Raw genomic sequence first — 544,708 nt, forward strand, 5'->3', positions numbered from 1 at the left:
AAGAGGAGGGGGAGTGACGGGAGTCTCAAGGGGGTGGAGATAATGAATGACTCCAAAGAGAGACAAAAACAGGTAAGAGTGGCCAGGGTTTGGTATAGTAGTTAAGTTGTCACATGGGATACATGCATCCACACTGGAGTGCCTAGTTCAAGTTCCAGCTATTTGCCTTCTGACCCAGCTTCCCACTAATGTCCACACTGGAAGGCAGCAGCGATGTCTCGAGTACTTGGCTTCCGGTCACCCACATGGGAGACAAGGATTGAATTCTAGGCTCCTCATTTTACCCTGACCTATCCCCTGGTATTGTAGGCATATGGGGAATGAACAATAGATAGAAGATCTCTCTCCATTTGTCTCTCTATCTCTTTCCATCTTTCAAACAAGATGAAAATTACTGGAGCTGGTACTGTAGCATAGTGGGTAAAGGTGCTGCCTGTGGCACTGGCATCCCATATGGGCAGCAGTTCAAACTCTAGCTGCTCCATTTCCAATCCAGCTTCCTGCTAATGTGCCTGGGATAGCACTGGAAGATGGCCCAACTGCTTGGGCACTTGCACCCACATGGGAAACCCAAAAGAAGCTCCTGCTCTTGGCTTTGGATTGGTCCAGCTCCAGCTGTTGTGGCCTTTTAGAGAGTGAACCAGCAGCTGGAAGATTTCTCTTTCTGTCTGTGTTAATGCTGCCTTCAAATAAATAAATAGAGAAATAAATAAATAAATATTTTAAACAATGAAAATAATTGAATTAAAAATTTTAAAAAGCAGGAAAGAGGTATACATATCCATTCAGGAGGCTCATTAAGAGAAAGGGAGAGTATTAGCAAAGATACATCTAGCCACACACAAAGAAAGTGGGGGCTTTGTGACTGAGAGAAAGAATATTGAATTGAACAATAGAAAGTACTTTCTTTTGTTACAGGAAGTCCAAGGGTAGATTAGTGATGCTTTTTCAGCAGTGACCAACATCATCTAGGACCCAAGTTTGTTCCATCACTCAGCTCCTTTACCTTCAACCTGTCAGATTTTCTGCAATATGACTGCCTTCTTGGTCTAAAGGTGGCTGTCACAGATCTGGGCATTACATACATATCTACTATTGTCCAAAGAAAAGTAGACACAATTTTCTTCCCAATCTCTTTTTCCGAAGTGCAAAGAAAACCGAAACTTCCCACCCAGTGTCATGTTTCATAGGCTAGAATGGGATCCCATGATTAGCCCCTAAGCAGTCACTGGCAGAGAGAACAAAAGAATCGTCCTGACTGAATTCAGTAGCCCATCCTACAGGTTGACAGGACAGGAACTTGTTAGAGACAGATGCTTGAACTGGACTCTGACATGGCCTAGGATATAACAATGACAGTGAAATGACCCAGGAGATGACAATAACAGTGAAAGGGTAGGGTAGGTAAAGAAAAAGATCATGTGGGTCAGCCCAATGGCATAGAGGGTTAAGCCTCCACCTGCAGTGCTAGCATCCCAGACAGGTACCCATTCGATTTCCAGCTGCTCCACTTTTGATCCATCTTCCTGCTAATGTGCCTGGGAATGCAGCAGAGGATGGTCCAAATGCTTGGGTCCCTGCATCCCACATGGGAAACTGGGAAGAGGCTCCTGGCTCCTGGCTTCAGATTGGCCTGGATCTGGCCATCGTGAACATGTGGGGAGTGAACCATAGGATGGAAGATCTATCTGTCTCTGTCTCTCCCTCTCCAGCATCCTATATGGGTGCTAGTTTGAGTCCTGGTTGCTCTAATTCCACTCCAGCTCTTGCTAATGTGCTTGGGAAAGCAGCAGAAGATGGCCAAGTGCTTGGGCCTCTGCACTAATGTAGGAGATCCAGAAGACTGTCCCAGCTTTGGATGTTGCAGCCATTTGGGGAGTGAACCAGAAGATGGAAAATTTCTCTCTCTGTAACTCTGCTTTCCAATAATTAAATAAATCTTTAAAAAATATTTTACAGGGAATGAACAATGATCTTATACTGCCTTTTTCAGACATGGAAGAGGAAAAATAACCTTATCAATTCATTTCATAAAGTTAGCATTACTGGAACCAAAGATAGTATAAAAATAAAAACTCCAGGCCAATATTCCTCAAGAATATAAATGTAAAATTTCTTAAACAAAATTTTAGTTAATTAAATTCAGCAACATATAAGAATAACCATATGCCATGACCAGGTGGGGTTTATTAGATTTATATAAAGACTGGCTCAATATTTGAAAATTAATTAATATAACTCACCAAAGTCACAGACTAAAGAAGAAAAATCATATGAGCTTATCTATTGATGTGGAAATGGAAACATTTTTATACAAAATTCAACACCCAGTCATGATAACAGTCTCAGAGAAACAGAAATACAGAAGAAATTCTTCAATGCAAGAAAACACCTTAAAAAGTTAAAGGGAGGGAGGGAAGGAGCTGAGGATGGAAGGAAAGAAGGAAGGGAGGGAGGGAGGGAAGGATGGAGGGAGAGTGGGAGGGAAGGAGGGAGGAAGTGGGGGTAACATACTTAAGGGCAAGAGACTGATGCTTTTCTTTAAGATCAAGAATAGGACAGTGACAGCACTGTGGTGTAGCAGGTAAAGCCACCGCCTGTGATGCCAACTTACCATATGGGTGGCAGTTCCAGTCCTGGCTGCTACCACTTCCGAACCAGCTTTCTCTAATGAGCCTTGGAAAGCAGCAGAGGTCAGCTCAAGACCTCAGGCCCCTGCATCCACGTAGGTGACCTGGAAGAAGCTCCTCATTCCTGGCTTTGGACCTGTCCAGCTCCATCCGTTGTGGCCATCTGGGGAGTGAACCAGCAGATCGAAGATCACTTGCTCTCTCTGTCTACATCTCGCTCTCTCTGTAACTCTGCCTTTTAAATAAGTTAAATAAATCTCTCTCTTTTTTTTTAAAGAACAGGGCAAGGAAGTTAGTTCTTACTATTTTTCTTCAACACAACATCACAAGTTCAAGTTAGCTGTAAAAGAAAATAAAATGAAACAAAAAGCATATAAATTATAAGGTAAGAAATGAAACTGTTCCTATCTGCCAATGGCGTGATTTTCTACACAGAAAATCTGAGAGAGGGGTAGGCATTGTGGCACAGCAAGTTCAGCTGCCGCTTACAAGGCTGGAATTCCACACTGGAGTTCCAGTTTCTCCACTCCCAATAAGGCTTCCTGCTAATGTGTCTGGCAGGCAATGGATGATGGCCCAAGTACCTGGGCTCCTGCTACACACGTGTGTAACCCACATGGAGTTCCTGGCTCCTGCCTCAGACTTGCCAGCTCTGGCTGTGGCAGGCAGTTGAGGAACAAGTCTGGTGATGGACAGTATCTCTCTCTATGTCTCCCTCTCTGTTTTTCGAGTAAATAAATATATAAAAAGAAAAATCCGAGGGAAGCAACTCACAAAATCCTGATAAGTGAAGTTGATCAGGTCACAGGATACAAGATACATAAACAAAATGTGTATCTCAATACCATCAATGAGCCGATGACTAACAAAATTAAGGTGCAATATCACATACGACAGATTTTTTAAAAGAGGAAATGCTAGGGGCCAGCATCATGGCTCACTTGGTTAATCCTCCACCTGCGGTGCTGGCATCCCATATGGGCGCTGGGTTCTAGTCCTGGCTGCTCTTCTTCCAGTCCAGCTCTCTGCTGTGGCCCGGGAAGGCAGTGGGTCACTGCACCTGTGTGGGAGACCAGGAGGAAGCACCTGGCTCCTGGCTTCGGATAGGAGCAGTTCCGGCCATTTGGGGAGTGAACCAACAGAAGGAAGACCTTTCTCTCTGTCTCTCTCTTTCTCTCACTGTCTATAACTCTACCTGTCAAATAAATAAAAAATAAAATAAAATAAAAATAAAAAAAAGAAAAGAGGACATGCTTAGGTATAAATCAAAGTGTGGACAGAACCAGCATAATGAAGATTACACAGTGTTGATGGAAGAAAGCAAAGAAATAAGTAAACATGTCATGTTCTCTACACAAAGAATCAACCTAGGAAAAACGTCAAATCTTCTCAAGTCAATACACAAGTCTAACATAAGTTCTCTCAAAATCTCAGAAAATACATACAGATATGAACAAGATTACTAAAAATTTGTATATAAAGCAAAGGAACATCAATAGCGAAGGCAATTTTAAAAAAATAAGGATAATGTGGGAAGTACCAAGTTATTTGACTTCAAGACTTACTGGATCAACATAGTATTCAAGACTGTGCAGTACAAAACAAGGACAGATACACCAATCAATGCAATAGAACGGAAAACCCAGGAATACACTCACATAAGTATGCCCAACTGAATTTTGGCAAAGGTGCAAAAGTGAATCAATGCTACAGGTAGCCTTCACAATAAATGATGCTGGAACAATTAGACATGCCAAGGCCTAAAAATTAACTTGAACTGAAATCTCACATCTTATATAAAAATTAACTCAAAACTGATTATGCAATTAAATATGAAACTATACAATTCTTTGAAAAAATATCAGAGTTCCAGTTCCAGTACTGTTTGCAACACTTCCAATCCAGCTTCCTGCTAATGTGCCTGGGAAGGCAGTGGATGATGGCCTAAGTGTTTGGGCCCCTGTCACCCTTTTGGGAGATCTGGATGGAATTAAATACACACATAAGGGGAAATCATGGGAATCTCGCATTATGAAACATGCTCTTAGACTTGACATTAATAGCCCATGTCATAAAGGCAAAATTAATGACTGACTTCATCAAAATTAAAAACTTTTGCTCTGTGAAAATCCTACGTAGAGAATGAAAAGATCAGCTACAAAATGAGAGAATATATTTTCAAGTCACACATCTGACAAAGGACCACCATCTATAAAATATAAGGAACACTTTAAAATCAACAAATAAAAACATGCAATCTAATTAGAATATGAGCAAAATACACAGAGATATTTTACTAAAGAAGTTATGTAGGGGTTGGCGCTGTAGTATAGTGGGTTAAGCCACCGCCTGCAGTGCCAGCACCCCATGTGGGTACCTGTTCAAGACCCAGCTGCTCCACTTCCTGTCTAGCTCTCTCCTATGGCAACCGGGACAGAATCCGACGCCCTGACCGGGACTAGAACCTGGTGTGCCGGCGCCGCAAGGTGGAGGATTAGCCTAGTGAGCCACGGCGCCAGCCATATCTTGACTCTTTCAATGTCAAGATCCTGTGACACTGAACATTGTGGGGAAATGGGTACACAGGAGCTCTCTGTGTTATTTCCTACAGCTCTGTGTCAATCTGTAATTATCTCAAAACAAAACGTTTGATTTAACAAACTGATATACTTCAACCTCTAGATCTAACAGCTGAGTGAACTCAAGCAGGGTAAAGACAAAGAAAACCAGGCAGACACATTAAGGGCAGCTGTTTGTCTGAAACACAAAATTGAGAACGATTCTTAAGAGCAGAGAATGGAAAAAAAAAGAACCATTAAAAACATAATATCACAATATGAACACAATTGACTTCCCATCAGAAATAAGAAAGCTTATGAACAATAAAACACTATCTTTTATGTGTTGAAAGAAAAAAGCATCTGCCAGCAAAGAATTCAGTAGATAGCAAAAAATACTTTTTGAGAAAGAAAGCAAAGCTCTGTCTCCTGGTAATAGAGGTGTGGTAGGCAGGATTCTAAGATGCCACCTTCACACCCCCATGATCCCTGTTCCGTGGTGGCACTGTCTTTAAAATGCCCTCTCCTTAAGCATTGTCAGGGCGAGACCTGTGACTCAACAGGTGTGGCAAAAATGATGGGCTGTCACTCTGGAATTAGTTCATTTTGTATGTGTTTGTTAATTTTTTATATTTTTATGTGCTTGTATATATATCTGCACACCAACACACAGGCACACACATACATCTATATGGTTTTTTCAGCTTGTGTGAAAGAGACTTTTCTTGTGTCCTTAAAGAAGCAAACTGCTGTGTAATGAACTGCCTTTAGACAGTACTGCACTGTGGAAAACTTCCAAAGGCCTCTGGAAAATGAGGACTTCAGTCCTACAACCTCAAGGCACTGAATTCTGTCAAAAATTCCAAGAAATGGCTTAAGAGGGCCCTGCGTTCTAGAAGGGAACATGGACTAGTCAAAACAATTGCAGCCTGGAGGGAGTCCTAGGCAGAGGCCCCCACTTAGCCATGTTCCAGCCTCTCAGCACTCAGAAATAATAATAAAATGGATGAGATCGATAATGGCAGATTAGGGAGCAGCACGCTACACAGGGCTATGGAGAAACAGCAAGAAGTATAGGAGTTGTACACTCCATGGAGATTATAAGAGAAAACTGCCTGGGAAGCCCCATGCGGGGAGAACCAGCTTGAACCAGTGCGGTGAGTGTTGGCACACCCCCCAGAAAGCTTGGAAAATCGAAGCTGTGGACAGCCAGAGCCAACAGCATTTTTGAGACAAGGTCAGAAGGCAGGACCAATGGCGGCAATCCATGGGTATAGCAGTGCGGATCTGGTAGAGAACCTGGGGAGCCAGTGGTTGATGGGGCTCACCTGAGGTCCAAGTGGAAGTGGAGAGAGTCAGCTGATTCAAACCAATCTCTCCAAAGTCCACAACCTGGCTGAGAGAGAGTGGATGCCCTTTTAAATCAGGACTACAACCAGAGAAGTTCCCAGGTGCACATATAATAGCCCACTGAGATTGGGTGCCAGAACACAGTGTTGGCAGCTGTGGCAGGCAGGCATTTAGCTGTAGTGTGTGATCCAGAGTTGGGAATGGGGCAATGGCCCATAGCCCCGACTGCCTGAGAGGCTGACCAGGAGGTTGCTGGGCAACTACCAGAAACACAGGTCCACCAGTGCCAGCAGTGTCTGGGGGAACCCTAGGTGCTAAGACCTGGGGCCTGGCTGGCTAGATGAAAAGCCGCAGGGCACAGCTAGGAATCATTGCCCTGGAAACTCATCCCACCTTGGAACACTGACCAGAGCCCCCGGGCCATACCCACCACACACCTCCTGTTAGTCACTGAAAGGGCAGACATTCCAGAAAGCTACAGAAGCATAGCCCCAACGCTTCTCGGCCTTTTGGCTAAGATCAAGTGCAGAAGCATAGCCCCAAAATTAAAAGTCAATGGAAGAAAAAATTTAAAAACCAACTCCATAAATGCCGAAAAATAAGAACCAAAATTCCAATAACAAAAATAAGGAAGTCACCATGAACCTGCCCCCCAGAGGAACACAACATTTCAGTATTAGAATGTGAAGATGAAGAGATTGAGGAAATGCCAGAAATGGAATTTAGAAAATTAATCATAGGATTATTAAAAAAATCAGAAGCAAATCCATGAACTAAAGAAAACTATACAAAACATGACAAAAAATTTTCCCAGGAATCAAGGATATAAAGAGAAATCAAAATACAATTTTAGAAATGAAGAATTCAATGGATCAAATAAAAATGCAGTGGAAACTCTGAACAGCAGACTTGATGTAGAACAAGAAAGAATGTCTGGACTAGAAGACAAATCTTTGGAAATCTTACAAGAAGAAAATAGAAAACTTAAAAACAGTGTTGGAGACCTGCGGGATACTATCAAACAACCAAACATAGGGGTCTTTGAAGTACCTGAAGGAGTGGAACAAGAGAAGGGAATAGGAAGCGTATTTAGTGAGGTAATTGCAGAAAGCTTTCCCAATTTAGAAAAAGGTATGTTCAAACAGAGGAAACACATAGAACTCCTAACAAACAAGACCAGAAAAGATCTTCACCATGACATACTGTAGTCAAACTCTCCCCAATAAGACATAAAGAAAAGATTCTAAAATGGACATGAGAAAAATGCCACATTATGTTCAGATGATAGCCAATTAGATTCACAGCTGACTTCTCATCAGAAACTCTACAGGCTAGAAAGGAATGGCAAGATATAGTCCAAGTCTTAAAAGAAAAAAAAACAACTGTCAACACAGAATACTGTACCCCACAAAGCTTACATTTATGAAAAAAGGTGAAATAAAGATCTTCCTTAACAAACAGAAATTGAAAGAATTTGTTGACAGTACTACAGCAGATACTTAAGGATGTGTTACTCACAGAAACACACAAAGATAGCCAACATTTTTAAGAAGGTTTTTATTTAATGAATACAAATTTCATATGTACAGCTTTTAGGAATATAGTGTTTCTTCCCGCCATTCCTGCCCTCCCAACCCCACCTCCATCCCACCTCCTATTCCCTCTCCCATTCCATTTTTCATTAAGATTCATTTTAATTGACTTTATATACAGAAGACCAACTCTGTACTAAGTAGAAATTTCAACTGTTTGCACCCACACAGACACACAAAGTATAAATTACAGTTTGAGGACAAGTTTTCCCATTAATTCTCATAGTACATCTCATTAAGGACAGAGGTCCAACATGAGGAGTAAGTACACAGTGACTCCTGTTGTTGATTTAACAATTAACACTCTTATTTTTGACGTCAGTGATCACCCGAGGCTCTTGACATGAGCTGCCAAGGTTATGGAAGCCTTTGAGTTCACAAATTCTGTCAGTATTTAGACAGGGCCATATGTAAAGTGAAAGTTCTCTCCTCCTATCAGAGAAAAGTACATCCTTCTTTGATGGTCATTTCTTTCCACTGGGGTCTCATTCACAGAGATCTTTCATATAGAACAGTTTTCGCTGCTATGTCTTGGCTTTCCATGATAGTCACCATTAAGAAACAATGAGAAGGCAGAAAAACCACCAGTAGAAGCACAAAATAAATCCAAAGTAAACAAGAGGAAGAATTATAGAAAAATGGCAGGGCCAATTCATTACTTATCAATAGTCACCTTGAATGTAGATGGCCTCAGCTCTTCAGTTAAAAGATACAGACTGGCTGAATGGATTGAAAAACAAGACCCATCTATTTGCTGCTTACAAGAAATACATTTCTCCGGGCCGGCGCCGTGGCTCACTTGGCTAATCCTCTGCCTGCAGCACCACCACCTCGGGTTCTAGTCCCGGTTGCTCCTCTTCCAGTCCAACTCTCTGCTGTGGCCCAGGAGGGCAGTGGAGGATGGCCCAAGTGATTGGGTCCCTGCACCCGCATGGGAGACCGGGAGGAAGCACCTGGCTCCTGGCTTCGGATCAGCATTGCACTGTCTGGAGGGGCCATTAAGGGAGTGAACCAATGGAAGGAAGATCTTTCTCTCTGTCTCTCTCACTGTCTATAACTCTCTCTGTCTCTCTCTCTCACTGTCTAATTCTGTCTGGCCAAAAAAAACACCAAAAACAAAAAAGCAAAAACATACATCTCACCAACAAAGATACAGGCAAACTGAAAGTGAAAGAATGGAAAAAGATAGTCCAGGCTAAGAAAAACCAAAAAGAGTTGGTGTTACCATCCTAATATTGTTCAAAAATAGACTTTCATATAACAACTGTTAAAAAAGACAAAGAAGGACATTATGTAATGATTAAGGGATCAACCCAATAAGAAAATGTGACTATAATAAATGAATATGCACCTTATTACAGGGTTCCTGGATACTTAAAAAATGTTAATAGACCTAAAGGGAGACATAGACTCCTACACAATAGTAATAGGGAACTTCAATACCCCATGCTCAGCAATGGACAGATCAAAAAGATAATCAGCAAATAAAAATTGACACTACAGATCAAGTGGACCTAATGGATATCTACAGAACCTTTCACCCCACAGTGGCAGAATACACATTTTTCTCATCAGTACATGAAACTTTTTCCAGGATAGATAATATGCTAGGCTACAAAGCAAGTCTCAGCAAATTCAAAAAAATTGAAATCGATCCATGCACTTTCTCTGACCACAATGGTTTATAGCTAGGAATCAGCAAATCAAAAATCTCTAGAATATGCGTAAACACATGGATACTGAACAACATGCTCCTGAATGAAAAATGGGTCACAGAAGAAATCAAAAGAGAACAAATGAAGATGATAATTCATCATATCAGATACAACCAAAGCAGTGTTAAGAATGAAGTTCATAGCAACGAGTGCCTACATAAAGAAACTGGAAAGGTACCAAATAGATGAGCTATTAATGCATTTCTGGGACCTAGAATATCAACAACAAACAAACCCAAAACTAGTAGGAGTAAAGAAATAATTAAAATTGGAGAATAAGCAAAATTGAAACAAAAAATATTAAAAAAAATAAGTGAAATAAAAAGCTGGGTTTTTTTTAGATTCTTGTCTCTTATTTATGAGGAATGTATAATGTTAGTCACTTTTATCAAGAATCATATAAAAGTGGAATCATAAAACTGGACTGCAGCCATCATGGCACCCAAGTGTATGCTGGGCTCTTCCTTGCTCTGTTTTTGGAGTCACTGCAAAGACCCCAAAACCAAAAAAGTCCCTTCAACTTGAGTAAAGGAAATAGTTTCAAGCATTGGCACTTTAAAGTGATTATTCAAAGAATGCACAATAGCCACAGTTCAGACAAATCAACTACAAAAATCGTTAAAAAGAAAAGTGGGAGATCAGGTCCTGCTTATTAAAAACAGATTGGACAAAAATGGGAAGATCACTGGGTGGAATCTTGGCCTCCTCTGTCCTGTGTGATGAGGGGGTGTGGGGATGTGGTGAGTGGGCTGCATATGCTCCTCCCACAGCAGAAACCAGATGCCTCCTTGTTTGCTAGAGATGGCAGGGAGAGAGCCAGCTCTGGTTTCCCGAGGACCCCTTGCTCACAGTTAATAGGAGGCAGCTGAGTCAGCTCTGCCAGAGATTCTAATGCTCAGGATGCACCAGGGCCCAATATGGAAACAATGTGTCAATGTGACACATCACATTAACCAATCAACAACAACCATATGATTATCTCAATAGATGCAGAGAAAGCATTTGATAAAATACAACACTCTTTCATGATGAAACCTCAGCTAATTGGGTATAGAAGAAACATTACTCAACATGATCCAGGCAATTAATGACCAACCCATGGCCAACATCCAATTGAATGGGGAAAAGTAGGAAGCATTCCTACTTTTTTTACATTTCCCACTCTCACCACTGCATTTCAATGTAGTCCTGAAAGTTTTAGCCAGAGCCATTAGACAAGAAAAAGAAATCGAGTAATACAAACTGGCAAGGAGGAAGTCAAATTATCCCTATTTGCAGATGACATAATTCTTTATTTAAGGGATCCAAAAGACTCCACTAAGACACTATTGGAACTCAGAAGAGTTTGGTAAAGTAGCAGGATATAAAATCAGCACAGAAAAATCAATAGCCTTTGTATACACAGACAATGTCATAGCTGAGTACAACCTTCTAAAATCAATCCCATTCATAATAGATACAAAAATATTCAAATACCTTATAATAAATTTAACCAAGGATGTAAAAAATCTCCAAGATGAAAATTATAAAATATTTTAAAAAAGCAGAAGATACAAAAAAATGGAAAAATCTTCTATGTTCATGGAATGGAAGAATCAATATCATCAAAATGTCCATACTACAAAAAGCAATCTACAGATTCCATGTGATATCAAATAAAATACCAAAGGCATTCTTCTCAGATATAGTAAAATTATGCTGAAATTCATATGGAAACAGAGGAGATCCCAAATACCTAAAGCAATCTTATATAACAAAAACAAAGCTGGAGACATCACAACACTAGATTCCAAGACATACTACTAGGCAGTTGTAATCAAAACAACCTGGTTCTGGTAGAAAAACACATGGACAGACCAATGGAACATAATAGAAACACCAGAAATCAATCCAAGCATCTACAATGAACTTTTCTTTGACAAAGGACCTAAAATCTACCCCTGGAGTAAGGATATTCTCTTCAACAAATGGTGCTGGGAAAACTGGATTTCCATATGCAGAGGTATGAAGCAAGACCCCTACCTTACATTTTACACAAAAATCCACTCAAAATTGATTAAAGACCTATATACAGTCAAAAACCATAAAATTAATAGAGAACATTGGGGAAACCCTGCAAGACATTGACACAGGCAAAGAGTTCTTGGGAAAGACCCCAGACACACAGGCAATCAAAGCCAAATTTACAAATGGGATTACATCAAATTGAGAAGCATCCGTACTACAAAAGAAATACTCAGCAAAGTGAAGAGGCAACAGACAGAATGAGAGAAATTATTCATAACCTATATAATTGACAAAGGATTAATAACCAGAATATACAAAGAGATCAAAAACTCAACCACAACAAAACAAACAACCCAACTAAGAAATGGTCAACAGACAAACAGAAATTTTTTAAAAGAGGAAGTCCAAATGGCCAACAGACACATGAAAAAATCCTCAGGATCACTAGCCTCCAAGGAAATGCTAATCAAAATCACAATGAGATTTTACTTCACTCCAGTTAGAATGGCTTTCATATAGAATTCAACAAACAACAAATATTGGTGAAGATGTGGGGAAAAAGGTAACCTAATCCATTGTTGGTAGGAATGCAAACTGGTAAAGCCACTATGGAAGACAGTATGGAGATACCTAAGAAATCTGAATATAGACCCACCATATGACCCAGCCATCCTGCTCCTGGGAATTTACCCATTTACCCAAGGGAAATGAAATCAGCATATGAAAGAGTTATCTGTACCCCCAGGTTTATTGCAACTCAATTCACAACAGCTAAGATGTGGATTCAACCCAAATGCCCATCAACTGAAAACTGGATAAAGTAGTTATGGGATATATACACCATGGAATACGACACAGTGGTAAAAAACAGAAACAAAAACAAAAAGCAAAATCCAGTCATTTGTAACAAATAGGCTGAAACTGGAAAACATCATACTTAGTGAAATAAGCCATTCCCAAAGTGACAAATACCATATGTTCTCCCTGGCCTGTGATAACTAATAGAGTACCTGAAAGGCAATCTGTAGAAATTAAATTGACACTTTGAGAAGCAATGACTTTGAACAGGCCTTGTCTTGACTGTTGAGGAACAGTTTCTTTTCATTCTATTTGTTGAACTCTTTACTTGACATAGAGTTCATAATATGTGTATAAAGTTAATTGAAAATAGATTTTAGTGAAAATAAAAATGGGAATAAGAGAAGGAGGAGAAAGGGAGGTGGGAGTGTGGGTGGGAGGGCAGGCACAGTGGGAAGAATTACCATGTTCCTAAAGTTGTAATTATTAAATGTATAAAGTTTGTATCTATAAAGCTGCATAGTTCTGCATACATTCCTACAGACTTACTGCTAAGGGAACAGTTTAAAAACTTGCCATAGGGGTCAAGCGCCATGGCTCACTTGGTTAATCCTTCACCTGCAGCACCGGCATCCCATATGGGTGCCAGGTTCTAGTCCCGGTTGCTCCTCTTCCAGTCCAGCTCTCTGCTGTGGTCCAGGAGAGCAGTGGAGGATGGCCCAAGTGCTTGGGCCTCTGCACCTGTGTGGGAGACCAGGAAGAAGCACCTGGCTCCTGGCTTCGGATCAGTGCAGCACCAGCCACAGCAGCCATTTGGGGAGCGAACCAATGGAAGGAAGACCATTCTCTCTGTCTTTCTCTCTCACTGTCTGTATCTCTACCTGTCAAATAAAAAAAAATAAACTTGCCATGGAACATCAAATCTGCAGAAACGGGGTGGTAAAAAAGGATTTTAAGTGTTAAAGTGATTATAGGAATAGGATTAAGCATTGAAGTGATCATATATATATATAGGATTAAGTGTTAAAGCAATCATACAAATAGTATTAAGTGTTTGGTAATAATAATAGATATAATTAAAAAGTTGTGAACACTCCAACATGGGAATCAGTCCATATGACAGACTCATAGAAAGACAAATAAAATTGCACTCCAACCTCAGAATCAGCCCTTAAGGCTTCCTGGTCTGGATGAAAAGCCCACAAGAGCATTTCAGGCATGGGAAGCCAAGATACTGTGGCAAAAAGTGTCCTACATGAAGGACTTCTGTGGGTGAGACCCCAGTGGAAAGAAGTGGTCATCAAAGAAGCATGTACTTTTCTCTGAAAGGAGGAGAGATCTTCCACTTTCCTTAAGGTATAGTCTAAATACTGAAAGAGTTATCTGTACCCCCAGGTTTATTGTAACTCAATTCACAACAGTTAAGATGTAGATCAACCCAAATGCCCATCAACTGAAAACTGGATAAAGTAGTTATGGGATATATACACCATGGAATACGACACAGTGGTTAAAAAAAAAAAAAAACGGAAGCAAAAACAAAAAGCAAAACTCACGTCAAGAGCCATGGGTGATCACTGATTTCATATATAAGAATATTAATTGTTAAATTAACAACAGGAGTCATTGAGCACTAACTTCTCATGCAGTACCTATGTACTCAAAGAGTTGTATTATGACAGTTAATAGTAAAAGTTGTTCTCAAAGATTTACTTCGCTTTAGTGTATTAAGTGGGGAATACTCTTAAGTCTCACAAGTTTTATATAAGCCTACATGCCCAACTCCATTGCTTGTTTCCTTGGTGCTTCTTCAGTTAATGATAAACTTTTTTTCAAAGAAAAAAGTATATTATTGCAAAAATTAATAGAAAAGCAAAGAAGGAAGCAGGAGGAAGGGTGGGAGTGAGGAAGGGAGGGAGGAATGAGTGGGAAGTGTCATTATGTACTAAAACCGTATGTATGAGATACATGAAATTTATTCCATTTATATAAACAAAAATGAAATAGAAAAAAGAAATGATAAAAAGATAAATATGTTGTTTTAACCTGCTAAGTTGGGTTAATTTGTTAAACAACTGTAGTTAGTGCATGTCGATGAGATATCTGATTGGAATAACCTTCTTTCAGATAATAACTATAAAATTTGGACAAGATACTCTTTCAAACACCATAAAACTAGTTAATGTTTTTTGTTGCTATTTTCATAGTATGTTTTTGGGCCATAGTGAGATTTAGCTAGAAATTAATACCAATAAGATACTCTGAAAAACTGTCTCAGACTTGGAAATGAAACAATTCATTTCAAAATGATCCATGAGTTAATAGATAAGTCAAAGTGTAATTGAAAAATATTTAAGCTCAATTAGGTTAAAATATTAAAAACTATGGAAGGCAATTTGTGCAAAATTATATGTGAAAATTTTATATAAGTAAGAAGAACTCAAAATCAATTATCTAATTTTCAAATTTTTTAATTTTTTAAAAATTTTATTTAAGTTATGCAAGTTTCATGTTATTTCATATATTCTGATTTAGGAACATAATGACACTCCTCACACCCTCCATCCCTTTCTCCTCCTCCCTCTCAAAACCCTGCTCCAAATTTTTATAAAGATCTATTTTGAGTTTATTTCATAATTATATAGTTAACCCTATACTTAGTAAGAGAGTTTAACAAATAGTATGAAGGAAAACAAAACAAACCAAAAAACACTGTTCCTCAATGGAAGAGATAAGGACTCTTAACAACCATCAGATCATGAAATGTCTACTTTACTCCAACATATCACATTTCATTGACTTCCCTGGAACTTGACCTGAAGCAGTTAAGACTGCTGAACTTTGTAGGGTGGGGCTAGCAAGACCCTTTTTGCTTAACTTGCCCTGATTTAGCTTCTCTTAAAGATTGCATGAGCACAAAGATGTCTGTACAACAATCATGACCCAAGGCCAGGTACAGACACTCTGAGTTGCAAGTAAGGAGGAAGAATAAATTCTTGGAAGAGTTATAGGGTTAGGGGATGGTGCCAACTCTATTAGTTACCTCAGATCTGGGAAAACATATGATATTTGTCTTTTTAGCACTGGCATATTTCACTAAGTATAATGGTTTCCAGTTGTATCCATCTTGTTGCAAAAGACAGGATTTCATTTTTATTTACAGCTGAACAGTACTCCATAACATATATATACACAATAATTTCTTTATCCAGACAACAGTCAATGGACATCTGGGTTGATTGCATACCTTAGCTATTGTGAATTTTTAGCTGTAATGAACATGGGGGTACAGATATCTCTTTCATATGCTGATTTATTTTGGTTTGGGTAAATTCCCAGGAGTGGGATTGGCTGGATCATATGGTAGGTCTATGTTCAGTTTTCTGAAGGATCTTCATACTGTCTTCCACAGTGGCTGTACCACTTTATATTCCCACCAAGAGTGGACCAGGGTACCTTTTCCTCATTTCCTCACCAGCATTTGTCATTTGTTGATTTCTGTATATGCACAATTCTAACAGGAGTGAGGTAAAACTCCACCATGGTTTTCATTTGCATTTCCCTGATGGCTAGTTATCCTGAGCATTTTCTCAAGTGTCTGTTGGCCATTTGAATTTCACCTCTTGAAAAATGCCTGTTCAAGTCCTTTGTCCATTTTTTAACTGTGTTTTTATTTTGTCATTGTTGTTGAATTTCTTGATCTCTTTATAGATTCTGGATGTTAAGCTTTTATCAGTTGTGTAGTTTGCAAATATTTTCTCCCATTCTGTTGGTTGCCTCTTCATTTTGCTGAGTGTTTCTTTTGCAGTGCAGAAGATTTTTGGCTTGATGTAATCCCATTTGTCAATTTGGCTTCAATTGCCTATGCTTCTGAGGTCTTTCCAACAAGTCTTTGCCTATGCCTATGTTTTACAGAGTTTCCCCAATGTTCTCAGTAATTTGAAGGTATCAGGTCATATATTTACATCTTTGATACATTTTGAGTGGATTTTTGTGGGTCTAGTCTCAGACTTCTGCATGTGAAGATCCCAGATTCACCAGAACCATTTGTTAAAAAGACTGTCATTGATTGAATTTTAGCTCCTTTGTCAAAGATAAGTTGCTTGTAGATGCATGGATTGATTTCTGGAGTGTCTATTCTGCTCTATTGGTCTACAAGTCTGTTTTTGTGCCAGTACCAGGCTGTTTTGATTATAACTGCCTGGTAGTATGACTTGAAATCAAGTATTATGATGCCTCTGGCTTCGTTTTTGTTGTATAAGATAGCTTTAGCTATTTGAGGTCTCCTGTGTTTCCATAAGAATTTTAACATCATTTTTTGCTATATCTGAGAAAAATGTCATTGGTATTTTGATTGGGGTCACACTGAATCTGCAAACTGCTTTTGGTAGTATGGACATTTGGTGATGTTGATTCTTCCAATCCATGAATATGGAAGATTTTTCCATTATTTTGTATCTTCTTCAACTTCCTTCTTTTGCATTATAATTTTCATCATATAGATACTTGACATCCTTGGTTAAATTTATCCTGTTACTTAATTCTTTTTTCAGCTATTGTGAATTGACTGATCTTGAAAGTTCTTTCTCAGCCATGACATTGTGTATACAAAAGCTATTGATTTTTCTGTGTTAATTTTCTATCTTTCCATTTTACCAAAGTATTTTAGGAGTTCCAGTAATCTCTCAGTGGAGTCTTTTGGATTCCCTATATATAGGATCAAGTTATCTATTATTATGGATAGTCTGACTTCCTCCTTTCCAATTTGTATCCCATTGATTTCTACTTCTTGCATAAAGGCTCTAAAACTTCTAGGACTATATTGAAATGCAGTGGTGAGATTGGGCATCCTGTCTGGTTCTGGATCTTAGAGGGAATGCTTCCAGCTTTTTCCCATTCAATAGGATGCTGGCCATGGGTTTGTCATTAATTGCCTGGATTGTGTTGAGTGATGTTTCTTCTATACCCAGTTAGCTTAGCTTTCATCATGAAAGAATGTTGTATTGTATCAAATGCTTTCTCTGCATCTATTGAGATAATAATATGTTTTTTTGTTTTTCAGAAGGTTTGGTAATGTTATATATCACATTTATTCATTTGCAAATGTTGAACTAGCCTTGCATACCAGGGATACATCCCAATCGGTATGGGTAAATGATCTTTCTGCTGTGTTGTTGGATTTGGTTAGCTAATATTTTGTTGAGGACTTTTGTATCTATGTTCATCAGGGATATTGGTCTATAGTTCTCTTTGCCTGTTATATCTTTTTCTGGCAGATTTCACTGAAGGAGTTTGGGAGGATGCCCTCCCTTTCAATTGCTTTGCATAGCTTGAGAATAATTGGAATATGTCTGTTAGGAGTTCTTTGTGTTTCTTCTACTTGGGTATTCCTTTCTCCATATTGGGGAAGTTCTCTGTAATTATTTCACTAAATAGGCCTTCTAGTCCACAGTCTCTTTTGACACCTCAGGAACTCCTAAGACTCATATGTTAGCTTGTTGAAACTATCCCGTAAATCTCCAACATTGTTTTTAAGTTTTCTAATCTTGGTTTGTTTGTTTGTTTTTTTTTTGTGTGTGTGTGTGTGTGTGTGTGTGTTTGTGTGTGTAATGGGAGGAGGTCTGACTGTAAGATTTCCAAAGATTTGTATTCTAGTTCAGATATTCTTTCTTCTGCCTCACCAAGTCTGCTGTTAAGGCTTTTCTAATTTTCAATATTAAAAAAGCTGGAACAAGAGAAGAAATTAAGTGCTACAAAAATAGAAAAATGGAAAGATCACAAAATAAGTCAATGAAATAGACATAAACATGCTATAGAGAATAATATTTTTTAAAAAACAATAAAAAGCTACTTTTCTAAAAAGAAAACCTCCTAGGAACACTAATCAATAACCAAGAAGAGTTGTAAGTTACAAATCTGTCATCAAAGAGAGGCAATGACATAAGGTAGTACACACATGAAAAGAATAGTAAGGGAATATTTTGAATGTGTCAAAATGTGTCATAGTGTCAAGAAAGGCAGCAAGATGGATGAAATAGAGAAATCTTTAAAAATATAATTTAATAAACCTGACAAAAGATAAACTACAAAATATGAATAGATTCATATGTATTAAAAGTAATTGGATTTGTTATGAAAAACCGTTTCACACAGAAATATCCAAGGCCAAGTGATTTCTATCAAACAAGATAAAGTACTGATCTTTACAGAATAAAACCAATTCCACACAAACTGTTTCAAAAAAAAAAAAAGAACCAGAAGATAGGACACTTGCCTACTTATTTGATAACAGGTTTTTTTTTTTGTTTGGTTTTTTTTTTTTTTTTTTTTGACAGGCAGAGTGGACAGTGAGAGAGAGAGACAGAGAGAAAGGTCTTCCTTTGCCGTTGGTTCACCCTCCAATGGCCGCCGCGGCCGGCGCGCTGCGGCCAGCACACCGCGCTGATCCGATGGCAGGAGCCAGGAGCCAGGTGCTTTTCCTGGTCTCCCATGGGGTGCAGGGCCCAAGCACCTGGGCCATCCTCCACTGCACTCCCTGGCCACAGCAGAGAGCTGGCCTGGAAGAGGGGCAACCAGGACAGAATCCGGTGCCCCGACCGGGACTAGAACCCGGTGTGCCGGTGCCGCAAGGCGGAGGATTAGCCTAGTGAGCCACGGCGCCGGCCTTGATAACAGTTTTATGCTGAGACCAAATCCTGACAAAGTTATTGAGACACATATTCATACAGATAAATAGGTAGATGATAGATTGATAGATAGATATGCATATGCTTTTAGGAAATATTAGGGAATAAAACTGAGCAATATATTAAAAAGATAATATATCACAACTAAATAGATTTTGTCTCAGTCTATCAACATTGTTTTAACATCTGAAAATCAAAGTATTCATCATATGTATAGAATAAAGAACAGTTATATGGTGAACTCAATACATACATAAAATTCTATATTATTTATTATAAGTCTTTATAAAATTAGGATCAGAAAGAAAATTCTTCAATCTGACACAAGTCAATATGAAGAACTAGAGCTAGAATCATACTTAGTAGTGACTATTATGCAATTTTCCCATAAGATTAGGTACAGGGGCAGGTGTGAGACCTATATCTCACACCAGAGTACCTGATTTGAGTCTCAGCTACTCTGCTTCTGAACCAGTGTACTATTAATGCAACCAAGAATGTAGCTGGTGATGCAAGTAATTGAGTCCTTGCTACCAATCAGGGAAGCTCAGATGGAATTCCAGGCTCCTGAATTCGGCCTGTCCCAGCCCCTCTTGTTTCTAGCATCTGTGAGGTGAGCTAGCAGATGCACAATATCTCTCTCAAGCTTAGCATTGTGGCTCAGGGGATTAAGCCACCACTTTTGACACCTGCATCCCAGCATCCCATATTGGAGTGCTGGTTCAAGTCTTAGCTTTTCCACTTCTGATTCAAATACTTGGCAATGTAACTGGAAAAGTAATGGAATATGGCCCAAGTGCTAGGGCCTCTACCACACATGTGAGAAACCTGGATGGAGTGCTGGGCTCCTGGCTTTGGCCTAGCATATCCCCAAACATTGTAGTCATTTGGGGAGTAAACAACTGGATGGAATCTCTCTCTCTCTCTGGCTCTCTCTGGCTCTCTGGCTCTATCACTCTGCCTTTCCAATAAATAAACACAGAAGTTTAGGGGTAAGGCAAGGTTATTCACACTGTTAGCATTTCTATTCAACATTGTACTGGAGGTCTTAGCCTATTTAGCACGGCAAGAAAAAGACATAAAATGCATGAAGACTGGAAATAAAGAAGTAAAACTTCCAACCAATATGATCATGACATAGAAAATCATGAGGAGTCCTCCTCTTTCCCCTTCAAACAACAACAATAACAAAACCAAAAGAAAAAAAAAAGTGTAAGAACTACTAAGTGAGGGTTAGCAAGATCCCAGGATATCACAGGTCAACCTGCAATCATTAATTATATTTCTGTATATTATCAACAAACAGAAAGCAAAACATTCTTAATTCCATTTACAGTAGTATCATAAGTACTTAAGAAACTTAGGAACAAATTTAACCAAAGATGGGCAAGACTTTTTTTTCTCAAAACTACAGATCTACAGAGAGAAATTTCAAGACCTAAATACATAAGGAGATACACCATCCATAGTTAAACAGACTTAACATTTTGAAGATGTCAATTCCTCCCCATTTAATTCAACACCATCCAAATCATAATCCCAGCAAGTTTTTAAAATAGAAAATTGTGTGTTGTGTCTAAAATTTATATGGAAATATAAAGAACCTAGAGTAACAAAATAAATCTTGAAAAAGAATAAAACTAGAAGACTGACACTTTGTGACCATGAGACCTGCTGTCATGCTAAGTCAGGGAGAGTATAGTATTTGTGTAAGGACAAATGAATCAAGCAACAAAATGCAGTCCAAAATAGAACCTTTTATATGGTCAATTGACTTCATTGAAGGTGCAAAGTAATTCAATAAGGAAAGTCCATTCAACAAATGATGCTGGAACTAATAGACATCCATATAAGAAAAAAGTGCCTAGGTTCTTAGCTCTTGCTATACACAAAATTAATTTGATACGGATGATAGATATTAGCATAAAAGCCATAAAGGACAAGTTTTATTAAAAAAATAAGGAAATATTTGCAAACTTGTGATGAGAGAAGAATTCCTGGAAAGGAAACAGAAATCAGGAACTTTCAAGGAAAAAAAGGCAAATTATATTTCATCAAAATAAAAATCTTTCTTTTCATCAGAAGATGTCCCTGACATTGCCGGCGATGTGGCGTAGCAGTAAAGCTGCCCACTGCAGTACAGACATCCAATATGTACTCTAGTTCAAGTCCCAGCTGCTCCACTTCCAATCCAGCTCTCTGCTATGGCCTGGGAAAGCAGTAGAAGATGGCCCAAGTCCTTAGGCCCCTGCACCCACATGGGAGACTCAGAGGAAGTTCCTGGTTCCTGCCTTCAGATTGGTGCAGTTCCAGCCATTGCTGCCAACTGGGGAGTGAACCAGCGGATGGAACACCTCTGTCTCTCTCTCTCTCTCTCTCTCTCTCTCTCTATCTGCCTCTACCTATTTCCCTCTCTCTAACTCTGCCTTTCAAATAAATAAATCTTAAAAAAAGAAGGTGTCCCTGAGATATTGCTAAGGAAAGAGTCAATACACAATTGGGAAAATATATATATACATATATATATGAATATATTATATATATTCCAAAAAGTTTATGGAAAATGTAATTAAAAGATAAGTTTATTCTGGTGCATAAGGGTAAAGGCTTACTAATGTGATGGTAAGCATAGACTGTGTTACCTTGAAAGTCATGGAGCATACATTTCTGGGAGATTCCTAGAGACCCCATGTGTATTATGTGTGTTCTAATGTGTATATTTAATAAACTTTTTGGACTATATATGTATATACACATTTAATAAAGGAGTCCTAATTAAAATACATAAACACAGCAATGAAAATAATTCAAACACCTCACCATAAATGATATAGGAATGACCAATGGACATGTGGAAAAATGCTCAAATGATATTAGTAAACACATAAATGAAAATTAGAAGTATAATGAGATACCACTACACAACAATGACTAGAATTAGACAGACTGACTAACATGGAAGGACAAAGAGGAAGGTGAGAATGAAGAGTAACTAAAACATGCATAAATTCCTAGGGTCAAATGCCACAAGCATGTCTAACGTTAAAAATTCACCAGTGTTGGTGCAGCAATTCTACTCCTGAGTATGTATACAACAGAAATAAAATAAAATATCCACTAAAATAGGCACAATAATGCTTAAAGTTGAGGCAGTTATTTGACACAACAGTTAAGTCTGGGATTGGGCTGTCCACATCTGGTATTGGAGTCCCTGGGTTTGAGTCCAGGTTGAACTTCTTGTTTATGCTCATCCTGCAAGGCAGGATGTGAGAACTCAAGTAGCTGGGTCCCTGACACCCACATGGGAGACTTGGATTGAATTTCCAACTCCCACCTTCAGCCTGGCCAAGCCCTGGCTGTTGCCAGAATTTCAGGGGTGAACAAGTAGATGGGAGCTCTCTCTGCTTGTCTTTCTCTCTCTACCTCTAAAACAAATAAATAAATATATTTTGAAAAAAGAATGTCTATAGAAAACTTATTAATAATTGTTTAAAAACTTAAAATAACTCAAAAGTCTAACAACAGAAGAACAAATTTAAATCTATGGTAAATGTATACTATTTAGCAATAAAAAGAAATAAACTACTGATAAAAGCATAGAAGAATTTTACAGACATATATTGGGAAAAAATCCAAGTTCACATATACATACTATGATCACATTTATATATAAAAAAAGAAAAGATAAAAGCAACGTATAGTTATAGAAGTCAGAAAATGTTTGACTCAAGGTAAGGAGATTTGACTCAAAAGGGGTATAAATAATGAAAGTTCCAGGGTTGATGAAATCATTCTCTCTTTAGTTTGAGGTTGATATAACACAATGCAATTATTCAAAACTAATTAAATCAAACACTTAATATCTGTGTGATTTATTGTGTGTAAATGATACCTCAATAAAAAAGAAGTTAAAATAAGATAAAAATTTCCATGAACGATATTTTTTTAATTTTTATTATTATGATTTGTTCCATTGGTTTGCTAATAGCTTAAGCATAATCTGCTCTGAATTGCTAACAATTGATGACAATTTATTTTTCAGATTGTTTTGACAATTATAACTTTATTTCCACCCCTATTTGCTTTTATCTGTTCTTTGTAGTTTGTTATTGTTTTAGCTCTGCCTCTGCAGTGTTCCTTTTTGCTCACTTTAACAGTATTATCTTCAATTTACATTGGTTTCTTTCAGGGAATCTTTCCACCTGGATGGCCTATTTTGTGAAGGCTAGTTTAGTTAAAACCAGTTAGAACAGACATAACACAATTGGGCATAGGAAACCTTCAGGGAGTCAGGATACGACAAAACCAACAAATAAAAGAGGGTCTTTCCAAGCTCTCCCTGTTGTGGAAACTTGATTTTCTCCATCTGGACACCTCTCCATGTGTTAGTGACAGTTAAGGGACCCCTACCTGTCTCAAATACTCATCAGTATATTAAAAAGGAGTAAAGCTTATTTTACTTTTTAAAAGAATAAATACTACTAGGAGGTCTACCTATACATACTGTGTGTATAACCATTGGTGTGTTTCCACTGTCTTCTCATTTACTTCCCTCTTTGCTACTATTTACTCTTTAGGTCCTAGACAGCACTTCTCTGATAAGTTTCTCTGGCTTGAGAACTGAGTTAAGTGCCTCAGAGCCTTTGCACAGGAAACAGGTCACTCTGATTCATTCAAAAAATCTTCCATCCTTTATTCATTCAAGAAATCAGTGTCCTGGGTACTGTTACAGGTGCTTGAGATTCAGTAACAAACCAAATACTGCACCCCTCCTGGCATCTTTCTCACTGCACTGAAATTCTGATGGGGCAGACAGATATTTAAAAACAAGTAATGGGGGCCAGCGCTGTGGTGTAACAGGTGAAGCCGCAGCCTGCAGTGCAACACCCTATATGGGAGCCAGTTTGAGTCCCGGCTGCTCCACTTCCCATCCAGTTTTCTTCCATGGCCTGGGAAAGCAGTAGAAGATGGCTCAAGTCCTTGGGCCCTGTACACACATAGGAGACCCAGAAGCAGCACCTGGCTCTTGGCTTCGGATCACCTCAGCTCTGGCTGTTGCGGCCATCTGGGGAGTGGACCAGCGGATGGAACACCTCTCTCTCTCTCTCTCCCCTCCCCCACCTGCTCCCCGCCTCTGGCTCTTTCTAATTCTGCCTTTCAAATAAATAAATAAATCTCAAAAAAAGTAAAAAGCAAGTGACTTGTTAATAAGAAACAAGGACACAATACACCAGACGGTGTGTGATTGACAATGGATACCTGGTGGTCAAGGAGGCCCTTACTCTGACTGCGACCTTGAGCCAAGACCACAGTAGCCCACATGAATGTCCGCAATCTATTCCTGGATGAGGAAAGACCAGCCTTTCTGAGGGAGAAAGGGCAGAAGCAGAGAGGGAAATGGACAGGTACAAGGTACTTTTGAAAGTTAGCATGCTTGGGCGGTGCCACGGCTCACTAGGTTAATCCTCTGCCTGTGGTGCCGACACACCAGGTTCTAGTCCCGGGCAGTGCGCCGGATTCTGTCCCGGTTGCCCCTCTTCCAGGCCAGCTCTCTGCTGTGGCCAGGGAGTGCAGTGGAGGATAGCCCAAGTGCTTGGGCCCTGCACCCGCATGGGAGACCAGGAGAAGCACCTGGCTCCTGGCTTCGGATCAGCACGGTGCGCCGGCCGCAGTGTGCCTGCCGCAGCAGCCATTGAGGGATGAACAAACGGCATAGGAAGACCTTTCTCTCTGTCTCTCCCTCACTGTCCACTCTGCCTGTCAAAAAAAAAAAAAAAAAAAAAAAAAGTAAAGTTAGCATCCATGCATCTTTCTTTTCAATGGATCAGTGTGAGAGATACCAGTGATATAGAAAAGAAGGGCTCAGGATGGCCCCCAGGTTCTGCTTTCAGATAAGAGGGAACAATGGTGCCATTTACTGAGACAAGAAAGTATAGGGAAGAGCAGGTAGGGTGGAGTGGCATCAGGTCAAGAGTTCATATCTGTGATGATAAATTTGAACTTCTGGGTACAGAGTGTTCACCCATGGTAGATCTGAGGGCACTCAGAACAATGTACTTGAAGTGGTAGATTGTACATGTTTTTGGTATGACTTTGCAACACCTCCCATCAAGACCAGGGGTCTATGTCTCTGCCTCTTGGATGTGAGGTTTGATGTGTGATTTTCTTTGGCCACACAGGATATTAGCAAATGTGACACAAGCAGAGGTTTGGAAAGTCTTCTTAGTAATCCCATGACCACTAAGGTGGGGACCAGCTGGGACTAGCCTGGCAGGTGTCCAGACACACATGGCTAGGTCACTACAGTCACATCATTCCCATCACTAGACATGAATAATTCTACCTTGGACCATCCAGCTCTATTGCAGCCGGCACAGAGCAGAATGTAAGAAAACAGAAAAATTCAAATCATTATATAGGCAAAACCTAACTGATGCACTGAACCAAGATCCACAGTGGATGCGTGACAGTTTCAGGCACAGTGGCTTCTTTCTCCTAGGGTCACTGCTTTTCCATTAGTCTAAGACTTGTCAGTTTATATACCACCATGTACTAGTTAGTATGACGAAGACCAGGGCATTCTAGTCTTATGTCCCACACAAGCTGCTGTTTTAAAACAAATAAGTATTAAAATCCATTCAGTTTGTTAATATGCAAAATCTCTCTCCCTCTCCCTCTCTCTCTCCCTGTGATGAGACAATGCAATATTGCTGTAAAAGCAACCAATAGGAATCCAATTCAGTCTCTGGGGGAAATTTATAGAAAAAAAATCCTTGCTCTGCCAGTGCTTTTTCCATGGCAATAAGAAGCATATGGGATGTCAGAGGAAGCATCTATCACAATATGTTGCATTGCAGTGCAGCAATTGGCATTTTCTCCAATTCCTCAAAGCATAGTTAAGAGCAAAATAAAAGTAAAGAAATGAGGTCCAGGCTACTGCAGCCATGCTGTCCCTTTCAAAGCATCCTATTCTACTGCTTTGAGGAGAAGCAAAAGCAAAACCATCAAATCCAAAGCCCCCACATATAGGAGACTTTCAGTCCCAGATGAGAAGACCTGAGCTGATACATTAACCCAAAGCACATATCACGTTGTAAACAGGGGCTTCAGCCACTGCTGCTCACACAGAACACAGGGACTGACGGATGGCATTCTCGGGTCCCATGTAGAATGGGAAGGGAGGCATGGGCTGTGCAGCCTGATTTAAGGAATGAGGAGTCCCAAGCTCCAGCCTGCTTTATTTCTAAGAGACTGCATGACTGTGGATGAGACATGTCACAATCAGAGAGGGAGGACTCTTTGAAATCATCATTAGCTTTAAACACTTTAGCATAGGACCTGCTGTTTGGAGTTAGGAGGAAACAGACAGGTGTAGGACTATTAGTGGGGCGCAGAAAACATTCCCTCAAACACAGGGCACCTTGGCATTTGACCCTCTCTTGCCTCTGTCTCCAGAAGCAGGACATAAAAGTGTTTTCTGACCTTCCTCTAAAGCAGGTGATCAGATCCTCATGTAAGAGGTTGCCACCCTGTACCCAGAGGAAAGGACGGCCCTCACCTAGAGAGACACACAGACACAGAGAAGTATCTGAACAAACAGACCTTCCTTACGTCTCTCACTCTATTGTCATTAGAACTTACTCCTTCCATCCGATCATGCTTCTCCAAGACCGTCCACTTCTCAAACCTAACAATATAAGACATAGTTTTCCTGTTCTTTGGGTCTTCATTTCTGAAGGCACCTGTGGCATGTACATCCTACTACTAAATAAGCATGCATGTTCTTCTCTTGTTAATCTGTCTTGTGTTAAAGGGCCCTCAGCCATGACCCTAGTGATGGGCCACTGCCACCACAATGACCCAGGTATCCCAAGTTAGCCAGTGAGTAGAGGAGGTTGTGGGGTGCTTGGAGCTACTGAAAGAGAACGACTGGCTGATGTGGAGGTGGCCTTATGATAAGTTGTGCCATTCAGCAGAAGGTAATTCTCATTCGATCCAGTCTGTGGTACCAGGTGCTTCTACACACATTGTTTAATGGAACCTGGCCATGATCCGGGGATGAGGGTAAAAACTCCTGCCCCTGCGTTACCCGTGAGGAAACAGATGAAAGGTGCTACGTGCCTCTCCCATCCTGCAGCCAGCAACAGAGCTTGGATTTAAACCCAAGTCTGTCAGTCTCTGGGTCCTATGCTTTTATCACATTATTCTTCTTGGTATATAAGACCCAAAAATAATGTCTTTGTATATATTCTGATATATTATGAGTAAGGATAGCATGGTACTCTCTAGCAGAAATATGCATAGCAGTCAATTATAAAACACAATTGTGACTAAATGGATTTCTTCTCTTCTTGCTCTTTTAGATTTATTTAATATAAGTTTGATGTGACACAGGGGCCTTCCTAAGGAAGTAGGAAGGAGTAGGAAAGGTGAGATTTTGAAACTGAACCCCCATAATGTAAAATCAGGACCCAGCATCTTGTCTGTCTCCCTTAGCCCAAGGTGTCCTTGCCTGTCCCTTATCAATAGGAACTCACTGACTTGAGGGAGTGATCCAGCCGGCCTCACTAGGTTCTAATAGCTGGACTCAAGGAGTCATTTATTTCTCTATTAGATCAGAACGTTGATGGCTAGTGTTGTCCTGGGTTGGATTGTGTAGGTGAATTCCAGGTCCAGACAGAATATAACTGCCACCTTCATGTGACCCCCAGAGAAACTAGAGCCTGCCTGGCCATCATGAATTCCCCAAGGAGCATGGCACCACTGACCAATCAAAGGAAGGTCATGAGCACCACTGCCCAACCAAGAACTTGGACATGAGCTGATCAGGGACCTCTCAGCACCAATTTCAGTCTATAAGAACCTTCACCCCTGAGTCCCCAGAGAGCCCGGGGGAGGGATTAAGCCATTGCTGCCCAGCTCCTTGCTCATCCTTTTCCAATAAATATCTCCTTTCTTCCATTACCACAACGTCAGCGATTGGCTTCTGCACATCAGGCAAGCGGACCCAGTTTGGGAGTTCTATAGCAATGGCTCCAACTAGTTTGGGGTGTTGTTCGGCAACAATTTCATCACACTACTCAGAATGGCACACAATTTAAAACCTATGAATTGCTTAGTTCAGACCATGGTTGACCACAGGTAACTGAAACCACAGCAAGTGGCATTGCAGGAAAGGAGGTGAGATTGCTGTGTTAATACCTGACACTCCTGGCACGGTAGTCTAATCAGTAGCTGCTGATACTCAGCTGAAATCTGCATTTCCACGGAGGGACTCAGGCAAAGGTGGTGCGAGTGGAGAGCCTGATCCGGAGCCTCTGGCTTTTGTCCTTGCTCTTCTCCTTGGCAAAGGCAACCAGACAGAACCACCTGGCACCTCCTACCTATTAGTCACGCTCCAGTGAATGAGATGATGCACCTCCAAGACTGAGCTCAGTGAGCACGTGGGGAAGACTCAGGGAATGTTGTTACACCTTTCAAGGCCACTCTCCTCTTGAAATGTCTCCTGATTCAGCCCATGGAGTGTGTAATAGGCCCACTTTCTAACCCCCTTCCTGTTCTCTGAGCGTCTCCTCCAGCTCTGGGAACCCATCCTGATTTACACTGTAGTTATCTGTGAGCTTATCCTACACCCCTGCTAGACTGTAAATCCTGATCCCTTTATCCCTTGCAGAGGCTCTGAGCATCATGCAGATCCCACCGCCAGGAGCTGGCCTCCCAGAAGCGCAGGGGCATCCCGCCTACACATCCTCTGACTCAATTCATCACCTGACGCTCCAGGCTTTAGCTTGTCCTAAACATCTCTGCATCAAAGCTGCCTGTGTTCAGTAGGGCAAACTGCTTGTTCTAAACTAGGCCTCTTAGGAGTGCCAAGTTTTTCGCCTCTTCAGGGAAAAAGAAAATGCCCCTATTCCTGTGGACTTGCAGGCAAGGCCTATTTTGGGGGGACTTCATCAGGGGCTGACATGTTGCCTCCAGGTAAAAGAGACACAAAGGAAGTTTAAGGAGGCTGATGACACTTCCTAGTCAAAGCAGTTTCCACAAATCAACTCATGAACACTTCATCACAGAGCAGGTGGTCCTAACCCACACTCCTGGAATTGGAAGGCTTCCATCCTGCAGCCAGAGACTTGAAAGGGATGTATAATTTATAGGGACCGATTGCATCTATGCCTGTGACTCCTAAAGTGAGACAATCCAACCCCATGCTTTTCACTCAGCCAGTCCTGGTTTGATGTCTGTGGACTGAATCAAACAGATGTCAGCTCATCAAATGACTACCTCCCTCTGCCCTCTGCTTTCCCCAGGTCTGATCAGCATAGCACAGGCCGGAGTTCATCCTAGGGAGTTCTAGTTAATGTGTCCTTAAGTCGTGCAATGTCAAACACGTGGGCCTACGATTCCCTTATAAAACTCCAAAAGATATGGACCCATTCGCTGGAAGAATGCTGAGAACACGCACACACACTGTGAACATTGGAGTGGCTTTCAGAATCCCTCTCAAAACCCAAATTAACACTCTGCTGTTGGTATCATCTGGAGGCAACACTCTTAAAAAATTATTAGGAAACTGGCGCAGTTTTAGCCAGGTGGCCGCATGGCCCAGCTACCTGAGCCAGGCTCCACTCCCATCCTAATGGGATTCGCTGCTCCCGCTTCCCTGCCCGCCCTCAGGCAAAGTCTTAAAAGGGCCTGTTCCTGCACACGTGCTCTCTTGGCTCTGCTCTCTGCCCTCTTGGCTCTTCCCGCCTGCTCTCTTGGTCCTTCTCTCCTCGCTCTCTTGGCCTCTCTTGGCTTTTCTCCTCCTCTCTTCTCTCTCTTCTCTCCTTGCTAGCTCCTCTCCTCTCTGTTTCTCTCTTATATTCTCTTTCTCTCTTTTTCCTTTGCTGCCCCTTCACTCCAGTCTGTAGGGTGTTCCCCAATAAACCCTTTCCCTTACTCTGGTGTTCAGTGTGTTTTGCGACGGCTAAAATTAATATATAACAAAAAGGATCATTTATATCCAGGTTTAGGAGAAATAATCATCTTTTTTCTGAGAACACTGAGGCTTCACTGGTTTGAAAGCAAAATTCAGAGATGCAGTAGCCTTTCTCGGAGCAGGAATCAAGACTATTTTTGAATGTTGGAGAATGTATCTGTTTCTATAAACATTGACGATACAGTGTGCTCTCTGGGCACAGCCATTTGCAGTGACCTCGGGGACTTGTTTTCTGCTGAGGCATCTTTTTCCTTAGCAAGTGACTACAGAAAATTTACTGAAAGCCTACTAGTTAAAGCATTTGGTTAACGTAACTGAATGCTCCATAAATAGCCTCCAACAGAGCGATACAAAGCATGCCCCAAATCCCTGACACCACAGCACCTAATTTCCAGCCTTGCTGTGGGGCAGGAAGGAAAACTAGGTCATGGAAAACCAAATGGGAAGAGCTTCACTTTCTAGGAAAAGTGAGTTCTTTTCGAAGAGAGAGGAAGGAGATCAAAAGGAAGTTTGAAGCCTGCTGGCAGTGATTCTCCCAAAACAGAAACTTGCATTTTCAATGGTCAGCCTTGAAACGCAGGAATCTAAGCTTCCTGCTGCAAAAGCCCCTGCCTGGCCTTGACGATTGCCCAAATCCTAGAGCAGCTTAGGTAGTTTCCTTGCTCCCGGGGATGGGTCCTCACTTCCTGGAGGCGTTTTGGTGGGGAGGGGGAGAATTAGCAAGCCAAGTATACAAACTGTTCCACATTGTCCCCATTAATGTGCAAACTTGCACTTTGCCCAGTCAGCCTTAAGTGCCTAAGTAGTCCACTGTTCCTTCTACAACAAAAGCTTTGAAGTTCAAGTGTGTGATTCTTAGCTAAGGGGCTCAGATGAGTCCGCCAGCCTAGAGGGCTTGTCTCCATGGCTTCTTACCAAACATCCTGCACTCCTTCTCCTGACCTATCCTTACACAGCCTGGGAGCCAGCGCTGTGTCCCAGAAGCTCCTCTTCCAATCCAGCTCTCTGCTATAACCTGGGAAAGCAGTATAAGATTGTCCAAGAGCTTGGGTCCCTGCACCCATGTGGGAGACCCAGAAGAAGCTCCTTGCTTGTGGTTTCGGATTGTCCTAGCTCCAGCCTTTGCAGCCACTTGGGGTGTGAACTAGAAGATGGAAGGCATTTCTCTCTGTCTCTCCCTCTCTTCATCTGTAACTCTTACCTTGAAAGAAAGAAAGAAAGAAAGAAAGGAAGGAAGGAAGGAAGGAAGGAAGGAAGGAAGGAAGGAAGGAAGGAAGGAAGGAAGAAAGAAAGAAAGAAAGAAAGAAAGAAAGAAAGAAAGAAAGAAAGAAAGAAAGAAAGAAAGAAAGAAAGAAAGAATCTGATGGGTATAAGCAGCTCCCCCTGCTCTGTGCATAACTTAAATATTCAAGGGCAAACCTCTGCCTAACGTTTGAGTGTGAGGCCCAATGGTCTGTTGGGGGTGGCCTTGGGGACCTCCCTTCTTCCTCTGAGGTACAGGGATGCTGTGGGAAAAGCCTGCCATGCAGTGAAGTTGCTGCTGCTTTCTGAACTTCAGAGACTTCTGGTGTCAGACGTGGGTTTGGATCCTGGCTCTGCCACCTCCTGGCTTTGGGAGTGGGCATGTCGAATTTCTTGATTCATCTGTAAAAGGTGGTTATCATATACAGCCATTTAATAAACCAAGGTAAGAATTATTTGAGATATTTGAGTCTATGTAAGTACATCCTGAAGGATTTTCAGTGGTACATACCCCACAAACACATGCCATATACACACACATACACAAATAAAGAGAAAGAAAGAACTGCAATGAGGAATACTAGAGGTTTGATAAAAGATTTAGTTTTTTCAATAAAAATGATACATAGGATAAATTTGAGGTTTCAAGAATATTTGATTTTAGAAATTTTTAAAACTTCAGAACAAATGTATGGAGGTTGAAGAAAACACAAGTTATGTATTTTTTTTATTTTCAACCACTTCCTGTACCTGGACAGGGAAAAAAAATGCCTGCTACCTGTCTGGTTGGACCTCCAGCAAGGTAACAATCAGGTCAAGATGTCTGAGCAGAGGCACTGGAAGGAGTTGGCTGAAGCTCTTTAACCTTGCTGGTATCAAATTCCATACATCTGCACAGTGCTTGGTAAACTTTGTGTTGTGCAAGACATGCGGATTTCTATGCCCATGGGAGACCAGGATATGTCACCCAATGATATGAGGGATTATTGGGTTGAAGGCAAAGGAGGAGAAACAGCTGCAGGAAAGCTGTCTACATTCATTCCATTTACCAAAGGCAGGATATAGATTCAGAGGCAGAATCTGTTCACCTGCTCTGTATCAGGGAGAACAGAGGTTAACCACTGAAAGCCCACTTAGATCCTGGTGATGGCACCTGAACAGTCTACACTGAGGAAGCCTTTCTCTGCTATTTTTCTTTCTCTTTTTCTTTTCTTTTTTTTTTTTTTTTTTTTTTTTGGCCTTTTCACCAGCTGTCACCCCTAGACACTCAAAGTGCTTTTCCTTGGTCTTGTAAGCTGGAATGTAGAGTCACCATTTTGAGAACTACTCCTTCCTGAACGTCTCTCATGTAGATATGAAATATACACATTAAGAAATTTGTTTGTGTTTTTACTTTTGAATCTTTTTGTCCGTTCCAACTTGGAACCCATGAACATTGAGGAAGAAAATTTTTTCTTCTCCTACATGTTCAATCTATGCATGAGACAAAAAAACTTGGAAGAGGAAAAAATGGCTTCTCCAAGTCTCAGCTGTTTAGGGGAGCTGGTGGCACTCCATCCTGTGTCCCTCATCTCACAGCCTGCACAGTTCCATCAAAATTTTAAATCTCTAATTTTCAGATTTTTCTTTCCTGATTCCTGCCTAGCTTTGGTTCCATTTGTGTCCTGTTTCTTATGAATCATGTCTTTATTTCATCCCGGGATCAAGACTTTAAGCTTCTAGACTGATTCCCCCCAGCCACAAGCTTCAGGAGAGATAAGACATCACCATCATACATTCCTGTGGCTTGGCTTGCCTCTGTGAGGGTGGATGGTGGATGATGCTGCTTGGAAAGATTATTCCTAATTCTCTACAAGCTGATGAACACTACAGTTTGCCCATTAAATAAAATTCTTGAATTTTAGCATCTTGGCACAAGTGAGAATCTGAAGGTAATCCTAATAATTTCTTCCTCTGGACAGACACGTGAGAATGTCATTTAAAAACTGAGGGATCACTGATTTCCCTCTCCCTGTCATCCTCCCACTACTGGGAGATACTGAGTGGCAGGCACTATATTGGGTGCTCTATGTGCATTATGTCTTTGAGCCTCACAAACACCTGTGGGGTAAGCAGTCTTACCATCCTTATTCTACCAATGAAGATACCAAGTTGAAGAAGTTAGTCACAATCACTCAGGAAGCTAAAGGTAGAGCAAGGATTCCAATCCAGTAATTTCTCACTCTGAAACCTGTTCTCTATCACACTGCACTTTGCTCTGTGAAAAGGAACTACTTAGGATTCTAGGACAGTTGATAATATATTGGTTTTCATAATACAAGGTTTGGGTTGCAATGAAGAAAATGGATAACAGATAACCTTACCATTTTAGCTTCCTACTTGGAAAAGCAAAGCATTGCACATACATCTTCTAAATTTATATTGAACAAGCCAGGCACCAAAGATACCAAAAATGATTAATATAAAATTTTTATGAAATCACAGTATAGTAGAGGACAAGAAAAGCAGAAGATTATATTTAGGAGGATGACAGACATACAATTCCAAAGTGGGCGGAGGCAAATAACTCTTTCTGTGGATGTCAGAAAAGTTTCCCCTGGAGAGGTTTCTTTTTCACCAGCTTCAGAGAATGGCATTCTTCAGGCAAAGGGCATTTTCTCCACAAGTCTGGGCAATGGCCAGTGGTGCTGTGAGTGTGGGGCACGTAGGGAATTGGCAGGAGAGAACAAAGGAGAGGTTCGTCCATGCCAGATCATAAAGAGGTCCCTTACTGTGTATTTTTTTTAAAGATTTATTTATTTGAAAGGTAGAGAGAGAGAGAGAGAGAGAGAGAGAGAGAGAGAGATTCCACCCACTTGTTCACTCCCCAAATGGCCAGAACAGCCAGGTAAAACAGGTTGAAGTCGGGATCTCCATCCTGGTCTCTCATGTGGGTGGTGGGGGCCCAAGAACCTGGATCATCATCTAGTGCTTCCCAGGCACACTAGCAGGGAGATGTATTGAAACCGGAGCAGCCGGTGCTCAGACTGGTGCTCTGATATGGGATGATGGCAAAGCAAGCAGCAGCTTAACCCACTGAGCCACGATGCCAGCCACTACCCTGTGTTTTTAGTTAAGCTTATCCATTTACTTTCTTCTACTTGAAAGGCAGAGCAAGAGGGATGGGCGGGGGGGGAGAGTGAGCTTCCATTTACCAGTTTACTTCCCAAAAGCCCACAACAGCCAGGCTGAGACAAGCCGAAACTAATAGCCCGGATCTCAATCTATGTTCCCCATATGGATGTCACAGGCCCAAGCGCTTGAGCCACCTTGGATGGACTGAGCCATCCACTTGAGCCTCCTAGGATGCATTGGCAGGAAGTTGGATCAGAAACAGAGTAGCTAAGATTTCAATTGGGCACTCCATATGGAATGCTGGTGTCCCAAGCGGCTTGCTTAACCCACTGTACCATAATACCCCTCTTGTATTTCTGTGTCACTTCTCCACCAAGCTGTGCTGGACCATGAGTCATAAAATGGTGTCCTGATTTTATTCCCAGAAAATGTAGTGGCAACCAATGCTAAGAAATGTGTGTGAATATGTTTTAAAAGCACAGTTCTTATTAAACTACACCATACTATATTGGCTTCATAGCATTAATCTTTGATTCAGCAGAAAGATAGCAGGCATATTAGAAAAAGCAATCTTTGGAGTTTTATAGCACTGGGCTCCAAGGTTACTTTACACCCCTCTGACCTTGGGGAGGTGCTCTGATGTTTAAGGACCTCAGTTTTCTTATCCATAAAATAGAGACAATCAAGAGTGATATTTAAAATACTTAATAAAGGTACATATAGGAACCTAGCCTATAAAAGAGCAGCTTGCTCCTTAGAGCTGTAGATAAGTTCCTGGAAAATGTAATTAAATGATAATGTGCATTTTCTGTGCATTGTCTATATATCTAGCCCCAAGAATATGAGACCTCCTTCTTGTGACAGTAGTAAGGATTCACTGGCACAGAATCTGGCCAACAGAGATGCTTAACAATGGTCAAATGCCTGGGGCTCGACTTTCATGTCTTTGACATATTTGCTTTCTAATCATGCAGATAACATTTCTCACAACCTTGCACCTTTACTGCAGTTGAAGTGTAGCCCATCTTTCTTAACCAATACAGGCTTTTACTGGTTAGGAACGAAGGGCAAACCAATTTTGGTTAAACAGTCACAATGAAGTTGCAGTGGAGGCCATTTTCCACATACAAGTTTTTGCTTGACAGAGGCAACAAGGAAATAACTCATTTTCTTGAGAATTTTAGCAGTGTCTAGTGTAACTTAAAATGTACATTCCCATATACATGAGAGGCTGGCATGTATTTCTTTCTCTTTCCAGTGTGCCTTCTTGAGAGGCTAGAAAGCCAAGTGTTTCTCAGACTCCCTTGTAGATAGGGTTTCAAATATAAATTAGATTGCATGAATCAAAAGTATTGGATTGAATTGGCTAGACAACAGTGAAGCTGACCCATTGTTGCTGCTGTGTCTGTGGCCACTCACTTTGTTGAGTGCCCAAAGTCAGGGCATGGGATGTCCATGTACCAGACATAAGACAGTTCTGGGGCAGCAGTAGCCCAGGTTTCCTGATCATCATGGGTCCCAGGTCTTGATGCTTCCTGACTGTGATTCTGTGATGGTGTGATTCTAGAAGCAAACAACTCCATGGCAACGTCCTAATGGGCAGCAGTTCCCTTAGTGTATTGGTCCAATACTGTAAGTCCAACAAACATTTTTGAAAGTTCACACTCAAGTCTTTACTTATTGAAGTAGATTTGATTTTCTGAAACTAAATGTAAGCTGATTAAATTTTTGGCCCCATCTTCTGGGAATGTAGCCAACAGATATACCTATAATCCATATGGAAGCAAAAAAGAAAGTATAGAACTCATTGAAGCATCAATGTATATCATGAAAAAGTTAGAAATCACTTACATATCCATTAGTAGAGAATTGGTTAAATAACTTATATTCTATTCACATCATTGAATCCTATGCTGATAATTTTAATTTTTTCAAAGGAAATAGCTCTATCCATGCAGCTGTGGAAAGATGTGTATAACATAATATGAAGTAATGCTGCTAAGCACTTGACTTTTGTTTGTATGGCCACACTGACCACTCACTGACCAAATACTGGAAAAATGATGAGTGTACTGCTGGCTCTGGGAGAGTCCTTCCTTGGCTTGAGTCTTACTCATGCAACCTCATCCCTACATAAAGGGGCTGACTGGTACCAATGGGGCATGTGACCCAGTTCATGTAGTGAGACATGAAAAAGACTTGGTTTAAGCCTCTGGTGGGAAAGTATCACATTTAAAGCTTCCTGGCTCTTCTGAGAAAACTTCAAGAAGTAACTTCCTGTCCCTTTTCAGATATGGTCAGGCAGGTATGCAGCTCTGGGGATGTTAGCAAGTCATACTGCAGCCACTATGGGAAACCAGACTTAGCAATGGCACTGTGAGAAGCAGACAAGAATCAGAGATAAATAAGATCGCAGATAACACAGGTAAGCTTCTGAGTCAATTCAACATTGAACCAAGCTCTTCCTCTAAACTTCTTGTTATTAAGTCAACAAATCCTGTATATTATGCAGATGGATTGGAGTTTGGTTTTTGGTTACTTGCAACAGGACATTGTATTTATCAACTTTTCACCATTGTCATGAAGTATCTCGAATAATACTTGTGAAGAAAAGAGGTTTCTTTTCTGCTAATGGCTCTGGAGGTTTACAGTCCAAAACAGGTAGGCCCCCACTGTTTTGGCCTGGTAAGGGCTTTCCCATAGGCAGAATCCCAAGGTGGCAAGGGTGTCCCAAGGCCAGAGGGCGTGCATATGTCCATGTATGACTCTGCTTAAAAAGTCACAATGATTCTGTCATGGGGTCCCTTCCTCACAGCCTAACCCAATCTAAACACTTTCCAAAGGCCTCACCACAGACACCACAGAATTAAGTTCCAACCTTCTTAGGTCGGACATGAACATAAGACTTGGCCACTAAGCCTTTACCATATAAGCATTTGGGGGAACAATTCAACATCCAAACTCAAATCCAAACCATGGTAAATGTAGTCTATAAATTATGTGGAGAAAAAGGTAAGGAGCAAAATAAGGGGTATAATGAATTTCTATGTTTGTGGTAAAAAACAGAAATTTAAAAAATGTACTTGACTGTATAGAAAGTTTCTGAAGGAGACACAAAACTGTTCATTGTAATTATTTTTGAAGACTGGTTAAGGGAAGATTGGGGTAAGATGGAGACTATCTTTTGTCTTTGATCCATTTAATTAATTATATATCTACATGTGTACATGTATGTGTGTATATATATATATATATAACTTTAGTAACTCCAGTTTTATAATAGAATAATCAGATCTCATAAAGAAATAGCTTCCCAATGAAATGGCTGCGATCTAGTTAATAACTGTTTGCACAGGTGAAAGAAAAGGCAGATGGAAGGCAAGCAACCCCTTTTTGGGTCACAACGCCTCTGTGTTGAAGGGGTCATCAGGGTCTGCACCCTCTCAGTCAGGGACCACTCAGGAAAGGCAGCTGAAGTGAACATTAAAAAGTAGAGGATGCTGGATCCATAATGTTTATCTGCATGTTGTCACTTACAGGTAGAATCCAACATAGTCTAACTAATAGAAACAGAACAGAAAAGGGGTTACCAGGGGTTAAATGGGAGATATGATGTTGGCCAAAATATACAGATTCCCAGTCGTAAGATGAATAAGTTCTGTAAATCTAATGTACAAAAAGATGGTTATAGTAAAAAATAATGTTATAGGCTTGAAATGTCTGAGAGTACCTCTTAAATATTCTCATTATACAAAAAAGTAACTATGTTAATTAGTTTGATTGTAGTAATCATTTCACAGTGTATATGTATATGAAAACATCCTGCATTTAGAAAATGTATATTTGTTAATTTTATTTATTTACGATCTTATTTGCCAAAAAGCAGTGTGTCTCAGATCCCTTTCTGCAGCCATAACATAATACCCAAGGTTGGGTTAGTATAAAGAAAAGCAGTTCACTCTGGGTCACAAATCTGCAAGTGGGGAAGGCTAGGAGCATGTACCAGCATCAGCTTGGACGTGGTGAGGGCTCTGTGCTGCTTCAGCTCATGGTAGAAGGAAGAAGGGCAGGCAGGCAAAGAGAGGATAGGGAGGCCAAGATCCTGTGAAAGCCACTCCCACTCCCTGAGCACAGCAGCAGTCCACCACAGTGCTCCTCCCTCATGACTGACAAACACAGCATTAGACGTTGCAGCCCACGAACCTAGGGGCACACACTCAAATTGTTGCATTGGTAGAAGAAAACCAAAGAGGTAGAGGAGGCTGCCTGCCCACTGACAGCACGCCCTGAGGTTTCCTGGGCCTCTGTCCCTGTAGGAAGTTTGGGATCGATGGAATGAGAAGCAGGTTCTTGAGTTTCCCTTCCTCTCCCCAGCTGAAGAATTTCTGCGTCCTTGCTGAGGATCACGGAGGGAGGGAGGCCAGTTGAGGACAGACACCACTTGTTCTGCCCAGCAGCGTCTTCAGCAGCAAAGCTTCAGAGTGGGCAGTGAGAGGCAGTCGCTGGGCCCTTTGCAGCTTTCTTCTTCCCACCAAAGCCCTTAGGCCACCACCAGAAGCCTCAGCCAGCTTGTTCCTCCCTCCCTGCCTGGATTCTTGCTGCTCCCTTGGCCTTGACTATGAATAAACACGGGTCAGGTTTTCTAGGAAGCAGGCTCTGAAAAGTCAAGTACTGAGCAGAAAGGTCATGAGGAAGAGCTCTGGGGATTGTATGGAAACGAAAACACTCCTCCATTCTCTGAAGTGTCCATGATTTGAGCCTCTGTTTTTTTTTTTTTTTTTTTTTTTTTTTTTTTTTGACAGGCAGAGTGGACAGTGAGAGAGAGAGAGACAGAGAGAAAGGTCTTCCTTTGCCATTGGTTCACCCTCCAATGGCCGCCGCGGCCGGCACACTGCGGCCGGTGCACTGCGCTGATCCGATGGCAGGAGCCAGGTACTTATCCTGGTCTCCTATGGGGTGCAGGGCCCAAGCACTTGGGCCATCCTCCACTGCACTCCCTGGCCACAGCAGAGAGCTGGCCTGGAAGAGGGGCAACCGGGACAGAATCCGGTGCCCCGACCGGGACTAGAACCCGGTGTGCCGGCGCCGCAAGGCGGAGGATTAGCCTAGTGAGCCGCAGCGCCGGCCTGAGCCTCTGTTCTAAAGTGACAATACACAGACTGATAGGAGAAATACAAATTTATTATGTGACTACACACAGGAACCTCGTAAGTATAAGACTCAAAGAAGGGCCAGATGATTGAAGCTTACATAATATCCTGAGCTACAAAAAGAATGAGGGCTTGGGGATTCTGGGAAGAGGGGGCAGCAGGTTTTGGGAGGATGAGGAGAGGAGATCCATGGCGAAGGCAGATTGTATTCACCAAGTTACAGCCTTCAGAAGAACAGGTGGTAGCAACTTTAGCTTTTCCTGTGCTGTGAGTTTTCCTAGATCCATCTTTAAGAAGTTAAGGGGACCTCAGAGAAGAGGGCTTGCATCCCCTGTCCCTGCTGTCCTCAGCCAGCATCCCAAAGCATCACTTTTGGGTGTGTTTTCTGAGCTTCAACAAGATTACAGTGTTGGAGAAAACGAAGGAAGCAGAGGTGTATGGAGGGAAAGGCCAGGCTATGGAGCAGTCCAACCAGGCCTCAGCCAACCACACAGCTGCCCTGAAGGTATGCTGCCCTTCAAAGATTTGTCCCAAGTTGAGGTAAGGGATCAAGCCTTTCTATCCCTCATCAGTCACTCTTGGGGAGCCCCATGGAGGGGAGTAGCCTTGGGTGAATTGACTACCTGCAATACAGAGCTGGCAGCTGTGACAATCTGCCTTTAGAGCTAGGAGACTGAACTCATCAAGCTTGCAGTCACTCTGAGAAATGGGTCCCTCTTCCCACATACCAGCCAACATCTGCTTTCTTATGAGTCTGCTCATGCAAACTACTTTCTTACAGCATCTTTAGGGTCCTGCTGATTTCTGTCTCCTGCTCTGAATTTTTACCTACAGTTTTTCTTTCTATTTCTCAATGAAAAGGGTATGAGTCTGCTTCTATGGTGAAAATCCCCTGTCATTCATTTAATACCCCAAACAACCACTGGTATCAGGATTATATTGTTAGCCCATTTATAGATGAGGAGTCTGAGTCTCAATTAGGTTAGGCAGCTTACTCAAGGTCACAGCTGCTGATATTACTATGTACTCATAAACATCAGCAACACAGTGTATTGACACCAAGACAGGAAAGGGCAGCTCGAAGAGAAACGAAATCACCACAGAGCAGACTTTTGGGGGTGTGTGGGAGGAGAGAGTCTCCAAACAAAATGACATTCCCTGGGAATGGTGGGGACACAGGTCATTTCCGTTCATGTCCAGTAGCCCCCCTGCCAACCTTCCTAAAGTACACAAGTGCCAATCAAAAGACACAGCTTTGGTCATACCTCCTTATATCCACTTTCACTTAAATCTCTCCAATGCAGAAATTCTGGAGTCATCACTGTCAGATTCACCCCTGTCTCCTCCCTCACCACAGCCCTTCTTGGGGTATGGAAGTTCTGTTATCACAATGGGGAAGCTGAGACTCTAAGGTACTAAGATGTTGGCGGTAGGCATTCCAGATGGTTAGGGAGGCCCAAACTTCTTGCTAGCCTGTTTTACAGTGTTTTGACTACTCTCTCCTCTCTGTTGAAGAGGTCATTTTCAGAAATTATTACTGTCTAAAAATCAGATGAGCCTATTTTTGGTGTGTATACACACATACACACACACAGCAAACACACACTGTCCCAGTTACAGGGTTCAAGGGACTAAGACAGCAAGACCCAGAATTTCTAGTCATTGCACTGATTTTTATAAGGAAGAAAAGAAAAAAGAAGTCTAAATGATGCTATTATGGTAGCTAATTAAATTTCTTCTTTGCTGTTACAATGCATTCATTTTTGAGGATCATTACTTTCTGCGTAGCTTCTTTCAAGAGCTTGGTTTAAGGTTTTAAGTTAAAGAAACCACAAGGCAAGCCTTAAAGCCACAGGCCATGTAGGCCAGGAAGAGAAGATGATTATAGAACTGCCATTTTTTTGGAAGTAGATGAACCCATCAGGAAAAGAGGAATAGCCATTCTTTTTACGGGAGGCCCACTGAGGGATTTGTGGGGTTTTCATTTATAGCTTGCAACTAATACTCAAAATCCAATGTACTCAGATCCTATTCAACATTCATTTGTTCCACCAAAAGACTTGAGGTTCCCAGATTTCTCAGGAATTAGGATGTCTGCCTGGGAAAGAGGAAAGAGAGTAAAAGAGGCTTGCTGACGCCTTTGAGAAGGCAGCATGTGGGTTAGGCATGGTATTGTAGTGTGGCAGAGATAGTCCATGCTGGTGTGGGGGGGACTGTGCATGGCTCCTCTCGATTTCACCTTGTTATCCTTTGAAATGGAACATGCGGGATGACTGATATCCCATAAATAAGCAAATGCCCCCGTCAAGGCTTCTTTCTCCCCCTCGCCGTCTCTTGGAGAACCAGTTTACTGGTCCCACACTGGTTGGGCCTCATTTTCCAGATGAGAAACTTGAGGCAGGAAGAGGAAAGGTGTCCTCTTCTTTGTGCTGTTTGGTACACCAACCCACTGGCACCCCACAGATGCTCAATAAAGATGTGCTGTCTAACTAAAGGGGGACACTCAGGTTTCATTCTTCTTCCTACTGATAAATATATGTGAAAGTGTGAAGGACAATGCAGGCTCACTATCCTAAAATGTAGTTGCAGAAATCCACACCTAGACCTTTGAAAACACTAGATGCTACAGAGAAAACAAACTACTGACATACAATCATGTATTACACAATGACATTCCCATCATTTTGGTCACTGGCTGCGTTTACGATGGTGATCCCATAAGATTTTAATGGAACAGAAAAGTTTCTATTGCCTAATGATCTAGCAGTTGTAACACTATAGGGTAATGTATTACTCATATGTTTGTGGTGATTCTGGTATAAATAAACCTGTTTAGATTTGTTGAGCTACACAAATACCACTGTGCTACAACTGCCTGCTGAACTCAGTACTGTTACAAGCTGTACAGGTTGCCAGTTTAGGCGCAATGGCTAGATCTGTTAGATTTATATAAGTGTACTTTATGTGTTTGCATAAGGACAAAATCACCAGTGACATGTTTCTCAGAGTATCCTTCTTGTTAGGAAAGCATGGCTGTGGTCCACTATCATCAGTTTTAATTAACCTTCTCTTCCTGATCAAATTGGATACTTCACCATGATCCCTCCCAGATCTCCAAAAGAGAGTCCACAGCCTGTAAGGACATTTTAGCTTAGAGCTCCCCATTTTGAACAATGAAGTCCTCATTCTTCACACAAGCTGTTCAGGATGCAAAGTATAGTCAAGCTTCCAGATACTGTTCAAGTAAAATTTCAACAGGTGATCCCCACAAAGCTAAAAAGAAAATATCTGCTCATGCTTGGAAGAGTGCTGGCTAAAGTGAATAATAGCAAAACTGTATTTATCATTAGAAAATGTTGGGAGTTGGGCATGAGATTGGAATAATAAGGAGTACTGAAATTCAATAGCTCATTTGTTATCCTTACCTTTTTAAAAGTGCTCAAAAAAAAAAAAAAAGAATGCTAAAGAAAGCATTAGTGGTATAACCATTCTCTCACATGGTATTGCAAATGTCCAGTTGGAATTAAATTATAATTCAAACCCAACTCAGATCACATTCTTCTGTCTACCCCCAGCCCTATTCCTCCCTCCCTCCTCCCTGGTAATGATGAGAATGCTCAAAAGTCAAGACCGGGTTAAGAGAGGACCAAAAAAGAATGCTTTAGCTGAAGTCAGATGTGACCTCTGGAATCAGGAGCATTTGCTGGGCATGGTTTTAATTACAGGGCTTACTTGGCTTCCCAGTACCTGCTCTCTGCTGCAGCTTGCTGCACCTCTCAAAACGTGCCTGGCTTCTCCGCTTGCCAGCAGGAAGAGTTTATGGCCTTGCACTGTATTAAAAATAAATAAATAAATAAATAAATAAATAAATAAATAAGTCAGAAGGCCCTGAGGCCATCACAGGTATAAAAAGCACTGAAATTGCAACTTGTTTGCCTCTTCTTAGACATTGAAGTTCCAAGCCCAGGCACAGCCTCATAATCTACAACTAAACCTTATATGCAAAGGAATTAAAATACTTTTGTCTGATGCAGTCTGGTGTATGGACTACGACCCACAGCTGAAGTTCAAGGGCTCATCCTGGGTTTTCCAAGGCCTCATAAAACTGCCCAGCCCTAATGCAAAGAAGGAGCTGTGCATTTTAAAAAGCTATGGCACTTCACTGCAAACTCAAGTTCTTTAACTGTGCAGTCAGTGGAACTCTAAGGATTAGGCCTCTTCAATATGTAAAGGAAATGAAATCCGTAACAATAAGAGTTTGGATCTAATATAGCAGTGGAAAATCATCTACGTCACTGGAAATAAAGACATAAGAGAGCTGAAGACTGAAAGAAAAAGAATCCACTAGGCCATGGAATGGAAAGGAGATTCTGAAGATATTTAGTCTTAAGAAAGAACGTCACCAGCCATCAAAGGTCTCTTCTTCAAATACTCAAAGGGTTAGTGTGATGGTCAATTTGATATTTCAGTTTGGGTAAGCTATGATGTCCAGTTGTCTGGCCAAATACCAGCTTAGATGTCAGGTTGTTGGGGTTCCTCTAGGTAGACTTGGTCCAAGTTCTTATCTTGGCACAAAAAAGGATTCAAAGAAGAGACAGATAAAGGTGAGCAGAAAAGGAAGATTTGTTTAAACAAAAACTACACACTCAAGGACAGAGTACAGGCAAGTGTACTCCAGAGCGAGAGCAAGAGCCGCAATTAACAGCTTCAGGCTGTCCTTTCATATCCTGTGAGTGGTGTCTGGAGCAGGGCTCCCTCGAATATTCAAAAGAGGCAGAGCTTGGGGTGGGAGTTGAGTTCCCCCATCTTGGAAGTGTCATGGCGTCAGGTGCCTGATGGGAGTGGGAATGTCGGTCAGGGTCACTTTATGATAATGACAACATAATGCAGTAAAGGTCTCTGTGGGGATGCAGCTGACAGCTGGACTGGATGTGTTAGCTTATGCCAGGTTCTTAAGTGCCAAAACCTGGCAGCTGCAATCTGGACAGAATGGGGTGGAGGGTGGTGGTGCACAGAGGGCTACAGCACATATGGGGCCGCACTGCAGATAGTGGCGATTCTCAGCTTCTCTTCGCTAGCTACCTACCTGCCTACACCACTTCCCCTTCAGAGAAGAGCAAGGAAGGTTGTGCTAGGTGTTTCCTTCTGCTTTTTAACAGTGACTGACACTTCAGTCAGCAGACTTTGAGTAAAGCAGAAGACCCTTCATCATGTGGGTGGGTCTCAACCAATCAGTGAAGGCCTTTAAAAAACGACTGGCAGCTCCCAACAGACAAGGAACTCTGCCCCAGAGGCTTTCAGACTCAAGACTACAACGCCAGCTCCTTCCAGGGTCTCCAGCCTATTGCTCGTCCTCCAGATTTCAGACTTGTTTGCTTCCATAATTGTATGACCTGGTTCCTTAAAATAAATCTGTCAATAAATACACATCTGATTGGTTCTATTTCTCCGGAGAACTCTGGCTTTTCCCTTAACATTATTTTATTGATCTGAAAGGCAGAGCGACAGAAAGAGGGAGAGAGAGAGAGAGAGAGAGAGAGATCTTCCATCCACGGGTTCACTCCCTAAATGGACACAAGGCCAGAGCTGAACCAAGCAGAAGCCAGAAGCCAAGAACTTCTTCTGGGTCTCCCACATTGGTGGCAGGGGCCCAGATACTCAGGCCATCATCTGCTGCCTTCCTCTCTGCATTAGCAGGGAGCTGGGAGCTGGGAATTGAACTGGCACTCCCATATGGGCTGCCAGCATTTCAAGTGATGGCTTAACTTACTGTGTCACAACACCAGCCCCAAGGATCCTAACTTTTACAGTTGATATATGAAGAAGAAACAGGAAACAGGACTCATGTTTGGTGGGTGCAGCACTCACTTATTATGCATTTTTACTTATCTCTTTCATCCTAACAAAACCTTGTAATGTAAGCAATTCTCCCATTTTCCCAATTAAAAACCCGAGGTTTTGATCTTTCCCCAAATCACAAGCAAGGAAGTGGTAGATCTTAGTCTCACTCAGGTAGGTGTGTCTACTGTGCTGCATCCCTTCCAGGATCTTGTCTGTCCTACAAAACTTGTTCTGTGTTATCCTAGAAAGAAAGGGAAGGCTTGTGCCTCCCGTGGAGACAAGCTCATCTTGGAGAGAAAAGCTAGTCTACATTGAGAAGCCCACATGAGAGAAACATCCAATGACAAATTCAAATTATACAACTTGATCATAAAAGACATGGAATACTTAGGCAGGCATGTGATGAGGGTGATTTACAAATTTAATGCGAAATAGAGTATAAAGCAAAATTTTAATGTCTCAAAATTAACACACACACACACACACACACACTTGATGTTGAGTAGACTATCAAAATTAAAGAGAGACTGTGTCGTTTCTTTGATGACCCTGTATATATAGTGGAAAAGCTGTTACCAATAAGCCTGTGGCTGAAAGACCTATAGACTTAGAATTACAAAACAATATGGAGAAAAAATAAAGAAAAGATGCATCATGTTCATTGATCAGAAGACTCCATGTTATTTACATGTCAATGTTTTCCAATCTGATCTCTAGTTTCAGCAAATTCTGGTAAAAATTCCAGCATTCTTGCTTTCTTTTTCTTTTTTTTTAGAAATTGATAAGGAGATTTTAAAATTAAAATAGAAATGCAGAAAAACTAGAGTAGTTAAGACAATTCTTAAAAAATGACAAAATTGGAAGACTTTCACTAGCTGATTTCAAAATTTACAAAATTTCAAAATTGATAGTGTAATATTATCAGAATAGTTAAGATAAATAGGTTTGAAACAAAGTAGGGACAGAAACTGACCTGTGCATACATGGTGAATAAATTTTTGACAAAGGTTCAAAGAAGTTTAGTGGAGAAAGGATCATCATTTTAGCAAATTATTCTGGACCAATTAGATAGCCAAAGGAAAATTTAAATTTTTGTGTTATTATTATTTCTTAGCAGTTCTCAAAATAGTTTTGAGGAAGTTTAGAAAGTGTTACAACTTTGAATTAGGCAAATATTTCTTCAACATAATATTGAAAGTGTGATACACAGAATAAAAATTATGCATCAGTTTTCATTAATACTGAAAATTACAGTTCTGTGAAAGACTCTGAGTAGGATAAAAAGGCAAGCCACAGACTGGAAGAAAATGAGTAACTCACATAACTGACAGAGCATTTGCATCCAGAATCTATAAACAACTCCAGAACTCAGCAACATGAATCCTCCTCTCAAACATGACAAATGTCTGAACAAACTTCAACAGAAAAGAGATAGCAGTAGAAAATAAACGCACGAAAAGAGAATCACTATTAGTCATCAGGTAACTGCAAACTCACATCACAATGAGATATCACCACACACCAAGTAGGATCCCTACAATTAAAAAGAATGAGCATCTTACGTTTTGAGAAAGATAGAGAACAATGAAACTCACACATTGCCAGTGGCAACATGAAATGGTACAACCATTATGGAAAATGGTTTAGCCATTTCTGTGAAAAGAACAAACATCTTCCTTAAACCTAGACACTCTACTCATAGGACCTTATATAGGAAAAGTTTTGGGACACCCTAAAGTAATTTAAATACTTTAAAATATAACAATATAATATAATTTAACATATTTGAAGTAGAATAAAGGATATAAGCTAATAACTTTTACTAGATTTTGGTGCTCCCATGTACTTTGAAGCCATGATAGGTACTTCTTGGAGCTCAACCTCATCCTGGCCCTGCCCATGGGATCCACATTCTTTCTGTGAAGGTTCTGTAACCTGAACTTCCAGTTATTCATTGCTAGTATGTAGAAATACAAGTGGTTTCTGTGAATTGACTTTGTAGTCTGAAATCTTGCTAAATTAACTTATTAGTGCTAGTACATTTTCTGTAGTTCATATTTGATTGCATCATCAGTTTTCTGGAAGTGTTTAGGTAGAACACTTTTTGCTTAAATGTTTCATAGGAACAGTTGGCATTTTCTCTGTTGGAAGAAGATTTTTAATGATAAGTTCAATTTTTTACTAATATAAATCTATTCAGGTTATCTCCTCGTGTGCACCTTCAATATTTGTTGGTACCAAAACAAACTATTTGTTAGAAGCAGAGAAACAGAAGTAGACAAAGAGAAAAGAGAGGGAGTTTCCATGCATTGGTTCTTTCCCCAAATACTCCCAGTGGCCAGGATTGAGCTGGGCCAGAACTGGGAGCTGGGAACTAAACCAAGGTCTCCTTCCTGGGTGACAGACACCCAATCACTTGAGCCAACACTACCTGCCAGGATCCACTTGAAGCAGCTGGAGTCAGGAGTGCAGTAACATTTCAACCCAGGCACTCTTACATGAGATGCAGGGGTCTTAACTGGCTGCTGCTTTTTTTTTTTTTTTATGTTTTTAGAAAACTTTTATTTAATAAACATAAATTTCCAAAGTACAACTTTTGGATTATAGAGGTTTTTCCCCCTATAACTTCCCTCCCACCTGCAACCACTCCATCTCCCACTCCTTCTCCCATCCCACCCCTCATTAAGATTTATTTTTAGCTACCTTTATGTACAGAAGATTAACTTAGTATACACTAAGTAAAGATTTCAACAGATTGCACCCACACATTCTTAACTGCTAAGCTGAATGCCCTTCCCTAAACCTACTTTTTTTTTTTTTTTTTCCGACAGGCAGAGTGGACAGTGAGAGAGAGAGAGAGAAAGAGAGACAGAGAGAAAGGTCTTCCTTTTGCTGTTGGTTCACCCTCCAATGGCCGCCGCGGCTGGTGCACTGCAGCCGGAGCACCACACTGATCCGAAGCCAGGAGCCAGGAGCTCCTCCTGGTATTCCATGCGGGTGCAGGGCCCAAGCACTTGGGCCATCCTCCACTGCCTTCCTGGGCCACAGCAGAGAGCTGGACTGGAAGAGGAGCAACCGTGACAGAATCCGGCGGGCCCCAACCGGGACTAGGACCCGTTGTGCTGGCACAGGCGGAGGATTAGCCTATTGAGCCGTGGCGCCAGCTAAACTTAACTTTTAATTCTATTTTCTATAAAATGTGTTAACTATTTTTATCTTGTTTTCATTTAGAAGCTTTTGTAATCCATGTCTTTTTTTATTAAGATTTATTCATTTTATTTGAAAGTCATATTTACAGAGAGTGAAGAAGAGGCAGAGAGTGAGAGAGGTCTTCCAACCACTGGTTCACTCCCCAACTGGCCACAAGGGCTGGTGCTGCACTGAACTGAAGCCAGAGCCAGGAGCTTCCTCCAGGTCTCCCATGAGGGTGCAGGGGCCCAAGGACTTGGGTCATCCTCCACCGCTTTCCCAGGCCATAGCAGAGAGCTGGATTAGAAGTGGAGCAGCTGGGACTCAAACTAGCACCCATTTGGGATGCCGACACTGTAGGCAGCTGCCTTACCCACTATACCACAGCACCAGCCCCCGCCTGTGTATTTCAAAGAATTTTTATACTTCTACATTTGTCACTAATTGGCATACAGTTATGGCGTTCCCTTGCCATCACTTTCATATCTATAGAATTTGATTCTATGCCATCTTTCTCATTCCTATATTTGACAATTTTTCTTTTCCCTAGAAACCTTTTATTTAAGGTATACAAACAATGCATTTCATAAATTCAACTTTAGGAACATAGTGATTCTTCCCACCCTAGCCACCCCCCTACCTGCAACTTTTAATATTTCTCTCTCTCTCTCTCTCACACACACACACTCTCAATCTTTCTCTCTCATTTCTGTCTCCCTCCTCCACTCTGATAAGTCATTTCTCATCTAGGAAAGATAAAAACACTACAGGTTTTGAAGGCATTATTTTTAAAATTGTTTTCTACTTTCTATTCCATTGGTTTACACTCAACTTTACTATTTTCTTTTTTCTACTTTTGTTGAGTTTCATATGCTCTTTCCTTAAGTTAGAAAAAATGGAGACTTTCTTCTTTTCTAATATGGGTGTTTAATGCTGTAAATTTTTACTGACACACTGCTTTAGCTGCAGCTCACTCATTTTAAATGTTTTCACTTTATCCAAAACAAAATAATACCTAATTTCTCCTTTGAATTTTTCTCTGACCTATGAGTGTGTTATTTGGCAGCCAATTTAGAGGAATTTTATTTCAGGTACATGTTTCCTTTTTTAAAAATCAGCATGAATAGTACACTTAATTTTTACTTATTTTGTTTTCACCTATTGAAAGGCGGGGAGAGGGATGGAGAAGAGAGGGAAAGAGAGACAGATTGATTCTATCCACCGGTTTACCCCCACCCCCTCCAGATGCCCATAATAGCCAGGGCTGAATCAGGCAAAAGCCAGGAAGCCAGAACTCCACCTAGGTCTTCTACGTGGGTGGCACTGACCCAAGAACTGGAGCCATCACCACTGCTTCCCAGGACGCACATTAACAGGAAGCTAGACCAGAAGCAAGGACAGGACTCAAACCTGGGCATTCCAATATGGGAGGCAGGTATCCCAAGCAGTGGCTTAACTGCTACATCATAATACCCATTCCCAGGTACATGGTTCTATTATTGATTTCTAATATAATGTTATTGTATACAGGGATAATATTTTTATGAATTTAATTTATTTAATTTATAAAGACCTTTTCATGATCCACATTATAATTTATTTTGGTAAAAACCCCATGTGCATTAGAAAATAATGTGAATTCTGCCATTAGTGGGTAGAGTGTTCCATAAAGATCAATTAGGTCAAATTGGCTGTTACTGTTGTTCAGGATTGCATATCTTTATTAACTTTCTGACTGGTTGTTCTATCAATTATTGAGAGAGGAGTACTGAAAAATCTCTCAGTTGTGGATTTGTCTAGTTCACTTCCATTTCTTCCAGTCTTTTCTTCATGTATTTGAAACTTTGTTATTATGTGCAACAATCAAGATGCTTAGCTAAATTTGCAACTTTAAAAACCTAGTTAAGCAGTCTTGTGACCCCAGCCTGCACCCTCAAACATCAGCAGTCCTGAGGTCTTACTCTATATGTAAGATGTCCTAAACAGCACTCTGGCCTCAGAATTAGCCCTTAAGGCATGCGGATCTGGCTGAAAAGCCCATGAGAGTATTTCAGGCATGGAAAGCCAAACACTTTGGGGGAAAAAAAAAAACACCTAAATGAAAGATCTCCGCGAGTGAGATCCCAGTGGAAAGAACGGGTCATCAAAGAAGGAGGTACCTTTCTCTGAAGGGAGGAGAGAACTTCCACTATGACTACAACCTTGTCTAAATATGATCAGAGTCGGTGAACTCAAAAGGCTTCCATAGCCTTGGCAGTTCATGACAAGAGCCTAGGTTGATTACTGATGCCATAAACAAGAGTGTCAGTTTGTCAAGTCAACAACAGGAGTCACTGTGCACTTACTCCTCATGTAGGACCTTTGTCCTTAGTGTGCTGTACATTGAGATTTAATGCTATAACTAGTACTCAAACAGTATTTTTCACTTTATGTTTCTGTGTGGGAGCAAACTGTTGAAATCTTTACTTAATGTATGCTAAACTGATCTTCTGTATATAAATAGAATTGAAAATGAATCTTGATGTGAATGGAAGGGGAGAGGGAGTGGGAAAGGGGAGGGTTGCGGGTGGGAGGGATGTTATGGGGGGGAAGCCATTGTAATCCATAAGCTGTACTTTGGAAATTTATATTCATTAAATAAAAGTTAAAAAAAATGAATAAACAATATGTCTGCCAAATCAAGTGATTCTGGAAAAGAATAGCCAAATACAATTTTTAAAGCAGCTTTTCATCCTCTTAAGGTACTCAAAATCTCATTGGAGGAGTGAGACCATGACAAGACAGCAAACAACACAAGGCTCTTTGTTGATAATGGCTGAATCTGGCTCAGATAATTCTACAGAATTTCAAAGAGGTTGGAGTTTAGTCAACCCTGGAGGTTTTTCTTAGGCTTCCTCCCCTACCCACCCCCCACCCCTTGCTCTCCCTCTTGCTCTCTCTCTCTGCATTTCAAATAAATGGAAAAAAAAAAAAACAACACTTTAAAAAACCTTGAAATTTTCAAACCTTCTACTTGATCTCTGTTGATCAAAAACATTAGTGCTTTCTTTCTTTTTCTGCTATCAAATAAATAATTAGGGAGTAGAGAGACTGATGGCACAGATATACCCATTCATTATCACACCACCTATGAAGAACATAGAATACACATGTTGCTATTTTTCTATCTTTGTTTTTCTGTGCATCAGATATAATCACAAATTTTAAAGTGAATATTTCTTGATATTGTCTTCAGAATTTTCTATCTTACATAATTTTATTCTATATAATTTTAAAAACTAACTGAATGGTTAAACAATAGTTTAAAATATCTCTATTGTTAGGAAACTGGCACAGTTTTAGCCAGGTGGCCGCATGGCCCAGCTACCTGAGCCAGGCTCCACCCCCATCCTAATGGGATTCGCTGGTCCTGATTCCCTGCCCGCCCTCAGGCAAAGTTTTAAAAGGGCCTGTTCCTGCACACGTGCTCTCGCGGTCCTTCTCTCCTGCTCTCTCAGCTCTTGGCTCTTCTCTCTTTCTTGGTTCCTCTCTCGGCTCCTCTCTCCTGCGCCCTCTCGGTTTTTCTTTCTAGCCTCCTCCTCTGGTCTCTTGGCTCTCTCTCGGCTCCTCTCTGCTCTCTTCTCTCTCCTCTGTCTCTCTCTCATATAGTCTCCTTCTCTTTTTCCGTCGCCGCTCCTTCACTCCGGTCTGTTGGGTGTTCCCAAATAAACCCTTTCTCTTACTCCGGTGTTCAGTGTGTTTTGCGACGGCTAGCATTAAATATAACATTATCATTTTATAAATAGGTTTTTTCAAGTTCCCTCTTATTAAAAACGGGCTTCAAATAGAATTTTGTAAGTTCTACATTTATGATTTTATTGTTTTACAAATGAGAAGAATTTTTAATATTAGCAACAAATTTCAGAAAATAACCCGAGAATAGGGATAATTAACTGCCTTCCTTTGAGCTCTGCCTCCCAAACTTTAATGTGTATGTGACTGAGGATTTTATGAAAATGCAGGTGTGACTGACTCAGCAGGGCTGGAGTGGAACCTGCTGTTCCGAGATTCTGGTAAGCCTCTGAGGCAGGCAGACATACAGGTTAAAATCAATTAGGTTTGTGAGCTGGAAGACCACACCTTCGCCACGCCCCTGTGTGACCTCATCCCCCTACCTGGCCACACCTGGGTGCCCACCAGCCGATCAGGTTAATTAACCACTCCCCTTTGGAAGTGGGTTAAAAGCCTGGGACACGGTGTGTTCACCCCTCCTCTGGCCAGGAGGGGGCTGGCTATAGCCCTGCGCCTCCAGGCTTCCTGGCCTAGATGCTCCTCCACGTGGCTGGTTCCTGATGCTCCATATGAACCCAGATTTACCTCTCTCTCTTAAATAAAGCTCTCACTTTCCTACGCACTAAATAAAAGCCTAAAATGTACCATGCTGCCTCGTTTATTTATGCCGGTATTTAGAATTCTTCTCTAAATATTAGGCAAGAACCCTCTCAGGCTTATTAATATTGGGGATTTATTAATAAGCATATGGTGATATCGTATGGCACCCCAAATCCAGTAACATATGTGGCATCCCAGATGGCACTTCTGGGGAACTTAAAGGGGCCACTTTTCATATATATTTTAAGGGGTCATTTCCGATATCACCTCCAACTGATACAGATGATGCTTAAACTATGATTTATGCATAAAGCAAAGGATTTGAACGCAGATGTGTCTACAAAGCTCAGATTTGAATGCTGACTGTAGACTGTCTCTCTGTGCTAGGGTAAGGTCACAGTACTTACTGGGACTAATGAGTGTGACCTTGTACTTGAACTTTAATTTGTTCCAGTTTGAGGAAAACTTTTCCATCAATTGGTGCAGATAGGTAAGCTCTGACTGAATACTCAATTGGTGGAGAGGTTCAATGGAAATTCAGTGATGGAGGAAAGCACCTAGCATCTCCTGACCTAGAAGGTCTTCCAACCCCAAGGTTAAGGTTGCAGAAGTTAGTATTTTAAATCTTTATATGAACAGCTAGCTTCTCAGCCATTTAAGATTCAAGAAGCCATTTTCTGACAGAAGTTGCGTTTCAGGAAATCCAGATGAAATTAGTATCTTTTACTAGACCGAGTAGGGGTTTGAGACCCAGGAGACAGCCAGAGCTGTTGCATGAAAGAAACTACTCTTTCTCTCTGTCTCTTGGAAAAATATAACCTCACATGTGAGGAATTTTCAGAAATATAATTTGCATTTGAAGAAAATGTCAGAATTATTTAACATGAGATCGGAAGCAAAAGTGAAAATGCAAATGATTGGGGTCTCTTTACAAAAGGAAGATAGTGTGGCTTCTTTGCACAGCCACAGTTCTCTGCAAGGTTTTCAAATGGAAATGCTCTCCTTGAAACATGTTAAATTTTGAATTGTCACTGGGTGATGAGTTCCAGAATGACAGAGGAAGGAAAGCCTGCTTGTTTTTCATGCAAGTCACGTTAAAACTCCTTAAAATCCCTATTTGAGTTGCTAATTTTAATTTTTTTCAAAAATAAATGGAGACCCTGAATGATATGTGAGTGGATGGATGACAGAATCAATGCTCACACCCTGTGTAGCCTATGACTGACACTTGTTTCAGTGTCCTGGATCCCACGCCCAGGTATCTGTCAGATGTGTGCCCTTGGGTTGGACACTTGCAGCTCATTCTGTCTAAAACCAAACTCGATGTCCACCTTCCCCTGCCAAACCACATCCTATTCTTGTTCCTGATAAATTCATGTCACCACCTTCCTCTTCAATGCACACATCAGAACCTAAGCAGATTCTCCAACATCCTGCTCTCCATTCTCACATGAAGTCCTGTTGATTCAACTGCTAGAAATGATTAAAAAGTTTAATTCTGATTGCCTCAGTTCAAGTTCCTGCAGCCTTGGTCTTCCTAATGCACCCTCCACACCAAAGCCAAAATCCTCCTTTTAAAGGATGAAGATCCTTAGAGGCCAGGTCTGGTGGGGAATATTTGACTGACTGTAGCCTAAATGTCACATTTCCTCATTTAGTGTTCAAGTCTTTTGTGAACTGCCCCTACTTTTCTGTTGGGCCTCATCCTCACTGAAACTGCAGTTTTACCCTCTCAATATGTCATTCTTTTTTTTTTTTTTTTTTTTTTTGGCAGGCAGAGTGGATAGTGAGAGAGAGAGACAGAGAGAAAGGTCTTCCTTTGCCGTTGGTTCACCCTCCAATGAATCCGGCGCCCCAACCGGGACTAGAACCCTGTGTGCCGGCGCCGCAAGGCGGAAGATTAGCCTAGTGAGCTGCAGCGCCGGCCATATGTCATTCTCAAAAGACATGCTTCGATGGCTGGTGCCATTGCTCACTAGGCTGGTGCCAGCACCCCAGGTTCTAGTCCCTGTTGCTCCACTTCCAGTCCAGCTCTCTGCTGTGGCCCGGGAAGGCAGTGGAGGATGGCCCAAGTGCTTGAGCCCTGCACCCGCATGGGAGACCAGGAGGAAGCACCTGGCTCCTGGCTTTGGATCGGCGCAGCACACCAGCCGTGGTGGCCATTTGGGGAGTGAACCAATGGAAGGAAGACCTTTCTCTCTCTCTCTATCTCTCACTGTCTATCACTGTTTAACTCTCCCTGTCAAAAAAAAAAAAAAAAAAAAAAAAAAAAGACATGCTTCGGAAGATCATTTAGCACAGCAGTTCCAAGGTTCTGTGTTCAAGTCCCAGCCCCACTCGTTTCAAGCTGCATGGACCTTGAACTTAACTCTGTGCAGGTCTTTTCATTTTTAAAATTAGAATACTAATAGTGCTTACCACTATAGTTAGTGTGAGGGTTCAAGTCAAACTTAAAATAGAACTTGCAGCTTCGGCTCTGGATGTAGAGTAGGAAAAACCATTGTTCCTGGTCTTTTAACAGAAGAAGCCAAAGTACAAACTCACAATTTTTTTTTAATCAAAGACCTGAGGTCATGGGGCAATGGAACAAGGACAGGCAAAATCCACGGAATGACTTGGACAAGAGAGAAACAGGACAAGAGCAATGCTTACCTAGGGCAGATTCTGCAGGATACCAGTGAAAGACTTCAGCCAGAATAGTTAGTTAATGGGTAGAGGCTGGTGAGAAAGTAGATAGTCCTTAGAATCCACAGACAGAGGGAGCTTATACTCTTTGGCAGGTTTCTTCTCCATGAACCACACTTGCAGAGAGTCTTCAGAAAGATCCTTCCTGGAACTGGTCTTAGCTTGGGTAAGAGCAGCCACTGCAAGATGGACATTAAATACCATTATCTCACAAATAAGATCTCACTTCTTGATCAACTCATCTACCTTGTATTCATACAGGGTTTTATTCTTTGAATTGAAATGGTATATTTGAAGGGGAAAGTTCCTAACCTTATTTTTTTAATAAAAAGGGAGTAAGCACAGGGCCCCACTCCTGGCTACTTCCTGGTTCTCTATGGGCCACACATTCTGTCTATGACCAGTCGGGCAATAAAACTCAATTCATGTGTTTTTTTTTAAGACTCATCCTTCTCTGGCCTAAATGTTGAGATGTCACCACACAGAGAGGAGAAACCCGACTTGGAAGAAGTCATTTACAGAAATGGGTCCTAGGGATGATTCTGAATGTAAATCAAACCTTAGTCAAGCAAGATCTCTTAGGATAGATCTGGCAGTTGTGGGAGCAATCATCTCTCCCTTCCCTCTTCCCCCACTTTCTTTTGCTGAAGTCACTAGAGTTGTGTTTTAAAAGAATGCAGTGGAAAGACATCTAACTTAAGTATACTTTCATGACTATTAAATTGACCAAAACTGTAAAAATGACAATAACCAATCTTTTACTATGAATGTGAAAAAAACAGGATCTCTCCAGTATAACTCATGGAAATATTTACTGACATATGTATATAAATATACTCAAAATATCTATCTATTTTAAAATGTTTGTGCCATGATACTCAAAAATTCTACTTTAAAATTTTTATTTTAAGAAAATAATCAGGAATAAGTGAGAAAAACTGTTATGCATAATATAAGAAATTTGAAGCACTCTAAACAAAAAAACTAGATAGTGATACATTTATACAATACACACTAAGCAGAATTCAAAATATTATAGGAGAATATTAACGTGTTAAAATATTCATAAAATATCACTCTGTAAATGCAGGTTATAAATTATGAGTACAGTATGATTTCATTTTTGTTTCTAAAAAGTAAATCTGTATGCCTGTAGAAAAAATGAGGCTATAATCCAATATATTACCAGAGATAGGAATACCAATAATTTTTTCTTTTTGATTATTTTTATTTTTTTAAAATGTGTTTATCATGAATTATGGAATAACAATGAATATTTTTAAGGAAAATTAGTTAAATATTATGTTATAGAACGATATAAAAACAAAAGAAGACTATAGCCACAATCACATCTCTGTATTATAGTCCTTCTCATTCTCACACTACTGGGTACCTTCTTTTTTAGTCTTTTTCTAACTGTTGTTTTTCTTTTATGTTGTGGCTATCACAATACACACACAACTTTGCAACTTGCTTTTGTCACTTACTGTTTTACTGCTGTTTAATGTTTTTCTTGATTAGTATTAAATATTTCTACCCAACATTCATAATGGTCAACATATACCGATATACAAGTATTTATTCATTTAAAAGGCAGAGTGGCAGAGAGACAGAGCAAGAGATCTTCCATCTGCTGGTTCACTTCTCAAACAGCTGCAAACCTGCAGCAGAACCAGGCAGAAGACAGGAGCCAGGAGCTCCATCTGGGTCTCCCATGTAGGTGGCAGGGACTCAAGCACTTGAGCCATCATCTGCTGCTTCCAGGCTCATTGGCTGGAAGCTGAATCAAAAGCAGAGTGGCTGGACTTGAGTCAGCACTCTGATATGAGATCAGGCATGGCAAACAGCAGCCTAATCCACGACATCACAACTCTCACCCTGAACTGTGCTTCTCGATTTACCGATTCCTACATTGTTCAACAGTTAGACTGTGTCTGATTATTCAGGGAAAACTCTGCATCATCATGGACTGCTTCATTCTAAGATATCTCCAAAGGAGGATGCATCTCCCCTTCTAAGGAAGGACCCTTCCAAAAGGCACAGGATGAGGTGAAAGCTAATTGGATGAAAACTGTCACCCCCACCCACCTGCCTCCTTCCAGAATTCCTTCTCACTACAGAAACTTGGGGAGGGGGGGCACTGCCTCTACCACTCACCACTTCTAGACCAGACTTTCAAATACAATCAAAGAAGGGAACTTCTGAAACCCCAAAGAGGGCTGGGGCCAGGCTAAGCGCCTGCCAGAGAACAACTAAGCAATGGAGCTGGACTGCTCTTTTTTTTTTTTTTTTTTTTTTTTTTTGACAGGCAGAGTGGACAGTGAGAGAGAGAGACAGAGAGAGAAAGGTCTTCCTTTTGCCGTTGGTTCACCCTCCGATGGCCGCCGCTGCAGCCGGCGCACCGCGCTGATCCGATGGCAGGAGCCAGGAGCCAGGTGCTTTTCCTGGTCTCCCATGGGGTGCAGGGCCCAAGCACCTGGGCCATCCTCCACTGCACTCCCTGGCCATAGCAGAGAGCTGGCCTGGAAGAGGGGCAACCGGAACAGAATCCGGCGCCCCAACCGGGACTAGAACCCGGTGTGCCGGCGCCGCAAGGTGGAGGATTAGCCTATTGAGCCACGGCGCCGGCCCATGGACTGCTCTTTCCAGTTACTGCTAAGTGTAGCTGAAGGCTTAGTGGCCATCAGCTGAATCAATATCTGACCTGCTACCTGGTGTCCTGAGACGCTGACCCATCTTCCTCTGTCTAAGATTCAAAAGTGAAGACTCTAAAATGGACAGGGAGGGGTTTAACTCAGGAAGGGGAGAGGGAGCGTAATGGAGGGAGACTGGCCTTGGGTCAGGAGGCCTCAGTCCCATCAGCCAGGTCTGTGGCCCTGGGAAGCTCTTCCCAACAAAATGGGACTGATCATACCTGCCTGAATTGGCTGAGAGCCTTCAATAAGAGCGGATGAGAAAGTCCTTGGGAAGCCTGAGAATGCTGGGCCCACGTGAGGAATCCGGACCTGCTGTGTTCCACAAGGTAAGAAAATGCCAGGAAGTCCGCTCCTTACGCTCATGGCCTCTGATGGTAAACGGGGTTTTTTCTCCTTCTATTCCACATTTATTGAGTGCCTATCATTTTAATACCTGGACTACAACAGTGAACACAATTAAGGGAAAAGTCACCTTTCGCAGCAGGAATCTAGAATTCCAAATCCTCAGATGCTCTCCCAGCTCTCAAGAGAGTCACACAGAGACTATCAGTCCAGGAGGAGGAGACTCGCTGCTGGCAGACACTGTGGCCCTCACAGCTCAGTTGTAACTATTCTGCAAACCTCTAATCCCACCCTTCACCAATAAATCCAAGCAAACAACAACAAAAAAAACCATCAGTGCTTCAACAAGAGAGAACTTGGTTTTTCACTTAAGCTCATACATGGAACACATAAATGAATCATAAAAGTAAGTAGCCCAAAACTAATGGGCAGAGCACAGTGACCCTGGGGACTGGTTCCTCCCTCATGGTCTATAAGTAGTTGCTCGAACATAGCCATCAGTCCCGCCAACTCTAAGAGAGAGTAGAACAAGGTATGCTCTTCCCTTGGAGTATATTCCAAGAATTTGTATATACCATTTCTGCTTAGAGTTCATTGCCACTCACTTGGTCCAGCCCAGTGGCATGGAGTTTGGCAATAAAGTCACTGGGGGCAGCAATGAGCCCAGCTCAACCTTGGGAGATTAGGTATCAAGGAAGGAGGACAGAACAGACAGCAGGGCTAAACCAGTAGTCTCTGCCACAGTGTGCAAATCCCATGAGGTCTCTCCTTCCCTGGTTATGTAAATTACATGATGCAGAAGCAGGAAGATCCCCTTAGACAGGTTCAATAGGTCCAGTGCTGTACTCAAAGTGTGAACCATATGCGGATGGTATACGAGTGGAAAGGGAAATGCATCGTGGAAGCTGTGATGTTGGCAGCACCAGAAATGGGCAAGAAGCTCTCAAGGCAGAACAAAGCCCTGGGGAATTAATGTTGGACTGTTGTTTTGTAAAATACCTGGTAGATGGCTTTAGGTCATCAGAGACCAGGGATAGTGGAGGTGGAAAGGAGGTAGATGAAGGATTTGCTTGAGAGGAAGTAGTGGCAAACACTGCACTTAGTTCTAAGTTTTCTTTGTGACGTTAGATTTTGGTGAGAAACCAAAGGCCTACAATTGGGTGTGACCGATGAGAACAGAGACTCAGGGAGGAGCCCATGAGTCTTGGGAAAGATTCAAAGGCCACAGAACAGACAATGGCCAGATACCGATCTACAGGACCCACTGTTAGAACTCCAGCTGCACTGGGCTGCACAGTGGCCTCCCAGACTTCCTGTCCACCCAGAACATCAGAATGTGATCTTATGTGAAAATAGGGTCTTTGCAGATGTCATCAGTTCACTTAGGATGAGGTCATACTGGACCATGAATCTGACATAATGGTTGTCTCTGTATAAAGAGGAAAAGACACACTAAGAAAGACACAGGGAGCCAGCCATGCGATGATGAAGGCAGGGAGATTGGGGGGGACTAATATGCAAACAGGAATGGCAAGGATTGCAGGCAGCCAGCAGAAGCTGGGAAGAGTCAAGGAGGGAGTGTGGTCCTTCCTGCACCTTGACTTTGGACTCTGGTCCCCGGAACTCTGAAGGAACACACATGTGTAGTTGAAGCCTCTTGGTTTGTGGTGCTTTGTTACCCCTGCCTTAGGGAGTGAGGACAACAGCCTAGTGTGTGCCCCAGCAGGTCACCAGCAAGTCAGCAGTGGAGGGTGGTCCCAATGCATATTCCAAGTCCTCAGGGCAGAGGCCAGGTAGGAAGAGGGAAATGACTTGACAGTGGAATGAGGGGTGAACATGTAGAAGAGGAAAAAGCTAAACTTTCAAATGGGGGGACACACCTCCAACTTCGGAGGCCCCCAGGAGAAAGCACTCCAATATCTCAGAAACAAAAGGAAGCCTGTCACAGCCTCCCTTCAGTTGCTATGGTGAATCTACTCTCCCTTGCTTCACAATGCCTTCGGCAGCCAAGCCCTGGTGCCCTTGACCATAACAGCAAACACTGCCACACTGCCCAGCACATAAGAAACAGGACTGCCCTGGACTTTCTCTTTACCACCGCTATTTTAGAAAGAAAATTAATTTGCATGATGCAGCAACGTGAATATGCCCTGAATCTAGAAAGCCAGTGAGCCAGAAAAAAATTGCAAGGCAGCAAGCTTCTATGTGCTGAACAAAATCAGGGGCCGGTACAGCTCCCACGCTCAGGGATTTGTAATCAGGTGCTTGAAGTTTGGAGTCAGCTAGACCCATAACTGAAGATTCTCATCTTCAAAATGAGGGGTTTGGCGTTCCTAAGCCAAGATCCTTTCCAGATTGGAAATTCTCTGACAGAGGGCCCGGGCTGAAATGCTCATTTTTCAAGGCATCTCGGAGCCAGTGCTTTGAAAAGCCATGCCCCTGCAGTACAATGACTGCTCACTGGACATCACACAGCTTGTCAGTCAAAGTTCTGCTAGGGTTTGTATAGTGTGTGACTGTCCCCAAGCTTTCCTGTGCTGAAATTGAATTCCCATTGTGAGGTCCTGAGAGGCAGAAAAGTTAGCCCAAACTTGACATTTAGAGTTGGGGCCCTGCGAAGTGATTAGGCCTAGATAAGGTCACAAGGATGGAGCCCGCATCGTTGAATCCTGGTGGCTTTGGAAGCAGAGGGAGAGATGTGCGCAGAAATGCAAGCTCCATCTCTTGCCAGGCCATGCTCTGCCAGCAAAAATCATCACCAGATGATGCCCTCAGCCTTGCACCTCCACACCATGAGCCCAAATCAACCTCTTTTCTTTGTACAGTAGCCTGCTTCTGGGTTTTGTTATAGAAAGGAAAAAAGGAGTAACACAAATGGAACAGCGGCCACTTCCTCCTCTCTTATTCCTGGCCCAGTAGTCACTTCACTGAGCCACAAGGACTTCTGGTCAGTGTCCATGCTGCAGGGCTGTGGTCTCTCTCTGTCCTACACCATGCAGAGGAGGAAGTGGGGCTCAAGGAAAGGCACAGCATAACTGATCCAACATTTCAAAGCCCTGATGCAACAGAGCTGTGATGGGAGACAGCCAGATGTATGGAATCCAAAGCAGCCGAATATGGGGCCACAGGACCTCTCCTCCATGCTGTTCTGACTTCTCCAGACAGCTCTTCTTCAGTATTTGTCAAAACTGAGGACCTTCTCTGTTCTTCTGCACCCTGGGACCTGCTCTACGTTAATCTGTCTCTGTGCGGCTGGACACCTGCCGGGTTTCCAGCCATGAGTCTCACGTTGGAAACAGTCCCTACTGGATTCAACTCTGCATGGCCAGCCCTAGTTTATATTATCCAGTCATACCTTTAGTTACTTACTGAGAATGTACTGTTCTGGGAGACACAAGAGTTAGCATTTTTCAGAGAAGAATCAAAACAGTCTCTTCTTCCTGATGGCCACTTGGGTAATCAGAGATTTCTGGCTAAAACGAAGCATTAATGTCTTGGGGATCTTGTTAGAAAAAATATCTCCCAGGACCCCTTGTGGAGAGCAGACTCTTCAGGTATGAAGTAGAAAGCAGCTACTGTGGATCTCAGTGCTCTGGGCCTTCCTGGGTCAACAGGTTCAAGTGGTCTCCATGGCCAACGGACTCACCCAGGTCACTTGCAGATCTCTGGCTGGATCCATCTTGTCCAGAGAAGGAGTCTTTCTTTGAGCAGGCTTTGACTTCTCTTTCCTTTATTTCCAGAATACATGAGCTTTCTTTCATAAGAACAATGACTCAACAGTGACTCATGCTGTCTTCCTAACCCACCTCTCCAATCCCGAACTAACTGGGCTCTTTCCATCTCTTCTACTTCCTCTGAAGAACAGAAGAGGTGTTGAATAGAGGTTTTCTTATTGGTGTCCCTGGTCCCCAGTTTAATACATTCATAAGAAAATTCTTTTTCTCATTCTTTGTTCTCTTCTAGGTACCTAAGTATAAAATGTCCCCATAGGCAAGCTTAGCACATAGTAATCCACACAGTACCCTTCTTCAAACTGCTGGAGTCTTGCCTCAGACAGTCATAGCTACATCTCAGAGAGAGCTACAATGTGACCAAAAGGACCTGTTGTTCCATGGCTCAATGTTCTGGGAGAATAGGATCGCCCTCCCCTAACATGGACCACCTGTCCATTGTCCTAACACGGCATCTCCAGCTTGCTTCTTGCCCTTCTGTGTCTCCCTTGCTTGCGGGCCATCATTTTTAACCCACTGCTCCTGCTGTTAGGGCTGCAGACTTCTAGTTATTCTGGTGAACACTTAAGACCCTGATGGGTTAGAGCAAAGGCTTGGGGGAGTGCCTTCTACCGTGCACCCTTCTCTCCAGCACAACACATTGTGAGAGGAGATGCCATGGCCCGGAAGACACACAGCAGTGTCTTCTGTGTTTCTCCCTCACAGGAACCAGCTGCCTTAGATTCAGAGAATGGCTCTTTCTCTGGATGACAACTCACCGTCTATCAGGTCAGACTTCTTATCCCAGCTCTAGTGCTTTGTCATTAGCTACATCCACAGCACTTCCTTCCAAAAGACACCCTGGCAGCACCAATTTCCCATATAGCAAATGGAACCGACCAGTTTTTCCCCAGATCTACCCTTCTTTCTTGCCCCCTTGCTGTCGGGTAATTTCCAAAGTCCCCCTTATAATCATGCTGTGTTTGTTCCCAAACACAGAGATAATTTATTATCTTTTTTGTTTAATCCTGCAAGTACAAAGCAGAGAACATTAAGCACTCAGTAAATACTGAATTGGAAGGGATGCCCTTTAGCATAGAGGTGCCAGAAAGCATAAAGAAGTGAGGAAACAGACTCTTTACCTTCATTGCAAGTATCACTGAACAAAAAATGCTTTAACAGTGCTTTAATACCTGGTCTTTAAATACAGCTTTCCAATGTATTTTCACACACATGATCTCATTTAATTCTCATCCCAACAATAGTTTAGGAAAAGTTCTGCTGTCAAAAGCTCTGAATCTGAGCCTCATCTTTACCTCTTATTGTTTGCTGCACGTGAATGCATGACATAATCTCTCTGAAATGAACCCAGATGATAACAGGGTCTTAAGATTCTAAAATGTATGCCCCATGTATGAAAATGCACTGGAGTCAATGGTCTCCTCTGAGATCCTGCCTTTCAGAAGTCACCTGTTAGAGGTTGACAACCCTTCCCCTGTGGCCCTACTATGCACAATCTTATTTCTCAACAGGCAACACTGAAGTGACCTCATCTAGCCTTATTAATTTCTGTAGTCTTAGTTTCACACAGCACAATTATTTGTGGAATGAAAGGAGAACTTTTAGCAAATGTGGTCATTGAAATCATGCTTGCATTCCTTTATTTTCCTATGCTCTTTTTATTTTTATGTACCTTTTAAATACAACATTAGGAACATAGTAATTTTTCCCACCACCTCCATCCTCCCAACCACTCCTCCACCACTCTGCTCCCCCTCTCCTGTTTGGTCCGAGAAAGAAAAGGAAAGAAAAGGGAATAAAGGAGAGAGAAAGGGGGGAGAGAAGGAGGAAGGGAGGAAGAAAAAGAAAGGAAGGAAAAAAACTAATTGCTCCTTTTCCGGTTGTAGCACCTCGCGGTGAGGATCCCCATATCGGCCGCAGCCATGCCATCCAAGGGCCCGCTACAGTCCGTTCAGGTCTTCGGACGGAAGAAGACAGCCCACTGCAAACGGGGCAACGGGCTTATCAAGGTGAACGGGAGGCCGCTGGAGATGACTGAGCCACGCACGCTGCAGTACAAGCTGCTGGAGCCTGTTCTGCTCCTTGGCAAGGAGCGCTTTGCTGGAGTGGACATCCGGGTCCGAGTGAAGGGTGGCCGTCACGTGGCTCAGATTTACGATCCGCCAGTCCATCACCAAAGCCCTGGTGGCCTGTTACCAGAAATATGTGGATGAGGCGTCCAAGAAGGAGATCAAAGACATCCTCATCCAGTATGACCGCACCCTGCTGGTCGCTGACCCCCGCCGCTGCGAGTCCAAGAAGTTTGGAGGCCCCGGTGCCCGTGCTCGCTACCAGAAATCCTACTGATAAGCCCGTCACCCCGATCAGGGGCGGCTCCATAATAAACAGTGGTTGTGGGATTAAAAAAAAAAGGTATTTTTGCTTTTATTTTTCCTCTTCTTTTCCCTTCCTCCCTCTTCTTTCCTTTTTGAAATTTAATTGTCTAAAGAAGAACCCAAGGATGGTATATATTTTGTGAGCTCCTAGACATGACTATAACTTATGAGACATAATAATATCCTCATTTTAATATATAAAATGGAAGTGATTCTTGAGAACAAGTTTTATTAAGTTTCATTATACAACTCTTTGTGGACAGAGGTCCTGTATGGGAAGATAGTGCACAGTGACTCTTGTTTATTTGACAAATAACACTCGTATATATGACATCGGTGATCACCCAAGGCTCTTGACATGAGCTGCTTCAGCTTTGGAAGCCTTTGGATCCAGTAGCTTGGCAAGGCAAAGTGAAAGTTATCTTTTCCCTTCAGAGAAAATTACCTCCTTTGGTGGCCACTTCTTTCCATTGGGGTCTCACCCACAGGAGTCCTTTATGTGGGACATTTTTTCCCCATTGTGTTTTAGCTTTCCATACCTGAAATGTTCTCCCTGGCTTTCCAGCCAGACTGGAATGAGGTAATGGCTGATTCTGAGGTTGGAGTGCTACTTAAAGTGATTATCATTCTATGAGTCTGCTGTATGGACTGCTTCCAATATTGGAGCCTTCACTCTTTTTTAATTCTGTCTACTCTTGTTTTCAAACACCTAGTCCTATTTTTTAAAATATTTATTTATTTATTTGAAAGAGTTACACAGAGAGAGAAGGAGAGGCAGAGAGAGGTCTTCCATCTGCTGGTTCACTCCCCAATTGGCCTCAATGGCCAGAGGTGCACTGATCCAAAGCCAGAAGCCAGAAGTTTCTTCCGGTTCTCCCACACCAGTGCAGGGGCCCAAGGACTTGGGCCATCCTCCACTGCTTTCCCAGGCCATAGCAGAGAGCTGGATTGGAAGAGGGGCAGCCGGGACTAGAACTGGCACCCACATGGGATGTTGGCACTGCAGGCAGAGGATTAACCCACTGTGCCACAGCACTGGCCCCAAACACCTAGTCCTATTAATATGATTACTTTAACTCTGGATCATATCTATATGGTCACTTTACCACTTGTTCCTATCCATTTGATCTTTGCAATACTTAAGCTGCTATTTTTATCAGCCAGCTTAAGGGATTTTGGGGTCTTATGGCTAGTTGTTAGGTTGTACCCCTAGAAGTATATCCATGTGAATGTATATAGGACTACACTGCTTTGTGGTTGTTTACTTCACATATTTCACAATTACAACTTTATGATCTTGGTGATTCTTCTCACTGTGCCTGCCCTGCCACCCTCACTCCCAACTCCCTTCCTCTTTCCTTTCTATTTTTCTTATTCTTTACTAACACTTATTTTCAATTAATTTTATATACATATAATTAACTCTATGTTAAGTGTAGCATTCAATGAATTGTATGAAAGAGAAAAAGATAAGGAAAATATTATAAAGGAAAACAAACAAAGCTACAGAATAAGAAGCTGTTCCTCAACAGTCAATATAAGGGCTGTTCATAATCATCACTTCTCCAAGTGTCAATTTCGTTCTTACATGTTGTCTTTTAAGTGCTCTATTAGTTATCACATGTCAGAGAGAACATACAGAATTTGTCCCTTTGGGATTGGCTTATTTCCCTAAGTATGATGTTTTCCAGATTCATTCATTTTGTTACAAATGACTGGACTTTGTATTTGTTTCTGTTTTGTTTTGTTTTGTTTTATACTGCTGTGTAGTATTCCATGGTATCCCATAATTTCTTTATCCAGTCTTCAGTTGATGGGCATTTGGGTTGATTCCATGTTTTTGCTATTGTGATTGAGCTGTGATAAACATGGAGTTGCAGCTCTTTCATATGCTGATTTCATTTCCATTGGGTAGATTGCCAGGAGTGGTTTGGCTGGGTCATTTGGAAGGTCTATATTCAGACCTCTGAGGTATTTCTACATTGTCTCCCATAATGGCTTTATCAGTTTATATTCCCACCAAGAGTGGATTCGGATGTCTTTTCCCCCACATCCTTGCCAGCATTTGTTGTTTGCTGATTTCTGTATGAAAGCCATTCTAACTGGGTGAGGTGAAATCTCATTGTGGTTTTGATCTGCATTTCTCTGATGACTAGTGATCCTGAGCATTTTTTCATGTGTCTGTTGGTCATTTGGATTTCCCTATTTGAAAAAATGTCTGTTTAAGTTCATTGCCCATTTCTTACTTGGGTTGTTTGTTTTGTTGTTGTTGAGTTTATTGATCCCTTTGTATATTCTAGTTATTAAACCTTTATCAGTTGTATAGTTTGTGAATATCTTCTCAAATTCTGTCTATTGTCTCTTCATTTTTGCTGATTGTTTCTTTTGTAGTACAGAAGCTTTTCAGTTTGATGTAATCCCATTTGTCAGTTTTGGCTTTGATTGCCTGTGCCTCTGGGGTCTTTTCCAAGAACTCTTTGTCTATACCAACATCTTATAGGGTTTCCCCAATGTTTCTGATAATTTGATGGTGTTGGGTCATAGATTTAGAATGTCCCTTTCTTTCTCCAAATTGGGGAAGTTTTCCGTTATTATTTCATTAAGCAGGCCTTTTAATCATTTCTCTCTTTCCACACCTTCCAGAACTCCTAGCACCTGTATGTTGGGTCATTTCATAGTATCTTGTAGACCTCCAACAGTGTTTTTTAATTTTATTTTTTTTGGTCTGACTGTAAAATTTCCAGAAATTTGTCTTCTAGTTTTGATATTTTTTCTTCTGTCTCACTTACTGTGTTGCTAAGATTTTCCACTGCTTTTTTTTTTAATTTGATCTATAGCATTCTTCATTTCTAGTATTTCATTCTGATTTCTCTTTAGTATCTCAATTTCATGAGAAAAAATTTCATTTAGTTCATGAATTTACTTTTGGTTGCTTCTAAGTAGTCTGATAATTAATTTTCTGAATTCTGTTTCTAGCATATATTTAATCTTCATCTTTACTTTCTACTACTGAAGTGTTGTAGGGTTCCTTTGGAGGGCTCATAATGTCTTCCTTATTCTTGTTTAAGTTTTTCTCCTTTGGTTTTCAGCATTGGCTAGTGGGATGTCTGTACTTTCAGTGAGTACCAGGAGACGTGTGGTGTGGTAGGTGTGGCCTGTTTGCTGTGTTGAATATTCCAGGGTGGAGCAAGTATTCAAAGTAGGGGCCCTGTGGGGCTTTGTAGCTCTCCTAAGGATGTCTGTAGAGGAAGGTGTTCACCTCTGTTGGTGTGACCAGCCCTTCTTACAGATACAGGAGCCCCTGGTGTTAGTCGCCGGTGTTTTCACCGCTAGTTGGGACTGCTTAATGAGATGCACCTTTGTTCTATGACGATTTTCCTGTGAGCACAGTTCCCTGTGTTGTGAGCTGCTATAGGTCGGTGGGTGGCAGCTATGTGTGCAGAGCCCCTGCCTACTGGGCTTGCTTCTCAATGGTGGTGGGTGGGCACAAACTTTTGATAAGCGTGGCTTCCCCTTGCCACACTGCTTGGTGGTGGGGGAAGATATTCTCCTGAATTATTGTGTTCCTCACTGTTTAGGTGGAAGGTGAAGTGACCCTCACTACTGCTGGGTGCGGACACATGAGGCAGGGGCAGCAACCACCTGCTTGGTCCAAAATTAGAAGAAAAAAAAAAAAACAGAGGCGCATAATGGCTTCTTCCCTCGGTTTCTGGTCCCTCCAGGGTTGGGGGAGAGGGAGGAAAGTGTACCACCTCCCTATCTGTTCACTTATTCTTTCCCCGCATATAACTTCCAAAGCAGGTCACCAAGCACTCTCTCCCACTGCTATCTGCAGCTCAGTGAATCCGTGAATTCTCCCCCTCACCTGCTGCACTGGGGCCAGCGCTCTCCTCTCTGGGTTGGAGCCTCCGCTCCCTCCCCACCCTGCTTTTCTTTTTCTTATTTGTTCTTTCAGCAGTGGGGGACATGGACCATCTCTGCTGCACTCGCTGTGTTTTCCACTGTGAATTCCCAATGGCTTAATCTCAGGCATGTAGTCTCAACCCTTTTTAAACATTAATTTTGCCCAATGTGATTCAGACCATCATGTTGCTATTCCGCCATCTTGGAAACCCCTTGAAAACATTTATTTGTGGGTAGGGGAAGAGAAAGAAAATGAGCTCCAATCCACTGGTTTATTACCCCAAATGTTTGTAACAGTCAGGACTGGGCCAGAATTCAGGAGCCAAGAATTCCAGGTCTCCCATGTAGGAGGCAGGAACCAAACCACTTGAGCCATTACCTGTTGCATCCAGGAAGCTGGAATGGAGGGTGGAGCTGCACTTTAACCCAGGCAAAAAAATCTGGTATCAAATATGGGCGTCCCAACTGGCAGCTTAACCACCAAGCCAAATCTTCAGCCCATAGCCCTATTTTCAGTTAAAAATCCTTACTTTAATATGGGATCTCTGTCTCTAATTGTGCTCAGAGTTCTAATCAAAATGGAAAAAAGTGTGCTTAATTTTGTGAAGGATATTTAAAGCAGATTCCCACATTCATTTGCTGTTAACAACAAAATTATATATGTATTTGTTTATATATTGATGTATAATTATAAATATAATTCTGAGAAAAGCTTTTGGTGCCAGACTGAATCCAACTGTGAAATAAAGATCCCTTATTAATGAACTAACCAAAAGCAGGTAGCTAATCAATTTGCCAACAAGTTATTTGTTCTTGGAAATTAACCTGAGATTTGATCTGCAGTTTTGACACAGGCGTGGTAAGATGAAGTGTGAGTTTTGCTTTTTCCCAGGGATCTCTGCTGCTCCACTCCTCCTCCCAAGAGGTGGCCTAATTTATACACAGGTCCAGCTCCTCTCACTCATTGAAATTTAGTAGCTGAGGCCCGCCTCCAGCCCATAAAACCAACCTGTCACTGTGGAATAGCTCATACAGGGCTAGGGGTGGGGAAAAAAATCAGTGAAGAAGAAGCCAGTTGAGAAATGCAACTGGGTGCAACTTGGACCACCATTTGCAAAGTAGAGAACACATCTTCCCTTCCAAGGTCCGTACTTGATGGGAAATCAGGATGTCAGGTGCTTGGTCATTTAACTCCTTCCAGCTCTGTGGAGCTGGAAGCTTCGCTCACAGTTAGCATGCCCATTGCCTGCTGACCTTTTATGGGTTGCAACCCGCGTGGCTGACTAACTGATTTGTTCCAGCTGCGGCTGTATTTTCTACCTTCCTTGTTACTTAATTGATCTTGCCTGTGCCTGGTCCTGCAAAGAAGCCCTCCTGGACCTTGCAACATACGCTATATATCCTGTGTGTACTCCTGTGTCCTGACAAGGAACATAAAATCAGTGATGGCAGGAGACAAGGGGAGGGGAAAGTCAGAGGGAACATTGAGAATGCAAATAGCCTGCCTTGCTTTGCTCAGTCCCTCATCCACACTGCTGATCACAGCTCCCTGAACCAGTGGGCTTCTCTCTACAGGCATAACATGTCTCCAGATTCAGGTTTGCTCTGCAAACTTGAAATGCAACCATCCCCTGCAAATAAATACAAAAGAAAAACAGAATCACAAATGGTTTCCTCTGACCATTCTTTGTCCTTTTAGCCATGTGTGTTCATCTCCTAAGTCCTGGGCTAATGGTAGCATTCAGGAAAGCAAGTGAACTAGACAGAGTCTCTACTCTGCTGTAACTCAAAGTATTATGGGACAGAGACACTAAGACATATAGCTAGGATATCATGGGACATTTGTTACCTTAGATTAGCTGTTCTTTTCTTTCTTAAAAATATTTATATACTTATTAGAAAGGCAGAGTGACAAAGAGAAGGAGACACCACACACACGTGCGCGCGCACACGCACACGCACACACACACACAAACACACACAGACAGAGAGAGAGAGAGAGAATCTTCCATCTCCTGGTTCATTCCCCAAATGACTACAACAACCAAGGCGGGACCAGACTGAAGCCAGGAACCAGGAGCCAGGAACTCTATCCTGGTCTCTCACATGGGTGGTAGGGGCCCAAGTACTTGGGTCATCATCTGCTGCCTTTCTAGGTACATTAGCAGGAAGCTGCATTGGAACTAGAGCAGCTGGGACTCAAACTGGTGTTCTGATATGGGATGCCACTGTCGCAAGCAGCAGCTTAAGCGAATGTACAATAGCAGTCCCAAGTGGCAATTCATAACACACGATGAAACCTCCACGTAATTCTATGACTCTTCCAGAGAGTTTGTGAGGTCCAAACTCTTCATAATAAAACAAACATGTTGTCTGCTTCTTTGTCCTGTTTCTCTTGAGTGTACAGAGAAGTTTTCCAGAAAGGACATGATATGTAAAGTCACAACCGACTGAGGCAAAAACTGACAGGACAAGCCAGCTGTCTTCTATTAAGCCACATTTGAAAGAGAGTTGAACAATGTAAAACAATGCCCCACTCCACACCATTCTTTTGTCTTGGAAAAATATAGTTATTTTTCATAAAGATACATTATTTTTGTCATTGCATAATTGTTCTACTGGTTTCTTAAATGAATCAATAAATATATAGAATTCTCAGAGCTGATTTCTAATATAGGATGTATTGATAGACACAGCACATATAAACAAAAGTTCAGTCAAGAATTTTCAGAAATAGTATTGAGATTCCAAGTATCCTTTGCTCATTTTCTTATAATATAATTATAGTGTATTGCCAAAACCAGAAAGCTAACCTTGGTTCAGTATTACAAACCAAAAATATTAATCTTGTTTCACCATTTTTATATGTACTCTTGTGTGTGTGCAAGTATTAGAGGAGGGATTCAATGTATTTTTTAAAAATTTAAAAGATTATTTGAAAGGCAGGGTGACAGAGAGAGGGGGAGAAACAGAAATAGGGGTACCGGTGGGGGGGGGGGTAGAAAAAGAGACAGAGAGAGAGATCTTCCATATACTGGTTCACTCCTCAAATGGCCACAATAGCCAGATCATGGTCAGGCCAGGAACTCCACTCTGGTTTCCCATAAAGTGACAGGAACTCAAGTACCTGAGGCAACATCCAATGCTTCCCAGGCACATTATCAGGGAGCTAAATTGGAAATCAAATAGCCAGCACTTGAACTGGCATTCCAGTATGGGATGGAGGCAGCCCAAGCGGCAGCTTAACCTGCTGTACCACAATGTCTAACTTTAGTGAAATTTTATCCCATCTATAGATTCATGTAACTATTGCTTAGACCAACATAGAAAACTCTACCATCACTATAAGGTAACTTGCCATTTTACCTTTCCTCCCAATCCTAATTTCCTGGCAATCCCTGATCTCTTCTCTATCAATATAATTTTGCTACTTTAAGAATATGCAAGAGACTGATGCTGTGGCATAGTAGGCTAGGCTTCCACCTGTGGCTTCAGCATCCCATGTGGGCACTGGTTCGTTTCCCGGCTGCTCCACTTCCGATCCAGCTCTCTGTTTATGGCCTGGGAAAGCAGTGTAAGGTGTCCCAAATGCTTGGGCCCTGCCGTGTGGGAGACCTGGAGGACACTCCTGGCTCCTGGCTTTGGATAGGCCCAGCTTCTGCCATTATAGCCATTAGCAGAGTGAGCCAGCAGATGGAAGACCTCTTTCTGTTTTTCCCTCTTTCTGTAACTCTACCTCTCATGAATGAATGAATGAATGAATAAATACATAAATCTTTTTTAAAAGGAATATTACACAAGTGGGTTCATATGGTATATTACCTTATGAGATAGCCCTCTCTGCTTTGCTTAATGCTTGTGAGAGCAGCCCAGTAATTGTGTATATCAATAGTTCTCTCCTTTCTTTTGTTAAATAGTAGTCCACTGAATGGATGTACCTCATTCATGCAGTCATTGGAGGACGTTCAATTGTTTTCAGTGTTTGTCCATTACAATTAAAGCTATTGTGAACATTTATGTACAGTTTTTGTGAGTACAGACCTTTTTTCTTTTTCTAGGCTTACTGTCCAGGAATGTGTTTGTAGGCTCCTTTGGATAATATGTTTCACTGTCTCAGAAACCACTTAGTGTCCCCCTATGTGGTTCCAGTATTATATTTAAGATGTATTTATTTTTATTTGCAAGTCAGAGTTACACAGAGAGAGGAGAGGCAGAGAGAGAGAGAGGGAGAAAGAGAGAGGTCTTCCATCTGATGGTTCACTCCCCAGTTGGCCGCAACTGCTGGAGCTGCGCCGATCTGAAGCCAGGAGCCAGGAGCTTCCTCTGGGCCCCCAATGCAGGTGCAGGGGCCCAAGGACTTGGGCCATCTTCTACTGCTTTCCCAGGCCATAGCAGAGAGCTGGATCGGAAGTGGAGCAGCCAGGTCTGGAACTGGCGCCCATATGGGATGCTGGTGCTTCAGGCCAAGGCGTTAACCCACTGTGCCACAGCACTGGCCCCTGGCTCCAGTATTTTGATTCCCATTTGCAATGTATCCAGGTGCTTCAGGTCCTTGCCCAGTGTTTATAATCCGTTTTGGGGCTTTTTGTTTTGTTTTGCTTCTTGTTATTCCAACAGCATCTCACTGTAACTTTCCCTAAGAGATACTGATGTTTAATATCTTTGTATGTACTTATCCATATAGCTTTGGTAAGGAGTCTTCTTGTATTCTTATTGGGTTGTTTGTTGTCTCACTATTGAGTCTTTCGGTAGATACATGATTTGCAACTATATTCTTCCAGTCTGTGGTTTTTAAAAACCTCTTCACAGAGTCTTTCACAAAGTAGAAGTTTTAAATTTTAATGAGGTCCAATTTGTTGATTTTTTTTCTTTTAAAGCTCATGCCTTTGGTGTGAAATCTAAGAATTCTTTGCCTAGCCCTAGGTCATGAAGATTTTCTCATAAATAATTTTTAGGTGTATGATGTGTCCTGAGACCAAAAATTTTTAAAGCAACTGGCTCAGATGCATGTGGACTGTCTTCAGAGTGCCGAAAATATCTTTGTATTGGAACTTGTTTGTGCAGAAGAGGAAGAAGGTGGTAGGGAGGAGAGAGAGACTTCATGAAGGTGGATGAATTCCCAGTGGGGTTCACAGGAGGAGGGGCCAAGTCTTAGGTCTTTCTCTGTGTTTCTTTCTTTCATTTTTCATATCTCTAGTCTAGGCAGTGAGTCTGGTCCACAGAGGGCTGGGACAAAGGCATCATGCAAACCTCTCTGAGTGTAAACAGAGCAAAGTAGAGTGGCTGTGAAAATGTATGATGTGCTTAGGAACAGTAGGCTTTCCAGTGTTCCATCGAGGTAGGTATGTGCTGGTGATGGGGGTGGAGGGGGGAGGGTGGGCAGGTGAGGAGGGGGTGGGGAATAGACTGAACAGGCCTTGTGTGACCCACCACCCAAGGGAGCTTCTAAACCCCTCAGGAAACACTTCTACATTCCAAACTGTAGCGTATGGCAATAAGTTAATTTCAACAAAACTTTGTCAGATAGCAAAGATTTCCCAACACTAGCCACAGATCCAAGATCCCATTTATTTCCTGGAAGTGAATACAGGAGTAGGAAGCAAGGTAAGAAACACCCTAACATGTCCTCCAGGCATTATCAAAACACAACTTCCTTCCTCGCCCTGAGGGGCAGAGACGCTAGCCTGTCAACAAACACTTTGTGAACCCACGGGAGCCTCCTCCCGGCCGCTGTGGCCACTGCCGTGCAAGCAGGCGTGAGACAGCACTCCTGGAGGCTCTCACTACCATCCCTCTGCTCTTTCCTCGCCTCTGACTTGGAGCCGCTGGGTGGGTGACCTTGGTTGTCACCCGACGAAAGCAGAGTGGATCTCTGGCTGTGCGGCGGAGCAGAGCTGTTCGCATTAGGAGCACCAGTCTGGGGACTTAAATAAACCTCAGTGAGCTCAAGTCACGCCATTGGGCATCTCTTTATAGCAGCAAACTCGGCTTTAACTAAAGCCCTCCTTGCTGAGCCTTCTCACTCTGTTTCTCCTCTCCGTATGCCCACCAAGCTGTCTGCCCCAGGCTTCAGCCTCTCTGGTTGCCTCTTCAGAGCCCCATTCTCTGATTCCAGCCAAAATCACCAGCCAGGTAGCTTCATAAACCACCAGGAAAATACTATGTTCTTGGAGTCTCACTGACCTTAAATACTCACATTTTCTTCCTAGGCTTCCCAATTGGGACCAACATTTGGGAGTGAGAGGAATGTCCACTCCCTAGAAGGCATTCAGGGCGCTGCATAATCTGACCCTGCCTCCCTCCCGTACACAGCCTTCCATCCCTGCCCTCAACCCCCAGTGCACTCTGTTCACACCTCCTTTTGCGTCTTCTCCTGTGTTGTGCTTCTCTTGCATGTGTTTCTTTGAGGCAGCTGGGCCCCTCGAGCCTACGGGCATTGTTCTGTGTGCATGCAGAATGCATTATCTCCCTCGGGACATCTATGAATTTCAGGCATTTTCAGAGTGAAAACAAAACTGAAACCTTATATGAAATCCACAAACAGAGCACTGTCCCCTAGCTGCCCCTTATCTCTCTTAGGGCTTTCTGGCTCCCCTGCTCTCCTCCTGCCACACTCACTTCTGTTCCCCCTGCTAGAATGTTTTTCCCAGATGCCTTTCTAGCGTGGGCCCCCCGCTGCACTAAGCTGTGCTGACCTGTAGCCTTCTTAGAGGGAATAGCAATATTGTAATTATCCTGTCTTAGCTCATTTTCTGCTGTTAGGACAGAATACCATGCACTGGGTAAGTTATAAACAATACAAGTTTATTTGGCTCATGTTTCTGGGACCTGGGAAGTCAGACATAGAGGGATCACATGTATTGAGGACCCTCTTGCTGCATCATGTCACAGCCAAAGCACCACATGGAGCAAAAGCACATAGAAGAGCAAGCGAGCGCAAAGGGGAAGACATCAAATACCACCCCTTGCCTAACTAACCCACTCCCATAATAACTGATATTCCTGCACTGTTCATGAAGGTGGGGTCCACCTGATGGAATCACCACTCAAAGGGCCCATCTCTCAAGGCTGCTTCATTGGCAGGTACATTAAAACATGACCGGATGGGTGTTTGGCCCAATGTATCCCATATCAAAGTCCCTGGGTTCAAGTCTTGGCTCCACTCCCCATTCCAGCTTCCTGCTAATGCAGACCCTGGGAGGCAGCAAGTAACAGCTCAAATACTTGGGTCCCTGCCACCCAAGTGGGAGACCATGATTGAGTTCTGAGCTCCTGGCTTCAGCCTGGCCCAGTCCCAGTTGTTTTGGGCATGTAGTGAGTTAATCAGTGAAAAGAAATCCACATGTAGTTTGGAAGTAACATTCAAAGCACAGCATCCCCTACTTTCTTCCTGAAGCCTGCCTCTCCACTCCCTCTCCTGCTTTCTTTCTCCTCACCATCTGACTTCACTTAGCTGTTCACTTGTTTCTTGCCTCTCTTCCCAGTACAGTGGCTGCTCTCAGAGGCAGGGCTTTGATTTCTTCTCTGATCATGGATGTATTTTCATGCAGGAAAATACAGGAGAGTGCTTGGCAGTTAGTACGGGTTGACTTGTGAGGAAGGAAGGAAGGGAAGAAGAGGAGAGAGAGAGGGAAGAAGACAGGACTTGAGATAAAAAATATCTGCTCTGGTAGCCCCAAGGGGAGTGGTAAGGTAAAGGCCTCTCTGCTCATCCCGACACCTCACAGCGGTCTTGGAAGATTCCACACACCAGGGGGAGACTTCCAAGTCCATTGTCTTCAAGGCCTTTCCACTGTATCTAAAAGTGAAGGTTTTGCGCCTCAGTTCCTCAGTTTTCTCGCCTTCAAGATGGGAATAATAATATCACCAATTTAATAAGAGTTTTATTTTTTGGGAATTAAATGAACAGGAGCAGGTACACAGCAAGTGTTCAACAGTGCTACTGATAATTAAATTTTGTTTTTAAACACTTTTTAAACCACCCACAAATAAGTCTGTTTGGATTTAAGGACGGGGAAAAATGTCAAAATATTTTGAGTTTCTTCATTTTATAGCGATACCCAGAGAAATTCAGTGATTTTTCCTAAGGTTACAGAATCAGTGAGGCGTTGAACCAGGCCTCTGATCCAGGATCCTGTGTCTCAGTATGCTGAGTTCCTTTTCAGCCATTTTTTCCCATGTATTTGAAAGAGAAACAGAGCAACAGAGAGAGAACAAGGCGGGGCTGGAGGGCAGGAGACAGACCTTCCATCTGCTGGTTCACTCCCCAAATGTCTATAACAGCCATTGCAGGGCCAGGCAAAACCCAGGAGCCCAGATCTTGATCAGAGTCCCCAACATCGGTGGCATGGGCTCAAGCTCTCAAGCTACCTGCTGCCTTCTCAGAGTGTATACAGTAGGAAACTGGAAGGAAACAGAGACAGGATTCACAGCGGACACTCAAACATGGAATGTGTGCATCCTAAGCAGACTCTTAACCACTCTGTCAAACACTTATCCCTCTGCTGTTTTCTTTAATATCCTTTTTCCGTAAACCAACCTGGTTCTTTAACATCTATCACTCATTACTCTCTTTAGATGCCGATAAATATCATCCTTTTATATTTACCTAAAATACTTCTTGTCAATAACAACACTTAGCCTATCTGCTGCTGGAACTACTGATTAGAAGACCACTCATCCCAGGAAACACAGCTCTTCCCTCACCCTCTTTACCCAAAGCATGGGATGTGGCATCCCTCCTCTCTTTGAGCTGAATGCTTATAGAGGAAGTGTATAAACATGTAGGCATTGTAGCCACAGTATCTTATTTTTTAATTGAATTAAAAAAACAAGAAATGTTAAGTTTATTCCAAGGTCTTTAAACTATTTGTAGCTATTGTGAATTGGACTGAACTTATAAGTTCTTTCTCAGCCATGACGTTATCTGTGTATATAAATGCTATTAATTTTTGTGTGTTGAGTTTATATCCTGCAACTTCACTAAACTGTCTTATGAATTCTAATGGTGTCTTAGTGGAGTCTTTTGGTTCCACTAAATATAGAATCACGTCATCTGCAAACAGGGATAATTTGACTTCCTCTTTTTCAAGTTGTATCCATTTGATTTCTTTTTCTTGCCTAATAGCTCTGGCTAAAACTTTCAGAACTATACTGAATAGCAGTGGTAAAAATAGGTATCCTTGTATGTTTCTGGACCTTAGTGGAAATGCTTCCAAATTCAGTATGATGCTGGCTGTGGGTTTGTCATATATTGCCTTTATTGTGTTGAGGAATGTTCCTTCTAAGCCAATTTGCTTAAGATGTGTGTATGTATGTATGTATTATATATATATATATATGTTCATATATATATATAAAGTGAAAGGATGTTGTATTTAATCAAATGATTTTTCTGCATCTATTAAGATAATCATACAGTTTTTATTCTTCAATGTGTTAATTTGATATGTCACATCTATTGATTTTCATATGTTGAACCATCCCTGCATACCAGGGATAAATCCCACTTGGTCCAGGTGAATAATCTTTCTGATGAGCTGTTGGATTTGATCGGCTTGTATTTTGTTGAGGGTTTTTGCATCTATGTTCATCAGGTATATTGGTCTATAGTTCTCTTTCTTTGTTCTATCTTTTTCTGGTTTTGGAATCAAGGTGATGCTGGCCTTGTAGAATGAGTTTGGGTGGATCCCCTCTCTGTCAATTGTTTGAATATTTCAAGAAGAATTGGGTTTAGTTCTTCTTGAAAAGTCTAGTACAATTCAGCAGAGAAGCCATCCAGTCCTAGGCTTTTCTTTATTGGCAGGTTTTTTTTTTTTTTTTTTTAACTATTCAGTTACCATCTTGGTTGTTGGTCTGTTTAGGTTTTCTGTCTGCATGACTCAACTTTGGTAGATCATATGTGTCCAGAAATCTATCCATTTCATCTAGATTTTACAGTCTGTTGGTATGTAGCTGTTTGTAGTAATTCCTTATGATTATCTTTATTTCTATGGTATTGTTACATCTCCTTTTTCATCTCTGATTTTATTGATTTGGGTCTTCTCTCTCACTCTCTTTTTTTGGATTGGTTGGGCAAATGGTGTATCAATTTTGTTTATTTTTCTTTTTTTGATATATTTTTTATTTAGTAAATATAAATTCCCAAAGTACAGTTTATGGATTACAATGGCTCCCCCCCCATAATTTCCCTCCCACTCACACCCCTCCCATCTCCCACTCCCTCTCCCATTCCATTCACAGCAAGATTCATTTTCAATTATCTTTATATACAGAAGATCGATTTAGTATATATTAAGTAAAGATTTCATCAGTTTGCACCCACACAGAAACACAAAGTGTAAAATACTGTTTCAGTACTAGTTATAGCATTACTTCACATTGGACAACACGTTAAGGACAGATCCCACATGAGAAGTAAGTACACAGTGACTCCTGTTGTTGACTTAACAATTTGACACTCTTGTTTATGGCGTCAGTAATCTCCCTAGGCTCTAGTCATGAGTTTCCAAGGCTATGGAAGCCTTTTGAGTTTGCCAAGGCTATGGAAGCCTTTTGAGTTCGCCGACTTCGATCGTATTCCAACAGGGTCATAGTCAAAGTAGAAGTTCTCTCCTCCCTTCAGAGAAAGGTACCTCCTTCTTTGTTGGCCCCGTTCTTTCCACTGGGATCTCACTCGCAGAGATCTTTCATTTAGGTCTTCTTTTTTTTTCCAGAGTGTCTTGGCTTGTTTATTTTTTCAAAAACCAGCTCTTCACTTCACTGATCTTTTATATATATTTTTTGGTTTCAATTTCATTCATTTCTTTCTAATATTAATAATTTCTTTCTTCCTACCAAAGAGGTGAAAGATATCTACAATGATAATTACAAAACATTAAGGAAAGAAAATAAGACACAAAAACATGAAAAAATATTTCATGTTCATGGATTTGAAGAATTAATAACATCAAAATGTCCATACAACTGAAAATAAGTTACAGATTCAATGTATCCCAATCAAAATACAAACAACATTCTTCTCGGACCTAGAAAAAAAGGATGCTAAAATTCATATTGAAACACAAGAGACCATGAATAGCTAAAGAAATATTCATCAAAAACAAAGCCAGAGGCATCACAATACTAAATTTCAAGATATACTACAGGGCAGTTATAACTAAAACAACTTGGTACTGACACAAAAATAGACATGTAGACTAATGGAACAGAATAGAAACACCAAAAATCAATCCAGACATCTACAACCAAGTAATCCGTGACAAAGGAGCTAACATCAGGAGCAAGGAGAGTCTTTTCAATAAATGGTGATAGGAAAATTGGGTCTCTTTGCATAGAAGTATGAAACAAGACCCCCAGCTTACACCTTATACAAAAAAAAAAATGACTCAAAATGGATCAAGAATCTAAATCTATGACGTGATACCATCAAATTACTAGAGAAGAACACTGGGGACACTCTGCAAGACATTGACATAGGCAAAGACTTCTGGGAAAAGACCCCAGAAGCACAGGCAATCAAAACCAAAATTGACAAATGGGATTTTATCAAGCTGAGAAGCATCCTCACTGCAAAGGCAACACTCAGCAAATTGAAGAGGCAACCAATAGAATGTGAGGAAATATTTGCAAACCATAAAACTGATAAAAGATTAATATATAGAATCTATAAAGAGCTCAAGAAACTAAACAACAATAAAACTAACAATCTAGTTAAGAAATGGGCAAAGGACTTGAACAGGCATTTTTCAAAAGAGGGAAGTCAGATGGCCAACAGACACATGAAAAAATGCTCAGGTTCATGAGCCATCAATGAAATGCAAATCAAAACCACAATGAGGTTTTTACCTCACCCCAGCTAGAATGGCTACCATCCAGAAATCAACAATAAATTCTGGCAAAGATGTGGGGGAAAAGCTACCCTAATCCACTGTTGGTGGGAATGCAAACTAGTACATTGTGGAAGACAGTATGGTGATTCCTCAAACATCTGAAAATAGATCTACCATATGACCCAGCCATCCCACTCCTGGGAATTTACCCAAAGAAAATAAAATCAGCATATTAAGCTGTTATCTGTACCCCTATGTTTATTGTAGGACATTTCACAATAGCTAAGTTATGGAATCAACCTAGATGTCCTTCAACTGATGAATTGATGACTGGATAAAAGAAATATATGTATATTTATGTGTGTATGTGTGTGTGTGTGTGTGTGGCTGAGTAGTATTCCATATAGTATATATACTATATATATTCCATATAGTATATACTATAATATATATTCCATATATACAAATTATATGGAAAACTACTCAGCTGTAAAAATGAATGAAATCTTGTCTTTTGCAATAAAACAGATGCAACTGGAAACCATTATACTTACTGAAATAAGCAAGTCCCCAAAAGACATACATTATATGTTTTCTCTAGTCTGTGGTAACTAATGGAGTTCAAAAAATATGTAATGTATATGAGCAACAGTGACATTTTGAGATTTGATAATTATTACAGCTCTTGTCTCTACTATTGAAGAACAGTGCTTTTTTTCTTCTTACTATTTGTTGAATTCTTTACTTAGTGGAGAACTAATCATGATTATAAAATAAACTGAAAGTATGTTATTGTAAAAATTACAATAAAGGATAAGAAAGGAAGGAGGATGTAGAGCAGGATTCTGGGCAGGAGGGAGGGTAGGGTGGGAAGTATCACTATGCTCCTAAATCTGCATATAAGAAATACATGAAATTTGTTCACTTTATGTAAATTAAAAAAAGAAATGTAAAAGCATATACCACTACTCCCCTGAGATATAATTATATTCAATCCTTCATCTGTTTAGCGAACATGTATTTTGTACATGTTCATGTGATATGATGTGAAGATAAAAGATGATCATTGTGCCTACTGTCAAGAAGTACCTATCTAGAGAATTGTTAAGAAACAAAAATACAGCAAACAGTGATGGGGCAGGTATTCTGCCTAGCAGTTATGATGCTGGTTAAGACACCTTTGTCCCATTTCAGAGTGCCTGGGTTAGATTTCCTGCTCTGGCTCCTGACTCCAGCTTCCTGCTGATGCGAATGCTGAAAGGTAGCAGTGATGGCTCAGATGGTTCAGTCCCTGCCACTCACGTGATAGACCTGGACTGAGACAGACCTGGCTCCTTGCATTGGCCTTGCCCAGGCCCGGGTACTGTGGCATTTGGGGAGTGATGTAAGCATATGTAAGTATATGGGAGCTTTGTCTGCCTGTCTTTCTGTCTCGTGGCCTCTCAAAATAAATAAATAAATAGAAGAGAAACTAACCGTGACATAATGCTTGCTTTCATCAATGACAATAATACTTCCTGTGTCATTTGAGTGCTATGGTCACAAGACCACATACATTTTCATCCCTCCTTTGTATGAATGATGCATGTGTCATAATTTCTGTTTTTGTGAATATGGTCCTGGGAAGTAGACATAAAAACAGAATACTCCGGCATTATAGAAGAAGAAGCACCTAGTATTATGGAGGGGAAGATAGAGAAGGTTCCTCAAAAAGGGTGATATTCACTGCAGGGTTGAAGGAGGAGCTGCAGTTCATAGAGGAGTGAAGAGTATCTCAGGTCACAGTAGCAGCATGCTCAGAGATACCAAACCAAGAAATAGCCACATAAACCATGCGATCATCCTGATCTAATAGTGATTTATGCTATTGCCTAAAGGCCAAGAATGGCTGACCAGTGACTAGATAAATGCCACAGGGGAGAAGACTGAGAGTTAGGGAGGAGAGGGGATTGCTTCAGAGAAACTTCATGGGACAAGTCAGGTTTGATGCAAAGAAAGAAACAGCTTCAGAGATGAAAGATGTGGGGAGCTTTTCTTTCTATCCGATAGGACAGAATTCTCTAAACTGGAGTATTGAGGAAGTCTTCTCGTGCTGCTTCTACTTCTCAGACAGATGGTTACAGCTAGACACATGCACCTTCATCCGTCTTCTGCAGGTCCTTAAGAGAGACCTGAGTATCTCATATGCCTCAGTACCCCGAGAAGATGCCTCAGCTCAATGAGTCCTGTGAATCTCAAAGAGGACTCAAAAAGCAACCCCTTCCATTGAATTCAGCAGGTGCCAAATCAGGCCAGGCACCATGGCTGTCTCCGTCTCTGTTGTCCCAAGACAAGCCAGGAAACAGAAGACTGAAGTACAAATGTGGTATGGCTGGAAAAATCTGTATTTCATATAAGCACATGGGTAAATACCACCTTTCTTTTTGGCATCAAAAATGAAAAGAATAAATAATACAAATGTCTCTTTGGGTAAAATTTATTTTAAAGCATATTTGTAAACACCAAATTGTCAGTGATTGAGGCTCCTGAGACAGCTGCACCATAAGCACCTTGAAAATACTTCTTGGAGCAGATATTGACAGCTTTAAGTTCCCTTGCAAAAGTATTTCATGGGAAGATTGTTTTTACCAAAGGCAGGTTGGAGAATGGGTAAAGGAAAGAAATGGATAAATTTTATTTTTTTTTCTAATTAAGATTCCTTTAAAGAGAGACCAGAGCTGAAATCTGTCATTGCACAGCCAGTGAATTCGGCACCTGGCTCATACCCTTGATTTTTATGGCTGGAAAATGGGACACTGCCCCATAGATTCTTAGGCAGAATATGATGTGTTTTTTTATTCATTGGAGCCTTCTAATTGGCTTATTTTCCTGTCTTTGCTGGTGTGTCTGAGAGGTACTCTTTCAGGCAAAGCTCCAGTGTGTTTCATTTCGCTCTATCAGGTTTATAGGAAGCCCCTCAGGTATGCCAGTTGCTGCAGGTAGACAAGAAAGTGCAGATACAGAGGAGTTCTCCTTTCTGCCCAGAGATGCTGCAATCACAGTGCAAAGTGGGAGTGACTGATGTTGTGGGAACGAGAGAAAGGACACCTACCCAACCTGGGCATCCCAGTGACAATGACCTGGCGGAATGAGCTGAAGCAAAAGGAACTAGACAAATCACAGGGGCCTGCCAGGGGTCCGTGTCAGGATACACGTGTTCCGACAGGGACAGCACAAGCTAGCACAATGTCTCCAGCAGCCACAGGTGGTTTCCAAAATCTGGAGCCACGAGCATGCTGGTGAGCACAGAGAGAGCATCATGAGATAATCAGAGTATTATCAGTGTACGCAGGGCCTTAGCATCCAATGATCAGCACAGCACCGTACCCAGCAGGGTCTGGGAAAGAACAGATGGACAGGGGCACTCACAGAGCAGCGGCAGGGATGTCAAGGGCTCAAAGCAGAAGCAAACACTCTTGGGCCTGAGGAGTAGGGGAGGAAAACAGCAGGGGTCACCCACCACGAGCTGCTGTTCAGAAGAGACCCAGCCGTGGTGGAGCCCTGATGCCATAGCAGGGAGAAACCAGGAAGCCACGCCTGCAACCCTCGCTTCCTGCCCTTGATCTCCACCGTTGACTGAAATCTTCCCCCTCTTGACCAAGGCCAATGGGAAACCAGAGGCAAAGTAGCCCGGCAGAATTGAGTGTGAGTGGGTCAGAGAGTTGGTGACAGGGTGTGGGATACAAAACTGCTTCGTTTACAGGTTCTGCATCCACAATACATCCAGTTAATGTTGACCTCAGACAGACAAAAGGAATCTTGGTTTGAAATTTTAGATGTCATAAACACCAGGTGAGACATGGTTTTCAGGTAAGTGTTACAAACATAGATAAATTCCATTATTGCAAGTTTCATATAACAACTGTATAGTTTTCCTATATTTTGTTAAAAGACTATGCATTGCTGAAAACCATTTTCTTGGTGTTTTGACCCTAGATCTATTCTTCTAATAAAGTCCCTGGATGTTTATTGAATCCAGTGACTGGTTTATGGGAATTTGCCGGAGATTTCTATAGTGATTTATATGTTTAGGCGAAGGAATTTAAAAGGTTAATCTTGGTGGGAGAACAGAAATTGAGGAAGGGAACTGAACATTTATTGTGTACCTAGAGTCTCACTTAATCCTCACAACCTACCCTTTATTTAAATTTTTTTAAAAAAAATCTATTTTTATTTGAAAGTCAAACAGACAGAGACAGACACAAAGAGAGATCTTCCACCCGCTGGTTCACTCCCCAAATGCCTGCAACAACTGAGACTGGGCCAGACCAAACCCTGGAAATGCAATCCAGATCTCCCATGTGAGTGGCAGGGACCCAGGTACTTGAAAAATCACCTGTACCTCCCGGGGTGCACATTAGCAGAAAGCTGGATCAGAGGTGGGACCAGAACCCAGCCAGTTCAATATGGAATGGGAGCATCTCAGGTAGTGTCTTCACTGCTGTACCAAACACCACCCCCTTCATTCTTTGTTCACACACTGGATATTGTGCCATTGAAGCTCATTAGATAACCAGAGAAACCAGAATTGAGACTTGGGTCTTTCTAATGCCAAAGCCCACATGCTTTTCACAAAACCACAGTGTCTTATGTTGACCTGTGGCCTTACAAGACAAAGACTCCTCTTGAAAAATGGGCAAAAACAACTTCCTCTTTGCTACTGGTCCATAAACACGTGTTACAGGCAACATATCATCCATCTCCAATCCCTGATGCTTCCTTAGAACATAAATTTTATAATGATAAACAGTACAACCTCATTTTTCAATAATTGATAAGTGCATCAGCACTGAAAAAATATCTTTATAGAGGGGCAACCTGTGTGAGGAACTCCGACGACAAGAAAACAAATGCCAGCTTTGATAGGTTCTTAGGTAAAAGTCAGCTTTATTTTAAAGAGTTGTTTCTCAGATATTGTGGCCATAAAACATGATCTAAAAAGAACACACAAAGGAGGTACATACGTTATGTTTTCCCTTTTCTGGCTCAATGGCTGTTTGAGTGTCAGACATTCAAATATGTATCTTCCCTGGATTCATGTTTTGCTGTGGGGTATAGTTCTTTCTCACGTGCTTCACGTAAGAAATCAATATGACTATTATGGAAGACAGAAATAATCCTCACCTTTGATGACTGGCTCATGCTAAGGGAACCCAGTTTTAAGTAGCTAGCTTCATGCTAAACACATCAGATGGTGAACCCAGATGTTTAACAGGCTTTGCCTGTTTATTTATTCATTAAAATTAGTACTGTAAAGCCATCTGAGTTTTCAGGTTTTCCATGAAGTATTACCTGTTATACAAACTTCTGCTGAGTTCTATTTAAAGTTGCAAATTAAAAGAATGGACTCTAGGGTAGTTGTTTAGTATAGAAGTTAAGATACAAGTTGGGATGCTCACATCCCATATCAGAGTACTTAGGTTCAGCCCCAACTCTACTTCCAATTCCAGCTTCCTGCTAATGAATACCCTGTGAGGCAGCTGAGGACTGCTCATGTAATCGGGTCCCTTCTGTCCACATGGGAGATCCATATTGGGTTTTCAATTTCTTGTTTCTACCCTAGCCAGGGGAGGGGAGGGGAGGGGTGGGGAGAAGAGAGGTAAGGAGAGGAGAGGGGAGGGGAGGGGAGGGGAGGGGAGAGATCGAAGGGATTGGATGACATGCCCAAGATCTCATAACTAGTTTAAAACTACAAAGGGAGGGCAGCATTATGGTGTAGCAGGTCAAGTTGCTGTGTGTGATGCAGGCATCACATGTCAGAGCAGTGGTTCTAGTCCTGGCTGCTCTGCTTCCAATCTAACTCCCTGATGATGCTCCTGGGAAGGTAGTGGATGATGATCCAAGTACTTTGGTCCCTGCCACTCATGTGGGAGAATTGGACAAAGCTCCTGGCTCCTACCTTTGGCTTGGCCCAGCCCTGGCCATTATAGCCATTTGGGGAATGTATCAGTGGAGAGAAGATTCTCTTGCTCTTTCTATCTCCCCCTCCCACCCTTCCTCCTTCTCTTTATCTGTAACTCTGCTTTCAAATAAATAAAACACAGCTTTTTTTTAAAATTACTTCAAGTCAAGGATTCAGTCCAACATTTTATACACATCAGGGGGCACCTACCAAATGTGAGTCCTTGCCATTACTGTTTTTAAGCCATCTCTAACAGTGTTGAGTGTCTTCCTTCTAGTTATTCTTCTTTCAACTTTCGTTATGCCCATGCATTTCTTCCCCTGGCTGGCACACTCATTCAGTCATCAAACACTCACTTCACAGTACATTCCTTCAAACTCATCTGGAATTCTCAGATCAAACTCCAGTGACCCCGAACCACTGCAGTCCTCACCAGACCTGTGTCTCTCAGTATCACCTTGTCTTTGTGACATACATCAAAATACAGTTTTGATACCCTCTGAGTCAGATAAACAGAACAAGTGTTTTGATGGAATTGAGCAGACACTCATGGTGCATATTGGCACAAACAAGACCAACGGGGGGAACATATAGCCTTTCGGATGAGTGCTCCATCAAGTCTGTGAGCTGCTTCGAAGTTCCAGTGTGTCATCTGAGCTTTGCAGATGCTGGTCCTCCGAACATAATGCTTCCTCACAATCACTTTCTCCTGGGGTCCCACACTCAAGGTGCAGCAAGACCCAGCAACCTCCAGGGAGAGTTTTCTTTCCCTTTGTCCTTTATTTAGGAAAATAATAAAGATACACAAAAGTAGAACAAATACTAGTAAGGTTGCTTCCCATCAACCAACTTCAACACCGTCTTCTCATGTTCATGTGCAATGCTGTTTCCTCTCTGGACCTGGGGGTGGGGTGCCAACAGAGCGTAAGCCACTCACAATAGCATGAAGGGTAATAGGGAGTCCCTGACAAGTTTTAAGTTGGGAAATTGCATGATCAAACTTGCTTTTTTACCAAAAAGTTCAAGATGCCTTCAAAAAACTTCATGAAAAATGAGTATTATGGGAAAATTGTGCATGGACTTCAAGTGTGTGTGTGTGTGTGTGTGTGTGTGTGTGTGTATGTGTGCCATACCAAATTCATCTTTTAATTCCATTTTCCAACAACTGTTTGAAGTGTCTTTGTACTGGAGTAGGATACAGGTGAGAAACAGGCAAGACTAAATGCAGGGTCATCAGAAAAGAAGCTGTTGCTGGAGACTGGGTGGAAAATAAATTACACAGACAGTTGGGATGAGCTCTGGTCATGATATGTGATACAGGAGGCAAGGTGTGGGGAGAAAACGTTCCTACCCTGGGAATCTAAGAAGGCTTCTTACAGATTGGTAAGGTGTAAGCTTGTTCTTGAAGCAAAGTAAAGACAAGCATCTCTGAACTGTATTCTACTGAGAAGAGTTTACCCAGCAAAGAATGTTGTTTATGGTGCACTGATAATTAAACTTGACCCTCTATTCTCAATGCTCCACTGACCTTCAGTTGGAAGGACCTAGCATATGTGTGATTTTATTTTAATGAACAGAATTTCCACTTCACCCCCACTAGCAAACAAATCCCAGCAAGTTCGAATGGTTCTTGTAGAGCCATTACTGTGGGTGCTCACACTTTCGGCATAAAACCTCAAATGAATGTTTCCTGCTACCACTCTGCTTTCTCATTGAGGCTGTTCAAATGTCAGTGGTTTTAGCACTGAGCTTAACCTTTACACATTTTCACCAGAGTTACAGAAACACAGCCTGTGTTAGATTTCCCTTATGGTGGCGTGGGAATGTTTTATATACACAGTTACAAGCCAAGAATACTGGCAGCTCCATCAAACTGCCTTGGAGACATCATTCACGTTTGAGTGAATGCAATAAGGCAATGGTGCCCAATCACACCCAAATGCTAAGCACATATTGGTCATTCATTTCTTCAACTCATTCAAAAAATATTAACTGTAACCTACTATTGGACAAACATTCTTGAAAGCAATGAGAATACATGATTGATGAAAATGAAGTGCCTGTTTTCATGATGCTTATACTAGAGGTTTTCAAAAACTTCATGGAAAATTACATTCTCCTTGGGCCTCTATCCAATCTAGTACTTTCTAGTCTTCTCCACATGAGTAATTTTCTCATACAGCACTCATCACCACTTGATCTATTATTTTTGTGGTCTGTTCCTTCCATTGAATATTTGGATATTTCAAAAAGTGAGTGAAAAAATGGACTCAAAGATATATTTATTTCAATGTGAAAATGTTTTGAAATCCATGCACATTTTTTAAAATATGAGGAATATTCCAAAGTTCATAGAAAATATGCACTATGAAAAATCTATTCATGAATTTCAAAAGATTTGTACCAGAATAAGCCTACATTGTAATCCCATCTGACATGAACTTTTTGACAAACCCTCATATCTTCTGTGAACAATAAAGAAATGTTGAAAGATAACTGATCTAAATGTTAACAATATGTGGTTGATCTTCACTATCTGTAGATTTATGTTTGTGAATTTATCTACTTATGAAATTTATTTGTAACCCTAAAATCAATACTCATGGCACTTTCATGGTCGTTTGATTATGTCTGTATAGTATTGAAAAATTTGAGTCACGTGACATGCATGTCCCCAGCTCAGCTACACTGATGATCTACAGTCTTCTTTCAACTTTCAAACTGTAAAAAAATGTCCTTTTAATGGTCTATTAAGTGGCACAAATTTTGAATGTTTTTGGTTCTGTTAGTGATTCCTGTTTCAAAAGGCCCCCAAGCATAATGCTGAAGTGTTCCTAAACTCCAGAATGCGGTGGTGTGCCTTATGGGAAAATACGTGCACTACATATGCTGCCTTAAGTTGCTGTTGGCTAGGATCTATGTTAGAGAACCAACAAAACATCTGAAAAAGGTGTCTCTCAACAAAAACATACACACATAAAACAAAGCTAGCTATTGATCAACTGACATAAACACGGTAACCAGGGCCTTACAGGAAGGAATCTTCGTTTTCCCCAGGATCAGTAGGTCAGCAATCTCACACTCGGTGTTTGCAGTGACTTTATAGAACACAACTACAGTGAATAATGAAAATAAACCGTAGCTCTCCTTTATGTTCTTGCTATTACCACATACTGAAAGGCATCTTAATATTGTTGAGCCGGCGCCGCAGCTCACTAGGCTAATCCTCCGCCTTGCGGCGCCGGCACACCGGGTTCTAGTCCCAGTCGGGGCACCGAATTCTGTCCTGGTTGCCCCTCTTCCAGGCCAGCTCTCTGCTGTGGCCAGGGAGTGCAGTGGAGGATGGCCCAAGTCCTTGGGCCCTGCACCCCATGGGAGACCAGGAGAAGTACCTGGCTCCTGCCATCGGATCGGCGCGGTGCGCCGGCCGCAGCACGCTGGCCTCGGCGGCCATTGGAGGGTGAACCAATGGCAAAGGAAGACCTTTCTCTCTGTCTCTCTCTCTCACTGTCCACTCTGCCTGTCAAAAAAAATATTGTTGAAAAACCATGGCTTTGGGGTGAAGCACATCTAGATTTTAATCACAGACCTGCTTCTTACATTTGTGTCATCTGGCTCAAGATAATTAATCTCATCGGGTCTCAACTTTATGATTCACAAGGTGGTACTTTGGCAGGTACTTTGTAGGCTTGTGAATGAAAAGATAAGAGAGCACCAAATATTTGGTATATGGTAGGTACTAATTACATTTAAGGTATTCTGTAAATATTATCTAAATTTTTGTGTTCAGTATATCTTGGTAATAGGAATGCTCTAATGGAAGAAAACGGCTTGAACCTATTTTTAAACGATCCAGTTTTTAAACTGAAAAACACTTCAAGCTTATACTAAAAAGCCCACATGGTACAGAGAACATGTGAACATTAAGCTTCTGGCCTACCCCCCAAATCTCAGTTTCTCTTCCAACAGGCCACCAGTGTTAACCACTGCGTATGTTTATAGAAAATTTATAAGCAAACATAGATATTTATTTATAAATATTTCAGAAGGGAAAGACTTTATTTTTTTAAATTTTAGTTAATGAATATAAATTTCCAAAGTACAGCTTATGGATTACAGTGGCTTTTCCCCCTCATAACTTCCCTCCCACCTGCAACCCTCCCCTCTCCCGCACCCTCTACCCTCTCATTCACTTCAAGATTCATTTTCAATTATCTTTATATACAGAAGATCAGTTTAGCATAAATTAAGTAAAGCTTTCAACAGTTTGCACCCACACAGAAACACAAAGTGAAAAATACTGTTTGAGTACTAGTTATAGCATTAAATCATGATATACAGCACATTAAGGACAGAGATCCTCCATGAGGAGTAAGTGCACAGTGACTCCTGTTGTTGACTTAACAAATTGACACTCTTTTTTATGGCATCAGTAATCACCCTCGGCTCTTGTCATGAGCTGCCAAGGCTATGGAAATCATCAGATTTCTCCAACTCTGATCTTATTCCAACAGGGTCATAGTCAAAGTGGAAGTTCTCTCCTCCCTTCAGAGAAAGGTACCTCCTTCTTTGATGACCTGTGAAAGACTTTATTTTTTAAAAAATGTAGGCTCTTCCATCTCTTTGGATATTAAAAGCAAGGTTTGTAACAACTCTGGAGTTTTGCTCTGTATTGCTCTGTTTTGTGGTTGTTAAAAGCACAGAGGGATATATGCTTGGATGACAATACCCTGTTATAAGCAATGTGCATCATTGGCAATGTGTATGCATCTTGTAATAGCTTCTCATGTCCCCTGCCCATTCCTCTTTTTTTTTTAGATTTTATTTATTGGGGCCGGCGCTGTGGCACAGTGGGTTTTAACCCTGGCCTGAAGCGCCAGTATCCCATATGGGCACCAGTTCTAGTCCCGGCTGCTCCTCTTCCGATACAGCTCTCTGCTATGGCCTGGGAGAGCAGTAGAAGATGGCATAAGTCTTCGGACCCCTGCACCCACATGGGAGACCTGGAAGAAGCTCCTGGATCCTGGCTCCTGGCTTCGGATCGGCAAAGCTCTGACCGTTGCAGCCATCTGGAGAGTGAACCAGCCTATGAAGACCTCTCTCTCTCTCTCTCTCTCTCTCTCTCTCTCTCTCTCTCTCTATCTCTCTCTCTGCCTCTCCTTCTCCTCTCTGTGTAACTCAGACTTTCAAGTAAATAAAGAAATCTTTTTAAAAAAGATTTTATTTATTTATTTTAGAGGTAGAGTTACAGACAGTGAGAGGAAGAGACAGAGAGAAAAGTCTTCCCTCCTTTGGGTCACTCCCTAGTGGAAGCAACGGCCAGAGCTTCGCCGATGCCAAGCCAGGAGTCAGAAGCTTTTTCTGGGTTTCTCACGTGGGTGCAGGGGCCCAAGGAAATGGGCCATCTTCTACTGCTTTCCCAGGCCACAGCAGAGAGCTGGAACGGAAGTGGAGCAGCCAGGACTAGAACCTGTGCTGATATGGGATGCTGGTGCCACAGGCGGAGGATTAACCTACTGTGCCACAGTGATGGCCCCCCTGCCCATTTCTAACCTCTCATATCCACACCTCAGGCGACATAGTTGATTCTCTGTTAACAGACCTTACCAACTTCTAACCAGCTTTGAGATCTCCTATCACTTCGGTTGATGATATCAGTTAGTAATATGTTCCAAGGATGAGTTATGATTAGTCTAAAATGATTGGTGTACTCTCTTCCCATTTTCTAAAGACTGACTCAGTTCCATAAGGCAACACAGACAGAACTTCTTGCCTCTTCATATTCCAGGACATTGTAATGAGCCATCTTGTATGCATGCAAAGGAAGAGGAATTATTGCCCAACCGGCGTTGGCCAACTAGAAAGAAAAGTTTGGATTCTGGTAACATTGTCCTGCAGTTAACATTGTCACTTTCAGAATTCCCTAGCTGTAGAAACAGACAGGCAACATTCTTTCCTTGCTCTTTCATCCATTTTCAGTTCTATACCCTTTTACTTGAAGCCAAAAGCAAGAAAAATGGCATAGATCATCCCTTTGGAAAAGCTCCTGTCAGGGGAACTTCACTTCCACTCCCAATAGCACTACTGAGTTTCTTTCCCTCTGACTCTCGCCTCTTAGTTCTCTTGAAATCCCCACCCTGCTCACCAGGCTAGACATTCACCTTCCTTCCTGAGGGAGCCACCAGACATCTAAGAAGAACCACAAAAGTTAGCCACAGTTCATTCTCCAAGCCTTATAAGGCTGAATGGATGCAACATTGGTGCATTTGATCATTAAGCATTTATTAAAAACCCATTATCAAGAACTGTGCCTGCTTCAAAGGAAACACTCAGCAAAGTGAAGAGGCAACCTACAGAATAGGAACAAATATTTGCAAACTATGTAACTGATAAAGGATTAATATCCAGAATCTATAAAGAGCTCTAGAAACTCAACAACAACAAAATAAATAATACAGTGAAGAAATGGGCAAAGGACCTGAACAGGCATTTCTCAAAAGACGAAAGTCAAGGGTCCAGTGCTGTGGCACAGCAGGTTAAAGCCCTGGCCTGAAGCGCTGGCATCCCATATGGGCGCCAGTTCAAGTCCTGGCTGCTCCACTTCCAATCCAGCTCTCTGTTGTGACCTGGGAAAACAGTAGAAGATGGCCCAAGCCCTTGGGCCTCTGCACCCCACGTGGGAGACCCGGAGGAAGTTCCTAGCTCCTGGTTCCTGGCTTCGGATTGGCGAAAGTCTGGCTGTTGCGGCCATCTGGGGAGTGAATCATCGGATGGAATACTTCGCTCTCTGTCTCTACCTCTCTCTGTAACTCTGTCTTTCAAATAAATAAAATAAATCTTTTTTTAAAAAAAGACGAAAGTCAAATGTCCAACAGACGCATGAAAAAATGCTCAGGATCACTATCCATCAGGGAAATACAAATCAAAATGACAATGAGGGTTCACCTCACCCCAGTTTGTATAGCTTTCATACAGAAATCAAAAAGCAATAAATGCTGGTGAGGATGTGTGGAAAAAGCAACCCTGTTGGTGGGAATGTAAACTAGTACAGACATCTGAGGAATGGAGATACCTCAGATATCTGAAAATAGATCTACCATATGACCCAGCCATCCCACTCCTGGGAATTTACCCAAAGGAAATGAAATCAGCATATGAATGAGTTATTTGTACCCTCAGGTTTATTGCAGCTTAGTTCACAACAGCTAAGATATGGAATCAACCTGGATGTCCTTCAGCTGATGACTGGATAAAGAAATTGTGGAATAAATATATAGTATGGAATACCACTTAGTGATAAAAAGAATGAAATCCTGTCTGTTACAACAAAATGGATGCAACTGGAAATCATTATACCTAGGAAAATAAGCCTGTCTCAAAATGATAAATACCATATGTTTTCTCTGATCTATGCTAACTAATAGAGTACTGAAAAGGTAATGTATATGAGCAAAATTGACATTTTGAGATTTGATTATTGTTTACAGCCCTTCTCTTTACTGTTGAGGAACAGTGTTTTTTCTCATACTATTTGTCCAACTCTTTTATTTAGTGTAGGATTAATCTTACAAGTTTAAAATAAACTGAATGTAGAACATTGCAAGTATTAAAAGAATGAATAAGAAAGGAAGTTAGAAGGGAGAATAAGAACATGGGCAGGATGGGGGGTACAGTGGAAATTACAACTATGCTCCTAAATCTGTATATATGAAATATAAAAAATTTGTTTACCTTAAAAACAATAAAGTAAATGTAAAAAGAACTGTGCCTGGCCAGCGCCGTGGCTCAATAGGCTAATCCTCCGCCTTGTAGTGCCGGCACACCGGGTTCTAGTCCCGGTTGGGGCGCCGGACTCTGTCCCAGTTGCCCCTCTTCCAGGCCAGCTCTCTGCTGTGGCCCGGGAGAGCAGTGGAGGATGGTCCAAGTGCTTGAGCCCTGCACCTGCATGGGAGACCAGGAGAAGCACCTGGCTCCTGGCTTCGGATCAGCACGATGCGCCGGCCAAAGCGCTCTGGCCACGGCGGCCATTGGAGGGTAAACCAACGGCAAAAGGAAGACCTTTGTCTCTCTGTCTCTCTCACTGTCCACTCTGCCTGTCAAAAATAAAAAATAAAAATAAAATAAAATAAAATAAAAGAACTGTGCCTGATACAGTACTGAAATTGCAAATTAGACAAATGTTCTCTGCCCTCGGTGAGTTTACAGTAAACTGATTGATCAAATAATTATACAATCAATGTGTAATTGCAAAGTATGAACAGGAGCACAAAACCCCAGGTACTCCGTGTAAATGCACAAAAGGTGCAGAAGATTGTCAGGAGGAAGGGCTTCTTTTACACCTGGCCTTGAAAATTCAGGAGGGTCCTTGAACTCAGAGTGGCAAACCATTGTAGCTTTATTTTCATTACTCCTCTCCAAAACTTAAAACTCTGTCAATCTATGAATGTAGCCAACAACTACACTAGTATTTTGTTGCTGCCAAGATCTTGAAATAGTGTTTACACTATTACTTTAAAATTATTAGTTAGTATACTTACCTCAAAGTCCTGACGTTTAACAAGTTCATAACTAAGCACACATACTCGCCTTCAAATAGGACCCTCATATATTATGATAATTTTAAGAATGATTTTGATAACTTATTTTCATATAGAGTTGCATATTCCTGTATGTATTTAAAAATATTTTTTGAGAAAGGAGCCCCTAGGCTTCCTCAGACTCACAAATGGATCATAGTCACAAAAATCATTAAGAATCCTTTTTCAAGTGATACAACTGGGGAGTTAGGAAGAAAAACTCATTCAATACCACCTTCCTTTACTACTATCCCCTGGGTCTTCTGTGTTGTAGCCACAGATCCAAATATGTGTTGCCCCAAAAGAGGTTGGGGAAGGGCTTGGAGAGGTAGTTCTGGAAATGGCTCACTGAGAGAGAAAGTAATGCCCCAGAATTAGGGAAAGGGTGAGGTTTGGGTGTTTCTCAGAAGTAAAAAATAGCACAATCCTCTCTTGCAGTTCCACAGGGAGGTGCAAGGACCCATGGTCCAAAGCCAGGCAATGGATCCAGGGAACTGACACAGGCACCTATGCTCCCAACCTTAGTCCTGAACCCCTGCAAAGCATGGCACAATGGAGTGGGCTTTCGCTGATGACAGTGAGTATTGTATCAGGACCCTTGATGTTTTGAATATCACAGATTCTGGACACTGCCCAACTCTGGGCTCAAACACACACAAAGAGAAAGAGAGCAAGAGAGAGCAAAAGAGAGAGCAAGAGCAAGGGCTGGGGCTAGGGCTAGAGATAGAGAAAGAGAGAAAGAGAGAAAGAAAGAAAGAGAAAGGAAGAAAAAGAAAAAGAAAAAAATGAAGGGAAGGGAAGGGAAGGGGAAAATGGATTTTTTGCCTTTCTGGTGAGCTGGGACTTAAAGTCGTATTTCTTTAGAGTAAATAATGTGTCATTTCTTATCCCCAAGTGTTTTGATGAATAAAATACATGGGTGCTTTATGAAGAGTTTATGATTAAACAGGAGTTAACTTGGTATAGTTGATGGGGACAGGGATGTTCTTGGCATATGCAAAGTCTTGGGTGAAGAGAGAGCACATGACCCTGGTGGAATGAAAGCCCAGTGAGCATAAGCATAAGACTATAGAGGGACATAGGAAGCCACCATAAAGCCTTATAGGCCACATTAAGAAGTGTGGCCTTTCTCATGATAACACTAGGGTGGCTCCAAGTATGTGTTTAGGGTGGGATAAGCAGAAAGGAAGAACATGAAATGATTTTCTATAAATACCTTTAGCTGAGTTATATTGAAAGCCTTGGGGGAGGATAAGATTCGGTGAATGAAGGCACTCTAGGAATCTCACTGCAACTGTCTGATGAGAGGTGATGGTGGCTTGCACTACATAGAAGGGAATGGAGGGAAAGAAAAGGGAGAGGGTTTAAGAAACAGGAAATAAATGTCATCAGATCTGTGGGCAAATCAAACCTCTAGGGAGAGAGGTGTCAGAGTTTTTGGCTCGTCAACATGAGCATATGGCACTCCCAGAGGTGGCGAAGGTGGCATTGTTCCCTGACATAAGGCTTGCTGGGGAAAGAACAGAGGAGAGGAGAGGAATTCGGAGTTGGTTATGACAGTATTGGCAATGAAGTGCTTATCAAGACCTATTAAAAACCTAGGGGATGGATATGTTTACCCTGACTGGACATGATGCAATGTTTACTCGTATAGAATATTACATGGTAACTTGTGTGTATAATGTGTGTGGGTCATTTAAAAATAAAAATTATAGAAAATGAGATGCTGTCGTGGCATACCTGCTGAGGCTAAATAAGTAGTTTGAGGTGTGGAAGCAAGAGAGGGCATCCATAAGCTAAACAGATTCAAGGAAAGCTCTACATCTTCATATTTGAAGCCATCGTTGATCATCCTTAGCCTTTACACATTGTGATGATGATGATGTTTGATTGTGATCCCATTTCATGACCAAGAAATGAGTTTCACAATCACATATCCAATAAAAGGAAGAAGCATGCTCTACACCCAATTTGTTCAGAAACATGGAGACACCGATTACATTCACCTTATAGGGTTGTTGTAGAGATTAACCCTTCTGAAGCACTTATTGTATGACAGTTACTGCTTTAAGAATTTTTAATTTTTTAATTTATTTTTTTATTTGACAGAGTTAGTGAGAGAGACAGAGAGAAAGGTCTTCCTTCCGTTGGTTCACTCCCCAAATGGCCACTACGGCCAGCGCTGTGCCAATCCTAATCTAGGAGCCAGGTGCTTCCTCCTGGTCTCCTATGCAGGTGCAGAGCCCAAGCACTTGGGCCATCCTCCACTGCCTTCCCAGGCCACGGCAGAGATCGGGACTGGAAGAGGAGCAACTGGGACTAGAACTCGGCCCCCATATGGGATGCCGGCGCCACAGGCAGAGGATTAACCAAGTGAGCCACGTCGCTGGCCCCAAGAATTTTTAAAATTTAATATTTGCCAAATTACCTGGCAAATGCTATTACTATTATCATCTCCACTTCAGAGATAACAGGCATGCACAAGACTTAAACAACTTGTTTTTTGTTGGTAAGTCAAAGCCAAGATTGGGACCCAGGAAGTTTGGCTCCAGAGTCCATGGTCTTGCCCACTAGGCTATACTATTTCAGATTCATAAAGTATGATGCAGCAATCATTCAATAAATGTAAATAAGTTAGTCTAGGACTTAATGAAGAATATCAATTCTTTGTAGAAAATAAAAAAGATGTCACATTAACATTAAAGGCAAAGGAGCTTAAATGGAAAAACATTTGTCAGAAAGTAGATGGTCAATTAATATTTGTTAAATTAATAAATAAGTGGATGGACCCTGGATGAGAATAGCAAAAACTAATTACAATGTAATATCTGGTCTGCTAGTGTTTCTTGGAAATGTCACTTGTTTTCTAAGATTTCAGTTCATTTATTGTAAATGTGTTTGCTGGACAATTGAAGAGGGAAAATAGTGTATATATGCCATATGTACATTATATATGTATAATGGTGCATGTATGCTATCACTCCCACCTCCTGCTCCCTTGACAGACATTGCCAATCCATCACAGCACTGTTTTCCACTGAGACCAAGGTCACCTTCATCACTGCACTCTCTGAAACCATCAGGGATGCCACACAAGGTACAAATCTGATAGCAAGTGCTGAATTCCATGGTCTCTAAAGTCCCTTCTAGCTCTGACATCTCATCACTTTCTTAAATGAATGACCTCCTTCTGCATTAATCTGCTGCCTTCCAATGTCTTCATTCAACCCCAAAACCAGACTCTTGCCTAGATTCTTCAGGCCGTGGGGCAGGACAATGAACCATGCGTTGAAAGGTCTCTGACATGTCTGCTCATCTGATTGGTGATGTAGATACTGCCTTTGCAATTGCAGGCCACGTGCTGCTGTCAGCAGCATCCCTCACCGGAGACTTCCCACTTTTCCTATGCATTCCCAGAATTCTCAGAAGTAATCAGATACTTTTTCCCACTAGTATTCTGTTCATCCTAAATTTGTTTCCTGTCAGCCTGTCCACAGCTGCTATCCACAGGAGCGAGGAAACCACATTGCAAGGGCTCTCGCTGATACATCTTTCCTCCCCTATGTGTCCAACCCCCAGTGCTTCCTTCTGCTTTCTCTCTGCAGCTGTGCACCAGGACTTTAGGACTTTGACCAGATACACATTTTGAAGAGCTCTGGAGTGATTTTTCACCATCTGCTTTTGAGTACTGGAACTAACAATAATGTCTTTGAGCATCATCCTGTACTTCCCTCAGCCCCTTCTCAACATTGAATCAAGACCTATCAGCAACTCTAATTCGGATTAGAGAACAATATTTATAGGATGATTTTATAGGTGCATATACTAAACAGACCAAATGGGTACAGCTAGGCAGCCTCCTGGACCCTCCCCACCACACTGGGCACATCGGCTACCCAGTGATATCTTGGCAGGACAAGAATGAACTAGAAGTCTGCGATCCCTCCTGGCTATTTACTCAAATGTGTGGCTATAGGCAAGACTCTCCGCTACCCTGAGTCTCAGAGTCTATGGAGTCATTTCCACACAAGAATAAGACCCATTCTGCCCTGGAGACAGGAAGTGACTGGTAACAAGAAAGAGGAAGTCAACAGAGTCCCTGGGACCCCGGTCTCAGGTATAGATGTGAAAAATAATGCAGCAAGGCACTAAATTTACAAAGTTTGACTCTTCCTGTGGCTGTGTTGTATGGTGAGCAGGGACAAGGTGCTTCCTGTACCACAACAACAAACAAAATCTGAGATTAGATCTTTAAATGAGCCCAGGAAGATGATTTGGGTAAAGAATGCTACAGCAAGGCCCAAGAGCTCCCTCTAACATGGCATTTTGCTTCTTCAAAGCCAGAGGGAGAATCTCTTACTGCAGCCTTAAATAATGTAAGGCACTGGACAGAAATCTTACCTGCTTTGCCATGTCCTACTCTCCACTTGTACTCAGAGAGAAGGGAGACTCCAAGATGGCATGATTCCAAGGGATTCCAACTCAGTCCCATCAAGGTGGCATGTACCAATGCCATCTCACTAATCCAAGTGATCCATTTCAGTTCACAATTGATCACACTGATAGGTCTAAGAGTCAAAGGGATCACACAAACAAGACACACAAATAGAGTTAAAAAGGGAGAGAATGATCCAACATGGGAAGCGGGATATACAGCAGACTCATAGAATGGCAGATGTCCTCAATAGCACTCTGGCCTCAGAATTAGCCCTTAAGGCATTCAGATCTGGCTGAAGAGCCCATGAGAGTATTTTAGACATGGAAAGCCAAGACACTCTAGAAAAAAAAAAAAAGAAGACTTAAATGAAAGATCTCTGTGAGTGAGATCCCAGTGGAAAGAACAGGTCATCAAAGAAGGAGGTACCTTTCTCTGAAGGGAGGAGAGAACTTCCACTTTGACTATGACCTTATCTAAATAAGATTGGAGATGGCAAACTCAAAAGGTTTCCATAGCCTTGGAAACTCATGACAAGAGCCTAGGGTGATTACTGATGCCATAAAAAAGAGTGTCAAATTGTAAAGTTAACAATAGGGGTCACTGTGCCCTTACTCCTCATGTAGGATCTTTGTCCTTAATGTGCTGTATATTGTGATTTAATGCTATAACTAGTACTCAAACAGTATTTTACACTTTGTGTTTTTGTGTGGGTGCAAACTGTTGAAATCTTTACTTAATAAGTGCTAAATTAATCTTCTGTATATAAAGATAATTGAAAATGAATCTTGATGTGAATAGAATGGGAGAGGGAGTGGGGGAGGGGAGGGTTGTGGGTGGGAGGGAAGTTATGGGGGGGATGCCATTGTAATCCATAAGCTGTACTTTGGAAATTTATATTTATTAAATAAAAGTTAAAAAAAAGATGGCATGACTCATGGAATCTCAATGTAGAGTCCTGCCCACCACAAGCACCCCACGGTCTTTTGTGCACACAAGCACCTTGACTCCTTAGCAGAGAGCATCACCCAGCACAGGGAGCTTGAGGGCATTGTCCAACCTCAGTGGTGCGGATCCAACACTGCTGCTTGCATATATAGACCATTCACCAATGAAATTTTAGAGCTTTGGGGATTCGGGTCTGCAAATTATGGTCGCTCGATTGTCCCTATATTGTGATTTGTTGAGTAAAGTGCCTGACTCAGCACATTCAATAAAAGGAGTATTACCACAAAGCTAGCCACTCTAACTACTAGTGCTGTGTGGATGGGTCTCCCATTGTTCATCCAGGGAGGATTCCCATGACATCTTCTACATTCCACTTCCTCCATCCTATGCCCCCCAAATCTTTCTCTGTGCTTATCTTCAGTTAGAAGATAATTAGTATTACCCAAAATTCCTTCATTTGTTCATTGTAGATAAAAGTGAAAATACATTTACAAGTAGCTTACCACTGGACCAGAGCAATCTCAATATCTCAACCAGAAGATACTTCACGATGGCTGGAGACATTTTTGGTTGCCCCAACCAGGGCAGGGCTACTGCTTTGCAGCAGGTTGTGGCCAAGGATACTGCTTGTCATCTTTCAATACACAGGATGACTCCCTCACATCAAAAAATGATCAAGCTCCAATTGTCAGAAGTGCTAAAGCTGAGAAACACTAGACCAGAAACGAGAACTGGGTGCTGATTTTAGCTCTCTCTTGGGTAAATTCTATGTTAAAAAGTATCTTGTCTTATCAGGGCCTTGGTTTTCTTATTTGTGAACTGCAGGCTGGCTTAGACCTATCTGCAAAAAGTTGTAGCAAACTCTTCATAAAGGTAAATGCATTACTTTTGAAATATTGTAATTTATATTGCCATTATACTCTGTTCGAGAAGGTTGTTAAATGTTTTTCCTTTTAAAAATGCTTTAATTAACCTGAAAATCATAAAAAATCTTGTGACAATAAAAATTGTGTCACCAAGTCAATCCCACAAACTTTCAAATTTTATTTATCCCTGAAATCCACAGTTTGAGGAACTATTGACCTATATGATCTCAATTTTCCAAATTCAACAAACTACAATTTTGCTATGATTCTGTAAGAAAATAATGAAACAAAGTGGTTAGGAAGTTGCTGCTTGATGTAGTTTTACCCTTTTCTGAAAATTATACTATTTCAACCATTAGTCACTCAGTAAACTTGAAGCAACTCTGTAGAATCGGGGACTCTGGAAGCAGGGGCTAGCCCACAGTTGGAAGAGCTGGGAGGCAGAGGTCAGAGAAGCCACGGCTGAAATCCTGGGCCCTGAGGTTCAGAAGCAGGCAGTTCTCAGGAATGTGTCCCAAAGCCTCCACGAGTTTCACTTTCGTGCTGCAGCTGCCTGCCCGAGAATCATGCCTTTTCTATTCTTCAGCCTCGCAAGTCTGTAGAGTGCCTTTCACTGGCAGGCAAACAGGCGGGGTGGGGAGGTAGCTGGGGATACATAGCCCTATGTCTCCTTTGTGATACAATGGAGACTTTAGAAAGCGCTAAGCACAGGGATTCCAGCTTGGCCAAAATCCAACACCTGCTCTAAACAGACTGAGATACCAGCCCATACCTCCACCAGCCTCCTTCTGCCACATCCTCGCATAGATGCCTAGAGTAAACCCAGCCAAGACCTGGGCAACTTGCCTCTGAGTGTGTGCTGTGCTGTTGCAGAAGTGAAGAATCCGAAGAAAGGGGCTACAGTGAGTTAAATAGATCAACATTATTTACAAAAATACCTGATTTTTGAACTCATTCCCTGGCCCTATTCGCAAAGATCGCTGGGATGCCTCTTGGAATTCTCAATTCCCCATTAGCGTTTTGTAAGCCAACAAGTCTTTGAGACTCAGGTCCTGTGACCATCACATTAAGCTATAAAATTGTGTTCTGCTGATGCAGTGATTGCCTGACATGGCTACCTGGGTGGAACTCATGCTTAGTATGCAAATCTGCTCCAAGAATGCATTTGACAATCACTTTTCTGTCCGCAGAAACTGCCCCTTGACAGAAAATGCATTCCAAAAAATGGCTTTCTATTTTTTGCTTTTAAAACTACAGCTTGCAAGTCCAGTGGTAGCAGAGAGTAAAAACATATGCTTATAATTAGGATTACCATCAGGGAATTCAACCTTACTGAGGGAAGGGAAAGGGGCCTGCCGAGGGGGAACAAAGAGCTCTCTGAAAAACAGAAGAAACAAGCTTGGTCTGGTTGGCTATTCCTGGTAATGGGAGAAATTTGATTGTGAAAAACAGTGCTGGTTTCATTCCAGATTTTAAATAAATATTGCGTAGGCGGGAAGAGAAATGCTGACAAATAAAATCCAGCTTTGGGGATCTGCTTCTCATTGGGGGGATGAAGAAGCTTCACAAAGAGCCACGCTGTCCTAGGCAGCTTCCCTGTGGTTGGACTCTGAAACCAGGCTGGCCACTTACTCCAGACCTGGGGACCCCACGCACGGTTCTGATCCTGGGGAAGTAAGGACATGGGGCCCTCACTTCTCTCCTACTCAGATTCCCTGTTGGATTGCTGGGTTCTAAGTCTGAGGTTGCAATAAATAAGCAAGTCTTTGATTGCTAGCTCTGATGCTGCAAGAGCTGGGCAGGTGATATCCCTTCTCTGGCCTTCAGCCTCTCCAACAGGAATGAAGTGTCCACCTAACAGAAACATTCTGAGAATTAACTGAGACAAGGTCAAGGGATGCAGAGTGCCTCTGGCCACCCAGCCAGCAGAATCGCTGTTACCATGCCTTTGCTTGATTCCTGAGCTCCTTGGGATAGGCTAATATTATGAGTCAATTTTTTTAATTTAATGATTCATTTATTCCATAATTACTTATCAAATGCTACTATGTACCAAGAACACTGGAGTAATTGTGGTATACAGGATGAATAAACGTGATCCCTGTTGACTATCCAGCAAATGAGACAAAAACTACTAGGACACTGCAGTAAGTGGGATGGGAGAAGACCCGGATGCTAAAGAAGCACATATGAGGGAAATTTTGCCTAGGCTTGGGAGCCAAGGAAAGCTTCTCTGAGTAGGGTTCTGAGTACTCCTGTATTATGAATCTGACCAACCCAGAAACAGGACGGTGTGAAAGAGTAGACAAAGGAAAGGAGACTTGAAGCTTTAGACCACAGTGGGTGTCAAGGTTCAGAGTGTGCTTATGCACTGAAACAAGTTCCTTTTGGGAGGATGGGGCAACCATGACCAGCTGCTTGGCAACCAACCACAGGTATCTGCACCATTTCTCCTCGCTTGTATGTTGTGAAGCCCTTTACTTTTCTTGGAAACTCCCTTTCCCCTACCCCTCCATCTGTTGGAATTCTTATCATGAATTTGACAGACTCTTGCCATGTTACTTTGAGCAAGTTATTTCATTGTCTGAGCCTACATGTTCTTGTCTATTGTAAAAGAATCAACTATAACTATTTGTGAAAATATTCTGAAAAATATAAGGTGATTGAATTCAGGATGAGTGGGATTAAGATCAATAATAAATGGAAGGAGAGAGAGACAGACAAACAGACAGAGAAAGAAAACTGGAGGCAAAATGCCCCAAGAAGTATGTAGATGGACTATAGAATCCATTGTCTGCTAAGTATGTCCACAGTTCCAAAAAGATACCACAATTGTCACAGACCTCTGTCAGTCCCTTGAGTCACTCAATTAAATCTCATGTAGTGAAAGGAAGCTGGGTATAATGTCTATGCAATCAAATTGGAACTGAAATCCCATCTCTGGAGAGCCAAGGTCAAGTTACCCAACCTCTATCAAGACTTCTCATATAAATAAGATGATAAATTTAGCTCATAACATTGTTAAGAAGACTAAGTTAAGTGCAATAAACTATGTGAAGTGCTCAGTACATAAAGGTACTAAATAATTCCTTTGTTCTTGGTTGTATAAGCAGCAGAGCCAAGGAAGACCACTCATGCCACATCGGAGTCAATCTTCAATTCACTTCTGCAACCATTTCTTCTAATTAATCTTATTTCTCCCCCTCCTAAATCACTATAACATCCAGTATAGACATTCCAATTGGATTTTGGTTTTGAAAGGGCAGAGTTTGTTTAGTTTAACTTGAGAAATGAAAGACTTATAAGGGGGAACATGCACATATAAGAAAGCAGGAATCTCAACTCTTTAACCAGACAGAATTTGTGGACACAGGAACAGAAATGAACGTCCTTTCAGAATGCAAAGTGGCTTGGCACCATCAGATCTCACCAGCGCTGGAGTTCACTGATAGTCCTTAAACTTAGTTTACTTAGTTTCAAGCATTTTGGAATGCTCAAAAGATTATTATTAATTATTTTTGGTTTGCTTGTTTTTTGTATGTTGATTTGTTTTTCATATAGGTAAGACATGGAGACCCAAAACAGTACAGAGAACTAGATACGGTTCATCAGACTTAGTATAGATTCTTCATGGGAAAGTAGCTAGTGATGAGATTGCAAAATTGGACTGGGATCAGACCGTGGAGTGACCCTCAAATACCTTATAAAGTAAAGAGGGTTTTGATTCTCCTAAGATCATGGGAAGATATCCAATAATTTAATAATACTTTAAGAAAGTTCCTTTTGCAGTTTAGAAGATAGACTAGAGGAATATGATTGTGGCAAAATATCTATTTGGAGACTATTTCAATGGTTTAGGTGAGAATTCTGTGAGACTCAGTGAAGGGAAAGTTCAGGTGAGCTGCTGGGTCCAAGATGGGCTGTGTGACAGAGAGGCATATGGAAGCTAGAAGAACACTCGTAGAGCCGGAAGTAGTTGGGACATGTTTTACTCAGCCAGTGCCTCAACAACTCAAGTGGTGGCTTGGACAGGCTAAAGAACCACTCAGAGTCTTTTGGTCTTCAGGGATTCGTACCTCTTTATTCTCACAGTGGTAGGTGAGGGTACACAGAAAACAAAGCAGCTTGCTTGTGATGGCTGACAAGCTACAGAAAGGAAAGCTGCACCCAGCTCTGCCCTCAGTTTCTGATGTATGTGTTTCCAACAACAGTGGAAGGCAGCCAAGGAGCTACATAGCAGGGCTGTGTCAGTTTTCTGGGCCCACTGATCAGCAAAAAGTATATGAGCTTGCCCAGTTGCTATCATACCAGTTGCTGCAGAGGCACAGTTAGGGGAACATAACAGCGTGGAAACTTAATAAACATCATCTTTCCAAGTTCATCTCCTCAACATGAGCTCACTGGATAAGGGGAATAGAGTATAGGACACATAAAACTTATTAAATTTAACTGAAAAGTGATCCCTGTTAAATATAAGAGTGGGAATAAGAGAGGGAGGAAATGCACAATTTGGGACATGTTCAATCGGAGTTGCCCCAAATGGTGGAGTTAGAAACCTGCCAGGGAATTCCAATACAATCCCATCAAGATGGCATGTACCAATGCCATCTCACTAGTCCAAGTGATCAATTTCAGTTCACAATTGATCACACTGATAGGTCTAAGAGTCAAAGGGATCACACAAACAAGACTAGTGTCTGCTAATACTAACTGATAGAATAAAAAAGTGAGAGAATGATCCAACATGGGAAGCGGGATACACAGCAGACTCATAGAATGGCAGATGTCCTCAATAGCACTCTGGCCTCAGAATCAGCCCTTAAGGCAGTCGGATCTGGCTGAAGAGCCCATGAGAGTATTTTAGACATGGAAAGCCAAGACACTCTGGAAAAAAAAAAGAAGACCTAAATGAAAGATCTCTGTGAGTGAGATCCCAGGGGAAAGAATGGGCCATCAAAGAAGGAGGTACCTTTATCTGAAGGGAGGAGAGAACTTCCACTTTGACTATGACCCTTTTGGAATAAGATCGAAGTTGGCGAACTCAAAAGGCTTCCATAGCCTTGGAAACTCATGACTAGAGCCTAGGGAGATTACTGACGCCATAAACAAGAGTGTCAAATTGTTAAGTCAACAACAGGAGTCACTGTGTACTTACTTCTCATGTGGGATCTGTCCTTAATGTGTTGTCCAATGTGAAGTAATGCTATAACTAGTACTGAAACAGTATTTTACACTTTGTGTTTCTGCGTGGGTACAAACTGATGAAATCTTTACTTAATATATATTAAATCGATCTTCTGTATATAAAGATAATTGAAAATGAATCTTGATGTGAATGGAATGGGAGAGGGAGCGGGAGATGGGAGGGGTGTGAGTGGGAGGGAAGTTATGGGGCGGGAAGCCATTGTAATCCATAAACTGTACTTTGGAAATTTATATTTACTAAATGAAAGTTAAAAAAAAAAGAAATTAGTGGGACAATGAGTGACACCAAACAACAACAACAACAACAACAAAAACAAACATGGGTTCAAGGTTCAGGTACAGTCAAGTTTAGTGTTAGAATAGCCACTGAAGCCATGTGTCTTTGAGCAATTGATTTCACATCTCTGAGTCTCAATTTCAAAATATGCAATATTGAGTGTGCTAATAATTACCTCCAAAGGTTGCAAAGATGAAAATAAGATGCCCTGGAAAGTATGTCTATAAAACAGTTGCAGGCAATTAGGATATTTCTAATAAGGCACTTGGAAAGAATTGAAGGACTGACTATACCTGAAATGCTTTTGTTTCCAAAAGAAGATTTTTCTCAGGTACCATTAGAGATAATTAATTGATTAACTTTTCTTTGACTTTTCCCATATAGCACTTGGCTATAAAGGAAAAACACTAGAGTTGTATTTGCTGGAAATACTATTTGTCATCAACATAAAGAACCTCTTGTATTCTAAATACTTTCTGTAAAATAAATTACTCACCCTCATGGTAAGGGGAAGACTTTCACCAGGAACCTGAATTGGGCCCCTGAGTTCAAAGTCAGGCTCTGCCTCTGGCCAGCAAGAGACATTGGGCCAATCATTTCTCTTATTTGAACCCCAGTTTCTCCTTTTTCATATTCACGCTAATGATGACCAGTTTGCAAAGCAAATAAAATTTTGCAAGGAATGATGAAATTGTTGACTCAGGATACACTATGGAATAGGGGCTCAGTAGGAATTCTCATTTCCTTTGAAAGGGTCCAGGTTAGCACTGTCATGAACACACACTGTGAAATGATACCATTGCACCCTTAACAGTTATTTCTAATCCTTTAGTTTTCAGTATGTCTTGGGGGAAGGGATTTGTTGATATTTGGACAAGTTAACAACATAGTTTTGTTTTATGAGCTGCCAGTATCAAACGTTGTCTCTATATACTTTCATCCAGCTTTTATTTGAGGTTTTGCATAAACTTCTCTTCTGTGTTGATTTGACCTTTTCAAACCCCTGTTCTCTGAGTGTTTGAGACAAGATGAGGATATGTAGTGTGATGAAGTTGAATCACACTACATATCCTGAGTCCAGGCAATTGGCTCTGATGCCAGGAGAACCTATTAAAATATTAAATGAGGAGTTAGTGACAGGTTTAACTAGCCTCTTGTGGCAAACCTCCAAATCTTAACTTAGTAAGGTTGGGCTTTGGCTGTAACAAACCAGCTGTCACAAGCTGTGCGAGATCATTAATTACATACACGAGCACTGATAAATTATTGCCTGATGGCTAGATAAAATTAGGGATTCTTATTTGTTTAATGTACCATCTTTCCACTTTCAAAGGAGTCACATAAGAAAATGACATTGAATTAAGTTCATGGAGGTACAAAAGTTGAATAAAATGAACCGTAACAAATACTGGAACAGAGATCTCAGAACCAAGGAGAACATGTGAGACTGATGTGGCTAATAGGTTGCTCTGACAATGGAGTGCCTATCCCAGCATTTTGCAATACTGTCTCAGGAGACCACTCTTAATGGGTCAGGCGGGTTTATAATGAGGCCCTTTTTGTATTTTACTAACCACGAAACTTTGGATCTTTTCCAAACTACAGCACCTTATTCTGAAAATCTGCACTCTAATGATAATGGCTGTCATTTATTGAGCAGTTATGAGGTATCATGCAATTGCAAAGCCTGGAGATTATCTTACTAATTAAAATACAATGTTAATAAGGAAAAAGGAATAAAATAGTATATTGAGGCAGGACATCCTATGACCTCGACTCAAAGAACATAGAGCCGGAGTGGAGAAGGGTTGGGGTGTTCCAGTCTTATACACAGTGCCCCAGAGAGTCAGCTGACTTTGGGCCAATTCTAGCTAGTTCGGTGCCCCTGGAAGGAGAGAATTCTCAAGGAGAAACAGAAGACAATAGTTCCTGCTACTTTGTTTCTGGCTTATTACTATGGATGACAGCCAGCTGATGTAGGTAGACTGGGAAACAAGACTTCTGGAGTTTGATATCAGGCTAATAACTTGGAATCCATGGGAAACAGATTGTAATAATGGGCCCTTTTATCATCCCTCCATGTAATCATTCCCTTTGCCATGAGACTTTCAGTTCTTCCCACTAAAGAGAGTCCAAGTCTATTTCCCCAAACACTTTGTATGGGCTGGCCTTCTGACATGCTAAGCTCAATGGAAAGCAGCAGAAATGACCTTGCTCCAGGTCTTGAGAGGCCCTTGTCTTTTCTATCTTCTCATACAACTGCCATGAGAACATGCTTCAGCTGGCTAGCTCAGCAGACACACACCAGGCAGAACTGCATTGCCTCATTCATCCCGGATGAGGCCATCCAGGATCACCCAACAGTCATCCAACTCCCAGACTTGGAGTGAAATAACCAGGATGAGCAGAAGCATCTGGCTGACCTGTAACAGTCTGCAGATATATGAGCAAACCCAGCAAGATCAGCTGGATCCTGAGGATTCATGCGCCAATACATGTTTATTGTTCTATGCCACAAAGTATTTTTAGCTGCCATGCAAAATTATCATGGCCATGGCTAAACCATACGACTCAAGTCTTACAAAAACTACTACTTCACTCTAGATTACTAAGAACAAACTCACCAATGAGAGCATCATTTGTACTTCATGTGACAGGGTTCATTATTAGTCAAGAGAAAGACTCTTCAAAGCTTATGTAGCTCTCCTGGTCAATCTGAAATAGAAGTTCTAGTAGATGCAACCCACTCAGGGCACAGAAATTTGTTGTCTATGTAAGCACCATGTCTTGCTAAAAAGTTTCGAAGCTTGGAAGGATGTTTGTCAATGGAAATATACACTAGGGAGAGAGAGCAAAACCATGCTATGCAACTCATCCCCGCCCCCCCCCAACACTGAGAATCTGTGGGCAATATTTCTGTCATCATCTCTGTAAAAAACAGCTATTGTTAGAGGAAGAAAGTTGTAGCCTTTGGCTGTGTTGAGTAGAAAAAAAAAAGTTGAAAACAATCAACCTAAAATCAGAACTGACTTTCTGTTATCAAATATAACCATCATTTACGGGCAATGGAGAACTCTGTGTGTTATTATAGTCAAGCCTGCCAGAGAGTAAGTAAAAGAATGGCAACCTTCACCTATACCCACGATTTTCAGATCTTGCGCTCCACCAGGCTATAACAATCCGCAGACATATACAAAATCTTCCTTGAGCTAGGAGGTGGTTGTTCATTCCACAAGAACTGTAAATGTGGCTGGAATTTATTCTTTACTCCATATATAAATACACCACCAGGTAATTTATTCATTAGAGGTCATATTTAAAGCCTAGCTCTATGATAAAATTCCTAAAGTATAGATTAGTAGGTGAGTAAGTTTTGGTCCTAATTCCACATAGGAATATGTATAGTCCGGCATTAGAAAAGTTAACCAGTGGCTCACTCCCTAAAATTTTTAGCATGTAGTGTTAAAATCCACAAAGCCGCTTCAACTTTCAGAAAGACCCTCAGTGATATAAATAATACTTTTTCTCAGTCACCTTGGCCAAACTATAGTATCTAGTGGTTTAACCAAACATTTCAAATTTGCCAGTTACCACAGTCAGATGAGCCAATTCTTCAAAAGAAATCTCTTTTAACACATATATTACATGTTTAATATCTATGTAATATATGCACATATGTACATACATATATAGAATACTTACATAACATGTATAAATGCCATATGTGCATACATCTTTATACATATAGATCTTGCTGGTTCTGTTTCTCTTCAGAATCCAAATGAACCACTTGCATCCATGTTGTACTCCATGTCTGAATTTCCTCCTGGAACATTTGCTTCTAATAATTGCTATGGTCTTAGAATCTGGGCTTGGGGCCTGCGGCGTGGGACACTTGGTTAATCCTCTGCCTGCTGCACCAGCATCACAGATGGGCACCAGGTTCTAGTCCCGGTTGTTCCTCTTCCAGTCCAGCTCTCTGCTGTGGCCCAGGAGGGCAGTGGAGGATGGCCCAAGTGCTTGGGCCCCTGTACCTGCATGGGAGACCAGTAGGAGGCACCTGGCTCCTAACTTTGGATTGGTGTAGCTCCGGCCATTGCAGCCATTTGGGGAGTGAACCAACGGAAGGAAGACCTTTCTCTCTCTCTCTCTCTCTCATTGTCTGTAACTCTGTCAAATAAATAAATAAATAAAAATCTTTAAAAAATGATTCTGGACTTGAAGTTGAATTCTCTATTCTTTTCTCCTAGTAGGAGACTCAGTTAACTTTCTGCCTGAGTCTATGTGACTCTCCTTTAACTTTTCTATTCATCCTTCCCAGGGGTCTTGTGGGAGTTTGCTTCTGAAGATTCACATCTGAAACTCTCTTTGGGCATCTTTCCTTCAGTTTCTGAAACTCTTTCCCAAAAGAGCCTAGGAGTTCATGTCTTTCTGTTTGCTCCTAGCCAATGACTGACTGGTGTGGGTATACGAAAGCCCAGATCCTCACCTTAAGCTGGATTGAACTCTTAAAAGCAATTCACTCTCCTGAGGTCCCAGTGAGATCAGAACTGAGTTTGGGACCCTGCAGTACTCCTCCTTGACTTCCTGTGCTGCTTCCTCCCTCCCTTACTGGCCTGTTCTAGAGAAGTTTCCTCATCTCAGGGCTTTTATGGACAAACACAGCCTAAAGCTCTCCTTGTATCTTCTTTTGGAGGGCCTACCCCTCGTTCAGCAGATAATCCCATAAAAAGTCGAAATTTTAGTTAGTCCTGGACACATGAGGTGGATTCAGATGGATCTGCCAAAATATTAAATATAGAAAATACTGGATTGACACAGTCACAGCATCTCAGGGTAATAAGAAACATAAGGTATTTCATTCCAATTTCTACCTAGTTAGGAATTCTTTCTCTAACACATCTGGAAAGTGGTCACCAAATTCTTTTTGAATAGTGTATTCTTTTATAAGTACCTTGTCCTTTTGTTGGACAGATAAGGGTTAACCTTACACTGAATCAATCTATCCCCCATAAATAAAACTTATTTTTAAAATATGTATTTATATATTTATTTGTTTGAGAGACAGAGAGTTCCCATTTGTTTGTTCATGCCTCACACACCTGCAAAACCAGGGCTGGACCAGGCCAAAGCTAGGAGTTGGGAACTCAATCCAGGTCTCCCCTGCAGGAGTCAACTCACTTTAACCATCACTACTGCCCACCAGGCTCTGCATTACCAGGAGGTTGGAATCAGAAGCTGGAGCCAGGAATCAAACCCAGATACTCTGATGTGGGACATGGGTATCTTTACCACCAGGCTAAGCACCTGCCTCGCATCACCTTTTTAAAACAAGAAGTCTTTTCTGTTTTAAAGAATTACATTGAAGGTGGACGAAGGAAGAGGACTCAGGGGCTTGCTTGTACCCGCCATTGCACAATGAACACACGAGCTTCCTTTGACACCTGCATTTAATCCAAGACCCCTCCCAGTGTTTGCCTTGTCTTCCACAGGGGCAGAAGGGCTTCACGACACAAAGGCAGGAAGACGGGGCATTTCAATGCTCAGCATAGGATAGACATGCAGCCATAGGTTAGCAAACCTCAGAGAAGCTACTGGTAAGAGTGTGATAACAGTTGAAAAGGTCACAGGCCGGCGCCGTGGCTCACTAGGCTAATCCTCTGCCTTGCAGCACCGGCACACCGGGTTCTAGTCCTGGTCGGGGCGCCGGATTCTGTCCCGGTTGCCCCTCTTCCAGGTCAGCTCTCTGCTGTGACCAGGGAGTGCAGTGGAGGATGGCCCAATTACCTGGCTCCTGCCATCGGATCAGCGCGGTGCGCCAGCTGCAGCGTGCTGGCCGCAGCTGCCATTGGAGGGTGAACCAACGGCAAAGGAAGACCTTTCTCTCTGTCTCTCTCTCTCTCACTATCCACTCTGCCTGTCCAGAAAAGAAAGGAAGGAAGGAAAGGTCACAGTCCTTATCCAATAGAACAAGCTCTATGAATGGTATACAATATTTGTTCCATCGAGTAAGACACTCAAAATCTATGAAGAGCCTCAGTGCTTAACCAGAGGAGGTGAGTCTTAGGGATCTCCTAATTAGTTGAAAATTTTCACTTCCGGGAAACATGACAGGAATACTAATTGCTTAAGTGAGGGGCTGATTTGAGCATGAAGACACACATTGGATCTAATTCCACATTCATGGAACTGTCGTCTAAGCATCTGAGACCTGGTGTAAGGCGCCCTCTGCCTGGCTGACCACCTGCAGGTACTTCAGTCATTGTCTAAAAGACACAGCTGGGCTCATTTTCTCTCCTCCCAGTCTCCCAACTGTTCACCCGCTTTTCTCCTCAGGGATCTCCCCGTCTACATTTCTTTCTGAGCTCTAGGTGCTTCTAAGCTGTGCATTTTGTTCCCCATCAAACTCTTTCTCTTTTTGAGGGCTGCAACTGGAGTGGAAATGATGATGAAGTCAACGCCCTTATTCTGGACTAAAAGCCAGCAAAACGTGCCCAACAACACTCTGTCCCAGCTCCTCCACACTCTTCCAGATTCCCCAGCGGCCAGCAGCACTGGCCTCTGCTGTTTCTCTGACATGCTAGACTCATCTCCACATTTTCTTTCTCTTGTCTCTGGAAACATCTTCCCCCCAGATTCTCACAGCTTCTTGAGGCTTCCACTCAGATACTGCCTCACAGGACATGCCTTCATCCACAACTCTGTAAATCTCTCCTGTGTTTGGACTCTTGGTACTTATCACCTTTTGGCATTTATAAGCTTCCTTGGGTCTTGTCTTTCTTCCCTGACAGATTAGTCACTAGGAGAGCAGAGAATTTGTCCATCTTGTTCTTAGCTGCCACCTGACACCTTGAACTGTAGCTGTAACTACTCAATAATTATCTTTTCAGTAAAAAAAAATAAGTCTACATGTTGCCAAGGTTCACATCTTAGGTTACTTCTTTATTGGGAATGTTTTTTAAGTTAGCAGAATATTTCTGAATCTTTTCTCCCAGTCATCTAGTTTTCTCCCCAGTCAACAGCAATAGGATGACTTCCTTATACATAATGCCAGTGAAACTTTTTGCACATGGTGGAAACTACACATGAATATATATTTTTACTCAAAAGGTGATATACTATATATACTATTTTACTAAGTGAACAATATAAGGTAGAAATATTTCACTCCACTGTAAGTGGATGTCTGCATGACCTCCCATGGAGTGGATATACCATAATATATTTAATTAGTCCCCTATTGTTGGACATGTAGGTTGTTCTTATTGTTTCTTTGTACATTTGTTACTTGGATCATTTTCAAGTACCAAATTGGAACACAGAAAATTGCAGACATTCAACAATTTTGGCCTATCTAAAAGACAGCTTCATTTCATTCAAGCTAATTGTCATTAAAAGGATAAATTTCTAGAAGTAGAATTATTGCATTAAAGGTGATGGATCAAACTGTCCTTGAAGGAAGATATGCAGATTCCCTTCCTATTTGCACACATTGCCTGGTAGCACAGAATCATATTAAAGGTTCTCAACATTACCAATTTGATAGGTAGAAAACAATGTTTCATTATAGTTTAATTTGTGCCTCTTCTATTAGGATAATACATGTATAAGGACCATTTGTACATCTGATCTTATGAATTACCAAAATCATTTGCCTAGTTTTCCTTCCAGATTTCTCGTTTTCATGTTGACCTGGAGTTGCTCTCAGTAGAACAGATGTTCTTGAAATCTGCAATATGAATTAAACATTTTTTAATGATTTTTTTTAATTTATTTGAAAGAGTCAAAGAGAGAGGCAGAGAGAGAGAGAGAGAGAGAGAGAGAGAGAGAGAGAGAGGTCTTCTGGTTCACTCTCCAAATGGCCCCTACAGCTGGAGCTGAGCCATCTAAAGTCAGGAGCCAGGAGCTTCTTCTAGGTCTCCTATGTGGGTACAGGGGTACAAGCATTTGGGCCATCCTCAACTGCTTTCCCAGGCCATAGCAGAGAGCTGGATCAGAAGAGGTGCAGCCGGGACTAGAACTGGTGCCCATATGGGATGCCAGCACTTCAGGCCAGGCCTTTAATCCACTGTGCCACAGTGCTGACCCCCAAACTGCAAATATTTACCCCAAATTTATGCTTTGTCTTTGACTTCATTTGTTTGTGAGAATTATATTTTTACATATATGGTTATATTTATGTTTTCATGTTAGTTTTTTTGTTATAAGAAATGACTTCCTTCCTTCAAGATTGCTTTTAAAGAATTCTTCCATACTTTCTTTTAGTATTTTATGGTTTCAATTTGTACTGAATCTTTTAAAAATATGGTGCTCATTTGTGTGTGGGGTGAGGTCAGGAGCTGGCTATAGATATTTTTTTCAGATGGCTTCCCCATTTTCCAAGTTCCATTTTTGAACAGCCAGTTTTACAGCTCTTTCATATATTAAGTTTTAATATGTATTTGGGTTTCTAGTTGGGATTTCTTTCACTGATCTTTCTGTGTACACATGTAACAATCCCACATTGTTTTAATTAGGGTAGAGGTATAAGCTTTAATACCTTAAGATGTAGGATCCCTTATCAGTCTATTTTTCAGTATTTTATTGACCCCACCTTTTGGTTTAATTTCATATACATGTTAGACTCAAATGTTCTAGATCCTACCAAAATGTTGAAATTGAATTTAATGAATCTATTATTTCTTCATGAAGCATAATGCTGGTTTTAAGGGTAAAACATATTTAAAATATATATTCATATGGCTATATGGAAATTAAAATGTACTCAGCTTTATCTCTCTCTCTCTCTTTTTTTTTACAGGCAGAGTGGACAGTGAGAGAGAGAGAGAGACAGAGAGAAAGGTCTTCCTTTTGCAGTTGGTTCACCCTCCAGTGGCCGCTGCGGCGGGCACACAGTGCTGATCCAAAGGCAGGAGCCAGGTGCTTCTCCTGGTCTCCCATGGGGTGCAGGGCCCAAGCACTTGGGCCATCCTCCACTGCACTCCCAGGCCACAGCAGAGAGCTGGCCTGGAAGAGGGGCAACCGGGACAGAATCCGGAGCCCCAACCGGGACTAGAACCCAGTGTGCCGGCACCGCTAGGTGGAGGATTAGCCTATTGAGCCGCGGCGCCAGCCAGCTTTTTCTCTTTATTAAAGATTTAATAAAATGAGCAATTGAATTTTCTATCTTTTCAGCATCTCTTGAGATAATCATGATTTTTCTCTCTTGATCTATTTCTATGATGAATCACATGGACGAATTCCCAACATTTCAATACCTTAGGATTAAGTCCCATTTGGTTATGATGTGTAACTCTATTAATGTGCTTCTGGATTCTGTTTGTTATCAATATAGATAACAACAATAGTTTGTCCCGCAATTCACTTTCTTCCACCTCTACATACATGGATAGTGTTTGCTTAGTTTGTTAACTTTGCAAAAGCAGAATTTCAAAAACTGCTTTATACCGCTGTGTTCTGGAACGGATTAAATAGCACTGAACTTACCTCTTCCTTAAAAGTTCGGTGCAATATCTGCAATGGTTCCTTTTGGAGGATATAACACTTTGACCATACTCACAGGTTTAATGGGTGCCAATGAAATTTAAGCTTTAGGGCCCCTTGTGTGAGATCCTAATAAGTCCTCAGAAGGGTCCTAGCAATTTGTTCTCAGGGTAATCTGGTTTCGAGAAATTTGCAAAGTAAGAGTTTTTAAAATCACAACTGGCTAAGGCTGCTTTCTCTTTCCATGCTGGTTTATGACGTCACTCTTCTGTTTTCCTCAGGTGGTGCTGTAGTGGCTGCAGATATCTGGGGGGACCTGGCTAAGGGAAGCTTGGGAAACTTGGAGATGTACTAACCAAATGCCCTACCAGGAAGCACTTGCAGCCTGGCTCAGGGGAGTGTGGCTTTACTCCAGCTGTTGGCACCTCCTTGCTGAGGTCACAGCCTTCCCACAGCAGCCTTCTCACCAGATGCCCGAGTGAGCAGTACAGAAAGACTCCAGCGCGCTAGGCCAAGGCAGTGACTCTGAGAGGAGGGACTGTCTCTGGGGCTCTCTGCATCACAGCAGGACAACTTCCTTCATATGCTCCTGCTTCCATCCCTTCTGTCACAGCTGCTGGTTCCTAATGAATACCTTGCACCCCAAATAGCCTCCCAGCATCTGCTTTTAAAGAACTCAAACTCTGAGAGTTGATTATGCTGTACATTTAATTTGGTTACAATGGGTCACAACACACACACACACCCACACACACACACGTGATGGTTTCAGTCACTTGTTTTGTTATATATTCATTTAGTTATTTCAAAGGCTGAGTGAGTGAGTGAAATTTTTCATCTGCCGATTCATTCCCCAGTTGTCTGCAACAGTCAGGGCTAAGCCAGTCCAAACCCAGGAACTATATCCAGTCTCCCACGTGAGTAAAAGGACCTAAGTATTTGAGCCATCATCTCCTAGGAGCATTAGCTGGAAGCTGGATAGAAGTTCGAATTAGTCAGAACTCAAAGCAGCACTCTGAGATCGGCCACAATGTCTGCTCCATTTCTTAGTTTTGTTATGTTATTGTTAGCAGATCTGCTGTGTAGTAATGGCTTCCAAGGCGTTCCCACTTCCCAGTATATCTACTTAGCTGGCATCATAACAAGAAAGTGCAAAATCAGAGATCATCTTGAGAGATGAATTAGTCCTATGGTGCTCATTTCTGGTAGTATCTGGGTTGACAGAAACCAAAGTGTGAAGTGCATGGAGCCAGAAGCTAATCTGCAGAAAAGTCTCCCAGTTGTCTCACACAGAGATGGTAAGCAAAATACTTGCTTCCAATCAGCACCCAGTCAAAATGGAAGGTTTCTGGTGGAAGGAAAATACTCAATAATGTTGCATATCACTTACAAAAGCATCAGACTTTTAAAAAAATCAAACTGTAAAAATCAGAACCTGGAATTCTTTTATGTAGGGCACAAATCTGCAGGAGTAGCAGAAATAGCAAAACATCTGTGTATGAAATCGCCTGTTTGTTCATTTGTTTTTGTATACTTACCTGTCAAACTGTGTCTTAGAAAGGGTGGGAGGAGGTAAGCAAATGGCATGCCAAATTACTACCCAAAACTGAAAAGTCCTGAATAAACAAGCATTCCAGCGACAGAACCACACATACTTATCAACATATCCATGCATGTAACTTGTGAGTAATTTGATTCCACAAGTATGAAGCACAGCGCAACATAGCAGCAATTTTAAAATGCATTTGAATTGCTTGAGGTAATGAGTAACAGCAATTCAACAGTATTTAGGATTAGCCAGTGCACATGAAAACTGAAAATACCTATCTTACATGTGAAAGAGACTAATGGTGTTTTTTTCTAAATTTGCCAATAATCCTAAATTGTTTTTGCATCTCAGTAATGAACTGTGAAGCTGAAAGACACTTTGAGACAATGATAAAGAACAAAGTTTAACATTGCCAGAGCAAAGATCAAATTACTTTTTTCATCTTTCTATAGCAAATGATACTCAAAAAGGATCGCTATAATATGGCGCAAAGTATGTAGCCAAAAACTGTCATAGAAATGCAATAATTAATAAAAATATATTAATTACCTCCATTTTGTAATATTTGCATCTGGATTTACGGTTTTGTTTGTAGTTTATTCTTTTTATATTTTCATTGCAAGTAAGCATTTACTTTGCTATCTTTTTTTTTTTTTTCTGGACAGGCAGAGTGGACAGTGAGAGAGAAAGACAGAGAGAAAGGTCTTCCTTTGCCGTTGGTTCACCCTCCAATGGCCGCCGCAGCTGGTGCACTGCAGCTGGCGCACTGCGCTGATCCAATGGCAGGAGCCAGGTGTTTATCCTGGTCTCCTATGGGGTGCAGGGCCCAAGCACTTGGGACATCCTCCACTGCACTCCCTGGCCACAGCAGAGAGCTGGCCTGGAAGAGGGGCAACCGGGACAGAATCCGGTGCCCCGACTGGGACTAGAATCCGGTGTGCCGGTGCCACAAGGCAGAGGATTAGCCTAGTGAGCCACGGTGCTGGCCACTTTGCTATCTTTTTACGTTCCAAAAACATGTACCATTTTGGTAAAGAGGGTGACAAAACTGTTCACATTTTGAGACCAAAAAGCTAGAATTCACTTCTACTCTTATGTGAAAGGACAAATCTGCCTCTGATGATATTTGGCCATTTCAGACTTTCTATTTCCTCCAGGGTCAGTTTTAGTACACTAGGTTTTCCCAGATAATAATTCATTATAATCATTCATTTTTTTCAGTTTTACAACTGGTTTACTTATTTTTACGTTAAGTAGTCTCATAATTTTTTAATTTCTTCTGCCTATTCTGACTTACCTCTTAGATTTAATTTGTATGCTCTATTTTTCCTGATTTGACTATTCAATGGTGTTTACCTACTTACTGTCCCCTCCCCTTAAAAACTTGGCTTTTACTCATTAGTTCAATTATTTTTAGTTAATTGCTGCTCCTATTGTTATTCTTTCTTGCCTAGTGTGCCTTTTTAAATTATTTTATTTTCAATCATTGCTTGTTTTAAAGTTGTCTCTTTTCTCAGCATAGAATTGAGTTTTGCTTTGAAACTTGACTATAGTTCTTAAACAGTTGTAATTAGCCCATTTACAGTTATTAATATGTTCAATATGTTAAGTTTAATATTAACAACATATTGTGCTTTTTGTTGGTATTGATATTCTTGAATATAAAAATAATTTCACTGGGGGGGGGGGGTGCCAGGATGGTGGAATAGCAACAGGGGGTCTGATTAGGCTGTGTGAAATTAATGTTAAAAAAGTGGAGAAAGTACACTCTCAGGGTAAAGCTGTGGGGGAACTGCAGGGAGAGAATCTTCAAAGGCAGTAGAAACAGCCTGAGACTGTGCGCAAAGAACAGAAATGCAGCAAAAGACCCAGCAGCTTGGATTTGGGGGGGGAAGGTGCCCGCCCTGGCAAGCCAGGTGAGATTGTACTCCATAGGCCCATGCTGCTGTTGATAACAGTGGGAGGGAGAGCTTAGTGAACTGTACCTTTTCGATTACGACCTGCATCCTCCACAAAAGTGCGGCAACTGCTCACCCAAATTGGGGGGGGGGTGCAAAATGAAGCTACCTGTCTCTCTCCCTCCCCGCTCCCTGCTACAACAGAGACATGCAACCAGCGGTGAGAGGGGTGGCACATTTTTGGACATAGGCAAGTAGCGGCCACCCAACTCATGTGCGTGCACCCAGCAATTATTGGGGTGGCCCTCCACCCAGTCTGCAGGGGCAAGCATAGCAGTTCAAGAGAAACCAAGGGAGATGGTCTCCACCACGCCAGATGCACCCAGCCAGCAAGAGTTTGGTAAAGTAGTAGGATATAAAATCAACACACAAAAATCAATAGCTTTTGTCTACACAGACAATGCCATACCTGAGAAAGATCTTCTAAGATCAATCCCATTCACAATAGCTACAAAAATATTTAAATACCATGGAATAAAGCAAAGATCTCTATGATGAAAATTACAAAACATTAAAGAATGAAATAGAAGAAGATATAAAAAAGGGGAATAATTTTCTATATTCATGGATTGGAAGAATAAACATCTTCAAAATGACCATACTACTGAAAGCAATTTATAGATTCAACGCAATCCCAATCAAAATACCAACAACATTGCTAAAATTCATATGGAAATACAAGAGACCCCAAATAGCTAAAGCAATCTTAAACAATAAAAACAAAGAAAGAAGCATCACAATATCAGACCTCAAGACATAACTATAGGACAGTTATAATAAAAAATACAATCAACCTGGTGCTGGCACAAAAACAGACACGTAGATCAATGGAATGGAATAGAAACTCAAAAAATTAATCCACATATCTACAACCACTTATCCTTGACAAAGGAGCAAAAATCAACCCCTGGAGCCAAGATAGTCTCTTCAACAAATGGTGCTGGAAAAACCAGATATCCACATACAGAAGTATGAAACAAGACCCCTACCTTATATTTTACACAAAAATCCACTCAATGGGGATCAGAGAACCAAATCTATGATGTGATACCATCAAATTACCACACATCATTGGGAAAACCATACAAGACATTGGCATAGGCAAAGACTTCTTGGGAAAAAACCCAGAAGCACAGAAAATCAAAGCCAAAATTAACAAGTGGGACTACATGAACCTGAGAACCTTCTGCACTGCAAAAGAAACACTCAGCAAAGTGAAGAGGCAACTGACAGAATGGAAGAAAAGATTTTCAAACTATGAAACTGATAAAGAATTAACTTCCAGAATCTAAAAAGAGCTCAAGAAACTAAACAATCACAAAACAAAGATTCTACTCAAGAAATAGGCAAACGACCTAAACAGACTTTTTCCAAGAGAGGAAATTCAAGTGGCCAATAGACACATGAAAAAATGCTCAGGATCTCTAGCCTTCAGGGAAATGCAAATCAAAGCCACAATAAGGTTTCACCCCTCCACACCCCCCCACACCCCCACCCCACCCCCTGCTTAGAATGACTCTCATACAGAAATCAACAAACAACAAATGCTGGTGAGGATGTGAGGAGAAGAGTATGTTAATCCCTGTTGGTGGGGATATAAACTGGTATGGCCACCATGGGATACAGTATGGAGATATCTCAGAAAGCAGAATATAGACCTACCACATGATCCAGCCATCCCATTCCTGGGTATTTATCCAAAGGAAATTAAATCAGAATATGAAAAACTGATCTGTAACCCCATGTTCATCTCAGCTCAATTTACAATAGCTAAGAAAATGGAATCAACCCAGATGTCCATCAGCTGAAGGCTGGATAAAGAAATTATGGTATATATACACTATGAAATACTACAAAGCGGTAAAAAAAAACCGAAATCCTGTCATTTTCAAGAAAATGGATGCAACTGAAAACCATTATACTTAGTGAAATAAGCTAGTCACAAGAAGACAAATATCATATGTTCTCTCTGAGCTGTGGTAACTAATTCATTACCTAAAATGTAATCTGTAGGAGCAAAACTGACACTTTGAGATACAATGATTTTGAACAACCCTTGCCTTGACTGTCAAGGAGCAATATTTTTTTTGTTGTTTATTTGGTTGTTTTTTTTTTTTTTCATTTTTTTTTCTTAATAATTGTTGACCTCTCTACTTAGTGTGGGTTAATCTTATGAATATAAAATTTAACTGAAAATTGACCTCTATAAAAAATAAGAATGGGAAAGGAAGAAGGAAGAGGAAAAAGGGCAGGGATGTGGATGGGAGGTAGGTGGGATGAAGAATCATCACGTTCTTAACTCTGAAGACATATCTTCTTCTTTTTTCTATACTTCAATTTTAGTTGATTGTATGATTTCTTATGAATTATCATCATTCAATAGTATATTTTTGTTTTTGGTTCTATAGAATAAGGATATAAGCATACTCACTCATTTTTCTTATGCTACTCTTCCAACTATCCTAATCTACATAGTTTCAATAGTCAATATTCATAGTATTTATACTCTGCTTGCTAGCTAAAATATTCTTGTTTGTTCAGTCTATATTTCTGAGTATGATTCTGATGGACAATTTCTTTGTTGAGGCTTCTACAGTTATCTCTTAGTTGGTTAATAATCACATTTCGGGGCTGGTGCTGTGGCACAGGTTAATCCTCTGCCTGCGGGACCGGCATTGCATATGGATGCCGGTTCTAGTCCCGGTTACTCCTTTTCCAATCCAGCTCTCTGCTATGGCCTGGGAAAGCAGCAGAAGATGACCCAAATGCTTGGGCCCCTGCACCTGTGTGGGAGACCTGGAAGAAGCTCCTGGCTCCTGGCTTCGGATCAGTGGAGCTCCGGCCATTGCGGCTATTTGGGGAATGAACCAACAGAAGGAAGATCTTTTCCTCTGTCTCTTCCTCTTTCTGTCTGTAACTCCATCTCTCAAATAAATAAACAAAAAAAAATCACATATCAGGAGATTCTTCAAGAATGGCTCCACAAACTGTATGTTATACATATTTTTCTGGGGTGGATATTTGATTCAGTAGTTAAGATGCTGCTTGGAATACCTGTGTTCCATATCAGAGTGCCTGGGTTCTAGCCCCAGCTCTGCTTTTGATGCCAGCTTCCTGATAATGTGTGTCCTGGGAGGCTCAAATAGTTGTGTTGCTGTCATCCACATTTGTAAATGGATTGAGTTCTTGGCTACTGGCTTCACCATGGTGTAGCCCCAGCAGTTGCAGGCATTTGGGAAGTGAACAAATAGATGGAATATCTTTCTATGGGGACTAGCACTGTGTCATAGTAGGTTAAGCCTCTGCCTGCAGCATCAGCATCCCATACTGGCACCTATTTGAGTCCTGGCTGCTCCACTTCCTATCCAGCTCCCAGCTAATGGCCTGAGAAAGCAGTGGAAGATAGGCCAAGCACTTGGGACCCTGCATGCACGTGGGAGACCTGGAGGAAGCTTCTTGCTCTGGCTCCTGGATTGGCCCAGCTCCAGCCATTGCAGCCATCTGAGAAGTGAACAATTGGATGGAAGACCTTTCTTTTTCCCTCTCTCTGACTCTACCTCTCAAATAAATAATCTTTAAAAAAAGATATCTCTCTGTATTTTTTCTCTCTCTCACTTTCTCCCTCTCTCCTTTTCTCCCTTCTCTCTCATCTTCCCTTCCTCCTTCTCTCTGCCTTTTAAATTAAAATATTAATCAATACATTTTGAATGTTTTTGTCAGTTTTTTTTTGTGTCTGAGTTAAGTATAAAAATGCTGAGTCTCATTTCCTTGAAAACATGGTCATCTTTAAGGTCTGATATCGGAATTTCTTTCTTTCTTTTTTTTTTTTTTTTTTTTTTTTTTTTTTTTTTTTTTGACAGGCAGAGTTAGACAATGAGAGAGAGAGAGACAGAGAGAAAAGTCTTCCTTCCATTGGTTCACTCCCCTAATGGCCACCACGGCTAATGCCGCACCAATGCAAAGCCAGGAGCCAGGTGCTTCCTCCTGGTACCCCATGTGGGTGCAGGGCCCGACCACTTGGGTCATCCTCCTCTGCCTTCCCGGGCCACAGAAGAGAGGCGGACTGGAAGAGGAACAACCGGGACAGAATCCGGAGCCCCAACCAAGACTAGAACCCGAGGTGCCAGTGCCACAGGCAGAGGATTAGCCTAGTGAGCCGCGGCACTGGCCTGATATCAGAATTTCTGACATTACTTCAGGGAAATATATTTGGGGCAATGGGATTCCCAGAGTCCAAAAAACTAAAGCCACTAAGTTGGTCCCTCTGTCTTTAAATAAAATGAAACCTGATGTCATGTTTCTTTCCCTCTGATATTCTGTAATCTGGGTACAAGCCAGAGTGCTTCCTTTGAATGATGTCAACTGATTTGGGATAACATAATTGTATATTTAACGGCAATTTGGCACTCTATAGGTCATTTTTAACTCAATACTTCCTAATCAAAAGCTCATGTAGATTTGAGTCCCCAAGAAACTGGAGTGCTCATTATTTTAGACAATGACAATGATATAACTTGGTCATGCTCTCTTTCTTCCACGGTGTACACAAAGTTCACAACTCTGGTTTCTATTCATAGCAATTTTAACATCCCAGTGGTTTGTATATTTTTCTCCTCATCCTTTCCATGATGCTGATTTTTATTTGGCTACTTCCGGTTGTGCGTGTGGGTCATACGCAGAGTATTTTCTGGTTATTATCTTTCTGTGAGAGTGTCATTTCCATTCTCATCCCTTGCTAATTCTGAGACATCCTCCAAGGTTCAACTCCTCTACTTACTCTTCCTGCAATTATTCTTGGGTGCTTCCACAGTCTTCATTTATTGCACTCATAACTGCATAATAATGTTTTGTTGATATAGCTCCTCAGCCACACAGAGATTTTGAACTCTCTCAGGACAAAAAAAGTATTTTTATATCTAATTCTAATTTTCCAACATCTAATGCTGGATTTATGTTTATTCAATGAATGACTGAACAAAGGAATGACATTGGTTTGTCTGCTTTTGATTATAAACCATAGTGACTATACTTCAACAAGAATACCCCACCTTTCTGTCAAGCCCTTTGTTTTCTGTATTGATTTATCACTCAGCACTCTCCACATAGCCCCTCTGACCCAACCAACCCCAAGTTTTTGCTCATACATTTTGCATTCCCTTGAGGGCCCCATCCTCACTTGGCTTCATGAAACCTGACACCCTAGATTTAATCTGGTGGCACTGACTTTCCCTTGACTCCACTTATTCTTCAGCCAAAAGACCCCGCACATGCAGAACTGCAGGCTTTAGATAGAGCCCTGGCAGCAGTCTGGCATTCTTTTCTGTGATGTGTCTGCATGTTGACACCTGGGTTACCCTTTAGGGCTTCTCCAACTGACTCCCTGGTTTCAATTTGTCTCTACTTCTACTACTGCCTTCCTTTCTTCCTTCCCTGGAAGAGAGGAGCTGCTTTAACTATTTCATGTTGGAATGTAGTTTCTCTTGTAAAACCGGTTGATTTCTCAATTGCATCCAGAAACAGAAATCTCTGTCAATTCAGTCAATTACTGAGTGGCTGTATTTCCTAGGTCCCATTCTGGGACAGAAAAAAAATACTGAATTTGGAGAAAAATAATCTGGGGTTGATCCTATCTTTAACACCCATTAAATTTCTTCAGAAATATGCAAAGAAATGGGATTGCCTCAGTGGAATTAATGATTCTTGTGTGCATTATAGGATTATCATGAGGAGCAAGTGAATTTATGAAGATCAGAGCCTTCTATTATTTAATTTATTTATTAGACTGTAGCCATGAGCTGGGAACTTAGTATGGGTATCTTATGTAGGTGGCAGTGACCAAACTAATTGAATTATCACCCACCTCTGCCTCCCAGAATACACATTAGCAGGAAGCTGGAATGGAAACAGAAGCTGTGACTAAAACCTAGACATTCTGACATGGGATGCCACCTTCCAAGACCTTCCTTAACCACTACATCCAGACGCCTGCTCCAAGGGGCATTTTAAAACTTTGATGGATTATACAAACCATGGTTGTTATCATAAAAGAAATTTCAAAAATAAGATCTATAATTCCTACCTGTTATTTTCAACAATGATTACATTTTTAAAAAATACAATATAATGATGTATAACAGAATCAGTAAAGGTACTATTTAGAAACTCTGAAAAATTGTGAACTCAGTGTGCATCAATTTTTGCTGGATTTGTTTTTGTATCCAATACCACAATGTGTGATTCAAGTGTGGTGATCAGTCTCATACATTTCCATATCGTACTTGTAGGTCACCAGAGTGAACTTCTAATCCTACCCCTACCCATTTGCTTCTTCAAGCATGAATTTAGTAACAGTCTTGCTAGCTATAACCTGTAACAAGCAGGGTACCTGGCCTTGAAAAATGTTAGTGCTCAGGGGCTGGCACTGTGGTACAGCAGGTTAAAGCTACGGCCTGCAGCACCAGCATCCAATATAGGCACCGGTTCGAGACCCGGTTGCTTTATTTCCTACCCAGCTCTCTGCTATGGCCTGGGAAAGCAGTGGAAGATGGCCCAAGTCCTTGGGCCCCTGCACCCACATGGGAGACCCAGAAAAATCTGGCTCCTGGCTTCGGATCAGCTCAGCTCTGGTCATTGCAGCCAATTGGGGAGTAACCAGCGGATGGAAGACCTCTCTCTCTCTGGATCTACCTCTCTCTGTAACTCTGTCATGCGAATAAATAAAAATAAATCTTAAAAAAAAAGTTAGTGCTCAGTCTTCATAGCAAGAGGGTTTCAGTGTTTATCCTAAAGTATGGAAGTTCAGCTTCTTTGATTCAAGAATGTAATTCTAATTAATGGCAAAGATTATGTTACTGTTCATGCTTTCCTAAAACTATATTTTAAGAAATTAAGGCAATTTACATGTTTTAGACTTGAAATGATGACTCAAAACTCTACTATATAAAACATTACACAGAGTTTATTATATCTCATAGTGTCTGTGTTAGAATCTCATCATGGTATAGAAAACATTCTGCTTGTTAGATTTTAAATTTTTCTGAAATTTCAAATATTTCTTTATTGTTTTTCAACTGCTTAACATCAAACATACAACTAGCAGGAAGATATTTAATAATGTTTCTAATCTTATTTTTAATGATAAATATTGGAGATTCCAAGGTAGTAGAATACGGAAGGGTGTTCTGTTCTAGGCTAGGAGTAAATAGTGGAAAAAAAAGAGAGAGAGTGTAGGAAGTACATTATCAGGGGTAAGTTAGAGAGGAAACCACAGTGGAAATTCTATGGAAGAAAGAGGAATGCTGTGAATCAGTGAGGAAGGGGTGGATGTGCAGCAGGAACACAGAGAAAAAACATGACCCCTGTAGAAGTGCCCGAGAAAGCGCCAATTTTAGAGAGCGAGGTGAGATAAGACTGCAGCAGCCCCTGCCACTGGTGATACAGCCAGAGGAGGAGTGTGGCATGAGTCCAGCCTGGAGCACCAAGTGGGACAGATACCCACTGACTCACTGACCAAAAACAGGCATTTTTCTCTCATCCTATGCCTACTCCACAATGGCACCTGATTACTGGCCAAGAGAGGGTGATTGCCATTTGGGGGGCATAAGTAGTAACTGTAGAAGCTCTTGTGCACAGGCCCAGCAAACGCTGAGACAAAATGCCATCTTGTCTGCAGTACCGGTGGCAGCAGCTTGGTGGTGCACTCTTGGCAACAGTGGGAAGAAGGCAACATTTAGCCTGCAGCTCTTGTGCACGCATGTGATCCAGAGCTTCTACAAGAGGGAAAAAAATCTGTAGTCCCAACTGATTTTGAGTCTGGCTTGGAGGACTGATGGGGGGTAGGCACCCACAAAGTACTGTGAGGTGCCCCTAACCTCTCAACATATCACAGGCTCAAGGGCTCAAACAGACTAGGCAGAGAACACACAGGCAGCTGGCCCTCAGAACATCTGTACCTCTTGGGTCTGGGTCAAGCCAGTGAGGCAGAGCTGGATCTCTGCATTCCATGACTAGAGAGTCTCAGGTGCTAAGACTGTGGGGACTCTATGACTGGATGGGAGGGAGGAGGGTGTAGCTGGGTCTCTGGGCAATCACTGTGAGTGGCTCCACATGCTCAGAGCTCCCTGATTGCCAGGTAGGGGGTCACACCAATGGGATCAGTATTCACACACAGACTGCACAGATCCTTTGTGCAGATCATATGGCAGCGCAGTTGAGAGTTGCACCCACTGTGGGCCAACACCCAGGCATTGATCAACTTGGAAGAGAGGAGGTGAGGGTGTGATTACACCAACAGAGGTGACCATACTCTCCTTTTTGCTAAAAAGAGAACTACCATGCCCAACTAGGGTGTCACCCTGGATACTTGTCCCACCCTGGAGCACTGGGGAGAGCTCCCTATCCCAACCCAGCACACACCTCTGTGTATTCACTGAAAGAGCAGACACCCCACTAAGCCACAGTCACATAATTCATAGATAAAACCCACCAGAAGAAAAAATCAACAAGTATATCCACAAATGCCTAACATAAATACAGAAATTCAAGAAACAAGAAAAAGGAAGGCTGGTGCCGTGGCTCAATAGGCTAATCCTCCACCTTGCGGCACTGGCTCAACAGGTTCTAGTCCAGGTTGGGGCGCTGGATTCTATCCCGGTTGCCCCTCTTCCAGGCCAGCTCTCTGCTGTGGCCAGGGAGTGCAGTGGGGGATGGCCCAAGTGCTTGGGCCCTGCACCCGCATGGGAGACCAGGATAAGTACCTGGCTCCTGGCTTCGGATCAGTGCAATGTGCCGGCCGCAGTGTGCCGGCCGCGGCAGCCATTGGAGGGTGAACCAACAGCAAAAGGAAGACCTTTCTCTCTGTCTCTCTCTCTCTCACTGTCCACTCTGCCTGTCAAAAAAAAAAAAAAGAAAAGAAAAGAAAAGAAAAGAAAAAGAAAGAAAGAAAGAAAGAAAAAGGAAGACAACAAGACACTCCCAAAGTAGAACAACAAAGTTCAATATCAGCATGTGAAGATGAAGAGATTGATGAAATGCCTGAAGTGGAATTCAAAAGATTAATCATAGGATTACTCAGAAGCCATGAGAAGTGAATTCAGGAATTAGAGAAATCCATACATAATATGTATAAAAATTTTCCCATGAAATTGAGATTCTGAAGAGAAATCAAAATGAAATATTAGAAATGAAGAATTCAATATGTCAAATAACAAATACAGTGGAAATCCTGAACAGTCTCAGTGAAGCGGAAGAAAGAAAATCCAAGCTAGAAGACAAATCTTTGGATATTTTTTTCAGTCAGACCAGAAAAAGAAGAATGAATTAGAAAAATTAAAAATAGTTGGAGATTTATGTGATCCTATCAAACAACCCAACATATGGGTCTTGGCAGTTCTTTTAGAAAAGACAGAATGGATTAGAACACCTATTAAGTGAAATAATTACAGAAAACTTCCCTAATTTGGAGAAAGAAAGGGATGTATTAGTACAATAAGCATATAGAACTTCTGATAGACATGACCAGAAAAGATATTCACTACAACACACTGTAGTCAAACTTTCAACAGTTAAACATAAAGAAAAGTCTCTAAAATGTGCACAAGAGAAATGTCAGATTACTTTCAGAGGATCCCCAATTAGACTCACAGCTGACTTCTCATCAGAAACCCTACAGGCTAGGAGAGAATAAAGAGACACAGTGTAAGTCTTAACAGAGAAAAACTGTCAACCCAGAATACTGTATCCTGCTCTTACTTATGAACAAAGGTGAAATAAAAACCTTCCATAACAAACAGAAATGGAAATAATTTGTCACCACTCATCCAGCCATACAAAAGATATTAAAGATGGGCTACACACAGAAGCACAGATAGTCATCATTATGAAAGAATGTGAAGGGTGAAAATTTTCCAGTAAAAGTACAAAAGAAATCTAAAGTCAAAAAAATAGGAATATTTATGGGAAAATGGCAGGGCTAAGTTGTTGCTTATCAATAGTAACCTTGAATGTAAGTGGCTTAAACTCTATAATTAAAAGATACAGGCTAGGGTACATGTGTTGTGGCATAGTGTAGTACACCTCCACATGTGGTGCTAGAATCCCAAATAGGTGCCAGTTCACGTCCCAACTGCTCTTATTCTGATACAGCTCTCTGCTATGGTCTTGAAAAGTTGTAGAAGATGACCCAGGTACTTAGGCCCTTGCACCTGCATGGGAGACCAGAAAAAGCTCCTAGTTACTGTCTTCAGATCAGCTCAGCTCCAGCCATTGCATCCATCTGGAGAGTGAACCAGTGAATAGAAGACTTTTTACTCTGTCTATGTCTGTCTTTCTTTCTTTCTCTCTCTCTCTCTCTCTCTCTCTCTCTCTCTCTTTCTCTCTCTTTCTCTCTCTTTCTCTCTCTCTCTGTAACTCTACCTCTCAAATAAATAAAATCTTTAAAAAAAGAGTATGGCTGAATGGATTAAAAAAACAACAACAAGACGCACCTGTTTCCTGTCTATAAGAAACACACCTCTCCAACAAAAATACTCATACTGAAAGTGAAAGGATGGATAAAGAATATACCGCAGTAAGAAACAACAAATCCAGTCATTTGCAACAAAATGGAGGAATCTGGAACACATCATGCTGAGTGAAATAAGCCAGTCCCAAAGGGACAAATACCATATGTTCTCCCTGATCGGTGACAACTGACTGAACACCAAAAAGGAAACCTCCTGAAGTGAAATGGACACTATGAGAAATGGTGACTTGATCAGCATAGCCCTGACTGTTAATGAACAACTTAATACATTATCCTCTTAGTAGTTTTTTTGTCTGTTTTACTTAATATGACTGGTTTAATTCTGTAATTAATACACAGTTATTCTTAAGTGTTGAAATTTAACTGAAATGTGATCCCTGTTAAACATAAGAGTGGGGATAAGAGAGGGAAGAGATGTACAATTTGGGACATGCTCAAGCTGACTTGCCCCAAATGGTAGAGTTAGAAACATACCAGGGGACTCCAATTTAATCCCATCAAGGTGGCATGTACCAATGCCATCTCACTAGTCCAAGTGATCAATTTCAGTTCACAATTGATCATAATGAAAGGACTAAGAGTCAAAGGGAGCACATAAACAAGTCTAGTACCTGCTAATACTAACCGATAGAATAAACAAAGGGGAGAGTGATCCAACATGGGAAGCGAGATACTCAGCAGACTCATAGAATGGCGGATGTCCTAAACAGCACTCTGGCCTCCGAATCAGCCCTAAAGGCATTCGGATCTGGCTGAACAACAACAGGAGTCACTGTGCACTTACTCCTCATGTAGGATCTCTGTCCTTAATGTGCTGTACATTGAGACTTAATGCTATAACGAGTACTCAAACAGTATATTTCACTTTGTGTTTCTATGGGGGTGCAAACTGTTGAAATCTTTACTTAATGTATACTAAACTGATCTTCTGTAAAAAAAAAAAAGAAGAAGAAATTATTATCAATTCCCAACTTGACTTTCACTGGGATTAAACATGGCAATAGGTCTGATCTGATTTCATCATCATTTAAAAAATCATCTATTATTTTTCACTTTATGTTTCTGTGTGGGAGCAAACTGTTGAAATCTTTACTTAATGTATGCTAAACTGATCTTCTGTATATAAAGAGAATCGAAAATGAATCCTCATGTAAATGGAAGGGGAGAGGGAGTGGGAAAGGGGAGGGTTGCGGGTGGGAGGGATGTTATGTGGGGGAAGCCATTGTAATCCATAAGCCGTACTTTGGAAATTTATATTCATTAAATAAAAGTTAAAAAAAGATATTCCATTCTAATGGAAAGCCAAAAAGGCAGGTATAGCTATCCTAACATCAGACAAAATAAACTTTAACACAAAAACTGCTAAAAGAGACAAAGAAGGGCACTATGTAATGATTAAGGGATCAATTCAACAGGAAGATGTGACTATAATAAATGTATATGCACCCAATGCCAGGGTGCCTGGCTATGTAAAACAAATAGCAATGGATCTGAAGACTCAAATACAACAGTAATGGAGGACTTCAACAAGCCACTTTCATCAATTGACAGATCAAGCAGACAGAAAATTAGCAAAGAAACAACAGAGGTAATCGACACTATGGACCAAATGGACCTAATGGATATCTCCAGAACTTTTTATCCCATCACTGCAGAATACACATTCTTTCTATCAGTGTTGGAACATTCTCTAGGATAGACCATATGGTAGGTCATAAAGCAAGTCTCAGCAAATTCAAATAAACTAAATTATACCATTCATTTTTTTCTGACCATAATGGAATGAAGCTAAAAATTAACAACTCAGGAATCTCTAGATCATATGCAAACACATGTAGACTGAACAACATGCTCTTAAATGAACAGTGGGTCATATAAGAAATCAAAGAGAAATCAAAAAATTTCTGTAAACTAGTGAAGACAACAATACAACATGTCAGAACTTATGGGACACAGCAAAAAACATTAAAAGGGAAAATATAGCAATTGGTGACTACATGAAGAAATTGGAAAGGCATCAAATGAGCTATCAGTGCATCTGAAGCACCTAGAAAAACAACAACAAACCAAATCCCAAATTAGCTGGAGGAAAGAAATAATTAAAATCAAAGGAGTAATAACAAAATTGAAATAAAAAACACAACACAAAAGATCAGTGAAATGAACAGTTGGCTTTTTGAAAAAATAAACAAAATTGATTAACCATTGGCCCAACTAACCAAAAAAAGGGAGATGATCCAAATCAATAGAACCAGAGATGAAAAAGAGAAGTGCAACAAGAGAGAGCACAGAAACAGAAAGAATCATCAAGAATTTCTATGAGGAGCTATATGCCAACAATTAGAAAGTCTAGATAGATTCCTGGACACAATATACCAAAATTGAGTAATGAAGACATAGAAAACCTAAATAGACCAGTAAGCAAGGCAGAGATTCACTCAACAATAGACCCTCCCAACAAAGAAAAGCTTAGGGCAAATGGTTTCATTGCTGAAGTCTACCAGAAATTTAAAGAGGAATTAATTCCAGTTCCTTCCAAGCTATTAAAAAAATTGAAAGAGAGAGAATCCTCCTGAATTCCTTCTAGAAAGCCAACATCACCCTAACTCTAAAATCAGAAAAAAGAAACAACAGAGAAAGAGAACTATAGACCAATATCCTTGATCAAAATAGAGGGAAAAATCCTCAACAAGGGGCAGGTGCTGTGGTATAGTAGGTTAAGCCTCCACCTGTGGCAACAGCATCCCTTTCCTTACATCTTATGCAATAATCCCCTAAAAATGGATCAATGACCTAAACCATGACCCCAAATCATCAAATTAATAGTAAAAATTGGGGAAACTCTGCAAGACATTAGAATAAAGACTTCTGAGAAAAGACCCCAGAAGCTCAGGCAATCTAAGCAAAATTGACAAATGAATGCAATTACATCAAGCTAGGAAGCTTCTGCACTGCAAAAGAAACACTCAAAGACATGAAGAGGATACCAACAGAATGGGAGAAAAAATTTGCAAACTGCGCAACTGTTAAAGGGTTAATATCCAGAATCTTAAAGAGCTGAAGAAATTCAACGAAAAATCCAGTTAAAAAATAGGCGAAGGAATTGAATGGGAATTTTTCAAGAGAGGAAATTTAAATGGCCAACAGACACTTGAAAAATGCTCAGCTATCAGGGAAATGCAAATCAAAACCACAATGAGGTTTTACCTCACACCAGTTAGAATGGCTCTCATACAGAAAATAAAAACAACAAATGCTGCCAAGGATATGGGGGAAAAGGTACACTAATTGTTGGTGGGAATGTAACCTGTACAGCCGTTTTCGAAGACGCTATAGAGATCTCAGAAATCTTAAAAAAGATCTACCATATGACGCAGAAATCTGACTACTACGAATTTACCCACACGAAATGAAATCAGCATATGATAGAGTTATCTGTACTCCATGTTTTTGAAGCTCAATTCACAATAGCTAAGACATGGAATCAGTCCAGATGTCCATCATCTGTTGACTGGATAAAGAAATTATGGTACGTATACATTATGAAAACTATGCAGCAATAAAAATATGAAAACCTGACTTTTACAACAAAATGGATGCTAATGGAAACCAATGTACTTTATGAAATAAGCCAGTGTCAAGCAGACAAATACATGTGTTTTCCCTGATCTCTGATAACTAAATAGAGTACCTAAAAGGTACTATATAGAGAAGTGAAATTGACAGCTTTAGTTTTGATAATTGTTTACAGTCCTTGTCTCTATAGTCATGGAACAGTGATTTTTCTTCATACTATTTGTTGAACCCTTTACATAGTGTTTTAGTGTTGGGTTAATCTTATTTGTATAAATTCAACTAAAAATAGATCTTTGTCAAAATTAAGAGTGGGAATAGGAGAGAGAAGAAGAAGAAGGGCGGAAGCATGGCCAGGAGAGAAGGTAGGGTGGGAAATATCACTATGTTCCTAGATCTGTATATAGAAAATCATGAAATTTGTATATCTTAAATAAAATTTAAAAGAATAAAAAATCTTAAGTTAATAATAAATATTAACATTTTAAAATATATTCTTCTAAATAAACATATAGACACACATGCACAATTTTTTGTATGTATAAATTTTTAAGCAAAGAGGCAGAGACAGACAAAGAGAACTCTCACATGAAGCCAGGAACCAGTAAATCAGTACAAGTCTCTCACATGAGGTGATAGAGAACCAATTATTGATAGATCATTTGCTGCCTCCCAGGTTTCACATTAATAAGAATCTAGAACTAGGAATAGAGCATGGCCTCAAACCAAGGTAATCTGATGTGGATATGGGTATCCTAACTGCTGCATCAAACATGGCCTTGTGCACACATCTGTTGGGTGAATGTTTGGAGTAGAGGTTAAGGCACCACTGGGAATGCTCACAATACACATGAGAGTGCCTGGGTTCAAGTCCCGGCTTCATTTCTGATTCTAGCTTCCAGCTAATTACATCCTGGGAAGCATAACGTGATGACTCAAGTACATAGGTCTCTGCCACCCATGTGCAAAATCCAGGTTGACTTCTGGGTTTTTGAATTTTTCTTGTCTGGCTCTTAGACACATTCAGAGTGAATCAGTATATGAAAGATTGATTCTCTGTCTTTTTCAAATAAATAAATAAATTTTAAAATATGTGAATTTAATACAGAAAATTTGAAAAGGAACTTAAGATATTTAGAACATAAGATATTTTAAGTTATCAAAGATACCTGAAATAACAGAAAACAAACTATTGACTCAAAAAATATATGAGTAGCAAAATTAATTTGTATATGATAGAGTCAAGACTATATGAAGAGCTCCTTTAGATGTATAATGAAAAGACAAAACAAATAAGTATAAAAATGAGTTTTAAAGTATGAACAGAGGTGAAATAGCAAAAATTTAATGACCTAAAAATGGGACAAAGAAATGTTTTACCTCCACGGTTGGGCATACATTTCCATTGGAAAAATGAAAAAAGATACAATATGTGATTTTCCAACCAATTTATTGAATAGGAACCAGTGTTTTTGGATAAATTTGTGATGTACAAAATTTAAAATTTTGAACAATACCAGATTTTGAAGGGAGCTCTTAGATGAGGCTTTTATGAACAAAAGTGGTACAAAAATTTTAGAAAGTAATTTGGAATTCTCTAGTAAAGACAACCTTTTGTATATTCCACCCACAAGCAATTTCCCTTCTTGGCATAGACCCAAGAAAAACACTTTCACATGTGTACCAGGAGATGCATATAAGAATGTGCTTAGCAATACAATGCAGAGGAGCCAAACATTGGAAAGAATCCAAAGGTTCATGGACAAGAAAATGGATAAACTGTGATTTAACTGAAAACACACTTTCATGCAGCAAAGAAAATGAATAAGTTACATCTATATATTATTCTGTGTATACTAGTACTATACGAATAATACAGGGAGGGGCACAGTGGTATAAAGAAAAGGGAACTGAAGCAACAACATAAAAAGGTAAAAAAAATTAACAGAGATGCATGGACAATGATAGTATGATAGAACCCAAGAATTGCAATTAATCCGTTTTCATGCACACTAGGAACAAATTTTACAAAAACATGTTATCTGATTATACATTTTTCATAAACCAAGAAAATTTAGAGGTAGCATTTGGTCTATTAATTAAGATACTAGTTAGGATGCCTATACCACATATTGGAGGGCCTGTGCTTGATGTCTGAATATGGATCCTGGACTCCAGCTTCTTGCTCATACAGACACTAGAAGGCAGCAAGTTATTTGTTGAGTAATTGGGTCTCTGCCATCCATGAGAGAGACCAGGATTGAGTTTCTGATCTTGGCTTTAGTCTCCTGCTGCCCTGGCCTTTTAGAGAGTGAATCAGTAGATGGGAGCTCTCTCTGTCTCAATCTCTTTCAGATCTTAAAAAAATGCAAAAAAGAGACGCTCCATCCAAGATATTCTCCATCAGCCCTGTGTATCTACAAAGTAATGAAAAATAAACTAGAAGAAAATTGAAATGACTATAAAAAGTTTTCCCACTCAAACCTTCCATTCTTAGAACAGATACATTAATATAATAGAAGTGAGAGATACAGAGCTATAGAAGGTGCAAAAGAATCAAGTTAATATGAGCTTTGATTGACACATACATCTCAGTGCCTTACATGGTTTTATTCAAAATTATAGTCCCCGCTTCCCTGTTTATTTATTACCTTTACATTCCCACTAAACAATCACTATAAATAATCTAAAAAATTTAATATCTCTCTCTCTCTCTCTCTCTCTCTCTCTCACACACACACACACAAGTTCTATTATATTTGCCAACATTTTCCAAATTGTGAGTACATTTGACCCACTGTATCACAGGTTCCGTGGATTTAAAAAAACTGTGGATAGAAAATACTCAGAAAAAAAATTATCTCTGTACCAAATACAAAAATCTTTGTCATTAACAATGTAACACTAAACAATACAATAACAACTATTTATAGAGTATTGATATTGTATAGGCATTATGAGTAACCTAAAGATAATTAAAAATATTTGGGGGGGTGCTGGCAATGTGGTATATACCTGGTAAAGCCACTGCCTGCAATGCTGGCATCCCATATGGGCACCAGTTTGAGACCCAGCTGCTCTAATCCAGCTCTTTGCTATGGCCTAGGAAAGCAGTAAAAGATGGCCCAAGTCCTTGGGTCCCTGCACCCATGTGAGAGACCTAGAAGTTCCTGGCCTCCAGATTGGTGTAGCTCCAGCCTTTGTGGCATCTGGGAAGCAAAGCAGCAGATGGAAGATCTCTTTCTCTCTGCCTCTGCCTCTCTGTAAGTCTTCCTTTCAAATAAATAAATAAATATCTTAAAAATGTAAAGTATTTTGGAAGATGTGCACAAGTTTCATGCAAATACAAAGCTGTGAGTATCCCTGGATTTTGGTATTTGAGGGTGTGTCCTGGGACCAATGCATACCGAGGGACACTGACTGTACCTAGAAAGCCAAGGCTGTTCTTGTTGTCTGTGCCTGACTAGAGTCCGTGGGGTCCCTTTAACAGGTGTGTCCTTTCCCTGGCTCCTGTCTGTGCTGATGCCCAGAGCTCACACTTGCTATCTTCTAAGGGTTGACCCTGGGCAATTCAAACTCCAATGGAGATTTTTGTCTTCAGTGGAGGAGACAGTCACCAGTGACCAATTGATATGTGTATTACAAGTCTTAAGATTCTTGCCTTAAAGCTGGGTGGACTCTGTGCTGTGTATTACACTCCCAAACTCTGCCCAGGATAAGGCTGATGCTAGATTTGACTTTGTTCAACATCTTTCTTGTCTTCTTTGTCTTCTTACTGCCTCACAGGAATTCCCCAAGATCACTCCCTCAATAAGTCACTTACAAATAAATTTCTCAAGCTCAGATTCTCGGATCTATCATCATCATCTAAAGTGTTGAGTATGAGTAGAATTCAGTAGAACCTTGGTATGATTTTGTTGAATTTAAACATGCTACACTTTGTGGGAATTATGTTGGTACATGTGTAAAGGAGAAAGAATTTACTCTTCTTCCCTTATGTAGAGAAACATATGGAAGACGGCTCTTCATTATTAAAGACAGAACCTATCCAAGAATAGCTGAAGTACAAATGATTATATATACACACTATATAATATAATATATATATTTATATTTATATAACTGAAGCACTGAACACAGTAGAGTTGATGATAGTTCTCAAGCACAGCTGGACACAGGCACTGGGAAGGTATCATCTTCCCTGTTTTCCTACTTTTCTGATGGCTTCTGTTTTCTTTTGAATATTGGTCTCATTGTCTTCTACTGTAGGTGGTTTCCATCATTTGGCAGAAAAAGGTACCTATCCACAGCTTCAAATTACTGCATCCTTATTTCTTGTGAGCCCAGTGGAACAAATCCTCTCTTTGAGTAGCCATATGTGAAAACCTCAGGGAATATCCTAATAAAATAATCAACTCAAAATGAATCACCATGGCATGATGAAAAGGGAAGTAAGCAAACTTGGTTCATGGGCACACTGCTGTGGCTGAGGGCCCAGGCCCTACCAGAAATGCATCTAATGGAATCCTGCCGGGCATAGTGTGTCTGCTTGAAGAAAGGAATATTGGCTACTTAACAAATGAGAGCAACATCTACCTGCCATCATACACACTAAGCCAAATTGTTGGCAAACCCATGTGCCCATCTTATTTGCTTACCACTTTTTTCTAATGTTTTGGATACTTTTTAATGTTGCTTGCCACAATAACCACTCTTAGAAGAGAGCTTCTTGTCCCAAGCTCCACTCTTCGGTGGTCATGTATGTGGGAGTACTTCCTCAAGATCTTCCAAGTCCCCTCCAGGAACTAGAACCAGAAGGGGTTGGCAGTGCCATGTTCCTAAACATTCAAGAGTGGATGTGGTCACCAGAGTCCCTTTGCTTTAAATCTTGTGTTCCCAGTTCCTGGTGTCCTTTTCTTCCTGCCCAGGCACTCTAGCCCTCTGCACTTGAGGTTGACCGCATACTCTGAGGAGCACTAGACTTCCTAGAAGGTTGTCCTGGGGCCCCACATTTTGCCCCTGATTCTGGGAACAATAGTTACATAGCTGTGGATTGCTCCTGTTTGCTGGAATGTTTCTTTCACAGGGTTGTATAGAATTGATCTCAGAATGGTACTAACTCACTGCTCTATGTGACTCTCGCATGTACTGGATTAGACAATTCTCACACACACACACACACACACACAGAACGCTTTTCCATCCATCATTCTAAATATTTATCAATAGATCTATACTTCCATGAGCCCATTCTTAAGCAAAAAGGAAATACATTTTAAAACAAATTGTCTATATTGACATGGACCCAAACAGAAAAAGTCTGCCCTGGGCCACACACACTCTGAAGGAGGCCCTGTCCAAAGCCTTCTAAAGGCTTTTGGAATATGTTGCATGCTTGTCCCCTATAAAACTTTAAGTTTGGAACTCTCTTGTTTTCTCTTTCTTGCTATCTCTCTGCCACTCTTCCACATGATAACACTGCACAAAGACCTTTGCCAGGATGCAAGTCCCTTAACACTGGAATTCCAATTCAATAAACTTCTATTCACTATAAATTACTCAGCTTCAGATAATCTGCTATAGCAGCAAAAAATGCACTAAGATGCATTCTAAGGAAAATTGCCTCAACCACATTCATTGTTAAGTGATGCAGCCTTTGTCTTTTCCCTTATAATTGGAGTCATGTTCAGAACCCCACAATCCCTCCTCAGCCATAACAGTTTGACTAAAATGGTTCTATAATTAAAGGACATTGAAATAATGGGTTGATAATTCATATGCTTTGGTAAAAACAGAAAATGAAAACTGACAGCAAATTCTTTGGCATCCTCTGATAAAGAACATTAATCTACCTCTCCTGTTCTTGTCTCTACAATGACTTAACCAAAGGAATTCAGTAGAAGTGGTGCCATACAGGTTTCCAAAGCTAGACCTCAGGAAATTGGCAAACTTTCCTTCCTGTCTTTTGGAATTCTAGTCATCATACTGTAGAGAAGTCCAAAGAGTCACGAGGAGAGGCCCATTTAGAATGAAACGAGGCCAGAAGCCCCACCAACTCCCCAGCATGTGAGCGACTGACCTCAGAAGTGAATCCTCCAGCTCCAGCTGAGCAACCTCAGCCAATGCCACAAGAAGCAGAAAGAATCTGAAGCCCCCAAGCCCTGCCTAAATTGCAGACTTGTGGATGGATCTAAGGATGGTTTGCAATAGATAATCAGAAGTCCTCTTCTCTTTGTTTCCATTTCTGGATATAGAAATAGGGAACTACTGGTCTTCTTAGATTCTTTGATTAATAGTTTAGATTAGGAAAGATGGAGACATTTAAAAAGATGGAAAAATAAATTGGGAAGGAGGGCAACAGAATGAGAAGTTAGACATCCACCAATACAGGAGAGAGTCCATGAAAGGGAGAGGCAAGAGAAGCCAAGAGAAGTCTAATAACGTCCATGTTATCCTCCCCATCAATCCTCATATTATCCTGTATATGATGACATTAAATTTCCTCTGCAAAGACAGAGGTATGGGTTCTATTGGGAGCCAGAACTTAAGATATGAAAGAAGCCCTGAATGTTCCCTCATTCAGAGGGAAAATGAGGCCAGGTCCTGCCCCTTCTTATGGGTTTATGGGCATCAAAAATTGGTTGAGAAATTTTCAAATCAAGAGAAAGAAACTCAGACTATGATGTGCTCGTTAGCTTTCCACTGCTGCTTAATGAATTTTACCACATTCAGTTACTCTAGACACCACAAATGTATGATGTCAGTTTCCAGAACCCAGGAAACTGGGCATGGGTCAACTTCTCTGCTCAGGATCTCACATGGCTGAAATCAACCTGTCTGACTCTATAACTGAAATGCCTGTCTCTTCCTGGAAGTATCTGACAACTTTCAGGTGGTTGCGTACCCCTCCAGTCTTCCACACCATGGCCATCTACAGCTTCAAGACTAGCAGAAGACTCTCTTAAATGCCACAATTTTCCCCCAAGAAGGGAACAGTCTCTTTCAGAGGCTCACCCCGTAGTGTCTCATCCACACCCAAGAGGCCCTTCCTTTTGATCAACTTGAAGTCAGCTCATCGGAGACCTTATTTAAGGTCTGTGTTATGTAATCCCTAATCACAGGAGTGAAGTCTTTCATGTTCTGTCGTGGTCTACTCCAGGGGGAGGGTCACACACAGCACAGGAAGCAGGGGTGTGGGAGTTTTGGGGGACATCCTAGAACACTGCTTACCACTGTAAGGATATCAGATATAGTATGAGATATCAAGTTAAATTTGAATTTCACATGAATATCAAAAATTTTTAATAACTAATCCCCCATCATAGTCTTTGGAAGGTGCCAGTGTCTAAAACAGGGTCCAAAGATCAAATGCCCATAGAGGTCAAGCATGTGATATGAGCAAACCAGGTCAGGTGGGAACTATGGCAGACTTGGTAGCTCATGCCCCAGATAGATGGAGCCATGGCTCCCAACTCCAATGGGCCAGAATTTCACATTATTTTGCAATAGTTAGCACTTGTACTTCAACTTCTATATGATTCTCCAAGTGATGACAGTTAATCCACCACTCCCAAATTTTTTTAACATCTTAAATGCATTGAGAACTCTGCAAAACGTATTTATGGATTGTAGTTCAGCCCTTGGAAGCCAGTTTGCAATTTATACTCTAACGCTGTCATGAAAAGATAGTATCGGAGACTGCCTCCTTCTCCTAGGTTGCAGGCAGGGCTTCCCGGTGGCCCTCTGCCAAGTGCAGGGATCCCTTTTCTTCTCACTTGGCCACTGACCTTCGTCTCTAAAATAACATCGATTTGTCCTGTCAGAAAACTGATTGACAAGTCCCACAAAGCAGCCCTGATGCCAACAAATTAAATACCAGATTCACAAATCCTCTAATGTATACAATAAATGCCAAGTAAATACTTCCATTTTACCAGCTTTTATTTGTAGGAAGTATAAATCAGAAACTAGGATGGAATGGCACGGGCACTTGACTATGATTAAGTTTGGAAATCCTGATCATTGCTATCACTTTTTGTTTTAAACTCCCTTTCAAATTTTGTCTTCTCTTTATGAGTGGACTTATGGTTTTAATAACTGTATAAATGTTTTAAGAATTTTTTAAAGATTTTTTATTTGAAAGGCAGAGTAACAGAGAGAGAAAGAGGGACAGAAAGAAAGAGACATTCCATCCACTGGCCAAATGGCACCAATGGCCAAAGCTGGGAGCCTCCATCCAGGACTCTTATGTGGGTGGCAACTTGGGTAATCCTCTGCTGCTTTCCTGGGTACATTACCAGGGAGCTGGATCAGAAGCAGAATGGCAAGGACTGGAACTGGTGCTGCAATAAGGGATGCCTGTGTCACAGGCAGAGACAGCCCACTGCACCAGCCCCTAAGTAATTTTTTATTATTGCAGCTTAGAAAGAAGCTTAGAAAGAAGTTCAGTCATTGGGAGTTCAAGTCAGATGTTGAAGCCCACAGTGCTTTTAATTTGAACAATCAACAAGGCCTGTGGGGAAATCCTTTCTGGTGTGTGTTTCACTCACCAACAGGATGTCCCAGACTCAGGACATTTTCTTTGAACAGAATTTTCTCTTTGCCTCAGATGCCCTGGGAAACCTCACACCCACACAGGCAAGGTGAAAACCTTAGGGGTGAGGGTAACACGTGCTCTTGGTGACTTACCTCTCTCAGGCAGTCACAGGGAAGAAGACGTGTTTGTTCTGGGACTCCCCTGGAAATGATGGAGCTAGAGGTTTTAGCATTTCTGCCTCAGCTCTCTTTTTATCAATAAAAATGGCTAGTGCTTGGGGCTGGCACTGGTATAGTGGGTAAAGCTGCCACCTGAAGTGCCAGTATCGCATACAGGCACTGGTTTAAGTCAAGCTGCTCCGCTTCCAATCCAGACCCCTGCTAATGTGCCTGAGAAAGCATTGGAGGATGGCCCAAGTCCTTGGGCCCCTGTACCTGAGTAGGAGACCTGGAAGAAGCTCCTATTTCCTGGCTTCAGATTGGTGCAGTTCTGGCCATTGCTGGATAGAAGACACCTACCTCTCTCTCTCTCTCTCTCTCTCTCTCTCTCTCTCTCTCCCTTTGCCTCTCAGATAAATAAACAAATCTTTTTTTAAAATGGCAAAAATGGCTAGCACTTCAACACATTGATAATTGCCAGAGGCTTGTGGAAGCCTGTTATATCAATACATATTTGGGGGGAAAGAATATGCCAGAAAAAAGAGAAGCGAGCCCTCAAAGCAGACCTCATCAGGGGCTGGCACTGTGGCATAACAGGTTAAGCATACACGTGCAATGCCAGCATCCCATACGGGTACTGGTTTGAGTCAGGCTGTTCCACTTCCAATCCAGCTCCCTGTTAATGTGCCTGGGAAAGCAGCAGATTTTGGCCTGAGTCCCTGGGGCCCTGCACCCATGTGGGAGACATGAATGAAGCTCCTAACTCTTTGCTTCTGCCTGGCCCAGCCCTGTCAGTTGCAGCTATTTGGGGAGTGAACCAGTATATGGAAGATTCTCTCTCTCTCTCTCTCACTGTACCTTTCAAATAAACAAAATAAACATAAAAAGAACAAACTTGTCTTTTCTCTTCTAAGACACTGCACAGTTAAAAATCTCAGAATCACTTGGCAAAGTGATCACCATGAGCATCTAATCCAGCCTCTCCACTGGCTCTGGTCCTCAAAACTGTTCTCCGATCCGCCCTGGACTGCATAGAGGAAAAGAGGAGCTCAGGACCGAGACTGAGAGACATGGAGGTATAAATGTGGCTTCCGGATTCTTGTGTGAAGGAGGGGCTAGACGGGGCACAGAGAAAGGAGAAGAGGAACAGGCTGAGATGGCGGCATCTTTAAAGCAGTGGCCCCAACCTCTCCAAGACGATGACCCTTCCCTTTTGTACACTACACCTCAAAAGAAAAGTCCCCAGGGCAGTCTCTTCCAGAAGCCCATAATCTGTCCCACTCAAAGACAGTCATTGTATGAAGCCCCTCTGAAATGACCCGTATTCAAAAGAGATGAAGTAACACAGATGACATCATAATGTTATACTCCAGCCTAAAAGAAAAGTGGTTTTATCAATGTTTATTGATTGTGAAAATTCAAAGTGCCGAACAGCTACTGTAAGCTTAGCAGCAGCGCACATTTGGGATGTAGCAATGCTCTGACTTGTTCAGACTGTAGACTAAGTCTCATGTGTGACTTCTCACCTTGTGACATCCCTCTCCCTGATGCCCCCAGCCCTGCACCAGGCAGTTATTACACTCACACCATCTATATTGTGCCAGAAACATAGGTGCAACTGGTTATGACAAATATGCCATGCATCTGCTGTGTTTAACACAGTGCCCAGGTGATCAGCACCGCCTGTTGGGGGAAGACTAAACCAGGCATAACAACTCTGCTCTTGGAGCTCTTACTCTAATGGGGAAAATCTTGACTCGGTGGTGATGTGTATCATATGGGATATTTGCTACAGATCAATTTTTGAAATTTGCAAAGGATTCACTTTTAACAAAATGGATTATAGTGGATTCAACTTTATTTCTTTGGTACTATCACTCTCACTGCCGCTTCAAATTTGTTGCCATGGTTGAGAAAGAAAGAGATGGAGTTGTGATTCGCATTTCAGATACTGTGGATAATAACCCTATACTCTTCTTCTTCTTTTTTTTTTTTTTCTTTTTGGACAGGTAGAGTTAGACAGTGAGAGAGAGAGAGAGAGAGACAAAGAGAAAGGTCTTCCTTTTTCCATTCATTCACCCCCCAAGTGGCCGCTACAGCCTGTGCTGCGCTGATTGGAAGCCAGGAGCCAGGTACTTCCTCCTGGTCTCCCATGCGGGTGCAGGGCCTAAGGACCTGGGCCATCCTCCATCCCGGGCCACAGCAGAGAGCTGGACTGGAAGAGGAGCAACTGGGACAGAATCCGGCGCCCCAACTGGGACTAGACCCGGGGTGTCAGCGCCGCAGGTGGAGGATTAGCCTAGTGAGCCGCAGCACCGGCCCCTATACTCTTCTTCTAAGATACGGAATCACATATATGAACACTTTCTGTCATACTCTTTGTTATAACTGAGCAGAAAAAAAGCAAGGAGCATTGTTTTGTAGAATTTGTCACTAGAGGTGTTTCTGTGGGCAGACGTGGTACCCATGGAACGAGCCATGAACCTATGCAAACACCTGCTGTTGGAGCTCCTAAAAGTAAAATGATCCTCATTGGTATTGAGAAAGGAAGAAGTAAACAGGTACGACCAAGTACAATTACCAGTTACATCAAGTACAGCGCACCTTCATGGAGGCCAGGTCTGTGTCAGACGCTGCGATGCAGATATCAACCAGAACTACTCACACCTGATGGAGGCTTTGGTTGGAGAAAGGAGGAAAGTGGCCCGAGTAATCGGAGACACTGCAGGATTCATCCAGCTCACAGGTCAACTGCTGGAAGGGACGATAATCACATGGCAGAGTCTCATCGAAGGGGTGACTCTTGGAGGGAAAGGATGGTCTGTCCAGCGAAGAAGGAAGTAGAAGGACATCAGCCCAGGCAGACAGAACAACATATGGAGAGGCACCCAGTCTGGAAGGTCATGACCTGTGCAGTGTGAAGAACTCAGGGAGTCTGGAGAGAGATAAAGCCAGAAAGATAAGCTGAAGTCCAATTGAGAAGCCTTGGTGCAACACTGTGTTTGGATACAATCTTTAGGGCTAGTGTTTCCAAAGAAATATATGTATGAGGGGCTTCAAAGAGTTCATGCCAAAATGGATTTAAAAGAGAATGTGAGGGGAGGCAGTGTGGTATAGTGGGTTAAGATGCCACTTGAGATGCCCACATCCCACGGAGTGGCAGTTCAAGTCCCAACTGCTCTACTTCTAATCCAGCTTCCTGATAGTGAGCCTGGGAAGGCAGAGGATGATGGCCCAAGTAATTCGGTTCCTGCCACCCACATGGGAGGCTCAAATGGAATTCCTGGTTCCTGACTTCAGTCTGCAACAGCTCTGGTTGTTGTGTCCTTTGGGGGAGTGATCCAGCAAATGGACGATCTCTCCCTGCTACCCTACCCCTGTTATTCTCTCTTTCAAATAAATAATCCTTAAAAAAAGGAAAAAGATAATATGAATTTCTCACGAATTCCTTCAGTCCACCTTATACACCTTTGTTGGCACACCAAATCATTTAGAGTATTTTAAAAACCATTGTTTATATATTGTAATTTTCCTTCCTGTAATGAAAACTGTTTCAAAATTAAAATTTAATGAAGACTTGCTTAGGACAAGGGCAGGTTTAAAAAAGTGGTAAGCAAGCTTAAAAAATATTAAAGACAGCATTGTAAGAGGGCATACAATAGGCAAAATATGGTAACATTGGGAGGCAAATAATGAAAGTTTAAACCCAGTAAATCCTAAGTTTTCAATTCTGTGACTATTTCAACCACATAATATTTATCTGAAATGTAATCTTTATAAGTATCCTAAACACAGATGATGGGGCACAAGGGTTTTAAGGAGCTCCCTTTCCTAAAGTTAGAAGGGGGTGGGGAGAGCATGAGAAGGGACACAGCAGGATGTGCAAGGACTTGACTTGCAATCTGGGTTTCGGTTTGCAAAAATCACTCACTCATCAGAGCGGTGGTACATGGGCTAAGGCAGGGGGAATACAGTGATAGGACTCTGGGTTGGGAGACCAACAAACGGTCTAAGAAACTGACCACAAATCCTGGAAAACGACAGCAGAGATGGTGTTGACAGAGACCGAGGGACACATTCAAATCTGCTTCCCTTGCCTCCTAAGTAGAGCACAGCCTGGCTAACAGGCAGGAAATGAGAAGAGATGGCTTTTTTCCCAGATTATTATCATTTATGCTTCCTTTCCCAATTACTGGTATTAGAATCATAATGTCGCATGATGGGGATGTTTTCTCCCAGTGCCCGGAAGCTGCAGCTCTAAGTGCTCATAAACATCTTTGGGAATGCAGGAGCCACAGAGTAGGGAAACAGACTTTCTGAGTTAGTCATTACAGCATCTGGGCTTAACTGTCAGTCACTTACACTGGTCATGCGCACAGAAAAGCCAGTTCATCATTACCATCAAATATCAAAAAGGAGACAATTTATACCAGGTGGATTGATGGTGTTTAATCCCCTCCTTATGATGTCTAGAATAACCCAAGACTCACCATGTCCAAAAAACATGGGCAGTGAGGGTTAATGAAGAAAAGGGAACATGTGGACACCATTCCATTTTTCTTGGTTGGCATCCATCATCATTTCCTATCCTATCAGCACCCAAATTTTCCATTCCCCACTTTAGTCCTTCAGTTTGGATGGGCCTCATCCACTCAGCACTGCCCAGCCAGATATAGAAAGTGCTAAGCCAGTTTGAGCAGTCTTTTCCTGTGTCCACAGTGACTAGTTCACAAGGAGGCATGCGGTTCAACATGGTGAAGGAGATTCCATCTCAGCACATTTTAATGCAAATGTGACCTGACGGTAGCAGAGGGCCACCACGTGGAGGGACGACAAACCCTATCCAGAGAGAAATGGACCTTGAGGATATATACCCTACAGTCTGATGGCCATGTTAGGCCTCTCTCTCTTTCTCTGGACTTGCCAGTTTTGTGAGAATACCCCCGTCCTTTTCCTCTCAGAGCAATTTGAATTGGGTTTCTGTTATCATTAACTAAATTCATCACTGAGTTAAGCCCAGCTCACTAGGTCCAAAGGTAACTGGTATGGGATAGGGAAATGGCAATGGAAAGGAAGCAGGCAGAATTGGGGGGAAATAGGGATGTTTTAACCTTCATTTTAATTCAATTCTGTGAACATTTATTATCGATTTGCTATGAGAAAGGAAAGGTGTGAGACAAGGTTGCATGGGGCAACAGGAGATATAAAGAATTAAGAAAATGGTCAGTGTCTATAACTGGTTATAATCCATTCAAGTGTGATTGAGGTAGTGTTGCTTCTTGATTCTGTGTCTACCAAAGCCTACTGCCCCCTTCTCTGACTCTCGAACTCTCTCCATCTCTCATGTGATGGTGTCTCCAACCCAAGGAGGAGGTAGACACCATCAGCTGAAACTCCCTCAACATCCTCATTACTGTATTCTCAGTGTCTGGACAACATTAACTCTCAGGAAATTATTTTGTAAGTGGACGTGAGAACACAACCAAAAACTGAAAGGCCCACACACAGATCAAATGCTGACCTGTGGAGGCCTGCCCCACAGCCTTCTCTCTTCTTGTGTCTTTTTCTCTATTGTATTTGTCCATCTGGCAATTGCACTTCACCTAGATGCATACAATCAAGTGTGGTATGGAGCATTTGGAAGGAAAGAAAAAAGAATGGAGGTAGAGAAAGAAAAGAGGAAAGGAAAGAAGAAAGAGGAGATGGCGGGAGGGATGAAGACATGGAAGGATGGAGGGAGTGAGGCAAGGAGAAAGAGGCGGGTAAGAAGAATCTCCACTGCCTCTTAGAGTTTGTTGGCATGGAAACGTGATGTATCTTTCCCTGCACAAAGACTCAAATACTCTTACAATACTACTGTGTCTCAGCTGAACAAAATACCCAATGGGAAGCGAGCACAAAATGCTACCAAAGAAATACAAGCTGAAGAGAAGCTTGCATAGGAAATTGGGCAGATATGCCCTGAAAATTCACAGAGAAATATCCAGGCAGATGTTGAAGTCAAGAAACTGAGTCCCAGGTCCACAGAGCTGGAGAAGGCTGCTGGTGCCTTCCCCCTCCCTGCTGAGCCTGCATAAATAAGATCTACTGCAGATCCTACCTGCCCTGTCTGCTGCACTAAGAGATGCACAGCCAGTTGTTGCTTCTGCATGTGCTGTTTCTCCTTCCTCCTGCCTCCTAAATGAAATCCCAGGTCTGTGAGCACAGTGAGAACCGAGCATGTTAGGCATCCACGCCACGGGAACCCTCTTGCTTTTACGGCTGTGCTCGTCCATCTTTCTGCCTTAGAAGCCCTTATCTGCAGGCTCCTCTGCCCAGCTGCTGGATTCTAGGTGTGTCCTTCAAATAGAAGAACACATAGTTATAGTTCTTCCTCTAGAATTGAAACCCAAGATGGGTAAAGCAAAGCAGGAAAGCAGGCATCCTTCCTCTTACACATGCTGCTCAGTGAGTCAGCATGAGGACTGGCATGACGGAAATAGTCAGAAATGCTGTGAAAATCAAGAGTCAGGAAATGCAATCATGATGCTCAAAGTATGAGCACCCCATGATCCCAAAATGGGACACCCACATTTGCAGCAGGGCTATGGGGATGTGTATATATGTGCATTTAGATAAAGATATATAGTTGTAATCTCAAATGCTTTTTATTAAGAAGTAGGAACATATAAGTTATAAATTAATATTGAACTCAAACTTAACACCTGACTTAAAAAGACCCTTTAGCAAAATTAGGTAACTCCACACAAATGAAGGTGTTGGATTCCTACAGCCTACGTCAGCCTCAGGGAAATGAGTGCCTTGTCCTTAATGGGATGTGTCAAAAAACACTCCAAAGTCCAGGGCAGCCAGGAAGGTGGTCAAATCAAGAGGGAGGGAGGTAGAGAATGATGCTGAGAAAACCAGGGTCTGTGTGGGAAATGCTCATTGATCTGGGAACCAGATGAAGAGTATGAGATATGAAGAATGGCAAAGAAAGCCCAAGAGGTGGTATGAGGTCAGGTAATGCTATCTTAGGGAATCTGAACCTTATTCATAGTCAATCCATGGAAGGATTTAGAGTAGGGAGTGCTATAATCAGATTTGTGCTTTTTGAAGTCACTCTTTCGAGATCTAATCCTAGCATGAAACCCAGACTGAGCACTTCAGGAAATTAGCTTTTCTACCATGACTGCTCTAACCCTCCTTGGGAAATTGGTGATTCTGGGTATGGTAGAAACACCAAAGCTCCTCCAGTGAGCTTCCATTTGTTGCTAGTCTTGACATTACTCCAGACTGGGATATTCTGTCTCAGACCCACCTTTGGAAGCAACTAGCACATGTCCTGAGGTACCCCCACCCCAGTTTCCTCCTCTTATAATTGTTGTTTCCAGGGCTGAGACAATAATTTACTGAGAAATCATACCTTCCTCCCTCACAGAGCATGGACAAGAGGTAGGTCAATCAATAACAGCATGAAAAATTCAAAGGGAAAAAGAAACACTGGCTCTTTGTTGGGGTTTATAGCATATCATGCTGCAATATTACCTAAGAAGAGATTCTAGTTTTTTCTTCACTCTCAGGCTCAGGACCCTGGTCAAATCCACAGCCCTTAGTGCCTTGCCATCTTCAACCACAGTGAAGATCACCAATTGTGATCTTTCAGTACCTGAATAAGATGCTCCTGTTTCCTCCCCTCTCCAGTTGATACCTCCATTTCATCAGATCCTTAACTTATACTGTATACCCTCAACTATATTCATCTATCCCTGATGCCCTGTTTAATCTCATCTATCCTCATATGCTTCATCTATCTTTGATTATCTTTGCTTCTCATGGTGAATCTCAAAGTTTCATTACCAGTGTGCTACCTGCCCCCACAAAATACTAACAACAATAATGAAGCCATCCATGACACACAGCAGGTTTGCAAGAAATATCATTGGAATGGAAATTTACAGACTCTTCTTATGATATGGATATAACCAGATAAAACCATCATAAATGGAAAAATATCATAAATCAAAAAGGCTTTTAATGTACTTTATCTACTAACCATTATACCTTAGCCCAAGCTACCTTAAATCTACTCAGAGCACTTACATTATCCTACAGTTGAGAAAATCATCCAACACAGTACCTACTGTGTTGAATATTTCATACAAGTTATTGAACACTGTACTGTACATGAAAAACAGAATGGTTAGATAGGTATGCTGATATCCCTTCAGTTAAACCATTCTCAGTCAGGGCATGTATATAGAAATCACAACACTTGGGGTGTACTGGTAACATATCTTCAATGCTGTTTTACATTATTTTTATTTAATCCTCATAAGAAGCCCGTAGAGAATGTGGCATTTTCCCCAGGTGAAGGAATTTCACAGCTTATGAAGGTGCGGTTACACCTAAGCACAGGTGCAAGGCCCAGGGAAGTACTACTGATCCTGTTGGCAATGATGAATCCCATTTAGAGTCACCCTGCAGGATGTCCCAACAAACTGTGCAGGAGGCACTTTCTATACCTGACCTCTTCTTACAAAAAAGGAATATGAAGTTCAGGGAAGGTCAGTGACCTAAAAAACTCAACTGACCAGCAATGGGCAGAAGTAAAACTGATATCTGTGGTCTTCTATCAGAAATAAACTCATTTATATTCTGATGTTATTAAAGCTATGAGCATTTCTTTTTCAGGGAACATTTGTATTTTTAAAAGCAAAACAGTTCACTTTCAACGTAAATATTTTCAGTTGAAAGAATGTTCTGAAAAACTCTACCAGATGATTCAAGTTTCCATGGTCCAAGTTATGCTTTGTACTTCTACAGCCATATCTGTTTCTAAGATCAAATAGAAAAATAGGTCAGATTTTGAAGTTATCTTCCTTTTCCTACATCCTCCTCTATTTTTTGCCTCTTTCTACTACACAGCACATTTTGCTCCCTTGAGTTAAGGCAAAAGAAATGTGAGCTGCTCTTTATGCAAACCACAGGAGGAAAGACTAGGAGAAAAGGCAGAATCAGCTATGGCACAGGTTTTGAATTATTGAGTTTTAATGATTCAAATAGAAAAATAGAAATATTAAGCCACAGAAAGATTTCTATAGAAGATAGAAAGATTAGGCAGTGACCTAGTTTGACTTCACAAGCAGATGGAAGATTCTTAAGGAATTGTGTCATGAAGAAAAAACATGAAGGAAATGCAAACAGCATTGATTGAGAACAGAATGGACAGATTAGCATATGCATTTTGGCCCTAGACTGCCTACATTCAATTCCCAGTCCCTCTTCTTAGCTGTGTTTCATTTTCTTCACCTCTAACAAGGAAATTATGGTTAAAGTATGTTGAGCCAAAATAAATCTGGCTTAAACCCTCTGTATTTGAATGGTAAGTCTGGCCTAAAGTGGTTTCTGTATATAATCAACTACAACCTATCTTGATGTGTAAACAAATTGTAACCTAACAGAAGAGTATTCTGTAACCAAGCAACGGAGCCTCAGCCAATTATAGCAAGTGGACTTCCAGCCAATCAGAGAGGGAAACCTGCCAAAACATGACCATATAAGGCAAATGACAACTGCAACCCATCGGCTTGTTTCGGTGTGTCACTTCCTTTTCTAAGGCTATAAATATAACCTGTACATATGGTGGAGTGGGACATTCTGAACCATCTAAGTATGAAATACTGCCCAGTTCTAGAACGTTTTCTTGCTCAAGTGAACATAAAATTTAACTCATCTCAGCTTTTTCTATCAACAAATACTACCTGCATCAAATGGCAAAGGAGGAACCAAGGATTTAGTATATGCAGCCTGTTTCACACAGGCTCTGGTGAACGTCTCTAAGTATGCAAAGCAATAAATATTTTATAGAAATGTGTATGACATTTAGATTTTTATGACACATTCTTGATTTTGTCAGCTTTGCTAATGAAGGGTGAATACATCTGCATTTGTGAGAAGAAGATGGGATTTAAGGGAAAGGGAAGGAGTGTGAAGAAAAGCATTTTACAGCTGGGATTCCCCAAATCACAATTAGTGTGTCTCAAAGTCACCAAAGAAGCTTGCTTTGAAACAGTGCAGTAGAGGTATTATTTACATAAGTTTCACTCATTTTAAGTATGCAACTCAATAGTTTTCCTAAGTTTATACTGTTGTGCAATTATTACCACAACTCAGTTGTGACATTTCTTATTCATGCCTGGAAATCTTTTCATTTTCATTTTGCCAAATTACAGAGCAGTGTTAATATTATGGTGTTTTTTTTTCATACTTTCAGCACTGCATTTTGATACTTCCATGGTAAGTATACTTACATGGTCCATTCAGGCTGCTATAACAAAAATAATACAAGTATTTGTTTCTCACAGTACTGGAAGACAAGAGTCCAAGATCAAGGTGTAAACAGATTCAGTGTCTACTGAAGGTCTCTTTGTTCCTGATAGATGGTGCCCCCTTGCTAAGCCCTGATATGGTGGAACAGGAAGCTGTCTGAGATCTCTTTACTAGGACACTAATCTCAATCAGGAGGATTCTGCTCTCAGGACCTAACCCCCTCCCAAAGATCTCCCTCCTTATACCATTAACTTGGGTATTAGAATTTTAATATATGACTATGGAGAGACACAACACTATGACTGTAACACATACATAAATAAATAATAGCCAGCAATATGTCAGATTTTTTTTTGCTTTAAAATTAATGGGATCGTAGCATGCATTCTCTCCTTGACCTACCTCCTTCACTTAAAAATGTGTCTCAGACTGAGGAACAGCACTATATCACAGAAGGTAATGCCCCACTTGCAACGTGGGCATACCATATCCAAATGCTGGTTCAAGTAGTGGCTACTCCGCTTCCCACCCAACTCCCTAGCAATGTGCCTGGGAAAGCAGTGGATGATGACTCAAGTTCTTGGGTCATCCATGCGGGAGACCACAATGGAGACTGGACTCCTGGCTATAGCTGTTTGTGGAGTGAACCAGTGGATGAACAATCTCTCTGTCTCTGCTTCTTTGTCTACTACTCTGTCCTTTATATCAACAAAAATAATACATTTTTATTAAAAATGTGCTTGGAGATCTTTGAATCTAGGCTTTTTGAATATACTCTTTTCATTCTTTTGTAATGTCTCCCTAGTATTACAGGGCAAAAATACAGCATAATGCACATGACCACCATTCCCCCTTTGATGAAAATCTAGATTCTTTCTTTTTTGATTTCATATAAGATGGCAACAACCTCTGCATGCTGTATTTGTGGATGTCTATGTATTATCCTGGAATAGAGAATGCTAGAGTTAAAACTCCAATGGAAAACTTGCTAAAACCAGGCCTCCTAATGCCCTTCCTCTCCTTTCTCAGTCCACCAACAGATTCAATTACTTGGCGACTGAACCTGTATTTTCACAAAGCATCTGCTCTGGAAATTCGGATACAACTTGTGTTACACCATCTACATCAGTGACATTGTATTCAGAGAAATATATATTCAAATGTTTGTTCTATTGCTGCAAGTGGTATATAATTTTGGACACCATTCTTTCTTGCCTATGTCCACCCAATCAATCCATTCACTCACCACTGAGTAAACAAGCATTGAGCACCTCTTATGTGCCAAGAACAAATCTTGGTCAGAACATGATACAGACACAAATACCTACAAATAAAGACAATAAAGTACCACAGACTCTAGAAAGAGAGGCTGGTACACTGCTTGTTCAGTAGAGGAGGACACCTGAGGGTTCTGAAGAGATTGTAGCAGAAGGAACACTGATGGTGAGCCTTGAATTGAAGGTAGATTCTTGCCAAGCAACCAAAGACAATCCAGGTAAAGGAGACAAGAGAAGAGTGCCTGTAGACATCACACATAGAGACTTCATATGGTGCAGAGGAGGAGATAGGATCATGGGAGGTTTTGTAAGGTGTACCAGGGTCCTACATGAGATATACCATGGCATCTTGGTACAATCTTTGGGAAGGGTGTTAAGGAAGCAAAAAAAAAGGGGGCTAAGGCAGGGAGATTCAGGAAATTGAATCACTTTGCTTGTAGCCTTGTTTCCCAGTCAGAACTTTGTGCACAGTTCACACCAGACATGAAGATGAGAGTTCATTAAAAGGTAAAATGGTGTTTTGTGGCTATTGTTGACTTGCCTTATTGATGAACTGACTGTCCTTGGCCTTGCTTTAACCCACAACTAAACTTAGCATTCAAATGCCTTTCTGCAACTAAACTATGGCAATTGCAAATTCTGATTCAGATGCTGGGTATGGTGTTTTACTTTGTATGTCAATTAGTTATGCCACAGTGCCCAGATAGTTAGTCAAACATTATTCTGGATGCTTCTATGAGGGTGTTTTAGGATAAGATTAATATTTAAATCAGTAGGCTTTGAGTAAGGCAGATGTTTCTCCTTAATAATGGGATAGGGCTTTATTCAATCACTTGAAGGCTGAATAGAACAAAGGACTGACTTCCCTTAAGTAGGAGAGGATTCTACACCGGTCACTGCACTTGAACTGCCCCACTGGCTCTTCCTGGGTATCCAGCCTTTCACATGCTAGCTTTCATAGAATATAAACCAGCTCCTTAAACTCACTCTCTCTCTCTCCCTCCCTCCCTCCCTCCCAACCTCCCTCTCATCCTCCCTTTTCATTCTGTTTTCACTGGAGATCTCTAAATCAGGAAAGACAAGCTGAGTCCTAAGTGGTTCTCTCCAGGGCTAGAGAAGTCCCAAGCCTGTGATGGTAAAGTCCTCAACACAGGAAGAACATCTAGAGCAGGACTTTCTCCTCCTGATGCAGCAACCCTCAGGTTCCCTTGGTAGCCAACGTAGAAGAGAAAGCAATAGAGAGAAGCTGCCAACCAGATTCTGCCAGGCCTGGGTGTGCTAAGCTTGCAGCTGAAGGATAAAGAATCTGAGGACATAATCCTTCTGCAAACTGTCCTATTACACCAGTTATTTATAGATGTCTTTTCTGAACCCCCTCTTTCCATTCCCTGTCTTGTTTCAAGATCTAATACTGGTATGTCCCTGCACAGAGTGTTACTTTGCCTGCTTTTGTTGTTTTGTTTTCTTGCCTTTTCTTCATTTATTTGTACAAGTCAAATCTCAGAGGGTGAAGTCTACATATTGAAAATTCTTCATATTTTCCCCAAAGCAAAAGCAGTTGCCAGATGGACATTTTCTTTTTAACAGCACTTTACAACTTATGTGGCAGTACTAGGCTTAATTAAACTCTTAGCCTCGATTAGGAAAATGTCATAACTGAGAATAGTAATATAATCATACTATAATACCTCATAGGTTGTTATAAGGATTAAATTAGCAAATACAGAATGTGCAGCACTTAATAAATCTTATATCTTTCCCCTATAGTTTCTCATGATTATTATAATGAACCTCTGAAGTGGACAGGATGTGATTAATTAAATCTGTTTCATAAATGACAGCGATGAAGCTCAGAGATAAAATCCATTACTCAAGGTCACACAGCAAGTGAGAAGAAACACCAAAATTTGAATTCAGAACTTCTGACTTCAATGCTGTTATTACTACACACACTCAGGTTTTAAGGCACACCACTGATACTGAGAAAATGCCTACACACTTAGCAGCTTATGCAGATCAACGAGTTAAAAATCATACATCACAACAGATTATAGATCATGCCAGATGAGTAACAGTTGGATAATAATCAATGAAAGGAAAATGTCAATCGACAGTTTTTGGTCTGGTTATATTTCTCTGCAAAATCTTAAGCAAATCCTCAGTTCTTCAAACGCCCCCACAATTTGAAGGTCCAGTCTGATGTCCCTTCAGTCTTAGGGTATTCTGTTCCAGAAGCATGGAACAGCAGCCTCTTCCTTCATGAAACTCTTAGCCAGTTCTCAGTGACCCTGCCTGCCCCACTCCCCATCACAATTCCATTTTTCAACCTCCTCCTCCATCATTTCTTTGGCCATCAAAGTTAGCTTCCTGAAACTCAAAACATATCCAACATTCAACTGTGCATCAATAAATTAAGCCCCCTCCCAAACTCCAAGTTGAAAGTCCAACTCCCCTCACAAGGTTCAGAAGGCCAGTCTTTACTCATGGCATCAACACGCATTTAATGAGCCCTACTATGTGCCAGGGTTCTAGACGGGGATCACGGGGATCAATATCATTGCTTTCATGGGCTTTAGATTCCAGTGGGGAAGATAAATCAGCAAGCAAGGACGTGTAAGTAAATATATGTTTTCATGATACAATCTTCTCCTAACTGCCTCTCCACCACTTCTTCCCTATACTTGGTTTATTTGCACGCATTTCCCTATACCAAGTACATCATGCACCTTTGTGCCTGTGTCCTCTTTGCTTCCTCCATCTGCAACATCCTTGATTCATCTAAATTCTGCAAAATATATTTATCTTTCAAGACACAGTTCACCCCATCTTCTACATGAGGCTTTTCCTACTTAATTCCATGCATCTATGCCCTTGTATATGCCCCATTATATGTAAAATTTCTATTGCAATCATATTTTTGTTTGTCTTTTTATTTAATACAGAATGACTATAAAGGCAGTTCTGTGGATTGCAAAATATCTCTCTATTTTTTTAACCTGTCATTCCCTGCTGTGATGGTGAATTTTAGGTGTTAACTTGATAGTGGATTCAGGAGTAACCAGATAGCAGGTAAAGCATTATTTCTGGGTATGTCTGTAAAGAAGTTTCCAAAAAGAGATTGGTTTTTCTGTTTGCTTGGTTTTATTGACAAATTATAACTGTATAAATTCATGCATATCAAAGTGGTGTTAGGATTTTCTTAATACAATGTAGAATGATTAAATCAACTTGATTAACATGTTTATGACCTTAAATATTTAATGTTTTTGGTGATCAGAACATTGAAATTTATTTTAGCAAAATTGACATTTGCATCAGTGAACTGAGTAAGAAAGATCTGCCCACATCCAGTGTTGGGTGAGAACCAAACAGTCAACTGGGGACCATGCACAGAACATAAAAGCAGAGGAAGGAGCCGGCGCTGTGGCTCACTAGGCTAATCCTCCACCTAGCGGCGCCGGCACACCAGGTTCTAGTCCCGGTCGGGGCGCCAGATTCTGTCCTGGTTGCCCCTCTTCCAGGCCAGCTCTTTGCTGTGGCCCAGGAGTGCAGTGGAGGATGGCCCAAGTCCTTGGGCCCTGCACCCCATGGGAGACCAGGAGAAGCACCTGGCTCCTGCCTTTGGATCAGCGTGGTGCGCCAGCTGCAGCGCGCCAGCCGTGGCGGCCATTGGAGGGTGAACCAACGGCAAAGGAAGACCTTTCTCTCTGTCTCTCTTTCTCACTGTCCACTATGCCTGTCAAAAAAAGAAGAAAAAAAAAGGCAGAGGAAGGACCAACATTCCCATTCATTCTCTCTCTCTCTCTGCCTTTCAGTCCTGGGGCTGGTTCTCCTTTTTTCTCCTGACCTTAGACATCAGAACTCTAAGTGTTCTGGCCTTTGGACTCCAGGACTTTCTCCTGTAGTCTCCCAGTTTCTCAGTTTCTTCTGCAGTTGACTGAGAATTACACCATTTGCTTCCCTTATTCTGAGGCCTTTGCACTTCAGCTAAGCCACAGTACAAGATTCCCTGGTTCTCCAGCTAAAATGCAGCCTATAGTTGGACCTTTTTAGCCTCCATACTCATGTGAGTCAATTCCTTTATAGATCTCCTCTCATATATCTCATTATCTATATTACTCTACTGACTCTGTTTCTCTGGAGAGCCCTGATACTCTCCCACTCTACTCAAAGCTTTGCAATGATTTAACAGTCCCTTATCATCAAGAGATAGAGTTTGTATCCCTACACCTTGAATCTGGGCTAGCCTTGTACCTGCTTTGGATAACACAATGTGGTAGAAGAAGTGGTGTTCTTGATGATTTCTGCTCTCTTGGATCCCTGTGCTAGCTGGCTGGTGGATGGGAGATGTCATGGAGCCATCAGGATAGCTCTCCATTGCCACGAAGGGCCAAAGGCAGAATCAGCAAAGCCACCCAGCCAACCCATGGATTAATTAACAAAAAAAAATATTCATTGCTCTTTGTCTTTAATGCTGGTGACTGTCTGTTCCACAGCCTTATTGTGGTCCTAGACCTCTAATGCAAATGCTTTAAGGAATCATTAAATCTTATTCTCCGTATCTGCCATATCACAGGCATTATTTCACTCATCTATTAATTTACTCACTTAATCATTTATCTATTTTAAAACAAATTTGTCTACTATATGTCAGGCTCTCCTGTAAGCTAAAATATTGACACAATATGTTTTGCCCTATCAATATAAATGTCACTGAGCTGACTGACATGTTTATTCTCTGGTTAAACTATTCTGGAAATAGAACTTCCCTCACTGTTCCATACAGCAAATTCTCATCTTTAATTTCCCCATGGATCAAAAAGTTCTTCTTCCTTAGTCCAGCCTCAAGAGCTCCAGCTTGAGTTTGAGCTTCTGTCTTCTTGCTAAGCTGTGCATGGACCTGGAGAATACAACTCAACATCTGCCTCATAAAAATCCTTCATAAATTTAAATTCAGTATTTAAGTCAAGGAAACAGTTAAGCCCCTTTATATGCACTAAAGATTTTATTTTGGGATATCTCTGTGGGAAGGGATGTTTGGGATTAATTGAACTTTCTGGGTATCTGCACATGAGCATCGGCATTTTATTTATAGAACCAGAACACCTGATCCCAGCACCTGCAAAGAGAAATTACTCATTTAACCTCCCGAACTCCAATCAGAGAGAGGAGGGTATTGAAACTCTGATGCAGGGCCTGGGGCAAGGAGTCAGGCCCATGGGTTGGGGGACAAGAGGACCTTCTAAAAGGTCAGCCTTAGTGCTTGTTTTTTGCTATACCCCTCTCCCCTTCCTCATGGTTACTCATATTCTGCTTAGAACCCACTGCTAGAACAGGTTCTTAATAATTAACTAATATATATTTACATATATTTATATATTGCTACTCTCATTGCTACAGATACTATCTTCTACAATATTTTAAGCATTTTATTTACATAATTTTAAAGATTAGACGTTATAGGGGGAAGCCATTGTAATCCATAAGCTGTACTTTGGAAATTTATATTCATTAAATAAAAGTTTGAAAGCAAAAAAAAAGAATTAATATTTTTACCTTTTTCATTTTCTCTATCATGGTATTCAGAAAGACATCATCCTTGCAGAATGTTTGATAAATACTCACTTTCCTCTTACTGCCTTTTAAAAGACAATGAACTATACTCAAGACAATGTTCTGTATGCACTAACTATCAAAAAGGGCTTCCTCACCATTCTCTATAAATACACACAAGCCCTCTCATTCTCCCATCCCTAGATTCTTCTTCATAGTCCTTGGCATCAACTGACCTGTACATATTTATGTACACATGTTGTTAAATCTGTTTTCTCCTAAAAGAGCTGGAAATTTGCTTTGTTTATGGTTTTTTTGCCTCAATTTTTTTTTATTGAAATGTCATTTACATACACTAAAATTTACCAAAGTTTGTTTATTTTTATTTCTTTTAAAGGCAGAGTGACAGAGAGAAGAGAGAAGAGAGGGAGGAGGAGAGAGAGAGAGAGAGAGAGAGAATCTTCCAGCAGCTGGTTCAGTCCTCAAATGTCCACAGTAACTGTGACTGGGCCAGGGTGAAGGCAGGACTCCATCCTGGGCTCCCACATAGGTAGCAGGAACCCAAGTACTTGATCCATCGTCTGCTGCTTCCCATGGTGTGCCTTCGTAGGAAGCCAGAACTGGAAGTGGAACTCCATCCCAGGCACTCAATTACGTTACACAGGTATCCCAAGCTCCGGCTTACCCTCTGCACCAGAATGCCCGTATCGATTTATCTTTTTTAGCATAAAATTCTATGAACTTTGGCAAATACATACAATGATATGACTACCACTCCATTCAAGATATAGGACAGTTTCATATACACAAAATATTCCCCATGTCCCTCTGTAGTCAACCCTTCTCTTCACTCTAATCCTTGGCAACCTCTGATTTGTTTTCTGTTATCTCCAGTCTCACCTTGCTAGAATGTTACAGAAATAGAATAACATATTTTGTAGTCCTTGTGCCTTCTTCGACATATTATAATACAATTGAGAGTCATCCTTATTGTTGCATGTATCCATAACTTCATTTTTTACACTTGATCTTAGCCAAAAGGCCGAGAATCGATCATAACTTCATTTTTAACACTACAAAGTATAATAGTGCATGGCTTATTCTACATTCATTCACATATTTTAGGCCATTTGAACTGTTTTCAGGTTTTGATCACTATAAATAAAGCTGTTACAAATATCTGTGCATGCTCTGTTTTGTAAACATAAACTGCAATTTTTCTTAGGTAAATACCTAAGAGTGGGATGACTAATTTGGTGAAAGAATCAAAACTGAGTCTCCACGAACTCCGAAGGCAACAATAATTAAAAAAGCAGGGATGTTGTGAAAGAGGGGGCCCCCTGTACATGTGTTTAATGATAAGAACTAGCAGAAGAGCCTCTGCCAGAGTCACTCCTTACACAAAGGCCCTGCAACGCCACACAAAAAGGATCTCTGAAAGGACAGCTCTAGATGGGGACCACCCTTGTGCCAAGGATGACTTACAAAATTTACTTAATCCTCCTCCTCTTTGCCTTTAAAAGCTTCCTTGGCCGGGGCCGGTGCTGTGGCGTAGCAAGTAAAGCTGCTGCCTAAGGTGCCAGCATCCCATATGGTCGCCAGTTCGAGACCCGGCTGCTCCACTTCCTATCCAGCTCTCTGCTATGGCCTGGGAAAGCAGTGGAAGATGGCCCATGTCCTTGGGCCCCTGTATCCGTGTGGGAGACCCAGAAGAAACTCCTGGCTCCTGGCTTCGGACTGGCGCAGCTCTGGTGGTTGCAGCCAACTGGGGAGTGAACCAGCGGATGGAAGACCTCTCTTTCTCTGCCTCTCCTTCTCTGTGTGTAACTCTTTTAGTAAATAAATCAATCTTTAAAAAAAAAAAAAACAACAAAACTTCTTTGGCCTCAACCTCTTTGAATCCTCTCTTAGTTTATTATGGCATGCATAGTGACGATGTAGTGCTAGTCTGTTCCCAAACATTATTCTCTCTTTGATGGTTATTCAGGTTAATAAGAGACCCCACAAGATGCCAAATTTGGGTTGAATAGGCTAATATACTGATTGCATATTTAATTTTATTTTTAAAAGTACAAAACTGGAGCCTGGTGCTGTGGCGCAGTAGGTTAAGCCTCTGCTTGCAGCACCGGCCTCTCATATGGGTGCCAGTTTGAGTCCCAGCTGCTCCACTTCCTATCCAGCTCCCTGCTAATATGCCTGGGAAAGCAGTGGAAGGTGGGCCCCTGTACCCACATGAGAGACCCGGAAGAAGTTCCTGGCTCTTGACTTCGGATTTGCCCAGCCCCGACCATTGTGGCCATTTGGGGAGTGAACCTGCGGGTGGAAGACCTCTCTCTGCCTTTCCCTCTCTCCACCTATAGCTCTGCCTCTCAAACAAGTAAATCATTAAAGAAAAGTACAAAACTGTTTTCCAAAATTTCAATATTATTTTGCATTCACCCCAAGTACAGTGTGAGACTTCTGGTAGCTCCACAGGTTTGTCAGCACCTGGTATGACTAGTTGTCAGTTGTCAAGTTCCGTTTTGTTTGCCATGCCAATGGATAAGTGGTGATAGCTTGTTAGACTTTCAGTCTGCATTCTCCCGATGGCTCATTCCACCCTCTCCATGTTTATTTGCCATCCATTCATATTCTTTGATGAAAATATTGTTAAAATTATTTGCTAATCTTATACTTTTTCCTTATTATGTATTTTGAGAGTTCTTTATACATTTTAGGTACAAGTCTTTTATCATTAAATGATTTATAAATATTTTCCAGTCTGTGGTTTGCTTTTCATTGTCTTAATGGTGTCTACTGAAGAATAAAAGTTTTTAATTTTAATAAAGTCCAATTTATCAATTTTTCTATAGATTTTTATTGTGGTGTCTAATACATCTTGGCTTAACCCAAGGTTAAAAATATTCTCTGGCTTGTCTTCTTCTAAATTTTAAAAATATACTTAGGATTTAATTTTGAGGATCTACTCTGCACTAATTTTTGAGGTAGTACAAGATATAGATTGTAGTCCATAGCATGGATGTCAAATTGTCTCTGTACCAGCTCTTGAAAAAACTGGTATTTGATTTCTGTTTATTGCTATATACCATTGACTAGAACTGCGTCTGGCACATAGCAGGTATCCAATAAATATTTGACTAATAAATTAATCTTACTGACATTTAATATATACTTAACATTTTAATTTATCTGCAATTGGTTAGTATACTCTAAGAACTAGGAAATTAAATGCATATTTATCAAGTTTTTTTTCTGTTATGCCAGCTTTATGGGTATTCTTAAAAAAGTTCATGGAAATACATATTATGAAAAAACTGTATGGTTTTATTTCTTTTTTTTTTTTATTTTTTGACAGGCAGAGTGGACAGTGAGAGAGAGAGTCAGAGAGAAAGGTCTTCTTTTGCCGTTGGTTCACCCTCCAATGGCCACCGCGGCCAGCGCTACGGGCGCACCGCGCTGATCTGATGGCAGGAGCCAGGTACTTATCCTGGTCTCCCATGGGGTGCAGGGCCCAAGCACTTGGGCCATCCTCCACTGCACTCCTGGGCCATAGCAGAGAGCTGGCCTGGAAGAGGAGCAACCGGGACAGAATCCGGCGCCCCGACCGGGACTAGAACCCGGTGTGCCAGTGCCGCAAGGCGGAGGATTAGCCTAGTGAGCCGCGGTGCCGGCCCAACTGTATGGTTTTCAAAAAAATTTTTGCAGAAAAAAACTTGACTTTTAATTCCATTCTCCAAGAACTTTTTGAAGTACCCTTTTATATATTAATTTATTTCAAATATTCTTCCTTGAAACAGAAATTACTTAATATAAAGTATTTCATTCACCTCATATTTAATTCACCAATCTTTGAACCAGGTGCTGAGTTAGACACTAAGAAAGGAATTCTTTCATCAGTTTAGTGAAATCTGTTTATTTGTTTCTCAGAATAATGTGTTTATTTTAAAACCTTTATCCATGTATTAATGTATGTATTTGAAAGGCAGAAAGAGAGAGAGAGAGAGAGAGAGAGTGCGAGATCTTTCACTGGTTCACATCCAACATACTTTCAACAACTAGGCCAGGACAAAGCCAGGAGTCAGGAATTCAATCCAAGTCTCCCATGTGGTGACAGGGACCCAGTTACTCACATACTTGCTATTTCCTGGGGTGTGCATTAGAGGAAATCTGGAATAGGAGCAGAGCCAGGACTCAAATCTAGGCACTCCAATATCAGATGTAGGCATCCCAAACTGCTATACCAAACACCCACTTCAGTATCATGCATTTAAATGCATAAAATTAAAAAAATAGGATTACAAAGGAAACCAATTATATTGAAATACAGTTTTCAAAATGCTTTTAAAAATTGTGACACAGTAATTTATGTGTTTCTTTATTTAAACATCATAACACAATCCAGCAGCACGTCTAGTGGCTGCCACGGTGTCAGAACAGCGATCAGTTTAAGATATTTTTGGATGACTGCAACAACCTGTAGCATGACAGGGAAACATCTAGGGCCTCTATAGGCAAAGTCACAGGTATTGCTGTTTCATTGTAGCTTGCTGTCTGTATTCGTGATTGAAGGATACACTAAATTTCTGCTAGAGGGTAGTGAAAATAAAGATGTATTTTTTGTCTATTCAAATTTCTAGCCCCGTGAATTTCAACTTCAGTAAAGAACTCTTGAGCTGGCAAGATGCAAAGATGAATAAAATGTGGTTCCTGCACCCAAAGAAATTACATTCCAGTCAGAGGCAAGAGACACATGAGCCAGAGATTCTGCAAAATGCCAGATTGTATTGAATGGGCAGGAAAATTGGGCCAACAGATTATAAATATGGAAATAATATATGCCAGCCCTAGAGGAACATACTAAGTCCTGTGCACACATGGGAAAGAATTAATAAGTCTCAATGGTAGGAACAGGGGGATGGGCATGAAACGAGAAGATGAAAAAAGAACCTCAATGACCAGATAATCTTTCTCAAGCCCATCACTGAATAATCAGATGTAACCATTTTTAAAAAGCTTGGATGTTATAAAAATGAAAATATTGGAGGGGCCAGCATTGTGGAACAATGGGTTAAGCAGCTGCCTGCAATGCCAGCATCCCATATGGGCTCAGGTTCGAGTCCTGGCTTCTCTGCTTCCAATCCAGCTCCTTGCTAACATGCCTGGAAAAGCAGTAGAAGATGGCTTAAGTGCTTGGGTCCCTGCTACCCACGTAGGAGACACAGGAGAAGTTCCTGGCTTCAGCCTGGCATAGCCCCAGCCATTGTAGCCATTTGGGCTGAGAACCAGCAGATAGAAGCCCTGTCTCTTTCTATTTCTCTCTCTCTCTCTCTAACTCTGCCTTTCAAATAAATAAAATAAATATTTAAAAAATGAAACTGTTAAAAGATATTTATCCATGACTTACTAAAAGAATTATATTATATACCCTAAAATTGTTGATAGAATCTGGTCTCCAGACCCCATCAATGGGACTTCAGCTGGTGAGAAAGGAACAAAGCATCATGGGAAAAACAGGGACTTCTCCTTAACAGACAGACCTGAGCCTGAGCTGGCCCCTTACCTATGCTCTGGGGGCAAGTGATGCCATCTGATGCCATCGGGAGGATGATTTCCCTTCGGCTACATTCACTTCCAGGTAGGAGAGGTACTAAAGGCTGGGGTGAGGATGGGGGTGAAGACCCCAGATTGCAGGAGAGCCTCCTTCAGGGAGAAGGGACTTAGCTGACCCAAGCTCTCCTCATCAGGAAACTGGGCATGGGCCTGTGCAGTTCTTTCACATTTCTCTCTTTGCCTTTGGGATGAAAGATAAACCAACCCTTCACATACGTCCTCCTTCTTCCAAGTGCTGAGCTACCAAGGCAGGCCTTGACCCTGGAAGTGGGAGATTGGGAAGGGAGGTCAGCATTTGTTGATCTGCCCTCCCTGGAGAGTGTATGCATCTTATTTGTGAAATCACAGCCATTATTTGAAAAGAGAGAATACACTATAAAGAATTGTTAAAGAGGTATAAAGTTGTTACCTAGGTAACCGAAAGGATAAAAAGAGAACTCAAGAGCTAGTGGCAGGCAGCAGCAGCTACAGCTCCTGGACGTGGAGAACAGTGGGAAGAGGCTGGACTTGTCACAGCTTCGGACTTCAATGGAAGGCCCATGACCCAGACTTCTGAGGATGGGGAGCCGCTAGGCTAGGGGTGCTGGTGTGGCAGGGTAAAGGGCAGATGATGAGGTGGGTCCCACGGTTGTTAAAAAAGCTGCAGCCTGGATTCAGCCACTGCAGCAGGAAGGTGCCACCATGGCCAGAGTGAAGCAGCAAGGCTCAGTGATGCTCACAGAACAGGAAGAAAATGGGAAGCCAATGGAAAGGTTCTTCCTTTCCCCTCTTCCCTCCAGTGCCTGCAGGTTCACTTGTTCTCTCTCTCTCGCTCTCTCGCTCTCTCGCTCTCTCACTCTCTCACTCTCTCTCTCCCCTCATTAGCATATTCTACTGTGGAGCAACTGACAAAGCCCCAGCCCCAGCTCTCAGATGCAGTAAAAGGTGGATTCAGAGCAAAGAAACAGTAGCATCATTTGTGCCTGTGGGTGAATGTGTGCACACACCATCTGTGTGGAGTAGTGGGACTGTACGTGAAACAGGTAGGAGGCAGGAAATCCATGTCCAGTTTTTGTCCACTTTATCATTAGTAAGACATTTGATTAAGTGACTACTGTGTTTATTTCTCAGTTAGTTAAAAACTGAGAAGGAAGAATGATTCATTACCCGGCCCCCATAAAAAAATCCTAAAGAGATTCCTTCCCTGGAAACTCTGCTGAGAGAACAAAATCATAAAACATAAGTACAACACATAAAACAGTTCCTTGAACACAGTAGGAAATCACCAAATACAAATTCTCTTTTTCTTCTCATCCTTCTTCCCTGTACAACAGATATACTGGGTAAAGAGAAAAATTTCTCCCAATAAAATAATTATACAAGTAAAAATCAATAATTTTGATAGAGAATATTTACAAAAGATTTTCACATTTATTCCATTTGGTCCTCACAATAACCTTATCATTTGTTGCCACTCTGCAGATAATGGCTCAGAAAAGTTGGTACACTGGCCTAAGGTAAAATAGCTGAACTATGTACGTCACTGCACCAAGCGTAATCTTACTGCCCCTGGACTCAGAAATACTTATAGAATTTTTCAGTATGCAGATGTCTGAGTCTCACCCTGATTCTGTGGATCCAGAATCTCTGGGATTCTCCAGGACTTGTATTTTTCACAAACTCCCCAGATAATAATGATGCACAATGAAGTCAGAGACTCAGTGTCCTCCACCATATGTCTTTCTAATTGGTAATAAAAATGTATTCTGGCGAAAGCTCTCTAATTGATTCCCTGACGATTAAGATACTATTCCTGACATGATTCTTAGAGATTTCAATATCTTTGTAGAAATTAATTGCAGTAATTCTTGAAGTGTGGTCAGGGAACAGTAGCATCAGGGAACATGTTGGGAGTGCACACTGTTGGACTGCCACACACGGGGTAGGGATGGCAGGAGAGGAACTTAGGTAGGAAGGGGGCTTTCCAATGGTACTGATGAACACTAAAGACTCAGAGTTTTAGGTTAATCTTTCAGTGACTATCCCCTCAATTATTTCACCTAATCTCTAAGGATTTTAAGAAGGATCATTTAAGAATGATCTGAATTCCCCACCTAATTCAGATGCACACACCATTCATTTTATCCTCCTAAACTTTGTCCTTATGAGTAACAGCACCCTCTCAATAATCATTATTTCTCAATTTCATTCTCCACCCATAATTTTCTACCTCTCCAGATTATTCACTGTAGTACTCCAAGACCATCTGCTCTTCAGCCCTGGGGAATTTCCAATCCATTGAGTTGAACTCCTTTTACTTCTTCGCCCTCACATGCAAGTGCCCCTAGCTAGATACCAGGGTCCACAATTGGGTCCCTCTACTTGCACATGTCTTCTGGTTTCATACATCTCTCCTTTATGGTGCTATACCTGTCAAATCCCCAATACTGGTTACATCCAATGTTCTGCCTAGTCTGAGTTTGTACCCACATAGCCAAATACACCAAAAGAGAAATATAACCATGCCAACAGGTCTCATGTTAACTTCAGTCTTTGGACCACATCTGTTTTGTATCTACATTCATTCTCCCCAAAAATATTCAATATCTTTGTCTTCAGCAGCTTCTATAAACTAAGATTTCCCAAATTTATTTCCCCATTTCAGATCTCTCCTCCAAACTCAAGAATTATACAAACTCCAGAGTCTTCATTTCTATATTTATCAGAGATTTAAAATCCCAATCTCCAGACCTCCTGATTCTACCTCCTTCCCCAAATCTGCTCTCACAACCAATCTTCATGGAAAGTGAAGCATTCTGCCCACACCAATGGTGATACAAAACAGATGTAGAGACAAATAATAATAATTATTATTTTGGTTTTTTATTACTAAAACAAAAGACATTGTCTCATAGACACTTGAGTTTTTGAGAAGCAGATCTAAATTTCTCATCTTTGGAGCCATTACAAAAAAGCACTCAATTGCTCCTCCTTTCTCCCACCTGAGCATACTGTGCAAGGGTGATGACAGCTGAGGTGGAATAGTCACACTTTAGTCATGTGACAGGAACACATAGCATAACCTATCCAGTAGCAATATTAGGGTTCTGCTCCATGTAGCCACGGCCGTTTGCAGCAACTCCAGAAGAAAATAAAATAAATACCCAGCCCTTGCACATTGACCACTGTGTCTGCCCCCAGAATACATCAGTGTTAAGAGGAAAGATTCCGGCCGGCGCCGCGGCTCACTAGGCTAATCCTCCGCCTTGCGGCGCCGGCACACCGGGTTCTAGTCCCAGTCGGGGCTCTGGATTCTGTCTCGGTTGCCCCCTCTTCCAGGCCAGCTCTCTGCTGTGGCCAGGGAGTGCAGTGGAGGATGGCCCAAGTGCTTGGGCCCTGCACCCCATGGGAGACCAGGAGAAGCACCTAGCTCTTGCCTTCAGATCAGCGCAGTGCACCGGCCGCAGCGGCCATTGGAGGGTGAACCAACGGTAAAGGAAGACCTTTCTCTCTGTCTCTCTCTCTCACTGTCCACTCTGCCTGTCAAAAATAAAAATTAAAATAAATAATAATAAAAAGATGAAAGATTCCAAAGCTGTGCAGCCATGGTTCAAATCCTGTATCTGCCATTTACAGTTGTATTTTCTTAGACAAAGCTTTTTTATATCTCTATTCCTCAGTTTTCTCACCAGTAATATGGGAATTTTATGTTATGTACCTCAAGACTACAACTTCTTTCCAAATGAGGGATGAAATGGTTTACTCTTAAGTCATCAGTGCCGAAGGCTGTCATTGTCAGGATAACGGGTTATAGGTGATCCTAAATTACAAGGGATAGAAGTTGTTTCAAGTTGTGAAAAGGGGTTTGTTCCCTGCTTTTCTGAAACCCACTGGGGCCCAAGGGAATCTATTATATATTTTCCACCCTCAGCATTCTCAATGATTTAGGGTGCTGGAGGCAGACTGTGCAGGTTTGAACCCTGACTCTGTCACTGACCAGTTGTGTGACCTTAAGCAATCAATTTGCCTTCCTAGGCTTACATTTCATGCACAGTAATAGCACCTTACACCCACAGCTGAGTGAAGACTGAAAGAGATTATGTCAACAAGGCCCTTCATGATAGCAAATCCCAAATGTGATACAGGAGGCTCTGAAGGGAAAGTTAAGGCAAAATCAAGGAGGAGGCACTCCCTTGCAGCGTGCGTGGAAATGGCTGCTCTACAGAAAATAAGGAATTTCTCTGAACGTTGGTTTTTCATTTGTGAAAAAAATGACACTCTTATTTAAGAGTTATCAGGCTTGGGTGGGCATTTGGAAAAGCTGTTAAGATACAACTTAGGTAGTGTACATTCTATATTAGAGAGCCTGGTTGGAGTCTTGCCTCCACTCCCAATTCCAGCTTCCTACTAACGCCCACACGTGGAGGCAGCAAGTGATAGTTCAAGTAAGTGGTTCTCTTCTTCCCACCTAGGAGACTCAGGTTCCAAGTTTCAGCCCAGCCTGGCCCCTGTCAAGTGTTGAGGGCATGTGGAGAGTAAATAAGCACATGGAAGATCTCTCCCTCTGTTTGTCTTTCTCTATCTCTCTGCCTTTCAAATAAATAAAATAAAATCTTTAATAAGAATTCTAAGGTTCACTAAAGGAATATATCTACAAGGATCAGCACAGGGTGGAAATCTCTAACACAGCTCACATACCAGCTGTGACAGTCATGATTTGAAATTCAACATAGGGTTAAGAACTGGCAGTAGCTTTGATGTTTCCTTGTTTTACAGATTAGAAGAAAGAAGAACAAGGGATTAAGCTGTGTCTGGTCTCCTGCATCCATTTACCACTCATCTATTAGACCAATCCTGCCATTTGTAAGAAAGGATTTAAGGTTTCAGGACCTAAGATTTGAGGACTCAGATCCCTCATTGCAATGGGATGCCCAAGCCCTACCAGATCCATCCAAGGACATTTAACATTTACATCTCATTAGGAGCGACAAGCTGATGAAAAGACTCAGATTAGATCCTAGAGCTTCCATGCCTTACCACCACATTACTAAAGGTGTATTTACAGCAGTTTCTTTTCTCCAGTACATAATTTTTAGATACTAAGAAAAAAAGTAAAAAGTAAAAGACAACTGTTTGAAAAAAAAGAACAAGCATCAAACATAGACCGAGCTATGACAAGGGAGTGATCAGACCAGGAATTCAAAATATCTATGATTACTATGCTAAGAGATCTATTGGATAAAGCAGATAGCATGCAAGAACAGATGGACAATGTAAACACAGAACTGGAAATTCTAAGAAAAAGAAAAAACAAAAAGAAATGCTACAGAGCAAAGACATTGCAATGAGTTTGAAGAATATCTTTGATGCTTATTAGTAGAGTGAACACAGCTTAGGAAAATTTTTGAGCTAGAGAGCATCTCAACAGAGACCTCCAAAACCTAAGAGAAAGGAGGAAAAAGACTAAGAAGTATAAAAGGAATGGAATAGTCAAAAACTCTGTGACAATGACAAAAAGTAACATAACAAATGGAGAAGAGAGAAACAAATCTAAGGTGTATTTGAAACAAAAATGACTGAGAATTTCTCCAAATTGATGTCAGACAACAAAATACAGATCCAAGAAGCTTCAGGAATGCCAAACAGAATTAACAAACCAAACCAAAAAACTACACATAGACATATCATATTCAAACTGCAAAAAAACAAAAGATAATTAAAAATTTTGACAGAAGTTGGGCAGGGCAGGTGGAGAATTATTTCTGTACAGAGGAAACACAGAAAGAAGAATTACATCAAATTTTGCCTCCAAAGCCATGCTACCAAGAAGAGAGTGGAATAAAATATTTGAAGTGTTCACAGAAAAAAATTTCACCAACCTAGAATTCTGTAATCTGAAAAAATACACTTCAAAAATGAAGGAAAAATTAAGACTTAACAGAAAAAGACATTGACAGAAGTAGGCTTGCATTGAAAGAAATATTAAAAGAAAAGGAAAAAAACCTTAAAAGAGATATTCAGAAAGAAGGTGCATGACATGTAAGAAACTTGAATCCATATAAAGAAGAGCATCAAAGAAAATAAGTGAAAGTAAATTAAGAAATTTAATTTTTCTTATTAATTTATTATTTAATAAATTTATTATTTATCAAATTATTATTCATTATTCTAACATATAAGTTTGTTCAAATTATAGTAGCAATGAGTTTGAGTGCATGTAGGAGTATGAGTATATGCCTACGTATGCTTGAATATAGAGAAAAGAATGGCAACAATGATACAAGAAGCAGAAGGAATTAGGATTCATTTGTTGCCATGAGGTACTCACCCTATCCATGAAAGCACAGTATTAATTTAAAGTGGACATGGACAGTTGAAAATGTGTGCTGCAGATCCTAAGGCAACCTCTTTAAAAGAGGTTTATAAAGTTATGTTGACAAGGATGTGGTAGAAAAGGTTCTTTAATACACTGTTGGAATATAAACTAGTACAACCATTATGGAAGACATAGTGGAATTACTATGAAATATAATCCCACTATCATGGAATTCTTCAAAAGTCTGAAAATAGAACTACCATATAACCCAGACATTCCACTGCTGGGAAATTACCCAAAGGAAAGGAAATCAGCATATGAAAGATTAATCTGTAACCTCCATATTAATAGCAGCTCAACTCACAATAGCTAAGATATGGGATCAACCTAGATGTACATCAACTGATGACTGAATACAGAAATTGTGCTATGGAATACTACTCAGCATAGAAAAAATTAAATCTTGTCTTTCACAACAAGATGTATGCAACTAGAAAAATTATGCTTAGTAAAGTAAGCCAGACCCAAAAAGGTAGATATCACATATTTTTCCTGATTTGTGCTAACTAATTATTTAGTGGAGGGTAAAGCTCATGATTATAAAGTCAACTGAAAGTATGTCACTGTAAAAATTAAAAGGAAAATAAGAAAAGAAGGTAGAAGGAGGATAAAAGGGTAGGAGGGAGGGAAGGTAGGGTGAGAGGTACCATTATGTAAATTATTTATTTATTTTTCCCAAAGAAACCTTTTATTTAATGAGTACAAATTTCATAAGTACAACTTTAGGTGTATAGGGATTCTTCCCACCATACCTGCCCTCTCATCCCAACTCCTACCCCACCTCCTCCTCCCTCTCCCATTCCTAGTCATATTCTCCATTAAGATTCATTTTCAATTAACTTTGTACAGAGAAGACCAACTCCATACTAAGTAAAGATTTCAATCATTTGCAAACACACACATAAAAATAAAAAAACTGCTTGAGAACAAGTTTTACAGTTAATTCTCATAATATAACTCATTGAGGACAGACGTTTTGCATGGGAAGTTAGTGCACAGTGAATCCTGTTGTTAATTTAACGATTAACATTCTTATGTATGACATCAGCAACAACCCGAGGCTCTTGACATGAGCTGCCAAGCTATGGAAGCCTTTTGAACCCACATTCTCTGCCAGTATTTAGACAAGGCCATAAGCCAAGTGGAAGCTCTCTCCTCCCTTCAGAGAAAAGTACTTCTTCCTTTGATGACCACTTCTTTCCACTGTGGTCTCTCCCACAGAAATCTTTCATGTAGGACATTTTTTTTGGCACCTGTCTTGGCTTTCCATGCCTGACATGCTCTCATGGGCTTTTCAGCCAGACCAGAATGCCTTAAGGGCTGATTCTGAGGTTAGAGTGCTATTAAAGCTGTTGTCATTTTATGAGTCTGTTGTGTGGACTACGTCCCATGTTAGAATATTCTCTCCTTTTTAATTCTACTATTGTTACCAGACATTTGACTTTATTTATATGATCGCTTTAACACTTAATCCTACCTATATGACCACATTAACACTTAAGATGGCATTTTACCACCCAACTTAATGAGATTTGGGGTTTCAAAGCAAATTTTTAAACTGTACCCTTAGAAGTAAGTCTATAGGAATGTATGCAGAAGTATCCAGATTTGCAGTTACAAACTACATTATGCTATTAAAACTGTACATATGAAATATATGAAATTATAACTGATATGCTGAAAAAGAAGAGAAAATTGAATCAGATAAATGCTCAGTTAAAACTGAAAAGGCAGAAAACAGCATGGCATAGTCTTTTTGTGCTATTTTAACAAATGCCATAAACTGACTCATTTATAAGCAACAGAAACTTATTTCTTACAGTTCTAGGGGCTGGGACCTCCAACATCAAGGCAACAGTAGGTAGAGAGTCTGATGAGGGTTGCCTTCTACTTTGGAGATGGCATCTTGTTGCTGCAGTCTCTGGAGGGGACAAGTGCTGTATCCTTACATGGCAGAAAGGACAGAAGGTGAGTACTCATCCTCTTAAGCACTTTTACAAAGCACTAATCCATTCATGAGGGCAGGGCCCTATTCACCTTCCACGTGACCCATTGCTTATCACTGTTGCAAGGTGGGTGAACTTTCAACATGAATTTGTGAAGGGAAACAAGCATTCACACCATGCAAGAATAGAAGACAAAAATAGGAAAAGAGACCAAGGGAAGCAAATAGAAAACAGCAGCAGATATGACAGATATCAATCCAACCAAATCAATAATTTAACAGTAATATCTAAATGCACCTTTTAAAGTTCAAGGATTCTAAGAGTAGACTAAAAAAACAACATTCAAGAATATTTCATCTACAAGCAACTCATTTTAAATATAAAGGCTTATAAAAACTAAAAACAAATGTATGTAGAAATATATACCATGATAACACTAAACAAAAAGAAAGCAAGAGAGGCTATGTTGATTTCATACAGACCAGAGTTCAGAGCAAGGGAAGAAATGAGCGATAAAGAGAATCCTTACATAATGATAGAGGGTTCAATTCTCTAAAAAAAATACATAACAATCCTTACAGGATATGTGCCTAACAACAGAGCCTCAAACTATGTGCAAAAATGGATAGAAATTCAAGGACAAATGAATGAATCCATTATTGTAGTAGGATATGTTAATGCCCTCCATCACAAATGGACAGATCCTGCAGGCAGAATATCAGTAAGAACATATTTGGCGTCATCAGCAACTAGAAATAGTGGACACCTGTCTACCATTTCATCCAATAACAGAAGAATACACATTCTTCTAAAGCTCACAGAGACCATTCGTCATCAGACCACACTCTGAATCATAAAATACACTTTATCAAATTTAAAACAATAGATATCATACGATGTCTACTTTTATACAACAATGCAATTTACTGAAAGTCAATAATAGAAAGAGACCTAGAAAATCCTAAAATATTTGGAAATGAAACAACACACTACTAAGTAACATGAGTTAAAGAAGAAATCTTAAAAGTAATTTAAAAGTGCTCTGAACTAAATGAAAATGAACACACAACTTATCAAAAATTTATGACTTGCATAGAAAGCAGTGCTTATATGGAAGTTTTTATCATATATTAGGAAAAGGAAGGCCAAATACAACAATCTAAACCTCTACTCTAAAAGAAATATTTAAAAGTGTAAATTAAATTCAAAGGAAACAGAAGAAATTATAAAAATCAGAACAGAAATCAATGAAATTGAAAAGAGAAAACCAATAATAATCAACAAAATAACATTTCTACAGTTTCTTTCAGAAAACAGAGGCAAAGCAGAGGGAACAGTTCCTAACTCATGCTATGAGGTCAGCTTTCCCTTAACACTAAAATCAGATTTAAAACATGGACATAGATGCAAATGTCTTGGCTGAGCAATCACTAGTTTGGTGACTTTGGATAATCACCTTCTCTGGGTCTCCATTTTGCTATTTGCTAAAAACGTTTGTCTGACCACACCAACGACCTTCACTTATCACCCAAATTCCTGAAAGCCATGGAATTATTGTAAGAAATCAATCAAATCCAGCTGTGTACCAAGCCCTGTCTGAGGATTTACTTTTACATATAGTATTGTTTTACATATACATATGCAGTGGATATTGTGATAGATCCATTCCTCAACAAATGTTTATTGAGTGTCTATCTCAAGCTTTTAAGTGCTTGATACACAAAGGGAACATTCCTGTCGTTCTCCCTTCCTTCCAGGGAAGCAAGAAACAAATGTGAACACATAGGTAAATGTTGACATAACGATTGCTGGAAGTACTGTAAAGAAAGTCGTCTCCCTACTAGTGAGAACAAGGTGTGGGGAGGCTACCTTATTAGATTGTTTGTCACAGGACCCTCTGTGAGTCAGTGATGATTACACTGAGATCTGATAGCTGGAAAGGAACTGAGCAGGGCCAAGGGGGAAATGATTCCAGCAGGGAAAACAGTCAAAATGCCCCAAAGCCACTGAATTCAAACAAGTTTATTCCTAAACATTAACATAAAGCTACTATTATTTGAGGGACAGGGTTAATTTCTAATATAAATACAAGTTGTTTTTTAGGGTAAGCAATATTAGCTCCTGCAATAAACAAGCTCTAAGTTTTGATGGCTTATCATTGACTATTTCTTGCTTCTATCTTAGTCCAATGTGAGTAGACAGCAGATCTGTACCACACGCAGTCATTCAATTCAGGCTTTTTCCAGTGTGAAGTTCTGCCATACTCCGGGATACATCCAGTCTTCTTTTCTTTAGCTTAAAAATGTTTTAGAATTTGTCTCATTTATCTATTTGTTTATTTTTATTTATTTGAAAGGCATAAAGAAAGAGATCTAGCATCCTCTGGTTCACTCCCCAAATGGCCACAACAGCCAGTGATGGGCCAGGCTTAAGTCAGGACCTCAATCCAGACGACTCACATTGGTGGCAGGGACTCAGTTACTTTAGCCAGCATCACTATCTCCCAGGGTGCGTATTAACAGGAAGATGTAATTTGGAGTGGAACCAGGACTCAAATGTATGTACTTTGTTATGGGATATAGACATCCTGCATGTATCTTAACCACTGTGTCAAATGTCTGTAAAAAAATTTAATTGATGCATAATTATATATATAATATAAAGTATGATAATTAACTTTGTATATTTAATATGCAATGATCAAATCAGAGTGATTAGCACTTCCATCTCCTGAAGTGTTTATCATTCCTTTGGCCCGCCCATACTTGACCACCTCAGCCCAGAAGTAACAGATTTCCTCAACTCACATTCAATTTTCAAGAAACAACAATTTGGCTCCTTTAGAAGCAAAAGACATAGAAAGTGAGGTGAAGCAGATTACTAAGGAATGTCTAGCCCAGGTGTTAGGAAGTGCCCTACTCTCTGCCTCAGGCAATCTGCCAGAGAAAATACCAATAGTCAGTGAGTATATGAGAAGTGGATTGTGTGTGTTTCTAATTTAGATTTTATTAATATAAAGAGAACAGATTTAATATAGTTCATAGATACAATTCTAAGAATATAATGATATTTCCCTCCCCCTTCTCTTTTGTTTCTACATATCGGAAAAATGTGCATTAAGATAGAAATGACATAAACTTTCTCATTTATCAAATTGATAAACTTTTCAAGTATTAGAAGTGCTAGGAGCTAACTGTCCATTAATAAGGCAAGGTTTTAGGAATAGGGGATTTTCAGGAGTACTGTGGTTTGTGTATGGTTTGAGTGTGTCTCCTACAGGCTCATTGAGCCTCATTGTAAGGCATTAAGATAGTGGAAACTTCATTCAACTATGGAGTTTGGAGGTGATAAGGATTAAAGTCATCAGGATGGAGCCCTATGAATGAGTACTGGTAGCTTCACAAGGAAATGGGGAGAACACAGAGGCTATCCATATATAAACACTCCCCTGTGTGGGGAGCAACTGGGAGCAACTCGGACTAGACTAAGTTACTGGAATTAAGACTTATTCTATGCATCTGCTCTCCCACAATATGGCGCTGAGAAGGGAGAAACAGCTTCTACACAGCTGCCTCCAGTTCAACCAATAAACTGGAGGACCTGCTCCTGATTGGAGGAGAGCAGCGTACTCGGCGTGTGGGTAGCAGAGTTGGGATTGGTGGAAGAGGACTATAAAGGAGGAGAGAGACAACATGCACCAGGAACATCTAAGGGGAACATCTAAGGGGAATACCTGTGCAGCCCCCGAGAGAGCCGGCCGGCGGTGTGCCACTCCCCCGCGGAAGTGGGGAAAGTGGCCAGGGGGAACCGCCCTTCCACGGAGGTGGAAGGGATGGCAGCCAACCCGGGAAGAACCAGCAGCAAACCCGGGGAGGGCCGAGCAGACAAAAGAACAGTGCAGGGTCCTGTGTTGTTCCTCCACGAAGACGGGGAGCGACACCCTGTCTCTTGCCATGTGATGCTCTGTGCTGCTCCAGGACTCTCCTTGAACTTCCAGAGCTATGAGCTAAATAAATCTCTTTCTGAAATGATCTAGTCTCAGGTACTTTCTTGTAGCAAAGTAAAATGGCCTATGCAATGAGCTAAGTGTTCATTCATAAGGAATAGTTCTAATTGTGGATAGGGTAGGTGTTTGGTGCAGCAACAGTTAAGATGCTGCCTGGGATACCTGCACCACATATTGGAGTATCTGGGTTCAAGTTCCAGCTCCACTTTTGGTTCCAGCTTGTTGATATTGCACACCCTGGGAGGCAGCAGGTGATAGGTAAATACTAGGGTTCCTGACATCCATGTGGTGGACATGGATTGAGTTCTAGTCTTCTGGATTTGGCCTGGCTTAACCCCAACTGTTGTAGGCATTTGGGAAATGAACTAGAAGATTGAAGATATTCTGTATCCTTGAATCTCTTACTCAATATATCATTCAAATAAATAGAAAATGTAAAATAAAAATGATTATGGAACAACCATTTTTCAAATACTATGCAATTGTTCAAAACAATCATCTATACATGTTGTCATAGAGAGATAGTTGAGATACATTGTTAGGTGAAAAAGGAAATCAAGGGGCACATGTTGTAGCACAGCACATTAAGCCACCCCTTGAGACACTGGCATTCCATATCAGAGTGTCAGCTCGAGTCCTGGCTACTCTGCTTCCAATCCAGCTCCACATTAATGTTCCTGGGAAGCAGCCAGCAATGGCTCAAGTAAGCTCCTGCTACCCACATGCCTCCCACATGGAGGACCTGGATATAGTTCCTAGCTCCTGGCTTCAGCCTGACCTAGTCACAGCTGTCGCAGTCATTTGGGGGTGGGGGGTGGGGGTGGGAGTGTGAATCAGCAGATGGAAGATCTCTCTCACTCACTCACCCTCTGTGTCACTCTGCCTTTCAAATAGATTTTTAATTAAAAATAAAAACCTTAGTATCTTGTTTAAATAAAAAGGAAAGCAAGCAATGCAGTATATATGCAACCTGCCTCCATTTAGTTGTGTGCTCTGTAGATCCATGGGAGTATGGGCTTGGAGGATGCTCAGCAAATTTTAACAGAGGTTCATCTTGGTATGGATATGGGATTGGAGGTTCCCCAGGAAGAAATACAGCAAATGAAGAAGAATTTATCCTGCTTTCCCTGTATAATTCTGTATTATTAGTTTTTTTTATTTTTAAACATGAGCGTGTATTATGTTTCAAAATTACAGAAAAAAAGAACAACCCAGTGTTAAGATTAGCATAGGAAATTATCATAGGATATGATAATTATCATAGGATATGATAATATCATAGGATATGATAATTTATGATAGGATTATCATAAATCATTGGTAGAACTATAAACTGGGACAACACTTCTAGAGGGAGAGATGGGAACATGCATGCATTTCACCTCCAGGAATTTAATCAGAGGGATTATTATGTGCACATACACGAGTTTACGCCCAGGAATAAGCACTCATTCCACAAGACTAAGGCATATTCATTCCAGAGAATACTAAATAATCATCCAAAGCAATCATCCACACACACTCTACTGAAAGATATTTTTTTAAACTTTAGTAAGAAATATTTTAATTAAGCACAGTAAAATGATATGTAACAGGCCAAGAGAAGATATTTTTCCCTGCAGAATTGTCCATTAGTAATTAGTCATAATATTTAGCAATTTTTTTCTTTTTTTTAACTTTTATTTAATGAATATAAATTTCCAAAGTACAGCTTATGGATTACAATGGCTTCCCCCCCCCATAACGTCCCTCCCACCCGCAACCCTCCCCTTTCCCACTCCCTCTCCCCTTCCAATCACATCAAGTATCATTTTCAATTCTCTTTATATACAGAAGATCAGTTTAGCATATATTAAGTAAAGATTTCAACAGTCTGCACCCACATAGAAACACAAAATGAACAATACTGTTTGAGTACTAGTTATAGCATTAAATCACAATGTACAACATATTAAGGACAGATATCCTACATGAGGAGTAAGTGCACAGTGACTTCTGTTGCTGACTTAACAATTTGACACTCTTGTTTATGGCATCAGTAATCACCCTAGGCTCTTGTCATGAGTTGCCAAGGTTATGGAGGCCTTTTGAGTTCACTGACTCTGATCTTATTTAGACAAGGTCGTAGTCAAAGTGGAAGTTCTCTCCTCCCTTGAGAGAAAGGTACCTCCTTCTTTGATGGCCCTGTCCTTTCTACTGGGATCTCACTCATAGAGATCTTTCATTTAGGTCATTTTTTTTTTTTTTTTTTGCCACAGTGTCTTGGCTTTCCATGCCTGAAATACTCTCATGGGCTTTTCAGCTGGATCTGCATGCCTTAAGGGTTGATTCTGAGGCCAGAGTGCTGTTTAGGACATCTGCCATTCTATGGGTCTGCTGTGTATCTCGCTTCCCATGTTGGATCGTTCTCTCCCTTTTTGATTCTATCAGCTAGTATTTGCAGACACTAGTCTTGTTTGTGTGATCCCTTTGGTTCTTAGTCCTATCATTATGATCAATTGTGAACAGAAATTGATCACTGGGACTAGTGAGATGGCATTGGTACATGCCACCTTGATGGGACTGAATTGGAATCCCCTGGTATGTTTCTAACTCTACCGTTTGGGGCAAGTCAGCTTGAGCATGTCCCGAATTGCACATCTCTTCCCTCTCTTATTCCCACTCTTATATTTAACAGCGATCACTTTTCAGTTAAGTTTCAGCACTTAAGAATAACCGTGTATTGATTACAGTATTCAACCAAAAGTATTAAGTAGAACAAACAAAAAAAAATACTAAGAGGGATAATGTATTAAGTTGTTCATCAACAGTCACGGCAAGGGCTGATCAAGTCACTGTTTCTCATAGTGTTCATTTCACTTTAACAGGTTTCCTTTTTGGTGCTCGGTTAGTTGTCACCGATCAGGAAGAACATATGATATTTGTCCCTTTGGGACTGGCTTATTTCACTCAGCATAATGTTTTCCAAATTCCTAACAGGGATCACTTTTCAGTTAAAATTTAAACACCTAAGAATAATTGTGTGTTAATTACAGAGTTCAACCAATGGTACTAGAACAAAAAAAAAATACTAAAATGGATAAAGTATTACATTGTACATAAAAGATATTTGAGATATATTATCAGGGGCAAAAAAAGAAAGCAGGCAGCCTGCAAGAGAGCAGAGCATTTGTAAAAGCAAAGCCTGGGGGATAACTGCAATGTCCAACAATAACTTGTCAAAGGCATCAAACACTACTCAGGTATTCAAAGTAATGTTAAAGATTTTCTAGTGACATACAGTTTCCATTAATTTAGGAGATTTTTAAATTAAAAACATTATTTTTTGCTTAAATATAGTGATATAGAGTATACATGTGAGATGTACTATATTTAATATATCTAATGGAACTCACATATATACATATACATACTCATCCATGTGGGTGGATGGATGGATGGATGGATAGATAGATAGACAGACAGATAATATCCTGTGTTATGAACTGCTATAAGTAGACATACTCATGTCAAGAAGATTGGGCAGAGACCAAAATCAGAGTTTGGTCACTCATAGGTAATGGCTTTAGTAACAACCACTTCACGTAAAGTAGTTTTCCTAAAGACCAATTATCTGTATCTACTAGCAGGTTGCTAAAAGTATCCTTCTTTTAGATGCTCCTCATTACTTATAAGACATCGCAATTTTGACAAATCCTAATCAGAGTTACAAAAATAAGTCTTTTTGTTAAAAATACTTACATGCCAAAAAAATGGAAGGACAGAGTAAGATCCAAAAATATTCAAAACAGGAGGAATTTTAGACAAACGTGAATTGGCAGACAACTCAGGTACAAATTTTTAGTCAAAACAGATTTAGGCAAATCAATTCAGGTATAATAAGCCTGTAAGTGACTTTTAAAATTCACTTTTCAATTTTCTATATCATGTCTTTTCTTTTTTCCATTTCCTTCTTTCTTTCTCCTTTTCTTATTGCTTATCTGTGCCTTCTAATTTTTCAACACAGACATAACATTTATAATAAAGTTGAAAAAAATTAAGTGATATCTTAAATAATAAAAAGAGATTCTCCCCTTCACTAAAGGTTGACAAATCTGGCTATTAAGATACACTTAAACTATGGCATCCTTTGATGAATTCAACAAGCAACTTCCATTTAGTACCTACTGTGTGCTATTATTTGAGGTCACCCTCATCTGGGCATACTTTCATTGCCAAAGCCTGACAGTGAAGACAGCAAGTCTGGCAAATGCCCTACCCCACTGCTGCCTAAGCCCTGACTTGGTGGCCAGCCCTAGGGAGTACTAACTCTGCCCAGAGAATCCATTTGGTTGACAACATGCTGACTTCTACAGCTTCTACTACAAATCTGGGAGTCATTATACACCCCTCATTAGCATTGAAAAACCATCTGGTGGTCATTAGAAAGCAAACATTACATATAATACATTAGGCCCTAAAAACAATTTAATTAACATCAAGGCCTAGTCAAAATCCTCCAAATAAGGGGGATTCCCAGATGAGGGGCAACTCTGCTTTCCCCTTTATCCCTTCAGCAATGAGGAATTATGTCCACCCGCAGTCCTGCTGGCTCCGGCAATGCCTCACCAGATTCAATCAGCTCAATTCAGAGGTCATTGGCCAAATGGCCGTTTCTTTTAGGATTCCATGAGGTTGAATTTGGTTAACTATTGATAGTTCTGTTTGTAAGTGGAACAATGCTATTTCCCAGATACCCTGAAAATGCTACAAAGAGGACAAAACTGGACAGTGGCTAAAACTGGTACACAGTGGCCTTTTACTCTGGGATTTGATATGTTGCAATGGAAAGAGCTCTAAATTAGGAATCGGAAGATTGCATCTAGCTCTGCACAGCTAACCCTCTGTGTGATCTCAGAGAAACTGCTTAATTTCTAAGAGCCTTGCTTACCCTCTGTTAAAGAGGTGATGTCACCAGGGACTTTGCAGATTCTACCTGATACAAATCTACAAGTCGGTATTGGATTTATCAGTGGGCCAGCCTGGAATTGCTGAATCAAAACACAAGGCCCCATTTGCCTTTCACAAAGAAGTGTCTTGGAATGTGCAGACTGGTCCTGAGAAACCAGTTTATACTCCTAGTGCCTAATGGCAATCTAGGGGGCACTATCCAGCACCCATTTTCTTGAGATTTTTCAAATGAGGATAAGATGTTCCATTTTAGACCAGTATTCTCCCTCCATCCTCGGGACTCTGATCACACTTTCCAGTGACCCCTTTGGAGTGTAACTGTGTGAGGACACAGGGCAAGACATCAAGCTAGAGTCAAGAATCCCCACCATGAGCTGGCGATCAGGCTCTTCTGTGGCCCCGTGCTAAGGAATCTACTTTGTTGGGTTTGTCTGATCCTGCTTGGTCCTTAGGCACAAATCCTGAGCCTCTCTCAAAGTATTTATTATCTTCTGTACTAGTTTAAAGGGAATCTTTTGAGCTGGATTCCCTGTTAGTATTGGAAATATAAGGCTTAGGGCACAGTTCCTCTCCTTGGGAGACTCATGAGACAGTGGAAGAAACCAGCAAGCCAGAGATTGTAATCCAGTGCAATGATTGCTGAGATGCAGAAAACAAAGTGCATTCCTGTCTCTCACCACTCAAAGCATGGTCCTGACACGAGCAGCATCAGCTGCGAGCCTGGTAAAAGTACGAAATCTCAGGCCCACTGGATCTGCTGAATCAGAGCCTTTCACACGCCCCTAGGTGGCTTTCGGACACATTCAAGTTTCCGGGGCACTACGATAGAAGACTGAGTAGACAGCCATCCTCATTCATGTCACACAAAGCGATTTCCTGGAACATGGAATTTGCAGGGCTAAACCTGGGCCAACCTCTGGCAAACCAGAGCAGTTGGTCAGCCTACACAGAAGGGTCTCTGACCTGGGCCTGCATGGTAAGGAACTCCCAGGAGCACTGGAAGCCTGAGATGAGCACAGACGTCAGTCCAAAGGCAGCAGACCTGGCAGGTGTGAATCTCTGACCTTGATCCCAGAGGTCTAGCTTAGCACATGAATGCTTCAGTCACTGTCGGGGGGGGGGGGGGGGGCAAGAGGGGCCAAATACTGAATCACTCAAAACTCCCCACCCACATTTCAGCAAGAATACAGAATACAATGTAGTTGTAGTTCCTAATTTGCATATTGGGTTCCAAGTTTTCTTAAACATACATCCCAGAATATATTTCCAAAGAGAAAAATAATTTCAAAATGTCAGATGCAGAAAGAATAAGTAAAGGTTTAGTCAGGACGACCTGTGTTTAAGTCCTGGCTCTTTCAACATGAGCAGGTCACAAATCTTAGGCTTTTGTGAGTAAAGTGAGATTATATCAGAGGTCCCCAAGGCCCTCCTCATATTTGGCGATTGACAAGAAAGACTCAGAACTCAGAAAAGCTGTTTACTCATGGTTATGACTTGTTATAATAAAAAGATACAGGTTGAAATCATCAAAGCGGAGGCCAACATGGTTAAGACACCGCTTAAGATGCAGCATTCCATATCAGAGTACCTAGGTTTGAGTCTTGGCTCTGCTCCCAATTCCAGCTTCCTGCTAATGTGCACCCTGGGAGGCAGCAAGTGATGGCTCAACTCCGTGGGCTGCTGCTACCCACACTGGAGATCTGGATTGAGTTGCTGGTTCTTGGCAGTGGATATTTGGGGAATAAACCAGTGGATGGAATCAGTCTCTCTCTCTCTCTTGCTCTCCGTCTCGTGTGTGTGTGTGTGTGTGTGTGTGTCTATTCCTCTATCTCTTCCTTTGAAAATAAATAAATAATAAATAAATTTAAAAATAAAACCACCAAACCAAAAAAAAGTACAGAGGGCACAGTTCAGGAGATACCACGCAAGGTTCCAGTTGTTCCTCTCCTAGGAGAAATCATATGGAGTGCATTTAACTCCAGCAGAGATGGTGTGTGCAAACACATACAAAGTGATGCCAATCAGAAAAGCTCCCATCAGCCTTGGTGCCTAGGGTTTTCACAGGTATTCAGTCATTGTCATGGAAGGTCTATATGAGAAATCTAACTACTTAGCCTTCACAGCAACCCCGGAAATCAAACTGATACAGGCTAGGTCTCAGAAAAACAGAACCAGGTATTCACCTTAAATCACATTGTTAGCTGTCTAAATTCTCTAGTATGGGCCAAAGATTCAGGTGTACAAAGACAATCCTCCCTTGGGGCTGATGCTGCACAGGTAAAGCCGCCGCCTGCAGTGCCAGCATCCCATATGGTCGCCAGTTTGAGTCTTGCTGCTCCACTTCCCATCCAGATCTCTGCTATGACCTGTGAAAGCAGCGGAGGATGGCCCAAGTCCTTGGACCCCTGCACCCACATGGAAGACCTGGAAGAAGCTCCTGGCTCCTGGCTTCAGATAGGCTCAGCTCCGGCACTTGCGGCCAATTGGGGAGTGAACCAGCGGATGGAAGACCTCTCTATCTCTCTGTCTCTCTGTTTCTCTCTCTCTGCCTCTCCTCTCGGTGTGTAACTCTTTCAAACAAATAAATAAATCTTAAGAAAAAGATAATCCTCCCAAGAAGAGGATACTCAGGGTTTAGAGGTTACTCACCAGGAGTTGGTCAAGGCCAGTGTTTTCTTTGGAAGATATGAAGTCTGCTGAATTAATCTTTGCTACATATGGGGATAAAAGCCTTTATGTTGCAAGGGACAGACACTTGTATTCTGGCACATGGTAAGTAATGACTAATAAAGCTTTATAATTTTCCCCTAAATGAGAAATCTCTGTCTGAGCCTTTCCTAAATGGTTCTTCAGGTTCAACCAGATCTTTCCCATTAGTAAAAGCTCTTCCAAGAAGCCTTCCCAATAAACCAAGCCCACACAGAACATTTTCTCAAACACTGGGAACCACTCCCAAGCAATCTCTCATGGCTGCTTCCTTCAAAATGAAACATGATGGCAGTTTTGTGAGTATAACGTATTCTTATCATGAATTCATGCAATGCAGAAAACACACACACACACACACAAACAACATAAAACATCTCCTCGATTTATCCCACCTAAAACTAACCACCAATACTTTAGTTGAATATTGTTCCACATGCTTTCTATATATAATTATAGATATAGAGAATAGATGGATGGATTTTTTTCTAAAACAGAATTGGATGGTAAGCAGAACTTTTCATTAAAATTGGTTCATTTTGTTTGAATTTGCCAAAACAAAGAAATTGGAATGAAATTAAAGGAATTACTAATCTTGAAAAGATTCTTTACCATATAGATATTTAAAAATACTTCTGATGTTGGGAAATAAAGTTATGAAGATCATAATTAGGGACAATAGGTATTTTTAGGCTACAAGTTTTGGGCTGGCATTATGATGCCATAGTTAAGCTGCTGTCTAAAACGCCAGCATCCCATATGGGCACCTGTTCTAGTCCCAGCTGCTCCACTTCTGATCCTGGTCCCTGTTAATGCACCTAGGAAAGCAATGGAAGATGGACCAAGTACTTGGGTCCATGCATCCCATGTGGGAGACCCAAATGAAGCTCCTGGCTCCAGCCAAGGGAACTAGTAGATGGAAGATCTGTCTGTCTCTCCCTCTTTCTCTGTAACTCTGCCTTTCAAATAAATAAAATAAATCTTTAAAAACAATCATCTTTACACTGTCTAGAATTGTCACATTTGTATTCTTCCTAAGAATAAGTCTTCACAATTAGTACTGGTTCTCTGTCTAAATGGATTTAATGCTCACTTTTACCACTTGCTCTATTCCTGAATTCAGTACTTTGGTTCATCCTTATGTGACCTGATTTCATTGTCAAGTAATTTTTTTACCCACTAACAGTTCAAGGGTACAATATCTCCTGAGCTTTGTAAGGATATCTGCCTGCTCCCCTATACCTGAACAATATCGTGACTATATCTGAGTTTTTAATTCACATTTCTGCAGACAGTGTAGACAGTGATCTGTTACCTTCCATGATTGAATAATGCTGTGGTCTGTCTTCTTGTCTGCAGCCTCTATGACTTCCTTCTGCATACCTGAGGAGCTCATTCATTTTCCTGGAAGTCTAGAAACTGACCCAGGGTATGTCTAGGCCTTGTGTGCCAGCTCTGCTTAGGCAATCTATATCACATTGTTCTGAAGCAGAGCAAGTTCCCCAATCCGCACAGTCATAGGTGCTTTATATCATTATGCTTCTGAATAATTTTTCTGTTCTATTTGTTGTTCTCTCCATGTCAAGGACTTAATTATGTACTGGTAACTCACAAAGGTATATCCTTAAGTCATTCCTCTCCTCTGAATTCCAGAATCAGATATCCAATCATTTCCTTGTATCACCACTTGAACAAGGAGTCAAATTTATGGTCTAAAACCAGACTCTGATTCCCATCACAAACCTACTACTACCACAGTCCTCCCAGTGTCACAACTGGGAACTTTACTATTCCAGTTGCTCAGATCAAAATCCCTGGAGTCACCTTAGCCTCCCCCTTTGCTGCCATGCCCTGTACCTGACCCTTCTGCAGATTCCGTCATCTGTCCCTCAGTACACCTAGAATCTGACCACTTCTTGCCAGCCTCCACCTTAGTCCATTTTATGCCACCATAGTGGAATACTACAGCCTGGGTCACTTATAAACTGTAGAGGTTTATTCAGCTAAGCATTCCAGAGGCTGGGGAGTCCAAGTGCACAGCACTGACGTCTGGTAAGAGCCTCTGTGCTATGTCCTAACATAGCAGAGGCAACACACGGCAAGGGGGCACATTGGGAGTTGTGGGCAAGAGAACAGAGAGAGCAAGCTCACTTTTATAATCCATTCCTGCTATCACCAACCTACTCCCACTCCCAACATAACAGTGTTAATCTATTCAAGAATGTGGAGTCCTTTTGACCCAATCACTCCTCAAAGATGATTAATATCATTTTGACAATTAAATTTCTCTTTAAAGAATATTTATTTTTTTTATTTTGAATTTATCTGAAAGGTAGAGAGAGAGCTTTCATCCACTGGTTCACTTCCCAAATGCCTGCAACAGCCAAGTCAGAAGCAGGAACCCAATCTGGTCTCCCATGTAGGTGGTAGGGACCCAAGTACATGAACTATCATCCACTGCCTCCCAGGATACACATTAGCAGGAGAGTGGATTGCAAGTGAAGGAGCCAGGACTCAAACAAGGCATTCTGATATGGGATGTAGGCATCACAAACTGTGAATTTAAATGCTGCTCATCTTGGCAATTAAACTTCAGCTGAGTTCTGGAGGGGACTTTGAGACCCTAACATTCCCCTCCTACTCTGCTCGAGCCCTCCATCCTCTTTTGCTTCAATAACTGCAGCTGTCTCCAAACTGGTCTCTGCTTCTATGCTCCTTCCACAAGTCTGATCGCAACAAGTCAGCCACGTGACCCTGTCTGTCTTCCGTTCAAGCTAGTGTATGAAATAAATGCCCAAACCCCACAGTGGCCCACAAGGAGATGCAAATATGGCCCCTTCCAGTTCTTCCTCATTGCTGACTTGATTCTACACTAACTGATAGGGAAGTCCTGACGGGGCTCCCACACATGCCAGGCCTTCTCTCCCTCTGGGACCTTTACACTTGGGTACCCTAAATGTCCTCAGAACTGGCTCCCTCTCTTCCTTCAAGTTTAACTCCAGGACTAGCCTACGAGGTCTCCTCTGACCATTTCCATTTAAATCTCCACACTTCTACCACCAGACCCGTGGTTCCTTTCCCAATTTTGTCTCTCCTGAGCACTGTCATATGACCTACTGGCCTGCTATCTTGTTTCTTGTGTGTAATCTCATTGAAGACTTTGTCACGCACTTGTGCTCCACAGTACTTGTTAATCATGGGAATGATCATTGGGTTTATCTCTTCCTGCCCTCTGTTAGCATCTACCTGATTATTTCTTTGCTCTTTTTAATGTGGGTTCATTGGGCTGTTTTCAAGCCTTTTCATATTTTCAGTAATTGAATTTTCAGTAATTCCCTCCTTTATTTTTATTTCATTTTTTAGCTCTACAATGAAACTATTTTATCCCATCATTTCTCTTCCTTAGAGCTACAATATTCCTTGCTTTATGTTCTGTTGCTTTATTATCTCACCTTTGATCAACTGTTTTTATTTTATTCAATTCACACTCTTCTAGGTAAGTTCATAACTATAAATAATTGTGGAGAACTACCTTCTGTTTCTTAGGATGTGTGCTCTTCTAGACTGAGTTCTCTGTATTTTACATAAATATTTCTTTTTTTGGTAGCTTATTTATACAGTTGGCATACTGTGCCCCCACAGTTTTTCTTTTTGCAACTTACTTTTACTGACTAGCGCCAGAGAAAACTTCTCTTTGCTCTCAAAGGTACCTTTGAAGTACTGCCATTGTGGCATGGTGGGTTAAGCCACTGCCTGCAATGCAGACATCTCATATGGGTGCTGGTTCAAGTCCTGGCTGCTCCTCGTCCTATCCAGCTCCCTGATAAAGGCCTGGGAATAGCAGTGGAAGATGGCCCATGTACCTGAGACCCTGCCACCCACATGGGAGATGGGGTAAACCTCCTGGATGCTGATTTTGGCCTGGCCCTGCCCCTGCCACGGCTGTTGTGGCCATCTGGGGAGTGAATCAGCAAATGGAAGATATTCTCTCTCTCTCTCTCTCTCTCTCTCTCTCTCTATCCCTCCCCCACCCCGTAGCTCTCTCAAATAAATAAGTAAATCTTTGTTTAAAAAATCACCTTTGAGATAGCTGCTGTGTGCTCATTTTGAAGTCTTTTCAGGAATCAGAGGTCTCAGATGGAGAAGGGCGATGGGAAGGGGAGGGGTCCCAGTGCACATTGCTGTGAGATGCAGCACCACCAGAATTGCTGGGGGCTGCTCTCGCTTCTGATTGTGTGAAATGTCCTCTTGTAGAGTTTATGCATGAGAAGAGAAGCAGTAGCTATTCCTTGGGGAGAGGGATATCTCCAGCTTCACAGCCCTGATTCGCAAGGAACCCTGTAAATCTCGCTTCACAGAGCACATTGCTCTCACGGAATTCTTTACCTTCCGTGTGTCATCAGTCCTACCCTAGAAGGTTTTCCCATCAATTTTCCATTAGAGGGAAGACAAGATAAGATAAAGTTTGCTTCTCTCCCGATTTGAGAATCTGTATGAATATTCTTTTAGTAGTTGCTTGGGCTGCCATGACAAGAGTCCACAGATTGGGTGGCTTCAACAACAGAAATGAGTTTGCTCACATTTCTAGAGGCTGAAAGAACAAATCCAAGTCAAAAACCAAGATGCCAGCCGGTTTGGTTTCTCCTGAGGCCTCTTGTCTTGGGTTGTACATGGTCATCATCTTGCTGACTCCTAATATGGCCTTTCCTCTGTGGTCACCACCCTGCTCTCTCTTCCTCTTCTAGGATACCATCCTATGGGTTTAAAGATCACACCACAGTGGCCTCTTTTAAAGCTAGCTATCTCTTTGAAGACTCTATCATCAAATACAGTCGTATTTTGAGATCCTAGGGGTTAAGACTTCAACATCTGGATTTGGACAGGGGAAGGAGGTTCCAATTTACCCCATAACAATTCCCAAGTTGACTGGCTTCTGGTTACAAGGCAGTTAGGAGCCATCCTGTGGTCCTCCCTTCACTCATCTGCTCTCCTGGGCTTTATTTATTTCCCTGAACTCACATCCCTGGGCTATGGTTAAGATAGTGTATTTGTTTATCATGTTAGGAACTCTTCATGGTACAAAGGAAGATGGGATTTTGTGTTTGTTTTTTAATGTGTTATATATATATATATATATATAATGTATCAATACATAGAGAACAATTTCATGAACTTCATAGAAATGATTTTAAGAATATAACTAATACACTTTCCTCCCTTCTTCTTCCTTTCTTTTTTTAATTTCTTGTGATAACATACTTTCAATTTACTTTATAATCACAGGCTTAATGCTTCGTTAAATAGAGTCCTATAAGCAAAAAAAAAAAAAATAGAAAGATCACTGTTCTTTAGGAATATAGACAAGGACTATAAATAATAATCACATCATAAAATATAAAATTCTTTCATATACATTAAGGATTTTGTTGTACTGCATATATAAACTGAATCAGAGAAAAAAATATATTTATCTTTTGGGATCTGACTTATTCCACTAAGTATAATGGTTTCCCAGTTGCATCCATTATGTTGCAAAAGATAGGATATTACTCTTTTTTTCACTGCTGAGTAGTATTCCATACTGTATATATAATACATTTTATTTATCTAGTCATCAGTTGATGGGCATTGGGGTTGTTTCTATATCTTAGCCATTGGGACTTGAGCTGTAATCAACATGGAGTACAGATCACTCTTTCATATTCTGATTTCATTTCCCTCTGGTAAATTCCCAGGAATGGGATGGCTGGGTCAACAGTAGATCTATTATCAGATATCTGAGGTATCTCCATGCTGTCCTCCACAATGGCTGCACCAGTTTGCATTCCCAGCAACAGTGGATTAGGGTATTTTTTCCCCTCATCCTCGCCAATATTTATTGTTTTTTGATTTCCGTATGAGAGCCATTCTAACTGGAGTGAAGTGAAACCTCATTGTGGTTTTGATTTGCATTTCCCTAATGGTTAGTGATCCCGACCACTTTTTCATGGTCTGTTGGCCATTTCACTTCACCATTTTTGAAAATTATTCATTCATGTCCTTTGCTCATTTCTTAATTGGGTGATTTGTTTTGTTGTTGTTGAGCTTCTTTTGCTGTGCAGAAACTTTTGTTTACTTTTTCTTTTATCACTTGTGCTTCTGGGATCTTATCTAAGAAGTCTTTGCCTATGCCAATGTCTTACAGTGTTTCTCTTATGTTTTCCTCAAGTAATTTGATTGCCTTAGGTTTAGATCCTTGATCCTTTGTGAGTTGACTTTTGTACAAAGTGTAAGGTATGGGTCTTGTTTCATATTTCTGCATGCAAAATATGAAAATTTTCTAGCACCATTTGTTGAAGAAATTGTCCTTTATCCAGGGAGTGAGCTCATTTGTTGGTTGTAGATGCAAGGATTAATTTCTGGGATTTCTAGTATGTTCCATTGGTCCATATATCTATTTTCATAGTAGTATTATTCTGTTTTGATTATAGCTACCCTATAGTATGTCTAGAAACCTAGTATTGTAATACTTCTGGCTTTATTTTAATTGTTTAAGACTGCTTTAGCTATGTAGGGTCTCTTGTGTTTCCAAACGAATTTTAGGATTACTTTTTCTAAATCTGTGAAGAATGTCTTTGGTATTTAGATTGGGATTACATTGAATCTATAAACTGTGTTCCACAGTATTGATATTTTGGTGATATTAATTCTTCCAACCCATGAACATGGAAGATTTTCCCATTTTTTTGTATCTTCTATTTCTTTCTTTAATGTTTTATAATTTTTTGTTGCAGAGTTCTTTCATATCCTTGGTTAATTTATCCCAAGGTATTTAAGTTTTTCTGTAGCTCTTATGAATGGGACTGATCTTACAAGTTCTTTCTCGGCCATGGCATTGTCTGTGCATACAAAGAGTATTGATTTTTCTGTGTTAATTTTATATCCTGCAATTTTACCAAGCTCTCTTATGAGTTCCACCAGTCTCTCATTGGAGTCTTTTGGTTCTCCTGTATATATAATCATGTCACCTCCACACAGAGTAATTTGACTTCCTCCTTTCCAATTTGTATCCCTTTGATTTTGTTTTCTTGCCTAATGGTTTTGGTTAAAATATCCAGAACTATACTGAATAGCAATGGTAAAAGTGGGCATCCTTGTCTGGTTCTGGATCTTGATCAAAATTCCAACATTTCCCCATTCATTATGATGCTGTCTGTGGGTTTGTCATAAATTACCTTGATTGCGTTGAGGAATGTTCCTTCTCTACTCAGTTTGCTTAATTTTTTATCATGAAAGGATTTTTTAAAAGGGTTATTATTTATTTGAAAGTCAAAGAGAGAGAGAGAGACTGAATTCTTGCATCTGCTAGTTCACTCCCCAGATAGCTACAATGGCCAGGGCTGAGCCGGGCCAAACCCAGGATCTATGAACTTCACCAGGGTCTCCTATGCATGTAGCAGGGGCCCAAGCACTTGGGCCATCTTCCGTTGCTATTTCCAGGCCATAAGGAGGGAGTTGGATATGAAGTGGAGCAGCCAGGACACAAATCAGCACCCATGTGGGATCCCAGCATCACAAGCAGCAGCTTTACCCTTTACACCACAATACCAGCCCTGAAAGGATATTGTATTTTACCTAAAGCTTTCTCTGCATGCATGGCAATAATCATATGGCTTTTATGCTTCAATTTGTTTCTGTAATGTTTCAACTTCATTGTGTATGGGAAAAATACCACTTTTTCTGGGTGGATGATCTTTTTCATGTTTTGTTGATTCAATTAGTATTTTGTAGAACATTTTTGTGTCAATATTCATGAAGGATATTGGTCTATAGTTCTCTTTCTTTGTTGCATATTTTTCTGGTTTTGGAATCAAGGTGATGCTGGCCTCAAAGAAGGAGTTTGGGAGGATTCCCTCCCTTTCAATTGTTTTGAATAGTTTGAGAAGAATTGGAATTAGTTCTTCTTTAAATGTGTGGTAGAATTCAGTTGCAAAGCCATCCAGTCCTGTGCTTTTCTTTTTTGGAATTATCTTCATCATTGAGTCAATCTACATTTTGGTTATTGGTCTATTTAAGTTTCCTATGCTTTCATGTCTCAATTTTGAAAATCGTATGTGTCTAGAAATCTATTCATTTATTCTAGATTTTCTAGTTTGTTAGTCTATAGTTTTTTGTAATAATTCCTGGTGGTTCTTTTTTATTTCTGTGACATCAGTTGTAACATCTTTTTCATCTCTCATTTTATTAATTTGGGTCGTCTACCTCCACTTTCTGTTTTGGTTAGTTGGGCCAATGGTTTATGAACCTCCTAGCAGTTGTAAAAAGCAGATTCAAAACAAGCAAAATGAATATTTATGGGAAAATGGCAGGACCAGTTACTTATCAATAATAGCTATGAATGTAATTAGACTAAATCTTCCTATTAAAAGATAAAGACTGGCTGAAGGATTTTTAAAAAGACCCATCTATATGCTTCCTAAAAGAAACACACCTCATGAACAAAGGTACACACAGACTGAAAATTAAAAGATGGAAAAATATATTCCATGCAAATGAAAACAAAAATGAGTAATTATCTTAATATCAGATAAAATAGACTTTAAGACAAAAACTTAAAAGAGACAAAGAAGGTCATTATGTAACAGGAAGATATGACTATAGAAAATATATATGAATCCAAGGCTAGAGCAGTCAGCTATTTAAACAAATGTTAATGGATCTAAAGGTAGACATATGCCCCATAACCATAATAATGAGAGATTTCAATACACCACTTTCATTAATGAACAGATCAACTAGACAACAAATCAACAAAGAAACAACAGAGCTCATCTATACAATCAGCCAAATGGATCTGATTGATATCCACAGAACATTTCATTCCACAGCCACAGAATACACATTCTTTTTATCAGGCATGGAACACTCTCTAGGATAGACCATATGTTAGGCCATAAAACAAGTCTCAACAAATTTTTAAAAAACTGAAGTTATACTATGTATCTTTTCTGACCACAATTGAATAAAGCTAGGAATTAACAATATAAGAAACCCTAGAAAATACACAAATGCTTGGAGACTGAAAAACATGATGAATGAACAGTGAATCAGAGGAAATCAAATGAGAAATCAAGCAATTCCTTGAAACAAATGAAGATGACAAGACAACGTATCAAAATTTCTGGGATACAGCAAAAGCAATCTTAAGAGGAATGTTTACAGCAATTATTGCCTACATCAACCAATTAGAAAGGTATCAAATAAATGATCTCACAATGCATCTCAAGGACCTATAAAAACAAGAACACACAAAACCCGAAAGTAGGAGGAAAGAAATAATAAAGGGGCTGGCACTGTAGCATAGTAGGTTAGGTCTCCACCTGTGGCATCGGCATCCCCTAAGGACACCAGTTCAAATCCCAGCTGCACTTCATCCCATACAGCTCTCTGCTAATGAGCTGGGAAGGTAGTGCAAGATGGTCCAAGTGCTTGGGCTCCTGCAACCACATGGGAGACCCAGAAGAAGCTCCTGGCTTCTGGCTTCAGATCATCCCAGCTGTGGCCGTTGCAGCCATTTGGGGAGTGAACCAGGAAATGAACGATCTCTTCCTCTCTCTCTCCCTATCTCTGTCTGTAACTCTGCTTCTCAAATAATTTTTTTAAAAAGGAAATAATAAAAATCAGACAATAAGCCAAACTGAAAGAAAAAAATACAAGAGGTCAATAAAATGAACACCTCTTTTAAAAAGATTTGTTTGTTTGTTTGTTTGTTTGTTTGAAAGGCAGAGCAATAGATAAAGAGAGATCTTTCATCTGCTGGTTCACTCCCCAAATGCCTACAACAGTGAGGACTGGTCCAGTCTGAAGCCAAGAGACAGAAACTCCACCCAAGTCAACCATGTAGGCAGTAGGAATTCAAGTATTTGAGCTATCTTGCTGCTTTCCAAGTGCATTGACAGGCAGCTGGATCAAAAGTGGAACAGACAGGCTGGTGCCACGGTTCACTTGGCTAATCCTCCGCCTGCGGTGCTGGCACCCCGGGTTCTAGTCCCGGTTGGGGTGCTGGATGCTGTCCCGGTTGCTCCTCTTCCAGTCCAGCTCTCTGCTGTGGCCCGGGAAGGCAGTAGAGGATGGCCCAAGTCCTTGGGCCCTGCACCTGCGTGGGAGACCAGGAGGAAGCACCTGGCTCCTGGCTTCGGATCGGTGCAGCATGCCAGCAGTAGCGGCCATTTGGGGGGTGAACCAATGGAAGGAAGACCTTTCTCTCTGTCTCTCTCACTGTCTAACTCCGCCTGTCAAAAAAAAAAAAAAAAAAAAAGTGGAACAGCCAGAACTGAAACCAGCACTCCTATAGGGGATGTAGATATCCGATGCAGTGGCTTAATCTGGGTCACAAATTAACAGAGCTGAGTTGTCATTCAACAGAAACTTGTTTTCTGCTACAAATCTGTCCTGAGTGCACTCTACAGAGGCACTGGACTTGCTGTGCTGTGGGGCCAGGTGCTGGGCCAGGAATGAAGACTAGTACCTCCTGACACTCACCACCTCCATCTCCTGCCTGACTTCTCTGCAACCTACTGAGGGGAAATTTCTTCTTCCTTCTAGCCCTCTTCCTTCCTAAAATTTAGGGGTTCAAAGAATGGATTTAGAAAAAGAAGTGGATAGAAGACTTCTAAAAGTTACTATCACGATGCTGTTTGTTCTTAGTCCCAGAGAAAGAAAAAAAAAAAAAAACCTGCCCAACTTCCTTCTGATTTTAAAAATGTGAAGAAAAAAAGAATTCTAGGTGGCCACATGTTAGCTCTGAACACTACGTAATCAGTTAGAAACCCTTTGTTAGCAGACCAGATGGCTGCTGCATCCCAAAAGGAAATTAAACATGCAGGCAGTGACCGTGCAGGGACGAGCTTACGATTCCTTTCTAAGAGAAAGGACTTCATCTAGAGCTGCCCTGTGGGTGTGGTTAATAGCCGCCATTGGTTTCCTAGCAACCAAGCCCTGTTCCTTCCAGACGCATTTTACTCTGGTTTTTTAAATGATCCCTGTACACTCCCAGCACCCACAGTGACTTTCGGAGGAACTAGAAAAGCCCAGATCATTAAGGGTAGGAGTGATGCTGCCTTCCTTCCTAGACTATCTCGCCCAGAGCTGCCGGTGTCCCCATCTATGGGACTCTCAATTTGTCATGGAGACCTTGCTTGGACAGACTACATCCATGATTCAAAACTCTGGAATCACTCTTCACACACCTGGGATACTTTCTTGCTTTCAATTCAGAGGGAACACCACTCCACACTGTTCACCCTTCTCCATCTCTCACCTGGGTCGCTACAACCTCCTCCACACTGATCACCTACCTGAAGTCAATTCTGTGCAGGCAGTGGCTGCCATCTTTACAAAAGGAAATTTTTCATGAAAACTATTGTTTCCTGGCTTTAACTTAATTGTCCAGCCCTTCCATTGCTCCACTGTACACTTTGCTTGGAGAGAAGATGTTATTTTTAACATGTTTATTTGTTTGTAGAGAAGGAGGGAGGGAGGAAAAGAGAAGTGTTCCCCTATCTACTGGTACCTGTAATGGCCAGGACTAGATTAGGCTGAAACTAGGAGGCAAGAATTCAATCCCTGTCTCCCATGTGGGTGGAAGGAACCCGATTTTGAGCCATCACCTGCTTCCTCCAATAGTCTACGTTAGCAGGAAGCTGTAGTCACAAGCAGGGTATTGAACACAAGTATTCTAATATAAGACCGAGGTACTTAACTACTAGGCTAAATATCCATCCCAGATCATATCATTTCTAGTCCCTTGGTCACACGGGGCTGTTTCACACTCTGTGCTGTGCCCTATGCCATGCTTTTCCTCCTGAGGGTTGCATCCTAACTTCCCTTCTGAAACAGTTCAGTTCCTCTGGTAAATCTTCATTGACCTGGTTCTATGCTTAGGTTTGCCTCATAAGCACCCCGTGTCTGCTCATACAGGACATCAGCTCTCCATCTGTCTTAGCACTAAGAAAAATACTTAAACCATGTGCCAATTTGATCTGAATATTCTAATGACAAGGAACTTGTTCTGCTTTTTCCCATATTCTCCATATCCCGCACAAAGCTTAATAAAAAGTAGATGCTAAATAATGATTCACTGACTGAATGAGTAGAGAGTGAAACAGTACAGTATCACTTGGCACCTGCCTAAGATTTTCCACAAATGTTTCCAGTTCCTCTCTGGAGTTATGCTTTTATGAGGCATTAATGGAATGGTATGGAAAGCAGCACATTGCATGGCCTAATGGTCCAAGCAGGTCAAGTCCATGCAGAAACTGCATTGTAACTCTCTGGACCTGTGCTCTAAAAGGAACATCTATCAGCAGGATGATAACAAAACATGTCTTGAATCTGAGGTCATTCCAGAAACCTAAGACATTATCCGAAGTAATCTCTTATCTAGTAAATGGGTGGATTCTTTATAAATGATTCCAGAGGTATGTTTCAATACTTTCCAAACCCATGAGCACAGGACTCTCTGAGGGCTCTGATTCCATTACTAAGCACATCTAATTTAACTCTGAAGGAAATAGTTGCTATTTTATCTTATAAAATCCTGTAGTTTGTGCACACTGATTGCAGGTCAGGGGCACATCTCCTTACCAATAGGCTGAAATCTGCTTTGGTATGTCTTCCACATATTAGTTTGAACTTTATAACAGCTTTAGAAAAAGCATTCTTTGTTCTGCATTACTCTTCAAAGATGAGAAGTCCTACTTTCATCTTCTCCCTTGGCCTTTTGTTCTCTACACTGAACTCCTTGGGTTCCTTCAACTGTTCTTTATGAATTGTGGTTTACAGATACTTCCTATCCTGGTCTCCAGCCTTTCTATCTTTTAGAATAAACACCCTTGCCAGTAAGCAAGAAGTTACCAAATCCCAACTGTCAAGACTGTAAAGATCTGAAATGCTGGGATCTACAATGAGAATTAAGAGATAATTCTTCATGGAGCACTTACATTTGCACATATTACAAGTAGAGGCACTAACAGCTTCTTCTGACCTATTTTTGAGCAAGTTTGTATAACAAACAGCCTTGGGAAATAAAGATAACATCTCCTTTCACAGAAAAGGTTGGGCACTCTACTCTGTACACTTTTTGCAAGTTAGCAACCTAACTTGCTAAAGTTTCATGAATGTGGCAGACAGCACAAAACTCCTGGATCAAAAACAAGAACAAACAGCAGAAGCAATAGGTAAAGCACCATAGTTTTCTAACGTCAGTTTCTGCAACCTTGGTTTCCATGAAGAGGTGCAGAGAGAATCAAATAATACCTGTATACATAGTAATTGCATTATAGAATAGGAACCATGAGCTTAAGAAACCCCATCTTTTATAATAGGCTGAGAGCAAGCTGCCAACCTTTGCACTCAAAGTACATGTCACCTTTACTTTTCAAGACTGCTACACAAAGTTGCTCAAGAAGATAGCTCAGAAAAAGATATTATTGCCTCTACTTGCAAGATATGCAGAAATTTGAGAGCCCCATGGAGAATTTTCTCCCAATGCCCACTACAGACACTAGCATTCAGGAAATGAAACAACTCATTGATTGTAAGTGGTTAATACAAAATAGACAAGTTGGAAAAAACCCCAGTCTCTGGGAACAACAGTGTGAACATCATCTTCAGGTTCACGTGGCAGATAGACCCACACTTCAAAATAACTATGGCCTTGAATTATGGAGGACAACACCCAGAGAACACACATCCACTTATTAAATATTTATGAGCTCTTTTCTTCCTCCATTTAAATATGCATTTAGTGAAATGGCAGTCAGAACACACACACACACACACACACACACAATCCCCTAGGGAATGAATTCTGGGTCCCATGTGGTCAGTAGCATTTTCATTTGTTGCTTTAATTATGCTTATGGTAACCAGCCCACAGGACCAAGAAAATAGTATGTGTTCATGAAAAATGTGGTCATTATGGAAATTGCTAGGGACTTCTTATGACTATAAAGTATAGAGCCTGTACCAATCCTAGGCGAAATAGTCATGAAATCATGACAGCAGTTTTTCTAGAATTTTCAGGCCAGTTCTGTTTTATCTTGGGCTTTATTCATTTAACAAAGTGATGTTGAATTGTTCCTAGTACTACTAAAGGCATTAAAGACAGTGCTATAAAAAAAGACAAAGATCCTGCCCATCCACATGGAGCTTACATCCTAATGTTGGAGACAGAAATCAAACATCACAATACATAGATACATCTCACCAGGTAGAGTTGCTCTGTAGACGGATGTGAGGAACATGGCAGAATGGGAGTTTTCAGATATTTTCTCAGAATTATTTATTTATTTGAAAGGCAGAGTTAGAGAAATTAAGAGAGAATTTTCTATCTGCTGGTTCACTCCCCAAATGGTCACAATGACTGGGCTGGAAAATGATGGATGCAGGAGCCAGGAGTTTCTTCTGGGTGGGTGCAGGGGCCCAAGGACTTGGGCCATCTTCTGCTGCTTTCCCAGGTGCATTAACAGGGAACTTGATCAGAAGTGGAGCAGCCAGGACACAAACCAGTGGCCACATAGGATGCTGGTGCTGCAGGCCATGGCTTTAACCCACTGCGCAACAGTGCCAGCTCCAAGTTTTCAGCTTTTATCCCATTTCAGAACCATCAATTTGAATGAACAACCATGTATGAGAGTGCCTTCACAGAAGCTATGGAATCCAGGTGAGAAATTTTATCACTGAATATAGCATAGAAATAAGAAACATTAAAGAGAGTAGGAAGGATGCTACACATTTCTCATTTTACCCTCTCCTTTCTGTAAGCCCACAAAGCAGAGAGATATGTTTCATAAAGGAAAAAAATGAGCACTCAACCTCACTGTAGACCCCAGTACAAAGTTTTACCCAGTGACTGCTATGCATGATCCCAGACTTCAGACTTTACCCAGTGCCAGGACAGTCTACATGGCTCCAGGCTCTAAGTCAACCCCTGTGGACTGAGAATTAAGTTTAGTATCCACAGACCCCAGGCATAAAGTCTATCTGAACACCAGGTTGACCCTACAGCACCATGTTTCAGGCCCACACAGTGCCAGGCCAGTCTCTGCAAATTTAGTTTCCAGGCCAATCTCCATGTATCCTAGTAATAGGACAACCCCAATTCCAACACCAAGATGGCCCCTGAAGCACTATGCCAGAGACAGTATTCATCAGTCCAGGCTCCAGGTCCACCCACTCCAGTGGACCCTAGCCCTAGGATGATCTTTAGAGAACCAGGTTCCAGGCTCACATTCATAGACTCAGGTTCTAAGCCCATCCTATGAAATCCAGGCACAAGGCAAACCCACATGAGAACTACAATGGCAGGTCTGACAGCAAATCCTGCCAGCCAGCCCACCCTGAGTCTCCCAATGGACTTGCTGATGAAGGAATTTCTCTGCCAAAGCCAGTTTTAAAGACTGGATAATGTAGCCACTCCTTATATGTACAAACACCAACACAATGCTGGATCATGACCAGTGATGGAAACACGGCAATGCCAAAGAAATACAATAAGGCACTATTAATAAACCCTAAAAAATGGAAACCTATGAACTATCTGTCAAAAAACTAGTATTTGTAAACTTAATGAAGCTCATTGAGCTATAGAGAAGACTGGTATCTAGCAGAATGAAATTAGAAAAACATACATGCATAAAATGAGAAGCCCAAAAAAAAGCTTCAGCAGCAGATTCAGTCAAGTAAGTGAAGTAACGAACTCCAAGAGAAATCATTTGAAATTACACAGACTGAGGAACAAAAAAGAAAAAAAGAATGGAAAAGAATGATGATAATCTATGGAACTTATGGGAAGCCATTGATCCAACCAATTTGCACACTACGGGAGTCTCAGTAAAGAAAAAGAAAGGGAAAGAAAACTTATTTAAAGACATGACAGAAAGCTTCCCTAATTAGAAAACAAAAATGAATGGCTAGGTCCACAAATTCCAAAGAAACCAAAAAACAGAAAACATGACAAGCACTTCACTGACACATTATAAGCAAATTCTCAAGTCAAAGAGAATTTTGAAGAAGCAAACGAGATGTCACTCATCACAGGCAAGGGAACCCCCATAAGACTATAAGTAGATTTCTCATCAGAAACTTTGTAGGCCAGGAAAAGAGTGGAATGACATATTCAAAATAGTGAAATAAAATTTCCAATCATTTGTGCTTCAAAAAATAAAGGAGAGATAGACTCAAAGAAATGCTATAGGAGTTCATCATGAGTAGTCCTGTCTTACAACAAATACTAAATTATTTGTTAATTATTTATCTTTCAAGTTGAAGTAAAAGGACACTAATGATAAGAAATCACATGAAAGCATACAATTCACTCTCGGGGAGGGCATTGTGGCTCAGCAGCTTAGGTGTCCACTCAGGACACATGAATCCCATATTGAGATGTCTGGGATTAAGTCCCACCCCTCCACTTCTGATCTAGCTTCCTTCAATGCAGCTGGGGGCGGCAGATGGTATCTCAAGTACTTGAATTCCTGATATTCATGTGAGAGATAGCGTTCTTGGCTCCAAGCTTCCGCCTGGCCCAGTCCAGGCTGTTGCAAGCATTTGGAAAGTGAACCAGTGGATAGAAGATCAATCAATCATTCTCTCTCTCTGACTCTATTTCAAGTATTTAAATAGTATTTCAAGTATTTCAAGTAATTAAATAGATAAATAATTTAAAACTTTAAAAACTCACTATTAGTATAAGGGTATAGAAAAATCAATGTTCTCTAACATTGTAATGATGTATATAACTTCTTTTACCTCCAGCATGAGTTAAAAAACTATTAAAAATAACTAGTGCAATAATTTAATGGATATACAGTATATAAAAGATGTAAACTGTGACATCAGTAACATAAATGCCAGAGGAGAAATTGTACTTTAGTGCTTTTGTATGCAATCAAAGTTAAGTTGCTATTAGCTTAAAATGGAACGCTGTAACCATAAGATATTTTATGTAAGCCACAAAGAAAAGTCTGTTGTGGATACACAAAAGAGAAAAAGTCAGGAATCAAAGCATACAACTCCAAAAAATTATTAACTCTCAAAGGAAGGTAGCAAGACAAGACTAGAACAAAGGAATCATAAGTCAATAAATAATTAACAAAATTACAATAAAATGTCCCTATAAATCAGTAGTTACTTTAAATATAAATGGATTAAATTTTCAATCCCAAAATGAAGAGTGTCTGCATGGATTTAAAAAAACATTAACTGTATGCTGCTTATAAGAGACTCATGTTGGCTTTATGGATAAGACATATTGAAAAGTATAGGGATAGGTAAAGATATTACATACAATTATAACTAGAAGAGAGAGTTGGTATGACTAACATCAGACAAGATAGATTTTAAGTCAAGTTGTCACAAGAGGCAGGGAAGACTGTTACATAACAGTAAAGTGTTCAATTCATCAAGAGGATAGAGCAATTGTAAATACATATGTACCTAACATTGGACCACCTAAATATATAAAGCAAATGTTAACATAATTGAAAGGACTAATAGACAACAACAACATAATAGTAAGGCACTTAAATATTCCACATTCAACAATCAATAGATCATCTAGATAGAAAATCAATAAATAAACAGCTTACTCAACACTACAGACCAAATGGACCTATCAGACATGCAAAATGTTCTAGCAAGCGGCAGATGCAGACTCTTTTCAAACACACAGGATATACCAAATATTAGACCACAAAATGAGTTTTCACAAGATTAGGAGATTGAAATCATATCAAATATATATATACAATAGCATGAGACTACAAAGCAATGCAGAAGGAAAATTGAAAAATTTAAACGTAGAAGTGAATAAACACATTCCTGAACAACCAATGGATCAAAGAAGAAATTCAAAAAGAAATTTAAAAAATCTTGAGAGAAATGAAAATGAAAAGACAGCATACCAAAACCTATGGTACACATAAAAGGAAGTTCTAGGAGAGAATTTTATGGTGACAAATGCCTAAATTAAGAAAAAAGAATAAATTCAAATAAACAACTTTATGCCCCAAGAAAATTGGAAAAGAACTAAGGCAAAATTAGCATGTGTACATATGCATATGTGTGTGCATATATACACACACACACATTAGAATATTATTCAGCTTTTGGGGCTGGTATTGTCCCACAGTAGGTAAAGCCACTGCCTGTGACACTGGCATCCCATATGAGCACCAGTTTGTGTCGCAGCTGCTCCACTGCCAATACAGCTCCTTGTTGATGGCCAAGGAAAAGCAGCAACAGATGACCTAAGTGCTTGGGCCCCTACACTCACATGAGAGACCTGGATAAGGTTCCTGGTTTCTGGCTTCAGCCTGGCTCAGCCTTGGCTGAGGCGCCATTTGGGGAGCACACCAATGGATGCAAGATTCTCTCCCTGTCTCACCTTCTCTCTGTAACTCTGACTTTCAAATAAATAATTTTTTTTAAAAAAAGAAAGGAGTATGATTCAGGTTTTAAAAATAACTAAATTCTGTCACTTGTAAACAACATGGATGAACTTGCACAACATTTTGTCAAGTGAAATATATCAGGCACAGAAAGACAAATACTGCCTGATCTCACTTATCCAAGGGATCTAAATAAGTCATAAAATCAGATTGGAGAATTGTGGTTGCCAGACACTGGGGAGGGAAAATAGACAGAGGGTGGCCAAAGCATGCAAAATTTCAATTATGAGAAATGAATAAATCCTGGAGAGTTAATGAACAGTGTGGGAACCACAGTTAATAATTCTGAATTCCTGAATTGTACACTTGCATTGTGTACTTGCAACTTGTGAATAGAGTTTATCCTAAATTTCTGTTTTCTCTACACACACACACACACACACACACACACACAACAGTAACTGTGTGAGCTAATCAATATGATAATTAGCTTGAAGGTGGTAACTCTTTCACAGTGTATAACATATGTCAAAATCTCACGTTGTATTCCTTTAATACATACAGTTTTTATTAGTCCTCAGTGAAGCTGGAGATGGAATTTAAGTATAAGTAAGTACAACATAGAGTATGAAGCAGAACAAGAGGATCAAGGGTGAGGAAGGATGGGGTGCTGATTAATTTGGGGTGGTTAGGAAAGATCGTTTTAAGGGAAGATCCAAGCAAACAGAGGGAGCTAGCCCTGCCAGCATGAAGGAATAGCAGGTATAACAATCTGGACTTGTTGGAAATATTCTGTAGCAATGTGGCGAAAGTAAAAGGAGATGAGACACTGCCTTTCTTTGGGATAACATGCCTTCAACCACACTGGAAACTACATGCTGAAGACCTCACTCCTTTGTCCTTATATTCATTCTTTCCAGCAAACATAGAACATAAAAACTAACACACTGCAGTTTGAGATAATTTTATAAAATTGTTTTTTATTTTATTGCCATAGTTAAATTAGCTCTTCATTAGTTTCCCATTAATTGTGACATAAATGCAAACACCTTCATATCTGATGTAAACCTCCTTCACCAATCCTCCATCCTCCTCCTTCATGTTTCCACCTTTACAGCGATGGATTCAGCCATGATGAAGTCCTTGCAGGCCCACAACGAGCCCCTCCAGGCTTTCCTCCTGGCATGCCTTAGCCTTCTCTTGGGCCTGTTGCCTTCCATGCGTCATCAAGACTACACTCAGACATCACCGCCCTGGGAAACTCTGGCTGAATATCTGGATCAGAACCCACCCCTCTTCTTCCCTTACTTTTCTCTTAAATTGTTCTATAATCAACCACAGTTGCTTATTTATATCACATTGTGCTTGGTGTTGAGCTTTCTGAAGGGATGTAGTCTTGAATTTCATCTCTATACTCTCCTTTATTAACACAATAGGTTCATGGCAGGTGCCAATACTATTTTTGGAAGGATGAATAAATGAATGAGTGCACAAATATTCTATGTTTAAATAATTTATCTATCAACAGGAAATGTTTGAATACATTCCTCTGGACTGCTACAGCAGCTGCTCTAAAGATATTGAAAACATTGACTTTTGGGCTGCTCAGAATATAATTCAGTAACTTATTTTAAAGCTACAATGTACTAATCAGTCCTATTTCAAAAGTTTACACAACTACTATCCTCTAATAATCTCTGTGTCTTTAGAAATAATCATCTTGGGTCCTTTTTTCTCCTAATAATTGAATCCACTATTTGTGATTCCAGGAATGACTCTGCATTTCATGGTCTGAGAAACCCACTTAAGAGGGTTTAGCAGACCCAGAAACCTCTAGAGAATATAACCCTTCTTTGGGTATAATTGTTCTTGGGTCACTGTACAGAGAACTTAAATTTTTCTTGTCTTTATGAGTATTCAAAATGAAACTCATAGTCCTTGGCCAGCATAGCTCACAGTAGAGTGTGTTAAATTGTTAAACAGAACACCCCAACAATAGTAATGCTTGTGTAATTTGGGTCTTAGAAGAAAGCAAAGACTTGAATGAGACAAGTGCTCGGGATATTCTGAGAAGCCTAGTTAAGGACCAGGAAAATAATGCAAGGGTTGGGAGGCATTCAATAGAGGGTGGGGTATTAAGTCAGCTACCCTGGTGGCTGACTGAAGCCTCATCATAGGGGAAACTCTGGAAAATGATCAAAAATACATCTCTTCCAATACCCTGCTCATGAGTCATGGATTGAGGTTTTGCTTGGGGGTTGCTGATTTCCAAATATATATACTTGTCTCTCACTCTGCACAGCCACACTTGAGAGAAGGGACTGCTCCTTGGCATTGAGATCCAAATACTAGCAGAAACCTTGAGGGGTAGGGGTCAGGCACAGATGGTGTCAGCAGCAGACTTCTACAGCAGGTATCTTTCCCTGCTCTGAACAATATGAAGATCCCTTCTAAGTTTAAATATTTATCACTTGAATGAGCAATCCTACCCAAAAATAAGGATGAATCCCACTCTCTTCAACCCTGCAAGACAATGAATTCAGGTATGACCCAGCACTCCGATGACAAAGAGGCTTGCAGTACCAAGCAAGCAAAAGTCTTCCCCAGAATTAATCAACAGGACATATCAAAGGCAAGCAAAACTGAAAGGAAAATAATTAATAGAGATTCTGATTAAACTGAACAGCGATTAATCACAGATGTAATGGTTGAGAAAAAACCCAGTAGGGCAAGCTGGTAGAGGCCATGCACCTGGAGATTCACTGGAAGAAGAGGAAGAGGCAGAGAAAGGATCCAAGGCCAGGCTGCACTTGGTCCAACTGGATCAAGGTTATCTTTAGCACCTCATGGAGGAGGCCCTGGATGTTGCTAGGGCTCAGAAAATGATACCCCAAAGTGTGTGCTTTGATCTGCTATGAACTTTGAACTAAATGGCATTGGATTGCCTCAGAAGCAGCCTTGGAACCAAGGTCTCTTTGACCTCCTGCCTCCTTGTTTCTCACCACCATTATCCCACCTTTGTCCAATAGTAGGTCATAAAACCCTCATTCCAGAGGGGTCCTGTGCCATACACCCATAAGGAAGAAATGCTACAACGAAGATTCCAAGAGGAATTTAATCAGACAGGCCTTGCTGTTTCCCTATTCAGTCTAGTATTATTAGTTCATACTAATATGGCCCAGTCACATATGCCTCTGCTTCATTAAACAAAAGCACAAAACAGACATTTCCTCTAGATGCATTAGACTTCATTATAGAGGTTTCCGTGTCACAAGAAACTATGATAAGTGCATTTCCTGTTAAGCTGTATTTTGGTATAGGAATTCAGCTATGACCCTTATGGTGGAAAGGAAAGGGATCACTTCCTTTCGACCCCTACACTATTGATATTAGAACATCATTGTACTTGTGACTGTTCTAAGTAGTTATGCCTAATTATCTGTGTTGGTTTTCTTTCCATAACAAAGGATTAGTCTTGTTCAACTAATCCCTTTACCATCTTTATAAAATCCTAGAATAAGGAATCTACCCTGGTATTGCTGTATTCAGATATCAGGCCTGGGAGGGTACTATGTGATTTTTTTTCTGCTAGGTCAAGAGTCTAACATCTAGAGGTAAAAACCATGAGAACACCTTCTAAATACACACATGATACATACACACACACGGATTTCTGCTGGGTATGTTGGTTGCATATCACAATGTCTCCTGAACAGCAGGAATTGTAATTAAATCAGAACGCTAATTTGGCCTAAATGGACATGCAACACAAGGTGTTAAAAATTTGGATATTTGTGGAAAGGATGGGCTCACTCCATTGTAACTATAATGGAAAGTGATGCTGAAAATATGAAGCCTACTGGAGATGCCAGAAAGCCTGAAAATGTTCATCTATGACATTTTGATTACAGAAGGAAATTTCTTATAAATATCCACTCCTGATACTGGTTTAATTTGATGGTACAACATTGGAGATTGATCCCTGATAGTCCTGAAAGGAAATAGAGGAAGATGGAGAGGAAAGACAAGTTTAGACCACTGCAACTTGTGAAAGCTAGAAGAGGAACTGGGAGAGCATCTCAGCTTTACACAGAGAATGATAAATGTCAGCTTACTTCTTTCAGCAGTAGACTTTGTTAGGTTGATAAGAGGACCTTTGATGAAAGGAATGAAAAGATGACCAAGCAAAACTAGACAGGTCTAAAAAAAGTGGGTGAGAAAATTTGAGAAGCCAGTAAGAGTTGTTGAAGTTATGAATCATTGGCTTTATTCCATTTATTCATTTTTAAGATTTATTTATTTATTTGAAAGACCAAGTTCCAGAGAGAGAGAGACTGCTGGTGCACTCTCCAAATGGCTTCAATGGTCAGGACTTGGCCAGGCTGATGCCAGGAGCCAGGAACTCCATCCAGATTTCCCACATGGATGGCAGTGGCCTTATCATTTGGGCCATCTTCAGTTGCCTTTCCAGGCACATTAGCACGAAGATGAATCAAAAGTGGAGCAGCAAGGACTTGAACCAGCATTCATATGGGATGCCAGGGCTGCAGGCAGCAGTTTAACCTGCTGCACTACAATACCAGCCTCATACCATTGGTTTAGTGGAGCCTTAGTGGGCAAAGGGGCAAAACAAAGATGGGACAATAGCAGTCTTGATATGGCTAGAAGTTAGAAGCACTGTAATGGAGGAAGCTAGTAGGAGAGAAATTTAGGTTACAGTGGGATACAGAAATTCACTTTCTTGTAGAAGTATGAGTCTTGGCAGTAACCACAGGTGTAGGTGGTTGAAAGACCACAGGAGTCTCAAGGGAACAGGAGTTTAAAACTCTGGCTGTTGAATGTTTCTCTGCATAGATGCTGCCCATGACAATTGAAGGAACTGAGGTAGAGAGGAAAATGACTATGTAACCACGAAAGTCTTTAGCATGATATGGAAAGAGGCCAAGAGTTAAGCAAGCAAAGGCAGAGAGAAATCACAAACAGTGAAATGGTTGAATGTCATTGGCCTCAATGCAAGAGGACTTTTCCACCCACAAGGAAGAGAGAGCAATGGTCTGGAAATACCTAGTAGAACTTCCAGTCTTGGGTCCCCATGAGATGTGAAGTGTAGGAAAAAACTCAGTTCCAGACAAACGGGATTAAGTATCCACTTGGTCCAGCTGCTATTTAGGTAAAGTGATGTTTTGCAGTTATGCCATATACAACAGTGGTTCCCCTGGATATTAGAAAAAAACAAATAAACACTGCAAAATAAAGGTGACACGATCATGCAAGTTTGAGATCGAATGCCTAATGTGATGAACTAAATAAATTAAGGAAACACTGAGCAGAAGAAACATACTTTATCCTAATTTTTTCATACATATTCCATGTCTAATTCATTGGTCTAGAGGCATAACTAGTAACGCTTCACAAAACAGGTATCCCATAGCAAATGAGAAAAGCTAAGTTAAGGTAAGAAGGAAGAAAGATGCCTCAATGAAAAGGTAAAGAAGTTAAAGAGGGGGAAGTAGAACATGAGATCTAAAGTCAACTTGGAGGCAGATGTCTGGCCTAGCAGTTAAGGTACTCACATACCACATCAGAGTGCCTGAGTTTGGTCATCACCTCCAGATCCTAAATCCAACTTGCTCTTAATGCAAATCCTGGGAGGCAACAGATGATGGGACACATAACTGGGTCCCTGCCACCCATGTAGAAGACCTATATAGAGTTCCAGCCTCCTGGTTTTGTCCTGGCTCAGCTCCAGATGTTACAGGCAGTTGGGGAATGAATTAGTCATGGGTTTCCTCTCTCTCCCTCCCCCTCTTTCTGCCTCTTAAATAAATTAATAATTACTTAATTAATTTTAAAAATAATAAGATCCACCTGACTAGTTTCAAATTCCAGGTGAGACATTTCCCAGCTCTACAACTGGGTAAACTACCTCACCTCCCTAAGCCTAACTTTACTTTTTCCAAAGAAAAAACAACATGAGGAAGAAGGGGGAAAGGAGGAGGAAGAAAGATAACATAGGGTGATGGTAAAGATGACCACAGGCCTGCTAAGAAAATGCCTGGTGTGAGGTATGTGCCCCCTAGATGAGAACTGTGATTATTACAGGGTTCATTTGTTACGTAAAGAGAATTCCAAGAGACAACCTGTTTTCCAAGCAGTGAGAGTCGCTTGAGAAGAGGAATCACAGCTCCAAAGAAAGAGGACAAGCTAACTCCAGATGGACTGAGCTGTGTAGAAATGTGGATCCCAAAAGTATTTCTCCAGAAGCAGAACTATCCTACCTGTCTGCACAGCCTACAACCTTGCAGCTTAACCATTTCATACAGCTGTGTGGGCTGCAGAAACAAGATGAACACTTTCTGGAGTGTGTGTGTGTTATTGCAATTTCCTCTGATAGGACATTTTCATTTGTTTCTTTGTCCATTTATATACCAGTGTCTTTAATACTCTCTTCCCTCACTCTCTGCCCCTTTCTCTTTGCATGATTGGAAGAGCTGGTTCCATTCATACCAGCTGTGTTAGTGCCCTTCCCTTTGAGAATATTAAGAGGCATAATCAATTAATTTTTACAAGAATAATGGGTGATAATTACAGAGGTCTTTCTGATCAGATAATCTGCCTCACAACTATTTTCTTCCTGTTTCACTCTCAGTCTTTCCCTCAGAATTCAGTCCCCTGTTTTTTAGCTGACAGTTTTGAATCAAGAATATTGTACTGTGTCCACATCTCTGAAATCTAATAAGGCAGAACATGCTTTTTGCTGCTCTGTGAAAGTGAAGAAAAGCAAGTAGAGAAGTATGCTCTAGGCCACTAGCAAGGTGCCCTGCTCTTTTTCAGATGTCTCCCTTAGAGAAGAAGCCAGAGATAAAAGCTTGTTATTCAGGGCCCAGACTGGGAAATCATGGTGAACTGGATGGCATGGGAAAATCACATTCAAAATCAACAAGAATTCTTGCTGGTACCTTGCACCCAGGCAGGATTTGACTATTTACAAAACCCTGTCTTCTTTCCATCACCCACCCACAACAATTCCACCTCCACGGGCAATCCTATGTTGGTGAGAAAACACCTGCTTTTGGTATTTCTGGAGATCACAAAATGACTGAAATGGAATCACTTACACCTTGAGAAATACTCAGGGATTATATACTGTGTTAAAATAGCTAATTTTAAAAGGTGTTCTTGTTTATTTGGTGACCCAGCTTTAACACCTTCCAAGGTAACTTGCTGCAGCATGAATTACCTTTCCATAACTATATTGAGCCACAGCATCACTCCTCAAGCTTATTAGCCACTTGAACTCCCATGTTAGGACGGGAAGGGGAGGAAATTGTAATTAGAGAAGGAGGATGTGGTAGAGGGATGGGGAAAGGAGGGAAAGAGCAAAGGACAATTTACAGGCTGTGGGAGAGAAAAGATTTCTTTCCTCAACCATCACGAGTTTCATGAGTGACGCTACTATAACAAAGACACACAAACAAGAGAAAAACATAAGTTTGTTTAATATAAAGAATAAAGGACAGAATGATTTTTCTCTTTGATATCCATTTATTTAAGAGAAACAGACATACTGACAGAGCTCCCACCCACTGGTCTGCTCTTCCAATGACTGCAATGTCTAGGGCTACATCAGGCCCAAGTCAGGAGTGGGAAATTCAATCCAGTTCTCCCACATGGGTGGCAGGAATCCAACTACTTGAGCCATCACTGCTGCCTCCCAGAGTTTGCACTAGCAAGAAACTGGTAATAGGAGTGGAAATAGGCACCAAATCCATTCATTCTGATATGAGATGCAGGCATCTTAGCAAGCATCCTAACATCTAGACCCAGTGCCACCCCAGAAGATGATTTTTAAATGCAGCAATGAGAAAGTATACATGAGAATGCAAGATGAGCGTGAAGATTCTGAAAAGACACTCACCGCATGTGTCAAGAAATATTCATCGAGCAACTACCATGTACAGGTCCTGTGTGAGACACTGGGGCCACAACACTTCAATTGTCCCAGCGCTACTGAGAGGCCAACTAAGATTAATGTGGGGGTGATGGGGGATGGTGCGTGTGGAGCAGGAGTTCACAAAAGCATCAGCCTTGCCAGGCCTGCAAAGTCAAAGCCTTCGCAGAAAAGTGATGTCTAAGTGCAAACTTACATTTAAACAGGAGGTAGCCAAGTGAGGGTGGCAAGGTGCAGAGGGTATTTTTCTGATCATGGTAAGAATGCTGAGAGGTGGACATTGCCTTCCAGCTATATAGCCAAAGAAAGATGAGCTTGGGACAAGCATGCTGAAACATGGAACTAAGTCCCAGAATCGTGTTCCTTTTGGTGATAATCCCTTGTAAAAGGTAAATTCCCTACCCTTCAAAACCCAGGGGAAAGATGATCAGATGAAAACTTTGGGGTTATATTGTCAGATTGCCCACATCTTCCAGAATTGAGTGATAACAGCTGCTATATAACTACTAAGGAAAGTACTTGGGAACTAGAAAATTGACCCTGAACTGGGAAAGAGGTGGTGATAATGGTAACTAGCTTGAATTGAGCACAAGTGATATGACAGCACTTCTGGCAGGCTATTTGCATGTACCTTCTCAACAAACTTGAGTAAAAGCTGTTGCTATATCCACGTTACAGACAAGGAAACAGGTTTTGGAGAGATTTAGCAATTTTCTCATTTCTTCCATTTTCTTGGCTGGAAAGACAGACTATATCTGTACCTGAGCTCACCTGAATCAAAACCCATCATTTTAACCACTTCACAGAAGAAAGGCTGAGAAAGAAAAGCAAGTCAGAGGAGTGTGGTTGTAGCTGGCCTCCTTAGAGCAGTTCTTTGGTTCAAAGGTCTTAAAGATAGGATCGACTTCCAATCTGGAAGACCCCAAGTTGAAAGGACAACTAGAATAACATTCAAAATAGCCTGAATTAGAACCAGATCCCAAAAAACATAAAGCCAGATTTGAATGTAACCTGGAGGTGGATTTGATTAGTTGGCACAGACTAACTAATTTGTTGTGGTAACAACTCACATTTCTTACCTATGCTATGTCAGTTACTGGTCCAAGTATTTCTACAGGGAAACTGTTCTCCACTAGGTAAGCTCAGACTCCAAGTTGAGAAAGATACCAGCATCCTGTGTAGCCTCCATGGTGGATCCAGAAAAGAGAAAGACTGTAAGATGACATAAGGTCCTTTTACTATCTCAACCTAGATGTAACCTTCCACTTCCATTCACCTCCATTAACCAATTCATGTCTTGTGGTCTCATTTACCTACAAGTCAGGATTCACAGCTGGCACATTATTAACACCATCCAAGAGGAACTGAGATGCAAACTCTGGACTCTTCCTGGGTCCCAGACCTGAAGATCTTACTAGAATTTGCAGAATCCCAAACATATCTCCCTGAAAAGTCAGCTTTACGCACCTTAGCAGTTGTGTATGTAGGCTAGTATTGTGTTTGTTGGACACTTTCTCATCCAGAAATGAGTCAATGCATTGATGTCAATATCACACAACAGGTACCCTGCTTGGAGTGCACTCCAGTTCTATAATTGGGAAAATGGTTAAGCTGTCTCTGAAAGGGCCCTGCTCAGGTAGAGTTACAGATTACAGAAGCCAAAATCAAGCAGGGTTTTCCCCTTTACCAACATAGACACTTGAATTCTAAGGGAACAAGAACGAAGTGTGAAACAGGGTTACATTTCAAACTTTAATTTTTTTTTTTTTTTTTTTTGCTAAGTAAAGCGGGGTCAAGTACTATGATATTCTCAATGCATAAGGCTGATTTTTTTCTTCTTTTTCAAAAGAACACTTGTCGTTGAGAATAAAAGCATAAACATATTGTAAATCTATTTACTGACAATTGCTCACATGCCATCAGACTACATTTAACCCCATTGGGACTTTCATTGTATCTCCTTAAGAGGGGCAATACTAGTTTAAGCATGATTTAAACACAGGAGTGGAGCACAATTTTATCAGAATTGGGATGGAAATTAAAGATAATCATCTCAAACAGAAGTTTAACATCAAACTCTTCTACTTTAGTATCTGATTAAAGTAGTGGGGAAAGAAATTGGAATCATAGAAAATGGCAATGGGTAAAATTTAAAGAAATTTGCTTTCTTAAAAGACAAAATTTCAACTGCACTTAGATATATATCCAACACATTTCTTAGTTGCTGTTTCTATTTAATATTATAATATGATTTCTTATTAAAATAACATTTCCTCATTCTTGAAAATCAAGAAAATACACTGGTGTAGATTAGCTCTGTTTTTTTTTTGTTGTTGTTGTTGTTGATTTTTGTTTGTCTAGTTGATCTGATGAAAGTGGGGGTGTTGAAGTCCCATTATTTTTGTATTGGAGTATGTGTCTCCTTTTAGATCCATTAACATCTGTTTTAAATAGCCTGGGGCCTTGGAATTGGGGTACATATACATTTATTTAGTCAAACCTTCCTGTTGAATTTATCCCTTAGTCATTATATAAAGAACTTCGCTATCCCTTTTTAAGTGTTTTTGTGTTAAAATCTATTTTGTTTGATATTAGGATGGCTACTCCTACTCATATTTGAAATTGGTGTGCAAGGAATATCTTTTTCCATTCTTCCACCTTTAATCTGTACATATCTCTGTTGATGAGATGTGTTCCTTGTAAGCAGTACATAGATAAATCTTGTTTTTCTTTTTTTTTATTTTTTTTTATTTTTTGACAGGCAGTGTGGACAGTGAGAGAGAGAGACAGAGAGAAAGGTCTTCCTTTGCCGTTGGCTCACCCTCCAATGGCCGCCGCGGCTGGTGCAGTGCGGCCGGCGCACCGCGCTGATCCAATGGCAGGAGCCAGGTACTTCTCCTGGTCTCCCATGGGGTGCAGGGCCCAAGGACTTGGGCCATCCTCCACTGCACTCCCTGGCCACAGCAGAGAGCTGGCCTGGAAGGGGGGCAACCGGGACAGAATCCGGAGCCCTGACCGGGACTAGAACCCGGTGTGCCGGCGCCGCAGGCGGAGGATTAGCCTAGTGAGCCGTGGTGACAGCCTAAATCTTGTTTTTCAATCTATCAGCCTGTCTGTATTTTTTAATTGGAGAATTTAGGCCATTTACATTCAAGGTTATTATTGGTAAGTAATGACTTGGTCCTTCTATTTTTCTGTAAATATTCCTATTGTTTGTTTTGAATTTCTTTTACTTTTACTAGGCGGTTTTCTTCCTTCACATTTTTTCATTATGCTCATTATATTTCTCTGTTTCTGTGTGTATCACATCTTAAAGTAACATCTATAAGAAAAAACATCTATTGTGTTGCATCCTGAGATTCTCTTGGGAGTCTATATGCATATATATATGTGTGTGTGTGTGTGTGTGTGTATCTGTATCTGTCTATCCATCCATTCATTCATTTACACAAATACATAAAGACACAAACATATATACAATATGTATAAACTGTATTGTCATTTTAAACTATAAAGTGAAACATTGTCACAGTAAACAACACTACTATTCATCAAAAATCCAGTTTTCCACTAATTCAGAGCCCACAGAGTGACTGAAATCCCTGTCCTTTGAAGGTCCGTGTATTCACTGACCTCGTCAAATAAAATGTAAGCTGAGCCACCTGTCTTCTATTCAGGCCAGCTCTCCTCCCAGGCCAGCTAGGTAATGGAAGTCAACAGGGTACCTTCCCTAAGGAGATTCACACCTCCCTTATGATGTCTGTTCCATACCCCATGTGAAGAGACAGATAGATATGGGCCTCATACCTGGCCAGGCCTTAACACCCACCAGATTGTTATCAAGCCCCTCCTGTCAGTTTTTATTTGCCTCTCAATGAGAAAATTTCCTCATGGTTTGGAGAGCACTTTTCTTAGATTCTCTAATAATGACTGCCCTTTGTTTCAGACCCTGTGTATTTAATCTGCTTGTTAGATTTTGCTAGACTTGAAACAGTGAAATTCTACATGGCCATGCACATGAAACCTCAGATCAAAGCAGTTTCTGTAAGCTGGCACTGTGTCTCCCTTGACAAGTCACCTGCTGGAACCCAGTCTTGACTGTCATTCCCTACTCCACCTCTTTTCAGAATAAAGCCTCCAGGATAGCCATTGCCCAGTTTCCCTAACAGAAGGTAGAGTCCATTTTTCTGGGGGAGGGAATGTGAGGAGTCAGGCAGTCACGTTGGTTCTAGTGGAAATTAAGGGTGCAAAATGCATTCTTCCCTCAAAAGTTACCTTTAGCAAGATTTAACATGCCTGCCCCATTCCTTATGAGGATAGCAAGGGAGTGGTGACTCCACCCTTCTGAGCTCCTCATTTACTGTAAAACAAGTTAGGTATCCTACCCTTCTGAAGGCTCTTTTATCATGAGCAAGCCAGACAGGGTAAAAAAGATTGCAAATCGGGTCTTTTGATGGGTTTTGTCCCTGATTTGTACCTGAGCATCAAGCTGATAAGCTGTTTCTTCTCAAAAATTTTGCTTAGAAACCCCACCACCACCAGCCCCTTTGGGTTTTGCCTCTCTTGGAGGCTCCTCCATGCCATTCTGGCTGGACGTCTCTGACTCTAATAAATCTTGCTTTAAGATACGTTTAAAAAAATGTAAGCTGAAGTGACATATTTCACTTTGGAGTGGAAGAGTTTTAATCCCCAATATTGACCACAGCATTGATTCCTGCTATAATGTGCACATGTCATAAATGGAAATTCCTGAAATGCTAAGCCACATAGAGGGAGGAAAATGGCTACTGACTGTACCCAACTCTGGATGGGTCATTGTGTAAGACACTGTGAACTTTGGGGTTGTTCTCAAGCCAAATTATGCCTATCTCTACTTATATAGCTTTTTCTGTCCAGTGTAATTTTTAGCATTTTTTCTGACATTAAATATTCTACTAAATAATTTAAATGACTAAATTATATTTCTTCATGTGGGTGCATCATAATTTATTTAGGCAATCCTTTAAAGTCGAATATTTAAATTATTTCTATATATAAGTTTTTATAAAGAAACATGTTTTAGTTAAAATTTTATTCATGTTTTTGGTTATTGGTTTAAAGTACAATCATAGAAGGGAAAGTCATAATTCAAAAGATAAAGAAAAAAGTTTGCTAATGTTTTAGTGCTGAATAATCCTACAAAAAGATAGTTGTTTTGATATTTTTCACTATAATTTACAATCTTTAATGTGTATGTGTTTTGCTTTGCAGGTTATCAAATCTATTCATATTTATCTTTATGGTTTGTGACTCTGATATCACAAACATTTTTGTAAACCCCTACAAATACAAACACATAATCTGTCCAGTATTTTAATTTTTTTAAGATTTATTTATTTGAAATTCAAAGTTACAGAGAGAAAGAGAGGGAGAGACAGAGGAAGAGAGAGAAATCTTCCATCTAATGGTTCCCTCCCCAAATAGTCAAAATAGCCAGGGCTGGGCCAGGCTGAAGCAAGAAACCAGGAGCTTCTTCCATGTTTCTCACTGGGGTGCAGGGGCCCAAGCACCTGGGCCATCTTCTGCTGCTTTCCAAGGCATATTAGCAGCGAGCTGGATAGGAAGTGGAGCAGCCAGGAATGCAACCAGCACCCATATGGGATTCCAGCATTGCAGGCAGTTGCTTAATCCACTATACCACAAAACTGGCCTCCAAAATATTTTTAAGAAATTTACCATGCCGGCACCATGGCTCACTTGGCTAATCCTCCACCTGCAGTGCTGGCACCTCGGATTCTAGTCTCAGTTGGGGCGCTGGATTCTTTCCCGGTTGCTCCTCTTCCAGTCCAGCTCTCTGCTGTGGCCTGGGAAGGCAGTGGAGGATGGCCCAAGTCCTTGGGCCCTGCACCTGCATGGGAGACCAGGAGGAAGCACCTGGCTCCTGGCTTTGGATAGGCACAGTGTGCCGGCCGCAGCAGCCATTTGGAGGGTGAACCAATGGAAAAGGAAGACCTTTCTCTCTGTCTCTCTCTCACTAACTCTGTCAAAAGAAAGAGAGAGAGGGAGAAGGAGAGGGAGAGGGAGAGGGAGAGGGGGAGGGAGGGAGGGAGGGAGGGAATGAGGGAGGAAGGAAGGAAGGAAGGAATTTACCAAATTGTAAGATGTCACAATAGAGAAGGGTGTATTGCTCTAGGTTAGGGATAAATAGTAAAAAAAAAGAAAAAAAAGAAAAAGAAATAAAAAAGTACATTCTCAGAGGAGAGTTAGAGAAAAAAAGCACAGTGGAAATTCGATAGAAAGAAGAGGAACACCATGGATCAGTGTGGAAGGTGCAGACATGCAGCACTAGCACAGACAAAACACATGACCCTCGCAGCTGAGAGCCAGAGAAGGTGCCAGTTTTGGAGTGTGAAGGGAGATCAGACTGCAGCAGTCTCTGACTGGTGATACAGCCAGAGGGAAAGTATGCCATGAGTCCTACCTGGAGCCCTAAGGGAGACGGGGTAAATGCTGACCCAGTGTAAAAAAATGGGAAAAATTCTCTACCCATCCACCACCAACCAATGGCCCCCAGGAACTGGCTGAGAGAGGACAGGTGCCATTTTAGGCATAAGCAGCAGCTGCGGAAGCTCTTGTGAGCATGCCTAGCAACTGGCCAGCAGAAGATGACATCTTTTTTTTTCATTCTACGAAGCCTTTTGAAAATTTTATTTATTTATTTCATAGGCAGATTAACAGACACAGAGAGAAAGATCGAGAGAAAAGTCTTCTACCTGCTGGTTAACTCACCAAATGGCTACAATGGATGGATCCAAGCTGATTCAAAGCTGGAAGCCAGAAAATTCTGTCTCCCAAATGGGTGCAGGTGCCCAAGCACTTGGATCATCTTCCACTATTTTCCTAGGCCATAAGCAGAGATCTGAATTGGAAGAGAAGTAGCCGGGACATGAACCAGCACCCATACGCAATGCAGGCACTGCAGGCCAAGGCTTAACCTACTACACTATAGAGTCGGCCTTAATAAATATAATTTCCAAAGTACAACTTTTGGATTATAGTGGCTTTTTCCCCCCATAACTTCCCTCCCACCCACAACCCTCCCATCTCCTGCTCCCTCTCCCATCCCATTCACATCGATTCATTTTCAACTATCTTTATATACAGAAGATCAATTTAGTATATATTAAGTAAAGATTTCAACAGTTTGCACTCACACAGAAACACAAAATGTAAAGTACTGTTTGAGTACTAGTTATACCATTGATTCATATAGTGCAACACATTAAGGACAGAGATCATACATGGGGAGAAAGTTCAGTGACTCCTGTTGTTGATTTAACAATTGACACTCTTGTTTATGGCATCAGTAATCTCCCTAGACTCTTGTCATGAGTTGCCAAGGCTATAGAAGCCTTTTGAGTTCGCCAACTCCCACCCAAGATGACATCTTGTCAGCATTAGTGGAAGTAGCAGCTCAGATGTGCACACTCGGCAACTGGCAGAGAAGGCAACACTGTGTGCACATGTGTGACCCAGAGATGCTTGGTAACCAGTGGGGAGATGGCATCATTTTGAAACCAGTAGTGGCTGCTGTGACTTGTGCACACATCCAGCAAATGGTGGGGAGAAGGCGCAGCAGCTCGTGTGTGCACATATGATCCAGAGAGTTTACCAGTGGGAAAAATCTGTGTTCCCCACTGACTGAGTCTGGAAGGAAAGGCTGACAGGGTTTAGGGTACCCACATAGGACTGTGACATACCCCAGGCCCCTCAACATACCACAAGTCATGGGGCTCAAATGAGCAAAGTGGAGCACCCCCAGGAAATATCTCTCCATGGGTGGAATAGGCTAGCAGGGTATAGCAGATTCTCTGCACTGATTGGTTGTGGGACCCTTGGGCTCTGTGACTATGGGAACTCTGTGACTGCATGACAGGGTGAAGGTCAGCTGGGGATCCGGGCAATCACTGTGTCCTGCATCAGAAGATCAGAGCTCCCTAACTGCCTAGCGTGGGACACTGCAGTGGGATCTGTGCTCACAATGAGCAGTTCATGCGGCATCATGGGTGAGTGTTGTACCCACTGTGGGCTAACACAAGGCATTGATCACCTTTAAGAGAGGAGATGAGGGTGTGATTATAACAGAGGTGATCATACCCTCCTTTCTGCTAAAAAGATGAGATCTACCATGCCTAACTTGGATGTCACACTGGATACTTGCCCCACCTTGAAGCACTGGCCAGAACTCTCTAGCCAAACCCAATACACACTTCTGTGTATTCACAAAATAGCAGACACTCCACAAAGCCACAGAGGCATAGTTCAAAGATAAATCCATCAGAGGGAAAAACCAACAAGTACCCTACAAATCCCTAAAAATAAACACAGAAATGCAAGAAGCAAGAATAAGGAAGACAACATGACACCCCAAAGGAACACAACACCACCTCAACATTAGAAAATGAAGAGGAATAGATTGGTGAAAAACTGAAAATTCAAGTTAATCATAGGATTACTCAGAAGCAATGAGAAACAAATTCACAAATTAAAGAAATCCATACATGACATGAATAAAAAATTTTCCCCAAAATTGAGATTTTAAAGAGAAAACAAAATGAGCTATTAGAAATGAATAATTTAATATGTCAATTAAAAAATATGGTAGAAAGCCTTAACAACAGACTTGGTAAGGCAGAAGAAAGAATATTCAAGTGAGAAGATGAATTTTTTGAAATTTTTACAGTCATATAAAAAAATGAAGAAGAAATTAGAAAAATCAAAAAGTGTTGAAGATCTGTGGGATGCTATCAAACAACCCAGCTTATGGGTCCTATAGTTCCTGAAGATGTGAAAAGAGAGAATGGATTAGAAGATCCAGTGAGTGAACTAATTACAGAAAACTTCTCTAATTTGAAGAAATGTACATCCAAGTATACAAGGCATATAGACTCCTTATAGACATGACCAGAAAAGATCTTCACCATGATGCATTGTAGTCAAACTTACAATAGTAAAACATAAAGAAAAGATTCTGAAATGTGCTTGAGAGAAACACCAGATTACCTTCAGAGGATCTCCAATTAGACAGATAGCTGACTTCTCATCAGAAACTATACAGGCTAGGAGAGAAAAAGTCCAAGAGTTAGGAGAAAAAAACTGTCAACCCAGAATACTGTATACTGCAGAGCTCTGATTTATGAATGAAGGCAAATAAAGACTTTCCATAACAAACAGAAATTGAAAAAATTTTTCACCACTCTTCCAGCCTTACAAAATATTTAAGAGTATGCTAAACACAGAAACACTGAAAGAAATCATCATTATGACAGATATGAGGCATAAAATCTCCTAGTAAATGTATAAAGGAAATACAAAGCAAACAATAGGAATATTTACAGAAATGGCAGGAACAAGTCATTACTTTTAATAGTAACCCTGAATGTAAATGGCCTAAATTTCCAAGTAAAAGATAAAGGCTGCTTTAATACATTAAAAAAACAAAATCCATCTATTTGCTGTCTACAAGAAACACACCTCACTAACAAACAAACACAGAGAATCAAAGTGAAAGAATGGAAAAAATATTCCATACTAACACAAAGCAGCCCTCCATTTATCAGCTGAAACAGACTTTAATGCAAAACGTGTTAAAAGAGATAAAGAAGGGTACCATGTAATGATTAAGGGACCAATTCAACAGGAAGATTTGACTATAATAAACGTTTATGTACCCAGTGCCAGGACACCTGGTTATTTAAAACAAATGTTAGTGGATCTAAAGGAAGACCCAGACTCCAATACAATAGCAATGGGGGTCTTCAACACTCCACTTTCTTTTTTTAAAAAAATAATTATATTAATTTTATTACTTCCCTCAATTCTAAATACTCAAAATTCTCCATTACAAGTCAGGCAAAATTGTGAATTTTCTCACACTAAAATATCAAAAATCTATGTTCATTATGTTACAAAAATCTGTGTTCATTGCTCCATTTTTTTTTGCTGGGATTAGAGTGTTTTTTTAAAACTTTTATTTAATAAATATAAATTTCAAAAGTACAACTTTTGGATTACAGTGGCTTTTCCCCCCATAACCTCCCTCCCACCTGCAACCATCCCATCTCCCACTCCCTCTCCCATCCCATTCTTCATTGAGATTCATTTTCAATTATCTTTATATACAGAAGATCAACTTAGTAGATACTAAGTAAAGATTTCAACAGTTTGCACCCACATAGATACACAAAGTATAAAGTACTGTTTGAGTATTAGTTTTCGCATTAATTTGCTAGTACAACACATCAAGGAGAGAGATCCTACATGGGGAGTAAGTGCACAGTGACTCCCATTGTTGATTTAACAATTGACACTCATATTTATGACATCAGTAATCACCCGAGGCTCTTGTCATGAGCTGCCAAGGCTATGGAAGCTTCTTGAGTTCACAAACTCTTACCTTATTTAGACAAGGCCATAATCAAAGTGGAAGTTCTCTCCTCCCTTCAGAGAAAGGTGCCTCCTTTCTTTGATGGCCTGTTCTTTCCACTTGGATCTCACTCACAGAGATCTTTCATTTAGGTCATTTTTTTGCCACAACGTCTTGCCTTTCCATGCCTGAGAAACTCTCATGGGCTTTTTAGCCAGATCCGAATGCCTTAAGGACTGATTCGGAGGCCATAGTGCTGTTTAGGACATCTGCCATTCTATGAGTCTGCTGTGTATCCCGCTTCCCATGTTGGATTGTTCTCTCCTTTTTAATTCTATCAGTTAGTATTCGCAGACACTAGTCTTGTTTATGTGATCCCTTTGACTCTTAGTCCTATCATCATGATCAATTGTGAACTGAAATTGATCACTTGGACTAGTAAGATGGCATTGGTACATGCCACCTTGATGGGATTGATTTGGAATCCCCTGGCACGTTTCTAGCTCTACCATTAGGGGTAAGTCTGAGCAACATTCCACTTTCAGCAATGGACAAGTCAACTAGACAGAAAATCAACAAAGAAACAAAAGAGCTAATCAACGCTATGGACCAAATGGACCTAACTAATATCTACAAAATTTTTCATCCCACAGGAGCAGAATATACATTCTTTTCACTAGTACATGGAACTTTCTCTAGAACAGACCATATGCTAGGTCCATAAAGCAAATTAATAAAACATCAAATCATACCATGCATCTTCTCTGACCACAATGGAATTAACAACTCAAGAATCTTGAGAACATATGCAAACACATGGAGACTGACATTATGCTACTGAATGAATGGTCATAGAAGAAATCAAAAAACTTCTTGAAATGATTGAAGATGACCATACAACATGTCAAAACTGATGTAATACAGCAAAAGTTGTGGTAAGAGAAAAGTTAACAGCAATTGGTGCCTATATCAAGAGACTGGAAACACACCAAATAAATGAGCTATCATGCATTTGAAGGACCAAGAAAAACAACAACAAACCAAACCTCAAATTAGTAGGATGAAATAAACAATTAAAATTAATGAAGAAATAAACAAAATTAAAATGAATAATAGAAAATATCAGTGAAATGAAAAGCTGGTTTTCTGAAAGAACAAACAAAATTGATATGCCATTGGCCCAACTAACCATAAAAAAGGGCCAAGACAAGAGATACCTCAGAAATAAAAAGAATCATCTGAAATTACTACAAGAATTATATGGCTACAGAATAAAAAATCTAAAGAAATGAATAGATTCCTGGACACTATAATCTATCAAAATTGAGCCATGAAGCCGTAGAAAACCTAAGCAGACCAATAATCAAAACAGAAACTGAATCATTAATAAAGATCATCTCAACAAATAAAACTCCAGGACCAGAAGGCCTTGCTGATGAATTCTAACAGACATTTAAAGAAGAACTAATTCTGGTGGCTGGTGTTGTGGCGTGATGGGTAAAGCTGCTGCCTGTAGTGCCGGCATCCCATATGGGCAGCAGTTCAAGTTCCTGCAGCTCTACTTCCAACCAGCCCTCCACTATGGCCTGGAAAAGCAGTGGAAGATGGTTCAAGTCCTGGTGCCCCTGAACCCAGGTGGGAGACCTGCAAGAAGCTCTTGGCTCCTGGCTTCAGATGGACACAGATCTGACCACTGCGGCCATCTGGGGAGTAAACCAGCAGATGGAAGACCTCTCTCTCTCTTTCTCTCTCTGCCTCTGCCTCTGCCTCTCTGTAATTATGCCCTTCAAATAAATAAATAAATCTTTAATAAAAAGAGAACCACTATAATAAGCAGCTTCCAGGTTCCTGACTCTTAGATTCTATGCATGATGATTAAAAAAAAAAAGAAGAAGAAGAACTAATTCCAATTCTTCTCAAGCTATTCAAAATAATGGAAATGGAGGGAATCCTCCAAAACTTCGTCGATGAATCCTGCATCACCTTAATCCCTAATCCAGAAAAAGATAACAGAGAAAGACAACTATATATAGACCTATATCCCACATGAACATAGATGCAAAAATCCTCAACAAAATATTAGTTAATCAAATCCAACAACACATCAGAAAGATTATTCACCTAAACCAAGTGGGATTTATCCCTGGTATACAGGGATGGATCAACATTCACAAATCAATAAATGTGACACATGCCATTAACAAACTGAAGAACCAAAAACATATGATTTTTTTCAATAGATGCAGAGAAAGCCTTTGAGAAAATACAACATCCTTTCATGATGAAAGTCTTAAGCAAATTGGGTATAGATGGACCATTCCTCAACACAGTCAAGGTAATTTATGACAAACCCACAGAAGCATCTTATTGAATGGGGAAAAGTTGGAAGCATTCCCACAAATATAAAAACCAGACAAGAATGCTCTCACCATTGCTATACAAAGGAGTCCTGGAAGTTTTAGCCAGAGCCATTAGGCAAGATAAAGAAATCAAAGGGATACAAATCAGAAAAGAAGCAGTCAAACTATCACTATTTACAGATGATGTGATTCTATAAATAAGGGATGTAAAAGATTCCCATCTGCTAAGAGACTATTGGAACTCTTAAAAGAGTTTGGCAAAGTGGCAGGATATAAAATTAATACACAAAAATCAATAGCATTTGTATACACACACAATGTCATGGATGAGAAAGAACTTCTAAGAAAACCCCATTCACAATAGCTACAAAAAGAATTAAACACCTTGGGATAAATTTCACCCAAGAATTTAAAGATCACTACAATGAAAATTACAAAGCATTAAAAAAGAACTATAAGAATAAATCAAAAAATAGAAAAATCTTCCAAATTCATTAATTGGAAGAATTTATATAATCAAATGACCATACTACCAAAAGCTATTTACAGATTCAAAACAATCACAATCAAAATACCAATAAGATTCTTCTTAGATCTATAAAAATTATGTTAAATTTCAAATGGAAACATGAGACCCCAAATAGCTAAAAGAATCTTATATAAAAAAAACAAAGCCAGAGCATCACAATTCTAGATTTCAAGACATACTACAGAGAAGCTATAATCAAAATAGCCTGGTAATGGAAAAAAAAAAAAAAGACATGTGGACAAAAGGAATAGAATAGAAACTCCAGAAATCAATTTACACATATACATCAACCTAACTTTTTTAAAGATTTTTTATTGATTTATTGATTTGAAAGAGTTACACAGAGAGAGGAGAGGCAGAGAGAGAGAAAGAGGTCTTCCATCCACTGGTTCACTACCCAATTGGTCACAATGGCCAGAGCTACACCAATTCAAAGCCAGGAGCCAGGAGCTTCTTCCGGGTCTCCCATGCAGGTGCGGGAACCCAAGGAATTGGGCCATCTTTCCCAGGCCATAGCAGAGAGCTGGATTGGAAGTGGAGCAGCAGGACTTGAACTGGTGCCCATATGGGATGCCAGCACTGCAGGTGGTGCTTTTACCTGCTATGCCACAGTGTCAGCCCCAAACCAGCCCATTTTTTAAAAAAAGAACTGAAATCAATCTCTGGAGCAGAAACAGTCTCTTCAACAAATGGTGCTCTGGGCCAGCACCGTGGCGCAGTAGGTTAATCCTCTGCCTGTGGTGCCAGCATCCCATGTAAGTGCCGGTTCTAGTCCCAGCTACTCCTCTTCCAATCCAGCTCTCTGCTATGGCCTGGGAAAGCAGTAAAAGACGGCCCAAGTCCTTGGGCCCCTGTACCTGCGTGGGAGACCCAGAAGAAGCTCCTGGCTTCTGGCTTTGGGTCGGTGCAGCTCTGGCCGTTGCAGCCAACTGGGGAGTGAACCAGCAGATGGAAGACCTCTCTCTCTCTCTGCCTCTCCTTTTCTCTCTGTGTAACTCTTACTTTCAAGTAAAATAAATAAATATTTTAAAAAGAAATTATGGTATATATACACTGTGGAATACTACTCAGTGGTAAAAAAAAGAGATCCTGTCTTTCACAACAAAAATGGATGTAACTGGACACCATTATACTTGTGAAATAAACCAATCCCCAAAACGCAGATACCATACATTCTCCTTGATCATCAGTAACTAATATAGTACCTAAAATGCAACGTGTTGGAGTGAAATAGACATTTTGAGATTTGATGATCATTTACAGCCCTTGTCTCTATTGTTGAAGAACAGTGTTTTTGTTTTCATACTATTTGATGAAGTCTTTACTTAGTATAGGGTTAATCTTATGAATATAAAGTAAATTGAAAATAGATCTTTATAAAAAATTAAGAGTGGTAATAGTAAAAGGAAGGGGATGAAGGGTGGGAGTGTGGGCAGGAGAGATGTTAGGGTAGGAAGTATCACTATTTCTTAAGTCTGTATATATGAAATGCATGAAATTTGTACACCTTAAATAAAAATTTTAAAAACATGAAATTTACCAATACATGAGATTATCAGGGTCATGGCAAATGCATGATAATCACTACAATACAATTCTCATCAATTCTCAATGATATTAATACAAAGAGAACAGATTCATTGCAGTTCATAGAAACTCTTCAGAGAATATGATTTCTTATTTCCTTCCTTCTTGCTTCTTTTTTTTAACTTTTGAGATAACATATTTTTATTTAGATTATAGTTAAAGTATTAATTTTCCACTAAATAAAGAGCTCGGCAAGTAAAAATAAAAGACCATAGTTCAGCATAAATATAGACAAGGGCTATAAACAATAACCAAGTGAAAATATGCCTAATTCACTCATAAACAGTAAATTGTAAAATAATCACATATCTTTAAAACTATAATATATCAATTGTAATCTTTGGCTTGACAAAGATATAAAACAAAGTTTGACAAAACAATATTTGCAGCAATACTGATACACATAGGAATTTTTCTTGTGTCTTTTTTCACTCAACAGGATGTCCTCCAGGTACATCTATTTTGATGCAAATGGTAGAATTTCATCCTTTTTCTTTGCCAAATATTCCATCACACACGCACACACACATACACATTTTCTTTATCCATTCATCTGATGATGGTCACCATGATTGATTCCATACTTTGGTGATTGTGAAATGAATCTTGATGTGAATGGAAGGGGAGAGGGAGTGGGAAAGGGGAGGGTTGCAGGTGGGAGGGACTTTATGGGGGGGAAGCCATTGTAATCCATAAGCTGTACTTTGGAAATTTATATTCATTAAATAAAAGTTAAAAAAAAAAAAAAAGAAAAGGGCTGCTATAAATATGATGGTTCAGGTATCTCTTTGATAAAATGTGTTCATGTATTTGAGGTATATACCCAGTAGTAGGATTTATGGGTCATATGGCAAGTTTATTAAGAAATGTCTATACTGTTCTCCAAAGTGGCTACACTAATTTAGATTCCCCCAACAGTTCAGAAGAGCCCCCGTTTCTGTGCGTCCTCAGCAGCAAAGTCTTGCTGTGTTTGGATAACAGCCATTCTGGCAAGGCTGCAATAGCATCTCCTTGTGGCTTTGATTTGTATTTCCCTGATGACCAGTGATGCTAATCATTTTTGCAAATATTTGCTGGACATTGGTATTTCTTTTTGAGAACTGTATATTGAGGTCTAACTGGATTTAGGATGGAATTCTGTCGAATTCATTTTATGAGGCTACCATCACTCTGATACCAAAACTGAAGACAATACAAAAAAAACTATAGATCTATATCCTTGATGAATATAGATGCAAAAACTCTCAACAAAATACTAGCAAGCCAAAGCTGAAAACACAACTAAAAGATCATACATCAAAATCAAGTGAGATTTAGCCCAAAGACGTAATAGTGGTCCAACATTTGCAAATCAATAAATGTCATAAATCATATCAAAAGAATGAAGAACAAAAAACTATATGATCATCTCAATAGATCTGTATAAAACATTTGGCGATTCAACAACCCTTCATGATAAAAACACTCTACAAATTAAGTATTGAAAGAACATAACCCAAAATTACAAAGGCTATATATGACAACCCACCAGCTAATATCATACAGAAATGGGGAAAAGCTGAAAGAATTTCCCCTCAGATATGAAACAAGATAAGGATGCCCACTTTCATCATGTTTATTCAATATAGTATCAGAAGCACTGGCAAGACCACGTAGGGAGAAAAAAGTAATAAAGGGCTTCAAAACTGGAAAGGAAGAAATCAAATTATTCATGTTTGCAGATGACATGATGTTGTACATGAAAATATCTAAAAATTCCACCAAAAGGCTGCTAGAATTGATTAAATCAATTCAGTAAAGTTGCAGTTTACAAAATAAACATACCAGAAACAGTAGCTTTTTTATACATTAATGATTAACTCACCAAAAGAGAAATTAAGAAAGAAAATACATTCACAGCCACACAAAAAAGAATCAAATATTTAGGAATAAATTTAACCAAAGAAATGAAAGATCTCTACAATAAAAATTTAGGAGCATTGATGAAAGTAATCATCAAGGACATACAAAAACAGAAATATATTACTTGTTCCTTGTGGCTTTTTAAAGATTTATTTACTTTGAGAGGGAGAGGGAGAGAGGGAGAGAGGGAGGGAGGGAGAGAGCGAGGGAGGGAAGACAGGAAGAAAATGTCTATACTAATTACAGCAATCTACAGATTCAATGCAATCCTCACCAAAATACCAATGACATTCTTTACAGAATTAGAAAAAAAAATTCCTTAAATTCATATGGGATCACAAAAGACCCAAAGTAGCAAAGCAATCCTGAGAGGAAGAAATCAAATTGGAGGCATTACAACACTAACTTCAAAGCATACCACAAAGCTATAGTAATTAAAAACAATATGGTACCAGCATAAAAACTGGCACATAGATCAATGGAACAGAACAGAGAGCCCAGAAATCAATCCATATATATATACACCAACTGATTTTTGACAAAAGTCCCCATTCTTTACACTGGAGAAAGGATAATCTCTTCAATAAATGGTGCTGGCAAAACAGAATGTATATATGTAGAAGAATGAAATTAGATCCCCACCTATCACTATATATAAAAATCAACTCAAGATTGATCAAAGACCTAAATTAAGACCTTAGACTATAAAGTTGCCCAAAGAAAATGTAGGGGAAATGTTTTAAGACATTTGTATAGGTGATGACTTCTTGAAAAAGATCCCTAAAGCACAGGCAACAAAAGCAAATACAGACAAATGGGATTACATGAAACTCAGAAGCTTCTGCGTAGCAAAGGAAACAATTAACAGAATGAAGGGACATCACACAGAACGGGAAAAAAATATTTGGAAGCTATCTATCCCACAAAGAATGAGTATCCAGAGTATATCAGCAACTCAGAAAACTCAACAGGGGCCAGTGTTGTGGCATGGAGGATAAAGCTGCTGCCTGCAGCGCCAGCATCCCATACAGGTGCTTGTTCGTGACTTTGCTGCTCCACTTCTAATCCAGGTAATAGCCTGGAAAAGCAGCAGAAGCTGGCCCAAGTGTTTGGGCTCCTGCCACCTACATGGGACACCCAGATGAAGCTCCTAACTAACTCCAGCCTGCTCCAGCACTGGCTGTTACAGCTATCTGGGGAGTGGAGTGAACCAGCAGATGGAAGATGGCATTTCTCTCTCTCCCTCTCTCCCTCTCTCCCTTTTCCTCTCTCTCCCTTCCTCTCTCTTTCCCTCTCTCCTTCCTTCTCTCCCTTCCTCTCTCCCTCCCTCTCTCCCTCTCCCTCTCTAAGTAAATAAATCTTTAAAAAGCCACAATAGTCTTTTGCTTATTTTGAGAGCCACAGACACAGAAAGAAACAGAGAAACTTTTCATCCACTGGGTTACTTCCCAAATGCCTGAGAGCCAGAAACTCAATCCAAGTGACCCATATGTGTGCAGGGTCCAATTGCTATCTCCCATGCTGCATATTAGCAGAAAGCTGGAAACAGGAGCTAACTAGAATTAAATCCTAGGCATTGTAATATGGGATGCAGGCATCCCAAGGAGCATCTTAAAAACTGCAACAAATATGCCCCCTCTGGTGATTTTGGATTTTCTTTTTCTATTTAAGTCTTTTATCCATATGGTTTATATGTTGTATGTGGTTTCCACAAAATGACTGGCTTTCCTTACATCAATCCTGAATAATTCTTTATAATTTTTAAATGCTATGCTTGTCTATATACCAAGTTTGCAAGGATACATGAGATTGTGGGGCATGTGTTTGGCAGAGCAGTTATGTTCCTACTTGGGACACCCACATCCAATATTGGAGTTCTATGTTCAAGTCCCAGCCTCACTTCCAAACCAGCTTCCAACCAACACGGACACTGAAAGGTAGCAGGTCATGGCTCAAATAGTTGAGTCTCTCTCACCCACTTGGATTCAGTTCCAAGTTTCTGAAATCAGCCTTTCCCAGCCTGGTTGTTGCAAGACTTTGGGGAAAGAACCAGCAGATTGAAGATATTTTTTATCTTTCTTTCTCTGCCTCTCCTTCTCCCTCTCCCAAATTATCTCCTCCCAAATTGTACCATGCTGCTTTAATTACTGTAATTTTGTACTTTTCAGTATCTCATATAATATCTTGCCTTTCGTTTTTCACATTTTCTTTCCCATTTTGATATTTAGTTTTCAAGATGAGCTTTAAAAAGTTCTACTTGGTAGCAGACATTTAACCTAGCAGTGGAGGTGTTACAATGCCTACATCCTATACTGGAAGCTTGGGCTTGATGCTTGGCTCTAGCTCCTGACTCCATCTTCCTACCACTGCAGATCCTGGGAGGCAACAGGGATGGCTCAAGTAACTGGGTTCCTGACAGCTTAGGAGATCTGTGTTGGGCTCCTGGTTCCCAGCTTTGGTCTGCAAGGCCAGGGATTATTGTGGGCATTTGAGAAGTGAACCTACGGACGTGAGTACTCGCTGTCATGTGCATGGGCTCTCTCGCTCTCTGTCTCTTTCTCTTTCTCTCAAAAAAAAATAAAAGCACATGAGGGATATAGGAGGCAAGATGGCGGAATAGGAAGGGAGCACACTGATAGTCTGGGGAGAGACAGTTTAATAAAAGTGGAGATACTGCAGGTTCAAGGAAGAGTAGGGGAGGAAACACAGAAGAAACTCTTCCGGAACGCGTGATTCACAGCGGACCTGCGTGGAGAGCGTGGGAGCCCACAGTTCGGGACACCAGCAGCAGACTCAACACACCAGCGCTGGAACGCGAAGTGAGCCGAACCTCAATAGCCCGAGACACCGGCAGGCAAGCAGAGAGAGGAGACTAGAGGGAATGACTCCCGGGGGCGGGGGGGGGGAGTTCACCAGGCTAACTGGAAGTGAGAGAGAGAGAAAAAAAAGGTGACTGGTACAGACATGGGTTTCTCTCTCTCCGCTCACCTCTCAAGGGCGAGCAACACAAAGAGCAGGCACCATCTTGGACATACGTCATAAGCAGAGAGACCTTAGGTCTGCACTGGCCCTGAGCCTAGCAGAAAAACCTGACTCTGGGCGGGGCGAATTAACAGGAGATTAGGATTAGTAGATTTAAACGACACTATAGCCCAAATGGATCTAACAGATATCTACAGAACTTTCAATCCTACAGCTAAAGATTTTACATTCTTCTCAGCAGTACATGGAACCTTCTCTAGGATTGACCACATACTAGGCCATAAAGCAAGTCTCAGCAAATTCAAAAGAATTAGAATCATACCATGCAGCTTCTCAGACCATAAAGGAATGAAGTTGGAAATTAGAAACTCAGGAATCCCTAGAGCATATGCAAACACATGGAGATTGAACAACATGCTCCTGAATGAACAATGGGTCATAGAAGAAATCAAAAGAGAAATCAAAAATTTTCTGGAAGTAAATGAGAATAACAGCACAACATACCAAAACTTATGGGACGCAGCAAAAGCAGCGTTAAGAGGAAAGTTTATATCAATAGGTGCCTACATCAAGAAATTGGAAAGGCACCAAATAGATGAGCTTTCAATTCACCTCAAGGATCTAGAAAACCTACAGCAAACCAGACCCAAATCTAGTAGGAGAAGAGAAATAATTAAAATCAGAGAAGAAATCAACAGGATTGAATCCAAAAAAAAAAATTACAAAAAATCAGCCAAACGAGGAGCTGGTTTTTTGAAAAAATAAACAAAATTGACACCCCATTGGCCCAACTAACTAAAAAAAGAAGAGAAAAGACCCAAATCAATAAAATCAGAGATGAAAAAGGAAACGTAACAACAGACACCACAGAAATAAAAAGAATCATCAGAAATTACTACAAGAACTTGTATGCCAGCAAACAGGGAAACCTATCAGAAATGGATAGATTCCTGGACACATGCAACCTACCTAAATTGAACCGTGAAGACATCGAAAACCTAAACAGACCCATAACTGAGACAGAAATTGAAACAGTAATAAAGGCCCTCCCAACAAAGAAAAGCCCAGGACCAGATGGATTCACTGCTGAATTCTACCAGACATTTAAAGAAGAACTAACTCCAATTCTTCTCAAACTATTCAGAACAATCGAAAAAGAGGGAGTCCTCCCAAATTCTTTCTATGAAGCCAGCATCACCTTAATTCCTAAGCCGGAAAGAGATGCAGCATTGAAAGAGAATTACAGACCAATATCCCTGATGAACATAGATGCAAAAATCCTCAATAAAATTCTCGCCAATAGAATGCAACAACACATCAGAAAGATCATCCACCCAGACCAAGTGGGATTTATCCCTGGTATGCAGGGATGGTTTAATGTGTGCAAGACAATCAATGTGATACACCACATTAACAGACTGCAGAAGAAAAACCATATGATTATCTCAATAGATGCCGAGAAAGCATTTGATAAAATACAACACCCGTTCATGATGAAAACTCTAAGCAAACTGGGTTTGGAAGGAACATTCCTCAATACAATCAAAGCAATCTATGAAAAACCCACGGCCAACATCCTATTGAATGGGGAAAAGTTGGAAGCATTTCCACTGAGATCTGGTACCAGACAGGGATGCCCACTCTCACCACTGCTATTCAATATAGTTCTGGAAGTTCTAGCCAGAGCTATTAGGCAAGAAAAAGAAATTAAAGGGATACAAATTGGGAAGGAAGAACTCAAACTATCCCTCTTTGCAGATGACATGATTCTTTCTTTAGGGGACCCAAAGAACTTTACTAAGAGACTATTGGAACTCATAGAAGAGTTTGGCAAAGTAGCAGGGTATAATTCAATGCACAAAAAACAACAGCCTTTGTATACACAGACAATGCCATGGCTGAGGAAGAACTTCTAAGATCAATCCCATTCACAATAGCTACAAAAACAATCAAATACCTTGGAATAAACTTAACCAAGGACGTTAAAGATCTCTACGATGAAAATTACAAAACCTTAAAGAAAGAAATAGAAGAGGATACCAAGAAATGGAAAAATCTTCCGCGCTCATGGAATGGAAGAATCAATATCATCAAAATGTCCATTCTCCCAAAAGCAATTTGTAGATTCAATGCAATACCAATCAAGATACTGAAGACCTTCTTCTCAGATCTGGAAAAAATGGTGCTGAAATTTATATGGAGACACAGGAGACCTTGAATAGCTAAAGCAATCTTGTACAACAAAAACAAAGCCGGAGGCATCACAATACCAGATTTCAGGACAGTTGTAATCAAAACAGCATGGTACTGGTACAGAAACAGATAGATAGACCAATGGAACAGAATTGAAACACCAGAAATCAGCCCAAACATCCACAGCCAACTTATATTTGATCGAGGATCTGAAACCAATTCCTGGAGCAAGGACAGTCTATTCAATAAATGGTGCTGGGAAAATTGGATTTCCACGTGCAGAAGCATGAAGCAAGACCCCTACCTTACACCTTACACAAAAATCCACTCAACATGGATTAAAGACCTAAATCTACGACCTGACACCATCAAATTATTAGAGAACATTGGAGAAACCCTTCAAGATATTGGCACAGGCAAAGAATTTCTGGAAAAGACCCGGGAGGCACAGGCAGTCAAAGCCAAAATCAACTATTGGGATTGCATCAAATTGAGAAGTTTCTGTACTGCAAAAGAAACAGTCAGGAGAGTGAAGAGACAACCGACAGAATGGGAAAAAATATTTGCAAACTATGCAACAGATAAAGGATTAATAACCAGAATCTACAAAGAAATCAAGAAACTCCACAAAAACAAAACCAACAACCCACTTAAGAGATGGGCCAAGGACCTCAATAGACATTTTTCAAAAGAGGAAATCCAAATGGCCAACAGGCACATGAAAAAATGTTCAAGGTCACTAGCAATCAGGGAAATGCAAATCTAACCTCACCCGGTTAGAATGGCTCACATACAGAAATCTACCAGCAACAGATGCTGGCGAGGATGTGGGGAAAAGGGACACTAACCCACTGTTGGTGGGAATGCAAACTGGTCAAGCCACTATCGAAGTCAGTCTGGAGATTCCTCAGAAACCTGAATATAGCCCTACCGTTCGACCCAGCCATCCCACTCCTTGGAATTTACCCAAAGGAATTTAAATTGGCAAACAAACAAGCTGTCTGCACCCTAATGTTTATTGCAGCACAATTCACAATAGCCAAGACCTGGAACCAACCTAAATGCCCATCAACGGTGGACTGGATAAAGAAATTATGGGATATGTACTCTTTAGAATACTATACCGCAGTAAGAAACAATGAAATCCAGTCATTTGCAACAAAATGGAGGAATCTGGAACACATCATGCTGAGTGAAATAAGCCAGTCCCAAAGGGACAAATACCATATGTTCGCCCTGATCAGTGACAACTGACTAACCACCAAAAAGGAAACCTGTTGAAGTGAAATCGACACTATGAGAAACGGTGACTTGATCAGCATAGCCCTGACTGTTAATGAACAACTTAATACATTATCCCTCTTAGTAGTTTTTTTTTTTTTTTGTCTGTTCTACTTAATACTACTGGTTTAATTCTGTAATTAATACAGTTATTCTTAAGTGTTGAAATTTAACTGAAATGTGATCCCTGTTAAACATAAGAGTGGGCATAAGAGAGGGAAGAGATGTATAATTTGGGACATGCTCAAGCTGACTTGCCCCAAATGGTAGAGTTAGAAACATACCAGGGGACTCCAATTCAATCCCATCCAGGTGGCATGTACCAATGCCATCTCATTAGTCCAAGTGATCAATTTCAGTTCACAATTGATCATAATGAAAGGACTAAGAGTCAAAGGGAGCACATAAACAAGTCTAGTACCTGCTAATACTAACCGATAGAATAAATAAAGGGGAGAGCGATCCAACATGGGAAGCGAGATACTCAGCAGACTCATAGAATGGCGGATGTCCTAAACAGCACTCTGGCATCAGAATCAGCCCTAAAGGCATTCCGATTTGGCTGAAAAGCCCATGAGAGTATTTCAGGCATGGAAAGCCAAGACACTCTGGCAAAAAAAAAAAAAAAAAAAAGAAAGAAAAAGAAAAAAGAAAAAGAAAAAAAAGAAACACCTAAATGAAATATCTCTGTGAGTGAGATCTCAGTGGAAAGGACAGGTCTTCAAAGAAGGAGGTACCTTTCTCTGAAGGGAGGAGAGAACCTCCACTTTGACTATGACCTTGTCTAAACAAGATAAGAGTTGGAGAACTCAAGGGGCTTCCATAGCCTTGGAAACTCATGACTGGTGCATAGAGAGATTACTGATGCCATAAACAGGAGTGTCAATTTGTAAAGTCAACAACAGGAGTCACTGTGCACTTACTCCTCATGTAGGATCTCTGTCCTTAATGTGCTGTACATTGAGACTTAATGCTCTAACGAGTACTCAAACAGTATATTTCACTTTGTGTTTCTATGGGGGTGCAAACGACTGAAATCTTTACTTAATGTATACTAAACTGATCTTCTGTTAAAAAAAAAAAAGAAGAAATTAGCAATTCCCAACTTGACTCTCGCTGGGATTAAACATGACAATAGGTCTGATCTGATTTCATCATCATTTAAAAAATCATCTATTATTTTTCACTTTATGTTTCTGTGTGGGAGCAAACTGTTGAAATCTTTACTTAATGTATGCTAAACTGATCTTCTGTATATAAAGAGAATCGAAAATGAATCTTGATGTGAATGGAAGGGGAGAGGGAGTGGGAAAGGGGAGGTTTGCGGGTGGGAGGGACGTTATGGGGGGGAAGCCATTGTAATCCATAAGCCGTACTTTGGAAATTTATATTCATTAAATAAAAGTTAAAAAAAAAATAAAAGCACATGAATAAGTTTTTTAATTTCTACTTGGATTTTCATCTTTTACATTATTCGTGTATTATTTAATATATTTTCCTTCCTGAATTGCTTCCACAAATGTTCATTGAACACTTTGAGTCAAGAACATCTTCAACCTTCAGATGATGGAACTTTGACACTCAGAACAAAGGAGAGATATAAACCTTACAATGCCTTGGTAAAAAAAAAAATGTTGATGACAGTAAAGAAAAAGAGAAGGAAAGGAGAAACTGAGAGGGGAGAAGGAGTGGGTGAAATATTGTGCTTAGGACATTTCAACCAGGGGGCTGGTGCTGTGATACAGTGGGTAAAGCTGCCACCTGCAGTGCCGGCATCCATATGGGCACCTGTTCAAATCCCTGCTGCTCCGCTTCTGATCCAGCTCTCTGCTATGGTCTGGGAAAGAATTACAAGATAGTCCAAGTGCTTGGGCCCCTGCATCTGAGTGGGAGACCTGGAAGAAGCTCCTGGCTCCTAACTTCTAGTTCGTGCAGCTCCAGACATTGTGGCCATCTAGGGAGTGAACCAGTGGATGGAAGAATTCTCTCTCTCTCTCTCTCTCTGCCTCTACTTCTCTCTGTGTGTAACTCTGACTTTCAAATACATAAATAAATCTTTTTTAAAAAGAAAGAAAAAGAAAATCTCAACTGGGCTAAAGAGGAGCCTAAAGACTGTGTTTTCGAGAATTCTTGCACCTGACAAAACAGCTTGGTGCTTGGTTGGATACCCACTGCTATGCTAATTGGCTGGCAGTAGCCTTGGGAAAGTGTGGCCTTTGTGTGCTGGGATCACCGTAGACTGGAGTCAAAGGTGAGCGGGTGGGAGGTTCCAGGTTCCCTTTACAGAAAAGCTAAACAGCAACCCTCCATGGCTGCCATACTGGAGCAAAAGTGTCGGCATTTTAAATAGGTCTACTGTGAAGTTCAGTACTTATCCATTGTACATTTTTATGAATAATTATTCTATAATGCTAGCTGATACTATGAAGGGGGTATGTATTTTCCCATGCCATCTCAAAAGTAATTATTGCTAGTACACAGGATACCTAAAATTTGGGTGTTTAATTTTTAACCCATCACCTTGCTGAATATTTAATTCGTCTGCTTCTTAGGTGGAGGTTTCTATACTATTTTTTTAAAAACATTTATTTAGTAAATATAAATTTCCAAAGTACAGTTTATGGATTACAATGGCTTTCCCCCTCCCCCATAACTTCCCTCCCACTCGCATCCCTCCCATCTCCCGCTCCCTCTCCCATTCCCATCAAGATTCATTTTCTATTATCTTTATATACAGAAGATCGATTTAGTATATATTAAGTAAAGATTTCACCCACACAGAAACACAAAGTGTAAAATACTGTTTCAGTACTAATTATAGCATTACTTCACATTGGACAACATATTAAGGACAGATCCCACATGAGGAGTAAGTACACAGTGACTCCTGTTGTTGACTTAACAATTTGACACTCTTGTTTATGGTGTCAGTAATCTCCCTAGGCTCTAGTCATGAGTTGCCAAGGCTATGGAAGTCTTTTGAGTTCGCCGACTTTGATCTTATTCAGACAGGGTCATAGTCAAAGTGGAAGTTCTCTCCTCCCTTCAGAGAAAGGTACCTCCTTCTTTGATGGCCTGTCCTTTCTACTAGGATCTCACTCACAGAGATCTTTCATTTAGGTTGGTTTGTTTTGACAGAGTGTCTTGGCTTTCCATGCCTAAAATACTCTCATGGGCTCTTCAGCCAGATCCGAATGCCTTAAGGGCTGATTCTGAGGCCAGAGTGCTATTTAGGACATCTGCCATTCTATGAGTCTGCTGTGTATCCCGCTTCCCATGTTGGATCGTTCTCTCCCTTTTTGATTCTATCAGTTAGTATTAGCAGACACTAGTCTTGTTTGTGTGATCCCTTTGACTCTTAGACCTATCAGTGTGATCAATTGTGAACTGAAATAGATCACTTGGGCTAGTGAGATGGCATTGGTACATGCCATCTTGATGGGATTGTATTGGAATCCCCCGGCACGTTTCTAACTCCACCATTTGGGGCAAGTCCGATTGAACATGTCCCAAATTGTGCATTTCCTCCCTCTCTTATATTTAACAGGGATCACTTTTTCAGTTAAATTTAAGCACCTAAGAATAATTGTGTGTTAATCATAGAGTTCAACCCATAGTACTAGAAAAAAAATACTAAAAGGGATAAAGTATTAAGTTGTTCAACAACAGTCAAGACAAGAGCTGATCAAGACACTGTTTCTCATAGTGTCCATTTCACTTCAACAGGTTTCCTTTTTGGTGCTCGGTTAGTTGTCACCGGTCAGGGAGAACATATGATATTTGTCCCTTTGGGACTGGCTTATTTCACTCAGCATAATGTTTTCCAGATTCCTCCATTTTGTTGCAAATGACCGGATTTCACTGTTTTTGACTGCTAGTATTCTATAGAGTACATGTCCCATAATTTCTTCATCCAGTTTACTGATGATGGGCATTTGGGTTGATTCCAAGTCTTAGCTATTGTGAATTGAGCTTCAATAGACATTAAAGTGCAGACAGCTTTTTTGTTTGCTAATTTAATTTCCTTTGGTAAATTCCATGGAGTGGGATGGCTGGGTTGTATGGTAGGGTTATATTCAGGTTTCTGAGCAATCTCCAGACTGACTTCAATAGTGGCTTAACCAGTTTGCATTCCCACCAACAGTGGGTTAGTGTCCCTTTTTCCCCACATCCTCGCCAGCATCTGTTGTTGGTAGATTTCTGCATGTGAGCCATTCTAACCGGGTGAGGTGAAACCTCATTGTGATTTTGATTTGCATTTCCCTGATTGCTAGTGATCTTGAACATTTTTTCATGTGCCTGTTGGCCATTTGGATTTCCTCTTTTGAAAAATGTCTATTGAGGTCCTTGGCCCATCTCTTAAGTGGGTTGTTTCTTTTGATGTTGTGGAGTTTCTTGATTTCTTTGTAGATTCTGGTTATCAACCCTTTATCTGTTGCATAGCTTGCAAATATTTTTTCCCATTCTGTCAGTTGTCTCTTCACTTTCCTGACTGTATCCTTTGAAGTACAGAAACTTCTCAATTTGATGCAATCCCAAATGTTAATTTTGGCTTTGACTGCCTGAGCCTCCAGGGTCTTTTCCAAGAAGTCTTTGACTGTACCTATATCTTGCAGGGTTTCTCCAGTGTTCTCTAATAATTTGATGGTGTCAGGTCGTAGATTTAGGTCTTTAATCCATGTTGAGTGGATTTTTGTGTAAGGTATAAGGTAGGGGTCTTGCTTCATGCTTCTGCACGTGGAAATCCAATTTTCCCAGCACCATTTATTGAATAGACTGCCCTCACTCCAGGGATTGGTTTTGGATCCTTGATCAAATATAAGTTGGCTGTAGATGTTTGGATTAATTTCTGGTGTTTCTATTCTGTTCCATTGGTCTATCTATCTGTTTCTGTACCAGTACCATGCTGTTTTGATTACAACTGCCCTGTAGTATGTCCTGAAATCTGGAATTGTGATGCCTCCAGCTTTGTTTTTGTTGTACAAGATTGCTTTAGCTATTCGAGGTCTCCTGTGTCTCCATATGAATTTCAGTATCATTTTTTCCAGATCTGAGAAGAAGGTCTTCAGTATTTTTATTCCATGAGCATGGAATATTTTTCTATTTTTTGGTATCTTCTTTCTTTAAGGCTTTGTAATTTTCATCGTAGAGATCTTTAATGTCTTTGGTTAAGTTTATTCCAAGGTATTTGATTGTTTTTTGTAGCTATTATGAATGGGATTGATCTTAGAAGTTCTTCCTCAGCCGTGGCATTGCCTGTGTATACAAAGACTGTTGATTTTTGTGCATTGATTTTATATCCTGCTACTTGCCAATCTCTTCTATGAGTTCCAATAGTCTCTTAGTAAAGTTCTTTGGGTCCCCTAAAGAAAGAATCATATCATCTGCAAAGAGGGATAGTTTGAGTTCTTCCTTCCCAATTTGTATCCCATTAATTTCTTTTTCTTGCCTAATAGCTCTGGCTAGAACTTCCAGAATTATATTGAATAGCAGTGGTGAGAGTGGGCATCCCTGTCTGGTACCAGATCTCAGTGGAAATGCTTCCAACTTTTCCCCATTCAATAGGATGTTGGCTGTGGGTTTTTCATAAATTGCTTTGATTATATTGAGGAATGTTCCTTCCATACCTAGTTTGCTTAGAGTTTTCATCATGAAAGAGTTTTGTATTTTATCAAATGCTTTCTCTGAGTCTATTGAGATAATCATATGGTTTTTCTTCTGCAGTCTGTTAATGTAGTGTATCACATTGATTGTTTTGTGAACACTGAACCATCCCTGCATACCAGGGATAAATCCCACTTGGTCTGGGTGGATGATCTTTCTGATCGCTCCTGTGGGTATATCATTCACCTGCTAACTACCTGTGAGTATAAATAGTGCTCATTGCCCTGCTTTGTCTTGATTTTCTCAAATACAAAATACAGAAAGTAATCTTAGCCCAATTTCCTTCTCTATAGGTCACTACTAGATTCAAAGTATGCTAGCAGTGGTGACCTCCTATGACATTTATAAAGTTTTCTACCTAGGCAACATATCATGCACGTTAAAAATACCAACCCTAGCTTTCTCTTTGTTTACACAACTGAAAAGTGAAAAGTAGGTATAGAAGTAGCTCCTAAACTTTGCGCTTTCCCAAAAATTGTTATTTTCAGGAAATTTCCTCAAGCTCACCCTCACATTAAAAGCATCAAAAAAAAAAAAGCATCAACATTTTTGCATAAGAGAAAAACAAAATCCTATAGAATCTCCAAACAGAAATCTAATTTCCAGTTTTCTTCTCCTAAACTGTGAATGAGAGGTTACTGAACACAAAATAATTTTCTATAAGCACTGTATTCCATGGCATACCTAAAACCAAGCAGGAGAGGAAACCAAAGACTTTCCTTGGTGTGTAGCTCTTCATTAGTTCTAAGAGTGTGAGTCCCCAGGGGAAAATAATCAAACTTAGGAGAGAAGGAGACTAATTCAATTCTGGTTCACATTACCAGAAATATTTCTACAAATATATATTTCTCCAGATTCTAGAAACCATCCCCTGAAATCTTCTGACATTTTAAATTCATTGCATTTAGATTTCTTTTTTTTTTCAAGAAGAACTGAATCTGTTAACTAATTAGCCTTTTCTTGATGAATAGCTACTTTAATTTTCCTAATGTTTACAGGATGGAAATTGGAAGGAGATGTGCAAATCACAATTACAAGATGGGCAGGTGAGTGTGGGTGGAGGCTACTGTTCTGCTCCAAATAGAATTCTCTTGAAGCTCAAAGAGGAGAGGTGAGCAATGAGATTTTGGGGTCTTTTCTCCCTTTGCAAATGGGTGAGGGAGAGAGAGATATTCTGAGAGCCAACAGGCTTTATTCTTCATGAGTTTTATACTTCCCTCTGTGTTGGAAAGAGGTAGTCAGGAGGGCGGATTAGCAGGAAGGCAAAATAATCCCTAGCTGGGCTCAGCATTTGTGGAGAGGGTACATATTGTCTGTGGTCACTTGAGAATGGCAGTGACACCTCAACAAGTAAGGAAAGACCCAGAGATCAAAAGCCTTTGTGAATGTAGATTGCTGTTAGCCAAATATGGTATGTGTGTGTGTGTGTGTGTGTGTGTATATATATATATATATATATATATATATATATATATATATATCCCCAGGTGAGGAAGGCTACTGTGCTCCCATTGCACAACCCTGGAGTGGTATGTAGAATTGAGAGATGAAAAGGAACCAGAGATTGTGGGCTGTCTTCTATGTGACCCTCACACAGACACAAATATGAAATTTCATTTAGCACACTAGAAAGTTAGGTCCATGTGAGCAAAAGGTTTTGCCTGTTTTGCTTCAGGTTCTATCCCCCAGTGCCTTGGCACATGGAAAGTTCACAAGAAATATTTCTGGAATAAATGAAGAAATGTTTGCAATTCAAGGAGGATGGAATAATTACCCATCTTGGTTCAAGATGTGGCAGCCACATTTCAGAGATGTTAACGGGCAGAGGAGCTGGGGCTCACACCCAGTTGTGTCTTGATTCCCCTTCCAGTACCTTTCAGGACACCTTGCTGTCCTTATGTAACAAACTGGAAATCCTAGTGAGGAAACTAGACGGGGACTTGAAATCACATTCCACAGAGTATCACTGAGGAACTGAAGCATTTATCTGAGCATGTCAGGGTGCCAGGCTTGCAAGCTATGGAGAACCCATTCCCTTTCTGGGCTTCTGTTCTTCACTGATAAGATGAAAAGAATTGAGCAGGGATAATAACTGATACGTATACCACTCCTGTGTCCTTCAGCTCCTATAACACAGTACTCCTGATCCCAGCATGCTTTCCCACTGAACAAGGAAGAAGCTTCATGAATACGAGGCTCATATGAATACGAAGGGAGCTCAGCCATGCTTGCTGCAACAGCTGCCACTGGTTAAAGTTGGCATGCACAAAAGAAGTTCTCTGACTTCTGTAGACTAGGTCAACTGTGATGCTCTTCAAATTTGTTTTGTAGGTTAGTTGATCAATTTTTTTTTCTATCTAGGTCTGTGTATCATTCAGCACACAAACCCCCGTAAGTGATTAAAGCCTCCAATCATCCCTCAGAATAATAGCATAAAAACCAGGTAACCTCCAGGCTCTGGGTTTATCTTAACATGAGAATACTTCAGAAAATTCATGGAAAGCTAACATTGAGAGAGATTATTTTATTGTGAAAACACTTTGAAATCCAAGTATAGTTGCTTCATAATATGCATTTTTCATGAAATTTTTGAAATCCCCCTTTAGAATTCTCTCCTGAAACTACAGTCCAGAGAAAAAAATGTTTTAACTACAAATCATTTAACTTTTTAAAATTAAATTGTGACATTTTCTATTATTAAAGCAATAGCTATTACAACGAGTGCATTCTAAATGTGAGCTAAAAAAGTAAGGACTGGCGTGGGCATTTGGCCTGGTGATCATGATGCCCTCGTCCCATATTGGCATCTGGGTTGGTTACCTGCCTCCAACTCCTGGTTCTAATTTCCTGCTGATGCAACCCTGGGAGAAAGCAATGATAGTTCAAGTAACTGGGTCCTTGCCATCCGCGTGAGATACCTGGATTATATTCCTGGATCCCTGCTGTTGCAGGTGGTTGGTAAGTGAACCAGTGGATGGAAATGTGCAGTGCATCTCTCTCTCTCTCTGTGTGTGTGTGTGTGTGTGTGTCTGCCTCTGAAACAAATAATGCCAAAAATAAGTTAAAACATTTCACATTTAAAGTATTGGCCTGTAGCCAACATTTTTATATGATATAAGACGACATAATGCACCACGAAATAAAATGACACATTGAAAACAACATCATCTGAGCAGCATCATGTCTGAGTTGGGTTTTAGCCAAGTTGAAAGAATATAAAATCAGGTTTCTTTTCCTTCCTTCCTTCCTTCCTTCCTTCCTTCCTTCCTTCCTTCCTTCCCTCCCTCCCTCCCTTCTTTCCTTCCTTCTTTTTTAGTGGTAGTCTCACAGCTGAGTATATGGCTTTTAATAGTTTCAGAAGAGTAAAAAAGAATTTCATGTTGATTTTTTTTGCAGGTTCACATTTTAATTACAAATAACCTTCAATATCTCATTAGGTATTTCACCAATGTCATAAAAGTGTACAACTTGAATTCTTGGCTGTTGTTTTGCAAACAACAGAAATGTATAGGAGGCAGGTGGGATGTTCTCATGATCAGAGAGCAAGGCTCAGGAAGAACAGAGTCTGCATACACTCAGGGTCTTGCCCCACCAGCACAGGCCATTTGCTTTCTCCACACTGACTATCTGATAGTCTCCCCTGGTCAGTCTCCACACAGACTTGCTGCACCAGTCGACTGTCATGGCCAGTGCATAAATAATTTCTACCTGCCCAATCTCTTACATCTTTGTCATGAATTACAGTCCTAGGCAGAAGCCTTTGAGTGGTCACAGTCACATTTTGGTTCAGCACCTAGCTGCTAGTGAGTGGAGACCCTCCTTGGGCTTTCACTCAAATAGGAAAGGGTTCAGGAATTGGGCAACAAAAGTGACTAAAGCCTGTCAAAATAAAATGCCCAGATGAATGCAAATTGAGTGTTTCATGTCAAGAAGTATCTTGACAGCAAATAGCTACAATTTATTCAAAGTTTTTTGCCTAGGCAATGCACTATATGTAATATGTACTATACTATATTATAGATTATGCAGTTCTAGGCAGTTTATTACATATAATATATAATCTTATTCATCTCATATAATCCTCTCATAATACTCCTAATGAGACAGGTATTATCATGTTAGGGCCAAGAAAATAGTAACTCACCCAAGATAGAAAACACAAGAGCCAGAAGTCCTTTATGAGGCCAATACCAGTCTTTCTTACCTTTCAACTGCACTACCTTTCTGTTAGCATTGATGCTCTGGCCTGGTCTGGAGTCTGCAATTCTGAGGCAGTGTTTACTTTATGCAATCACTGAATGAGTGCTTATTATATGCTCCTATATGGAACCATCCTAGGCACTGTGGGGCAGATAGAATTGTGAGTAAAGCACATGACAGTCACTGACTACAATACAGAGAACAGTGACATACATGCAAGGGACAAATACAAGGTATGTCACACTCTGCAAACTCCTGGAGGACAAAAGTTGTGTCTTTCTTGCCTACCCTATATTCTATTAAGCATAGCAACGGGACAGTGGTGGGCTCTCGGCAAATTTCAGTGAATAGACAAAACTCACTGACATCTCTGAGGCACTTACCATGAGAGAAGCACTCAGGCAAGCCTTCTAAGAGGTACACACTACGACAGTCTCCAGGGTATGCCTTGCCTCAGATCCATGCAAGTAAGGGTCACAGCTGGGATACAAACCACGCTCCTGGGAGGAGGGCTCCAGCTTGAGGCTGTCAGGTAAGGCACACGCTGGCTACACCATCCTGGAGCTTCACATCTGCATGCCTTGCCTTCCACAGGAAGAGAAGGCATCCCTTCCAATGGCTCCATTGTAAGAGGAGAGACTACTTCCCAAGAATTTTCCCCGAAACACCTCACTTAACATCTAATGGGTAGGAACTGGTCATAATTCCATCAATAAACTGGCTGCCACAGAGTCCAGCCACAAGTTGACCAGCATTGGCCAAAGGGGGTAGTCTAATCAAGCTTAAGGAAGTATTAAGACGGAATGGAGAATAAGCCTTAATAGAGTCAAGTCCCACAGGGGAGGTCAGTTCAGCTTCCCCTGGAGCATCTCTATGGGCTACTGTGAGGTGTGTAGAGACCAGAACTCAAGCACACAAATTCCCCCTCACCCACAGGAGTACATGCCAAGACCCCAAGTGAATGCCTGCAACTACAGATAGTAACAAATTCCACATATTCTATGTTTTCTCTGGTACATACATACTTATGAACAGGTTTAATTTATCAATTATAAACAGTAATAGATTAACAATAACTAATAACAAAATAGGACAATTAAAGCCACATACTAGAATAAAAGTTATGTATATATGGTTTCTCCTCCTAACTCTCAAAATACCTTACTGTACTCAGCCTTGTTCTTATAATGTGAGATGATACAAGGCCTATATGATAAGATAAAGTGAGGTGATGACACATGACTTGGGATGTCACATGAGACTGATACATAAGGGTTACTCGAACACAGTGCTATAATATCCCAATAGTAGGTATGATAACCAAGATAGCTACTAGGTGAGTAATAGGCAACTAGCATGCCAGTAGCATATTATATTTATACACACACACACACACACACACAGATAGGCTGAACAAATGAATGGTCCATGTCCCAGATATGACAGAACAGTGCAATAGTGTGCACAATTTAAAATGACTGAGTTGTCTATTTCTCAAATTTATTTGATTTTCCCCAACCAGAGTTGATTGTGATAACTGAAATCACGGAAAGTAAATCCATGGACCAGTTGAGATGACTGCACTTTTAGGAAGGGGAAATGGGCAAATGGAAGCTCTGTAGGTCCACTATAGCCTCCTCTTGAAATCCCTACAAGGGCTCCCTAGGATTCTCAGAACAAAGGCCCAATGCCTTGACAACGCCCATTATAACCTTCACCATTTGCCTGCAACTTGTTTTCCCAAGCTCAGCTCCAGTCCCCACAGGTGCCTTCCCTCACTCCTACCCTAGGTTGTGTGAGAGTCCTGCATGCACTTGGGCCTGAGACATCTCCCTGCTCTTTCCTGGCACCAGGAAAATGAAAGCACAGAGGTGCTGTGCACCTGGAGAGCCTCATCATACCCACAGTTTGTCTCAGCTGCAAATCAAGGAAACAGCCTGTGCCTCCCAGTCCCTACCACCGCCGCCCCAGCTATGAATCAGGCAGCCCCAGGGACTCCCTGTGTCAGGGGATACCCTGTGTCAAGTCAGTATCTGGTATCCTCTCCTGCTGCTCCAGCCCGCATCCCACATCCCACATCCCTTTGTTTGGCCGCTCCAACTCATCTCCCACCTATCTCCCTCCTCCTTTGACACAAGTTCCCTATGAAGCCCCAGCCTTACACATGAGCCCCAAGCTCCTCTCCCTCTGAGGCTGCTTCTGGCAGTTCTTCACCCTAATAAAACTCTTTCTTTGCTCAGCGTGGCCTTGGTTATTCTTGGTCGTGGTTGAAAACCCTAACAGGATGCAGTCCTTATTCTTAAGAGTAGACTCTACTCTCCCTCTCTTCCATGCCCCCTGTGCCTTGAAAGCTTCTCAGTATTGCACGAGTGCTTGTCACTCCTCTTACCACTGCACCCGCCACTCTCCCGAGCTGCTTGAGACGCTGTTCGCAGCACCTCCTTCTGTCCTAGGACCCCTGAAGCATTGTCTGTGAGACAGCCTCCCTCTCCAGGCAGCAGGGCCGCATCCCTGCCTTTCACTCTGGGCCAGTCCCAGCACCTGAAAGGCAAAGTCTTTGCATAAAGGAGGAAGACCAGGGGTGAATGACACCCGTGTGATAGACTCTCAACTTCCTCAGCTTTTCTTTCCCCACCCTTATCCTCCTAACAACTACATCTTCGTGGATGCGATCATCTGGTCTATTCCCATCCCCCTTAGAAACAGAAGTTCCATGGAGGCAGAGACTATGTCTCTAGTTCACCCCCATAGCTACCGGTGTGTGAATGAATAAACGATCTGCTGAATGAATAAAGCATCCTGGTTTAAACCTGCCTAAAACTGCACACATATTTCCTCCTCCCATCTATTTCCTCCATCAAGGAAAGAATATTGGTCAGAGAAGCAGAGAACAAACCTAGGCTTTATTCCAGACATCTCTTCCCAGCTCCCGTTGCTAGAAAGAGGCAAAATCTCAAGTCACATGTTTCTGCATTTAGAATATTAATTTTCCCTAGGTCATGCAGAAGCAGTATACTCTCCTTAATGAAATGTTCTTTTACTAATTTCTATTTGTATGCAAAAGATGTCATGGGTTTAACACGTTGAGACAACCTCCCCCACCCGTGCACACCCAGATCTGCCTGGCAGAAGGAGAAGGCTCCTGATTTATTACACATAAACAAAATGAATAAGATAACATTTTATTAGTTAGAAACCATTATAAAAACAGCAATAAAATGAGGCAGTACAAGTGGAAGCCGCCCTTATCAATAAATCCTGGGGAGTTTAAGACCTTGGTGCATGTTGTAATAATAAAAAAGATAATTAAAAGGATCACACTGCAGAACTGTATCATTTCATCAAGAAGCAGCCCTAAAACAATAGGAAACATCACACAGTGATGGGCTGCGACTCTCTAACCTCTTTGAAAAGCAAAGTTGTTTTAGCTCATGGGAGAAGAATCCATTTTTAGGTTGTGTCGCATTGAAACATGCAAATCCAGGCAAGAAATGGCTTTGCTTTTAAAACAGTATCTGTTTTAGTCTTGTTTTTGATGGTGAGCAGTAAATGGCTTTATTAAATTAGCCATGTCCACCTCATCAAAGACAGAAAGTCAAGATTACAGCGATTAACAGTGGTTAAGGAAGAAGAGTTTCCTGATTTTTTTCTGTAGCAGGTTCTTGATTTTTCTTCCCAGCTGAGAATCTTCATTTCATCCTAGAAAATCCTTATGACACATTGCAAATACTTTTTACACAAAAGCATCCCAGGGAGATGGAGACCTCGGTTTTCCATCTCCCAGAGCTGCAGTTTTTAGAAAGAATTGTGTCCTCTATCCTCTCCCAGTGTTTCCCCTCCCCCACCCTGGTCAGTTTCCTATGAGTCACTGCCTGAGTTTTGCTGTGTGGAATAACATTTTCTCCTGGGAGTCAGTTCATGCAAAACACTGCCTGCTGAGAGAGTGGAAATTTACCCATACGACATTCCTCCAGCATCCAGAGGCTAGGAGAAACCTGATGAGAATGTGTGAAGCCTATTCTACCTCTTTAAGGCCCCAAAATTTCCTAGAGAAGAAAATAATAAGCCACATATTTAAGGTTTTAACACATGGTGCAACAGACAGGGTGAGACATGGTCTAATTGAAAAAGAAAACTGAAAACAAATGGATGATTTCTGAGATTTTTGTCTGTCTTCTGTGATTTCTGTTCTCACTGATCAAGGCATGGGATTAAAAAAAAATTGCCATATACTCATTAAGCCAAGTAGCAATAATTTTGCAATGCTTTTATAGACTCCTATGTATTTTCTGTAGTGTAAGTGGCATTGGTTTACCACTAAAATAATACATGTGCTCATAAAGGGCATAAATCATAAGAAAGCATAGTTGGGACTTCTTTATACCAAATCTTGAAAGAAGCTCATACATATATATTATCATACTATGTGTATATATATATGTACATATACACATCATAATGCAATGAATTAATAAAATAATATGGACATGCACATATATATATAGAGAGAGAGAGAGAGACATATTTTTATGAAAGAGTAAAGCTAATGATCCTAAAAGGAGTGCAAATAGAAGCTTGGCCTCAGAAATTTGCTTCCTCCTCATCAACCTTTACCAAATACTGATGCAGAAATTTGGAAAGAATGGACAATTTCACTGAAGACAGCTGCCACTGTAGGCAAAGCTGGCAAGAAACAGCTATTTGAAAAAGTATCAAAAATATCTGCTTGATGGTCAAGGAGCAGAGGCCTACTGGCCTCTGGGCTAGACTCTGTGTCATCTTTCTCTTTATTGAGAATATTTTATCTAGGTCTTCAAAGTGCACTTACAATACACTTTACCAAATAGTATGTCGAGTAGCACAATGCACGCTGGTTTAAAGCCCCTGTTAAAATTTTCAAAGTTTGCAAACTGGAAGAATAAGTGAGCAGCTCATTTAATTTATTTTAATCAGTTATATCAGGAAAATGCAATTCTATTGAAGGGAAACCTTTGCAGAAGCAGAGAGCAATTATGTTTTGCGTTCAGAGTACTCTTTTTAAAAAAGACCATGTGTGCAGCATAAAAAAAGCTTAGTAATGTCAATCATCTTGATTTCAAATTCCTTCAGTGCAGTCCTTAAACAGTGCAAAAATTATAGAACGCTAAAGCTATTTCTCTCAAGATTATGTGCAGCTGTTTTCTGAAATTCTTGAACATTCTTGATATAAATGTTTCCAAGGGTACCTGTTTTTAAAGTAAAAATTACTGCAGTAATGCTCTTAACTTGTTTTAGATTGATACTCTCACATCATGTTTTAAAGATAATAACTTAGCAAAGAGGCCCCTTGAGTGATCTATAAACTTTTACTAAATTTAAGTCATGGATTTCCTCCACTCATTAACATCACGTTATGCAAGAGTAGCTTAAAAGGTGAGAAGTACATGGTCATGTGCAAAATGGCAGCCTATTTCAAGGGGAATTTGCTAAAGTGTTGAAGATGATCATGAGAGGCAGGTAAGAAAATTTTTGCAAGAAATTCCATACTTTAAAGGACACTTTTAAAATAGTGTCCCCAGAGAAAGCAAGGATCTCTCTCCCTCTTTCTCTCCCTCTCTCTTGCTCTTTTTAAACAGATTTACTTATTTATTTGAAAGGCAGAGTGACAAAGAGAGAGAGAGAGGCAGAAAGATAGAGATATTCCATCCCCTATTTCACTCCTCAAATAGCCACAATGACTTGAGGCTGGGCCAGACCTAAGCCAGGAACCAGGACCCCATCCAGGGTCTCCAATGTGTATGGCAGGGACTCAAGTATTTGGCTATCATCTGCTTCCTTCCCAGTCATGTTAGCAGGAGGCTGAATTAGAAACAGAGCCCAGAGCCACCAGGACTTGATCTGGCACTCTAATTTGGGATGCGGGCACAAGCAGTGGCTTAATCCACTGTGCCATAATGCTGCCTACCCGCCTCATGGCTTTGGGCAGTTTTAAATCAAGTCAGTGCATTTTACAAGTAAAAACAATCATGTTTCCTTTCTGTCTAATGTGCATAAATCAACTTTGGGCTCAATATCAAGTTGAAATCCAGATGCAGTGAAATACAACCTGGCCAGGTATGATTAACAAAGACCTTTGATTAAAAATGAGAATGTGCATGGCTAGTGACAGACAAATCTCTCAAGTTCTTTGTGCAAGTTTCTTTGTTTCATATACTCTTAGATTTGGGCCATTTCCTGGTCTGAAACATGGGCACTTGTGTAAATTTCAATATTATTAGAAATTCAACCAGCAGGTTGAAATTCTGAACAAATACTTCAAGTCTGTCGGAAGGAATGAATCACCTCAAAGCACAGAGTTGGTTTCATATACAGGCAATGCCTGGCTCAGAAATGCACTGCATTCCAGATGATGACTTAGTAGTCCAAAGGCGTTTTCTACACATATGGTTTCCTACATTGTGACTGGTTTCCTAAGTCAGTGAAAAAGCCCCGTTAGCTCATAATGAGCTAGAAGTAGGAGTTAATGCTAAAGCAGCATGTGCATATATACATTTGTCAAATGTCTATGATAGAAAATTGGGGAGAAGTATATTTTTAAAAGATTTATTTATTTACTTGGAAGGCAGAGTAACAGAGAGGCAGAGGCAGAGAGAGAGGTCTTCCATCTGTTGGTTCACTCCCCAAAAGGTTGCAAGGCTTGAACAGGGCCGATCCAAAGCCAGGAGATTCTTCTGTGTCTACCACACTGGTGCAGGGGCCCAAGGACTTGAGCCGTCTTCTTCTGCTTTCCCAGGCCATAGCAGAGAGATGGATCTGAAGTCGTGCAGCCTGGACTCAAACGAGTGCACATACGGAATTCCGGCACTGCAGGCGGCAGCCTTACCTGCTATGCCACAGTGCTGGCCCCGAGAAGCATATTTTCAAGTCAAACTACTGAGAACTGATGTCCCACCCTGGTCTCCTGAGCAGTGCTGAGTTCCTGAGCGTTAGGAAGGAACAATAAATACACCCAGACATTTTGCTTTATTGTTGCCTCTTCTCTGGAAGGTAGTTAAAACACAAAGAAGAGGTTTTGAAAAGTGTGTGGCAAATCAAATGAGAAGACAAGTTTATTTTGGTGCCAAAATATTTTTTTCAAATTCATACACAATTTTGTCATCATATGCGTCTTATGAACTTTTGTAAGAACCCTTGTATGCATGGATTTCAAAATATTGAGCCCCAGAATAAATTATCTTTTTAAATTCTGTTTTCAATGAACTTTTTGAAGTACCATTGGAAATATGCCATTTGATCAACTTGAAATAATTGTCACATTTCTTAATTTCTCAATTCTATAGTTTTAGGGGGCTTAAGTTTCATAGTATTTGCATTTTCCTAACAGTTGGTGAATGTTCATTCCTTGGTTAGATATGAATATATTATACTAAGATATATTATAGAAATGAGACCATTATTCAAAATGAGAATCTTCTCTACTAACAGCAGCACTATTTGTAGCATATAAGACTAAATAAACGTCTCCCATGAGTGACTAAATGCAAAATAAAAAGTAACCACTCAACTTTAATAGTTTAAAAAATGCTATTAAACATAATGGCTTCTTGACATTCAAGTAGCACTATGTTTTAAGTGATCTTTATTTTTTTAAGAACTACTTTATTTTCATTTTAAATATTGATGGCAAGACTAGTTCTCCAGAGTAAAGAACCATAGGAGAAAGTTCTACTATGAAAATAAATTACAGTGGACTCTGGAGTTCCAAAGCGTTGTTTTTAAGTTTTGTTTTTGTTTGTTTTTGTTTTTATTTTCTCCTGAGGCTGTGCAATAAAGACCATATGAATAAACAACTTTAAAAAGTGACAGAACAATCTTCAAAATTTTCTTCAGTCTGTTACTGGTATGTACTTCGGGCCACATCCCTTCCTTCCTCTCTTTAACCTTAAGGGGGAGCTATGATGTCTACCAAGGACACATAAAGAACAAAATGGCCCAATGGAACCATCATAGAATGAAACACATGAAAAGGTAAGACAGAGACAGAGGAAGGAGGAGATAGAAGTGAAACCTTCAAAAGGACCCCTGTGCTTTCTTCTCCCTCTGCAGAGGTGAGTACTAGAGTCAAGCTCTAAGGGAGAAGAATGTGACAGGAAGGTAGCAAGTCTGCCCAGACCTGATGTTAGCCCTCAAGTATGTGAAGGGCATCTTTAAGGTCTTTTATCCCATTCCAATTTGTCAGGCTCAAAGGAGAAACCCCTCACTATGAATCCTGTGTGTGTAGCTGGCACTCCGTGTGCTAAAAACATTGTGATGCACACATGGCCTGTGGCCAGCAAGGACTCATAAACAGAGACATAAGCACCACTCCAAAATGAGTAACAGGGTCAGTTGGTTACAGAATTACTTAAAGATCCCAATCTCTGCCAACAAGACCCTAAGCTCTCTGAAGGCAGGGCCTGGGTCTCTCTTATTCCCTATAGTGGAATATGATTCCCAATGCCTATGAGAGGGTCAGTCACATATCAATCACCACAAGAAAACAAAATGAAACCAGTACTTGCTTAAATTCTTACAGCAAGTCTTCTAGCCTTCCTGGACTTTGGTTTCCTTTCTCCCAGGAATTTAAGGAGTGGAATAAATTATTTCTCTAGTCCCTGAGAGCCCCATGAATCTATAAACTACGTCCTCTATGATTTAACCTATAAATCACAAAATTTACAGATGTCTGTCCAAAGATGTGAATATCAGAGCTGCTCCCTCTCCTTCCTTCCTTCTTTTCCTCCTTCCTTCTGCCCCCCGCTTCCTTCTCTAGCTATGGTTGTCTCATACAACTTGGTGTCACAGTAGGGAAAAGTAAAAAATATGGAGATACTTTTCAGATTATTTCTTTCACATTCAAGATAAATATCACAGCCTGCCCCATACCACTACTAAGACAGCTCCCATGCTGGCTACCACCCAGATGGAGATATTTTCATCTTGTGTTCAATTGCATTGACATGAGATCTTTGAGGACTTATGCTGAGCTCTCAATGATTTTATACTCTTCTCTGAACCACCATATTTGTTACGAAGCAACAGTAAAATTTACCAAACCATAAAAACCCTACTGGGTATAGTCCCCATGAGGAGAGAGCACAGCCATGAGTATAGGGACTTGCGTCAGACCTATTAGATCATGTACTTCAATAGGATACTTGACTTTGTTGAATCAGTTTTTTTCTGCAATGTGGTCATAGTTCCTCCCTCATTGAGTTGTGAAAATAAAATGGCATGATATGCGTGAAAGATATGTCCATAGTTAATAATAAATAGTTGCAACTATTTTTGTATAAGAACCCCATTCACTTGCTCTGACATAAAAAGAAAGAAATCACTTAAATGATTAAAAAGTGAATGAGCTCTCTTTGGGAGACAGGAAATTGAAAGGCCTGAGAGGAGACTAAATTTGGAGTCAGAAAATCCAGAATACCTCTTCTATTCAGAAAACATGATTTTAGGCAGCTCACTTTGTTTGTGGAAATCTAGCACCTTCTCCTGTAATACAAGATCAATTATGTGCTCCATAAATTTTAAAGAACCACCAAAATAGTTGGTGCTAGTATTACTATTACAGCAGACACAGTAGTTCAAGAACACACTAATAACACAGGCTAAGAAAACCCTAACATGGCTCTCGGTACCAAGAAAGCAGTAGCTAAGGATTCTGGAACTGGAGAGAAAGGGAGTGATCATTTTTAAAATTAAGTCTCCCCTTTGGCAAATAGGCAAAGAAAGCTTCAACCAACTGTATGATCTTCCTACAGTCCTAGGAGACTCAGAGATGGGGCAGAGGAAACTTAACCTCCGTATGGTACTGCATTCAGAATTCAGTCCTTAGTTGCAATCATCACCATCTTTGACTTGGAAAGAAACCTTTTTCACTATGATTCCAAAGGATTTTATGTCCATACATGGGTTTAAGAAAGTTACAAAGCAAAAAACAAGAGAACAATGCTTCAATAGCAGAAAAATCCATTGTACACCACTTTAAACGATCACACTGACAGGTGGAGTGGAGGGAAGCAAGCGCCTGTGAAGGCACCGAGGGCGTTGCATCAAAGGCCACCTCTGAGGTTAGTTAGGAACCTGTCTTCAGAGATGTCAATATTGCCCCGAGTTTCCAAGAACCCACAAATCACTATCCACAAAGCAATTCCCACCAGTTCTGACAAATACTGACATTCTTTCACAAACCAGAGTGAGATGTGGGGTAGTTTTCAGGGGATGAATGACAAGTTGGGAGGAGTTGATAGTCCACTGGAGGGGCAGTAGAGGGCCATAAAGCCCAGCCAGCCATTAATCTCCAGGAAACGCCTGGAGCCAAGGTCGTTATTGCTATTATAAACAAAAAAGGAAAAGGAAAAAAGGCATGTAGCTCTCTTTTATGGGTGATACAGTTTCAATTGGCACATATTGAGTATTTCTAGAGATTTAATTAAGCAATCAGATTGCTTGAGTGGTCTCAATATTCAGTGCCTTTTATAGAGTTCTTTAATGACTATGCATAGAATTATTCTGGATACTTTATGGACCATAGCAAGTGAAGTTTTATGTCTTCCCAAGAATACGGTGAATCTTTCCACCATTATTTTACTTAAACAAAGCTTGTTGTTGTTGTTATTGTTTGGGAGTGTGGAATCTTAGATTCATGTCTAGAGAAGTGTAGACAAAGAATCAAATGAAAGTTAATACATCTAAACCAAAAAGTGCTTGACTCTGTCCCTGCATGATTTAATCCAGCAAAATCCCAGTGATTCATTGCAGTGCTATATATCAGCGTCTAGTGAAATAAGGAGAGAGAGTACAGTCAGTACTGTTTTTGTTCATTCATTTTGGGGTCTGTGAGGATATACACAAGGTTTTTAGAACCAGGGATAAAGCAGTGAGCACAGCACACAGGATCTGCTCCTGCAAATACAGAAGCAAAGTGCAGAGGGTAAGAGGACTGAGCCCTTGGGCAAATTACTTACCCTCTCTGTGCCTCAATCTCTTCATCTTTAAAATGAGGTCAGAATAGTTCTTTCCTCATAGGTTCTTGTGCAGAGTAAGTGCACAAAATACCAAAGGAAGTGCTGATAATAAGGCACAGCATGTAATAGGAATGGTGTAAGTGTTAGGTATCATTGTTACATTCTGATGCCCACAAACAGGACAGTGTGCAAGGGAACAAATCAATAAATAAGATGTTCATAAGTGGTGATAAGTGGTACAAAAACATAGAACACTGAAATGGAATTGGAGTTGGGGTGAATTTATCAGTAAGTTCTTCCTTGAGAAGTGGCTATTTGGTCTCTCATGATGCAAACTGGTGGGGGAAGGTGACAGCAAAAGCAAGAGATCAGGAAATGGGGCTGCACTTGGTGTGTTTGGTATAAAAGAAGAGCAGGGAGGCTGGCATATGGTGAGGACGTGGGGAGTGGTCCAGGTGAAGTGAGAGAACTGTCACCTGGGGTCATGTGGACAAACTAAGCACAGAGGGGATTTGGTCATATGCAAATTATTACCTGTACTTTGTATAATAACTTGATAAATTTATCTAGCCATGTGTGTCCAGCTATGGGACTGGCAAAGTGCAGATATAAGCATCCCTAACAAATAAGCAGTTTGGATTTTATTTAAATGCAATAAGACCTGTTGAAAAAGAGGAAGGGATGGAAGTAAAATAATCAAGTTTCATGTGTGTGTTTTAAAGCCTCTTTTATCTAGCCTGTCCATTTTACCATGTACACTGGGAATTAGTGAAAGGATCATGTTTGAAAGATTATTCTTGGGGTAGACATTTGGCCCAGAAGTTAAGACACTCACCTCCCATATCAGAGTGTCTGAGTTCAAGATCAGGCTCTGCTCCTCATTCCTCCTTCCTGCTAATGCACATTCTGAAGAGTGGCAGGTGATGGCTCAGGTAGCAGAGTCCCTGCTGCCCATGTAGGAGACCTGGATTGAGCTCTTGGTTCCTAGTATTGGCCTGGTCCAGCCTCAGCTGTTGCAGGCATTTGGGGAATGAATCAGCAGATAGGAGTTGGATCTCTCTCTCTCTCTCTCTTTCCTTCTTTCATCTCTCTCCCGACCCCTTCCTACTTCCCCTTCCTCCTTATTCATTAATTATTTTTGAAAAGAAAGATTATTCCTGACATTGTACTATGATTTAGAATGAGAAAGATTAGCAGAAGGGATAAAGAGGAGATAATTATGGGGCCAGCACTGTGTCATAGCAGGTAAAGCCTCCGTCTGTAGTGCTGGCATCTCATATGGGTGTCGGTTCGAGTCCAGCTGCTCTACTTTCGATCCAGCTCTCTACTATGGCCTGGGAAAGCAGAAGATGGCCCAACTCCTTAGGCCCCTGCACCTATGTGGGAGACCTGGAAGAAGCTCCTGGCTCCTGGCTTCAGATCCATGCAGCTCCAGCTGTTGTGGCTAATTGGGTAATGAACCAAAAGATGGAAGCCCTCTCCCTCTCCCTTTGCCCCTCTGCCTCTCTGCCTCTTCTTCTCTGTGTAACTCTCTCAAATAAATAAATAAATCTTAAAAAAAAGAGGAGCCAATTAAAGTCCTAACTATGGGAGTCACTGTCAAAAAACATGGAAACAGAGCAGAGACGTGAAGGGATGAGAATCAATGAAATTAATCTGCAACTAGATTTTTTAAGGAATCTCACTGGCTCTCTATGAAAACATATTTTTGAAAGAATAAATGATTATCTCCTCAAGTTTTATCATTTGAATAAGTCAATAGGTTATCCTGCCAATTATAAAGCATTGTGAAAATAGTAGAAAAGTGAGTGATTTTATATATATACATATATATATAAAATATATACACACATATGTATATGAACAGATATGGACAAATGAGAGAAAGAGAATATGAATTAATACATGAATGAATATAGGGGACATAATCCTTTCCTAAACTGCTGCTTATCATCATTTGAGGTTCTGGAGAGACCTGTATTCTAACAGAGGCATCAATGTCAAAGTTTTAGGTGGAACAGCTAGTTCTGGGAGCAGGGAAAGGCGACGCAGAGCCAGGAAAACCTGTCCAGCCCAGCCCAGACAGAACAGAGGGCCTTCTCCCGCTAAGCCTCCCTCTAATTTCCTTGCATAGATGGTAAGAGTCCTCTTTCCATGTAGGGAGAAGATTGCAGCCTCCACCAGTGGCTAATAACAAATAAATATGGCACATGTTGAAGGAAAAGTAGCTTTTCAGCTTCAATCAATAGTGATAAGTGGCACCAAAAACACCAGTGTAACATGACCGGAATGGTAATTCCATTTTAACGGAATCACCTGTGAGTGAATGGGTTGCCCTCGTGATTTATAAGTTTCTAGGGCCATACATTTCTAAGATTGCAAGGGTCTTCTTATTTTTTCAGAATGTAAAAATCTACAACATTCCCAGAATCTTGTCACATACAAAGTTACATCTGTAATTTCTATTTATATCAAGCTTCATGTATATATCAGTCCATGTGTACAACTATGTGACACTGAAGTTTAGATTTGAACATTCTCACCTGCTGAAGATGACTGCTGACATTTAAAAATAAGGGGCCAGTGCTGTGGCACAGTGGGTTAACACCCTGGCCTGAAGGGCCGGCATCCCATACGGGCGCCAGTTCGAGACCCAGCTGCTCCACTTCCTACCCAGCTCTCTGCTATGGCCTGGGATAGCAGTAGAGGATGGCCCAAGTCCTTGGGCCCCTGCACCCACATGGGAGACTCGGAAGAAGCTCCTGGCTCCTGGCTTCAGATCGGCACAGCTCCGGCCGTTGTGGCCAATTGGGGAGTGAACCAGCGGATGGAAGACCTCTCTCCCTCTCTCTCTCTCTGCCTCTCCTCTCGCTGTGTAACACTTTCAAATAAATAAATTTAATTAAAAATAAGCTAAACCTATTTACTGGTTGACTATGCTTATCAAGTGCTCTTGTCTTCTGGGCAATCAAGCAGAGAATCTGTGAGGGACACTCCTTGATAGGGCACCTCCTGTGTGAAAACACTTAACTCCATGCCCTGCCTAAGCAGATGCTCCACACACATTAGTAGCAGAGGAATGAACCACTCTTTGCTTCCATGGAGTTTGAATTTCTCTTAAATCCATATTTCAGTCTTCCAGGCAATAAAATGAGTTTTCTCCATGTATCTGCTATATTGTAAGACTCTTGAAGAAGAAGGGCTATGTATACATATTCTTTGTACCTGGTACCATAATTGACCATCGAGAAAACTCTTCTTTAGCAGAATAGAAGACAGTCCTTCAGGGTTATCTCTGGAATGACACAGGGCAGCGGAACACTGTGGGAGACCATGGTCTGCAGTGATATTCCAAACTCCACAGGAGGTTATGTCATTTCCATGTCTTTTCTTCAGGTTGTCTTCCTTCCCTAATCTGCAACAATTTAAGGAACCCTAAGTGTCAGGGATTGGATATTGGTTTGGCTATTGAATGTCCCCAAAGGCTCATTCACCAGTTTCAGATTGCACAAAAATGAGTAAAATAGTCTTTGCCTTTAAGATGTTGGCATCTGTGTTAGTCTCTCCAGTCTGCCACATTAAAAGACTATCAACAGGGAGACTTAAATAATGAAGATTTATTGTCTCATAATTATGGAAGTTGGAAGTCCAATGTCAAGGTGCAAGCAGGGTTGGTATCTCTGAGACCTTTCTGCTTTGTGGTCACATAGTTGTTTCTATGCACACATTCCTGATTCTCCTCCTCTTCTTGAAAGGAAACCATTGCTATTGGATTAGGGGCCTAATCTTGTAACATCATTTACCTTCTTAAAGCTCTATCTCCAAATAAAATCATATTGAAGATTAGGGCTTCAGTGAGCAGTGCCCTAATCCAATTCTAATTTGGGGGTGAGAAGGATGAGCAGATAATACTGCAGTCTGTAACATCATTCAAGTGGAAAAGGCAGATAAGTTGAGATAATTGTCATATGATAGAGCAAATACCATAAAGATATTGTGTATTTCTGCAATGTACCAAATGGATCTTCAAAGAAGAGAGAATTACTTAATGGACTAGTTAAAGCATGGAAATCTAGGTCAAGAGAACAGTTACTGTAAAACACAAACACAAAACAACACAGAGAGTTGTGTGGGCTAAAAGTCACTCAAGTCATTCAGGATGGATGAGTTATACAGGGGAGGCTGGGGTGTCACGGAGATGAGACTTAACAGGCAAGTTGTGTCCTTGCGGGAGGCCACCTCCCACCTCTCACCTCTGTGACAGCCATATTTCTCACGCTGTAATCATTGTGCCTTCCTCCTCATCCCAAACAAAATATTACTGTCCTAAATCCCAGTCCTAGAAACACTGAAATTAACAGCCACTGGTATTTTGTCTAGCACTTTACATTTTCATCATTTACCCTCATAACGGCAAAATGGAAATGAATGTATGAAGTCCATTTACATGATGAAACAGACTCAAATAATAACAATATAGTCATGTACTACATACTGATGTTGAAGTCAATGATGGACTATCTATATGCAAGTGGTATGATAAAATTATATCACCTAGAGATGTCACAGCCATCTCAGTTTGTGTAGGTATACCCCATGATATTTGCACAATGATGAAATAACCTAACAATGCATTTCCCAGAATGAATCCTCTTCCTTTAGTGACACACGATTCTGACTTACCCAATGTCAGAAGCCTGTGCTAGATTTAGTATAGAGTTCGACCCAACACCATGTAAACTCTGATGAATGTTCTCTGTCTTTACACTACCTTCATTTTTCTGTTTGCTTCCTGTGCTGTAGTTCTGTCATAACACATCTACATTTTGACAGAGTTTTTTGGAAACAGTGTGTTAGCCAGTATGAAAAAAAAAAAATCCTCTCAGAGTGGGAATGTTGGACCTGGAGAGATATTTTTTTGGTCTGGCGGGCCTGTCAAAACCCATCGGATCACACATCTGCCTCACAAAGGGCCAACCCAGAGCAAAGCCCATGGGTATACTTTGCTGAAAGGAGCGAATTAAAGCACTTCCAAGTCAGGAAATGCCAAGCTAGACTTTCCTGTGGTGTTAACTTACTGGCCCAAAGTAGACCAAATAGGAATTTACCTACAGCCTACCCTGTTACCCAGAATCCTTCACTGGCCCTTTGTCAGTGTTGCCAAGGCAACAATTCTGGACACTATGGTAATTTTTAGTTTCAGTCACAAACTTTATGTTGGTTTGGCTGGAAGGCTGATAAAGCAAGACTTTAGGAAATGAAATTCAGGAGGAATCAGGTCCCTATGTTTTCAATAAATCTATCTCTATCCCTATAAAAAAGATCAATTCAAAATGCATCAAAGAGATAAATGTAAGACCTGAAAATATGAATTACTAGAAACAAAATTGGAGAAATATTTCAGGACATTGATATATGCAATGGTTTTTTGGATAAGAACCCAAAAGCAATAACAACAATAACAAACTGGCAACCAAACAAAACTAGACAAAAAGGATTACATCAAATTAAGGAGCTTCTGCATAGAAAAGGAAACAATCAACAGAGTAAAGAGAAAACATAAAGGGAGGAGGAACTTCTGCACTTTTCATCTGACAAAGGACTAATATCCAGTATATCAAGAAACTCAAAAGACTCAATTTAAAAAATCATCCAAATTAAAAATAGGGCAGAAATATTAATAGACACTTCTCAAAGAAGAAATTCAAATGGCCAAACAAATTCATGAAAAAATTGCTCAACGTCCTCAACCATCAGGAAAATGTTTTTCTTACCATTTTGTCAGGAAATTTCTCTCTTTTGTTTTCCTCACATAATCAATACAGCATAACTTAACTAAAGCTTTTCAAGGTCTAAGGTGTCAGAGTGGCCTTTCCAAAACAAAAGTCTGATGCCAGCATAAAATCTAACTCTTCCAACCTGGGAAAGTGTCCTCCACTCTTCACCCCAGCCTACCTTTCAAGTCTTATAGGTCCTCAGTATCTCCACATACCCTTTTCCCTGGAAGCATGGAATTAGTCACATTCCTCTGTATCTCTGGGTACTTTTACACAGGTTAGCCCTTTACTCTCTTCTTGAGCGCTTAAAAAGTTCTCACTCAGACTTGACTTTCAAGGTGGAAAATCACCTACATGAAGGCTACCAGAATCTTTGAAAAGCTCCCCTTCACCATGATCTCAGATCATTTGTATATATGGTTTCATGATGACCATTTATGTGTCTGATCTCCTTTCCTCCTCTTTGTACTATAATTTCTAGTTAGCACAGCCCTGGTCTAATAGGTGTTAAACACTCAATTAACATAGTCACCAAATAAACAAGTGCTAAACTTGTATTCATAAGTACTACTGACTTGGTGTTTACTATGTGTTGGACACTGCAATAGGAACTTTCCATGTATTTCTCACTTAGTTCTCATAACAAGCCGGTAAGCCCAGAGCCTAAAATCAAACTCATGTATCTTGGCTGCGAACTCTAGGATTTTCCTCTGCACTACATGGCACAGCACATTCTGAATGAATCAATGCATTAAACTAAAAGCAGAGTAGTCATTAATGAGTTGAAAAGTGGTTTGTGCCATGTGTACCATGGTTGAGTATCAAAGGGTCAGAGTGAGATGAGGGGGCCAGGACCAAGCATTTGAATAAGAGGTCTGAGCGGAAATCAGGTCAGAAAGAAGGTATGTAGAGTCCAAGGATGGAGCTGTAGCTGGAAAACTCAAACAAACCTAGAAACAATCAGAGTCTAAAGCAGGAATCACATATTCAAACGTTTATGGGGCTAGGAAAGCAACGGAGAGGACTGAGGAAAGTCCCATCTCCTTCCAATCAGAAATCTTTTTAATTCCCACTGAATTTCATGGCCCTAGGTCTAACTCTCATTTGATCGTTTTTAGAAGTGACTTATTTACAAGAAGTATTTCATATTCACCTTCCGTCCACTACAGGAAACACAGTAATACACGCTTGAAGGAAAATAACAGTTGAGACTGGACCTCCGTGCAGAGACAACCACAGGGAGTCAGTGACCGGCTTGATTTCCAGATGATGTAATTTTTGAAGGAAAGTTGATTATGTAAGACCTTCTAATTTTTAAACATCAGGACCATATACAAAAATGTTTAAGATACTATGTGGCCCCAGCTAATATCCAGATTTCTTAGGCACCAACTGGAAGGTTTGTTGAAACACAGAGATTCCGATTCAGCAGGTCTCCTTGGACCTGAAATGTACCTGTTTAACAAGCTAAAATGATGTATTGTGCCAACCCAGGCATCAAACTTGGAATACCACTGGGCAAAGCACAAATTACACCAGCTCCAGGGTCCAAGCAGCCCACTTGGTACCTCTGCTCTAAAGATTGATATAAGAGGACTGGGAGCAGGACACAGCAAAACAAATCCTGCTCCCAAGAGAGAAGTTATTGTCTTATATACACTTTGGTTTTCAAATTAAGACAAAGAAAGATATCAAACCTCCAAAATTTCTTCCAACTGGATCTCAGATTAGAAAGAATTCAAGAAACCAAGAGGTGCATGCATTTGTCAGAAATCAGAGACACCAAATTAGGAGATTGGGTGGAAGAGGTGAGAGCTAAGGACATGAGATGCTGTAGCTTAGAGAATCAAAGACCACATGGTGACTTAGGACAGAGAGGAGAGGGGAGGGGAAGGGAAGGGAGAGGGGAGAGAAGGAGAGGAGGGGGGAGGGGAGGAAGGGAGCAGGGAGGGGAGAGGAAGGGAGGGGAGGAGTCTGGGGGGAAGATGGTGGATAGCTGTTCTGTTTCCACTGAGGCTTGAAGAATATAACCTGAGCCTCCAGAAAAGCAGAAGGTCTTGAAATAGAAAAAGAATTCTGCTTCCTGACAGCTGTGAAAGATAGGCACTGATGGCCACAGGGATCCCCAGTTTTTAGATCTTTAAAATCAGATAAAAGACACTTAGAAAGTGAAGAGACCCCTCTCTCTGTCAGAGCTTTTCAAGGCACAAAATCTGGCCAGTGCTGGTAGACAGGATATCTGGATGCTGCACAGAGTCAAGTGACCATGGATCACAAAGGGGAAGAGGTATTCCCTTGTCAATTCCTTCAATTGGGTGTATCAAAGAGAAAGCCTCCTGGGTTGCTATTTTTAACCAATTTTCTACCAGTCTGATCTCCTTCTCAAAAGAAAGAGGGGCTGGTGCTGTGGCACAGCACGTTAAAGCCCTGGCCTGAAGTGCCAGCATCCCGTATGGGTGCCAGTTCTAGTCCCAGCTGCTCCTCTTCTGATCCAGCTCTCTGCTATGGTTTGGGAAAGCAGTAGAAGATGGTCCAAGTCCTTGGGCTCCTGCACCCACATGCGAGACCCAGAAGCAGCTCCGGGTTTCTGGCTTCAGGTTGGTGTAGCGCCTGCCATTGCGGCCAATTGGGGAGTGAACCAGCAGTTGGAAGGCCCCTCTCTCTGTCTCTACCTCTCTCTGTATCTCTGTCTTTCAAATAAATAAAAATAATAATTCTTAAAAGAGAGAGAGAGAAAGGCCCTACTTCCCTAGTGTTAGCAAACAAAGCATGTGTGAGAACTGATGGCAATGCTTCATGGTATTTATTTATTTTATGGTTTCCTCTTTGGCAAGTGATGCTAGTTTTTCATTTAATGTGGTGATAGAAAATTTCCCTTTAAATAAATAAATAAATTTGGGAAGGCAAAGTCCATGAATTTTAGAGAAGTTGAAGCAGAGGACATGGAAACAAGGCAGCCATAGCAAAAGCTATGCAGAAGACACACAGAAGGACGGTATTTGGCATCCACCGTCAGACCATGTTGGATCCTCCCATATGAACAGGAAAACTGAAGGTCAGCAAGTGAAAGGCATTCTCAGCTCCCGCATCCCAGATGGGTGCCGGTTTTAGTCCCGGTTGCTCCTCTTCTAATCCAGCTCTCTGCTGTGGCCTGGGATAGCAGTGGAGGATGGCCCAAGTCCTTGGGCCCGTCACCCGTGTGGGAGACCCAGAGGAAGCTCCTGGCTCCTGGCTCTGGCACAGCTCTGGCCATTGTGGCCATCTGGGGAGTGAGCCAGCAGATGGTTCTCTGTCTCTACCTCTCTCTGTAACTCTTTCAAATAAATAAAATAAATCTTATAAAAGGAAAAAAAAAAAAAAGAGCATTCTCAGACACTCAGACATTTACAGAAGGAACCAGGCCTAGAGACCAGCATGGTTAGCATGGGGGAAGAGGATGTTGGAATTGCATCACCTGCATCTGCAGCCTTCCTCTGTCTAGCACAGCGCCTGGTCCACTCCAGGCATGTAGTACGTGCAGCCCTCAATGATGTGGGCTGATTTTCCCTCCAGTACCATGGCACGTTCATATGACATCACCAGTGTGAGCATCTCTGTCCCCATCAACAAAGTGAGGCCATAATTCAGGATATGTCTTCAGTGCAAAATAGAATGTAACCCACAAGCACACTTCAGTAAACTCTAAAGGGTCAAAATGTGAAGTATACAAGATAGAAAACTGTATTTTATTGGTACTTCTCAAAATCCCTGATATTAATATCCTAGCGGCTGGAAAGCAGTGTCAATTTTCTCCTTGATCTTATCTTGGGAAAAAAAAGTTATATTTAACTTGAAAATGTTTTATTTTTTCCTATATCAACTCTCATTTATCAACTATTGTTCATCAGTGGCTTAAATCACATGATGCTTTTTTATTTCAGGTTTATTTCTTTCATGGATATTGAGGCTTTTCTCATTAAGAAGCCAAGAATGCTTCGTAATTAGCACACACTGGCTTTATTGAAAATGACCTTTGATTACCGCATGTGGAGGCAAACAGGTGTTTCTAAGAACTTCAGACAGAGGTGTTGTTTAGGACATGTAAATTTTCCTTGAAATTAGCTTCAAACCATTTTATTGTTTATTTATCCATCTTTCGGATATCACTAAAGATGAACTTCAACCCAGGGCTTGTTCAAATCATCACAGGTTCCTAATGAATATGGCCAAATTAGTAAAGTTTTTGCTATAATATATTCAGTGAGTTCTGCACCTATGAAAATGCAGCACATTTTAAAATTGAGATTAACAGACTCTCATATTTAGTTCAATAAATATAAACAAATAAAACCCAATTTGCAGGACAGGTGCTTGGCACAGTGATTGAAACACTGGTTGGTTTGACCACACCCATACTGGCTGCTTCCAATTCTAGCTCCCTGATAATGTGCATCCTGGGGGGTTGGAGGGGGGCAGCAGGTAATGACTCAAATAGGTAGGTACTTGTCACCCATGTGGGAGACTCAAATTGAGTTTCTGTGCTTTGACTTGGCCTAGCACTGGCTGTCACAGGCATTTGGGGAGTGAATCACCGGATTTAAGATCTCTCTTTTTCGGCCGGCGCCGTGGCTCACTAGGCTAATCCTCCGCCTTGCGGCGCCAGCACACCAGGTTCTAGTCCCGGTCAGGGCGCCGGATTCTGTCCCGGTTGTCCTTCTTCCAGGCCAGCTCTCTGCTGTGGCCAGGGAGTGCAGTGGAGGATGGCCCAAGTGCTTGGGCCCTGCACCCCATGGGAGACCAGGAAAAGCACCTGGCTCCTGGCTCCTGCCATCGGATCAGCGCGGTGCACCGGCCGCGGCGTTCATTGGAGGGTGAACCAACGGCAAAGGAAGACCTTTCTCTCTGTCTCTCTCTCGCTGTCCACTCTGCCTGTCAAAAAAAATAAATAAAAAGAAAAAAGATCTCTCTTTTTCTCTGGCACACAATGTCTTTCAAATAAACAATAGATATAAATATATAAAAAGATTCTACTTTTTAAAAGCACCCCTGCAATCAGCCTGCCAGAGATATTACAGCAATGAGTGATTTCTAACCTCTAGTAAATCAAACCAAAACATCCCTCATAAGTGCACAGATCATTCAGAAAGGTAAGTGTTGTTTCCAGAAATAATAGTTGTATAAAGGTGCTCTATTCCCTGGTAAATTAAAGATGCTGCTTCATTCCTACTTCCCATGCTGAACAGAGCTGGAGGAGCCTATTAATAGCATCGTTAGTTTCAAGGAGGCAACTTACATGGAATTTGGATCTTAATGTACAGAAATAGATACTCATCTACTCTCCCAGCAAGGCAACAATCTTAATGGAATAATCTTTTCAAAATGAAAACTCTGCTCTAATGAAAGTCCTCTTTTTCACTGAAAAAAAGGAAAGAGATATGACAAAGTCAAGGCTTTTCATTTACATAAATGATCTCATAGCCTCACCAGAAATGTATATTTAAGCCTGGAGTTTATTTGCTGGAAATTTTAATGTAAAACTACCTGCAGAATAGATTTAGCTGTAGATAATCCAAACCAACAGACATTTAACAAATTTTTTTCTGACAATGGAGCTTATAAATATTTTAAAGGATCAACAGCATAAGATTTCTATTGCTTAAGCAAGCTTAATACAACCATGTAAAATAGCTGAAGTTAAAGAAAATCAGTATATCTAAACTTACGTTAGAATTCTTACCTGAATTTTAGAATGGCATATTTTGTTTTCATTTCCAAGAAACCAATTTTTATAGTAGACTAAGCTGCCCTTGGGAATAGTGTGTGGGGGGGGGGGGGCAACTGGGATTTATTTGTATCTGAAGAGCACCCTAAGAAAGAATGATGGAATTTGCTTTCTGTGGAACAGAATTAAAATGTAAATTATGCCTCCTGGAACTGTGTAATATGCAGCATGGACAACTAAATGTGGAAATCCCTGTCTAAGAAACACAAGGAAACGTAGACGCAATACTTCCACAGATGAAAATTGACCACTCTCCTGTATGCATGCACCTTTGCCATGAGACTGCAGATTTCCCTGCTTAAAGAAGGATCTACTCGCTGAATTCTTGAGTCTTGGCTGACCTCATGACTTGCTCTCAGGATCTCACAGTGACGTTGCCCAGTTCTCATGCTGAGCTTCAAGAGCCAATGCACACTTTTTCTCTTGTTTCTGGAACTCTGCTGACATGACATGAACAAACAAGCTCAAAGCAGGGATAAAGGACCACATGGAGAACAGCTGTGCCACTCCAACAGAGACCATCATAGACCAGCCAGACTCCAGTTGATCTTCCAGCTGATCATATACATATGGCTGAGCCTGGCCAAGACCAATCTATCCTCGCCTGGTTCACCAGAACCCACCAGCTTCTTGAACTATGAGCAACAACCAGTGATTATTGTTTGAAGCCAGTAAGATTTGGGGCCAGCTTCCTGCCAGACTCAGTAGTAATGGCTCAAGAAGCTGGATTCATGCCACTCCCATAGATGACCTGGATTGAGTTGCTGACTCTTAGCTGGCCTCCTGCAGCCCCAGCTGCTGTAGGCATTTGGGGTGTGAATCAGAGGATGGGAGCACTGTCTATCTGTCTCTTCTTCTCAAAAATGTTTTGAAAACATGTTATTGTTTTGAGTTTCACATTAGGCTGATGAATGGATTTGGAGCAGTCAATGTCAGAACAAATAGGATTAAGTCTGAAAGGATAAAGCATAATTCAGAGGAAACAGAGATTCTTTCAGTCAAAAGGCCCCTTGGCTGTGCTGGTAGCTGAGCCAGCGAGAGGCATAGCAGCTGCTGCCTTGAAGGAAACTTGACTCAAATGTGATCCAGCAGAACTGGCAAGACAGGGAATGGCCGGTGCTTGCTGCACAGAAGTGGGAAGTAACTGCAGAGATACAGGGAGTGGACTCTCCGTGCTTGGAACCAGACATGGGGTGGATATCTCAGTAGTCTGCTCAGTGTCCTTACCTTCTCAGGAAGGCTGGTAAGGGCCCCAGTTTCTCAAGGGCACCCACTGATCTTGTCATTTAGATGGCTGGCATCAAATAAAGTTTCATAGTAATTTGGATTAATAAAAATGTTCACACCCAAATGTTGTAGAGCTGTTCATCACATGCTACATCAAAATCAAAGATTCTTCTGTGGCCCTTTTAATGCTGTTGGTCGTGAACTTAATTGGAGTAATACTAAAATTGTTACTCTGTCTCTCTTTTGTTAACATTTGTCTGATACTCAAATAAACTTGTTAATCTCATTTTAAAAGGCATGTGACATAATGTATATTTTAAAATGCATGACAAGGCACCACCCCTGGAGATTAGGTCCAGGGTGGGCTTGCATGTCAGCACATAATATACTTTGTAATGGCAACATACAGCCAGATCTGCTGATCTGGAGTTTTTCCCTACTTATCCTACCCAGTGGACAAAGTCTTTAACACAGATTTACTTCTCCTCTGCACCACCATCTCCCCTAGGTTTAGTGAAAACACCTGGAGTTTTACTTCTTCCAGATTTGTTCATTTTTTTTTTTACATTATGCTTCTTATGCTCTGGGAATCCTTTGCACTTAATTTTAGCCTCATTAATAACAATTATTTAAGCCTAATTATGAGTTCAGCTGGTTCCTTGGTTCATCAGCATGTCTTGGATCCATCTTCTCTTCATCAGTTTATGTGTCAAAATGCTTTAAGCCATAAGGAGCAGAAAACCCCTCCAGCTGTGGTTTGCAGTTTGCAATGGGCAGTTTTTGCTCTCCTGACTAAGAGCCTGGCCTTAGGCCCTTTCTGGGTTGGTTAATTCAGCAGCTCCACCATGTTGTCAAGGTGCCAGATGTTTCCCATCTTGCAGCTCTGCCAGGCTCAGTACACCTCGGAGTCCCCTCACGGTTTGTAAATGGTGATAACATTTCCCAGTGTCACTTGAAGATAAATAGCATCTGAGGCAGGAAAAGACGTCTCCTCCCATACCTAACATTCCAGGAGAAACTTTTCCAGAAGCACCCAGCACAGTTGCCCTCTCCCATTGCTGGCAGTAGGAATGCATCACTATGATTGGCTTAGCCTACCCATGATTCCTCCCTTTTACCCAAGGTGGGGCCAGACTCCCCTGTAAACAGGTACATTTGGTACTTGACAGAAGTCTGACTCCTGTTAGCAAAAAAGAATGGGGGATGACTGTCAACTCAATGGTGTTTTCCACAACAGAGTCAATATTTTACAAATGTGTTTTGTTGCACTTAAAATGCACAGGTGATAAACTTACTAAAGTTTTTTTTAAAAAAAGATTTTATTTGAGAGGCAGAGTTACAGAGAGAAGGAGAGACAGAGAAAAAGGTCTTCCATCTGCTGGTTCACTCCTCAAATGGCTGCAGCTGGGCCTATATGATGCCAGGAGCTGGGAACTTACTCCGGGTCTCCCACACAGCACATGGACCCAAACACTTGGGCCATGTTCCACTGTCTTCCCAGGCCATAGCAGAGAGCTGGATCAGAAGAGGAGCAGCTGGGACAGGAACTAGCACCCTTATGGGATGCTGGCACCACACGTAGGTGGACACTTAGCCCACTACACCACAGCACTGCCCCTAAAGTTTGTTTTTGTTTTTGTTTTTAAGAAAATGTCTTAACCCTCAAAGTCTAATAATACTTTGGATACTAAGTCAGTTTAGGGTGAAAATATTTTCTCACAATACATTTTTTTTTTTTTTTTTGTCAGGCAGAGTGGACAGTGAGAGAGACAGACAGAAAGGTTTTCCTTTTGCCGTTGGTTCACCCTCCAATGGCCACCGCGACCGGCGCACCGCGCTGATCCGATGGCAGGAGCCAGGTGCTTAACCTGGTCTCCCATGGGGTGCAGGGCCCAAGCACTTGGGCCATCCTCCACTGCACTCCCTGGCCACAGCAGAGAGCTGGCCTGGAAGAAGGACAACCAGGACAGAATCCGGCGCCCCAACCGGGACTAGAACCCGGTGTGCTGGTGCCGCTAGGCGGAGGATTAGCCTAGTGAGGCGTGGCGCCGGCCCACAATACATTTTTAACCATTGATATGATTTAGCCAGAATCTTTGCAATGAGTTGTAAATGAGCTTTGAAATTAGTTTTCAAGTCTATGTGAAAACAGAAATATATATGGATTAAAACATTACAAATGACATAAAAGACTAATAGCAAAGCAGAAACAAAGTTGCAACATAGGTTACAGACCAAGTTCTAAATTCAGAACTAGAATTCTGAATACAGAGGAAGCTTTAACAGATAGAGAAAATCCATGGAATTTCGTGGTGCCTTGCTGTCGTTTCCCACTAACAGGGACCAAGGGGCTTGGAGAAATAATTCACCCCTCTTCTGGGACAGAAATGTAAAGGATAAGCCTGAAATGTCTTGTCAAATGAGAAAACAAAAAAGAATTAAAGATAACGAGGGTCCTAAGCAAAAGACCTTAACTGAAGGGTCAGTGTTTTGTGCAGCAGGTTAAGCTGTTCCTTGAGACTTCTGTGTCCCATTCAGGTGCTTGGGTGTGAGTCCTGGTTCCACTTCCCATTCCAGCTTGCAGCTGTGTGCATCCTGAACGGCGGCAGATGATGGCTTAAGTACTTGCATCGCCACCAGCCAAGCAGAAAACCTAGATGGAATTCTAACCTCTTGGCTTCTTCCTGGCCCAGCCTTGGCTGTTGCAGGCATTTGGGGAGTGAATCAGTGGATGGAGGATGTCTGTCTTTCTCTGTGTCTCTGCCTCTCTTCCTTTTAAATAAATAAATAATTTAAAAAAATAACTTAACTTGGGGAGACTCCAACCAGTCAAAACGGAATAAAGTAGACATGAATAAGAGAAATAATGCAATGGATTGACACCCATCCATAAGTTAAAATCTATCCATTCATCATGATACTTCAAAACAAAAGCAAATAAATAGAAATGCTTTGGTTAATCATTGGAACAGCTATAGTGTGGACAATGTAGTCTAAAAATGAATAAGAAAGAAGTGCTTATCATTTTGGTTTAAATGGTACCTCAGGGCAACTCAAAGGTTGCTGACAGCAAGTTTCAAGTTACATGAGTAAATGAAGAAAGAGTGGGCCAACGCGAGCAGCGCTATTCTGCATCCCTGAGGAGTAACGCACCCTGACATTGACCTTCAGCATTGGCCTCAAGTCACACAATGAGAGCCAGACCTCCGCAGCCCCTGACCAACACAGTGCCGTCTTTGAAGGATTCTTGACAGAAACTCGCATCTGAAATCTTTCAGCCTGCTATCTTTTTAATAGATTTCCTATTTTTTCAAAATCTTTAGACTGTTTTGTAATTTACTTCCTATTGTGTTCATTTTTCTCCAGCCCATGGCATTCAGGTATTACAGTAGCTTTATATAAAATCTTAAAATTGGGTAGTATGACTCCTCCATCTTTGTTTTTTTTCAAAATTATTTTGGTTATTATAGGTTATTTTTCTTTTCATGTACATTTTTAAATCAGTTTTATATATATAAGAAAACTGCTTGGATTTTGATTGTAACTGCACAAAATCTACATGTCACTTGGAGGACAATTGACACCTTTGCTAAATTGAGTCTTCCAATTCCTGAAAATTACATGTCCACTTATTTAGTTTTATTTCTGTCATCAGTATTTTAGTTTTCAGCATACACATTCTGTAAATGGTTTGTTAAATGTGTTCCTAAACATCACATTTTCCTTTTGTAAATGGTATTACCTCTTAAGTTTTAATTGCCACATGTCTATTCTTGGTATGCAGAAGTGAGATTTGTATTTTATCTTTTATCTTGTGATCTTCCTGAATTCACTTGTTAATTCTGAGAGTTTTTGTATATGCCTTGAGATATTCTATATAGACAAATATACCAAGTAAGAACAATCTTATTAGTAATTCTTACACCAAGTAAGAATAGTCTTATTTCTTCCTTCTTAATCCATATGAAGTTTATGTCTTTTTCTTGCCTTATTGCTCTTGCTGGGATTTTCAGTCTAATGTTAAATGTGAGTGGTTACTGTAGATAGCCATGCCTGTTCCCCATTTTAGAGAGTAAACATTTGGTCTTTTGCCATAATTAATACTGATACCTGTGGGTTTTCTGTAGATACTCATATTGGGTTGACAAAATTCTGTCTTTATTGAGACCTTTTATCTAGATGGCTGTCTACCTCTGTCAAATGATTCTGCTGCATCAGTTGATGTCAGCATGTCATTTTTATCCTATGGATGGTTAATATGGTGGACTATTCTATTACTCAGAGACCTCTAAGTCAGAACCAACAAGGTGGGGGAGGGGTATGTGTGTGTATGTGTGTAAGAGAGGGGAACCAGGTTGGGGGAGAGAGACTAACTTATTATAACCAATTGTTTCATGTGAAGAGGCTGGCCAGTACAGAATCTGGAGAGAGCCAGTCTCCCAGTTCAAGTCTAAAAGCTGGCACTATGAGAAACAGTGACTTGATCAGCTCTTGTCCTGACGGTTGATGTACAATGTAAGACTTTATCCATTTTAGTATTTTGTTTTTGTTCTAGTACCATTGGTTGAACTCTGCAGTTAACACACAATTATTCTTAGGTGTTTAAATTTTAACTGAAAAGTGATCCCTGTTAGGAATTTGGAAAACATTATGCTGAGTGAAATAAGCCAATCCCAAAGGGACAAATACCACTTGTTCTCTTGATAGGTGACAACTGAGCACCAAAAAGGAAACCTGTTAAAGTGAAATGAACACTATGAGAAACGGTGACTTGATCAGCCCTCACCCTGACTGTTGATGAGCAACTTGATATGTTATCCCTCTTAGTATTTTTTGTTTGTTTGTTCTACTTAATACTTTTGGTTGAATACTGTAATCAATACACAATTCTTCTTAAGTGCTGAAACTTAACTGAAAAGTGATCACTGTTAAATATAAGAGTGGGAATAAGAGAGGGGAGAGATGTGCAATTTGGGACATGCTCAAGCTGACTTACCTCAAACGGTAGAGTTAGAAACATACCAGGGGATTCCAATTCAATCCCATCAAGGTGGCATGTACCAATGCCATCTCACTAGTCCCAGTGATCAATTTCTGTTCACAATTGATCATAATGATAGGACTAAGAACGAAAGGGAGCACATAAACAAGAATAGTGTCTGCAAATACTAGCTGATAGAATCAAAAAGGGAGAGAATGATCCATCATGGGAAGTGGGATACTCAGCAGACCCATAGAATGGCAGATGATTAAACAGCACTCTGGCCTCAGAATCAGCCCTAAAGGCATGTGGCTCTGGCTGAAAAGCCCATGAGAGTATTTCAGGCATGGAAAGCCAAGTCACTCTGGCAAAAAAAAAAAAAAAAAAAAAAAAAAAAAAAAAACAAAAACAAAAAACAACCAACCTAAATGAAAGATCTCCGCGAGTGAGATCCCAGTGGAAGAAATGGTCATCAAAGAAGGAGGTACCTTTCTCTGAAGGGAGGAGAGAACTTCCACTTTGATCATGGCCTTGTCTAAATATGATCAGAGTCAGTGAACTCAGGGGGCTTCCATAGCCTTGGCAGCTCATGACAAGAGCCTAGGTTGATTACTGATGCCATAAACAAGAGTGTCAATTTGTTAAGTCAACAACAGGAGTCACTGTGCACTTACTCCTCATGTAGGATCTTTGTCCTTAGTGTGCTGTACATTGAGATTTAATGCTATAACTAGTACTCAAACAGTATTTTTCACTTTATGTTTCTGTGTGGGAGCAAACTGTTGAAATCTTTACTTTATGTATGCTAAACTGATCTTCTGTATATAAAGAGAAACGAAAATGAATCTTGATGTGAATGGAATGGGAGAGGGAGTGGGAAAGGGGAGGGTTGCGGGTGGGAGGGACGTCATGGGGGGGGAGCCATTGTAATCCATAAGCTGTACTTTGGAAATTTATATTCATTAAATAAAAGTTAAAAAAAATAAAAAAAAAAATAAAAGCTGGCAGGCTGCTATAGAACCACAAGGATTCTATGCCCCAGTCTGCAGACCACCAGGCAGGAAGAGCTGGTATTCAGTGTGAAGACCATGGCCTAGAATTCTCTATTACTCAAAGAAGAGTCAACCTTTTATTCTGTCCCAACCTTCAAGTAACTGAAGGAGTCCCAGCACATTGTAAAGTAAAGCAGCTTTATGCCATCTACTGATGTGAATTTCAATCTTACCCAAAACACATCCTCCCAGAAATACCCAGAGCAATGTTTAACCACATACTTGGGCTCTCCTTGGCCCAGTCAAGTGCCATGTAAACCCCTTTACCTTCTCCTTTCTATGCTAGTGTGGGTTTATGCATTACATGTATTTATACCAAATGCCTCATTAGATAGATTGTATTTTTTGCTTCAAACCTGCAGACATTTCCAGTGACTCAAGAGGAAAAGACTGTCTTTTTACCCAAATATCTTTATTACCGATGTTCCAACTTTCCTTCTAGTTCCTTTTCCTGCTGTCTAAGGAGATCCTTTTCAGCAAGTCGAAGAAGGTACTGTGAATGAATTCTCTTAGAAATCCTTCTCCTCAGATGTCTTTATTTCATCCTAATTGCTGAAGGATATTTTCACTGGATGTGGAATTTCTTTCTTCCCTGATTTTTTCTTTTGGCAGTTTAAAAATGGGTGTCATTTCCTGTTAGACTCTATGGTTTCTAATGAGAAATCTGTTGTCATTTGAGTAATTGTTCCCTTGTAAGTAATGCATCAATTTTCTCTAGCTATTTGCATTTTTTTCTGTTTTTAGTTTTCATCAATTTTATCATGATATTACCAAGCGTGGGTTTGAGTTTCCACTGGTTGGCATTTACTAAGCATCTTAAATCTATAGATTTATTTATTTTGTCACATTTGGGAAGTTTTCAGTCATTATTTCTTTAACTATTTTATTAGTACTGCATTTGTTCCTTTCTTTGAATTCTAATGGCACAAATATTAGACCTTTTTTATTGACCTGTTACTGAACCAACTGCATTTATCTCCAAGTTCATTGACTTTTCTTATTGTGTCAAATCCATTCTGTTCTTAAACCTATCCAGGTACTGTTCTATTTTCATATGCTTTAGAGTGCTAACACTTCCATTTATTTATTCTTTTTATCTTACACATTCTATTGTGACCTCTTATCCTTCCTATGTCCTGGCGGTATTTTGATTGCTTTTCTTAAAGCAAGTTAAGATGTCCCTAGTTCTCTGTATGCTGAGGAATTTGGGATCAGACAGATATCCAGGTACAGAATATACATTAAAAACACAATAGTGAAGGTAAAATTTTTTCTTTTAAAATACATACTAATGATAGAAAAGTGTTCTCACAAAAACTCACACATACAAAGAAAATCACATGTGATCTAACCATACAGAAATGATGATCCCCCATTTATACACACCACCCTTTTTTTCAAAATGCATCTGAACTTTAATTTCCACATAATTCTTTGACATTCTGTGATTTACTCTTTACTTCCACAAATACAGGTTTTTTTAAACTTTTATTTAGTAAATATAAATTTCCAAAGTACAGTTTATGGATTACAATGACTCCCCCCCATAATTTCCCTCCCACCCGCACCCCTCCCATCTCCCGCTCCCTCTCCCATTCCATTCACATCAAGATTCATTTTCTATTATCTTAATATATACTAAATCAATCTTCTGTATATAAAGTAAAGATTTCATCAGTTTGCACCCACACAGAAACACAAAGTGAAAAATACTGTTTCAGTACTAGTTATAGCATTACTTCACATTGGACAACACATTAAGGACAGATCCCACATGAGGAGTAAGTACACAGTGACTCCTGTTGTTGACTTAACAATTTGACACTCTTGTTTATGGTGTCAGTAATCTCCCTAGGTTCTTGTCATGAGTTTCCAAGGCTATGGAAGCCTTTTGAGTTTGCTGACTTTGATCTTATTCTGACAGGGTCATAGTCAAGGTGGAAGTTCTCTCCTCCCTTGAGAGAAAGGTACCTCCTTCTTTGATGGCCTGTTCTTTCCACTGGGATCTCACTTGCAGAGATCTTTCATTTAGGTGTTTTTTTTTTTTTCCAGAGTGTCTTGGCTTTCCATGCCTAAAATACTCTCATGGGCTCTTCAGCCAGATCCAAATGCCTTAAGGGCTGATTCTGAGGCCAGAGTGCTATTTAAGACATCTGCCATTCTATGAGTCTGCTGTGTATCCCACTTCCCATGATGGGTCATTCTCTCCCTTTTTGATTCTATCAGTTAGTATTAGCAGACACTAGTCTTGTTTGTGTGATCTCTTTGACTCTTAGACCTATCAGTGTGATCAATTGTGAACTGAAATTGATCACTTGGGCTAGTGAGATGGCATTGGTACATGCCACCTTGATGGGATTGAATTGGAATCCCCTGGCACGTTTCTAACTCCACCATTTGGGGCAAGTCCAATTGAGTATGTCCCAAATTGTACATCTCTTCCCTCTCTTATTCCCACTCTTATATTTAACAGGGATCACTTTTCAGTTAAAATTTAAATACAGTTTTTAATTCTCTGATGGCAAATTGGCTTCCTTTTATGCATTCTTTTCCTCATCCCATCTCCCCTCATTCCATTTTGTTGCCTTATACCTCCTCCTCTTGCCTTTTGAATTTATGTTGTCTTATTCTTCCCAGCCCATTTGTTCTCTTACCAGTGTCTGTTTCCCAGAGACCATGTACTCCTGATACTATTGAGATTTCAAAAAAAAAAAAAAAATTCTCAAGCATTCTTTTGAATCCAGTCACAAGTCATTGTTCAACAACTGTGCTATCTCCAAATTTTGAGATGCTATTAAGTTTACAATAATTTTCATAGGTCTCATGTTGTTGCCACTTTACACTGTTTTTCCCACTCAAATGATAATTGATGTTCTTGAATTGAGAGGTAGAGTTACAGACAGAGAGAGGGAGAAACAGAGAGAAAGGTCTTCCATCTGCTGGTTCACTCCCCAGATGGCCACAACGGCTAGAGCTGAGCTGAGCTGATCCAGAACCAGGAGCCAGAAGCTTCTTCCAGGTCTCCCACAAGGGTGCAGGGGCCCAAGCACTTGAGCCATCTTCTACTGCTTTCCCAGGCAAATTAGCAGGGAGCTGTACAGGAAGTGGAACAGCCGGGACTGGAACCAGCGCCCATATCAGATTTCAGTGCGGCAGGCAGAGGCTTAGCCCACTAGGCCACAGCGGAAGCCCAAGTAGCCCATTTCAAGTATACATACTTCTTGTGACTTAGTTTGGTCCTAGGATATAATGTTAAATATCTTAATATTTTGGCTGTGAGTCCTTCAAATAATCTTTTTCCTTCACTTAGGCTTTTGACAGTGCACCCTGGTCCTTTAATAACCCAACATTATAGTAAAGTGCTTTGTTGAAAGTCAAAAAACCCCTCAGACCAGTGTCCTGATTCTGCATTAACAAACTGCATTTGTTGTCACCTATTGTGTGCTAGGAAGTGCTACAGGCCCATGGATAGTAAATGATACATCATCCCTGCTCTCGAAGATCTGGTCAGAAAAACAGATACAGAAGTTATGGTTTTATGTAACACAAACAATGCCCTTTGCTTTTACTATGCCTTTACAATACCAGTACTCATGAGTAGGTACTTCAGGAATAGAAGATTATTGAATAGGAATAAATATTTCTGGACATCTCTCCAAGATCATGTTCTAAACTGTATGATACAGACTTCAGCTAAGTACTCTACAAGTATTGAGAGAAACTCAGGGACCACGGAAAAGAAAGAATAGAGGAGTGACCATTCCATGGAGTTGTTGTGGTTTTTTTTTTTTTTTGGTAAAATAAGAAAAAACAGGGAAAGACATTCCATTTATCCCCTGGACAAAAATGATTAATATGTGTTGCTATTCTTGGCCATTCTGGAAAATTGTATTTGATAAAAAAAAAAATGTGGTTTCAATGATGAGAAGTTTTCTTTGGTAGCTGAGAATATCTTAGCCAAAATATTTCAAATATTGAGAAGTAAACCATCTTGGTGGTGGCACTGGTGGTGATTTTATTTAAAATGACAACGTCATGACCACACTTTCATGGAAGTTGTGCAGTAGGCGCAAGACAACCAGCAGTGAGGAAATCCCAAGATGATTGACCTGGCATCAATTATTTTCACCCATGGTATGTAAATAAAATCATTTTTCAAACCAAACTTCACATGAAACTCAACATACAAAATAAAGGAAAGGGGAACTACTACGTTTGGCTCAATTCATGGTGGGGCACAGGAGGGCCAACCATGTCTTAGTCCACTCTCTGTTGAGATCAGGTAATTTATAGAGAACAGAAGTCTATTTGGCTCACAATTCTGGAGGCTGAGAAGTCCAAGGGGACAGAGCTGACACCTTCTTAGCCTTTAGTGAAGGACTTCCTGCTGCATCCTAACATGGCAGAGGGCATCACATGGTAAGACAGAGCAAGCATGCCAGCTCACGTCCTCTCACTCTTCACAGAAGACCACTAATGCCATTGAAGAGACCTCTCTTTCACGAGCTCACTTGATCCTAATCACCTCCCAGTTTGGGAATTAAGTTTCCACCATGATCTTTTGGGGACATTTTCAAACCATAGGAACTCACACTATGCCACTCCTCCTCATTGAACACAGGTCTGAGAGATCATTAGAATGCTACTTGAAAAACAGTGAGACTGATCAGGCCAACTCAGTGGGTCACAGATCCTAGGCCCCTCTAAATAGTAGATAATGGTTGCTTTCCCTCCAATGGCCACTGCAGAGCGTGCTGTTAGCAGCCTTTAGGGAGGGACTAATCATTTACATTTCTGCTGCTTTTCTAGGTGGTACTTCAATGGTTCAAATGCAGACAAAGCAGACAGACTCTGGGAGCTATGATTAAAAAGAAAATAAAAAGCAGCTCACAGTAATGGCCCCTCCCAAGAAAAGACCCAGCAATCTTCTAGCTACAGTAACAGTAATCCCAAACCCACCACAGCATCTAATTGAAATATTGATTGTTCAGTTAGGTCTCTAACTTAAAATTCCAGAGCAGAGAGCTCCCCACCGCATAGACGCCCCCTTCACAGAACTGTAGCACAGAGCACATAGTGTTTCCTTCACATTCAGCTTCCCCAGGCTTTCATTTCAATTAGTCATAAAAAAAGATCAAGAAGGAAAGTATTGTCGGAAAGAGTCCAGTCAGTGTTTTATTGCCTGAAACAGGTCTCAGGATTAACCATCTCATATCAGAAAGGAAATTCTCCAGAATGAGCAACCCTTCTTCCTTACAGGTAGGAAGCTAAGAATAAAGCAAACAAAATGTACTTTCTTCTTAGTGATTTATCCAACATGTTTGCATTACACAATCTCATTTATAGCATTAAAATTTTTCTAAACAGGCATCTAATTTATGCCAAGAAATTATCACAAATCCAACTTTTGCTAGCCTTATATTTTCATTTAGATTCTAAAAGCAACAAAATCCCTTGACATTATTATCTCCTATGAATACTAATTATGTCACTACAACTGTGTGTCTGCTAATCTTCCAGAAATAATGTGAGAATTACTGGGATGCAATAGGAGCAGAATGGAATTAGAAACCTATTTTGCAAATTTGTCAAAACTACCAGCTTTCTAAGAGCTGTAAAAGTGCACATCCAGAAATTCTTTCATAAAAGGACAAATTACCACAATGAAGATAAATGATGATTCCTAATACCACATTTTGAGCAGTTGCTAGGGCAAAGCAAGTATTTGGTGGGTTATTTCATCCTTACAAGGAATTTAGTTCCCAGTACCCAGGATTTCCATCTCCGAGCACCAGCCTCTGCTCCAGATAAGACCTGTTTTTAATCATGTTTAATGGGCCTGGTTCCTAGGAGAATAAGAATGAAGGTGAAAATCTCCTTTCCCAGCAGAGAGAATAAACTGTTCACAGGACCAGGACTACACCATTCCTCAGAAGGAAGGAAAATGTTTATTACAGTGCCGTGTCTCCCACCTCACTCAGCTCAAACATTTGTTGCATGTATGACTGAAGATATCGTCGTACATTGCTCACCCAGAGCTGAAAGCAATAGAACTGTAAACTGTTGTGCTTCAAAGAACCTTTGCCATCTTCTTCAGCTGCCCTATTTTGCAGTGGAAATTGAGGCTTGCCAGGTAAATGGGTCTACCCGAGGTACACGTGTGGTCACAAGGGCCAGAGCCAGAATGATATAATGTTTATTTCCTAACACTGTGATCATCTACTGGGGGCTACAGAATCCCACATTATCTTCCATATAAAGTCTCAGACGTTTCTCCAGGTCATTTTCTTTCTCCACCCTGGGCCCACTACAGGCTCTAGCTGGTCCCTGTGATGCCAGTCTGGCTCCCTCAGACAAGGCTCAAAAGGCCCTTTTTTCCATCCTGTCTCTGGGCCCATCCACACTTCTTTGCTTTACAGTACTGCTGAGCTGTGCACAGTGTGAGTGTGCACACAACACAGAAACACCCTCCCTGTGTTCATCCAGCTGATTTAATTTTGTGGTCTCCTTTAGTTAGACTCTTCCTTCTACCCACCTGGAAGCAAACTAACTCCATGCCATTGTCACTTCCTGTGCCTGCTCCCTGTTCTGCACTCTCCACACCCAAGCCAGGGTTAGGAACCTGTACTCTCTGAGCCCACGTTCCCAGGTACCCATCGTTTCCCTTGTACTAACTCAGATATATTACATAAAACCTTCACATGAATTTCCCATATTCAGCTGGGCCTGGTTTCTCCCAATAGCTTTACCCAATAAATATGCAGGCAATCCCATGAAAACCACGTCTGTTGACTTATAAATATTGACACGAATAGGTGATAGGTAGTTAGGGAGTGTTTATACAACCTTCATGCATTTCCAGGCATCAATTACCCCATCTCTTTTTTAGTTGAGTGAATCATTTTGAATACTGTGCACCTGCGCTTTTTCGAGTCTCTTATCAGAGGACATAATTCTGCTTCTCACTTTTAAAACCTGATATTAGTTATGGACAGCCATGTGATTTTCTTTAAAGAATTCTATCATCAGGCTTACAAAATGCTGTCTCCAAGACGAATGAAATTCTTAATTGTGTTTGTGATGAAATATATGAATAAATAAATAGGGCCATATTAATATTTTATTAATAGCTACGGCTATCTTCTAGAATGATATGTGCTATGCCAAGTGCAGCTGGTTGTATTGTAAGTATCTTTTTTTATATGTCCCTTTCCCACACTTGATTCCAAGCTAATTGCCTGCATCAGATTGTGTGGCCAGAACCCAGCATAGTATCTGGCACAGGATAAAAACTTAATACTTTTAGAATGAAACATTTATGTAGTCCTAAACTCCCTGTGGACACTTGGCTAGGTTTCACTACTTTTCCTACCATTCCTTAACAAAAGCCAGTCCACACTTAAATTCAGGTCACACTTAACCACTAAAAAAGTTTTGGCTCCTATAACTTCCACTGTTGCCTATATCTGCCTTCTACTACCAAAGCAGATAACATTGAACTCTCTTGCAGGTATTTAAAGACCATAATTACTTCTATTCCAAATCTGCATTTCTTCAGACTAACATTTCCCTGTTCTGTAATTATCTTCAGCCACTAACACTGTGGCTTAACTCCTCTCTACACGCCCTGCAGGTGTCAATCTCTCCAGACTGCACACAGCATCGCCTGGAACAACTGGCCAGATCCCAGTTCAGGGAGGTGGTTACCTCCTTTGATATTGATGCCATACTGAATGCATCAGCTTTCCCAACAGCTACTAAACTGTAACCTGATGCATCCACAACCACTTTTTCCTTATTTTAAAAAGACATGTTCCCCTCTTACTTACGGTGAATTCTTCCCAAACTTCTGACTGTCTCACTTTGCCTTTCCAAGGATCTTACACCATCACTTACAACCCCTTCATCCTTTCAATGCAACTTCTTGTCTGTATCCTCTTTCCAGTAGCCTTAAACACGCAGATTCCTCTCGTTGATCTAATCTTCAGTGTGGTGGTTCTACCCTCACTATCTTACCAGAGTCCTGAATGACTTTGGTTTTATTAAATCCAAATGACAATCTAGCCTTCAATTTTGACTTCTTTGCTTCAGTTGACATTAATAAATCCTTCTTGAAGCACCCACTTTCCCTGCTTCTATTATATTTCTCTTCCCAGTTTTCCCTGTATCCCTAGCTATTCCTTCTTATTTTCCTCTGTGCGATGTTTCCTAATTCATCCTCAAATGCCATGCTCCTCAGGCCTGAAAACCTCCAGTCTCTTCTCTCCTCACAACTACCTATTCTCTCTAGAAAATGACATCACTTTCCATCATTTCAATCAGCATCTAACATCTAATCTCTTTCAAGTTCTATCTCCATTCTAAAGCTTTCTCCAACATTTTAGCCTTCAAAAAGAAAGTGAAAGTATACTCCTGCTTCATCACTTGTACATAGGTATTCTCTAAATACCTCTAATTCAATATTGGCAAACTGAACACAACTTTCTCACCCTCCTCCTGTTCTTCTCATTTCCATGAATGTCAAGATCAGCAACTCCGGGTGCAGCAAAACACTTACAGGTGAGAGGAGTTGTAGCTACATAGAATGGATTTTTTGAGCAGGTGGAACTCATTGAGGTATGATTAGTTAGTGATTAAGTTTTACTGACATCAACATTTGACCTCACTTCCCTGCCCTTGGACCACATTTCAGCAACATATGATGTCTTTGGATCACTGTTCAGTTACAAGAGCAATTACACTGAGCTGTCTATGGCTTGCTTTCGTGTATTTGAAAGTCAAATATTTTAAAATCAAAATATTAACTTTTCATTCAATTAACATCATCTCTTTATTCCCAAATCTGTCTCAGATCAGGCTTCATTGGTGGACCTCATATCCACACCGGGGGAGAGAAAGGAGAGATGGAATTTCCCCCTTCCTTCGTTTTGTTCTGCTTTCACTCTGTAGCATCCATCCAGTTTTACACCCTTCATCTTTTAAGTCACACAGGACTCCTGGCCATTGACTACCAGTACTTGGCCTCACTTTCCTCACAGATATGGGGCAATTGAAAGAAATGAGGGGCTGGTGTCGTGGCTCACTTGGTTAATCCTCCACCTGTGGCGCCAGCATCCCATATGGGCACCAGGTTCTAGTCCCAGTTGCTCCTCTTCCAGTCCAGCTCTCTGCTGTGGCCCAGGATGGCAGTGGAGGATGGCCTAAGTGCTTGGACCCCTGCACCCTCATGGGAGAACAGGGGGAGGCACCTGGCTCCTGGCTTCGGATCAGCGCAGTGCCCCAGCTGTAGCAGCCATTTGGAGGGTGAACCAATGGAAGGAAGATCTTTCTGTCTCTCTCTCTCACTGTCTAACTCTGCCTGTCTAATAAGAAAGGAAGGAAGAAATGACATCTAAGGGCATTATCAAATCTAATATTGCAATAACCTCGCATAATCTTTCTCTGTTAAAAACCAATTCATTTTCCATATTGCCTTGATAATTTTTGAACTCATAAATATCCTGCTTATTTATAAATTCCTAAAATACTGTGGACCCATTAGGCATGTTTTTGAGTAAAAGGAAGATACAAGAAGCTGTATCAGAAGCCTTGTGTTTCCAAACCGTAACGTCAGCAAAGTGCCTTGTTAACATTCTCATCTCTTCCAACATTGCTGAGGCTAATGCAGCATTTTTCATTCCATGTCACAAATGGGTCACATATACTTTTCTTAAATCATGATCACCCTTCAGGTAGGGAGGTTTATAGCCTTGCAAAGTCCTTGACAGCAGGTGCTTCATTTACCCCTGAAATGATGACCCACGGTTGCATCTAAACATTTCTTTTCAGATTTCTTGACTGTCATATAATAGTTTGGTTGTTTTGAAACCAATCTGTAGTCTTATAACATATTTATGCTTTGAGATTACAAATATGAGAATGATGTCATTGATCAAACTTTTGTCAGTTGTTGTATGGTTTCAAATAAAATTTGCTATCTCAATGTTTTCTCTAATACCTTAAATCACAATCTCCTATGTGGAAATACATTTAATTCCCAAATGTCAGCAATCACAGATTACAGAACTGTGTGTGCATGTGAGAAACAATTGTTTTTAATATAATTTTAATAGTTATAATGCATAGTTTGCAGAAAATAAACAGTGGACCCTTATTCCACCTCTCTCTAAAAGTCCAAAGATTCTCAGTGGCAACATTTGTCAAATCTTTTAGCAATTCTTTCTGGTATTTAATTAAATACTTCTAAATAACATTCTTATACTGCTTACTCTTGAGTCTCAGCTTCAGTCATTACCTTTTGGTTTCTGAGTCAGGATAAAAGGTTAGCTACTGTTACAGAGAATAAAGTAAGAATGCTTTGAAAATAGAAACTTACTTTTTGTGTATGTTTTTAAAGTTTTAAGAATTTTATTCAGTGAAAGACATGCATAGGAGAGTGAGGACTTTGTCTAATAGAGAAAGAAAAGTCTAGAGACTAAGTTGGGGTCCATATCCAGCAGAGAGCAGGCCAGGAGCCAAGTGCAGCTAGTGTTTGGTTGTGAGCAGCCACAAGTAGCTTAGCACAAGCAGCAAAGCGAAGGCAGAGAGCGGGCAGCCCGAAGGCACAGGGCAACAAGGACAACAAAGGTCAATAATGGCAAAAGAAGGGGGAAAAGGCCCAAAGGGCTGGGCCCACCGTGTTCCAGGCCTTTTATCCACTTCCAAAGGGGAGTGGTTATGTAGCCTGATTGGCAGGTGGGCATACAGGTGGGGTCAGGTGGGGCATGAAATCACACAGGGGCATTGTGAAAATTATGTTTTCTTATTAAAAGCATCAAACTAGAAAGACCCTTAGTCATCTGATCAATATGGCTTATCACCATCACTACACTTCATCCAATGGGATGTGAAAAAGGGAATGAGAAGAGCTCATTGTTTCCTTCTATGAACACAGCCCAGAAAAAGTACAGTACAACTCCAGTTAGATCCCACTGTGAAACCAGTGTGTTAGTTCTGAGAACAACGGTCTTTATTATGGGCGGTTACACTATCAGCTAAGATTCTCTTATTATAAAGAAGAGAATATATATTGCTAGGTTACTATTGGTTTCTTCCCCAATTTCTTATTTTGAAAGAAAGGGATTTTACCCTTGTAAATAATTCTCAAAAGCACACACGAGAACCCATGCACATACATCAACTCACACTTTGCATCCCTATCCTCTCAATATAGCTATTATACCTCAGTTTTAGTTAGATAATCATTTGACATTTAAATAATATTTATAATAGAATCATAATGTACATCATCTGTCACACATCAGGAAATATACAGTATCTTGGCTGTATCTCTACTTATATTCATTGTTTTGGAAGTCAGTGTCACTGCTCACATAGTTCTCCTCCTGCAGATGTGGCTGGGACATCTTGGATAGAACAGCAGATGAGACAAGAAACCTAAAGCTTGGTGAGATCCAGAAAGCCACTTAAACAAATAGGAATGAGCCACACGCAAGAGAGACTGGTTCTTTTCAGACCAAAGCTGCTACCTAGGCAGGAGGCGGCCAACTGAGGCTCTTAGGAGAAGCAGAGTGAGGACAAAACCCCAAGCAGCACAGATGGCAGTGGGAAGGTGGCTCTTAGTGCCTTTCTCACCATCTACTGATGCAGTACCCACCAGGGCTTCCTAACCCTCAGTTAGGATCTGGCAGAACTCTGTGTTGAGGAAGGGCCTGCAGTTCCTGCCTTGTCTGAGAAAGACCAAGAACAGCATTAGAGAATGCGGGAAGAAACAGAGTCCAGCTTGGCCAGAACCAAGTACGGAGCCAGGCCAGGGTTAGACAGGAAGGAATGTGGCCTGGTCAACAGAAGCCAGTACCCCCAAACCAGGGTCCTGTCTTTAAACATCGCTAAAAGAGTTCTTTTGGTTTTTCTAGAAACAGAGACTATGTTAGGCATCTCAAATAATATATATTATTTGTCAAGGTGCACATTCAACAAAAGGGACAGGATCACTAAAGTTGTCTAAAATCCAAGGCAATGTCAATCCTGGGACTTCACTATTTGTTCTTTCATTTGAGCCTTTTCGATCCTCATCTACAAATGAGTTTACAGCATGTGTTTTCCAGGTGAATTTACAAAGGGAGACATATAGATGGTCTAGCTGATTTCCAGTGCCCTTGCTTTTCAAGCCAGGCTTCCTTGTATCTCAAACAACAGCCTAATAATTAGCTACACTCAAGTCAAATCATCACTACTGATCAAGGGAGCAGAAACTGTATTCTTGGAGCTGCTTAGAGTCCCTTTAGGATGGGTCTACTGCCTTTTAAGGGGATGATGAATTTGCAATCTCTGTAATCAATGTATCTAACAAATGTCCACATTAATTAAGAGTTTACAATAGGCTATTCCCTACCAAGACCTGGACCACCAGAATGAGTCCCTCTCTGGCCCTCAGAATGCTATTAATGGCATCACCTGGAAGAAAAAGTCCTCCACTTAGGAGTGGGTGCCACAGGCACTTGAGATCTTGGCCTTATGCATAGTAGGAGAAGACAAAGAGAAAGCAGATAGCAGCCCTGATGAGCCAGAAGGGGTCAGAGGATGTAGTTCTATAAACTATCCCTGATGGGTTTTCCAGGGCCTTTTGCATTGTCCTTGGTGTAATCACTGATATCATATTCTACACACAGGTGCATTCCTTCCTGTCCCTACTCCAGCTGATGTTGTCCAAGAGAATGCTCATTTACATACTATTTGGGAATCAGATAGACCTGGGGTCCATCTCAGGCTCTGCTCTGTTGTCCATGAAAAAGTCACTTAACATGTCTATGCCTCTTCTGTTTTCAGGACCAAGACCTTCTGAAAGTTCCAGATGCAATATAAATGAAACCAGAGGCTAAAAATGGGTTTACCACACTGCCAGGTTTTCTCCAAGAACTACTTTGGGAAACACAATCTTTTGGATGGAGAAAATTCCAGAGTTCTTAGATAATTAAAGATACGAGAGGAGAGGATATGGCTCGTTCTACTAATCTGGAAGTGTGAGTACTGCAGATAGCTTTAATGGGAAAAATAAAAGTGACACGAACTTCATTTGTGCCTCCCAGGAGAGAAAGGGGTTTTGTTTAGGTTATTATTCTGAGGACTACGAGGCTGTAGACCTGGAAGTAGTGATCTTTCAGACTTTGTACACAAGCTCCCCAGTGACTGGAGGTCTATTCACAAATTCATGGGGGCTCAGCTGCCTTTGATTTACTTCCTGGCTGACCAATCAGCACGCTGCATTTGGGGCTATAATCACTCTGTATATGGAGTGACCTACCTGTCTCAGGATGGTCAAGGAATCGACCTTGGAGACCGCAGGACCAGCTCCATGGCTGCCCCTCTAAGCTTGAGGATAACATGCAAGTTTTGCCAATAGCAAGACGTAACAGAGCATGCTCAGAGATGTGCTTTTCTTTCCATCTGAAAGCTGCTCACTTGCTCCCCCTTGCTCTAGCCTTACTTTTGTTTCTAATTCACATGTCAGAAGGTTCATCCTATCCAAATCCTCTGCCCAAACTTAAAACACATTTGGTAATGTTCAGTCTCCAAAAACAAAAATTATAGAAGAGTTAAAGCTCAAATTCTGCTCTGTGTATAACTGTAAACATAATTTTATCATTTCAGCTTCATGAACCACTTAACACCCCACACACCAAGATGTTTTGGGTAACTATAATGAAATTCATAAAAAGAAAACAATTTAAATATCAACCTAATTCACATGGATTAATTTAGTCCAAATATAATTTTGTTCTCTTGAATTAATATTGCTGGATGAGTTATTAATTTCAGTAAAATAAATTCCTTTCTCACCCTTCCCTACCTGTTCAAGAAATAGAAAAGTTATGGTCATCTAGAACTTCCATTTCCATTCGTGGAAAATTCTAGAAGCTTTTAGTTAATGAACTACCTCCAGGTAAATGAATAGTTGAAGAAAGGAGGAATTGTCTTCTGGGGAGGTCTACTGGATATAAACAATGTAATTCTGAACTGGGAACCTGGGTGAAGAAAAAAGCAACCATAGCATATTAACCAAATGGTATTTGGTTCAATTCAGCATGTCGTTTGTGAACAATGTATATGGGTATAAGGGAAAAAAAGAACTAACATGTACTTGTACTTATTGTGTGTCAGGCACTGCATGTTTTCCTTTAAATATATTATTCTATTTAAAGTCATCTTTTTTAAAAGAAAAGTATTTTATTTATTTGAAGAGCAGAGTAAAGTCTTCCATCTATTGGTTCACTTTCCAAATGGACACAATGGCCAGGGCTGGGGCAAGCCAAAGCCAGGAGACCAGAACACTATGGATGACAGGGGCCCAAATGTTTGAGCCATCATTTTCTGCTTTGTCAGGCACACTGGCAGGGAACTAGATTGATAACAGAGCATCTGGGACTTAAACCAATGCTCCAACATGCTATGCCAGAATTACAAGTGGCTGCTTAACCCCTTGCACCACAACATTTGCCCCTTGAGCATTATAATGTCATTTGCATCAAAGAGTGGTGAAATAATATATAATAATGCAAAAGCTCATAAACTGCTAGCTGTTAAGTTCTGTGCTTGCTTCAAGTAATGATTGAGTTAATCCTCACAATAATCCTGTGAGACAGGTACTGCATGACTGCATCCAATTAAATATCCAGAAAGCAAGAAACCCACATTCAAACACAAATCTCCTGACTCTAGAACTGCTGTTGTTTCATACTTAGTAAAGATATCTGATAACATTTTTACTCTAAGTCAAATAGCATAATATTTTTAAAGACACAGCTTTGAAGGGCCGGCGCTGTGGCGTAGCAGGGTAAAGCCACTGCCTGCAGTGCCAGTATCCCATATGGGTGCAGGTTCATGTCCCAGCTGCTCCACTTCCAATCCAGCTCTCTGCTGAGGCCTGGGAAAGCAGCAAAAGATAGCACAAGTCCTTGGGCCCCTGCATCCATGTGGGAGACCCAAAGAACTGCCTGGCTACTGGCTTCGGATCCACCCAGCTTCAGACATCGTGGCCATCTGGGGAGTGAATCAGTGGACGGAAGACCTTTCTCTCTCTCTCTCTCTCTGAATCTGCCTCTGCCTCTCTGTAATTTTCCCTTTCAAATAAATAAATAAATCTTTAAAAAAACGACACTGCTTTTAAAGGTAGGAAAACTAGGTTGGTGGTGGTTAAGCTATATGCTTTTAAGTAAGAAAAGCCTCGTTTTAAAGATCCAGTTATCAGCACTCAGAAACTATGTGACCATGACACGTTCTCTAACTTCTCTGACACTCACTTATATAATCTATAAAATTAGAAATCTCTCTGAGCTTTAGCATTTCATTAGTTATGGCAATGATGACTCTATGACAAATGCATCCTAAAATTTCACTAGCTTATTTTAAAAAAAAGTTTATTCACTGTTAGTGTAAGGTACAAGCAACAGCAATGCAGGTGGGAAAAGAATGTTAGGGAACTTCTCCATACAATGATTCATGAGTTCAGGCCCCCAGACCATCTACTGCTTTGAAGTCATGACTGACAAGCTCATTGTAAGCATAGGCACCCACTGGCAGTCGAAAAGGGAAAGGATGCAAGATCCTGCGGACGGTTTCATTAGCCAAGCCTAGAAAGGGCATCTATCACTTCCATCTACATTCTATTGGCCAGAACTCAGAAGAATCAGCACCTTCAAATGCTATGTAGGCTGAGAAATGTAGCCTAGCTGTGTTTCATGAAGGAAAGGAGATTGAGTTTGATGAATAGCTTGCCAGTCTCAGCCAGCATTAGATCACATGCACAGTGGATACACTTAAAATTCACTTTCACATACCTCACCCACTTTGTTAAAATGATTAAGAGAAAAAACGTGTAAAGCACTTAACATGATGTTTGTACATTGGGGTATTCAATAATTGGTATTTATTTTATTATTACAGAAAAATTTAAATAAAAGAAAGAGCTTCGGGGATATATAGAACAATATTAAGCAGTCAATATAAACATAACAATAAGTCCCATAAGGATAGCATAATGAGATGGGGCATAATAGATGAAGAAATAATGGTCTAATATTTCCCAAAATTGATGGAAAAAAGATTAACTTACAGATCTAAGAAACTTAATGAACCCCAGGCTGAATAAACATAAAGAAAACATCATAGTAAAACTATTGAAAATCAAAGATAAAGAGAAAATTTGAAAGCAGACAACCAAAGTCTATAGTACATTCAGAAGAACAATGATGTAAATTATTGTTAACTTCTCTTCTTAAACATCAAAGACTCTCAGACAATGGAACACCTTGGGGTATTAAAAGGGTAAAATATGCCACCCAGAATATCAATCTCTAGTAAAATTATTATTCAAAACCAAGGCTGAAATATAGATAATTTCATATAAACAACAGCTGAGAGGATTTGTTGCCAACATACAAGCATTACAAGAAATAGCAAAAAGATGTACTTTAGGTTGAAAGGAAATGATAACCAGATGGGAGCTCAGATCTGTAAGAAGCATTAAAGAGCAAGAGAAATGGTAAATAGTGCTAAATATAAAGAATACACTTTATCTTTTTCATTATTTCCTTAAAAACAACTTTTAAAAGAAATTATTAAGCCAAAATATTATTTTAGGTATATGTAGTCAAATTTACATATATTGGAGCCAGCACTATGGCGTAGAAGGTTAAGCCTCCGTGTGCAGTGCCAGCAACTCATATGGGCACCAATTCGAATCCCAGGTGATCCACTTCCAATCTAGCTCCCCAGTAATGTGCCTAAGAAAGCAGTGAATGATGGCCCAAGTGCATGGATCCCTGCACAAATGGGAGACCTGGCAGATACTCCTGGCTCCTGGTTTCAGATAGGCCCAGCCCTAGCTGTTGCAGCCATTTGGGGAGTGAACCAGAGGATAAAGGTCTCTTTCTCTCTCTGTATATCTGGCTTTCATATAAATAAATAAATTTTCAAAAAATAAATAAAATGTTTTAATTACATATTATTAAAATAGTATTTAAAGTATAATATATGTGAAAACAAAAGCAACAATAGCACAAAGAAATGAAGAGTAAATATTATAAAATTATTGAACTTTTATAGTGGGAAATAGAAAGTACAAAATGGGAAGTTTTAAGTGGGAGGTGGTACAAAATGGACTCTAAATAGATTCTGGTGAATCAAGGGTTCATAACAGTACTAGACCAAACACTAAACTAAAATTAAGAGAGATATAGGTGCCGGCACCGCGGCTCAATAGGCTAATCCTCCACCTTGTGGCGCTGGCACACCGGGTTCTAGTCCCAGTCGGGGCGCCGGATTCTGTCCCGGTTGCCCCTCTTCCAGGCCAGCTCTCTGCTGTGGCCAGGGAGTGCAGTGGAGGATGGCCCAAGTCCTTGGGCCCTGCACCTGCATGGGAGACCAGGAGAAGCACCTGGCTCCTGGCTTTGGATCAACGTGGTACGCCTGCTGCAGTGCACTGGCCACAGCAGCCATTGGAGGGTGAACCAATGGAAAAGGAAGACCTTTCTCTCTGTCTCTCTCTCTCACTGTCCACTCTGCCTATCAAAAAAAAAAAAAAAAAAAAAGAGAGAGAGAGATAGGTAAGCCAATACAGAAAGGAACTAGAATTTTTATTCTTAAAAAATAATTGACTAACCAAAAGAAAGCAAAAATTAGCATGAGAAAAAAATTATAAAGAACAATAACAGAGCAATATAACAGAATTAAACTCAAAGACCTCAGTAATACATTAAATATAAATGCACTAAACACTTTTTTTTGGTTATATATATTGCTTTATTTTTTTTTAAAGTTTATTTAGTAAATATAATTTTCCAAAGTACACTTTATGGATTACAATGGCTTTTTCCCCCCTATAACTTCCCTCCCACCAGCACCCCTCCCATCTTCCACTCCCTCTCCCATTCCATTCACATCAAGATTCATTTTCAATTCTCTTTATATACAGAAGATCGATTTAGTACATATTAAGTAAAGATTTCATCAGTTTGCACCCACACAAAACATAAAGTGTAAAATACTGTTTGAGTACTAGTTATAGCATTAATTCACATTGGACAACACATTAAGGACAGAGATCCCACATGAGGAGTAAGTACATAGTGACTCCTCTTGTTGACTTAACAAATTGATACTCTTGTTTATGGCGTCAGAAATCTCCCTAGGCTCTAGCCATGCACTAAACACTCTAATTAAATGACAGAAGGTATCACAAAATGTATTCTTAAGAAGCAAAACATGAGCCGGCGCCGCGGCTCACTAGGCTAATCCTCCGCCTTGCAGCACCGGCATACCGGGTTCTAGTCCCGGTCAGGGCGCCGGATTCTGTCCCGGTTGCCCCTCTTCCAGGCCAGCTCTCTGCTGTGGCCAGGGAGTGCAGTAGAGGATGGCCCAAGTGCTTGGGCCCTGCACCCCATGGGAGACCAGGAGAAGTACCTGGCTCCTGGCTTCAGATCAGCGCGGTGTGCTGGCCGAAGCACACCGGCCACGGCGGCCATTGGAGGGTGAACCAACGGCAAAGGAAGACCTTTCTCTCTCTCTCTCTCTCTCTCTCACTGTCTACTCTGCCTGTCAAAAAAAAAAAAAAAAAAAGATAATAATAACCTGAAAATTAAAAGGAGCACAAGAGGGTAGGGAGGAAAGTGTCACTATGTTCCTGAATCCATATACAGGAAAAACATGAAATTTGTAGACCTTAAATAAAATTCAATTTAAAAAAAGGAGCATAAGAGCAGGAGTCAATGAAATAGTAAAATAGCAAACAACAGGAAAATTAGCAAAGCTAAAGTCAAGGAACATGAATCATGAAATAAAAGACACAAATCACAAATGACTAGTATCATCAAAGTGGGAAAGGAATATCCCTACAAGTGTTATTCCCTGAAGAGATAATAAAGGAATGCTATAAACAACTTTATTTTTAAAAATTCTAAAAGATGAAATGGACAAATTACTTGAAAACATAGTTCATTAAAGCTAAAGCTGACTCAAGAATAGAAAAATCAAAATAACCCTACTTCTTTCAAGGAAATAGATTTCAAGGGGGTAGGAACCCCCTCCCCCAGGAGCAAAAAAAAAAAATATATAAAGAACTAGACTTCAAACACAAGTAGACACAGAAAAGTACAGAACAGATGATTTTTCTTATAAATTCTGTCAAATGTTGACAAAAGACTAAATATCAATACTATATAAATTCTCAAGAAATAAAGAGGGGAACACTCCCCAATTCACTTAATGAGATCAGCATAACCCCGATACCAAAACACAAGACATTCTGCAGAAACGAAATGGCAGACCAGTATCTCTCATGAGGATAGAAACAAGTATTTTTAAAGCAGCAAATGAAATCTCACAACATATAAATAGAACAAAAATTCTGAGCTGTTGGGCTTTTTCTCTGGAGCACAAGGATAATTCAACATTCAAAAATTAATGCATATAATTCATCATACTAACCTAATAAAGAAAAAATACATGATTGATATGATTATCTGAATAGATGCAGAAAATGTGCTAACATAACACAGCACATATTCCCGATTCAAAAAAACAAGATTGACAAACTAGGTATAGATGAAAAATTTCCCAATTTGATAAAGAACATCCCCAAAAGCTACAATTAACAAAATAGTTGGGAGTCAGCACTGTGGCACAGTAGGCTAAGCCTCTACCTGCAGTGCTGGCATCCCATATGAGTACCAGTTTACGTCCCAGCTGTTCCTCTTTCAATCCAGCTCTCTGCTGATGACCTGGGAAAGCAGTGAAAGATGGCCAAGTTCTTGTGTACCTGTACCCATGTGGGAGACCCAGAAGCAGCTCCTGGGTCCTGGCTTCGGATCAGCTCAGCTCCAGCCAGTTGGAGAGTAGATGGAAGACCTTTCTCTCTGTTCTCTCCCTCTCTCTGTCAGTAACTCTGCCTCTCAAATAAATAAATGTTAAAAAAAGTTAATGATGAAAAATATTTTTTCCTAATGATGGGGAAAAGATAAGGGTATTTGTTCTCTAGCTTATTCAGAAATGCACAAGAGACAAAGCAGAAAAAGAAAAAAAAATGTTTAGCATTATCTATTTTCACAGTTTCCCCAAGGGTCAAGAATACGACAAATCAAGCTCTAGACACCAACTCCAGATTCCTTCATGCGAGAAAGAAGCATGGTATTTCAGTTTCTCATTTATTCACAGCTAAATCTAATCCAAAGGAATAAAAGCAAAGCTTTGCTGTTTCTGGACCTTGTTTCAAGTAAGCTGACATAAGTAAACCCTATGATTTCTGTTCCCTGTCTCTCTCAGTTCAATTTCTGCATCACAAGTAGAGCATTTGTTCAGCCAAGCCTAGGTCTGGTTATCACCCTGGGTCAGATCAACTGTAGCTAGGGATGGATACGATATGTACAGCAGAAACTCAATGGTAGAGACCTTACCACGTGCATGAGTGAGGGGAAAGACTCCTCAAATCAAAACAAAACAAAAAGGAATTGTGGTGATCACTACAAAAACTACAGCAAGTGTTTTCTAGAGTGAATCTGAACGTGGATCTCTAATCCTTCATTTTCTTATCCGTAAAATGAGTGTAATAATAGGATTTCCTTCTTAAGGGCATCATAAGAATTAAGACACCAATGGAAAGCATTTTAGATAACCCTACGCATTATCCAAACTCTTCCCAGCCCCACCTCAACTAGCTAACTCCTGCACTTTCAGGTTCCCTCTGAGCCATACCCTGTTTTAAAACTCTTTAGCACCTCTCAGTAAGCTCCGAATAAAGGTTTGTCAAACTTGAGCCTATCACACTTCATATAATTGCTTCTTCAACTGTTTATCTGCAGGATTAGTGCCTGAGTGCCGTAAAGGCAGGGAATAAGCAGCAGGTGCTATTTTATCCCCAGTGCCCAGAGCAGTGCTCAACAATGTAAACATAACAAACATTTCTTTTAAATAAATGATTTGGACCTCTTAGCAAGATATCTCATCATTTTATCACCATTTTATAGATGAAGAAACTGAGGCTTGGGAAAGTAGCTTGTTCTAGTTTATCCCTTGAATAAACAAGGGAGCAAGATCTGCACCCAGGACTCATAAGTCCAAAAATTGTGTTCTTTGCATAAAGCCAAATTGCCTCACTAGACTAACACCTGTTTAGTATCCTCAAGGCTGCCTAATTCCATGTTATCTTTTTTTATAAAGACTTACATGTTTATTTGAAATATATATATATGTGTGTGTGTGTGTGTATAAATATATATATATATATATATATATATATATAAGATTTCCCATCTAATAGTTATCACTCCAAATGGCTGCATTAGCTAGGCCTGAGCCAGACCAAAACCAGAAGCCAGGAACTCCATCCAGGTCTTCCACATGGGTGGCTGAGGCCCAAGTATTTGGGCCATCTTCTGCTGGTTTCCCAGGCACATTAGCAGGGACCTGGATTGGAAGTGGAGCAGCCAGTACTCTAAATTGGTGCCTATATGGGATGGTGGCATTGCAGGTAGTGGCTTAACTCCCTGTGCACAACTCCAGCCCCATCCATGTTATCTTGTCTAGACTCCAGCAATCTTGAGTCTGGTGTATCAGTTGTACATATGAAGAAACTACTCTTCAAAGAAGTCAATTTCCACACCCAAGGTCAAGTGGATAGTAGGGGACAGAACCAGCATCCAGCTCCTCCCTTTCCATAGAGACAGAAAAGATCTATGATCCTGAGTCAGGCACTGAGCAAGCCCCAGTAGCCAGACTAGCAAGTCCCAGCAACAAGACCCAGAGTGAGAAATCGGAAAGCCAAGGCCAACGAACTTCCACTCCTGAAATATTCTGACAGGCTTGGTCAATCTCAGAATCTTGCCTTGCTTCCCTGTCTCCCAGCAGCTGCGCTGCACTGCTCTGCTGAGCTATTGATAGATCACCTGAACTATGTTTAAGGATAGTTCATACGTACCTATTGGAAAGTATTGTCAGAGTGATTCCTAGGCAAAGAAAAAGCAGCTGAGAAAAACTACAATGTTTAGGCTGCTTGAAGTCCACTTACAGATTATTTTCTTTCCTCTTATCTTTTTAACACTAGTATCTATTACTGGAGCATTAAAAACATTTGGCAAAAGGCACTAGAGTTTGTTTAAATAACGGTCTTTAGATGTGCTATTTTCTAAATATTATCTACATTTCCTTCCTGCCCTCTTCTTTTCCTGGTTAAAGGAAGATTCAACTTCATAGTTTGAAAAATAATAAAATTCAGCAGCATTTTCTCAACAGTTACTTCTTACTATGCCAAACAGTCTTCTCTTTAGCTAGTAAAATGCAACTGGAAGTTGTAAAATAATTGTCCCAAACTAACAATAACTTTGCTATTATATTTCAAAGGCCTTGTTAGTTGGGAATGAAATAGTGGCTCAAGCTCATAAATGCTAGAAAAGACCAAATATAAAGTATAACCTTGAATCTAAACATCATTTTTGTGGCATCTTGCCAAGCATAATAAAAAAAAAAGAAACCATAAACATAGTATTCAAACGGTCCTTCAAAAGAGAACGGCTCAGGTTCACACCAACATCATAACTCATCAACACCTCAGTGCAGAGGATACAACAGTCAACAAGGGTCAAAGAGAGCTCGGTTCTAGAACCTTCTCTGATGCCAGCTTACCCTGGCATCCCACTTACCACGCCCCTGTTAGCTCACCTGCAAATGACCTCTTACGTTTCTCAAGCAGTGCTAAGGTTCTAAGCACTAAGGGAAGATGATTGGCAGGGTGAGAGAGCAGTGCGGAAGCTGAGGGTAAGGAGCAGAAGTTTCTCAGGGCAAGCAGGGAGGTCCTCTGGGGGAATGAGATTTGAGATGAGTGGAAACTCACTTCCCTAAGGAAGTCTGCGTATATGAAGATGGAACCTGCAAAGAGTGGGGGGTGCAAAGGCTTGTCTGGAGGGGGTGCCAGGAAGGAAAGTACCAGGAAGTGATATAAAGGGAGCAGTGGGACAGGCGTTTGACCTAGCAGTTCAGACCTAAGTGAGGGCATCGTTGTCCCACATCGGAGTGTCTGTGTTTGATTCCTGGTGCCAACACCCAACGTCAGCTTCCTATCAGTGCAGATTCTAGGAGTCAAAAGGTGACGGCTCAAGTCGTTTGGGTCCCTGCCACCCATCTGGGAGCCCTGGATTGAGTTCCCAGTTTCTAGCTCTGACCCTGGCATAGCCCCAGTCCAGCCTCAGTCACTTGGGGCATTTAATGAGTGAACCAGCACATAAGAACTTTCTGTCTCTTTCTTTTTTTTTTTTTCTTTTTTTTTTTTTAACTTTTATTTAATGCATATAAATTTCCAAAGTACGACTTATGGATTACAATGGCTTCCCCCCCATACCGTCCCTCCCACCCACAACCCTCCCCTTTCCCACTCCCTCTCCCCTTCCATTCACATCAAGATTCATTTTTGATTATCTTAATATACAGAAGATCAGCTTAGTATACATCAAGTATGGATTTCAACAGTTTGCTCCCACACAGAAACATAAAGTGAAAAATAATAGATGATTTTTTTTTAAATGATGATGAAATCAGAGCAGACCTATTGTCATGTTTAATCCCAGTGAGAGTCAAGTTGGGAATTGATAATTTCTTTTTTTTTTTTTTTTTTACAGAGGATCAGTTTAGTATTTCTACCACCAATTAAAAGATATACCAAGTTTCCATGCATGATTTTTTTAATGATGACCTATTGCCCTGAGGAGGAGGAAGAAGAGAAAAGGAAAAGAAAGGAAAAGCTACCACACTCCCATAATTTCTTACCTTTTTATTTCAGAGCTGATATCCAAAGTTTATTTGTGTACCTGTTTGGCTGCAGCTTGATCTAAACTGATGGGGCTCTTCGTGTTCTTTCTTGGGTGTGACTATTCAGCGTTAGAAATATTAATAGGATTGTTACACAGTGCTGCCCCAGGCCACACCTGGGATATTATATGACATACATAGTACAGCCAGAATATTACATTTCAGAAAAAAGTCTGTTTCCTCTATAAAGATACCCCCCAGTCTGCCCTGGGCCCTGGCCTTCCCTCCATCCTGAACAGGGTTGGTTGCTCACTCTTCCGTGCACTTACCCACAAACACAACACAGCAGAGCCACATGTATTGTAATCATCTATTTACATATCACTGTTCCTCCTATGCTCTGTAAGCTCTTGACGGACATTTGGCAGAGCTCCCGGTGCTAGGGAATGCTGGTGGCTCATGGTAGTCACTCAGTAAAGAGCAATCCACTAAACTATCGCTCTAAGAAGAGATGAACTAGCATCGAGGTCGTAACTGACCATGGACCAACAAGGAGACCGAGGAGCAAAGGTGAGCTCCCTAACCCCCTTACCTAGAGCATAGGAACCATCACTCCCCTACCTGTGCTCTGGCCTTGCACCATCTTTCTCTCTACTTGCACCAAGAGAACAACTCCAGAACACAGGGTGTCCACCCCACTCTCTGCAGAGCTGCAGTGGGAAGCGATTCTTCTCCTGTGGAGGCCATCCCGACTGAGACGGAGGCCATGCTGCCTTTCCTACAACAGGTGGCTGAGTACGCAGCAAGACAGTTCATCAGGAGCCACAAATAGAAAAGACTCAGCTACTTTTGGAGCCACAATTCTGAGATTCAGCTTTCAATGGAGTAAACCGTGGCATTCAGAGGACTGACACTGGCATAGAGCTTCAAGGCTTACCAAGCCTTTTTACTTACATTTTATATTTACTCATTTAATTGAACTTGCACAATAACTGAGCATAATAGGTACTGTTATTATACCAATTAATAGATGAAAAAATTGAGGTCCAGGGAGAATAAGAATTAGCAGTAAAGGTTCAATAGTTACTAAGGGGCCGGCGCTGTGGCACAGTGGGTTAATGCCCTGGCCTGGAAGCCGGCATCCCATATGGACACCAGTTCTAGTTCCAGCTGCTCCTCTTCCAATCCAGCTCTCTGCTGTGGCCTGGGATAGCAGTAGAGGTGGCCCAAGTGCTTGGGCCCCTGCACCCGTGTGGGAGACCCGGAAGAAGCTCCTGGCTCCTGGCTTCAGATCGGTGCAGCTTCAGCCGTTGCACCCATCTGGAGAGTGAACCATCAGATGGAAGACCTCTCTCTCTCTTTCTCTCTCTCTCTCTGCCTCTGCTCTCTCTGCATAAATAAATCTTAAAAAAAAAAAAACAGTTACTAAAAAGGGAGCTGAAGATATAAGCAGACTGACAAGACACACTCATACTTGGAGGAAAGAGTACTGGCCAAAGCCATAAGAAAAGAGAAAGCATAGACCAGCGTTGTGGCTCACTAGGCTAACCCTCCGCCTGCGGCACCGGCACCCTGGGTTCTAATCCTGGTTGGGGCGCCAGATTCTGTCCTGGTTGCTCCTCTTCCAGTCCAGCTCTCTACTGTGGCCTGGGAAGGCAGTGGAGGATGGCCCAAGTGCTTGGGCCCTGCACCCCATGGGAGACCAGGAGGAAGCACCTGGCTCCTGACTTCGGATCAGCGCAACGCGCTGGCAGTAGCAGCCACTTAGGGGGTGAACCAACAGAAGGAAGACCTTTCTCTCTGTCTCTCTCTCTCTCACTGTCTAACTCTGCCTGTCAAAAAAAAAAAAAAAGGAAAAGAAAATAGAGAGCACAATTTGTGAGAATATCCTGGCATACCAAGGGCGAGAAGGGCAGAAGAGCTGTGGTTCCGTGTGCACAAATGTATAGGGCTTTGACTCCAGGAAAGAGAAAATGAGCTGGGCCAGCGTTGTGGCTCACTAGGCTAATCCTCTGCCTGCGGCGGCGGCACCCCAGGTTCTAGTCCCGGTTGGGGCGCTGGATTCTGTCCTGGTTGCTTCTCCTCCAGTCCAGCTCTCTGCTGTGGCCCAGGAGTGCAGTGGAGGATGGCCCAAGTGCTTGGGCCCTGCACCTGCGTGGGAGATCATGGGAGATCAGGAGAAGTTCCTGGCTTCGGATCAGCACGGTACGCTGGCCGCAGTGGCCACTGGGGGGTGAACCAATGGAAAAAGGAAAACCTTTCTCTCTGTCTCTCTCACTGTCCACTCTACCTGTCAAAAATTTAAAAAAAATAAAAATAAAAAAAGGAGCTGCCATTAGCAAACAACAAACAACAGCCTGAGGGCTCAATGGTATCAAAACGTTGCAGCACATCAAACTTGGAATCTACTTCAGATTAACAGCAATAATTATTAGAGAATTCAGGAAAAAAAGATAGAAAATATTTTATTTAAAAATGTTTTTAAACCATTCTAAAAATTCATTATATGTCAGCCTCCAACTGTTTTCTATATGATTTTATTTTAAGAGTATTTTTTAAAAACACAGATGCTACCTGCCCTGTTTCCTTCCTCTCAATCGTGGATGACAGCGATCTTTTTACTGTATCCTTATCAATATTAGGTGCTACTATTTCATTTGGATGTCAGATCATCTGAAAGGGGAAAATGACATTGCATATTGCTTTAATTTACATTACTGAGATGTCTTCACAAAGGTCATGGAAAATGCATATTATAAAAATTGTTCATATTTCAAATTTTTTTGCACTAAAATAAACAACTTTCAATTCTTTTTCAGTGAACGTTTGGAAGTGCCATTGTATCTGGATATTAAGGAAAGGTAGATTTTTTTTAAAGTTATTTACCAGGATATCTCACATTTCTCATTTGCTTGTTTATGTCTTCTTTATTTACTGAGGTCCTGATATTTGTTTTAGTGAATTTATATGAGTTTTATATATTTTTTAAATGTCGCTCTTTGTTGAATCTCCTATAATGTTATCTCCAGGTTTCGTGACTGGTTTAAACCTTGGTGATTTTTCTCTATGTACAATAGTTTTAAATTTTTATGTAGTCAGATCTTTCCATTGCATACTTGGTGATTTATTCCATCAACTAACTCTAAGCTTCAAAAACCATTCCCCCCAAGACATTTAATAAAAATTCACATCTATTTTCTTCTAGAATTTCTAACAGTTTAGGTTTTTAAATATTTAACTTTTTGATCCATCTGGAATTTATTTTGATACTCCTAGTGAGGTAAGAGATGTTCAAAATTCTTTTAAAACATAATAAAACACTTAACACCTAACATATTTAGCTGATATTAGCATAAACCTTGAAGGCCAAGTTTTACCCACATCAAAGGCAGCAAATTTCTTAATGGTGTTTAGTATCTCCCTCTAATAGCACTGAGCAGGAAACACACACACTTGCCAGTCACCGCTCCACGTGAGTTTATCAGCACGCTGCACACCCAACATATGGTCTCCCTTTCGCTATTAAGAAAAGTAAGTCGTAAATAAGAACTGGGGCTCCCACCAATCATTAGCAAATCCTCCAAAGAAAGTCAAGCACATATTGGAGTCTTGTCCCTCATGGACTTGTGCAATTTCTCTGACTGAATCATTTAACCAAAGAAAACATCACTTGCTTCCAATCAAGGACTCTCCTTAAAAGTATGCAATGACTCATTCAAAAGAGCACGCATGGAAGAAACCAGAATACATGCATTTCATTTCTCTCCATGCCGGGGAAACACTGCTGCCTTTCCCTGCTTTCCAGCCAAAAGGTGCCTGCGTCTGGTGCTGCACTGAAAAAGATTTGTGGTTTATTGTCCGGATGGATGCCAGAGTAATGGAATAGCTCTGCACTGTGTCCTGGAACCGCGGGCTGACAACGCATTGTGCTGTTGACGGCTCGCATTATAATGGAGAAATATTAAGGGGATATTTCAATAGCCACCCAGAGGAGAAACAGTAGCTGTAAGAACACCACGGACTGCTTCCAGAGAGAGAAAAGGGGACATAAAAAGGACTGGAGGAGGGGAGGTGTTGCATAGGGAGTGGAAATGCTTCAGGGCGAATAAAAGTCCACTCAGAATTTATGTTAATGCAAAGCCATTTGCTAGCCTGTTTCTCTGGAGAAGGGTAGTAACAATCCCCAGTATGCGAATGCCACAATTACTGCATTATTAATTTATACAGCACCATAGACCACACATGGGACTTCATGGTAATTAAGTTACAGAAAAAGCCAGGTTAGTTTTCCTCTGATTCTAAACAATTGTGTTCTGTTTAATATACACTCCAGGAAAAAGTGGTGGATTTTTAACCAAAGAAGTGTTCTGGTAAATACATATCTGATGCAGGATCTGTCAAAAATGTGTGTGTGTGTGTGTGTGTGTGTGTGTGTGTGAGAGAGAGAGAGAGAGAGAGAATTTTTAAGTACCATCTAACAACTGGCTCAACAGAGTAGTACAATGATGCAGAGGTAGCAGTAAACCACTTCATATTCTTCAGTGTGCAATAGGAAAATTGGAGGCAAGAGATTTGAAGAGTCCCCCCTGTGAGGCTGAATTAGAAACGTGCAAAGGTTTGAGCAGTCATTAAAGACAGAGATAAATCCAAAACCAGTCATCTGCAATGACCAGAATTAAAACAAAATGTAACACTTAAAAAGTAGAATAGACTTGGAACCTGCAATTTTACTTCCAGGAATTTATTCTGAGTAATTAATTATAGATTTATGCAAAGATGTCACTGCAAAGATGTTCATCACAGCATTGTTTATCATAGCAAAACTTTATAAATCAACCCACCTTTTTCATTATCGTACTATGAATAAATCTCCATGTCTATAGATATATTTAGGGACTTTTATCTTGAATGATTACAGAGTCTTCCATTGATGAATACATCATAATTAGTCACAAATAGATATAAATTTAAGCATATTATATAGACCCTTTATTATGTTCATAAATTTTAGGAAGCACATTAAATACATACCTTAAATATTATGCATTTTTATTTCCTGACTGCAGAATCTCTAAGAACACTTTCCAAAAGTTCCAACAAGATCCTTATACATTTTTATTACCAATAAAATGCCCACTCACAAGACATTTTTTATTATATCTAGTCAACTATTTAAATGACCTAATTTTTAAAGAGTTATTTATTTATTTGAAAGAGTTACAGAGAGAGAGAGAAAGAGATCTTCCATCTACCAGTTTACTCCCTGGATGGCTGCAATGGCCAGGTCTGGGCCAGACTGAAGCCAGGAGCTTCATCTGGGTCACCCATATGGGTGGCAGGGGCCCAAACACTTGGGCCATCTTCTGCTGATTTTCCCAGGCCATGAGCAGGGACTGGATCGAAAGCATAGCAGCTGGGACAAGAAACATTATATAGGATACCAGTGCCACAGGCAGCAGCTTTATCTGCTATGACACAATACTGGTCCTTTAAATGACTAATTTTACCAGTCTCTCAAAACCATGTCCCTGAGTAACCTACACATCAGATACATACTCTAATTTCTACTTACTATTTTCAAGGTTTTTAAAAAATGTATACAGCATTAAAACTATGTGGAATATAGTAGAAATAAGGAAAATGTTAAGACAGTATGTTAGTTGTCTGCTGCTACATAACAAATTACCCAAAAATGTAGTGGCTTAAACCAAAAAATATTTATCACCTAGTTTCTGACAGTAAGTGATCCAGTCACAGCTCAGCCAGGTCTACTGGCTCTGATCTGTTGTGAAACTGCTATCAAGAGATGGGCCACTTTTACACTTATTCAGGTGACCACTGACAAGGGTCAATTCCTCATGGATAGTTGGCCCCACTAAAAGGAGAACTGAGAAGACAAGAGAATAAGTATAAATAAGACAAAAGTCACTACCTAAACCAATTTACAGATTCAAGGCAATCCCTATCAAAATGCCAATGGCATTCTTTACAAAGTTAGAAAAAGGAATTCTAATATTCATATGGAATCACAAAAGACCCCAAATTGCCAAGGAGATAGTAAGCAAGAAAAATGAAGTTAGAGACACCACAATACCTGAGTTCAAGGCATACTACAAAGCTATAGTAATTAAAACAGCTTGGTACTGGCATAAAAATCGATACAGACATGAATGGAACAGAATGGAGAGCCCAGAAATTAATTCACATACATACAGCCAACTGATCTTTTAACAAAAGTACTTAGACCGTACAGTGGAGTAAGGATCATCTATTCAACAAATGGTGCAGGCAAACTGGATATATATATATGTAGAAAAAAAATAGATCCATACCTCTTACCATAAACAAATATCAAATCAAGATGGATCAAAGACCTCAATTTAAGACCTGAGACTATGAAGGTGCTGGAAGAAAATGTAGGGGAGACACTTCAAGACAGTGTTATAAGGGACGATTTCTTGGACAAGACTCCCAAAGCACAAGCAACAAAAGCAAAATTAAACAAATAGGACTATATCAAACTCAGAAGATTTTGCACAGCAAAGGAATCAATAGAGTGAAGAGACATCCAACAGAATGGGAAAAAATACTTGCAACCCAAATATCTGACAAAGGATTATTATCCTGAATATATCAACTTTAAAAACTCAAAAAAAAAAAAAAATCAGATGAGTGTCGCTCCCCCTCTTCATGGAGGAACGACACTAAACCCTGCCTGTTCTTTCGTCTGCTCGGCCCTCCCCGGGTTTGCTGCTGGTTCTTCCCGGGTTGGCTACTGTCCCTTCCACCTCCGTGGAAGGGCAGTTCCCCCTGGCCACATTCCCCACTTCCGCAGGGGAGCAGCACACCGCCGGCCGGCTCTCTCGGGGGCTGCACAGGTGTTCCCCTTAGACGTTCCTCTTAGATGTTCCTGGTGCATGCCGTCTCTCTCCTCCTTTATAGTCCTCCTCTGCCAATCCCAACTCGGCTGCCCACACGCCAAGTACACTGCTCTCCTCCAATCAGGAGCAAGTCCTACAGTTTATTGGCTGAACTGGAGGCAGCTGTGTAGAAGCTGTTTTCTTCTCTCCCAGCGCCATATTGTGGGAGAGCAGATGCATAGAATAAGTCTTAATTCCAGTAACTTAGTCTAGTCCGGGTTGCTCCCCACAGATCCCCCTTTCTTTTTATTTTTTGGCGTTGATACGCACCTGTCTTTGGTGTCCCGCAGCACACACTCTGCTCTGCTTGCTAGAGTTGCCACAGGTTCTTACAAGTCCTATCAATCAGGCAAACCGAATCTGGGTCCTCTCTTCGCCATGTTGTGAGGAGGTTTTTAGGCGCTGATGCGTGCCTGTCTTCGGTGACCTGCGGCTCATACTCTGGTCGAGCCGCCTGCTGGTGCTTACCGCCTTACTAATCAGGCAGACCGAATCCAAGCCTTCTCATTGCCATATTGTGGGGAGGCCTATTGGTGTTAATTCGTGCCTATCTTCGGTGACCTGCGGCTCATACTCTGGTCGAGCCGCCTGCTGGTGCTTATCGCCCTAATCAGGCAGACCGAATCCAAGCTCTCTCATTGCCGTGTTGTGGGGTGACTTATTGGTGTTGATAACGTGCCTGTCTTCGGTGACCTGCGGCGCATAAGCTGCTAGCCGCCCGCAGGTGCTCATCGCCTCACTAATCAGGCAGACCGAATCCAAGCCTTCTCATTGCAGTATTGTGGGGAGGCCTTTCTATTTCTCTATTTCTCTATCTCCGGGCATTCCTATTTCTCCCATTTTGCTTCTATCTTCCAGCATTCCTATTTCTCTCATTTTACTTCTATCTTCCAGCATTCCTATTTCTCTCATTTTACTTCTAAACTTCTGTTTCTCTTATCCCCGCGGCTTCCCGGCGCCCGCCCCGAGGCTGCTTCTCGGCGGCTTTCCGGCTCTGAGCCGCTTCAGCCCGCGCCTCTCTCATCTGCGCGGCTTCGCATTAGCCCAGCGTTCCCTATCTACTTGAGCCCCGCACGCTCTGTCTGCGCGCGGCAGCCTCCGTGAGTCACACAGCGTAGCTTACGTCTCCGCCACTAGCATTCAATCTAAGTTCCCCGGGCTAACCTGGTGAATTCAACCCAGCTCACATCTCCGCCCCATGATTTGGCTTCCCGTCCTTTGCTCCCCGGGCTAATCAGACGGATCCCAATCTGGCTTACGTTTCCGCTTCTGGTTTCAACTTTTCGCCCCTTATTCCTGGGCTAACTTGAGAATCCCAAAGTGGCTTTCGTCTCCGCCTCGGCCTGCGCCCTGCGGCTTCAATTTCCCTAACATTTTTCTCTACCCAGTATGTTTCCCTAAGTTTTCTTCCAACAATACTCCTCCCTCATTTCTCCTGGCCTCTCCCCACAGTCTGCATCCGAGTCTGTTTGTTCTAGCTTTCACTTTCGCTTTCGACCTTAGAGATTTCTCCCAGCTTCCCCCCGTAGTCCGTATCCGAGTCTATGCCTAGGCTTTCAATAGCTTCTTCCGGCACCTTTTTCGTCCGGCTTTTCCCTAGGCTGTTTGCTAGTCTCTCTCTCCGAAATTTTCCCATTTCTTCCCGTTTCTTACCTCCTAAGTTTCATATCCGTGCTAAGTTTCCTATCCGAGTCACGGCACCATTATGTCGCTCCCCCTCTTCGTGGAGGAGCAACACTGAACCCTGCGCTGTTCTTTCGTCTGCTCGGCCCTCCCCGGGTTTGCTGCTGGTTCTTCCCAGGTTGGCTACTGTCCCTTCCACCTCCGTGGAAGGGCAGTTCCCCCTGGCCACATTCCCCACTTCCGCAGGGGAGCGGCACACCGCCGGCCGGCTCTCTCGGGGGCTGCACAGGTGTTCCCCTTAGACGTTCCTCTTAGATGTTCCTGGTGCATGCCGTCTCTCTCCTCCTTTATAGTCCTCCTCCGCCAATCCCAACTCGGCTGCCCACACGCCAAGTACGCTGCTCTCCTCCAATCAGGAGCAAGTCCTACAGTTTATTGGCTGAACTGGAGGCAGCTGTGTAGAAGCTGTTTTCTTCTCTCCCAGCGCCATATTGTGGGAGAGCAGATGCATAGAATAAGTCTTAATTCCAGTAACTTAGTCTAGTCCGGGTTGCTCCCCACAGATGAGAAATGGACAGAGGACTTCAATAGACAGTTCTCAAAAGAAGAAATACAAATGGCCAACAAATATATGAAGAAATGCTCAACATCTCTAGCCATCAGGGAAATGCAAATCAAAACCACAATGAGATATCACCTCACCCCTGACAGAACGACAGAACGGCTAAAATCCAAAACACAGAAAGGAACAAATGCTGGCGAGGATGCAGACAAAGGGAAACATTTATACACTGTTGGTAGGGATGTAAATTAGTATATCCACTGTGGAAAACAGTGTAGAGATTTTCTTAAAAACTAGAAGTAGACTTGCCATATGACCCGGCAATCCCACTACTGAGCACATACCCAAAGACTTCAAACACAACATATCAAAGAGATGCCTGCACCACAATGGTTATAGCAGCATTGATCACAACAGCCAAAATCTGGAACCCAAGTGTCTGTTATTAGATGAATGGATAAAGAAAATGTGATATATATATATATATATGTGACATTATATATATTGCATATATATTATGTGGTTTATATATATAATGTGGTATACATAAACAATGGTATATTATTCAGCTATAAAAAAGAATGAAATTCTACCATTTGCAGCAAAATGGATGCAACTTGAGGACAGCATATTGAGTGAAATAAGCCAGACCCAGAAAGACAAATACTGTATGTTCTCCCTTATATGTGGGAGCTAACATTTTGAAAATAAACAAAAAAAGAAATGTCTATATGTATTAGTATAATGGCAAATATAGTTTTGTCCAACTTTGTTTTATAACTTTCTCAAACCAATAGTTCAGAAGCTTATACTACTATAGTGTTAATGGTCTGTGATAATTCTAAAATTTACCTTATATGGCTGAAATGATTATTTTTTCCATTCAACTATTCTTTATATTCCCACTAAACTAGGGTCTTTTTGCTTTTTACTTGTTAAACTTTTTATTGTTGAAGCATTAAGCCTTTTTACTATAATGTAATTTTAAAACATGTTATCTCAAAAACTAAAAAAAAAAAGTGAAAGAGGGTAGTGGAGAGTGAGGGAGGAAAGAAGGGAATATCATATGTCCTTAGAATTGTATCTACAAATCACATTGACTCTTAAAAGCTAAATATTAAAATGAAAAACTTTTTAAAAAATTAAAATTAAAAGCTAAAAATTAAAATTAAAAAACAATTTCATTTACAATAGGATCCAATAATAAAATACCTAGAAATAAAGTTAACTAAGGTGACAAAAGCTTTGTATACTAAGCTATAAAATATTGGCGAAAGAAATTAAAGACACAAATAAATAAAAAGACATCAGTGGTCCTGTTTGGAAAGATCAGTACAGTGAGGTAATGGCATCAAGACATACAGACCAGTGGACTAGAATAGAAAGCCCAGAACCAACTGTTTACATGTTTTTTATGGCCACGTTGTTTTCAATAAGGGTACTAAGTCCATATGGAGAACAGTTTCTTCAATCAATGATACAGGTAAAACTGGATGCGTATGTAGAAAATGAATTTGATACCTTACCTTACACCATATGCAAAAATTATCTCCAAGTGGATTGAAGACCTAAATTTAAGACCTAGAACTATAAAACACTTGGAAGAAAATACAGATGAAAAGTGTTGTGACGATTGAATTGGCAAGGATATGGTACCTTGGATATGATACCAAAAGCACAGGCCAGAAAAGCAAAATAAATAGGACTACATCAAAGAATATAATCAGCAAAGTGAAAAGAAGTCCATAGATGGAAGATAAGATTTGCAAATGATGTATCAGGGATGAGATTAATATCTAGAAAACATAAAGAACTTGTAAACCTCAAGAATAAAAATTTTTTACACAAATAGCCCAATTCAAAAGTGAGTATGAGACTTCTTCAAAGCCAGCAGACACTTCTTCAAGGAAGATATACAAGTGGCCAGCAAGCATATGAAAAGATGCTCAGCATTATTAGTCCTTAGAAAAATGTAAATCGAAACAATGAGAATTTACACCCAATAGGATGACCACTAGTAAACACAGATAGAAAATGACAGATGTTGGTGAGGAGATGGGAAAATAGAACTATTTATCGAGAACTTTCAGTAGGAACACAAAATGCTGTAGCCTCTATGGAAAACACGATGGAGGGTCCTAAAAATTGAAAGTCCAGTTACCATAAAGAGCAGCAATCTCACTTCTGGTATATATTCAAAAGAACTCAAAGCAGGGTCTTAAAGAGACACCTGGAGACCCATGTTCATGGCAGTATTATTCAGAGCAGCCAAGAGGCAGAGCAACCCAGGTGCCCATCAGGAGATAAACAGGTAAGTGAGAAGTAGTCTATGTTTATGATAGAATACTTTTCAGGCTTTAGAAAGGGAGGGAGGGGGAGTTGAGGCAGCAGAGGCAGCAGGGCTTGGCTGGGGGGTGGGGGGTAGTCTCAGTCCTGGCCCCCGGCCCTGCAGGACTCTATCTGTCCCAGGCCCCACTCTTCCGCACCTCGCTCCAGCCTGGACCACAGGTCAGCCTGAGTGCAGCGGCCATGTGGAGGCTGGGATAGGAGGAGTGACAGCAATGAGAGAGCTCCAACCACAGAGAGCAAGAGACTGAAACAGGACTACCTTCAATACTCTTGAAGGGCACTCTGGTGTGCAGTCTTGAGATGGTCCCTTAAGAATGTGGCTATTGTCATGGAAAACGAATTTCCCTGGAGAATTTCCTTTTCAACCTCCTAGTTTTGACATGACTCCCAGTGGAGGGTTCCCGGCTGGGTCTCTCCAACATGGATTTCCACCCCCACAGGTGGAACCCAGCCTGGTCCATCGCCACCATCCTGACAGGGCGACTGTGAGCTTCATGGTGGAGAAAGGCCCCCTCTGGGCACTGGGGAGACCTTGCACTTGGAAAAGACAACTGGCAGTGCCAAGTTGACCACTTTGGCCGCTGAGGGACAGCGGATGCCAGCATGTGCTGGGAGGGGCGAGAGCGCTGCCCAGAGCAGAGCAGACTTGCTGGGATCCTGGGTTTATCATGTTCAAAACTTGAAAAGGAAAAGCAAAAACCAAAATGCGCAATGTGATTTGAGGAGGAGGTTCGAGATGCTCCGTTCCTCCCCTAGCCTGAGGCTGTTGGGGGCTGGCACGAACCAGTGCCCCTCAGGCTGGAGGCCTCCTGAGTTGTCTTCTAGAATTGTTTCATTTCATTAGATTTGATCACTTATAAATATAAAATGCAGTGCCCATAGGAGAAAAAAAAAGAGGGGAAATTATGAAAAATGCTATAACATGGATGAAACTTGAAGACATTAGGTAAAATAAGCAAGTCAAAAAATCGTACTATATGATTCCAGTTTTATGAAATGTATAGAGTAGTCGAATTTATAAAAAGAAAAATAAGAATGGTAGTTGCTAGGGGCTAGAAAGGGAAAAGTGATGACTTGTTTAAGGGTATAGAATTTCAATTTTTCAAGATGGAAAAATTTAGAAACTGTGCAACAATATGAAATAATACTACTCAACTTCATACTTATACATGGCTATGGTGGAAAATTTTGTGATATGTATTTTTATATCACAATTAAAAATGAAAATTAAAAGTTACAAGACATCCAATTAAAATCTGAATTTCAGATAAGCAGTAATTTTTTAGGATAATTATGTCCCAGATATTCCAAGGAAATTACCTACACACTAAAAACCAGTTCATTGTTTACCCCTGAAGTTCAAATTTAAGTGGTTATTTTTTAGTTTAGCTGCTAATTATATTGAACACCTAACATAAAATTCCATCACTTTTGCTAAATTCCATTTCTTAGAAGTCAGTAGGTCCAGCTGTAGGGGAGAAGATTACACAAGGACACATATCTGAAGAGATAAAAAATCAAACCAAAAAAGAAGCTGCCTACAAAAGACAGAATTCATGAAATTTTTAGCACGCATATTTCTACTGTAACCAGTGAATTTATAAGCATCTTGAAAATTTGCCACAAGTAACCTTACCCTGTAGAATACCATGTGGTCTCTCATCTACACGAGAGCTCTCTTGAGATAATGCAACTGGGGCAGGGCAGGGGTGGTGCAGAGAGGACAGGGAGGGAGCATGTTATAAATGATTACACTGGGACAACAAGTACAAATGGAACTATTCCTGGAAAACCCACTTGTATTGTCATCCTTGTCAAAGGTCATCCTTCTCAGCCACATGCACAGTGCCAACATCTTACAAGTGTTTAACACGTTCCTGCTTATGGAATGGCAAAAATGATTCCAAGACATGCAAAAGTACTTGGGCCCCTAAATGTGTGGCTTTCAAACACTTTTCATCCTCCTCTAAACCTAGAGACTAAAAAATACTGCTACTCTTTATAATCCTACTTTTAAATCATAGCATAAATCTTTAACAACACAGAAATTTTACTCTGGGAAGGAAGCCCATCAGAAGGGTGAGTCGAATCATGTAGCCATTGGCTTTAGCACTTGAACTCTTCCATATGAGGCTATATGATATTGTGGTGAAGAGTCAGTTGTCTCTCCAGTATAAGATACTCCTGAGCTCCAATCCTAGCTCTGATAGTAGGAACATAAATATGGACAGATAATATGAACCCTCTAAAACTCAGCACGCTCATTTATAAATGGTACTTAATTGACTGTGACAGTATGCATAAAGCACTTAACACATTCATTCAACACATCAATAAATATTTGAGTATTTACTATGTGCCAACACATCATTCCTAGAAAGTTAGAGGCCAAGAATATTCTTGATAGAAATGTGTATCATTGCACAATCTGGACTTTACCATGGAATCCTCAACAAACTAAATTAGAATCCCTAAACTTAGAGTAATTTATCATTTTAACAGTCAATCATAGCAGCCACTGAAAACCATAACCAATTTAAGACAATACTGGTATTCCATAGAAGAAGAAATTTGCTCCTTCCAAAAGAGTTTCAATTATTTACATAAGTTTTTTCACTGAGAGAACTTTTAAATTTTTTACCCAGACGGTATGGTAGAATAATGAGTTCAAGTTTTTAGTAAGCTAAAAGCATTGCCATTTCTAGTTTATGAAAAACAAAATTTTTGTAACCCTTTATAACTCACAGTTACTAATTAGTCCTTCATTATACATAAAAATGAAATTTTATGTAATTTTGCCTCTTATGCCAATAAATATGGAAGAAAATATGGTTTTTACAGATCAGTTTACAGCCAGTTAGGAGAACCATTCCACCCCACAATAAAGACATGAATATAAATGATTCAATCATGAATATGAATAATCCCAGTCTTAAATGGGAGCCCAGTAAATGCGCAGCTTGTGATATCAGAACTGTTGGACTAATTTCCCATTGCTGCTATAACAAATTGCCAACAACTCAGTGGATTAAAAGAACACAAACTTCTTATTTAATAGTTCCTAAGGTCAGAAATCTGCCATGGTTTGCCCTGGCTTAAAGTCAAAGTGTTGACAAGACCGCTGCATTTTCAAGATACTCAAGGAGAATTCATTTTGCAGCCCTTTTCAGCTTTGAAAATCTGCCTGTGTCCCTTGGCTCATGGCCCCTTCCTCAAGAGCCAGCAATGGTGGGTTGAGTTCTTCCCAGGCTGTTGTCACTCTGATTTCCTCTTGTGTACTTCTACTTCTAAGTATCTGGTTACATTGGATCCATCCAGATAATCCAGGATAATCTCCTTCTTTTTAAGGTCGACTGATTGATGACCTTAATTAGCTGCACTTTGTCATGCAATGTAATATATTCAGATTCTGGGGGTTAGGAAGTGGACATCCTCGAGGGGACATTATTGTGCCTACCACAGTTATGCTTTCCATTGTGTGTTTCTGCAAATATCAGTCCAATGAGGTGGTATACTAGGAAAGGATTCCATGAAGAAAGATGTTTGAGAAATGCTGCGTGCTACGTCTCATGCTTGGAACTTCCCAACAGTGTTTCCCAAGGGAGAAATCTGGTCAAGTTGAACTGGTAAAGAACTTAATTCTGGCCTCTGCTTTCCTCAGATTCACTGTTGACCCTGAGCCAGCAGTTCCCATCTCCAACAAATAAGTGGACCGTATGGTCCACCAGTCTATCTTTCCTACAGTGAGCAAAAAGTTTCCTTCTAAAGCTGAGACCCTAAGTATCACTTCAACAAACATTTATGGAAAATTACCCTGAAAGCAGAGGTAGATCTACATTCTGGGGATGACATTATATCAGGGCTGGCGCTGTGGTGCAGTGGGTTAAAGCCCAAAAGCATCGGCATCCAATATGAGTGCCTGTTCAAGTCCCAGATGCTCCACTTCCAATCCATCTCACTGCTGATGTGCCTGGGAAAACAGCGGAGGATGGTCCTGCACCCATGTGGGAGACCCAGAAGAAGCTCCTGGATCCTGGCTTCGGATTGGCTTAGCTCCGGCCATTGTAGCCATTTAGGGAGTGAACCATTGGATAGAAGACCTCTCTTTCTCTGTTCTTACTTCTCTCTATAACTTTCAAATAAATAAAATAAATCTTTTTTTTTTTTAAAGAACAGGCCCTCTTAGGATCCAATTATCCAGTGAAGGATATAGGTATGTAAACAAAATTTCACAGTGTGCCTAGATAGCGTATATTTACAGAAGTAAATACAGAATGCAGAAGTAGCATGGAAATGAATGGCTAACACCATGGAGATGGTGAGGAGGGATTTAGTTTCATTTAAAGGACAGTAGGAGTCAACCTGATTGAGAAGTGAGAAGAAAGATTTCCAAGAATTCATTTCCAAATACAAGTCCATGATGAGAGGACCTCAAAATGGAAGTTCTTCTAGATTCAGATCCACAAGAAAATATCCTTTCCCATAGTATGCCAGGAACATTTTCCACCTGATTGTATCCCAGAGAGCACTACTTCCTAACATCATCAAGGCCCTCTGGGAGACAGGCCCAATGAACGATATTATTCCAAGAACAGCCTTGCCTTTCTTTTACACTAAAGAAACAACAGATGTGATTTATTCAGGCTAAAAAAAATTATACTAAATTATAGACCTTGCTTTGTATGTCTTCAGGGCTTTTTCATGTTTGTTGTCAACAAAGGTGTATTATATTATCCCCTAAGCCTTTTGTCAACAGCGAGACAAAGAGAGCATGAGTACTTCTAAATTATTATTGCCTCTTGCATGACTAGAAGAGAAAGTCATACAGATTGGATATCTATGCATTGACAAGAACATGGGAGTACACTTATCATTTTAATTTGGACATATTTTTTACTAGTTCCATTTAGCATTGTGGAATTTTACTGGAAGGCCACCTATGTTTTTCGGTATTATTGTCATTGTTTATATGAACAGGGAAAAGGAATCAAAGGAGCAAAATTAAAATGTGTTCTCGGGTAGAAAACTCAGTAAAATAAACAAATCAATGAACCTAGCAATGGCAATACTTACCCGAAGAGTTAGACCTCAAAAAAGACCTCTTATGTCTCCATGGAGATGAGAATAAAAATAAAACATGAATGAGCTAACAATTGTTCAACTGTTGCTTTGTGCCAAGTATTGGGTTAGACATTTTCCCTACTTTGTTTAATCTGCAAGGTAGCTTTTTGCTGAAGGCCAAGTTCCTATTAATCAGTCTCTAACAAGACCATCACACAACTCTGTAAATGCAAATAGACTACAGACAACCTTAATGCTTACAACACAAACACTGTAGGACCCTATGCAACTGTCTACAAGATCTCTAGAATGCTGGAGGTTCTCTTACCTAACCTCACAGCCAAGCTTCTGAAGATATGGGCTCTCCCTGAGGATTTGTCCATGGAAACCTGACCATGACACTTCACCTCAGCCTGCCTCTACCAACTTTCTCCAGGAAAATGCTGATATTCCTGCCAAGTGCCCCCACCTCTGGGGCTCCCACATTTATCAACTCCTAACCTCCCAAATTAGACTTTGTTTTCCGCCATCATTAGCAATCCACAGCCATGCTGAGCTCCATGCAGAAGTGTGGGAAAAGCCTGTGGAACCCAACCACTAAGTGTCTCCCTTCATCTCTGGGCACCACAGGTTAGTCTTCAGGACCATTTTGAAAACACCCCCTTTTGCTTGTAACCACCATGGTGCTTGCATTAGATACAGCCTGAAGCTGGGCAGATAGACTGGCCTCTGAGGCAGACTCCATGTAAGCATCACCTTTTCCTCCCCACACTCAGGCATCTGCCAAAACCCTCTCCCCTGATTCTCCTTGAGTTGAAATGCCTTGTGCCAAGGCATTTCAAGGACAGATCTCTGCATTCATCAGATACTCAAAGACATCTCTGAATTCCAACTTTTGTTCAAAAAAGACTCCAGCCATAAATAAGGGAAGGGAAAAAACTAAGCTTCAGTCGGGTTCATAAGTGACTCAATTGTTAAAGATTAGAGTTGTGTTGGAATTGGAACCCCTAACACCTAGTTGTCCAACTCCAATGTATATCACCTCAAAAATTCACAAACCACAGATAGGTAGCAACCCAGCAAAGAACCTCCGATTTTATCCAAGTACAACACTTTTTATTTTACTTCTGATGCTTAGGGCACATTAGTTCCATCTTGGAATTTAATTTGGGTCCTCCACTTAAAATTTAGAAGTCTGAAGTCCAAGACTCCCAGAACAAGTGTTCAAATGAAGCCATGCTCATAACTAACCATCTACATGCCAAATTTACCTTCCCTCCTAGTTGTTACACAGAAGCTCTAAAATGTTGGAATTGACATCATCATGGGCCAGACACCCAAGCCCTGGTTGTCTCTAGATTTTCACAGCTTTTTGGAGCATGGCAGCAGAGCATAGCAAGATCCCTATAACTTGTATCTCATAAAGAGAATCTAAGAAGACATTGTCCAGGTAAAAGCAAAGGCTATAGAGGTCAACACATTTGGCCTTTGTCTCTCAAGAATGTCACAAACATACCTATGATACAACAGTTAAGGTTTCAGTTTGGAGATAAAATTCATTTTGGAGAAGATAATTCTTTATCACGTGTAGAAGTCTGATTGAAAAAAAATACGTACTTTCAGAACATTCTGGAGGCATCTCATTACCTGTTTATTATTGAAATTCTTTTAAGAAGAGAAAATCTTTCAAATTTTATGAGCTGGCTTGTCTTTGTTTTTTTTTTTTTTTCAACAGTTATGACTTATTAAAAAGGGATTCCTTAATCCAGACATGCTAATAATCACTATTCTATAGTCTGAAGTAAGGCCAATATAAGGAAAAATCTGGTAAAAGAAGCAAAAGAGGGGCCAGTCCTGTGGCGCAGCAGGTTAATGCCCTGGCCTGAAGCGCCGACATCCCATATGAGCACCAGTTCTAGGCCCAGCTGCTCCACTTCCGATCCAGCTCTCTGCTATGGCCTGGGATAGCAGTACAAGATGGTCCACGTCCTTGGGCCCCTGCACTCGTGTGGGAGACTCTGAAGAAGCTCCTGGTTCCCGGTTTCAGATCAGTGCAGCTCCGGCCATTGCAGCCAATTGGGGAATGAACCATGGGATGGAAGACCTCTCTCTGTCTCTCTGCCTCTGCTCTCTCTGTGTAACTCTGACTTTCAAATAAATAAATCTTAAACCATCACCCTGCAACTACTAATGAAATTATTGATGATGGCAGGGATTAGCAACAATACTAAAAGCCTTAGATGGAAGGTTGATAGAGAACTAGACAAAGTATCCCATCAGCCAAATGCAGGGCCAGAGTCAAGCTGTCACTAACTTACTTGCCTCATAAATAGATTAAACATGAAGAACACAGCATTGTCCATGAAGTGTTCATGGTAAATGTTTGTCCCATATCAAATCAAGCATTTTGACCAAATTTTGAGTTCATACGGGAGTTAGGGAAGAATCAGGAAACTAACACCATGAACAAGCAATCAGACAATTCAGAAAGCATAAACTTCTACTGAACAATTAGCCTCAATTCCCCTACATTTCAGTGTCTTGGACAAAAAAGAGAGAATCTGTGTTAGATTAAGAAATTTAAGAGACAAAACAACAGTATGCTATTAAGAAACAATGATATTTTGGGGGCAATTGCAGAAATTTGAGCATGAACTCATTATTTAATGACTTGAAGATATTATTGTTAATTGTACCAGGCATGAAAATTATGACTTTTGCATAGGAAAGTGGCTTTTACTTTTTAGAGATGTGGAAATATTTCTAAGTAAAATACCATTATCTCTATAATTTGCTTTTAATTTCAGTACAGAAAGAAATACATTGAACCTACATGGAAAAATACAAACAACTGTTGTTTCTACATGATGAGTATGTGTGTCTTCATTACATTATGCACTGCTTTTCTACTCGTTAACATTTTTCACTGTCAGGTTTTAAAGCATGAGCAACCAGGATGGGTTTTGGGCTATGGAGAAGAGGAAGCAGGTAGGTTCCATGCAGCTCTTCCTGTCTGGTTGCTCTGAAAGCCCAGTGACACCATCCTGGAGTCCTGGGACATTACTGCCAGGAGAGCCTCCAAACCAGCAAATTCACATCCACTCATTCACATCTCACTTATTCTACAGAGGAGAGGTAAGTCCAAAAAGAGTGACTTTCCCTAAAGCTCACGGCTAATGGGTAAGAAGGAGGTATAGGAGCAGACCGATTTCATTTCTTTTTTAAATTTTTTGTTATTTATTTTTATGTAGTTGAAAGGCAAGGAGACAACACAAAGAGAGAAACAGAGTGAGAGATCCCAGTTCACTCCCAAATGCTCACAATAACCAGGGCTGGACCAGGCTGAAGCCAGGAACCCGATCTGAATCTCCTGTGGATGTGGCAGGGACTCAATTACTTATGCCATCACCACTATCTCCCAGGATGTGCATTAACAAGTAGCTGGAATCAGAATGCGAACTTAGACTCAAAGCCTGGCAGTCTGATATGGGATGTAGATATCCCAAGCAGAGTCTTAATGGGTATACCAAAAACACACTCCAAAATCTGATTTCCTGATGACATATCCAGCCCTTTTCCACTCTACCCAGGTACTTGGCAGCCCAGTAGCCTCTGAACTTTTGGCTACAGGGAAAAGTGGAACAAGCTCTATAGAAGTGCTCATTGCTATCAGGACTCCAAGGTCAATGGCCTTGAATGTGTTTCCTTCAGCCTCTTTTAGACTTGCCATTTCCTGGTGGAGAAGGGGGAGGAGGGAGAATCAACATTTGCCAAGATCACATGTAACAGCAGCACAGCAAACACACAACATGTCAGAGTACATACTTGAGTGATGAAGAGCAATCTAAAAGCTGCCCCCTTGGACTTCCTCCTCCTAGAGACAGAGAGAAAAAATGCAGGCAGAGCATTCACTGCATGAAAATGCAGTGCAGAGTCTATCAGACACATCTTATCGCTTCACTGTGCTGATACCCAGCTCCTTTATATACAAAAGGAATAGTTAATGCGAGAGGGTATCCAGGAACAAGAGGCTGCCTGTCACCAGGGGTGGTGCACACATACAACAGATGCTTAAAACTTCCATTTTTTCCTCTGCCTTTCCCTTAACCAAAGGATAACGGTCCCCTCACAATGAAAACACACAGAGACCACTGCTTTATCTATCGGGCAACTATTTAATAACCTCTGCTGTCCCCTTCAGTAAGATTTTGTGCAATTTCCTCACATTTTCTTTGCCTAGAGAGACATTTGGTTATCAAAATATGTGCCTCATATTAGCTCAGGAAACCAAAAAGACAGAGAAAAAAAAAGATCTTCATTCTGTTGCTGCCATAAAGGTTTCCTTCTCTAGCGATAATCAACTCTGCATAATTAAAATCGCTCAGACTGCTGAACTAATTTTCAGACTGGAGGTTTCTTCCTGTCGCAACACTTACAAGCAAAGTTTCGACTGTGAATGAATTTAATCGTGAGTCTAATTACAATTTTAATGAATATCTCCAACCCTGCATGTAAACTTGCACTCTAAGGCTTTGCTATCTGTTGGGGTATTTTAAGGTCTTTCCATTGTTAATATAAAGGAATGTGTTGGCAAAATGACTGTGTCAAAAAGAAATATTCTTTCTGGTTTAGTTTAGTTTAGTTTTGTTGATCGAGAGAAGATGTAAAAGGGCTGAGACTTTAAGGAGACTTTTCAGTGTGGGCATTTCACCTGTAGTTTTTATTACACATTCTCTTTCCTTAAGAGTGGGGGGCGGGGTGCCTTGCCACATGTGCTTTCCATTTGCAATCTCATCTCTGGCTATCATCATGAATATCCCAAAGTCATTTCTGGAAATTCAAGACATTTGATGAAACAGGTACAAAACAGGACATATAAAAAGTCCCTCCCTAAAAATGTATTTGAGGGTCAGACATTTAGCCTAGTGCTTAACATGCCTATGTAAACATTGTAGTACATGGGATAAATTTCTGGTTCAGGCTCAAGAATCCAGCTTTCTGCAGTATCAGATCCTGGGAGACAATTATGGTGGCTCAAGTAGTTGGGTTTCTACCACCCACATGTGGATTGAGTTACTGGTTCCCAAATTTGGCCCTAGCCCAGCCCTAGCTCTTATGAGTGTTTGGGAACTAAACCAGGAAATGAGAAATTTCATTGTCTGTGTTTCCCTCTCTCCTTCTCAAATAATAATTTATAAAAATAATTTTAAAAAATCTTTAAGGGGAATTAAGGTGCCTCTTGGGATGTCTACATGCCAAATTAGAATGCCTGGATTCAACTCTCAGCTTCACTCCTAATTCCAACTTCTTACTAAGGCAAACCCAGGAAGCAACAGATGATGGCTCAAGTAGTTGGTCCCCTACTACCCATGTGGGAGACCCAGACTGAGTTCCTAGCTCCTGGCTTTGGCCTAGCTCTGGTTATCACGGGCATTTTATGAATGAACCAGAAGATAAGAAATTTCTCCTGCTCCTCCCTCCCCAAATTCTTTTAATCTTAATAGGAAAAATTAAGGACAACCTAATGCATTCAATACATCAAAGATATTTTTCTAAGAAAACAGAAAAAACCTTTCCTGATTAATACTAGCATTTCTTATAATAGGGAAAACTGTAAACAACCTAATGTCTAAACATAGACAATAGGGAAAATAAAATGGTCATGTATTTGTAGTGACACAACGTTTTCTCTTATTTAACCTTTATTACACAAATGTTGCATGTTCGTTTAAGACAAATCAACCAATTTAGATTTTTAAAAATATAACACTGTGCTCTCATAATCTAAAATATTGCTAAAATTTATGTCCCCTTTTCAGATTTTTATGTTGTACATTTGTAGATAGGTATGTGTGTGTGTGTATATATATAATACACATATTTACTCACATGCATATACACCTATACATCAGGCCAAAATGGCTTCACATTGCATTTGCTGCTCTGTAACCTATTTTTATCAATTAATAGCACATTGTAAACAACGTCGCATGTCAATGCTTATGCTTTTGCCACATCGAAACGCTACGGGAACATAAAGGCAAGCCCATTTGCAGCTCCCTGGACCAACATCTTGTGCTTGTGTTCCTTTCCCTTGTGCTATCTTTGCTCTTGCAGCTGCTTCTGCCCAGCAGCCCTTCTCCTTTCTCTCCTACCCGTCAGCTGGGGTGTCATGCCCTTCCTTAGTGTGACCACAGAACTGGGCACTTATATCTGATAGAATCTCGTCTGGTCAGTTAAGGGCCCTAAAATTGGTGAGACAAGTAGCACATGGCCTCTGAGAGAGAAATGAAAGAGAATTATAGGGAAAGGAAAGAAGCAAACTGACATGCAGCATAATTAGTGAGAACAAATGCAGGTTTTTTCACATATAGTACTGTTTGATGCTTGCAGGGATCTGGCAAGGTTGTTACCAGCTCCATTCTCATGGATCTGGAACCCAAGAGTAAAGGAGACATAGGAACAGTCTCATAGCACGGCACAGTGAAGAAGCCGTCACTGCCCAGCTTGGAGAGCACTGTCGTTTGCATAACTGACCTCCAGCCTGGAGACAGCAGAGGACTCTGCCCCCACAGCCCCTGGATCCTGTGGCTAGCTATGCCTTGCTAACAGCATGGCTTTTGGGACCCCACATTTTGTATCATTATTTTCAATAGATTCCTGCTCACATGCCTGTACTTCAGCTGTTAGAGAGACCGGGCATGAGACTTAGGGTTTTCACCTTAGTCATAGTGGGCTCTCTCGATGGAAAGTCTCTAAACACTGGAGGATGTTCAAAGATGTTGTATGGTTAGTAGAAGGAACATGTTCTTTGGTTGCACAGCAAAGTGGGGTTACTAGATTATGTGATATTCACAACATGTATATTATGAGAGACTAGGAGAGACTGAAGGTTCTGAACATTAAGAAATGGTAAGTGGAAAAACTGATAACCCAGTTTGATTAGTACACATTGTATATGTGTTAAAATACCACTATGTGCCCCAGAAAACTGTAAAAGTATTTCATGTTAATATCCACAAATAAGGCACTATGTGTCCAAAAACACAGTAGTTAGCATCTACAACTGCTCATTTAAATAGCTCCATTTAAAATGCCAGAAAAGACTGCTTGGTGCTTTCAAGACACGTGTTAGTTCATAAATTTCAGTGGAGAGAAGAGAAAGCCAAATGGTTTCATTCCCCTAAGCTGCCTAATTACTTAACTTGGGGGGAGTTTAATTCTAGAAAGTTAAGATTGTCAACTAAACTCTACCTCCCTCTTTAAAAAAAAAAAAAAGATTTATTTGTTTGAAAGAGTTACACAGAGAGAGAAGGAGAGGCAGAGAGAGAGAGAGATCTTCCATCTGCTGGTTCCCTTCCCAATTGGCTACAATGGCTGGAGCTGCACTGATCCAAAGACAGGAGCCAGGAGCCAAGAGCTTCTTCTGGGTCTCCCATGCAGGTGCAGGGGCTCAAGAACTTGGGCCATCTTCTACTACTTTCCCAGGCCATAGCAGAGAGCTGGATCAGAAGTGGAGCAGCCAGGACACATCCCATATGGGATGTCGGCACTGCAGGCGGCAGCTTTATCCACTGTGCCGCAGTGCTGGCCCCTCTAGCTCCCTCTCTTTTTAAAGACTCCAGTTCAGTCCTATTCATTGGCTTCTTTGTGTCATACTACCATGTGGTATTGAGAGAAGTCATCTTTTCCAAATCCCCTACTCCTTGCTCCTACCTTCTGATATTTAACTTGATCTCAACTTCCCCTCACCATTCCCCCAGTTCAGCTATATGTGAGGGATTCTTCCAGGACATTAATAAGGAATAAGGCCACCGTGAAACACAGGAAGGGCATGAGAAATTTGTTCCCAGAAATATCAGTTCTTCTAGAGCCCTGAAAATGCACAAGATGAAAAAGAAACTGAAGATTCAAACACGAGTCCACTTGGATACATGCTTTAGTTTGAGAAAGAAAGAACATACTTGCATCTTGGACAGTGGCAAACAGGAACAGAAATGGGAATAGAAAATAGAAACACACAAACACACTTTCCAAAAGCACTTTAGTGAATCAATTTGCTCTTCTCTACAACCATGAATTCTATGAAGACACTAGCAAGTTGTTTCTAGATGAAATTTTAGTCTGTCAAAGGTAAAAATAAGCATGAAAAGGAATAAAGTTAAGCTCTTTAAATCTAGGAAGGCCAAAGAAAACAAATTTTGCAGCAAGAATACATAATGATTTGACCCCAGCCAGGAGTGTAGAAAACTTAAGTGGGACTAGATATACATTAAGACAAAAGTACCAAATATTAGAAAAACTTGCAAATTCCCCAGTAATTTTGATGAGTCCAACCTACTGAATTCCATGTGTGTGTGTGTGTGTGTGTGTGTGTGAACTTTTTGAAGCACCTTCCTATATGGATAGTAAGAGAAGCCTAGTAATGTATTTCAGCTGCGGCTATAAAAGAGACAAGGTGATTCCTGGAACTCAAAAGATACAAATCAGAGTTCAGACAGCATCAATCTTTGGGTCTTGAGGTACTAGGTAATGAACTTACTGAACTGTAGCATTATTTTTATAAGTCAAATAGCAAGGCAGTTTTTTATTTGAAAGGTTTTCCTTCCCTTCCCTTTTCTTTCCTTTCCTTTCTTCTCCAGTCTTTTCATATAGACTGAATCATGTTATGAGGAAAATTCCTACCAAATGAAATACAGTACTTGCCAATAACCAGCATCCATCTAAGAATCAGACCCAGAAAAATTATACAACTTAAAATGCAGTCAGGGTAATGCTTCAGAGTGATAATGAGATGCTTCCAAGTTGGACTCGTTTCTGAGTTCTTACAGACAGCTGCTATAGCAGGCGGTGTGCTATTGGATCACACAGGGCTCTGTGAAAACTGTGCCTGTGAAAGCAGTGGCTGGAAAGAAGCAGGCCTGGTAGCAAGAGAGCAGGGGTCATGCCCTTCTCCCCAGTAGGAGCAGAGTGACCTTGGGTGACCCATTGAACCTCCTTGAACTTTCTAATCCTGAACTATGTAGGGAACTGGAAAAAAATCAGAACTATTTTGCCACTCTCATCCAATGTGAAAGCTATAACATGCATCAAAATATAAACTAATATTAATGATTTTAACCACTACTATCCTGAGAAAATTCCTGAAGATTTTGGGAGCATTGACAATGATTTTTAACCTATGCCAGGCAATGTGAAACATACTAAAAAAATATTTTAAATGGTAAAAGACCATACCAATAGTATTTATGGTAAATTTGAGACATGTGGGTGAGGAAAACTATCCTTTACTAAGTCTTTGCTGTGCGCCTCACATTGCAATCAGGACTTTACATGTATTCCCCACATTTTAGTCCAGTTTGGATAATATCCCAGCCCCAGTCTTCCAAAGAGAGAATCAGGCTCAGAGAGACTAAACTGCATAGCCACAGTCTCATTAGTGGGACGCTGAAGAACAAGTGTAAGATGCAAGAGGTCTGAATCCTGAACTAGGATTTAGCATGAAAAACAGGAATACAAACAGCAAGAAGGCCAGAATGACAGTAAAAGTCTTCTTGGACAAACCATCAAGATCAGCACAGTTGGCTAAGCCACTGCTTGGGAAATCTATATTCTAGGTGGGAGGGCCTGGTATCAAATCCTGTCTATGCTTCCACTCCAACTCCCTGCTAAGGCAAACCCTGGAAGGTTACAGATACTTGAGTTCCTGCCACCCATGTGGGAGACCCAGATGGAGTTTCTGGTCCCTGGCTTTGGCCTGTCCCTGTCCTGTATGTTACAGGTATTTGGAAAGTAAACCAACTAATGGAAGATCTCCCTCTCTCTCTGTCTCTGATTCTCAAATACATTATATACATAAGTCTTTTTTAAAAGATCAATATAGATCAGGCAAATGGAGAGTTGCTTAAGGCATAGAATCATAAAATATTACACATCTTTAAATATTTCACTTTCATTTAAAAATTATAAATATTCATTTAATAGAATGAATATTTGAAAGTAGTTTAGGATAAAACAATTTGTGTAGCAGACTTTTGAAACTAGTATACTTCTTGTATGTCACAACATCACTGGCTACAAATTCCATAAAACAAAACTATTTCTAGGGAAACTTTTGTTCTGAATGAGGTAATTTGTGCTCTAGGCTCAATACTTCCATTTCCTTCTCTTGTTCAGTTTTTGGTTTATCAGTTTCTGTTGTGCCTGAGTGATTTTGTCCCTTATCCTCAGTATGTGTCACAATAAATAGGAATCATTAGTCCATTGTTAGAAGCATCTGAGCATATCATCTTTCAGTAAGTCTTTGGGAACTCCAATTTGTCAGGGATCAGATACAAAACAATCTTCTTAATTATTCTCTCGTATCTCGGAATTTTTCCAATGTTGTCAACCTCTGGGAACATTTTCTTTTCTCTAAAGTTTAGTAATGTCAAACTGGGAATTTCACTTCCCAACGAATGTTACATGAAAAAGAAAAAAGCTTTTAATTCTAGTGATTTCTAATGGTGGTGTAGAACCAATACATCCTTGTCTTGTGGATTTCCTAAAATGAAATTCTAAAATTATTTTTAAAACATTTTGTAGTCTCTTGATCCATAACTTGGAACGAGGAAGTAACACTCTGCTATAAAAACCTGGCATTTGTTTAAATCACTTTCTCTACATTATTCATAACCAAAACCTGAAGAAGCATTATCCTAAACCAAAGGTCTTCAAAGTTGTTGCCAGAAACACGAGAGAAATTTTACACTACTGTTGGTTTATATCACATATACACACATCACACACATACACATATGTATAATAAAATGCTTTTCATGAAATTCCTGTCCAACACAATGCATACTGATATTTTATGTGTTGGCTTATTCTTCATGTCATTTTTGAAAATACTTTTTCCCAACTCAGTAAATTTAACACATGACCCACCAAGAGTCAAAATCCACAATTTGAAAAACATTGATAAAGACAGTGTAAGCTTTTCAGATGACTATTTTCTTCAAATGTTTTTTCACAGAATGTGTAAATTTATGAGAAAAGTCAATTTATAGAATAATTCAAAACAATTTTATGCTGATTTTTATGAAGAGTACTTATCTGGTAAAAGTAAATAATTTTTATCTTCTAAATCTTAGAGACTTTGTCTTCTGCAAACAATAAAACATCAAAATTCAGATTCCACCTGTATTTCTAGAGGCAGCTGCTTGAAATCTTTGCTTGAAGTTTGTGCCTGCTGATAGCACTTTCTTTACATTTTGCACCATGCTTTTCTGAAAAATATCTTATAGTGTAGAATGGTCTCAGCTCTATTGGAGGGCTATTTCCTAATCAAATTCTCCTGATTGATAAGTGACTTTCACTTCTCTGTTAGTTTTTAAGCAGCAGATTGATCAGTAGGTAATTTCTGTCTTCCCAGGCCTTGTACCTGGGTACCATGGCTTTCTCCTATATTCAAGCCATCCATCAATTGCTGAAGAGCTTTTAGTGTTGTCAATCATTCAGTGTAGAGTCAAGGCCTTGCCTGTAACTGCTGGTCCCCCGATTGACATCCTGTGTATTCTTTCTTGCCTAAACCACATCAATAATATATCAGCTCTAATCATTAGTTTCAGGTTCCTTAAAGTAGAACGAGAATTTAAAAATACTTGGAAAACTATGATTACAGAACCCTTCTAGATTATTATAATCTTCCTCCAAATCTTACATTTATCTTTTCAACTATAGTTCCCTTTTAGCAATATTTCTTTAAATACAAATATCTAACAAAGTTTTCATAGTATTATCACTCTGACATTACATCTATGATTTTCTGGTTTAACATTAAACTACATTATGGAATTACAATAAGTGAAAACTAAATACACAGAATTGGAAAAAAACACAACTGACACTTGATAAACATTCACCTCATAAATTCCCATGAGACTACAGCAAGGTGACTAACTATGTGGAGAAGTGGAGAGCATTAAGTTTATGGATAATGTTCAAAGAGAAGTAGTCAAAGTCTAGCCTGCAGTCTCTAGAAAGCCTAGCCTGAGCTAAGAATTAAACCACTGTCACTTTATTTAGGAGGTGAAAGTCCAGGGTGCCGAAGGTAAGGACAGCAGGCAAAATGAGGCATGGAAAGATCTAAGCAGCACAATGCAATGTGATATCTACCACTCCACAATAAACAACAAAACCATGCACCTTGCAACTCAAGACAGATGTTTACTTATTGCACAAGATTCTTCTGGAACATTTGCAAAGAGAAACTGCACCTCAGTGCAATTCAAAAAGCTACAAAAGGAGCTGGACTTTATGAACCTACTTCCCCTCTCATCTTTTGATTCCTATTGGTGAAGAATCACTTCATAGCAAGTAGATTATCTGATAATTTAGGTTGTGTCTTCCAGCCTCTAAGTAGCTATTCAGGGATCCTGATGCCATATCCCATAGTAGAGTTTTAGGTTCCTGCCTTAAAAGTCTGCAGGCAGAGGAGCTTGGTATGTCAGGATGAGGGCATTACAGCCTCAGAACTCCAATGTGGACACTGAGCAGGTCAGGCAGTTCCTAAGGGGGCTAGAAAAGGAAGCAGTAGTGTTATCTACTGTGCAATAGTAGTGGAGAGAATCTGAGAAGGTTCACAATGTTAATGCCCAACACAAAGAGATTAAAAGAGAAAGCTTTGGTTTTTCAAGGACAGAGACGTGGAATAAAGACATTCCAGGACAAAGGAATGGTACGTTTCAAAAACCTCTGTGACTGAGCAGTATTCCATTATGTATCACATTTTCTTTACCCATTCATCAGTGGATAGACACTGGGTTGTTTCCGTGTCTTAGCTACTGTAAACAGAGCTGCAATAAACATGAGAGAGCAGACTATTTCATTTCCCTTGGTTATACACACAGTAGTGGGATTGCCAGATCATATTGTAGCTCTAGAATTAGTGTCTTTCCATAATTGCCATACTAATCTTGTCATTTCAACCATGTGGATTGAACTGGAGGCCACTGTGTTAAGTGAAATAAGCCAAGCACAGAAAGACAGGTACCTCATCATCTCAATCATTACAGAATCCAAAAAAGCTGACCTCATAGAATTCTAGAGTATAACAGTGGTTCCTAGACAAGGAGTAGGATAGGAAAAGGTTATCAATGGGCACTAAGTTACATTTAGACAGGAGTAAGACTTTCTGGGCTTCTATCACTCAATATTGTAACTACAAATAATGATGATATATTGTATATGTTTCTTTAAAATCTAGAAGAAAGGATTTTCATTATGTTCCCCATAAAATGATAAATGTTTGAGGAGATAGCTATCTTTACTCTGTTTGGGGTATTATATAATGTATACATGCATTGAAATATCACATAGTACCTATAAATATGTACAACATTTATGTATCAGTTAAAAATACAAAATTTTTAAAGGACCAATGGAAAATATTTGCACTCCCATGTTCATTGCAGCATTATTCACAATAGCCAAGATATGGAAACAGCCCCAATACCAACCAGCGGTGAATAGATAAAGGTGACATAAACATACAAGGGAATACTATTCAGTCTTAAAAAAGAACAAAATACTACTATTTGTGATATCACGGATGAACCTGAAGGATTACATGATTATAATTATATGAGGTATCTATTTATCCAAACCCATAGAAACACGGAACAGAATAGTGATGGTTTTAGGAGGAAGACAAAATGCGAAATTTTTGTTCAGTGGATGTAAATCATTCAGTTATGTAAGGTGAATAAGTTCCAGAGGTCTGTTGTACAGTATAGTACCTGTCTCAGCCTTTTTCTATTGCTAATAACACAACCACAGCTTAAGAACGTTATAAATAAAAGAGGTGATTTGGACTCACAGGGCTGGTTGAAGGTAGAAGGGCTACATCTGGTGGTGATGTCCTTTTTGCTGGAGTCCTGAGATGGTGCAGGCATCTCATGGTTGGAGAGAGGAAGCTTGAGCATGGATGCTCTGCTCTGTCTCCTTTTTCTCATAAAGCCACCCATATCTAACCTTATGGGACCCACCCTTGTGACTTTATCTACTCACCATTACTTCCTAGGGGTCCCTTCTCTAAACATCATGGCCACAATGAGGAGTAAATTTCAAAGTGAGTTCTTAGAACTGATAAACTATAGCCAGACCCTATAGTAATCAATATGATATTTTACATTTTAACATACAAGAGGTTAGAGCTCATGCTAAGTGCTCTGATCACAAAAATCATAACAAAAAAAAACACCAAAAAAATGTTTGGAGGTGATAGATACTTTTAATAACTTGATTGTGGTGATGATATTTATACATATGTCAAAACTCATTAAAATTCTTGCATTATATATTGAATTGTTTTGTCTATCGGTTATGCCTAGTAAAGCTTTTAAGAGGACCTCAATGGGAGAAAGTAGTGTGGCTTTTTCAGAAGAGTGAAAATGGTAACACATGGCTGGCAGATACCAGGGTATGACAGGGGAGAAAGCTTATCACATTGGACAACGGCAGCCTGACCACACAATTGAATGACAAAAACTTACAGTCGACCAAACCCTCCTTGCTATCTTTTTCACACATCCAGAACAGATTAGCACTCAGACATCCTGATTCTTGATTCTCATCCACTCCTCTACATGCCTGCTACAGCCGATCCTCTCGTGAGAGTGGGGCTTAAGGAAAGGATGGGATACAAACAAGGCTTAGAGGAAATAAAACTGCTCATTTCTCCCAAGGAAGGCAGCCTACATATTTCACAGGATTAATGTTGACAGAATTCACAGAGTTTAGGGAAAAGTAAGAGCCAGCACACATATGATTTCTTCCAGCCATTTCAACCCTTGCAATTTCTCTGCCATTGGTAACCTACCATGGAAAATTCATTTCATGCCTGTCTACTCTGGTAAAACCTTGGAATGAATTGAATTGTTACAAAAAGGTGAAAATTAAGAATGCCAAGAGTCATTTGATGCAGCTAATTAAGAATCGTCATCTCTGAAGCTTTGCACATGTTCCTGACTTTCTTTACCTGTAAAGTTGGCTTCTGAAGTTGTATGTGATAGAAGGATGGTGAGAAACCCTTTGCCTGTTGCCAAGGAGAAGGTCTCATCTCAACACTGAAGCACTGGAGAAATAGATTCACTTTCAAGTGATTGTTTTAACATTGGGATTACTTTGATCAAACTAAAACCCTCTGAGCTAAAATTTAGTTCAATTATGTGCTGCATGTGGGAAGTTAGGAAATTTAAAAAAAAAAGGAACTGCCCCTCCAGCAAATTCTATGGCATTTAGATCCAAATCTAAACCCCTTTCCTGGGTGGGTAAGGTCTTAGCTCTCTGGTCTCACTTCCACTTAGGTCTCCATCACTCCCCTTCTCTCTTTTCCTCAAACACCAGGACCCCTACATTTACTGTCCCCACTGCATGGAATGTTCCCTTCCCACCAGCTCTTTACTTACCTTGGATCCTCAACAAGACCAGGTCCTTTCCAGATTTCTACTTTGTTGTCTTCAATAGTTGATCAATAGTGGTCAAAAGGTGACTGCAACTGTTACAGACTTCACCAGAGGACACTGTGGTGACCAGTGAAGACGACAGGCATTTCTTTGCATGCAGCTCTTTCCTCCTATTAGCAAGAAAAACGTTCACTAGAGAAACCACAACAGCCAACTCCCTCATTTCATTGGCTAGTAACTAATGTGCCTAAATTAAAGGCTGAAAAGGAGGAGATCACCAGGTTCGATGTTGCTGAGGGATTAATGGGAGAGTCACATTCCCTGAGCTGACCAGAGGGTCAGCACTCAAAGAAAATTGAAGCTGTGACAGCCAGCACAAGAAGAAAAGTTCAAGCCTGGGAAAAGAATGGCTATTGAAAGCAGACATGACAACCATAGCATCTAAGTCCATACTGCCCCATCCCTCACTCTCTACCCCAATGACTTTTATCATCTCTGCATGAAACTGAGTGTAGCCTATTTCCCTATATCATTTATTTGTTGATAACCTGATGCCCTCATGCAAATGGAAGGTGCATGAGGGCTGGATTCCCTAGCACCAGAAGAGTTTCTGGCACATACTAGGTACACAGTAAATGCTATTGAATGAATGCATACAGAAATGTGCCCATATGCATGTTCATTATGCCAACGCACCTTCTATGGTAATCTGCTATTGGACTTGACAAGCAGAAAAATCCACCAAGACTAAACCATCTCGTCAACATCTATGGGCTTGGAAGATGGCTACTGAGCCCATGAACAGGTCTCTTATGATTTCAGCAAACTGTTAACAGTTCAAAACAAAGTGCAACAATTTTCTTCCAAATTTGTCACTTTTTCCTGTGTTTTCTGACTCCATGATGAAATCACTACCCACATACCTGCCCAAGACAGAACCTCAGTCATCTCTACTCCTCCTGTCAAATCCTGAGGAACACAAAAATCCATCCCTCCTCTGAATTTCTCTGTTCCACTTTAGTTAGGTTGTGTTAAATAAACTCTAATATCCTTGTCAACTTCAATTTTCTATACCACTTTGATTCATATTTCCTTATTTTCTAGGGTCCCACATTAAAACACGGCTTTCAGAAAAGGATTGACTTCATGATTATTTTGTATTACCATCACATCAAAAACATTTTTCTGATTTTTCCTTCCTCAATGAGATCTTACTTGAGAGAAAAAGGAAAGTAGAAAAAAACAGTTTAAGCTGCTCCTTTAAATGGCCATTTCTTAACAGTGGAAGCAAAGCTAGCCCATAACTCAAGAATTTTAGCTTGGTATCCAGCCAATTGTGCAGAGTCCTATCGTGTAAAAATCCATCAATATATAAAATAAATGAAACAAAGATAGCCCAACATCTTTTATGATTCTGGGATGTTAGCCATGGAGAATTTTTTGCTTTCAAACACATATCATAATTGTTGAGATGACATTAAAGAAAATTTATAGACAACACGTGATTCCTTCCTTTGTCCCTCAATCAGATAAGTCTGTCTCTTCTTTGAATTTCAAGAGCACTTTATATAGTGCATTTATTCTCAGCCTTTCTAACATTTGCTAAGTTATTTCTGACCTTATTATATCTCCCCTACTCACCTGTGAACTCAAAACCTAAATGTATTAGGGAGTCTTAACAGCGTCATATACACCAAACCATTATTCTCTTTTCCAATCACTTCTTTCAACAAGAATTTGTCAAATGCCTCTCTTCCAACCCTTGATGACACTTAGGTAGAATAAATAAGCTTATGGTTACTTTTAGGTGTTAGAAGTCCTTTCTATTTTAAAATCCCAACTTCATCTCTGATACAAAGTTAGTCCTCTCTGTCTCATGGGTTATACATGTGGTTTGAGATCATTTAAGTAAAAAAATTTGGTCTAAGTTTCCAGGTCCTTCTCGTCCTCCTATCCCAAGATAGGTTGTGGGGCCGGCACTGTGGCATAGTGGGTAAAGCCACTGCCTGTAGTGCCAGCATCCCATATGGGCACCAGTTTGAGTCCCAGCTGCTACATTTCTGATCCAGCTCTCTGCTATGGCCTGGGAAAACAGAAGTTGGCCCAAGTCCTTCGGCCCCTGCACCTGTGTGGGAGACCCAAAAGAAGCTCCTCGCTCCCAGCTTTGGATCAGCACAGCTCTAGCTGCTGTGGCCAACTGGGGAATGAACCAGCGGATTGAAGACTTCTCTTTTTCTCTCTGTCTCTCCTCTTTGTGTATAACTCTGACTTTTAAATAAATAAATAAATAGAAATAGTATGCAATAAACAAATAGATAGGCTGTTAGTTTTTCAATAGTCAGGGATAGAGAAGAGGTACAGGGGAATAGGAAATGGGCAAAGGTCTCTTACTCAACCAGATATGGCTGAATTCTCTCTATTTGCTGCTTTGGAACACTGTTGCCCTTTCTAAAATCCTCCCATCTAAATGTAGACTTTCCAGAGTGGCTTCTTCCGGGGTGTTGTTGGCTTGGCTTGGTTTTCTCCTCCGTTACTCATGTTGAAATGTCATTGCTAATAAAATAGCAACCAGAGGCAAGGCCTGTAAGAGGTAAGTAGGTCATGAGACACCACCCTTGTGAATCAATTAACTCTGCTTCCATGGGAGTGGGTTAGTTTTTCAGAGAATGGGCTCAATAAGTTGGCCCCCATCCTTCTGTTTGTCTTGCATGTGCGCTCACTTGCCCTTCTGCTATGTTATGACACAGCAAGAAGATTCTCACCAGATGCCAACATCATGCCTTTGGTCTTCCTAGCCTCTGGAACCATGAGGCAAACCAATTTCTGCTCTTGGCAATGTACCCAGTCTGTGGTATTTTGTTACAGCTGCAGAAGACAAAGACAGGTCCCTTCCCTGGGAAGCTTTCACCAATCTCTTAAGCCTCCCACTAGTCCTATGGGCATTGCAGTTCTCCCACTCAAACCAAGACAACCTGACTGAGCCCCATTGTGGGTGGCATCCCCTTCTCTTAGCCTCCAAGGAAACCAAATGATGACAGTGCTGAGTGCAGCTTTTCTTAAGCTTTGCTGTTTCAGTGCCATTCTCCTGTCTATTCAAGAGGCAGCTGCATGACCTAAGTGTGCATGCAACTAAGAACTAAGATGACGATCACCACTTCCTGTGGCTGGTCCCATCTTACAAGGTCCTTTGCAGTAGTCCCGATCACTTGACTTTGAGGGAAGAAGGGTTGAGGAAATCCCTTCTCACTTAACACTCTCCATCAAAACAACTCCGGAGACTCCTTTCTTCCTCCCTGGTCCTCTACTTCATAAACGTAAGGAGATAAAGAGTGACTATGGTGAGGGTCTATCTTGCCCTCATAGGAGAATGTTAGAAGCCCTGTTCAGATGGGGAGAAATGAATGTTTCTCTGTCCCCTACTCTGAACTCCACTGGCCTATTCTGTAGTCACAGCAAAAACAAAACAAATCAAAAAAATCTGCAAGCTTTATATCTTAGAACAATTTACAATCATCAGCTTAGTGGCTGTGGGTCAGGAACCCAGGCACGGCTTAACATGGTTCCCTACACAGGGTCTCAAAGACTGTGATCCAGTTGTCAGCTGAGCTGCATCCTTATCTCGAGGTGTCACTGGGAAGAACCCACCTTCAAGTCCACTTGGCTTGCTGGCAGAAGTCATGACCTAACATGTGTATGACTGGGATTTGTGTTTTCTTGCTTACAGACAGCTAAAGACCACTCTCAGTTCACTGCAACATGTAGCCTTCAAATTCTTTCCCATATATTGGTCAATGACTTCTTCAAAACCAGAAGGAGTGTCTCTCACTCCTATCTGCTAAGACAGTGTCTTAGGAGTGACTTTCACATCTCTTCTTCCATATTCTTTTGGCTAGAAGCAAGTCATAGGTTTCATTCACACTCAAGGGGAAGAATCTACAAGAGTGTGACTCATTGAAGGCCACCTTAGGATGTGTCCACCACACAAAGTCTCCTTTGTCTCTCCCTACCATCCTTCTTTCTTTACTTCCTCTCTTCCAAATGTAGATGGCCTAATGTATATAAATTATACTCTGATAAGTGAGACAAAATTAGGGCAAGCCCCTTGTCTTATCCATGTGGGCTGCTAAAATAGAACATCAGGAACTGGGTGGTTTTAATAAGATGTTTATTTTTTTTCTTTTTCAAAAGATTTTTTTATTTATGTGAAAGGCTGAGTTAAAAGAAGAGACAGAGAAAAAGATCTTCCTTTCATTGGCTCACTACCCAAATGATCACAATGGCCAGAGTTGGGCCTGGCCAAAGCCAGGAGCCTAGAACTCCATCCAGGTCTCCCACAAGGGTGCAAGGGCCCAAGCCCCAAGTATTTGGGTCAACTTCCTCTGCTTTCCCAGGCACATTAGCAAGGAGCAGGATTAGAAGCAGAGCAACCAGGACTTAACCAGTGTTCATATGGTATGCCAGCATGGCAGGCAATAGCTTAACATACAGCACCACATGCCAGCCCTAGATGTTTATTTTTCACAATTCTGGAGCCTGGAAATCTGAGGTTATAGCAGTAGCATGGCTGGGTTCAGGTAAAGGCTCTCTCCCTGGTTTTCAGAGGAGCATCTACTCAGGTATCCTCAAATGAGGACAGAGACAAAGATCTGGCACTGAAATTTCTGTCTCTAAGGGTACTAACCTTATTCACAGGGCTCCACTCTAAAGACCTCATCACTCTCAGAGTCCGCTTCTACCACTGTCACACTGGAGCAGAGGATTTCAACGTAGGAATTTGGGTGGGGAAAGGCAATATAAACCTTTAGTCCACAGCATGCCTGTTCTCAAAAAGTTCCTGCACTAGTAGAAGAGTCAGTCCTATAAACAGCTACCTTGTTGCTTGCAATAAATGCTGGCCTTTAGTTATATCCAAACCCAAGTCAGAGGCAGGAGCCTAAATTTACATGATAAAGGCAGGGGAAGGTCATAGAGGAGGTACCATTTTATAGGTTTTTGAAAGAGCAGGAGAAGGCCCTACATTCCTCATAGCATCTTACCTGTAGCAAACATTCAGTAAATATATATGGGATAAAAAACTAAAGGGCATGAACAAAGAACTAATTTTCTGAATGAACAGAGTAAAGACTTGAGGAAACACCTGACATGACAGCAATTGTAATATGAGGAATTATGCAGGATCACATTTGAGCCTTAAGAACTGCAAATACTTCAAAAATCAGTCTCTTCATTCCATACCTAAAAAACAGCTTAGGTAGTCAGAGATGGCTGGGCAAAGGAATGAGATCTTACAGGCAAAAACAGGTGAGGGGAAAGACAAGGGGTTGGAGCAGGGACCAGGACAGAGCTTTCTGAGGGCTGCCCTTATACCTGCAGTGCTGGACCAGTGAAATGTAGGTAAATCACTCATTTTCATAATTTCTGCTTTCAGACACCTGCCCATTCATACATCAGATGTTGATACCATACATTGCCTTTCATAGACCCAAGAAAGACTCCTCTATGAGGTGACAAATGAATATTGTAAATTATTTAATAGTAGTACCCACAATGTTCCTTTCTGACAGCACTGCCATCTTGGGCTGCACAAGAGTGCATAATGCATAAATATTAATATAAGATTGGAAAATTCTTTATGCAGGATGGGAAGAGTAAGGTGTCGAGGTGCCTGTGAAATTTTTGTGTCCTTTTTTCATTTTTGTCAAGGCTGCTCTATTTCTGTGTGCTTTACAAAATGGAATTCTGGAAAGACTATACTTGAAGACAGTTCTATTGCTTTTTTTTTTCCAAAACCACTGATTTAATATATTTTGTCCTTATTTTTAATAAAAATGAAGAGAAATTGGAAAAACAGAAGTCTTGACACAGTCTAAGAAACTAAATAGAAACACATTGCAATCAAAATGAAGACAGAAATCCTCACACACACCCAAAAAACAAATCTTCATTTCAACTTAGTATCTAATGAACTTAGCTCCCTGGAATACAGGTCCCATTATCTCATGAATATCTGTATCTTTCAAACATATGAGGTTAACACACACCTGTATACCTACTTTCAGAAGTGTGTATGAACAAAACCAAGAGACTGCCTACAACACCAGAAATATTTTCATCAAATAAACTCACGAGCTAGTTATTGCCCCACAAGTAATGCATTTTGAATATCCTATTCCCAACATCAACCATAGGTAATATGTCCTTTATTTCGATTATATTTTCATGTTCTATATTCACCTCATCTAGATTTTGTTTCAATCCAAATCTGCCTTATTTTGCTCTGAATTCTGGCATTTGTTTACTGGGGATTGTAATCATTTTGTGTATGTTGCTACACATCAAGAGAAAAAGCTTCTTGAAAATCATAACAAAGACTTTTTAGTCTGCTCCTGCTCCTCTTTCCTGCCTCCTTCGTTTTGGATCATTTGAAGTTTAGAGAGTTTCTGATTGTATAATAACAAACCAGCAATGAGGAAGGGAAGGGCTTTGTTATTAGGAAGTAAATCTAATAGAGATCCACTTTGCCTTGGCAATGACGAAAACAAATATTAAAGCAAATAAAATCACCATGAAGAGAGCTGATCTCCTCCTTCAAACATTGCAAGAATGAGACACTTAAGAAGCTCTAATGGGCAAATATTTTGATGGGCAGAGTGTTAAACCTACTTTTCCAGATTTTCACTGTCTTGTTGCATATCTTTGTGTTCTAAATCCTTTCAACAGATAGCCTTTTTCTCTGCAAGCATTTAGCAATTCAACAAACAAGTGTAAAACACTTATCACAGACAATACACCATCCTAAGTGGTATGGAAGCTATAAGTTGAGCTTACCTATGAATTTTTAGCTTAGCATGGAACTGATTAATGTATTCTGACAAAAAAATAAAAATTCACAGGTGCTTGAACACAGAAAACATGAGATGTTTTTGAGAAGGTAGCATATGAGCTGGTTTTGAAAGATTGGTAAGATTTAAGCACGCAAGGTTGAAGGCATACGTACATAACAAGATACTATAGACTAAGTAGCAGCTTAAACAACAAAAATAATTTCTTGTAGCTCTGGAGGCTAGAGGTCCAAGATCAAGTTGCCAGCAGATTTGGTAGCAAGGGCCTGATTTCTGGTTCTTCACTGTGTTCTCACATGAAAGAAGGGACAAGAGAGTTCTCTCGAGTATCTTTATGAGACCACTATTAGTCAGCATTTCACGCTATAATGAAATTGCTGAGGCAGGCCACATTATAAAGGAAAGAGGCTGATTCTTGCTCACAGTTCTGGAAGTTTATTATCCAAGGTCAGGTGGGCCCCCACTAATTGTGTTGCTGCTGTCAGAGTCCTGAGGTGGCACAGGATATCACATGGCAAGAGACAGGGAGCACATATATCTACCTATGTCTGTCTCTACCTTTACAAAGCCACCAGGATCAGTCATGAGGACTTAATCCTAGTGACCCAATCCAATCATCTCCCAAAGGCTTCACCTCCAAACACCATTGCATTGGTGATTGAGGCTTCATCCAATGAGGCACACCAACATTCAGTCAGCTGCAGCATGGCTAGGAGGTCGTGAATAGACACACCAGAATGAGAATGCATGAAATGGTTCAGCAAATGAAACCTAGAACTCTGGCTGTGAACACTGAAAGACACAGTCTCAAACCCTAGCTGATTACAGCAGATCAAACATCTTGGAAATCACAAAACCTTGCTTTCTCTGGGATGTTGAAGCAAGTAAGATTCTGAGACGTAGAAAACACTTAGGTTCAATGAGACAGTACATTTCCCCTGCCCTCCCTCAGGCTTCCTCTTCTCTACTATCTATATCATGTATTTATGCTCAGATACATTAAGCCACCTACTCAGGGACACAAATGTTTCACAGCCTGAGGCCTGAAGTTAAATGCAATGACTCTTATTTCAACTTCCCCACTCAACCAAGATCAGCTTCCTATATCCCTTGCCTCTCCCACTAGAATTGGTCTCCTCTAGTTTTAATCATCTTGGGAACCCAGCATACATGCAACCCACCTACACCTTGCTAGGCAACCAGCAACACTGGACCAATGAGAAATGCAAGCTTAATTCCATCAAACTGACATTTGTTCTTATTATTTCTCAATATGATTTTAAGTAACAAACTGGTAACCACTATATGTATTCTTTGGGTCTATGCTTGTCATCTGTGTCAATTTATAATAATACATAACAAGTAGCAATGAACACCCAACATCTTGGGTAGAATAAGAGAGAGAGACATTTAATGGTACAATGGTCTCCTTAACTGTGCTACATAAAGGTATTTTCTAGCTCCATTTGGGGAATATCTCCCCAGTCATGGTGGGAAGAAGAAAAGGAAGATTATAAAAAAATCTGATCACTTGCAAGCCAGTAAATCACCTAGTGAGCAAAGTCACCTTCCACAAATACATAGAAACACATGAAAACTGGCCATCCCAGGGGCTGGTGCTATGGCGCAGTGGGTGCCCTGGCCTGAAGCGCCAGCATCCCATATAGGCACCAATTCTAGTCCTGGCTGCTCCTCTTCCAATCCAGCTCTCTGCCATGGCCTGAGATAGCAGCAGAAGATGGCCCAAGTCCTTGGGCCCCTGCACCCAAGTGGGAGACCCAGAGGAAGCTCCTGGTTCTTGGCTTCAGATCAGTGCAGCTCCAGCCATTGTGGCCATCTGGGGAGTGAACCAGCAGATGGAAGACCTCTCACTCTGTCTCTACCTCTCTCTGTAACTCTGTCTTTCAAATAAAATAAATCTTTAAAAAAAGAAAAGAAAAAGAAAACTGGCCATTCCTAAACATTATTAACATGTTTTTTATAACCACCCTGCTTTGCATACTGACTGCGTACCTAGGGCCTCAATCAGCTCTTTCCATAGATAATCTTCATTAAGCATCTCCTAAAGCTACAATATAGATATTATTATTCCCATTTTTCAGACAAAGAAATTGGGGCTCAAAGTTTATCTAAATGGCTGCATACCTCAAGTATGAATCCATAGAGGAGAGATTCACACCCAAAACTGTTGGATTCAAATTCCTGCTCTTTCTACATTGCCATGTGTTTGGGTCACGGAGGCACTGGGCAACGGGAACGGTCATTGTTCTCTGGGCTCAGATCAGACTCCCCCTCAGACCCTCTTATCAACATTCCCTCAACCCCTAATTTTTCTTTTCCCTCTCCAAACCCCAGAACAGCCTCAGTTTCCACTACGGTTGGGTATGACTTTCTCTCCTCTTTCTATCACGTTTCCTCTGCACATATGGAACATATAGAGAGTAAGTCTGTAGGAGAGGCCTGTGCTTTGTAACTCAGAGACAAGGCGCCTTGAGCTCTTAGGGTGTAAGTTGACCTTCACAGTGCAAAAGAGGGTCATGCACAGCAGACTCAGAAGCAGCACATGCATCATGACTATTTCCCGACATCTCTGTAATGGAGAAGATGTGAGCGTTTTAAGTCTACCTGCCTTAGTTTGAGTCCAGGTCAGTCACCTTCATCTATTTCATACTGTGCTAATTCTTGAACCCCACATGGCCTCAGTTTCCTCCTCTGTAACAACCCATTGCCGCTGGTTGACACAAGCAGTTTTATCTCACCAATTGCTGGTTGAGAGGGAGAGGGAAGACATCATCTACACCCCAATGGTGTCTCCATGTCTCTGTGAACTAGATTCTTTGAACAAATCCCTGTTTTTCATCTCTCTAAACCTGTTATGCACCATTTAGATAGAACTTAAGGGTCCCTGACCCCACCCTCCTTTCTCAGACCCCTTACCCACTGCCAGCCTCTCTCTCCTGAGAGCAAATCAATAGTTTCCTGGTTTGCCCACTTTCCCTTTCTCTACCAATTTATTCTCCACTCTGATCCCAGATGGATCTTTTAAAGTGCAAATATATTCATACCACATGCATACTTAAAATTCTTCAATCTTTCCATCTTGCCCTCAGAATCAAGTTCAAGCTCCTTGGGGAGAGCTATATGGCCCAGGAACCATCCTGCCCTCATCCCATCATTTCCTCTCCCTGGCCACAGTGAACCTCTCTCAGTTCCATTAAGGGGCCGTACCCTTTCCTGCCTCAGGGCCCCAAAAGTGCTTTCCTCCTTTCCTAGAATGTTCTTCTCCCAGCCCATACCCCCACCCCAATTACTCACCCTCTCCTCTTCTGTTTAACTCTTTTTTGTCATTTAAATCTTAGCCTGAACCTCACTTGACAAGATAAGCCTTTGCTTACCCCACATGCCAACCTCTGTCATCCAATGAAAGGTATCAAAGCCTCATGTACTTCTATGCTTCTGAAACTGACTCCATTCAGAATGACTGATACAGGAATTCTTTCCACCACCATACTGTAAAGCTATACGGCAGAGACCACATCTGACCTACATCCTGCTGTATTCCTGCACAACAGGGAAACTGAGATAAGCCAAAACGTTCATGGATGCATTCACTCACTCACCCACTCCCTCCCTCTTTCATTCATCTGTTCTTCATATCACATAGGATGGGCATTTCTCTCCCTTCTACATCACCTATTCTCTGCTACCTCCAGAGACTAAGTCTGTGAGAGAACACTGTGCTGTACAACTGAGGAGAAAGACCCACAATATTAATACATAATACAGAGCAGGAATTGGACCTTGCAGTGCCAGAGGTTAGGCATCTTTCAGGTCCTCTGTCCTCAGGCCAAATTTTGCTAATAATTCTTTCCCTTTTTCCTCCTCTAATCTTAGAATGCAAAGTCCTTCACTGTGGGGAGCAACCCGGACTTAGACTAAGTTACTGGAATTAAGACTTATTCTATGCATCTGCTCTCCCACAATATGGCGTTGGGAGAGAAGAAAACAGTTTCTACACAGCTGCCTCCAGTTCAGCCAATAAACTGTAGGACCTGCTCCTGATTGGAGGAGAGCAGCGTACTCGGCGTGTGGGCAGCCGAGCACGGATTGGCAGAGGAGGACTATAAAGGAGGAGAGAGACGGCATGCACCAGGAACATCTAAGGGGAACATCTAGGGGAGCACCTGTGCAGCCCCCGAGAGAGCCGGCCAGCGGAGTGCCGCTCCCCTGCGGAAGTGGGGAATGTGGCCAGGGGGAACCGCCCTTCCACGGAGGTGGAAGGGACAGTAGCCAACCCGGGAAGAACCAGCAGCAAACCCGGGGAGGGCCGAGCAGACAAAAGAACAGCGCAGGGTCCTGTGTCGTTCCTCCACAAAGAGGGGGAGCGACACTTCACCCTGTCCTATATACTTTCCCAGGCGGGTGCAGAGAATGATTGACAAACCAAGTTTATAGGAAGACACCGGGAGAAGAATCTTGAGGAAAGCAACAAGATGCAAATCAACAAAGAGAGAAGGAAAGGAGAGAAAAGGGGTAATTATGAATGGCTCCTGAGAGAGCGAGACTAGAACCTCCTCACCTCACAGTGGACTAGACAATTCCTCTGAATTTCTACCACCCTGGTGATTTACAACGCTTATTGCTCAAACCTGAAATAAATGACTGATGAGGTATTTGTCAAAACTCCCCAGTTATGCTTGCAAATGGCTGGTTGTTTAATACAGTTGTCCTTCAGCACACACTATGACTATCCACCAAAAGCTATTTCTTCCCTCTTCCTTAGTAATAGAATTGAAGCTGTATATTTCCCAGGCTCCTTTGTAGCTAGCTCTGCATCCTAAGTACACAATTAAAATTGGACTGATGGCATATGAATGGCAATGACATGAGGAAGCTCTACATTATCTCCAAACTTCTTGTCCTCCAGATCCTCCAGTTCCTTTCATAGAGCTGCATCACAGCATGAAAAGACGAAGCCCTAATGAATGGCAGAGTCATAGGACAAAAGGAAGGAAACTTGGTCTGTGGACAGTCATATGCAGCTGGGACAATGTGCCAGCCTCAATCACTCACCTTGGAAATGTCACATAAGAGAGCGATAAACTTCTGCTTCCCTTAAGTCTTGGTATTTTCAGGATATCCTCATTATCGCAAGGTAGGCTTTACCCATATTTTTCTATATCCAAAGATGCAGTGCTGAGTTTTCAATGATTAGAAAAGAGCTTCAGGAATAAGTGTTGCCTCAATAGCACATAGCGATTCTTGACACTACTCCCATTAGATTCATTTGGCCAGGCAAACAATGCACATTTAATATTATTCACATTAAATTTAAATGCATTTTTAATCCCTTATTAAAATATATGTGAATCTTTTATCCACTTATCTATTAGCTAGGTTCATATGCAAATGACTTCAAGTCTTGGCTCAAATTCTGCCTCCAACCAGAAGTTTTCCCTGAACTCTTCCCACAGCAACTACCACACTCTCCTTTTTGGACATCCCACGTCATCATGGTGGAAAGTCTCCTCTACCTGCCTAGAAAAGTAACTCTGCAACATCCCTCTTCTGCCAAGTTGTAAGCTGCATTATTACTTTGAATAATTCCCTTGTTATGCATTAAGTTTTTGCCAAGTACTGGGCTGAGTGCAAGGGTTAGAGACAAATGACATGCAAGGCTTCCCCCTGAAGTCTGTTGGAGGAACATAAAGGCTAAAAGGACAATACATTTTTGTATTCCACATGTGTTACATCTCAATCATGAATCTGCAGAACTGGTTTCTTCACCCCCCTCATTCTCTCTGATGATTCCTAAGTGCTTATCTCTAGGGCAGGCTTCTCTGCTCTGGATCCACTGATGACAGCCTCCCTGGGGTGATGACACACTGACACCTGGGTCCTATCTTCATGCTTCTCCAGTCATCAAGAACTACTTTGGTGGAGCCATCATTGTGGTATAGTGGGTAAAGCTGCCTGCTGCAGCTCTGGCATCCCATATGGACACCTATTCCTGTCCAAGCTGTTCTATTTCTAATCCAACTTTCCTAGTAGCCTGGAAAAAGCAGTGGAAAATGGCTGAAGGGTTTGGGCCCCTGCCATTCATGTGGACACTTGGATGAAGCTTCTGGCTCATGGCTTCAGCTTGGTCCAGCTCTGGCAGTTGCAGCCATCTGGGGAGTGAACCAATAGATGGAAGATCTCTCTCTTTCTATCTAACTTTCAAATAAATAATAAATAAATCTTTAAAAAAAACTTCTCTGGCTCCAAACTCATCAAATTGTCTGCATATGTATAGTTTGTTGTCTATCAGTTGTACCCCAATAAAGCTGTTACAGTAATAATAGCTGTCCAGGAATGAACCAGAACAGAAGGACACCAAAGAGTATGTGGCCTTGTCCCTGTCCCTAAAGAGCTCTACTGTGTGACATGAAAGTCTTATACACAGCTGGCTTACAGGGAGCTTGAGCTGAGTGCTGCAGGTGAATCTAGAATCTCTGTTATCTGGGCTTCTTCCTTTAGTCTTCAGATTTTGACATAAAAGATCTTCTTATGATATGTCTTCAATCCAAAAGCATTTTTTCAATTGTGAGATCAGAGACAACCAGACCCAAGACACTAAATCAAACAAATTCAATAAAAATGTAACAATTGAGACCTGATTATGAAGGGTTAGCAGCAATGGGACTTAGTTATCCATTTAATTTCCTTATTTATTTACTTATTCAACATAGCCATCTTGGTAAAAGACAGGAAATAAGGTAGAATCCATATTTGTCAGTGAATCCAACACAAGAAATGGCATATGGAGAAAGGGAGGGCTCGGCAAATATTTGCTAAATCCCAGCTGATTTTCGTAAGCACCCACGCCTCTCCTCTGATCCAGCTGGGATACATCCTGTATTTTTTTAGCTCAGGGCTTAGGTATAGCCTGAGGCTGCTGAGAGAACAAGGTCAAGGTTAATTAGAAACAGTCAAAATTCCCATAATGACAGGACTCGGGACTTTGCAGGACAAGTCTTCAGAATTCATGTGTGCTCAAGTTCTTTCTTCATGGAAGAAGGAGAAGGAGTCTCCAAGAAAACCTAACACAGGCTCAGTGGCTTGGGGAGAGCTACAAAGCACAGTGGAATGGGGTGGGTGACAGCTGTAAGAAATTAATCGATGAGCGCATTCACATTTCTTTAGGAACTTTAATTCCATTCCGAAGAGTAGGATATTTCCCTGGATTTTAAGATAAGAATAAGTTAAGATGCAACACTGCTATTACAGTTTCTAAATCAAATGCACTGTGCATCCTATTTTCTAATTCTGCATTCTTGACTCCCATTGGTTTGGCAAAAAAAAAAAAAAAAAAAAAAAAAAGGACATTGACAGTAAATGCTTGGGCAATTAGCAGTGACTTTCACCCTGGAAGAAACTGGAGCCCAGGATGCTGATTCTATCCAGGCAAGAGTACTCATCAGATCAATAGTGTCATTAGCAGCAGTCTCCTGAAGGAAGCTGCCCCCACACAAAGCTGACACTTAATCTGTCTCACATGACCATGTGTGCATATGTACAAAGTCTCCAAAGAGTGAAGGGCCAGGACAGGAGACAGGGGGAAGGGGTTAGCACAGCCCAGGTGAAAAGGAGCATGAGGCCCAAGAATAACCAGCTAACTGCACGTGGGAGTCAATTGCAGCCAAGCCATGCAGGGGACTTTCACAGCTAGAGTCTAAAGGAAGAGTGGTTCAGACTCTGCCTCCAATAGTGCTTCCTTGGATATCAACTGTAATCCTACAATGCTGACTGCAGCCTAGGATGGTATACCCAGCACTGTGGGAGAGGTGAGAACCAGCATGTCTTGGTGGCTTCAGATTTAGTGCTAAGAGAAGCCCTGTGCTGCAGCAATGTAGCTTACGAGGAAAGATGAGGCTAGGGAGGTGAGCTGTCTCCCATGCAAGGTAGTTTGGACTTCCTCCCTAGGGCAACAGAGAGGCATGGCAGAGGTCAAAGCATGGGAGTTTCCTGGTTGCAGGCCTGTTCCGTAGAGGCTGTGCAGAGAAGAGATTAGCACATTGTTTCCCTAAGGAAACACTCCAGACACCCCCACTCCAGACACCATTCTGAATCAGGATGGGAGCCCAGATGTCTGTGCCTGAATGAGTTAGAGAAGCACTGAATCCGACATCAGTGTAACTGACAGGTGGTTAGGACACTGCTTTGTGGCCAACAGAGGAGTGAGAGGACCCTAATGTGGGCAGTGGTTGTCCCTAGTAGGAGAGGACTTGAGCAGCATTAGCTGCCCAGAGGAACAAGCCTCTGACTCCAGGTGCTGTGGGAGAGGCAGTTCCAGGAATTCTTACGGGTTCGTGGGTTGCTTGGAGGGAAGTGCTGTTTGCTAAGAGAGGAGAGGTAGCTGGAGAGGAGAGTGGAGAGCATGGGGGTCTCCCGCATTGCTTCCCTCCCTCCCTCCAGCTCCACAAGCATTTGCTCAGTTTCTCCCTTGGGCATTTCTAGATGACTCTAGGGGAGCACAAAGGTCCCCAAACTTCAGGGTGTGTGGGCATCCCAGGGAGGCTGCAGTTGGTTGACCCCAGGTAGACAACTCTGTCCTAGAGGAAGACACGAGGGAATCACCAGAGTGTGTGGTGGTTAAGAGGCCAAGTCCCAGAGCACTAGCCTGCCTGGAATTAAATGAAATGTTTGAGAGGACATTGTTTTGCACTGAGCTCCTGCACTAGAACCCAAAAACCAAAGCAAAAGGAGTCACTCATGCTAAAGGTTCGCAGTACCAACTGGAAACCAAGCTGTTTATCTCAGCTTCTGAGAAATTGGGAGAGAGATACCAAGTACCCAAACAGGAAGTCCCCTCTGCTTTAACCTTTACACAGGAAGTACTTTGAAATGACCAAGCTGCTTTTTGTTCTTTGTTTATGCCTTCTTTGGCCTTTTCCTATCTATAAATAACCACTGTCCATAGGACTGAGCAGAGCTCTTTTAACCTTTTCTGGCTCTGAGAGCTGCCTAAATCATGAATCACTTTTTTGCTTAAACTCTGTTAAATTTGAGGCTTTATTATTTTTTAATCGCTGGTTTCATGATTTCTTTTTTACTAACTAGCTATGACATCTTGGGTAAAGTCACTCAGCCTCCATTTCCTTATCTGTAAAATGGGCGTGATAATGATAGGACACAGAATTTTAGGATTGTTAGGAGAATGAAATGAGTTATTACAAAAATTTAGAACTTCGCAATGTAGTATAACCTATTAGCTGTTCTTGGTGCCATTATGATCATTTTTATCCATCCATGACAGTGGAGAGATTGAGGAATCACTCAAGTCCTCTAGGAACGTAGGCACTAGAGGGATCCCCTCACCCTGGGTTGGTTTTAGCAGCGATCATTTGGATTCCAACTTCATGGGGCAGGCACTGCCTCTGCCTTCTCTCTCACTGCCTGTCCTCCTGTTTGCCTCCCCCGCATCTCAGCATGGATCAGGAGACACCAAATAGGATCTGAGGACCCATTAGGATATTTCAAAAAGTTTGTGAAAAATGGAATTAGAACATAAGTTTATTTTGGCGAAAAAAATTTTGAACTCTGTGTTTTTCATAGTGTTTTCCATGAACTTTTTGAACACTCCTTCCCTACTTCCCCCAATATTCAGGGAGTGGCTGGGCTTAAAAACAAGTACTTCCATGGGCTAAAGAGAGCTTACATCCATGCATTTGCTGAACACTTTGTGGTTCCAAGGCATGGGAGACAGGGTCCCTGCCTCCACTAGCACTCTGCCTAGGGTCACAGCCTGGGCATAGAACAGACCCCTTCAGTATAGAGTAACAAGGTACAAACAGCAGTAAGAGGATTTAGAGGAGAGAGCTCTTATTTCTCCCCAGACCCTTTTCCACTTAACAATTTGCGTCTCACTCTGCAATCCTCAAAACATAAGAAATCTGCTATTGGAACAGGAAATGCCAAGATAGCACAAACTCTTTTTTTTAATGTCCCATCTTTTCTAATCTGGGTTTTGGAAGCAGGGCCCATTGGCAGGAGGAGAGAAAGCACAATCCAAGATTGGAACAGGCAGTTGTCCTGGAGCATCATGGGAAATGGCAAATAACACCCCACAACAAAATAGCACAGGGCAGAAGCAGAGCTGGGTCCCCAGTGCCGGGACTGAATCAACTTCCTGGTTTCAACTGTGGTTGGCTGAATAAATGGATGGACTAAAATAGAATCCCAGAATGGGTTTTGACAACTAAATAAAGGGAGAGGCTCAGGGGCACTAACAGAAACCTCCAGAGACAGAAAGATTGTGGAGGGAAGAAGAAAAACGTTGAAAGAAAGAGAAAAAGGACCAAAAACAGAAAGCTCCCAAGGAGGAAGGACCTGAGAGAGGGCCCAATGATGGAGAGCTCTCATAACTTCTTTCTCAGCTGGTCCAGGGGAGCAGGGAAACGTGATCATGAAAGCTGGAGCAAGACACCAAGAAAAGGGTCGGCAGAAGGCAGTGCATCTGATAACCCAGCCTTAGGCTTGGAATTAGACGATGTTTCTCCCAAACAGAGGTGAAGTGACATACTGATTAGGAAAAAAACGTGTTCTGTGATCCCTGCAGGGCAAACAGCCTTTTTCCCCCGAATCTCTGAAAGAAGGATCTTCTCATCCAACCATTCTCATTAGCCTCACTACTCTTTCATGGCACAGAAAGGCCATTTCACTGAGACATATCTGGGCGAGGCTGCGTCTTCACCAGCATCTCCTCATACAACTGGTTATTTATATGGAGAAATAATGAAACACCTTGTTGGTGAGACAAACATCAAAGTGCAAAAGGCTTGCTCAGGCAGGAAATGGAGGAAAACTACTGCTTCCTTCCGTCACTGACCCCTGAGCACAAGTTGCCTTCAAACTGAGGTGTTTGTCATTTTCTCTTCATTTATTTATTATCTTTTTCTGTTGTTCCTGTTTACAGTTCAATAAATATCCAGAGGTGGAGAGGCTCCAAGATGGCAGAATAGGGAGGGAGCGCACTGATAGTCCAGGAAAAGATAGTTCAATAAAAGTGGAGATACTCTAGTTTCAGGGAAGAATTATGAAAAAAACTGCAGAGGAAACTCTTCTGAAACTAGTGGGACATGGTGGACCTACGTGGAGGGCACAGGCACCCATGGCTCAGGACCCCAGCCACCATGTCTTCACACCAGCGCTGGAAAGGGAGGTGAGGTGAAACTGCAGTAGCCCGAGACACTGGCAGAAAAGTGGAGGAAGAGCCTAGAGGGAATGAGGCTAGAAGCCCCATGGTAGAAAGTTCACCAGCCTAACTAGAGGGACCGGTATGGACACGACTCTCTCTCCACTCACCTTACAAAGGCGAGCAAGACAAAGAACAGGCGCCATTTTGGACATACGTAACAGCTGCACAGGTCAGGGCTGCGCCTGCCCTCAACAAAACAGAAAAACCTGACTCTGGTGGGGAGAAATAACAGGAGTTTAAGACCTAGTGAACGTGTGGAGCTTATGAACTGGGACTGTGAAAAAAACAGAGGATGTGTGGGAGAACACATGGAGTGCCTGAGATGTACTCTCAGTGGGAGATGCCACAAACTTGGTAACATTTGCAACCTGGTTGGAGATTTTAGGGGAATCTGAGCTCACACCCAGGACTGAACAGATCCTTTGTGTGGTCCTTGGGACAGAGCAGACGAATATTATACCCACTGGGGCTAATGCTCAGGCACTGATTGCCTTCAAGGAGAACAGCTCAGCTCTCCGGAATTACTTCCTTTCTGAATAAAAAAAAAAAAGAGAGAGAGAGAGAGAGATTTACCACGCCAAACCTGGGTGTGTCACTTTTGGCACATCCTTAACCCTGAAGAACTGAACAGAGCTCTCTGGCCACACACCCACCACAAGCCTCTAAATATTCACCAAAAGCAGAATGTCCACTTAATCTAGAGTCATAGTGTAATAAGAAAAGCCACCACACCAATGAAAAAAAGAATAAACCAAAGAATATCTCCACAATGCCAAGCAATAAATGAAGAAACCAAGGACACAAGAACAAGGAAGACATTATGACGCCCCCAAATGAACATGACACCCCATTTCAAGATTATGAAGATGATGAGATAGAAGAAATGCAAGATACAGATTTAGAAAAATTATGATAAGAACACTTAGAAGTTTTCAAAAACAAATTCATGAACTACAGAAATCCTTACTGGACAGGATAGAAAATTTCTCTCATGAAAATGAAATCTGGCCAGTGCCGCAGCTAAATAGGTTTATCCTCTGCCTGCAGTGCTGGCACATCGGGTTCTAGTCCCAGTTGGGGCAACAGATTCTGTCCCAGTTGCCCCTCTTCCAGGCCAGCTTTCTGCTGTGGCCTGGGAAGGCAATGGAGGATGGTCCAAGTGCTTGGGCCCCCATGGAAGACCAGGAAAAGAACCTGGCTCCTGCTATCAGATCAGCGTGGTGTGCTGGCCGCAGCACATGAGCCATGGTGGCCATTGGAGGGTGAACCAATGGCAAAAGAAGACCTTTCTCTCTGTCTCTCTCTCTCTCTGTCTACTCTGCCTGTCAAAAAGAAAGAAAAGAAAAGAAAATGAAATCTTAAGGAGGAATCAAAATGAGATGAAGAGTCTAGTAGAACATGAAATTGTGATATTGAAGAGAAATCAAAATCAAATGAAGAATTCAATGAAACAAATGACAAATGCATTTGAGAGCCTTAAAAACAGAATGAGTGAAGCAGAAGAGAGAATATAAGACTTAGGAGACAGAGCACAGGAAAGAAAACAGTCAAACCAAAGAAAAGAAGAGGAAATTAGAAATCTAAAAAATATTGTTGGGAACCTACAGGATACTATTAAAAAAAAAAAACACACAACATTCGGGTTCTAGGAGTTCCTGAAGACATGGAGAGAGAGAAATGATTAGGTCTTTTTAGTGAGGTACTAGCAGAAAACTTCCTGGGTTTGGAGAAGGACAGAGACATCCAAGGACAGGAAGCTCATAGAACCCCTAATAAACATGACCAAAAGAGATCCTCACCACAACACATTGTAATCAAACTCCCCACAGTGAAACACAAAGAAAAGATCCTAAAATGTGCAGGAGAGAAACCTCAGATTACTCTCAGAGGATCTCCAATGAAATTCACAGCAGACTTCTCATCAGAAACCCTACAGGCTAGGAGGGAATGGTGAGATATAGCCCAGGTACAAAGAGAAAAAAACTGCCAGCCAAGAATATTATATCCTACAAAGCTCTCATTAGTGAATGAAGGTGAAATAAAGACTTTTCATAGCAAACAGAAATTGAAAGAATTTGTCGCCACTCATCCAGCCCTGCAAAAGATGCTTAAAGATGTGTTACACACAGAAACACAGAAACACAGTCATCAATATGAAAAAAGGTAAAGGAAGAAAACCTCACAGTAAAAGATCACACGAAGTTCAAAGCATATATTAGAAAATCTTTGGGAAAATGGCAGGGCAAAGTTACTACTTATCAATAGTCACATTGAATGTTAATGGCCTCAACTCTCCAGTTAAAAGACACTGACTGGCCAAATGGATTAAGGAACAAAACCCATCTATTTGCTGCTTACAAGAAACACATTTTTCCAGGAAAGATGCATGCAGACTGAAAGTGAAAGGTTGGAAAAACATATTCCATGCCAGCAGAAACCAAAAAAGAGCTGGCGTAGCCATCTTAATATCAGACAAAATAAACTTTAACACAAAAACTGTTAAGAGAGACAAAGAGGAACACTATATAACAATTAAGGGATCAATTCAAGAGGGAGATGTAACTATTACAAATGTAAATGCACCTAATTACAGAGCATAGATTTATTTAAAAGATATGTTAAGGGACTTAAAGGGAGACTTAGATTCCAATACAATAGTATTGGTTGACTTCAATAATCCACTTTCAGAAATAGATCAACCGGACAGAAGATCGACACTATTAGCCCAAATGGATCTAACAGATATCTACAGAACTTTTCATCCTACACTTAAAGAACTTACATTCTTCTCAGTAGTACATAGAACCTACTCTAGGATTGAGCACATATTAGGCCATAAAGCAAGTCTCAGCAAATTCAAAAGAATTGGAATCATAAAATGCAGCGTCTCAGACCACAGTGGAATAAAGCTGTAAATTAGCAACTCAGGAATCCCTAGAGCATATGCAAACACATGGAGACTGAACAACATGCTACTGAGTGAACACTGGGTCATAGAAGAAATCAAAAGAGAAATCAAAAACTTTCTGGAAATAAATGAGGATAACAACACAACATACCAAGACTTATGGGATACAGCAAAAGCAGTGTTAAGAGGAAAGATTATAGCAATAGGTGCCTACATCAAGAAATGGGAAAAGCGCCAAATAAATGAGCTTTCAACACATCGCAAGGATCTAGAAAAACTGCAGCAAACCAGACCCAAAACTATTAGGAGAAGAGAAATAATTAAAACTGGATTTCCATGTGCATAAGCATGAAGCAAGACCCCTACCTTAAACCTTACACAAAAATCCACACAACATGGATTAAAGATCTAAATCTATGACCCGAAACCATCAAGTTATTAGAGAACACTGGAGAAATCCTGCAAGATATAGGCACAGGCAAAGACTTCTTGGAAAAGAGCCCAGAGGCACAGGCAGTGGAAGCCAAAATTAACAATTGGGATTACATCAAATTGCAAAGTTTCTGTACTTAAAAAAAAAACAGTCAGGAAAGTGTAGAGGCTACCAAAAGAATGGGAAAAAAATATTTGCAAACTATGAAACAGATAAAGGCAAACAAAAAAGTGGTCTGCACCTTAATGTTTATTGCAGCTCAATTCACAATAGCTAAGACCTAGAATCAACCTAAATGCCCATCAACAGTAGACTGGATAAAGAAATTATGGGATATATACTCTACAGAATACTATACAGCAGTAAAAAATGAAATCAAGTCATTTGCAACATAATGGAGGAATCTGGAACACATCATGCTGAGTGAAATAAGCCAGTCCCAAAGGGACAAATATCATATGTTGTCCCTGATCGGTGACAACTAACCGAGCACCAAAAAGGAAACCTTTTGAAGTGAAATGGACAGTATGAGGAACAGTGATTTGATCAGCCCTTGTCCTGACTGTCAAGGAACAACTTAATACTTTATCCCTTTTAGTATTTTTTTATTCTACTTGATACTATTGGTTGAACTCTTTAATTAAAACACAATTATTCTTAGGTGTTTAAATTTAACTGAAAAGTGATCCCTGTTAAACATAAGAGTGGGAATAAGAGAGGGAGGAGATGTACAGTTTGGCACATGCTCAATCAGACTGGCCCCGAATGGTAGAGTTAGAGATGTGCCAGGAGATTCCAATTCAATCCCATCAAGATGGTTGTACCAATGCCCTCTCACTAGTCCAAGTGATCAATTTCAGTTCACAAGTGATCATAATGATAGGATTAAGAGTCAAAGGATCACATAAACAAGAATACTAACTGATAGAATTAAAAAGGTGAGAACAGCCTAACATGGGAAGCGGGATACACAGCAGACTCATAGAATGGCAGATGTTAAACAGCACTCTGGCCTCAGAATCAGCCTTTAAGGCAGTCGGATCCGGCTGAAAAGCCCATGAGAGTATTTTAGGCATGGAAATCCAAGACACTCTGGCAAAGAAAAGACCTAAATGAAAGATCTCTGCAAATGAGATCCCAGTGGAAAGAACCGGCCATCAAAGAAGGAGGTACCTTTCTCTGAAAGGAGGAGAGAACTTCCACTTTGACTATGACCCTGTCTGAATAATATCAGAGTTGGCGAACTCAAAAGGCTTCCATAGCCTTGGCAACTCATGACTAGAGCCTAGGGTGATCACTGACACCATAAACAAGAGTGTTAATTGTTCAATCAACAATAGGTGTTCCTGTGCACTTACTCCCCATGTAGGATCTCTGTGTTGTCCAATGTGAAGTAGTGCTATAACTAGTACTCAAACAGTACTTTACACTTTGTGTTTCTGTGTGGGTGCAAACTATTGAAATCTTTACTTAATGTATACTAAATTGATCTCCTGTATATAAAGATAATTGAAAATGAATCTTGATGGGAATGGGAGAGGGAGAGGGAGATAGGATGGTTGTGGGTGGGAGGGAAGTTATGGTGGGGAAAAAGCCACTGTAATCCAAAAGCTGTGCTTTGGAAATTTATATTAAATAAAAGTTAAAAATTAATTTAAAATAAATATACAAGACAGTTTTTTGCATTTTAAGAGGTGTATATATATTCCTGTTATAAAGATAGTGATTATATCCACAGACCCTCACTTATTCCTCTTATCTTGAAAGATATTCTATCAAAAAATCATAAATGTATACTATGGGGAAATAAAACAATAGGCAAAGTGGCAGCCAACCCTAGTCTTACAACTCAAAGAAAATTATTTTTTTAGAATTCTTCCCAGGCTTTTGGTCCCCATCTATACACTATCAAATCTGCTTTCTAAAACAATCCCATTATCATTGGTTAGTTACTTGGAATTTTTTAAAAGGATGTAGTGAATTTATGCTCTTCTTGCCTGTGCAGCATCTAGTCCACCTTTTTGGCTATTACTTTTCTAGTGAATACACCTGGTGCAATGTCACTTGGAATGTTCTGTGTCTCCTAACTGGGGAGGGCATCTGAGCCAAGTTAGGCCAATCAGATGCTCCACCGCTAGAATTTGAACCTTGAATAAAAACTGAAATGGTTGAAGCTCCTGCATCCCAGTGCAGTTTCACCAGAGATTTCACATAGCTCATGCCACCCACCTCCTGAAATAATTTGGTTCCTGAGCCTACTTTTCCAAACTTTTGTTCAATTCTATGAACTGTTTCACATTATGTTAGTGAATATCTTTTTTTTTTTTACTTAAGGCAAGAAGAGCCTATTCCTGTGGCTTGCAACTAAAGAATCTTGAATGACAATGAGTATAGGGGTAGCAAGAGGTGTTATATTATCTGAATAATATGGGAATGTGTTCTGCAAATATTGCTTAATTGCTTGTGGGCAAAATGCCATCCATTGAGACGTTCCCAGATGCCATAAAGCACAGGACAGCACTAACCAGTGTCTCAGCTAGACTTAGGAAGATTGATAGAAATGTGGCTTCTGGAGCCAGAAGGGCTGGGTTAAGTCCTCAGTTGGCCATGGGACAAGGAGCAGGTTGTTTAAGCTCCCTATTAGTTTCCTTTCCCTAGGAAGGTGAAAATAATAGAGCCATATTAAAGGTTTAAATGACAAAATACATGTACAGGCTTACAAGAGAAATGCTGCATACAATGCTAGTCATTAATAACACCATTCATCCATGAGGATTTGGTCTTCAGACTCAGGTGATTGAAAAGAATCAGCCTTTTGCATGGGTTTCGTTTCTTGTGCTTTATCTGAGAATCTTTGCCACCCAATGGGAATAGCAGGTTTTATGGACTGTACTAGTGGAGGTTAATTTCCTTTCTTGCTATTTGTTTTCTATTTCTTTTGGATTCCTGAATTCTTTTGGATCTATGAAGTGTTCCATTTCTTCCTCTAGCTGGATAGATAGATGATGGATAGGTGATAGGTAGATAATAAATCAAATAAAACCACCATCATTTCAGTTATTACATCCTTAACTTTAAGGTCTAACATAAATATATCCTACTTATGGCATATAAACAAATAAATATGAATGATATAAAGTACAAGCATAATATATAATACACTAACTTTTTACAGTGGATCAGGTGAGAAACTTAGGATCTTCTGATTTTTGATTCCTATACCCACCCCATACTTTACATGGGACTGTTAGTGTGTATCTGAGGCCCTGACAAAGTTCTTCTGTTCTATGGGGTTTCCTCTGGCTTCTATTGGGAAGTTGGGCTGAAAACTCAATCAAATTTTCAGATTTAGATCACCTGAAGACAAGCTTCAGTTTTTGGGGGTGCTGGTTTATTTCCTGTCCTTTCTCCTCTTAAGTATTTCTTACTAGCGTTTCTCAGCTTCAGTACTACTGACATTTTGGACCAGAAATTCCTGCTGACAGAAGCTGTAGAGTGTTCAGCAGCATCTCTGGCCTCTACCCACTAGATGCCAGTAGGACACACCTCAGTTGTGGCAACCAAAATGCTTCCAGAGAACATCAAATGCCCCCACTGAGAGTGAAGAACTACCATCCTAGGGTGTAGCCCTAAAGGATCCTAGCCCAAACCTCAGCCTCTGATATGGCCAAAGCTCCACTAATCTCAGCTTCTTTGTGGCCAATCAGGAATGAGAGGAAAGCTGCTCTCAGCAGGGTCCTCAAACTTTATCTTTCCTTGTCCAGCAGGGCTGAAATCACGGATTCCTCCAGCCTTGAGAACCCAACCAGCACCTTCACACATACATGTATGTGCATGTGTGTGCTTGCTTTTCTAGTTCTCAACTGGAATACTGATATGAAATAACCTAGCTCATGACAATCACTTGGAAATAGATCTTAAATAATTTCTGTTGAATATAGATGTACAGGACTGTTTGTTCTTTGCAGAGTTCATTGATGCAGGTACCACGAGGGAATGTGGTGCAAATGATAGCAGACCTGTTCTTACAGGAGTTTGGGATGGGATCATTCTGTTAGAGGGCATTGTGGATTGTATGTTTGGAAGCAACCCTGCCTCTGCTACAGTTCAAGCAGCTGTCCTTACAGCAGCCTACTCTCTATAAGAATATGCATACAATTTTTAAAGCCAAAATTAAAAGATTTCAGTTGAGCTACAAAATGCATCCATATCTCAGAAAATAAGAAGTCTATAGTAGGAAACTGTGAAAAATGTTTATTACAAGCTAAATTCAATCCCCTTCTTTTTACCAGCTGTGTGACCTTGGCCAAGTCAAAGCTCAGGGTCTTCTGCAAAATGAGACTGTAGGATTAGATAATCCATCACTGCTGTTGCTTCTAGCCCTGGCAGACAAGAAGTCTATCAGGAAATAGGTCTGTGATCATTTAGAACACCAAGCACAGCCGAAGGAAGTGGCATGTTTATGAAAAATCAGCCACATCTAATTGACCCATTCCCATGCTGAGTGATGTTCCCAGTGGTGAACGTGAAGGAAACCCATGAGACATGGGCTACCTGGTTACCAGATGCACCTGAAAACATGCATCACATGTCCCAGAGAAATGGAAGAAGAGGCAGTATGGACAGTTTAAAGTCACTCCTTGATTCCAAGTCCCAAACAATCCATACTGGCAGGTCGAAAGGGATGTTACATATGCAGTCTCTGGGGTTTGGAACCCATGCTTCTGCACAACACCCCTCTGCATGTACTCCCCCAGAGTGGTACTAAAATAAGACAATTTTGTGCCACAGATTTCCACTGAAGTTTTTGGGGTACCAGGAGGTATTTCAAGCACAGAGTATTTTGAACCCCTGGAAAGATATTTTTCCCTCCCTGCCACAAAAGCTTTGTGGCTTCTCCCTTCTCTTCACAGGCAACCTGTAAACTCACTTGGCTCCCTCATGTCTCCTAGCATAGGCTCCTACACCCTGGTAACTTCATATTTTGTCCACCACTGAATATTCAAAATTCTGCATTATTTTGCAGTGCAAAATATGAGTATATTTTAGTCTCTATGGATCTCCTCTTCACACAGCCAATGTGTGCCTAGGATGGGGCAGGGCAACACAAGAGGGGGCTTACCTGCTTCCACTAAAAGGCCTACTGAGAAATTTTCAAAACTGTAAACTTATCTCCCCAAGAGAAAAGTTTTTCCTTTAATATACAGTTGGCATTTGAGAGATCTTCTCTAACACAGGGATTCTGTGGTGTTTCTTGATTTGTCTTCAAATGGCTCAATGTTTAGGAAACAATGAGCACCAGCTCCCCACAGTCAAGGAAGGGAGGATTAAGGCTCACAAGTGGTGTGGATCAAAGCTTCCTAGAATACAGTGATGATTGTCACGCACTTGCAAATCTCCTTTTTCTTTTGTGCATTTGGTACAAACCTGAATATGCTCTCATCCTCATTCAATAAACAGAAGCTGAAAATCCAGTAGAAGCATGAAGCAGTGACAGAGGATGAAAGAGAGTAAAAGTGATTTGGAGGAGAAAAAAATACAAGCACTGATCTACAGCCCAAGGGAATAAAACATCTATGCCAGAAAAAGGAAAGGACTAAATAAGATTCAGAATTTGAGTCCCCAAAATACCAGCCTCTCCTCTTGCCTCCCTTTGGTGCTGGTGGGGAGCTGTGAGCGCTTCCCGCAGACATTTGCATGCTCCTCATGCTCCACCAGGGAAGCGAGAGATAGCAAGACAGATGGCTCTAGGAAGTGTGGGTGTCTGACGTCAAGTTTATCAGCCAAATGGTGTTTTCCAAGCTCCACTCTCCAGAACCCATCTATAATGGACCCACTACCTCAAGCCATGCCTGCTTCATTTCTATTTTATTTATTTACATGAGAGGCAGAGAAACAAAAAGAGACAAAGAGAAAGAGAGAGCTCCCATCCACTGCCTTATTCCTCAAATACCTGAATAAGCCAAGGCTGAGCCATGGCTGAAGCTGGAAGCCAGGAACTCAATCTAGGTCTCCTTCATGGGTGGTAGGAACTCAATTATCTGAGCCATCTCCTGCTGCCCACCACGGTCTACAAAGTCAGGAAGCAGGGAACAGGAACCGCAGCCAATGTAAGATACTCTGATGCTGGACATGGGCATCTTAACCTCTAGGCTAAAGGCCCACTCCAAACCATACCCAACTCTGAATCCTCTCCTGCCTTCATCATCATCTTTCTGTCTTCTAACAAGATCAGTGATGCCTCTTGCTGGTCGAATGTGTGCTCTCTGTCAAACGCTGTGACCCAGGTTTCATCCATCAAGCAGCTCCATGAAGGGCACCACAGGGTCTTGCATCTGTCTCCAGCTGCCCTGACCCTGCTCCATATACTCACTGCATACATCTCAAATATTTACCACATACATGCCAGGCACTGCTCGGCACCAGGGAAACTCACAGAGAACCAATAAGAAGGTCCTCATCTTCATGGGGATTTCATTCCAGAAGAGAAAGACAATAAATACACAGTCCAGCTCCTGGTTAAAAACCTATCTGTGACATTTCGGGCCTGACCATAGGCAAGCACAAAGGCTCTCCAAGGTGGGACCCACAAGGCAAAGCCACTTTCCCTAACCCAAACTTGGAGCTCAGCTAGGCACTGCAATCTCCAAAGAGAATTACAAAATTCCCGGGCCACCTGTGCCCCTCTCTCACCACCCCAGGTTGATCCTGTATTTCCCACATTTGAATTCCCGGTCCCAATGCCTTCCTTCTTAGGTCTCTTTATCTGAAGCCTTACCTTCTTCAGGCATACCTGTCAAGTTCTCCTCCTAGATGAGGAAAAAAGGAAAAACTTGAAAACTGTTACTCCTGCTCTGACTCAGTACCCAAACTTTTCTCCCCCTACCCAGTCCCTTCTCCATCTCCAGCCCCAAAGTCCAGAAAACTGGACTCAATAGATGATGCCACATAAACTAGATCCACCTGATCTCAACTGGTGCCCTGTCCATGGGGCACCAGGGCAGTGGCTGCTTCCTCGGATTCAGCCTCTGGCTGAAAGCATCACAATGAGTGATGAAAGTCTGCACTGGGATTTCTACCTGGGGTCTTTGGTGTTTTAATCGGTTCCTCATACACCTGGGCACTTGGCTCTCCCTCCAGTGCCTCTGAACTCTGGACAAACAGGAAATAAAACGATTACATAGAATGAAAGAAGAAAGCAAATGGAATGTTTGATATTGTCTTAGAATTTTGGGAGAATCCCAAAGCCAGCAACAACAGGTCATAACTAAAACCCACCCTACCTCCAGCCAACTCTAACAAAAAATGTAAAGATGTCAACCACCTATTCAAGGCTTTGTAAGGGACAGCTAAAATCAGTCCTTGGTCCTGTGACCCACAGTTTAACACAACCTCCAATCTGTAGAGATGAGAGGACAGAGTGACGACAGATTTCTTGGGAGAGCTTCCCATTCTCTCAGTGCATAGAGACAGATAAGATGTACAAGGGCTGGGGATGCTGGAACAGTCAGTGTTGGCAGAGCCAAGAGAAAGGGTTGTCTTGGGAGTGGCCTGTACATCAGAGCACCACGGGCAAAATGCCCAAGGGGTGCAGTGGGCAGAGTGGACACTGTGCAAAGCCACCTGACCTGAGTCATCATGAAGGCACTGGCCAGTGGAGCGAGACCACTCTTGCCAACAGAGGAGCTATGAAGCCAAAGACTTTCAACCTGCAAAGGAACCACAGGCAGCTTCATGGGAGGGTAAGGCAGCAAGCCACATGGGGCAGAGAATGGCAGGACAGAGGCCCCAAGACAAGGAAGGAAAATCAGCCACTGTCATCTACCTTGACAGTAGACGTCTGAGTCAAGAGAGAACTACACATTGCCTCAGTCTCTTAAGAAGATCTTTTTGCCTGTTTACCTCCCATCACCCTCTCTTTTCTGAAAATACCAGTTGTAGTCCTGTGTGAGGCAGAGGAGGACAGAGGGAAGAGGGTGGAAGCAAAGAAGATAAGACCACATGCTCTCTTGCCACTGCTGGTCAGTAGACCTCAAATCGAGCTTGAGTCTAGAGAGAGGGAAAACACCCTAAAATGGATAAGGAACTGAAGTTTTGACAACAAATATGACTGAGCTATTTAATAGCTAAAAACAAGATGATTTCAACACTCTAAAATTATCATAAAAGCCATGGGATTTGCTTACAATCTCATCCTTGGCAAATCCTTCCCAAGCAGGTTTGAAACTATGGTGGGTGAAAAACAATTATTTCCTTATCTTACCAAATATAGCTTATTCAAATGCCAGTTACAGAGCAGGGAAAACAACTGAGAGGGAGATAGGTATGGAACCTACTGTGAAGTTTCCGGTCAGGAAGCTGAGGAACTACCTCTATGGAGAGAGAGAAAGATCCTTTGGGCTGAGGGGAGGCTCTGTGCACAGGCTTTGAGGCAGGAAAATAGGCAGCCACAGGACAATGAGGAATGCAGGATAGAGTGGGGTCTCCAGATGATTTTGTAATCAGATTGCACAAAGTGATGAGATCCACAGGGAAGACTCTGGATTGATTCTTGGAGAATTCCAGAATTTAAGCGGCAAATTGATGTGATCCAACTTTTACGTTTAAAGTCACTGTTGTTTCATGAATGAACTGAGATTGGGGCTGGCACTATGGTGCAGTGGGTTTAAGACGTTGCCTACAATGCTGACATCCCATATGGGCTCTGGTTCAAGTTCCAGCTGCTCCACTTCTAATCCAGCTCCCTGCTAATTTGCTTGGAATGCAGCAGAAGATGGTCCGAGTGCTTGGGATCCTGCACCCATGTGGGAGACCTGGATGAAGCGCCAGGCTTCTGGCTTTGGTTTGATCCAGCCCTGGCCATTACATCTATTTAGGGAGTGAACCAGCAGATAGGAGATCCTGTCTCTCTCTCTCTCTCTCTCTGGATCTCCCTCTCTCTGTAATTTTGCCTTTCAAATAAATTCATAAATCTTTAAACATTAAATTAAAAGAATGGACTGAGACAAGAAGTAAGAGTTGGGGCCTGTTAGGACACAATGTACTTTAGAAAAGGCACCATAAACTCTCATCAGTTGCTTTTCTGAAGTTTACAGACTGAAAAACCAGAAAGAGTGGTGCCCACAGGTCCTTCAAGCCCCCTGTAACTAAAGCTGTTCACTGGAATTTAACAACAGCAACAATGAAACACAGAAGAGACAGGATTCATCATGACAGCCACAAGACACACCATATACATATGTGTATATATGTGCACACACACACATATATAGGCATATATACGTACATACGCGCGCGCACACACACACACACACATATGTAAATTTGTATTTCCTCCCTTAGCTGCCAGGAAGCTCAAAGCTAAATTCCTTGCTCTAGTAGAGTAATGCTGCCACTCCCTCTCCCTCTCTATATAAACAGTTTCTAACGTCTCTAACAGAATTTCAACACAAAAATGTCCTTGTGTGGCTTTTCATGAGCCACCTCAAATTCATTTTGAAGATTCAAAGATTTTTTTTCACAACCTGCCACAAAGAGAAGAATAAGATCTTTTTCTTAACAGTTTGAAAGATGGTCCAAAAAATACAGCCAATCATGAAAAAATGTTTTGATTCTTTTCCTCTCCAACACTTTGCACTGAGCAATCTACCTCAGCTGGACCCCTGGGCTCAGCTAACCCCCATGGGCCCATGCCAGCCCCTGGAGCCGAGCAGCAAACAACTTCCCTGGAGGCCCCAGCTCCTCTTTGCATTCTGGGCTTGTTTTAATAGCTTCCGTGCTTTGGGCACTTGCTCCATTCCAGGCACCATGCAAAGCACATTACACAGACATTAATAATCCATCATCACAAAAATGCTTTGTGGCAGGAACTGCTGCTATATATCCCTAATTCACAACTAAAGCAACTGATGCAAGGGGCATTTCAGTCACATGTCCAAGGTCACCCAGATGGCCAGTAGCGCCACTAACCTTTCCACTCTGCCTCTGGTGATAAACCTTGGGATTTGAGACCTTGATACCAGTCACACCCATACTTCAGCCGACCACATGGGACATTTGTCTATGTCAGCCATAGCTCACACATCATGTCGGTCTGCCACGCACTCGCTTGGCTTGATTCTTGGCTTCTCATCACCCACCCACTTATCTTCAGGAAAGCTCTCAGGTCCTAACCCAGCTCCCTGTAGAGTAATGAGATCAAGATGGCAGTGTGCTGGATTATCTTACACTGTTCTACAGGAGCCAATCATATGTATTACCTCTCTCCTGTGCGTTCAATGGCATCATCTTGCCAGTTTGAAATCAACCATGGTAGGAATATTGACACCATGGAAACTGGCAAACATGACACAGCTGGGCTATGGGATGGGAAGCAGGGCCATGTTAACCAGCATACAACTTGGGACAGACAACGGGTTAATATCAAAATCATCTCTTGAACAGTCTTTCTTCCTAACCCTTGATAAATGGATCATTCGTACTTCCCAGAACCCCATCCAAAGAAGTTCAGCTGAAATTATACAGATAGGAATAGGTCTCTTTGCCCAGAATGCAAATATCCTTCCTCAACCTCTGCTGCTTTCCTTGCAGCATTAAGAGAAACAGACTAGAAAACGTTTTCATGCTTTCCTACATTCTGTTGAGCTTGCAGTCTTGCTGGAAGGAGGGAGCCAATCTCAGGTGCCGAACATCAAATTGCTTCTTGGAACAGCTGCTGCTTTCCGCTGAGTAAGCAGGACATTCAAGGGTGGTGCTTTCTTGCCATAGTGTGGCAGACAGTTAAAAACTCGCGTTAGGGACAGAAAATAAGAAACAAACAGAAAAGATCGGATGGTTTGCTGCAAGCCATGGGCAGAAGCCTCCTTATTCTTTCAAACACAGTATAGGGTAGAGGAAAGGCTGTAAATATCAAAATAAGGAAGACCTGCAGCTGTGCCTTGGCTCGCCCACTTGCTACATGTTCTGATGGAACAAAAAGGTAGGAGGAGGGAAAGGAAGGGTGAAAGGTGTAATGGATGAAGGGAGCTCCTTTGAGGCTAAAGAGGAATAGGCTTCCCCGGAAGTCAGTGGTGACTCCTGCACATTCACTTGCTTACTCTGTATTAATTGGGTGTGTCGTTTGCTATGAGAAATACAAGATATAGTTGTGAAGAGTACAAAGCCCCTGCTTTCATGGAGCTTACAGTCTAGTGGCAAATAGATTAAGTGTGTAGTGCTAGTAAAGTTTGATATTTGATATGACAAAGGAAATAAATGAACCATAGGAACATAACAGAAAAGAGTTAGGACTGACCATGTCTAGGACCAGAGGACAGAGTTCTCATGAAGTTCTACACTCAGAGGGAAAGAGCAAAGTAGCTGGAAGACCCTAACAGATAGACTGACAGCATGGCTGGGACACATCTTTGGAAGAGCCTTAGAGTGAGCAATGCACTCTGGCCTTGAAAGCCTGAGAACTGTGTTCAAATCCTTGCTTTACCACCTAAAGGCTCAGCCACTTCACCTCATTAAGCTCAATACCTTCATCGTGAATGAAGACAGTAGTAATACTACACTTACCTTACGGGTCTACAACTGGAATTAAATTAACAACTACAGGCGAAGACATCATGGTGTGTTAGGTTAAGCTTCTGTTTGGGACACCAACATTCTATATCAGAGTGCCAGAATTTGAATTCCACCTCTAGTTACAATTCATCTTCCTGCTAAAGTGCACCTTGGCAGGCAACAGGTGAGGGCTCAAGCACTTGGGTCCCTGTCACCCACTTAGGAGACCCAGATGGAGTTCCAGGTTCCTGGCTTCAGTATGGCTCAGTCTCAGCTGTTGTGGGCATTTGGAGAGTGAACAGCTGATCAAAGACTCTTTCTCTCTCTGTCTCCTCCCTCCCTCCCTCCTTCTTTCCCTCTGTCACTCTGCATTCCAAATAAATTATTTAACTATATTAGCACCCATGGTGGTTCTCAAGGGGTGATAAATAAATAATTAATCAGTGAAAATGCTACACCAAAAACCAAGGATCTTAGGGCAAGCGTTTGGCATAGCAGTTAACAAGCTGGTTACTATGCCCATGGTTCATATCACGTGTCTGCGTTCTACTTTCAGCATCCTCTTTGTTACACCTTCTTGCCAACATAGACCCTGGGAGGCCCCAGGTGATAGCTCAAGTAATTTGGTCCCTGCCACCCACCTAAGAAATCTGAATTGAGTTCCAGGCATTTGGGAAGTGAACGAGTAGATGGGAACGTGTTCTCTCTCCTTCCATCCCTCCCAATCTCTGTCTCCCAAATAATTTAATTTCTTTAATTAAGGATCTTTTAAACTGCACATATTGGTGCTTGGTAAGTGTCAAAATATCTATTAGCAAAAGGATATAATGAGGCTTGCTGGTTCTGTCCTGTAAGGCATTGTCAAGAATTTATTCAGCAAGGATGTCAAATGTTCTTGCATTGAACACATCCAGAATAGTCAGAATTTGTTTCCAGACTATTGTTTATAGCCTATCTTGTCTGGCTTTACCCAAAATGTGGTTCCCACCTGCAGTGATTCTATCTATTCCCAGATCATCCCGGGAATGAGTTTCCATCTCATTCTGTTCACTAGGATGATTGTGATTTTATTTGTCTACCTTTGTGAAACCTCCCTTTTAAACAAATTTATGAAGCAGAAAACAATCCATTGTCCATGGTGTGTGCCAATTTGATATGAGAGAATGTACGGTCATTATAATGACTTGAATACCTGCATTGAAACACCATATCATACTCCACACATTGGCACAATTATTATGCTAATTTAAAAAATAAACAAAAGTTAAAAAGAAAATGAACAGGTACAAAAGTTTGGGTTGGAATGGATCAATTCAATTGCTACTGATTATTTTCCTGACAGGTGTCATTTTGCTTTTTTTTCAAAAGATTTATTTATTTGAAAGAGTTACAGAGAGGCAGAGGCAGAGAGAAGGAGAGAGAGAGAGAGAGGTCTTCCATCTGCTGGTTCACTCCTAGATGGCCTAAACAGGTGGAGCTGCACTGATATGAAGCCAGGAGCCAGGAGCTTCTTCTGGGTCTTACACATGGGTGGAGGGGCCCAAGGAGGTGGGCCATCTTCTACTACCTTCCTAGGCCACAGCAGAGAGTTAGATTAGAAGTAGAGCAGCTGGGACTCGAACCAGCACCCATATGAGATGCCATTGCTGCAGGGGGCAGCTTTACCCGCCTTGCCACAGCACTGGCCACATGATCTTGTTTTTGATCCCCCGGGTGGTGTCTATACACACTGTCATCAGCAGTGCTTTTTTCTGTACCCTGTGTTTGCTGCAGAGTGATGCCTATCACCTTTCCATTTTGCTCACTTTTTGCATAAATTGTCAAAGAAGGTAACAAATGCAAGTTGACCAGTTTCCCCATGTGAATTGAACATAACAGGGACCTGTTTTTAATATGAATGTGACATTACTTAGAGGATCATAACAACTATGACAAGATAAAGGGAATTGGTTAAAATTTAATTAAAACCACATGGATAACAACTAGCACTGTATATGTTTGGTGTCTTGAATTATTTGTGGCTGGATTAGCCAAAAGGAAGAAGATGCTTTGTAGCAAGCACAAGGGTCCAAATTAATAAAGAGTATTTCACCCTGGGCAGAAATGATCAGATCAGAATCAGGGAGAAATGAACTTGATGATTCTGATACCTGTCGTCACATGTCCTGTCCCACCCAGGATGGCATGGCGAAGCATGGAGTTCCCATCAATATAGAGACTGGAAGCACCAAGCCAACTGTTACATTTTAATGTGACCGAGCATAATCTTGGAGCATTTACTAAAAAGCCGATTCTTGGGATCCAATACAAGACATTTGGATTAGATGGGTCTGGCATGGCCAATCTGAAATCTTCATTTATAAATAGCATGTTTCAACATTAAAGTTATTTCTAGTCAAAACATGTTTGGTTACAACAGATGATGAGGGGAGATACTGTGAGATTATGTAAATATCCTGCTGTTCATTAAACTGCTATCCATTAGTGTTAGTACCCAGGGTTAAGCCTCACATGAAGCAACTGTGACTATCACAAATGCAAAATGATATTTTTCTAACTTCTATATTTATTAGTTGCATTTATCATTTCTTTCTGTGTTATTAGTTTGGATTTGGATATTTTTTTTTTTTTTTTTTTTTTTTTTTTTTTTTTTTTTTTTTTTTTTGACAGCAGAGTGGACAGTGAGAGAGACAGACAGAGAGAAAGGTCTTCCTTTTGCCACTGGCTCACCCTCCAATGGCCGCCGCGGCCGGTGCACCACGCTGATCCAATGGCAGGAGCCAGGTACTTATCCTGGTCTCCCATGGGGTGCAGGGACCAAGTACTTGGGCCATCCTCCACTGCACTCCCTGGCCACAGCAGAGAGCTGGCCTGGAAGAGGGGCAACCGGGACAGAATCCAACACCCCGACCGGGACTAGAACCCGGTGTGCCGGCACCACAAGGTGGAGGATTAGCCTAGTGAGCCGCGGCACCGGCCTGGATATCTTATTTCTTTCTTATTCCTTTCTACATTTATTGGTTGGGAATCTATTATAAGAGCTCTCCCATTGATTGAGTGTTGTCATTTTATTTAATGGGTAATTATTACTGTCATTTTTTTATGAATGGTCTTTTTGTCATGTATTTGACCACAGGTAGCCCCTTATAGCTGGCTCCTATAACCTTTTAAGCGCTTCTGGGCAACAAGATGTTCAAACTTTTCTCATACATTCTCTACCCAGTCCTGGAACCAGATATTTCTCTAAGGAGTCCTGTTCTTTTTAGCAGAGAATGATATGTGAAAGTACATAGCAACACTGGAAAGAATCCAACATGATTTCCATGAAATTATTGCCAAAAAATGAATATTCTAAATCTAACCATAAAGAAACATCAAACTAAAATAGAGGGATGGTCTTTCAAACAATGGGCCTAAAATGTTCAAAATTGTCAATATTCCAGAGTGCAAAGAAAGGCTAAGGAAGTTCTCCAGACTAAAAGAAACCCAAGGGACAGGTAAACCACTTGTAATGCATGATACTGGTCTGGATTTTAAATTCTGTCTGATGAACATATTTGGGGCAACAGGTAAAATTTGAATAAAGGCTGTAGATTAGATCACAGCATTGCACTAATACTAAATCTATTGATTTTTTAGGGAAAGCATGATAAAGTAACTGTAGTGGTACCTGGTGAAGGATATTAGGATTTCTCTGCACTCTTCTTGAAACTTGTATAAGATTTCAAATTTATTTCCAAATACGGCACTTTAAAAATTGACAAAGTGGCATCAGGGCAAGTTTCCCAAAGTGTAATTACTAGTAGTCCAGGAATGAATGATGACTTACTCAAGTAGGCAAATTTTCAGTTAATTATGTATCCATTCTAATATGTTTTTAGTATCAAGCATATCTAATCCACTTTTACGATGTTAGTACTTAGTTTAAACTAAGTTTAAAGGAGCCAATTTGAAGAAAATTATTCAGGGGAACAAGCATTTAGCCTGTCAGTTAAGACGCCCACATTTCACACCAGAATTGAGCTGGACTCAATTCCTCGTTCCAGCTCCTGACTCCAGCTTCCTGATAAGGTAGAGGCAGCCATGATGGGTTTCTGCCACCCATGTGAAGGACCTGAATTGAGTTTCTGGCTCCCAGCTTTTTCTTGGACCAGACCAGCTCCAGTCATTGCAGGCACTTGGGAAGTGAAGTAGCAGATGGAAACGCTCTCATTTTCTCTCTCTCTCTCCCTCATACCTAAAAACAACAAAGAAAATTCTTCCACACATAGTACCACAAGCACTGCATAGGTATAGCAAAAATTGTGGCTATTAAACAAAATGACTGAAATTGAAGGAACATTGGCATATGAAAAAAGCATGTAAGTCATAGCCGTGGTCACTTGGACATAGCTTCATACTTACTGCTGCGGTAACCTCCTTATCTTTGTTTATAAAATGAAAGCAAGAATATCTGTCCATACTATCATCTGTGACGATCACCAAAGATCGACTAGAACAAGGGTTGTTACTCCGTTAAGAGTAGCACTAGTGCAAATGGAGCTAACCCAAGAATGCCCTTCGTTTCTCTGTATTCGTCACACTTGGCAGTGGTCTCCTCAGCCAGCAAGCATGGGGCTGACCTTGTTCCTGCCTCCTTTCTGAGTGGAGGCCTCTCCACTCCTTGCCATACCCCCCATATTGAAAGAGTGGGACATGACCTCCAAAACACGGAGCACAGCCTCCCTTACGACCACGGCTGTAATCAGGTTGCGTCCCTCTGACTGCAGCTGCTCTTTCTTCCCTGTTCTCTGGACGCTGCAGCAGGAGCTACAGTGTTGTAAGGAGGAGGTTAAAATGGAAACACTTATTTTTCCTGCTTGATTTTAATAAGCTCTTTGTTATATCAACAAAAATATCAATAGCTAAAGATAATATTTCACTGGACATTCATTGATATTTTGCAATGCAGAGGAATCAGTATTGAAAGGATAATTTACATCAGAAAAAAACCTGGATTTGAAACCTGGCTTCTCCACTTTTCAATTCTGTGGTTTTGAACAAGTTACTTAACCCCTCTGAGTACCATTCAGGGGCTTCTGTCCCAACAAGTCTACCCTAAATTGAAAAAATCACACACCTAATGCAAGGGACACCCTAGCTTAGCCACATAGTACACTTTAGTGGAGACAATTGGATGTTTTTTCTTGTGAGCAAAGAGTGATTGGGAGCTGTGGCTCAAGAGTTTTATCATACTGCACATTGTTAGCCCAGGAAAAGCCAAAGTTCAGAATTAAGTATGGTTTCTGCTTAATGTACTTCACTTTTTTAAAGAATTGATTTATTTATTTATTTGAAACGCAGAGTTACACAGAGAGAGAATTTTCCATCCACTGGTTCACTCCTCAAGTGGATGCAACAGCCAGAGCTGGAGCGTGCACTGGTCAGAAATCAGGAGCCAGGTGCGTCTTCCAGGTCTCCTACATGGGTGTAGGGGCCCAGGGACTTGGGCCATCTTCTGCTGCTTTCTAAGACACATTAGCAGGAATGTGGATCAGAAGTGGAACAGCTGGGACTCAAACTGGTGCCCATCTGGGATGCTGGCACTGTAGGTGGCAGCTTTACCAACTATGCCACAGCACCCGCCCCTGAATGCAAATCACTTTTGAAGTCCGAAATTTTAAAAACAATATTAAGTCAAACCATCATAAGTGGAGGACCCTCTGAATTTAATTCTCCAGCTGAAAAAAAAGGGGGGGGGGAATTCTAGAACCTACCTCATTCATTAGCAATTAAAATTAAACAAGATAATGATGTGGTGATGCAATTTTATATGTTAATGCACATGAAAACTACTTTGGGATGCACGTGAAAATGCAGATTTTAATTCAGTAAGTCTTGGGTAGGCCTGAGATTCAGAATTTCCAAAAGTCTCCCTGGTGATGCTCCTGCTGCTGCTGCTACTTGGACAACGGTCTGAGTATCAAGGACTGAAGGCACTAAGATGGCTGTGACTCATACAAGTTTCTCCCTCTCCCCTCTCCCTCTCCCCCTCCCCTCTCCCCTCTCCCCTCTCCACTTATTCATTTTCTAAAGTGTATTGTTAGCGGAAAGAACTTGCTAAGAAAAGTCAGTCAAAAGATGACAAAGAAAAAGTGTAAGACATTCACAGCTCTACACTAGAGGTTGATTAGGGTCAAAGAAAGATATATTTAAACCTAATTAAGATAAAGATCTCTCATTAGACTGAGAAAGTGTAAGAGTAACAGCTCTGAGGAAACGTTGCCTACTGTCAGATTCTTGCCAGAAAAATATGGTATCAAGGGAGAACATTGACAGCTTCGAAGAGTGATGGTCCTAACTGTAATTCTGAAGGTATATTTAATATTATAGAGCTCAAGAAACAATAGCAAGAACTGATACTGATGTGTTGTTTTAAATTTTGCAAACCTTTTTGCATGTATTCATAAATCCCAGTCCTCACTTTTTCAACCTATTATTGCTGTTATCAAATTGGAGACCATTGAAATCCTTTGAGAGCAGGGACCATGAACTGTTCATATTTGTATCCCCAACAGTGGACCACGCTCCAGCATCTAGCAGGAGTTTACAAATCCAAGCTTGGAGAGAAATTTTTCTCTGAAATATGTAATATCAGATTTAACTGAATCTCTTCATGGATTATGTGACATACTAATACTTAATGTATCTTTAAGAAACAAAAACCACTGCTGTTTTTTAAACCCTGTGTACCATCGATTATAAGATGCATCCCAGCTTCAGAGATTCTAACATGCAGGGAGAAGCTCACATGTTCAAACTGAGAAACAGCAGTAGTTGGGCTCTGCTATGAGGTCGCCTGCCTGCGAATGATGCAATGCCCAAAGGGCCAAATATTTGAGCTGAGAAAGACACAGCAAGTAAGGAGGTGGGGGGACAAACAGGAAGTGTTTCTTTATAACACAGAGATATGTCACAGAACCAGTGACTCTGAGACAAATGAAACCCTTTCTCAGATTGCAGTCAAGCCGGATGCCATCTTTTCTTGGGGAAAAGCAGAAGCAGATTCCCATCTTAAGAGGCCAAGTGAGCTTCAGAACCATGAGGCACTGTTCCAGCACTAATGGCCCTTGAACAGAAAGTACAAGGGAAAGGAGGGGGAGAAGGAGAAGGAAGCAAGGAGGAAGAGGGAGGGAGGGACACAGGGATGTCAGTATTGTCTCAGCTTACATAAATCTGTATAACAACCGTTGTGGGGAACCAGTGCTACAGAAGTCCAGTGAGTGAGGATGCTAGGAACAAATGCATGGACAGAGGCTAAAAATTCTCTGCATCAGGCAGACATCTTTCTGCTGTGGATTAACAAGCCAAAGAGCCCTTTGTGTTTTGTCAAAGGCAGCTCTTTCAACTGGATGTCAAATTCAAGGCCAAACTCTAGGGCCCAGTGGGACAAGTGAAGAAATCAGAATGACTCCTGTGGCTTCCCCTACCGGGGGGAGCTAGACGTCCCCCCGATTCAGAGTGGTGCCATTACCCATGATGTCTTCATTTGAGTTGAAAGAACATTTGTTAATACTGTCTCCTCAAGTGATGGCCTAAGACAAGTTACTTAATTATTCTGTGCCTCAGTGTCCTCATCCATAAAATGGTGAAAGTAATAATAACCAGCTCATCTTGATGTGAGAAGAAATAAGTTAATACATGAAAACATTTTGAATACTGCCCAGCAAGTGGTAATTATTCAATTAATATTACTCATTCTTTATTATCCTATGTACCATTGTTATAGATTAACACAGTGACATTAGACAACATTACCAATCATGCAACAGGCTGCATATGCCTGCAGCACTCCAAAATTCTTATCCAATTTTTTTTAACGTTGGATTGCACAGGCAATGGGAAAATGAAAACCCAAATGCACAGCTGCTATAAAGAGTCCAATTCCAGCAACCCAGGAACCTGGCCTTGCTGTAAGCACCATCAAAGCACTGTGCAGGCAGCAGCCCTGTGGCAACAAGAGGAGCTCAGCAGAGCTGCATCCCCAACCTATCTCTCTGCTGCTCCGCGCCTCTTTTTAGGATGCAGATCGTGTGCTGTGTAATCTGTCTTGTGCACAAAAACATTAACCTCTGGAATCAAATGTGTCTGTTAATACACCAACACGCCGCTCATAGCATCAGCCCCTCGTGGTGTCCCCCCTCGGAACCACAAGGCAGGCACATCACATTTGTCAGCAGGTTCACCTCTATAGGCACGACATGATTTGGAAATGTGAAAGATCCCAAATTATCTTATCCTGAAGTGACAAATCAAGTACAGGGCCCACAAGCCCAGACATTTTACATGCCAAATAAACAAAACACAACAGGAGCAGGGGGATCAATCTCATAAGAGTGTAAGGAAATCAAGTTTCTTTCTACACTGCAAGATGGATGAACTTGTTGGTAACCTCACTTCTAATTGTTGCTGAACAGAAATTAGATGCTGTTCTTAATCTATTCTGAAGTAACACAATAATATCATATCTCAAAAGTTCATGAGCAAAGGGGATATACTTATCTGCAGAATTATTTAAAATAGTGACTATCTGTTAATGTGAAATCACTACATTTTTCTCAGGTTCACTGATGTTTAGAAAATAAATATTAGAAAATACAATAAATATTTAAAAATAAAATAAATATTAAGTAGAGCCCAACAGGTAAAATTATCTTGTGATAAAATAAGACTGTGTTCCTACTACACATAAGGATCAAGAACACTTATTGATACAGCATACGGTTGACGTATTTTAAAGTTATTAATATCTCCCTGACATTCTGCTGAGCACATTCGTCTCTTCCACCTGATTTTTGAATGAATACTTATTTTATCTGAATTTAGCCAGAGCCCATCCCTGCTGCTTCCACCTCTAAGTTGGAATGCATACCCTTGAAAAGCTGGGGTGAGGGGGAAGAAGGCTGTGGCAGAAATGGGAGGAGGAGAGGAAGCATGATTTGCTGTAGGTCAGATAACCCCCAGGGTAGACTGAATGCTCTCAGAGGCGCAAGCACAAGGCAGAGCCCGCTTTCCTCTGAAAATGGTTGTCTATCGAATGAAACTTCACATGGCTAAAAATAATCCTGCTGCTGAGTTTTTCTCTACATGGAATATAAAATGTGTTTTTCCCTCAGAACTCCATATTCCATCAACATATCTGTGAGTAGGCACAGGAAGGATTCATCCCAAGCAAAAATCTATTTTCTTAGAGAAGCAGGGGAAGGTGATACATGCAGAGAGGCCAAGTCAACATTTCCCTGTAAGTCCCCAAGTGGGGAGTTGAGGGTGGAAATCTTGGGCTACGAACGCGTTGGTAATTTGGGGAGTAAAATTTGAACAGAATTTCAAGTTGGGTCATTCGTATTATATTCACGTGTAAGCTGATTTTAAAGGAAAACTGCTGAACCAACACTGATGTTCAGGCACTAATCTAGATGATGTCTCGTGCTCACCTAATAGCCTAAGAAGTCTGAGACTAGTCACATCCAGGTGAAATGATCTTTTGGCATATTCATGCACATGTGTGTGTATATGTGTGTGTGTGTGTTTTCATTTTTTCAACTGAAGTATTATTCCACATCTAAATTATTTGAGCCATGCATGATCAACACAGAGTAAACACCTAAGAAATGATCTTTATAAAATGAGCATTTCTGATAAAGGGTGAATGACCAAACCACTACAGCAAACAAAAGTTAGAACCTATTATTTTTTTTTTTAATTTTTTTATTTGACAGGTAGTGTTACAGACAGTGAGAGAGAAAGAGACAGAGAAAGGCCTTCCTTCCATTGGTTCACTCCTCAAATGGCTGCCATGGCCGGTGCTGCGCCGATCCGAAGCCAGGAGCCAGGTGCTTCTCCATGGTCTCCCATGCACATGCAGGGGCCCAAGCACTTGGGCCATCCTCCACTGCCCTGCCAGGCCACAGCAGAGAGCCAGACCAGAAGAGGAACAACCGGGACTAGAACTGGCGCCCATATGGTATGCCGGCACCACAGGCAGAGGATCAACCAAGTCAGCCATGGCGCCAGCTCAAAACCTATTATTTCTTGTGTCTACCTCAGTTCAGACCAAAGACAACTTCAGCAAGTGGAAAGAAAACGCAGGCCAAAGATTTCTGACTGTCTCCCTGAAGCTTTGCTCTGGGCACCCTGTATTCTGGGCATATTGCTACCTGGGTCTCTCTGTTGAGCTGTTGTCAGTCTTCTGCTTGCTGGTGAAGAATGTCAGGTCTGATTCTACTGCTAAGAGCACAGCAATCTGAGCGCTGAATTTCCTTTGTCCGGGACCCTGGAATGTTCCTCAGTAACTAGAAAGACCTAAAGGCAATCTATGCAGTGGATGTCTTCCATTCTTCTCACCAATAAGATCAAACAATAGGTGAACTAACAGCTCAACTCTCTGCCAAATATAACAGTTAAGAATTGTGTTTAGGACCTCTCTAAGGGCAGTGAAATAATTACTTTCTTAAAAGAAGGTGATGACTTACCCAGCTTAATGGAGAAGGAAGATCTAGAAGCAAATAGCCAAATATACTGGGTTATATATTAAAGTCAGGTTAATAAAAAATTCTATGTAACATGAGGAAGGGGTCCATGACCTCAATATAGAAGTAACAGAAATATTCAGGAAAAGGTGTCATGTGGCCTTGGTTATAAATGACAGGCAGGAATCGGTCAAAGAAGCAGGAGAAAGATGCTCCAGAACAAGAAACAGGCATACAGAGGCACTGAGATGTCCAAGTACAACAGTGTCTTCCAAGTCGCTGAAGAGTGTGGGGTATGGGAGTGCAAGCAGAAGATGAAACCAGGAAGGAACAAGGTCTGTCTCCCAGCCTTCAGGAGTTGGGGTGGTATTAAGAGCTGAAGTCTTTGGGGAAGTGATTTAGTCCTGAGGGTTCAGCCCTCATGAGTGTATTAGATCGCTGTTAAGGAGCTAGAGGGAACCAACTTAGGCACGTTTGCCCTATGTCTTCCACTCCTTTGAGGCACAGCATTCAAAGCATCACCTTGGAATCAGGCACAGGGCTCTCATCATATACCAGACCTGCCAGCACCATCATCTTGGACTTGCCCATCTCCAGAAATGTGAGAAACAAGCTTCTGTTCTTTATAAATCACCCAGTCTGTGGTATTTTTGCCAGAGCAGCACAAATGGACCAAGAACCCTTGCTAAGGAGTATGGATTTATGGTGGGAGGGCGGAGTGGAAAGCCAGCAGAAATTTTCAGTCAGAGGAGTAACAAAGTGAGGTTAACTCTCTGGGAACTATGTGGACGCCGAGAGAAAGGAGAAACTTTGGAAAATTTAGGAAACTTTGGTTGTAGGGAGATAATGCTGGTATGAACTAATGGAGTAGTGTGAGGAATAAACAGAAAACAGTAAATCAGAAAAATGCTTCACATTTAGAATTATAGGACATTTGAGCTCATAAAATTGGGCAATAAAGGAGGAGAGCAGAAATGAAGGAGGCCAAGATTTTTATCCTGTGTGGTTAGGTGGAAAGTAACACCAGCAATCAAGAAGAACCAGGTTGGGGCAGATTGAGTTTGACTTGCCAATGGGAAGTCCAGTACTAATGCCTAATAAACTGGGAAGTATTAATCTGCTTAGGAAATTTTATTTTGCACTGGGTTATCATGACCTACTTAATTTCTAGAATGTTTAGAAAATTTGACAAGCATGCCCACAGAGTAGAATGCATATCAAATGTTCTCTTGGAACTTTAGAAAATTTTTTATTTTTATAAAATAATAAACTTCATGTATTTTGTGCATATATGGTTTTTTAAAAGATTTTATTTTATTTATTTGACAGGCAGAGTTACAGACAGGGAGAGTGAGAGACAGAGAGAAAGGCCTTCCTTCCATTGGTTTACTCCTCAAATGGCCGCCATGGCTGGTGCTGTGCCGATCCGAAGCCAGGAGCCAGGTGCTTCCTCCCAGTCTCCCATGTGGGTACAGGGGCCCAAGCACTTAGGCCATCCTCCACTGCTTTTCCAGGCCACAGCAGAGAGCTGGACTGGAAGAGGAGCAACCGGGACCAGAACCAATGCCCATATGGGATGTGGGTGCCGAAGGCAGAGGATTAACCTAGTGTGCCACGGTGTCAGCCTCATATATATATGGTTTTAAGAACATAATGATAGTTCCTACCCTCCCTCCTCCTTCATTTATTTTTCTCTTTTTAACTTTTACAATGACATACTTCCAATCTACTTTATAATCACAAGGTAGGTTAATCCACCACTAAATAAAGAATTCCACAGGTAGTAAGGAGAAAAGCCATTGTTCTTCAGGAATTCAGACTGGGGCTTATTTTTACCAAAAATCTCAAACAGAACTCTTCCCCACCTAAATCCTCTCAAAACTCCCCTTTTTCTTCCTGGAAAAGCTTAGTTCCCACCAGCGGGAAGCTTTTTTCTGTGCCCAAAGCACAAAGTCACCTCTGCCTTCTCTGAATCTTCCTGAAAAAGTCTCTCCTTGGCTGTGTGCCTAATTTTCTGCTGAGTTTTTACAAGTATGTGTCTTATTCTAACCAAATGCATTGGGAATATCTTCAAAGGTAGAAGTTAAGAGTGGGTGTTTGGGGGCTGGCGCTGTGGTGCAGTGGGTTAACGCCCTGGCCTGAAATACCAGCATCTCATATGGGCGCTGGTTCAAGACCCGGCTGCTCCTCTTCTGATCCAGCTCTCTGCTATGGCCTGAGATAGCAGAAGATAGCCCAGGTCCTTAGGCCCCTGCACCCATGTGGGAGACCTGGAAGAAGTTCCAGGCTCCTGGCTTCAGATTGGCACAGCTCCGGCCATTGCGGCCAATTGGAGAATGAACCAGCAGATGGAAGACCTCTCTCTCTGCCTCTCCTCTCTCTGTGTGTAATTCTGATTTTCAAATAAATAAATAAACATTAAAAAAAAGAGTGAGTGTTCGGCGCAAGAGTTAAGATGCCACTTGGGATGCCCACAAACCACATGGGAATTTCTGGGTTCAAGTCCCAGCTCCCCTCCCAAGTCCAGCTCCCTGCTAAATGTATGCCCTAGAAAGCAGCTGTGAGTCTCAAGTAGTCAAGTCTGTGACATCCACATGTGGACATGTTGAGTCCTGGGCTCCTGAATTTGGGCTGGCCCAGCTCTAGCTGTGGCAAGTATTTGGGAAGTGAACCAGTAGATGAAAGTGCTCTCTCTGTTTCTGTCTCCACTCTCTCTTTCTCTCTCCCTTTCAAAGTATGTAATTAATGATTTCTTAAAAAAGAATACAACTTACATTTTTAAAACTAGAGGCAGGTGTTATTTTTGGTTCTCTTTTTCCCCATCCCTAACGACCTTACATTCCAGTAGAATGAGCTCAGCTGAGCCAGGCTTCTTGGGCTTGAATTCCAGTTTTCTCTAACATATTACATTGAGCAAGCAATTTGGTTCCATGTCTCAGTTTGCTCATCTAGAAATGAAAACAATAACCACACCTACTAAACAAAAGTGTTATAAAAATAAAGTATGACAATGACTGCAAAGCACTTTGAGGACATAGCAAGAGATCAATAAATACCTGTCTCAGTCAGGATGTGCTATGATAATAACCTCAATGTTTCAAAGGATTAAAACAGCTAATGTCAGTTTCTTCTTCATGCTACAGACTCAATGGATCAATAAGAGATGTCTGCTCATCTAATCACTCAGGCACCCAGGCTGACAATAGCCACCATCTTTGCTGCTGCTGGTTGCCATGTCAAAGGAAAAGAGAACCCTAAATGTTTTCAATAGCAATTAAAGCATTCCAGAATGGAAGTGACACATCTCACTTCCACACCAAACTCATTGGCCTCAGTAGTCACACAACTACATCCAGTCAAATGAAGATGAGGAACCATAGTGTTAGTATGTGCCCAGAAGGAAAGAAGGAATGGGTCTCAGTCGAGTAGCTGTAATGACTATGAAAATCTTGGTTGTGCTATTGTCATTTGATTGTTGCTACAATACAGTATTCCAGGTGAAGTACTTAGAAGACCCAATCAGTATTAGCTACTAGCAGTATTAGTATTCATAAAGATTTCACATAACTAGAATTCTTTTATGCTTACTGAGGCCTAAGCATTAAAACACATGTAAGCACACACATATATGCATGCACACACATACACACACACACACACGTGAGATTATTTTAACCCATCCCCTGTATTGTAAGTCAAGTTGGAATAAGTAGTGCAGAAGTTAATGCATGCTTGACATGAAAAAATAGAAAGCAGCCTTTTAAAAAGTTATCATTCTCGGGGCCCGCGCCATAGCTCACTTAGTTAATCCTCCGCCTGCAGCGCCGGCATCCCATATGGGTGTCGGGTTCTAGTCCCTGTTGCTCCTCTTCCAGTCCAGCTCTCTGCTGTGGCCTGGGAAAGCAGTGGAGGATGGCCCAAGTGCTTGGGCCCCTGCACCCACATGGGAGACCAGGAGGAAGCACCTGGCTCCTGGCTTCGTATCGACATAGCTCTGGCCGTGGCAGCCACTTGGGGGGTGAACCAACAGAAGGAAGACCTTTCTCTTTCTCTCTCTCTCTCTCTCTCTCTCACTGTCTGTAATTCTTCCTGTCAAATAAATAAATAAAATTTTTAAAAAGTTATCATTCTCTATCACTTAAAATCATTTTTACATTGTCTCTACTTCCATTCTATTTTCAATGCCTGAGTTTTTAAGTTTGATATAATATATTTATACATAAAATTTTACCCATATATTTTCATCTAGACACTCTTCTGTGTTATTATAAAGTTTTCCTATCCATCAGCACCCAAATTCTGCTCTTCCTCTATTTTTTTTTCTTTTCTAATCATTTCTGCCGATTAATCAAGCCAGACACACAGGAGTCATCCTTGTCCCACAGTCCCTCTCCTCCCATAGACAGATCCAATTTTTACCCAGTCTTACCAATCCTACCTCCTAAGCATATTTCAAAGGCTTCTACTTTGCTCCACTCTATTGCCATTATCCTAAACCAAAGTTTCTCAACCTTGGCACTATTGATATTTTGGCACTGATAATTCTAAACTGTATGGGGCTGCCTCAGATATTGTAGGTTGCTCAGACGTCTCCCTGGCCTCTACACCTGGATTCCAATAGCATCCCCTTACCCCAACTCACATACACTAAGTAGTTGTAATATCTCCCTGGGAAAGGGAACATAATTATCTAAAATTACACAAAGTCTTCAGAGTAAGACTTTCCAGAGCCCTTTCTCAGGTAGGAGGAAGGAAAATTACCTGATGCCAGTTCCCTCTAGCCTTCTTGTCTCACTCGAGGGAGGAGAAAACCAAAAAAGAAAAAAGAAAAACTTGCGAAGATCACAATCCAGAGACACAAGTCCACTCAATACTGAGAGTTCATCTGACTACACAATGTTTTCTCCCTCTCTCCTTACTACAGCATCAACACTGAATAAAAGCTGATACAGTCGCAGAGTACAGACTCCATTAAAGAAGAGTTCTTGGGGAAATCCAAAGACAACAGGGAAGGTGACAACAAGAACGCTAGAGGAATTTGAAGGCCCTGGTATTTGTGGCAAACATAAAACAAAGTGCAATTCCTAGCCAGATTAACCAAAACCTCATACTAAAAGCCAGTTTACCACAGTTTCTCTTACTTGATGCATTGTGTATAGCTTTCAATAAGAACAAAATTAGAATTCTTGAGAAAACAAAAGAAAAAACACTGTGTGCATCAGGACCAAACTCAAATATGACACAGTTTGGAATCATCAACGGATTTAATAACTATGGATAAGTTATTAAGAGATCTAGCGGAGGATGTGCGGGCAATCTGGCTGTGACATCTGTCACCTCACTGATCGCCAGGGTTGATTCGGCTGATCTGTCTGGCTAGGCGGGTGTCCCCTTCCTCCCTCACCGCTCCATGTGCGTCCCTCCCAATGCTGCGTGCTCAGTCGAAGAGGACGACCTTCCCCCCTAGAGGAGGACCAGTCTTCGGTCAAGGGTATACGAGTAGCTGCGCTCCCCTGCTAGAACCTCCAAACAAGCTCTCAAGAGATCTAGTGGAAAAAGTAGAAAACTTGCAAGAACAAAAGGATAAGTAGAGTGACGGAATCACTACAAAATAATTGAAATAGGCTAGAAATAAACACTAACAGAAATGAAGAAAGAAAGATTTGCCAGTTTACCGACAGACTAGACAGAGCCAAGGAAAGAATCAGTGAACTCAAAGATATGCCAATCGAAACCTCCTTTCAAATTGAAATACAAAGAGAAAAATAATTAGAATTAAAACCAGATTATCCAAGAGATGTCAGTAATTACAAAAGCTATAACATGCATGTAATTATATGCCTAACAGAAAAAAGAAATATATCAAATAGCAAGGGTCAATATCCAAAATTAAAAAGACAGACAACAAATCACAGATCCAGGAATCTTAAAGGACATAAAGTAGAACAAATATCAAAAAGTCTATACTCAGACCTATAATAATCAAATTGAAGAAAACCAAAGATAGTGATGATACTTTGAAAGAAGACAAAGGTAGCAAACCTTACCTATGTAGAGGGAAATAAGAACTGTGTATCTTGTCAAACTATGCAAGCAAAACAAAGTGGAGTGAAATGCTTAAAATGTTCACAGAAAAAAACCCACCAACTAGAATTTCATGTCCAGAAAAATTATCCTTCAAAAATGAAAGGGAAGTAAAACCTTTCTTAGACAAACTAAACCTTAGAGAATTCAGCACTCATAAACCAGCCCCGTAAAACATGTTAAAAGTCCTTTAGGTAGAGTAGAATGATATAAGTCTGAAACTCAGCCCTACATAAAAGAGAAGGCTCTGCAGAAGAAATGAATGAAAGAAATATAAAATCTTATATTTTTTCTTAACTGATTTAGTAGATAAATGTTTGTTCAAAATAATAACAATATGTTTGTGTGGTTACAGCATATAGGTAACTGAACTGAATGCTAGCAATGCTAAAAGGAACAAGAGGGAGAACACAGTTGGTTTTTCCTCTCATGGGTTCCACATCCATGGAGTCAGTCAACCATGGATTGAAAATATTTGATAAAGATCATCTTTGTATGCAGATATTACATTATTTTACAGGAAACAGTTGAGCATCCACAAGAAGTCCTAAAATCAATCTCCACAGATATCGGGGGGCAACTACATTCTGTTATAGGACTGCAATTACACTACTCAATAAGCATTACAGTGTTATTTGAAAGTAGACAGATTAGTTGCAGAATTACATTGCAAATTCTAGGCCAACCACTAGGAAAAAAGTATTTAAAGAAACTTTACTAATATGCTAAGATTAGAGGAAAATGGAATCGTAAAATGCTCAACCAAGACCAGAGAAGGTATCTTAAAAAAAGAGAAAGAAACAAGGAGCAAGTGCAACAAATAGAAAACATTGACAAATATGGTCAATATTAACCCAACTATATCAATAAGTTGAAGTGAACATTATAAATACACAAATTAAAAGAGCCTGTCAGATCAACATAAATAATAAGTAAAGACCCATTTTTATGTTAACATCACAGGTTAAAATAAAGGAGTAGAGAAAAATATACCATGCTAGCACTAGTCAAAGGAAAACTGGAGTAATTAAATTAATTTCAGACAAAAATGTCTCCATCTACTGGCAAAAGTCTCCTGTAGGTTGAAAATACCCCTGGCTAAAAACCACTGGCTTAAGCCACCACCATCTGTTGCCAGAATACCTTCACTAACTCCTTGATTGATTCCAATATAACAACAGTAGTGCCTAACAATTCTTTCTACATTGAAGTCAGTTCATCTTATAAACCTCAAATCTTATAACACATTGTTGCTTGTAACTTTCAATATCTCCCTCATTTTAAGATAAATGTCAAAAATTTTTGTCATGGCCCATAATCTTCTGTACATGGCATCCCCTCCAGGCACATGTCATATGATATCAGCTTTGCTTCCCAAAGTCCAGCCTCATTGATCTTCTTGCTCCTCAAAGTCAGCCAGTTGCTTTCTGCACCAGGCCTTAACACATGTTGTTCTCCCTGCCTGCAACATCCTCTATCCCACCCTCCCCTTATTAAATAACTGGAAATCAGACACAACATCTGAAGTTTCCTTCCTCCAAGCAACTCTGCATACCCCTTCTGCAATTTCCCAGCACCTGGTACTGCTTGTTTGTGGCACTCATCACAACTGTACTTCATCAGTAAATGTAAAGATATTTGTTTCATACCTATTCTCCATATTATAACAAGGATTTTGTTTCTCTTGTTAATAATGCTATGTCCCCAGTGCCTAACATGCCCTTAAGACATAATAAGGCCTGCGCTGCAGCTCTATAGGCTAATCCTCTGCCTGTAGTACTGGCACGCCAGGTTCTAGTCCCGGTCAGGGCACCGGATTCTGTCCCAGTTGCTCCTCTTCCAGGCCAGCTCTCTGCTGTGGCCAGGGAGGGCAGTGGAGGATGGCCCAAGTGCTTGGGCCCTGCACCCGAATGGGAGACCAGGAGAAGCACCTGGCTCCTGGCTTCGGATCAGCGCGGTGCGCCGGCCGCAGCGGCCATTGGAGGGTGAACCAACGGTAAAGGAAGAACTTTCTCTCTGTCTCTCTCTCTCTCACTGTCCACTCTGCCTGTCAAAAAAAAAAAAAAGACATAATAAGCCATCAGTACATATTTATCAAAATAATAAATGGAAAATTCCAATTTGGTGGAATTGGCAGGGAGATTATCGCTCTAGTCTAGGAGAAGATAGTTTAAAAAAAAATAAGATGGAGAGAGTGCAGTCTCAGAAGAGTTAGGGAGAAAACTGCAGAGGAAACTCCACACAAAATAGAGGGAAACTATGGATCTATGCTGAGGGTGAGCAGAACTCAGGACCCCTGCAGCTGAGACCCTCTGCACCAGCTTTGGAGAGTTATGTGATACCAGACAGAGGCAGCCCAAGCCACTGGTGATAAAACTGCAGGAAAAGACTGGTGTTGAGTCCAGCTTGGAGCCCAGTGGGAGACACTGTACCTGCCAACCTAGAGGGTAAAAAGCGGGGCACATTTCTCTCTCCCTGGCCACCCAGCACTGGCACCCTGTAACTAGCTGAGAGAGGGCAGGCATAATTTTGAACATACATAACAGCTGCGCCAGCTGTTGTCAGTGTGCCCAGCAACCAGCTGAGAGGACATGCCTGAAGCTAGTTGTGAGAGTTAACAGGGTCCTGGGAACTCATGGGTGTGTGAGCTTCGTGTGCTGGGACTGAGAAAATACTGTGGCTGCATGGGAGGGTGCAGCATACGGCTGGGTCTCTGGGCAGTCACTGTGGGTGGCTCCACATGCTCAGGGCTCTCTGATTGCCTGGTGAGGGTTATTGTGGTGGGATCCATGCTCAGATGGAAGACTGCACAGATGCTGTGTGCTTACTGTGGCAGGGTGGATGAATATTGCACCACTGGGGCTAGCACCCAGGCATTAGCCTCATTGGAGGAGGAGATGCACGTGAGACTATGCCAACACAGCTGATCAAACACTCCCTTCTGATAAAACAAGAGATTTATTACACCCAACTTGGGTGTCACTTTGGACACTCCCCTCACCCTGGAGCACTAAACAAGGCTCCCTTGCCACACCCAGCATACACCTCTGGGTATGCGCTGAAAGAGCAAACACTTCACTGAGCCAAAGAGGCATAGTCCAAAGATAAATGCTATCAAAAGGTAAAAAAAAAAGTATCTCCACAAATACCTTAAAATAAATGCAGAAATTCAAGAAACAAGAATAAGGAAGACAATATGACACAAAGACATGACAAAAAGAACACAACCCTTCAATACTAGATTATGAAGATGAAGAGATTGAAGGTATGCCAGAAATGAAATTAAAAAGTTGATCATAGGATTACTTAGAAGTAATCAGAAGCAAATCCATGAGTTACAGAAATCCATACATGACATGAATGAAAATTATTCCCATTGAGATTTTAAAGAGAAATCAAAACAAAATATTGGAAAAGAATTCAATAGATCAAATAAAAATGCAGTGTAAAGTCTTAACAACAAACTCAGTGAGGCAGAAGAAAGAATATCTGAGTTAGAAGATAAATCACAGGAAATTTTACAGGCAGATAAAAACAAAGAAAACATTAGAAAAACTAAAAACAGTGTTGGAAATCTGTGGGATGCTATCAAATAGCCCAACATACAGTCTTAAGAATTCCTGAAGGTGTGGAAAAAGAGTATAGATTATAAAGCCTTTTTAGTGAGATAATCACAGAAAACTTTCCTGATTTGGATAAATAAAGGGATGTCCAAGTAAAGGAAGCACATAGAACTCCTAGTAGACATGACCAGAAAAGATCTTCACCACAACACACTGTAGTCAAACTCTCCACAGTAAAACAACGAAAAGATTCTAAAATGTGCACCAGACAAATGCCAGATTACTTTCAGAGAATCTCCAATAGTACTTCTCATCAGACACCTTACAGACTAGAAGAGAATAATGAGATATTCCAAGTCTTGAGAGAAAAAAAAAAACTGACAACCCAGGATACTGTACCCTGTAAAGCTCTCATTTAAAAATGAAGGTGAAATAAAGACCTTCCACACACAAACAGAAATTGAAAGAAGTTGTCAACACTTGTCCAGCCTTACAAAATATGATTAAGGAAATGTAACACAAAAACACAGATATATGATCACTTTGAAAGACAGTGAAGGCAGAAACCCTCCCAGTAAAAGTAAAAAGTAAATTTAAAGTGAAAAAATAGGAAGGTTTATGGAAAAATGGCAGGACCAAGTCACTACTTATCAATAGTCACCTTGAATGGAAATGGCCTCAATTCTCCAGTTAAAAGATACAGACTGGCTGAATGAACTAAGAAACAAGACCCATCTATTTTCTGCCTGCAAGAAATGCATCTGACCAACAAAAATACACACAGACTGAAACTGAAAAGATGTTAAAAGATATTCCATGCTAGCCACCCTAATATCAGACAAAATAGACTTTCACACAAAAACTGTTCGAAGAGACATAGAAGGGTATTAATATAATGATTAAAGGATCAATTCAACAGGAAGATATGACTGTAATAAACATATATGTTCCCAATCACAGAGCACTTGGCTATTTAAAAGAAATGTTAATGGGTGTAAAAGGAGACATAGTCTCCAACACAACAGTAATGGGAGACTCCAGTACCCAACTTTTAGCAATGGACATATCAACCAGACAGAAAATCAGAAAAAAAAAAAAAGACCTAGTGACCACTAAAGACAAATTGAACCTAATGAATATCTACAGAACTTTCCATCCTACTTTTGCAGGATACACATTTTTCTCACCAGTGCATGGAGCTTTCTCTAGGATAGAACACATGCTAGGGCATAAAGCAAGTCTCAGCAAATTCAAAAAATATCGAAATCATACCATGCATCACTCGGACCACAGTGGAATGAAGCTGGAAATCAACAACTCCAGAATCTCTAGGGGCTGGCGCTAAGGCTCAGCGGGTTAACGCCCTGGCCTGAAGTGCTGGCATCCCATATGGGTGCCAGTTCTAGTCCTGGCTGCTCCTTTTCTGATCCAGCTGTCTGTTGTGGCCTGGGATACCAGTGGAAGACGGCCCAAGTCCTTGGGCCCCTGCACCCACGTGGGAGACCCAGAAGCAGCTCCTGGCTTCAGATCAGCACAGCTCTGGCCATTGCAGCCATCTGGGGAGTGAAGCAGCAGATGGAAGACTTTTCTCTCTGTCTCTACCTCTCTCTGTAACTCTGTCTTTCAAATAAATAAAATAAACCTTTAAAAATTGAAAAAAAGAATCTCCAGAACATATGAAACCACACAGAAAATAAACAACAGGCCCCTGAATGAACAGGTCATAGAAGAAAGCAAAAGAGAAATCAAAATTTTCTGAAATGAATGAAGACAATACAACATATCAAAACTTATGGGATACAACAAACACTGTTAAGAGGAAAGTTTATAGCAATTAGTTTCTACATCAAAAAATTGGAAAGGCACTAAATACTGATCTATTGATGCATCTCAGAGACCTAGAATAACAAATGCAAACCCAAATTTACTAGGAGAAAAGAAATAACTAAAATGAGAGAAGAAAAGACAAAATTTAAACCAAAAAAAAGAAACAAAACAAAGTATCAGTGAAATGAAGAGCTAGTTTTTTGAAAAAATAAACAAAATTGACACACCATTGGCCCAACTAACCAAAAAAAGAGGGAGAAGACCTAAATCAATAAAATTAGAGATTAAAAAGGAAATGGAACAACAGATAACACAGTAATAAAAAGAATCAATGGAAATTACTACAAAGAGCTCTATGACAACAAATTGAGAAACCTAGAAGAAATGGATAGATTCCTGAACACATACAACCTTCCTAAATTGAGACATGAAGACACAAAAAACTTAAAAAGAATAATCAAGACAGAAATTGAATCAGTAATAAAGACCCTCTCAACAAAAAAAGTTCAGGACTGTATGGCTTCACTGCTAAATTCTACAAGACATTTATAGAAGAACTAATTCCAAATCTTATCAAGCTATTCAAAACAACTGAAAGGGAGGGAATCATCCCAAACTCCTTCTATGAAGGCAGCATCATCTTAATTCCTAAACCTGAAAATGAAACAAAAGAGAAAGAGAACTGAAAACCAATTTCCTTGATGAAACAGATGCAAAAATCCTCAACAAAATACTATCCAATCACCAGCACCACAGCTCAATAGGCTAATCCTCCACCTACGGCGCCAGCACACTGGGTTCTAGTCCCAGTCAGGGTGCTGGATTCTGTCCTGGTTGCTCCTCTTCCAGTCCAGCTCTCTGCTGTGGCCAGGGAGTGCAGTGGAAGACGGCCCAAGTGCTTGGGCCCTGCACCCATATGGGAGACCAGGAGAAGCACCTGGCTCCTGGCTTTTGATCAGCACGGTGCGCTGGCCACAGTGGCCATTTGGGGGGGGGGGGGGAGAACCAACGGTAAAGGAAGACCTTTCTCTCTGTCTCTCTCTCTCTCAATATCCACTCTGCCTGTCAAAAAAAATACTAGCCAATCAAATCCAACAACATATCTGAAAGATTGTTCACCCAGATCAAGTGGGATTTATCCCTTGTATGCAGGGATGGTTCAACATTTACATATAATCAATGAGATGCATCACATTAACACACACAAGAACAAAAACCATATTATTATCAATAGATACAGAGAAAGCATTTGATAAAATACAATAGTATTTCATGACAAAAACCTTAAGCAAATTGGTATAGAAGGAACATTCTTCAACACAATCAAGGCAATTTGCGACAAACCATGGAAAGCATCCTATTGAACAGGGAAAAGTTGAAAGCATTTCTACTAAGATTAGAACCAGAAAAAGATGCCTAATTCTCACCATTGCTATTCACTATATTTCTGGAAATTTTAGCCAGAGCAATTAGGCAAGAAAAAGAAATCTCAGGGATATAAATTGGGAAGGAGGAAGTCAAACTACCCCTATTTGCAGATGACATGATTGTATATATAGGGTATCCAAAAGACTCCAATAAGAGACTATTGGAACTCATAAAAGAGTTTGGTAAAGCGACAGGATATAAAATCAACACACAAAAAGCATACACAGACAATGTATACACAGACAATGCCATGGCTGAGAAAAAACTTCTAAGATCAATCTCATTCATAATAGCTCCTAAAAGAATTTAACACCTTGGAATAAATTTAACCAAGGCTGTCAAGGTCTCTATGATGAAAATTACAAAACACTAAATAAAGGAATAGAAGACATTTAAAAATTGAAAAATCTTCCATGTTCATGGATTAGCAGAATAAACATCATAATAATGTCCATACTACCAAAAGCAATCACAGATTCAATGCAATTCCAATAACAATACCAGACATTCTTCTTAGATATAGAAAAATTGATGATGAAATTTATATGGAAACACAGGAGACTCTGAATAGCTAAAGCCATCTTACATAACAAAAACAAAGCCAGAGCCCTCACAATACCATATTTCAAGACATCCTACAGGGAAGTTAAAATCAAAACAACTTGGTATTGCTATAAAAACAGATGGATAGACCAATGGAACAAAATAGAACACCCAGAAATCAACCCATGCATCTACAACCAACTTATTCTTGACAAAGGACCTAAAATCAATCCCTGGAGTAATGACAGTCTCTTCAACAAATGGTGCTGGGAAAATTGGATCTCCACATGAAGATGTATGAAACAAGATCCTTACCTTACACCTTACACAAAAACCACCTCAAAATTGGATCAAAAACCCAATACAATCAATTACTAGAGCTCATTGGGGAAACCCTTAAAGACATTGGCATAGGCAAAGACTTCTTGGAAAAAACTGTGAAGCATAGGCAATCAAAGCCAATATCAACAAATAGGATTATATCAAATTTAGAAGCTTCTGCACTGCAAAAGAAACACTCAGGAAAGTGAAGAGGCAACTGACAGAATGGGAGAAACTATTTGCAAACTATGCAACTGATGATACAGGATAAACAACAAGAATCTATAAAGAGCTCAATAAAATCAACAACAACAAGACAAGCAATCCAGTTAAGAAATGGGCAGAGGACTGAAACAGGCATTTTTCAAAAAAGGAAATTCAATGGCTAGTAGTCACATGACAAAATGCTCAGGATTACTAGCCATCAGAGAAATGCAAATCAAAATCACATTGAGGTTTCACCTCACCCCCATCAGAATCACTTTCATACAAAAATATCAACAAACAACAAAATCTTTCAAGTATGTTGGGGAAAAGTACTCTCATCTACTGTTGGTGGGAAAGTAAACTGGTACAGCCACTGTGGAAAGCAGGATGAAGATACCTCAGAAATCTGCATATGAAAGAGTGATCTGTACCCCATGTTTATTGCAGCTGAATTCACAATAGCTACAATATGGAAACAACCTAAATGTTCATCAACTGAAGACAGGATAAAGATATTATGGGATATGTACATGGTGGAATACTACTAAACAGTGGAAAGAAAGAAAGAGAGAGAGAGAAAGAAAGAAAGAGAGAGAGAGAAAGAGAGAGAGAGAAAGAGAGAGAGAAAGAAAGAGAGAAAGAGAGAGAAAGAGAGAGAGAGAGAGAGAAAGAAAGAAAGAAAGAAAGAAAGAAAGAAAGAAAGAAAGAAAGAAAGAAATCCTGCATTTTTCAACAAATTGATACAACTTGAAATCATTATACTTAGTGAATAAGCCAGTCCCAAAAGAACAAATACCATATGTTCTTTCTGATCTGTGGTAACTAATAGAGCACCTAAAAACACCTAAAAGGTAATCTATAGGAGTTAAATTGACACTTTGAAATGTGATAACTTTGAATGGCCCTTGTCTCCACTGTTGAGGAACAGTTTTTTTAAATACCATTTGTTGAACTCTTACTATACTATTATGTGTATAGTAGAGAATCTTATAATAGTAGTATAGTATAGTATCTTATAATAGTATAGTATCTTACTATACTATTATACACATAATAGTATAGTAGATAGATAGTAGATCTTACTAAAAAAAATAAGAATGGTAATAGGAGAGGGAGGAGGAGGAAGGGTGGGAGGGATTGTGGGGGAGGAGAATCACTATAAACCTAAAGTTGTGTTTATGAAACACATGAATTTTATATACATTAAATAACATTTTTCTGTTAAAAAAACAGGCAAACCAAAAATTAAAAAAGAATGTATGAATGAATTTTTTAATCCTGATTTCCTATTCAATCTAGGTTATTGTCATAACACCCAGCAGTTCATCTGTTTCAGATCATTGAGACTGTTTTTAAATATTTACTATTATGGTAAAAAAAATAGGGGAGATACTAATAAAACAAAATATTATTCAAATATCAGATAACAAAATGTGTCTTGGGAAAAGCTTTCTTTAAGGAAAATCCCTGTTAAGATTTTGAGGGTACACTGACAGTCTAAGAGGTTTATTGTAGCTAAGCTACAGAACTTGAATAAAGGAGAATTAACAGTTGTTGCTGAAGCAAGGAGATGAGCCTTCTCAATGTTCTAGGGAGAGAGACTAGAAGAGACAGAATGAAGGAAGGAGAGGAGTAGGATGTGATTATGGGTGCTGAGTGGGGACTAACTATGAGAGTGTCCCTAATGACAGAGTGACCGAACATCAGTAGAGAATAGAACATTGTTTATGGTACACCTGTCCCCCCTGAACATTGACTCTTTAAGGTTTATTTATTTATTTTGAAAGTCAGAGTTACAGAGAAGAAGGGAAATGGTGCTGGTGCCTGTGACACTGGCACCCCATTTGGGCACAAGTTTGCACATCTTGTTGCTCTATTTCCAATCCAGTTCCCTGCTAATGGTACGGGAACAACAGCAGAAGGTAACACAAGTGTGTGGGCCCTTGTACCCACATGAGAGACATGAAGAAGACCCTGGCTCTTGGCTTTGGCCTGGGCATTGCAGCCATTTGGGGAAAGAACCTGCAAGGATCTCTCCCTCTCCTGGTCCCAGGTACTTGGGCCATCACTCATTGCTTCCCAGGTTGTTAGAAGTGAGCTGGATCAGAAGTGGAGCAGACAGGACATGAACCAACAACCACATGAGATGCTGGGGTCACCAGCCGCAGCTTAACACACTATGCCACAACGCCAGCCTCTGAATATTGACTTTTTTTTTTTGACAGGCAGAGTGGACAGTGAGAGAGAGAGACAGAGAGAAAGGTCTTCCTTTGCCGTTGGTTCACCTCCAATGGCCACTGCGGCCGGCGCACCGTGCTGATCCGATGGCAGGAGCCAGGTGCTTCTCCTGGTCTCCCATGGGGTGCAGGGCCCAAGCACTTGGGCCATCCTCCACTGCACTCCTAGGCCATAGCAGAGAGCTGGCCTGGAAGGGGGGCAACCAGTACAGAATCCGGCGCCCCTACCGGGACTAGAACCCGGTGTGCCAACACCACCAGGTGGAGGATTAGCCTATTGAGCCGCGGCGCCGGCCTGAATATTGACTCTTAAATCATATTTTGGTTATTCTCCTACCCCCTTGACTCAGCGTAGGAGCCCGATTCTATGCCTGGACTGACCTGTAATAGCAAAAGCTGCCTTAAAAGGGAGCAAGAAGCACACCTGAGATCATCTCCTAATTTTACTCAGTCTCCAAGGGAGAAGCCAGACCATGCACCTCAAAAGCCCAGAAAGCCAATCTCTCTCTCTAATCATTTATTAAAAATTATTTGAAAGTCAGAGAAACAGAGACAGAGAGAGATCTGTTGGTTCATTCCTCAAATGCCTGCAATGGCCAGCACTGGCCCAAGCTACAGCTGGGAACAGGGAGCCTCAATCCAGGTTTTCTATCTGGGTGGCAGAGCTCCCAGGACCTGAGGCATCTCCTGTTTCCTCTCAGAGTATGAACTTAGCAGCAAGCTGAATCAGAAGCAGCGCAGCGGGAACTCTAACCAGATACGGGATGAGAGCATCCCAAATGGCAACTTAATCATTAAGCCAAATGCCTGCCCCATGTCTTTTGCAGGGAAAGGAGGAGTGTATCTAAGGCTGTCTCCTTTAGGACTAATTCCTAGAAATGGAACTACTAGGTAAAAAGAAACATATCTAAGACAAAATGACTTCTAATAGTCTATATTATCAGTTCTTTTGTTTAAAAAAAAAAAAAAGGCAGAGTTACAGAGAGAGAGGAGAGACAGGCAAAGAGGTGTTCTAACTGGTGGTTCACTCCCCAAATGGCCTCAACGGCAGAAACTGGGCCAATCTGAAGCCGGGAACCAGGAGCTACTTCTGAGTCTTCCACATGGGTGCGGGGGCCCAATCACTTAAGCCAACTTCCATTGCCTTCCCAGGCCATAGTAGGGAGCTGGATCGGAAGACAAGCAGCCACAACATGAACTGGCATTCATATTGGATGCTGGCACCACAGGCAGAGGCTTAACCTACTATGCCACAGTGCCAGCCCCTCAATTCTTTTCAATTAAAAACACCAAGTAATAGAGCAGCTCTTGTCCTTACACATAGTTGTCTTGGATTACAAGTTCCAGCTCTTTCCAGCTACAAGTCATCCCCCTATGTGTTTTATAACTACACACCATAGTGCTTAGAGATGATTATTGAATTAAAGTTCTAGCACTCCTGGTGCTTAGAACTAGCCATTTTTCTATGGGTATTATTTTTTTCTATCTTGAAAAATGCTGAAATATGTCTTGATTTTTCAGTTTGTTAAGTTCCATTCTCCTCTGACTTGAGCCTTCAAAATCATGTCGTACATTTTGAAGCTTGATTGTGTGAATTTTCTGATTCTGCTAGTTTCGTTCTTTAAGTAATCTTAACACAAATATGACTAGCATGGTAAACTTGCAATATTAACTAGATCTTTCTGAAATTCAGTTATAATTTTGCTGTGCCTAGCATTTTAAAAATGACCAGGGGTAAGCATTTGGCACAGTGGTGAAGAAGACACTTTAGGATGCCCACAGCCTGTGTTGGACTGCCTGGTTTGAGTCTCAACCCTTCTTCCAAGTCTAGCTTCCGTACTCATGAGTACCCTGGGAGACAACAGATAATGGCTCAAGTACCTGGGTCCCCGCCACCCACATGGGAGTCGTGGATCAATTTCCAGGCTCTTGGCCTTGGTCTGGTCCAGCCCCAACTGCTGTGGGCATTTGAGAAGTGAACCAGCAGATGTCTTGCTGAGACTTGCTTTCTCTATCTGTATCTCTTTCAAAACAATAAGTAAATAAATAATTTTAATGCCAAATTATTTTGAGCCAATAATACCTTTTTAACCTAATTTTGTTCACAACTTTAATATGTTTCATTCAAAATTATAACCAATGTTAGAATTTACCATTTAGCTGCTAAAAGAAATAATCATTACAATAACAATTTCAGCATTTGTCTAAAGGACATTTTTTCTTTTTCTCAGTTTTATTAAGGTATAACTGACAGATAAAATTATATATATTTATAGTACACAACATAATATGTATGTATGTGTGTGTATATGTATATGTGTGGGTATGTACATTTTGGGGAGTAACTAACATATCGGCCGGCGCCGCGACTCACTAGGCTAATCCTCTGCCTTGCGGTGCCAGCACACTGGGTTCTAGTCCCAGTTGGGGCACCGGATTCTGTGCCGGTTGCCCCTCTTCCAGGCCAGCTCTCTGCTGTGGCCAGGGAGTGCAGTGGAGGATGGCCCAGGTCCTTGGGCCCTGCACCCCATGGGAGACCAGGATGAGTACCTGGCTCCTGCCATCGGATCAGCACGGTGCACTGGCCGCATCGCGCCGGCCACAGCGGCCATTGGAGGGTGAACCAACGGCAAAAGGAAGACCTTTCTCTCTGTCTCTCTCTCTCACTGTCCACTCTGCCTGTCAAAAAAAATAAAAAAAAAAACTAACATATCATCTCCTACACTTAGGTTTTTATAGTTGGAATATTTCAGATATATTCTCTTAGTAATTTCTAAGCATACAATAAACACATTCAGTCCTCTGTATCTATGGGTTCCTCGTCTATGGATTCAGTCCACTGTGGATTGAAAATATTTTTTTAAATTGCATCTGTACTAAACAAATACAGACTTTCTATTCTTGTTTATTCCCCAAACAATACAGTATAACAACTATTTACATAGCACTTACATTGCATTAGTATTGTAAGTAACTTAGAGATTACTTAAAACTTTTAGGAGGAGGTAGTTAGGTTATATGCAAATAACACACTATTTTACATAAGGGGCTTGAGCATCCTCAGATTTTGGTATTTTTGAGGATCCAGTATTATTATTAGCTATGATTACCACACTGTACCATGGATCTCCAGAACTTATATATCCTGTCTAATGGAAACTTTTTTATTCTTTGACCAATACCTCCCCATGTACTGCCCTAAACCCTGGCAAATACAATTGTACTGTCTTCTCCTATGAACTTCATTTTTCTTTAGATTCCATGTATAAGTGAGATCATGTATTATTTATCTTCCTATGCCTGGTTTATTTCACTTAGAATAATGTCTTTCAAGTTCATTCATGTTGTCACAAATGACAGGATGTTCTCTTTTTAAAAAAATTGAATACTGCTCGATGGTATATAGCTACCACAATTTCTTTATCCATTGATCTCCCTATGGACAGTTCATTTCCATATCTTGGCTATCATGAACAATGCTCTGATGAACATGAGAGTACAGATAGCTCTTCAACACACCAATTTCATTTCCTTTGGACACATACTCAGTAGCGGGATTACTGGATGGATCATATGGTAATTCTATTGCTAAGGGCTTTTTTCTCTTAATTTTTATTTATTTATTTTACTTGAGAAGTAGAGAAAGTAAGCGACAAGAGACATAGAGAGCTTTCATCCACTGGTTCACTTCCCAAATGCCCACAATGATCACAGCTAGGCCAAGCCTCCAAGCACCCATATGGGTGGCAGAGACCCAAGAGTTGAGCTATCATCTGCTACTTTGCAGGATATACATTAGTAGGAAGCTGGAATTGGAAGCAGAGCTGGGACTTGAACCCAGGTACTCTGATATAGGACGCAACATCCCCAGCAGTTTCTTAACCACTAAATCAAATGTTCCCCCTATTTTCAGGTTTTTTTTTTTTTTTTGAGAGATCTCCATACAGTTTTCCTTAAACAACTATACAAATTTACATTCCCAAAGTGTATAGAAGCTTCCTTCTCTCCACATCCTTGACAACATACTATCTTTTGTCCTTTTGATAGGAGCCCCTCTAACAGGTGTGAAGTGACATTGCATTGTATTTTTAATTTGCATTGCCCTGATGATTACTGACATTGAACACTTTTTCATATGCTTGATTGCCATTTGTATGTCTTCTTTTCAGAAGTATCTATTAAGATTCTCTGCCCATGTTGTAATTCAGTTATCTGTTTTCTTGCTTAGGAGCTATTTTCTTTAGATTCTGTTTATTCAAGCTGAAGAAGGAAAGAAGACGGGAAGAGAGAAGAGGGGAGAGGAGGAGAGAAAAAGAGGGGGGAGGAGTGGAAGGGAGGGAAGAGGAGAGGAGAAGGGAGGGGAGTGGGGAGTGGAGGGGAGGGGAGAGGAGATGAGGAAGGAAGAAAGATTCCACATGTACATGAACTGGGGACAACAAAATCCAATCCAGCACAATAAGGACATGACATAATCTGACTTGCATTTGAGAAAAACTATTCTGAGGAAAATTGTGAGGGAAAGATAGGGAAGGAGCAAAACTAGAAGGATGGAGATTAGTTTATATATACCTTCATTATTTTTTAAACAGTTTATTTGGAAGTCCCAGTCACACATCAGACATCAAAGCTAAGAGCTGTTTCTGTGACACTCCATCCTGTCCTAACATCACTCTGTGAAGGCCAGTAGGTGACTACCTGCTGGTGGTCACACAGCAGCACCCCACACCCTGATTTCACAGGCTTTGGAGGCCCCCCAAGTTGAAAACAGAAGACTTTCTCAAAGCAGCGAGAATCCTTTGACGTGAGTTTCCCAGAGGTGAAAAATACTGGCACTGCCGCACTTCTGTGTGCAAGTGCACTTCGTATTCCTTATGCAAAGTCAGGGCAAAAGGTGACCAGTTAACATGTCCTGAAGAGCAGTCCTGTTGTACCGCGATGGAATCGGAGAGTTCCCGCCTCTGCGCGTGTGTCCAGTGAATTCAACACGACACCGAGAATGTCCTTTACAGAAAATGCCTATGTAAAATCCAAACTTCACACATACAAGCCCACAGTGAAAGAAACATGCTTTTGATAACACGAAGAAACTCAAAGCAATTACCTGAAAGACTCAGACACAGAAATGAATTCAGAGGAAAACAGACTGGTTGGAATTGTCGGGACTGAAGGCTGGAATTGATCAGAAATCGAGGGTGGCGGCACCTTCCGCCTCCACGTCCGTACCCGTAAAGGTGGACTGAAATTTGGAAGACGACGCCAACTAATGCGACCCTCTGTTGCACTCAGTATTTTTCAAGGGAAAAAAAATGTGTCCTGTGAGTTTAGGTTACAGCTCTCGCCTATCACAAATTTATCATCTCAAAATCGAACCAATTCTCAACCTTCTCTTTTTTTGTTCCATGTCATTTTCTTATAATATTTAAAGAAAGGAAGCAAGGAGAGAAGGGAGGGAGAAAAGAAAGGAGGGAGGGAAGAAATTTGAAAAAAGAAAATGTGCATACAAAAAGGGAGGTTAAAACAATGGCCTGACTGGTTATTCGGATATTTATTACTGTTTAAAACAACGGCAACTATGAATCAGTTTATAATTTATAAACTGATTTCTCAAAAATAAAGAATAAATGTGTTTAAAAGCAATTAATAAGCCATTTTTATCTAGGAAATGGGTGATTTTTGTGCATGGGGGAAAAAGGCTCAGGGCTTTGCCTCATCTCCTAGAAGCATCCCATATTCTTAGATGTGACGTTGCCTTGGTAACCACAACTTGGTGACCTCGTTATTTCAACCTAATCCTGCTTTGAAATTATAGTTGCTCCACCCTTTTGCCTGGCTAGCCTGATAACATAATCATTGTAAATGAGGATGGGAAAAAAACAGCAGGATACAGTCCCTCGGGTGACACAAGACCAGTCTCACCTTATCATGGAAATAGACGAACAATTAAACGGCATGAATCTAAAACCCTAAAAGTAGATTTTCTTATTTTTTTATGGTTTGTTATGCTTATTTTCAAAACCTACTAGAGGATTTAATGTAGCAGGGTATCTTGATACTGCTATATGAAAATGGAAATTTCCTATTTGTGTTGTTTTTTTTAAAAAAAATGAGTTAAACTTGTCAAAGGTGAAGTCCTTAATTATGCACTTGTTTTTTCCAAACCAGAACTAGAATATAGTTTTTTAATAGACTGACAAGGTCCAGGTTTGTTGCCCAGCTCAACTTCCTCTGGCTAAGGCTCCACCAATCAGTTCTCATCTTGAATGCAGGTTCCTCCCATAACAAAGAAGTCCAAGGAGAAACACTGCTTAAATTCTGAATGTGTCGAACATAGTCTGAGCGAAATGTGATTGACTTACATGTTTCAATCGGAGTGCTTTAAGATCTCCAGTGGGAAGGAAGGGAAACTCCATCCCCTTCATCATTCCTTTTTTTTTTTTTTTTTAACAATCCAAAACAGCTTGGGCATCGCAGTGATAAGTTCGGAGCTCAATAAAATCTTCCTGTTATCCCCAACTCATTCAGTGAGGAGTCTGAGTAGCAGTACCATTCTGCCTCGTAGGCTCCTGAGCTGCCCCAAATGTCTCCTCCTCCAGGACACCCTCCTTACTTCTGATTGTCACACACCAGCTCACACTCACTGTCTTTCTAAAAAGTTCTCAGCTGTGGCCCTTGGGAAGCAATGACTTGAATATATCCCTCTTCCCTCATTCTCTCATGGGAATAGTCTCTTCCTCTGTCTCACCCCTGTGTGCCTTCCAGAGAATAATTCTATATTGGTAGATACGTTGTTAGCATCACCACTGGGCACATTCCTAGTCAGGGTCATTACCTAGGAAAAGCCTGGGCAACAATTGGACATGTCCAGGACATGGTGCCAACCATGCTGGCGTTCTCTCCTCCTGCAAAAATGCACTACCACTGCTCTTTTCTACACTGACCAACACTGTTGTGATACCACCGTAAGAAAGTGAGGAAAGATTGTAGCTTCTGGAAGAAAACATGCTGCATAAATTAAAGCTTTACTACCTAAGTAATGTTATCAAATATCTCTGGAGGAACCACTTGGTGGAGTGTGAATTTGTCCTAAAATTATTTCTTCCCTTTTACTGGGAGTTGAATAGAAAACATTTTGTAAAGCCTGACCTGGAGTTACAGAACACACAGCCATGCTAAGCCCACTCCACTGCTTTTTACGATAGCCAGATCAGGACACATTGAGCACCTCTAATCCTTAAAATATGAGATTGGAAATGCTCCAAAATTCAAAATAATTTTTAAGTGCTGATGTGATGCCTCAAGTGGAAAATTTCACATCTGACCTCATGTGACAGGTTATAGTCAAAATGCAAGAGCACTAAAAATATTGTTTAAATTGCCTTTAGGCTATATATGAAACCTAAGTGAATGAGTTTTGTGTTTAGACCTAGATATCCCATCTCCAAGGTATCTCTTATGTGTGCAGATATTCCCAAATCCAAAATCTAAATCACTGCTTGTTCTAAGCATTTCAGATAAGAGATATACAACCTATAATAGTGGCAATAATGTTACAATGATGATAATTCATGATGATAATAGCTAACATCTAGTGAGTTTGCACACTTTCATTAGTCCCACAACACAGAAAAGAAACAAAAACAGATAGCCAGGAGACTTGAACAGCATCCCAAAGCTGGCAGCACGTGGCAGACCATGGTTCAGATGCACTTAATGATTCTGCTATTTTGCCTCCCAGACCTAACCAGAACCAATGTTTGGACCCCAGGGGTAGATATATACAAGTTCACTCTTGGAAGAAAAATCTAAGACATTCTAAAGATAGAATCAAAATATACAATCAAAAGCAAAGGAAATGTACAGAATAGAAAAATCTAAAACCAAATATCTGTGACCTCCTAGAACAGATCTGAGTATAAATATGTATCCTATTGATCAGCCTCTAAGTAATTCATCAGATGATGTACTTTTGGCTTCCGGATTCTTAGACAGACAAACAGATGCAAATTCTTTGTCAGAGTCAAGCACATGTCTGGAGCTGCATAATGCATAGTAAAAGGAGAATCATGGTGGTAGGGGGGATAATGGACTGGATCATGGGCAAGTTTTAGATCCAGGTTGAGAACTGAGAGAACTCAGATAGTTACTGTGATGATCAGATAACATGGGACAATAGCCAGCAAGGTATGGACTTAGGGGCAGGGAATTATGGGTGCACAGACAACTGGCCAGCTGCATATTCCTGAGGACATGAAGCCTTGCAAATTGTCAATGAAAATGGTTCTACTAACCCTATTCAAGCCAGGGGAAGAAGGGATGAAGACAACTCTTAGGGAACATTGAGGGGGACAGAGGTAGCCGACGGTAGAGAAGGGTACGTGTAAAGGGAAGGTCCAGTGTGGCAGGGCTTGGACAGGGAGGGTCCTGTGTCATTTTTCACAGGTGCTTCCTTCCATCCTCTGCACCCAATGCACTTGAAAACAAATGCCCATGCCTTCCCCACCTCTCCTCCCTCTCCCTAAACCTCTTTCTCCCCCTTCACTCATCTCTCACATTCTTCAAATCACTATCTCCCATTTATGGTTTGGCCCCCATCTTACTTGTTACTTTCTGGACTGTCCTCACACCAAATGCTAAGTTCTCCTTTCACACTCCTACATCCTGTGCTTTCTGCACCTCTGTACTGCTGCTGCGCCCGCCCTGTGTTTGCCACCACTGTCAGGCAAGAACAGTGATGTCTAGCAGGACCTCACTCCATGGTGGAGTCTCCACTCATTCTCCCATTCACTTATTCTCTCATGACATATTCACTGAACACACGTTCTGTACCACACACTCCAACAAACTGGAGGAGGTCTCTGCCCTCATTCTTGGAGGAAGGCATGATTAAAATAATCAAGTAAACAAGCAAGATGGTTATAGATTGCTATATCTGGTATTAAAAAAAATGACCATGACACTGACATGGAGGAGGAAGATCTTCCAATCGTCCCTGAGAGAATCTGTTACCTGCAGATTCCATGGTAATTCATTGATTATTAATGGCCATTCATCGGTCATTCATAGAGGGCTCACTCGGCATCAGGTCCTAAGGTCCTGGGGGAGGCCACAGGTCAGTGAGCTAAACTGATGGGTGTACCCGGGATTCTAATCAGTACTGAATGAGATTCTGATAGATACTCAAATGAGCTGGGATGTGATGAATGGGCTAAGTGTTGTGGGTCAGCTTCCAGCAAAGGTGACTTAGAGCCTGGTGATCCCCAGCACTAAGTATTCTGGGACCATACTACCTGAGTTCAAATCTCACTCCAACAATTCCTAGCTGTGTGACCTTGGATAAGCTCCTTACCCTCTCTGTGCCTCAGTTTCCTCACCTGTAAAATTAGCATATGACAATGCTTGCCCTCTGAGGGAGTTGAGAGGATTGAGCAGTTAATATGCACATGAACTATTTAGGAGAGTGAGCACGGGTGAGTGCTGTACATGCTGACCACTAGGACTGCTTTTTTCAGGATGCAAAAGAGTTAAAGAATGGAAGATGGAGAAAACATTCCCTGAAGAAAAAAGAAAAGAATGGCAAATGACTTCAGGGTGCCAAGTCAGTAAGTCAACAGACCCCACCTTTGTCTTTAAATGGTCATGGGGGAGATCATTGTGCTGCCATGTGAGTCAGGTCCAGCCCAGGAAAGAGGTAGGGTGGTGTCTCTCCTTTAAGACATGTTCAGTAAGACTAAACACACAATCGGGAAAAACTCAGTCCACAGAAGGAGCTGAGCTGAACTAGGTAGCCAGACTCCAATGGTAATAACGAGAAAAAGAGAAATCATATCTATGATTTATGATGCTCCAGCACTGAGCAAACCAATTTACATGATTCTTGTGCTCAAATCCAGCCTACAAAAGACATTCTGTGACTTCCTCCAAAGGCAAACCTCCAGGAGATTTCAGAGAATGGAGAGAGGTCAACCAGAAGTTCTTATGAAGAAATTAAAGCTTGAGCCAGGCATTAAAGGAAGGAAAGAATTTTAATAGACAGGTGGATATAGGAGGAACTGAGGCAATGGAGTTCATGGAAAAATGGACTTAAAAGTTTATTTTGGTGCAAAAAATTAAAATCCACGCAGTTTCCACAAACTTTTTGAAGATCCCTTCTATAATTTTGAATTTTCCAGCAGCCACATTTTAAAAAAATAAAAGCAGGTGAAATTAATAAGTTTTATCTAACCCAGTATTTATAATGTATTATCATTTCAACATGCAATCAATATAAAAATTATGAATCAGAAAGTTTCTATTCTTTTTATTATATTCTTTGACATCTGATATTTATTTTCCACTTGCTTCCCAGTCGCAAGTATAACTACATGTGGCTACTACCTTGGGCAGCACCAGCTCAAAAGGAAAAAAGAAATGACATTTACTGAAGTTCCACCAGGCCTCAGTCACTTTTTATAAAATACCCATTTATTTAATCTTCCCAACCATCCCCAGAGGGAAATACCATTATTGTCATCATTTTATAGATGAGGACAATGACACTCTAAGCAGCTAAGTCAACAGGTAACTAAGTGGTTTCACCTGGGATTTTTTTTTTAAATTGTGTATTAATTTGGAAGGTGAAATGACAGAGAGAGAAGGGGAAAAAGAGAAAGAGAAGGCAGGGGAGAGATTCCATACACTGGTTCATTCCCCCAAATAGCTGAACTGCCAGGTCTGGGCCAGGTCAAAGCTGGGAGCCTGGAACTTTATCCAGATCACCCACATGGGTGGCAGTGGCCCAAGTACTTGGACCATCTTCTGCTGCTTTCCCAAGTGCATTAGCAGGCAGCTGAATCAGAAGCAGAGCAGCAAGGACTCAAACTGGCACTTTGATATGAGACTGCAGTTGCAAGAGGCAGCTTAACCTGATGCACCACAATGCCAGCCCCTGACCTAGGATTTAAACCCAGCCCAGGACCAACTTCAAGCTCAGACATGTTCCTTACATTGGAATTGCTTTAAGCAAATTCCTCTGGGGATCACGCACCACAAAACAGGGTAGGGCTGAGTGGTAAGACACCACAGAAATCCTCGGGTCTCCTCAGCAGCTTGCTGCCAAAGACCCACCACCCAGAGCTGGCTGGTGCAGCCTATAGAGGGGGGAGAGGGCAGAAGTGAACACACATGCAAAGCCCTTCACTTTCCAGTAAGTAGAAATTGACGCTCACATACTGCTCCTTAGCAGCAAACCCACAAAAGGGCATTGCAGGGAAGGGTACCTGTAGTCCATAAATATTTCACTTCTGTTGCAGGGAAAAGCACGCACTTAGTGGGCTGCTTCTCCTCCAGCCGCGCACAGCTCACAGACCCCATCTGCAGCTTCCATCTTGTGGTCAACCACTGTTTCTAAAACTATTAAGAGAAGAAAGGGGGAGAGTGCTAACCGAATTCACAGTGATTTATGCTCCGCAAGGGGACAGCAGGAGTTCAAAATCTGTCTCCATTAAGACACTTTTCCCCATGCTCCTCTGGGTCCCCAAGCCCCGAGATCATAACGAAAGGATGTTTACACAACGGTTCTGGCAGAAACAATACTTTTCCTTGTGCCCCACGCAAGATTCAGCCAACTTTCCACAGAGGTCTGGCCTGGGCTGAGTATGCTGCCCCAGATCCCTTCCTCCGTGGGGAAGATGCTGGGCCTGGCAGGTTTTTATTTATTTCTTGTTTGATGATCCTTCCTTGCTTTCTATGGGGACTTCCAAGCCTGCAGCGTTCCCACCCTGACCATCGGCACGGCCCACCAGGAATACTGCTAGGACACTCTCATCAGCTTCTTGGTGCAGATCTTTCCACGCTCCTGCCCTTGACACCTCCAGACTCTTCCAGACAAAGGCAGCTTTATGCCACGCAGTGTAGCTCTGGAGGTCCTCTTTTTCAAGTCTAGGAATTGCAAGGCCACGTTACTAGCATGGAGTCAAAAAGAGGGGGTGGGTTATGCCTGTGGATTATTGTCTCTCCTGTTTTTCTTCTCTTTCACAGTGGGCATGTGGTGCCATGGCCCAGCGCCAAACACAGTCCCTGGCACGTGCTTATGGTTCTGCTGGGCACTAATGATGCGATCAAGTCTCCCCGTGAATTTTGGAGCCAAAAGAAGAGACAAAAAGAAAATCTCATAAACCACCCTCAGAATCTGTTCCCGAAGCCCATAAGCGTACCAGCCTCATCGGCTAGTCTCTTAGATCACTAGTGACCCCAAGTGGCCAATTTAAAATAATCACTTTTTTTTTAACCTGCGAAAATGGAAACACCCTTCAAGGTTTTACTCCCAAACTGTTGTAGAATTTAAAAACTGTAGAGCTAAAAGGATCCATCCCAACCATCTCATTTTACAGGAAGCAGAGGCTCAAAAGAAAAAAAGAGGGGTTCCCAAGGTCACATCACACATTAGGGTCAAGTTAGGAAGCAATACAGGAATGACTCCAATGGATTCAGTAGGATTTTAAATTCCATTATGGTAGAAAAAAAGTTTGTTTCCCATACTGCAAAAGAAATGCTGTTATTACAAAATAATCTCTATAAATGATATTTTTAAATGATCCAAAATTCTACTAGGTACACAGCCACTACATAAACTTTTTCTTCTTCTGTCTGAAAGACATGAAGTTGAATCATGGCAAGAGTGGAACACAGGCAACAGAGAGAAGTTAGTGCTTGGCAAATTTCAATCAGGTACTGATTCCTTGAGTGAAGGTAAAGTTTGGGTTTGGTTTCCATCCTCAGAGCAGCATTGCAGAGCAGATATTATTCCCATTATAGAAATGAGAGAATTGAGGCTCCAGGAGATGAGTCAATATGCCCAAGATCAGGAAGCAACTAAATTGCATGACTGCATTTACAAATGCCTCAATTTGTCCTTCCATCAGGTGGGGTAATAAAATCTACATTTGAATCAGAAAATGTTAATGTTAGATCCTCAGAGGAACCCTCTTTCAAACGAAATGCCCCCTCTATATATAAAAAATAATACTGGTGTCTAGTTTCATATATAATCAGTTATCCATACACATTTTTTTAAAGATTTATTTATTTGAGAGGTAGAGTTACAGTCAGTGAGAGGGAGAGACAGAGAGAAAGGTCATCTGTCCGTTGATTCGCTCCCCAAGTGGGCGCAATGGTCAGAGCTGCGCCGATCCGAAGACAGGAGCGAGGTGCTTCTTCCCAGTCTCCCACGCGGGTGCAGGGCCCAAGGACTTGGGCCATCTTCTGCTGCTTTCCCAGGCCACAGCAGAGAGCTGGACTGGAAGAGGAGCAGCCGGGACTAGGACCAGCACCCATATGGGATGCCGGCACCGCAGGCAGAGGATTAACCAAGTGAGCCACAGTGCCGGCTCCTCATACCCATATTTTAAGATTCAACCAACACTGATTGAAAACAATTGGGAAAAATATTGCACCTATATTGAACATGTCCAGATAATTTTTGCTATCATTATACCCTAGGCAACACAAACACAGCATTTATGTTGGAGTGGGTATTATAAGTAAGCCAAGTAAGCCAGAAATGACTAAAAGTATAATACAGGAGGATGTCTGTAGGTTAGATGCAAATACCACGCTGTTTCATATAAGGGACTTGAGCATCCACAGACTCTGCACCCATAGTGTTTCTGGAACCGATCTCTTGAGGCTATTGCAGACAACTATATATGACAAAGTATAGGAAAGAGAGTGTGTGCACTGTTGTGAACAACACTTGGATTCAAAACTGAGAGCTAAACATGGCGTCTGCCATTTTAGATTAGCTCGGGAAGCCAGGTGAATTCTCTGTTGCTTCCCTTACTCTGCAAGGGAAAGTCCGGCTCACTGCACCAAAGACAAAAGCTTATTTGGGGATGATGAGCATGTTCTGCTGCTGCTGTGTGGTGTTCTTCTCTAGCAAGCTCAGGAACTGCCTCGAATTAAGAGAGGGATAAGTGAGTCTTCATCCAGTGTGGACTCAAACACCAGTCACTGAATGGCTGCCCTGGGGTCCCCCAGTGTGAACATCTGGCACTCTGCATACACTGAGGTGCCTGCTGTGATTCATGACCACTGTTAACATCATTATAAATTAACTGCAATGACCACCACACTCACAGAATCCAAAATTTTCAGTAGGAGGAAGGAAGGGTTTTAAATCATGGGTCTAACTCAGCCTGCTAGCATAAAATCACACCATCCTTTAAAAGGAAAACAAAAACTAGAACCTCGAGGTTTAGCTCCAGGTCAAGTCTCCCTTTCCCCATACCATTTCTAACCCATGGGTCAGCTTCCCCCTGACGTGTCCCACTGGGTCTCCTCAAGCCATGGTAACTGGTGCCCAGACAGAACACAGCTTCCTCTTGGCAGTTCTGTCCCAAGCACCACAAGAACTCCCTTTGCTGTCCACTCAGAGCAACATGGAAACAACCTGGAATTTTCCCAACGCCACACGTAAAATCCCTGCAGGAGAATGGGAGGTGAATAAACACAGAGCTTGAAAGAAGCCTAAAATCAGGCTGATTTACAAAGTGTGAAATTCGGATCCAGTTCTTCCCAGAGGTTGTTCTCACTCAAGTTAGTAAACCCACATGGACTCTCAGGATAGAAACACTCCACATTGTCTTCACTGTCCTGAAAAGCAATCTGTCGCAACTACAATGAACTAACCTTTGACAACGGAGCTAAAGCCAATCCCTGGAGCAAGGACAGTCTCTTCAACAAATGGTGCTGGGGAAACTTGATCTCCACACACAGAAGTATGCAGCTAGACCCCTACCTCACACCTTATACAAAAATCTACTCAAAATGGATCAAACACTTATTTATATGACCTAATACCTTCAAATTACTAGAGAACATTGGGGAAACTCTGCAAGACATTGGCATAGACAAAGACTTCTTGGAAAAGACCAAGAAGCACAGGCAATCAAAGACAAAATTGACAAATGGGATTACAAAAAGCTATGAAGCTTCTACACTGCAAAGGAAATATCCAACAAAGTGAAGAACTGTGAAACTGATAAAGGATTATTATCCAGAATCTGTAAAAAAACTTAAGAAACTCAATAACAACAAAACAATCCAGTTAAGAAAAGGACAAAAGAGGCTGGCTCTGTGGCACAGCAAGTTAAAGCCCTGGCCTGAAGCACCAGCATCCCATATGGGCGCCTATTCTAGTCTGGGCTTCTCCACTTCCGATCCAATTCTCTACTATGACCTGGGAAAGAAGTAGAAGATGGCCCAAGTGCTTGGGCCCCTGCACCCACGTGGGAGACCTGGAAGAAGCTCCGGACTTCGGATCGGCGCAGCTCCGGCTGTTGCAGCCATCTGGGAAGTGAACCAGCGGATGGAAGACCTCTCTGTCTCTACCTCTCTCTGTAACTCTGTTCAAATAAACAAAATAAATCTTTTTTTTAAAAAAAAGAAATGTACAAAAGACTTGAACTGGTATTTTCAAAAGAGGAAATTCAAATGACCAACAGACATATGAAAGAAGGCTAAGGATCACTAGCCATTAGGGAAATGCAAATCAAAACCACAATGAGGGTCTGGGGCTGTGAACCAGCAGATGGAAGACCTCTCGACCTCTCTCTCTCTGTCTCTCCTTCTCTCTGTGTGCTAATTCTGATGTTCAAATAAATAAAATTTAAAACACACACACACACCATGAGGCTTCACCTTGCCCCACTTAGAGTGGCTATCATATAGAAATCAACAAATAACAAATGCTGGTCAGCATGTGGAGGAAAAGGTACCCTAATCCACTGTTGATGGGAATGTAAAATGCTGCAGCAGTTTGGAAGATAGTATGGAGATACCTCAAAAAGTTGAAAATAGACCTACCATACGACCCTGCCATCCTGCTCCTGGGAATTTACCCAAATGAAATGAAATCAACAGGTGAAAGTATCCGTACCCCCATGTTCATTGCATCACAATTCACAATAACTAAGAAATGGAATCAACCCAGATGTCCATCAGCTTATGACTGGATAAAGAAATTATGGTATATATACACTATGGAATATTTCTTAGCTGTAAAAAAAAAAAAAGAAGGAAATCCTGTCTTTTGTGACAAAATGGATACAACTGGAAACAATTGTAGTTAGTAAAATAAGCCAGTCCCAAAAAGACAGATACCATGTTTTCCCTGATCTGTGATAACTTTTAGAACACCTAATGTATTGGAATGAAATGGACATTTTGGGATTTGATGATTATTTACAACCCTTGTCTCTACTGATGAGGAACAGTGTTTTTTCTTCATACTATTTGTTGAACTCTTTACTTAGTATATGGCTACTCTTATGAGTATAAAGTAAAATGAAAATAGATATTTGTATAAATTTATAGTGGGAATAGGAGAATGAGGAGGAAGAAGGGTGATGGCATGGATGGGAGAGAGTATAGGGTGGGAAGTATCACTATGTTCCTAAATCTGTATAGAAAATACATGAAATGTATGTGCCTTATTTTAAAAAGAAATAAAAAGTAATCTGTCCACATGCTTCTGTCGAAAATTCCTGTGACTTGGGCCCTAATTCCTCTTTTAGCAGCTTGCCTGACCAATAATCAAACAGTTGTTCATCACCAACTAATAATAATTTATTTCCAGGAAAAAACCCTGGAAATAAATCACGCAACACCAGGACTTATGATGTATCCATGAAATGGAAGATCACATAGCCATTAAAAATGTTTTCAAAGTGTGGAAAAAGGGAATTTTCAATGGCATTTAGTGAAAAAACAAGACACAAAACTGGCATACATTCTGTGATCAAATATGTTAACCAAAATAAGAGAAGTGTGATAATGTAGAGAAAAAATGAGAATATATCCACCAACCTGTTCATAATAATTATGACTGAGTGCTGATAATACTGACTTTCTATTCTACTTACATTTTACTTTAGTTTCACAATGAGCTTGCATTAATTTTTAACACAGAAATAAAATTAATTGGTTTTTTTAAGATATTGACTCTGTAGTCCAACAGGCTGACACACTTTCTCAGGCCATATCCTCCTTACTTCCAATCTAACCCTAGGCTGCTCCATCTGGGCCCGGTCTGTCCCACATACCTCACCTAAAACCTCCTTTCTGCTTGTCAGTCAAGAAATCCACATACAAAACCCAGCCAATGATGTGCCCCTTCAAAGAACCCCTCAATATCACACTTTTCAGGATGCCAGTGCCACTTCTGAATTCTCTTCCATTAAACACAGCACTCCTGTGAAAAAACCACATGTCGTGGCTGCTTTTCAATGCTGTTCCTCTTCTCCCCCTGGTTGAAAGGGTCTATATGAGCTTGGAATTAACTCAACTAATATTTATTGAGTACCCACCAGGTGCCAGGCTGCCTTCTGGCAGAAAGCAAGAGAAAAGGCATTTTAGTCTGGATGTTAGTGTGAATGTTGAGTGTCTCCCAAAGGCCCATGTGTTAAAGATGTGATCCCTGGGACCAACACTGTGGAATAATGGGTTCAACTGCTGCATCCATCACCAGCATCCCATATGAGCACAGGTTTGAGTCCAAGCTGCTCTGCTTCTGATTCAGCTCCCTGCTAAAGCACCTGGGAAAGCAGTGAAGATGGCTCAAGTGCTTAGGGCCCTGCCATTCATGTGGGAGACCCAGATAAAGTTCCTGGCTCCTGACTTGGACCTGGCGCAGCTCTAAATGTTGCAGCCATTTAGGGAGTGCACCAGTAGATGGAAGATAGATCTCTATCTCACCCTCTCTTTCTATAACTCTACCTTTCAAATAAATAAATCTTTTTCAAAAGTGTGAAATCCAAATGGCCAACAGACACATGAAAAAATGTTCAAGATCACTAGCAATCAGGGAAATGCAAATCAAAACCACAATGAGGTTTCACCTCACCCAATGGCTCACATTCAGAAATCTGCCAACAATAGATGCTGGAAAGGATGTGGGGAAAAGGGGACACTAACCCACTGTTGGTGGGAATGCAAACTGGTTAAGCCACTATGGAAGTCAGTCTGGAGATTCCTCAGAAACCTGAAAATAACTCTACCATACAACCCAGCCATCCCATTCCTTGGAATTTACCCAAAGGAAATTACATTGGCAAACAAAAAAGCTGTCTGCACATTAATGTTTATTGCAGCTCAATTCACAATAGTTAAGACCTGGAACCAACCCAAATGCCCATCAACAGTAGACTGGATAAAGAAATTATGGGATATATACTCTATAGAATACTAAACAGCAGTCAAAAACAATGGAATCCAGTCATTTGCAACAAGATGGAGGAATCTGGAAAACATCATGCTGAGTGAATTAAGCCAGTTCCAAAGGGACAAATATCATATGTTCTCCCTGATCAGCGACAACTAACTGAGCACCAAAGGGGAAACCTGTTGAAGCAAAATGGACACTATGAGAAACAGTGAATTGATCAGCCCTTGTCCTGACTGCTGATGTACAATTTAATACTTTATCCCTTTTAGTATTTTTTTTTGTCCTAGTACTATTGGTTGAACTCTGTAATTAACACACAATTATTCTTAGGTGTTCAAATTTAACTGAAAAGTGATCCCTGTTAAATATAAGAGTGGGAATAAGAGAGGAAGGAAACGCACAATTTGGGACATGTTCAATCGGACTTGCCCCAAATGGTGGAGTTAGAAACGTACCAGGGGATTCCAATACAATCCCATCAAGGTGGCATGTACCAATGCCCTCTCACTAGTCAAAGTGATCAATTTCAGTTCACAATTGATCACACTGATAGGTATAAGAGTCAAAGGGATCACACAAACAAGACTAGTGTCTGCTAATACTAACTGATAGAATCAAAAAGGGAGAGTAATCCAACATGGGAAGCGGGATACACAGCAGACTCATAGAATGGCAGATGTCCTAAATAGCACTCTGGCCTCAGAATCAGCCCTTAAGGCATTCGGATCTGGCTGAAGAGCCCATGAGAGTATTCTAGGCATGGAAAGCCAAGACACTCTGGCAAAAAAAAAAAAAAAAAAAACCTAAATGAAAGATCTCTGAGTGAGATCTCAGTAGAAAGAACAGGCCATCAAAGAAGGAGGTACCTTTCTCTGAAGGGAGGAGAGAACTTCCACTTTGACTATGACCTTGTCTAAATAAGATCGGAGTCGGCGAACTCAAAAGGCTTCCATAGCCATGGCAACTCATGACTAGAGCCTAGGGAGATTACTGGGGTCTATGCCATAAACAAGAGTGTCAGTTTGTTAAGTCAACAACAGGAGTCACTGTGCACTTACTCCTCATGTGGGATCTGTCCTTAATGTGTTGTCCAATGTGAAGTAATGCTATAGCTAGTACTGAAACAGTATTTTACACTTTGTGTTTCTGTGTGGGTACAAACTGATGAAATCTTCACTTAATATGTACTAAATCAATCTTCTGTATATAAAGATGAATGAAGATGAATCTTGTTGTGAATGGAATGGGAGAGGGAGCGGGAGATGGGAGGGGTGTGAGTGGGAGGGAAGTTATGGGGGGGAAGCCATTGTAATCTATAAACTGTACTTTGGAAATTTATAGTTACTAAGTAAAAGTTAAAAAAAAAAAGTGTGATCCCCAAAGTCTTACGTTAATGGCACTAAGAAAGTTGAAACTTACTCTAACTGTGGTATTTGGAAGTGGAACTTCCAGGATGTTAATTAGGTTGGATTGGGTTGTTAGGGTGGATACACCATAATTGAATCCTGGTGTTTTTATAACAAGTCACATAGACATCAACACACACACTATATCTCTTGCCATGCAATGATTTGCACTGCTTCAGGCCTCTACCTGCAAGAAAGCCATCATCAGAAGCCAAACCAATTGTGCTGCCTGATCTTGAACTTGAACCTTCCGAATCGCATGCCAAAATGCAGTTTCTTCATGCATCCCATTATGGTAATGAAAAGCCAACCAACACATAAGGTCTCTGTCCTCAGCAAACTGGTGTTCTGGTTGGGGCAACAGATAATAGCTCACCACACAAAGAAGAATGTCAGCACTGATGAATGCCCTGCCCAGAGTGACCTGGAGACTCCTGACATGGTTATTCCCCAGATCTGTGACAGCCAACCCATGAGAGAACATTTGGAGGGTGCCTTGATGTCCACATGTTTAGGAAAGCCCCATGTCTTCAGAGCTCATGCATTGGTGGTAACTGCAAGAAGATGCAAAAACTCTAGGATTTTATTGTGCTGGCATCTCATATCAGAACACTGGTTCAAGTCCCAGATGTTCTGCTTTCAATGCTGCTTCCTGCTAATGTGCCTGGGAAAGCAGCAGATGACAACCCAACTACTTGAGGCCCTGTCACCCCTGTAGAAGACCCATATGGAGCTTTAGGCTCCTCCCTATAGCCTGGAGCAGCCATGGCTGTTCTGGACATTTGGGGAATAAACCAGCAAATGAAAGATCTCTCTCCCTCTGCCTCTCCCCCTCCTTCCCTCCTTCAAATAAATAATCTTTAAAAAAAATAAGGAGCCAGCACTGTGGGGTAGTGGGTAAAGCTGCCACCTGCAGTGCTGGCATCCCATGTGGGCGCCCGTCTTGTCCTGGCTGCTCCGCTTCTGATCCAGCTCTCTGCTATAGCCTAGGAAAGCTGTAGAAGATGCCCCAAGTGCTTGAACCCCGACACCCATGTGGGATACTCAGAAGAAGCTCCTGGCTCCTGGTCCAGCTACTGCCATTGTGACCATTAGGGGAGTGAACCAGTGGACAGAATACTTTCTCTCTCTCTCTCTCTGCTTCTACCTCTATGTAACTCTGCTTGTGAAATAATAAATCTTTTAAAATTTTTTAAAAAAAGAAAAAAATTATGAGAACTCTCAAGAAAAGCAGGAAGACATGTCTACAGAGAAACAAGCTGATGCTGAGCAGTGACAAGCTGGCCCCCCATTGCTGTAATGCTCTCTCCAACCTTTGCCAGGTGATGTGAGTGGGGAGCGAGATGGGAAGACAATTGTGATGGGAGTTTTGAAACTCAAATATCTCTTAGAAAAAATAGATTCTTTTCAACATGTGCTAGGGCACCCATCCTCTTGTGTGCATTGCAATTAGTTTTGATTTTGTTTTCCATTCCGTGGAAATCAGAAGAGATTTTAAATTAGTGTGACCTGCAATGTCTTTGAGTTTCCTCAGTAAATACCTTAGAATCTGAAAGTCCTGGCAGCAGAAATGGAATGTACAATCTAGGACTGAAAGCAAAGAGAATCCAAACAGGAGAAAGAGCCTCAGACTCACTGCTGTTTCCCCAGCACCACTCTGTAGCACACACATACTTACACCTCCTCCTTTCCCAGGTAATCCATGCTGCTGCCTGAGTATTCATTCAAAAAATTCTCCTACCTTTCTGTAATTTACACACCACTGCTTCTGGACTTAAATAGGGATTTCAACCAGGCCAAAAGCTGTCACTGAATCACCGAAAGATTCATCAAACACAAAACAACACAGCAGAAAATGATCTGACGCTGATTGTAAAAGATTAAGGCAAAAGGTTGTGTCCTGAGGAAACGCTGTTTGAACAGGAAATCAAATGGCCTAAAGTGGTTGGCTGTTGGGGGGCAGGGAAAGCATAGACATAAATCAAGGACATAGCAAACTCTCAATTGCTCTCATGCCCATGGAAAATTTTTAGAGAAAACTCAAAAAAAAAAAAAAAGAAAGAAAATAAGGCTAGCCCCAAATTTATCCCAGATGTCCACTTCTGACTCCCAAAAAATGGAAGGTGAAATAGAAAAAATATTTAAAATTAATCCTTCAGGTTACATCCCCTGCTAATATGGTCCCATTAAGCTATGTTTTCTTATTTTTTAACCAAATCACTAATTTGGCACTTGAGTATATGCTATCTGATTCTCTAAGTGCATCTGGGTATAAGTTACATTTTGTTTCTCCAGCTATATCAATGGGCCTGAAGGCAGAAGCCATACCTTGTACTTGTCCTGAACACAAAGCTGCCAGTAGATGCTCAATGCTTATTTACTGGGGTCGGCGCCGTGGTTCACTTGGTTAATCCTCTGCCTGCAGTGCCGGCATCCCATATGGGCACCGAGTTCTAGTCCTGGTTGCTCCTCTTCCAGTCCAGCTCTCTGCTGTGGCCCTGGAAGGCAGTGGAGGATGGCCCAAGTGCTTGGGCCCTGCACCCGCATGGGAGACCAAAAAGAGGCACCTGGCTCCTGGCTTCTGGCCCATGCAGCACCAGCCACAGTGGCCATTTAGGGAGTGAATAGGGAGTGAACCAACAGAAGGAAGACCTTTCTCTCTCTCTCTCACTGTCTGTAACTCTACCTGTCAAAATAAAAAAAAATTAAATTTTAAAAAGTGCTTGTTTACTCTGGCTTCAGAATCAGTCCTGTCCTTAAGGCATTCAGATCTGTCTCAAGAGCCCATGAGAGTATTTCAGGCATGGAAAGCCAAGACACTCTGGCAAAAAAAAAAAAAAAAAAAAACAAACCTAAATGAAAGATCTCTGCGAGTGAGATCCCAGTAGAAAGAACGGGCCATCAAAGGAGGAGGTACCTTTCTCTGAAGGGAGGAGTGAACTTCCACTTTGACTATGACCTTGTCTAAATAAGATCGAAGCTGGCAAACTCAAAAGGCTTCCATAGCCATGGCAACTCATCACAAGAGCCTAGGGTGATTACTGACGCCATAAACAAGAGTGTCAATTTGTTAAGTCAACAACAGGAGTCACTGTGTACTTACTCCTCATGTAAAATCTCTGTCCTTAATGTGTTGTTCAATGTGAATTAATGCTATAACTAGTACTCAAACAGTATTTTACGCTTTATGTTCTGTGTGAGTGCAAACTGATGAAATCTTTACTTAATACATACTAAATGGATTTCTGTATATAAAGATAATTGAAAATGAATCTTGATGTGAATGGAATGGGAGAGGGAGCGAGAGATGGGAGGTTTGTGGGTGGGAGGGAAGTTATGGGGGGGAAAAGCCATTGTAATCCATAAGCTGTACTTTGGAAATTTATATTTACTAAATAAAAGTTTTAAAAAGTGCTTATTTACTGATGGATTGAAATATAAACTTTAAAAATGTGAATATATAGGCTGGCTCCATGGTTCACTAGGCTAATCCTCTGGCTGCAGCACTTGTACCCTGGGTTCTAGTCCCAGTTGGGGTGCCGAGTACTAGTCCCGGTTGCTCCTCTTTCAGTCCAGCTCTCTGCTGTGGCCCAAGAAGGCAGTGGAGGATGGCCCAAGTGCTTGGGTCCCTGCACCTACATGGGAGACCAGGAGGAAGCACCTGGCTCCTGGCTTCCAATCGGCATAGCGCTGGCCGTAGTGGCCTTTAGGGGAGTGAACCAATGGAAGGAAGACCTTTCTCTCTTTCTCACTGTCTGTAACTCTTACCTGTCAAATAAAAATAAAAAAGTATATATATATATATGTATATATATATATATATAGAGAGAGAGAGAGAGAGAGAGATAATTTCACAGGCATTGTGTTGAAGAAGGGTTTATGAAGCTACTGGTGATCATTATACTGGTAAATAAACAGCTCTTCACAGTTTACAAAGCACTTTCACAAACTTTATCTCAACTCCCATAATAGCCATGTAACTTAAGTATCGAGGTTAATTCTCTAGTCCCAGCCCCTTCCTGAGAGTATAACAAGATGGACTAATTACTCAGTTCTTAGAAGAATATACCTGCTCTTACCCTGGGAATCCTGGATAAAGCTGTGTTAGCAGAAACCGGTCACAGCCCAACTCCTTGCACATCCTCAGACAGAGTCTGAGCAGCAGCAATGAATGGCAATGTGAACTTACCTGCAAGGGAAGCTGTGGGTCTCATTGTTCATGTTGCTACTGTTGGTTAGTTGCTGGGGCTCTTGTGTTTTATTTTGTGTTTTACCTAACATAATCTTTAATAGTTTATTCCCCTGGCTCCCAAATATCTGACACTTCAAAAATACTAAAATGAGCTGGAAACAAAAACTAGAAAGTAGTTTGTGCAGCAACCTATACTAGCTCAACTTTTTTGACAACAAATCTGTAGTTTGAGTGAAGAAACTCATGAATAAAAATGTTTTTACCATATTCCTAGGCCAAATTTTTTATTGTAAAGGCTTTGAAAATTGAGTTTGGAATTGTACAATACTCAAAATTTTTGGAGACTTTTCATTTTACAATATCTATAACTTATTTGAGTACATTGGAATAAGAAGTAGTGTGTGTGTGTGTGTGTGTGTGTATGCATGTGTGTCCAAATTTGTTTTACTCACCAAATAGGATAGGTAAGTTAACATTTGAAGAATCTTAATCAGAAATAGGTATGCCCCTCCTGGGGCTGGTGCTGTGCCAAGTAGATTAAGCATCTGCCTGAGGCGCTGGCATCCCATATGGGTGCCGTTTTAAATCCTGGCTGTTTCACTTCTGATCCAGCTCTCTGCTGATGGTCTGGGAAAGCAGTGGAAGATGGCTTAAGTGCTTGGACCCCTCTACCTGTGTGAGAGACCTAGAAGAAGCTCCTGGTTTCTGGCTTTGGATCAGCCAAGCTCTGGCTGTTGTGGCCATTTGGGGCATGAAGCAGCAGATGGAAGACATCTCTGTCTCTCCTTCTCTCTGTAACTCTGCCTCTCTAGTAAATAAATCTTAAAAAAGAAAGAAAGAAAGAAATAGGTACCCCTAGAATGTTAGTCAGCATTTGAAAGATCCTCTCACTAGACCCAACTCCCAAAATCATATGAGAATCATTTTACAAATCAAATTCTTAATCTATATTTTAAGGTTCATTAACTTAGCATAAAAGATATTTGGAATAATTTCTCACTATTGATATGAGTATCATTGAAACATGTAGACTGGCTAGAAACAACGCAGGCATCTGTCTGGTATATAATAAATAGGTATAGACTCTTGGAGTCCAATAGTCTACTGCAATGGAACACCTTAGCCTATGTCTTATTTTAATATGAGACATTTAATAAGAGCCAACTAGAAAGCTGGCCAATTAATAAACATTTCCTGCAAGGTACTTTTTTTTGAGGATTGATTCATTTGTTCATTCATTTAAAAGGCAGAGTTAAAAAGACAGAGGAAGACACAAAGAAAAATCTTCCATTCACTGGTTCACTCCCCAAATGGCCTCAATGGCCAGGGCTTATCCAGAACAAAGCCAGGAACCTGGAACTCCAACTGGGTCTCCCACATGGGTAGCAGGGGCCCAAGCACATAGGTCATCTTCTGCTGCCATCCCAGGTGCACTATCTGGGAGCTGGATTGGAAGTGGAGCCACTAAATCTCCAGCTGGGCTCACATGGAATTCTGGCATCACAGGCAAAAGCTTAAATCACTGAGCCACAAAGCCAGCCCCCTGCATGGTACTTTTAAGAGTGTCAAAGGACATGGAAATAATGGCTTCACCAAGATTACAATACCAAACCTATGGCTGCTGTGGGTTCTGCTTTCTAATAAATGTTGGCACAACAGCAGAATTCACCATAACTTCATGGGAATCTATCACCTGATCTCACAATTATGGGGGAGATATGGAACCACAACTCTCATCTACTATAATCCTTGAATACAACCAATATCCACCAAATCAACATGACTTGGTGTAGGAAAGTTTGCAACAGCTCAACTTGTATTTAAATTATAGAATATGTTTGGAGTACACTAATGTTTGTGCTTCTCTGCTTGCGCTGCAGCCCATAATAAAAGACACTTTGCTGCTTCTCCTTATGTGGGAGAGTTCAGAGGAGGACATGTCTGCCCCCACTCCACTTCCATCTTCCTACTTGCTCTGCTGTATTTGAGAGTGGCTAAATAGGCTGGAGCTTGGACACCCACTGTGATAATTGTGGACTGTGATTATGTTAATGGCTATTCTGGACATTCACTTTCCCTCTTTCCACTTCCTCTTTTGCTTCTTTTTTTGGGTACAAAAGGCACTCCTGAGCTTTAGAGCTGCCTTGTGTTAGACACATCTGGCAAGGTTCTAGCACCTGTTGCTGAAGGCAAATGTTCCTAGCACACTGATTTTCTCTATATGGGCCATAACTATGGTGCCCATTCATTCATTCATATGGTGGCCAGTTAGCAAATGGATTGGCAATCTATTCTGCTGTCTCAGTCAAGTAGTTTATTATTCCCCCTTGACCCATCCCGGCCCCCACACATCATACATATTATAGATATGAAGATTCTGATTCAAGTCCAACCCATGGACTCCAGTTCATCTTGAAAAAGGTGATAATAGCTTGTTGAGAGCCTGCCTAGGCATCACTTAATAAAATAGTTCTTCTTCATTGGCTAATGATTTCTATGTGTATACCCTGCTGGTCAGAAACTCAAAGAGGAAAAGTGTGTGGCCCCCTGAACCTTTACCAGAATACTCTATACTAATCAAAATCACTTTTTAACAATACTTAATAGCATAATAAAATATTTACAATCCAATTGAAAGGGAAAAAAATCTTCTGCTCAAGAGGATATGTGGTACAGTTTCAGTTATTTTCACATAAAACGGATAATGAAAGGAAATACACCAAAAATGCCTATAAGCCTATCTCAGAGACAACACTGCAAAAGATTTTTATTTTCATCATTATACTTCCAAATGCTTTAAAACTAACAAAAACCATTTATAATGAGTGAAAAAGTACTACTGTAGCAATTTAAAAATTCACATTATCAGGGCAGGCCGTATATCCCATGGGATATATTCTGATAGGAATATAATAGGAGTCACATTAGTTTCTAGCAAATGTAAAATTGCTATGTTTTAAAAATGGGTTGCAATGCTGGCAACACATATCAGTGCCAGTTTGAGTCCCCTCTGCCCCGCTTCTGATCCAGCTCCCTGCTAATGCACCTAGAAAAGCAGTGGAGGGTTCCCTAAGTCCCTAGGCCAATGCCATCCATGTAGGAGACTGGAAGAAACTCCTGGCTCCTGGCTTTGGCCACCCCAGGTCATTGCGGCCATTTGAAGAGTGAACCAGCAGATGAAAGATCCCTTTCCGTCTCTTTCTTCTCTGAACTGTCTTTCAAATAAATGAAAATCTTTTAGAAAATTACTTATTTGAGAAGCAGAGAGTAACAGAGGGCTCCCATACACTGATCCACTCCCCCAGATGCACATAATGGCTGGAGCTGGGCCAGCTCCAACCCAAGAGCCAGAAAACTGAACCCAGGTCTCCCACATGGTGTCAGGAACCCAATTACTTGATCTTTCACCACTTCCCCCCAGGGCTTGCATTAGCAGGAAGCTAGAGTTAGGAGCCAGAAGCAATTATTGAACACAGGTACTCAAATATGTGATATCAGCATAACAGGAAACTTAACTGCTAAACCAAATGCCTATCCCTAATCATTCTCTTAAAACTAGTGAAATTAATTTCAATAGATTTAACTCAATACAACCAAAATATTATCACTTGAATGTAAACTCAAAAATTAGTGAAATATTTTTATTCTCTTTTGTAATAAACCTTTAAAACGTAGGGTATATCACATACATAGAGAACTAGCCACATTTCAAACTTACTGCACTTCAAGGGTTCTGTAGCCCCAAGCCATTGTCATTTCTGCAGTGAACAGCACAGCTCTGTATTCCAGCAATGGAAGAATTGACAAAGAGCATGATGCCAGGAGAGTAAAGTTCTTTTTAGGGTACTTTAGACCTTGACTTTTTTTTTTTTTTTTTTTTTTGACAGGCAGAGTGGACAGTGAGAGAGAGAGACAGAGAGAAAGGTCTTCCTTTGCCGTTGGTTCACCCTCCAATGGCCGCCGCAGCCAGCACGCTGTGGCCGGCGCACCACACTGATCCGATGGCAGGAGCCAGGTGTTTCTCCTGGTCTCCCATGGGGTGCAGGGCCCAAGCACTTGGGCCATCCTCCACTGCACTCCCTGGCCACAGCAGAGAGCTGGCCTGGAAGAGGGGCAACCGGGACAGAATCCGGCACCCCCACCGGGACTAGAACCCGGTGTGCCGGCGCTGCAAGGCGGAGGATTAGCCTAGTGAGCCGCGGCGCCGACCAAGAACTTGACAATCTTACTGTCACATTTTAAAGTTGGCACTCAAAAGAGCCCTGTTTTTAAAGTAAATATTCACCTTGTACTCATCTATTAGTCACTGAGCTATGATCATATGTCAAACACTTGGGCTGGCAGTTGAAGATAAAGAAGTGAGCCTGGCCCGTCTGGTCTGCTCGTAGGAGAGATGAATGACAATCAGATGATTACAGTGGGGTGTGGCATTGACACAGCGCAGACTTCCTGCAGGAGCAGACATTTGAGTTCATCCTCAAGGGGCACTGAGAGTCCTGGCAGAGGCAGGCTGGTAGTACAGGGAGGGCAGATGCCATGGGGAGGGAGAAACTTTTGAGAGTCAAGGTCATGGTTTCATTATGCAGATTTTAGTCACTATAGCTAAATACCTAAGGCAAGGAAGGTGGTTTATTTTGGCTCATGGTTTTGGAAGTCCACAGTCCAAGATCAGGCAGCCCCATTAGTCTGGTCATCTGGTGAGGCTGGATGATGGCAATGCAGTTGGTGAGCCAGGAAGCAGAGCAAGTGTCAAGGTCCAACTCTAAGACTTTTATAACCAACCCGCTACCAAGAACTACCTTCCAAGGGCACAACCCCCATTGACCTAGGGAACTTACACTGGGTCTACCTCCTGAACACTGTAACTGGATTAAGTCTCCACCCTCTTAGAACCATTAATTTATGATTTTAGGAATTAAACATATGCATGAATGTGGGAAACAAATCATGTTTCAGTCATAGCGATCGTATTTCAGAAAGTCAACCTTGGCTGCTATGTGGAAGGTGCACTGGAACCATAGAGTGATAGGCAGGTGAGAACCAGTTAGGAACCAGCTGAGAACCACAGTGGCAGTAAGGAATAGAGACATGTGAACAGAGGTAAATAATAACAAACCTTGGCAGTGACAGGAGGAAGGGTGGGTAGGAAGGAGGAGTTTTTAGTACTGCATGTCCCTGAGTGGCTGTCTGAATAGACAGTCATGACCATAAACAACGGGAGCTATACTGTCCACGTAGATAAGACTATGCAACCATGAAATCAGCAGCTCCACCTTTCACACTCATCCAGAACAAGGCCTGAACCCCACTCTCTCTCCATAACCAGCTCCGCTGCCCTGATAATGGTCCTGTGTTCCTCAGTACTGGGACCCCACTATGGCACTTTGCCTTGACTTGGGATCTCTTGCAGCTTCAGCCACCTCACAGCCCCTGTCCTGTGTCCCTGACCTACATGCTCAGAGCCACAGCAGTCATTCTGTCCATCCACCTTCTAGAATGTTTTCTCCTGCCAGGGTACCGGGGTCATTTCCAGTCATCCCTCCTAAAATTTTTTCTCAAATATAACTTCCAAATGACTCAAAAAAGTAATTTCAGCAATACCAAAGTATTCACATTTTCCTTCTAGTGTCAAAATCATATTTCCAGCAAATGTAATTTGTTGTACTAGGTACAAATGTCCAGCATACAGCAAAAAATAGCAGTAATGTTAGTCACATTCCTAGAGAACTATTCAGTTTTCAAGGCACTTCAGTAGTTTACAATTGCTCTCAAAGCAACGTCCCAACTCCTATTTTGATATGCCAGGATCTTTCCTCCCCAACTCCCTGCCCCATCTCGGCCTACCCTGCCTCAGATCCTGCTTTCTAATCAGACTCACAGCTCCTGGCCTGCACTGGTCTCCCTCTTCCTCTCACCTCCACCTGTACCTTCTACTTGTGCTGTATCTTATACCTGAAAAGCTTTCCCCTGTCTTTGTTACCTTGCCCCTTTCTTTTCTTCCTATAATTAAAGAAAATGCTAGGCCCAGCCCAGGTTAAAGCTCCTGTCTCTGCCTTGGGATCTGTTAGCCACTTGCATGTACCTTCTTTGAGCCTGGCCACTGTTGGGTAGAAGAGCCTGCCTGCCTCCCTCCCTGAGTAGATTCTGAGCAACTTGGGAACCCATTCTGTGTCTTACTCATCCTTATCTCTCTTTTCACACAAGGTCTAGCACACATGTGGAATGGAAGAACAGTACCTCAACCCTACTCTTGGTCATAGGAGTGGGTTGAACAGGACTCAAAAAAATATATTCAAATGCCATTCCCCAGTCTCTGTGATGTGACCTTATTAAGAAGGATGGTCTTGGCAGTTGTAAGTAAAGGATGCAGATTAAGATAATCGTGGATTTAGGATAGGCCCTTAGATCAATGACCGATGTCTTTAAAAGGGAAAGGAAAGGGACATTTGAGACACATAGGGAAACACTCGGGGTGGGAAGCCGCATGAAGAGAGACAGAGACTGGAGTGATGCAGCTACAAGCCAAGGAATGCCGAAGAGTGGTGGAGGCTCCTAAAGCTGAGACAAGAATGAAACAGAGTCACCCTCGGAGCCAGACCAAGGAAACTGTTGGCACTTTGACTTTGGGCTTCTAGCCTTCAGAATTGTGAGAGAATGAATTCTGTTTTAAGCTACCTTGTTTGTGGTTATTAATAACAAGTTTTAGAAATGAAATAAAGGGAAATAAGTAGCAAGTGTCATGTGAGCACATGGGTGGAATGTGCACCCATGTGAATGGACTGTGCACACACAGCAAGTTGAATGGGCATGCACATATGAATGGCATATGAACACACACAATTATAATGTGAACACACATCAATGGAATGTGAACATATACGTGAATGTGCACAAGGCATGACAGTATAATGTCTCTCCTTAGACACTTGGGAAAAAAATACTTACGTGTATGAAGCTGTTTGATTTTAGAAATTCCTGTAAATATATCACCTGCTTCACTTCCCACATAGACACACACTCCACAGCCCCAACCCTAGGAGGAGACTCATCCAACAGTTTCAAGCAAGCTGCTAGGAAGAAGCAAGCTCCAGGAGAAAGGACAGGGACACCACTGCAGCCAACCGTGCAGCACAGCCGGCTGCCAGATGTGAGCCACCATTATATGTTGAAAAGGTAGGAACACATCACTGTGTGTACCACTGCTTACACTGTTAGCTGAGGGGGAATTCCACAGTCACCTACAGACTTTTACTCCAGCCTGGGGAGCTGACTAGGGTCTGAGCAACTGTCAGGCTTGGAGCAGGGAAGCCAACCTTCTTCTTCCTCTCTCTGCTCCTGTAGGGTGTCAGACTCAGCAGCACAAAGTCTGTTCCACTCTCTTCCACTCTGTGCCATCTTCTTAAAGAGAAATGGGAGGAGACTGCAGCAGCCAGCGTCACTGGTGATAGTGCCCGAGAGAAACTTGTGGGCCACACAGACTTAGAGTCTGGCCTGGAGCACTAGCTGGGGGCAGGGTGCCCACCTAAACCTGTGAAGCAAGAGTACACTGCATGCTTCCCATCCCCCACACACAAGGGCTCTCAGTGAGTAGTAGAGCAAAAGCGCCATCTTAGAAGATGAGTACAAGCTGCCATGGCTCATACGTGTATGAGTAGGAGATTTTATTTGAGGGATGAATCCATGGTCTCCACCACTTTGAGTCTGGTCTGGAGGGTTGGCAGGGGATGAGGTGCCCACTGAAGCCTGTGAGACACTCCCCTTCTCCTTGTATCACTGGCACTTGTACTCGGGCTGCCAAGGTGGAACACAGGCAGCTGGCTCTGGGAATGCCTTGGCTCTCTCTGTGGATGAAGCAACCTCACAGATCAGAGTGAATCCCCTGTGCCTTGTGACTTTCGGAGTCCTGTGCTATGAATGTGGGAATTTTGTGATTGTTCCATAGGTCATGGTATATAGATGGGTCTCTGGTAAATCACTGTATCTTGCTTCAGAGGCTCAGATTTCACTGAGTGCCTGGGGTGGGGCATTGCAGAGGGTTCTGTGCTCATATTGAAGACCACACAGATCCTTTGTGTAGTTCTTGAGAATGTGTGGGTGCAGTGTGTAGCTACTGTGGGCTTACCATGGGCATTGATCTCCTTGGCAGAGAGGAGGTAATGCAGTTTTTTTTTTTTTTTTTTTGACAGGCAGAGTGGACAGTGAGAGAGAGAGAGAGAAAGAAAGGCTTCCTTTGCCGTTGGTTCACCCTCCAATGGCCGCCACACTGCGGCCGGCGCACTGCGCTGATCCGATGGCAGGAGCCAGGTACTTCTCCTGGTCTCCCATGGGGTGCAGGGCCTAAGCACTTGGGCCATCCTCCACTGCACTCCCTGGCCACAGCAGAGAGCTGGCCTGGAAGAGGGGCAACCGGGACAGAATCCGGCACCCCAACTGGGACTAGAACCTGGTGTGCTGGCGCCACAAGGCGGAGGATTAGCCTAGTGAGCCGCGGCGCCGGCCAGGTAATACAGTTAACCCAACAGCCAAATTGACCATAATCTCCCCCCATCAGCTGACAATAGAGGAGATCTACCACATCCAACATGGGTGTCACCCTGGACTCTTGTGCCATAGCCAAGAACAGACTGAAGCTCTTGGTCCCACCCAGCACACATCTCTGAATATCTAAAGTAGGAACAGGCGTTTCACTGGACACAGAGCTATATTTCAAAGATAAAAGCCATCAGAGGAGAAAACAAGAAGCTCCACGAATGCCTAAAAATGAACGTAGAAACATGAGAAACAAGAACAAGCAAGACAGCGTGACTTCCCTAAAGGAACACAATAATGCTTCAGTATTAGGATACAAAGACAGAGGTCGATGAAATGCCTGACAAAGCATTCAAAAGAATAATCATAAGATTACTGAAAAACAATGAGAAGCAAATTCATGAGCTAAAGAAATCTATACATGACAAGAATGAAAAGTTTTACCATGAAATAGAGATTTTAAAGAGAAATCAATATGAAATATTAGAAATGAAGAATTTAATATGTCAAGGAAAATACAGTGGAGGAGCTGGCACTGTGGTGCAGTAGGTTACTCCTCCACCTGCAGTGCTGGCATCTCATATAGGCGCCAGTTTGAGTCCTTGCTGCTCCACTTCCAATCCAGCTCTCTGCTACAGCCTGGGAAGGCAGTGGAAGATGCTCCAAGCCCCTGTGCCCCTGCACCCACATGGGAGACCTGGAAGAGGCTCCTGGCTCTTGGCTTCAGATTGGCCCAGTTCTGGCTGTTGCAGCCATTTGGGATGTGAAAGAGCAGATGAAAGACCTTTTTCTCTGTCTCTTACTCTCACTCTGTAGCTCTACCTCTCAAATAAATAATTTTTAAAAATACAGTGGAAAACCTTAGCAACAGACTTGGTGAGCAGAAGAAAGAATATCAGAACTAGAAGACAAATCTTTGGAAATATATCAGACAGAAAAAGAGGAAATTAGAAAAATTAAAAACAGTATTGGAGTCCGTGTGGGGCGAGCGAGCTGAGTGGTTGTGTGGACGCGTCTCGGGAACCGGTAGCGCTTGCAGCATGGCTGACCAACCGACTGAAGAGCAGATTGCAGAATTCAAAGAAGCTTTTTCACTATTTGACAAGGATGGTGATGGAACTATAACAACAAAGGAATTGCGAACTGTAATGAGGTCTCTTGGGCAGAATCCCACAGAAGCAGAGTTACAGGACATGATTAATGAAGTAGATGCTGATGATAATGGCACAATTGACTTCCCTGAATTTCTGACAATGATGGCAAGAAAAATGAAAGACACAGACAGTGAAGAAGAAATTAGAGAAGATTCCGTGTGTTTGATAAGGATGGCAATGGCTATATTAGTGCGGCAGAGCTTCGCCATGTGATGACAAACCTGGGAGAGAAGTTAACAGATGAAGAGGTTGATGAAATGATCAGGGAAGCAGATATCGATGGTGATGGTCAAGTAAACTATGAAGAGTTTGAAGAGTTTGTACAAATGATGACAGCAAAGTGAAGACATTGTACAGAATGTGTTAAATTTCTTGTACAAAATTGTTTATTTGCCTTTTCTTTGTTTGTAACTTATCTGTAAAAGATTTCCCCCTACTGTCAAAAAAATATGCATATATAGTAATTAGGACTTCATTCCTCCATGTTTTCTTCCCTTATCTTACTGTCATTGTCCTGAAACCTTATTTTAGAAATTGATCAAGTAACATGTTGCATGTGGCTTACTCTGGATATATCTAAGCCCTTCTGCACATCTAAACTTAGATGGAGTTGGTCAAATGAGGGAACATCTGGGTTATGCCTTTTTTTAAGTAGTTTTCTTCAGGAACTGTCAGCATGTTGTTGTTGAAGTGTGGAGTTGTAACTCTGCATGGACTATGGACAGTCAACAATATGTACTTAAAAGTTGCACTATTGCAAAAACGGGTGTATTATCCAGGTACTCGTACACTATTTTTTTGTACTGCTGGTCCTGTACCAGAAACATTTTCTTTTATTGTTACTTGCTTTTTAAACTTTGTTTAGCCACTTAAAGAAAATCTGCTTATGGCACAATTTACCTCAAATCCATTCCAAGTTGTATATTTGTTTTCCAATAAAAAAATTACAATTTACCCAAAAAATAAAAAATAAAAAAATAAAAAAAAAAAACAGTATTGGAGATTTATGGGATACTATCAAATGACCCAACATATGGGCCTTTGGAGTTCCTGAAGGTGTGGAAACAGAGAATGAATTAGAAGGCCTATTCAGTGAAATAATAACAGAAAACTTCCCTAATTTGGAGAAAGAAAAGGACATCCAAATACAGGAAGCACATAGAAACTCCAAATAAACATGACCAGATCTTCACCATGACACATTGTAGTCAAGCTTTCAACAGTAAAACACAAATAAAAGATTCTAAATTGTATACAAGAGAAACACCAGATTACCTTCAGAGGATCTCTATTTAGACAGAAAGATGAGACAAAAAGATGATTTCTCATCAGAAACCCTACACTCTAGAAGACAATGGAGAGACAAAGTCCAAGTCTTTAGAGAAAAAAAAAGTCATCCCAGAATACTGTACCCTGCAAAGCTCTCATTTATGAATGAAAGTGAAATAAAACCTTCCATAATAAGCAGAAATTAAAAGAATGTCACACTTTGTCCAGCCTTACAAATGAGGCTTAAAGATGTGCTATACACAGAAACAGAAAGATAGCCAGCATTATGAAAGAATGTGAAGGCAGAAAATCTATTTAACATACAAAAGAAATACAAAGCAAACAATAGGAATATTTATGGAAAATGGCAGGGACAAGTCATTACTTATCAATAAGACCCTTGAAAGCGAATGGTCTAAACTCACCAATTAAAAGATACAGACTGACTCTGTCTGGGGATTAAGATGGCAACGTGGAGAGGGAGCTTGCTGCTCTAGTCTAAGAGAAGATAGTTTTTAAAAAGTGGAAAGAATGCAGTCTCAGAAGAGTTAGGGTGGAAAAGGCAGAGGAAACTAAGCAAATTAGAGGGACACAGTGGACCTACAAGGAGGGTGTGGACACCCACAACTGAGGACTCCAGCAGCCGAGAACCTCTGTACCAGCATTGGAAAGTGAGGTGAGACCACACTGCAGCAGTCCCAGCCACTGGTGAAAAAAGTGCAGGAAGAGCCTAAAGGGAATCCAGCATGGAGCCCCTGTGGGAGAACATGCACCTGCCAAACTAGAGGAGGAAAAACAAAGGGAGGGGCACATTTTCTCTTCCCAATCACGCTGCAACTGTGTCGTGTAACAAGCATATAGAGAGCAGGTGTGTCCACACCCAGCAACCAGCCAAGTGGAGACTCCCGAGTCAGGTGGGGAGAACACACTCAGAACAGAGAGGGGGCTGGGTGCTTGTGCCTGTGGGAGGCTTGTGTGCCACAACTGTGAAAACACTGAGGCTGCGTGGGAGGACCCAGGGTGTGGCTGGGATTTTGGGCAGTAACTGTGGGAGGCTCCACACAATCAGGGCTCCCTGGTTACCTGGTGAGGGACATTGCTGGGGAATCTGAACTTTCACTGAGGCCTGCACAGATCCTTTGTGTGGCGCTTGTGGGAGAGTGGACAAATAATACGCCCACTGAGGCTAGGGCCCAGGCACGTTCTCCTATCAGAAGAGCTCAGATGAGTCTATGTCAACAGACAAGAGCAAATTCCATATGCTCTCCCTGATCTGTAAGAATAGAGCACCTAAAAGGAAACCTGTAGAAGTGAAATTGACACTTTGTGAAGCAATGACTTGAACAGTCCTTGTCTTGACTGTCAAGGAAGTTTTTTCTCTCTCTTTCTTCTTTATACTATTTGTTGAACTCTTTACTTGCCATGGGACCCAAATCCCATTAAGCTGGGTGGTAAAAAATGCCATCTTAAGTGTTAAAATGACCGTATTAAGTGTTAAAGTGGTCATATAGATAGGATTAAGTGTTAAAGGGATCATATAAATAAGATCAAATATCTGGTAAACATAATATATAGAATTAAAAAGGAGAGGATGTCCCAACGTGGGAAGCAGTCCACACATCAGACTCAAAGAATGACAATTGCTTTAAACAGCACCAGCTCTCTGACCATAGAATCAGCCATTGAAGCATTCTGGTCTGGCTGAAAAGCCCATGAGAGTATTTCAGGCATGGAAAGCCAACACACTGGCAAAAAAAAAAAAAAATCCTACATGATGGATCTCTGTGAGAGAGATTCTAGAGGAAAGAAGTGGCCAAGAAAGAAGGATGTACTTTTCTCTGAATGGAGGAGAGAACATTCATTTTGCTTATGACCTTGTCTAAATACTGATGGAGACTGTGGATTCAAAAGGCTTCCATAGCCTAGGCAGCTCATGTCAATAACCTCAGGTGGTCACTGACATGATATGTAAGAGTGCAAATTGTTGAAATCTTTATTTAGTATAGACTCAGTCTTCTGTGTATAAAATTAATTGAAGACAAATCTTAGGAATGGAATGAAGAATGAGACTGGGAATGGGAGAGGGAGCAGGAGGTGGGGTGGGAGGGCAGGTATGGTGGGAAGAATCACTATATTCCTGAGGTTGTACTTATGAAATTTGTATTCATTAAATAAAATAGTTCTTTGGGGAAAAAAAGACTGGGTATTCATGAAATACCAAAGTTCTGTAATTATATATAAATATATAATTAATATATATGTGTGTGTATATATATATATATATATACACACAATTTCTACAGCAGCCTTGAAGGTAGCCACTTATGGTGAATGTGAATTTCTGTAGGTCAATCAAAGAGAATGTTGATTTTATTTCCCCTAGTACTGGTTGTGCCTCTAGGCTGATTAACCTGAAGTTTCTATGTGTTAAACTTTGATTTTACTCACAAAACCTTAGTAGCTTTAATATGGGACTTTTTGATACAGGACTAGCAGGCAATACTGGAAATATTTTAGCCCTCATAGCACTAATACTCTGGGCACCTAAATTTGATCACTAGCCATGTTCTCACAATGCATATCTAGTGGTAATTAGTGCATTGTAATTGATGAAGAAGTATTGAAGTATTACACCCTTCTAAACAAAACTGCTAATAGCTGAAAAAGAGAGGGAAAAGTGCCAGTTACTAAACTTTAAGTGATAAAAAGAGTATGTTACAATCAGTGATTATAATTGCACTGTTTTGGGATTTGTAAAAACATTTCCAGAATCATAATTTGAGAGATTGAAAGAAATATCAAATGTGTGATTTTGGATATTAGTCTCTTAATTAAGACATAATACATTAAAAACTTCCTTTAGAACTTTTCACAAATATAGGAATAGATTTTTTTCCTTTGCAGAATCTGCAGTGATTATGTTCCCAAATTAACTTGAACTTGGTTTTTTTTTTTAACTTTTATTTAATGAATATAAATTTCCAAAGTACAGCTTATGGATTACAATGGCTTCCCCCCCCCCATGACTTCCTTCCCACCTGCAACCCTCCCATCTCCCGCTCCCTCTCACCTTCCTTTCACATCAAGATTCGTGTTCAATTATCTTTATATACAGAAGATCAATTTAGTATATATTAAGTAAAGCTTTCAACACACAAAAACACAAAGTGTAAAATACTGTTTGAGTACTAGTTATGGCATTAAATCACAATGTACAGCACATTAAGGACAGAGATCCTACATGAGGAGTAAGTGCACAGTGACTCCTGTTGTTTACTTAACAAATTGACACTCTTGTTTATGGCGTCAGTAATCACCCTAGGCTCTTGTCATGACATGTATCATTCTTGAGTCTTTCTTTAAAGTTAATTAAGCTTCTCAAAAAAAGAATGCTTAAAAAATGAAATCAACTTCAAGATGCAATGACTTTGAACAGCCCTTGTCTCGACTGTTGAGGAACATTTTTTTTATACAATTTGTTGAACACTTTACTTAGTATAGAGTTAATCTTCTCTGTATAAAATTTATTGAAAATAGATCTTAGTAAAAAATAAGACTGGGAATAGGAGATGGGGGAAGAAGTGGGTTGGGAGTGTTGGTGGGAGGCTGGGTATAGTGGGAAGAATCACTATGTTCCTAAAGTTGTATTTATGAAATGCTTGAAGTTTTCATTCCTTAAATAAAAGGCTTCTTTGAGAAAAATAATTTTTTGAAAGCTGCAATAAACATAGGGGGTACAGATATCTCTTTCATGTATAAATTTCATTGTCTTTGGGTAAATTCCCAGGAATGGGATGGCTGGTTATTTCAGATTTCTGAGTAATATCCATACTGTCTTCCACAATGACTGGTATTAGTTTCCATTCCTATCAACAGTAGGTTAATGTACCTTTTCGCCCACATAATTCCCAACATAAATGGTTTGTTAATTTTTAGATGACAGCCCCTCTAAATAGGGGGAGGTAAAACCTCACTGTGGTTTTGAATTGCATTTCCCAATGGCTAGTGATCTTGAGAATTTTTTCATGTGTGTTAGCAATTTGAATTTCTTCTTTTGAAAATGCCTGTTCAAGTCCTTTTGCCCACTTGAGTTTCTTGAGCTCTTTATAGATTCTGGATGTTAATCCATTATCAGTTACATAGTTTGCAAGTATTTCCTCACATTCTGTTGCCTCTTCACTTCATTGTGCTTATTTTGCAGTGTAGAAAAATTGTAGCTAGATATAATCCAATTTGTCTATTTTGGCTTTGATTGCCTGTGCTTCTGTGTTTTTTACAAGAAGATTTTGCCTATGCTAGTGTCTTACATAGCTTCCCTGATGTTTTCCACTAGTAATTTGATGGTATCAGGTCATAGATTTAAATCCTTGAACCACTTTAACTTGATTTTTATGTAAGATGTAAGGTAGGGTCTTGTTTCACACTTCTGCACATGGAGATCCAATTTTCCCAGCACCACTTCTTGAAGAGACTGTCCTTTCTCCAGGGATTTAGCTCCTTTGTCAAAGATTAGGTGGTTGTAGATGCATGGACTGATATTTGAGGTTTCTATTCCGTTTCATTAGTATATATGTCTATTTTTGTACCAGTACCAGGCTGTTTTGTTTATAACTGCCCTGTAGTATATCTTGAAATCTGGTATTGTGATGCTTCTGGCTTTGTTTTTGCTGTTTAAGATTGCTGTAGCTATTGAGAGATTTTGTGTTTCCATATGAATTTTAGCATCATTTTTATAGATTTTTCATTTTTGTATTTTGATCTGTATTTTGTTTGTATTTTGATTGGGGTCAGATTTAATTTGTAAGTTTCTTTGCATAGTATGGATATTTTGATTACATTCTTCCAATTTACAAACATGGAAGATTCTTCCTTTTATGTCTTTTTTATTTCATTCTTTAATGTTTTATAATTTTCATTGAGAAGTTCATTCCCCTCCTTGGTCAAATTTATTCCACAGCTAAATTTTTTGTAGCTATTGTGAATGGCATTGACCTTACACATTCTTTCTCAGCCATGGCATTGTTTATGTACACAAGGCTGTTGATGTGTGTTGATTTTATCCTGCAAAATTTTACCAGATTCTTGTGAGGTCCAATAGTCTCTTATTGGAATCTTTTGGTTCTACATGTAGGATTGTGTCATCTGCAAATAGGGATCATTTAACTTCATCCTTTCCAAATGTATCCCTTTGATTTCTTTTTCTTGCCTAATGGCTCTGCCTAAAACTTCCAGAACTATATTGAGCAACAACGGTGAAATTGGGCATCCTTGTCTGGTTCCAGCTTTTAGAGCATCCAATGATGTTGACTGTGGGTGTGTCATATATTGCCTTGATTATCATGAGGACTTTAGCTTCTGTACCCATTTACTTCAGTTTTTTAGATTGGAAGGATATTGTAGTTTATCAAATGCTTTATCTGCATCTATTGAGATAATCCTACTGTTTTTATTCTTCAGTTTGTTTATATGATATATCACATTTATTGATTTGTGTATATTGAACCACCCTGCATTCCAGGGCTAAATCCCACTTTGTCCAGGTGAATGAGCTTTCTGATGTGTTGATGTATTTGATTAGCTAATATTTTGCTGAGGATCTTTGCATTTCTGTTCATCAGTGATATTGGCCTATCAGTCTCCTTTTTTCTTGAATCTTTTTCTGGTTTGAGATTAATGTGATGCTGGCCTAATAGCAGTTTGGGAGGATTCCCTCCCTTTTAATTGTTTATAATAGTTTGAGAAGAATTGGAATTAGTTCTTTAAAAGCTTGGTAGAATTCAACAGTGGATCCATCTGGTCCTGGGGTTTTCTTTGTTCAAGGGTCTTTATTACTGGTTCAATCTCCATCTTGGTTATTGTTCTCTTTAGGTTTTCTGTGTCTACACACAGAAACACAGAAACACGGCCATCAATATGAAAGAAGGTAAAGGAAGAAAACCTCCCAGTAAAAGATCATAGTAAGCTCAAAGCATATACTAGAAAATTTCTTTGGGAAAATGGCAGGGCAAAGTTACTAGTTATCAATAGTCACACTGAACGTTAATGGCCTCAACTCTCCAGTTAAAAGACACTGACTGGCTGAATGGATTAAGGAATAAAACCCATCTATTTGCTGTCTACAAGAAACACATCTTTCCAACAAAGATGCATGCAGACTGAAAGTGAAAGGTTGGAAAAAGATATTCCATGCCAACAAAAACCAAAAAAAGCAGGTGTAGCCATATTAATATCAGACAAAATAAACTTGTTAAGAGAGACAAAGAGGGGCACTATATAATAATTAAGGGATTAATTCAACAAGAAGATGTAACTTATCAATGTATATGCACCTAATTATAGGGCACTGGTTTATTTAAAAAGATACATTAAGGGACTTAAAGGGAGACTTAGATTCCAATACAATAGTACTGGGGGACTTCAATACTCCACTCTCAGAAATAGACAGATCATCTGGACAGAAGATCAACAAGGAAACAGCAGATTTGATCGACACTATTGCCCAAATGGATCTAACATATCTACAGAACTTTTCATCCTACACTTAAAGATTTTACATTCTTCTCAGCAGTGCATGGAACCTTCTATGGGATTGACCACATACAAAGCCATAAAGCAAGTCTCAGCAAATTCAAAAGAATTAGAATCATACCACACAGCTTCTCAGACCAGAGCAGAATGAAGTTGGAAATTATCAACTCAGGAATCCTTAGAGAGTATGCAAACACATGGAGACTGAACAACATGCTCATGAATGAACACTGGGGCATTCAAGAAATCAAAAGAAAATCAAAAACTTTCTGGAAGTAAATGAAGATAACAACACAACATATCAAAACTTATGGGATACAGCAAAAGCAGTGTTGAGAGGAAAGATTATAGCAATAGGTGCCTACATCAAGAAATTGGAAAGGCACCAAATAAATGAGCTTTCAACGCATCACAAGGATCTAGAAAAACTGCAGCAAACCAGACCCAAATCTAGTAGAAGAGAAATAATTAAAATCAGAGAAGAAATCAACAGGACTGAATCCAAAAAAAAAATACAAAAAAATCAGCCAAACGAGGAGCTGGTTTTTTGAAAAAATAAACAAAATTGACACCCCATTGGCCCAACTGAAAAAAGAAAAGACCAAAATCAATAAAATCAGAGATGGAAAAGGAAACGTAACAACAGACACCACAGAAATAAAAAGAATCACCAGAAATTACTACAAAGAGTTGTATGCCAGCAAACAGGGAAATCTATCAGAAATGGATAGATTCCTGGACACATGCAACCTACCTAAATTGAACCATGAAGACATAGAAATCCTAAATAGACACGTAACTGAGACAGAAATTGAAACAGTAATAAAGGCCCTCCCAACAAAGAAAAGCCCAGGACCAGATGGATTCACTGCTGAATTCTACCAGACATTTAAAGAACTAACAAATAACTCCAGTTCTTCTCAAACTATTCAGAACAATTGAAAAAGAGGGAATCCTCCCAAATTCTTTCTATGAAGCCAGCATACCCTTAATCCCTAGGCCAGCGAAAGATGCATCATTGAAAGAAAATTACAGACCAATATCCCTTATGAGCATAGACGCAAAAATATTCAATAAAGTTCTCAGCAATAGAATACAACAACACATCAGAAAAATCATCCACCTAGACCAAGTGGGATTTATCCCTGGTATGCAGGGATGGTTCAGTGTTTGCAAAATCAATGTGATACACCACATTAACAAACTGCAGAAGAAAAACCATATGGTTATCTCAATAGATTCAGGGAAAGCATTTGATAAAATACAACACCCTTTCATGATGAGAACTCTAAGCAAATTTGGTATAGAAGGAACATTCCTCAATACAATCAAAGCAATTTATAAAAAACCCACGGCCAGCATCCTATTGAATGGGGGAAAGTTGAAAGCATAATTGTTCATAATGATAGGATTAAGAGTCAAAGGGATCACATAAACAAGACTAATGTCTGTTAATACTAACTGATAGAATTAAAAAGGAGAGAATGATGCAACATGGGAAGCGGGATACACAGCAGACTCATAGAATGGCAGATGTCCTAAATAGCACTCTGGCCTCAGAATCAGCCCTTAAGGCATTTGGAACTGGCTAAAAGGCCCATGAGAGTTTCTCAGGCATGGAAAGCCAAGACACTCTGGCAAAAAAAAAATAAAATAAAAGACCTAAAATGAAAGATCTCTGTGAGTGAGATCCCAGAGGAAAGAACGGGCCATCAAAGAAGTAGGTACCTTTCTCTGAAGGGAGGAGGGAACTTCCGCTTTGATTATGGCCTTGTCTAAATAAGATCAGAGTTAGTGAACTCAACAGGCTTCCATAGCCTTGACAGCTCATGACCAGAACCTTGGGTGATTACTGAAGTCATATACAAGAGTGTCAATTGTTAAATCAACAACAGGAGTCGCTGTGCACTTACTCCGCATGTAGGATCTCTGTCCTTAATGTGTTGTACTATGTGAATTAAAGGTAAAACTATTCAAACAGTACCTTGTACTTTGTGTGTCTGTGTGGGTGCAAACTGTTGAAATCTTTACTTAGTATATACTAAATTGATCTTCTGTATATAAAGATAATTAAAAATGAATCTTAATGAAGAATGGGATTGAAAATGGAGTAGGAGATGGGATGGTTTGCAGGTGGGAGGGTAGTTATAGGGGGGAAAGCAGCTATAATCCAATAGTTGTACTTTTGAAATTTATATTTATTAAATAAATTTTTCTAAAAAAAAAGAAGAAAAGACAGACATCTGGTATTGTGGTGCCTCCAGCTTTGTTTTTCCTATATCTGAAAAAAATGTCATTGGTATTTTGATTGGTATCACATTGAATCTGTAAATTGCTTTTGGTAATATGCACATTTTGATGATATTGATCTTCCAATCCATGAACATGGAAGATTTTTCCATTTTTTTATCTCTTCTATTTCTTCCCTTAATGATTTGTAATTCTCACCATAGAGATTGTTGACATCCTTGATTAAATTTATTCCAAGGTGTTTCATTTTTTGGTAGCTATTGTGAATGGGATTGGTCTTAGAAGTTCTTTCTGAGCCATGGCACTGTCTATTTACACAAAGTTTGTTGGATTTTTTTGTGTTGATTTTATATCCTGCTAATTCCACAAACTCTTCTATGAGTCCCAACAGTTTCTTGGAGTCTTCTGGATCCCCAATATATTGAATCATGACAACTGCAAAATAGGGATAGTTTGATTTCCTCCTTCCCAATTTGTATCTCTTTAATTTCTTTTTCTTGCCTAATGGCTATGCCTAAAACTTTCAGGATGATATTGAATAGCAATCATGAGAATAAGCATGCTTGTCTGGTTCTGGATCTCAGTAGGAATGCTTCCAACTTTTCCCCATTCAATAGATGCTGGCTATAGGTTTGTCATAAATTGCCTTGTGATGAAGAATGGCCCCCTCCTATAATCAATTTGCTTAGAAGTTTCATTATGAAAGGGTGTTGTATTTTGTCAAATGCTTTCCCTGTATCTTTTGAGATAATCTTATATTTTTTTCTTCAATTTGTTAATGTATCACATTGATTGATTTGTGAATGTCAACACATCCCTGCATATTAGGGATAAATTCCACTTGGTCTGGGTGAATGATCTTTCTGATGTGTTGTTGGATTTGATTGGCTAGAATTTTGTTGAGGATTTTTATATCTATGTTCATCATGGAAATTGGTCTATAATTCTCTTTCTCTTTTGTATTTGTTTCAGGTTTCAGAATTAAAGTGATGCTGGCTTGGTAGAAAGAATTTTGGAAGATTCCCTCTCTTTCAGTTTTCCCTTTCTTTATCCAAATTATGGAAGTTTTCTCTTATTATTTCACTAAAAGGCCTTCTAATCCTTTCTGCATTTCCATGCCTGCAGGAAATCCTGACTCGTCTGTTTGTTCTTTGATAGTATTCTATAGATCCCCTATAGTGTTTTTTAGATTTCTAATTTCTTCTTGTTTTTGGTCTGACTCTAAAATTTCCTGTGATTTGTCTTCTAAGTCAGATATTCTTTCTTCTGCTTCACCAATTCTGTTGTTAAGACTTTCCACTGCAGTTTTTATTTGTTCTATTGAATTCTTCATTTCCAAGATTTCATTTTAATTTCTCTTTAATATCTCAATTTTGTGAGATAAATTTTCTTTCATGTCATGTATGGATTTCTTTAGTTCATGCATTTGCTTCTGATTACCTCTAAATAATCCGACATTAATTTTTTTGTAATCTATTTCAGGCATTTCTTCAATCTCTTCATCTTCACATTTTAGTATTGAAGTGTTGTGTTCTTTTGAGGGTGTCATGTTGTCTTCCTTATTCTTGTTCCTTGAATTGCCGCATTTATTATTCGGCATTTGTGGAGACACTTGTTGATTTCTTCTTTGTTTTTTTCCCCTGTGATGGCTTTAATCTTTGGATTATGCTTCTGTGGGTTAGTGGAATGTCTGTTTGTTCAGTGAACACCTAGAAGTGTGTGGTGGGTGTGAACAGGGAGCTCTGTTCAGTGCTCCAAGGTGAAGGGAGTGTCCAAGATGACACCCATGTTGGGTGTGGTAAATCTCTTTTTTTAATCAGATGGGAGGTTTGTTTAGTTCTGTTGGTGTAGTCTTGGCTCACCTCCTCTCCTCAAAGGAGACCAGTTTCTGGGCACTAGCCACAGTGGGTATAATATTCATCTGTACTTCCATAAGAACCACACAAAGGATCTGTGCAATCCTTGGTGTAAGCACAGATTCCATAGCAAACCCCTTCACCAGGGAATCAGGGATCCCTGAGGGTGTGGAGCCTCCCACAGTGACTGCCCAAAGTCCCAGCCGTACCCTGAGCCCTCCCACACAACCAGTGTTTTCACAATCCCAGTACACAAGCTTCCCACTGTCATGAGCACCCAGCCCCCATCAGTTCTCCCCACCAGAGTCAGGCATCTCAGCTCAGCTGGTTGCTTGCTGCACTGACACAAGCTGGTGCAGCTGTAATGTGTGTCCAAAATGGTACCCACCCTTTATAGGCTTGTTACAGGTCACCAGCTGCAGGGTGTGCAGGGAAAGAGAAACAAGCTCCCCCTTTTTTCTCCTCTAGTTTGACAGATACACTGTCCCCCACAGGGCTCCAAGCCAGATTCCTGTCATCCTCTTCCTACAGCTTTATCACTGGTGGTTTGGGTTGCTGCAGACTGGTCTGACCTCATTCTCCAAAGCTGGTACAGAGGCTCTTGGCTGCTGGGGTCCTGAGCTGTGCATGTCTACACTGTCCACGTAGGTCCACAGTATTTGTCTAATTTGTGTTGAGTTTCCTCTGTGGTTTTTCTCCCTAACTCTTCCCTGAGACTGCAGTCTCTCCACATTTTAAACCTATCTTCTCCTAGACAACAGCAGTAAGCTCCCTTCCTATTCCACCACTTAATCCCCACCTATTATAGCTTAATGCACAACAGCTAAGGTATGGAATCAATTCAGATGTCCATCAACATATAGCTGGATAAAGAAAACGTGGTAAATATATGCTATGGAATACTACCGAGCCATTAGAAAGCGCAAAATCATGTATTTCATAACAAAATGGATGCAGCTAGAAACCACTGTACTTAGTGAAATAAGCCAGTCCTAAAGAGACAAATATATTTTTTCTCTGATAGGTAGTGACTAAGAGAGTACAAAAAAGTAATTTATATTAATGAAATTGATGTTTTGAGACTTGATTGTTTACAGCCCTTGTCTCTACTTTTGAGGAATAGTGGGGTTTTTTATTTTATTTTTTCCTTCTTATAATTTGTTGAGTTCTTTACTTAGTAGAGGGTTAAGCTTGTGATTATAAAATAAACTGAAAGTCTGTCATTGTAAAAAGATTGAAATAATAAACAAGTGGAAGGGAGGGAGAGACCATGGGCAGGAAGGAGGGTAGGGTAGAAAGTATCCCCATGTTCCTAAATCTGTATATATGAAAACATGAAGTTTTCTCACCTTATATAAATAATTAAAAAGAATCAAGCTCATTTTCTTGATGTGATTGCCTTATTTCTTCTACTGTCCCCTCTCTGTCACAGTGAATCCTGGTGGGATTCTGTGACCTTCTATAGCCCTAGTACCTGGGACACCTTCTCCCTCTTTCCCAGTCTTCAACCTGCAGGCTCCTGCCATCTGCCACACAATCCTCCAGGTGAACTCTCGCAAGTCCCAATACCAGCCCCTATGCCAACCCTGGTCTTTCTCCCCTCCCAGACATGTCCTCAACACAGCTCAACTCCCAGAACACAGAATCTATGCGTGTGTAATCGCCAAACACATCTCCCATGCACAGTCAATACACTGATAATGATGGCAATTGCTACTTTAAAGTAGCATTAATTAAGGAAGAAGGATCTTTTCTTATCTATTGGCAGCACATTTTCAGGTTCAAAGTCATACATGTTATCCCTAACAGAGCCAGTGCTCCTCAAGGCATTCTTTTTATTTAGTTGTTCAACAGAACCTTGGGAGTTATCTAAACAGCTGTTAAGGTATACTGATCTTCACAAATGATATATTTTGTGACTCATGGTTGTTTTTTAGAAAGTGTCAATATCTTACCGCACCATAATTATGATGTGGTAGGTAATACTCCTACTTGTTAACTCAGCAGCATCCACTCTCCAAGCAAAAAAAAAAAAAAAATGCTTGATTTTAGCAATGCCATGGAAGAATATCAAACAAAGAGGTTCCCCATACCTGGGACACTGTAAGACCATCACCTATGTGAAAATAAAGTACATGCCACTAAACAGCATTAGCAGTCCTCATCATGATAGTGGTAAGGCATCCCTGAGAATGGCAGGGTTTGTTTTTGTAATTTTGAGACAATTCAGTAATTTTCCAGGTCAGAGGCCCTGAAGCAGATGGTGGGTTTCCTCTGATTCACATCAGCAATGTCCTTCCTGACCAGACCTTGTGGTCATGGTCAGGGCCTCCTTGTATTCTCTCCTCCCTTTTGCCCATAGTCACCCAGCCTATCCACCTCAAAAGGTGGGAGACATTGCTCATGCACTTGCCTAAGTCACTCCCCTCATGAGAACTGTCCTGTCACGTCAGCTTTGGAATAAAAGCCAAAGCCTTCAGTGCAGTCCTCCTGTATCATTTGAAATGGGGACTTACACTCCCTCCAGCAGCAGATGCATCTGGGCTGAACCACATCAGCATAATTTGAATTTCCAGTTCAGTTCTCTCAAAGCCAATTTGTAACATTTCATAAATGAAGGGCTTTCCTTACTGTTCATTACACATCTAGCCCTCTATATCCTCTGCTTTGGAATACTCTAGTCACCTTCTCTTCCAATGCTGTGATAATTTAACCGCTTGTCTTACTTTTATTATTTTTTAAATCCTGAGAAAACTCAACAATCATTTCCTGAAAAGTACGTAAAAGTACTTTAAAAATCATGCTTTGCAAATAGTTTTTGGCCCATAGAGTAAAATGTCCTTTTTCAGAGGAGGCCCTGCCATTGTCAGGCTGAGTTATCACCATGCCAGTAATTTGCACTCAAATGCTCAAAGAAAACCCAAGAAGGTGAGAATGAAACAAGATGGAAAATTTTCAAAGTAAAAATCTGGAGGAGTAGGAATGGTAGATTGGATTTTGAGTAAACTGGCATTGGACAAACTGATCCTTGATGGGTTAGTCTTGGATCCTTCTCCTTTTCCCTCTGCCTGAACTCCTTGGTGAGTCTCAGAGGCCTTCAGGCAATCACCTCCTGGTCTTCCCCTCTGATTGCTCCCTTCTTCACTGTGGGGAAATTAGTTACACGAGGCAATTCAAAGATGGCGCCAAGAGGAAGTAAGGTGGGCAGAATCCAAAGTTGTTTACCACTAAAACTAATTGGCTATGCAACATCAGGGGAAGTGGCAACAACTGATAGCAAGTGTATAGACCTATGGCCAGTCCTATGAAAATCACCCCGTAAAATGACCCTTTAAGTGATTGGTTGGTGTTTATGCCCTGCCCCAATGACTGCAGTTTTTTGCTTTAAAAGGCTTTGTTACGTGCAAAATAAATGAGTTCCTGCTAGAGTTGGCTCCCCGCTGTGTCTGATTGTCTCCATGATAGGGAGGCTGGGGAACTGGCGAGCAGTGCACTTACCTTTCCTGAGGCCCAGTCCATCCTCGTATAGGGTGGACTAAGACCCTGCATCATTGGATTTTGAGTAAACTTGGCATTGGACAAACTGATCCTTGATACATTAGTCTTGGATCCTTTTCCTGCTCCCTCTGCCTGAACCCCTTGGTCAGTCTCAGAGGCCTTAAGTCAATCCCCTCCTGGTCTTCCCTTCTGATTGCTCCCTTCCTCACAATAATACCCTATTGTTGACAGCTGTCATTCCTGAACTTACATATTGCATTTTGGGGGTACAGGCAACTTCCAGTGAGCAGCTTGAGTGTTCCTAGTGCTTAGGATAGAGCCAGACACACAAAAGGTGCTCAAAACCACCATCCTAGAGGAAGCAGTGAAGAATGAGGAAATGAATGAAAATGTATCATCTATTTTTATGCAGAACTATATTCTGTAACCTGTAGGCACTTGGAAATGAGGTACCATACAATCAACTGGGCCCACAAAGCTCACTCCAGCATGAATGGAAATTCAAGAATCTTCCAGTAAGAGGAATGAGCTGTAGCAACTGAGTTTTCCAGAGAATCATCCCAGCAAAAAGGAACCAAGGAGAGGAATCTACGTGGTGCAGGGTACCCTGACATGGTCAGCTGATGAAAGTCCCCTGGGGACACCAGCCATGAGGCTGTTCTCTGACCAGCAAATCTATGTCACACTTGTCCAGATGTGCTGGCTTTAGCCTAATCACTCCCAGGTGTACTAATTAGCTTCCCATTACTATAATGAAATCCCTGAGGCAATATAACTTCATAAGAGGGAAATCTTCAATGATTAAGGCAGGAAAATCCTGAGTTTACGTATCTCTTCCTTTCATTGTAGATGGTTTGATTGCGCCTCCATGTAAGCCTAAAAGTACACTTTTAATTTTTTGGATGTAATAAAGGGGGTACCATTTTTAAAAAGTAGAAAGGTTTATATTAGCTCATAGTTTGGGGGGTTCACAGTCCAAGATCAAGTGGGCACCATTGGTTCAATCTCTGGTGATGGCACTCTTGTTGACAGAGTCTCATTGTAGTGCAGAGTATCATTGTAGTGCAGAGACAAGGAGCATAGAGCTGTCTGGGTCTACATACTCTTTTACACAGCTGTCTCCTAATGGCACCCTCTCCAAACACTGTCGAGTTAAGTTTCCACCCTCTTACCATTAACTTAGAACTTTGTCATCCAACCCATGAGTGGGGAGATAAATATCCAAATCACAACACCAGACAATGGATTAAGCTTCATTGAGGATATGGCTTCTAGTCTTTTCTTCTCTGTGGGTCCACTAGACTTGAGAGTGGGTGTTTAAGCAAAATTCCATCCACATGTTACAACAGACCCATGACAAAGAATGGGGCTCCCATGGCCAAGATCATTTGCAAGCCTGAAACACGAGAAGGTGTAGAAATGAAAATCTCAAGCTTTCTGGTGAAGGCCAATGGAGGGGCTTTTATAGCTTTCTCACCTCAGACCATCTCCTCACGTACTGAGCCTCACACCATCTTTACACCTATCACACCTATCATGCCCTTTAATAACATCTTTTCTCAGTTGTCAAACCTCAACACATCATAATTCAAAACACTTTCAATTCCAAATGGGAATTTTAAAAGCATTTGTAAATTCTACAATCTCTCTTATTGTATAACATATTGATGTGTGTATCACCTTCTAGTTATTCAGAATTATTATCTGCCTCCAAAGAGATAACTGGATCACAACCTAGATTCCTATGAAACCCATCTAGTTCCCACCTTTCAGCCAGTACCTTGAGGAATAGCACAAAGAAATGAAAACCACACAGCCCTTGCCAACAGACCAGGGACCATATGACCTTTATGAATATCTGCCACCTCTCAAAATTTCGGATTCCTCAACTCTCATTAAATCACAACAATTATGCCAAACTTGGGAGACAATTCTAAGCAATAAATGATGCATGCCAAGCATAATGCCTGTAGCAGTGGATACCTGACAGATGCCTGTATTAGGGTTTCCCAGTGAAACAGACCAAGATGAGATATAAAGAGATTTATTGTACGGCATTATCTCACATGCTTATCGAAGCTGAGAAGTCCACCATGTGCCACCTGCAAGTTGGAGACCAAGGAACACTGATGTTTAAGGGCCTGAGAGCCACAGCGCAAATGATAAAGATTCCAGTTGGAGTCTGAAGGCCCGAGCAGGAGCAGGGAGGGCAGGAAATCAATATCCCTGTTCAGGTAGTCAGGCAGAGAGAGAATTCAATACTCCTCCCTGATTTTGCTGAATTCAGGCCCATCACTGACTGGATCATGCCTACACACATTGAGGAGGGTCATTCCCTTTATGGAGTACATGAATTTGATTGCCAGTGTCTTACAGAAATATTCCCATCAACATACCCCGAACAAGTATTTAACCAGCATTTCCCAGCCTAGTCAAGTTGACACACAGGCTTAACCACCTCAATATCAATTCCCTTCTCCAATCAAACAATAGTAAGAGCTGGCATTTTCTGAGTACTAACTATGTGCTTTATATGTTATAACTTCTTTACCTTCACAGCAACCCTGTAAAAATAAGTTTTAATTTGCAGAGGAAGCATGGAGAAACCAAACACTGAAAAGTACAACGCTAGAGAAACAGCTGAGGTTGTGAATTCACAGAAACAGGTTCAATGCTCCAGCTCCTGTCCTATTTCCATCAGTTAATCATTTGCAGACTGTTATGGGGTAACCCTCCAATGGCCCACAATAATAGATGACACTTGTAACTTTTCCTTCTCCTTGGAACAGATGGGCCTGCTAGATAGTGACCACTGATCATGAAAATAGAGAATGCCAAGGTCACTGTGTCCCTTCCTGAAAGATAGGCTGCCTATCTGCAGTGAGAAAGAGAGGAAAATAAATAACATCTGCAAACTTCCTGTCTATAGAGTCCTTTGCTTATAAATTCACATATTCTTGGGCCGGCGCCATGGCTTACTTGGCTAATCCTCCACCTGCGGCGCTGGCACCCAGGTTCTAGTCCCGGTTGGAGGTAGTCCTGGTTGCTCCTCTTCCAGTCCAGCTCTCTGATGTGGCCCAGGAGGGCAACGGAGGATGGCCTAAGTGCTTGGGTCCCTGCACCCGCATGGGAAACCAGGAGGAAGCACCCAGTTCCTGGCTTCGGATCCACGCTGCGCCGGCCGTAGCAGCCAGTAGGGGAGTGAACCAATGGAAGGAAGACGTTTCTCTCTGTCTCTCTCTCTCTGTCTATAACTCTACCTGTCAAACAAAACTTAAAAAAAAAAAAGAAATTCACATATCCTCAAAAAGACAAATTTGAAGTTCCAATCAGTTGTCACCATGGGTTCACAATATATGATCCTGGGGAAATTTGTGAAAGGTAACTGTGCCTCCTCTCAGCTGGTAGTCCCTTCCAGGTCCTGGTGTTGAACTCTAGGCAAGATCTCACTGATGTCCCCCTTCCTGTCTCCACCCCTGAGCACCAGGAATATGGAGAAATGATACCCCAGAGAGGAGCTAATAACTGGGTATTGCCTGGCTTCATTTAAGTATAGCCCTTTGACTGGCCTTTAATCCATGACAATTAAGAGAGAAGGTCTAATGCAAAGAAGAGAGATTTACATGGGAATAGGCTGGCCCTGCACTGAGTTGAGTCACTTAAGTTCACTGAGACTTATCCAAAAACATGTAAATAACAACATCTATACCTATTATTTCAGGGGCCACCATACAGATTAAATGTGGGAAGCAGCTCTGCATTATGATTAGGAGCTAAGATTTGAGGGGGAAACTGTGTTCAAATTTCATCTCTGCTCCCTACTAGATGCATGGCTTACTCCAATCATTCCTTCCTTACTTATTCAATTTGTCTATGCCTCAAATTCCTTACATGTAAAACATAGAAAAGATTCTATGCCAATAAATAGAATTAAAAAAGTGAATGCTCCAACATGAGAAGCAGTACTTATAGCAGACTCATAGAATGACAATCACTTTAATAGCACTCTGACCTCAGAATCACCTCTTAAGACATTCTGGTCCAGCTGAAAAGCCCACGAGAGCATTTCAGGCATGGAAAGCCAACACACTGTGGCCAAATATATCCTGTATGAAGCACCTCTGTGGGTGAGACCCTAGTAGAATGAAGTGGTCATCAAATAAGTATTTACTTTTCTCTGAAGGGAGGAGAGAACCTTCACTTTGCTTATGGCCTTGTCTAAATATTGAAGGAGTTTGTGGATTCAAAAGGCTTCCATAGCCTAGGCAGCTCATATCAAGAGCCTCGGGTGATCACTGATGTCATACATAAGAATGTTAATTGCTAAATCAACAATGAGAATTATTGTGCACTAACTTCCCATGCAGGACTTCTGTCCTCAAAGAGTTGTATTATGACTTAATAGTAAAACTTGATTTCAAAGATTTACTTCATTTTAATGTATTAAGTAGAGGATATTCTTATGTCTCATAAGTTATAGTTATGTCTAAGCGCTTGCAAAACATGTATCATTCTTGGGTTCTTCTTTAAAGTTAATTAAGTTTCTCAAAAAAAAAAAAAGAATGTTTAAAAAAAAGTGAAATCAACTTCAAAATGCAATGACTTTGAACAGCCCTTGTATTTATTGTCAAGGAACACTTTTTTTTCCACACAATTTGTTGAACTCTTTTCTTAGTATCAAGTTAATCTTCTGTGTATAAAGTTAATTTAAAATGGATCTTAGTAAAAAAAAAAAAAAAAAGACTGGGAATAGGAGAGGGAGGAGGAAGAGGGATGGGAATGTGGGTGGGAGGGCAGATATGGTGGGAAGAATCACTAGGTTCCTAAAGTTATATTTATGAAATGAATGACACTTGTATTCCTTAAATAAATGTTTCTTCAGGGGAAAAAAAGAAAATAAAAAAGATTCTATGCCATAAGGTTGTCATGAGGAGCAAATTGGCTAATATATGCAATGCATTCAGAATGGTCTTTACCGTATACTTTTATGCAAGTGGTAGCTATTATGATGCAAAAGCACTTTAAAAGCCACAATTATTTCCCAAAGATACTGGTGTTCTGTGGATAAGCTTTATTCATAAACTTTCTGTGCATTGTCAAACAATGTAATTTTAGAAGTTTACTTTTAGAGCTTTTCCAAATAACCTGGCATGGCTGTCAAGATGCCTGCCTTCCACATCAGAATGCTGAGTGTCAATGCCTACCTTTGGCTCCTGATTCCAGCTTCTTGCTAATGCAGACCCTGGGAGTCAGTGGCGATGGCTCAAGTAATTAGATTGTTGCCACCCACATGGGAGATCCTAGCTCCTAGATCTGGATCCAATCCAGTTCCAGCTGTTGTAGGCATTGGAGATTGAACCAGCAGATGAGGGTCTCTATATATATCTCTCTACATCTCAAAAAATAATAAAAATAAAATAAAGGTGGCTTTTTTTTGGTGTGGTGGTGGTGGTGGTGGTGGTGGTAGTGGTGGTGGTAGTGCTGTGTGTGTGTTTAACAGTAGGCATACTAGCCGAGTTTAATGAAAAGAAGTAATGAAGAGAGTATACTTGACAGACGAGGCAGGTATCAGTAAAGAATTGAGAGCCCAACCTGCAGTCAGACAGGAGTTTTTATGAATATGGGCCTCAGTCCTCCATTTCTTCTCCCCCCTACATCCTTTCTGGGATGTAGCTGAGTGGTCCGCTTTCTGGGTGTGGACATTCTCCCAGAACCAAAATGATGTTTTAAAAATGCCCCTGTCCAATCTTTAAATCAGAACTGTAGCATCAGCTAGCTATTCCTGGATCTTAAAGGAACACTGTTGAAGTCTTGTCAGCCACCACCCTGCTTTCTGTCACCCAGAAGCATCAGTTTTACTTCTGATAGAAAGGATGGCTATTCCCTGAGGGTGGTGGTGGCTAGGAGACCCCCATGCTGTAACTGAATAGCATATTCCAGCGTGTGAGGCACTGCATAAGTGGTAACCCTTCCCCCATTCAACCAGTTCACAGATCATCATCCTCTACTGCTCCCTCTTACAAAGGGACATATGGAAGTCTGGGACATAAATAGCCGCATGGCACTGATAAAATCCTGTTCTGAAAAATCATTGTGAAATTCACCACCACCACCCCCATTCAACTCAACGTTTCTTTTTTTTTTTTTAATTTTTTGACAGGCAGAGTGGATAGTGAGAGAGAGACAGAGAGAAAGGTCTTCTTTTGCCATTGGTGCACCCTCCAATGGCCGCCGCGGCCTGCGCACTGCGGCCAGCGCATCGCACTGATTCAAAGCCAGGAGCCAGGTACTTCTCCTGGTCTCCCATGGGGTGCAGGGCCCAAGCACTTGGGCCATCCTCCACTGCACTCTCTGGCCACAGCAGAGAGCTGGCCTGGAAGAGGGGCAACTGGGACAGAATCCGGTGCCCTGACTGGGACTAGAACCCGGTGTGCCAGCGCCGCAAGGCGGAGGATTAGCCTAGTGAGCCGCGGCGCCGGCCTAACGTTTCATCATTCTACAAATTGTGACCTATCTCAACAAGTCAATAACTTTAACTCCAAACACACGCCACAGGCACACAATCTTATTGTCTAACGTAATGGGGAGATACTGCTCAGGGAAGGATCAGGCACCTAACAGATTGCATAACCTTCTCATATTTGTGGGCCGCTTCAATTTTAGCACCTAGCACAATGCTTAGCATGCATCAATTGCTTCACAAACATTAGAACTGGATTTCCTCAGCACCTTCTGACACTATATGGCTTTTAAACCTTAACTACCCTTCACCCTAGGCATTCTCCCTTACAGTCATTCATTTTCAAGTTAATGAAATTCAAGTTCCTATTGGTTTAAGGACTTGCACAAAATTTTAACCAGGCTAATAAATTATACACATGGGAACCCACCCCTGCATCTCTCTACTTAAGGGTAGAGTGTGTGATGCTGTTGCATACATATGAAAGCATTCAAGAGAAACACAAAACTGGAACTTAACTTGATTTGATTGTTACACCTCCCACATTTTAGATCTTGTCTTGTAATTGCAGTGTAGCAAAAACTCACTCTTACACTTGGATCACAATTTGGCAGGACACCTGAGAAGGTGGACAATATGCTGGCAGCAGGCCACTTGAGACTCTGCCTCAATGAGATTAGTCAAGAAAGGGAAAGGGGAGATGGGGGGACAGGAAGACTTCACAGTAGGATTTAAGCTTGCAAGTTCTCTCCTCCCCACCCTTCTCCCAATCCTCCTGACCCATGGCCCCTCCAGCTGCCGCTGCATTTCTGAGTCTCCACTGACTCAGGGCCCCTCAGCCTAGTCCGCTGTTCCCAACACCAGGTTCCTGAAATGGATATCCAAAGTAAAAAAAAACCATTTCCCTCACTTTATGAATAATGTTAGGACAACAGACTATAACCACTTTCCTTTTGTTTTATAACCAATGCACCTATTCATACTCATTATGAATGGTAAATATGATAAACATTCATTATGACTGGTAAATATAGAAAAAAAGTTATAAAATCATGCAGAATTCCACTACCAAAAGATAACTACTGTTAACAAATTTATATATATTCTTCTAACTAGCATAACAACACATATATGCATAGATGTTTTTACAAAACACCATAACTATTTTTAAAACTAGTTTGTATGTTTTCTTCATTTAGCAAGACATCATGCACACCTTTTCATATTAATACAGAAGCACATTGTCATCATCATGACTTCATCATAAACTGCTTACTGGGTTTTCTATGTCTGAATATATGTGTAGTTCCTAATTTTGTTTTTATTATAGGCAATGCTTTATGAGCATTCTTGAGCATATATCTTTGGGTATCTGCTTAATTACATCTGTAGAAGAAATGTCAACATGTATCTGGTTATCTCATTTATTATGGACAGCCCCTCCTTGATTTGGGGGCTATTCCCAGCACACTATATTTTTTAAAAGATATTTATTTATTTATTTATTTGAGACAGAGGCAGAGAGACAGATAAAAAGATCTTCCACCTGCTGGCTCACTCCCCAAATGGCTGCAGCGGCCAGAGCTGAGCCATCTGAAGATCTGAAGCCAGGAGCTTCTTCCAGTCTCCCAAGTACTTGGGCCATCTTCCTCTGCTTTCCTAGGCCACAAGCAGAGAGCTGTATCAGAATAGGAGCAGCCAGGACATGAACCAGCACTCATACGGGATGTGACCACCTACTATACCACAGCACCATGCTGCCACCAGCCAGTGCACTACCGTAGCCCACTCTTGGCCTTCACTTCTCCCAATTCCACTGGGACTTTTGCTATGTTCGCCTTTGTCTTTCCTCCACTCCACTGATCCTTTCTCTTCTATCTCCAGCTTCAAATTGTAGCTGAAACATGACCTGCAGCTAGAAATCATCCATCATTCTGATCTTTCATCAGTGTAATTCGTTAAGACTCAGAAAATACAGTGCTAGTCATGCTGGGTTCTTTGAACTGAAAGAGGTTAGAAGTCCTTAGAGGCAGCCTTAGAAAGCAAAGTCTCTCTGACCCTCTGTTGCCCTCCTGAATTCTGCCCTTTCATTCTCCCCCAAAGCAAATCAGAGGAACTAGAACCCCTTTTCCCCAACACCAGCCATAAAACCTGACAACCTTTCTCTGACCTTCCCCCCGCCTTTTTTGTGTGACAGTGGCCATAAAGAAATTAAGACCCTCATTCCAGAAAGGTCCTGCTTCCTACCCAGGAGGAAGAAATCCTACAACAGAGAGACCCTGCCGGGTTTCCCACTCCATCTATCATTAGATCATTCCCTTTTTGTCTACCCACATTGCCACACAGCTGCTCCTGCTTCATTGAACCTAAGCATGAAAACAGAGAGCTTCCCTTGTATCATTGGGTCTTCAACCTGAAGACTCCTATGTCACATAAAACTTTCATTAAATGAAACTTTGAAAAATCTGCCTTTTGATATGGGAGTGACAGCCATGACCCTTCTGGTAGATGAAGAAAAATATTACTCTTTCCTCCTCTACAAATTCAAATTTTACTATTAATACTAATATTAATGCTATTAATTACTACTAATAAACATATATTCTACAAATTCAAATTAGACTAATATCACCAATAATGATAATAAACACATACATTTAGCATTGACTTTGCACAAGGAGATAGTCTAAGCCTGTTACATTGCTGTCATTTTATCCTTTCAGCAAATCTGGGAGGTAGATCTGGGTATCTAATGATATCCCAATTTTATAGAGCAACTGAAATGCAGATTCCTTGAAGTTCATTAACATTTATGAATATGAGTACTTATACAAAAATATAAGCTAAATAAATATGTGTATGCTTTCAGCTCTAACTAAAAGTATAACTTTACCTGTCTATTCTGATGAATAAGTTGTTCTTCAAAAACATTTAAAACTAATGTCAGGCCGGCGCCGCGGCTCACTAGGCTAATCCTCCGCCTAGCGGCGCCGGCACACCGGGTTCTAGTCCCGGTCGGGGCGCCGGATTCTGTCCCGGTTGCCCCTCTTCCAGGCCAGCCCTCTGCTGTGGCCAGGGAGTGCAGTGGAGGATGGCCCAGGTGCTTGGGCCCTGCACCCCATGGGAGACCAGGAAAAGCACCTGGCTCCTGGCTCCTGCCATCGGATCAGCGCGGTGCGCCGGCCGCAGCGCGCCGGCCGCGGCGGCCATTGGAGGGTGAACCAACGGCAAAGGAAGACCTTTCTCTCTGTCTCTCTCTCTCACTGTCCACTCTGCCTGTCAAAAAAAAAAAAAAAAAAAAAAATAAAAATAAAAAAAAAAAAAAAAAAAAAAAAAAAAACTAATGTCATTATCTAGAAAAAGAACTAGAAGATACAATTAAAGAGAACTGAAAAACTTAAGGTAAAGCTATTTGTATAAAAACTTAGAAATAAAGGTGAATGATGAGTATTTGATTAAAACTCAGCCCCAGAATCTGGTAAACACAGTAATTCCTCTACACATCAATGAGAATTGGGGGGGAGAATTCTACCTACACACACTGTTTTAGCTTCAGTATCACAACATTCATTCAGGTAGTGAACATCCCATAATAAAGATCAAGTCATTACTTTATTTTACCTAATTAGTCAAAAGGAAAATTGAATCCTTACCCATAAGAAAATAGAAGCCAAAAAACACCCCATTTGTAGTTGCTAAGCATTTACATAAACACATTACATTTTTAAAGCTTTCCACAAGTAATTAGTTGCACCTAGAATGGTATTTGTTTTTTATTGTCAGGATGTGAAAGTCAAACTACTAATGAAGAAGTTATTCAACTATTAAACCTTGACCAAAAAATTTATTGTTAATTGTTCAAACTACAATAAAATGAAAGCAACTATTTCCCACTTCTAATCAGCTGACAGGCCTACATGACTTTCACTAACTCAGTTTCTAACAAAGGTGAAATGATAAACACTTATGAAGAGATTTGCCATGGCTCGGCAGACAGCAGTGCCAGTGCATCCCACCTTGCAGGCTCTGAGCCATGTGGTCTGTGCTCTTAGCAGAGGGCACAGACACAAATGACCTCTGAGAATATCAAGCTAACTATGTGGGAGGGAAGCATTTCATTTAATATTAAACAAGGAGTTGCACTATAAAATTTTAATTTAAAAAGTTGTCTTCTTAATGTTTTCATTTTACTCTATAGTTTCATACCATTTGAATTGTGTACAATTTGAATGTATTATCTCAGAAAAAATGAAATTTTTAAAAATTATAAGATAGAAAAATGACAGAATATAAAATAACATTTTTGTACATTTGTGGAGACTTTAACCCTGCTATGCATATGTTCAACTACAAAGACACTGCTTGTCCCAAAGTATGTATAATGTTCTTTCTTCTAACAACACCTATAATACTTTCAAAAGTTCCCACAAAAGAAATCTTAATCACCTAAAGTAAGTAAAATTTTGCCTTCACTTCAATGCAAAGTTATGGCCCAAATGGACCACTACAAATATTAAATTTTTTTACTAAATTTTTAAATTTGTATTTTCTCTATTTTTTTAAAGCATTTTTTTTTGACAGGCAGAATTAGACAGTGAGAGAGAGAGAGAGAGAGAAAGGTCTTCCTTCTGTTGGTTCACTCCCCTAATGGCTGCTACAGCTGACCCTGCGCTGATTCGAAGCCAGAAGCCAGGCACTTCACCCTGGTCTCCCATGCGGGTGCAGGGCCCAAGCACTTGGGCCATCCTCCACTGCCTTCCCGGGCCACAGCAAAGAGCTGGACTGGAAGAGGAGCAACCAGGACAGAATCTGGCACTACAACCGGGACTAGAACCCAGCATGCCGGCGCCGCAGGCAGAGGATTAGCCAAGTGAGCTGCCACGCCGGCCTAAAGCATTTATTTAATGAACGCAAATTTCATAGGTACAACTTTAGGAATATAGTGGTTAATTTATTTTAAATCACATTTTTAAGTTTCCTTGATAATTTTGTTTGAACAGGTAATGGTTTAAAATTTTTAAAAAAGCAAAAGATTACATGTAGAAATCAAAGTAAACAATAGGAATATTTATGGGAAAATGACAGTGCCAAGTTGTTTGTTTCTTATCAAAAAATACAGACTAGCTGAACAGATTTTTAAAGAAAGGCCCATGTTTTTGCTGCCTATAAGAAACATCTCACCAAGAAATATACTCAAAGGCTGAAAGTGAAAGGATGGAAAAAGATATTCCATGCTAATGGAAAGCAAAAAGGCAGGTGTTGCCATCCTACTATCAGACAAAATAGACTTTAACATAAAAACTGTTAAAACAGATGAAAAAAGGCACTATGTAATGATTATAGGATCAAACAGGAAGATATGACTATAATAAATGTACATGCACATAATTACAGGGCACCTATTTAAAAGAAATGTTAAGGAATATAAAGGGAGACATAGATGCTAATATAATAGTAATGGGGGACTTCCACAGACAACATTCATTAATGGACGGATCAACCAGACAGAAAATCAACAAAGAAACAACAGAGCTAATCGACACTGTAGACCAAATGAATCTAACTGATATCTACAGAACTTTTCACACAGTTGCAGAATGTACCTTATCACCAATGCATGGAACTTTCTCTAGGACTGATGACATGCTAGGCCATCATGCAAGTCTCAGCAAATTCAAAAAAATTAAAATCATCCCATGTATCTTCTCTGACCACAATGGAACGAAACTGTAAAACAACTCAAAAATCTCTAGAGCATATGCAAACACATGGAGACATGAACAACAGGTTCCTGAATAAACAGCCATCTTATACAACAAAAAAAAGCCAGAGGCATCACAATTCCTGATTTTAAGACAGACTACAGGGCAGTTATAATCAAAACAGCCTGGTACAAAAACAGACTTTTAGACTAATGGAATAGAATAGATACTCCAGAAATCAATCTACACATCTGCAACCAACTTATCTTTGACAAATGAGCTAAAATCAATCCTTGAAGCAAACATTAACAAATGGCACTGGGAAAACTGGATCTCCACATGCAGAAGTACAAAGCTAGACCCCTACTTTAAACCTTACACAAAAAAATTCACTCAAAATCGATCGAAGACCTAAATCTGTGACCTAATACCATCAAATTAGTAGAGAATATTGGGAAAACTCTGCAAGATATCGACATGGGCAAAGACCTCTTAGAAGACTCCAGAAGCACAGGCAATCAAAGCCAAAATTGACAAATGGAATTAAATCAAGCTGTACCGCACTACAGAAGAAACAGCAAAGTGAAGAGGCAATCGAAAGAATGGGAGAAAATATTTGCGAACTATGCAACTGATAAAGGCTTAACATCCAGAATCTATAAAAAGCTCAAGGAATTCAATAACAAAACAAACAACCCAGTTAAGAAATGGGCAAAGGACTTGAACAGACACTTGAGAAAATGCTCAGGATTATTAGCCATCAGGGAAATGCAAATCAAAACCACAATGAGGTTTCACATCACTCCAGTTAGAATGACTCTCATACAGAAATCAAGAAACAAAAAATGCTGATGAGGATGTGGGGAAAAGGTACCCTGGTCCACTGTTAGTGGCAATGTAAACTGATGCAGCCACTGTGGAAGACAGTATGGAGATACCTCAGAAATCTGAATATAGACCTACCATATGATCCAGCCATCTCATTCCTGGGTATTTACCCAAACCAAAAGAAATCAGCATATGAAAGAGTTATCTATAATCCCATATTCATTGCAACACAATGCACAATAGCTAAGATATGGAATCAACCCAGATGACCATGAACTGTTGACTGGATAAAGAAATTATGGTATATATACACTAGGGAGTACTACCCAGTTGTAAAAAAAAAGAAAAATTCTGTCTTTTGCAATAAGATGGACACAACTAGCAACTATTATTCTTAGTGAAATAAGCCAGTCTCAAAAAGATATCATATGTTTTCTCCGATCTATGATAAATTAATATTGTCCTGAAATGTAATATATTGGAATGAAATAGATATTTTGAGATTCGATGATTGTTTACAACCCTTGTCTCTTCTGTTGAGGAACAGTGTTTTTCTTTCATACTTTTTGTTGAACTATTTTACTTAGTGTAGGGTTAACTATAGGATCATTAAGTAAACTGAAAATAGATCTTTGTAAAAATTAAGAGTGGGAATGTGAGAGGGAGGAGGAAGAAGGGATGGAACATGGGTGGGAGGGAAGGTAGGGGGAAGAGTCACTATGTTCCTAAATATGTATATATGAAATACATGAAACTTGTATGAGTTAAATTTTTTTAAATATGCAAAATTATTAATAGAAAAAAAGAAATTTTCCCTTCTGTCTCTGTTACCAGCCACTCAGTTTCCCTCTCTGAAAGCCACAAATACTGCCACTAAGTGCTGTGTGCTCCTCCACAGGGCTCCTTAAGACTAATGCTGCCCCACTGCACCATGAAACAAAGAATTTAATCTTAGTCATATTACAGTATACATTTTTAAAGGTATAATCATGACTTTCATAAAAATATAAAATGTTAAAAATTATATAATTCATTAAATAATGAGGAGTGGTATCAATTTAAAGGGGAGTTCAAAGACCCACATCTATTTAGGCAAGTAAGCAATACCAAAGTGAATTTGGAAATAGATACAACATGAATCTGTCCATGGGGCAATAATCAATCACACACTAGCTGATATAACTAATCTGCATGTTGTTGATAATAATCTTTTTCACCAGCTTTATCTTCCAATACTACAAATTTATGAAAGGATAAAAACAATATTTATCTACTTTTTTTCAAATCCTAAAAAGAGATGTTCACACTCTTTTAATCATTATGACATCTCATAGAAAAAGCTGAAGAAAAGTCATTGTATCAATTAGTGGCCATCAAAGTAAATTCTCCACAACCCAGGAAGTGAGGTTCTGCTGAGTATTTCACATTCTAACTTAACAATCCTGATCAACACAAGGTCTCCATGGCTTCCATCAAAAGCACAGTGATTTCTTCCAAAATAATACCTCACCCTGTTCCTTATACTCATGGGCGGAGTGCCTAGAATGAATACATAGGAACTTCGCTTACAGATGACAAGACCTAACTTGTCATCCCACTGCTGCCAATGCCTTGCAGGGTGATCAGGAACCTACTGTCCGCTCATTCACAAAAACTTTCAGAGCATCCACGAAGTACTAGGCTTCCTACTATACCCTGTGGGTAGAGCTGGACACAAGCCCTGCCCTTGGCACAATCTATAGTAGGAGTCAGACACAAACCAAGCAAGCTCACAAGCACCTGCACATTAGGCTGAATGCTGTAACCCCGTGGCAGGCAGACTCTCCGATGTCCCCCTGTCTGACTCTCAGGTGACTCACACTATCTAGATTACATCCTCTGTAATGAGTGTGAGCTCAGGCAATGCCACGGCTGAGGAAGAACTTCTAAGATCAATCCCATTCACAATAGCTACAAAAACAATCAAATACCTTGGAATAAACTTAACCAAGGACATTAAGGATCTCTACGATGAAAATTACAAAACCTTATAAAGAAAGAAATAGAAGAGGATACCAAAAAATGGAAAAATCTTCCATGCTCATGGATTGGAAGAATCAATATCAAAATGTCCATTCTCCAAAAGCAATTTACAGATTCAATGCAATACCAATCAAAATATCAAAGACATTCTTCTCAGACCTGGAAAAAATGATGCTGAAATTCATATGGAGGCACAAGAGACCTCAAATAGCTAAAGCAATCTTGTACAACAAAAACAAAGCCAGAGGCATCACAATACTAGATTTCAGGACATACTACAGGGCAGTTGTTATCAAAATAGCATGGTACTGGTACAGAAATAGATGGATAGACCAATGGAACAGAATAGAAACACCAGAAGTCAATCCAAACATCTACAGCCAACTCATATTTGATCAAGGATCCAAAACCAATCCCTGGAGTAAGGACAGTCTATTCAATAAATGGTGCTGGGAAAACTGGATTTCCACATGCAGAACCATGAAGCAAGAGCCCTACCTTACACCTTACACAAAAATTCACTCAACATGGATTAAAGACTTAAATCTACGACCTGACACCATCAAATTATTAGAGAGCATTGGAGAAACTCTACAAGATATAGGTACTGGCAAAGACTTCTTGGAAAATACCCCAGAAGCACATCAGTCAAAGCCAAAGTTAACATTTGGGATTGCATCAAATTGAGAAGTTTCTGTACTGTAAAAGAAACAGTCAGGAAAGTGAAGAGGCAACCAATAGAATGGGAAAATATATTCACAAACTATGCAACAGGTAAAGGGTTGATAACAAGAATCTACAAAGAAATCAAGAAACTCCACAAAAACAAAACAAACAACCCACTTAAGAGATGGGCCAAGGACCTCAATAGACATTTTTCAAAAGAGGAAATCCAAATGGCCAACAGACACATGAAAAAATGTTCAAGATCACTAGCAATCAGGGAAATGCAAATCAAAACCACAATGAGGTTTCACCTCACCCCGGTTAGAATGGCTCGCATTCAGAAATCTACCAACAACAGATGCTGGAGAGGATGTGGGGGAAAAGGGACACTAACCCACTGTTGGTGGGAATGCAAACTGGTGAAGCCACTATGGAAGGCAGTCTGGAGATTCCTCAGAAACCTAAATATAACCCTACCATTCAACCCAGCCATCCCACTCCTTGGAATTTACCCAAAAGAAATTAAATTGGCAAACAAAAAAGCTGTCTGCACCTTAATGTTTATTGCAGCTCAATTCACAATAGTTAAGACCTGGAACCAACCCAAATGCCCATCAACAGTAGACTAGATAAAGAAATTATGGGACATGTACTCTATAGAATACTATATAGCAGTCAAAAACAACGAAATCCAGTCATTTGCAACAAAATGGAGGAATTTGGAAAACATCATGCTGAGTGAATTAAGCCAGTTCCAAAGGGACAAATATCATATGTTCTCCCTGATCGGCGACAACTAACTGAGCACCAAAGGGGAAACCTGTTGTAGTGAAATGGACACTATGAGAAACAGTGACTTGATCAGCTCTTGTCCTGACTGTTGATGTACAATTTAATACTTTATCCATTTTAGTATTTTCTCTTTGTTTTGTTCTAGCACTATTGGTTGAACTCTGTGATTAACAGACAATTATTCTTAGGTGTTTAAATTTTAACTGAAAAGTGATCCCTGTTAAATATAATAGTGGGAATAAGTGAGAGAGGAGATGTACAATTTGGGACACACTCAATCGGACTTGCCCCAAATGGTGGAGTTAGAATCATGCCAGGGGATCCCAATACAATCCCATCAAGGTGGCATGTACCAATGCCATCTCACTAGTCCAAGTGATCAATTTCAGTACACAATTGATCACACTGATAGGTCTAAGAGTCAAAGGGATCACATAAACAAGTCTAGTGTCTGCTAATACTAGCTGATAGAATCAAAAAGGGAGAGAACAATCCATCATGGGAAGCGGGATACACAGTAAACTCATAGAATGGCAGATGTCCTAAATAGCACTCTGGCCTCAGAATCAGCCCTTAACGCATTTGGATCTGGCTGAAGATCCCATGAGAGTATTTTAGGCATGGAAAGCCAAGACACCCTGAAAAAAAAAAAAAGGAAGACTTAAATGGAAGATCTCTGTGAGTGAGATCCCAGTGGAAAGAATGGGGCCATCAAAGAAGGAGGTACCTTTCTCTGAAGGGAGGAGAGAACTTCCACTTTGACTATGACCCTGTCAGAATAAGATCGAAGTTGGCAAACTCAAAAGGCTTCCATAGCCTTGGAAACTCATGACTAGAGTCTAGGGAGATTACTGACGCCATAACCAAGAGTGTCAAAATGTTAAGTCAACAACAGGAGTCACTGTGTACTTACTTCTCATGTGGGATCTGTCCTTAATGTGTTGTCCAATGTGAAATAATGCTATAACTAGTACTGAAACAGTATTTACACTTTGTGTTTCTGTGTGGGTGCAAAGTGATGAAATCTTTACTTAATATATACTGAACTGATCTTCTGTATATAAAGAGAATTGAAAATGAATCTTGATGTGAATGGAATGGGAGAGGGAGCGGGAGATGGGAGGGGTGTGAGTGGGAGGGAAATTATGGTGGGGGAGCCATTGTAATCTATTAACTGTACTTTGAAAATTTATATTTACTAAATAAAAAATTTTTAAAAAATGAGTGTGAGCTAAACCTACGCATGCCTATTCCTCAATCCAACAATGTAAAATCCCTGATTATTTCCTCATTTCCCTTATTCAGTCCATCAACAAGTCCTACAACCTCTTTTCACACAATGTATCTCATATCTACCTACACCTGTCCACCTACATCACCCTAACTCAGGCTCCCAAAATCTCTTGCGCATCCAGCCTCAGTCATCTCCTTAATGCTTTCTCTCCTACCATTTTACTGATACTCTCCCCTCCTCCTCCTCTACTCAACACACATGAGGGTATTTGAAAGAGTTCATTGAAAATGGAATTTAAATACGCATTTATTTTTGGTGCAAAACAATTTTGAAATTCATGCACAGCTTTTTCCATAATATATATTTTTCATGAACTTGAAGAAGAACCCTAGTATGCATGGATTTCAGGAAATTTTTGCACCAAAATAAACTTACTTTCTATGAATGTTCTGAAGTACCCTTGCATATAGTTATCATAAGATCTGCCTGAATAATCCTTCCAGAATGTAAGAAATGCCATGCTATTAACCCACTAAAACCTCACAATGACTTCTCACTTATTGGTAAGTCTATGCGAACTAGGCTCTGCCTGCTTGGGTTGGGAAGATGATGCTGAGGGCACAGTTGGTGCAATTGTTGCCCGTCCTAATACCTCAAAGCTGACCAAAGGCCATTGATCTTTGCTAATCTGAAATATCAGGCTCTATCTTTTGGGGTCTGTTTATCAAAGATATTTTCTTAAAAAGAAGATATTTCCCAAACAGAAATGGAAAGCCAAGTTTCACTTTACACAGATAGAGCCCAGTTTGGGTTCTACTACAGTCAACAACCAGATGTACATTTAGAGAAACATCTGTTCCAATCAGGTTGCAAAACAAACCACCTCAAAGAGAGCTCTCATCCTAAATCCATTTCTGAAGGGGAAAGGAAATAATGGAAAGAAACATACAACAGAAATTGCAGAGACAGACAGTGAATTAGATGGATAACACAGCAGGAACTGCAATAGTTGGAGGTGTTGGTTGGAGGATTGCAGATAGCAGAGGTGTGAAGACTGGACTCCATGTGTTTCAACAAGAAGAGGTTTGGTACCTGAGACTTTGGGGAGACTTCTTAAAAAGTCATATTCAATTCCTAGATATATACTTCAGTATCATGTTTCACCCTTCTAGATTCACATTCTAGCTCTTCCTTCCAGTTACTGCTGAAACATTTGTACCCTTCAATGAAATTTAAAGAATCACCTTGTTTTCAGCTACATTCATTTAAGGAGATGAACACCAGAAAAGCTGCCTTTGACATATCTTCAAAAAACTGCTTCTGGAAATTTTTTGCTATACAAGTTCGCTGGTTAGAGCATTAAGATGGAATCCCAATTTTGATTTTGTTTTTATGTTGATTGACTAGAACATGTTTTTAATCGTTCTTTATGTCCCACCAGGAAAATGCTCTTGATATCTGATGAATTCTATGAAACCAAACTCAAGAATGTGGACAAAGCTTCCTTTTTTGCATCAAAACCCATTCACAGAAATATATCTTAGTGTAATCAACAGCCTTTCATGAGGACTATTATTACCAGCAATGTTATGACTGTTTTATGGGGGAGGTCTACAAGAAATATATTTTACTGTTCTTAAATTTTATTTTTTAATTTATTCACAAGACAGAAAGAGAAAAAGGCACAGACACAGAAAGATATTCCATTTGCTGGATCATTTCCCAAACACCCTCAAGAGTCAGGGCTGGGCCAGGCTGAAGCCCGGAGCTAGGAATTCACAGTATCTCACATGGGTGAGAACCATTACCTGCTGCCTCCTACAGTCTGCATTAAAAGAAAGATCAAATGGGAAATGGAGCCAGGACTTAAACACAGACACTTGATACAGGGATTTAGGTGTCCCAAGTGGTGTCTTAGCTGCTTCACCAAATGTCTGCCCTTTTTCGACTGTTTCAATTGCATGTAAGAAACCATACATTCATTCTATCTGCTAACATTTACCAAGCATGCATTCTGTATCTGATTCTGCCTGTATCAGATTCTTGGTTACATGCTGAAGGTACCAAAATAATTCATAGTCTCTTCTAGAGTTCCTGTCTCCAGAACTCACCATCTAGTGCAAGAGTTGATGTAATAAATAGACCCTAAAGAAGGTGATCCCTTATGTTTCCAACTTCTGCTATTCATGACCTTGTACAATCTCCTTCCCAGAGTGCAGGGGGTATAAGTGGCTTGTTCCCAATCAGTACAAAATACACATGTGACGTGATGTGTATGTATCACATACAAGTCCTTTTCGTAGGCTTGATGAAGTAAGATGCCATGTTGAGGCACTCCTTAGTACATGACCTGGACACAGCCTTCAGTTGACAGCAGCAAAACACCAGTGCCTTCTGCTACAGAACCCAAGAAAAAAAAAATCCTGCCAGCAAACTAAATAAGCTTGGAAGTAAATTCTTCCCCAGTCTGACCAACACCTTGATGACAGCCCTTTAAGACTCAGCAGAGGGTGTTTGTTTTCACATCACATGTCAGTGACTGGGTCTTGCCGGCAGCGATGGCAACAGCTCTGGGGTTTGCATCTCGGGCTGTACAGCCCCGTTGCTGCTCAGCCCTGGTGTGTACGTACAGAAGCCTGGTTAGGATTCTCGGCACCATTTTCTGTTTCTGCAACCAGTCAGCGCCCCCTTCCCGGGCCCTTCTGAAGAGGCAGGGCTCTAACAGCACTCTGTTTTCTACAGGGCCACTGATGAAATACCACCCAAAAGACCCAGAGTAGACTGCTGTATTCATCAAGTGAAAAACAGCCTCTACAACGCTGCCAGCTTATTTGGATTCCCATTCCCACTGACCACAAAGCCCATGGTAACTTGTTTTTTAATGGAACACGGAATGTGTCCTCTTCAGAAGAGGTATAAGAGTATTTTCAGGCTCTTCATCTTGTGAATTGACAGGTTCTGGATCCTGGAACATACGGAAATTGGGCAATAAATCTCCTAATGGAATAAGTGACTATCCAAAGGTCAGAGTGACGGTAACCCGAGATCAGCCACACAGAGTTCTGCCTTCCTTTGGTTTTACCTTGAACTCAAAAGGCTATAACAGAAGACCAGATAGCTGCCGTCATAGCAAAGGCAATCCAGAGAGTTCCTTAACATGGAAACCTCAGGAACAGGCTGTAACCGAGACAATTTCTACAGAGGGTAGCAAAGGTCTGAGGCGTCCTATCAAAGGTTATTAGAACAACTTAAAGTAGTCATGGAAATTCTGTCCTTTCTGTAACTTCTAATCATCACAGTTCTCAAAGAAGTCAGTCCAAAGGCTGGGGAGAGAGAGCAAAATTACGGAATCAGAACAACTCAGCTTGGCCCAGAACAACATAGAGTTGCTGAAACAAGGGGATGTCTGTGTCCAGTGAGAAGTGAAAAAGGGTGTTTAAAAGGGAAACTTTCTGATGCATAAAAGATGGCTGGCATCAGACTTGATAATGAAGGTAGGAGGGGACACCAGCTGGAGAAGTTGGCTCAACTCCGCCTGGCAGTGGAAGCAATGGCTTGCTCAGGAGGAGAACGCCAATACTTGAGACAAAGGAAAAGAATTGCTCAAGCAAAGAGAGGGCTAGGAGAGTTGATGATCTCCTTGAATTTACAGAGGACATGGAAAAGGAAATCAGTCATGTCCTAGGCCATGGACCACAGGATGAGATCCTAAGTAGCACTTTCAAATTTTGAATTACTCAAGGAGATATCCAGACCTTAAGGAACTGGCTCAATGATAAAGTCATTAATTCCTATAAGAATCTTTTGGTAGAAAGAAATAAAAAGCAAGGCTATCCAGTACTTCATGCATTCAGTACTTTCTTCTATCCTAAATTAAAGTCTGGGGATTACCAAGCAGTAAAAAGATGGACCAAAAGGGTAAATCTCTTTGAACAAGAACTTATCCTGGTGCCTATTCATCGAAAGGTACACTGGAGCCTGGTGGCAATGGGCCTAAGGAAAAAGTGTCACAAATATCTGCATGCTTTGGGGCAAAAGGGCCACAAGATCCCTATCCAAAGCCAGGAGCCAGGAGATCTGCGAGATTCTTCTTCAGTATTTCCAGCATGAAAGTAAGACCACAAGGAACATCGATCTGAATCTTTTACAGTGGACCTACCGCAGCATGAAGCCACATAAGATTCCTCAACAGTTGAATGGGAGTGATTGTGGAATGTTTGCTTGTAAATACGCAGATTATATTTCTAGGGGCAAACCTATCACATTTACTCAGCACCAGATGCCTCTCTTCTGGAAGAAGATGGTGTGGGAAATCTTTCATCAGCAGTTGTTGGGAGAATGCCCCGCCTGGTCCCCCAGCTGCTGGTGGTCTTTCACGGACATTTCCATATACCTCGTGCATTGTGGGTTAAAAGGTCCCTGCATCACTTCTGTTCCCGCACAGGCACTGAACTGTCAGAGCATGAAGGCCACCATCCTGACTTGGGGTGCAGAGGGCTGCTTGTAAGCCTGTTTGTAGGGCCATGCCTGCTCAGAGCCCTGGACTACTCAACCCGCACAAGAACAAACACTAATTAATATGATTTTTAAAAAGATTTATTTCCCTGTGAATGTGAGAAATGCAGAATTTATTCTACAAATTTTTTTCTGTGTTTGTTCACATGTATTCATTTGCTCACTCATTTGCAAACATAATGGGCAGTGGCTATTTTACACTGCTTTTTACAGTTAAATGGTTTAACAAGTAATTTAGAATTATTTCTGAAAGGAATGTTGATCAAGTTGCCATTCCTGCAAAAGACCAGGAGAGAAATCAGTGGGGGGAGGCAGGAAGTGGTAATGGCTTCTCCAACCTGGAACAGTAGTTGCCAACTTGAAGTTGGATTTTTTTGTTTTCTTTTTTTCTTTTATTGAGACTTAAAAATGCCAGGAGAAATAAAATGCTATGGTATAGGACTTTGGTTGCTTCTCAGAAGAAGTCTGACACTACAGCATTGGCACAGTGGCGTGGAAAAGTGGAACTATGGCCGGGGGACTCTGGCCATCCGAGCATCTTCAGAAGAATGTCATGGTCATCTTACAGAGACTTCCCTTTCTGGAAATGAGGTGACTTGGCTTACTCTTGGAACTGCACCCAAAGTAACTGGGTACCCTAAATCTTCATTTTAGTCCCAGATCTGGTTGATTATAAACCTCAGAATTGTCAGGTCTGGCCTGAGCTGTTGATTTCAAAAGATAGTATTCAATTTAAATCAGAATTTTTGTCTCCTATATACTAAATCAAAATTAAGTTTTGTAATCATTAAGATTAACATCCTCCCACTCTACTCCCACGGACATTTGTGGGAGAAATTTTAGTACTTGGCTCTCAGGTTGCCAGTTACATAATAATCTATTTTGCATATGAAAGTTTGTGTTTAACTTTTTTTTGTTCTGAAAAACCTTACAGATGTGGTTATGCATTTTAATTTCAAAAAGTTTAGAATTGGTAAGAACATATTTTGCAAGGTCTAGTGCCTAGAGTTGCTTTTTTGATGTAATAAAAGGTTGTCTGGTTAAAAAAAAAAAAAAAAGACTCCACAGAGGACCTACCTAAGTCATACCTGGATTCTTGGCTCACGGAAACTGTAAGATAATAACTACGTGTTGTTTTCAGCTATTGAATTTGTGATGATGCATATTATACAGCAACAGAAAACTTACATAGCCAGCAAACTGCAGTGGCCTACTGCCAGTTTTTATATGACCTACAAGTGAAGAATGATCTTTATTCAATGGCTAAAATGTCAAAAGAATCATCTCTTGGGTCTGGTGCTGTGGCACAGCGGGTAAAGCTGCCGCCTTCAGTGCCCACATCCCATATGGGCACTGGCTTGAGTCCCGGCTAATCCACTTAAACCATCCAGCTCTCTGCTATGACCTAGGAAAGTAGAAGGTAGCCCAAGTCCTTGGGCCCCTGTACCCACATGGGAGACCCAGAAGAAGCTCCTGGCTCCTGGCTTTGGATTGGCGCAGCTTCGGATTGGCCGTTGCAGCCAATTAGGGAATGAACCAGCAGATGGAAGACCTCTCTCTCTGCATAATTCTGACTTTCAAACAAACAAATCTTTTTAAAAAATGATCTCTCTCTCTTCCTTTAAAATAAGCACAAAATAATTAAGCAAATAATTTTTTAATGGGCAGGCATTTGGTACAGTACTTAAGATGCTGTTTGGGACCTCCACATCTCATATTGGAGTATCTGGGATTAAATCCTGCTCTGCTTCTGATCCAGTTTCCTGCTACTGCACGCCCTGGGAGGCAGCGTGTGATGACTCAAGCACTTCAGTCCCTGCCACTCACCCTTTCTTCAACCTTGGTGGTTATGGGCATTTGGACAGTAGGTCAGTGAATGGAAGATTTTTCTATGTCTGTCTCTGCTTTCTTCTCTATACTGCTCTGCCTTTCAAATAAACCAATATTCAAAAGTCAAGAGAATATCTTGTGACACATGAAAATTATATGAAATACAAATTTCAGTGTCCATAAATAAAATCTTATTGACAGTCACACCCACTCACATAGGTGTTATCTGTGGCTGCCTATGTGCTACAGCAGCACAACTGAGTGGGTGTACAGAGACCACATGGACCACAGAGCCTAAGATATTAGCCATCTGGCATTTTCAGTAAGAGACATGCTGGCCTCTGAGCTAAGGAAGGCGTGAGTACACAAACATTCATTACAAGTCAGCCTGAGGAGGAGCTCAGAAAAGGCTTGGGAGCTGAGTCCTACTGCTAAGCAGAAATATTTAAGATGGAACGAGGAGAAAGGTATCACAGGGGGAGGGATCAAAAGTGGACAAATCATGGAGATATGAAAGGTTTCATTGGCCAGAAAATCTTTAAAAACTCCCAAAAGTCTAGGGTCCTCCACACTGTTTTACATCTCAAGAGATTTCTGAAGCCCTTATTAAGTAATATTAAATCAGACATGAAACTTTGGGGTAACTATTGCATATAATAGGATCTGCAATTGAGCCCATACTTTTAAATTGATATTTATTTTAAATTATTTTAAATTGATATTTAAATTGATATTGATTTGTAAAAGATTCTTGGTCAAATTATGTCACTCTCGCTGCCACTGCCTAAATGAGTTTGGTTATGCTGTTCTAGCCTATTCCCAAACACAATAAAATCCACAAGCTTTTGCTCTCTAAACTGAAAGCATTCTTATTGTGTTGCCATTCTTCGTTGTTTTCTATGAGAGACAGGGACTCTGCTACTGTTTAGTTGCCACAGACCATTGTCTTTTACAGAGTTACTTAAAATATAGTTTCACCTCATTTTTCTCAAGTGCTTGACTCCTATCATCTCTCATATACAAGTCAGTTCACCTGCAGGTGCCATAGAAGTATGAAAAAAAGACACAAAATCAAGAGTTCCATTTGGGGAATATCAACTGCCTGGCCCCAAGAGACCTTGTGCGATGAATTTGTTAGTGTCTTGCCTCTAGCTCAAGACTAGAATCTCTCCATTATAGTGTTGCATATCTACTGCATATGATCATTATTGCCATTATTATCACTATGATACTCTTGGGTTTCATCAGGGATATAGAATTTGTACCAAGTCACTGCATGCTCTGTGACTGAATGTTACAACATTTCTGTGTCTGTATGACTGGGGTATAAAGGCTCTTCTGCCTTCCGTTGCCTGCAATCCTGTAGCCTCTACACTGCCCATTTCTAAATCACTGAGAGCTTTAAAAGAAATCTGGGTCTTTAAATTGTGTGTAAAACAACAATCTGTTGGCAAAGAGAAAGGGTCTAAAGCTTCCTTTGGTTACTTAAATGACATGAATTTAGTGTCATGGATTGGAGCTCCCTATTTGGATTTCTCAGAAACCCTTAATCCTACTGCTTCATTGCCAACTGCATCCAGGTAGTGGAGTCCATCCTAAGTGACAAGTCACCACTCTGCTCTTGAAACTCTGAGACAATACAGTGTGTATTCCAAGGAGAAACTAAGCTCTGTCATGCAAATTATTGATATTCACTCTACATGTATGTTTACAGATCATTCTGTCTACATTATATATGGTAAAAATTTCTAATCAGTGTCCTGTAACCAGGACCCAAGTTTGAGAAACTTATCAAGTAAAAGAAACCAATCAATGGTCCCACCCTGCCAGAGCTCTATGACTTTTTTATTTGACAGGTAGAGTTACAGACAGTGAGAGAGAGAGAGAGACAGAGAAAGGTCTTCCTTCCGTTGGTTCACTCTCTAAATGGCCACTGCAGCCGGTGCTGTGCCAATCCAAAACCAGGAGCCAGGTGCTTCTTCCTGGTCTCCCACACGGGTGCAGAGGCCCAAGCACTTGGGCCATCCTCCACTGCCCTCCTGGGCCACAGCAGAGAGCTGGACTGGAAGAGGAGCAACTGGGACTAGAACCCAGTGCCCATATGGGATGCCAGCACCTCAGGCAGAAGATTAACCAAGTGAGCCATGGTGCCAGCCCCAAGAGTTTCATGACTTTTACAAAACCTCAACAGTTATAAGCAGCAGCAACCCACAGGATATAAATCATGGATGTCCAGTTGCCAAAGAATCTTCAGATGGTTATCATATCCCAGCCTCCCCCATGTCCCCAAGGCCCTGCACAGCTGAACTGCCTTAGCTCAAGAGACAGGGACTGACATATTCTTATTCATTGGTTGGAAAAATGAGAGATAGGAAAGAAGATATAGTGGGGCATTATTTTTGATCAAAGATAGACATAGTGGTCATCTGTCCTGATTTGCCCAGGACTGGGGTAGGGTTTCCTGGATTGCAGAACTCGTCGTGCTGAAAACAGGGAAGAGCCAGGCACACGAAGATGAGTTAACAACCCCATGTAGTACATGAATTGTGGCCACAAATTTTTAAAAATCCATAGCTCTACTGAAAATGAGGGAGGAAGATGATTATCTGAAAACAGCCATGAGACAAAAGCACACTAAGAGGATTGGAAAGTTTTGTCAATGAATACCAGATTCTCTGGCCCGTTTCTTCTAATCTCCCAAGCCTTTTTCTCCCAGTTCCACATCTATCCCATTGTACTCTACAAAAGCCTCAGCTGTTGGTGCCCTTCCTTTTAAAGGCTCAGCACAGAAAGGATCACACGTGTGTGTATGCATGTGTGCAGCTCAGGAGCACCAACAAGAAACACACTTTGGCAGACACTACTACCAGCACTTCTTTTATCCTTACCATTCTATCTTAATCTGTTCATGATGATATAACAAAACACCTCAGACTGGGTAATTTATAAGTGAAAGAAATGTATTTCTCCAAGTCCCAGACTCTGAGAAGTCCAAGATCAGTTTGGGTATCTGTCGCTCCCCCTCTTCGTGGAGGAACGACACAGGACCGTGCGCTGTTCTTTCGTCTGCTCGGCCCTCCCCGGGTTTGCTGCTGGTTCTTCCCGGGTTGGCTACTATCCCTTCCACCTCCGTGGAAGGGCAGTTCCCCCTGGCCGCATTCCCCACTTCCGCAGGGGAGCGGCACACCGCCGGCCGGCTCGTCTCGGGGGCTGCACAGGTGTTCCCTCAGATGTTCCCCTTAGATGTTCCTGGTGCATGCCGTCTCTCTCCTCCTTTATAGTCCTCCTCCACCAATCCTAACTCGGCTGCCCACACGCCGAGTACGCTGCTCTCCAATCAGGAGCAAGTCCTACAGTTTATTGGTTGAACTGGAGGCAGCTGTGTAAAAGCTGTTTACTTCTCTCCCAGCGCCATACTGTGGGAGAGCAGATGCATAGAATAAGTCTTAATTCCAGTAACTCAGTCTAGTCCGGATTGCTCCCCACAGGTATCTGGCGAGGGTTTGTCGTCTGCTCCCTCTTCTTGCGTGTCCTCACAAGATGGAAGAGACAAACACAGTTGTCACATGGCAGCAGGATACAAAAGGAACCACTGGCTGTCTTCAATCTCTTTTATAAGGACACTAATCCCATTCAAGGGGACAAAGCCCTCCTGACCAAACCAGTCCTGCTAAACACCTTCCTTCTTAACACCATCACCTTGGGGCTTCAATGCCAATGTATGAATTTTGGAGTGTACACAAACGATAGCACTCAGTGTACACCAGAATCAGCCCGAGGCTCAGAAATGAACTTTATCTGGTAAAATAATGTTTTGCCACGTAGTGTCATGGATATTACAAATAAACTTCACTCAGTGAAACTGATGATAATGAAAAATATATGAGTTTGTTTAAGCATTTTGGGGACACTCCCAGCTATAGTCATTTCTTAGGGTTGCCATGGCAAAGTGCCACAAACTGGTATTTTAGATGGCTTCAAATCACAGAAACTTACTCTCACAGCTCTGTTAGGCTACAAAACAGGAACCAAGGTGTCAGCAGGGCCATGCTCCCTCTGAGCTGCAAGATGATAATGCTGCCTCACTTCTTCTGAACCTCCAGGGGTTCCTTTAGTGTCCCCTTTGGCTGGGAGCTGCATCCCTCTAATCTCTGCCTCCATCTTTACAGTTATTCTCCCTCCATCTGCCCCTTTCCTGTATGTATTTCTTTAAGATTTTTATTGAAATGAGAGGTCGAGTTACAGAGAATAGAGAGAGAGAGGCAGAAAGGTCTTCCATCCACTGGTTTACTCCCCAGATGGCTGCAACAGCCCTGACAATCTGAAGCCAGGAGCCAAGGGCTTCTGGGTCTCCCACACAGGTGCAGGGGTTCAAGCACTTGGGCCATCTTCTACTGCTTTCCCATGCCATAGCAGAGAGCTGCATCAGACGAGGAGCAGCTGAGACACAAATCAGAGCCCACAGTGCCACAGGTGGAGGCTTAGCCCACTACACCACAGCGCCGGCCCCTCCTGTCTCTACTCCAGTGAACAATATTCTCAACGCTCTGCTGTTTTCATTTCACACATTCTTCCTGAATGAGCCATTGTCCTCTTCTGGTTTTAATCCACTACTCCAAGCTAGTGACCCCAAAATCAGGTTTCCCTAAGTTTCAGATTTGCATGCCCAACACCTGCTGAATGGCTCTGCCTGCATGACCATGGGAAGCTCAAACCAGTGTACTTAAATCGGTCTCATTCCTTTCTGCTGTTGTCTATTCTTCCTCTAGGATTGGTCTTGGTAATGGCTGCACTAAATGCCCCATCATACCAGGCAGAAACTTGACCAATCCCCTCCTCTCCCACACAGATCCAATCAATCTCTAAGTCCTCAAGTTCACTTTTTCTCTTGATTCTGGTGCAAAGGCTCTGTTCTTGCCAGTTCTCGCCTGTGCTGCTGCAGATCATCCTTTTGCCTCCAGTCTTAGCCTCCTCTAATATGAGCTCCACACAGCCAACAACTTTCTAAAAAGTGCATGGCTGTGCCATCTACTCAAAGCCATGCAATAACCCAACTGCCTGAGAATAATTTCTCAACCTCAGCATTACTGACATTTACAGCCAGAAATTTTTCTTGTGTCTGCATTATGGGGTGGAAGTCTGACCACATCCCTGACCTCTGTCCACTAGATAACTGTAGCACCCCTTGCATTGTGATAATCAATAATGTCCCCAGACGCTGCCAAATATCCCACAGTAGCTGCAAAATCATGTCCACTGACCTAGAAAACAAAGCCAAAAATCTCTAACATAGAAAAAATAGCATTTCATCAGCTGGCCCCTGGCTACTAGCCAAGCCTTTCTCTTCCCATGTGTGCCTAATGCCCTATGCAAGTCTTTACAACTACAGCTAAGAAACTGCATCATAATGAATTCTGCTAGTGCCTACTTTTCCCATGAACTATGAGCTCCTTAAGTGTGGAGCACCTCTATGTATATTCAAACTGGTGCCTGGCAATTAGTAGGTATTTAATGTTTCATAAATGAATAGATGAAATGAAGAGATCTTGGAAACAAAAACAACTCTGGCTTTTGTGCATATTATTAATTACTCTGATGAAATACAGCCACATTTTTTCCTCCTCAGTTGTTGAGCATTTAATCAAAAGTATTCTGTGTTACTGTCTATTTCACAGTGTATGCTATATTTTCCCAGCTAGGGTATAGGATCTTTCAAAACAAAGATCTTTATTTAAAGCATCTTTTCTAAGTCTTATCTCCTCTAATACAATGCTAAGCCCTAACATAGCTTAACATAGACTTTAAGAAACACAGCCACTATAAAATGTTTACCCTGTAATGAAAGTCTGGGTAGAATAGCTATCAAGCATATGAATTCTAGGGTCCAAGAACCCATTTCCAATCCTGGGTCTTTCTACCTCTAGCTCTACAATCATTCAACTGTTATTTATAACTCATGCTTCTCCTTGATACAAAATAAAGAACGTAATAGTACTTAATTCATTTGTGTGCAAAAATCATCCATTACATATCAGGCACTGTTTTTAGCATAGCCTGTACAACTAAGATCAAAACAGCTTCTTCCTTGAGATTACTTTTTATATAGTAAATATGTAGCAAATATTAAAATTGCAGATAATGTTAGGTGCAAAAATATACCAGGACATCGGATATCATAATGGGGATGTAGGAATAATCTTAGAAAAAAATCTCTAAGAAAAGTCTTATTGAGGGGATGAAATTTCACCTTCTAAACTACAGAGAGTCATTGTGAAGATAAAGTGAAACAAAACATGCAAAATGCCAAATAGAGTGAAAATCATACACTATTTACTGGTGCTATTAGAGGGGACACCCACTAGAGGGCAATACTGTTCATTGACTATTTGCTGAGTACAAGGCACTGGCTCAGGACATCACAGATCCTTTTCAAAAGCATTGAAGGACAGACATTATTGGCTCCATTTTCTAAGACTGAGGCCCAAAAAGCAACTGACCCTGGGGTCCTGTAGCTTGTGAGTGATGGAGCCATGAGGGGCTGGCTGACATCAAACCTGTGCTTCTCCCATTAAACTGTGCTGCTGCTCTCTTCCCAAGACTCCCTTCAAAGACCACGAAAAGGGAGCTTAGCAGCAGAAGATCAATAAGTAGGAGGGGGAGGCAGAAAGTTCCTCATGGAAGTTCAGGTTCACAATTTGAGTCAAAAGGCACTGGAGAGCAATAGAAGGCGCCAGCCCCTCTCCTCCTGGGGGAAAAGCCTTAGAGCTGCTCTCAGGGAGTTTCCCGCCCTCCTGGGCATGCAGGCCTCTGAGATTCCCAGGAAATCAAAGCCCACAGGGACACTTCAACCCCATGAACCAAAACTGACAGCGGCACTTCCCCCAGCCCCTCCTCCCCACCCCTCACAGCAGAAGTACGTAGAAAAGCTCACTTTGTGAACCCAACAGAAGACTTTATGTTCTGTAAACAGCATTCTGGTTTGTCCCACCTGACATCTCAGATTCTGTTCAGAGCAGTAAAGGGTCCCGGTAAGCATCAACGCCAGCAACAATAAAGAGCCCTGGGCAAGAAACTAACTGAGGATGGGAGGAAAATGAGAGACAAATGTCGCCCTGAGGAGAAATTAACCACTTGTGTCCTGAAAACTTTCCATCCCCTATGACTTTGCAGACAAAAATAAAAAAAGGGGGAGGGGGGGATGAACTCCCAGCCAGTTCATTCAGCCACCCACGGAACATTCCCTGAGAAGGACAGGAAGACACAGACATCCGACTCATTGTTAATTTACATTTTGCATTTTAGCCAAGAGTGACCACAATTACTATAGTATTTATTGTAAAAGCACATACCCATATTGTTCATATTAACATATAAGGTACTTCAAAATCTTCATGGAAAATAGAATTAAAACATAACTATTCTTGTGAAAACATTTTTAAATCTATTTACAGTTTTTTTCAAATATTCATTTTCTGTGAATTTTCTGAAGAGCATTAGGAATACTGATGGACTGGTGAAGGTTTGCCAGCTCTCCCGGGTGGGTGGGAGTGGAGGTCTCGTGTACAGCATTTGCCCATCACCATGAGCTGTTTGCCCCTGACCAGTTTCACACTCCCAAAGTGAAACAAGGAGCTGGAAATAGGTGCTCATACCAGTCAGCTCTCGCAAGCCAGTGAGAGCCAGCTCCAACACTGCTGAAAACAAGAAATTTGCCACTCATGTGTTTTTTCCTCTCTGGCCCAGTTTCTAAAGAGGCAAAACTTAGTCCACAAATTCCAAATTAAGAAAGGAGCACGGTATAACAGAAAAGTACAAAATGAAATTTAGGTTCCCCAAGTTCTAGGCTTAAGTGTGCCACTGATGTAGATCTTGGGCTGTCCTGGGTCCCACGCGAAGCCCGAATGTCAGGACTGCAAGGAGGGATTTGGAGTAGATTCACAGCTTTCAACCATGGCTATGATATGGGACAAGTCAGACAGATAGTTTAAGTTCATGGGCTGGAAGCCACACCTCCCCCATTCCGTGTTATCATATCCATCTACCTGTCAATCAGATGACGCCTTCCCCAGGAAGCCCTTCCCTTTACTGGAACGTGGAGGCATTATATAAACATACCACGTAAACGCTTCTGTTTTCTAAGCTCAAAAGAAGTCAGGTAAAATGGCACAGGCTGTCTCCTCGTGGACCCACAGTGAGAGGGTATGAAAATCCCTCGTGACCTTTCCTGGCCCACTCTCCCTAGATAAAGCCCACATGTACCTGTGTATTCTTCTACTCTGTAAATAAACCTTATCATGCTGCACATTGTGTTTGTGCCTGTACTTAGAATTCTCCAACTAAAAAGAAGGGTCTGGAATAGAAATTTAGAACCAACCTAGCCCACAACAGCTGCACATTTGAACTACGAGGGTTTGTCTTTTCACTACACTGCCTGGATTCCACCAGCTGCAGAGAATTATTCTGAGGGCTTGCAGGAGACTTTCAGGCTCTTCCTTCTTTTAACTTCATAAGTGGTTCTTACATATAGATAAAGCTGCTGAAGAACTGAACTGTTTTCTCTTTAAGGCATCTTGTCAGTTTTGTATCCATAGTAACTTGCATCTAACCAGTGGAACAAGGCAAAGATGATGGAATGTCACGCCCATGGTTCTCCAACACTGTGTGATGACACCTTGCTGGCCGACTTGCTATGGCAACTTGCTGTCCTGTGGCCTTGTTTTGAACCGAATCCAGAGGGCATCAGGGAGAGAACCGGGGGAGGCACCTAGGACTGAAAGCAGCCTCTCGCCAACAGCCGGCCAGAGGCTGGAGGTCTCAGCCTGCAGCACAAGGAGACGAACATGGCCAACAGGGTGAGTGGATTTGGAAGCGCATCCCTCTCTAGCAGAGTCTACAGAAAAGGCTGCAGCCGGTCTCACACCTCAGTGGGAGCTGCAGGAGAGCTGGAGAAGAGAAACCAGCTCAGCCACGCCTGGACCCTGACCCACAGACGTGAGATAGAACGTGCATGTGTAATCTTAAGCTGCTAAATGTACTATAACTTGTTATGATGCCTAAAAACACAATACAGGTACTTCAGAAATTCATGGGAAAATGGAATGAAAAGGTAAGTTTATTTTGATGCGGAAACGATTTGAAATCTATGTATAGTTTTTTTTCATAACATGCATTTTCCATGAACGTTTTGAAGACCCATTGGATACCTGGAAACACTGGAACCTGACTCCTGCTATTGAGCTGGGATATGAAGAAATCAACTCACACTTCCCTTTGTAACACCAGGGCGTCACTAGTCACACTGACAGATAACTGACAGAATCACTCACTTCTTTAAATGTTTCAATTTGTTTTATTGAATCCTTAAGTTTTATTTATTCAAGTGTGTAGATTTTGTGGTCTCACATCAATACATCCTATAATTGTTATATATGCATATATAAATATCATAAATCATTAAATTTTATAAAGTTTATGTCGTAAGCTTTTACCATATCTTTGAGTGGCATTGTTATTGTATCTGTGTTCTATTGCTGAATAACAAATTACCACAAGTTTACATGCTTAAAAAACACACATTTATCCAAAAGAGACAACAGGTAAAAGTATCCAACTGTCCATCAAGAAATGAGTGGGTAAACATAATATTCACAAACTTTGCCATATTTTCCAGCCGTCATAAGAAAGAAGATTCTGATACAGACCAGTACCGGATGAACTTTGAAGACAGTAGGCTAAGTGAAATAAACTAGTCACAAACAATGATTTCACATGAGGCACCTAGAGTACCTAGAGTAATCACATTTATGGAAACAGTAAAACAGTGGTAGGGGCCAGCGCTGTGGTGTAGTGGGCTAAGCCTCCATCTGTGGCGCCGGAATTCCATATGGGTGCCTGTTCGAGTCCCGGCTGCTTCTCTTCCAATCCAGTTCTCTGCTATGGCCTGGGATAGCAGTAGAAGATGGCTCAAGTGCTTGGGCCCCTGCACCCATGTGGGAGACCTGGAGGAGGCTCGAGGCTCCTGGCTCCTGGCTCCTGGCTCCTGGCTCCTGGCTTCGGATTGGCTCGGCTCCAGTCATTGTGGCCATCTGGGGAGCGAACCAACAGATGGAAGACCTTTCTCTCTGTGTCCCTCTCTCTCTCTCTAACTCTACCTCTCAATAAATAAATCTTAAAAAAATAACAGTGGTGGTCAAGGATGGCAGGATAAAAAATAAGAACCAAACAGCACCTCTATTATCCTTTAAGATCTATCTGACCTACCGTTTTTCCAGTTTTATTTTTATTTAAAAGGCAGTGTGACACACAGAGAAAGAGGGAGAGACAGAAACAGAGAGATCGTCCATCCACTATTTGACTCCTCAAATAGCCACACCAGCCAGTTCTGGGCCAGGTCAAAGCCAAGAGCCAGGAACTCGAGCCTGGTCTCCCATACAGGAGGCAGGAACACAAGTACTGGAGCTATCATCCACTTGCCTGTTCCCAGGCACATCAACAGAAAGCTGGATTAGAAACGGAGCAGCTGAGACTTGAACTGGCACTCAGGTGGAGGAAGCCAGCGTCACAAGCACCAGCTTCACCTGTAGTGCCACAACACAGGCCCTGAGAGTTGCTGTTTAATGGGGGTCAAGATTCTGTTGGGGAGGTGAAAACGTTCTGGAGATTGCAATAACGTGAAATACGTAACACTTCTGCACCGTACACTTAAAATAGTAAAGATAGTAAAGGCTGGATTATGTCTATTTTACATTTTAAAAAAAAGTTGATTGCAGAAAATATATTCAGCAAATTTACTATCAGTTTCCATGGACCAGGAGCCCAGGCAAAGCTTAGCTGGGTCCTGTGCTCAGAGAAAGCAGGTGTCAGCCAAGCTGCTTTTCGGCTGGAAGTCCAGCTGAATCCACTTCCAGGCTCATTGGCTATATTCCCTGGGGCTACATGACTGCGGTCCTTGTTCCCTGCTCCCAGCTGTCGCTCCTGGAGATTTCTGCCACACTTCCTCGCCATGTGGTCCTCTCCTCGCACTCTCATAGCATGGTCATTTTCATCCTCAGCTGGTAAGGTAGTGTCTCAGGATGCTAGGAAAGGGTCTGACACTTGTAGTCTAACACAGGGAGTGACAGCTCTCACCTGTGTCAGCCTCTGTTGGTTACAGGCAGCTCGCAGCCCACTCTCCCCCCATTCAAGTAGAAGGGATTACACAAGGTTGGGAGCCACCTCTGGGTGTGTCAGTCATGGTTGTTGACCCGTGGTGCTGATGAGAAAACTGACACCATCAAAGTTCTGAGACAACTCCAACCGCTCACAGTCCACAAACAGACTCAGTGAGGCTCTCCAGCTAGACTTTGGAAAGCAATTTCCAGGCTCCACTTAGTCCACATACTTACAGGCATTAAAATATAAGTGTAGGCACATTACAGTGTGGATGAGTTTACTTGAACCTTCGGCGACTCATGAATTGGGCACCAGATCACATACTTCCATGCTCCAAGGCATGCAAGAGCAAAATTTTTATAAGGAGTTTGTGGAAGCCAAAGAAAATATATTTGATTGGTTAAAGTGGAAATTCCCTAGTTAGAAGTTAGTGGGTGGCTCCTGGGGCCAGTGTTATGTTGTAGCCAGTAAGGCAGCTGACTGTGGTGCTGGCATCCCATATTGGCATGGGTTCGAGTCCTGGCTGCTCCACTTTCCATCCAGCACCCTGCTAATAGCCTGGGAAAAACAGATGAAGGATGGCTCAAGTGTTTGAGCCCCTGCCACCCATGTGGGAGACCTGGATGAAGCTCCTGGCTCTGTCTTCAGCCTGGCCCAGCCATGGCTGCTGTGGCCATCTGGGGAGTGAACCAGCAGATGGAAGATCTCTCTGTTAACTCTGACTTTAAAATAAATATTTTAAAGAAAAATGTTAATAGGTGTCTTCTGATTGAAGGTGGCTCCCAGCTAGATGTTGCTGGTAGTTTCTGGCGAGTTACGCTTACGTTTCATTTTACTGTTCACAGTGGGCTGAGTTTACTTACATTAGGAACCCCAGGCACTAGAGATCTCTCAGAGAATTGAGATCAATTAAATTTTTTTAACAGAAGCTAATAAGCATTCATTGGAATGGCAGAGAAGCAGCCAATCTGCTTTTACTGGTGGCTGCAAAGATTTGCAAACATTAACAATGGCCCTTGAATACCAAGAGCAAGGTGGCTGGCCTCTGTTTTTTGTTCCCCCCTTGAATTTGATGTCAGTGAGCAGGACTTCAGGATCCTGTTATAAAGTCTGTTCTTGTTTGCAATACGTTGAAAATGTAAATTATATCTTATCCCCAAAGACAAAGATGATCACTTTAAAAATACATGTTTGGCCAAACCTTTCAAAGGAAACTCTGAACTCTGACTCGTTAAAACTCAGTTCTTTTAGAAGTGAGATTTAGGATTCTATCAGAGAATCTTCTGATACACCCAGAATGCATAGCACTAACTACTGGCTCAGCCTCAAAGAAAAGCTTCCAGCAAAGTCAGCGGAGGTAAGGACGCATAGAAAATGAAGTTAACAAAGCAAGATGAACACAAATTTTAATGAAGTCAGTTTGGAATTTATTTTTTCTTTGTATTCAACATTCATTTTGTTATTCGACAAGTCTTCTATAAAGATCTCCGCCCTCCAAACCTGCCCTGAGAAGGCACCCAGTCCCCATGTGCTGGAGAGAATTCAGGAAGCTTTACTACGGTCATGATATTCAGTGCAGAAAAAGAAATTATTTCTCATCCTTGCCAAAATAGGAACTCTCCAAATTGTTATTTTGCATGTTTATTCTCATCTAATAATGATGATAGGGTATTTGAGGCATGAAAACCTCAACTAACTTAGAAAACATTAGCATTCTATCAAATGTATGTTTTCTGACAGAATGTCTAAAAATCAGGAGTGAAGGGTGAACTGGAGTAATAGTCACCTTCCTATATCAAAAGAAAAGATCAAATAACACACCACAGAGAAAAACCACATGCTTTTGTTTCTCTCTCTCTGTGTGTGTGTGTGTGTATGTTTTATTCCAGAGGCAGACACATAGAAATCTCCCATTTATTACTTCACTCTCCAAATGGCTGCATCAGCCAGGACTGGGCCAGAGTGCAGCCAGGAGCCAGGAACTCAATCCAGGTCTCCCACGTGGGTGGCAGGGACCCAACTACCTGAGCCATTTTCTGTGGGTTCTCTGAATCTACATTAGCAGGAAGCTAGAATTAGGAGCTGGAAGCAGCACTTGACCCAGGCACTCCAATATAGAACACAGACTGTCAATGTCTGTCTTATCAGTTAGGCCAGCTCTCACCCCTGATTCAAATTAAGTATGAAATCTTTGCCTCTTGAGTCCATTTCCTCATCAGATCTACCAAAACATGCTATAGTGAATAAAAGTTTATTTTTTTGGAATCAAGATGGCAAAGCAGATGGTGCTAAATAAATATGATACAACCCTTCCAGGTTCTTTAAATCAATAGTGTTGGGTCAGGTCTTGGGCAGGAATACCCAGACTATGGAATTGGGAAGCAGCTATTTTTGTCACTGCTTCCTTTTAGAAGCACTGCACCCTTCAGCTCTGATTAGTGCCTCCTCCTCTCCCCAAAGTGAGAAGAAAGCAGTATAGCCCTCCTGCACATTGTCATACCAGTCAGCTAATAAGGAACACACATAGCTGTGATAAGTGCAAGACCTGTCACTTACCATGGGGATGAACTGCTAAGTGGGCTGAATGTGCAGACAGAATGTGTGGTTTCAATCCATTTAGCAATTGCAGGACCTAGAAGGAACTTACTCATGACTCTGAGGCTCATTTCTCCTATATGAAAGGTGAGATAACAATAAGACTCACCTAACAGGCTGTTTTGAATATCAAATAGCTGGATTTAATCAAAGCACTTAGAATAGTGTTTGGTGTTGTGTACATGTGTGCACTATAATAATTACTTTTCTCCTACAGAAAAGAGGGTAAAGGCTTATTGATTAACTAGCAAGATAAACTACTAAGTAAATGGCTAAAGAACTAAGCTCTTCATGACCTGGTAACTACTTTCATTTCCAACAGGCATCCCTCCCAAAATTACCTACCTCTCTGCCTCCAAGTTGCCTCTTCCTGACCCAAGTCTCTACTAAGAGACCATCCATGTGCTGCCATGCACCCAGGCTCTCTGTAGCTCAGAGCTTTCTCATTCCGCATTGTGACAGATTGTTTATTTCTCCCATCACCCAGTGAGATTCCTCACAAGAAAATCCATGCCATGTTACCTGGCTTCACTTTGTGTGGAACACAGGAAGCATTCAACAAACACACTCATTGGCTGAATGAATGAGCAAATGAGTAAGTGTAAGCCTTATCAACACTTGATGTTTACAAAGGTCACCATGGTGGGCTAGATTGGGAAGACCTAATTTTTTTTTTAAGTCTTACAACTCAATTAGGAGAACAAATCCTATGTCGATAAAGTCAGATGCAGTCATTTCTTGTAATCTGGAGGGGTTGGGTCCAGTACACCCTCCACCCCACCCCTAATTCTAAGGATGCTCAAGTCCTTTTATTAAATACCATACCGTTATCACTCACACTACCTAAGTGCTATGTAAATAGCTGTTAGAATGTATTGTTAGGGAATAAAAAAAACTGTACATTTTCAATATCTGCATTTTTCCTGAATATTTTTCATCTGAGGTTGCTTGAGTCTGTGGATACAAAACTTGAAGTTACAAAGGGCTGACTATAACTATAAAGGACTGAAATACACATAGGTAATTACCAGAAGAAAATAAGCCCTCTTGTACCTGCCACTAACAGTAACATCAGGGTACTAAGTTACTGCATCAATAGCATTGGAAATGCTATGGAAAACAAAACATCTCACACAGGTTTGGAAATTATACCCCATAAGCGCCAACGTTGCGGCGTAGTAGGTTAAGCATGGCATGAAACACCAGCATCCCATGTGAGCATAGGCTCAAGTCCCAATTGCTCTGCTTCTGATCTAGCTCCCTGCTAGTGTCACAGAGAAAGCAACAGAAAACGGCCTGAGTGCTTGGGCCCCTACCATCCAAGGGGGAGATCTCGATGGAGGTCTAGGCTCCCAGATTTTGCCTAGCCCTTCTCTGCTTGTTGCAGCCATTTGGAGAATGAACCAGTAGAGGGAAGATCAATTTCTCCCTCTCCCTCCGTTTTTCTCTCCCTCTTTCTGTAACTCTGCCTCTCAAATAAATATATCTTTTTTTAAAAAGGTTCTACTCCAGAGCCGGCTCTGTGGTGCAGCAGGTTAAAGCCCGGGCATATAGCGCACCGAAACGAGTCCCAGCTGTTCCACTTATGATCCAGCTCCCTGCTGATGTGCCTGGGAAAGCAGTGGAAGATGACCCAAGTCCTTGGGCCCCCGCACCCACAGAGGAGACCCAGAAGAAGCTCCTGGCTCATAGCTTTAGGTCAGCTCAGCTCCAGCCGTTGCGGCCATTTGGGGAGTGAACTAGCGGGTGGGAGACCTCTCTATCGCTACCTCTCTCTGTAACTGTCTTTCAAATAAATAAAATACATCTTTTTTTAAAAAAAAAAAGGTTATATTCTACATATCCATATTTCATAAGATGTGTATGTTTTCAAATTTCATGCTTAGGATATATCATAAATAATGACATATCATAGCTTAGACAGAAACATCTTTTTTTCCTCATGCACATAAAATAATGGTGTATCTTATAATCCATGGGGTTTTAAGTTTGAAGATACAAGGTAAAAGGGTCAAAGAAAACTAATTATTGTGTATACATTTCTTCCTTGCAGGAAATAGAGAATGTGCAGGCTAGATGTTTAAGGATTTTATAAATCTAAGGATTTGAGCCATCTGCTTTGTGATCTTGATTCCAACAAAATGAACTTTAAGATTTATTTTACTTGAAAGTCACAGTTACACACACACACACAGAGAGAGAGAGAGAGAGAGAGAGAGAGAGAGAGGTCTTCCATCCACTGGTTCACTCCCCAGATGGCCGCAATGGCCAGAGCTGTGCCAATCCGAAGCCAAGAGCCAGGAGCTTCCTCCAGGTCTCCCACAATGGTGCAGGGACCCAAGAACCTGGGCCATCTTCTACTGCTTTCCCAGGCCACAGCAGAGAGCTGGATCGGAAGTGGAGAAGCCAGGTCTCAAACTGGCGCCCCTGTGGGATGCCGGCACCACGGGCAGCAGCTTTACCTGCTAGGCCACAGCTCCAGCCCCTAAAATGAACTTTCATTCATTGTAGCATGTTTTGGTAGCTCTGACAAGAAAATGGACTTGAAGGGCGAAGTAATTAAATGTTACAGATTCTAAGTTTCCTAGAAGGTAACTGGTACCTTCAATGCCCATTGTGAATATCTGACGAAGTGCGAGTGTGGAGGTCCTTCCTTATCTTGGCAGCCAGAGGGTACCGCATCAGAGAAGAAGGGCGCAGGCTGAACTGAAACATTCACTGTGATTCTTCTCTATCATTTTCATATTCTTACAAATCACACAATCTTGTACCTCTTCCTTCCTGTTTTATGAATCTTACAAAGGACAAAAATAATGCAGTTACATTAAAAGCCTTGAAAACTAAGTCCTCCATCTACCCAGTGACCACCATGTGTCTGGTTGTATTTTCAAAGGTGATAGACAGTTTACCAATTCCATGAAAGATAATTCCTTACTAAATGAGATTGTTCCGTAAAGTGACATGGCTTGAGCTAAAAATTAAACTTTGTGACAAGTGACACAGAAGTTGAAGAGTTATAATACTCATCAGTACACAACAATGTCCCAATTGCTTGAAAGGTTTCGCTTATTTGATTTTTTAACTGATTTTACACTCACTAGGAATTTCACATTGTGGTCACACTAATTTTTTTAATAATCTCCTTTTTATACCATGGCAGTGCAGGGAAAATAGATTTTTGCCAGAGACTGCTTTAAAAAAATAGCATAATAGAGATTTTTCTGATAACTTAACACTTCTGCCTCTCCCTAACCTTCCCTACCACCACTCACACACATAGTAAAGCAATCCTCCCCCATGGAGCTGAAATCATCTTATTTTGATATATAAACACATATCACATAATTTCTATCTTTAATCAACGTGTCTAATTTGGCTAATGCACACGAGTGATTGCGTGTCTATGAGCTGATAACAGTGTCTGAATGCTGACGCTGGGAAAAGCTAAGTGCCCGAGAACAGACTCAGATTAACAAGCATTTGCCTCTTGGCTTTCTTAAAACTGCTTGCTTTCACCTCTGTTTAACCTTGGCATTTGGAAGCCAAATCTAAAGGTCTGACAAATAGGGGCCTACTTAAACATAGGGTAAAATGCTAAGAATCCTACACATTTGCCCTAAGCAGGGGAAAATTGAAGCTGAGTGATGGTGTCCTCTTTTAAACCCTTCCACTTTCATGCTTGCTTCAGCAGCACATTTACTAAACCCTTCCGCTTTGACCTCATTGAGCAAAGATGGTCCAAGAATCAGTCCGTTACTAAAAAGGATTGTTGGTGGGGAAGGAAAAAATATATGTAAGCGGTAGTTAATTACCCATGAAAAATAGTCAAGTACCTCCAAGCCTTGAAGAAATGATAGTGTCATATTTGCGTAATTGTGGTTGGATATAGAGTTCTATTTGCAAATAAGTTTAGAATTATTGAATACACTACATCCCTACCCACCTTAAAGTTTCACATTACAGATTTTCAAATGCTCGAAGAACTATTTCAGCACCGAGATCTACTGATAGGCGGTTCACTCATTGTTGCCTAAATTTATTTGACCATGGTATCCCTTTTTGGAGCAACAGCATTTTGGGAATGTTGGTTACATAGAAAGGCTACCAGGCGGCTGGTGCTGCAGCATAGCAGGTAAAGCTGCCATCTGCAGTGTCAGTACCACATATGGGTGCTGGTTCGAGTCCCGGCTGCTCCACTTCCAATCCAGCTCTCTGCAACGGCCTGGGAAAGCAGTGGAAGATGGACCAAGTCCTTAGGCCCCTGCACCCTCATGGGAAACCTGGAAGAAGCTCCTGGCTTTGGATCAGCCAAGCTCTGGCCGTTCTGGCCATTTTGGGAGTGAATCAGTGGATGGAAGACCTCTCTCTGTCTCTCTCACTCGCTCGCTCTCTCACTGTCTTTCAAATAAATATATAATTTTTTAAAAAAGACTACCAGATGACAAATCAGCCCAAGATTTGCTATTTTAATTAACTGTACAACTTACAGCAAGTCAGTTCCCTTCCGTTGATGCTTTTAGAAGATGAGGGTTGGGCTAGATGAGCTTTGAGGGCTTCCAGCTCATGAATTAAATGATCCTGAGAAAACCTAATGGAGATGAAGGTGGGAGCTGGAGGAAATACTGGACACCACCTCAAGGCCTGAGATAAACGAGGTGAGAATAATTACCACGCAGCTGAGAAGGTACACATGCCTGAGCAGTTCATGGCCAAAGAAGGCATTCCCAAGGAGCCTAGCTCTGGGGCCAGCAGCAGGGCCACAGCCTTGTCCAAAAAGTTAAAAATAAAACTTAAGAAATCCAGTTCATACCCAGAATGCCATGATCATACAAAAGTAAATGGTCAACAACAACAAAACCAGAAATGAAAACAAACCAAGAGGCCCTGTGGGATGAAAGAACGTTCAAGGAAGAGTTCTAGGTGAGTGGTTCAAGGTATGAGACCAAGAACAGAGGCTTGCCGAAATAACAGCCTTTGTGCACAGTGCACCACGTTCCTAGAGCAAGAATATCCTGAACAAAAGCCAGGATGGGCTGGACAATAAATAAAATTATGGGTCTTTATTTTCTGCAATATTCAGTTGGGTCTTTAGCTTTTGATAAACTCTGAATAGATTTTGTCTTACAATTCAGTAAACAAAGATGAACAATGATGTGGCAGAAATGCACCAGTTTTCCTGTATAGCCTCCCTGGCCTTCTAAAGTTTGCACAAGTCCTAAAGGGTGCCCAATTCATCCCTCTGTTAAAAACAAGTAGGTCTGGTGTGGCTGCTTTGAGTCTCAAAGTACGGATCAAGCCTGGGAGTAGAGAGCACAGGGCTGCAGATGAGGCCAGGAGTTAACATTCCTTAGAGAAAGACAAAAATGTTGATGCTAAGCCCAGAAGAACACAGGCAGAATAGAAGCTAGGCTTCCTATGCCAAGCAACGGGCAGCAGTCTCCCTATATTGTTTATGCATCCCATCACTAGAAAAATGCTAGTGCAGAATATACCTGGTCTGGATACAAATTATATACATAAGTGTACTTATGAATTGTGTACATGAAATAGACACAAACAGCACAAATTTTAACCAGGGAGAAAAATAAAGCATCTATACTTTCTAACTCAGCAAGAAATGCATTCCACTTTGAAGGCCACCAATACAGAAATGAAAGAAGAGATGACACACAAGCAAGAAGGGAACCAGATGAGAAGGCAGCAAACAGTGGGAACTTACTGCTCTGTAGGCAGCCCATAAACAAGTCATAGACAAGTCAAGGTCAGTCTTGGCTTGTGGAATTCCTGGGATGAGAAAGTCATGTACTCCCATGTTGATGGATGCACTCTGCTAAAATTAACTATGTTATGACTGTGCTGCAGAAAGCCCGATAAGATGCTTGCATGTGTTGTTAACTTCCGAGTTGCCTTGAGCTACAGCTGGTTATGCATAAATATCTCTGAGACACTGGAATAAACGAGCCTTGATCAGCCTTGTTGCCTTGGCTCCATACTCTGCACCCTTGTCCCTCTTTTCATTCCCACTCTCTCCCTCAGGTTCCGTTTGACTGGTGTGGCTGGCCCGCACACTGCTCTGGAGGAGGTGGACAAGGCTGGTATAAAGAATTAGAAAGAGGAAAAGTAGTAAGGATTGGAAAGGCTTTGTGAGAGTGTCAAGACTTACACTGGAAAAATACACCTGTGATAAGACTACCCAAACTAAAAATATTTTTAATTCTGGCTAGAATTATGTCACATCTGTCTCCTAACAGATGGCAGGCATTGTATTTATTTATACTTTAAATGAACAAGTGGGAAAAGATACCTATTATTTAATAAGAATCTTACAAGACAATACATCTGTAATGGGAAAAATACAAATGCAAGTTCTCAGAAATGAAAATATTAAAAATTACTAAATGAGGAGACCTCTAATGCTACGATTTGAGGTAAACAAGGTGGCCACTTTGCTTCTCTGAAACTACTCTTCAAATTGGAAAACCTTCTGAACCAGTAAGTCTAATAGAATGTTACATCTGATGTCAGAAATATTCCATATGTTTGCTGTGTTATATGGTAGCCCCTGTCCATATGCGGCTTTTGAGTATATGAAATGTGGCTAGGATGACTAAAAACTAAATTTTTAATTTTATTTCATTTTAATTTAATTTTCAGACTAGTGGCTAACATTGAATAGTGCAGTTCTAGAAAATAGTGCAAAACCTGTAATAATTGGTTACTAGTGGTAAAATCACTATAGCTTCTGAAGATTTGGACAGACTTTCAAAACTCCATAATATAACACGTCCAGTTAACTTTGCAACCAACAAACCACAAAAATTAAAGAATGTTGCTTAATACACTTTAATTAATTATAAGATATTAGACTATAGCCAAAACAAATAAAACCCATGATACAAGAGAGCCAATGACCTACTAAGACATACAAAAAAAAGCCCACAGGGACCACAATGGACAGTAAATGGGATGAGTGCAGAACTTGTGTGAAATTAAGATGAGGGACTGAACTGAGAGATAAGGATATGAAAGTGTCAGTGCGAAATCCTTCCTGTAAGCTTGGCTCACAATTTTTGGCTCCACATCTAAAGATGGACAAGAAGCAATTGGAGAAGGTCCAAGGAAGAACAAAATGATTTTAATTTTTGGATCACAGAATCACAATAAGGGGATATTGACTGTGTTGTGGCTTTTTAATCCAGAGAAATAGAATTTGAAGGTAACAATATCTGCCCACAGGTACTAGAAGAGGTTCAATAAGTGGCATTTCCCAGAGAGTCCCCAGGCACACAGAGGGAAAATTACGCTTAATATACAGTAAGGAGGCTATTTCATTTAGCCACAAGGAAGATTTGTTTCTGCAGAGGTAATAGTTTAACAGGGAAGCAGTCTGATTTAATCAAGCATAAATGTTGAGCATCAGGACATGCCAAGACTGAATCTAAAGCAGAAACAAGGCAGCAACACTGAGCTCTGGGAGCTTCTATTGGGAAGGTGAGAAAAGGAATACCCCACAGCCTCCCATTCAGCCACCAGCCTGTGAGCAAGATGGACTCAGGCAATTCCCCATTTGCTCCTTCCTGGCCTCCCTCCAGAGGGCACTGTCTCCACACACAAGGAGGAAAACAAAAAGTGTTGTGCTATAAAGAGGAACCACACAGGAAAGTGGAATACTTCATACTCAGATAACTGCTGCATTGACATAAATGGAAAGACTCAAGGTCTAAAGAAGCCAGTTGATCCCAGGTCCTGGGTCTGAGAATCCTCTCAGGTGTAGGGATCAAGACAGAAGGAGAGGAGGAGACAGGTACTGTCTATCTAAGCTGGCCACTTTAGAAACTGGATGCAAAGAACCCTGCTGCTAATGGGTGGTGACCAAGAGTGACCAATGCCATCCACGAGGGCTATTCCAGAACAACTGCACAGAGGCTAATGTTCCCTTTAAGGCAGATACTGTGGGGAAGTTCAAATGTTCCCTCTGAAGAGTCAGATTGAATTGGCTGAGGCAAACTGACAGACAGATTACTTGGGAAGGCATGCAACACAGGATTGATGCTCAAAGAAAGGCTAAATGGTTGAGGCTTACATTCCCTCCTCATGGAGGAGAGGGAAACAGGTATATGCAAGCAACTTAGAGTAGTGAAAAAATATGATGGTGGATAGCAGAGTAGAGAGGGAGCTTACTGCTCTAGTCTAGGACAAGATAGTTTAAAAAAGTGGAGAGAGTGCAGTCTCAGGGAAGAGTTGGGGGAAAATGGCAAAGAAAACTAAGCAAATTAGAGGGACACAATGGACCTATGTGGAAGGCATGGATGCCCACAACTCAGTACTTCAGGAGCCAAGAGCCTACATACCAGCAATGGAAAGTGAGGAGAGACCAGACCACAGCAGCTCAAACCATTGGCACTAAATCTGTAGAAGAGCCTAGAGGGAACCTGGCTTAGAGCCCCATGGGGGATAGTGAACTTGCCAAAATAGAGGAGAAAAAGGGAGAGACATATTTCTCTCTCCCCAATCACTTTACAATGGTGTCCAGTAACAAGCCAATAGTGTGGCGCCATTTTGGCTACATATAACAGCTGTGCCGGTTCGTATCCATGCCCAGCAACCAGCTAAGTGGAGACTCCTCACTCTGGTTTAGAAAACTAACAGGGGTCTGGGAGCTCATGCATATGGGAGGCTTCTGTGCCCAAGACTATGAAAAAAAACTGAGGCTGTGTGGGAGGATTGACAGTGTGGCTGGGACTTTGAGCAGTCACAGTGGGAGACTACACATGCTTAGGACTTCCTAGTTACCTGGTGAGGGACATTCTTGGGTAATCCGAGCTTACACTGAGGACAGCACAGATCCTTTGTGTGGTCCTGAGGGCAGAGCAGACGAATATTATACCCACTGGGGCTAGCGCTCAACACTGTTCTAAACACTAGAGCTCAGCTGAGCAGAATAAACTTCCCTTCTGATTAAAAAAGGAGATTTACCACAGCAAACCTGGGTGTGGCACTTTAGACACCTTCACCCTGGAGAACTGACAGAGCTCCCTGATCACACCCACATAAGCCTCTAGATATTCACTGAAAGCAGACACTCCACTTACCTACAAAGACATAGTATCTCCACAAATGCTGAACAACAAATGCACCAATTCAAGAAACAAGAATAAGGAATACAATGACAACTCACAAAAGAATACAACAATTCAATACTAGATTGTGAGGATGATGAGATGAAGAAATGCCAGAAATGGAATTCAAAAATTAGTAAGATTACATAGAAATTATCAGAAGTAAATGTATGAACTACTGAAATCCATAAGAACATGAAAGAAAATTTCCCCTATGAAACTGAGATCTTAAAGAGTAATCAAAATGCTTGCCCCAAATGGTAGAGTTAGAAACATACCAGGGGATTCCAATTCAATCCCATCAAGGTGGCATGTACCAATGCCATCTCACTAGTCCAAGTCATCAATTTCAGTTCACAATTGATCATAATGATAGGACTAAGAGTCAAAGGGATCACATAAACAAGTCTAGTGCCTGCTAATACTAACTGATAGAATAAAAAAAAAAAAAAGGGAGACAACAATCCAACATGGGAAATGGAATACACACCAGACTCATAGAATGGCAGATGTCCTAAACAGCACGCTGGCTTCAGAATCAGCCTTAAGGCATGCGGATCCGGCTAAAAAGCCCATGAGAGTATTTCAGGCATGGAAAGCCAAAACACTCCACCAAAAAAAAAAATGACCTAAATGAAAGATCTCCACAAGTGAGATTCCAGTGGAAAGAACAGGTCACCAAAGAAGGAGGTACCTTTCTCTGAAGGGAGGAGAACTTCCACTTTGATTATGGTCTTGTCCAAATAAGATCGAAGTCGGCGAACTCAAAAGGCCTCCATAGCCTTGGCAGCTCATGACAAGAGCCTAGGGTGATTACTGATGCCATAAACAAGAGTGTCAATTTGTTAAGTCAACAACAGGAGTCACTGTGCACTTACTCTGCATGTAGGATCTCTGTCCTTAGTGTGCTGTACATTGTGATTTAATGCTATAACTAGTACACAAACAGTTTTTTTTTTTCACTTTGTGTTTCTGTGTGGGTGCAAACTGTTGAAATCTTTACTCAATAAATACTAAACTGATCTTCTGTATATAAAGAGAATTGAAAATGAATCTTGATGTGAATGGAAGGGGAGAGGGAGTGGGAAAAGGGAGGGTTGCGGGTGGGAGGGACGTTATGGGGGGGGAAGCCACTGTAATCCATAAGCTGTACTTTGTAAATTTATATTCATTAAATAAAAGTTTTAAAAAGAGTAATCAAAATGAAATGGAGAATTCAATAGAAAAATAAAAAATGCAGTGGAAAGCGTTGACAACAAAATTGGTGAAGCAGAAGAAAAATATATCCAACTTAGAAGACAAAGCACAGGAAATTATTTAATCAACCAAAAACAAGAAGAGGAAACTAGAAAAGTAAAAAACACTGTTGGTGATCTACAGGATTCTATCAAATGACTCAACATATGGGTTCTAGGAGTTCCTGAAAGTGTGGAAATGGAGAAAGGATTAGAAGGCCTTTTAGTGAAATAATAACAGAAAACTACCCTAATCTGGAGAAAGAAAAGGACATCCAAGTACAGGAAGCACATAGAACTCGTAATATAAATGACCAGAAAAAGATCCTCACCATGACACATTATGACTCACCACAGTAAAACATAAAGAAAAAAAATCGAAAATATGAGAGAAATACCATATTACTTTCAGAGGATCTCCAATTAAATTCACAGCAGACATCAACAGAAACCCTACAGGTTAGGAGAGAATGGTGAGACATACTCCAAGTCTTAAGAGAAAAAAAAACTGTCAACCCAGATTACTATACCCAAAAAAGCTCTCATTTAGGAATGAAGGTGAAATAAAGGCCTTCCATAATAAACAGAAATCAAAATAATTTGTCACCACCCATCCAGCCATATAGAAGATGCTTAAGACATGCTGCACAAAGGAATACAGAAACATGGTCATCACTACGAAAGATGGTAAAGGAAGAAAACATCTCAGTAAAACTTCAAAGGTAATTCAAAGTAATAAATAGGAATAGTTTTGGGGAAATGGCAAAGCAAATTCGCTACTTATCAATAGTCACCTTGAATGTAAATGATCTCAACTCTCCAGTCAAAAGACACAGACTGGCTGAATGGATTAAAAAAAATCTATTTGTTGCCTATAAGAAACACATCTCACCAACAAAAAGATGCATGCAGACCGAAAGTGAAAGAATGGAAAATATATTGCATGCCAACAGAAACCAAAAAAAGAGCTGGTGTAGCCATCCTAATATCAGACAAAATACACTTTAACACAAAAACTATTAATAGAGACAAAAAGGGGGCACCATTCAATGATTAAGGGATTTTTCATCAGGAAGATGTGACTATTATAATTGTATATGCACCTAATTACAGGGCACCAGGCTATTTAAAACAAATGTTAAGGGACCTAAAGGGAGACACAGACTCAAATACAATAGTACTGAGAGACTTCAATACACCACTTTCAGCAACGGACAGATCAGACAGAAAATCAGCAAGGAAATAGCAGATGTAATTGACATTATATAATAAATGTACCTAACAGATATCTACAGTTTTTCATCCTAAAGTTGCAGAATACATATTTTCTCACCAGTGCATGGAACTGTCTCTAGGATAGAACACATGCTAGGCCATAAAGCAAGTCTCAACAAATTCCAAAAAATTGAAATCAAACAATGCATTTTCTCAAACCACAATGGAATGAAGCTGGAAATCAGCTACAAGAATTTCTTTTCTATTTTTTTTTTTTTTTGGACAGGCATAGTGGACAGTGAGAGAGAGAGAGACAGAGACAAAGGTCTTCCTTTGCCATTGGTTCACCCTCCAACAGCCACCACGGCCGGCGCACTGCGGCTGGCGCACCGTGCTGATCCAATGGCAGGAGCAAGGTACTTATCCTGGTCTCCCATGGGGTGCAGGGCCCAAGCACTTGGGCCATCCTCCACTGCACTCCCTGGCCACAGCAGAGAGCTGGACTGGAAGAGGGGCAACCGGGACAGAATCTGGCGCCCTGACCAGGACTAGAACCGGGTGTGCCGGTGCCGCAAGGCAGAGGATTAGCCTAGTGAACTGCGGCGCTGTCTTAGCTACAAGAATTTCTAGGACATATGCAAACACATGGAGCCTGAACAACATGCTCCAGAATGAACAGTGGGTCATAGAAGAAATCAAGAGATATCAAAAACTTTCTGGGAACAAATGAACATGACAACACAATATATCAAAATTTATGGGATACAGCAAAAGCAGTGTTAAGAGGAAAGTTTATAGCAACTGGTGGCTACATCAAGAAATTGGGAAGGCACCAAATAAATGAATTATCAATGCATCTCAAGGACCTATAAAAGCAACAGCAAAACAAACTCAAAACTAGCAAGATTAAATAAAAAATTAAAATTAGAGAAAAACAAAATTAAAACCAAAAAATACAAAAGATCAGCAAAATAAAGAGCTGTTTTTTTGAAAAAATAAAAAAATTTACACATCACTGACCCAACTAAACAAAAAGAGAGAAGACCCAAATCAATAAAAAGAGGTGAAAAACGGAATGTAACAACAGACACCACAGAAATAAAAAGAATCATCAGAAATTACTATAAAGAGCTGTACGCCAACAAACAGGGAAACCTAGAAGAAATGGATAGATTCCTGGATACATACAACCTACCTAAATTGAACCATGAAGACATAAAACCTAAACAAAACCATAACCAGGACAGAAATTGAATCAGTAATAAAGACTCTCACAACAAAGAAAAGCCCAGGAGATCAGATGGCTTTACTGCTGAACTCAACCAGACATTTAAAGAATTAAATCAAATTCTTCTCAAGTTGTTCAAAGCAACTGAAAGAGAGGGAATCCTCTCAAATTCTTTTTACAAAGGCGGCATCACTTTAATTCCTAAACCTGAAAAAGATGTAACAGAGAAAGAGAATTACAGACCAATTTCCCTGATGAACATAGATGCAAAAATCCTCAACAAAATACTAGCCAATAAAATCCAACAACATATCAGAAAGATCTTCCACCCAGACCAAGTGGGATTTATCCCTGGTATGCAGGGATGGTTCAATATTTGTAAAATCAATCAATGTGATGCATCACATTAACAAACTGCTGAACAAAAACCATATGATTATCTCAATAGATGCAGGGAAAGCATTTGATAAAATACAACACCCTTTAATGATAAAAACTCCAAGCAAATTGGGTATAGAAGGAACATTCCTCAACACAATCAAGGTAATTTATGACAAACCCATGGCCAGCATCCTATTGAATGGGAGAAGTTGGAAGCATTCCCACTGATATCTGGAACCAGACAAGGATGCAACTCTCAACATTTCTATTCAATATAGTCCTGGAAGTTTTATCCAGAGCCATTAGGTAAGAAAAAAAATCAAAAGGATACAAATTGGGAAAAAGGAAGTCAAACTATCCCTATTTACAGATAACATAATAGTATATATAGGGGATTCAAAAAGATCCACTAGGAGACTATTGGAACTCATAAAAGAGTTTCATAAAGTAGCAGGATATAAAGTCAATACACAGAAAATAAGCAGCCTTTATATAAATAGACAATGCCAATTTGAAATTGAGCATCTAAGATCAATCCCATTCACAATAACTACATAAAAATCAAATACCTTGGAATAAATTTAACCAAGGATGTCAGACATCGCTATGAAGAAAATTACAAAACATTAAAGAAAGACATAGAAGATACAAATCTAAAAAATGAAAAATATCTTCTGTGCTCATAGATTGGAAGAATCAATATCATCAAAATATCCACTCTTTCAAAAGGAATTTACAGATTCAATTTGATCACAATCAAAATGCCAAAGGCATTCTTCTCAGATATAGAAAAAAAGATGCTGGAAATTCATATGAAGGTACAGGAGACTTCAAATAACTAAAGCAACCTTATAACACAAAAACAATGATGGAGGCACCACAATACCAGATTTAAAGACAACTACAAAGCATTTATAATCAAAATAGCTTGGTACTAGTACAAAACTAGATGGCTAGACCAATGAACAGAATAGAAATGCCAGAAATCAACCCAAACATCTACAATGAACTTATATTTGACTAAGGAGCTAAAACCAATCCCTGGAGCAAGTACAGTCTCTTCAACAGATGGTGCTAGGAAAAATGGATTTCCACATACAGAACTATGAAGCAAGACCCCTACCTTACACCTTACACTAAAATCCATTCAACATGGATTAAAGATCTAAGTCTATGACCTGACACTATCAAATTATTAGAAAGCATTGGGGAAAACCTGCAAGACATTGGCACAGGCAAAGAGTTCTTAGAAAAGACCCCAGAGGCACAAGCAGTCAAAGTCAAAATTAACAAGTGGGATTACATCAAATTGAGAAGTTTCTGTATGGCAAAAAAAAAAAAAAACAACAACAACAACAACAACAAACTGAAGAAAGTGAAGAGGTAACCGAAAGAATGGGAGAAATTATTTACAAACTATATAACTGAAAAAGGATTAATAACCAGAATATACAAAGGTATCAAGAAACTCCACAAAAACAAAGCAAACAATCCAGTTAAGAGATGGGCCAAGGATTTAAAAAGACATTTTTCTAAAGAGGAAATCCAAATGACCAACAGACACATGAAAAAATGTTCAGGATCACTAGCTGTCAGGAAAATGCAAATCAAAACCACTGTGAGGTTTCACTTCATCCCAGTTAGAATGGCTTTCATACAGAAATCAACAAACAACAAGTGCTGGCAAAGGATGTGTGGAAAAATATACCCTACTCCACTCTTGGTGGGAATGTAAACTGGTAAAACCACTAAGGAAGACTGTATGGAGATACCTCAAATATCTGAATATAGACCTACTGTATGACTCAGCCTTCCTGGGAATTTACCCAAGGGAAATGAAATCAGTAAACAAAAGAGTTATCTGCACCTTCATGTTTATTCCAGCTTAATTCATAATAGCTAAGACATGGAATCAACCTAAATGCCCATAACTGAAGACTGGATAAAGAAACTTGGATATGCCGGCGCCGCGGCTCACTAGGCTAATCCTCCGCCTAGTGGCGCCGGCACACCGGGTTCTAGTCCCAGTTGGGGCGCCGGATTCTGTCCCGGTCGCCCCTCTTCCAGGCCAGCTCTCTGCTGTGGCCAGGGAGTGCAGTGGAGGATGGCCCAGGTGCTTGGGCCCTGCACCCCATGGGAGACCAGGAAAAGCACCTGGCTCCTGGCTCCTGCCGTCGGATCAGCGCGGTGCGCCGGCCGCAGCGCGCTGGCCACGGCGGCCACCAACGGCAAAGGAAGACCTTTCTCTCTGTCTCTCTCTCTCACTGTCCACTCTGCCTGTCAAAAAAAAAAAAAGAAACTTGGATATGTACACTATAGAATTTTACACAGCATTAAAAAAAATAAAATTGTCATTTACAACAAAAAGGATGAATCTGGAAAATATAAATACTTAGTGAAATAAGCCAGTTCCAAAGGAACAAATACCATATATTCTCCCTGATCTGTGAGAACTGATAGAGTACCTAAAAAGCAGTCTGTAGACGCAAAAGGACACTTGGAGAAGGGATGACTTGAGCTGCTCCAGTCTTGACTTTTTAGGAACCATTTCACTTCTTTTGTTTCTTCAGTTTTTTTCTTCATACTATTTGTTGAATTCTTAACAGATTTAAACATGTGTATAAAGTCAATTGAAAATAGATCAGTAAAAAATAAGAGTGGGAATAAGAGAAAAGGAAGTTTATAACTGTAAAGCTATATAGTTCTGCATACATTCCTTTGGACTTACTTCTAAGGGAACAGTTTAAAAACTTGTCATGGGACTCCAAATCCCAGTAAGCTTAGTGGTAAAAATGCAATCTTAATTGTTAAAGTGATCAGATCAAGTGTTAAAGTGATCATATAGATAGGATCAAGTGTCTGGTAATAATAATAGCTATAATTAAAAAGGAAAGAATATTCCAACATGAGAAGCATTCCACACAGCAGGCTCATAGAATGACAATCACTTTAAGTAACTCTGACCTCAGAATCAGCCCTTAAAGCTTCCTGGTCTGGATGAATTTCAGGCATGGAAAGTCAAGACACTGTGGCAAAAAAAAAAAAATGTTATGCATTAAGGATCTCTGTTAGTGAGACCCCAGCAGAAAGAAGTGGCCATCAACGAAGGATATACTTTTCTCTGAAGGGAGGAGAGAACTTCTAATTTGCTTATGGCCTTGTCCAAATACTGACGGAGCTTGTGGATTCAAAAGGCTTCCTTAGACTAGGCAGCTCATGTCAAGAGCCTTGGGTGGTCAATGATGTCATACCTAAGAGTATTAATTGTTAAATTAACAGGAGTCACGGTCCACAGATTCCCCATGCAGGACCTCTGTCCTCAAGGAGTTGAATTATGAAAGTTAACTGTAAAAACTAGTTCTTAAACAGTTTTTGTGTGTAAGTGTGTGTGTGACTATGTGTGTGCAAATTGTTGAAATCTTTACTCAGTATAGAGTTGGTCTTCTGTGTACAAAGTTAATTGAAAATGAATCTTAATGGAGAATGAGACTAGCAAGGGGAGGGGATGTGGAAGTGTGGGTGGAAGGGCGAGTATGGTAGGGAAAATAACTATATTCCTAAAGTTGTACTTATGAAATTTGTATTCCTTAAAAATAAAATTTAAAAAAGGAGTAGCACATGATTTGAGGGGAGATTAATGAACCCAGGAGACAAGAATCACCCAGGAATTATTTTGGTATTTGAACAAGCCTCAGAGTTAGACAGTATCCAGGTGTGGTTACCTTCCTCAGTCTTCTTTCCTGCAAAGAGTAATGAAACTTCAAGGTGAGAATGGAAGGCAAGCACTGTTCTTTGGCAGGTCTGATCTGAAGGCAGTGAGGAAAATGTCAGACTAAAGCTTCTCCCAGCACCCACTCTCCAATGGCTTTTACTTTAAAATATTCAGCATATCAGGGTTCCATATTTGTGGGCATCATTTTCTGAAACCCAACAATACTCATACTAGTTAAACTTCCACTCTGCCCAATCAAGAGCTTAGGCTCTATCCAATCAGAGCCACAACTCCTCTGTTGTAGAATGAGTGAAGGTTCCTGGGGTAGCAATTGCAATTATTATCACAAATATAATCAAGCACTAATGAGAAATCAGAGGCGGTACTATAATCTTCATTATAGTTGCATATTATGCAACAGAATTAATCTGAAAGTATATGGTGTTAAAAACTGTAACAAAGTCCCAATTTATGCATGAAATTTGAAATTATGCAATTTCCAAAACATTCAATTCATCAGGAATTGTTTATTTTCACTGCTGTTAGGCAAAGTGAACTATCATCAGTGTTTATACTAGTACCACTTGAGCTGGAAAAACAGAAATACCCATCAGAAATTCCTTTGTCAGATCTGTGAGTAAATTAATCTTCAATTATGTTACTTTGAATTGTGTAAATTCTTCAAAAACCTATCCCTCACACAAATTACAATCCCTATAGATAAGAGGAGGGGAAAGACAGTTCAGAGAGAGAGAACATTATTTGTACATAAGAGTAGAGAGAAGGAGAAGGCAACAGAATGGAAGGAAGAAAGTTTGGAATATGCAAGAAGCAGTAGGAATTGGAAAAGGGAAAAATTAAGCTGCAAAAAAAGCATTGACAAACCAAACAACTCCCAAAAGCCAGGAATCAATTCAGCAGGCCATGGAGGGGTTTTCCTAGATTCATAGTGAGATGAGAAAAACAAGAATAATATTTCCCATGAAGCTAAATGCATCTATATCACCTTTTCAAATCATCCTTTCCATGAGACCATATCCTCCATAATTTGTTGGCATTAAAATATGAGGGAACTTGGAAAGGTTCATGGAAAATGGAATTGATTTATAGGGTTAGCATCATGCAGACTCAGTTAAGCCACAGCCAGTGACACCAACGTCCCATATCAGAGTGCCAGTTCAAGTCACGGCAGCTCTGTTTCTGATCAGGCTCCTCGCTAATGTGTCCGGGAAGACAGCTGAAAATGACCCAGATATTTTGAACCCCTCTTGCCCAAGTGAGAGGCCTGGATGATATTCTGGGCTCCTGACCAAGCCCCAACACTTGCAGCCATTTGGGGAATGAACTAGCAGATGGAATCTCTCTCTCCCCCACCCCCACTCTCTCTCTCCACTCCCCCTTGCCTTTCAAATAAATAAATAAATCTTTAAAAGAGAGAGAGAGAAGTTTACTTTAATGCAAAGTTATTTTGAAATCCATAGATGGTCTTTTCACAGTATATAATTTTCATGAATTTTTGAAGCCTCTTTGAATGGATGGATTCCAAAAACTTTTTGCACCAAAACCAACTCATGTCTTACTTCCATTTCCTATGAACTTTGTGAAACACTGTCATATCCTTTCTGTTAAAAAGTGGTAGCAATGGTGTATGACAGATGGAAGGTAGGGCTGAGGATTTCTTATGTTCTTATTTGACAAAATAAAATTTGACAATCCTATTTAGGACCAAAATGTATTTTTCAGAAATGTCACTGTTCCACAAAATGAAAGTGACTGGGAACCACAGTCCTATAGGGGGAAGTATAGGCAATCACTCAACATGCCAGATTCAGCGCATTAAGATTAATTCTAGTTGTCAATTTTAAAATACGTTTCAGTGCATATCAACAATTAAAAGGAAATGGCTAGAAGAGCATAAGTAGCACATATGTATCCCAAACAACCAGAAGGGAGAAATACAGATTTAACAAAGGGCAGGAAGGACACAAAGAAATTATGAAACAAAATAGTAAGAGAAAATCCCAATAGATCATTGCTCACAACGAACTTAGTAGAGTCATGTTCACCACATGGGGACTCTCAGATTGGTCATGAAGACGAAACCAAGTCAAACCAAACCATACAAACTCCTTTTGCTGTTTGTAGGAATCACGATAAAAGGAAACCTTGGAAATTTAGAAGTAAGGTGGCAGAGGAAAGTAAACTGGGCAAATTCCAGCTGCTTCTCCCCAGTCTATCCTACTCAAAAGCAAACAGTGCCTTAATTGTAATTTCAGATTAAATAAAATTCAAAGAGGTGGAACATTAAATGAGAAACAAGATATTTCCATGATGATAAATCATAAATCCACCCAAATCCTATGACAGCATTCTACAACACAGTTTCAAAATACAAGTGGCAAAAGTTGTTAGAAAGCAAGCAGAAAAATGGTCAACCCATGCAAGTAGTAGGATGAATTAATAAACATCTATTAGAAAACAATCGCATTTCTATATGGAGGTAAGAAGCTGGTATTCTCATCAACAAGCTTAATCAAGTAGCTTCCATAAGAAATACAAAGCAGAATATAGGAGTACATGTATTAATCCTCATGAAGGGAGTATTTCAGGCATGGAAAGCCAAGACACTCTGGCAAAAAAAAAAAAATGACCTAAATGAAAGATCTCCACAAGTGAGATCCCAGTGGAAAGAACAGGTCATCAAAGAAGGAGTTACCTTTCTCTGAAGGGAGGAGGGAACTTCCACTTTGATTATGGTCTTGTCCAAATATGATCAGAGTCGGCGAACTCAAAAGACCTCCATAGCCTTGGCAACTCATGACAAGAGCCTAAGGGTGATTACTGATGCCATAAACAAGAGTGTCAATTTGTTAAGTCAACAACAGGAGTCACTGTGCACTTACTCCACATGTAGGATCTTTGTCCTTTGTACATTGTGATTTAACACTGTAACTAGTAAACAGTATTTTTCACTCTGTGTTTCTGTGTGGGTGCAAACTGTTGAAATCTTTACTTAATATATACTAAATTGATCTTCTGTATAAAAAGAGAATTGAAAATGAATCTTGATGTGAATGGAAGGGGAGAGCAAGCGGGGGGTGGGAGGGAAGTTATGGGGGTGGGGGGAGAAAGCCATTGTAATCTATAAGCTGTACTTTGGAAATTTATATTCATTAAATAAAAGTTAAAAAAATTCTCATGAAGGAATTAAAAATACAGGTCAGGCAGATAATCTCAGGAAACTCCAGAAGTAGAAAGTATGGGGCTGGCACCGTGCCATAGTGGTAAAGCTGCCACCTGTGGCACCAGCATCCCCTGTGGGCACCGGTCTGAGAACCCGCTGCTCCACTTCCAACCCAGCTCCCTGTTACTATGCCTTGGAAAGCAGCAGAAGATGATGCAAGTGCTCAGTCCCCTGTACCCATGTGGGAGACCTGGAAGAGACTCTGGGCTCCTGGCTTCAGCCTGGCACAGCCTTGACCGTTGCAACCATCTGAGGAGTGAACCAGTGGATGGAAGATTGATCTCTACCTCTGCCTCTGTCTCTCCCTCTCTTTGTAATTCTGCCTTTCAAATATATAAAAATAAATAAATCATTTTTTAAAAGATTCTTGCAAAATTCACACCAATGACAGCATCACAGAACAGCATTTTGAGATGCAACTGCTGTGTTATTCAGAAGTGTTTGGTGTTTTTACTATGTTAAATCATATAAATATTCAAGAAATCACAAATACAAAAAGTAATGAAACTCATTAATACATAAAAACAAATTAATGCAATGTAAATGCAAAATAAGTTTTTAAGTCTTGGTCCATAAAATATAAACTGAGTTTTGAATGGAGAAATAACAGCAATAATAATGAAATGGACAATCCTGTAGCAAGTTTCAACATGAGGTAAAAGAGAGGAGATAATAAATTCCTAGGAAAAAGAAGATAGGCATAACTACACAAACAGAAGGATTCAGAGAATCATAGCAATGTCTAGCACCAGACTGCCGGGCTTGAATATCTCATCCACCACTTGCTGTGAAAGTACTAACCTATTCCTATGCGCCTCAATTTCTACTTCTGTAAAATGGGTGTAGTCAGTACAGTATGTACCTACCTTAGAGAGCACTAAACACCTTGTAAATGAAATGCTATGCCTATCACCATAGTAAGCAATATAGAAGAACAAAATTTCCACTTTCAGAAGATGAAACATATGGTTTCCTACAAATATATAGATGAAAAATTGGCTCAAGAACTTAAAAACTGAGTAGGTTAACAAGGAATAACTGGAAAGGTAGTCAAAGATTTAGGATTAAAACAGTCGATGCTATACATTTTTCAGAAGACAAAAAAATAAATCTTTAACCATCTCAGAGCACGGGAAAACATAAGAAATTTTTCAGTTCGTTCTATTTGGCTAGCACAATTTTAGTTAAAACCAGATTTCGGTATATACAGCATGCAAATCCACACCCTTTGTTAAAACTTACTTATAAACATACACACAGGGCCGGCACTGTGGCATAGTAGGTTAAGCCTCTGCTTACAACCCTGGCATCCAATATGGGCACCTGTTGGTGTCCCGGCTGCTCCTCTTCTAATCCAGCTCTCTGCTATGGCCTGGGAAAGTAGTGGAAGATGGCCCAAGTACTTGGGCCCCTGCACCCACGTGGGAGACCTGGAAGAAGCTCCTGGCTCCTGGCTTCGGATCAGCACAGCTCCAGCCATTGTGGTCGCTGTGGAGTGAACCAACAGATGGAAGACCTTTCTCTCTGTATCTCCCTCTCTCTGACTATAACTCTACCTCTCAAATAAATAAATCTTAAAAAAAAAATAGAAAATCCTAAATAAGATTCTAGCAAGTCAAACCTGGCAATGCTTTTTTATTTTAGGAAAAATCTCAGGAATAAGTCAATGTTAAGAAAAAATAGCTTGATGAATTCCCAATCATTAATTTATAAAAATAAACAAAAAATGTAATCATATTGAGAGATGCCAAAAAAGTAGTTTAAAAATTCAACACTCAGCTTGAATAAAAGGCAACCAATAGATTGAAAGCCAACAGAGGGTATCTAGCAACAGAAAACATCACACGTAAAGTGGAAACAGCAGAGGAATGCTCATCTTTAAGAAGCAGCCGAGGGAAGTGTGCTATCTTCTTGTGCCATTATGGCAGCACACAGGGTATCTTCAGTTCAACCAGAATCTTGGAAAAACAAGAAATCAAGAAAACTAGGCTTACATATTAAGTTATAGAAATTAGAAAGCTGGAGCGCTGGCATAATAATAAATAAACAGAACAGTATAGCGCACACAGGAAAGACTGCATTCGGGGACACAGAGCTATGTGGCATATAGCAAAAATGGTATTTCAAAGCAAAGCAGAAAAGATGAACACAATACAGATTACTTGCTACAACTAGATATCCATCTGGAGCACATGTTTTCACCTCACATTATAATTAAAACTCCATTCTAAATGGATGAAAGATATTAATGTTTAGAAAAATAATGAAAGTAGAATAGAATATGAAAAAGTTTAATAACTCATATTCAAGTAGGCAAGGATTTTCCAAAGCCAGAGCAAAACCCAGAAGCCGTAACTAGAAAAATGCAGCACATTTTATAACATAAAATTGACGATTTCCTATAGCGCCAAGACATCACAGAAAAGCTTAAAGAAACAGTATAAACTGAAAGAAAATGTTTGCCACATTTAGAACAGGGAGACTGACTACCTTCCTGTCTATTTAACAGAGAAATATCATTTATCTGCTGGTTCATAGAAATGCCTGCAGAAGCCAGGGCTGAGACAAGCTGAAACCAGAAGCCTAGAATTCAGTTTTAAATGATATGTACTGGGGCCGGCGCTGTGTCGCAGTGGGTTAATGCCCTGGCCTGAAGTGCCGGCATCCGATATGGGTGCTGGTTCGAGACCCAGCTGCTCCATTTCTGATCCAGCTCTCTACTATGGCCTGGGAAAGCAGAAGATGGCCCAAGTCCTTGGGCCCTTGCACCCACGTGGGAGACCTGGAAGAAGCCCCTGGCTCCTGGATTCAGGTCGGCACAGTTCCAGCCATTGCGGCCAGTTGGGGAATGAACCATCGGATGGAAGACCTCTCTCTCTCTCTCTCTCTGCCTCTCCTCTGTGTAACTCTGACTTTCAAATAAATAAATAAATCTTTAAAAAGTAAATAAAATAAATGATATATACCAATAAGAAAAAAGGCAACATCTACAAACAGACAATCCATAGAAGAAGTAAAAATGGGGGACAGTGTTGTGGGATAGCAGGTAAAGCTGCCACCTGCAACTCTGGTATCCCATATGGACACTAGTCTGAGTCCCAGATGCTCTTCTTCCAATCTAGCTCCTTGCTGGTGGCCTGGGAAAAGCAGCAGGAGTTGGCCCAAGTGCTTGGGCCCCTCTACCATGTGACACACCTGGAAGAAGCTCCTGGTTCCTGGCTTTTGCCTGGCCTAGCCTAGCCTAGCCATTGCAGTCATCCATCTCCGTCTCTCCCTCTCTGTAAAAAGATGATATTTTGACTATTAGAGTAAGCCAGCAAATGGTAGACTCTCCCTCCCCTCCCCACCCCCTCTTCCTCCCCTCTCCTCCCTGTAACTTTACCTTGCAAATAAGTAAAATATTTTTTTAGATGTGTGGAATGAAATTCTTCAGGTTCTAGAAGCCACTGAAGGCTTTAAACAGGAAAGTAATATGACTAGATTAATGCTTTAGAAAGATTGCTCCAATGTCCAAAAGAAATATGGATAATAGCAGTTATCATTAACGAGTTCTTTATATATGTATATATATATATTTGTATATTATATATTCACATATCCTAAACACCTCATTTAATGTTCAGAATAATCCAGTAAGGTTGTTACTATTATCTTCCCCATTTAACGGAAGAGGAATTTAGGCAAAGAAAGCTAAACGGTTTGCCCAGGAAGTTTGAGTCAGTTACTGGTGAAAACAGTTACAAATCCCAGCAGTCCAACTTCAGACCTCATGGTTTGACATTTCCTACTTTGAACTGAAAAAAAATTAGAGACCAGGGATACTTAACTGTTAGGGGAATACTGAATTCAAATCTTTCTGACAGGGGGTAATGATCAAGACATGGAAGAATGAGGTTTGATAAGTATTTTGGTATAAGAAAAAAATGGAATTTCAAATGAAGGAGAAAACAGGAAGGCAGAAAGTTGTAAGATTCAGGAATGGTGGGTTTCCTGGCTTAGATAGTGGTAGACTTTCCACTCAACCAACTTAGATGAAGGATGAATGGTGGATTTGGCCTCAGTTGTGCTGGCAAGTTGTAAATGAAGAGGCCTTTGTCAGCAGTGACAATGGTTTGTGAACCCTAGTGGATGAAATTCCACTGATGACTCCTCCACCTCCCAGCAGTTAGGCGGTGGGAGGCAGGCACTCTGGTTTCTAGTGTGGGCTCTTATCTAGCCAAGTCACCTAGAATACTCTGGTCCTTCCGAGCCCCGGTTTCCTTAGCTGTACAATAAGGTTACCAAATCTTACCCTCCAGTTGGTGTGACCCTCCAGTAAGAGGATGAACAGAAAATTATGTTGATGGCCACTAAGTACATGAGCCTAATATAGCAAATAAGAATCGTTGGGTGCTTTAGTAAGATAATTCAGCCTCACATACATATAGTATTTCAAAAATATCAACCCTTCATGTGCTTTGTTAACATTTAGTTTCCTTTGATGAGAGTCATCAGTTAGAACACAATCATGGGCCGGTGCCGCGGCTTAATAGGCTAATCCTCCACCTTGCGGCGCCGGCACACCGGGTTCTAACCCGGTCGGGGCGCCAGATTCTGTCCTGGTTGCCCCTCTTCCAGGCCAGCTCTCTGCTGTGGCCAGGGAGTGCAGTGGAGGATGGCCCAAGTGCTTGGGCCCTGCACCCCATGGGAGACCAGGATAAGCACCTGGCTCCTGCCATCGGATCAGTGTGGTGCGCTGGCCGCAGCACACTGGCCGCAGCGGCCATTGGAGGGTGAACCAACGGCACAAGGAAGACCTTTCTCTCTGTCTGTCTCTCTCACTGTCCACTCTGCCTGTCAAAAAAAAAAAAAAACACACACACACAATCATGGAAGATCAAAATGGCTTTAGAGACTCAAGTTTTTAACAAAAATCCATATTTTTCGTAGTTTTTTTAAAAAAATAGCTTAGATTGTCTTTATAAAATCAATATACAGCATTTACAGAGATACTTTAGGAAAAAAGGACAGTGGCTTTTTAAGGATCAATAGTAAATGACTTAGTTCTTAACCAGACAATGAGCACATCCATATTAACTCTTGAGAGCTGGGAGGAAGCATCCCAACACTCAGGTTCCTCATGGTCCAGCCAATTTGCCACCTCAGGGCCTGAAGCAAGTTACTCAGCTTCTTTAAGCCATGATTTCCTAACTTGAAACATGGGTATAATAAAATAGAAGAATACAAGGGGACTTCTAAAAATCCATGTAAAGTGGAATTAAGAACACAAGTTTAGGGACAGTGTTTAAGTTGCCACATGGGACACTCACATCTCATGTCAGAGAACCTGGATTCAAGTTGTAGATCTGTTTCTGATTTTAGGACAAAAGCTGGAACCAGAAGTCAAGAATTCAATCCAGAACTCCCACGTGGATGACAGGGACTCAAAACTGCTTGAGCCATCACTTGCCATCTCTTAGGAACAGCACTGGCAGGAAGGCAGAATTGGCAGGCAGAGCAAGAAGCCAAACCCAGGCATTTTGATGTAGGATGCAAGTGTCTCAACTGGCATCTGAACTATTCAACCAAGTGCCCACCTTCCATGAAGGGTACTTTTTAAAGTACCTTCATACATATTTCTTAGGTCAGTGCAATGGTTTTAATGCCTCCCAGAAAGTATTTATTGGCAACATAATGCTGAATGCAATACTGCTGTGAAATGGGAATTAAGGAGAGATGATTAGACCATGAAGGTTCTGATGTCATGAATGGATTAATACCCATTATTCTCAAAGTTGGACTGCTGGGATTTGTAATTGTTTTAATGAGATAATCACCTCTTAAAAGATCCTACTTCTCAACATCACCACAATGGTATCAAATTCAGCATGAGTGTCAGAGGGGAAAAACCAGCATGAAACCATAACACTAGGATACTCTCATTTTTGCAAACCAGAGAAATGTAAAGGCCACTTGTGGCTTACTTCAGCCCACCTTATGAAAGAGTCTTGTGCAAAGTTTGTGAGATAAAGCCAAAGATGCGACAGTGAGATAAGCCTGGATGGTCAATGATAGGAAGTGTGTCTAAAACCATGAGCTTGAGAACTTCTCCAGTTCTACAATGCTTCATCCATTCACAAGTTACAGTCGCTGTAAATAATAAAGTAAATATATGGAAACTTGACATGTATTATCTATTTTACTCTATTAACAACCTGCAAGAAAGAAAATTCTGAGCCAGAGAAGAGCTTTCATTCTTAGAGTTCAAAACTTGACTTTTGGGGCCAGTGCTGTGGGGTACTAGGTTAAGCCTCCACTTGTGACAGCATGCCATATAGGCACCAGTTAGAGTCTTGGCTGCTCCATTTCCAATACAGCTCCCTGCTGATGGCCTGAGAAAGCAGTGGAAGATGGCCCAAGAGCTCGGGTCCCTGTGTCCACTTGGGAGACCTAGAAGAAACTCCTAGTTTCTGATGGATTGGCCCAGCTCTGGACATTGCAGCCATTTGGGGAGTGAATCAGAGAATGGAAAACTTCTCCGTCTCTCCCTCTCCATGTAACTCTGCCTCTCAAATAAATAAATAAATCTTTAAAAAGAAAAACTTGATTTTCACCTTAGGCATTGTAGTATAGCAAGTTAATCCATCATTTGGGATGCCTGTATCCATATCACGTTTGAATTCCAGCTAGTCTGAATATCATCTTCTGCCTTCCAGGTGCATTTCCGGGATCTGGATGGGAATGGCAAAGTATTTGGGTTCCTGTCACCCACACAGAAGACCCAGCTGGAGTTTCTAGCTCCTGGCTTCAGCCTAGGTTTGCCCTAGCTGTTGAAGTCATTTGGGGCATAAACAAATGGATGCATGATCTCTGTTTCTCCCTGTCAATCTGCCTTTCAAATACATAACTTGTAAATTGACACTTCTCATTAGTTTTCTGCATTGATTAGATTTCTACCCCCTTTGCATTAATGCCAAAGAGTTGAGACCATCAAAGGGATTTCAGATATATAAGGAAGACACTTAAGTTCTCTTAGCCCATAAAACACATTTCCCAGACTTCATCAGAATGAGGAGACTAATATTTCAACTCCAATTTTAAACAATTCACTCTTCTCTAATAAAATTATTCCCATTTTTAAAACTCAACCCTTTAAGTGCACAGTATTCTATTGAAATATTTTTAAATAAGTACTAAAGCCAAAACAAACATGATTATGTGTTTCTCTAGAACATTTTTCTGATCAATATCCTCTTCTCTTTTCAACCTATCACCAAAATGTCTTTTCCCTTATATATTAATCCAGTGTTTCTGTTACAAAGCAAATGAATGGGAAGAGGCTAAGTTCCTGAACATATCATGAAGCAGTGACAGAATTCAATGGAAAATAGCTCATGAGAAAATTTTATGGCCCACAAATGTTATATTTTATCCTACAATGTAGGCTACCTCCCTCTTTAATCCCCCAGGCATCCATCCCACCCCCAGGCACAGACCTTCTTATGTTCATTAATATAGCAGAACTATGAGAATTAGACTTTTTAGGTGGGTTTCAGTATTGTTTCATTTTTTACTTTTCTGATCATAGATTCTTATGAAGTCTTCGGAGCTAAATAAGTCTCTCCAACTCCTCCTTTCCTTGAAGAGAAAAAAATTAACAAAACAGTCACGCATAGGAATTCTCCACTAGGAAATAAAACTCAGTGCAAACATGTCATTTGAAGAGGTTGGCAAGTGGGTTTGCAAAGGGTCAGAGTAGCACAGAACCAAACAGTAAGGTCAAATCCCAAAATATGTGTATTTTGCTGGCTGCAATGAAAGCTAAAATGTGCTCTAATAAGTCACTAAATGTTTAATCCCTGAGAGAGCTCAGAGAAAAGATCTCATTGTTTCATTTTAGAATCCAGCTTTAAGTACATTTTTTAAATTGAACCCAACTCCAGCAATCCCACTGATTCGGAATATGACAGAACCTCTATGAAGCAGCACGGTATGGTATTGAGGATATTGGCTTTGAAATCAAAGAACTCAAAAAAATATTTGAAAGATTCCAAGATGGTGGATTAGGAAATGACATACTGCACTAGGCTAGGGATAAATAGAAAAATAAAGTAGGAATCATACTCTCAGGGGAGAATTAGAAAACCATACTGGAAATTCTACAAAAGGAAGGGGAACCCTGCAGACCTATGTGGAAGGTGCAGATGTGCAGCACAAACATGTACACAATACCAACTGCAGCAGCCGAGATCTGGAGTGTGCCACAGCTTGGAGACAGAGGTGAGACTAGACTGTAGTGGCCTGCAGTGATATACCCAGAGGGAGAGCGTGGCATAAGTCTGGACTGGAGCCCTAAGGACTAGCCATCACTAGCAGTTACCCACAAATCCAGTGGAAGTAAAAGGGGCACATTTATCCCACCTCATCCTCTCCACAATGGCATCAACTCCCAGATGAGAAAGGGCGGGTGCTACTTTGGGTTGAGCAGCAGCTGCAAACGCTTCGCTGTGTGTACACAGCAACTGGCTGAGCCAGGATACCATATTCTTGGCAGTACTGGCAGCAATGATGGGGCGAGGGCAACATTTGGCCAGTGGCTCTTGTATACGTGTGTGATCCAGGGATTCTAGCAGAGGGGAAAAAAAAAAGCTGCAGCCCCCACAGACTTTGAGCCTGACTGGGAGGACTGACAGATGGCTGGGCACCCATGTAGGACTGTGAGGCACCCTCAGCTTCCCAACTTACGACAGGCTCTGGAACTCAAGCCACTTAGGTGAAGCTAGCTGGGAAACATCGGTCTCTGTTGACTGGACAGGCTGGCAGGGAAGAGTAAAACCTGTGTACCCAGTGATTATGGGAACCTTGTGTGCTGAGACTGTGGGGACTCTAGCTACATGAGAAGGTGCAGGGTGTAGCTAGGTCTCTGGGAAATCACTGGTGATAGCTACAGACATTAAGAGCTCCTTGGTTGCCTTAGATGGGCCATTGCAGTAGAAACTGTGCTTATAGTGAGGACTAGGCAGATGATTTGTGCAGTTCATAAGGCAGTGTGAATGAGTATTTAAAACATTGGGGGCTAACACCCAGGCATTTCTTAGCTTGGAGGAGAGGAGGAAAGGGGTTGATCACACCAATAGAGGTGACCATTCCCCTCCTTCTTTCAACAAGAAGAGATCTACCATGCCCAACTTGGCTATTACCCTGGATACTGGTCCCACCATGAAGCACTGACAACACAATCAAGGCGATTTATGACAAATCCATGGCCAGCATCTTATTGAATGGAGAAGAGCAAGAAGCATTTCCCCTAAGATCTGGAATCAGACAAGGATGCCAACTCTCACCATTGCTATTTGATATAGTCCTGTGATTTTAGCCAGAGCAATTAGGCAAGAAAAATAAATCAAAGGAATACAAATAGAACAGGAGGAAGTAGAACTATCTATTTGCAGATGATGTGATTCTATATATAGGGGGTCAAAAATACTTTAGTGAGAGACTATTGATCTCATAAAAGTTTGGTAAGGTGGCAGAATATAAAAATCAACACACAAAAATCAATTGTCTTTGTATCGACAGACAATGCCACAGCTGAGAAACAATTTCTAAGATCAAACTCATAAACAATAGATACCAAAAAATTAAATACTTGGGATAAATTTAACCAAGGATGTCAAAGATCTCTGTAATGAGAATTATAAAACATTAAAGAAGAAGACATCTAAAAATGAAAAAAAAATCTTCCATGTTCATGGATTGTAAGAATCAATATCAAAAAATGTCCATATTACCAAAAACAGTTTACAAATTCAATGTGATCTCAATCAAAATACCAATGACATTCTTCTCAGATCTACAAAAAAAATGCTGAATTTCATATGGAAACACAGGAGAACCTTGAATAGCTAAAGCCACCTTATACAACAACAAAAACGAAGCTGGAGGCATCACAATACTTGATTTCAAGGCATACTACAGGGCGGTTATAATCAAAAGAGCCTGGTATTTATACAAAAACAGATGGATAGACCAATGAAACAGAATAGAAACCAGAAATCAACCCATGCATCTATAACCAACTTATCTTAGACCAAGGAGCTAAAATCAATACCTGGAGCAAGGACAGTCTCTTCAACAAATGGTGCGGGAAAACTGGAACTCCACATATAGAAGTATGAAACAAGACTGCTACCTTACAGCTTACACAAAAATCCACTCAAAATGTATTAAAGACCTAAATCTGTGACCCAATACAATCAGATTACTGGAGAACATTGGGGAAACCCTGCAAGACATCGTCATAGGCAAAGATTTATTGCAAAAAAAAAAAAAAAAAAAAAAAAAAAAAAAAAAAAAAAACCAGAATCACAGATAATCAAAGCCAAAATTGATAAATAGGATTACATCAAGTTGAGAAGCTTCTACACTGCAAAAGAAACACTCAGCAAAGTGAAGAGACAACCAACAGAATGGGAGAAATTATTTGCAAACTACACAACTGATAAAGGATTGATAACCAGAATATATAAAGAGATCACAAAACTCAACCAGTTAACCAACAAAACAACCCAGTTAAGAAAGGGGCAAAGGACTTGTGCATTTTTCAAGACAGGAAATTCAAATGGCCAACGGACACTTGAGAAAATGCTCAGGATCACTAGCCATCAGGGAAACGCAAATAAAAAACACAATGAGGTCTCATAACACTCCAGTGAGAATAACTCTCATACAGAAATCAACAAACAAAAAATGCTGGTGAGAATGCAGGGGGAAAAGATACCCTAATTCATTGTTGGTGGGAATGTCAGCTAGTAAAGCCACTGTGGAAGATAATAATGGAGATATCTCAAATCTAAATATAGACCAACCATATGATCTAGTCATCCCTCTCCTGGAAATTTACCCAAACCAAAAGAAAACAACATATGAATTATTTGTACCCCATTTTCACTACAACTCAATTCACAATAGCTAAGATATTGAAATCAACCCAGATATCCATCAACTGCTGACTAGATAAAGAAATTATGGTTATATACATTATGGAGTACTACTCAACTATAAAAAAAAATGAAATCCTGTATTTTGCAATAAAATGGGTACAACTACAAATCATTAAACTTAGTGAAATAAGCCAGACCCAAAAAGACAGATACCATATGTTTTTCCCTGATCTGATGTAACTAATAGAGTACCTAAAATATAATGTATTAGAGTAAATGGGCACTTTGAGATTTGATGATTGTTTATAGATGTTATCTCTTCTGTTGAGGAACAGTGATTTTTTTCCTTCATACTATTCATTGAACTCTTTTCTTTAGTGTGGGTTAGATTTACAATCATTAAGTAAACTGAAAGTAGATCTTTGTAAAAATTAAGACTGGTATTGGGAGAGGGAGGAATAAGGAGGGTTGGAGCATGGGTGGGAGGGAGGGTAGGACGGGGAATATCACTATGTTCCTATATCTGTATATATGAAACACATTAAACTTGCATAACCTAAATAAAGTCATAAAAGTGAATTAAATATTTTTTAAAAAAGAAATCATAAACTCTTGATCAAGTCTCTTGGCCCATCATTCACTCTTCTACCTCTTGTGAGAAGTCTGCATTACTGGCATCTCTTATGAACACCAATGCAATCCCCAGCTACTCTACTTCCAATCCACCTCCTTGCTAATGCACCTGGAAAGGCAGCAGCAGAGGACCCAAGTGCTTGGGTCCTTGCACCAATGGGGAAGACTTAGATGAAGCTCCTTGAACCTGGAGTCAGTCTTGCCCAGCTCTAGCCATTGTGAGCATTTGGGGATTATACATATACATATACATATACATATACATATACATATACACATGAATATTTGAATATTCATTCCTTCTTTGTAACTCTGCCTTTAAAATAAACTAAAAGACAGTTACTCTGAGCCATACACACAAAAATATTTGTTTTGATATGAGTTTATTAAGATCACACTTCTTTAAGTTTTTATTACTTTATTTTAGAGACAGAGTTCCTATCTGCTGTTTCACTCCTTAAATAATCACAATGTTTGGGACTGGGCCAGGTAAAAGCCAGATACGAGGTCTGCCATGTAAGTAGCAGGGACTCAACAACTTGAGCCATCACCTATTACCTTTCATGGTCTACATTAATAGGAAGCTGGAATTGGGAACAGACCAGGGACTGAACGGAGGTACTCTGACATAGGACATAGGCATCTTAACCAGAGTTTTACCACTAGGTCAAATGTCCACCCTAAAGATCGTACTTATTCTCCCCCCAAGAAACCTTTTATTTAAAGAGCATGAATTTCATAAGTACAACATTAGGAATATAGTGATTCTTCCTACCTACACTCTCACTCCACCTCTTCCTCTGTCCCCCATTCCCAATCCCATTCTCCATTAAGATTCATTTTTAATTAACTTTATATACAGAAAATCAACTCTATACTAAGTAAAGATTAACAATTTACACACACAAAAAAAAGTTATTTGAGAACAAGTTTTACAGTTAATTCTCATAATACAATTCATTGAGGACAGATGTCTTGCATGGGAAGTAAATTTAACAAGGAGTCACTGTACATTAACAATTAACACTTTTATGTATGACATCAGTGATTACCTGAGGCTCTTGACATGAGCTATGAAGGCTATAGAAGCCTTTTGAATCCACACTCTCCATCAGTATTTAGACAACGCTATAAGCAAAGTAGGAGTTCTCTCCTCCTTCAGAGAAAAGTACATCCTTCTTCAATGGACACTTCTTTCCACTGGGGTCTCTCACAGAGATCCTTCATGTAGAACATTTTTTGCCACAATGTCTTGGCTTTCCATACCTGAAATGCTCATGGGCTTTTCAGCCCGATGAGAATGCCTTAAGAGCTGATTCTGAGGTCAGAGTGCTATTTAAAATGACTGTCATTCCATGAGTCTGTTGTGTGGACTGCTTCCCATGTTGGAACATTTTCTCCTTTTTAATTCTATTATTATTACCAGACATTTGATCTTATTTATATGATCCCTTTAACAATCCTAGCTATATCGATCATACTTAAAAAGTGCCTAGCACAGCATTAGGCTGAGAAAACTTCCAGTAAATGTTAGGAATGATGGTAATGACAATGATCATGACAAACATTATTGCAATAAAAGTAGTGACAGTGATGATGAGGATGAAAATGAGGATAATGGTACTGATGGAAGAGCATCAAGGCCAACACTGTATTTCAACCACTGCTATCCATTCCTGAGAGGTGAGCACTGGCTAGCTACTATCAGTGTGTAGACTCCCACTGTTCATGGAGCTAGGAAAGAATACCAAAGTGCCAAACATCCACCAATTCCAAGCCAGAGGCAGGATAAGACAGAGAGACAGAGGGGAACATCTGATTCACCTGCACATGCGCACACACAGATGAGAATTTCACCTCTAGTCAATTTTCTCTGGACAAAGCCTCCAGGGCATGATGCATTCATGCATCATAGTATCCATCATGAAGGCGCTCCACAGACCTGTCTGTACTACAGAAGTAGGCTCTCAGGTGCTTACCCTGATCTCAAATGCTCAGCAATTTCTCAGCTGCCAGAGACATGGAAATCTACCTCGACACAATACTATAAAATGAACCTGTCACCTGATTCCTATTTGTGTTAACTTTGGAAACAGGACTAGGGGATGATTTTAGACACAAGATTTAGTGGGGAACTAGAGATTGAAGACTTAGGGTGAACTTAGCTATGGGGGGTGATGACAATAAATGTCACCAAGTGGGAAATATTCTAGCCCTATTCCCAGAAACCTGAGGCAGTAACTCAGGGCAGAAAAATGACAATAATTTTATTGCTCAGAAGCTGACAGCATGCATAAATCTGGTACATGAAGCCCTGCCTGTGGACTTGCTTTCTAAATCTCATTTTACCAGCATCCTTTCTGGGAGCTGGAATCCCTTTTTTCTGCCTAGAAAATCTGCCTCTTCCAGAAGAAAGCATCCCCAGACCTTTCTTTCTTTTGCTTGTGTTTTGTTTAAGCAGTACAAAGTGCCAGGGTCTTTGCATTTTTACCTGGTAAATTACCAGCCACAAGGAAGAGGAGAACAGGCAAGTGTTTGGGTCACGATCTCACTGTTTCAAGTGGCCATGTTCCCACTCCCTCCCAGACAAGTCAGACTTGAACTGAGGTTTATGTAATAAACCTCTAAAAACCACTGCTTGAGCAATTTCCAAGTCAGTAAGCTGGCCTCCTCCGTCAATCTGGCTTTAAAAGTTCATTGGGACATCATGCTAGTGTATATAGGTGACTAGAAAAATGCATTAAAATTGTTCACACTTTTAAAATGGATTGGAAGTGTTAGGGAAAGTGTAGCTTGGTCTACACTGCAAATGTTGGAGAGACAGGAACAAATTTTAACATCACATGCTTTCAAAATACAAAGGCAAATTATAAATATTCCTTTCAGTGGTAAATTTAACACTATAGAGTGAATTTTCATTCCTGGATCTAGTGTCAATCAAAGCACTAGAATATAAGCTTCTGTATTTGAAGGATCTCATTGTTCCCAAGTCTTGAGTCCTAGCAACAAAATCATTTAAAAAGCACTCCTCTACTTATACTGGCATTATGTCTCAATAAACCCATTGTAAATTAAAAATATCTGAAGCTGAAAACCCATTTAGCATGCAGAACCTTCCAAACCTAATAGTTTAACAGTTTAGCTAGATTACTCAAACATGCTCAAAACATTTAACACTAGCCTACAGTGGGCAAGATCATCTAACATAAAACCCATTGTATAGAACAAAAAAAAATACTAAAATGGATAAAGTATTACATTGTACATCAACAGTCAGGACAAGAGCTGATCAAGTCACTGTTTCTCACAGTGTCCATTTCACTTCAACAGGTTTCCCCTTTGGTGCTCAGTTTGTTGTCACCGATCAGGGAGAACATATGATATTTGTCCCTTTGGGACTGGCTTAATTCACTCAGCATAATGTTCTCCAGATTCCTCCATCTTGTTGCAAATGACCGGGTTTCATTGTTTTGACTGCTGTATAGTATTCTATAGAGTACATGTCCCATAATTTCTTTATCCAGTCTACCGTTGATGGGTATTTGGGTTGGTTCCAGGTCTTAGCTATTGTGAATTGAGCTGCAATAAACATTAAGGTACAGGCAGCTTTTTTGTTTGCAATTTAATTTCCTTTGGGTAAATTCCAAGGAGTGGGATGGCTAGGTTGAATGGCAGGGTTATATTCAGGTTTCTGAGGAATCTCCAGACTGCCTTCCATAGTGGCTTAACCAGTTTGCATTCCCACCAACAGTGGGTTAGTGTCCCTTTTCCCCCACATCCTCTCCAGCATCTGTTGTTGGTAGATTTCTGAATGCGAGCCATTCTAACCGGGGTGAGGTGAAACCTCATTGTGGTTTTGATTTGCATTTCCCTGATTGCTAGTGATCTTGAACATTTTTTCATGTGCCTGTTGGCCATTTGGATTTCCTCTTTTGAAAAATGCCTATTGAGGTCCTTAGCCCATCTCTTAAGTGGGTTGTTTGTTTTGATGTTGTGGAGTTTCTTGATCTCTTTGTAGATTGTGGTTATCAACCCTTTATCTGTTGCATAGTTTGCAAATATTTTTTCCCATTCTGTTGGTTGCCTCTTCAAAAGAAACAGTCAGGAAAGTGAAGTACAGAAACTTCTCAATTTGATGCAATCCCAAATGTTAATTTTGGCTTTGACTGCCTGTGCTTCTAGGGTCTTTTTCAAGAAGTCTTTGCCAGTACCTATATCTTGCAGGGTTTCTCCAATGTTCTCTAATAATTTGATGGTGTCAGGTCGTAGATTTAAGTCTTTAAACCATGTTGAGTGGATTTTGTGTAAGGTGAAAGGTAGGGGGCTTGCTTCATGATTCTGCACGTGGAAATCCAGTTTTCCCAGCACCATTTATTGAATAGACTGTTCTTACTCCAGGGATTGGTTTTGGATCCTTGATCAAATATGAGTTGGCTATAGATGTTTGGATTGACTTCTGGTGTTTCAATTATGTTCCATTGGTCTATCCATCTGTTTCTGTACCAGTACCATGCTGTTTTGATTACAACTGCCCTGTAGTATGTCCTGAAATCTGGTATTGTGATGCCTCCGGCTTTGTTTTTGTTGTACAAGACTGCTTTAGCTATTCAAGTTCTCCTGTATCTCCATATGAATTTCAGCACCATATTTTCCAGATCTGAGAAGAAGGTCTTCAGTATTTTGATTGGTATTGCATTGAATGTATAAATTGCTTTTGAGAGAATGGACTTTTTTTTACCTTTTATTTAATGAATATAAATTTCCAAAGTACGACTCATGGATTACAATGGCTTCCCCCCCAAACCGTCCCTCTCACCCACAACCCTCCCCTTTCCCACTCCCTCTCCCCTTCCATTCACATCAAGATTCATTTTCGATTATCTTAATATACAGAAGATCAGCTTAGTATACATTAAGTAAGGATTTCAACAGTTTGCTCCCACACAGAAACATAAAGTGAAAAATAATAGATGATTTTTTTAAAATGATGATGAAATCAAGCCGGCGCCGTGGCTCAATAGGCTAATCCTCCACCTTGCGGCGCCGGCACACCGGGTTCTAGTCCCGGTTGGGGCGCCGGATTCTGTCCCGGTTGCCCCTCTTCCAGGCCAGCTCTCTGCTATGGCCAGGGAGTGCAGTGGAGGATGGCCCAGGTGCTTGGGCCCTGCACCCCATGGGAGACCAGGAAAAGCACCTGGCTCCTGGCTCCTGCCAGGATCAGCGCGGTGCGCCGGCTGCAGCGGCGGCCATTGGAGAGTGAACCAACGGCAAAAGGAAGACCTTTCTCTCTCTGTCTCTCTCTCTCACTGTCCACTCTGCCTGTCAAAAAAAAAAAAAAATGATGATGAAATCAGATCAGACCTATTGTCATGTTTAATCCCAGTGAGAGTCAAGTTGGGAATTGATAATTTCTTCTTTTTTTTTTTTTTTTTTTACAGAAGATCAGTTTAGTATGCATTAAGTAAAGATTTCAACAGTTTGCACCCACATAGAAACACAAAGTGAAATATATTGTTTAAGTACTCATTATAGCATTAAATCTCAATGCACAGCACATTAAGGACAGAGATCCTACATGAGGAGTAAGTGCACAGTGACTCCTGTTGTTGACTTTACCAATTGACACTCCTGTCTATGGCATCAGTAATCTCCCTATGCTCCAGTCATGAGTTTCCAAAGCTATGGAAGCCCTCTGAGTTCTCCGACTCTTATCTTGTTTAGACAACGTCATAGTCAAAGTGGAGGTTCTCTCCTCCCTTCAGAGAAAGGTACCTCCCTCTTTGAAGACCTGTTCTTTCCACTGGGATCTCACTCGCAGAGATCTTTTGCCAGAGTGTCTTGGCTTTCCATGCCTGAAATACTCTCATGGGCTTTTCAGCCAGATCCGAATGCCTTTAGGGGTGATTCTGAGGCTAGAGTGCTATTTAGGACATCTGCCAGAGAGAATGGACATTTTGATGATATTGATTCCTCCAATCCATGAGCATGGAAGATTTTTCCATTTTTTGGTATCCTATTTCTTTCTTTAAGGTTTTATAATTTTCATGTAGAGATCTTTAATGTCCTTGGTTAAATTTATTCCAAGGTATTTGATTTTTTTTGTAGCTATTGTGAATGGGATTGATCTTAAAAGTTCTTTCTCAGCTGTGGTATTATCTGTGTATACAAAGGCTGTTGATTTTTGTGCATTGATTTTATATCCTGCTACTTTGCCAAACTCCTCTATGAGTTCCAATAGTTTCTTAGTAGAGTTCTTTGGGTCCCCTAAATAAAGAATCATATCATCTGTAAAGAGGGATAGTTTGAGTTCTTCCTTCCCAACTTGCATCCCTTTAATTTCTTTCTTGCCTAACAGCTCTGGCTAAAACTTCCAGAACCATATTGAATAGCAATAGTGAGAGTGGGCATCCCTGTCTGGTACCAGATCTCAGTGGAAATGCTTCCAACTTTTCCCCATTCAGTAGGATGTTGGCCGTGGGTTTTTCATAAATTGTTTTGATTGTATTGAGGAATGTTCCTTCCATACCCAGTTTGCTTAGAGTTTTCATTTTGAAAGGGTGTTGTATTTTATCAAATGCTTTCTCTGTGTCTATTGAGATAATCATATGGTTTTTCTTCTGCAGTCTATTAATGTGGTGTATCACATTGTTTTGTGAACATTGAACCATCCCTGCATACCAGGGATAAATCCTACTTGGTCTCGGTGGATGATCTTTCTGATGTGTTGTTGCATTCTATTGGCCAGAATTTTATTGAGGATTTTTGCATCTATGTTCATCAGGGATATTGCTCTGTAATTCTCTTTTAATGCTGCATCTTTTTCCAGCTTAGGAATATAGGTGATGCTGGCTTCATAGAAAGAATTTGGGAGGATTCCCTCTTCTTCGATTGTTCTGAATAGTTTGAGAAGAAATGGGATTAGTTCTTCTTTAAATGTCTGGTAGAATTCAGCAGTGAATCCATCTGGTGTGCGGAGCAACTCGGACTAGACTGTTACTGGAATTAAGACTTATTCTATGCATCTGCTCTCCCACAATATGGCGCTGAGAAGGGAGTAACAACTTCTACACAGCTGCCTCTCGCCAATTTGATTGACTGAGCTGCAGGAGCTGATCTTGCTCCTGATTGGAGGAGAGCAGCATACTCGGCGTGTGGGTAGCAGAGTTGGGATTGGTGGAAGAGGACTATAAAGGAGGAGAGAGACAACATGCACCAGGAACACCTGAGGAACATCTGAGCAGCCCCCGAGAGAGCCAGCAGGTGGTGTGACGCTCCCCCGTGGAAGTGGGGAAAGTGGCAGGGGGAACGCCCTTCCACGGAGGTGGAAGGGTCGGTAGCCAACCCGGGAAGAACCAGCAGCAAACCCGGGGAGGGCCGAGCAGACAAAAGAACAGCGCAGGGTCCTGTGTCGTTCCTCCACGAAGAGGGGGAGTGACATAATGGTGCCGTGACTCGGATATGAAACCTAGGCAGGGTTTAGTGTCGTTCCTCCACGAAGAGGGGGAGCGACAATCTGGTCCTGGGCTTTTCTATTGGTTGAACTTGTAATTAACACACAATTATTCTTAGATGTTTAAATTTAAACTAAAAAGTGATCCCTGTTAAGAATTTGGAAAACATTATGCTGAGTGAAATAAGCCAGTCCCAAAGGGACAAATATCATATGTTCTCCCTGATCAGTGACAACTAACCGAGCACCAAAAAGGAAACCTGTTAAAGTGAAATGAACACTATGAGAAACGGTGACTTGATCAGTCCTTGCCCTGGCTGTTGATGAACAACTTAAAATGTTGTCCCTCTTAGTATTTCTTTGTTTGTTCTACTTAATACTTTTGGTTGAATTCTGTAATCAATATTTAGCACAGTTATTCTTAAGTGTTGAAACTTAACTGAAAAGTGATCACTGTTAAATATAAGAGTGGGAATAAGAGAGGGAAGAGATGTGCAATTTGGGACATGCTCAAGCTGACTTGCCCCAAATGGTAGAGTTAGAAACATACCAGGGGATTCCAATTCAATCCCATCAAGGTGGCATGTACCAATGCCATCTCACTAGTCCAAGTGATCCATTTCAGTTCACAATTGGTCACACTGATAGGACTAAGAGTCAAAGGGATCACATAAACAATACTAGTGCCTGCAAATACTAACCAAAAGAATAAAAAAGGGAGAGAAGGATCCAACATGGGAAGTGGGAAACACAGCAGACTCATAGAATGGCAGATGTCCTAAACAGCACTCTGGCCTCAGAATCAGCCCTTAAGGCATGCGGATCCAGCTGAAGAGCCCATAAGAGTATTTCAGGCATGGAAAGCCAAGACACTCCATCAAAAAAAAAAAATGACCTAAATGAAAGATCTCTGTGAGTGAGATCCCAGTGGAAAGAACAGGTCATCAAAGAAGGAGGTACCTTTCTCTGAAGGGAGGAGAGAACTTCCACTTTGACTATGACCCTGTCTAAATAAGATCGGAGTCAGTGAACTCAGGGGGCTTCCATAGCCTTGGCAGCTCATGACAAGAGCCTAGGGTGATTACTGATGCCATAAACAAGAGTGTCAATTTGTTAAGTCAACAACAGGAGTCACTGTGCACTTACTCCTCATGTAGGATCTCTGTCCTTAGTGTGCTGTACATTATGATTTAATGCTATAACTAGTACTCAAACAGTATTTTTCACTTTGTGTTTCTATGTGGGTGCAAACTGTTGAAATCTTTACTTAATATATGCTAAACTGATCTTCTGTATATAAAGGGAATTGAAAAATGAATCTTGATGTGAATGGAAGGGGAGAGGGAACGGAAAATGGGAGGGTGGCTGGTGGGAGGGAAGTTAAGGGCGGGGGGCGGGGAGCCATTGTAATCCATAAGCTGTACTTTGGAAATTTATATTCATTAAATAAAAGTTAAAATAAACCATTGTATAATGAAATTTTTAATAACTCATGTAAGGTATTGAGTATCTCTATTCAAAAGTGTGGGCAACACAGTGCACTATTTTACTGCTTCCCTTACAATGATGGAGCTGGAGCTGTGCTGGTTGTCACTGTCCCAAATTGCAAGAGAGGGTCATGTTGTATATTGCTAGCACAAAGACAAAAACTCAAAGTCCAAAGTATGGGTCCCACCGAATGTGCATGATTAATACCACCATGAAGGTAAAAAATCCTAAGCTGAGTCATCATAAGTCAGTAACCTTGTGTGTTGACAGATCTCTACTCAGGGGGACACTCTGAGCATCATTACCCTCTGACCTCTAAGGTGAGAGCCAGGAACCAAGCAGAGCCAGTGGAGAATGGTGGGGGTGGGGGTCTGGATAGAAAAGCAGCCTACAGGGGAGGGAATGGTCAGTGCTGTGGTATAGCAGGAAAAGCCTCCACCTGCAGTGCTGGCATCCCATGTGGGTGGTTCGAGTCCCAGCTGCTCCTCTTTTGATCCAGCTCTCTGCTATGGCCTGGGAAAGCAGTAGGTGATGACCCAAGTCCTTGGGCCCCTGCACATACATGGGAGACCTGGAAGAAGTTCCTGGCTCCTGGTTTCAGATCATCCCAGTTCCAGCCGTTGTGGCCATTTGGAGAGTGAACCAGAGGATGGAAGACCTTCTCTCTGCCTCTGGAACTTTGCCTTCCAAATAAGTCAGAAGGGAAAGAAAGAAAAGCAGCCTGGGGAAAGGCCCATAGCCCCACAGCTGAGGGTCTGCCCCTCTCAAAGACCAAATGCAACTCGCCAACTCCCAAGACTACAATAATACTCAGAGACTTGAGGAAACATCTAGTCGAATCAGGCAGTCAAGGTTGGTAAACTGTGGAACAATTCCATTTATTCTAAGGTGGTGTCAATACCACAGCTTGCTCAACACTCAAACCAAAGTCACTATAAACCAAGAGCACCATTTCATAGGGAAGTCTATCTTCATCACAGTGGCCCTCATTCCAGCTACCCTAAGGCATTTGTTAAAGAACACCTTGACAAAATACAACCCCCAGCTTAAGATACACACTATCAGGGCCCATGCATTTTCCACTCTTTATATCTCATACAGAGAGAATTTCCGCAGTCCCAACCCAATATAGAAATTTTTGGAAGACTGTTTCAACCTTCTTCCCCCTCCCTCCCTATCTAGTCTTGAAGAAGATAAAAATGACTCGAGTGATTTCAGTTTGGAGAGAAGGTTGAAGACTGACCGCACGCAGCAGGTATCTGTGTAGACCCAGCCTGGGACTCCCTCACTCTCTGCTGATCCACAGGGGAGGTTTCTCAGACCTGCTGTTCTACTAGCAGGAGGCCAGATGTTGAGTACAGCAAAGGAAGCTCACTTAGCTCCTGAATGAATCCCTGTGGTCACACATTTAAGTCTCATCATCCAATCCAACCTTTGCCAGAAATAAATCAAAAATGTTTGTCATCTTCCTTCTTTCTTCAATTTAATTGCAGTAAGATATATATAAAATGAAATTTGCTATATTGGTGATTTCTAAGTGTAGAAATCAGTGGCATTAATTACCTTCATACTGTTTGGCAATCATCACTGTCATCCATCTTCAGAAGATTTCATCTTTCCAAACTGAAACTCTGTGCACATTAAGCAATGATGCCCCATTCCTCCCTCTTCCAGCCCATGGCACCCCATTCTACTTCCAATCTCTATGAATTTCACTACTGCAGGTAAATTACATAGGCAGAATTCTAGAGTATGTGTTCATTGGTAACCAGCTTATTTCTTTTAGCATAATGTCCTCAAAGTTTGTCCATATTGTTGCAGGTGTCAGAATTTCCATTCCTTTATGAGGCTGAATAATATCAAATTTGTTTAGCCATTCATTTGTTAAAGACCATTTGTGGTATACATCTGTTGGCTACTGTGAATCATGCCATTGTGAACACAGATACGGGAACAACCATTTGAGTCCCTGTTTTCCATTCTTTTAAGCATACAGCTAGAATGAAACTGACGACTCCGTCTTTGTGATTCCTGTGTCCATCTCTTAAATGGTTCTGATCAAGACTGAGGAAGAGTGTTGGTTACACCAAGCCCCAACAGGTAGGGCTGTGGGTCTAGTTCTACATGTCGTTCCCTACCTGAATGCTCCTTGGAGCAGGAGATGGAAAGATCTAAGCCCCACCCATTCTCCTCCCTCTAAGACATGCACATGGCAAGGATGCATCCTTTTGAAGAAGGACCTTTTGTAAACCTCCAAGGTGGCCTGGCTGCAGCTCTGCCTTTAGAACTCACCTGCTTCCGTGTTCTTGATGCCTGCCTGGGCCCCAGTCACATCTATCCCTGCAACCCTCTGCCTCTTTCCAGGGTCTCTGGAAGAATTCTGTCTCTTCCTGCCTCTTAATTCTAATTCCTCCCAAGAATGCCTACAAACATCAGTGCAGAGACAAATGAAATTACACTGTCTCAGACAAGACCCTCCCCTGCTCTATGAAATCACCCATATATCCCAGGCAATTTGTCTTTAAGGAAAATGTTGAACTACTCCAACCGTGAGGAAACCTGATGTTAAAATCTCAAAGCGGAGAATACAAGCATTCCAAGTAATTATTAGCATGTAGTACTTTTTTCTCATATCAAAAGTGCCATTCTCTTGTGTAATTGGGAGTCCTTTACAAATGCCAACACAAATGCAGCAAGATTCTCATTGACTTGCATTTTCCAATAGGGAATTCAGGGAGCTTCTACTACTCTACTGGGCTTAGGCACTTTGCCAGGATTACTAAGCACCTCAAAAGAATTACACACAAAAATGAACATTAAGAACAGGCAAAAACAATCTTATCCTATGGGGATACAGTAATGTATTTGTTTTTATTGATACTACAGCAAGTCACCACAAATTTAATGACTTAGACAATAAAAACATGATATTGCAGTTCTGTAGGATAGATGCCAACAAGGATGTCACTGAGCTAAAGTCAAGATGTCAGCAGGGCTGCCTTTCTCTCCAGGGTTCCAGGGCAAAATCTGCTTTCTTCTATTTTACAGCTTCCAGAGGTCACATGTACTCCTTGACTCTTGGTCCCTCCATCTTCAAAGCTAACAATGTTGCCTCTCCCTGGCCATCCTTTTTCTCGGGCTCTCTTCTGCTTCCCGCTTCCACTTAAGGCACCCTGGTAATCACATGATACTCACCTGGACAACCCAGGACAATTTTTTAAAGGTGTTGTGGGGGAGGCGGGATCCAAGATGGATAAATAGGGGAAAGACATGCTGATGTTGACCACAGGAAGATAACAGAAGACAAACGGAGTAACTGCATTCCCAGTGGAGAGTTGGAGAGAAGTTTACAGTGAAATTCTACAGAAAGGAAAGATGCCATGAAGGAACGTGGACTGTACAAACACACAGCAGTGACTGGGGATACCACTGATGAGGATACCACGTGGACTGTACAAACGCACAGCAGTGACTGGGGATACCACTGATGACTCCCTCAGACAGAGGCTGGAGGAGGATCATTTTTTTGGAGTGAAGCAAAAGGAAACTGTGGCAGCCCTTGTCACTGGTGATATTGCCTGAGGGAAAACCTTGCAATACAACCTAGATTCCAACCATTGAGTCCAATCTAGAGCCCTAGTAGGGGACAGGGAGACCTTGAAGAGATAGAACATATTTGTCCCCAATCTCCCAACAAGGATACCCAGTAACTAGCAGGATGGAAGTACCATCTGAATAACAGAAGTAGAGGCTACAGCAGCTCAAGCACACACACCACTAGGGGATTTTAACAAATAAAATCCACTGTCCCCACTGACTTTGAGTCTGGCCTGGAGAGTTGACAGGGGAAAAGGGTACCCATTTAGGATTATGAGGCACTCCCCTCCACCCCCCATTACAGGTGCCCAGACAAACTGCCAAGACAAAACACAGATAGGCAGCTGGCTCAAAAAATTCTTCTGCTCTATCTGTGGACAGGGTAGGCTCACAGGCTGAGAGTAGATCCCCTGATCCTTGTGTCTGTGGGAGCATTGCACTCTATGAATGTGAGAAGTCTATGACTGTATAATAAGGTGTAGGGTTATCTAGGTCTCTGGGAATCACTGTGTCTGGCTTCAGAGGCTCAGAGTTTCTCGAGTACCTGAGGGTAGGTCACTGCACAGGGTTCCAAGCTCAGATCCTTTGTGTGGTTCATGTGCCTGCATGGATGGGGTACGTAGACACTGTGGGCTAAACCTAGGCATCGACCACCTTGATAGAGAGGAGATAAGGCTGTGTCCCCAACAGTCAACATGATCACACCCTATCCTTCACTGACAATAGAGGAGACCTACCATGCCCAACTTGGGTATCACCCTGAACTCTTGCTCCACCCTCAAGCACTGACTGGAGCACTCTGGCCCCATAAAACACCTACATCTAAATATCCATTGAAGGAGCACATATTCCACACTAAACTACAGAGGAATAATTCAAAGATAAAAGTCATCAGAGGAGAAAACCAACAAGTGTTTCCTAAAGATGAACACAGAAATATAAGAAACAAGGAAGACAACATGACTCCCAAAAGGAACATAGTAGACTAAGCCTCTGCTTGTGGTGCCAGCATCCCATATGGGCACCAGTTCATATCCTGGCTGCTCTTCTTCTGATCCAACTCTCTGCTTATGGCCTGGGAAAGCAGTGGAAGATTGCCCAAGTGCTTGGGCCCCTGCACCCTTGTAGGAGGCACATAGAAAGCTCCTGGCTCCTAGCTTTGGATCAGCCAAGCTCTGGCTATTGTGGTCATCTAGAGAGTAAACCAGTGGATGGAAGACCTCTCTCTGTCTCTTCCTCAGTCTGTAACTCTACCTCTCAGATAAACTAATTATTTTTAAAAATTAAAGAAATAACAAAAAAGGAAAAATCTTCAATGTTTGTGGATTGGAGGAATTAATATCATTAACAAAGATACACCCAGACTGAAAGTGAAAGATGGAAACATACTATCTGAAGTAATTTACAGATTCAATGTAATGCCAATCAAAATACCAACAACATTCTCCACAGATCTAGAAAACAACAATGCTAAAACTTATATGGAAGCACAAGAGACTCAATATCTAAAACAATCTCAAATAACAAAAACAAAGCTGCAGGCATCACAACACCAGATTTCAAGATATATTGCAGGGTAGTTATAATCAAAACAGCCTGTTACTGGCAAAAAAAATAGACTTGTATACCAATGGAATAGAATAGGAAATGTAGAAATTTATCCACACATCTTCAACCAAGTAAACTTTGACAAATGAGCTAAAAATCAATCCCTGGAGAAAGGACAGTCTCTTCAACAAGTGGTGCTGGGAAAACTGGCTCTCCATATGCAGAAGTATGAAACAAGGCCCCTACGTTACACATCAGACAAAAATCCATTCAGAGTGGATCAAGGATCTAAATCTATGACATGATACAATCCAATAACTAGAGGAAAACATTGGGGAAACTCTAAAAGACATTGGCTTAAGCAAAGACTTCTTGGAAAAGACCCCAGAAGCACAAGCAATCAAAGAAAAATAGACAAATGGGATTATATCAAGCTAAGAGGCCTCTGTAATGAACAGGAAACATTCAACAAAGCAAAGAGTCAACCAACTAAGTGGGAGAAAATAGTTGTAAGATATGCGACTGATAAAGGATTAATATCCAGGATCTATAAAGACCCCAAAACATTCAACAAACAAATCAGTTAAGAAATTGGGAAAGGACATGAACAGGCATTTTTCAAAGGATGAAATTCAAATGGCCAACAGACACATGAAAAAATGCTCAGGATCACTAGTGATCAGGAAAATGCAAAGCAAAACCACAATGTTGTTTTACCTTACCCCAGTTAGAATGGATATCATCCAAAATTTAAAAAATAAATAAATAAATAAATTCTGGTGATGTGAGGAAAAAGGCACCCTAATCCACTGTTGGTGGGAATGTAAACTAGTACAACTGTTATGGCAGGTAGTATGGGGATTTCTCAGACATCTAAAAATAGATCTACCATATGACCCAGCCATTTCACTCATCAGAATTTACCCAAAGGAAATGAAATGAGCATATGAAAGAATTATCTGTACCCCCAGGCTTATTGCAGTGTATATATCTACCTACTGAGGGCTGGATAAAGAAAATGTGGTATGAGTGTGTGTGTGTGTGTGTGTGTGTGTATAATTGGAATACTATGGAATACTACTCAACCATAAGAACAAATTCCTATCTTTTGAAGCAAAATAGATGCAACTGGAAACCTTTACATTTAGTGAAATAAGCCTGTCTCAAAAGGACAAATGTTTTTTCTGATATGTACCAGTTAATATAGAATAAAAATGTATATGATAAAATGGACATCTTGTAATATGATTGTTGTTTTTAGACCTTGTTTATACTCCTATGGAACTGTGGTCTTCCTACTTTTCAGTTGTTGAATATTACACTTAGGGGTGAGTTAAGCCTGTGATTTTAGAAAGACATAATTTTAATCTATTCTATAAAGTAAAGAAAAGGGAGAAAAAAAGAGGATTAGGGGAGGGAGTCAGGGAGGGAGGGATGTATGGTTATCTTAGAGCTATGCCTATGAAATCTATTCTCTGTATTAATAAAATAATTTTGTATTTATTTATTTAAAAGGCAAAATGATGGAAGAGAGTGAGATACAGACCTTATATCTATTGGTTCATCCCCCAAATGGCTGCAACAGCTAGACCTTGGCCAGGCTAAATCCGGGATCTAGGAACTTCACCTGGCTCTCCCAAAGAGATGGAAGGGGCCCAAACACTTGGGTCACCTTCTGCTGAATTCCCATGCTCATTAGTAGGAAGCTGACTTGGAAACAGAGCAGCTGGGACTCAAACCAGCATCCCAATATGGGAAGTTGGTGTTGCAAGCAGTCGCTTAACCCACTGCACCACAACATGAGCCCAAATCTCTCTATTTTCAGGTCAAATAGCAACCTTAATTCTACCCTGCTTTCACTTCCCTCTTCCATGAAATCTAACATATTCATAGGTTCCAGGAATCAGGATGTGGACATCTTCAGAGTAACATTATTCTGCCTACCACAGGCTAGTAACATGAATAAGTAACATAGGGGAGACATAAATCGAGAAGGAGATGCTAATATTTTGTGAAATCTCCTGTTTTTTTTTTTAATGTTAGCAGCTAAATCAAGTTCAGGAAAAAACACGGTCTACCTCAAAGGAAACTCTTCTGGAAATCATAGTCATCACTGGTGATCTCTACCTTACAGTGCAGAACAGTAACCCCTAATCTTAATTTTTTTAACCTCTAAAGGTCCTTTATAATGTTTCCTCCTAAGAACCCAGGTTTTGATCAATTCAAACTGACAAACAAATTCTGTTTTTAACTAAAAATAAGTGCCCAAAGTTTTGTTAGGCAAAGACATTAACATCTATATCTTCCATGAACAGAATAAGATTGGGCTTATTAATGAAAGCTAGTGTTAACTGAGCACTTTTTTTAAAAAAACAGCAGAGATTTTCTCATAGTTCTGGAGTTTGGACAGTCCAAGATCAAAGTGTCACAAGGTTTGACTTCTGTTGAGGGCTGTTCTGTCCAACTGAGCCATTATTAGACACCACGTAAGTACTTCTTATGCATTAAGTTATTCATCATTACAATCATTCTGGGAGAACAGGACTATTGTCTCTCCCATCTTAAACATGAGAATTTCAAGGCTCAAAGAGCTGTGTCCCTAAAATCATATAGATAGTAAGAGGTCAAACTATGATTCAAACCAAGATCTGAATTCAGAAGCCAAATTTTTTACCATTATCGTATCATGCTCATACATTCCTAACAAAGGAAATAAGCATCCGTGTGGCCACTTGCTACAAGTTGCTGCTTGGGAAGCCTACATCCCACTTAGGAAGATTTGATTCAAATCCTGATTCCTCTGCTTTTGATCCAGATTCCTGCTAATGCACAACCTGGAAAGCAGCCGATGATGACACAAGTATTGGAGTCTTTAACACCCTTATGGGATATATGGATTAGGTTCCAGGCCCCTGCTGCTGTTGCAGGCATTTGGGGAAGTGAACCAGCAGAATGAAATCAATGTCATAGCTTCCTGAGTTGGCGCCTCCTACTAGTGGGTAACCATGGATGTGAAATTCTTTGTGATGTTCAGAATAGGATTCGCGCCTCCAGTGCTTCCTTTGATGACTCTAGAGGACCGCCTAGGAGTGGGGATCAAAATAACTCAAGCTTGGAAGTGTCACACACACATTGTAGCAGGTGAAAGAAAAATGACAGAGAAATTATCACTTCCAAGAAATTCCTAGTTGATTAGGAATCCTACACAGGAGACTTCAACCATGCAAAACAAGCCTTGAAGAGGCATTCCACTTCCTGGGACATTCTCCAAAGTTTGAATCTCAGAACTGAATGGCTATGCCCCCTTACAGTTCATATTGTGCATCATACAGCATGGAACCCTGAATTCATGTTCGGATATTTCCTAGAATTGCTCTACCTTGCCATTCCACCTCAGTCTTCCTTCTGTCAAACCACTATTCCATCTCAGCTTTCCTGCTTTTCCAAGGACCAGTGAGTCTGGGCCTGGGCTGCTGTGCCAGGTTTGCCTCCATTTTCAATGAGAAAATGAGTTTCCTTCTAAACACTGGGGAGCAGCCAGGCACAGAAGCCTGTCTGCAGAAGAGAAACCAAAACATGAGTTCTCTTGATTTTACTTGATTAAGGAAGGTGACCGGGTCCTACTGATCTTTGAGGCCCCAGCATCTAGCACAGTGCCTAAAATTTAGTGCTTTAAAAGAGAAGGAAAGGAAGGGAAAGAAGAGAGAAAGCACACAAAAGTACTATATTAACAGAGGACGGATCTACAGGACACACACATGATAAAGAGAGAGAGAGAAAAAGAGAGAGAGAGACAGACCGACCCCTTGGGGAAATGAAACTAAATTTCTTATCTAAATTATTAAAAAAGAGGCAGTTCCTTCAGGATTATCTGAAGATCATCACCATTTCTGATTAAGGCACCCATTTCCTGGAACCCAGGCCTTATTAGCAGCTCACAGTTGCCAAGTGATCCATTGCTAAGGAAGTCTGACCTGGCAGCTCAGCTCACCCTGTCCCAGTCAGGAGCAGCTACAGATGGCTCCTGGAGAGCACTACACCAGCAGCAGGTGCACCTCATCAATCTTTAAGTTATGCAGTGCTCAGTATGATTGAAAATAGAGTACAATGCTGTATAGTCAAACACAGACACAGTCATTAATCACTCTTGGTCTCCCCAAGCTAATATAGCCTGATCCAGTTACTGGATTTAGAGCTGTGGAACTAAAAAGGTCATCTACCCACATGACTCGAAGTCATGTTCAAGGCTTACAGTCTAGCTCTAGATCCAATCCTGAAGAAAAAACACAGAGGGAAGGAGTGAAAGAGGCAGGGAAAGGAGGAAGATGTTTGGTGCTCAGACATTCAACTCCTTGACTTGAGTGAACAAGAAATAAATTTTGGTTTATTAAGCTGCTAAGATTTGGGAGTGTTTTATTAATACAGTATCACTTAACTTAACCTGACCAATATAGGAAATTGAATGCAAAGCTTGCCAGAATTAACTTACCAGAGAATTTTAAAAATTTTATGAAACAAAGTTGTACACTGACTGGGACTTAATCAGGGCTCAATAAATACTTCTTGGATACTGTATGGATGGGTTTTCTCAACCACTAATTAGTTGTATATCTCACCTTTTGTGTAAGATATGCTTCCCACTGTACTCAAATGTGATCCTCAATCTTCTTTACTCTAAGACGGTCTCAAAGAGTTGTGAGGATTCTTTGAGAGGACACATGTGAAGAACTTTCATTGCTATATAGAGAATAGCCAGGACATAGTAAATACTGGGATTATTTTTAACATTGTTAGTGTTTTATTCCTCCATTTATAGTTAGGCTTTAATTTAACCCATTCATCTTCTCTCAAAGTCCTGACCCTATTTCTCTCTACATAGAAATTCTGTCCCCATCAGTAGGTAGTTCAGGATTTACCTTTTTAAAATTGGACTATCCCATCCAGTTTGGTTGCTGTAATCTAAATAACTAATGAGAGTTTTTCTTAAAGATTTATTTATTTGAAAGGCAGAGTTACACAGAGGAGGAGGAGAGAGAGAGAGGTCTTCCATCCAATGGTTCACTGCCCAATTGGCTGCAACAGCCAGAGCTGGGCTGATCGAAAGCCAGGAGCTTCTTCCAGGTATCCCACGCAGGTGCAGGGGCCCAAGGACTTGGGCCATCTTCCACTGCTTTCCCAGGCCATAGCAGAGAGCTGGATCAGAAGTGGAGCAGCCAGGACTTGAACCAGCACCCATATGGGATGCCAGCACTGCAGGCAGCGGCTTTACCTGTTATGTCACAGTGCCAGTCCTGGGAGTTATCAAGAAGGTGGAATAGGGAGAAAGTTTACTGCTCTAGTCAGGAGGAAGATAGTTTAAAAAAAAAAAAAAGGAGAGAGTTATATCTCAGGGAAGAGTTAGGGAGAAAATTCCAAAGGAAACTTCATGCAAATTAGAGGGACACTGTGGACCTATGTGGAGGAACCAAGCAGCCAAGACCCTCAGCACTAGCATTGGAGTGAAGCAAGAGCAGACTGTAGCAGCGCAAACCACAGGCAATAAAGCTGTGAGAAGAGCCTGGTGTGAGTCTGGCTTGGAGCCCTACAGGGGATAATGTACCTGCCACGATCGAGTCAAGCTGGAAATCAATAACTCAAGAATCTCTAGAACACACGCAAACACATGGAGACTGAACAACATGCCCTTGAATGAACAGTGGGTCATAGAAGACATCAAAAGAGAAATCAAAATTCTGGAAATGAATGAAGATGACAATGCAACATATCAAAAGTTATGAGATACAGCAAAAGTAGTGTTAAAAGGGAAGTTTATAGTGATTGGTGCCTACATCAAGAAAATGGAAAGGCACCAAATAAATGAGCTATTAATGCATCTCAAGGACTTAGGAAAAAACTTGAAACCAAACCCAAAATTAGTAGGAGAAATAAATTAAAATTAGAAAAGAAACAAAATTGAGACAAAAAATAAAAGATCAGCAAAAGGAAGAGGTTGTTTTTTGAAAAAATAAAAAAGTTGATATACCAAGGGCCCAACTAACTAAAAAAAGGAGAAAAGATTGAATCAATAAAAGAGATGAAAAAAGATATATAACAGACACCACAGAAATAAAAGAATTTGAGGAAATTACTACAAAAAGCTGTGTGCCAACAAAGTGGGAAACCTGAAGAAATGGATATATTCCTGGACACATAAAACCTACCTAAATGGAGCCATGAAGACATAGAAAACCTAAGGAGACCAATAACCAAGATGGAAACTGAGTCAGCACTAAAGACCCTCCCAACAACAAAAAAAAAAAAGCCCAGGACCAGATGGATTCACTGCTGAATTCTCCAATTCTCAAGCTATTCAAAACAATTAAAAAACAGATAATCCTCCCAAACTCTATGAAGGCAGGATCACCTTAATTCCTAACCTGAAAATGATACAACACAGAAAGAGAACTAAAGGTCAATTCCCTGATGAACATAGATGCAAAAAATCCTCAACAAAATCCACCCAGTTGAATCCAACAGAAAGATCATTTCCCTGGGCCAAGTGGGATTTATCCCTGGTATGCAGGAATGGTTCAACACTGGCAAAAATCAATACAACATAGCACATTAAACTGAAGAACAAAAGCCATATGATTATTTTAATAGATTCAGAGAAAGCATTTGATGTAATTCAACACCCTTTCATGATGAAATCTCTAAGTAAGTTGGGTATAGAGGAACATCACTCAAAAAGTCAGTGCAATTTATGACAAAGCCACAACCAATGTTCTATCAAATGAGGAAAAGTTGAAAGCATCTCACTGAGATATGGAACTAGACAAGGATTCCACTCTCACCATTGTTTTTCAATATCATCATGGAAGTTTTAGCCATAGTCATAAGGCAAGAAAAAAAATCAAAGAGATACAAATTTAGAAGGAGAAAGTCAAACTATCCCTGTCTGCAGATGACATGATTCTTTATGTAGGTATTCCAAAAGACTAAGAGAGACTATTGAAACTCCTAGAAGAGTTTGGTAAAGTGGAAGGATATAAAATCAAGACACAAAAATCAATTGCCTTTGTATACACAGGCAATGCCAAGACTGAGAAACAACTTCTAAGATCAATCCCATTCACAATAACTACCAAAAAAAAATCAAGTACCTTGGAATAAATTTAACAAAGGATGTCAAAGATCTCTATGATGAGAATTACAAAATATTAAAGAAATAGAAGACACAAAAAAATGGAAAAATCTTCCATGTTCATGGAATGGAATAATCAAAATAAAAGTACACCACAAAAATAATCTCAAAATAAAAGTACTCCAAAATACAGTAGTTGATAAAATGAAACAATACGATCATGTATAATTCAGTTTTCTACAAAGACCATACATTTTTATAAATAATAAGTCTATTTTCCCTTGCATAATTTGATACTTTTGCTATTCTGCAATTTTTCTATGGAATGGTTATGAATTAATTTGTTTTTATTAATATTTTTAAAAACTCTATAGACCCCTTTAATGAGGCTGTATAGCTTTCTTCAAAACTGTAAATTCTGGGCACGGTGCTGTGGTGCAGTGGGTTAAAGCCCCAGCCTGCAGTGCCAGCATCCCATATGGGCGCTGTTTTGAGTCTCAGCTGCTCCACATCCATCCAGATCTCTGCCATGGCCTGAGAAGGCAGTAGAAGGTAGCCCAACTGCTTGAGACGCTGCACCCACGTGGGAGACCCAGAAGAAGCTCCTGGCTCCCAGCTTCAGATTGGCGCAGCTCCGGCCATTGCAGCCATCTGGGGAGTGAACCAGCAGATGGAAGAGCTCTCTCTAACTCTTTCAAATAATTAAAATAAATCTTTTATATAAAAAAAAAAAGCTCTGTTTCTCAAATAAGGAATTTTTTAAAATCTGTAAATTCTATATTTTACTTTGAAATGGTTCCTCTTCCCCATTATAACCAATCTAATATTCTGATACTCTTATTAGACACATTTTTAATCTTTCTAGTCTAGCCCCTTTTCTTATGATTTCTCTTTCATATGTTTACTCCTTTTTTTGGCTGACTCAGTTCTTTTTGTATTTCATTAATTCCCTCTTCAGCTTTTTCTAGTCCACCACTTCACACGTCCTTAATTGTTTTGTTTATTGCAATGACTACATGTTCTATTTCTTGAATCTGTTTGGTTTTCTCTCAAATCCACCTGATTACTTCCATAATTCCCTGTTCTTATGTAATGGTTTCTATTCCTTTCCTTATCCCTTGAATATCGTTAATCTACTTACTTGAAAGTTGTCCTTAAACTGTTTGTTTATAGTTATTAAGGGCATAAATTTGACCAATTCTTGCATCTTCTTGCTCTTACACAGAACTCATTTGTGACTATTTTACAAAGCCATTCTCAGCACGAGTTGGCTTTTTACTGGAGACTGTTACCCTTCCAGTCCTAGACTTCTTCCTTACACAATTTCTCCCCATATGCACCTGGCCAGGATTGTCCACTGCCTGGAGCCCTTGCCCTACACTGCAGGGCCACCTCTGGCCTTCATCATGACTCCAACCCTAAACACAGTATAGACCACACCTGAGTTTATCAAGAGCTTTGATCAGCATATCTGAAGCTCCCAGCTCCCCTTCTCTGGAGCCCGCAGTAAAACACAGTCTCATAGTCCATCGCTTTCCCTAGCATGAGGGACAACTTACAGCTTCCCCTGGATCTCCGAGTGCTGAATTTTGCCAGCAATGCTCTTTGGACTTCTTTCTGCCAATAACAGCCTAGTGATACAGGAGAGCCAGAGTCAAACGTGGCGCCCTCCTCCTCTACTCGCCTCTGCAGAAGCCCCCACCCCCTCCTGCATCAGGCCAGGGACTCGTGGCTGCAGCTACCTGGCCAGAGGCATCCATCTGAGCAAGGTTTGGCATCCAGAACCCGGGAGCCCTGGCCACCACTTCATTTTCCTCTCTTGATTCCAACTCATCTAAAGTTGAAATCTTAGTATCACAGGCACTCAGCTAAGCCCTTTACATATTTCATAGTGCCCAGTGTTCACAGTGCTAGCCAGAAGACACTATACAGATCAGGAAAACAAGATGCAGAGAGAAGACACTCAGAGAAGTCACATAGTCAAAAAATGAGAAAGCCATGACTCCATCCCAGGCTGGCTCCTCTAGCCTGAAGGGTTCTTTCCTTCAGAACATGAACAGGCACTCCTCTCGCCCTCCACACACTGCAAAGTACAACCTTAGCGTTTTGTTTGAGCTACTCGGCTGGGCTCATCCGGAACTGACTTCTCCAATTTTGAGTATCAGCCACAGGGAATATGCCATGTTTATTAAATTAGCAAATGGCCAAGTGAATAAAAGCTACATTAAAATGGATGGTAATAGGCCTCAGCTTTTCCCTTCCTGTAGAAGCTTGTGTTAGGGTAAGAGGTGGCCAGACTCCCCTGCCTTTTTCCCCAGGAAGAGATACTTAATGCAATAAAATCTCAGACCTGTCAGAGACTTTGTCTGAGGGTTGCTTCCTGGAAGAATTTCTTAAAAGTCCTATTTACATTAAAACAACGTCCACGCCAACTCTCAAGGCCACTTCCTATTGCAGCTGATCAGAGACATGGAGATATGCCCAACAGGAAGAAATCGGAATGAATGTGGCTGGTGCTAAATCTTCTATCTCAACCCTTTCCCACAGCGGGTGGGGGTGGGGTACAGGAATAAGGCTGCTTTGTTCCTGCTGACATTGCCAAGTTTGAATATACGCACTGGAGTAAGGATAGTCTATTCAATAAATGGTGCTGGGAAAATTGGATTTCCACGTGCAGAACCATGAAGCAAGACCCCTACCTTTCACCTTACACCTCATACATATTAACTAAACATTCCAGAAGACGCAGCTCAGACCCTCAGTTCCCGCCAGCTTCCCGGCATAAAGTGACCTTAAACTGAGTATTACTAATTGGAGACTAGAACCATCTTACACATTGAACATTAAAATAAAATAAAACCCTCACACCCACAAGCACTTCTCACTCCCCCTCCCCAGCCAATTTCCTAATTTCACTGCAGTTCTTAACCTTGTAGACTTAAGTAAAGGTAAATATTACTGTTTCAAGACTACCTCTGTCTCGCCCATTTGTAAGTTCAGGGCTGGCCCACTTGTGCCCAGAAGTCACCCAACAATGGCCCCCATCCTGGAGCCAGGCTGACTTACCTGACTCGCTGAGTGCAAGGCTCTCACCTTCAGCCCTCCTCACCACTGCTACGTCCGTCCCTCTACCTGGGGCAGGACTCCCCCCTTCCTCTCCCAGTTTATATGATCGAATTAGCTGATGCCAATCACTGCAAATTTTAGCTCAAGGCTCACCTGTGGGAAAGCTTGCCAGAGCCTATGCTCCCACCTGGGTAAATCAAGCCTCCAGTGTACGTGTGCTTCCCTCCTTGGCTGTACCATGAAGACACAGTAGCAAGGCACAGAGCCTCTAGTATGTCTGTTCTGGATTCACTCTTCCAGCAGATACTTGGTTGGAAAGTGTCCATGGGTAAGTGAAGCCATGCTCTTTGGGACAGTTAGAAATGGGGTTTACAAACAACAGGAAGGGAGTGGATCCTTTATTCATTTTAAAATGTCAATTTCGGAGATTTTGCTGCAAGCCAGGGCTTGTGCTGATGCCTGAGATGGCATTTCATTATCCTGTCCAACAGTGGAGGAGGGGTATGGTTATGTCCTTTTCACATGGAGAAACTGATGGTAGGAGTGGTTAGGAACCTGTCTGCAGTCACCAATGGAGCTGGGTTAAAGCCCCGTCTCACTCCCGAATCTCACACTTTCCTTGCATTCTACTAGCCTCTAAGTATCCCTTATTCCAGAAGGTTCCACCACCCACCAGTGCATCCACAGACTCTCTACCACCATTCCCCTTCGAGAATCTGTGTTTTACTGTTTAATATATCCAGCCCTGCTAGAGAAAATAAGAACCACAAGCAGGAAGAATAAATGAAGCTCAGTAGAGAACATATAATTTATGAGACACAGGCAGACTTCACTAAGTATGAGTGAGCTTCACAAACTTCATGGAAACGGCATGTTCCACCAAAAAATTATGCATAAATTTCAAAAAATTTTAACCAAAATAAACTTATATTTTTCATCCCATTTTTCCATAAAATTTTTAAAATACCCTCTTATATATAAACAAAGTAGTAACTTATAGAGACATGTTAGCCTCCATAAGGTATAGTGTTTGAGTGCTGGACATAGGAAGAGATGGAGAGATCAAGAGGTATCAAACATTTGTAACTCACTGAATATCCATGAGGCACCTGAGCTTTGAAATAATCATAGCACATTTAATACACACTGAGTGTCCAATATTTATTAATCAGCCACCTTTGCTGACACTCGCTTTGGTGCTACAGCTCCTCTGCCAGATGAAATCCATAGCTTCTTATCCTTCTCATCAAGGTGATCAGCAAGTTACAGTCGGGGGCCAGGTGCAATTGTCCTGCATCTCTTGCTGTACCATGTTGACCCCAGGTACCTTTCATCTGCCAACTTCCTTGTTCGGCCTCAACTCTGACCTCCATGTCCTCAGCAGCAGCAGAGTAGGTTGATGTAGCAGAGACAGGTGAAACAAAGAACCCTGCATAAACCAGAGATCAGGTAGCATGGTCCTTCTCCCCTGCTCACACACTCTGCTAAGTACATTAATTTCCACCCCACTACACTTGCTTCAAGCTCTGTGTTTGAAATTTATAGACTCAACCAAGTGATTCAAGCCTTGGTCCTTGAGCCTCTCTGTTACATGAGCTTTGTGAGAGCCTGCCGTGGAGTTAGCATTGTCTTGAGATAATTTCCCATGGGACCCCTTCAGGCAATTCTTTTCTCCAAGGATGCCTTTGACACTGCGGTATAGGAAAGCAAGCAACGGATTTGGAGTTAGGCCTCCTGGATTTCAAAATTGCCTCAGCTAGTAACCTCTTAAAGCTTTCATTTTCTCTGGATCAAATGAGAATAACAAACCCTCTCTTGCAGGGTTGTTTAGATTAAATGATGGCATTTGTAAAAAAATTTTGCAAAACTGCTTTAACCTACATGGCCATCTCTGTGACACTCAGATAAAATATGTGCATGAGGGGAGTTCAGCAAGTTTGTGAAAAAAAAAAAAATTTGAATAAGAGTTCGTTTTGGTGCAAAAAAATTTGAATATTCATACATAGCTATTTCATAATGTGCATTTCCACACACTTTTTGAACACCCCTCATATTTGTTCTTCTCCGGCTTGCCTCAGCATAGCTGAGGTTGGCCTCCTCTTGAACTCAGCACGTTATTTCCAAACCACTTACATTGTTGTACTATCAGGGGCTCCCAAATTGTGATTCCATGTGAAAAGACTCAAAGAAGCAGGACTGGCAGGCACCCCCACCTCCTCTCAAGACTCTTGCTCCCTGCCTAACTTGAGCAGGACAAAAACAAGTGAAGAAGCCACAGCAAAGCTGAGCTGCATTGGCTGAGAGACTGCCCCAGCCACGGTGTGATCAATAATTGATTCCCAGAATCCGATTGCAAGGGCAATGGAAGGGTGGTGTGTGGACCTGAATCCCAGTGCCCTTCATCAGGCCATGCAGCCTCAGGCAGCAGACCCAGTGTGGGCCAGTCGTAATTTTAACTCATTTCACGTGCACAGTTTGTTTCACCTCCCAAATAAATTAATTATGGAGACTTTAAAGGATTTTCAGAAGGAATCTCATTACGAACTACACTTTCTGCCCTACCAATCAATAGTCCTTTCATTTTTACATAGCATGTGGGAGAGACAAGGGGTTTTTTGGGGGGAAAAAAGTCTTCTTTCATTTCTCATTTCATCATCCCAGCCTTGGCATTTAATGAGTACTCTGAAACATGTCCAAACTCTCAATCCTCACTGTATGACCTTGGGCAAATTAATTAACCTCCCTGAGCATCACCTTTAAAATATCTTTGCTTGTCCTTCCACCTTGAATGCCCATCACCCTTGTTGTCCGCATGAGGAACTTCTGTTTATTCTGCAAAACCCTATGTCATTCATAATGGGTGGGAGTTTGACATAATGTAAGAGGACAAAGCTCATTCAGTCGGCCCCAAATTCAGATGCTGCTCTGACCCTGACTAGCTAGGGTGACTATGACAACTGACAAAAAACACAGTCTCCTCACCTGCAAAATGATATCACAGTGCATGACTCCCCAGTAGTGATGATGTGTAAGTGATCAAACGCACACAGATCTACCCACTACAGGAACAGCTGGGCACATAAAGCAAGCGCAATACCTGCTGGCTACTATCACTATGCATGGAGTTATTTTACACCTATTTGTGGAACAACTATATGATAGACGCCAGGCCCAGTGGAAGGCTTCATAACTCACTGTCACAATCTGAATACCTCTCTTGACTATCTTTATCTCCCTGCATTGAGCTCCTTCCATGAATGTGCATATCACTTCTCTCTTACATTTACTATCTGTCTCTGTAAATGCTTAGCTCACAGGGTTGGGGTTCAGTCTCATTTGTCTTTGTACCCCCAGACCTTAGCAATAATTGACCGACACAGTCGGTACTTAAATAGTCTGCAATCAGGTACTACAAGAGCACTGGGGAGAAAGAGCACACAGTGTGTCATGGGGATTCAAGTGGATGTGCTAACGAAAGTGCCATCTCAGCCACCTCTTAGAGCATGAGTCGGAATTAGCTGAGATGAAGATTGGGAACAGTGCAGTTGGGGAGAACTCTGAAGACACTGCCACCAGCCCTGCCTGTGGGGCCAGCTCTTGGCTCTTGGCTCTCAACGCCTGGGAGGGCAAAGCTGCAAATCAGGCCTTCCGAGCCTGGGTCTGAGAGTTGCAATGCCCAGGAGGGTTCCTGGCAGCATTCATCCATGAAGCTGCAGGCTAGAGAGCACCAAGGCTGGAGATGGAGGCAGTAGCCACGTAGCAGAGGCTCCCTGTGAGTGCTAAAGAGCAATGAGATTATTTTTGTAGGGGACGAGGTGTTCCTGGCAAGCTCCAATGAGAAAAGAACATATTCAGAACATTCTGCAATAGATCCCTCAAAAAACAAGCAGACTGTGGCGTGGAAGGGAGTTTTTGAGGCTGGAGGAAGACTGCAAGAATGGAGGGGGTGGCCTCTGGCTTCTGCTCATTGTCATACCACCCGACATTGGGTGCAAGGAAGGTGTCCAGCAAATATCAAATGAATGAGCAAGGAAGGCACATCTAAGATCCTAGAGATCACTTTAGGAGAGGGTGGTGTTGGACCAAAACCCAGACCACTGCTGTCCAAGAGAACTTTGTGTGTATAAGCCGTCAGTGTACTGGATAGTCACAAGTGCCTACTAAGCTCTTGACAGTAAATGGTGCTACTGAGCCAGATTTCATTATAATTATATTAAAATTAAACATCCGCATGCATCTATCAGAGTGTAGACCCATACAAAGACTGAGACAATTTAAATGGAGAGGAAGTGTCCCCAGTCGAGCTCTTGTTCTGAAATATTTTAACTCAGATGCTGCATTTAAGTCAAAGCTTTTAAATATGTTTATATTCATGAGGAACAGGATGAAATTCCAAGTAAATGATGTTTCAGCACCAAAACTCGCAAATTAGGTGTGTGAGGGTTTTGAAGGGACATACCCAAGGCCAACAGAACAGCATTTTTTTTTTCAGGGAATGCTATATCAACAATGCATTTGATGGCATGGGGAATGATATTATACAGACAAGGGAAAAATGGACATTAACCAGTACAACTCAAAAGGAATTTAGAAGAGTTGGACACTGAAGTAAGCATTTGAAGTAATATGTTGTATATATCAGACACTTAATGGTAATAATACAGACAGCCCCACAGGTTACACATACATAGACTCAACCAACTTTAAATTAAGAATATTTGACAAAACAAACTGCGTCCATACTGAATATGTACACACCCTTGTCATTATTCCCTAACTAATAACAGTACAACTATTCACAGCATTTACACTGTTATTAGGTGTTATAAGCAATTTAGAGATCATTTAAAGTATCCAGGAGGATCTGTGTAGGCCTTATGCAAATCACAGGCCATTGTAGAGAAACAGCCTGAGCACCCATGGGGGATTTCAGCACCCACAAGGGGTCCTGGAACTACTCCCTCCCTCGTGGATGCCGATGCTGGACAGTCATGGTCATTTCTTGAGTGACTGCAATGCGCCTACAGCAGCAGTGCAGGATGATGTTTGAGAACACAGGATCTGGCTCCAGATGGGCTGGATTTACACAAACTCTCTTTCTTCCTTTGTTAAATGATTATACTTATCTCATGAGATTGCTACAAGGATTAGACTAGTTGATACTAAAAACCCTAGCTTATCATGGATCATTCTTGTACACAAAAAGGTATACATAGGCAAAATCAATCGCTTAACATACTACTTAAAATGCTTACTTCAGTGTCCAACTCTTCTAAATTCCTTTTGAGTTGTACTGGTTAATGTCCATTTTTCCCTTGTCTGTATAATTTCATTCCCCATGCCATCAAATGCATTGTTGATATAGCATTCCCTGAAAAAAAAAAATGCTGTTCTGTTGGCCTTGGGTATGTCCCTTCAAAACCCTCACACACCTAATTTGCGAGTTTTGGTGCTGAAACATCATTTTACTGACAGGAATTAATGGAGGGGTTGGTTGTGGCATAGTGGGTTAAGAATGGGTCAGTGTTGGCTCAAGACCTAGTGACTCTACTTCCGATCCAGCTTTCTTCTAATGCATCCCAAGAAGCAGCAGATGAGGCTCAAGTGCTTGGGTCCCTGCCACCCATGTGAGAGGCCCAGATGGAGCTCCAGGATCCTGGCTTCAGCTTGGCCCAGCCCTGGCTTTGTGGTCATTGGAGTAGTGAACCAGCATATGGAAGATATCTGTCTATCTTGTTTCTCTCTCTCTCTCTCTCTCTCTCTCTCTCTCTGGCTCTGACTTTCAAGTAAATGAAAGTAAACAAACTTAAAAAATTTTTTTTCAAATGTATCAATGGAAGGTTTTCAAACAGAAATCAGGACTTATCATATTCATTATTTGAAGGAGCCAGGAATAAAAACCAAGTCCTCAGCTCCATAAGCAATGACAACAACATCTTGATTGCCATCTATTGCAATATGCCATTGGTTGTGGGGCACATCCTAACTTGGGAGAAGTTAAAATGTGGAAAATGTTCTCAGAGCCAGTGAAATCCAGTATGTCCCAACACTTTCATTTATTACTGAAGTGATATCTGTAATACTCCTGTGACAAACACTAAATTACTCACTGAATTACAGCAAAAATAAGTTGTACAACATTCCCGAAGTGGAGACACCACAGCCTCTGCAACACTGCCACAGACATCCTGACTTTCCTGGTGACAAAATTGGTGGTGAAGCTTGGATAGCAAACAAGGTCTTCCTTACTCCTAAGTACATGCGTACATTAAGACACTGAGAGTAAAATAAGATAATCCAGAACTGGCTTGAACAGAGCTTTAGCCAATTCTGCAAAAAGGTTGTCACTGATTCTTTATAAAAGAAATGGAGGCCGGCGCCACGGCTCAATAGGCTAATCCTCCACCTAGCGGCGCCGGCACACCAGGTTCTAGTCCCGGTCGGGGCGCCAGATTCTTTCCCGGTTGCCCCTCTTCCAGGCCAGCTCTCTGCTGTGGCCAGGGAGTGCAGTGGAGGATGGCCCAAGTGTTTGGGCCCTGCACCCCATGGGAGACCAGGATAAGTACCTGGCTCCTGCCATCGGATCAGCGCGGTGCGCCAGCCGCGGTAGCCATTGGAGGGTGAACCAACAGCAAAAGGAAGACCTTTCTCTCTGTCTCTCTCTCTCTCACTATCCACTCTGCCTATCAAAAAAAATAAAAAATAAAAAAAAGAAATGGAAAAGAACTGTCAAAGACCTTCATAGTTTTTGCATCAAGTGTGCTTACTCCAGTTGTATCCAACTCTTGTTCCAGGGTATGGGTACAGAAATTATCAGCTAAGCAATTTTGTAGTCAGCACAGGCCACCTCAGATGCTGATACAGACAAACCATGGAATATGAGTAACCGCAGGCAGCTAGCAGTTAAAAGCTCAGACTGTAAAGCAAGGATGCCTGGGTTCAAATCTTACCTGCACCACTTACCAGGTGAGTGAACTTGGGCAAGTTTTCTTCTCTGTATCTGTTTTCTCTTCTGTAAAGCAGAAGTGATGTCCATATCTCTCTGATAAGCTGTAGTGAATTAAATGACTTCATGTCCATAAAACAATCTGAACAGCATATTGCAAACAGTAAGCTCTCTGTAAACATTAGCCAAAATTATTATTACATCCCAAATATTGTTACACCTAAACTGGTGTCCTATCACTATTGGAGTCAAGAGCCTGGTAGCTAGAAAGAGGGACTGAATAAATCAATGAATGACAGGTAGGGAGGCAGCTCAGTATCCTTGCACAAACACTGTGATCACCCCCGGTTATGCACATCAGCAAGTAAGCTATTGAACCATGAGACATAAAGGGAACTAAAGAATCATTTTGTTCTACATAAAATCCAGTCCTGATTTTAAAAAATCTTTTTTATAAAAGGCTCAACTCTGAGTTTGCTTAACCCTGAATGAATATTTTAAACATTATTTTCTGTAGTTCCTAAGAAGATTTCTTTTAAGTGGCATCAGAGGAGTAACTTTCAATTAACACTGAGCAAGTAGAATGGAACTACTTCAGATCAATACCCATTTTCCCCCTTGCTTTATAATTAATGGAGTGACTGTTTTGCTTTGGCAACCACAACTTACTATGACAAATAAAAACAAAACCCACAGGTTGGAGGACAGGGAGAAGCTGCTGAAATATATACCACTTACATATTAAGTATTTTACAGTCTCTTCTCGTTTTTCCTGAGGCTTTGTTTGACAACTTCTGCCTGGCTTCGCTTTCACTCACTTGGCTGAGAACAATGATTTCAGTTTTATGAATTTATTTTGCAGGGAATTGAGCTTGCTGTAGCTCTTAGAGACATTTATAGATTAAACCTCTCTGGGCTGCTGTCAGGGCAGGAAGAGAAGCTGTGTGCTTGGGAGCTGTAGGGAGGAGCTGGTGGACTGAATTGCATGGGGAAGAAATGGAATAACGTAAGAGTGGAAAACTGGGGCTGGCTTGGTGGCATGGCGGGTTAAGCTGCCACCTGTGATGCTGACATCCCATTTGAGCACTGATTTGTGTCCCAACTGCTCCACTTCCAACTCAGCTTCCTACTAATGCACCTGGGAAAAGCCACAGAAGATGGCCCAACTGTTTGCACCCCTGCCACTCACATGGGAGACCTGGATGAAGCTCCTGACTCCTAGCTTCAGCCTGGCTCAGCCCTGATGGTTGCAGCCATCTGGGGAGTGAACTAATGGATAGAAGATCTCCTCTCTCTCTCTCTCTCTCTCTCTCTCTCTCTCCCTCTCTCCCCCTTTCTCTCTGTAACTCTTCAAATAAATAAATAAAAATCTTTTACAAAAAAATAGTGGAGAACTGTGGAAAGTTAAATGTAGTATTCGAGCATCAGAGGTAAGGCCAGAAAATGCAGGTCCTAATCTAAGGCTATGGTAGACATGTTGGTTTTGCCCTCTTAGCATCCATGCCATCATCACATGTATTTCTTGGCAGAACTCCTCTTCCTCACCCTCAGTTTGTGGACTTCCAGTGAGGCTGATCCCCCTAGTCCTAAAATGACCATATAATTTATCTTTACAACTAGGGCATTTTGAGAGTAAATAGTTTTTTTTAATAATAGTAATTATATGATTTTTAAACTATGTATTTCCTGAGCAACAAATTGGTTTCATTAAATTGATAGGCCTATAAAATAGTTCTATTTTAAAACTGTCTTCTAAAGTATTTTCCTCAAAAAAATAAATTAAAAAAAACTCATGCATGACCAGAGGGGGAGGATTCCTTTACATTGATTTTCTGAATGTTAAAAATAACTAGCAGAATAATTATTCCTCATACATCATTATCCACTTCCATCAATTTTTTAACCATATCCTTCTCTCTTATAATATCAAGGATATTTTCTAAAGAATGAATGGCTTGATCACATTTAATATTTTCATAAAATTGCCTGCACTATTCTTCCAAGTTGCATTTTAAGTTAAATAAATTTGTAATGGCCAACAGATTCAATTGACTCTTGTCTGTAGATTCAAACATTTCTAATATCTGACTGTTACCAGGGAGCTAAGCAAAAGGTATATACTGCCATGCAGAAGAGGGTTCTTTAATAAAATATTAGTCTTAACACACTTTTGTAGTTTATATGAAAATTATGTAAAATTGTATGGACAAAGATCTATTTGAATATCACAGCTTATTTGAGTGCAACTGTGAATCATGTACCATACAACTACTTCAAAGTACTATTTTGCTTCACAGTCTTCATCATTAAGAAATAGTTTGTGTTACCTTGAAACTGTGTAACAACAAAATTTTACCTGGATTATTGCCTTTCAAACATAATTTTATCTTTAATGTTGACCTTTTTAACTTAATGTACAACATCCATGATAATATCAAATATTCCACCTTCAATGTACTGAATTTCCAAATTTAGTTTGTTTCCAATACTTGGGTTAAAAATTCAAACCATTATAGAAGTTAATGAATTATGGCAATTAATTTTTCTATTTGAATCATCTAAGCATAAATATAAAGCTGGCACCCATTTTACTCTTTGTATGATTCTTCTTAATGTAGTCAATGCGTTGTTATATAACTCGTATTGCACAAGAAAACAGTATTGAAAATGAGCAGTTAATTTAGAAGAGCAGTCACTTGATCTAAACAAAGAATCATGCTTCACAGAGTGATACATGAAAGTGCTTCCTGCCACAGTACACATTAATTCATTATTATTAGCTACAGGTAGAGTTATAGACCGTGAGAGACAGAGAGAGAGAGAAGGTCTTCCTTCCGTTGGTTCACTCCCCAATGGCCGCTACGGCTGGCGCTGTGCCGATTCAAAGCCAGGAGCCAGGTGCTTCTTCTGGGTCTCTCATGCAGGTGCGGGGCCCAAGCACTTGGGCCATCTTCCACTGCCCTCCCAGGCCACAGCAGAGAGCTGGACTGGAAGAGGAGCAATCAGGACTAGTACCCGGCACCCATATGGAATGCCAGCACCGCAGGAGATGATTAACCAAGTGAGCCACGGCACCGGCCCAGTTGCACTCTTCTTAAGAGCAACAACTGACCCATGAAGTAGATTCTGAAGCTCCTGTAGATTAGTGCCTTCTGTTTCTCATGTGGTCAGTGATAGGTGGGAGTATCTTCTAGCCTGGCCTATCAGAGCACTACAACCTCCTGGTCACAGTGATTGGTCCAAGTTGAACACATGACTCTTGTTGAGACGATAAGAATCAGCTCCAGGGAAGAGGCAACCAATTCTGACAATCAAATGAGCACCGGAATCTAGCTATTCCCAAAGCGAGTAATTCTCAGTCCCTGCTTTCATGAAGCTTATTATATACTAGGAAAAATCAATGAGGAGGCCACTCAACAGCATGAGGAATTTGGTAATTTTGCATTGAAAACCTTTGAGAAAGTCAATGATTATTCCTTAAAACTCTGTAGCTCCATACCCTCAGTCCCAGAGTGAAGACGACATAGAGCTCCTCTCAGCCATTCCATCATGGCCAGCCACTGAGAACAAGAACTAAGCCCAAACACCTGGAGCTCCTGGCATTCCATAGCCATTTGGTATCCCAGCCTCATATGTGTTGCTTCTCAAAGTGTGACCCTCACAGGTCCTAAGACTGATTCAGTTATCCATGAAGTCAAAACTATTTTCAGGCCGGCACCGCGGCTCACTAGGCTAATCCTCCGCCTGTGATGCCGGCACCCCAGGGTTCTAGTCCCAGTTGCTCCTCTTCCAGTCCAGCTCTCTTGTGGCCTGGGAGGGCAGCGGAGGATGGCCCAAGTGCTTGGGCCCTGCTCCTGCATGGGAGACCAGGAGGAAGCACCCAGCTCCTGGCTTCGCATCAGCACAGCACGCTGGCCATAGTGGCCATTTGGGGGGTGAACCAATGGAAAAAGGAAGACCTTTCTCTCTCTCTCTCTCTCTCTCTCTCTCTCTCTGTCTAACTCTGCCTGTCAAAAAAAAAAAAAAACTATTTTCATAACACTACTGAGACATGGTCTGCCTCTTCACTATATTGAGATATTAAGATTGGTGGAAAGGGGAAAAAAAAAAAAAAAAACGAGTCATGTTGGGTCAAACTGTGGTCCTTACCACAACTTGAAGCAGCAAAACACCAAACCATCCTTGGTAACCACTGTGTTCGCCAGTCCTGTGCAGTCATGATTTTAACAAAGGCAAGTGTTGCACCATCAATTAATGAAACAGAAAAAAGGACTAATTGTATTACATTGCACCCTTGAGCACACACCTCAATAATCTTTGTGAAGAAACAGAAAGTATGCACAAAGCTCTTTTGCTGCATACCAAAGGACTGTGGTTTGTCTTGAGGAAAAACACTTGTGATTATTTCACTGCAAGCTGAATTAGCAACATTTTCATTAAAAAAAAATGTTGCCTGAAAAGATGACTGGCCATCAGATTATGGTTATTCAGAATTCATTATTTTGGCAAACATTTTCTTGCCAATGATAAACTTCAGGTTTCATGCAAACAGGAAGATTTGGAAAATCTGTATCTGCCACTGTGAGCTTGGCAGCTTCTAATACTTGAAGATTTTTTTCTGATGAGATTCAGTTTTTGATATTGTATAAGGAAATATGTCACATTTGGAAGATTTGCATAACTCAGTGAAACAGTTTTCCAAGTGACCAATCCACGAGATCACAAAATATGCAGGTGCAAAAAGGCACACTCAAAATACAAAACAGACCAAAGGATTTCAGTTTCAGATTACACATCTGCATTAGTCCATTTTACGTTATTATTATGAAATACCTGAGGCAGGCTAACTTTATTAAGAAAATACGTGTATTTAGCTCATAGTTCT

General features: G+C 41.0%; 2 long non-coding RNA genes and 3 pseudogenes across 2 annotated transcripts in view; 3 read left to right on the top strand and 2 right to left on the bottom strand.

The window, feature by feature from the left end:
* Window positions 1-55,817: 55,817 nt before the first annotated feature.
* Window positions 55,818-359,130, bottom strand: LOC127486441 (uncharacterized). Its single transcript, XR_007913142.2, has 4 exons — window positions 359,055-359,130; window positions 330,557-330,723; window positions 114,675-114,761; window positions 55,818-56,085 (listed from the first exon to the last, which is right to left on the bottom strand). It is a non-coding gene; the product is annotated as an uncharacterized lncRNA (long non-coding RNA).
* LOC100345916 (small ribosomal subunit protein uS9-like) lies at window positions 64,598-65,052 on the top strand (annotated as a pseudogene).
* Window positions 359,131-423,542: 64,412 nt separating the features above from the next.
* Window positions 423,543-424,711, top strand: LOC138848780 (calmodulin-1-like; annotated as a pseudogene).
* A 34,672-nt stretch (window positions 424,712-459,383) lies between these two features.
* On the top strand, window positions 459,384-461,332 carry LOC100355604 (sentrin-specific protease 2 pseudogene; annotated as a pseudogene).
* A 72,704-nt stretch (window positions 461,333-534,036) lies between these two features.
* The window catches only part of LOC127486446 (uncharacterized), a 27,930-nt gene continuing 17,258 nt past the window's right edge, over window positions 534,037-544,708 (bottom strand). The window contains exons 2-3 of the long non-coding RNA XR_007913143.2: window positions 539,828-539,927; window positions 534,037-534,306 (exon numbers count right to left, since the gene is read on the bottom strand). This is a non-coding gene — a long non-coding RNA (uncharacterized lncRNA). The remainder of the gene's footprint in view (window positions 534,307-539,827; window positions 539,928-544,708) is intronic.

The sequence above is a fragment of the Oryctolagus cuniculus genome, chromosome 2, assembly GCF_964237555.1.
Source record: "Oryctolagus cuniculus chromosome 2, mOryCun1.1, whole genome shotgun sequence".
Lineage (NCBI taxonomy): Eukaryota > Metazoa > Chordata > Mammalia > Lagomorpha > Leporidae > Oryctolagus > Oryctolagus cuniculus.